The 501,791-nt window shown below is 48.1% G+C and overlaps 179 protein-coding genes and 3 non-coding genes across 182 annotated transcripts; 97 read left to right on the top strand and 85 right to left on the bottom strand.

The window, feature by feature from the left end:
• Positions 1–80: 80 nt before the first annotated feature.
• POJ06DRAFT_51923 (uncharacterized protein) lies at positions 81–2,299 on the top strand. Its single transcript, XM_056191157.1, has 3 exons — positions 81–252; positions 305–694; positions 756–2,299. Exons 1-3 carry the CDS (start codon positions 240–242, stop codon positions 1,934–1,936), a joined length of 1,584 nt encoding a protein of 527 aa, XP_056046026.1. The 5' UTR covers positions 81–239; the 3' UTR covers positions 1,937–2,299.
• A 1-nt stretch (position 2,300) lies between these two features.
• On the top strand, positions 2,301–4,413 carry POJ06DRAFT_51911 (ELMO/CED-12 family-domain-containing protein). Its single transcript, XM_056191156.1, has one exon. It carries the CDS (start codon positions 2,649–2,651, stop codon positions 4,218–4,220), a length of 1,572 nt encoding a protein of 523 aa, XP_056046025.1. The 5' UTR covers positions 2,301–2,648; the 3' UTR covers positions 4,221–4,413.
• On the bottom strand, positions 4,414–5,936 carry POJ06DRAFT_51910 (velvet factor-domain-containing protein). The gene is made up of 2 exons (XM_056191155.1): positions 5,420–5,936; positions 4,414–5,354 (listed from the first exon to the last, which is right to left on the bottom strand). Exons 1-2 carry the CDS (start codon positions 5,833–5,835, stop codon positions 4,607–4,609), a joined length of 1,164 nt encoding a protein of 387 aa, XP_056046024.1. The 5' UTR covers positions 5,836–5,936; the 3' UTR covers positions 4,414–4,606.
• A 2,415-nt stretch (positions 5,937–8,351) lies between these two features.
• On the top strand, positions 8,352–10,445 carry POJ06DRAFT_279965 (uncharacterized protein; the record flags this gene model as incomplete). The annotated part of the gene is made up of 2 exons (XM_056189853.1): positions 8,352–8,955; positions 9,013–10,445. 2 exons carry the CDS (start codon positions 8,352–8,354, stop codon positions 10,443–10,445), a joined length of 2,037 nt encoding a protein of 678 aa, XP_056046023.1.
• Positions 10,446–10,662: 217 nt separating this feature from the next.
• Positions 10,663–15,526, bottom strand: POJ06DRAFT_192087 (putative death-receptor fusion protein-domain-containing protein; the record flags this gene model as incomplete). Its single annotated transcript, XM_056184870.1, is given in 5 exon segments — positions 10,663–11,403; positions 11,456–12,213; positions 12,228–12,402; positions 12,461–15,305; positions 15,372–15,526. The coding sequence occupies 5 exon segments, from the start codon at positions 15,524–15,526 to the stop codon at positions 10,663–10,665; spliced, it is 4,674 nt and encodes a 1,557-aa protein (XP_056046022.1).
• Positions 15,527–19,745: 4,219 nt separating this feature from the next.
• POJ06DRAFT_265435 (uncharacterized protein) lies at positions 19,746–21,374 on the top strand (the record flags this gene model as incomplete). Its single annotated transcript, XM_056189076.1, has 3 exons — positions 19,746–20,153; positions 20,210–20,490; positions 20,555–21,374. 3 exons carry the CDS (start codon positions 19,746–19,748, stop codon positions 21,372–21,374), a joined length of 1,509 nt encoding a protein of 502 aa, XP_056046021.1.
• A 467-nt stretch (positions 21,375–21,841) lies between these two features.
• POJ06DRAFT_51860 (uncharacterized protein) lies at positions 21,842–22,978 on the bottom strand. Its single transcript, XM_056191154.1, has 2 exons — positions 22,349–22,978; positions 21,842–22,270 (listed from the first exon to the last, which is right to left on the bottom strand). Exons 1-2 carry the CDS (start codon positions 22,792–22,794, stop codon positions 21,910–21,912), a joined length of 807 nt encoding a protein of 268 aa, XP_056046020.1. The 5' UTR covers positions 22,795–22,978; the 3' UTR covers positions 21,842–21,909.
• On the bottom strand, positions 22,785–24,460 carry POJ06DRAFT_245040 (P-loop containing nucleoside triphosphate hydrolase protein). Its single transcript, XM_056186581.1, has 6 exons — positions 24,364–24,460; positions 24,228–24,297; positions 24,064–24,169; positions 23,872–23,990; positions 23,218–23,807; positions 22,785–23,161 (listed from the first exon to the last, which is right to left on the bottom strand). The coding sequence occupies exons 1-6, from the start codon at positions 24,372–24,374 to the stop codon at positions 22,954–22,956; spliced, it is 1,104 nt and encodes a 367-aa protein (XP_056046019.1). The 5' UTR covers positions 24,375–24,460; the 3' UTR covers positions 22,785–22,953.
• A 143-nt stretch (positions 24,461–24,603) lies between these two features.
• On the bottom strand, positions 24,604–26,407 carry POJ06DRAFT_245037 (uncharacterized protein). Its single transcript, XM_056186580.1, has 2 exons — positions 26,191–26,407; positions 24,604–26,138 (listed from the first exon to the last, which is right to left on the bottom strand). Exons 1-2 carry the CDS (start codon positions 26,270–26,272, stop codon positions 24,799–24,801), a joined length of 1,422 nt encoding a protein of 473 aa, XP_056046018.1. The 5' UTR covers positions 26,273–26,407; the 3' UTR covers positions 24,604–24,798.
• Positions 26,408–27,094: 687 nt separating this feature from the next.
• On the top strand, positions 27,095–32,400 carry POJ06DRAFT_51820 (kinase-like domain-containing protein). Its single transcript, XM_056191152.1, has 4 exons — positions 27,095–27,389; positions 27,454–30,707; positions 30,755–30,927; positions 30,990–32,400. The coding sequence occupies exons 1-4, from the start codon at positions 27,285–27,287 to the stop codon at positions 32,108–32,110; spliced, it is 4,653 nt and encodes a 1,550-aa protein (XP_056046017.1). The 5' UTR covers positions 27,095–27,284; the 3' UTR covers positions 32,111–32,400.
• On the bottom strand, positions 32,044–33,502 carry POJ06DRAFT_51823 (uncharacterized protein). The gene is made up of 2 exons (XM_056191153.1): positions 32,699–33,502; positions 32,044–32,644 (listed from the first exon to the last, which is right to left on the bottom strand). Exons 1-2 carry the CDS (start codon positions 33,432–33,434, stop codon positions 32,367–32,369), a joined length of 1,014 nt encoding a protein of 337 aa, XP_056046016.1. The 5' UTR covers positions 33,435–33,502; the 3' UTR covers positions 32,044–32,366.
• Positions 33,503–35,223: 1,721 nt separating this feature from the next.
• On the top strand, positions 35,224–36,858 carry POJ06DRAFT_193166 (uncharacterized protein; the record flags this gene model as incomplete). Its single annotated transcript, XM_056184901.1, has 2 exons — positions 35,224–35,899; positions 35,951–36,858. The coding sequence occupies 2 exons, from the start codon at positions 35,224–35,226 to the stop codon at positions 36,856–36,858; spliced, it is 1,584 nt and encodes a 527-aa protein (XP_056046015.1).
• Positions 36,859–37,331: 473 nt separating this feature from the next.
• On the top strand, positions 37,332–38,203 carry POJ06DRAFT_245032 (uncharacterized protein). Its single transcript, XM_056186579.1, has 3 exons — positions 37,332–37,487; positions 37,573–38,053; positions 38,110–38,203. Exons 1-2 carry the CDS (start codon positions 37,447–37,449, stop codon positions 37,715–37,717), a joined length of 186 nt encoding a protein of 61 aa, XP_056046014.1. The 5' UTR covers positions 37,332–37,446; the 3' UTR covers positions 37,718–38,053; positions 38,110–38,203.
• On the top strand, positions 37,890–39,121 carry POJ06DRAFT_265428 (succinyl-CoA synthetase-like protein; the record flags this gene model as incomplete). The annotated part of the gene is made up of 7 exons (XM_056189075.1): positions 37,890–37,959; positions 38,004–38,053; positions 38,110–38,203; positions 38,254–38,362; positions 38,415–38,495; positions 38,549–39,058; positions 39,115–39,121. The coding sequence occupies 7 exons, from the start codon at positions 37,890–37,892 to the stop codon at positions 39,119–39,121; spliced, it is 921 nt and encodes a 306-aa protein (XP_056046013.1).
• A 265-nt stretch (positions 39,122–39,386) lies between these two features.
• Positions 39,387–41,282, bottom strand: POJ06DRAFT_51764 (uncharacterized protein). The gene is made up of 2 exons (XM_056191151.1): positions 40,823–41,282; positions 39,387–40,763 (listed from the first exon to the last, which is right to left on the bottom strand). The coding sequence occupies exons 1-2, from the start codon at positions 41,155–41,157 to the stop codon at positions 39,653–39,655; spliced, it is 1,446 nt and encodes a 481-aa protein (XP_056046012.1). The 5' UTR covers positions 41,158–41,282; the 3' UTR covers positions 39,387–39,652.
• Positions 41,283–41,868: 586 nt separating this feature from the next.
• POJ06DRAFT_235527 (uncharacterized protein) lies at positions 41,869–43,033 on the bottom strand (the record flags this gene model as incomplete). Its single annotated transcript, XM_056185838.1, has 2 exons — positions 41,869–42,233; positions 42,286–43,033. 2 exons carry the CDS (start codon positions 43,031–43,033, stop codon positions 41,869–41,871), a joined length of 1,113 nt encoding a protein of 370 aa, XP_056046011.1.
• A 1,401-nt stretch (positions 43,034–44,434) lies between these two features.
• On the top strand, positions 44,435–49,482 carry POJ06DRAFT_192078 (P-loop containing nucleoside triphosphate hydrolase protein; the record flags this gene model as incomplete). The annotated part of the gene is made up of 6 exons (XM_056184869.1): positions 44,435–44,460; positions 44,599–44,707; positions 44,767–44,899; positions 44,954–45,143; positions 45,191–49,371; positions 49,421–49,482. The coding sequence occupies 6 exons, from the start codon at positions 44,435–44,437 to the stop codon at positions 49,480–49,482; spliced, it is 4,701 nt and encodes a 1,566-aa protein (XP_056046010.1).
• Positions 49,483–49,930: 448 nt separating this feature from the next.
• POJ06DRAFT_235525 (uncharacterized protein) lies at positions 49,931–51,326 on the bottom strand (the record flags this gene model as incomplete). Its single annotated transcript, XM_056185837.1, has 7 exons — positions 49,931–50,235; positions 50,291–50,511; positions 50,565–50,674; positions 50,729–50,875; positions 50,942–51,113; positions 51,181–51,238; positions 51,299–51,326. 7 exons carry the CDS (start codon positions 51,324–51,326, stop codon positions 49,931–49,933), a joined length of 1,041 nt encoding a protein of 346 aa, XP_056046009.1.
• A 192-nt stretch (positions 51,327–51,518) lies between these two features.
• On the top strand, positions 51,519–53,920 carry POJ06DRAFT_51581 (uncharacterized protein). Its single transcript, XM_056191150.1, has 4 exons — positions 51,519–51,772; positions 51,827–52,540; positions 52,594–53,538; positions 53,596–53,920. Exons 1-4 carry the CDS (start codon positions 51,603–51,605, stop codon positions 53,717–53,719), a joined length of 1,953 nt encoding a protein of 650 aa, XP_056046008.1. The 5' UTR covers positions 51,519–51,602; the 3' UTR covers positions 53,720–53,920.
• A 201-nt stretch (positions 53,921–54,121) lies between these two features.
• On the bottom strand, positions 54,122–57,375 carry POJ06DRAFT_235523 (uncharacterized protein; the record flags this gene model as incomplete). The annotated part of the gene is made up of 4 exons (XM_056185836.1): positions 54,122–55,646; positions 55,700–56,630; positions 56,860–57,052; positions 57,112–57,375. The coding sequence occupies 4 exons, from the start codon at positions 57,373–57,375 to the stop codon at positions 54,122–54,124; spliced, it is 2,913 nt and encodes a 970-aa protein (XP_056046007.1).
• A 1,402-nt stretch (positions 57,376–58,777) lies between these two features.
• On the top strand, positions 58,778–60,623 carry POJ06DRAFT_244994 (uncharacterized protein). The gene is made up of 2 exons (XM_056186578.1): positions 58,778–59,039; positions 59,101–60,623. The coding sequence occupies exons 1-2, from the start codon at positions 58,980–58,982 to the stop codon at positions 60,448–60,450; spliced, it is 1,410 nt and encodes a 469-aa protein (XP_056046006.1). The 5' UTR covers positions 58,778–58,979; the 3' UTR covers positions 60,451–60,623.
• On the bottom strand, positions 60,571–62,851 carry POJ06DRAFT_51473 (chaperonin Cpn60/TCP-1 family). Its single transcript, XM_056191149.1, has 6 exons — positions 62,577–62,851; positions 62,457–62,508; positions 61,819–62,391; positions 61,690–61,767; positions 61,542–61,630; positions 60,571–61,488 (listed from the first exon to the last, which is right to left on the bottom strand). Exons 1-6 carry the CDS (start codon positions 62,577–62,579, stop codon positions 60,691–60,693), a joined length of 1,593 nt encoding a protein of 530 aa, XP_056046005.1. The 5' UTR covers positions 62,580–62,851; the 3' UTR covers positions 60,571–60,690.
• POJ06DRAFT_51472 (ribosomal protein L39e) lies at positions 62,852–63,759 on the bottom strand. Its single transcript, XM_056191148.1, has 4 exons — positions 63,540–63,759; positions 63,287–63,387; positions 63,116–63,224; positions 62,852–63,060 (listed from the first exon to the last, which is right to left on the bottom strand). The coding sequence occupies exons 1-3, from the start codon at positions 63,543–63,545 to the stop codon at positions 63,176–63,178; spliced, it is 156 nt and encodes a 51-aa protein (XP_056046004.1). The 5' UTR covers positions 63,546–63,759; the 3' UTR covers positions 62,852–63,060; positions 63,116–63,175.
• Positions 63,760–64,187: 428 nt separating this feature from the next.
• On the bottom strand, positions 64,188–65,781 carry POJ06DRAFT_244987 (ribosomal protein S7 domain-containing protein). The gene has a single exon (XM_056186577.1). It carries the CDS (start codon positions 65,625–65,627, stop codon positions 64,254–64,256), a length of 1,374 nt encoding a protein of 457 aa, XP_056046003.1. The 5' UTR covers positions 65,628–65,781; the 3' UTR covers positions 64,188–64,253.
• A 117-nt stretch (positions 65,782–65,898) lies between these two features.
• POJ06DRAFT_244985 (uncharacterized protein) lies at positions 65,899–69,736 on the top strand. The gene is made up of 3 exons (XM_056186576.1): positions 65,899–66,038; positions 66,098–69,111; positions 69,166–69,736. The coding sequence occupies exons 2-3, from the start codon at positions 66,224–66,226 to the stop codon at positions 69,398–69,400; spliced, it is 3,123 nt and encodes a 1,040-aa protein (XP_056046002.1). The 5' UTR covers positions 65,899–66,038; positions 66,098–66,223; the 3' UTR covers positions 69,401–69,736.
• A 145-nt stretch (positions 69,737–69,881) lies between these two features.
• POJ06DRAFT_205786 (uncharacterized protein) lies at positions 69,882–74,409 on the bottom strand. Its single transcript, XM_056185366.1, has 4 exons — positions 73,492–74,409; positions 71,038–73,445; positions 70,711–70,984; positions 69,882–70,657 (listed from the first exon to the last, which is right to left on the bottom strand). Exons 1-4 carry the CDS (start codon positions 74,297–74,299, stop codon positions 70,095–70,097), a joined length of 4,053 nt encoding a protein of 1,350 aa, XP_056046001.1. The 5' UTR covers positions 74,300–74,409; the 3' UTR covers positions 69,882–70,094.
• Positions 74,410–75,410: 1,001 nt separating this feature from the next.
• POJ06DRAFT_244982 (uncharacterized protein) lies at positions 75,411–77,753 on the top strand. The gene is made up of 3 exons (XM_056186575.1): positions 75,411–75,862; positions 75,917–77,409; positions 77,465–77,753. Exons 1-3 carry the CDS (start codon positions 75,510–75,512, stop codon positions 77,647–77,649), a joined length of 2,031 nt encoding a protein of 676 aa, XP_056046000.1. The 5' UTR covers positions 75,411–75,509; the 3' UTR covers positions 77,650–77,753.
• A 1,080-nt stretch (positions 77,754–78,833) lies between these two features.
• Positions 78,834–81,056, bottom strand: POJ06DRAFT_235516 (uncharacterized protein; the record flags this gene model as incomplete). The annotated part of the gene is made up of 2 exons (XM_056185835.1): positions 78,834–80,641; positions 80,702–81,056. The coding sequence occupies 2 exons, from the start codon at positions 81,054–81,056 to the stop codon at positions 78,834–78,836; spliced, it is 2,163 nt and encodes a 720-aa protein (XP_056045999.1).
• Positions 81,057–81,617: 561 nt separating this feature from the next.
• Positions 81,618–84,301, bottom strand: POJ06DRAFT_244977 (uncharacterized protein). The gene is made up of 4 exons (XM_056186574.1): positions 83,985–84,301; positions 83,058–83,896; positions 82,896–83,008; positions 81,618–82,842 (listed from the first exon to the last, which is right to left on the bottom strand). The coding sequence occupies exons 1-4, from the start codon at positions 84,160–84,162 to the stop codon at positions 82,092–82,094; spliced, it is 1,881 nt and encodes a 626-aa protein (XP_056045998.1). The 5' UTR covers positions 84,163–84,301; the 3' UTR covers positions 81,618–82,091.
• On the top strand, positions 84,302–85,131 carry POJ06DRAFT_244975 (uncharacterized protein). The gene is made up of 2 exons (XM_056186573.1): positions 84,302–84,842; positions 84,904–85,131. Exons 1-2 carry the CDS (start codon positions 84,650–84,652, stop codon positions 84,972–84,974), a joined length of 264 nt encoding a protein of 87 aa, XP_056045997.1. The 5' UTR covers positions 84,302–84,649; the 3' UTR covers positions 84,975–85,131.
• On the bottom strand, positions 85,132–86,633 carry POJ06DRAFT_244971 (uncharacterized protein). The gene has a single exon (XM_056186572.1). The coding sequence runs from the start codon at positions 86,590–86,592 to the stop codon at positions 85,405–85,407; it is 1,188 nt and encodes a 395-aa protein (XP_056045996.1). The 5' UTR covers positions 86,593–86,633; the 3' UTR covers positions 85,132–85,404.
• Positions 86,634–86,887: 254 nt separating this feature from the next.
• Positions 86,888–88,094, top strand: POJ06DRAFT_51372 (uncharacterized protein). Its single transcript, XM_056191147.1, has one exon. It carries the CDS (start codon positions 86,965–86,967, stop codon positions 87,985–87,987), a length of 1,023 nt encoding a protein of 340 aa, XP_056045995.1. The 5' UTR covers positions 86,888–86,964; the 3' UTR covers positions 87,988–88,094.
• POJ06DRAFT_51371 (uncharacterized protein) lies at positions 88,095–90,143 on the bottom strand. The gene has a single exon (XM_056191146.1). The coding sequence runs from the start codon at positions 90,062–90,064 to the stop codon at positions 88,202–88,204; it is 1,863 nt and encodes a 620-aa protein (XP_056045994.1). The 5' UTR covers positions 90,065–90,143; the 3' UTR covers positions 88,095–88,201.
• Positions 90,144–90,707: 564 nt separating this feature from the next.
• Positions 90,708–90,791, bottom strand: POJ06DRAFT_t12. Its single transcript has one exon. It is a non-coding gene; the product is annotated as a tRNA-Lys (tRNA).
• A 1,003-nt stretch (positions 90,792–91,794) lies between these two features.
• Positions 91,795–95,783, top strand: POJ06DRAFT_51341 (uncharacterized protein). The gene is made up of 3 exons (XM_056191144.1): positions 91,795–92,280; positions 92,385–92,500; positions 92,550–95,783. Exons 1-3 carry the CDS (start codon positions 91,956–91,958, stop codon positions 95,622–95,624), a joined length of 3,516 nt encoding a protein of 1,171 aa, XP_056045993.1. The 5' UTR covers positions 91,795–91,955; the 3' UTR covers positions 95,625–95,783.
• A 668-nt stretch (positions 95,784–96,451) lies between these two features.
• POJ06DRAFT_51343 (uncharacterized protein) lies at positions 96,452–97,955 on the top strand. Its single transcript, XM_056191145.1, has one exon. It carries the CDS (start codon positions 96,688–96,690, stop codon positions 97,771–97,773), a length of 1,086 nt encoding a protein of 361 aa, XP_056045992.1. The 5' UTR covers positions 96,452–96,687; the 3' UTR covers positions 97,774–97,955.
• An 893-nt stretch (positions 97,956–98,848) lies between these two features.
• On the bottom strand, positions 98,849–100,928 carry POJ06DRAFT_287742 (major facilitator superfamily domain-containing protein). The gene has a single exon (XM_056190275.1). It carries the CDS (start codon positions 100,698–100,700, stop codon positions 99,237–99,239), a length of 1,464 nt encoding a protein of 487 aa, XP_056045991.1. The 5' UTR covers positions 100,701–100,928; the 3' UTR covers positions 98,849–99,236.
• A 684-nt stretch (positions 100,929–101,612) lies between these two features.
• Positions 101,613–103,622, bottom strand: POJ06DRAFT_51324 (uncharacterized protein). The gene is made up of 2 exons (XM_056191143.1): positions 103,491–103,622; positions 101,613–103,432 (listed from the first exon to the last, which is right to left on the bottom strand). The coding sequence occupies exons 1-2, from the start codon at positions 103,602–103,604 to the stop codon at positions 101,903–101,905; spliced, it is 1,644 nt and encodes a 547-aa protein (XP_056045990.1). The 5' UTR covers positions 103,605–103,622; the 3' UTR covers positions 101,613–101,902.
• Positions 103,623–103,793: 171 nt separating this feature from the next.
• Positions 103,794–105,402, top strand: POJ06DRAFT_205768 (uncharacterized protein). The gene is made up of 2 exons (XM_056185365.1): positions 103,794–104,339; positions 104,388–105,402. The coding sequence occupies exons 1-2, from the start codon at positions 103,870–103,872 to the stop codon at positions 104,926–104,928; spliced, it is 1,011 nt and encodes a 336-aa protein (XP_056045989.1). The 5' UTR covers positions 103,794–103,869; the 3' UTR covers positions 104,929–105,402.
• A 164-nt stretch (positions 105,403–105,566) lies between these two features.
• On the top strand, positions 105,567–107,507 carry POJ06DRAFT_205767 (uncharacterized protein). The gene is made up of 2 exons (XM_056185364.1): positions 105,567–105,828; positions 105,879–107,507. The coding sequence occupies exons 1-2, from the start codon at positions 105,697–105,699 to the stop codon at positions 107,406–107,408; spliced, it is 1,662 nt and encodes a 553-aa protein (XP_056045988.1). The 5' UTR covers positions 105,567–105,696; the 3' UTR covers positions 107,409–107,507.
• A 169-nt stretch (positions 107,508–107,676) lies between these two features.
• On the top strand, positions 107,677–109,609 carry POJ06DRAFT_244961 (transcriptional regulator of RNA polII, SAGA, subunit-domain-containing protein). The gene is made up of 4 exons (XM_056186571.1): positions 107,677–107,719; positions 107,774–108,486; positions 108,541–108,643; positions 108,692–109,609. The coding sequence occupies exons 2-4, from the start codon at positions 107,899–107,901 to the stop codon at positions 109,240–109,242; spliced, it is 1,242 nt and encodes a 413-aa protein (XP_056045987.1). The 5' UTR covers positions 107,677–107,719; positions 107,774–107,898; the 3' UTR covers positions 109,243–109,609.
• POJ06DRAFT_51208 (uncharacterized protein) lies at positions 109,530–111,221 on the top strand. Its single transcript, XM_056191140.1, has 2 exons — positions 109,530–110,428; positions 110,481–111,221. The coding sequence occupies exons 1-2, from the start codon at positions 109,692–109,694 to the stop codon at positions 111,121–111,123; spliced, it is 1,380 nt and encodes a 459-aa protein (XP_056045986.1). The 5' UTR covers positions 109,530–109,691; the 3' UTR covers positions 111,124–111,221.
• Positions 111,073–114,795, bottom strand: POJ06DRAFT_51215 (armadillo-type protein). Its single transcript, XM_056191141.1, has 2 exons — positions 112,037–114,795; positions 111,073–111,981 (listed from the first exon to the last, which is right to left on the bottom strand). Exons 1-2 carry the CDS (start codon positions 114,444–114,446, stop codon positions 111,320–111,322), a joined length of 3,072 nt encoding a protein of 1,023 aa, XP_056045985.1. The 5' UTR covers positions 114,447–114,795; the 3' UTR covers positions 111,073–111,319.
• Positions 114,796–114,910: 115 nt separating this feature from the next.
• On the top strand, positions 114,911–116,653 carry POJ06DRAFT_287738 (Ribophorin I; the record flags this gene model as incomplete). Its single annotated transcript, XM_056190274.1, has 5 exons — positions 114,911–115,242; positions 115,306–115,509; positions 115,553–115,807; positions 115,859–116,390; positions 116,440–116,653. The coding sequence occupies 5 exons, from the start codon at positions 114,911–114,913 to the stop codon at positions 116,560–116,562; spliced, it is 1,446 nt and encodes a 481-aa protein (XP_056045984.1). The 3' UTR covers positions 116,563–116,653.
• A 4,393-nt stretch (positions 116,654–121,046) lies between these two features.
• On the top strand, positions 121,047–121,850 carry POJ06DRAFT_244948 (uncharacterized protein; the record flags this gene model as incomplete). The annotated part of the gene is made up of 1 exon (XM_056186570.1): positions 121,047–121,850. A coding segment is annotated over exon 1 (619 nt), but the record flags the coding sequence as incomplete, so codon positions are not given.
• A 14-nt stretch (positions 121,851–121,864) lies between these two features.
• On the bottom strand, positions 121,865–122,616 carry POJ06DRAFT_298875 (uncharacterized protein). Its single transcript, XM_056190664.1, has one exon. It carries the CDS (start codon positions 122,482–122,484, stop codon positions 122,173–122,175), a length of 312 nt encoding a protein of 103 aa, XP_056045982.1. The 5' UTR covers positions 122,485–122,616; the 3' UTR covers positions 121,865–122,172.
• A 2,151-nt stretch (positions 122,617–124,767) lies between these two features.
• On the top strand, positions 124,768–126,670 carry POJ06DRAFT_51188 (cytochrome P450). The gene has a single exon (XM_056191139.1). It carries the CDS (start codon positions 124,933–124,935, stop codon positions 126,577–126,579), a length of 1,647 nt encoding a protein of 548 aa, XP_056045981.1. The 5' UTR covers positions 124,768–124,932; the 3' UTR covers positions 126,580–126,670.
• A 976-nt stretch (positions 126,671–127,646) lies between these two features.
• Positions 127,647–129,430, top strand: POJ06DRAFT_287732 (cytochrome P450). Its single transcript, XM_056190273.1, has 2 exons — positions 127,647–128,189; positions 128,246–129,430. Exons 1-2 carry the CDS (start codon positions 127,692–127,694, stop codon positions 129,377–129,379), a joined length of 1,632 nt encoding a protein of 543 aa, XP_056045980.1. The 5' UTR covers positions 127,647–127,691; the 3' UTR covers positions 129,380–129,430.
• A 51-nt stretch (positions 129,431–129,481) lies between these two features.
• POJ06DRAFT_265393 (uncharacterized protein) lies at positions 129,482–130,528 on the bottom strand (the record flags this gene model as incomplete). The annotated part of the gene is made up of 2 exons (XM_056189074.1): positions 129,482–130,217; positions 130,272–130,528. The coding sequence occupies 2 exons, from the start codon at positions 130,526–130,528 to the stop codon at positions 129,482–129,484; spliced, it is 993 nt and encodes a 330-aa protein (XP_056045979.1).
• Positions 130,529–130,749: 221 nt separating this feature from the next.
• Positions 130,750–133,956, top strand: POJ06DRAFT_244942 (Dynamin central region-domain-containing protein). The gene is made up of 4 exons (XM_056186569.1): positions 130,750–131,112; positions 131,301–131,647; positions 131,701–132,249; positions 132,300–133,956. The coding sequence occupies exons 1-4, from the start codon at positions 130,965–130,967 to the stop codon at positions 133,683–133,685; spliced, it is 2,430 nt and encodes an 809-aa protein (XP_056045978.1). The 5' UTR covers positions 130,750–130,964; the 3' UTR covers positions 133,686–133,956.
• Positions 133,957–135,332, bottom strand: POJ06DRAFT_244937 (phosphatidylethanolamine-binding protein). Its single transcript, XM_056186568.1, has 5 exons — positions 135,017–135,332; positions 134,914–134,971; positions 134,842–134,866; positions 134,254–134,762; positions 133,957–134,199 (listed from the first exon to the last, which is right to left on the bottom strand). The coding sequence occupies exons 1-5, from the start codon at positions 135,149–135,151 to the stop codon at positions 134,138–134,140; spliced, it is 789 nt and encodes a 262-aa protein (XP_056045977.1). The 5' UTR covers positions 135,152–135,332; the 3' UTR covers positions 133,957–134,137.
• A 443-nt stretch (positions 135,333–135,775) lies between these two features.
• POJ06DRAFT_51118 (uncharacterized protein) lies at positions 135,776–137,138 on the bottom strand. Its single transcript, XM_056191138.1, has 2 exons — positions 136,838–137,138; positions 135,776–136,755 (listed from the first exon to the last, which is right to left on the bottom strand). The coding sequence occupies exons 1-2, from the start codon at positions 136,887–136,889 to the stop codon at positions 135,800–135,802; spliced, it is 1,008 nt and encodes a 335-aa protein (XP_056045976.1). The 5' UTR covers positions 136,890–137,138; the 3' UTR covers positions 135,776–135,799.
• A 278-nt stretch (positions 137,139–137,416) lies between these two features.
• On the bottom strand, positions 137,417–140,676 carry POJ06DRAFT_293993 (mediator complex subunit MED14-domain-containing protein). Its single transcript, XM_056190453.1, has 4 exons — positions 140,064–140,676; positions 139,947–140,013; positions 139,540–139,885; positions 137,417–139,486 (listed from the first exon to the last, which is right to left on the bottom strand). The coding sequence occupies exons 1-4, from the start codon at positions 140,477–140,479 to the stop codon at positions 137,673–137,675; spliced, it is 2,643 nt and encodes an 880-aa protein (XP_056045975.1). The 5' UTR covers positions 140,480–140,676; the 3' UTR covers positions 137,417–137,672.
• A 225-nt stretch (positions 140,677–140,901) lies between these two features.
• Positions 140,902–143,403, top strand: POJ06DRAFT_279933 (uncharacterized protein; the record flags this gene model as incomplete). Its single annotated transcript, XM_056189852.1, has 6 exons — positions 140,902–141,224; positions 141,288–141,450; positions 141,502–141,632; positions 141,687–141,890; positions 141,938–143,257; positions 143,316–143,403. 6 exons carry the CDS (start codon positions 140,902–140,904, stop codon positions 143,401–143,403), a joined length of 2,229 nt encoding a protein of 742 aa, XP_056045974.1.
• A 2,092-nt stretch (positions 143,404–145,495) lies between these two features.
• POJ06DRAFT_265387 (uncharacterized protein) lies at positions 145,496–147,265 on the top strand (the record flags this gene model as incomplete). Its single annotated transcript, XM_056189073.1, has 3 exons — positions 145,496–146,181; positions 146,273–146,475; positions 146,679–147,265. 3 exons carry the CDS (start codon positions 145,496–145,498, stop codon positions 147,263–147,265), a joined length of 1,476 nt encoding a protein of 491 aa, XP_056045973.1.
• Positions 147,266–149,003: 1,738 nt separating this feature from the next.
• On the top strand, positions 149,004–150,292 carry POJ06DRAFT_298865 (uncharacterized protein). Its single transcript, XM_056190663.1, has one exon. It carries the CDS (start codon positions 149,115–149,117, stop codon positions 150,048–150,050), a length of 936 nt encoding a protein of 311 aa, XP_056045972.1. The 5' UTR covers positions 149,004–149,114; the 3' UTR covers positions 150,051–150,292.
• A 1,326-nt stretch (positions 150,293–151,618) lies between these two features.
• On the bottom strand, positions 151,619–153,217 carry POJ06DRAFT_193392 (WD40-repeat-containing domain protein; the record flags this gene model as incomplete). The annotated part of the gene is made up of 2 exons (XM_056184909.1): positions 151,619–151,692; positions 151,744–153,217. The coding sequence occupies 2 exons, from the start codon at positions 153,215–153,217 to the stop codon at positions 151,619–151,621; spliced, it is 1,548 nt and encodes a 515-aa protein (XP_056045971.1).
• A 714-nt stretch (positions 153,218–153,931) lies between these two features.
• Positions 153,932–156,683, top strand: POJ06DRAFT_205746 (Dolichyl-phosphate-mannose-protein mannosyltransferase-domain-containing protein; the record flags this gene model as incomplete). The annotated part of the gene is made up of 4 exons (XM_056185363.1): positions 153,932–154,212; positions 154,274–154,310; positions 154,363–154,902; positions 154,955–156,683. The coding sequence occupies 4 exons, from the start codon at positions 153,932–153,934 to the stop codon at positions 156,479–156,481; spliced, it is 2,385 nt and encodes a 794-aa protein (XP_056045970.1). The 3' UTR covers positions 156,482–156,683.
• Positions 156,684–156,713: 30 nt separating this feature from the next.
• POJ06DRAFT_51038 (kinase-like domain-containing protein) lies at positions 156,714–158,169 on the top strand. Its single transcript, XM_056191137.1, has 3 exons — positions 156,714–156,888; positions 156,952–157,110; positions 157,168–158,169. Exons 1-3 carry the CDS (start codon positions 156,766–156,768, stop codon positions 157,975–157,977), a joined length of 1,092 nt encoding a protein of 363 aa, XP_056045969.1. The 5' UTR covers positions 156,714–156,765; the 3' UTR covers positions 157,978–158,169.
• Positions 158,170–158,256: 87 nt separating this feature from the next.
• Positions 158,257–159,652, bottom strand: POJ06DRAFT_293990 (endoplasmic reticulum vesicle transporter-domain-containing protein; the record flags this gene model as incomplete). Its single annotated transcript, XM_056190452.1, has 3 exons — positions 159,351–159,652; positions 158,437–159,283; positions 158,257–158,386 (listed from the first exon to the last, which is right to left on the bottom strand). Exons 1-3 carry the CDS (start codon positions 159,541–159,543, stop codon positions 158,257–158,259), a joined length of 1,170 nt encoding a protein of 389 aa, XP_056045968.1. The 5' UTR covers positions 159,544–159,652.
• A 46-nt stretch (positions 159,653–159,698) lies between these two features.
• POJ06DRAFT_244910 (uncharacterized protein) lies at positions 159,699–160,699 on the top strand. Its single transcript, XM_056186566.1, has 3 exons — positions 159,699–159,861; positions 159,912–160,015; positions 160,085–160,699. Exons 1-3 carry the CDS (start codon positions 159,844–159,846, stop codon positions 160,326–160,328), a joined length of 366 nt encoding a protein of 121 aa, XP_056045967.1. The 5' UTR covers positions 159,699–159,843; the 3' UTR covers positions 160,329–160,699.
• Positions 160,679–160,785, bottom strand: POJ06DRAFT_t11. Its single transcript has one exon. It is a non-coding gene; the product is annotated as a tRNA-Leu (tRNA).
• A 1,271-nt stretch (positions 160,786–162,056) lies between these two features.
• POJ06DRAFT_244901 (uncharacterized protein) lies at positions 162,057–163,427 on the bottom strand (the record flags this gene model as incomplete). Its single annotated transcript, XM_056186565.1, has 4 exons — positions 162,977–163,427; positions 162,329–162,917; positions 162,155–162,268; positions 162,057–162,116 (listed from the first exon to the last, which is right to left on the bottom strand). Exons 1-4 carry the CDS (start codon positions 163,171–163,173, stop codon positions 162,057–162,059), a joined length of 960 nt encoding a protein of 319 aa, XP_056045966.1. The 5' UTR covers positions 163,174–163,427.
• A 5,070-nt stretch (positions 163,428–168,497) lies between these two features.
• Positions 168,498–171,413, bottom strand: POJ06DRAFT_218480 (Sodium/hydrogen exchanger family-domain-containing protein). Its single transcript, XM_056185574.1, has 8 exons — positions 171,187–171,413; positions 171,071–171,112; positions 170,851–171,003; positions 170,648–170,781; positions 170,316–170,599; positions 169,833–170,268; positions 169,012–169,779; positions 168,498–168,950 (listed from the first exon to the last, which is right to left on the bottom strand). The coding sequence occupies exons 1-8, from the start codon at positions 171,224–171,226 to the stop codon at positions 168,816–168,818; spliced, it is 1,992 nt and encodes a 663-aa protein (XP_056045965.1). The 5' UTR covers positions 171,227–171,413; the 3' UTR covers positions 168,498–168,815.
• Positions 171,414–171,596: 183 nt separating this feature from the next.
• Positions 171,597–172,704, top strand: POJ06DRAFT_287716 (tetrapyrrole biosynthesis, uroporphyrinogen III synthase; the record flags this gene model as incomplete). The annotated part of the gene is made up of 2 exons (XM_056190272.1): positions 171,597–171,866; positions 171,922–172,704. The coding sequence occupies 2 exons, from the start codon at positions 171,597–171,599 to the stop codon at positions 172,423–172,425; spliced, it is 774 nt and encodes a 257-aa protein (XP_056045964.1). The 3' UTR covers positions 172,426–172,704.
• On the bottom strand, positions 172,481–174,143 carry POJ06DRAFT_279926 (class I glutamine amidotransferase-like protein; the record flags this gene model as incomplete). Its single annotated transcript, XM_056189851.1, has 4 exons — positions 172,481–172,524; positions 172,861–173,814; positions 173,873–173,999; positions 174,051–174,143. The coding sequence occupies 4 exons, from the start codon at positions 174,141–174,143 to the stop codon at positions 172,481–172,483; spliced, it is 1,218 nt and encodes a 405-aa protein (XP_056045963.1).
• A 505-nt stretch (positions 174,144–174,648) lies between these two features.
• On the top strand, positions 174,649–175,658 carry POJ06DRAFT_244871 (uncharacterized protein). The gene is made up of 3 exons (XM_056186563.1): positions 174,649–175,002; positions 175,075–175,163; positions 175,217–175,658. The coding sequence occupies exons 1-3, from the start codon at positions 174,731–174,733 to the stop codon at positions 175,294–175,296; spliced, it is 441 nt and encodes a 146-aa protein (XP_056045962.1). The 5' UTR covers positions 174,649–174,730; the 3' UTR covers positions 175,297–175,658.
• POJ06DRAFT_205726 (pheromone A receptor-domain-containing protein) lies at positions 175,659–177,434 on the bottom strand. The gene is made up of 2 exons (XM_056185362.1): positions 176,584–177,434; positions 175,659–176,521 (listed from the first exon to the last, which is right to left on the bottom strand). Exons 1-2 carry the CDS (start codon positions 177,113–177,115, stop codon positions 175,833–175,835), a joined length of 1,221 nt encoding a protein of 406 aa, XP_056045961.1. The 5' UTR covers positions 177,116–177,434; the 3' UTR covers positions 175,659–175,832.
• Positions 177,435–179,987: 2,553 nt separating this feature from the next.
• Positions 179,988–181,026, top strand: POJ06DRAFT_235479 (uncharacterized protein; the record flags this gene model as incomplete). Its single annotated transcript, XM_056185834.1, has 5 exons — positions 179,988–180,005; positions 180,077–180,093; positions 180,128–180,274; positions 180,330–180,416; positions 180,483–181,026. 5 exons carry the CDS (start codon positions 179,988–179,990, stop codon positions 181,024–181,026), a joined length of 813 nt encoding a protein of 270 aa, XP_056045960.1.
• Positions 181,027–181,155: 129 nt separating this feature from the next.
• Positions 181,156–182,366, bottom strand: POJ06DRAFT_50784 (HAD-like domain-containing protein). The gene is made up of 4 exons (XM_056191135.1): positions 182,178–182,366; positions 182,074–182,114; positions 181,502–182,021; positions 181,156–181,452 (listed from the first exon to the last, which is right to left on the bottom strand). Exons 1-4 carry the CDS (start codon positions 182,209–182,211, stop codon positions 181,328–181,330), a joined length of 720 nt encoding a protein of 239 aa, XP_056045959.1. The 5' UTR covers positions 182,212–182,366; the 3' UTR covers positions 181,156–181,327.
• A 139-nt stretch (positions 182,367–182,505) lies between these two features.
• Positions 182,506–185,552, bottom strand: POJ06DRAFT_218460 (uncharacterized protein). Its single transcript, XM_056185573.1, has 4 exons — positions 184,879–185,552; positions 183,130–184,814; positions 182,995–183,075; positions 182,506–182,939 (listed from the first exon to the last, which is right to left on the bottom strand). Exons 1-4 carry the CDS (start codon positions 185,315–185,317, stop codon positions 182,748–182,750), a joined length of 2,397 nt encoding a protein of 798 aa, XP_056045958.1. The 5' UTR covers positions 185,318–185,552; the 3' UTR covers positions 182,506–182,747.
• Positions 185,553–186,272: 720 nt separating this feature from the next.
• Positions 186,273–188,448, top strand: POJ06DRAFT_244855 (XPC-binding domain-containing protein). The gene is made up of 8 exons (XM_056186562.1): positions 186,273–186,542; positions 186,741–186,813; positions 186,881–186,960; positions 187,022–187,238; positions 187,293–187,420; positions 187,483–187,803; positions 187,859–188,071; positions 188,127–188,448. The coding sequence occupies exons 1-8, from the start codon at positions 186,477–186,479 to the stop codon at positions 188,145–188,147; spliced, it is 1,119 nt and encodes a 372-aa protein (XP_056045957.1). The 5' UTR covers positions 186,273–186,476; the 3' UTR covers positions 188,148–188,448.
• Positions 188,449–189,740, bottom strand: POJ06DRAFT_244853 (uncharacterized protein). Its single transcript, XM_056186561.1, has 2 exons — positions 189,144–189,740; positions 188,449–189,085 (listed from the first exon to the last, which is right to left on the bottom strand). The coding sequence occupies exons 1-2, from the start codon at positions 189,663–189,665 to the stop codon at positions 188,498–188,500; spliced, it is 1,110 nt and encodes a 369-aa protein (XP_056045956.1). The 5' UTR covers positions 189,666–189,740; the 3' UTR covers positions 188,449–188,497.
• Positions 189,741–189,850: 110 nt separating this feature from the next.
• POJ06DRAFT_244850 (Cation/H+ exchanger) lies at positions 189,851–192,019 on the bottom strand. The gene is made up of 9 exons (XM_056186560.1): positions 191,831–192,019; positions 191,738–191,779; positions 191,517–191,672; positions 191,330–191,463; positions 191,198–191,274; positions 190,939–191,145; positions 190,650–190,882; positions 190,393–190,595; positions 189,851–190,335 (listed from the first exon to the last, which is right to left on the bottom strand). Exons 1-9 carry the CDS (start codon positions 191,868–191,870, stop codon positions 189,946–189,948), a joined length of 1,482 nt encoding a protein of 493 aa, XP_056045955.1. The 5' UTR covers positions 191,871–192,019; the 3' UTR covers positions 189,851–189,945.
• Positions 192,020–192,271: 252 nt separating this feature from the next.
• POJ06DRAFT_244843 (major facilitator superfamily domain-containing protein) lies at positions 192,272–194,937 on the top strand. The gene is made up of 7 exons (XM_056186559.1): positions 192,272–192,653; positions 192,712–193,018; positions 193,077–193,335; positions 193,384–193,511; positions 193,566–193,578; positions 193,626–194,148; positions 194,203–194,937. Exons 1-7 carry the CDS (start codon positions 192,363–192,365, stop codon positions 194,467–194,469), a joined length of 1,788 nt encoding a protein of 595 aa, XP_056045954.1. The 5' UTR covers positions 192,272–192,362; the 3' UTR covers positions 194,470–194,937.
• A 2,555-nt stretch (positions 194,938–197,492) lies between these two features.
• On the top strand, positions 197,493–199,047 carry POJ06DRAFT_50621 (uncharacterized protein). Its single transcript, XM_056191133.1, has 3 exons — positions 197,493–197,574; positions 197,629–198,499; positions 198,554–199,047. The coding sequence occupies exons 2-3, from the start codon at positions 197,681–197,683 to the stop codon at positions 198,695–198,697; spliced, it is 963 nt and encodes a 320-aa protein (XP_056045953.1). The 5' UTR covers positions 197,493–197,574; positions 197,629–197,680; the 3' UTR covers positions 198,698–199,047.
• A 1,191-nt stretch (positions 199,048–200,238) lies between these two features.
• On the top strand, positions 200,239–201,184 carry POJ06DRAFT_235471 (uncharacterized protein; the record flags this gene model as incomplete). Its single annotated transcript, XM_056185833.1, has 4 exons — positions 200,239–200,476; positions 200,545–200,615; positions 200,669–200,849; positions 200,901–201,184. 4 exons carry the CDS (start codon positions 200,239–200,241, stop codon positions 201,182–201,184), a joined length of 774 nt encoding a protein of 257 aa, XP_056045952.1.
• Positions 201,185–201,242: 58 nt separating this feature from the next.
• POJ06DRAFT_244834 (uncharacterized protein) lies at positions 201,243–202,196 on the bottom strand. Its single transcript, XM_056186558.1, has 2 exons — positions 201,445–202,196; positions 201,243–201,389 (listed from the first exon to the last, which is right to left on the bottom strand). The coding sequence occupies exons 1-2, from the start codon at positions 202,031–202,033 to the stop codon at positions 201,313–201,315; spliced, it is 666 nt and encodes a 221-aa protein (XP_056045951.1). The 5' UTR covers positions 202,034–202,196; the 3' UTR covers positions 201,243–201,312.
• On the top strand, positions 202,197–203,990 carry POJ06DRAFT_244829 (uncharacterized protein). Its single transcript, XM_056186557.1, has 3 exons — positions 202,197–203,277; positions 203,328–203,409; positions 203,466–203,990. The coding sequence occupies exons 1-3, from the start codon at positions 202,411–202,413 to the stop codon at positions 203,744–203,746; spliced, it is 1,230 nt and encodes a 409-aa protein (XP_056045950.1). The 5' UTR covers positions 202,197–202,410; the 3' UTR covers positions 203,747–203,990.
• Positions 203,991–204,002: 12 nt separating this feature from the next.
• Positions 204,003–205,538, top strand: POJ06DRAFT_244827 (domain found in IF2B/IF5-domain-containing protein). The gene is made up of 4 exons (XM_056186556.1): positions 204,003–204,278; positions 204,387–204,486; positions 204,566–205,210; positions 205,268–205,538. The coding sequence occupies exons 1-4, from the start codon at positions 204,234–204,236 to the stop codon at positions 205,432–205,434; spliced, it is 957 nt and encodes a 318-aa protein (XP_056045949.1). The 5' UTR covers positions 204,003–204,233; the 3' UTR covers positions 205,435–205,538.
• On the bottom strand, positions 205,539–207,157 carry POJ06DRAFT_244821 (uncharacterized protein). Its single transcript, XM_056186555.1, has 6 exons — positions 206,975–207,157; positions 206,309–206,819; positions 206,200–206,255; positions 206,041–206,148; positions 205,769–205,990; positions 205,539–205,721 (listed from the first exon to the last, which is right to left on the bottom strand). The coding sequence occupies exons 1-6, from the start codon at positions 207,017–207,019 to the stop codon at positions 205,623–205,625; spliced, it is 1,041 nt and encodes a 346-aa protein (XP_056045948.1). The 5' UTR covers positions 207,020–207,157; the 3' UTR covers positions 205,539–205,622.
• Positions 207,158–210,881, bottom strand: POJ06DRAFT_244816 (DDHD domain-containing protein). Its single transcript, XM_056186554.1, has 4 exons — positions 210,281–210,881; positions 209,012–210,224; positions 208,663–208,958; positions 207,158–208,613 (listed from the first exon to the last, which is right to left on the bottom strand). Exons 1-4 carry the CDS (start codon positions 210,454–210,456, stop codon positions 207,500–207,502), a joined length of 2,799 nt encoding a protein of 932 aa, XP_056045947.1. The 5' UTR covers positions 210,457–210,881; the 3' UTR covers positions 207,158–207,499.
• A 295-nt stretch (positions 210,882–211,176) lies between these two features.
• Positions 211,177–214,458, top strand: POJ06DRAFT_244804 (uncharacterized protein). Its single transcript, XM_056186553.1, has 8 exons — positions 211,177–211,481; positions 211,551–211,653; positions 211,707–211,820; positions 211,868–212,108; positions 212,165–212,361; positions 212,415–213,076; positions 213,132–213,797; positions 213,860–214,458. The coding sequence occupies exons 2-8, from the start codon at positions 211,587–211,589 to the stop codon at positions 214,418–214,420; spliced, it is 2,508 nt and encodes an 835-aa protein (XP_056045946.1). The 5' UTR covers positions 211,177–211,481; positions 211,551–211,586; the 3' UTR covers positions 214,421–214,458.
• Positions 214,459–215,464, bottom strand: POJ06DRAFT_244794 (uncharacterized protein). Its single transcript, XM_056186552.1, has 3 exons — positions 215,158–215,464; positions 214,993–215,079; positions 214,459–214,922 (listed from the first exon to the last, which is right to left on the bottom strand). The coding sequence occupies exons 1-3, from the start codon at positions 215,298–215,300 to the stop codon at positions 214,835–214,837; spliced, it is 318 nt and encodes a 105-aa protein (XP_056045945.1). The 5' UTR covers positions 215,301–215,464; the 3' UTR covers positions 214,459–214,834.
• A 783-nt stretch (positions 215,465–216,247) lies between these two features.
• POJ06DRAFT_244789 (major facilitator superfamily domain-containing protein) lies at positions 216,248–218,140 on the top strand (the record flags this gene model as incomplete). Its single annotated transcript, XM_056186551.1, has 2 exons — positions 216,248–216,772; positions 216,820–218,140. Coding segments are annotated over 2 exons (1,714 nt in total), but the record flags the coding sequence as incomplete, so codon positions are not given.
• A 1,233-nt stretch (positions 218,141–219,373) lies between these two features.
• On the bottom strand, positions 219,374–221,463 carry POJ06DRAFT_244786 (major facilitator superfamily domain-containing protein). The gene is made up of 2 exons (XM_056186550.1): positions 220,785–221,463; positions 219,374–220,729 (listed from the first exon to the last, which is right to left on the bottom strand). The coding sequence occupies exons 1-2, from the start codon at positions 221,306–221,308 to the stop codon at positions 219,556–219,558; spliced, it is 1,698 nt and encodes a 565-aa protein (XP_056045943.1). The 5' UTR covers positions 221,309–221,463; the 3' UTR covers positions 219,374–219,555.
• An 835-nt stretch (positions 221,464–222,298) lies between these two features.
• On the bottom strand, positions 222,299–225,281 carry POJ06DRAFT_244783 (kinase-like domain-containing protein). The gene is made up of 6 exons (XM_056186549.1): positions 225,122–225,281; positions 224,960–225,063; positions 224,768–224,894; positions 224,650–224,718; positions 223,866–224,598; positions 222,299–222,738 (listed from the first exon to the last, which is right to left on the bottom strand). Exons 2-6 carry the CDS (start codon positions 225,058–225,060, stop codon positions 222,707–222,709), a joined length of 1,062 nt encoding a protein of 353 aa, XP_056045942.1. The 5' UTR covers positions 225,061–225,063; positions 225,122–225,281; the 3' UTR covers positions 222,299–222,706.
• A 930-nt stretch (positions 225,282–226,211) lies between these two features.
• POJ06DRAFT_265354 (uncharacterized protein) lies at positions 226,212–227,711 on the bottom strand (the record flags this gene model as incomplete). The annotated part of the gene is made up of 7 exons (XM_056189072.1): positions 226,212–226,426; positions 226,490–226,607; positions 226,667–226,804; positions 226,857–226,887; positions 226,940–227,023; positions 227,076–227,303; positions 227,359–227,711. 7 exons carry the CDS (start codon positions 227,709–227,711, stop codon positions 226,212–226,214), a joined length of 1,167 nt encoding a protein of 388 aa, XP_056045941.1.
• Positions 227,712–229,379: 1,668 nt separating this feature from the next.
• Positions 229,380–230,940, top strand: POJ06DRAFT_244773 (uncharacterized protein). Its single transcript, XM_056186548.1, has one exon. It carries the CDS (start codon positions 229,638–229,640, stop codon positions 230,649–230,651), a length of 1,014 nt encoding a protein of 337 aa, XP_056045940.1. The 5' UTR covers positions 229,380–229,637; the 3' UTR covers positions 230,652–230,940.
• Positions 230,941–232,075: 1,135 nt separating this feature from the next.
• Positions 232,076–233,129, bottom strand: POJ06DRAFT_244771 (ERV/ALR sulfhydryl oxidase domain-containing protein). Its single transcript, XM_056186547.1, has 2 exons — positions 232,750–233,129; positions 232,076–232,690 (listed from the first exon to the last, which is right to left on the bottom strand). The coding sequence occupies exons 1-2, from the start codon at positions 232,881–232,883 to the stop codon at positions 232,261–232,263; spliced, it is 564 nt and encodes a 187-aa protein (XP_056045939.1). The 5' UTR covers positions 232,884–233,129; the 3' UTR covers positions 232,076–232,260.
• POJ06DRAFT_244769 (uncharacterized protein) lies at positions 233,127–236,779 on the top strand. The gene is made up of 4 exons (XM_056186546.1): positions 233,127–233,848; positions 233,972–234,076; positions 234,143–234,428; positions 234,476–236,779. Exons 1-4 carry the CDS (start codon positions 233,336–233,338, stop codon positions 236,401–236,403), a joined length of 2,832 nt encoding a protein of 943 aa, XP_056045938.1. The 5' UTR covers positions 233,127–233,335; the 3' UTR covers positions 236,404–236,779.
• Positions 236,641–241,183, bottom strand: POJ06DRAFT_50233 (P-loop containing nucleoside triphosphate hydrolase protein). The gene is made up of 3 exons (XM_056191130.1): positions 240,948–241,183; positions 238,671–240,890; positions 236,641–238,620 (listed from the first exon to the last, which is right to left on the bottom strand). Exons 2-3 carry the CDS (start codon positions 240,858–240,860, stop codon positions 236,878–236,880), a joined length of 3,933 nt encoding a protein of 1,310 aa, XP_056045937.1. The 5' UTR covers positions 240,861–240,890; positions 240,948–241,183; the 3' UTR covers positions 236,641–236,877.
• Positions 241,184–241,668: 485 nt separating this feature from the next.
• Positions 241,669–245,921, bottom strand: POJ06DRAFT_244764 (thiamine diphosphate-binding protein). Its single transcript, XM_056186545.1, has 3 exons — positions 245,624–245,921; positions 242,649–245,043; positions 241,669–242,589 (listed from the first exon to the last, which is right to left on the bottom strand). The coding sequence occupies exons 1-3, from the start codon at positions 245,816–245,818 to the stop codon at positions 242,087–242,089; spliced, it is 3,093 nt and encodes a 1,030-aa protein (XP_056045936.1). The 5' UTR covers positions 245,819–245,921; the 3' UTR covers positions 241,669–242,086.
• A 778-nt stretch (positions 245,922–246,699) lies between these two features.
• POJ06DRAFT_50214 (citrate synthase-like protein) lies at positions 246,700–248,464 on the bottom strand. Its single transcript, XM_056191129.1, has 3 exons — positions 248,309–248,464; positions 247,901–248,255; positions 246,700–247,846 (listed from the first exon to the last, which is right to left on the bottom strand). Exons 1-3 carry the CDS (start codon positions 248,348–248,350, stop codon positions 246,786–246,788), a joined length of 1,458 nt encoding a protein of 485 aa, XP_056045935.1. The 5' UTR covers positions 248,351–248,464; the 3' UTR covers positions 246,700–246,785.
• A 3,108-nt stretch (positions 248,465–251,572) lies between these two features.
• Positions 251,573–253,008, top strand: POJ06DRAFT_192293 (serine hydroxymethyltransferase; the record flags this gene model as incomplete). Its single annotated transcript, XM_056184878.1, has 2 exons — positions 251,573–251,623; positions 251,683–253,008. 2 exons carry the CDS (start codon positions 251,573–251,575, stop codon positions 253,006–253,008), a joined length of 1,377 nt encoding a protein of 458 aa, XP_056045934.1.
• A 1,924-nt stretch (positions 253,009–254,932) lies between these two features.
• POJ06DRAFT_244748 (BPG-independent) lies at positions 254,933–257,104 on the top strand. The gene is made up of 2 exons (XM_056186544.1): positions 254,933–255,209; positions 255,396–257,104. The coding sequence occupies exons 1-2, from the start codon at positions 255,173–255,175 to the stop codon at positions 256,898–256,900; spliced, it is 1,542 nt and encodes a 513-aa protein (XP_056045933.1). The 5' UTR covers positions 254,933–255,172; the 3' UTR covers positions 256,901–257,104.
• Positions 257,105–258,117: 1,013 nt separating this feature from the next.
• On the top strand, positions 258,118–260,679 carry POJ06DRAFT_193105 (XFP N-terminal domain-containing protein; the record flags this gene model as incomplete). Its single annotated transcript, XM_056184899.1, has 3 exons — positions 258,118–258,373; positions 258,429–258,816; positions 258,888–260,679. 3 exons carry the CDS (start codon positions 258,118–258,120, stop codon positions 260,677–260,679), a joined length of 2,436 nt encoding a protein of 811 aa, XP_056045932.1.
• Positions 260,680–261,063: 384 nt separating this feature from the next.
• Positions 261,064–263,034, top strand: POJ06DRAFT_244744 (major facilitator superfamily domain-containing protein). The gene is made up of 3 exons (XM_056186543.1): positions 261,064–261,759; positions 261,816–262,056; positions 262,111–263,034. Exons 1-3 carry the CDS (start codon positions 261,406–261,408, stop codon positions 262,884–262,886), a joined length of 1,371 nt encoding a protein of 456 aa, XP_056045931.1. The 5' UTR covers positions 261,064–261,405; the 3' UTR covers positions 262,887–263,034.
• Positions 263,035–263,136: 102 nt separating this feature from the next.
• Positions 263,137–267,272, top strand: POJ06DRAFT_244741 (uncharacterized protein; the record flags this gene model as incomplete). The annotated part of the gene is made up of 4 exons (XM_056186542.1): positions 263,137–263,308; positions 263,396–265,021; positions 265,075–265,236; positions 265,284–267,272. Coding segments are annotated over exons 2-4 (3,320 nt in total), but the record flags the coding sequence as incomplete, so codon positions are not given.
• A 283-nt stretch (positions 267,273–267,555) lies between these two features.
• Positions 267,556–270,783, bottom strand: POJ06DRAFT_244736 (uncharacterized protein). Its single transcript, XM_056186541.1, has 3 exons — positions 270,650–270,783; positions 269,448–270,578; positions 267,556–269,385 (listed from the first exon to the last, which is right to left on the bottom strand). The coding sequence occupies exons 2-3, from the start codon at positions 270,420–270,422 to the stop codon at positions 267,730–267,732; spliced, it is 2,631 nt and encodes an 876-aa protein (XP_056045929.1). The 5' UTR covers positions 270,423–270,578; positions 270,650–270,783; the 3' UTR covers positions 267,556–267,729.
• A 131-nt stretch (positions 270,784–270,914) lies between these two features.
• Positions 270,915–272,225, top strand: POJ06DRAFT_244735 (armadillo-type protein). Its single transcript, XM_056186540.1, has 2 exons — positions 270,915–271,098; positions 271,310–272,225. Exons 1-2 carry the CDS (start codon positions 270,926–270,928, stop codon positions 271,932–271,934), a joined length of 798 nt encoding a protein of 265 aa, XP_056045928.1. The 5' UTR covers positions 270,915–270,925; the 3' UTR covers positions 271,935–272,225.
• A 490-nt stretch (positions 272,226–272,715) lies between these two features.
• On the bottom strand, positions 272,716–274,248 carry POJ06DRAFT_192811 (major facilitator superfamily domain-containing protein; the record flags this gene model as incomplete). Its single annotated transcript, XM_056184888.1, has 2 exons — positions 272,716–273,911; positions 273,969–274,248. The coding sequence occupies 2 exons, from the start codon at positions 274,246–274,248 to the stop codon at positions 272,716–272,718; spliced, it is 1,476 nt and encodes a 491-aa protein (XP_056045927.1).
• A 1,258-nt stretch (positions 274,249–275,506) lies between these two features.
• On the bottom strand, positions 275,507–281,676 carry POJ06DRAFT_244731 (uncharacterized protein). Its single transcript, XM_056186539.1, has 4 exons — positions 279,399–281,676; positions 278,840–279,348; positions 276,242–278,780; positions 275,507–276,178 (listed from the first exon to the last, which is right to left on the bottom strand). Exons 1-4 carry the CDS (start codon positions 281,563–281,565, stop codon positions 275,850–275,852), a joined length of 5,544 nt encoding a protein of 1,847 aa, XP_056045926.1. The 5' UTR covers positions 281,566–281,676; the 3' UTR covers positions 275,507–275,849.
• A 314-nt stretch (positions 281,677–281,990) lies between these two features.
• Positions 281,991–283,576, top strand: POJ06DRAFT_244729 (uncharacterized protein). Its single transcript, XM_056186538.1, has one exon. It carries the CDS (start codon positions 282,151–282,153, stop codon positions 283,480–283,482), a length of 1,332 nt encoding a protein of 443 aa, XP_056045925.1. The 5' UTR covers positions 281,991–282,150; the 3' UTR covers positions 283,483–283,576.
• Positions 283,577–284,923, bottom strand: POJ06DRAFT_244727 (beta-lactamase-like protein). The gene is made up of 2 exons (XM_056186537.1): positions 283,908–284,923; positions 283,577–283,858 (listed from the first exon to the last, which is right to left on the bottom strand). The coding sequence occupies exons 1-2, from the start codon at positions 284,592–284,594 to the stop codon at positions 283,667–283,669; spliced, it is 879 nt and encodes a 292-aa protein (XP_056045924.1). The 5' UTR covers positions 284,595–284,923; the 3' UTR covers positions 283,577–283,666.
• On the bottom strand, positions 284,924–286,925 carry POJ06DRAFT_244726 (major facilitator superfamily domain-containing protein). Its single transcript, XM_056186536.1, has 2 exons — positions 286,512–286,925; positions 284,924–286,465 (listed from the first exon to the last, which is right to left on the bottom strand). The coding sequence occupies exons 1-2, from the start codon at positions 286,708–286,710 to the stop codon at positions 285,279–285,281; spliced, it is 1,386 nt and encodes a 461-aa protein (XP_056045923.1). The 5' UTR covers positions 286,711–286,925; the 3' UTR covers positions 284,924–285,278.
• A 744-nt stretch (positions 286,926–287,669) lies between these two features.
• Positions 287,670–289,168, bottom strand: POJ06DRAFT_265335 (major facilitator superfamily domain-containing protein; the record flags this gene model as incomplete). Its single annotated transcript, XM_056189071.1, has 2 exons — positions 287,670–288,853; positions 288,907–289,168. The coding sequence occupies 2 exons, from the start codon at positions 289,166–289,168 to the stop codon at positions 287,670–287,672; spliced, it is 1,446 nt and encodes a 481-aa protein (XP_056045922.1).
• A 3,759-nt stretch (positions 289,169–292,927) lies between these two features.
• Positions 292,928–294,674, top strand: POJ06DRAFT_244719 (major facilitator superfamily domain-containing protein). Its single transcript, XM_056186535.1, has 2 exons — positions 292,928–293,738; positions 293,788–294,674. The coding sequence occupies exons 1-2, from the start codon at positions 293,055–293,057 to the stop codon at positions 294,631–294,633; spliced, it is 1,530 nt and encodes a 509-aa protein (XP_056045921.1). The 5' UTR covers positions 292,928–293,054; the 3' UTR covers positions 294,634–294,674.
• A 388-nt stretch (positions 294,675–295,062) lies between these two features.
• POJ06DRAFT_218382 (uncharacterized protein) lies at positions 295,063–297,746 on the top strand. Its single transcript, XM_056185572.1, has 2 exons — positions 295,063–295,610; positions 295,665–297,746. The coding sequence occupies exons 1-2, from the start codon at positions 295,201–295,203 to the stop codon at positions 297,649–297,651; spliced, it is 2,397 nt and encodes a 798-aa protein (XP_056045920.1). The 5' UTR covers positions 295,063–295,200; the 3' UTR covers positions 297,652–297,746.
• A 167-nt stretch (positions 297,747–297,913) lies between these two features.
• POJ06DRAFT_298815 (uncharacterized protein) lies at positions 297,914–299,424 on the top strand. Its single transcript, XM_056190662.1, has 3 exons — positions 297,914–298,595; positions 298,646–298,733; positions 298,787–299,424. The coding sequence occupies exons 1-3, from the start codon at positions 298,144–298,146 to the stop codon at positions 299,339–299,341; spliced, it is 1,095 nt and encodes a 364-aa protein (XP_056045919.1). The 5' UTR covers positions 297,914–298,143; the 3' UTR covers positions 299,342–299,424.
• An 82-nt stretch (positions 299,425–299,506) lies between these two features.
• POJ06DRAFT_244713 (anaphase-promoting complex, subunit 10-domain-containing protein) lies at positions 299,507–300,876 on the top strand. Its single transcript, XM_056186534.1, has 3 exons — positions 299,507–300,162; positions 300,219–300,320; positions 300,376–300,876. The coding sequence occupies exons 1-3, from the start codon at positions 299,681–299,683 to the stop codon at positions 300,449–300,451; spliced, it is 660 nt and encodes a 219-aa protein (XP_056045918.1). The 5' UTR covers positions 299,507–299,680; the 3' UTR covers positions 300,452–300,876.
• Positions 300,877–302,008, top strand: POJ06DRAFT_244712 (uncharacterized protein). Its single transcript, XM_056186533.1, has 2 exons — positions 300,877–301,184; positions 301,246–302,008. The coding sequence occupies exons 1-2, from the start codon at positions 301,092–301,094 to the stop codon at positions 301,750–301,752; spliced, it is 600 nt and encodes a 199-aa protein (XP_056045917.1). The 5' UTR covers positions 300,877–301,091; the 3' UTR covers positions 301,753–302,008.
• POJ06DRAFT_244710 (casein kinase substrate phosphoprotein PP28-domain-containing protein) lies at positions 302,009–302,889 on the top strand. Its single transcript, XM_056186532.1, has 2 exons — positions 302,009–302,261; positions 302,322–302,889. Exons 1-2 carry the CDS (start codon positions 302,222–302,224, stop codon positions 302,789–302,791), a joined length of 510 nt encoding a protein of 169 aa, XP_056045916.1. The 5' UTR covers positions 302,009–302,221; the 3' UTR covers positions 302,792–302,889.
• POJ06DRAFT_244709 (uncharacterized protein) lies at positions 302,890–305,352 on the bottom strand. The gene has a single exon (XM_056186531.1). It carries the CDS (start codon positions 305,257–305,259, stop codon positions 302,992–302,994), a length of 2,268 nt encoding a protein of 755 aa, XP_056045915.1. The 5' UTR covers positions 305,260–305,352; the 3' UTR covers positions 302,890–302,991.
• A 70-nt stretch (positions 305,353–305,422) lies between these two features.
• On the top strand, positions 305,423–307,867 carry POJ06DRAFT_244708 (GatB/GatE catalytic domain-containing protein). Its single transcript, XM_056186530.1, has 7 exons — positions 305,423–305,659; positions 305,726–305,802; positions 305,850–305,991; positions 306,051–306,604; positions 306,671–306,864; positions 306,920–307,038; positions 307,090–307,867. Exons 1-7 carry the CDS (start codon positions 305,500–305,502, stop codon positions 307,410–307,412), a joined length of 1,569 nt encoding a protein of 522 aa, XP_056045914.1. The 5' UTR covers positions 305,423–305,499; the 3' UTR covers positions 307,413–307,867.
• Positions 307,868–308,782, top strand: POJ06DRAFT_205628 (ubiquitin-related domain-containing protein). The gene is made up of 4 exons (XM_056185361.1): positions 307,868–307,987; positions 308,088–308,113; positions 308,170–308,292; positions 308,369–308,782. Exons 1-4 carry the CDS (start codon positions 307,980–307,982, stop codon positions 308,596–308,598), a joined length of 387 nt encoding a protein of 128 aa, XP_056045913.1. The 5' UTR covers positions 307,868–307,979; the 3' UTR covers positions 308,599–308,782.
• Positions 308,783–309,129: 347 nt separating this feature from the next.
• On the top strand, positions 309,130–311,708 carry POJ06DRAFT_244700 (HEC/Ndc80p family-domain-containing protein). The gene is made up of 3 exons (XM_056186529.1): positions 309,130–310,121; positions 310,171–311,276; positions 311,327–311,708. The coding sequence occupies exons 1-3, from the start codon at positions 309,267–309,269 to the stop codon at positions 311,520–311,522; spliced, it is 2,157 nt and encodes a 718-aa protein (XP_056045912.1). The 5' UTR covers positions 309,130–309,266; the 3' UTR covers positions 311,523–311,708.
• Positions 311,709–311,914: 206 nt separating this feature from the next.
• On the top strand, positions 311,915–313,490 carry POJ06DRAFT_244697 (translation protein SH3-like domain-containing protein). Its single transcript, XM_056186528.1, has 6 exons — positions 311,915–312,044; positions 312,286–312,370; positions 312,515–312,537; positions 312,597–312,665; positions 312,723–312,809; positions 312,863–313,490. The coding sequence occupies exons 1-6, from the start codon at positions 312,030–312,032 to the stop codon at positions 313,055–313,057; spliced, it is 474 nt and encodes a 157-aa protein (XP_056045911.1). The 5' UTR covers positions 311,915–312,029; the 3' UTR covers positions 313,058–313,490.
• A 52-nt stretch (positions 313,491–313,542) lies between these two features.
• POJ06DRAFT_49814 (Sac2 family-domain-containing protein) lies at positions 313,543–316,068 on the top strand. Its single transcript, XM_056191128.1, has 3 exons — positions 313,543–313,976; positions 314,033–314,653; positions 314,701–316,068. The coding sequence occupies exons 1-3, from the start codon at positions 313,659–313,661 to the stop codon at positions 315,949–315,951; spliced, it is 2,190 nt and encodes a 729-aa protein (XP_056045910.1). The 5' UTR covers positions 313,543–313,658; the 3' UTR covers positions 315,952–316,068.
• Positions 316,069–316,185: 117 nt separating this feature from the next.
• POJ06DRAFT_193109 (mitochondrial carrier domain-containing protein) lies at positions 316,186–317,538 on the bottom strand (the record flags this gene model as incomplete). Its single annotated transcript, XM_056184900.1, has 5 exons — positions 316,186–316,649; positions 316,704–316,820; positions 316,875–316,971; positions 317,024–317,262; positions 317,343–317,538. The coding sequence occupies 5 exons, from the start codon at positions 317,536–317,538 to the stop codon at positions 316,186–316,188; spliced, it is 1,113 nt and encodes a 370-aa protein (XP_056045909.1).
• Positions 317,539–318,173: 635 nt separating this feature from the next.
• POJ06DRAFT_298804 (uncharacterized protein) lies at positions 318,174–319,620 on the top strand. Its single transcript, XM_056190661.1, has 3 exons — positions 318,174–318,302; positions 318,368–318,544; positions 318,597–319,620. The coding sequence occupies exons 1-3, from the start codon at positions 318,232–318,234 to the stop codon at positions 319,345–319,347; spliced, it is 999 nt and encodes a 332-aa protein (XP_056045908.1). The 5' UTR covers positions 318,174–318,231; the 3' UTR covers positions 319,348–319,620.
• POJ06DRAFT_244690 (uncharacterized protein) lies at positions 319,621–321,244 on the bottom strand. Its single transcript, XM_056186527.1, has one exon. It carries the CDS (start codon positions 320,756–320,758, stop codon positions 319,763–319,765), a length of 996 nt encoding a protein of 331 aa, XP_056045907.1. The 5' UTR covers positions 320,759–321,244; the 3' UTR covers positions 319,621–319,762.
• Positions 321,245–322,448: 1,204 nt separating this feature from the next.
• POJ06DRAFT_192207 (SMAD/FHA domain-containing protein) lies at positions 322,449–323,000 on the top strand (the record flags this gene model as incomplete). The annotated part of the gene is made up of 1 exon (XM_056184874.1): positions 322,449–323,000. The coding sequence occupies one exon, from the start codon at positions 322,449–322,451 to the stop codon at positions 322,998–323,000; it is 552 nt and encodes a 183-aa protein (XP_056045906.1).
• Positions 323,001–324,204: 1,204 nt separating this feature from the next.
• On the top strand, positions 324,205–325,154 carry POJ06DRAFT_235423 (uncharacterized protein; the record flags this gene model as incomplete). The annotated part of the gene is made up of 2 exons (XM_056185832.1): positions 324,205–324,675; positions 324,732–325,154. 2 exons carry the CDS (start codon positions 324,205–324,207, stop codon positions 325,152–325,154), a joined length of 894 nt encoding a protein of 297 aa, XP_056045905.1.
• A 67-nt stretch (positions 325,155–325,221) lies between these two features.
• On the bottom strand, positions 325,222–329,761 carry POJ06DRAFT_49682 (CPSF A subunit region-domain-containing protein). Its single transcript, XM_056191127.1, has 3 exons — positions 328,651–329,761; positions 327,190–328,601; positions 325,222–327,017 (listed from the first exon to the last, which is right to left on the bottom strand). The coding sequence occupies exons 1-3, from the start codon at positions 329,542–329,544 to the stop codon at positions 325,655–325,657; spliced, it is 3,669 nt and encodes a 1,222-aa protein (XP_056045904.1). The 5' UTR covers positions 329,545–329,761; the 3' UTR covers positions 325,222–325,654.
• A 12-nt stretch (positions 329,762–329,773) lies between these two features.
• Positions 329,774–332,641, bottom strand: POJ06DRAFT_244685 (tRNA synthetases class I, catalytic domain-containing protein). Its single transcript, XM_056186526.1, has 3 exons — positions 332,228–332,641; positions 332,105–332,176; positions 329,774–332,054 (listed from the first exon to the last, which is right to left on the bottom strand). The coding sequence occupies exons 1-3, from the start codon at positions 332,508–332,510 to the stop codon at positions 330,043–330,045; spliced, it is 2,367 nt and encodes a 788-aa protein (XP_056045903.1). The 5' UTR covers positions 332,511–332,641; the 3' UTR covers positions 329,774–330,042.
• POJ06DRAFT_244679 (histidine phosphatase superfamily) lies at positions 332,564–334,164 on the bottom strand. The gene is made up of 6 exons (XM_056186525.1): positions 333,869–334,164; positions 333,564–333,805; positions 333,457–333,494; positions 332,863–333,397; positions 332,690–332,783; positions 332,564–332,629 (listed from the first exon to the last, which is right to left on the bottom strand). The coding sequence occupies exons 1-4, from the start codon at positions 333,896–333,898 to the stop codon at positions 332,886–332,888; spliced, it is 822 nt and encodes a 273-aa protein (XP_056045902.1). The 5' UTR covers positions 333,899–334,164; the 3' UTR covers positions 332,564–332,629; positions 332,690–332,783; positions 332,863–332,885.
• A 4-nt stretch (positions 334,165–334,168) lies between these two features.
• Positions 334,169–334,941, top strand: POJ06DRAFT_244676 (uncharacterized protein; the record flags this gene model as incomplete). The annotated part of the gene is made up of 2 exons (XM_056186524.1): positions 334,169–334,373; positions 334,434–334,941. A coding segment is annotated over exon 2 (239 nt), but the record flags the coding sequence as incomplete, so codon positions are not given.
• A 54-nt stretch (positions 334,942–334,995) lies between these two features.
• Positions 334,996–336,069, bottom strand: POJ06DRAFT_265315 (uncharacterized protein; the record flags this gene model as incomplete). The annotated part of the gene is made up of 2 exons (XM_056189070.1): positions 334,996–335,991; positions 336,043–336,069. The coding sequence occupies 2 exons, from the start codon at positions 336,067–336,069 to the stop codon at positions 334,996–334,998; spliced, it is 1,023 nt and encodes a 340-aa protein (XP_056045900.1).
• A 578-nt stretch (positions 336,070–336,647) lies between these two features.
• Positions 336,648–339,420, bottom strand: POJ06DRAFT_244674 (small-subunit processome; the record flags this gene model as incomplete). The annotated part of the gene is made up of 2 exons (XM_056186523.1): positions 336,648–337,100; positions 337,150–339,420. 2 exons carry the CDS (start codon positions 339,415–339,417, stop codon positions 336,780–336,782), a joined length of 2,589 nt encoding a protein of 862 aa, XP_056045899.1. The 3' UTR covers positions 336,648–336,779.
• Positions 339,421–340,054: 634 nt separating this feature from the next.
• On the top strand, positions 340,055–341,562 carry POJ06DRAFT_244672 (Isopropylmalate dehydrogenase-like domain-containing protein). The gene is made up of 2 exons (XM_056186522.1): positions 340,055–341,119; positions 341,170–341,562. The coding sequence occupies exons 1-2, from the start codon at positions 340,217–340,219 to the stop codon at positions 341,380–341,382; spliced, it is 1,116 nt and encodes a 371-aa protein (XP_056045898.1). The 5' UTR covers positions 340,055–340,216; the 3' UTR covers positions 341,383–341,562.
• A 2-nt stretch (positions 341,563–341,564) lies between these two features.
• POJ06DRAFT_49652 (kinase-like domain-containing protein) lies at positions 341,565–344,561 on the top strand. The gene is made up of 2 exons (XM_056191126.1): positions 341,565–342,161; positions 342,220–344,561. The coding sequence occupies exons 1-2, from the start codon at positions 341,829–341,831 to the stop codon at positions 344,416–344,418; spliced, it is 2,532 nt and encodes an 843-aa protein (XP_056045897.1). The 5' UTR covers positions 341,565–341,828; the 3' UTR covers positions 344,419–344,561.
• Position 344,562: 1 nt separating this feature from the next.
• POJ06DRAFT_49648 (WLM domain-containing protein) lies at positions 344,563–346,056 on the bottom strand. Its single transcript, XM_056191125.1, has 2 exons — positions 345,738–346,056; positions 344,563–345,687 (listed from the first exon to the last, which is right to left on the bottom strand). Exons 1-2 carry the CDS (start codon positions 346,014–346,016, stop codon positions 344,761–344,763), a joined length of 1,206 nt encoding a protein of 401 aa, XP_056045896.1. The 5' UTR covers positions 346,017–346,056; the 3' UTR covers positions 344,563–344,760.
• Positions 346,057–346,368: 312 nt separating this feature from the next.
• Positions 346,369–348,670, top strand: POJ06DRAFT_192478 (RNA polymerase I-specific transcription initiation factor RRN3-domain-containing protein; the record flags this gene model as incomplete). The annotated part of the gene is made up of 2 exons (XM_056184881.1): positions 346,369–346,749; positions 346,811–348,670. 2 exons carry the CDS (start codon positions 346,369–346,371, stop codon positions 348,668–348,670), a joined length of 2,241 nt encoding a protein of 746 aa, XP_056045895.1.
• Positions 348,671–348,859: 189 nt separating this feature from the next.
• Positions 348,860–354,375, bottom strand: POJ06DRAFT_205589 (flavin-containing amine oxidoreductase-domain containing protein). The gene is made up of 3 exons (XM_056185360.1): positions 354,281–354,375; positions 350,232–354,199; positions 348,860–350,179 (listed from the first exon to the last, which is right to left on the bottom strand). Exons 2-3 carry the CDS (start codon positions 354,175–354,177, stop codon positions 348,975–348,977), a joined length of 5,151 nt encoding a protein of 1,716 aa, XP_056045894.1. The 5' UTR covers positions 354,178–354,199; positions 354,281–354,375; the 3' UTR covers positions 348,860–348,974.
• A 351-nt stretch (positions 354,376–354,726) lies between these two features.
• POJ06DRAFT_265308 (uncharacterized protein) lies at positions 354,727–355,474 on the top strand (the record flags this gene model as incomplete). The annotated part of the gene is made up of 2 exons (XM_056189069.1): positions 354,727–355,041; positions 355,100–355,474. The coding sequence occupies 2 exons, from the start codon at positions 354,727–354,729 to the stop codon at positions 355,472–355,474; spliced, it is 690 nt and encodes a 229-aa protein (XP_056045893.1).
• Positions 355,475–355,826: 352 nt separating this feature from the next.
• Positions 355,827–358,428, bottom strand: POJ06DRAFT_192458 (uncharacterized protein; the record flags this gene model as incomplete). The annotated part of the gene is made up of 2 exons (XM_056184880.1): positions 355,827–357,646; positions 357,696–358,428. The coding sequence occupies 2 exons, from the start codon at positions 358,426–358,428 to the stop codon at positions 355,827–355,829; spliced, it is 2,553 nt and encodes an 850-aa protein (XP_056045892.1).
• Positions 358,429–358,728: 300 nt separating this feature from the next.
• On the bottom strand, positions 358,729–359,724 carry POJ06DRAFT_244663 (uncharacterized protein). The gene is made up of 2 exons (XM_056186521.1): positions 358,890–359,724; positions 358,729–358,834 (listed from the first exon to the last, which is right to left on the bottom strand). Exon 1 carries the CDS (start codon positions 359,679–359,681, stop codon positions 358,998–359,000), a length of 684 nt encoding a protein of 227 aa, XP_056045891.1. The 5' UTR covers positions 359,682–359,724; the 3' UTR covers positions 358,729–358,834; positions 358,890–358,997.
• A 559-nt stretch (positions 359,725–360,283) lies between these two features.
• POJ06DRAFT_244657 (aldehyde dehydrogenase domain-containing protein) lies at positions 360,284–362,139 on the bottom strand. Its single transcript, XM_056186520.1, has 5 exons — positions 361,798–362,139; positions 361,694–361,753; positions 361,404–361,640; positions 360,567–361,343; positions 360,284–360,514 (listed from the first exon to the last, which is right to left on the bottom strand). The coding sequence occupies exons 1-5, from the start codon at positions 362,047–362,049 to the stop codon at positions 360,380–360,382; spliced, it is 1,461 nt and encodes a 486-aa protein (XP_056045890.1). The 5' UTR covers positions 362,050–362,139; the 3' UTR covers positions 360,284–360,379.
• Positions 362,140–362,788: 649 nt separating this feature from the next.
• On the bottom strand, positions 362,789–362,862 carry POJ06DRAFT_t10. The gene has a single exon. It is a non-coding gene; the product is annotated as a tRNA-Val (tRNA).
• Positions 362,863–363,032: 170 nt separating this feature from the next.
• On the bottom strand, positions 363,033–365,126 carry POJ06DRAFT_244654 (uncharacterized protein). The gene is made up of 3 exons (XM_056186519.1): positions 364,954–365,126; positions 364,318–364,903; positions 363,033–364,268 (listed from the first exon to the last, which is right to left on the bottom strand). Exons 1-3 carry the CDS (start codon positions 365,074–365,076, stop codon positions 363,439–363,441), a joined length of 1,539 nt encoding a protein of 512 aa, XP_056045889.1. The 5' UTR covers positions 365,077–365,126; the 3' UTR covers positions 363,033–363,438.
• A 1,144-nt stretch (positions 365,127–366,270) lies between these two features.
• POJ06DRAFT_265303 (uncharacterized protein) lies at positions 366,271–366,815 on the top strand (the record flags this gene model as incomplete). Its single annotated transcript, XM_056189068.1, has 2 exons — positions 366,271–366,282; positions 366,336–366,815. 2 exons carry the CDS (start codon positions 366,271–366,273, stop codon positions 366,813–366,815), a joined length of 492 nt encoding a protein of 163 aa, XP_056045888.1.
• A 7,732-nt stretch (positions 366,816–374,547) lies between these two features.
• POJ06DRAFT_265302 (uncharacterized protein) lies at positions 374,548–375,060 on the bottom strand (the record flags this gene model as incomplete). Its single annotated transcript, XM_056189067.1, has 1 exon — positions 374,548–375,060. One exon carries the CDS (start codon positions 375,058–375,060, stop codon positions 374,548–374,550), a length of 513 nt encoding a protein of 170 aa, XP_056045887.1.
• A 2,276-nt stretch (positions 375,061–377,336) lies between these two features.
• POJ06DRAFT_244642 (NMT1/THI5 like-domain-containing protein) lies at positions 377,337–379,271 on the top strand. The gene is made up of 7 exons (XM_056186518.1): positions 377,337–377,429; positions 377,708–377,771; positions 377,822–377,924; positions 377,982–378,198; positions 378,252–378,509; positions 378,569–378,783; positions 378,846–379,271. The coding sequence occupies exons 2-7, from the start codon at positions 377,737–377,739 to the stop codon at positions 379,041–379,043; spliced, it is 1,026 nt and encodes a 341-aa protein (XP_056045886.1). The 5' UTR covers positions 377,337–377,429; positions 377,708–377,736; the 3' UTR covers positions 379,044–379,271.
• Positions 379,272–379,418: 147 nt separating this feature from the next.
• POJ06DRAFT_273069 (uncharacterized protein) lies at positions 379,419–380,730 on the top strand. The gene is made up of 2 exons (XM_056189582.1): positions 379,419–380,035; positions 380,088–380,730. The coding sequence occupies exons 1-2, from the start codon at positions 379,689–379,691 to the stop codon at positions 380,377–380,379; spliced, it is 639 nt and encodes a 212-aa protein (XP_056045885.1). The 5' UTR covers positions 379,419–379,688; the 3' UTR covers positions 380,380–380,730.
• A 763-nt stretch (positions 380,731–381,493) lies between these two features.
• On the top strand, positions 381,494–383,355 carry POJ06DRAFT_235403 (HCO3 transporter family-domain-containing protein; the record flags this gene model as incomplete). The annotated part of the gene is made up of 4 exons (XM_056185831.1): positions 381,494–381,739; positions 381,780–381,908; positions 381,967–382,901; positions 382,962–383,355. 4 exons carry the CDS (start codon positions 381,494–381,496, stop codon positions 383,353–383,355), a joined length of 1,704 nt encoding a protein of 567 aa, XP_056045884.1.
• A 915-nt stretch (positions 383,356–384,270) lies between these two features.
• POJ06DRAFT_265298 (uncharacterized protein) lies at positions 384,271–385,008 on the top strand (the record flags this gene model as incomplete). The annotated part of the gene is made up of 1 exon (XM_056189066.1): positions 384,271–385,008. One exon carries the CDS (start codon positions 384,271–384,273, stop codon positions 385,006–385,008), a length of 738 nt encoding a protein of 245 aa, XP_056045883.1.
• A 167-nt stretch (positions 385,009–385,175) lies between these two features.
• Positions 385,176–388,143, bottom strand: POJ06DRAFT_49371 (OPT oligopeptide transporter protein-domain-containing protein). The gene is made up of 3 exons (XM_056191123.1): positions 388,051–388,143; positions 387,095–388,004; positions 385,176–387,036 (listed from the first exon to the last, which is right to left on the bottom strand). Exons 2-3 carry the CDS (start codon positions 388,002–388,004, stop codon positions 385,343–385,345), a joined length of 2,604 nt encoding a protein of 867 aa, XP_056045882.1. The 5' UTR covers positions 388,051–388,143; the 3' UTR covers positions 385,176–385,342.
• Positions 388,144–394,471: 6,328 nt separating this feature from the next.
• Positions 394,472–395,575, top strand: POJ06DRAFT_265296 (uncharacterized protein; the record flags this gene model as incomplete). Its single annotated transcript, XM_056189065.1, has 2 exons — positions 394,472–394,900; positions 394,958–395,575. The coding sequence occupies 2 exons, from the start codon at positions 394,472–394,474 to the stop codon at positions 395,573–395,575; spliced, it is 1,047 nt and encodes a 348-aa protein (XP_056045881.1).
• Positions 395,576–396,557: 982 nt separating this feature from the next.
• POJ06DRAFT_244616 (uncharacterized protein) lies at positions 396,558–398,016 on the top strand. Its single transcript, XM_056186517.1, has 2 exons — positions 396,558–397,197; positions 397,246–398,016. Exons 1-2 carry the CDS (start codon positions 396,662–396,664, stop codon positions 397,820–397,822), a joined length of 1,113 nt encoding a protein of 370 aa, XP_056045880.1. The 5' UTR covers positions 396,558–396,661; the 3' UTR covers positions 397,823–398,016.
• Positions 398,017–398,130: 114 nt separating this feature from the next.
• On the top strand, positions 398,131–399,915 carry POJ06DRAFT_244613 (putative erythromycin esterase). Its single transcript, XM_056186516.1, has 2 exons — positions 398,131–398,356; positions 398,434–399,915. The coding sequence occupies exons 1-2, from the start codon at positions 398,242–398,244 to the stop codon at positions 399,633–399,635; spliced, it is 1,317 nt and encodes a 438-aa protein (XP_056045879.1). The 5' UTR covers positions 398,131–398,241; the 3' UTR covers positions 399,636–399,915.
• Positions 399,916–400,987: 1,072 nt separating this feature from the next.
• POJ06DRAFT_298777 (OPT oligopeptide transporter protein-domain-containing protein) lies at positions 400,988–404,176 on the top strand. Its single transcript, XM_056190660.1, has 3 exons — positions 400,988–401,285; positions 401,338–402,233; positions 402,287–404,176. Exons 2-3 carry the CDS (start codon positions 401,339–401,341, stop codon positions 403,981–403,983), a joined length of 2,592 nt encoding a protein of 863 aa, XP_056045878.1. The 5' UTR covers positions 400,988–401,285; position 401,338; the 3' UTR covers positions 403,984–404,176.
• Positions 404,177–404,329: 153 nt separating this feature from the next.
• Positions 404,330–406,282, top strand: POJ06DRAFT_49283 (major facilitator superfamily domain-containing protein). Its single transcript, XM_056191121.1, has 4 exons — positions 404,330–404,723; positions 404,780–405,652; positions 405,721–405,814; positions 405,867–406,282. The coding sequence occupies exons 1-4, from the start codon at positions 404,553–404,555 to the stop codon at positions 406,019–406,021; spliced, it is 1,293 nt and encodes a 430-aa protein (XP_056045877.1). The 5' UTR covers positions 404,330–404,552; the 3' UTR covers positions 406,022–406,282.
• Positions 406,283–407,404, bottom strand: POJ06DRAFT_49284 (uncharacterized protein). The gene has a single exon (XM_056191122.1). The coding sequence runs from the start codon at positions 406,943–406,945 to the stop codon at positions 406,544–406,546; it is 402 nt and encodes a 133-aa protein (XP_056045876.1). The 5' UTR covers positions 406,946–407,404; the 3' UTR covers positions 406,283–406,543.
• A 1,770-nt stretch (positions 407,405–409,174) lies between these two features.
• POJ06DRAFT_265290 (NADP-dependent oxidoreductase domain-containing protein) lies at positions 409,175–409,495 on the bottom strand (the record flags this gene model as incomplete). Its single annotated transcript, XM_056189064.1, has 1 exon — positions 409,175–409,495. The coding sequence occupies one exon, from the start codon at positions 409,493–409,495 to the stop codon at positions 409,175–409,177; it is 321 nt and encodes a 106-aa protein (XP_056045875.1).
• Positions 409,496–410,264: 769 nt separating this feature from the next.
• On the bottom strand, positions 410,265–411,566 carry POJ06DRAFT_244601 (NADPH-dependent 1-acyldihydroxyacetone phosphate reductase). Its single transcript, XM_056186515.1, has one exon. It carries the CDS (start codon positions 411,331–411,333, stop codon positions 410,359–410,361), a length of 975 nt encoding a protein of 324 aa, XP_056045874.1. The 5' UTR covers positions 411,334–411,566; the 3' UTR covers positions 410,265–410,358.
• Positions 411,567–411,588: 22 nt separating this feature from the next.
• Positions 411,589–413,127, top strand: POJ06DRAFT_244600 (short-chain dehydrogenase). The gene is made up of 2 exons (XM_056186514.1): positions 411,589–411,911; positions 411,982–413,127. Exons 1-2 carry the CDS (start codon positions 411,872–411,874, stop codon positions 412,686–412,688), a joined length of 747 nt encoding a protein of 248 aa, XP_056045873.1. The 5' UTR covers positions 411,589–411,871; the 3' UTR covers positions 412,689–413,127.
• A 187-nt stretch (positions 413,128–413,314) lies between these two features.
• Positions 413,315–414,544, top strand: POJ06DRAFT_205558 (beta-lactamase-like protein). The gene is made up of 2 exons (XM_056185359.1): positions 413,315–413,850; positions 413,911–414,544. The coding sequence occupies exons 1-2, from the start codon at positions 413,797–413,799 to the stop codon at positions 414,481–414,483; spliced, it is 627 nt and encodes a 208-aa protein (XP_056045872.1). The 5' UTR covers positions 413,315–413,796; the 3' UTR covers positions 414,484–414,544.
• A 427-nt stretch (positions 414,545–414,971) lies between these two features.
• On the bottom strand, positions 414,972–418,280 carry POJ06DRAFT_49243 (armadillo-type protein). Its single transcript, XM_056191120.1, has 7 exons — positions 418,099–418,280; positions 417,975–418,033; positions 417,789–417,893; positions 417,657–417,734; positions 415,803–417,602; positions 415,511–415,748; positions 414,972–415,462 (listed from the first exon to the last, which is right to left on the bottom strand). The coding sequence occupies exons 1-7, from the start codon at positions 418,139–418,141 to the stop codon at positions 415,182–415,184; spliced, it is 2,604 nt and encodes an 867-aa protein (XP_056045871.1). The 5' UTR covers positions 418,142–418,280; the 3' UTR covers positions 414,972–415,181.
• Positions 418,281–418,478: 198 nt separating this feature from the next.
• On the top strand, positions 418,479–419,556 carry POJ06DRAFT_244593 (uncharacterized protein). Its single transcript, XM_056186513.1, has 3 exons — positions 418,479–418,861; positions 418,917–418,988; positions 419,043–419,556. Exons 1-3 carry the CDS (start codon positions 418,669–418,671, stop codon positions 419,186–419,188), a joined length of 411 nt encoding a protein of 136 aa, XP_056045870.1. The 5' UTR covers positions 418,479–418,668; the 3' UTR covers positions 419,189–419,556.
• POJ06DRAFT_244585 (uncharacterized protein) lies at positions 419,557–422,343 on the bottom strand. Its single transcript, XM_056186512.1, has 9 exons — positions 422,082–422,343; positions 421,883–421,998; positions 421,792–421,832; positions 421,607–421,731; positions 421,510–421,546; positions 421,343–421,457; positions 421,170–421,286; positions 420,970–421,114; positions 419,557–420,911 (listed from the first exon to the last, which is right to left on the bottom strand). Exons 1-9 carry the CDS (start codon positions 422,317–422,319, stop codon positions 419,662–419,664), a joined length of 2,184 nt encoding a protein of 727 aa, XP_056045869.1. The 5' UTR covers positions 422,320–422,343; the 3' UTR covers positions 419,557–419,661.
• Positions 422,344–422,476: 133 nt separating this feature from the next.
• Positions 422,477–425,344, top strand: POJ06DRAFT_49139 (anaphase-promoting complex, cyclosome, subunit 4-domain-containing protein). The gene is made up of 7 exons (XM_056191119.1): positions 422,477–422,809; positions 422,863–423,269; positions 423,325–423,604; positions 423,654–423,882; positions 423,937–424,408; positions 424,462–424,516; positions 424,564–425,344. Exons 1-7 carry the CDS (start codon positions 422,545–422,547, stop codon positions 425,040–425,042), a joined length of 2,187 nt encoding a protein of 728 aa, XP_056045868.1. The 5' UTR covers positions 422,477–422,544; the 3' UTR covers positions 425,043–425,344.
• A 55-nt stretch (positions 425,345–425,399) lies between these two features.
• POJ06DRAFT_244577 (uncharacterized protein) lies at positions 425,400–426,618 on the top strand. The gene is made up of 3 exons (XM_056186511.1): positions 425,400–425,738; positions 425,794–425,899; positions 425,963–426,618. Exons 1-3 carry the CDS (start codon positions 425,497–425,499, stop codon positions 426,392–426,394), a joined length of 780 nt encoding a protein of 259 aa, XP_056045867.1. The 5' UTR covers positions 425,400–425,496; the 3' UTR covers positions 426,395–426,618.
• POJ06DRAFT_293928 (permease for cytosine/purines, uracil, thiamine, allantoin-domain-containing protein) lies at positions 426,619–428,903 on the bottom strand. The gene is made up of 2 exons (XM_056190451.1): positions 428,370–428,903; positions 426,619–428,321 (listed from the first exon to the last, which is right to left on the bottom strand). Exons 1-2 carry the CDS (start codon positions 428,527–428,529, stop codon positions 426,844–426,846), a joined length of 1,638 nt encoding a protein of 545 aa, XP_056045866.1. The 5' UTR covers positions 428,530–428,903; the 3' UTR covers positions 426,619–426,843.
• A 173-nt stretch (positions 428,904–429,076) lies between these two features.
• POJ06DRAFT_218289 (permease for cytosine/purines, uracil, thiamine, allantoin-domain-containing protein) lies at positions 429,077–431,305 on the bottom strand. Its single transcript, XM_056185571.1, has 2 exons — positions 430,712–431,305; positions 429,077–430,660 (listed from the first exon to the last, which is right to left on the bottom strand). Exons 1-2 carry the CDS (start codon positions 430,875–430,877, stop codon positions 429,186–429,188), a joined length of 1,641 nt encoding a protein of 546 aa, XP_056045865.1. The 5' UTR covers positions 430,878–431,305; the 3' UTR covers positions 429,077–429,185.
• Positions 431,306–433,899: 2,594 nt separating this feature from the next.
• On the top strand, positions 433,900–434,847 carry POJ06DRAFT_279864 (uncharacterized protein; the record flags this gene model as incomplete). Its single annotated transcript, XM_056189850.1, has 4 exons — positions 433,900–433,920; positions 433,978–434,179; positions 434,205–434,603; positions 434,633–434,847. The coding sequence occupies 4 exons, from the start codon at positions 433,900–433,902 to the stop codon at positions 434,845–434,847; spliced, it is 837 nt and encodes a 278-aa protein (XP_056045864.1).
• Positions 434,848–436,061: 1,214 nt separating this feature from the next.
• POJ06DRAFT_49081 (uncharacterized protein) lies at positions 436,062–436,836 on the top strand. Its single transcript, XM_056191118.1, has one exon. The coding sequence runs from the start codon at positions 436,200–436,202 to the stop codon at positions 436,692–436,694; it is 495 nt and encodes a 164-aa protein (XP_056045863.1). The 5' UTR covers positions 436,062–436,199; the 3' UTR covers positions 436,695–436,836.
• Positions 436,837–439,023, bottom strand: POJ06DRAFT_49080 (Dak1 domain-containing protein). Its single transcript, XM_056191117.1, has 3 exons — positions 438,377–439,023; positions 437,933–438,328; positions 436,837–437,877 (listed from the first exon to the last, which is right to left on the bottom strand). Exons 1-3 carry the CDS (start codon positions 438,858–438,860, stop codon positions 436,979–436,981), a joined length of 1,779 nt encoding a protein of 592 aa, XP_056045862.1. The 5' UTR covers positions 438,861–439,023; the 3' UTR covers positions 436,837–436,978.
• Positions 439,024–440,372: 1,349 nt separating this feature from the next.
• Positions 440,373–441,938, bottom strand: POJ06DRAFT_193398 (major facilitator superfamily domain-containing protein; the record flags this gene model as incomplete). The annotated part of the gene is made up of 2 exons (XM_056184910.1): positions 440,373–441,663; positions 441,712–441,938. The coding sequence occupies 2 exons, from the start codon at positions 441,936–441,938 to the stop codon at positions 440,373–440,375; spliced, it is 1,518 nt and encodes a 505-aa protein (XP_056045861.1).
• Positions 441,939–449,499: 7,561 nt separating this feature from the next.
• POJ06DRAFT_218280 (major facilitator superfamily domain-containing protein) lies at positions 449,500–451,722 on the top strand. The gene is made up of 3 exons (XM_056185570.1): positions 449,500–449,996; positions 450,047–450,121; positions 450,172–451,722. The coding sequence occupies exons 1-3, from the start codon at positions 449,834–449,836 to the stop codon at positions 451,440–451,442; spliced, it is 1,509 nt and encodes a 502-aa protein (XP_056045860.1). The 5' UTR covers positions 449,500–449,833; the 3' UTR covers positions 451,443–451,722.
• A 160-nt stretch (positions 451,723–451,882) lies between these two features.
• Positions 451,883–454,003, top strand: POJ06DRAFT_298762 (major facilitator superfamily domain-containing protein). The gene is made up of 3 exons (XM_056190659.1): positions 451,883–452,412; positions 452,467–452,541; positions 452,594–454,003. The coding sequence occupies exons 1-3, from the start codon at positions 452,250–452,252 to the stop codon at positions 453,856–453,858; spliced, it is 1,503 nt and encodes a 500-aa protein (XP_056045859.1). The 5' UTR covers positions 451,883–452,249; the 3' UTR covers positions 453,859–454,003.
• Positions 454,004–454,631: 628 nt separating this feature from the next.
• Positions 454,632–455,082, top strand: POJ06DRAFT_244558 (uncharacterized protein). The gene has a single exon (XM_056186510.1). It carries the CDS (start codon positions 454,740–454,742, stop codon positions 455,013–455,015), a length of 276 nt encoding a protein of 91 aa, XP_056045858.1. The 5' UTR covers positions 454,632–454,739; the 3' UTR covers positions 455,016–455,082.
• Positions 455,083–455,300: 218 nt separating this feature from the next.
• On the top strand, positions 455,301–456,370 carry POJ06DRAFT_293922 (uncharacterized protein; the record flags this gene model as incomplete). Its single annotated transcript, XM_056190450.1, is given in 5 exon segments — positions 455,301–455,732; positions 455,785–455,831; positions 455,851–456,088; positions 456,110–456,213; positions 456,254–456,370. The coding sequence occupies 5 exon segments, from the start codon at positions 455,492–455,494 to the stop codon at positions 456,368–456,370; spliced, it is 747 nt and encodes a 248-aa protein (XP_056045857.1). The 5' UTR covers positions 455,301–455,491.
• Positions 456,371–457,438: 1,068 nt separating this feature from the next.
• On the top strand, positions 457,439–459,441 carry POJ06DRAFT_244548 (aquaporin-like protein). Its single transcript, XM_056186509.1, has 7 exons — positions 457,439–457,700; positions 457,758–458,112; positions 458,163–458,319; positions 458,373–458,526; positions 458,580–458,678; positions 458,730–458,926; positions 458,980–459,441. Exons 2-7 carry the CDS (start codon positions 457,840–457,842, stop codon positions 459,090–459,092), a joined length of 993 nt encoding a protein of 330 aa, XP_056045856.1. The 5' UTR covers positions 457,439–457,700; positions 457,758–457,839; the 3' UTR covers positions 459,093–459,441.
• A 710-nt stretch (positions 459,442–460,151) lies between these two features.
• Positions 460,152–461,223, bottom strand: POJ06DRAFT_244544 (superoxide dismutase). The gene is made up of 3 exons (XM_056186508.1): positions 461,096–461,223; positions 460,441–460,869; positions 460,152–460,379 (listed from the first exon to the last, which is right to left on the bottom strand). Exons 1-3 carry the CDS (start codon positions 461,190–461,192, stop codon positions 460,357–460,359), a joined length of 549 nt encoding a protein of 182 aa, XP_056045855.1. The 5' UTR covers positions 461,193–461,223; the 3' UTR covers positions 460,152–460,356.
• Positions 461,224–462,129: 906 nt separating this feature from the next.
• On the top strand, positions 462,130–462,492 carry POJ06DRAFT_279858 (uncharacterized protein; the record flags this gene model as incomplete). Its single annotated transcript, XM_056189849.1, has 1 exon — positions 462,130–462,492. One exon carries the CDS (start codon positions 462,130–462,132, stop codon positions 462,490–462,492), a length of 363 nt encoding a protein of 120 aa, XP_056045854.1.
• A 5,079-nt stretch (positions 462,493–467,571) lies between these two features.
• POJ06DRAFT_273040 (uncharacterized protein) lies at positions 467,572–468,527 on the top strand (the record flags this gene model as incomplete). Its single annotated transcript, XM_056189581.1, has 2 exons — positions 467,572–468,266; positions 468,315–468,527. The coding sequence occupies exons 1-2, from the start codon at positions 467,748–467,750 to the stop codon at positions 468,525–468,527; spliced, it is 732 nt and encodes a 243-aa protein (XP_056045853.1). The 5' UTR covers positions 467,572–467,747.
• Positions 468,528–470,308: 1,781 nt separating this feature from the next.
• On the bottom strand, positions 470,309–472,035 carry POJ06DRAFT_218277 (general substrate transporter; the record flags this gene model as incomplete). The annotated part of the gene is made up of 2 exons (XM_056185569.1): positions 470,309–471,466; positions 471,523–472,035. The coding sequence occupies 2 exons, from the start codon at positions 472,033–472,035 to the stop codon at positions 470,309–470,311; spliced, it is 1,671 nt and encodes a 556-aa protein (XP_056045852.1).
• Positions 472,036–476,839: 4,804 nt separating this feature from the next.
• On the top strand, positions 476,840–478,907 carry POJ06DRAFT_287623 (uncharacterized protein). Its single transcript, XM_056190271.1, has 3 exons — positions 476,840–477,637; positions 477,693–478,143; positions 478,204–478,907. Exons 1-3 carry the CDS (start codon positions 476,886–476,888, stop codon positions 478,588–478,590), a joined length of 1,590 nt encoding a protein of 529 aa, XP_056045851.1. The 5' UTR covers positions 476,840–476,885; the 3' UTR covers positions 478,591–478,907.
• Positions 478,908–479,459: 552 nt separating this feature from the next.
• POJ06DRAFT_287617 (teichoic acid biosynthesis protein C) lies at positions 479,460–480,632 on the bottom strand (the record flags this gene model as incomplete). The annotated part of the gene is made up of 1 exon (XM_056190270.1): positions 479,460–480,632. The coding sequence occupies one exon, from the start codon at positions 480,630–480,632 to the stop codon at positions 479,646–479,648; it is 987 nt and encodes a 328-aa protein (XP_056045850.1). The 3' UTR covers positions 479,460–479,645.
• A 1,671-nt stretch (positions 480,633–482,303) lies between these two features.
• POJ06DRAFT_298754 (Alpha/Beta hydrolase protein) lies at positions 482,304–482,702 on the bottom strand (the record flags this gene model as incomplete). The annotated part of the gene is made up of 1 exon (XM_056190658.1): positions 482,304–482,702. The coding sequence occupies one exon, from the start codon at positions 482,700–482,702 to the stop codon at positions 482,304–482,306; it is 399 nt and encodes a 132-aa protein (XP_056045849.1).
• A 1,190-nt stretch (positions 482,703–483,892) lies between these two features.
• POJ06DRAFT_235369 (uncharacterized protein) lies at positions 483,893–485,011 on the top strand (the record flags this gene model as incomplete). The annotated part of the gene is made up of 2 exons (XM_056185830.1): positions 483,893–484,247; positions 484,314–485,011. The coding sequence occupies 2 exons, from the start codon at positions 483,893–483,895 to the stop codon at positions 485,009–485,011; spliced, it is 1,053 nt and encodes a 350-aa protein (XP_056045848.1).
• Between the last annotated feature and the right edge of the window lie 16,780 nt (positions 485,012–501,791).

The raw sequence follows: 501,791 nt of genomic DNA, 5'->3' as shown, positions 1-501,791 counted from the left end.
ATCCGGCTCACGAACAGCCAGTCCAGCAGTCACGTGATGAGTCGCATTCACTTGACTACGTCATTCAATTAGTTGTCCCAATTCGAACATGCGAACTCCCAACGTCCCCGCTTAGACAGTCAAGACAGCTCACTGATCACACGCCCCGATTCGCAAATATCAGACCTGTCTACACCCTCACTTCACGTAATTATTACCAGGAATACCGACAAGTAGGTTGAATATACACTGACAGCTCAATGGACGCCCAAGGTATGATTATTGAATAGCTCGTCATCCGTCACGTATGTCTGACTCGACATAGAAGTCGAACTCACGCTGACACCACTGCCACCACCTTCCGACCTCGCTCTCGCCGTCAGCAAACACAGACTCCTCTCGCCGCTGCTGAAACGAACAATTACGCTTTCAACAAAGACGTCTGACTCATCCTACGTGATCCTAGGCAGATCTTCGCACAATGTGGCTAAGAAGCTAGTCCCCGCGGCTGAGAACGGGTACTTTGATTCTCCCAACATATCCCGCCAGCATGCGACAATATTCATCGACAACTCTCGCTATCGGGTCTTGAAGGTTCGTGACACTGGTTCACTACATGGAACCTATCTTTACGGTGAGCGGGTGCCGAAAGATGGCATCGTTCTGGTAAATCAAGACGTTATCAATCTAGGAACTAAAATAATCTATGAAGGCGGTATGTATATATTTCAAGAATACTCATTGGTATGGCGCAGGCAGATAGTAACAATATCAAGACGTCATTCCTCCGCAGCGTATTCTCGTCTCGTTCAAGTGGTTGCCGCTTTCCTCATCACTCAAAGCCGTCGCAGCGCCAGTAAGCGGCTTCGGCATTCAAGAGCTTAGTGACTCCGAGGCGGACATAACTGCAACCGATTTCTCTGTAGATGTTGGGTCCTCCGCTGCCGCATCTCCTGGTCCGTCATATCAGGCACCCATGCATTCGTCTGGCAAGGTCGACGACAAAGAAAATAGGCAACCCATCACATCTACAATTCAATGCGCCCTAACAAAACTAACTGAATTCGCGGACAAGTCTCTGCAGTTCAATAAGCCAGCCATAGACCTCCGCCAGTGGTGTGGGAGAACCGAAACAGTGGCCGATAAATCTAGTTCGAACCAGTTGGAGCATGACCCATCGGCCCCGGGACGGCATCCTGCGTCTGATTCGGAGGCTGGCGCTGGACGCGTGACTGAATGGATGAGACCTCTACTGATGGGATTTGCGGCTAGTCCGACGTTGAACGATTCTCCAAGTGAGAGTGAAAAGAGCGTGCAGATTGAAGCGGGGTCGCAGGATGAGTATGTCAACGATGTTCCACATGAAGTTGAAATTGAGCAACCAAAGGAAGATGCGGCGAATATTCAGGTGGAAGAACACAAAGAAACTTGTTCTGTGCTGGACATCGACTCGGCAGTGGAAGGAGAGTCCATCAAGATGGACAATGCGCCTGAAGCAGTCAAGTCCGACGATCCAAGTAGCTCAGTCGAGATTATCGAAGTTCTCAGCTCCACCCCAGCCGCATGCGAACCTGAGCAGCCCCAGTCTCCTGAGACTGCCAGCAGGCGGTCAATTGAACAAAATTCTGAGGACCAGTCGAACGATGCCATTGAACCCATTGCAAAGGAGCCAAAGGCATTGGAAGACGGCGAGCCAGTCGAGACAAAACGAAGGTTCTCGGACATTGAAGAGCTACCTGATGAAGAAGTCGACAATAGCCCACGGCAAGCGATATGCAGTAAACGCCGTCGGCTAGGGTCTTCGAGTACCTCCGACGCATTGACATCTTCGCCCGCTGCGCCGTCCTCCCCTTCCACGCCGGCGCTCATGGGCCGGTATGCAGCTGCTACAGCCGTAGGAGTCGTGATTGGCAGTGTCGGGACATTTGCGGCGTTGGTACTGAGTGAATTTGAGTAATGTGGTTTCTATTTTATATGTGAAGTGTCTATTAATGTGGTGTAATGGTGTTACGCGTGTTTTGTTGCGTCGTTATTGTAATAAGAATGTCCTTCGGAATTGAAGCGTCTCAAATTGCTTGCGATGCGTTAACTGCAAATTGCTCAATTGTTATGTCGTATTTTGATGCGCTTGCATGGACTTTGCTGAACAGTTTGCGTGTAGGGTACGAAATCCCGCATGCAACGCGTACACATAAAAACCTAACCATATCGCCTCGTCACTTTACCGGCCGTCTTAGTTTATCATAGATTGCATTAACGAGTGATCTCTTAACGGGGAGGAAATTGACGAATTCGGTACGGGCTGTAAAATGAAATCCAGGGGGGAACTAAGAAGTAAACCATAACCCTGCTAGATCCAACTTTGGGGGGGGCCCGAACAACTATCCGATCACATCCTTTTGCCGGGCATAATCGTACGCACGGCATCCCCCAGCATCCGACTAAATTGCTCTGTGCCTTATTATTTGTGCACGTTCTGTCGTCAACCTTTACTGGATTGGGATCTCGTCCGCGATTATTGAAATACCCCATATTTAAGGTCTTCGATTATTCGCACGATGCAGAAATTCATGTGACTACAGACAGTCCAGCCAGCGTCGATTTCATCGCAGCAGGCTCTGCATAGTCATTTGTTACCCGTACTTTGCTTGTGGAAAATTACCTATTGAATGGCTTACTATATCAGCGAATACGTGCCGTATTATCTACAACCCTACGCTTCGCGGGGCGTCAAGTTCTGCGTCCTCTTTGCCCAAGCGCTCGGGGATTCCATCACCACCTCTCTTCTCACCCGCAAGCGCGACCTCGAGGCAGACAAGATCCCGTCGCCAATATCGTCACCGGTCCAATTTCTTTCTCCGAGCACCAGCACCACCAATCTTCGTCTGCTGCATCAGCAGCATCAACAGCACCAGCAGCAAGACATGTCTCTGTGGTACCAGATCAAGCTCTTCTGGACGGTGATTTGGCTGTCGGGCTACAAGGCTGTCAAACTGCTCATACGCAAGTTACTGGGAACGTCGGCTCTATATCGAATCTGTCGACTCGGTCTTTCGGAGGACGCACGTGCTCGACAACCGGATGCCGCGCCCTATCATAGACTACTCTCACGGCGGGCGGTGTGGCTGCTGGATTCGGAGATGATATTGTCGGACCAACTGATTGACGAGAAGCGTGCGATTCAGCAGTACGCTGTGTCGCCGGCCATGATGGAGCTTGACGAAATGGCGAAAACGATAGCGGTATCGACGTGTCGCGTGAAAAACATGGACGTCGCAAAGCCGACGGCCGTGTACTTGGAGAAAGCGCTCGCCCAAGTTCTTCTCGTCGAGCGGTTCGTGGTAGACGTCGTCGATTTGTGCGGCGAGAAGGTCGAGTGGGATCGCTCAAGCACACAACTGATCGAGCTCTGGGCAGTGCTCCATTCGCACCGATACTGGCCCGAGTCGGCCAACTACGCCGCGGTCAGCCGGGAGTCGCGCGCTGGGAACAACTGGTGCACGATTGGGTTTCAAGGACTCGATCCGTGCACTGACTTTCGCGGGACGGGGAAGATGGGGCTGTTATTCTTTCACCAGATGTGCCTGCTTCATCCGGGCCGCACGGTCAGGATCATTCTCGAATCCAGATCTCCCGACATTCATCTTGACACCGCGCATACGCCATACTATCCAGCAGCCCTAGCATCAATCCACGTCTCACGGTTCATCTCTCGTCTCCTCTACGCCGGCGACCTCAGACTGTGGCTTCTGACATCCATGGACCCGAATTCGAAAATGCAAGACCTCTGGGACCTGCTCACTCACCTACACTGCTACATGTGGATCGAGTACCACAAGTTTTGGCGTCACCAAGTCCGCAAAGGTATTGTATCGACGGTCATGGATTTCGAGAAATGTTTTGAGCTGTTTAAACACAAGATGACCGGCGCCGTCAAGCGCCGTCCGTTGATGTGGACCTCGATATATCCCACGCTCGCGAACTTGCCGCAATATTACTACAGGTGGATGTTCCCGCAGGACTACTTTTTCGCTAACCTGCCGTATGGAAAGGCGGAGTTTGAGAAGTATTTCGACGCCGTCGAGGTCGAGGACGAACGGGTCGAGCTGGAGAAGGCGAGAGGGATGATGGCTAGATCGTGGGATGATGACGCGAGCGAGACGACTTTTGTTGACGAATATGAGTTGGATGACATGGGCGAGAAGAGGAGTTTGCGGATTAGAAAGGGCAAGTCTTACTAGGTAGGTAAATTATGCATGGGGTCCTGTGTATCATAAATGCTCTTTCTCTTGGAGTTTGTATTAAGGCGGTATATTTCTTGTGGGGGGTGGCATATTGTATTGTAGCATGAGCTGTACGATGAGGTGGCACAATGTCATCGGTGTATTGATGCACCTTTCGTTTTACTTGAACGCAGTTTGGTAGACCGTACGACAAGATCAAAGAGCCAAAACCACAAACCAATATACCGGTCGATGACGCCTCTACAATAAACAAAAGAGTTGAACTAGAAACAAAAATAACCAACAAATCACTATAAACATAAGCTACCGGACTATACCATACATTCCATCCAATCTCCCTGTTGTAAATTGAAACAAACGCACAGCATCGTTTAATCAAATATTCATCTCTCTGTCTTCCGTTTCGACCACGAACGAGCACTAGTTGTGTCGCCTGTCTGGGCCTCGCGCTTGACCGGCATTGACACTGAACTAGACGCGTCCGCGTCGTTGTGGTCGTCTAGTTCAGGGACTTCCTTGCTCGCGGGCACTTGCTGCGCGTGGTCCGGTCTTCTGGTCCGTTGAATGCCACCGCGGATCCACAAGCCATGCCGTTTCAGCGCCAGCGAGATAGGAGTCATGGGCAGCATGCTCGGGAAGTCTTTTGCCGAGTATACTCGAAACACGTCGCTGATCTGGAAACCCATCATGCCCATGGACCGCACCTGATGACTATGGAATTGATTGTTCTGGTCGATCCACGCCCACTGAAACTTTAGTCTATAATACCCGGCGGTCGAGAACGACAAATCTGGGAAACAGAAATAACAACTCTCGCCTCGGTGGCCGTCAACATCCAGGTCAGCGTACTGCGCATTGCCGACCATGTTTCCGCGTATCAACAGACGCCCGCCAGAATGTACTGGTAGCTGCTCGCCTTGGCCGTTACTCAGATCCGCGGAATACAGAAAACATTGCACGATCCACGAGTATCGCTTCATGTACGGAATATCGACCTCGCCTGAGGCGAGCGATCGCACCTCGAGTTTGAGAACAGGCGGAGGATCGAGGCAGCGCCGGTCGCGGTCGGCGTTTCCGCACGACCGAGCTCGGTCAGGCTGCTGGATGATTGAGAATTGCGCAGTGTAGGAACTACTTATGGGTCAGCCATCATAGCCCGCCGACAGATCTGACCCATGCCAATAACCGCGACATACGTGAAATTGGGCGGCCCATCCATATCTTGTGGACGGAGAGCCAGGGGCAACAGCGGCTCCTGCCGCGAGCTCGAAGCCACCGAAGATTGCCGACCGTCCTCCTTTCTCGAGCTTAATCGCGACGGTGTCTGCTTGTGCCGAGACTGGTTGGATGGACACTCTTCCACCGGCTGTGTTTGGGGCTCTTGATTAAGTCGTCTTTGCTGGTGGATGTGTGCGGTCGGTGAGATGCAGTGGTCTGGAGTGGGCATTGGGGACATCGATGGTCCAGGATTCTCGCGGGCGCCGCTGGCACTGGCAGCCGTGGTACCTGGAGTCTGTTCCGTAACGCTTGCCGACGCACCGGCATCGACAGACGGCGCGGACAAGCGCTGGAGAGCCAAGCGAGTGTGTGAATCCGCCGGACTTGCCGGCATAGAAGCAGCCGGAGGTTGCGATCCGAGACAACTGGCTCCACGAAGATGAAGAAGCGGCCGAGTACGTTACGAGTTGACACTCACCATAAGGCGGGCAGCAGCAGCAACAGCAGCAGCAGCAGCAGCTGCAACAAGAGTAATAAGCAGGCAATCAGTGGCCTGGCTGGCAGTGGCAGCGGCAGCGGCAGCCAGAGAGTCAGTAATCAGAAGCAGATCCCGAGCAGAATCGTAGTCACCGTGGACAGCAGAAGCGACACGACACATCCTCGACACGATACCTGCGACGCGCGACATGCGACACGATGGCGTGTTTTGGCGCATAACGGAGCCGTGTGCCACCGTCGTGGATTTATGACCGGGTACGGAATCTGGCATCCACCGACCCCGGCCATCCGACCACCGACCACCCATTCCTCCTGTCGCCAGCTGCGAGGCACATGGCCAAAACTCCTAGTGACAGTAGTCGGGACAGAAGTAGTCGGCACGGCTGATTCGCTTGCAGCTTCAACACGGGTAGGCTGCATATCAGCGGGCCTGTCGCCGCGAAACCTAGTAGGGCAAAGTTAACTAGCAGCAATATGGTGCAGTCCAACAGCTGCGGGGTCTATCTCGACAACCGGGCCGGCCCACACTAACAAGATGAGCCAGATCGCATACAAGATTTGCGAACAGACAAATTAGATAACCGACCGAACTGCCTGCTCCTCGCAGTCTATCGGTTGGTGGACTGAGCATTTCTGGCTGCCTTCCAGGGATCAATTAGACGTTGAAGGCTAGTCTCAGCGCACTGCATTGGCTATTTCAAGTCCGGCATATCGTGGAACGCCCAAAGATAAGACAGTCTCCAGTTTCCATACATAAGCACCAACATAGGCGATATTACTCGATTACTTCCTTCGCCCCAGCAGCAACGAGTATAAACAGTGTCAGGCATGCCAGCAAAGCGGTATCGCTCTTTGTTACAATTAGACCAAATAGATCTAGTGTCATTCCGGCGGCCACTCTGGACGGGTGACCAGATGTTATCCGTAATTCTTAAGCCATCTTGCCTTCCAGAAGACTTGCGGGGCTAGCCAGTCGTCGGTTGTCCTTACGCTCATCCAGTCCATGGAATTTGCCGCAGGCTAACTTACGGTCGCCCAATTTCGGTTTAATAGCGGAAAGTTTAACGGACAAGGTTGTTGGATGAGGGCAACTAGATTAATTGACTGCGACCGTTGCTAGTGCCAGTCGCGGGCCGAGGATGACATATTGGACTAGTCTGTCATTGAGCTCGGTTTCGGATCCGAAATATGCCTCTGTTTGGCATCTTACTGCCTACTGGTCTCTTGGCGCTCGGCCCTGACAACTGTCAGCCGATAACGATTGTAATCTATGCATGGAACGAATTATTGGGCAGTCCACGGATATGTCTGCGGGAGCAACGCAAACAAGTGCGCGTCCACTTCCTGCCGCAGATCCGGGAAGCGTCAACAGCCCGCTCGGGTCTCGCTTAGGGTCCTCTCCCTGTCTTTGTCTCGTGGAGACCCGTGTCGATATATGCTAATACAATCCAATACCCTGGTCGATGGTTCACGCTGGACGATTTGGCAGGTGATTGATGCGCGGATGATAGCCGTATGGCATTGTGTAATCAACACCATCGTGTACTGTAAACCAAACTTGCGGCACGAGATCGACACTCGCGGAAAGTGCACAAGTATGTATTACACATATACTGACGCGATTCGTAGTGCATTTTGATGACTGGGACAAGCCTCAGGACGACTATTTGCAAGGTTCTCAGGAGATGGCCTTCTTCAATCTGTACCCAGCATTAGCATCGTACAGTGGGCAATCAATGCGCGCGAGAGAAGCTTAGCGGAACTCGCATGCCCGTCACGTCACTGTTACAATTTGTCATTGTTCGGCTTCGGTCCGGCTAGTCGCGGCCCTGATTCTCCTAATTCTTCCTCATCGCTTTAATACAATATTTTGCTGGCCCCAGTTTTGCCCCCGGTCACTGCCGCGGTCAAGAAGGGAAAACTGCCCAGTTAAGCGATGGTAGGTTAGTAGCTGGGGACCATGTTCAACTGATCATCTCTATGTGTGCAGCAATTGAGTATTTTTTTTGGCTGAACCGTGTCTAAATCTGTAGATCTTAATATTACTTAGCGAAGAAGACCAAGGGGCCCCTGATGTTAAGCGCGAGATTGTCGATCGGAGAGGGCTGGCAAGCCTTAAACGGCGAAGTCTTAAACTTTATCCAGCTTCTGACTCATCCTTAGCTGGTCGCTTACATACGCGAACGAAATTCTAAATTTTTTCTGCTGTTTGACTCAATCAGGAAGACAAATAGAGCAATCGTCCGGATCAGATATTGATCTCTACAATTTATGCTTTTCGCCTCTCGCGCGCTCCGTACTATATTTTCTCGTTTTAATTCCCGAAACTCGTGTCTTTTGCTATCACCTTCATCTCGAGCCCCCCGCACCCCTACGTTCAATCACCGACTCTACATAGCAACACCGCCAATAATGTCTAGCCCGTCAGATATCGCGGCCGCGGTGTCCCGCCTTGAAAAACTCGGCATATCGTCGCCTGCCCTGTACGATACTCCTGCGCTCAACATCGCAGGCAACCCGTTTGACCTGTTTCGCGCCAACATCAGCAAAACTCTGTCCGAAATCTCCGGGGTCGAGCCCGACCTTATTGTGCCGGCGCTGGAATGGACAATGACCCCGGACAGAGGCGATCTCGTCATCGCGATTCCCCGCCTCCGAGTCAAAGGCAAAAAGCCAGACGAACTCGCGGCCGAATGGGCAGAGAAGTACCCTAGTACGCCGTTCCTGAGCAAAGTCGCCGCAAAGGGGCCGTTCATGCAATTCTTCTTCGACCCGCAACTTCTCTACAAGACCGTTATTCCTGAGATTTTAAAGCAGGACAGTAAATATGGAAATTCAAATGTTGGTGCTGGAAAGCGCGTAATAGTCGAGTTCAGCTCGCCTAATATCGCGAAGCCATTCCATGCTGGCCATCTTCGAAGCACAATTATTGGCGGTTTCTTGTCGTCATTGCATGAGCGTCTGGGTTATGAAGTTGTTAGAATAAATTATCTCGGTGACTGGGGAAAGCAGTTCGGTACGTACATTTTGTCGGTCGGACGATTTTGTTGAAGTGGAATACTAACGAGCTTAGGTCTGCTCGCGATTGGGTTCGCCAAGTTTGGGAACGAAGCTGAGCTAGAGCGTGATCCTATAAACCACCTCTTCAAGGTCTACGTTACTGTCAGCTCTGCTCAGGCTGCTGAGAAGGATGCTGGTGCTGCTGCAGAGACAGTTCTGGCACTCAAAGCCTCGCTCAAGAAGGAAGGTGCTTCCGACCAGGAAAAGGCTGACATTGAGAATAAGCTTGCGGAAGCTGAGATCAAGGCGAAGGAATTGGCCAAGGTTGCTCTTGATGCTGTTGTTGTTCTCGACAAGGACCACCCGCTCAAGGACGAGAAGGACATTGACCCAGCGTATTTCATTCCACGGCCAATCGATTCGGAAGCCAAAGCTTATTTCAAGCGTATGGAGGACGGGGACGAGGAGGCCCTATCTGTGTGGAAACGATTCCGTGAGCTCAGCATTACGAAGTACACGACGACATACGAGCGACTGAACATTCATTACACCGAATATTCTGGTGAATCTCAGGTCTCCGAGGCAAGCATGCAGGGTGTCATCGACCTCCTCGAGCAAAAAGGCGTTCTATACGAGGACCGAGGTGCAAAGCTTATCGACCTCGCCAAATACAACAAGAAGCTCGGAAAGGCGCTTATTCAAAAGTCTGATGGAACATCGCTCTATCTTACTAGAGATCTCGGTGCTGCTATCGAGCGATACGAGAAGTACAAGTTCGACAAGATGATATACGTCGTTGCCGCGCAGCAGGATCTTCACCTTGCACAACTTTTCAAGATGATGGATCTGTGTGGCTTTCCATGGGCCAAGGATATGGTCCACGTTAACTTTGGTATGGTCCAGGGCATGAGCACGCGTCGAGGAACGGTGGTGTTTTTAGACACCATCTTGGAGGAAACCAAGGATGCGATGCACGACGTTATGAAGAAGAATCAGGTCAAGTACGAGCAGGTCGAGAGCCCTGAGGAAGTTGCCGATCTTGTAGGGATTTCTGCTGTTATGATCCAGGATATGCAGTCCAAGCGGGTAAACAACTACAAATTCGACTGGAGCCGGATGCTGTCATTTGAAGGCGACACCGGTCCATACCTTCAATACGCGCATTCCCGACTCTGCTCCGTAGAACGGCGGGCCGAGATCTCGCACGAGCAGCTCATGGCGGCTGATTTCTCTCTCCTTACCGAGCCAATTGCCGAGGAGCTTATTCGAACACTTGCGCAGTACCCTGATGTTCTGATGAACGCCCACCGAAATCTCGAGCCGTCGACTGTCGTGTCGTATCTTTTCAAGCTGACACATATTGTCTCGAGCTGCTATAATATCCTATGGGTCGCAGGCCAAGAACCGGCTCTCGCGGCTGCCCGCATGGCGCTGTACTCTTCTGCGCGAGAGGTTCTCAATAGCGGTATGATCCTCTTGGGACTGACTCCGGTTGAGCGGATGTAAATGTTTACATCCGTTGTTGAACCTACATTTTATGGCTAGAATGGTTTGAATCCTACACTGTGTTGGTAGAATTGTTATTCAACTGTAGACTTATATGTACACATACACAATTGTACTTTCAAGCATTTGAACCGACCGTTAACTTAGCAGTGGTAACTTACATATGTACAAACACTTCCGAACAAATATCGTACCCAGAGTATCTATATTTACAGCTCTATATCTCAAAGTTCCATAGGCAATGCCATTCGTTATCTTTTGATCGACGTAGCTTGCTGAAGTCAGTCTCAATCTCAGTCGAAAGAGATTTGCATTGCTTGAGCACGCGATAGACCTCGATGATTCTCCGTCCAAATAAGAAGACTTCGCCGTTTGACGTCCATCCCAGTGCTCCGTCTTCACCACGCCGATCAATCTCTTTCAACAACAATCCTAGCGCCGACGCTTCCCACTCGGCTAGACACTTCAATGTTGTCTCTAACGTAGCATCGTCGGGTCGACTGGAGAACAGATGCATAAGCATGCCGGCCCATAACGCTGCTTCCTGCACATCATTTATATACAGATTCTGCTTTTCGACGACAAAGAGCGATAAATCAGTTTTAAAAGCATTCGCAATCTGCTGCGCGGGAGACAATGCTCCGGTCACCCTCCGACCGACATCAAAACCCAAGCCATCAGCAGTCTCTTTATTCTTGCCAGAATCGTCGACTAAAAACTTGGCAAACGACTTCTGGCAAAACACACTCGTCGTCACGTACTTGCTCTTGAGAATAAATGCACAAATAAAGTCCGTCGCAATCTCACGGAGTTCCTGATCGTCGTCGGAGAGGAAGTCCATTAACTTGGAGTAGGCCTCTCGTAAGAAATTTGTCTGCGAACTCTGCGGTTGCATTTCGGGCTGAATCCGTACAAAAGACATGATGGATGTCAATGCTGCCTTTCTGCTAGAATATGGCTGTATGACGTTAGAATAGATCCATTTCAGAGCACAAGCTTTTAAGACATACAGCATCATCGTCTCTGAACTTATCTAGAACGGCATTCCATCGCGAGTTGTAATCATTCCCACTGGTTTTGACAGACAAAGATGCCACTAGTGGTCCCAGTACCTCCAACGCGGCTTCAGACACCGTGTTCTCTTCCGTAATCTGTAGATCGATAGAGGCATACAGCTCGTCAAACATGGCTTCGACAGACTGTCCTTTCCACTGTCTCAGCTGACTCAATAACGCGCTGAAGACTCTGATAGTAGCCGATCGGACTTGGCTCCAATTGGCTCTACGCAGTGTCATCCAAACCGTCGTTGCCAGTCCCTCGCACACAGATATTGCAAACTCATCCACGTGGTCCGAGATAATCCGCAACGCGGCTATTGTGCCGCCAGAATTATCTTTCGTGATACAATCAGTGAGTATATTGAGATATTCATCATCCTTGGGGTTCACTAGTAGTCGTTGTACACAGTGATCCGAGAGATATTCAATAATTTGTTCCCGGAGGAGTCGATCTCCCACATCGTTCCCCATGGCATTGAAGTGACTCAGTACATAGTCATAAAACTTATGCTTCAAGAAGGACTTTTGTGTCTCAGCATGCACTCCAGCAACACGTGAAAAGTCGATAACGGATTTGCAGACACGAAGGAATGTGAGAACGTTCGGCGAACATCCGCATCTGACCATGTCTTCGAACTTATTCGACAGAGCGGTATAGAACTCAACCGGCATGTCTAAACAGGTTAGCTTAGGTCCTCCAGAAATACTTGCTAGTTGAAATCACCTGGGTCTGAGTTCCCCGACGCAAACGATTCTAATAACACCTGTAACGCCAATAGTCGCCCATGAGTACCATTTTGATTAGATTTCGAGAGACCACTAATGAGGTCCCGGTAAGTCTCCAGCCAGCTGTCTGTGCTGACAAGTGCCAGTAGCGAGCGTGCCGCAATTTCTCGAATCTATTACAATACGTCAGGAACGATTGTGTCTGAACTAAGTGGCTCAAAACTGTAGTACCTTCCAAATTCTGCTCGACAGGCACCTCATAATAAGCGGCCGAAACGCATTGAGCCCAGAATATCCATTTGTTCCCTCCAATCTGGAAAGAAGCGACAAAACCGGATACACTGTCTCTACGTGACTAGTTTCTAACGATCCCAACTGGTGCACATGCTCACTCAGATGATGAAGCAAGATGTCCTTGATATTCTTAAACCGACTGAAGAATAGTCTCGCAGACATCGTACCGACCGTGAGCCGCGAGTCCGTGAATTTGCGGCTTCCAAATAGCCGAGTCTGCAATGCCGCGAATAGCATCACACCGCAGTTCCGGATCGACCAGATTTCGCTGGCGAAGGCGTTGATTGCCATCGCGAGGGCTCTGTCGATAAAAAATGCTGAAGGGCCTGATAGACGAGTCTCAACGAAGATAGATTTTATGCAGTTTAATGCGTGGACTTGCGGTAGGTCCATTTTCTCGTCCGACACGTATACGGGCGTTTCTGCAATATCAGCAAGACGGTCGAATGTCTTTTGGAGAAGTGGTCTATCGAGATTGGTTTCCGCGGTCAAGACTCCGGCGACGAGAAAAGGTAGACCGCCCGACCGACGGGTAATGTACTGTGCCTTGCTTTGGATAAGCAGAATGTTCTCTTCCAGCCATTTTTCTGGTAGGCCGATTAGGTTCTCAGAAGGCGACGTGTTGCAGCGGGTGCAGCAAGCCACGAATGTCGGATAAACGGACGAAAAGGCGCCCCGGTGACGAATAGTGGCGAGTTCATTAAGTAGAAGATTGCCCAAGTCCATAACAACTGCATCGTCGAGCAGGTTGCTCTCATCGTCCGGAATTCTGGACAGCAAAACAGTCATAAGACCGCTGGATTCACCGATAGCTCGCCAGGCATAGCTGAGAACGAGTTGCGTAGCGGGCCCGTATTCCTCTTCTAAACTAGCTAGATATTGTTCTTCTAGCTCCTCTGGTAGATTTCCTTCGGGAGAATCATGGCAGAGAATCTTCTCAACAATGTCCCAAACAGAGTAAGAAAGTCGGACTAGTCGCTCATGTAGCTTGTTCCAATACATAGCCTTCCCCTTGGAGCACTCTGCATAGTAGTCGATCTGCTCAAATATAAACCTTAGACCGGTAAAGTAGCCGTGCAGAGGATAATCCTTGACCGCCGATGACAGATTAGATACGGCCTCTTGAATAGCTGATTCCAGTATTTCAATAAAAGTGTTCAGAAACTCAACGTCATATACTCCATTACCAAGTCTGCCGTACAAATAGTAACACAAATCCACGATCCGGGCGCCACCATCGCCTTCGCGGCCGCGCAAGCCTTTGATCATGCGGAGACCCTTCTCGACATACGAATTCACGACCAACTTCTTTTCCACACCGTCCTCAAACAATGCATCCACAGGAGCCATTTTCAACAAGTTTGTCGCTGTTTCTCTGACGTCTTCGTAATTATTCGTCAGGTTGTCCAACAGCACCCTAACCGTCTTCGTCGTAAAAATCGGGATGTCAAATGGAAAATCAATATGGTTTTTGTCATGCCATTTCGCGTCAACACGGCCATCTAATCCAGCACGAATCAACACCGTGAGTAACTTCAAACCCATATGAATCCGTTGATACGACGACCCCGGACGAAGAAGTTCTCGCAGATAATCAAGATAATCGTTCATGAAATTCGTGTTCGCGGCGATATTAGCATCTATGTCCTTGACGCGGGAAAGGTTGCCGGTCTTAATACATTTCTTTCGTTCGCGAGTGAGCGCGTAGCAAGAATCCCGGATGCGAATGGTCATTTGACGCATGAGCCCATACACTCTGTTGCGGAATTCTGGATCGGATTCGAGAATTAGGTCGTCAAAGGCTTCGGTGAGGATGTCGAGAATGCCAGGTGAGATGGGCTTTGCGGTCTGAGGAGATGAGACAGCGAGCGAGAGGCCGCCGATCCGGAGATCCTCTGAGGTATGGTGAAGGAGGCCACGCAGAAAATCTGGAGATAATGCTGCGGTGTTCGATTTCTCGTCGTCGAGTATGGCGAGGTCTTGTCCGACCTTCAAGCATCCTATCAAAACTGCAATGTCACCTTCAGTATACAAAGGCAGTTTCTGCAACTCCCCAGTAAACAGACGGTAACCGACGGCTGATACCCGGAAAATATTCGGTAACAAATAAATCTGGACATGTGATCGCAAATTATCATTTCGTAGAGCGTCAATGACATCTGAACTCCAGATTTTGAGCCACTTCATCTCAACAGCTTCGAGTGCATCAGAATCCGGTTTCTTGCCCAATGCTTCTACGTCAAACTTGCGAATCGTTACTAAAATCGCAGTAATCATCTTCGAGACAGGATTAGCGAGCGCATTGCTGTAGGCTAATTGTAGCGATTCGTGTATCAGGAATGGATCCTTGTCCAAAATTGCGCGGCCACCAAGTTGTCTGGCAAGAATCTCAATAGTGAAGTATACAACCCGCATAGATCGCGGATACTTCAAGATTCGGTCAACCCATTTTCCCAGCCTCCCTGCTCTTTCGTCAACTGTCCATATGCGTTCAATAAGCGAGATTGTTTTCATAAAAAGCTCACGCAAGGCGTTCCCTAGTGCTGCGCCTGAATCTGTCCAGTGTTCACATATAAAGTCGAAAGTAGCGTCTGCATCGGCCGCCGATCCCGCGGTCGTTTCTTGCTGAAGCCGAGTCGCGAAATCGGCAGAGTTTAAGCAGCATTGACTACTTCGCTGGATCCAAACTGAAAGCGTATCGCAGGAAATGGTCCTATATTCACCCAACCCGGGCGAACGCAGCAGTGAATTAAACAGGATCGGATACATTTGTGTCAACGATCTGGTCCATTGTCAATGATCCATACTGATTGTCAAAGTCAGTCAGAAAAGGGACAAAATTACTTACACCACCTCGACCCCCTCGGATAAAAAATCGCCAACCCTGTGAGCTACAATATACTTTCTGATCTGCCCAAGCTCATCTTCGGTTAACCGCTCCTTTGACTCACGAGACTGAGCTATTATAGAGCGGATCACACCGTGAGGGGGTGCGCCTGCCATCGAAGAGGCTGATGATGGTGTCTCCTTGCTCTTGCCGGTCATTGTGTTTCTTTTGCACTCGGTTTCGGTCCTGGGGATATTACCTACAAGGTCCGACTAGCGCATCCTCGCCACAAATTAAGGTATACATCCGTTGCTGCGTTGCTTCAGGGTAGAATTGGCAGATTGACACAAACAAATCGGAAAAATTCGAGCCCGAGACGAATATTAAAGTTTACATTATCAAAGGGAACCCTAATCCAACGACGCGAACGTCACGTGCCATGCTATGTGAGACAACCGCATACAGGGGTATTAAATTTAGTCAATCATCTTTTGGAAAGTTTAAGATCTGTAATATGCCAATATCGGTTGCATGCTACTATTGTTTAGTATTGGCTGAAGATGATCGTTTACTCTAAGCTTATCCCGCTACAAATAGCATTAGGGCTGTTGCGAATACGAATATCGGCGGTTTTTCCCAATATTCGTATTCGATATTCGACTCTTGAAAGGCATTCGAATAATATTCGATATTCGTATTCGACAAATAAGGTTTAGGTCGAATAATATCGGCTCGAATATTCGTATTCGATCGAATATCGGTCCAAATCACGTGATATTAATTAAATAAGTTAGAGCATTTCCTATTACAGGCTAGTTTAGGGTTAGGGTCAGGATTAGGGCTTCTCGAGCTTGAAATCCCACTGTATGGTGACTAACGGTTAGTCCCGACAATCAGGGTTAACCCGAATTTTTTCCTAACCCTGAAACCTTAAATTATTAGGTGTGGGAATGTTGTCATAAGTTATACAATTACATTAAATCTTGAATATAGAGCAGAGACAAACGAAGCGCAAACACGAAATCAATCAAAATATACTACATATCGGGCAGGCAATCCCAGACAGACGATACAGCCATCACTCAGGAGCCGTCGCTGCTTACGTCAAGTTCGAAGCTCTCTGGAAGTCTGCGATGAGACTTATATTTCTTAGCCATCAAGATCCTTTGTGTACGCATGGATGTAGGGCCATGCTAAACGAGCGAAGTGACGGGCGCGATTAACTGGGACCTCCGACAAAATACGGGGAACCCATTCTTTGCCTAAAACGGAAATACGCTTAGCCTAATTAGGAAAGTAGGGTAATTTGGTAATAAGGTAGGGTAAAATTTTGCGGCCATAAATTTCATTTTCCCATAGTTAAGGACCAATGTACCCTATTAGTTTGTTGAGGCACTACATTATCAAATTTCTAGTGAGGAACAAAAGAATGCCATGATCTGGACTAGTAAATGTAATTGACATTTTACTTTAAGGATGGTGATACTGTTACACGGTTGGCGAGGGCGGGTACGATTGTCGGGACTAACCTCTAGTCACCATATTCATTTCTCTACGGTTGATTATGTAATACTATGTCGAATATCGAATATCGGCACGATATGTCGAATATTCGATTCGATGGTCGAAGAATGCTTCGAATAATATTCGATATTCGTATTCGACGCCGGGGGATTGGCCGATATCGTATCCGACGCCGATAATCGGTCGAATAATATTCGTCTATTCGAATATCGTCAACAGCCCTAAATAGCATATAAAGTTCCAAAACACCATCTCTCTATCCTCCAACCGCGGTACGTACAATAATAGTTGGATATTGGCCAGAAAGACTCATATTGGCTGCCGTGCAAGCTACGCATCTACAGCCAGTCATTTATCTTGTGCAGCTTCCCAAGCTCAAAATAAAACCTTGCACCATCAATCCAACGTTCCCTTTTCCGTAGCAAGCTGAATGTTTGCCTGAAATCACGATGAAATCTGATATATATGGATATCTTGTCCAGTTATTATTCAAATTCATTCAGACTACAATATGTGCGTCGCATGCGAGAAGTTGCGGTTTAGGGCCCTACTCTAGGACTAACTCGTCATTGGCCCGGAAGCGAGGTTCTCTGGACTGATTGTTAACACACGTCGTGTAAGGAAAGGTGGGCGCTCTTGAAATAGACTATGACGTAATAGTAGAGGAAGCGGAGGCTCGATTCTGACATTTTGCAGCAGCAATCGATGATCATGCAGCGGACGATGAGAGAATATTTTCCGCACCGATCGAAACGCCAAAATTACAAGCGATTATTGTCACAGAATATTTGTAATTAGCACGTAATATTATCCGAATTGTTCCTCTCAAACAAGTATATCAATAGTACACTTTCGGAGAAAATCCTGCAGAAGATTGCCGCCAACTTATACTGTAACTCGCCGCCCGATGGCTATGTATATACAGCTCGCTTCAATGCGGCGCTTGTCGTAAAAATGTGCACCGCACTAGGGTGCCCCTGAACTTTGTTTGACAGGTAATTTAGCAGACAGCTCAATGCAAACGCGAGTGTGTTTATGCAAAAAATTTACCAGAATCATATGGCCGTCGAAGTACGGCTTTCGATAGTCGCGAACATAGCAGCATGGCACGATAGAGTGAAGGAATGGGTAGTTTTGTTGGGTATCGCGGAGGTATCCGTGGTTCGGCAGAAACGATCGGGAGTCCCGCACATGTTCAGCCAAGAATAATGGTAAGTTAAATGCTTATTTAACCAGCAGTGGCCCTGACAAGGACCAGGACTGAGAACTGAGATGGCACACGATATCGAACGCGCATTGTTTCAGCTCCCACGACGGGGACAATGGACGGGAGGGCGAAGTATTGGCGCCGTGGAGAAGGGCGGAGAATTTTTGACGAATGGCGTGGGTATGATAAACGACCAGACAAGCATGCGATAAGGTTGCGACTCGTGCCAGGTTATGATCCCTGACTGATGGAGATTATCCGGACATACGATCAACGTATGTTGTCACCCTTGCCCGCCCAAATGGTTGCGAGTGGTAGTTGGTTTATAACATTAGTTATTGTCAGTCTGGACAAACAGAGCACCGGAGAAACCGAAGCGATGGCAAGTTGGGTCCTAATCTGTCTGCAATAAAATACCATCGCCAAGCTGTCATCGAGTGGGACAGGTAGCGTTACTTGACCACCGGGCAATCCGCTGGAAACTGCAATCGATATATTTAGCACAGCGCATTGCAGGATAAAAGTGGTGGCCAAACGGACGATTATCCAGACCCTAAACCAGATGCTGACCGCGAGCCCTAGCCCAGAGACCCGTCGCGATAAGCGATGCAGCGGAATTAAGACTGACTTTTGGATGCATGAGCACTGGCCACGACGATTACTATTCCATGGCACTTGGTCGGACCGCATATCGTCAAATTTGATTCTGCGGTGCGATTGAGTCCACGTTACACTCGCAATTGAGTGCGGATATGCCAGAAACCAAAGGCTCAGTGCTTGAGGCAACGGGAGTGGGTCGAACTGACTGGACGGATGGTTGCTTGTCTGCATGTCGCTCGGTGGAGTCCTAGAGGCCGGACCCCAGGCAAGCGTCGAATTACAATGTGCTTCCAATTACGTGGTAGGCACTAAAGTAGTGACAGTTCGACAATATTAGAGGCGTGTGTCAGTCGCCGCTTAAGGCTGGCAATATGGTTACAGTAGTTTATTTTTGTGGCGACCAAGACGTCCTGCTCCAGCCTATTGCATTTATTATTATACTTAATATTTGCACTTAACTAAGGGTGTATAGTTAAGTGGAATTGATTCCAACTGATGTGAGATAGGAAGGCAGACCCGGAGCGTTGGATCCCAGACCCGGCGACGCTGACGGCCAGCTTCGGACGAACACGCCGCCCTGACCCTGACGACGGGTCGGGCATTCTCATATCAACCACAAATTCATCAAGCATATATCTTTGCTCTCTCATACCGTAAAATAATTGCATATATGGTTCTGTAGCCCGAATTTGAGCTAGGACGATGGCAAGAGTAGCAAAAATTGGCTGGCGCTGGGTATGTCATGAAAGCAATGATACAAGAACCTGAACCTGATGTAGGGCGGGACAGGCCCCTGCGTTCATCGTAACTTTAGTTCGCCCGCCTTAGAAGCTGCAGCTCCCGCTTCTGCCCGTTTGCCTTACCAGCCTCGCCGGTGTCGCCGCTCCGCTCTACTTTGCTCTACCCGCTACACCTCTCCACTACTCCCCCTCCTTCTCTATCCTCTTCGCGTCTGGTCCTTCTCGTCCACGTGTAGAGAGTCCCCCTTTTTCTCTGGCAGCAGCAATTGGCCTGCTAACGCAACTCCATCTCCGTCGCCGTCTTTCGAACTACCGGCCGCCAAGATGATGACAAAAAAGATTGACCGGCTTCGACAGTGGACATCCGAGAAGCTCGGCAATGAACAAAAGACCCAAGAGTCTGAGGAGTTCAGAGAGCTCGAGTACGAGATTAACATGCGCTACGAGGGCACGGAGCGCCTGCACCAGTCCATGTCTCTCTACGTTCGCAACCTCTCGAAGCGTCGTGAGCTCGACGAAATCGAGAAGGCGTCGCCTATCGACATTCTCGGCCAAGCTATGGCCATCTATGGCGATGAGTTTGTCGCCGACTCTACTTACGGCCAGGCTCTGTATAGACTCGGCGTTGCCAACCAAAAGATGGCCCGACACCAGGAAGCATTTGTTGAACGAATTAACAAGAACTTTCTCGAAGGCATTGAGAAGAGCATCGCTCAGTTCAAGGACTTTCAGGTGCGCATCTTCAATTTTAATTTCGTCACACTCTCTTATACGCCTGACTTCTATAGAACGCGCGTAAAAAACTCGAGTACCGACGACTTGCATATGACACCGCTCTTTCGAAAGTCCAAAAGACTAAACGAGAGGACGCCAGATTGGAAGAGGAGGTTCGTGCCCAGAGAATAAAGTACGAAGAGGCTGGCGAAGATGTCGTGCGCAAGATGAACTCCATCCGAGATGCTGAAAGTGACAACTTGGCCGACCTCGTCGACTTCTTTGAAGCCGAGTGCGAGTACTACGAGCGATGCAATGAGATAATTGTAAATCTCCGGAAGAACTGGGTGTCCGAGTATGTCTACGGCTTATGTTTATTATATATATCTCGAACCCAATATACTAATCTGCTCGTAAAGTGCCCCGAACAGCTCTCCGTCTACTCCGAAGGGTGCGCGTTCTCGCTCCACATCCATCAGGTCATTCGGCAACTCTCACGACGACGCTTCCCCTCCTCCTGGTTCTCGCCGCCCTAATTTCAAATCAGGAGCTTCGTCCTCGTCGTCAATTCACAGCGCCGCTTCCAACGGATTTGACTCAGCTCCCAAGTTCGGTGCCCTGCGCACGCAGTCAATTTCATCCGCCGATACCGGCTCGAGTCTCGATAATCTCCCAATATCTACCACCTCGTCCATTTCGTCCGGCAAGCTCTCTTCGTCTGCTAATATAGGTCCTCCTCGTCTGTCTCGCTCTATTACAGAGCCTCCGCCACTTCCGGGTCCTCGTCCAGCCCTCGGTGCTAAGAAGAAGCTCGTCAAGGCTAACTTCCGATACGAGGCGGAGGCTGAGGACGAGCTGTCCCTCGAGCCCGGCGACATTGTTATTGTGACAGAGGAGATCGATGCTGGCTGGTGGATCGGTGAACTGGCCGGCGGTGAAAGATCCGGACTTTTCCCAGTTCCCTATTGCACTGTTATCTCGGAGGGCAGTGGCAGCGCTAATGGCGGACCTGGTAGGCCTTCGAAACCTGCACCAGCCATGCGCAAGACATCGAACTTTAACGGCGATACTGAGAGAGATGAGGACGAGCGCGCCTCGGTGGCCGCGCCTGCGTTCCAGTCCAGCATGAAGAAACTAAATGGCGGTGTCGGGCGATTAGGTCCGGCAGTCAGTGCGAAGAAGCCGCCACCACCGCCCCCCAAGAGGAGTGGTGTCATTGGCGCGGTGGGTGCGCGGTGAAAGTGATTGGATGCTGTGGACGGGAAGTCATTGGTGTATCGAAAGTGTTGTTTGTTGCAAATATTAAAGAGATGGTTGGGGTAAAACTTGGTACATTATTTGTTCATGTGTTTTTGTTTCATTTTGTTTGATGCCTGTTTATGCGTAATTACGTTGCGAGGTTTTTGTATGTATCATGGTTCAGTTTTCGTGCTTTGATTTTCTCGATCATGCTCTATAGATCTTATGCGTATTTCTTTATTTGCACTCTTTCTGCTGTCTCTTTCAATGTCTTGATATTGTTACGATTGCTATTTTGTTTTCTACACAGACGTCGAGGAACGATTGTGACGTCGAGGAACGATTGGTAGGTGCTACACTAAATATTCCTATTCCTAATAACGAATGAACATGCGCGCAAAAATCGAATATCTATTATCTTATCAGCCTTTATAGCGTGGCAGAAATGTCCGTCACCTACCTATCATACAAATGCACCTTCAATACAAAGAATTCCCTATGTTACAATGAGACACACTGGCTGGCCCACCGTCGACTACTCCGTGGTTGGAGCAGTAGGTGGCACCCATTTCCTCGGCGGACCCGTAACTCCATTCAAAAACTTGCTAGTCTTAGCAATCGTGATCGCGACCTTGCTATACCCATCCACGATCTTGAACCCACTAGTAGCATTCGCGTCGACATAGAAACCGCTAATTGCGGCCCAGAATGGAGAAAAGTCTTTGCTCGGCACACGGAGGTACACGGTTAGATTACGGACATGAAGAATGTCGAAATGCAGCGATGAACCAATTATACCAAGATAGCGTTTTAGCGCCGATTGTAGAACAGTGTAAACTGTTATTAGATCTATTGAATCTGGCTGTGGGATGGCTGCTGACGAAGGGACCAGTGTTCTATGCGCAATGTTAGCTTCCTCCAGGGCTCTATGACTGCTACAATATTATCTCCGCGAATAGGTAGATCCTGCGTACATTTCGAGTTTCAAATAGCTCCACTCCGTAGCTTTTATCGTTAGTCGCGAATTCCGAGCTGCCTGCTCCTGCTTTTTGGCCAGTTGTTTTGCTCGTCGACGCTCGCGCTTCTCGTGCTTGTGGTACTTATTAGATGTCTGCCCTTCATTTTTATTGTCGCTACCAATCCTTGGCCGCTTCGTCCTCTTTGTCTCGCAGTGGATGTCGGTGGGGGATAGTGCTGAGGTGTTAGCTGCCTTCGGATCAGCAAGCTTTCTCTTCGATGAGGGCATGCTCGTATCGCCTGGTTCGACTATAAGTTGTTCCGGTGCCACTGACATTTGTTCTGGGGACGGTACTGAGTCTGCCATGGTCGAAATTGTCGACGGGTGGTGATTGTGGGCCACAGCAGGCTTGATCATCAACGCGCTACGTAAATTGTGCGTGAACAAAATCAGGGTTGACATCGCTCGTGACCATTATCTATTCTCGATCATATCTAGCAGCCCCCGCACAAATGGACACCAATTGCAAAAAGGCTTGCTCAATTACAATATAAATACAGATATGCAATAAAAGCTCTCTACACTTTGTACTCCAGCGTACCAAAATGACGCAAGGCACGCCTACTTCGTTACAATCGATACAACGTCCTCGTCAGCCACGGGATGCTGCAGCCCGCATTTCTGAGGACTGTATTTCACGCTCGCACCCCAGACGAGAGCATACCTAAACTGATCCTTAATTGACCTGTGGATGGAGTCACAGACGGATTCAACCGTTGAGTTGCTCCGGACGACGAGCGGTTCATCAAATTTGAGAGTCTGGCCTCGCCTGAAAAGGAAGATTAGCACCAGTGCGTCCTCGCACGACACAATGATCAACCTCACCGCTTGGTATAAATTCGTAGTAGGGATAGGTCACTCCATATTCGCTCCACCAAATCATCCAAACCTAGATCAAGCTCGCAGCTAATAACGACTGTGTGAGGCTGTTTGGCAAGTCTATCGACTTCCTCCAGCGACACAGCATCGATCTTGTTATATGCGTACAGGCACCTAACATATGATCTGTGACTAGCATTGATAACGTCAATGAAGTCCTCGACTGTCACATTCTCGTCTCGGACAAGAATCTCAGCATTGTGAATTTTATAATCTCGTAGTATACTCCCCACGATTTTCTCATCAAGATACTTCGGCGGCGACGTAGCATTGAATTTCAATCCACCCTGTTTCTTGACCTTGAAATAAATATTGGGCGGGTCTTTGTTTAATCTGATTCCCACGGACTCCAACTCCCGTTCTAAAATTGCCCGCTGGTCTCCAGCTTTGGTAGCGTCGAGAATCATAAGGATTAAATCTGAAGTCTTGGCCGTCGCGATGACTTGTCGGCCGCGGCCCTTACCTTCGCTCGCGCCTTGGATGATACCCGGCAGATCAAGGATTTGCAATTCGGCACCATTATATTCCAACACACCCTAGCAACGGTTAGCCGCTGTCGCTATCCTCAAAGAGCCAAATATAGTCTAAATGACAACGTACTGGCACGGAAGTAAGGGTAGTGAACGCGTAATTCGCTACTTCGGATTTCGTCTTTGTAATTTTAGATAGCAAACTAGACTTCCCGACCGACGGGAAACCAATCAGTGCTATACGCGCGTCTATTATGTACACCTCCGTCAGACCTGCGCCGGCTGCGAAAACAATCTACTCCAATATCAAAGAAAGACATACCACCACTTTTTTGCACTTCAAAACCTTGGCCGCCGCCAGCTGAGCTGCCTGGTGTCGGTTCTAAAAGTTGTGCCCTATATCTGGCCAGTTTGCCTTTAAGAAGACCCTACTCATAAATCAGCATCCCACATGAAATCATGAATAATACAAGTAAATCGACGTACAATATGATATTCTGTGGCCTTATTTTTCTGGGTGCGGTTCAGCTCCTCTTGAATCGCCTGAATCTTCTCGCTAAATAGAATCAAGAATTAGTACCTTCACAATAGTAAGTAGCCCGCCCAGAAGGCGCCAACATACAGAATACCCATTTTGCAAACTTTGCAAACTTTCGTGCGATGATTTCAGGATTTTGAGAACAAAAGAGTCCTAAGTCGGAGGTCGTTTGATAGATATGTAACTTCGCGAGTTTTACCATCAGACTGCGAGGTTAACAGCCGCAAAGCTAATCAGTACCCTAACCCATGCGGTTTTGATAGATGCCGCCTGACCCCTGAATTTCCCCAGATTGAATGCAACTACAATCGAGAACGCGACTTTGTCTAATGTCCGCTACTTCCCACTAGCATATCATTTAATCACTGTGCAAATGGCTTATATACAAGGCCTCACTAACCATCGAACAAAACGCCCACCAAGACAATCCCGTATCAAAACAAAACTATCATCCGCAGACATCACGAAAAATCCTACACAAACTTCGGTTCTAACTGTACAGCTCTTTTCTATTGTCACTTATCCCGAGAATTTAACTTTACGGTTCTCAGCCAGTTGTTTCAGCCGCATCCTATTGACTTCTGCCGATTTGTCCTTTAAGGATTTCATTTCCCTAGATAACGCCTGTACCATCAGCACGGTCTCTTTTCCTTTCCGCGACTCTTCATCCAACTGCCGCTGTAGATCTATAATCCGTCTGTCCTGCTCTTGGCCAAATTCGGTCAAGTACTCGGAATGCTTCTGAACTTCCTCTAGCATTGCCAAAAGCTGAAGACGTTCTTCCTCTGTCTCTTCGAATCTTCGTTTCCAGTATAGCGGATCTGCTGCGTCGGCTACAGTTGCAGATTGCGCGAATCGAGTTGATCGTCGACAGCTGTCATCTCCTGCCCTGATATAACTAAGCGTCTTTTGCGCCACTAATTTCTCTAGGTTCTGGTTGTTCTCTGAAACTTGATCGCACACGAATCTCAGTTTCTTAATGGCGGACTTTGAATGACGCCTCCTATCAGGCTTGTTGCTCTGGTTCTCGCTATCACCTTCGTCTTCACTCTTCCTACTAGAATTATTACTGAACTTGGACTGTTCAACAACTATTTCCTGCTTCGTATGGTCGTCAACCATCAGCTCTGATCTTCTCACTTCACTAGACAATCTACTTTTGGCAAGCTCTCGCCACCGAGCAGAACTAGTTGCTGGGGTCTCGGCTAAATCCAATCGATCAATGACGCTCGTTTTAGGTGTGAATGGACTCGGAAATTTTCCGGGAAAATTTGTTGGCAATCCTGATCGAATTCGTGCTGTGGGCTTGTAATTATCCCCATGGTCGTGATACGTGTTGGAAGACATATTCTGCGCAGAAGTAAACGATACAACTTTCTTTGCGCTAGCTGCTCCAGGCGTACGTAGTATGCTCACAGGTGGATCCTTCGCTGCTGGTCTGCGAGTTGGAGTGTCGATTGTGGGAATCTGTAGGTCTCGTGCTGCGGGCCCGCTCTGCTTGAAACTAGCTGGCTGCTGTATAAACGAAGCCGGATCCGCATTCTCCTTGCCAACTTTAGACAATGCTGCCGCAGATGCTTGTTTGCGAAGTAGTCTGGCTCGAAGAGAGTCAGCAGGACCACCTTTAGGCGGTTGTCGGATTAGTTGTTCTACAGTAGAAGCAGGTTCTGGCCGTATTGATTCTTGCGTAACGTCCCGCATTACAACATCATTGTCTAGGTCGTGCATTTGCTCGTCAAGCCTTTGTTGGTGTATGCTGCCTTCTATCGCTTTAAGAGACGGAAGAGGTGTTCCAGTAAATACCGTCGGTAGAGCTTTCAACGCCCATGCTGACACGGCAGGGCTCTCTGGGAGCAGATCTAAGAGCGTTATTATGAATGTGTCGTTCGTTCAATGCTAATAATATATTACCTATTGACAGGTCTATCCCCGCTTCCAACAGTGTCTGGTCAATTGTAGCCTCGTCGGCCTCAAATAACCAGTTTTTCGGCATACTTCGCGTTTCATATACTCCGAAAAAAAAACTCAGAATTACTGCAATTCAAAACGACTAAACGAAAATTTGTGCATGGCGGAGAGTAGGACGTGGATGGATCGATTGCCGCGATTACTAGTCTGGGCGTGTTTGTTGTTGGAGGATGGAACTAAGGTGCCAGCATTGCCCCGGGGCGTGTTGCCAGGGTAACCTCTCTCGAGCAAGGCTGTTTGTATATTAGCGCCGCACTTTCTGGGCAGCCACATGAGGACGCCACAGACGATCGTACCGTTACAAATACACTCTAAACGTCACACATACATTGCAGATAGGAATATAGATGCTCAAAGTGCGAACAGCAACAAAACTCCGCGGCGAGGAGAGATGAGGTACGATATTATGCACGCGCCACGAAGGCTGCATCTCATCCTTTTAGATGGAGGCGGAATGCCGTCGCATCCTGTGCTCTTTCTATTCTTTAATACTCAATCACTCCAATATTTTTATTCACATAACCACATTTCGATAGATCAGATCCTAGCCATGGCAGCTTAAGCAACTGGCTGTGCTAAGAGGGTATGTGGCATTTCCTTGATTTCACAACGGAGATCGAAATCACTCGTCTCGTGTGGAAACGTACGATCCGACTTGACTGACACATGCTCCACAGATAGCTCCTCCAGCTCTCTTACGCGCGCTGCCTGCACATTGCTTTGATCAGCCAAGTCAAGTTCAATCCTTGGCCGTTTGCAGTTTTCGCAGGTTTTCCTCCGCGATTCATCCGCTTACCTATGTGCTGTTGCTCCACTGGTTCCAATATATCAGTCATTTTGGGACATATTTGGTGGAGCCACGCGAAACGACACATTACTGACGCCACTGTGACATTGATGCGAAAGCGTGCCGACAAATATATTTGTGAATGGTCGTGAACCCACGATAAGTTCATTGATGGGGCACTGTCTGGATAATAAGTGAGCACTCTTATTTTCATTCAACCACACATCGCAACGAAACCGAAAACACAAATATGGCGAAGGATCATTACATAGAAACGCAAGCAAATGAAGTAGAGGCATTGAAAGCCATTTATATGGACGATTTCACCGAGAATGCGTCCAGCTCGGTGTGGAATGTGAGTCGGGTGACAGTACATACGTCTATTTGATTTTATCGATTTGCTGACGCGTCTGGTGCAGAAAGCTGCGAGTCCGTCGTTCAATATTAAACTCCAAGCACATCCGGACGCGGCGTCAAAGGCCGTGGTGTCGTTGGAATTGAAAGTCAAAATGACCGCAACGTATCCCAGATCAGTTCCCATTATCACAATTGAGAATCCGAAGAACATTCGGAATAGTCAATTGAAGGAGATCACAAGTTATGTCAGCACTCGTCCTAAGGAACTTGTGGGTGAGGAAATGATTTATGAAATTTCAACAACAGTACAGGAAATGCTCGAGGAGATTCAAGACAAGCTGAGATCACCCAAAGAGACATTGGAAGACGAGCGCGTGCGGCGAATGGAGGAGGAGAAAGTCAGGGCCAGAAAGGAAGCTGAGGCTCAGAAGAAGTTTATTGAACAGACCAACCAAGAGGAAGAGCGTGTCCTCGAGGAGATGATTAAAGAAGAGATGCGGCGTCGCAAGGACAAAGCGAAAGAACATCGAGACCGCACCAAATCAGCCAGCATCATTGAAGAAGAAGCCTCCGAGGATTCAGTGATGTTTGACAGAGTCATCAAAGCGAAGACATGGGACGGCAGCATTGTGAACTTTCGTCGCGTTGTTGGAAAGGTTCCGCTGATTTCCAATGGCTCACTTGGTCGACTCTACACTGTTAAACCTCTACCTACGGGTGACAGGGTCAATGTAGACGCAGTCTTCCTGCTTCATGAGTTAGAATTGACGGAAGTTTTTTGGAATACAGCTGACGGCAAGCGCCTACTCGAGTCGCTTGAGGAGGAGCTCAATTCATTGAAAATTCTTAAGCACGATAATGTCGCTATGCTTTATGACTTCAAAATTACCCGTCAGCAGTCCGCCTGGGTCATTGATATTTTAACTGAATATCCGGCTCTCGGCACTTTGGACGATCTTCTGTCGACGGTTGGTTCAGTTAGCATTAACGTCGCCCGGGATTGGACGATTCAGCTATTGGAAGGTCTGGAGGACTTGCATAAACGAGGCTTCTATCATAAAGGCATTGACTTGCGCTCAGTCGGCTTATTCCGCGACAACTCCTTCTCCAGCACGATTACTAAGATAACCAACGTCAGCTACGTTGCGAGACTTGAAGAAATGGACACCAATCATCCCTTTACAAACAGGCCCTCTAAGTCCTTAGTCGCTAGAAGATGGCCGCCTCCCGAATTCGCTGGTGAAAATAATTTGAAGCCTAGCAGAAAGTCAGATATTTGGGACTTTGGAATTGTGTTTCTGCAAATGATTTGCGGCAAATCTGTCACAAGAGAACATGAATCGCCTCAAGCTCTCATAGAGGCTAAAGAGTGGTCGGAGCCGTTGCATGATTTTCTCACACGCATATTCAGGGAGAATTCCAGGAAACGTCCGTCTGCATTTGAGCTTTTGCCATCACAGTTCTTGCGCAATGACGCTCCTGCTCAGATCCCCGTTACTGCATTGGCCTCCAGTCCTCAAGTCATATCGGCGACGACAATGAACCGTAGACCCAGCTCTTCAATTGATGGGCGGAGCTCCAGATTTGCGAAAGAGGACAACACTCTGACCGGCAGCCATTACCGATCAAGATACTTGCAAGACTTTGAGGAGGGTCAGTTGCTCGGTCGAGGGGCATATGGCGAGGTTGTAAGAGCGCGTAATCGGCTAGACGGACGCTTCTATGCGATTAAAAAAATCCACCACACCCAAAACAAGCTCACGAGTATTCTGAGTGAGGTGATGCTTTTGTCTCGCCTATCACATCAATACGTTGTTCGATATTTCGCTGCATGGCTCGAGGAGGATCATTTGTATCGGGAGGACGGTATCAGTGAATGCATTACGACAGATAGTGAAGAAGACGCTGTTGACGACGAAGTCGAGTTACAGATGCGTTCTCAAGAGTTGGACTCCATGAGCGGCTTGGATTTCATTTCGAATTCTTTGCAAGACCTTCATATTGAATTTGGCTATGACAGCGATGATTCTACTCCTAACGACACCCAGCATAACGGTGGAAGTACTGATAATGAGTCCGTCAAAGACACCGTCATGCGCCAGTCGAAGATCTTTGGCCAATCCATAAGAAGCACATTATTCATTCAAATGGAATATTGTGAGAAGCATACTCTGTATGATTTGATTAGAGATGGATTGCACCAGAATCCGGACGAGTACTGGCGATTGTTACGACAGATCTTGGAAGCGCTAAACCATATTCATAACCAAGGCATCATTCATCGGGATTTAAAGCCCACAAATATATTCATTGACCAGGCTCAGAACTGCAAAGTGGGAGACTTTGGTCTTGCGAAAAACGTGCACAGTGAAAAGGTTACTATGAGCAACGACACAGTTGCTGGAGATGACCTAACGACCGACGTTGGTACAACGTTTTATGTTGCCGTTGAAGCTATTGGGGATGGCAGTTACAACGAGAAAGTCGATATGTACTCGCTCGGAATTATATTCTTCGAGATGTGCTATCCTCTCAAGACTGGAATGGAGCGCGCTCAAGTTTTAAAGAATCTTCGCAAGCCATCAATTACGTTACCCCCCGATTTTCCTAGCGAGAAGACTCGTGAGTTGACGATCATCGAGCGTCTGTTAGATCACAGACCCGGTAATAGGCCCAGTGCTGGAGAGTTGCTTCATTCTAGCCAGTTACCAGTCCGCATTGAAGACGAAATGATTCAGCAGACTTTGCGTAGCCTTACCGATTCGGCATCTCCATGGTTATCACAGGTTCGCGACGCACTATTCTCAAAGTCTCACGATCTTGTAAAAGACATTCTCTATGACAAAACTCCAAATGCGATAAACGTCGATGATCTGGTATTGCGTGGCCAAGCCAAGGACAAGCTGACCATGATATTCCGACAACATGGAGCGGTGGAGGTCCCGATACATTCAGTCGTGTTTCCGAAGTCTACAGTATACAACGTGACGAATCGTTACCAGTTATTAGACGCTGCAGGTACTGTTCTGCAGCTCCCTTATGACCTGACTCTTCCATATGCGCGGATGCTCGCCAGAGTCACACCGGCTTATAAACGAAGCTTTACATTTGGCAATGTTTATAGATCTGAAGATCCCGGCGGTGGTGGTGAGCCTCGTGCGTATGGAGAAGTTGATTTTGATATTTTGTCAAGCGATTCATCAGGTTATGCGGTCGAGGAAGCTGAGGTTATGAAAGTCCTTGATCAGGTGGTGAATGAGTTTCTTGTGTCTGAGAAGTCGTCCGTGTGTTTCTGTTTGAATCATGCGGATATATTGTGAGTGCCTTGAATTTTCGTTCGAGCATGACTTTAATACAACTTAGGGAAATGATCATGGACGCATGTCGAATTAATCAGGCTCAAAGACCAGCAGTACTCATGCTTCTAAGCAAACTGAACCTGTCTCTGAGTATGAGAGATATCAAGAACGAGCTTAGAGCGAAATCTACGGTTTCATCAGCAGCTCTTGATGACCTTGATAAATTCGACTTCAGAGGTGAGTGCCTTTGTGTTGCAGTCACTACTAATTAATAGGTCGGCTAACAAGGCTGTAATTAGATGATCTCGAGAAGGGCTTGTCACGTCTTCAACGCTTGTTCCAGGCTTCGAACTACATTAACGATCACTTCAATTTTGTCGCGACTCATTTACGGAAGGTTAGTAGCTTCTTGAAACGATTTGGAGTGATGAAGAAAGTATACCTTGTCCCGTTGAGCAACTACAATGAGCGTTACTATCGGAGAGGTATTATGTTTCAAGTCGTCATCGACGAGAAGAAGCAACGTATTATCGCCGGGGGTGGTAGATACGATAGCTTGATTAAATACTATCACCATTCCATGTTTGTTGATAGGCCCGTGGGTGCGGTTGGGTTCAATCTTGCATGGGAGCATCTAGCCTCTTGTGCTGGGCGACAAGTAAGGGACGGCTCGCCATTGTGTGATGTTCTTGTTGTCGGCAGCTCTTCCGACGCGGCGACGTACGGTTTAGCAATTGAGACTGTACAAGAACTCTGGGCTAGCAGTATCAAGGCTGAGTTAGCTCCGATCGGATCGTCGCCCGATTCGTTGTTGTCGTATTCGAGAAGGTCGGGAGTGAATTGGGTTATCATAGTCAAATCGCTAATGAATAATGAATCTGCAACTTTCAAGTCAGTGAAGGTCAAGAATATGTCACGCCGAGATGACGTTGATATTGATCGATCCGAAGTGCTTCCGCATCTTTTACAGGAAATACAGGAACGGGATAAGACTGTGCTTAGTACCTCTCGCTCGTCAGTCTCCAAGATGAATGTCTCTCAAGATGTCACTATCATCCCAAATGAGGGGGACAAAAGCGAAAAGAGTGGCAAACAGAATAAAGGTGGAGCGCGGAAATTGAAGAGACGCGACGCAGATGAGAAGAAGGCGCACGAGTATGCCTCCAGCTGCATTAGTTCACTGACGGATGCGCCTATTTTTGCGGTCGACTTTAAGACGGAGTTCATGGCACTAATATCGACAATCCCGCTTGCACAGGACGGATGGCGGAAGATCATAAGCACGGCACCGTCGTCGCAGAGACAATATGTTAGTCGTCTGTTTGACGCCTTGCTTAAGGAGTCGGACAAGGGCACGAAGTGGGCGATTGTAGTCTCTTTTGCCGCGGAAAAAGTTGTGGTACTAGACATTCAGAAGTGAGAATCATAAGTATATTGTTGGAATTATGTTTTGTCAGGTTATGATTGCATATTGCGTTTTGTCCCCAGTTTCTTACTCAGTCATATCTCACCTCATTACCCCATATCTTGCTAAGTGTACATTGTATTTGTTACGGATGCGTTTGGCGTAATAATGTACGCATGGAATCGGCTACCTTGTGTACCGTGCATTTATCCTATGAAACCAACCATATACTTTTGACAATGCAGTATTATACATAATTTACATCACAAACCTACATTTTCCGCTTCTTGGCAGGTTGCAAAGCGCCCGCGCTCAACTGTTCCAAGAAATCCGGCGGCAGCATCCTTCTGACAGCTTCGGCAGCCTGCTCTTCGAGTTTCCGCTGTTCACGAGCCTTTGCCAGTGGATTCGGATCGACTGTCGCCCACCGAACGTTCAAAACCTCGTTGTGGTCTAGCGATTGATGTGCCATGGCTTCTTTTGCAAATTGAGCATTTGCTTCATTGACGTAAGTGACAAAACCAACACCTCGCGAATTTAGAACTCGGACTACCTGCAGTTAGTACCATATCTGATGCATAAAAAAAGGTTCGCGCTACATACTTCTTTCTATATCGCCCCACTCGGCGAAATGTCTGGCGACAACTTCTTCAATATCATCCGAAACGGAAATCCGCCCGACGTAGATTGTCCGGTTCTGCCGCATAAAACTGCCAACGCCACCCATATCATCTCTATAATCAGACCGCTTGTCTCGACCAAAGCAATCGACGTTAGGATTGAAAATGTCGGTAACGGTAGGCAGTCTGTGCAGGTAATTACAGTTCTTGCCGTTTGGACACAACCCGCGAGCGAAAAACAAGCAAAAGTACGAGCCAGGAATGTTATCGGCTTTAGTGTACCCAGAATCCTTTGCAATATTGCAGCGCCCTTCCGCTTTTGTTTGCGAAATATATTTATCCTCCCGATCACCGCCGCTCCATTTGTTATACCAGATGTTGAACACAGTGCCGGTTTGGGGTGGCGGGCGTTCAGGAACTTTTGACGGATCAACCTGCGGCCGCGCTGGCCGCGCCTTTTTTTTCTTTTTCCGATCTTTCTTGACTACCAAGTTCTCTGTATTCTCCTCTTCATTCCCGTCTTTCGTCTTGTTGTCAGGATCAGTGGCTCCAGTCTCTGTCGAGGTGGGATCAATCCCAAGTTCGAGAATATTCACAACTTCCTCGCCTTGTTCATCGTTGCCTGCTTTATTGCTGTCCTTTGCAGCAAGCTTCGAGACTACAGTCTCGTCCGGCGTCTCGTCTACCTGGAAGACTTGCTCGGGCTCCGGCGATGCCATTTGTCAGTTGCAATCGATGTTGTCCAGTGGGGAGCGACCGACCGCTAAGGATCTAGATTGCGATTGGGTTAGGGTATACCCAAGACGTCAATTGTTACCCTGATTGAATTTAATGCGGGTGGCGCATGAAAAAGTTCGGTTTGGTCTTGTGTCTGGATGTGATTCAGACATGTTAAAATATCTATGTCCCATCAATCGATGAGGAGACTGATGGGATAGTTATGCATTGAAAAGCATTATGCATGTAGAAATCCTCGCGAATAGGGTGCTCAATGGGCGGATTCCATTAGCTACGTAGGAATGCCCATTTTGGCGCAAATATATGCTGCAGCCAAGCGAGGGATGATTGCCATTTTGCAAGCGTGATATCGACAGCAGAAACAAGGAAAGTTTGACCGCGCTGAAGGTGACGAGGCTGCAAGCAACTGCGGTCGAAGCTGATTATCAGTGTCCAACTGCGGACGTTATAATACGTAGATATACAGGTCAGAATATACTGAGATAAAGGGTGGCTACATAAAAAGGATCTGCCGGAAACGCATTGCATAATAGTCAGTAGATGTATAGGTTGTCGCTGAAAGCTAGTCGTGCGGACGAAGTAGGCACATGATAGGCCGGGCAAATTAAATAAGGCCGAGAAATGCGAGGGAACCAATTACTAGCGTTGAGTCTCAAGTTGCAAATTGTGCGTGTGCCCAACAACGTGCCACAAATTTAAGCTAATCGCGCGAGCTCTGCGTCCCGTATTTCGTCTGCATATCTGCCTTGTACTATTTCTTTCTTTTCCGTTTTATGGCACCACGAGTCTTCGCGAATCGCCCATCCCAAAAGCATCACGCCGAGATATCCCGAGCAGCAGTATCATCAAAATAGTTCATTCAATATCTAATACCTACATTGCTCAGTATCTCTGGATAGCAACCGGCGAGATTCACAGCCAAAAGGGTGAGTGATACTGCTACTTCTACTGTCACATAAATTTAGTTGCCTGATCGATCGTGATCCGTCCTGCCGGACTAATCACCAAATGCTATTTGCAGCGATTCGTCGCTTTCCTCATTCTCATCAGTATCCCTGCTCATGAGTCTGCACCTGTTGCGGGTATCGTGACGATCAACAGCAACATCGTCTCTGATCGAGCGGTATGACGGCGCGATATCGACTTGAAGCTCGATGTTGCGGCGACGGAGACATTCAGTGTCAGCGGAGGGGCTTGTACCTACGCCACAGTGCTCCGGCGCCGCAAAGAACCCTTTATTGGCAGGTGGATCACGATCAAGACGCGCCTGCAAATTTTTGTTGACTGGCAGTTACTAGGGTTATCGGGAGTCGCCCAGATGGCCTGATTCAGTGTATGCCTGTTGATTAACGATTTTGACAGGTAATTGAGTGTTTTCGTTGACAGACGCGTGTGAGTCTTGATCAACGCCGGCCACCTGGTCTCACCATCCCGCTCAACTTCCGCGAGGACAAATACTCACTACACGGTGGCAATTTCGAATCGAAGGTTTATACAATGTCATCAATATCGTCCGGATTTGGCAGCGAGTCCTCCCTGTCGCCTCCGCCGGACGACCTCCAACTTGACGACGTACCCGCGCCCCCGGTGACCAAGAAGCAGAAGAAGCAATCGAGATTGAAAGTTACGAGGTCCGCGTCGGTGAATGGTAATGACAAGCGGCCACGTGATGAGGATGTGTTTGCTGCTGCTGTGGCCAAGTCGGCGTCGAATCAGCCGGCGAAGAAGCAGAAGCAGATGAAATTCAGTTCAGTCTTGGAGGACGAAATGATGTCGTCGGAGGGTGAAGATGAGGACTTAGACGATGAGGGAGACGACGATATCATCGTTGCTCCTGGAGAGACCGTCATGGACGAACCTGAAGAGGTGCCTGAGCCAGATCCAGCCTTTTCGAAGTTCAAAGCCGCCAAGCCGCCACGGAAGAAGTTCGTCGTCGAACCCCGGGCTGCGAATAACGTTCCCGAGATTTCGGTATTGGTCATGTTTCGAGTAAAATTTGCTGAGTTGTACAACGGCGTGTCGGATCTGGGACCGCAAGATTTTGAAGAAGGTATCGTCTCAGAAAAACCATCGCACGACGTTGACGCCTTCATGTGCAGGACTTTGAGTCTCGTGCTGAACCGAAAGAAGTATATCGAGCCAGGCCACTCCAGTCGCGCGATCGAAGAAGCTATATCTGGTCATGGTTCGGCGTATTGGGGACCGCACAACCATACCGGTCCGTTTGTCCGCGGCTACACATTTGTAAACTTGGACTGGGAAGGTCGGCTGGAGTTTCTACTTGCGTTGGTGCACTGGAGTTTGATTTCGTCCGAAGCAGTGAGAAAGTTATTATCTAAAGGGTATTCCGGAAACAGATTGGAGGATGATCGGAATTGCGACTTAGCTGTGCCACCGATCGGTATGGACAGTGAGCGGAGGCGATATTATCTCGTTGAAGGATTAAGTACGCATTTTCGCGCAGTTGCCAATGTCTGAGGGTGCTAATGCAATACAGATGACACTCGGTTCCGGTTATTTAGAGAGACTAATCCGCGGAAACGGTACGTAAACTGGACGCCAGTAGCCAGCACGCATGACGAACTACACGAATATATTGAAGATCTGAAAAGATCAGATACTTCCCGCCACGCCAAGGCTTTGATAGAAAATCTAAAGGCCCAGCTACCCCGACTCGAAGCGGGTGAACAAAAGAGGAAAAGACAGATTTATCGGATTCAACGAAAGCAAATACAGGACGAGACAACCGCAGTCGCAGCTGAATACGGAGGAATGTATCGAGGCCGCACCCGTGGTAAGCGAGTTAATTATAACGCAGCGGAGGGGGACCAAGAGCTGGATGAGTATCTTGAGGACGACGGACAGGGAAGGCGACAGGGACGAAGCTCGACGCGGCGGAGTAGTCCTGGCACGGATTCTTCTGCTGTGGTTTATACGACTGCGTCAGGACGGGCTAGTCGACGGCCCGTAATTGGTGCTTTCGATGGAGTGGATCCCGAAAAGTTAGACAAGTCTCTACTGAACGGCGCATACGAAAGCGGGAGCGATGAAGCTGAGCAGCCGAACAGTGGCACGCGGGACCAACGAAAGGCAGCCGCGAAGCCTCGGTACGCTGGCTATGAAAGTTACTTGGAAGAAGATGCAGACGACGAGGATGATGATATGGATTACAGTAACGATAAGCAAGATCAAAGGGACGATGAGCTATCTGATGAGAATTATGGCGACGATAGAAGGACCCCAGACTTGAAGACCAAGTCGCTGCCAGTAGTGTTGCGATATCGGGCGAGCGCTAACGAGTCGAGTCCGCCCATCAACGACGAGGTTCGACTAGATCAACCGAAGGCGGCGATGGCTGCATCGTCAGCCCTTCCTGTTGGCGAGAGCAATGGACAAGCACATTAGATGATTCAGATAATGTTATGAACTAGTAAATGTGGCCAAAGGGACGTTCGTCATTCTGCATGGCGGTTTCCGATAATTGTTAATGTGTTACAGATGATGATCCGGACATTGTACTATATGTATTCTCTACAATAGATGTTTGAGGCGATGATTTATATATTGTACGAACTACTTCTGTTGTGTTGCTCTTGCTCGAGGCGTCTCAAGGTGGATAGTAATTCTTGTCGGAAGTTGGTCGAGTAAGAGGCGTCGGAAGACTGTGCACTTGTGCCATCGGTTGGTCGATGCCGACATCAAGTCTCGAAAGGCACTCTAATAACAATATACTCATCTGACTCGGATAATCCGTCCGTAATTATAGTAATAATGTTACTGTTCCAGAAATGCGAAAAACTGTAGCTAATATTATATGGACGTTCGTCGGCTCGATGATTATGACGAGCGGCTGGTGTGGTGCGTGCCTGAGCCATGCACTCGCTCCCACGGTTCCGAAGCGGCTACTCCTCTTAACTGGCCGCTTCGCTCATCACCAACCACACTTCTCTGCACCCAGCTCACTCTCGCCTCCTCCATCTCCACGTCCAAACAATGATGTCTCTCAGAAACTCCCTTGCGAGACAAGGGTCCAAGTATGTGACGTTCTTTCTGCGTTTGCCATTTTTTTTTCGGACGCAATTGCTCCAACCGGCATTTTACTTACGAGACACGACTCAGGGCTCTTTCATATGCGCCGCGCAGAGCATTCAGCTTGACCTCGTCCCGACTCGACTATTCCGACACCATCAAGAACCTAAGGATCAACTCGGATACTAAAGTCCTCTTCCAAGATAAGTACTCCAATTTCGCCCGCTTTTGTTGACTTGACGGTGGGTTGGGCTGTGGTTGCGGAGACGAAACCGTACCGTCATGGGCTCGCGCATCTTCTGGAACCAATTAAAAGTGATAGCCCGCTCTAATCCCTAATCGCGCCACGAGCATCTCGCTACCTCGTGTATGATGACTGATGGAGTGTCCCGTTGTCGCGTTCACGTATGGGGCGGGCTCGCGATTTGTTGGTCCAAAAATTGCAGCGCGCTGATCCTACAATCAAGTCAGAAAAAAGTGATCGTGGACAAAGGATGCTGACAGTTTTCTACGATTCACAGGTAAACAAGGCACCTTCCATGCTACGCAGGCCATAGAATATGGGACAAAGGTGTGCTAGTTCATGTGATTGGAAAATCCAAACAATTTTCTAACCGTGATATTCAGGTCGTCGGCGGAACCAATCCGAAGAAGGCTGGTCAGACTCACTTGGGACTGCCCATTTTTGCCACTGTTGAGGAGGCCGTGAAAGAGACTGGTGGTATGTGTGACGATTTGTCCGCAGTTTTGAAAGGGAGCTCATGTAATTAGCGACTGCGTCGGCCATTTTCGTCCCCCCTCCCCTTGCGGCAGCCTCGATTGAGGAGGCTATCAAGGCTGAGCTTCCGCTGGTCGTTTGCATCACCGAGGGTATCCCACAGTACGTCCCAGAGTCCATTGCGGGGAGCTCGAACAGTTCTAATAGAAACTAGGCACGATATGGTCCGAGTTGTTGACATGCTGAAGACCCAGAGCAAGACTCGATTGGTGGGTCCTAACTGCCCTGGTATCATGTAATGTCCATCGGTTTTCTGTCTTCGTGTTGACAAGTAGCTGACGGATATAGTGCTCCCGAGCAGTGCAAGATAGGTATCATGCCGTCGCACATCCACAAGCGAGGCAGAATCGGCATCGTCTCTCGATCTGGTACGCTCACCTACGAGGCCGTCAACCAGACTACGAACGTCGGTCTCGGTCAGAGTCTCGTTATCGGCATTGGTGGTGATCCATTCAGCGGCACCAACTTCATTGACGCCTTGACCGTCTTTCTCGAGGATCCCGAGACCGACGGAATCATCATGATTGGTGAGATTGGTGGAACCGCCGAGGAGGACGCGGCCGAGTTCCTGAAGGAGTTCAACTTGACTCGTGCGCAGCCTAAGCCAGTGTGCTCATTCATTGCTGGTGTATCTGCGCCACCCGGCCGTCGCATGGGTCATGCTGGCGCCATTATCTCTGGAGGTAAAGGCGGTGCCAGTTCCAAGATTGCTTCTCTCACTGCTGCTGGCGTTGCGGTCGAGAAGTCGCCTGCTCGTCTAGGCAAGACCTTGTACGAGGAGTTTGTTAAATACGACCTGTAAGTTTCATATTCCAGGCATAACTAGACCGGGAGGGGGCTAACATTGGATACAGTTTGTAAATGATTATCACGACAGAGTCGGATTGCCATTATCGAGCCTTCCTTTTATTGTGTTGTATAAACTCGCGGCTGCAAAGATCTATGCTAAAAGTACACAGGTTGTATAATGTAGCCAGCGAATTCGTGAAAGTCTTAATGTTGCATGTTTTGATACTTTTATTTCTACATAGTTGTTTGATGATGATATAGACATTTTTGATATACTCAGTTCAGATATGTATTTTCTTGTGCGCTGGCGGCCGTAAAATTACAATAAAGAGAGAATGAGATATGAAATATATGCTGAATGAAGTATTGCCTTTCGATCGGTCGATTGCGAACGTTAATAGTATGGCAAACGGCCCCGCGGCTTGATAGCTTTGATGAAATCAATTTCAGCTGTAACCAGCCTGTGAAATATATATTACTATTAAAGACTGCTTATAAAAAACAGTCAAGATCAACAAAACTTTTGTCGGCCAAGCCTGACGTTACAAACGCTATATTATTGTATCATCAAATGGTTACCAAACCTCCAGTCAAATTTAGCGGTTAGTAGAGCAGCCTAGTCATGATCTTGAACGGCGTCCGCTCGAGCTTCTCGTACAAGTCACGAATATCCGCGGCGTCGACCTGAGAGATATCGGCCATAAGGTACGCAATGTCGCCTCTTGAGTCGGAATATTGCTTATCGATATTGTGATCAGCGAAGATCTCATTGACAGTTCGCAGGACACCGGGGACGTTGGAATGGACATATAGCACACGCACGTGGTTCTCTTCCTCGAGCGTGAGCGAGCGAAGCGAGACTTCTGGGAAGTTGACTGCGCCAATGGTCGCGCCCTCGTTGATGTATCTCACCAGGGCCTGGCCGACCTCAATACCGATTGCGCTCTGAGCTTCCTCGGTACTGCCGCCGATGTGTGGGGTCAAGATAATGTTCTTGAGCGAGCGGAGTTGCTCTGCCCATGTGTTGAGCGCTGTGTGGAATGTCGGACCGTTCTTCGCCGGCTCGTTCGGGTAAACGTCAAGTGCGGCGCCGGCGATCTTGCCCGTGTGCATGGCGTCGATAAGGGCAGGGATATCGACTACCGTGCCCCGGGATGCATTGATAAGGTAGCTTCCGTGCTTCATGGCCGCGAACTGTGGAGCGCCGATCAAGTTCTCGGTTTCGGGAAGAGCGGGGACGTGGAGGGTGACAAAATCGGCTTCGGTGAGCAGGTCGTCGAGGGTAGGGACTTGCTTGGCCATACCGAGCGACATGATCGGGATTACGTCGTAGTAGACAACGGACATGCCCATTGACTCTGCTAATACACTCAACTGCGCGCCAATATGTCCATATCCTACAATTCCAAGCGTCTTCCCTCTGATCTCCCAGCATCCAGCGGAGACCTTGTTCCATACGCCGTTGTGCATCTCATTCGAGCGGTCCGTGAACTGTCTCGCAAGCGCAATGATCTCGCCAATCACGAGCTCGGCAACGCTGCGCGAATTGGAGAACGGGGAGTTGAAAACAGCAATGCCGTGCTTGGCCGCGTATTCAGTGTCGACTTGGTTCACTCCGATGCAGAAACAGCCGACCACGACTAGATTCCGGGCTTCCGCTAGCACTTTCGACGTCAGCTTTGTCTTGGAACGGATGCCAATCGCGTGGACGTCACTGATGCCGTTAGCCTAGCGCCCTGTAAATTGAACACCAAATATTTGCAGGGTTTATACCGAATCTTCTCAATGAGCTCATCCTCGCTCAGGGACGTCTTGTGGAACTCAACCTGGTAACCCTGTTCCGTGAGGATTTTGACGGCGGTCTGGTTGACATTCTCCAACAGGAGGATCTTAATGTCTTCTGTCGCGAACGGTTTAAGGACTTTCGGCACCGGCAGCTTCATCGACGAGCGCCGACCCACGACTGGGAAGTAGGACTGGGGCGGCGAGCCGGAGAAGTGGGATGGCGACGCGGCTGGGAGGAACGAGTTCTGCGGAGATGCGCTCAGCTTGACTGAGTTCTGGAACGACTGCGAGAGTTCGCTGTTTATGATCCTCGGGGACGTCATTATCTGTTGTCGCGCACAAAAACGAGTGTTGTTGGACTGGTGCGCAATGAAAATGGGAATGTAAATTTGAGAATAACTCGTTCCTCAGCTTTCCGGGGAGTCGCGACGCTCGAGAGCGTTACAAAATTTCAAATATCAGTCATCTTCGATGAGCGGCCGCTGTGGCGCAGCATAACGCCATCGTGGCGGTGTAGCCCCGGAAAAATTCCACATCTTAAGTGACAAAATTAATATTAATCGTTCAAAGTTATCCCATAAATCGCTATTGGTTATAACAGAGCCATGAAATAAATACGACGAGCCGGCACGAAATCACGAAATTTTTCCGATGGTGAATTAAGTAACCGGCCAAATTTAAGGCAGAATGGTACCTCGCCGGCGACGAAGAGTCCGCCTCCAACGGAGTTCTCACAACCAACATTTTGACTGTATCAAATTAATAGGTTAAATATTTACCATTTTAGCCTCATTACACTATCACGATTCCATAACAATAATCCAGCATCGAAAGGCGGGCTTAGCAATGAGATTCGTCAAACCAGCACTATGACAATGAAACACGATACACAAAAATTTCGGCTTTAGACAAAAAATACATCATATTGACAAACAGCACATTCGCAAACAAAATACACGAACAGAACCGCACTTGTATATAGAGACTGTAAACGTCATACTGAACGAGAAAGTGATGGGTCAAAGTCTAACGATTTATGACTGCTTACACTCAGCAGCCTCCTGCTTTGGCTTCGCGTCGCCGTCGTCATCTTCCTCATCTTCGTCGTCATCTTCCTCATCATCGTCCTCCTCGTCTTCGTACTCCTCCAAGTCGTCAGGGTCTAACTGGTCAAGCTCGTCGTAGTCCAAAGCCTCCCCAGTGTACCAGTCGATCGCCCGAGGGATAAGCTTCTCCTTGACCTCCTCGCCGAGCTGGTAGTCGAGCTGTAATCTCTCCTCCAAGTCCTCCGGTATTTCGGCCTCGTCTTCATCGTCTTCAGGAGCAATGGGAGGGCTGAAGAAGTTGAAAAAGCTCTCGATCGGGATGAGCTTCTCGACAGTGCGAGTAGCCTTGGTGTCTTCTTTCAAGTCAGCATATATCTCTACTAATCTCCCACAACTATCACTTACGCTTATTTCGCTGCTTCTTCTTCTCGACTCGGACGGTTAAATTTTTGCCATCCTTCCACTCAATTTTGTCGCCGACTGCGTGATCATAGATATAATCGCCATCAAAGGTGGTCTCATCTTGATAGAAATAAGTCTTGGTGATAAGCGAGTTGCTGAAGAACTCATTCTCGGCAAACTCGAACACCAACTTGAAACCAGGCTGCTCAATAAACTCAACCTGAATGTCGGACAAGTACTTCAACGCCTCCTCGTCCTTGTCGGTGATGGTTTCGGCCAAAGCCGGCACGTTCTTCATAGCAGTCAACCAGAACTCGGGAATACCCTTAGCGTCCTTGGGGATTGGAGACTCCACTTCCTCCTCCTCCTCCTCCTCCTCCTCGGCGTCTGGCGCTTCTTCTTCCTTGACGTCCTCCTCGTCCGCATCCTCCTCCTTGCCAGCGGCAATCTCCTCTTCAGAAGGTTCAACTTCGCCAGTCACTATCTTCGCACGTCGCTCATACAACGGCTTATATTTCTCCGCGTACTTCTTCTCGAGCTCGAGAATCTCTTTGCGGAACTCGGATTCAAGAGCAGCGTGATCCTTCTGCAACCCCTTGAGGCCACTGATCCGGTCCTTGACTGGTCCCGGGAGAGACTCAATGTAGCCGGACGAGCGGCCAACAAGGGTGCCGAGCCTACCCTCGATCATCGAGATCAGGGTAGGATTGTTGACCAGTCCGGCGACAGCAGCCTTATCTGGAAGTAGCATTAGTACCTATTTAACAATCTCACAGAAACGCACAATCGAATTGATGGACTGGCAGGCAATTTATCTGAACCTGCGTCTGGTGCGCACGACGTTGTTGGTATCCCGTTGAGACCAAGGTTGTACCGCTCCCAACAAAGGGCTGAGGGAGGCGCACTCCAACAAATGATCATCCGACGGCGCGCCCGAACGTTTCCTAGCCTCCGGAAAATCCAAGACATTCTAAGAGTATATAGAAACGTTCGTTCACACCTGGGCGATTTGACTGATCACTACAACGGCTCCGAAGGACGCCGTGATCTGTCGCCAATCGATGCCATGGGAATGCCTGATCCTATCACCCGGTCCAAGGAACACTCAAATGACGACCATTGCCGGCGCCAGACGATTGCAGTCCAATTCAACGGCAGAATAGCACATTAAAATCAAAAAATACGAACCCTCTTCCTGGATGGTGGAGATACGGGGCTCTGTTGCATGTGAGGCGATGTAAGTATTTGACGCGGGGGTATTTTGCGGTGTCGGCGCCGCGTTGGCGAGATTATTGACGCGCTTGTTTCTGATCGGCTCAGCCATGGCTACTATATGGAGTCGAATCAGGAGCTGAAAGCACTTAAAGACCGAAGAAAATCAAATCCTGCGAAGCCGGGATCGGGGGGATGTATAGCAGTCGTAGAGAGAGGCGAGGCGATGGAGGCAAAAAAAGGACTGTTGTGAAGATTGTTGGGATTATCGTAGTTGTCTTGGGGAAGACGCCAAAGAGCGCCGCAGTAGAGACAAAGTGGTGCCGATCTGCACTAAGGGCACCAGAACAGCTGTCCCGACCTTGACCGGGTAACCCACGCGTTTGCAGTTCAGCTCCTGGCCGCGAACGCGCTCGTTGTGCCCCGCTTGCGCGACGTCTGTGGCACTTCCGGCGCGGCGCGCGCGTGTGTGGGGTTGCAACTGAGTACGCGTGCCCGCATAGTTCGTCGCCGCACGCGGTGGCGGCACACATGTCGCATCTAATGACGATTGAGCTTTATCCGTACCGACAACCGACACGGCATTCCAAATGGTGGTGCCAGAAGCACTCAAAGTAAGCTTGTAATATGCGGGTGGCTGCACTAAATAAGACCGCCCCTGGCCGTGCAAGGCTATCCAGAACAGTCCCGGAACCGCTGCGAGGCGTACCCCTTTTCAGGTGCACCTGCATATCCTCACCACCACAACGCGTCTCGCCTACTGCTGCAAGTTCTCGGTTTACCCCGTGTACTTCTCTTTTTGCTCCAGCTGACATTATTGTATTTGTTGTCGGTCTGTCTTTGCCCTTCCGCTTACCTATCTCCTCCATTTTCTTCTTCCGTTCTTGTTGCTAAATATATCTCCACCTTCATTCCGTGAGCGCGTCTGTTACTCCTAGCCATGGTGTCGCATTTCGCAGTCGGAACGTATGTACCATGCCATCCCTACTCGCGCTGATTCCTGTTACGGCCGGCGAATGGGATCTTCTTGCACCAAAGATCACCGACACTCGGCAATCTTCGCCGCTGTAATGGCAACGGAAGTTCGCTAACCGTGGTTGATAGGAAATGCTGGCAACCGGACGAACAGGAGGGCTGGGTCCAGGCTGAAGTCACTGCCAAAAACGTCGAAGGCGGCAAGGTCACGCTTGAGCTTACGCTCGAAAATGGAACGGTAAGTCGGGTTATGTGACAGTAGGTGGTAGCCCGATGGCTGATATCCGGTTGTTGAAGACCAATACTGTCACATGCTCCGAAAAGGATCTCGAAGATGAGAATTCCCCCAACTTACCTCCACTCTGCAATCCTCCAATTCTCGAGGCAAATGAGGATTTGACAAACTTATCATATCTAAACGAGCCTGCTGGTATGTTCTGTTATCGCTAATATCGGTGATCAGTCCTGACTCGGACAACTCTAGTCATGCACGCAATTCGCATGCGGTACCAGCAGCTCAGCATTTACACTTACAGTGGTATTGTTCTGATAGCAACAAATCCATTCCAACGAGTCGATAGCCTCTACTCGCCGGATATCATTCAGATGTACTCAGGAAAACGCAGAGGCGAGCTCGAACCACATTTGTTTGCCATTGCTGAAGATGCCTACAGGTACAATCACGCCTAGCATTGCCTTGCCTATGCTAATCGTTGCACAGATGCATGATTCGGGACAACAAGAATCAGACAATTGTCGTGTCCGGCGAGAGTGGTGCTGGTAAGACCGTCAGTGCCAAGTTCATCATGCGATATTTCGCGACAGTCGAGGATGTCGATAAGCCTCGCAAGCGAAGAGGCGGCAAGTCCGACAGCTTGAGTCAGACTGAGGAACAGATTCTGGCGACAAATCCAATTATGGAAGCGTTCGGCAACGCAAAGACCACTCGAAACGACAATTCCTCGCGATTCGGAAAGTATATCGAAATCATGTTTGATTCGATTCCCGATATAGTTGGTGCAAAAATTCGTACTTATCTTTTGGAAAGGTCGCGACTGGTGTTCCAGCCTCCGACCGAGCGAAATTATCATATATTTTATCAGCTGTGTGCTGGTGCAACTGATGAAGAGCGAGAAGCTCTAGGATTATTACCAGTCGAAGAGTTCCAGTACATGAACCAAGGCGGTGATCCGGTCATTGCTAACGTTGACGATGCTGAAGAGTTCCAGTTGACCCGGAGCGCGCTTGCCACAATTGGCGTCGACGCCAACACCCAGGCTAGTATTTTCCAGATATTGGCTGCATTGCTACATATCGGTAATATAAGTATAACGGCCGGGCGAAACGATTCCAATTTGTCATCCTCCGAACCGTCTCTCGTCAGGGTTTGCGACCTTCTAGGCATCGACCCGTTTACGTTTGCGAAGTGGATCACTAAGAAGCAGATCGTAACCCGGAGTGAAAAGATAGTCACAAATTTGAACTATAAGCAAGCAATCGTCGTCCGTGATTCAGTTTCGAAATTCATCTACTCGGCCCTGTTTGACTGGCTTGTTGCTATTATTAACCGAAGCTTAGCCTCGCCTGAGGTCGAACGGTCTGCCAAGTCATTTATCGGTGTTCTCGACATCTACGGTTTCGAGCACTTTCAGAAGAATTCTTTCGAGCAGTTCTGTATCAATTATGCCAACGAGAAATTGCAGCAGGAATTCAACCAGCACGTTTTCAAGCTGGAACAGGATGAATACGTGCGTGAAGAGATTGAGTGGACATTCATAGAGTTCTCCGATAATCAGCCATGTATTGATCTTATTGAGGCGCGTATCGGCATCTTGTCCCTCTTGGACGAAGAATCTCGGCTGCCTTCAGGCTCAGATGACTCGTGGATTCAGAAACTTTATACAAACTTCGATGTCGACAAGCACAAAACCTACTTCAAGAAACCTCGATTTGGCAAGACGGCATTTACTGTCCACCACTATGCTATGGACGTTACTTATGATTCCGAGGGTTTCATTGAGAAGAACAGAGACGCTGTTCCGGACGAACATATGGAAGTTCTCATGGCATCTAAGAACGAGTTTCTTACTGAAGTGTTAAAGACGTCCGTCGATGCAGCCAAGACAGAGAGTGCTCAACCGGCTGCAAAGCCAGCTCCAGGGAAGAGAGTTGGCGCAGCGACTAATCGGAAGCCGACTCTTGGTGGCATTTTCAAGAGCTCCCTTATCGAGCTTATGAACACGATTAACTCGACCAATGTCCACTATATCCGATGCATCAAGCCGAATGAGGCAAAAGAGGCATGGAAATTCGAGGGACCTATGGTATTGAACCAGTTGCGTGCATGCGGTGTTTTAGAGACCATCAGAATCAGCTGCGAAGGTTTTCCGACCCGGTGGACATTTGAGGAGTTTGTCAACCGATACTATATGCTCGTGCACTCTTCGTACTGGGAGAAATCGATTCAGGAAATGGCGGATGCGATATTGTCCAAGGCTATTACGCAGCCAAATCGATACCAGCTCGGAAAGACAAAGATATTTTTCCGCGCTGGCATGTTAGCATATCTTGAGAATCTGCGATCTCACCGTTTGAACGAGTGCGCGGTCTTGCTGCAAAAGAACCTCAAGAAGCTGTATTTCCGGAACAGATATCTCGAGATTAGGCGGTCAATCATCATTGCACAGGCATCGATCCGTGGGTATTTGGCACGGCAGAGAGTTGAAAAGATTCGACTTGATATGTCAGCGACAAAGGTTCAGACCGCATGGCGTGCATACTATGCGCGGAAGTCGTTTTTGGAGACGCGTCGGGCGACTGTCAAGACACAAGCTGCTTTGCGAGGATATCTCGTGCGCAAGAGCTTACTCAATAGTCGACAACAAAGTGCGGCGGTTAAGATCCAGAATACATACCGAGGATATGTTGTGCGCAGGTCATACAAGGACTACATTCGAAAGGTCGTAATCGTGCAGAGCTTGTATCGACGGCGGCAGGCTCGGAAAGAGCTGCTTGCACTCAAGACCGAGGCGAGGTCCATTAATCACTTCAAGGAGGTGTCCTACAGACTGGAAAACAAAGTCGTGGAGCTCACCCAGATGCTCTCGACGCGGACACAGGAGAACAAGAAGTTGCTGGTACAGATCGAACAGATGGAGCAGCAGTTGTCGTCGTGGCAACAGAAGCACAATGAACTCCAATTGTACACCCAGGAGCTTGAGACAGAGGCTGGAACAGTTAATGAACAGATGAAGCGCGCCCTGGAGCTCGAGACTAAACTGGAGGATATGAACGAGAAGTACAGTCGGGCGATTGCTAAATTCCAGACCCAAGAACTCGAGAGCGAGGAAATCCGAAAGTCGTTATCAGCTAAGACTATCGAGTTTGAGGAAGCATTGCAGGCGGCCAAGAAAGAGAAAGTGGATGCTGAGTTATCGCTGAACGAGGAAATTCAGAAACTAAGGGATGAAATTCAGCGTATGGCGTCACGTGGTCCAGCCAATGGTTACTTGAATGGTGATAGCCATATCAATGGCATGCCAAGCGGTACGATAGCACTTCAGGGGGGCAAGAGTGGCCGGCCACTTAAACGGCACAGCATCAACACACCTGTTAAGGATACTGAAATTGGCCTTCTGACTCCAAAGGATTTCAATCCACGTCCGGCATCCTTGGCGTCGGCACCAACCGCATCACCTGGATATTTCGCCGCCTTCGGCGACTCAGAGAAAGATGAGTTCTTCCAGTCTGCCAACATCGACAGTGAGATTGAGACCATCCTTGATAGGCTAGAAGACATCCAGCTTGAAGTGGTCAGGGGTCTCATTCAGACGCTTGTCATTCCCCACCCATCCGGGCAGAATCCTATGACCGCCAATGAGGTTCTCTTCCCTGCGCACATCATCAACCTTGTCACGTCTGAGATGTGGAGATTGGGCTTCGTCAAGGAATCTGAGCTCCTGCTTGCACTTGCCATGCAGACCATCCAGGAACAGGTGATGTCTTACGAAGGCGAGGAGATCATCATGCCCGGCACTTTCTGGCTCTCTAACGTTCACGAGATGTTATCATTTGTGTGCCTAGCTGAGTTGAACATTGTGGAGAATGAGCAGACGACTAGCATGGATCCAGTCGAATTCCAAGAGTACGAGCGACTGGTCGGAATGGTCAAGCACGATCTCGAGAACCTCGAGTTTAACATATACCACACTTGGATGAAGGAGCTGAAGAGGATTCTTTACAAGATGATTGTTCCCGCGGTAATTGAGTCACAGTCGCTTCCTGGATTCGTCACCAACGAGAGTAGTCGATTTTTGAGCAAGGTTTTGGGCACTTCCGGGCCAAGCTACAGCATGGATGATTTGCTGAACTTCCTGAACAGAATGCATAAGGCGATGAAAGTGTACTATTTAGAGGAGGAAGTCGTTCGACAGGTCGTCATGGAGCTCTTGAAGCTTGTCGGTGTCACAGCCTTTAACGACCTTCTGTCGCGCAGAAACTTCCTGTCGTGGAAGCGTGGTCTACAGATTAGCTATAACATCACGCGCATTGAGGAATGGTGCAAGAGCAACGACGTGCCGGAAGGCACTCTCAAGTTAGAGCACTTGATGCAGGCGACTAAGTTGTTGCAGCTCAAGAAATCAACGGTCAACGACATCGAGATTATCTACGACATTTGTTGGACCTTGACAGCTTCACAGATCCAGAAGCTTATTAGTCAGTACCAAGTTGCGGACTACGAGGCGCCCATTAGTTCGGAAATTCTCAAGGTGATTGCCAAAAAGGCGATTACTGCGGATCAGGATATACTCCTGCTCGAGCAAGTGCCGTTGGACGACAGCGGCCCATTTGAAATTGCTCTGCCCCGGCAGATGACTGTTTTAGAGACATACATGCCAGGATGTAAGTTGTTTCCATATTTTGAAAGGACGCGATACTGATATAATTGCAGGGTTACAAGTGCCAAATCTTCGACGACTTACCGAACTGACAGCCAATAATTCTAGAAATTAGATTATGCTAGAATCCAAATAGACACGGTTCGTTTGGTTCGGGGTTGGTGACTGTTATTTGCTAATTTCTCTACGAATCAAAATTGTTTGGGCGTTTATAAGTTTCATCTTGACGGATTATAATGTATGGTTTAAAGTTGTATAATTTTGCTATGTGACTCTTCTATATACATATACATTGTGTTTTGGTTGGTGTTCATTCCGTCTATCTGTTTACCGTAAACTTTTTGCCCGCCTATGTATATTTGTTGCCTGAATTTCTTCTGTGTGTACTACTATGGCAGATAGACGCGATTGATTTCATATTGTTGTATACGATTGATGATGATTATGATATATTAGTGCTCTTTCCGTTGTCAGTTTGGCTCATGATGATGTGTCCGTTCACATAACTTACAATTTAACAAAACACCACTCTAGTTATATACTTATATCCCACATCCGTCACTCTAGAGACTGTAAATCGGAGCTACAGAGCTATCCCCATCAAAGATGACAAAATTCTGAATCGGCTGCTCGCGCCGGCCGAGGTAATTTAACATATCCTGCGCCAACACTCCGCCCAAGATCGCAGCAATTGGGGATAATTCGGTACCGATGTTGCGTGCAAATGAAGTTGTAAATTCCGGTGATATAATACCCACAGGTAAGCTGAAATCGCGGCACGCGGCCAGAACAAGGTCGAGAAACGTCGCGAGCTCGGTGTCAGACGCTGGCTTCTGAGCTCCTGTATGTTTACGGAAATTCCACATTGCTAATGACTGTCAGCTTCACTACCGCATTCTAAGCCAAATTCAGACTGTACGGACCTTTAATGGCAGGCAGCACCGGAGAGATTTTCAGCAAGCTTCGTGGTCGTAATTTGCTTAGATTGTCGGACTGTATCGCTTCAGAAAGCGGTTTATAAGTCTCCTCCTTCGTGACAATTTCTTTAAGCTTGGGTCCTTCTTTCTTCACGACGACATCGATGATTGATCTGGTTGCTGATTCTGGACCGAGCTTCGTTGGTAGGTTTGATTTCTCGCGTTCACTATATAATTAGTTCGCGGGAGAGACCATGAGTTGATAGAAGTCGGGACATACATTGCGAACGTGTGCCTAATGAGATCGACAAAAATGTAGCCATATAGACCAATCGACGCGCCGGCGTAGAATGGCTTGGAATTCTGTCGACAAATTTCGTTGATAGATATCTACGTATCGTCCTGTTAGATAGCCAACACTAGCCAGTCCAGTGCTGAACATACCAGATCGTCAACATCCAGTTCAGTTGCTACAATAATGTCATATTTAGCATAGTATTCAGCTGTCTTATCTTTGAAATCAGAAGAATCAGCCGTGACAATAACTCGGGGATTCAGCCGCTGAATTCTCGGCAGTAACGCCTCGGCTTTCTACACGACGTCCGGGAATTAGCAGTCGGGTTCACTCTATAGTTGACACCACATTATGTACCTTACATTCGATCCGACATCTGATTCCTCGAGCAAAAATTGGCCGCCAAGATCCAAGTGCGTAACGGTTGCGTTGTCGAGCACTGTGAGGCGTCCTATGCCAGCCAGGACGATATTTTTCGCAATTTCATTTGCCAATGCGCCAGTATGGACAAGCAGAACGTTTGCATCTCGCATGCTAAATCACCGTCAATAGACAGTCATTTGGGAGTATCTGGCATCGGAACTAATACAAGTTAACTTACCGTGCCTGCGCCGCTATACCCCACAGTCGGATCTGTCGGTCGTATAAAGCGATCTCCTCTGTTGGGAATGAGCAAAGGACACCAAAATCAACAGATACCTTTTTGTGAGAATACTAACCAGCAGATATCTGCTTGTCATCCGTCATAATGCTGCCTGTCTGGAGAAAGAATACGCGCAAGTCGACGATTAAACGCGATTACGCCGGCGAGGGGAAACAGAGCGTAAATGCTGTCTCGAGACTGCGAACTTTGTGTCATAGCACGTGATGCGGTTGGATTAGGTTAAATGATTGGGATTTATGAGGGCCCGGAGAAGAAAGTGAAATCGTGGTCGTGATCAACCGAATTGCTGCCATTCTCATTACTCACAATTGCTGCCACTGCTAATAATATAGTGTACGCGGTTGAGGATACAATCACGTATGAGCGCAGAGCCGACGGCGCCGAACATGCTGGAGACGGTGACAGACGATGCCACCAGTCCAGATGCAGCGGCCGCTGGCAGTAGCACTCCGTCTTCGCTCCCCTCGCTAAATGCGTATTATTCTGCCTCTGCGTCGTCTGATATACCCGTCCAGACGTCTTCTGTCAGGTATGCTATATGCTTTGCTCGACCTACGTGTAACCAGTTCTGACTGCGGTGTAGAGACACATACTATCCAGGACGCCATTTGGTTTCCTTTGCTTCACCTCACACCGGGGATGGCTTCGGTGGTGGCAATGCGAGCACTAGCAGTGCAGACACCGGTACTGCTGGTGCGATCAACTCGCCTTTCAGGTCTTCTACGCCGGGACCGTCTTCCGATCTGCAAACGTCCACCCACCAAAGCTTAGAGCGGCTGAGGAGAATACTGCAGCACAACTCGTCTCTGCCGCAGATATTCTATCGTGAACAATATTCAGAATCAGGTGACGACTCTCGGCGATCGTCGTCTCGAAACCAGGCGCAATCTACGTCTTCGTACGGAAGGTGGCGCTCTAACGGAACCACGGCCAACATGAATCCAATGCTGCTAGAGAATAGGCTAGATGTCAACCCAGGCACGCGTCCTAATGATCTTTCATCAGCCGCTGGTTCTTCGAACCCCGAAACGAGACTGCTAATTCCACCACCTGCCATCTCACCATCATCATTACTTACGCTTGGTCAGGCTTCAACCACATATCCGTACACCAGAAGTCCGTTGCGAAGGTCGAACACAATTCGTAGAAGAGCCAACCCCTACCTTGAAAATGTGGCAAAGCGACAGCGGAAAGACGAGTCAATATGCCATTCAATGTCGGAAAAACCCATGCAGTTGGATTTGAAGATGGTGTATTGTGATGGCGGGTGGCATGGTGATGACTATCTGCCCGGGAAGTGAGTGGCTGTTTAATGCGACCTCATATCTGTCATTACTGACTTCAGGATAGTGTCCTGTCTCTTACGAACTCGGTGTATTGCACGCAGAAGGCAAAATGTAACATGATCCTACGCCATAAATCGGACAAACCGTTCACGTTGCATTCGATTACTATCAAGGCGCCGACGACCGGCTTTACTTGTCCTGTTCAACAGGGTTTGATTTTCGTGTCTATGAATAAAGATGATATGTTACCGCGGACAAAGTATCATGATCAACAAATCGACAACATGGCTCTGTCAATGCCTATCTCCATGACAGCGGAGTATTCGGCAATGCGGTTGCCGCAGTCAAGTCAGTTCGGAAGCACCCGATCTGGCAACCACCCGTCAACATCATTTGAGTCATTGCTAGAAGACTATTGGAATCACTCAAGTTTCATGGGTCCACCTCAGCCGGTGAATCTCACAGATGACGAAGAAGACTACGAGGTAGACCATTACGACGAAGATGAGGACCACGCAGTCGACTATGGCCCTACCTCGGATAATGCGTTAGATTCCTTCTTGGTAGGGGGTTCGCCGCCTCCAGGTCACTATTCACGTCCTAGATCGAGCCGGCTCTACAGAGGGCCTCTTGCAGAATTTAGGGCGCGTTCGAGATATAATTTCTTGGGAGCCAGGCCAATGCATGGTTTAGGATCTCGGTTCTTCAGAAGCCCGAATGGACAATCACGGGAGGTTAGGATTATTAACACGGATAATATTACGCCTCCCCTAGACCTAGCGTCGAACAATGTGGCTGGGAACTCTATGTCGGCGAACGGTTCGTCTTGGAGCGCACAGTCCATTGCAAATGCTCCCGCTTCGAGCGGTACCGTCACAGATGTGAAGGAAGGCGACGATAGAGCTACAACTTCACTTCCGCACACAGATTCGCTGATCTTAGAACCCGTGGCCAAGTTCAAAATTCCGGATAATCGATCAAAGTGCACCATCACCTTTGATTCTCCACTGTACGTGACGATTGGGTACAATGTTGGCTACAAATACTGATAATGTTCATATCTTAGATCTGCGAGATATGTATACATAAAGTTCTACAGTTCGGATCCGGCACGTAATATTGATATTCAAGGTGTCTATATTAACGGTTTCATTGGGCCTCGGTGTTTCCCCAAGGTATCGCTACGGTAAATTTTACTTCAATGCGCATATATGTCAAGGTGGGTGATGACTCATGTTTTTCTGGGATTAATTGCAAATTGGTTTTGGCGCGGAGTAACTTATGATTTATTTGTGTAATTTCTTGTGAGTGGGATGGGTTTCCGTACTGACTGGCATTTAACTTGTTAGTTGCTGCATATTCTGTTATCAAATTCAAAATTAGTGTAGACATCAATTGACAAATTTGTAAATAGTATAGCATCGATTTAGTATCTTATGGTGTTCACAAACACGGAAGTTGAAAGGATCAGGTCTCGTTCTAATTGATAACCATTATCGTTAACTTACTACATAACTTAGCTATTAATACATTATTAACACACGCCAGTTGCAACTACGTAATAAACGTGAATATATACAATTTTGCAGCTCTTATCTCCGCCTTTCATCCCGCTCCCTTCTGTCTCGTTCTCGATCTCTTTTATTCCTGCCACGACCATTAGCCTGTGATCCTTTGCCGTCGCGCTCGATTCGATCGTCTATGTCGCGTTTATCTCCACCGCGATCATCTCTATTGCGGTTCGGATCACGACCACGATCTGGTGACGGGCTGCGTACTTTCAATCTCCGACCGAAATCCTCGTGCCCTGCCCGAACTCTTCCAATACCAGACCTTGCGCGATCCCTTCCCGCATTCTCACGCTGCCGTTCTCGCTCAGCCCGCTCTCGAGCGCGCTCATTTTCGAGCTTGTGCTGCTCTCTCTTGCGTTCAAGTTCGCGTTCTTCCCCGCGCTCCCTTTCGCCCACTCGTTTCCTCTCGCGGATGTCTTTGTCGCGATCCTCTCTCATGCGGTTATCTCGGTCTCGGTCTCGATCTCGGTCTCGATCTCGGTCTCGGTCTCGGTCTCGGTCTCGGTCTCGGTCTCGGTCACGGTCACGGTCTCGGTCTCGTGCCCGGTCTCTTGCTCTTTCTCGATCTCTATCACGCTGATCACGTTCGCGTTCGCGTTCACGTTCACGATCGCGGTCTAGTCGTCGTGGCTCATCTCTCCGGCGCGTCTCGTCACGAGATAACCCACGAGGAGACTTCGGAGACGGCGGTCGGCGCCCACCATCGTCTCGTTGTCGCTTGTTGTCACCTCCATTTCGTCTCGCATAGTCACGTTCTCGCTCCCTCTCACGCATTCGCCTTTCCTCGTCTTCTCGACGCCGTTTGCGATTCGAAATCGAAGCTGCCGCAGTGTCCGGGCGAGAACGCGGCCCTGATGGGACTCTGGTGCTTGAAATCTCCTCGCTATAGGCCGCTGGAATCGTCTTGGGTTGCTCCTTCACAGGTTCTTGTGTCGGAACAGCCGACGATGCAGAAGCCTGGTCTGCGTAGCCTAGATATTCATCTTCGTCGATGTCGTCACCAATGTCGATACCAATGTCATTGTACTCGATCTTCTTAGATTCGGTTCCCTGTTCAGGCTTCTCAGACTCTCGTTCGCGCTCATATTTAGCTCCTTGAGAGACCAGGCTTTTGTCGGAGACGATCGAAGCAGACCGGGATCGAGACCGGGACCGAGAATAAACGGAACGTGAGCGCGATTTGGATCTCGCGCTGGTCGCGGAAGGAGATTTCGTTCGAGATCTGGAACGAAAGGGTGAGCCAGATCTTGATCGAGATCTGGATCTGGAATAAGAGCGACTGCGCGACGAGTACGAACGAGATCTGGATCGCGAAACAGACGCGGACCGCGAATGAGGTGATCTCGAGTAGGACCGCAGTCTAGATGGGGAACGTGATATGCTTCGAGACTGAGACTTCAGTCTGCCATTGTTGGGGTCAACCACGCCCTTGTGCTCGGGTTTCACGACGACAGAGGGCACCACGACGTCTGTTGAATCGTTCTGAGTGACACTTTCGCTCGCTTCGTCCTTGTATTCATCTCCAGTGGCAAGAATCTTCACTTCGCTGCATACCAGATTAGTGTCTACTAACGCAAGCTTCATCAATCCGTGAGATACCTAGATTGGTGTCGCCAAAATCTCCTAGCCTCCTCCGAATTGACATTGTCCCCAGATCCGCCGGAGGCACTGCCACGAATACTAAATGATCGAGGGTTGAAGTCGTTTCGGGCCGTCGAATCGTCGAACCTTTGATTTCGGTAGCCGGCTCGATCTCGGTAATCTCGAAACTGACCGAGGGCTGGATAACTTTCTCCTTGATTTCCAAACCGTTGTCGAGCTTGCCTCTCACGGAAGCTGCGAGGCGCCGTGGGAGCGTGGAGAAGTTCGACAGGAATATCAGCAACTTTAGAGGTTGGTGCACTAGTGTTGTCCAAAGTCTGTGCTGGCACCGAAGATCCTTCAGAGTATTCAGGGCGTTCGGAAGGTTTTACATCCCTAGCCGATTCACCAGCAATATCCGTTGCCGTCTCCGTTGACGATTCCAGGGGCTCTGCTTGAGTAAGTTCAATCACAGAAGTCGAATGCCCATATCGGCTATGCGGGATCCATTTCCTTTCTTCCCATCTTCTTTCTTCATATCGCTTCTCCTCGTCTCCTGCGGCTACTAGAACAGCGCTCGTTTCATAGTCATTGTACCGATTGCTGTATTGATGACGATTAGAATAAAACCTGTTGTATCCACCCCGTTCCCTGCCTCGATATCCGTAGCGATCTCGATTATTGTAAAATTGGTTCTGATAGTATCCGCCCTGCTGACCGCCCATTCCGAGATGTTCCATGTCGCCAATACTATTGTTATTCGCCGCGGCTGTCATTCCCATGCTCGGACTTTGAAGTTTGCCACGCTCCGGAGAAGCGGACCCCATAAGCTCACCTGAATTCGCGCCGTCGTTGTCAAACTGCTGCTGTTGAATATGTCGCGGGAAGGACTGTTGCTGATTCCAGTATCCGAAGTTACCGTTAGGATTCGTCGGTTGAATGTTGTAGCCTTTTACGAATAAAGAGTTATTAATTTGAACCAACCAAAAAAAAAGTCCACGATAAAGAGTGCGAAAAGCGAAGAACAGATTTGAAGATCGTCGCGGTTCTGTTAGATGATTGACAAACTATGAGGATGAATGGACGACGACAAACGCTACAAATATTTGTGTGACGTAAAGTAGAAAGGTAAAGCCTCCTCGCGATAAAAGAACAAAGCCAAATAATATGATTCATACCATTATTATTATTGCCACTTGTCATTGCGTTCATTCCCATGCCATCCCAACCTCCCTGCATTCCCATTCCCGTAAAGCCTCCGGCAAAGCCCGCCGGCGACATACCAGGCATCATTCCCATCGCTCCACCCATGAATCCACTAGTATCAGCTTCCTTGAATACGGCTGTAGCAGGCGTACCGTCAGACAAAAGCTATGGCTCTGATGTCAGCGCTGCTCTGTGAGATCCGACAATTGTGCACTTCGACATACCTGCGGAAACCCAGCGGGAACTGATAGTGAAGGAGCAGGCGAAGCATTTGATCCCAGACTCGGACCGACGGAAGGTGCTCTATCGTTATCATTACTAGCACTTTCAACGGCAATCTTGCCTGAACTGGCAGCTTCTTCTGGCTGTGACTGTGATGGCGCGTGCTGCGCGGCATCCTTCTGTTTCTTTTCATTTTTAGCAATCGCATCGCGAGCTCGCTTCTCTGCATGCTTTAAGAAAACGTTGATCGTCGTGCGCAAGGACATATTGTCCACACAATCTGATTCTGTTAACGGAGCATGCTCACATATCGGGCATGTTTCAGGAAGCGTTCTCCGGCCTTCAGTTCGTCATCAGCGGATTATTTCCCAGCACATCCAATCCATAGTAGCAGAACATACATGATCCACAAATATTAGACTCGCAGCATGTCAACTTCGCCGCATCCCGCGCTAGCTCCTTGCATATACAACATTTTAATCGTTCTGGAATCCTGCGATTTGCGTTAACGCATTCTTGCCCATGACCCGTCACGGCATCTTTTAGCATCACAAAGTAGTAAACACATACGTGAGCGACATGCCGCTAACGCTGGTGCCAGATGATATCGATTCAGCGCTAGCCATGCCATAAGCTGGATACCTAAGTGATCGGATGGCACGACAATGCTCTCGATGACACTAGATAAATAGGACGCGTTTGTTAGTTGATCAAACGCAAATCAGAGCGCTATTATTACAACGTTGAGAAAGGATGTCAGGTAGTAAAAAAGTTCATGAAATCCAGTGTCGATTGACTCATGAGATTAGCAGGCAAGTAACATTAACAAGTATGCTTTGATGCTTTGACGTCTACGGTTTCATTCGCATAGCTGTACGTGGTTTATGTGTCGCACTAAAACAAAATCCAGGCGTGTGCTCTTGCCTCCTGGGCATTGATCTATTCGTCGTGACAGTTTGTGGGCATTATTCAATTGCCGCAATTCAATATGTAAGAGAGGAATAATATATTGAACGCAGGGAGTCGTAGATATCATCGTAGCACTCCTTACACCGATTCAATTACTAGTCCACAGGAACTCTCTAAACGCTCCTCCCAAGGTTCCACCCCTCTGTGACATATATGGCTGTAGTTCGATTGATTAAACGAATTATCTGACGTTGCCTATGTAGCACAAGACCAGAAGTAGCACACTGCTAGAGACAAATGAAACAGATTTACAGAAGGCGGATCATAATGGGCAGTTTAATTATTCGCCGTTTGAATGAGTAGTTATACCAGAAAGTTATTACACCGTAAATGCTAGTATCGCCATAGTCGCACAGCATTTATATGAGCTTGTGGACCGAAGCTGTTACGGGTAGCAACTATATGACACACATACCACGCCACTTAGTCCCGTTCCTGCGACGCCTGTCTCAACAAGGTAAGGAGGTGCCAGTGGTCAGTGAGTTATCTATGCAATGACGCTAAGCAAAATCAGATTCTTAGTACTTCGTCTACTGCCACTAACCAAATCAAATTCGAGTTGCGGTAGACTGAGATCGTCTTTCTACACACGCTCCTCCCTTCGGGCGAGTAGAGTGGGTTGGGTCTTGTCTTTTGCCAGTTAAGTTAGCTGCCATCCAACCTGTCATCGGATCTCGCCGTTGTCAAAACGTTGAGTCTGGATAAGCACGCGACTCCATACGCCGCACCCCGACCGGCTCGCGTGCATCTGTACGTAAATAGGCGCGTGTCACTCAGCCCGGCCTCCAATACTCACAATGTCAGTCGCTAGCCACAAGCCTGCCTACGCGATGGTCTATTGCCCTGTCTGTTTTCAATATTAAGCGCATACAAAGACTCGGGTTCGCCGCTCACTGTAGCTATGGCGGCTGCCACGGTTGAGCCTCAGCCAATCAGATGCAGAAAGATCAGTCTCTGGAAGGTAATCTAGTTATCTTGTCCTGCTTTCGAGCCAATGTTAATTGTATTACTTATGTTTGCAGGACTATTCATTGTTTCATCTAAATTCAATCGATAGGTCTTCAAGCACCTCTGATCAATCCGGTCTACCGATCCCCACGTCAGCGTCCCACAGAACACCAGGGTATCAGGATCGATCGCTAAATCTTGACAGAGGTATCCGGACCAATCACGAGACGCTGAAAAATTCTGTGACGAATACTCCGGTCCTTGTGGACACAAGCAAGTCTGTCACGATAGTGGTTGATCCAATCTCCGTCAATCCTGCGATAAGCCAGTCATCCCAGCTCGCGAGTAGGGATCTTCCGGTGATTGACAGCCCCCCGTTTGCAGAATCGATTGCAATAGCGCGCCGAGAGTTCATCGACGCGAGTCGTGAAGCTGGCAAACGACAACGCAACGAACTGCAAAGCACTAATATTGCCAGTGACTCTCACGTCAATATCACCGACGTTTGCCTCGATGGATTCTCCGATGGATCGCAGACATACAGCGATGAGCTTAGAGGACTTCAGGCTGCGTATATCGAATATTGCAGCACATATTGTCGAAAGCCTGGACTGTTCGGCATTAAGCGATTTTTGAAGTCAATGCAGGGCATGGCGTATTATCCCATTTCAGAGTACGGTTCAAAAGCATTTGAATATGTGGGAATGCTTATTGGTGATGATTTAAATGAGGAAGAATACGCCAAGTTTGCCGACGATGAAACTCAGCTTGCTACCCACGCCGCCAGAGTGCTGCGACGTGCGATGAGCAGACCTCAGGACAACATTCCGAGGCAGTTTGTTGCTCCAACTGGAGTGTCAGCGAGAACTGGAAGGACTACGTCGGACGTGCCTAACACGAGTCAAAGTGTGCGGTCATGGGGAAGACAGCGCAGTGCAGACGCTGAGAGTTTGCACGCTAGTAATGAACCAAGCATGCAAGCCTCGACTATGACGCTGCCGATATCCAATCCTAGGCAGTCGTTTGGGAACGCCACATATCTTCGACGAAATATGCATCCTCGGACCGCGACTTGTTTATATTGCGAGAGGGAAGAATTTCCTGTTAGAAGAAAAGAAATCACTATCAAAATGCTTCTCGACAGAGTCGAAGACTCTCTTGCCAACAATGATACATATGCTCAACATCGACATTACAGCAGTCTTAAGCCATTCTGGTCATTAATGAGCGATAGGATTCTTTCAGAGATGGAAAAGCAGATAGGACATCTATATAGTGAAGGCTATACTTTGGCCGAAAGTATCGAGGATATTGACGATTGTTCCAAGGCACTGTATTGGGCGTACGAGAAGCGGCTAAAGGTGGAGCAGGCACTTGAAGGTGGCCATACTATTAAGGCGAGATTGTACCGATGGTTTCGTTAGATTGATGGAGAAGTAAAATTGTGGGTTTTTATTTGTCGATTTGGCCGGCTTTTTTGTTTCTTTAGCTCGGTGGACATTACATATAAGGCTGGATTTGCGCCAACGAATGAGGGATCGTATGGGGCTAATTTCTGTTCCTTCAACGCAATAAACGGTTCAAATTATTATAAATAATGCCATTGTTTCCTAGCCAGAGTGTGCACATGACACACGCACTAAATCATTAACTTGCTATACTTCTCAAAACGGCATCCCTCCCTGACCGCGATTAGCCGTCCGCGGTTTAGCTCTAATGATATTATCAACACGTAACAACAGCTCCGCTGCCTCTGCCGCACTCGACACCACCGCCTTCTTGAGCTTATAGCTCTCCACAACACCGGCTTCTCGCATGTCAATGATCCTGCCGTTGTCAAGGTCGAGGCCGGAGGTACTCATGCCGTTGTAGATCGCCGATCGCAGCTTGGCGATGAGTTCGCTAGAGTCCAAGCCAGCGTTATCTACCAAAATCGTGGGAAGTTGGCGTAACGCACGGGCAAAAGCCTCGATGGCAAGGGCACGCTTGCCATCCTCGTTCTGGGCAGCATTGTCAACAGCCTTCGACATGATCATCTCCGAGCAGCCGCCCCCGAGTACGGTTCGTGTCTCGACCACAGTCTGTGAGAGGACAGAAAGCGCATCGTGAAGAGATCGCTCAGCTTCATCGAGCAATTGCTCGGTCGCACCGCGGAGAACAATTGTGCACGCCTCACCTGCCGCCACACCAGAAAACTTCAATAGTGTATCCTCGCCGATGATAATCTCTTCGATGAGATCACAGTGACCAAGCTTAACCAACTCTGGATGATCAAATGTGGAAGCAATCTCTCCGCCAGTAACCAATGCTAGCCGTTCGATGCCATCAAAGTCAGCGTGTTCGATAGAGACGATGCCAGCGTCCGCAAAGAGCTGTTCCGGCCAGTTGTAAATGAGTTGACGGTTAACGAAACAATTGATTCCGTGCGCTTTGATCTTCTCAACCTTCGCCTTCATTTTGTCCTACCAAATATATTAGCATAACAATCCAATCCAGAAGAGCACCGACTCATTACTCTCTCTGCTCGCTCCAATTCGGCAAGCTTGCTTGTGGCATCGACCTTTACCCGAGCCCCAAAGATTTTGACTTTATCTGTGTCCATGGCTAATAAGATCCATTAGCAATGGTGTATAGCCAAACGATGACTAACACCGAGAACTTACGGGTATTGGCAATGAGAATTTTTGCATTTTCCAACCGCTTTGGCTGATTAACTCCAATTTTTTTGTCCAAAATAAACCCTGCCCTCTCAGTAAGCATCTCGCGTCACGAATAATATGCAATTGACTTACCCTCATCTAGGTACGAATCAACAAGTCGCCCACCGGCCTTTTTTATGATCTGAATATGATCTAAATTTGTACTTCCTTTCAACCGCAACACGGCGTCAACAGCTAATTCAGCGAAATGATCCTTATCCTGACTCAAAATCTTCGAACTCAAAGTTGTCCTTGCGATCGCAATCAAGTCCTTTCTAAACGCTGTTGCGTTCTTGCTGTTATCAACCGTGGAATTCTTCAGCGCAGTCAAAGCAGCGTTCGACGCGATCCGGTATCCTTCGATGATAGTCTGCGGATGAATTTTGCGGTCAACAAGCTTCTCGGCCTCACGCAGCAGCTCCGCAGCAAGCACCGTCACGGACGTAGTACCGTCTCCAACCTCATCATCCTGGACTTTTGATATATTAACGAGCACCTTTGCTGCCGCATTGTCCAACGCGATTGACTTGAGAATCGTGGCACCGTCGTTAGTGACTAGCACGTCGCCCGTGGACGCGGATTGCAAGAGCTTGTCCATGCCTTTAGGTCCGAGTGTGGTCTTGACTAAATCACCGACGGCAATAGCACCGACAAACGCGGATAGACCTGTAGCAGAAAAGTGCATTAGGTTGGTCTATAAGACGTAAATTGAACGCTAGAGGGGAACTTACGCGCATTTTCAGCTCGCTCCTCTGTGACTTGATCTCCGAAAATTTGGACTGACTGGTAAAGCAGACAAAGTTAGTCAACCTCTACTTATTGATCTAGGCTGATTGATTAATGTAGCATACCATCTTTATCTTTTGTGCAAGCTTTGCAACAGTTCCGTGATGTCAACAAAGCGCGTTCAGGACACGGAGAACCATTGGGAATATTTTGTGAGTTTCTACAGCGCCGTACAATTTGAGTTTTTCGCCCTCGCCCGAATTCGAGGTCGCGAACTAAGTAATTCAACCAAGGCGTATCCATAGCACACGAAAACTATATTTATTACATATTTTGAGGACTTGCATTTAGAAGGCAACTTCGATTAATATCGAGACAATGAATGTGCTTAAGAGTGGTTCACGCGATTGAGCACTGACTTCGCTGTATTTCTTAATTCAACGGTACAGTCCATATTCTGCAAAGGAGAAACTGTATCAATATTGGCCTTAGTAATTCCGCATCGTTGCCCAACTATATTGTGACTCTTTGGAAACCAATAGGAATTTACTACTTCCCATTTTTGTACGTCAAGAGATAGTCTGTGAATATTTACTATATATAACAAAACTGGTTGAGACGTCTCAGATATATGACCCATGACACACCATTTTGACTCGCGTACTTTACATTATCGAGCAAGCAAACAAACACCGGCCAAATTTTCTTCCTTCCACCCACACGTCTAGATGTTCAATTTCTTCCGGCGCCACTGTCGTCTCTTGGTGTTGTATCTGTGCGATTGTATTAGTTTCAAAGTGTCAATTATGTAGTTGAGTCATGATCTCCATCGTACCTGATAGTGTTACCGGTCTTAAGTCTGAACCACTGGGGAACACGACCGTCCTGGTTCTGCGCCTTGGCAAGCTTGACTTTTGTCCTGAAAGACTTGTGGCTCTATAGTAATTCCGCCGTCAGACTCTGTTGCAGTACCGAAAATCGACAATACAACAATATCATTCCAACAAAATAATCCATTACGCGATCACATCAATAGCGCCATAGATGGGCCAAACCTATATCAAGCATCACGGATGAAATAAACTTACCGGCATCTTTGTTGCGATCAACGTCGATGTATTGTGAATATTTAGTGTCGAGAAGGCTGTGCCAAATGTTAACCCGTCGAAACGAGGCGTGGAGTTCTCATGTCGCTGACACTGCTGCCTTGCTTGGTCCGTGACTGTGTTTTCACCCTAGTCGCGAAGCCCTACTGATAATCTGGCCAGCGGCACGTATAACTGAAATAACTTTCATCATTGGCCATCAGGTTAGGGTTCTAAGCAACTCTCCGCGTACGACCTTATCTGTACAAAAGATATTTAGAGACTGTTCACTAAGAGAGTCGCTTGTCCGAGATTTACATTATTGCAATCCACGAACGCAAGACATACACAGCACTGTTGAACCGATTGGAATGTTATGGGCCTACCGTTGCATCCAACAACTCAGTCATATGCATTCTGAACGTCTCCTCTGAAACTTAGGAGAGTATCCGAAATTGGCGGCACAATTTGGTTCGAAAAAGGAAGGCAAACAATAAGTGCAGGCCCGGGAAGTTTGGATCTAGCAATATTCCAACATCCTACGGCCTTGTTGTTCTACACCTTCTTGCTTTTGCACACATTGCTGTAGCTAGTCTTAATCATGTCGAGCGCGAAGGGGCAATAGACACAACCATATCGGATACAGCCTCAATTGGCATAATAAACACCCGACTCCATTCTATGTACATTTATATACCCCTACCTACGTTACATCACTCAAAACTTGGCATTGATATATGCTCTGTTCTCGATAGCAGTCTTGTGGATAACGTTCTTCTTCTCTAGGGCCGCTCCGGTATCAACGGCCTGTCTGACGGCGACAAGAGCATCACCCAGTCGCACACCAAAGGAAGGTGACGGCCGCTTCTCCGCCTCCTCAAGAATCCAATCCAGTGCTTTTCTGTGTCTCTGCCTAGCCGTCAAAGCCTTCGGAACCGAGAAACTCTTGGCTCCAGACTTGACCTTCTTAATCTTCACGAGAGGCATAGTTTGCTCGACGACGTACCGTAGAACCTTCACCGGATCGTCCTGCAGTCTCATGCGAATGATGACGAATGCCTCAGCAACCATTCTCTGGGCCCTCTGCTTTTTTCCGTCCCGCATAATAAGATTTACCAAATGTGAAACAATAGGATCTTCAGCTCCTGGTAAGACGAATTCTTTGGCTTTTCTAGCCTGCACCGCTTGCCAATGCGGATCATGGGGGTACGGCTCATTCGGGCTCTTCCTCTTAGCCGCTTCTGCTTCTGCCTCTGCAAGCGCCTGCTTCTTCATCAAAATATCATCGCGAATCAAATCAAGCTCCTTCGCGCCAGTTCGCTCGATGTATTCATCCAGCCCTAGACCAGACAGTCGAAGATTGATGAGATGACTTGCAAGGCCGGCCAGGACTGGGTGGGTGGTGGGTGATCCGGGATCTGATGATTTGGCGTTTTCCAGAGGATCGTTCCCGCTAGTGCCAACATTCGTTTCCGGGATGCTTAAGGGAGCTTCCGCCACAGTTTCATTGACTACTTCTTTCACGAACTCTGGCACCTTCCGCAGTGCGTCGCTATCTCGCTCCAAAATTTCCCCTACGGACGTACCTCGCTCTTTTGCCTCTTGTGTCGTCAATTCTTCGATCCGTTCAATTTCACCTTCCGCGTGCCCTTCATCAACCGGCATTTTGTTTGGTATCTCCTGTTCTTGCGCTACAGCATCATGCACTTGTGCGTCCGCTGCCTTCAACAGAGGTCCACTTTCCACGGTCTTTTTGTCGCGGGCGAGGATTTCTGCCACCGGAGTACCTTGCTCGACTTCTGACGACTCTCGCTCTACAGTTTGTGAAGTTCCTGGTGGTTCCTCTGGCGGTTCATTCTTTGACTCCGGATTCTGGACAGCACGCACAGATGTGAAAAATCTCACGGACTGAGCGGCTCGAAGATTGCGTAGTAGAGCTGTCCTCCGAATTGTACTTTTGACAAAGGCGACCGAGATCATGTTTGAAGCAATTGATGAACCCATTGTTGTAAAAGATAGACATTTTGTCGACACAGCGGTCCGCGTGAGCACCGTTATCCGTGCAACTACTATTCGTTGTGTTGAGGACATTTTTATGAATTCGCACTAGAAATTGACGACGTAGTATTGAGTGATCAGCTGGGATCAGCGACTGTTTCGTATACCGATGTCGCGGCGTCCCGGGACGGGCCTTGCAATTTATGTTGGTTGTCGAATTGTTTGACAAAAATATTCATGGCGGGCCATGCAAAGAGCATAGCCTTCGTCAGGGTATATTAATTGCCCTAACCCTACAGCAATACTGGAACTCCATGTGCCCTTATTTCAAAGTCATTCTTCTGGTGCGTTCGATACCGTGATAAGCAGTTTTACTTACAGTTTGCGGTCTAGCTTATTACCTCATGCCACATTGTCGATGCCATCAAGCATTATTGGATCGTCGTGGTTCAGACTATGCGTGTTCCATTATCTGCTTTATATTCTAGACTGTATTAAACGAAGGTGTGTATGTTGTCTACGCTTAACTAATTAAGTTTGTCGGGCTTTCTGACAAGTTCCAGAGTGTACTACCATACCGAGTCCGCCACCGATGCTCATTCATCTCATTGAACGCGCTACATCTACTGTTAGATAGAACCCGAATTTACGGCATTGCAATATTTATTTACATATAACTCTACTACATAATGGTGACACCAAATTTCACCGGAAACTACCGGCACGGGCGACAAGTCAATCTTGCGAGATCATCCGCCGCATCTCACCGCAGTTCGCAATCGATCCTGAAAGACGCGTCTGCGGCACGGGCACAGCGTGAACAAGCGCGGAAACGAGAGAGAGCAGCTATTGCTATTCAATCGTTTTATCGCGGAAGAAAGGACGTCGCGCAGGCCCGAGATCGTGTGCGAGAAGAGTTCGTTAAACTGGCGGGTCAAGACCACGTTGATCTGTGTCCAGGCGATATTGTGGGAATGTTTGTTTTCTTTTTTGGGAAAGGTGATTCGAGTGGAATCTATCGTGATGATAGTCTGGTTCCGGTGCTGGAGCGGATGCTTGGTAGCGACGAACGCGTCAATGAGATTGATCCCTTTCGAGCGCGGAAACTAGCACGGGTATTACTCGGATGTGTTAGAAACGCGGAGACAATTCAGGAGATCCGAAATTCGTGCCTACGGTTATTACGGATTGTCCAGACGGAGGTGCCGCTCGAGGACGTGATAGAATCGTATAGTTCTGTCATCTCAGGGCTTCGTGATGCCAGCGCTACTGCGAGAGTTGTCGAGAACGTGATTATTGCGGTTGAGTCGGCTCCGGATAAGCACAGCGCACTTCTGGACTATGTTAAATACTTCCTGTCGACACCACATTTGTTCGAAAATGTAGCGGATAGCGGTGTCCAGACTCGAGTCAAAGAACTGTTCAACTTTTCCGGTGATGTTATCCCTCTTATTGGCAGTCCTATTATTCAGTCGCCTGCGACTGCAACTGTTTATAAATCAAAATCTGAACAGGATACAAGGCTACAGTGGCTCCTGGCGAATATCCTCTATATCTGGCGTCACCAGCGGATCAGAATGCGTCCGATTCTGACGGTTCCCCTCATGCGGGCTCTTTCCAATATATTGCGGGGTTTGTCTGCTGGGGTGAGCAAGCGTCTTTCTAAAGCACTGTCCACCTCGTCAGGAGATATTGAACAGTTTGTGCTTGACAATCTTGAGGTGCTGAAAGAGCGTCATAACATTGAAATGGCAGTTTCGCCGGTTACAAGTATGCTATCCTCCAGTAGCACTGCAGCAAATTTGGACGATCTGCTTGCAATATGCTTATATTTTGTAAGCTTACTCAGGATATGGCCTTCAAAGAATAGCGAAATTCGCTATTTCCTATATCTCAGTCCTGAATACACTCTACCTCTTTTCTTCAAGACATTGAAATCCTCGCGTTTGTTTGACACCATCATGTTCAAGAGCTCTGGGCCCACTGTATCATCTAGTGCGGCAAGTCTTTGGGCCCCAGCCGCTGGTGATGAGTACCATGATATCGCCATTCAAGAATGGGAGATTCTGTCACTCTTCTTGGATATCTGTTGGCATTGGATGATAATGACGGATGACGACGAGTTCTTTGACGAAACGCAGTATGGATTGTCGTTATTCGATGTTCGTTATCTAGGTACATTTCTCAAGATTTTGGTTTTTTTAATCGTGTGTAATGAAGATACAACGGTCATAATCCACCGTGGCCGGCAAATTAAGATTGGAAGCGGAGGTGATAATAACGTCGCGTTATCTGAGAGTGGAGCGTTAACGCTAAACAACATCAAGGCAAAAGCAATTGGTGTCATGCGTCAGTTGTTCTATCGCGACTCTCGGCGGAGCTTCCTGGATAAGAAATATTGGTTACTGGAAGATAGTATTGACATTCCCGCTTTCACGACCCAAGCTGTTATTGACGAAGATAATATGGATCAATATTTTGAACAAAATATTTTGGATAACCATGATTCGTCGGAATCGGAACTCGAGGAGTCGGAAACTGGGGTCGGGTCATCTTCTGCACGTCGAGACCTACGTACAAGAATGATGGTCACGCCCAGGATAGAAATTCTGCAAAAGATCCCGTTTCTACTCCCCTTTGAAGCGAGAGTCGAAATATTTGAGCGCTCGCTGGACCATGACCGAGCTAAGAATGGATTGGATCGCGACTATGAACTACGATGGCGCAGGCATAAAGCTGAAATTCGACGAACTCATATGCTTGAAGATGCTTTCAATCAGCTCAATGGCCTTAGACGAGAGCTGAAGTCTCTTATTGGTATTACGTTTGTTAATGATTTCGGTGTCGAAGCTGGAATCGACGGTGGTGGTATCACCAAGGAGTTCCTGGTCGGCGTGTGCAAAGAGGGATTCGATCCAGCCACTGGGCTCTTCTTGGAGAATAGTCAGAATATGCTGTATCCCAATCCGGCAGCGACAAGCTCGGAGCAGTTGCAGTATTTCGAGTTTCTTGGACGTATTATTGGTAAAGCTCTTTATCAAGGCATTTTAGTTGAAGTGTCATTTGCCCAGTTTTTCCTCAGCAAGTGGCAAGTGCAAAACAATACAGTATTTGGCAACGGCTTCCGCAACACATTTGACGATTTGTGGAGTCTGGATCCCGATCTGTATCGTGGTCTGATCAAATTAAAGAAATACCAGGGGGACGTTGAAGCCGATTTCGGACTCAACTTCACGATCACGAATTCTCACAATCAAACAGTTGAACTTATTCGGGGCGGTGCTCTTGTCGCGGTGACTGCGGCGAATAGGCTGCAATATATCCATGAAGTTGCAAATTACAAGCTAAACAAGGAACTTTATCGGCAGACGCAAGCGTTTTTGTTTGGAATGAACGATTTGCTATCGCCAACGTGGCTGGTTATGTTTAGCCCAAATGAAATGCAGACATTAGTGGGCGGTGCGGCTCTACCGATTAATATTGAAGATTGGAAGAAGAATACAGTGTATGGCGGATTTTACGAGAAGGATCCCACTGTTACATATTTCTGGGAAGTTGTCGAGGAGCTAAATGATGAGTATGTGGTAACTGCTAATGTCAAGTTTTGGAAGGTGTCGTTGACTCTGTTTAGGGATGTGCGAAGCGTGCTCAAGTTTGTGACCTCTGTTTCCCGGGCACCTCTGCAAGGCTTCGCTTCACTTAAGCCATCATTTACGATCCGCGAATCCGGCCTCGCTCAGGATCGACTTCCGACCGCATCTACCTGTGTGAACATGTTGAAACTTCCGCGGTATGAAACGAAAGAGATCTTGAAGAGTAAGCTGTTGTTCGCGGTCACGGCTGGTGCCGGATTTGATTTGTCTTAGATATTGTCTTTTGACACAGCATAATGGCAATTTATTCATTGTCATCGGTATCAATTGGTAACATGGATTGAGTTGCATTTCAAAAAGGTGCTTGGTTATTATGATATGAACTACTTGTAAAATTTGCTCTGCTGATTGATAGCTACATAACGGTGTTGAAAGTTGGAATTTTGGTTGCATTTGCTGTTGGGGTATAATACTATTGTATATCGTCAGAGGAGTACATGTTTTGGAGTCGCATTGGACCGTATTGTCCCCTTGAATATATCTTAAATCTATTTGTTATGTAATGTGCTATTTCGTGATACCTTGATGAGTAGTGTATAGAAACGCCGACGGGAAGTTTTGTAATGACCTCAACCAAAAAGAGCCAATATCGTAACTGGTCATTCGCAACTTAAATTTTCACGTCGGAAATTGACACAAGGTCTTTTCCGGAAGCCATTGGTGACAAATATAGTCATGGACGACGACCTCATATCATGATAGCACGTGGTGATTTATTTACACGAAATACATCCTATAGTCAAAACTGAAATGCTAAGAACCACCCCACAACCATGACGCAGTAAGAAAACAAAAGTGCTCCGAGTCCGGCCAGCCCAATGACATAACCAACTTCTAATGACACAATAACATAACAGATTGTAGTATAGATACACTACACATGTACACTTCCCCAACAGCATGTTCTTCAATCATAACCCATTAGACATTCATGTCCAGAGACCTTATATTGTGGTTCCGTATCCGCTGTGTGTGTGCTTTCCGTCTCGTCAGAAGGTTGGGAAATCGTCTCTGCACTACTAGCTCGTCGCGAACCCTTCGTCACGACAAGGCGACTCTGTTCAGCAGTCGGCGTACTCTTCTTTCGTTCCATCATTTTATCCAAGTTCATATTCAAGAACTTGGACACTGCGATTATCTGCTGCGCGCGACGGACCGTACCAGTCAGTGATAAATCTGCCTGCTTATAAGTCTGCGTGTAGACATTCAACGCAGCCTTCTCTGGTCCTACACCCCCTCCTACCAACGACATCAAGGTCGGATTAGTCAGCGCAGTCGCCGGGGCAGGTTCGAGAATTTCGTGAATAGTTAGCTTGCGGAGGTCATGCTTGGGACACCAGATCATAGGAGTCATGACTCCTGTCTCCGACCCGAGCTTAACAATAGAGACACTATCTCGTCGAGTACTTTTCACCGGTTGGACGTCGAAGCCGAATTTATAGTGAGCTTTGAACGCACAACCAACGTGAACTGATCATTAATTAGTACATTCCTTGCACTTTCAAAGACGCTACAAGACTTACACGGAACATGGCAAACCGCACATGAAGTACAGGCTCCTTGCCGCAGATGACAGATTTCACAGACGTCGAGGAACTTAGTCTTCGGAATCAACCCAATGCCTTCGGCCGCGTTCATTGTGTACGAGTCTGTGAACTTGATTTCCGGTGTCCAAACAGCGCAAAGCACGTGCATCCAATTGTTTCCAGAAGTGAACTTGAGAGGGTCCCGAGGCGTCTTTTCTCCTTGGGGTATATCTTCATATAGTTGTACCGGACAAAGAGCACACTCGTAAGTCTATATGACCCGTTAGTAACACGTCCGAAACAAACTACTATTTGGTGACGTACCATTGAATGGCGAGGATTTCTATCATTTTGACAGGGCTCACACAGCCACTTCTTCTTTGCATCACGAACACCATAACAGGATCTATGCACACACATTTGGCAACTGTGGCATCGTAACAGCTTCTCCCGAGGTTCGGCACTACCACACACCCCACACTCCGACGGCAAGGTAGCCGAGCCTGGAGTAAGCGGTCCTTTCTTCTTGGATGCGCCATAGCCAGACATAGGGGTGCTTCCACTTGCAAAAGACGTAGAGCTGGCCGATCGTTTCAAGACACCCTTCTTATTCTCCTGCTGAACAAGCGCATCGGCCCTTCTGTCGTCCTCGACCTCGGATTCATAATCTTTGAGACCAAATGATTCAGAGTCGTACCTATTTCCTTCCTCCAACTCTCTCAGAACTTCCTCCTCGACCTTTCGTTTCTGGCCACCCGAGCCGCGCTGATTCGACTTCTTGAGTACCTCGATAGGATCCTCCCACACCACTGCGTATCGACGCCACAATTCGGCACAGCGAATACACAGTGCAACAGTAGCATTTGTCTTGGCCACAGGATATCCCGGTGCTCTGCGCCATGCACGCGATTTTGTGGTGTTGCAGAACTTGCACCGGAACGATTGATTCTGATTCCTGCACTTTTCCATGTCGTACGCCGAGTCGTCCTGCGAGTCTGCCACCAGATCGACAAGTGGCTGCGAATGAGAAGATGATGATACTGTAGGTTTCGCTGCGGATTCGTCTCCTTTCGGTTTTGTGACATCTTTCTTTCCTCTTCGCCCTTCAAAGTGATCCCATATTGCGTGACCGTTCGAAGTCTTCTTCCATAGGTAGTAAAACCGCACAATGTCTGCAGATGGGACTGTACCGACCGCTCTATATACCGGATGAAGTTCAGATCCGTATTTGCGCACGCCTTCTTCGAATCGCTTCACTTCAGCCTGCGTAAAGGTCGGCTCCTTGAGACTTTTGCGGGTAAATTTTGAAACCAGTTCAAGAGCTTTGTCCCGGTCGAAATCACAATCCATTAGTGCGCGAATGGAACTGTCAATAAAATTAGGAGATGCTGATGTCATGCCTATAGCATTGGCATATGGCTTAGTTCGTTCTAAAAAGTCGTCTATGCTGGACTCTGCAACATCTATAGGAGTCTTCCACAGTAAGGTCGCCGTGTCATCTCCACCACGCTCGATGTAACCAATCGGCTTCTCCTGTACCCATGGGCCGTCGGAGAGTGATGGTTGGCGAGCATATGGAGTGGTTGGCGTTGTACTATCAGAATCCGGTGCAGTTTCTTCCAAAGTGGCTGGAGTAACAGGAGTGGCGTTCTTCTTGGTGTATACCTTATGTGTCTTCTTCTTTTTTGCCTTTGCCGGATCTGGCTCAATAAACTGGACCGGGCGCTCACCCCATTCTGATACGACTGCCTGATGCTTGTTACCGATCCGCGACGCCGCGTGCGGATAGATCCTATCGTTGTTGTCGAGAACTTCTTCTAGCTTGCAATGAACTCCAAGATATCTATATGGCCATAAAGACAGCTCTTTCTTCTGCTCATTGGTGAGTTTGCTATCAGAAATCTTAAATTCTGGCGTTTGATGCGGCTTGAACTCCTCCTCGTCGTCTACAACAGCAGTGGCTGTTTGGGAATTGTATGAAGAGTCGCTAGATCCATTTTCGCCTTCGTGCTGTCCATTGTGGAAGTCATCAACCTCGTCGCCCGTTCCTGGAAGAAGTTTGCCCTTCCTTTCAGCCATCCTGCGTTCCTTATCACGGCTACAAATTGCACAAGCCCAAGCAAATCCACGAGTTGGCTTCTTTGTCAGCGGTGGCCGCACACAGCTCATATGATAGTCATTGCCACAAACTGCGCAGCAGACAGATTCGTCTGGGGGACACCACTGTCCACATCGTGTGCAGTTTCTTGCCGCGCTACTGAGACTCTTTCCACGTCCAATTTCTATAACCGCGTATTTGACTCTTTCACGCAGAACCTTGCCAAATTCCTCCGGAACGTTGAGGATTTTCTCAGTCGGAATCATCTCGTAGAATCGACAGATATACCGGTCGTACAATTTGTCAAACCAGAAATGATCCGGCACTTTCCTATATTCGACGAGATCTTTGATATGAGCACGGTGCGTCACGACACATTTTCCTCGCATGCTGAGCAGAGGGCAAATATCTGAATGCATGGTCGCGAAAAGTAGACGAGAGTCATTTGAGCGAGTGGGAATATCTTTCGGCCGGTAGAACCAGTTTACGCGTAGCTGATACACGTCGAGCACTGAACAGGAAAAGCCAGTGCGCGTGGCGGACTTTTGAGATAGTTCAGGCCGTTCGACGAATTCCATGATCCGGCCTATGTAGTATGGTTCGCTAGGTGGCTCTGACACTAAGTATATGTAATCTAATTTGGTTAGCACGAATCAAATCGTAAAAAAACAATACAATACCATTCGCCGCATATGTACTTCCATCAATGAGAGTAAGTACTCCATCACTTGACATTCGCGCGTCAGTGAAATCAAGTATGTTACTGACCACTTCAACCTTGACAGAGGACACCTTTCGCAGTAACGGAGGCTTCGTCAGGTTTCTGTCCGATTTCGCAGGAGGAGGACTCGCACTTTTACTCTTACTGGAGTTCCTGTTTTTACTTCGTGTGCCATTGGTAGCACCGGCCGTGGAGGAACCAGATCGTGAAACGACTCTCTTAATATTCTTAACGTTCGTCGTCCTTCCGATCACGCTGTTTCCATTATCAAGTGAACGTCTCTTAGCTGCCTGTGGAGTCTGGCTTTCGATTCTCTGTAGGACCGCGTGGGGTCTCTTGTGTGTTGATGCTGACATGCTGGGCGAAGCCGAGGGCAACTTCCGCTTCTTGGAAACTTTTTGGGTACGAGACTCCTTCGAGACCACGCCCTTCTGAAGCGACTGTTGGCCGTTCACTCGACGATCGGGATGAGGAAGACCTTCTTCATCGTCCGTATCCTCGTTGTAGTTCACACGCCTAGCACGGCCACGGTACCGCGTCCCGTAAGGTGACCCTTCACCCGGAGGCTGAACATCTTTACCACGGGCTGCTGTCGTCGAAATCGCGTTTCCGGACTGATTCCGCGCGACGCCGTTCAAGCTAAATTGGCTATGGGACGTTATTTCGCTTTCAGAGTCCGCGGAGACCGTCGAGGAGGAAGTTGTGTGGTGTTTCGGGGAACTGACCCCAATGCCGGGAGCAACGCCGACTGGCGGCGAAGACGACATCGCAGTGCTACTATAGGACGCGAATTGTCGTATCTTTGCGAAGTGCGGCAGAATGAGTTTAAGTAAGACGGGACATCGGCCAGAATCCACTGCGGTCGTGGAAAGTGACGGATATCGGGAGAGGTAGATGGGGTTTGGCGCGAAGGCGAGCGTGCTTCCGAGCTAGATCCGTAATTTTCTCAATTAACTCTAGAGGAAGCACCAGGTCAGAGCCATATCCAAAGGCTCAACTCACAAATTTACAATTCATTCGTGTGATTTTCGATTTCTTGCTCGGACAGCCACATCTTAACAAAGAATAAATGGCTATTATTCCGTCCATACGCATATACTTACCAAGAGTACTATACAATACAGTCGAAAGCGTCAGATGAACACATTCAAGTTACATCGGTCGATATGGGTTGGCATAATTGCATATTCTACGGATAATACAACCCATGATATGCATGGAGGAGAAACGGGCCTTGCCGCAATGCACTGCACAATCCTCACGGGATCCGCAGGAAGTCGAACCGCCGCTGACTATTACTTAAAGCTATCAACACAAATATCAGAAGAATCGCGCAAAAATATTCGGTAACGGCCAAGCACAAGATCTTGAGAGTCGAGACATACAGTCTGCTTGGACCAGGCCGAGAATATTGGTAGACCAAATGGCGAACGAGCACGAAGACAAAAACATTCAAGTCACAATGGCCTTGCTGTGACTGTAATAAACTCAACTTGTGCTTCTCCATACGTCATGTTGCGAGTGTATCTATAATTCGACTTCCCTGAAAAGCCTGGTCTCTAGATAAACCATCGTGGTGATTGAGCTTGCAATAGGTTTCTGGTGAAATGCTTAGCACTGGGTTGTATTGTGCATATCTCTCATTATTGTGCATCTTTATCATAGATTGCCAGTACACCAAAATCAGCTTATCACATATGCAAACTACCACTAAATATCGTCAGTAACGCTTCAGCGAGTAATTAGTTGCAAGGGGCAAGTCAGGAGAGTGAAGTTTGCGGCCCGAACTGAAGACCAGTCCGGGTAAGCCTAGAACAGGGTGATGTAAACACATCAATAGCATTCATATATCCGACTCCTACTTGAACCTTCTCGCACAGAGCGTCAGCAACACGCTCTCGCACAGTAGTTGTTATCAGCGGCCAGATATCTACCGAAGAATACTTGCGGTCTATAGTATAGCTTTATACTATTGTCATGGAGCGTCCTTCGAGCTCGGCTGCGCGCGTCGCTCGACGGCCGTCTATGCAACCTCCACCTGCTCCGTCGCCCTCGCCTTCGGTAGCTCGTTCACGGATGTCAAGATCTTCTTCTGTCTACGGCAGATCTCCTTCTGCTGCGAGCACGACGTCACCCAGACCGCCATCAGCTCGCGGATTTGTTGACGAGCCTGTCGAGTTCGGTGTCGGTGATCTCGTTTACGTGCCAGGTGGGTTGAGAGGGGTCGTTCTGTACATTGGACAAGTGGTCGGGAAGAACGGTGAATTCGCTGGCGTGGATCTTCTTGGCCCGGACGCAGATAAGGGAAAGAACAATGGGACAGTTAATGGGTATGTCAAATTAACTTGGTCCTTACGCTGTCTTGATCATAGCTAATGTTTAAGTGTTCGGTATTTCAATCCGTCACATCCAACATCAGGCATCTTTGTACCCCTCGCAAAGCTAAGTACGAACCCCACGAGCACGGCGACTCCGGTAGGCACTCCACGACCAAGCTCAGTCCTATCGCAGCGTGCACCATCACGAGGATCCATCCTGGCAGACCGTTCCAAATCTCCCATGCCCTCAGCATCTTCGACCTCAACAGGTGGAGTTCAGACTCCTGGTCGTCGTACATCACTAGCAAATATGGCTGGATCAGGTCGGACTTCCCGAACAAGCATGAACAGACCATCGCTTTTCTTCTCGCCGTCATCTACAGCACAATCCGCAAGCACCCCTACAGCCCCGCGAACATCCGCCCCTAATGCCGCGAAGCGGAAATCCACCATTGGAACAGCGCCAGTCACAGCATCTCGTTTGTCACGTACAAACATGTCGACTATGTTTACCGGTACCTCTGACGATGACGCTGAGTCGGACATTATCAACAAATCGTCCGCTCTGGATGACCAGCTTACTACACAAATGGCGGCTCTTCGCCTAGAATTGGAGCAGACGTCAGCAAAGTTAGAAGCTAAGGAGGCAGAGTTCACAAAGCAAAGTACGATCTTAATAGACATGGAGAACACGCTAGCCGAATTCCAAGCCCTCTCGGAAGCGCAACAGAATGGCGGGAGCGATGGCGAGGCGGACAGTCAGCCACCGACACGGCGGGAGCTCGATTTGCGGACATTGCTGCAAGATAAAGATGCGAAACTCGAGGCATTGCAGCTAGAGCTCGACAGCAAGAGAAAAGAGTTTCGCGACACGATGGAAGCTCTTGAACAAGCCAATCTCGCAAGCATGCATGTGTATGAAGCACAGCTAGACGAATTAAGAAGTCATGTGCAAGCAGCGAATGGCGTTGTCGGTGATATTCAGCCTTTGGAACGTATGATCACAGAACTAGAAACGGGTTTGGAAGATGCTCGCATTAACGAGAAAAGCATCCGTGGAGAACTAGAAGTTGCTAGATTGGCAATTACAGAAAAGCAAGAGGAAATTAAGAGGCTGAAGGAGCAGTTGAAAGTGGCAGCTATAGGCGGTAGCTCTGTCTCGAGCGTGTCGTTCGGAGACGAATCGCTTCACGAAGAACTTTCGGTCGAGAAGAAACAGAGAGAGAAGCTTGCGCAAGAAGTTGCTCACTTGGAACGCATAATTGAAAGCAAAGTCTTCCGTGAACAAGAACTTGAGAAAGAGTTGGTACAAGTTAGAGAGCAACTCTCAGCTGCCTTGGATTCTCTGCGAAACGAGAGGGCGCAGATTGAGGTCTTGCAACACCAATTGCAGAACTCACAGGACATGCGACTTTCAGCCCCTCAGAAGGCACCAGTAGTTCCAAAGACACCGCTAAAACCTACATCTAATGTTAGTTTGAACGGAAATACCAGATTTGGCAAATCAGAGAATAACCACACTCGTTCTGTTCTTTGGTGTGAGATATGTGAGGCTGAAGGTACGTAATTATGCTATGCTTACCAATTGAATTAGGTGTAAGCTGACCTATTAAGGACACGATATCATAGATTGCAAGGTTGGAGGTTATGGAAGCACTGTCAACGGAAAGTCTTCGCCAGGTATTGCTTCTGGCAGTAGACAGTCTCCAACGAAGACAGAATCAGGCAAGAAATTATGGTGCGCCTTGTGTGAACGTGATGGCCATGCTAGTATGGACTGCCCATATGACGGACTTTAGTAAGATGCGTATACACGCAAGCGTTGGCAAGCTTGTAATACGTACATCTTGTAGACTAAGTTGTAATATTAGCCTTAATTAATGTAGTGATTACATCTCGATTATCTGACGCGGTTACAACCATCGTAGAGATAGAGACACGAAGACAAATGTTCACAGTTTCTGGCGTTGATTTCTGGGACCCTCAGCCAAAACGATTCTCGTGCTAAGTCTCGCCAAAACATTTACCGTGCTAAGTCCGTGACAGACTAACGACACAAAGCAGCCTCTCTAACCCATTTTTTGTGGCGCCGACGACTTTCGAAATTAGTGACAGAGATTTTACTGAATATCGCGGTGGCCTGGTATAGAGCTATCCCCTGAGTGTCGCAAACTGGTGCATCTACAAGTAATGGGCTTTCAGTAAGCTGGGCGGCAGCGCAGTCGGAGACCTAACCCGCTGTTCCTGCCTGTGGCGATTCTTAGGCTTCCAAGACAGCATTCCGTTTTAAGCTGATACGACAAAAGAAACTCATATGTTTAGCTCAGTTATATTTATGAACTGAGTTTGGGTTCATATTCGATACATATTAGGGAGGTTTCGCAACCATTTTTACGCGAACCCAAAATTACACGAACTTTACGGCGTAAAAATGGTTGCGAAACCTCTCTATTAACCGCCGTTTACCGCGTCTCGTATGAGATCGGTCAGGTTCGATAAATTTAGAGTTTGCCTATGAGCCGCAATAGGAGCGGCACTAATTTGCTACGAACTTCGCATCCCTAGATCAGATGTTCGGGGAGTACGGCATGATACGTTCTCGATACAAGACGACAAATATTAGAGCTTAACTTTTACAAAGAACGTGATTGAACCAGCGGTATTAAAGAAGACGGTCTTCAGTCCCTTGCGTCGCCACAGCCGATCTAATGCCCGCAAGTCACCTCTAGTTGACCACCACCAGCCAAACAAGGAATAATCCTTTCGAAAAGTGACTTAGTTATTTCGATAATATATGTATTCCGCCACTACTAACACAAGGCAACAAGCAAAAGCCAACAAAGCGAAATGAACTCAAAAAATACAAACAACGAGAGGCTAAAATATACAACCATCCCTAACACACAAGAGTGACAAAGCGAACTTTTCAATCCACGCCATAACCATCATCTCCCGTCATGCCGTCATCACATCTGCATCACATTTATTCCGCATCCTTATTCTTTAAGTAATCATCGTACACGGCAACGGCCTCCTGGATCTTGCCTTTCAACGCGACGTCATCCTCCAATAAATTCAACAGCTCGGCGTTGTCCATCTCAAGCAACATACCGGTGATCTTACCAGCCAGTTGTGGTTGCTCAGCCTCGATCTTAGGGTAGAGAGCCTCGCCAAGAACCTGCTTCTGGACTTCGGGCGCAGCAGCGGCGAGAGACGCCGCAGTGATCTCAGATCCGGTCGGAGCGACTGCGGGAGCAGCCGGAGTAGTAGTAGCGGGAGCGGCCGCTGGAGCAGCGCCGTCCTCATCCCGACGGTGGGGCTGGTTGTGTTGTCGGTTTCCGCGGGGAACGTTCGAGCGTCCCTGCTGGCCCTGGAATTGGGGATAGTTGTTGCCTCGCTGGGGGCCTCGTCCGCCCTGCGCCTGTTGTGTAGGAATTTGCTGCTGCGGACCGCCCTGCTGCGGCATCTGCTGCGGTGGAACCTGACCAGGAATAGGTACAGGAGGCTGGCCAGGAATATAGCCATTATAGGCGATGGGAGGAATGCCGTACATAGGGATTGGCTGGCCATTAGGGCCAGAAATTCCTCCGCGCTGCCACTGTTGCTGCGGGGGTACACCCTGGCCGGGTCGAGGTGGCATGCCACCTTGTTGAAGAAGAATCTGCGGGTTGGCACCGGGAAATGGAACACCACGTCCGGCTGGGACGGGAGGAATGAATCCGCCGGGCTGCTGCCCGGCCGCAGGACCATAGAAGATGGGGTTAGGAAGGTACTGGCCAGGCATACCAGCGGCAGCGGCCTGTTGCTGCAGGCGGAGCTGATTGCGCGCCTGGATCTGCTGCTCAAGCTGAGACTTGCGAACATCCTTTCGCTGAGCAAGCGCAACGTACAGTGGTTTGCCATTGAGCATTCGCTGATTCATTTCGGTGACAGCCTTAGTGGCCTCGTCTGGCGAAGAGAAGCAGACAAAGCCGAAGCCCTTCGACTTGCCGTTCTCATCACGCATAATCTTAGCGGATGTAATGGTTCCATGCTCGGAGAACTCCTCGCGAAGCTTATCATCATCAACGTCATCGTCCAAGTTCTTAATATACAAATTAACTCCCTGGTACTTGGACATCTTCTCGATGCGAGCAGCTTCATACTGCTTACGCAGTTCCTCCTCACGCTCGTGCTTCTTTTGCGCACGTCCAACATACAACCTCTTACCATTCAATTCAGACTCGTTGAGTTCTTCAACAGCCTTAAACGCATCCTGATGCATGTCAAAGTTGACGAAGCCGAAACCGCGGGACTTGCCCTCATCATCTTTGGCCAAAGAGACCGAAGTGATGGACCCGTACTTCTCGAACAGGGCCGTGAACTGCTCATCGGTGACGTCGGCGTCGATATTCTTGACATAAACGTTGGTGAAGTTGGCCTTCATCTCATCGAACTTAGACTGACGGTCCTTCTTGGCGATGTGGTGACCCACGAAGACCTTTTTGTCGTTAAGAAGCATACCGTTGACGTGCTTGATGGCATTCTCAGCAGCCTCGGCGGTCTCATAGTGAACGAAACCATAGCCTCGAGACTGGCCGTATTCGTCAACAGCGACCTTGCAGGACAAGATATTGCCGAAAGCGGCAAACGTGTCGTGAAGAGCCTTGTTGTCGATGGCCATGTCAAGGTTCTTGATGAACACATTTCCTGCACCCGTCTTACGGAGAGACGGATCCCGTTGAGACCACATGATACGACAAGGACGGCCCTTGATAGAAGTGTAATTCAACTCCTCCAAAGCACGCTCACCTAATAATGTTAACACGGTCAAATTAAATTTTAACTACGCAAAAGGGGGTCGCAGCGTACCATCAGCAGCATTATGGAAGTTAACATAGGCATATCCAAGCGAACGCCTGGTGACCGCATCTCTGCAGACACGAATCGATGCAACAGATCCGACCTGATTGAAGAGCTCGAAGAGCATGGCCTCAGTGACCGTAGGCTCTAGCTCACCGACGTAGAGAGATGCAGAATGGGCAGGACCAGCAGCAGGAGTTGACGAGGGAGCCGCTTCGGCCTCGGTCTTAGTCTCCTCGGTGGATCCATTGCCATCGGCAACCTCAGCGGTAGAAACGTCGGCGGTCTGCTCTGGAGCAGGCTCAGTCTCAACGGAGAGACTCTTAAGGTCCTCGGTGGCAGAAGCGACGGCAGCGTCAGACATATTACTGAGAGCTTGTTGAACTTGGAATGAAATTTCGTGAGTAGGTTGAAACAATCTGCGAACTAGAGTAAGATCGAGTTCAATAGACTGCGAGCTGATCACGCTCCGCACTGATCGTTATACCTTATGCAGATGTCGAGTACAATCTGTAGAACCGAATAAAGATATATCACACGAAACGACAAATCTCTAACCGTTCACTATCACAGCCAGACTATAGATCTGACGAACTTATATTCCTAGCTTCTTGCTGACGCAAAAATTTTCCTATTCGTTTGCTAATTCCCAACAAGAAAAAATCACCACGCAAGTTAATAGCCGACGAATCAAAAGAGAATCAGACGGCTGGTAACGAGAAAACGATAAAAAAAGAACCTTTTTTTCTTCTTTTAAAATTTTTTTGAGGATTTTAGAGAAAATGAGTAAGAGAGTACAAAGGCGGATGGCGGAATGGACTGTAACAGTGCAGAGGAATCGGCGAGATCAAGATGAAAAAATTAACGGGAGGCAAATTTGTGTCGTGGGTACGCTGTGATGCACAAATTGTTGTGAGAATTACAGCTTGACATCAATGTTTACTTGCGCGTTTACAGCGGATATCTATCAGCGTTATCGGCCCGCCCATTACATATTATTGGAAGTTTGGTTGTAATGTCGTCATCCACCAGTCCTCGAACCATATGTATTCATCAAATGAGCACCTGAACCGAAGGAAATATAGCGGACTTAGACTATACCTGCTTGGATCACTACCACTATTTTTTCTATATAACAGAAACGAGTGCGCACGCCATGACGAATCTGGCACTTCCCTAACCTTACGATCTGTTGATGAGTCTGGGCGTATAAGCTTGTTACTTCGCACGTTTCATGCTGGCAATTTCTAAGTCCCTACTTCGGTCTGGGCAATATAATACCACCGAACTTCATGTTTTTCGTTGTAATGTCGGTTGTCAGTTACACACACAGAAAGCCTCCGACCTCTCAGTATTAGCCTTCTAAATCTATTTCCGAAATTGGATACAAAACAAAGCCCTATCGCGGTGTGCCTACTGGTGTGCCCTTCTCACTATGAGATGCAGTTAATGCTGCCTGCTGTTCCTCCACAAGATCGTGATACTTTTTCGCTGCAGATTTCAGCGCGTCAAGGGTATTGTGAACATATCCTTGTATCCGCCTCTTCTCCGTCTCCAACTTAACCAGGTCCGAAGCTGCAGTCGAGCTCACATGACGATCAACTACAGCTTCCAATCGCGTTTTACTCTTCTCAATAGACGTCGCAAGAAGTGGCAGAGCCGTCACAGCCCGTGATGGCTCGCCTGACAAGAGCGCGGCCCAGAAGTGGTGAAGGAATTCTATAGCCGTAGTATGAGACAGCTTCATATCTCGTATTGTCCCTGCATCGCCTGCTGGGGTATCCGAATCCCCACCGCTATGCTGATTCTGTTCAGTACGCCGTCGTGAATGAATAAGTTTGAACACTTGCGTCTGTGCATTACTTATTGCGGACGAAGTCGGAACCGCCGACGATAGCAGTTCATGAATAGGTCCAGACGAACTTGGAAGTGAGTCAATCATAGACTTTAAAACTTTCGACGCTCCTGAGTCATTTGCCTCGAACGCTACTGTGTCACGCTCCTTCTCCGAAATTGACGAGTACAGCGAATCGGAATTCCGATGTAAATGCAATTCAATATGAGAAACCGCTGTTTCAGGCTCCAGATCCTGTAGTGCCAATTCTTTCATTTTCAGCTGTTCTTGCTCTTCGAGTGGCTGTTGTGCTTCTCTATGCGCTTGTTAGCTCAAAGGGCCATGATTCGTAGAAACTGGCAGGCATACCCTTCTACACTCCCTACTATCTTTTGACTTAATTTGTTAATCGTTCTTATAATGGAAAGCGTATCCTTATGCGTCGTTTGCCTCATTGTTATATCAGGTCGATTTCCAGCTTTCTGCATGTCATAAGCATTGGTGGAATCAGAGTTCCGTGCATGAACTTACCTGACTGTCATCCATCTCATTTGCTTCGACGTCCACAAATCTCATCACCTTTGCATTTTCGTTCTCCAGTTCACGTTGCTCAGCCGTCATTCCATCTTCATCAAGTTCCAGATATTTGTCCATGACATTATCTGGCGCATCATTTAATCCGACTTTCTCGCCTCTTAGCTTCCGACATAACTTGGACAAGAAAAATCGCGACCAAAAGGCTGTCTCAGCCAACGGAGGAACATTCTCATCATATGCCCGTCGGACGACTGGGTACTGCTGGAATATATCTCTAATTTTGTCCGGAGACAACGAAACCTTCACTTGCGCTGTACCACCGCCTCCACCGGTAGCTTCCGACTGTGTCGTACTCACAGGCTTAACCGTGGCAAGAACATTATATGGTCCGCGGCGCTGTGCATGGACCAATGAATGCATTCGCAATAGCGGAATCCGGGTTCTCCAAAACTCGTCCGCCGGTAGTCCTTGCCCAACTACCGCGTCTAAGAACTGTTGCTGAAGATCGCCATTTGACTTCAGAAGATTCATTTGCAGTGCCTGACTTCCAAGTAAATCTGCATCGCTTAATCCTTTTGTCGGAAGTACTTGTGCTAGCTTCCGGGTCGGATCAGATTTGGAAGCAGCTCCGGGTGTGGCTGGGGCGGGCGTTACTGGAGTCGACGGCGACTGAGCAGCCGATGATGATGATGAAGCTGCATTTGCAGATGCCAGAACCGCTTTCAATGCCTCCAAGTTCGCTCGTGTTGGTAGCTCAAATGTAAACTGTGTGTGCGAGGTAGTTGTTATTCGTAATCGAGCTTTTGCATGCGTCGCCGGAGATGCTTGGAGGCCTGCAGAACTGGTTATCCTAAAGTCTCCCTCATTTACCAGATCGAGGTTCCCAAAAATATAAATACGACAAAATAAATGTACACGTACCGGCTATATCATCAAGTCTAATTACGACTGTACCATCTACTATCCCACCGCCATCGCCGCTGCCGATATCAATTGGTGCAACGGAAGGACTCCATTCGACAACGTTTCGCCCGGAGGACACATTGATCGCACCTTTCTTTCCAGAATACAAAGCCGGCACCGAAAACGGTGCCTGCATATCCGCTTTAGATCAGGCTAGTTTGCTGATGATTTAGAGTAAAGAGCTGCTATATTTGAGGGTCTAGATTTTTGCAGAGGATCTTGATGATCCTCACTTTAATGACTCTCGCTAAACTTTCTTTGGAACCTTGAACACAAACTGTGGAGAGCGAATCTTAGCACTCTACTGCGGTGTCTGTCGGGTGTCAACGTTGGTAATTTCTACCACAACCAGAAGAATGACTGATGACCACAGGTTAGTCCTCATCTCTGTAGTTATATTTCATTATGTACGATAATTTACCGACTTTGACGGGTTGAACGCAGTGTTGTGATCCAAGTCGTCTCACTTGACTTCAAAGTCTCAATCAACCCGTGCAATCTGACACACTCACAGAGCTTCCAATAACCAAACCTGGCGACGCCGGCCGTCGCAACCGCCCCAGCAGCAACAGTCACAGGGACCTAATCAACAGCGATCAGGCGAAAATCACGGATACGGACCTATGCAGCACGTTCCCGTTCGAGGCTTCAATAGCCGCGAGGTTGAGGACTATTTGAATAGAGGCTACGCAAGTGCGATGGAGCAGGCCAGAAATTCAGAAAAGGACGAGAATCCAAAGAATAAGGCTCTCATCTACCAGACGGATCAGAAAGGTTGGAGTACGTCCTCGAAGGGTACGGCGTGGGGACAGCGAGGTATGACTGTTGTAGTCTGTAATCTTGTCATTGTTCAAGTACTAAAGTGGTGACTAAATAGGTCATCTTACGGCTAAGGGAAGCACTGTGCTAAGTGAATTGCGTAGCGGTCTACAGAATTTGCAAGATTAGATCTATGCATTGGAGGTTTATCTTAACCTTTCGCGGTTGCGTGCACGCATGAAGCTTATGACCATACTAAAACCGAAAACACTCGCAAAAGTATCAGGTGTTTGGGCCCTTTAGGAGGATACCTTTTTTTCCTACGATAATGTTGTACTATAGCTAATTTCCGGATGTTTATATTTAATGCAATGTCATGCCAACTCCGCACCATTGGTTGCCAAAGAGCCAAACATACTACCCACAAGTGCACGCCTACAATCCTTCAACCGTTCGAACTTTGAAAACCAATTCCCCTGGTACCAAAAGCGACCAAAGCAAATCCACGTAACCAAACACTAATCACATACGCCAAGCAATCCGTAATCAATATAACATATAAACAACATATGATGACACTCAGTTAATGCAATATGCAAAGCCTGCCCCTTCAATTAAACTAGTTTCCATGGCGTTCGAGAATGAGCGCTCGCAGTCTGGATATGTGTTCCGATATGATCAAGATTGGATCAGGTTCAACGCTGTCACGCGGATTAACATCAAACACGGCTGGAACAAAGTCGTACGACAGATCATCTTGCATATCCAGACGGTCGTAGAACAGATGCTCATCGGCGATTTGCTCACCCTCATCACGATCGATTCGAGTATACTCCAGTAGGCGCAGCCGTCTGAAACGGCTCGCACATAGCTGAAGTTCTTGCGGAGTGAACACGTACTCACGATAAGGTCCAGTCGCTGCTTGCCGCCGCGGAGCTTCCGGGTAAGTACTAGATCGCCCACTAGCCGACATTCTCTTTGGCTTTTGCGCCGGCACACGGTGGGCATAGTGGCAGTCGTTGCCGAACTGGCATGAGCGAGTCGACGCGAAATATTTGCACGGTATATGCTTTAAAGTCGCCAAGTAGGTATCAACAATTTCCTGCTTCGTCAACTGCTTTGTCTGCTCGCCCGACTTCTGATCTCTTCTATCGAATGCTGTCGATTTTGCAGGCAATTGTGATGATGGGACAATAAAGTCTGATGGCGTGCGACAGAGCGGGCAACACTTGTTGAGTCGAACTTCAATTCGTCGGCGCTCTGCGCGCAAAGGTAGTGAGTCGGTCACGATGGCATCGCGATCCGGACGTCGAGTAACGGTCTCTGCCGTTTCGGTCTCCGAGCCTGACGCTGTCAACTCTCGCGTGGCCATGCCAGAGGTAACCCTCCATTCGCGCATACACGGCAAACAAAAAACATGATCGCAATTGAGAAGAAGGCCAAAGACTGTCGGTTCTTCAAGACAAATCGCGCATTTCTCAACTTCTTCCTCCTCCCTTGGTGAGCCCTTGTACGGCGACTCACTCACGACAGATGTGGTCAAAGTGTCGGCTTCTGAACTGCTTTCATCCCGAGTATTCACGTCACCACTTTCGGAAGACACAAGCCATTCATCTACTTCGGCCTGTTTCCTGACTGACGACATGACGGATGCCGATGCATCCCTTCGAGGATTCAACTGAGGACTCTTGCTGCTTTCGTGTTTGAACCAGCATGTGCTCCCGCGCCGACAAACGCCGGATCTAAAGAACTTGCACGGTACCTCGCTAGGAGGCAAATTGCCTCGTTTACTCAGTGACTGAGCCATTAAGGGGGACAGATTGCGAGACGTTGCTGACGCCGGTGGGGTTGCTTGTGTGGGATCACGTCGCGGTTCAAACCGTTCACAGGTTTGGCAGCCATCGAAATCCCCAAACCCTATTCACGGGTGTCTCCGTAATTATGGCGTGTTTGGGCGTGAATTCCACGTTTGTGCGTCTCTATTGGGAGTTCTGCAGCGGACGCGCCAAAGTAAGACAAGCCACCATAACTCCCAGCGTTAAAACCTTGATATCAGGGTGATTAGAGTTCTACGCTTGGCCTTAAAACTTTTACAAAACCAACCATCATCTCGCTGTTGCCAAAAGCGGTTTGATTGCTAAAATCCCATAAGGGCGTAGCAAGTGAAGACATTCTCAGAATGAACGGCTCGGCTACGGATCTAGAGAAGAGTCCCACGGAAGAGCTTGTCTCTAGTTTAAAGACCGTGATCTCATCAGTCGACGCAACCTCGAAAAGCATTGATACTCTTCTAAATTCAGGAGATCTTGCAAATCTCGGAAAAGGCTCTCCGGGAATATCCTTGCTTGGGCTTAAAGCAGATACTATCGCTAGCTATGTTCATAATCTTGGATTGAGGTTGCTGTTTGCGCTGGCGCAAGTCGCCGGCGACGAGGCTGCAAACGAACCGCACATGCAGGACGGAGAGGAGGACCGTATGGATTCGAAACAAATGGACACGGCTATCCGAAAGCTACTAGTCACCGACAGAGTTATCCTTGAACGAGGCGTACGACCGTTGGAAAGGAAGATAGAGTATCAGATTCAGAAGCTATTGCGGACTGCATCCGCCGCAAGTACAAAGCACAGCGATGCTAGTGTAAGGGAAAATTCCAGCGACGATGACGAGAGGTCGGGATCAGAAAGAGCGGCGAGTGCAGACGATGACGAGGAGGAAGACGATCTACCGCTCTCCTACAAGCCGCGACCAAGCCTATTGATAGCTAGCACCCCAACGGAGTCGTCCTCGAAGTCCAGTCTGTCAACGAAGAAATATGTGCCTCCGAAAATTAACCCCACCAAACTTACATCAACAAAGGGTAAAGCAGCAACAAAGCAAACTAAACGGATGCAAAGGAATCAAGCACTTGAGGAATATCTGGAAGAGACTACATCTACAGCACCAGAGGCTGCACCGTCTGTTGGTGCCAACGTTCTTGAACACGGTCGTGGTGGTACTCGAACGAAGCGGGCACAGGCGAACGAAGACAGGGTTCGTGGCTATGAAGAAGCGAATTTTCTGCGGTTACAAGATCAAGGAAAGAACAAGCGGAAGCAGAACCGACAAGATGAGTTCATGGGCGAAAACTGGAGTCTCGGTACCGGCGATATCTATGGTGCTGTCAAGAGGAAGAAAAGGAGTGTTTGGGATAGGAATAAGTAATCGGATGATTAAATGCTGGGTTGTTGGAGTCATGTATTACAGATCACAATTGAACCAAAAAGGCTAGAATGTACAATACATATGACTTAACAACGCAAAGTAGAAAAATAATTTACATGCGAAAAAGAGATCAAATTACTCCTGTACCATCCTACTATCCTGTCTACTACGCCGTTTCCAAGTTGTTTACATGCGGAAATATACAATGCAAATACTAATCGACTTTGGCCAAACTCAAACTCGTAACGCCTTCTCTCAGGTTATTGCTGAACTTCGGCATGGGACCGCGATGATGCTTCGACTTCTTGAGCTTTTTTCGTGCGACCATGACCGGAACACTGCTCTTTGTTACCAGGTAGTTCGAGAAACTACCGAGCAAAACACCCTTCAATGCTGACCGACCACGTGATCCAAGAATTACCATAGTTGGTGAGAGGTAATCGATCACATCGCAAAGAAGATGCTTTGGAGACTTGCAGTGCATGACCTCCACGACGCACTCTACCTGCAGCCGAGTCTTCTTGAGTAACTTTACAATCACCGACGTAATTTCCTTTGCCGCGGTGATTCTCTCCTGTTCCAACGCGGAGGCTGCAGCCGACTCATCAGGTGTTGGCGTTGATGGCGGCGATGGCATATCCTCAGGTTCTTCGATGGCATATACGGCATACATGAGATTCCCATCACGCAGAATTGTACCAATAGTCCACTCGAGGGCGTACATAGACTCGGGAGACGAATCGGTGGCAACAATATATGAACGCTTCTTCAGCAGTGGATTTTTGCTGATTGTCTCGTAATCTCCTCGCGTCACCGTCCGCAAAACTCGACCAGCCGCTGAATTGGCTTCAATGTCAGAAACCTTAAATGGTAAGTTGACGGCTTTCTTGATATCAATGGCCTCCTCAGTGTCTGATGTATATGGCGAATTGAATGAACTGGTAGCGTCTTCTACCAGGTCGAAGGCCGTCTTTGGGTGAATGAGATGCCGCTTGTAAGATGTCGCTCCATCAATATGTGAGGGTGGTGGCGGTGCAATCAGTGACTGGACACTATACTTCTTGGCAGCGGTGACTGCCTTCCGCTCTTCTTCCATAGCCGCCAACAAACTCTGTGGCTGTCTGGTGTTGCTTGTTTTCTCCAACTTTGACACCTGTTCCTCAATATCTGAGTCATCCGAGTTATCGTCATCTTCCTCTGAGGATGACGACGATTCAACGGCACCTTCATCTTCTTCGTCCATTTGCAGCCGAGTATCTGATGACGGTGACCGCTTCGACGCTAAAGCTGCAAGTTTACCGCCAGATTTTAGCAACGCAGCATCCGAAAGACGCCGGTACGCGTTAGAGAAGTCCTCCTCTGGTTGTTGCACATGCGACGGTCGCCGTGTAGAGGCGGGGGAGTGTGACCGACTGGAAGCTGACAGGGTTGGCGACATCGGCCCACCTCCGGAGATCTGGGGGGAAATTGTGGGGGAACCCGTCGCAGTAGATGATTGCGGCTGCGAATTGAATTGGGACATAAACACTCGACCGGCTGGTTCGTCATCCGCGGATTTGTACCTCCGCAGGGCTCCACCATCTGAATACGATCCAAATGACGATGCGCGGTGGTGCTGTGAGGCTGTGCTCGGCAGCAACATTGAGGAGGAACCACTTCCTAGCGTCGGATATGGTGCCAGTTCAGGACCAGCTGACGGTAGAAGCATTGATGATGAGCCCGGCATAGACCCTGCTGATGGCCTCCGTTGGCGGTCCGAGGACGATGGTGGCTGCGATCCAGTAATCAGCTCCGGTACAGCAGTCGTGGACAGTAGCAGCTCCTGAGCAGCAGGGGAGAGATTGTGAAAGTTTTTGACGAGCGACGACGGCGTAATCATTCCTCCAGTCAAAGGAATCCCTCCCACAGATCCTCCATGACTCTCCGAGCTCGACCTGGAAGTCTGGGACCGCATCGGCGATGCGGAACGCGAGGTTCTCGCGTGTACAGGTAGAGGCTCGGGGGCCTTCGGCTTCTTTGCCTCCAGCAGCTTTAGAATCTCCAAGCGCTCCTCTTCCAATGCTGATTCCAAGGACATGCTTGCTAATTGATGCTACGTTATGAGCCAATGTAGTGCGAACAGATTTGCGGAAGTGCTTGCCGGCGCTAGGTTCTCGCGTTTACACAGCCTATAGAGAGGCTGAAGAAATTACGAAGTTGTCGCTATGCTATGTCGGATCTTTCACATATAAGCCTCAAACGCAGAAGTCAAACAACAATCTGCACCATAAATCCAAAATTGCGCATTTTGTGGGCTAGGGATTGTCATTGCGGCTCGGTTGTGAGCGCGGGGGCGCCGCAGTCGTGCTCGATTGCTGCGCTGTGTTTTCAGGCTGTTGCTTGACTTGTTTGTTGCTCGCGCGATATTTCGACGTCAAGCAATTGCAAATTATTGAACAGGTTGATGTGTGAACGGTACAAGCGGATTCGTTGGAGTTGGACTCCTCACTCCCGCACCTTTAAGAAGTCAACGGAAACTGCAGATGTCAGGGCGATTTTTTTTTGCTGGGGCGACAACCATCATGAGCTTCAGTAATATCTTCAACTGTCAAAATTAATCAATTAACGCAAGGCCTTTGAAATGGCATGCCGGCGTTGTTTGAATTCTACCTGCACTGCGCATCGATATAATCGCTTTAACGAAGGCACGTAAGGTTATTGTTCTTGCTAATAAAAAAAAGCACCCCACGGGGGTCTCGAACCCCCAACCTTGAGATAAACCAATCGTTAAGAGTCTCACGCTCTGCCAATTGAGCTAGCAGGGTCGACTTGCGTCAGAGCTGGAAATTTTTGGTAGAGGTGCGTCCAGGGTTAGGTACTTTTCGCTGAATTTTATGCGCCATAATAAGAACCAGTAAGATTTCATAGCTGTATCATACATCGGGTAAGAGTTCAAAGTAGTAATTATACCAGAGAAAACAACAACTTTTTCAATCCCCAAGTACGTGTATTTTTCCGCCACGGCGCTGGAGACGATGCCCACAGATTCTAATTTCTATGAATATCCTCTATCTCTCATTGTGGTTGCCATCTACTGACAGTTAGCGACACTCTGTGTTTCGGTTGGCGGATGAGTGATGTCATCGGTTGCTTGAATCCTCGGTTTGGGACTTTGGTTCCTAGGGCGGGGGGTTTGCAGATTGTTACGTACTGTACTTTCGTTGTCACCTTTGGCGATGATGTTGTAGGATCTTCTGTCGTGGTTCTTCGTTTTTGATTCCTTTACATTTTACAGTTCTAACTCTTTATCAGAATCTCATCGTCGTGTTATATAGCAACTCTTGTTACATAGTTGCAGGTTTTATCATTTCTTTTAGCTCTGTAATAAATTCTTGTCCAGTCTACTTGACAATATAACCGTCTTACCGTCTATCTGTAAAACGGAGGCCATATCAAACTAGTTATGATTGTGGAGTACTAGTCAGTATATATCAAGACACGTCTCGATTGCTACTTGCTAGCTGTAGATGATTCAATAAAGACATTTCATTTCTTCCTTACATGATTCAGGACTTTCACGTGGTACTCCGAGCCTTAAAGGAACAATGGCATATAGAACCTTAAAGGGTGACTCACTTAGTCATCACACGCGTTAACTTTGTTGTCATTACTTGCGCATGTAATACTAATATACAATTATTAAGTAAATGAATTTTCTACTTTTCACTTAGTTCGATAGAAAATATATGAATTGTAGATACCATATAAGTGAGATGCTTATCCTTGGTAGCTCGTTAGCTGCCAAAGTTTAGTACAATCACAGGTGGAGAGTTTGGTGGAGGGGCAGAAAAAATTTTGGAGCACACGACATCATCAGAAGTTTCCGATCGCCCCAGCATTTCATTCCTCTACAAATATCGCCCAGTATTCAGCTCTTCTTGATCTCGAGACTCGTATCTCAACAAGTAGAGTTCTGAAGGAATACAGAAATGCCGAGGCTAATACTTCTTCGGACGCAGGCAACGACGGCATTGACCGGAACTGCACATCGTGCGGTCCGGCTGTCAAACGCGTCGTCGACATTTCCCGTCTCCCGGAAGCTTTCTGCTTTGAAATTGGCACGCAAGTTTTCTTCGGCAATATGCTGCAGAGATTCAGCACCTGCTTTGGAGATCACTGCCAAGAGAGTCCCATATCAGGGTGCTTCGACTATCATACCCGAATCAACTCCAAGTCTTGTTGAAGTGTCTAAGGTGTTGGTTGTTGGGTCCGGTGCCTTGAGTATCGGACAGGCTGGCGAGTTTGATTACTCCGGTAGGTGTTGCTTACATACTACGTACCACAAGAGACGCTACGGCGTGGATCGTCTCAAAGAAGTCAGATGTGGACAGGGACAACATACTAATGGCCTACTATAGGTTCGCAAGCCATCAAGGCTCTCCAGGAGGCGTCCAAGAAGTCGATTTTGATCAATCCAAATATTGCGACCAACCAGACTTCTCATGCTTTGGCTGATGAGATTTACTATCTCCCTGTACGTCATGTTAAGACAGCTGTGCCACACAAGACGCTAATATGTGCAGGTAACCCCTGAATATATTACCTACGTTATTGAGCGTGAGCGACCGGATGGCATTCTTTTGACCTTCGGGGGCCAGACCGGCTTGAATGTCGGTGTGCAGCTTGACAAGATGGGTGTTTTCGACAGATATGGAGTTAAAGTCCTTGGCACCCCAATTAAGACTCTGGAGACTTCGGAAGATCGTGATTTGTTCGCTAAGGCGCTGAAAGAGATCAACATACCTATTGCCGAGTCAATTGCTGTCTCTACGGTTGATGACGCCCTCGCCGCTGCTGAGAATGTTGGCTATCCAATTATTGTTCGATCCGCCTATGCCCTCGGAGGACTGGGTTCTGGGTTCGCTAACGACCCCACCGAACTGCGAAACCTGGCATCCCAGAGTTTGAGTCTCTCGCCGCAGATCTTGGTTGAGAAGTCACTCAAGGGATGGAAAGAGGTTGAGTATGAGGTCGTCAGAGACTCTGCTGGCAACTGTATCACCGTCTGCAATATGGAGAATTTCGATCCTCTTGGAATTCACACTGGCGACTCTATTGTTGTTGCGCCTTCTCAGACTCTATCCGACGAGGAGTACCATATGCTCCGAACAGCCGCTATTAAGATTATCCGTCATTTGGGTGTCGTCGGTGAATGCAACGTCCAGTATGCCCTTCAGCCGGATGGATTAGACTACCGCGTCATTGAGGTCAATGCTCGTCTCTCTCGATCTTCTGCTCTAGCCTCCAAGGCTACTGGCTACCCACTCGCTTACACTGCGGCCAAGATCGCTCTCGGTCACACGCTTCCCGATTTACCGAATCACGTTACCAAGACTACTTCTGCCAACTTCGAACCATCTCTAGATTATATCGTTACCAAGATTCCACGATGGGATCTTTCGAAGTTCCAACATGTCAGGCGCGATATTGGCTCGTCCATGAAGTCGGTTGGCGAGGTAATGGCTATAGGTCGTACTTTCGAAGAGTCTATCCAGAAGGCAATTCGTCAAGTTGATCCCTCATTCATCGGCTTCCAGGGTGCTCAATTCGAAGATCTCGACTCTGCTCTGGCGAACCCAAGCGACCGTCGATGGCTCGCGGTTGGCCAGGCTTTACTGCATGAGAACTACACCGTCGATCGAGTTCACGAGCTCACTAAGATTGATAAGTGGTTCTTGTACAAGCTGATGAATATTGTCAATATGCAAAAAGATCTTGAGAACATTGGTTCCCTTTTCGGTCTGACCAAGGATGTTCTCCTACAGGCCAAGAAGCTTGGATTCTCAGATAAGCAGATTGCGATCGCAGTCGGCTCCAGCGAGGAAGAGGTTCGTGCTCGCCGAAAGGGATATGATATCATGCCATTCGTCAAGAAAATTGATACTCTCGCGGCGGAGTTCCCTGCTGACACCAACTACCTGTACACGACTTATAATGCCACGCAGTCAGATATTACCTTCGATGAACATGGTACCATGGTCCTCGGCTCTGGCGTCTACCGTATTGGCTCCTCTGTCGAGTTCGATTGGTGCGCTGTCAGCACTGCTCGTGCTCTTCGAGAATCCGGCAAAAAGACCATTATGGTCAACTACAATCCCGAAACTGTCTCGACTGATTTCGACGAAGTCGACCGCTTGTACTTTGAGGAGCTATCATACGAGAGAGTCATGGATATTTACGAGCTTGAAAATGCCAAGGGTGTTGTGGTATCCGTCGGCGGCCAGCTTCCCCAGAACATTGCGCTCAAGCTTCAGAGTTCTGGCTGTAAGGTCCTCGGCACCGATCCCAAGGACATCGATAAGGCTGAAGACCGACACAAGTTTTCGTCTATTCTTGATTCGATTGGCGTTGACCAGCCTGCTTGGAAAGAACTTTCGTCTCTCCAGGCTGCCAAGGATTTCGCCGACACTGTCGGCTATCCTGTACTTGTTCGTCCATCGTATGTCCTTTCTGGTGCCGCGATGTCGGTTATCCGCGACGAGTCTGAGCTCACTGAGAAGTTGACACTCGCAACCGACGTTTCACCTGATCACCCGGTGGTTATCAGCAAGTTCATTGAAGGTGCGCAGGAAATTGATGTTGACGCTGTCGCGCACAATGGCCAAGTTCTCGTCCACGCCGTGTCCGAGCACGTCGAGAATGCCGGTATTCACTCTGGCGATGCTACTCTTGTTCTCCCTCCCGAGTCGCTTGACAATAGAACTCTTGCCCGTTTGAAGGAGATCTCAGACAAGGTAGCAAGCGCCTGGAAGATTTCAGGACCATTTAACATGCAGATCATCAAGGCTGAGAATCCAGCGAACCCCGACGAACCGCATCTGAAGGTCATCGAGTGCAACCTTCGTGCTTCTCGGTCATTCCCTTTTGTTTCGAAGGTTTTGGGCGTGAACTTCATTGATATTGCCGCCAAAGCTCTTCTCGGCAAGGACGTCCCCGAGCCTGTTGACTTGATGGCTGAAAAGCGAGGTTATGTTGCTATCAAGGTTCCCCAGTTCTCGTTCACTCGCTTGGCGGGCGCTGATCCCTTCCTTGGTGTCGAGATGGCGTCCACTGGTGAAGTTGCCTGCTTTGGCCACGACTTGCACGAGGCGTACTGGACAGCTATGCAGTCGACTATGAATTTCAAGCTTCCCGTTCCACCATCCGGTATCCTCTTCGGCGGTGACATCAAGGCCGAGCCGCTCGGCCAGGTCGCCAAGATTCTTGCGCCAATGGGCTACAAGGTTTATGTTGCCTCTAAGGCCGTCCGCAAGTACCTTGAAGCTGCACTCGCAGACGTCACGTTTGACGGCAAGCCGATTGAGATTACGTTGATCGAATTCCCAAAGACTGATAAGCGGAAGCTCCGCGAGGTATTCCAGAATTACGACATTCGAAGCGTGTTCAACCTCGCCAAGGCGCGGGCGGAAGATTTGTTGGACGAGGACTATATTATGAGGAGAAATGCCATCGACTTCGCTATCCCGTTGTTTAACGAGCCGCGTACGGCTGTGTTATTTGCGGAGTGCTTGAAGGAGAAACTGCCGACAAAAAGAGAGGGCGTTATTCCGGAAGAGGTGATGCGCTGGAGCGAATGGATAGGCGGTAAACCGGTTTAAACATATTGTGTAACGATATTCCCGCTTCTCTCCTGGGTTTCTTTCGATGATGGATTATATATCGTGTTTGTCGAATGCAAAAGTAAAATTGGGTAACTTATTCATGCTTTATCGCTGCAGTTGGTATTGTGATCTGAAATATCATGCGTTTCATTTTCATGATGTGTTAATATATAATAATTACATGTTGCAATCTCTATTGTTTATTGTAATATAATTCGTTTGCTCGCTTTTAAGTGTGGCGTACCGTGATTGATGTGTACGAACGCTCAATAAAGTTGTCGGACGTGGCTTTAGCAAGATTAGGGCAAGACGAGATGATCTCTAGAAGACAACTACCCCTAAATTCTGCGATTACCAATCCGCGACAACAGTTGGAAAGTCTTTTTCCATTCCGCAATCGAAAGCATGCCTGCACAGAATTGAGTAGTATTCTCGAAACTCGAATTATGTGTTCGACATATCGCACAGTAGTCAATTATCAGTATAGCATGAGCTTGTTATGTTTACTTATGTCAGGTCTATTGATTTTCAAATCGATCAATATCGCACGAGATAGCGAAGGCTATCTTTTTTATCGGACACTTTAGTCGTGAGTGAATTATTATTCGGTGACTCGTGCAAGCCTCGACTGCGCTATAGGGCTTTTCGAGCCGCAGCTCCCAGTAGTAACTTGCGCCGCATCATTCGACAAACCGAAGTGAACACTAAGGTGTTAAAGTTCCGAAAAAGTTCCGAATTACCTTGTACACGAAGTTCCTTACTTAACCCAGTAGTATTTAAGTGACATACCGCTTGTAAAGGAATTAATAATGAATTGATCGGTGATGAATTGGCAATGAACGTTTGCGCACAGTCGGCACGTTGGCCAAGGTCTGTTTGATGGCTGTTCCGGGTCTGTTCCGGGTCGGTCCGTGCGTTTTCTCGTCTCGGTGGGGACTGCCGAACACTGACAAATATTTTTTTGATGCCCGCCGGTCTGCCCGAGCTTCATAAGTAAAGCAATTCCTCCGCTTTGTGTTTCCGTTTGAGCCATTGCACGAAGAATATAACCCCGCGCACAATGTCCGACACAATCTTCAAGCCCCTCAAGCTCGGCCAACTCGAGCTCGGCCATCGAATTGCATTAGCTCCATGCACACGTTTCCGCAACGATGACGACGGCTCACCACTCGAAGACCTCATGCCCGCGCACTACGCGCAGCGCTGCCTCGTCCCTGGCACCTTCCTCATCGCCGAAGCGACTGACGCTCATTCGCTCGCCGGCGGATACAACAATGTTCCCGGTATCTACACCGACAAGCAGATTGCGGCCTGGAAAAAAGTCACCGACGCCGTGCACGAGAAGAAGGGGTTCATTTTCCTTCAGATTTGGGCTCTCGGCCGTGTCAACCCAGGCACGAAGCAGCCTGATGTTTTCAGTGCTAGCAGCATCGTTGAAGCAGGATATCCTTCCCCTCGCGAGCTTACAATCGAGGAAATCCACGCTCTTGAAGACGCGTTCGCCACCGCCGCCAAGAATGCCATCGCGGCGGGCTTTGACGGCGTAGAGATCCATGGCGCACACGGCTACCTCGTCGACCAATTCATTCAGGACTTGACCAACAAGCGTACCGATGAGTATGGTGGTTCCGTCGAGAATCGTGCCAAATTCCCGCTCGAGATCGTCGACAAGGTGGCCGCTGCCATCGGAGACGAGAAGGTCGGCATCAGACTCTCTCCATTTTCGCAGTTCCAGTCTATGGGTATGGCGGACCCTTATCCTCAGTTCTCGTACATCGTGTCAAAGTTGCAGGAGAACCATCCAAAGCTCGCGTACATCCACATGGTCGAGCCTCGGGCTTCAGGCAACATGGACCGTGAGGCTAAGGAGAACGAGAGCACAGATCCGTATCACAAGTTGTGGGAAGGCACCTGGATCGCGGCTGGTGGATTCACTCCTGAGACCGCGAAAGCGTACGCTGAAGCGCATACGGATTCGTTGGTCGCGTTCGGTCGGTATTTCATTGCCAACCCAGACTTGGTAGCTAAAGTCAAGGAGGGCATTCCGCTGACGAAGTATAACCGTGACACGTTCTATCTTCCAAAGTCGAGACTGGGTTATGCCGATTATGAGTACGCCCCCGAGTTGCAGGGAAAGTATTATTAAATGGAGACATATTATGCCATAGAGCTCAGTAAGGAGGTCGGTGCCCCCAGTGGGTGTGCTATTAAATTTAGACGAAAATTATCAGCTTCTTACCTCTTGCTATATGCCTTGTTTGGTGACGAGTCAGGCTCGTGAACACCCAAACATGCTTGGGTTTGGCCATTCTATTTAAGACAGCACCTCTATTTGAAATTTTTTGATCACCCAACTAGTCGGCACAGGCTACAAAAAGTCGTAAATTACATCTGTACCAACCACCAAAGAAACCAACAATATGGGAAATAGCAGCAAACCAGCCGGCTGTCAGAGACAGCTACGAATCGTAGAAATCTTTGTTAAATTGTTCTCGAGGGGTAGGGTATCTTACTGATAGAGTACAATTAAAAGTTTTGGTCGAAAGCCCCTACTGTGGAAAGGACTGAAAGGATGTTGCGTCCTTATACTGGCACGCGACGATATATAATTGGATGTTGCCTTGTCGGCACCAGCGGAAATCGACCCAAGCTGGGTGGGTCGCGAAGCTGTCAACCAAGATTGTCGGTAACATATAGTAACCGTCCGACTCCATTGACGTTCGACAACTTGTAAGATACCAGGCAACCGGCTAGGCCCGCCAAGCTGTGCGTCTGTCTGGCAACCAACCGCGATGTTTTGCTGGTCGACTTCCTCACCGTCCACCTTCCACATCTTTCGCAATCGTGCTCTTGGGCGCGCACTTTTCCTTGAGGTTAGTCTTGGAATTTGGAAACTATACTTGTACGTGCTCGACAGGGTGGACTTGGAGCTAAGTTGCGCAGCATTTCATCCGCAGACGGATGGACCAACCAAGCGGGTGCAGAAGCAAACATTGGAGCAGTGTTGAACACAGAAGAATTCAAATTTATGTAGAGTGAATATTAGACGTATAATTTTAACAATCATTAATTTGGTACAGTATGTTATAGCTACGTAAAAAGTCTGTTGCTACTCTCCGTAACCACAGGCGCGTTGTCGAGGGGTACATTAGCGATTGCATGCGATAGTGTGTGCGTCTCGCCATCGCCTTGCGAACAACATTCCAGACAACATCCGGATATCAATGTACAAGGTTTGTCCCGGTATAAGCGAGCCGGATGACTTGGAAGTTTGGGTGCCAACCATCCATGGAAGATAAGAGCGAATAGTTAGTGTTAATTGAGAAAATCTACAGCCGCGGTGTTAGACAAATAACGGCCACGGCGGGAAGGATGCGAGGGGCTAGTCATATTATTTGCGTATCCAGCTAACCAATGTACTACATATTCAACAAAGATCAGCTTAGTCCACAGATAAGGACAGATAATGGATTATCCGACGCACGAATAGATTGCAGATGTTAATTAACCACCTTAAATGATTTGATATCATACTCTGACTTGCAAAGCCGAACTCTTGTTTTCCCAACCAGTCAAAGCCATTCGACATAAAGTACCGAAAGAACCTAACTACACAAGACGGGTCTCTTGATGCTGTGCCAGGGCATTTTTCTCGACATCAGCATCCTCTTCGTCCGCTTGTTTCTTCGCAACAGATAAGTCCGCGGACCGATTCTCCGGGCCAAAGAGCGTGACGACAAGCACGAATCCGAACACGCAGCCCATGAAAATAGCCATGACTTTGGCATAATCATATCGTTGGACGCTCGCACCTGCTTGAGTCTCGAGGGGGAAGCGCGTGCCGATTGTGGCTTCGATCGTGGAAGAGGCCGATGACGCGAGATTGCCGAGTTGGTATGCGAGGCCGACGATAAACGTGCGGAGGGCAGGAGGGGAAAGCTCTGTGAGGTAGATAGGGATGACACCCCATGCGCCTTGAACCATAAACTGCAGGAAGAAGACCGCAGCCATGATGCCGTCGTTACGGACAAATGCCCATGGGTAGATCAGCGCACCACCGAGAATGCATGCAATGATGATGGCGAGACGACGGCCGATATGGTCGGATAGGTGTCCGAACACAATGCCGCCAGCGATTGCACCCAGGTTCGCAACACACATTGTCACGGTCGTCCTGTTCGCATTAAACTCCAGTTGGACTTCCAGCATGGTCGGGTACAAGTCCTGGGAGCCATGAGACATGAAGTTGAAGCCGGCCATGATGACCACGAGGTAGATCATGTAGTGCCAGTAGTTCCTGAAGCTTTCCTTTGCCATCTGCATGAATTCAGCCTTGTGAGACTGGCGCTCCAGGTGCTTTTGGGCCATGTACGCATCAGTCTCGCCCAAGCACATGCGGAATAGAATTATTAGAGCTGGAGGACCAGCGCCGAACCAAAACAGTGAGCGCCAACCCTGCGGTGTCGTGGTTGTCAACGCGCGATTGAAGACGACGGCAAGGAGGTAGCCTAACGCATATCCCTCCTGAAGCATGCCCGAGATGATCCCACGGGCCTCGACAGGACAGTCCTCGAGGGCTGTGGCAGCACAGTTACCATAGATACCGCCCATAGCAATACCAAACAGAGCACGTACGCCGAGGAACTGCTCGTAGGTCTGAACAAAACCAGTACCCAATTCAAGCACGATGAAGAGTACGCAGTTCCAGATGAATGGCCACTTGCGGCCATACTTGTCGGAGAGAAGACCGAATATAATTGCACCCACGGAACGCAACATTAGGACCAGTGTGATGCCCCAGGTGATGTCAGTCACGGTTCTGTTTAGCGACTCTGCGATGGCAGATGCCGTGAGCGAGACGGTAAAAAAGTCGAAAGCATCCCACGTCCAGCCAGCAAGCGCGACGAGGAAGAAGAGCCACTGCTTCTTGTTGAGCAGACGAAGGACGTGGAACGGATTTTCGAACGGGATATTGGACGGGGGTTTAAGGGACGAGAATCTGGTCGCCAGGTGATGTCGAAGGCGGACGTCCCATGTAGGCTTCGTCTGCGAGGAGGCGACCGAGGAGGACATTGTTGTCGGATATGTGGGACACAGAAATCAGAGACCGAGACAGAGAGAACAAGGAACAGTGATCGAACAGGAGGAAGATGGAGAAAAACAGCGTACAGATTTCATATGATAGGGGACACAGTTCAGAGCGAACAAGTTGTGTGATGCCACATTCGCATCCGAACAACTCGTGGTAGTGTATCGCAGATCGCAAGCGTGGAGTGCGGATTATCAACCCTCACGCTGAGCGTGTCATATATCGCTGAAGTTGCTAACGAGCGGCGCATTATTGGAAGTTACTATCTTTGAGGGGTTGCCGGTGGGGCGGGGTTCGCAGCGGGCCATTCAGATGGCCCCGGGACAAGCGATGCGACGGGGAATCCTGCCCAGATTTGCAAATATCGCAAGGATTGGCAAGACATACCGCCCAGTCAGAGTCGCGTCGTAGTGTACCCTTTGTCGCCAAAAAACGAATCTCATTCGCCTAAATAAACGCTCCTCCTACCCAGATCCGGTTCGAGTATCGCTGCCTGGTCAGGCGTCCCGTGTGACGAACGTGACAGATCCGGGCTGATAAAACACAGACGGGCTAGAATTATGGCCACACACGCGAGTGCGATATCGGGCCACAAAGTGCGGCGCATGCGGTGATATTCTACATATGGCAACTTCTAACTAGAGCAACGATAACTTTTGGCATTCGGCAGGATCGACATTCAGGCGCAGCAACTACCGAATAAGCATATCACGCGGCTGACCACTCCAAGGTCGTATGGCATCATCTTTCATTTTATACATTCGATGTCCATCTAGTAGTCATAGCCCGTAAAGAATGGGTTCTTCCCAGTCGAGGGCCAGTAAAGGAGACCAAATCCAGAGCGCATACACGAGCTTGGCGCTCAGGACTTGGCGGCGAAATTATGAACGCCGAGGCGCCGGGTCCCTTTCTCCGCTTTTAGCCGAGAGACAATGACGTCATCTTCGGTACAACCCTTGTCCTCCACTTGACTCCCAGCTGCGAGTACGAAGTTACCGCTCTCTGGCATCTAAGCGACGATAAATAATAGATAAGCCCACACAAGTGCCGGCAATCAGCTATTTTCGTTTCTACTACCACTTATTTAGACAACAGCGACAATGGCAAGTTTATCCCGATTATCGAAAATGCAGTCAACGCCAACGGAACTAGAACCTAAATATACTGTACACCAAACGCGTCACAATCACGACAATTTAAACATGTCTCGCAACTTTTCATTTCGCTTTTTCAACGGACTAATCGTCTTTGTCCCCAAGAAGGCCCTCTGCGCAACCGGCACAGCCATTTTCGTGCCTCCTGCTACGTCCAACCTTCCTTTCTTGGGCTCAGTCTCCGGCCTGCCCTCCACTTCGTCAAACAGTGTCGGTCCGCGCGATACTCCGAGTCTCCGTTTCTTCTTTTTTGGCTGAACTGCCAACGTCGAGTGTCCTAACTCCTCAGAAACAAGTGCGGCTAGCGAAGCTGCCGTTGATGTGGATCGTCGAGACTGGTCTGGCTTCGACACTCCGGCTTTAGACGAATGCTGTTTCTTTGCAGGCTCAGCGTAATCTGAATCCCTCCTTGACGTAGTTTCCGTGGACTCATCAGTCGCGGACTCGACCAACCATTCAGTCGACTTCTCATCCTGTCGGTTCGTATCCACAGGACTCAACGGCATCACGCTCGCCTGCCGATTCAAAAAAGGTGTCATTGAAAAGGTCGACTTTTCCAACAGCTTCTCTGGAGCTGCGTTCGCCCTCGAGCGAGCGTTCTGCGGTTGCCTCCGGTCACGTTCAGGTGTGAACAGCAGCGGTGGCGGTGCCTCGATCGTAGCTGATTTTCCGCGGTTTCCAGTCGTATTTTTGAGCTTTGACTGTACCGCTTGTAATTTTTTCTCCAACACGGCCAGTTTTGTCTGGGACTGCTCCTTAACTTTAGCTAGTTCTTTCTCGGCCTTTTCCGTTAGCGCAGTCTGCCTGGTCAGCTGCGTCCTTAGTTCCGTTATCTCGTCCCCGTGCTGCTTCTCAAGGTCCCTCAATTCTTTCTTCTCGGCCCTACTAGCAGCGTTTCGTTCCCGCAGTGACTCTGTCTCTGTCTCCAACACCTTCCTTTCGAGCTCCTTGCATCTACCCTCAAGCTCCTTGTTGCGCTTCTTCAATACTGCATTCTCTTTCTCGATCTTATTTGTACTATCTTCCGCCGCATTTAACTGTTTCTCCAAATCACTGGATTTCCTCTCTGCCAGACTGGCTCGTTCGATTATTGCTTTATCCCGCGCATTCACACCTTCAGTCAGTCCCTTTATCTGATCGTTCAACGTCTGGATTTCATTTATCAACTTAAGCTTCTCGTGCGTAACCTCATTCGCCTTCTTCTGACTCTCAACCACAGCTACGTTGGCCTTCACACTCTCTTCTCTCGCCTCCGCTACGTTCTTCTCGACAGCTTCCTTCGTTTGTTCGAGAGCGGTATACCGTTTCTCACTAAGTGTCAAATCACTTTGTAGTTTCGCATTTTCTTTCGTACTATCCTTGAGGGCGTCTTCAAGCCGTTTAACATTGAGGTGTAACCTCGCCGCTTCACTTTCCTGCTCCATAAGTCGCAGGTCAAGCTCAGATTTCTGCTGTTCGAGTTTCACAGCCAGAATTTTTGATAACCTATCGTGCTCGTACAGTCCGTGTAATTGCGTTGCGTGGATCGAATCCTGGTAGTGCATGTGCAGCAGTCTTATAGTCTAGGGCTTCGTTTAGTTGTCTATCAACTCGAATCTAGACTGAGCTGAGATAACTTACTTCGTTCAAGTCGGCTATGTCCTGCTTTATTATGGCAGCCATTACTGTATTTATCGCAGCGCCGTCAATAAAGCCCGGAATAATAGTTAGGACCGTTGGGATCCGAGGTTCCATGAATGTAATGAATTAGAGATGAAATTGTTTGTTTGCATTTGGAGCAGGGTAACCGCCACTGGTTACCATGCCAACTCAACCTTAATGCAATAAGCGACGAGTGATAAACAAGGCCGGGTAACAAATACCCTAACCCGTTGCATAAGCGTATAATGTTCATCGCACACAAGAATGCGCCAACGTGTTCATCCTCGCGACCCGAGGACATCAGGCGCGACCAGGCTCAAAACCTCAGCACTCAATTGATCGGCTGATAGTCTCAACCATGCGGTCAACATTGCGTGTTTTCTTTTTCGCGTTACTGACTACGATTGTCGGGGTTGCTGCGGCGGCGAAGAACGAGGAGGTATACGATGCGCAATACATGCACAAACTCCTCAAGGGCTCGAGTCTGCGACCAGGCGTGATCCGACTGACCGACCAGAATTTCGACACCGTCATTTCTGCGCCGCGAGACTACGGTCTCGTCGTACTGTTGACCGCCGAGGCGCCGCAAATGGGATGCCATCTCTGCAGGGAATTTGCACCGGACTATAACTTAGTCGCTCATTCATGGCATTATGAGCATCCCAAGGGTGGTGACGGCTTGTACTTTGGTGTGCTGGACTTCAAGGATGGGCAGAAGACATTTCAGAAGCTGCAGTTGAAAACGGCGCCGAATTTGTGGGTTTATGCGCCGACTGTTGGTGAGAATGCGGGTCCAGTGCAGCCATTTAATTACGAGATTGTCGGAGTGTACGTATAGGTACTGATTTGCAGCCGACTTGGTGCTAATGGCAATAGCCCCGATGTTGCCGGGTCCGTCATCAGGTTTATCGAATCGCACGTCCCAGGCGTGCATATCACAATTCACCGACAGCGCGATTACAGCAAACTCGCCGTGCCAGTCCTCCTCGCCCTCGCCGGCCTCGGGAGCATCAAATATATTTACCCTTTCATCCGCCCCGTCATCGAGTCCCGCGCGATCTGGGCCGGCCTCTCGCTCGTACTGATCCTCATGTTTACTTCCGGCCACATGTTCAACAACATCCGCCACACACCTTATGTCGCCGGCAATAGAAACGGCGGCGTGCAGTACATAGCACCCGGGTTTTCTAGCCAGTATGGGTTTGAAACGCAGGCAATCGCCGTGCTGTACGCGTTCCTTGCCTTCGGCGCGATTTCTCTTGCCACAAAAACACCACGGATTTCCAACCGGACAAAGCAGACCATGGCGATTGGGACCTGGTGTACAATGATGTTGTGCCTTTTCAGTTTGCTGCTGTTCATATTTAGATTGAAAAATCGGGGTTATCCATTTTCACTGCCGCCTATGTCGAAGTAGCGATTTGGAAAGCTAAGGGATACTGCTGTGCGACATCTGAAGTATAGTACATAGACGGAGATTTTCTTATTGTGAATTGTGATCAGAAATGTCCCTGTTTGATAATTCCTGTACAAATTGAAGCGGTCGCAAGTAGCTATCCACTGACCGACTAAGCGGCGCCATCTGCCTCTCCTGCACTTGTACATATTGTGATACGTCAGGACTTAGTCTCTTGCTCGCGATCTACACTCTCGCTGGTCTGGTTTGGACCGAGACTTTAACTGAATGATTTTGAGACGGTCAGTTGTTATTGACATCGTGGCCCTCGATTCGGTCAACGTGCGACATAAATGGCCCTAACCCGCAGTCCGAGGATTGAATAGCCTTGACAATAAACAATGGCCCGTGTTACGTGCAAAGTACAAGACGATGGAGTTATGAACGGTTATGTACCGTAGCTACTGCTTGTTTTAGATTGGAATTAAATTGACGCAGAATTGGGATGTTAATTGGTGTGCTCTAATCCGGACGGCTAAATGCAATTTTATGACACACATGAGTGCGTTAAATGGCCATCACCCTTCGGCAAAGCCCTACCGAGAACATGAGTTCAACTGCGGGCTTTTCGTTAAACATGGACGCCAAACAGTGCATGACTCAGAAGGAATAAATTACCCATCCAAAATTCGATGAAAGCCAACCTGACCGCTGACCATACCACGCACTTCACTTCCTCGTATCCAGATTGGACACTTGATTATTTAGATATAGAGATAAAAAGGAAAGATGGGTATCGGTACTGTGCACGTTTTAGATCTAGAGAGCGGGAATTTGCGATCTTTGTCGAATGCTCTCACAAAGCTAGACTATGAAGTAAAATGGATCAAGAAGCCAAGCGACGGCCTTGATGAAGCAGAAGTACGCAGGTTCTTTCATACTCATGAAAGCAATCGTTGACAATTGTACAGATCTTATTGTTTCCCGGGGTCGGCAACTTCGGTCACTTTGTGAGCGAACTCTGGAGCCGTGGGTTCGTCGAACCATTGCGCGCATACATCGCCTCCGGAAGGCGAATAATGGGTATCTGTGTCGGTCTGCAAGCGTTATTCGCCGGCTCGACTGAGTCGCCCGGCGTGAAAGGTATCGGTATCATTCCGACTGAACTCCAGAAGTTCGACGATTCGACTAAGTCGGTGCCGCACATCGGGTGGAATAGCGCATCGCTCACTAACACCGAGGACGAAGGATTGTATAGCTTATGTGCTGAGAGCAAGTATTACTATGTGCATTCGTACCGCGCGGACATCGAGGTGCCTGTACGTGAGGGTTGGACTGTCGCGGTCGGGACCTACAATGGTGAGGAATTCGTCGGGGCCATGTGCAAGGACAACGTTTTCGCCACGCAATTTCATCCCGAAAAAAGCGGCGTCGCGGGTTTACGCGTGCTTCGGGCATTTCTGCAGGGAAACCGGATATCGAATGCTCAGCCGTTACAGACGGAGATTGTGAAGAGGAATTTGGGCCTCACGAAACGTCTGATTGCGTGCTTGGATGTGCGGACGAATGATGATGGGGATCTGGTTGTTACGAAGGGAGATCAGTATGACGTTCGTGAGAAAAGCGCGACGGCGAGCTCTGGGGGGAAGGTTCGCAATTTGGGAAAGCCTATTGAAGTAGCGGAGCGATATTATCTCCAAGGCGCTGACGAGGTGACATTTCTCAACATTACGTCGTTTAGAAATTGTCCGCTTGTGGACACGCCCATGCTTGAGGTTTTAAGGAAAACCAGCGAAACCGTATTCGTACCATTGACAATCGGTGGTGGCATTAGGGACTTAATAGATCCTGATGGCACAAAAATTAGTGCGTTAGACGTGGCATCGGTGTATTTCAGATCAGGAGCTGATAAGGTCTCTATTGGCAGCGACGCGGTCATCGCAGCCGAGCAATTTTACGAAAGAGGGCAGGTCTTGTCGGGCGAGACGGCAATGGAGATGATTTCAAGGTCATATGGCGCACAAGCCGTCGTCGTTTCGGTTGATCCGAAGCGAGTATATGTTTCCTCCCCTGAAGCCACGAAACACCACGTTATCCGGACTTCGTACACGGGACCCAACGGCGAGGAGTACGCGTGGTATCAGTGCACAATTAAAGGCGGTCGCGAACTTCGAGACCTCGACGTGCGGCAGCTAGTAACGGCAGTCGAGAAGATGGGAGCCGGTGAGATTCTACTCAATTGCATTGATAAGGACGGCACAAACTCAGGTTTCGATCTAGAGTTGATCAATGACGTCAAGGACGCCGTCAAGATCCCAGTGATCGCATCGTCTGGCGCTGGAAAGCCCGAACACTTCCTTGAAGTTTTCGAAAAGACGAATACAGATGCAGCTCTTGGTGCAGGTATGTTCCACAGGAACGAGTATAAAGTAGCAGATGTCAAGAATTATCTTAGCGAGCATGGGTTGTTAGTGCGAAATGAGCCGGAGTTGGCGCTGTAGGTGACAATGTACGTTTTGCATTTGACTGTTTGCCCGTAAGGATTTGTTTGGGTCCTTGGTTTGCTTGTTAACAAAATACATTTAATTGATACTCATGTCCTTTCATATCAAAACTATGATCTCTATTACGTGGGCAGAAACAAGGCGGAAACTACACATTCTTATTTGGATATAAGGTGTATTCGTGAATATTTTATTGCACTTGTACTATAAGTAGGTATGAGTTTTGGCGCTTGCAAGAACGTGACACTCAACTCAACATCTCCAACACGCTCGAGGTCCATCGCCATCGACAAGAGCCATCTCTTCAAGTAGATTACATAGTTGGAATATATCGTGATTTAAGCTGAATGAGTCGACTCTAGACAGTCTCCCCGCATTTGGACACCCCATACTTCCGACGCAATATCCCCCGCATTTGATCACTCCCCCAATTCAGACAGTCCCTCTATCGACAATCTCCTCGACACTCTAGTATTGATTGTCACTGATGCTAGCGCAGGCTGCATCGCGGACATCGACACCGTCCGCAGCAAGTCACGCCGTGAATGGATCCGCGGTCTCTCGCGCGTCGCCCCATCCTCCCAAGAAAACAACAGCAAGCACGACCAATATGTCAGGAATGCAAAGCACACCGTCTGGCGGCGCGGCCGCTCCAAGTACTACCACGGCGACTAGCACGCCGTCAAAGCCGCAGCGACCGGCACGAAGAATTGAGATCGAGCCGCTGATGAACGACTTTCGACGGACGCTGGGCACCCACTGGGATCAGTACCGGGAAATCATCACGAGTTTCCTAACGGGCCATCTCACACGAATTGAACTCGAGCGCGAGCTATCAGTGATTTTGGATAAGAGTATGGTGAGAATGCATAATCAATTTTTGCTCGCGAGTTTGGCGAATGCGTTGAGAGATCCGCCGCCCTCGTCGAATGGGCTGCCGGCGTGGAGTATGCGGTCGAGAGACGCGCCATTCCGGGTATCGAAGAAGTCGGGAGATTCTGTGGTTGCCAGATTAAAATCTGAAATTATGGGATTTACGCCAAGGGAGCGAAGGAGAATCAAAGCGATAACCAGTGTGTGTAGCGGTTTGCTATATTTTACCTTCGTTGCCGTACTGACCATTGCGCAGGACGCAGGGAAGAAGGGGCCCATACCATCGACAGTCGTTCTCACGAAACAAGCCAGATCTGTCAGGTTCCCAAGTGTCAAGGAGAAGGAGAAGTCGAAAACTAGTATTTTACCCATCCCATTATCCTGTGTATGTTACTGACATATAGTAGACATTACACAAGAGATCACACAGAGTTATCAGGCTCCACTTGCGACCGAATCATTTGAACTCCCAGATACAGATAGTTTGCGAACGCGAATTCTGGGAATAGCGTATGAGCATGGACTATTAGATGGTATCGCGAATGACGTTCCAGATATTATATTGGCCGGTCTAGAGTATCATTTAAGAGACTTCTTGCAGCAATTGCTCGATCGCGTGCGCCCAAAAAAGCACAAAATATTGTCTGACACGCACTTTGTCTCGTTAGCAAATGCATCAACCCAGCTTATCGCTCATGCAAGCACTAAAGAGGGCGTGAATGGCACTGGGGAGACTGGAATCAAGCCAAGTCCGGATTTCGCAAAAGGTGGTAAAGCCAAATCACAACGGACACAGCAATATGAAGATGACAATATCATTACCGCTGAGGATATGGCGCTGGCACTAGAACTCGCACCGCACAGTATAGTTGAGCCCAGCGGGCCATTGTATAGATTATGGGATGTGATGTTGCGTGACGAAATTGACGATCTTCCTGTGTCCACTGGTCAGCAGTGAACCTGCTGTTGTCCATCGGACTTGAAAGATTGAGGAGCTGTACATAGTTAACTTGTTACGATAGCGTCTAGAATATCTTGTAGGTTTTGTACTTTACGATTTGTTTGGTCGGGTCGGGGTCGTCCCGTAGTTGTACTATACAGTTTGTTTTGCTAGGACTTGTGTAATTTGTTATTCATTGTCAGTTATGGGCTTTAGTTCATGGGGTATACTTTTAGAATTGGATTGGCATTCGATATATTAGAACGCATTTTACAATGTATGTATTTTGACTCTCTCCATGCGAGCTTGCGGCTGATCATATCTGGTCTGCACGTGCCAATTCTCGGCATGTTTGATTTTCCCCGGGAAGTTTGTTCCCAACTTCCAGCCAAAGGCAACACAGCTAATGCAATTATATATTCTCAGAAACCATAGAAGTGGTTACATTTTTATGAATTTGCCGGAAGATGTCTGGACTATCCAGTTTGAGTTGCCTTTCTCGACAATTAGCATTGTATCGTCCTGGATCCTGGTCGGCCTATAGCGTGATATTCAAGCAGCTCAAAGGCTTACGCCGCTGCTCAACTATTCCAGTTGCCCAAAATTTACAAGAAACCGTAAATGCTCAAATATCCGGCAATGAATATGAAATATCGTTCAAAGAGGCTACTTTTGATAATGCGTTTCTTCGCGACGTGTGCTCCTGCCGTAAATGCGTGGACACATCGACGCAGCAGAAACGTTTCTCAACTGGTGAGATTCCGCTGGATGTCCACCCGAAGTCCGCAGTGCAAGCGAACGAGAACAAAGAATATGAAATAACGTGGACTGCCCAAGGGTCGGAGGATCATGTGAGCGTGTATTCCCAAGAACGAATAGAGCAGCTCGCGTCGCCTTTGTGGCGGTATAATAATAGATGGCGATTTACACGCGATACAATGTTGTGGGACGCGAAGACGCTAAAGGAGAATTTGGTGTCAAGATCATACAATGACTATATGAAAGAAGACGAGGCTTTTAAAGATGTAGTTCTCGGACTGTACAGTACGGGATTGGCATTTATAACAGGTGCTCCTACGACTGAGTGTACCAGTGATTTGGAAATTGTGGTTGAGAACATCGCGAGGAAGATAGGATATATTAAGGAGACATTCTACGGTACGTCGTGGGATGTCATTACGCTGCCCGACGCGAAGAATATTGCGTGAGAGTTGCCTGATTGATGTCATTCTCAGTCGCAGACTAATGCTCCGTAGATATACGTCGGAGAATCTCCCCCTCCATATGGATCTCCTCTACTACGAGTCTCCACCCGGAGTACAACTTCTTCACTGCATAGCCAACAGCGCCGAAGGCGGAGAATCCGTCTACGCTGACTCATTCCATGTAGCGTATAAGCTTCTCGAAGTCGACCCAATCTCTTTCTACACTCTCACGACGTTCCCAATAACTTTTCACTATCGCAACGACGGCTATCATTACGTCTGTACGCGGCCACTGATCGAGCTCGATAATTTCTACACGAATCCTACACCAGAGCATGTCCCAGTCCGGATAAAGTGTGTGAACTACTCGCCGCCGTTCCAAGCGCCGTTCGAGCATTTCGTCACAAAGTCTGAGACAGCTGAAGATCACGTGGAATTCCGAACGTTTATAAGAGCGTTTAAAGCGTTTGAGAGTATTCTATATAATACGTCAGAGCTGTTTGAAACTAGATTTAAACCAGGGGATGTTGCATTGTTTATGAATAGAAGGGTACTCCACAGTCGCCGTGAGTTTAGATTGCCGCCAGCAACTGACCGGGACAACAATGATGGCAACTTCGGACGGTGGTTGAAAGGAACGTACTTGGATATCGATAGTTTCTATTCTAAATTGCGACAGCTATCAGGACTGTGAAGCCGAGTAGGTGATGGTCGGCAGTGCGCATATTATTCCATGCTATGATAGTACCTGCAAGAGATTTAGACTAAGTTCAGGATCTAACGAATGAATACAATGTTGGCAACTAAAGACTTCCATTTGCTATCCATCAAACACGATGGTCATATACATGATTATCACAGGCACGGCACCATCTAAAACACAAGTTGCACTAAATCCAGACGTCCAGTTCATTTCGCCTATACTCATCCTCCTCCATCTGCGGAAAATATGGCACCATTGCATCTGCACTCTGCACATATGCAGAATCGTACAATCGCCAATACGGTTGTCGTACCTTTCTCGCTGAATGAAATAAACCAGCCCACGTGTAGTTCATAACGATACCGACACCAACGCAATTCCTGATAGCCTCGATACCATCAATGATGCGGTCAATAACGTGAGGCGAAGTCTCGAAAATGTTTGGCATAAGGAGGTTCAGCATATGCACCATGGTATCCTCACATCCAAGACCGATACATCCGAGGGCAATATGCTTGACCACTGTAGCGGCTGTTTGCCGGTGAACTTGGTCACGATCAATTAGCGCATCTTCAAGCAGTGGTGCCACAGCATAAACATAGTCCTTGGCCATTTCACCGATATATTCAAAGAGAAAACTCAACGACTTGAGAACACCATTCTGGACATTCAATTCTGGAACGCGATATTCATTCATCAAAGCTGGCAGGACTGTGAACGGTGCACAGGTCTCTGCAACTATTCCGATGGCAACAGCCGTGCACACACGCGACTGACGTTCTTGAACACGTAGATTGTTCAGAAGAGTGACGAGCACGTCTTGGGGACCGATCGCCTTCGCAATGTAACCTTATTCTAGCATTAGCATATCACTATACAACCATCCTTAAGGACGACTACATACCGAATGTATTATTAGCAGCTCGTCGGATTCCCTTCTTGTGAGCTTTCAACATATCCAATAATTCAAAGCAGATACGCATCCATTCCCTGGCACTGACATACTCTGCGCCACGATCTGCAATTCGACCAACAAGATCAATCGTGTTCTCCTGAACTTTTTCGTGTCGATTTCGCAGAATAGGAGTGAGTCGTGGAAGAAGATCGCGAATGGGAGGCTGCATCTCAGAAATACCAACCACGGTGACAATACTTCGAAGAGCACCCAGAATAGATCCTAAGACTTCTGGATACTCTTCACCAAGATATTCGTATAACACAACTCCAAGTTTGCCCAGAAGAACATCCTCACCGCAATTATTCATAACAACTGCAATCCGAGTAATGAGATCCGCAGACTGCTGCCGCACCGTGGCCGACTTGTTGTTTAATCGCCAGAGAATTGTTGATACAATTTGGGACAGGTACGGTTTAGTTCGTAGACCAAGCGCATTGACAACAGTGCCAAATCCGTTAAGGAGAATATTGTCTTCGATAGTCTGCTCCTGGAACGCAAACAATATACCATCGATCAGTCGTTCTTCCAATCGTTCGGAAATATCTGTTGCACCTAATGCAGCAACAACTTTCTCAATAGTCTCGACGCCCATCTTTCTGTACGCCTCAGATTCGTCCTTTAATACATCGACTATCCGCTCGACGATTTCGGCAACCCCAACTTTCTGTGCTAGCTCGACCGTAGTGTCAACAACCTGCCTATAATTCCGACGATCCAGAGCCATACGACGGACCCAGAAGCTCTTAAAGAATGATGGCAAGAGTTCATCCCGGAGATACTGCGCCGTTACACCTTCTGTCGACGCACACTGCTGGACCACCCGAAGTACGATCTTCTTCATCTCCTCATCCGGCGAGTTGAACTCTCGTATGAGAATAACCATGACCTCCTTCGTGTAGTAGTTGGCATACTCTGGATCCATAAGCGGAATTATGAATCCAATACATTTCAGGAATGCCGCGAGACCTTTTCCACGGTGCCTGCGAATCCCGAGCCAAAGAGGTTCAAGCACGGAGTCAAATGATTCGATGCCATATGGAGCCGCTGCTTCAGCGAGAGCGCCGAGGGCCAAGGAAGTGACAGTTCTCACTTTGGCTTGCTCATCAGTCAAGCAAGGCGCGATGCAATCAACCAAACCTTTAAGATGAGGGAGAACGGCACATCCCATAAGGACGGCGACCTGCTGAATAATTTTGACCCCAGTATGACGTGCCTGCCAGGACTTCTTCGATGAGCACACTGCCTTCAAAAATGGTAGCAACGCAGGAACTCCAAGAGCTGATGCGACGACTGCAAAGGCTCTCGATGTAGTGTTCCGAACGTATTCGTCGACATGATCAATATCGGGTCTCATGGTTGCAATCATATGAGCAAGACCAGCCGCTTTGGCAAGATTGGCAATGATTTCTCGACCTTCGACTCGTGCGTAGTAATCTTCGTCAATCAACATTGGCTCAACAACGACCAAAATCTTATGCGTGAACGGTCGAACCATATCATCAAGCTTGTAGAGAATTCGGTCAATGACCTTCACAAGTAAATGGCGCTCCTGATCCTCGAGTGTGCGTTCCATCAATAGCGGGAGAATCAGGTCGAATAATGCGGGTGCTCCAAACTGCCGCGCGTTGTCTGTAAGCTGCCGTAAAGCCGTTTTTCTCATCGGAGGCGTACCGTTCTTTACCTTGAGCAATAGCCTGAGAATTTTGCGTTGCTTGAGCTCATCGATACTCAGCTCCGACTCACGGCTGCCGTCGGCCAACTTTCCAAAGTACTTCATATCCTCCTGTTTGAAATACTGCAACTCACCAACACCTGGAATATTCGTAGGAATTTGCTTCGCCATACCTGCGCTCACAGCAGTATTTTCGTCAAACATCATGAAGCCACTACCGCTACCAGTCTGCGCCGGAGTCTGCATCAACTTTCTCGCTGGGGTGACGATGGGCACATATCCGGCCGGTGGTTCCAGAATAATATACCCCTCGGATGGCAATAATCGATCCAACTCTTCATCCGGCAGAAGCCCACTTCCAGTTGCCATAGGTATTCCACCCGCACTCACAGACGGGTGCAAGGGCGTCTGCATTCCCATTGCTGCAGCCCCAGTCGGTGTAGCCTCCAATGACGGTGCCTGATCCCAGCGCGACTTCCGTGGTGTTGCTTCGACCTCGTCCCATCGTGACCTCTTCTTTGGAACAGCTTCTACTGATTCTAGTTTCGCTTCCAGCTTCGATTCGAGATCTTCCTCGGACTTGACTGGAATAGTGTCCGGCGCCACTACATCCCACCTGCGCTTGCGTGCACGAGGCTTTAAATCAAGCTCCGGAGATTCTTCCTTTACCCTTGACGGTGCCATCGTCGCACTTTTGGTCACTCCGTAATAACTAAACTTCAGATATTCGGTTGATTTAGTTACCACTCACAAGATCGAATATTGGCGAGTGAATGTTGAGGATTGAAAGTCGAAGGTATTGGGAAAAAGAATTGGGAGCGCAACTCGCGGTTTGGAAGGCGCCATATACGAGTCGAACATGTGCTGTTACGGCTGCAACGGTCGCGGCGCGTTCAACTTATGTACTTGATATAGTATTCTGGTGATAAACGTACAGGCACGTGCTCCATTTGCGTTAGTTATTAGCGTTCGTTTTGCTCCATGATACACTCAACTGCTATTGTTGGTAAGACCCTTATGGTTTGACATGTTAACTCGTAAACGTGTCCCTAGTTGAATCGGATCCTCAACGGAACCATTTCATATATAGTCGCCGAACAATCACAACGTCTCGTCCGGGCTGCTTCAATTCGCGAGGTCAACACACGATGGCGTCTATGATCTACAGGACACTGCAGCTCTACTTGCTATTGTTGCTTGTGGCTCGTTTAGCAGTAGCATCATTTGTCCCCTCTCCTGCCTTTCAGATTCAGAACTTGTTGCGGACTGTCGATCTGACAAAGTCTTATTTGCGCGAGTCCGCGTCGTTCATAATTGAAAATATTTCTGAAGAGTCACAGGATGAGTATTACCTTGCCCTGCCGTTCGATATTGTGGGAAATTCGACGGACAAGCATTTAGTGATCATGGATGTGAAGGAGAAGAGAGTTGATCCGGTTGTCAACTTGGTGGTCGAGGCTGGACCTGCTAATGAGGATCTGTAAGTCGGACTTGGTATATGTTTCTTAGCATGCAATGGATCAGAGCTAATTGGTGGTTCCAGGGGTATACAGTTCTACAAGTTGCAGCTCAGCAAGCCACTAGCACCAGGCGAGGTTTCTACGATCCAGATCGCTACCGCATCAATTGGTGCGCTGGAACCTCAGCCGAAGTTGATTAAGCAGCCCGAGGCCCAAAACTTGCTGTGGACTGGATCGAAGCAGGCGTTAATTCCTTACAAGGTTGCCCGACAAAGAACTAAAATCAAGTGTGCACCCTAATGGTCTTGGTTGATGAACTCGGGCTAACAGGACCCCTAGACTTCCTGATCGTGGAGCTAATGCGTACTCAAAAGCAAAGGATGATCCCCAAGTTGACGGTACCACATTGACTTATGGCCCGTACTTCGATGCCGAAGCATTTGCCGCGGAGGCGATTCAGGTTCGATACGAGTATCACTTCCCAATCGTTGAGGTTACTAAGCTTGAGCGTGAATTGTGGGTGTCGCACTATGGTGGGAACCTTGCGACCGAAGAGCGCTACTGGATTACGAATTCTGCTGCTAAGTATGTCCCTTTTAGGAAAATTACACCGAGACGTCCGTACTAACTGTACAGGCTCTCGGAGACATTCTCGCGGTTACGATGGCAAGCTTCCGGTATGGCTGGTGAGCGATCTACAGCAATTAAAGGTTTTTCGCTGCACCTTCGCCCCGGAGCACGTGATGTGTACTTCACAGACGAAATCGGTAATGTTTCTACCAGCAATTTCCGCGCAGATATCAGGGATCCCGTTCTGGACTTCCGACCGCGATTCCCTATCTTTGGTGGCTGGAATTATTCATTTACTCTGGGCTGGAACCATGACCTTGGACGCAGCTTGAAGGTTGTCTCAACGGAAGAGTCAGGGAGCAATACCTATATACTTCGAGTCCCATTTCTGGAGGGACCGGAAAACACGGTGTACGACGTGGCAGAAGTCTCGATCATCTTGCCTGAAGGTGCGAACGTTGTGGACGTGTTCTCTACCTATAAAGATTACTCCAAAGAGGAGTTGCTGCTCAAATCTCACCTGGACACCGTTGGACGGACCGTCATTAAGCTAACTGCCGAGAACGTCGTTGATGAGCATCGGCGGAACGACCTCTATGTAAGTATTGGCGCATCAGCTTAAATATACTGCTGACAAACTACGGTAGATCACATACACGTATTCATCCGCGTCAAGTCTGCATAAGCCAATTATCGTTTCAGCTGCTATTGCGGCAGTATTCTTTGCATGGATTATTCTCGGACGAATCGACGTGAGCATAGCAAAGTAGAGAGAAGTAGAGAGTGATTATGAAGGACAAAATTTACGGGTTCTGTTTATTCGTTGTAAAATATTCTGTGGATCTAGATTCAAACTATGTTTGTGTATGCTTTGGGATAAAAGTTATTTGCAGACAGCACTGGTTAAAGCTATGCACGTGCGAATGATAAGCTATGCCACCTCAATATTGTCTAGTCCTTCTTCTCGCTCTCATCCCTGATCTTCCTAGTCATGGCCAACGACTTGCATGCGTCCTCGTACGATGTCAAGATCTCGGTCAAGTGCAGGCTCGCCGAGCTTGACTTCAGCGTTGACGGCGTACTTACAGGCACGCTTTGCAGCGACGTTAATAAACGTCCCCATTTCGTTGAAGAATGGGTTATCACCGGGATAAGTGTAGACCCTTTCCTCAGTGTCCCTTTCGGCACTGCGAACATATAGCGTAGGTGCGGAATTGTTCGATGCTGCACAAGTCGACGGGACTCATTCGAAGTGTAGATTCAGTAGCAGCACAACTCCGGATAGTATATGCGGCAATGGAGGACTGCTAGCATCCTAGTGAATCAAAGTAGCAAATTTGTGCTAAAGGTTATGGCTGAGAGTAGCGTTCGGGAAATATATTAGTATAATACAGCGGTAGCCGCTGGACAGATTCTCATGTCACTTATGATAAGATTTCGCGATGAAGTCGGTTTAGGGTTATTTATTTTGACTCTAGATAACAATTTCCATTCTGTCTGAAAGTAGCAGGATTCAGGAACGGGACAGCTGCACATGGACTGCCTAATGACAGTGCAAACAATCGGTAGACAAAACAACCAGCAGCCAGTATTCCAACGCGGCGATAAAGCCGATTACACGATGGTGTTCCCTCTCCGCTTTTCCCCCGCTACACCTCGCATCTTCTATATCAGAACCGCATCTACACACATTCGCAAACTGCTCTCTGGCTCCAATGAAGTTCTCAGTTCTTATTGGAGCACTTCTTGCTCCCCTTGCTTTTTCGGTATGATATAACTGGCTACGGTGACATGTTGATACTGACTTGGCCCAGAGCAAACTTGCCGACCCAGTCGCGCTCAACAAATCGTACAATCCACCCCTTGTCGTTCCTTCTCCTGTCGTCGATTTCGTATGACTTATATTTTCTGTTTTGTTTTAGTTGAGTGAGAATATAATCTGATGGGGTGCATTAGATCGTAGACAGCACAACACCTTCTCAACCACATCGATCCAAGCGCAGACGCGCACTTTCGCGCTTCTTGGAATCCCACAAGGTAAAAATATCTCGTCCAAATTAATGTCTGGAATATGTGCTGATTTTTGCAGACATCGAAGTTGCGGACTAAGTCTGCTGAAGAGACTATGCAATCTGTCAAAATCACTGGGAAGGTGAGTATCTATCCTGGTAGTGATATACACGAGCGGCAAGCTAATCACTATGTTCCATTTCTTCAGCGTTTTGGCATGAAAGTACGTGAATCTGGTACATTTTTTGACCTAGATTTAGATTGTGACTAACACCGCATAGTTCATGATCGGTCGGAGAAGCAAGCCTGCGACATCCACCACAACCACCATTGCACCTACCACACAGACCTCATGCAGTCCCAATTCGGGAAAGCTATCGAATGCCAAAAATTGGCGCATCTGGAAGCCAGTTATTCCGAAACCACTGTGTTCTAAGACCGGTACTGGCGCCTCCAGGCGCGGCCGCGCAATCAAATTGGAGGAGATTGAACTTGCCATGGCCCCATGCCCTGTCTTGGATGATACAACCAATAGACGACGAAGTCCTACTCGCTTTTTAAGCATCAAGAAGAAGAAAGAGAGGGCCCCTGTTGACCCGATTCCAGTTGTTGCTGTTGCTGCCGACGCCAGTTCAATCTTGGATTTCGATACTGAATCCGATAATGGAACAGGATTCTCCCCAATCGCGACTACAGTCGTCACAGTACCGGACGAAATTGAGTATGCCGATAAAGATTCGGGATGTTTCAACGGACAGTCCTTTCTTCATAATGTTGCCATGCCATCAGCCTGTCAACTGCCTGAACTCTCATTTACAACTATCAACTGGGGAATACTTGAGTCCAATTCTGATTTTGATATTTCTGTCATCCAGATTGGCGCGTATGTAGAAGTTAAAGTCGATGCCGCCAAATTGGTAGACATGGAGTCTACTTCGGAAACCGCTTGCGGTCTCGCTACAATTCATAAAAGCTTTGCCTCCGAGAATGGAGACGCGGCAGGAATTATGCAGCAGCCAATCACGAAGTCCAAGGAGAAGTTCGTCGCGACTGACAATTCTTCCAAATTGGTAGCAATGGACTCTAAAACCGCGTCTACTTTGTCGACACCTTGCGTTCTCGCTATCGAGAATAGTACAGCTGAGCATAACTTTGTCGCTGATAACGGACTCACGTCGGGAATTAAGGAGCCCCCAATCAGGGAGTCTAACGAATACTTCGTCGCAATAGACGATACCGCCAAATTGGTAGCCATGGACTTTCACTCCGAGAACGAAGTAATTTCTGCTATTATGGAGCCAATTACGGAGTCCATTGGAAACTTCGTGGCTAATGACGATGCTGCCAAATTGGTAGCCTTGGCGCATACAAATGAGTCTCCTTTGGAGATAGACTCCATCGAGGCTAGCATAGCTAAAGATAGCTTTGACTCTGAGAACACAGACGTTTCTGCTATTATGGCGCCCTTCACGGAGTCCATTGGAAACTTCGTCGCTAATGACGATGCTGCCACTCCTTTAGAGATAGACTCTATGGAGACTAGCATAGTTAAGGATAGACTTGACTTCGAGAACGCAGACGTTTCTGCTATTATGGACCAACTCTTGGAGGCTAGTGGAAACGTCGTCGCTAAGGTCGATGCTGCCAAATTCGTAGCATTAGACCATACATCTGAGTTTCCTCTGGAGATAGACTCTATCGAGACTAGCATAGCTAAAGACAGCTATGACTCTGAGGACACAGACGTTTCTGCTATTATGGAGCCAATCATGGAGTCCATAGGAATCTTCGTGGCTAAGGACGATGCTGCCAAATTGGTAGCCTTGGCGCATACAAATGAGTCTCCTTTGGAGATAGACTCCATCGAGGCTAGCATAGCTAAAGATAGCTTTGACTCTGAGAACACAGACGTTTCTGCTATTATGGCGCCCTTCACGGAGTCCATTGGAAACTTCGTCGCTAATGACGATGCTGCCACTCCTTTAGAGATAGACTCTATGGAGACTAGCATAGTTAAGGATAGACTTGACTTCGAGAACGCAGACGTTTCTGCTACTATGGTCCAACTCTTGGAGTCTATTGGAAACGTCGTCGCTAAGGTCGATGCTGCCAAATTCGTAGCATTCGACCATACGACTGAGTTTCCTGAGTTTCCTCTGGAGATAGATTCTATCGAGACTATCATAGCTAAAGACAGCTATGACTCTGAGAACAGCGACATTTCTGCTATTATGGAGCCAGTCACGGAGTCCAGTGGAAACTTCGTGGCTAAGGACGATGCTGCCAAATTGGGAGCCTTGGACAATACAAATGACTCCCCGTTGGAGATAGACTCCATCGAGGCTAGCATAGCTAAAGATAGCTTTGACTCTGAGAACGCTTACGTTTCTGCTGTTATGGGGCCAATGACGGAGTCGATTGGAAACTTCGTCGGTATGGACGATACTGCCAAATTGGTAACCTTAAACCATACAGATGAGTCTTTTTTGGAGATCTGTGCCGCTGTAAGCGATGATGCCCAATTGGACTCCAAAATTGAGTCTAATTTGGAGACCGCTTGCGTTCACGCTAGCATGGCTAAGGACAGCTTTGCATCGGAAAACGGAGACGCATCAGGATTTATGGAGCCAATCATGCAGTCTAACAAACAATTTGTCGCTATTGGCGATGCTTCCAAATTGGTAACCGTGGACTCTACAAATGAGTCTACGTCGGAGACCGCTTGCGGTCTCGCTGTCGAGAATGGCAGAGTTAATGATAGCTTTGCGTCCGGGAATGAAGGCGCGTCGGAAACCATGAAGCCAATTACGGAGTCCAACGTTGTCGCCATAAACACAAGTGGCATGATTGCGGACGAAGATTCGGCGAAACGTGTTGTGACTACGGTCATCCAGGATCGCCAAACAACCTTCGCAGATCCTACTTTCGATGTTTCGAATAAGGATGTGACTGAAATTCCACCGGCACTATTAACAGATGACCCGTCTACGACACATGAGTCTTCCAACTTGTCGGAACCACGCAGAGAGACCATAACCTCTCCGCCCAATTGTACATCGTCCTCGTCATCCTCAGTAAGAACGAATTCATTGACGCACCTCGAGAACGTGATGGATGATTGCTTAGCTAATCAAAATTATTTTCCATCCATAACTGTGAATGCTGCACACTCTGAAACTGAAACTGTGCTTGAATCTGATGCTGCGGGGGAAACTGCCGAGGAGACTGAGGATGACAGTATCTCCTTGAGTCGATTTGACCTTATTGATGATTGGATACGGGAGCGGGATACGAATATTCTCCTTTCTGTTCCTGTATCTGCTGATGAGGAGGTTGACGTCAATGGAATTGTTGCTACCACTGATGGTGTTGAAGACGACATCCCTGCAAAAGCAATCGAGCAAGCGAAGGAAGCCGTCGGTGCGCCAGAAGTACGCAAGCCGGAGAAACATATTACTCGCACTCGTCTTCCGCCTCGAGTGGCAACCGCACGCCATCCCAAGTTGTCAAGCGACAACAGCACGTGTCGTGTATCGACCAGAATCTTTCACGGTTCTCTTAAGGACTTCACGGTGTCATCGACGACACCGCCATACTACTATCCGTCGCCGTACCCGTCGCCCACGGTATTCGTGTGGCCGGAAATGCGACACGCTATTGAATTCGGCCCCTGGCCGCACTTCAGGGTGTCAACTGCCCGAGTTGTTTATATGCTTAATATGTTCTCTCCACCAGTCCGACGAGATCTTGTCATGGACTTGGAGCCTGACTCTTATTTGTTTACAATCGATCACGACCACGAGTCGGAACATGGCTGTAAGTTATGTGTCGAACATCATGACTACGTGCGCCACGTTAGTTGTAATTATGAAGCTATGCTACATGATATGAAGTCGGAGATGTTTAGAGGCGGCCAGTTTGGCAACCACAAATGGGTTTACGATTTTACCGGACAAATGGCAAGGACTGAGGCGCAGATTTGGATGAGATACCCTGGTGGCCAATATTACGCTTTTTGAATTTTTTTGCTGTAGCATTTTTTGGGCGCTTCGTTTGGAAAATGTTCTGAAACAATATTGTATTTTGCTGGTTCAGCATCTTGTTATACCTTGGATTACTGCCTGTGACTCTATAGCTGCCCTAATATATTACAATTATTACACATCCCAACATTAACTTTCGTAGCCCAACTATACATTCAATTAATTCGCATTGCATGCCAAGTAACATTTTATGCACAGTCGTACGGACCTCCGCGCCCCTGCTGCACATGCATGGTGTTATCCATCTCAACAAACATTCCATTTGTTTCCCCACAGTTCGGCTCTGCCGGCGTGTTTAGACCACTCATATTTAGGCTGCGCATGAAGTCATCCACTTCTGCATCGTTGGGGAGCATAGCCAGCTGTTATGATTCCTTTCGGATTGAGAGTGAAGTCGCAGTCGTATTCGTCGTTGACTGCCACGCTGCGCGATGTTGAACTACTGCTCGCGCCAGTGCTCAATTCAAGTTTCTGCCGCAGACTTTCACTGAGAGCGAGAATCCAATCGGCATGGTCGTTAGTGATCTTGAGCCCGATACACGCCATCGCGCATATCTTGAGTCGGGACTGTAAGAGCATTATTGCGTCCGGTTGTCCTGCGCAATTACTCATCTGCGTGAGCAGCATGACGACTGCCATGACGAAGCTTGCATACGCCGGGAGATATGCAATCTTGGACTTCGTGACGAGCGTGCTGCCTATATCGGTAGCATGGTCAATAAAAGCAATTTAGTCGCCATTGGCAGAAATCGTGCTCATATTGGATGTGGCGAGGCAAATAGTACGGCGGTGCTTATCGCCTTTCGATTTTTTTGGTGTGTTCTTGGGTAGCGCAGGTCTTACTGTGGGCGGCGGCATAATATCAGACATCTTCAGTCGAGAAAAAGTTGGCGGTACGTTAAGCAGGCCTAATTTACGCGCTAAATAATCCAGGTTAACGAGATTGGCTGCTTCGAGAGTGTTTACACTCGGACCGCTGCTCGGGCCTATATCTTGTCCCAAAGGTCAACTAAGTTGCTGTTTGTTTGAGAATATTATCAGAAGAGCAGAGGAGCTAGAACGGCCTGTATTGATATCCGTCTCTTCCAGGTCTTGCCATCGTGCCTATGTACAACAGAAATACCAATCTCCCGACTCAAACACAAGAAGACCACAAACAAGTTGCTATTAAAAACGGAGGACGGAGCGGAGCTGTTACGAGGACTTGACTAAGATATGAGTCACAAAACAAAGATCCGATTAACTAGAGAACAGTATTTACAGCCAGAGAAGCATGGGATCTTTTATAGAAACCCGTACTCTACATGAGAGCCACACAAGAAAGGAACGCGGAAAAGAACGGAGAAGAACGCGAAGAGGAACACGGAAAGGAACGGAGAAGAACGCGAAGAGGAACACGGAAAGGAACCGAGCACGGAGAGCCCACAGAAAGAAATGGAGCTCGAAAAGAACAGGAACACGAAAAGAAAGTGTCCTGAAGCCAGGAAGCCGAAACAAAACAAGAAGAAACAAAAGATCCCGAAGAAGTGACAACACATCAGAATCTGTGCCCTAACCCGCTGTCCCTGGTGCGGCTTCTGACAGGAGCGAAGAATCGGTGACCGGGGCTTCTTGCCGTGCGGCTCAAGCCGCTTACGTCATAGGAAGGGAGGTGCGCTTAAGTCCCCGCCGAGTCCTCATAGTTAATATTCTAAAATAATTGTTACAAGCCATCCAGCTAGCGTAACAGACCCAGTTCATTCACAATGGAGATATCAAGAATGATATTTGGCTGACCACCGTAGACAGCTGGGAGTCGGACTTTTGCAAAGATCTGGTGAAGGATTAGACACTTAGACGTAGGTTAAAGTTGTACCTCGTGCATATTCCATACACCCTGCAGCCAGTAGGATGCTGACTGTTTCATTTGAATATATGAATTGTGACAGTCAGACAGCCGGTCCTCACAGTAACTATGGCTAGTATGAGATACTACCTGCGCGGTGTGAGTTGTCTGCATAAGCTGAAGATCAATCGCTAAACGTCAAGTAAGTAAAGTAATCTTTAACAACATAAAACAGAGATAAGACGAACCTCAGTCCAAACAACAAGGGTCGCGTTCATGGTGTGGTATGTCCGAGATTGTTGGCTGGCGATGGACGTTCCATATTATGCTTGTTTTTGGGTGCGTTATGGCAGTACTTCTGTTAGTTCGGCCCAGGAACGCATCCGGGCCAGTTGCTCGTCCAGAAAACTAGACGACTACGGAAGGAGCTAAAGCGTCCCGAGCTGGCCTCAGCCATGGACGTAAACCAAAGCCGGACGCCTGAGAGGTCTTTTGGTTTCGTATTTCGCGGCCGCTCGAGCTTCTCACAACCGTGCCGACTGTTACTTTTTCTCTCACTGTATCTGACCATTACGTTCTCGTTATGGTACATATTCATGACCGCAGCTCCCAGGGTTGGCTTTGGGACAAATCTACCACTTTAGCTCCGGAATTATTGGCTCATGCTATCTCGGCATGGGCTGCTGCCAGCTCACTCGCATTCTGCGATTGGCTCAACAAACGACAAATTAGTGGACTACCTGACCAAAAAGAACAACGGCTTCCGCGAACCCGACTACCCGAGTTCCGTCTCCGGCCACTATTTCGGGCTGCTCGATGCTTTGATTCCTTGCGTTCGCCATGTGTGGGTCGATGTCTGTCGGATTGGTTTGTTCTGGGAAGCCGTTGAGAGAGCGGTTTGGATCGTCGCAGACGTCGTCGTAAACTTCAAATCGTCCTTAGTCACTACTCTTTCGCATTGACCATAACTAATAGTTACTATGATATGCGATCACAATTAATTGCCCGTCGAGTACTAGACCCTTATGGTCACAATCTGTTGGCTGATCCTCCTGCACAATGATCGAATTCATCGACTTGGCGTCATATGCGCACGCATGACTGCTGCTACGCCAAAAACCGCATCACCGTGCTTCTGCGGGGAACCCTGGCCGAGGTCCGTCGGTCGGGGAGTTATTTGATGCTGGGCTGTCCTACTCTGACTGTAACCATCGACTAACTGCTCTGCTGGAAGCTCGATACAGACATTGACAGAATCGACCATGGCGGTCCAAGTCCAAGGCCAGCACATCGTCGCTCTCACGGCCGTCGGCTCCTTCAAACACGCCCTCATCGGGCTGTCGGTAGTCTTAATTTACCTTCTCGTCAAGCGCATAAACAGCATTATTGTCGAGCGGCAGTTCGCTAGAAAATGCGGTGCGGTGCGGTTACCCAATCGCAGCGAGGATCCCCTCGGCATACGTTTATTCTGGAAGCTCTACCGTGCTCTCAAAGCCCACAAAGTCCTCGAGCAGGCAAGGGATTACCATAACGAGTTTGGAACTACGTTTGCCACGAAAATCCTCGGCGCGATGCATACGAATACAATTGATCCTGAGAATATTAAGGCGGTCCTGGCCACGCAATTCAACGATTTTGATCTAGGCAGATACGAGGCTTTTTATCCGCTTCTCGGCGACGGCATTTTCACGCTTGACCATCAGGCATGGTCGCGTTCGCGGGCCCTGCTCAGACCCCAGTTCAGCCGCCAGCAGGTGTCCGACGTCTCCAAGCTCGAACCGCACGTACAGAATCTGATCGCGTGTATGCCCTGCACGTCGACGGAGTCGTGCGACATCCAGCAGCTGTTTTACAGAATGACGATGGACTCTGCGACCGAATTCCTCTTTGGCGAGTCGGTGTACTCGCTCAAGCTGGCCGATGAAAACATTGCAAATCTCCAGCGCAAGTCCAAGCAAGAGATCGCAGCTGTCGCGTCCAGTGCTGGCAAGCAGGGCTTCGCGTACGCGTTCAATTATTCTCAAGAAATCGTCTCGTTTCGTGTTCTGCTGCAGTCCTTTTACTGGTTAATGAATACGAAGAAATTCCGGGACAGCAACGCGATCGTGCACAGGTTTGTGGACTACTATGTCGGCAAGGCGCTCGACCACTATCGCGAATCAGTCGAACAGAAGAAGCAGGGTGAAGTCGTCCTGTCTGAGCGATACGTGTTTCTGGACGCCTTGGTTGAGGAAACGCATAATCCTAAGATCTTGCGAGACCAATTGCTGAACATTTTGCTTGCCGGACGGGATACCACTGCTGGTCTTTTAAGCTGGGTTTTCTACCTCCTCGCGCGGCATCCGCGTGTGTTTGAAAAGCTGCGGACAGAAATCATTGACAATTTTGGTGACAGACCGAGTGCGCCGGGAAAGAAGCCGATCAACTTTGAAACTCTGAAAAACGTGACGTATCTTAGACACGTATTAAACGAGGTCCTCAGACTGTATCCTTCGGTTCCACAGAACTTCCGGGTCGCGAATAAAGACACGACGTTACCACGCGGCGGAGGAGCAGATGGCCAGACGCCGGTACTGGTGCGCAAGGGCGAGAAAGTGTTTTATAGCGTCTGGGTGATGCATCGTCGCAAAGACTTGTTCGACGACGACGCAGACGACTTCCGACCCGAGCGGTGGGCCGAGGGCAGAGTGTGGATGTGGGAATACCTGCCGTTCAACGGGGGGCCGAGGATCTGCCTGGGACAGCAGTATGCGTTGACCGAGGCTGGCTACGCGGTCGTCAGGTTGCTGCAGGAGTTTGATACGCTTGAGAGTACAGATTTGCCGGAGGAAAATGGCGTGCCGTCGAAGCGGTCGTTGTTGACAATGTCGAACGCAAACGGCGTACATGTTCGGCTGTATAAAAAATAGGGATTTGCTGGGTATTGGCGTATTGAATTATGAGTTCAACAGGATGGAGGATTGAATACAGAACATTGCTGAGTTATTTATGTCTGGAGTGCCACACGAAAGTAGGAATAACTAATAATAGTGTCATATATTCAGCTGCAGTCTTTGCTTGCTAATTACATGAGTAGAGCCAAGTAACCTGATTAGTCAGATGACAGAGTAGAATGCCATTGCGAAATGGATTGATCGTTCTTGACTTGTATATATACAGGTTGTAACTTTTTTGTGTACGAGTTGCTGAGAACTGTGCAAACACAGACGTTGACGTCAACTGGCTGTGATGTCAACTTCCTCCGGTCGCATTTTCCGGCGCGGGCAACATTCCTGCATTGACATACAGTTGGCCGTCGGCAACCTCTGAAATGACATTGCGCATTCATAATGACGCAGGCATGAAAGCAAAGCATTGCGATTTGGCACGATTTAATCGTGGAGATTATTGTCACCACTTTTAAGCGAACCTTACTAAATCGACAATTGCTAGTCGACGAGCATATTCTCTATCTCGGGGTTTTCGCGTAGAGTCAGTCTTCGGCCGGCTCGTTGCCAACATCCTGCTTGCTCGAATGTCATAATTATTACTCGTCACAAATCTTAACAGTTTGTATGCAGGGCGTCGGCAGAAATGTCAAGCGGAGTTGAGGGACTATTAAGCCTAATAATTAAAAAGTGGCTAACGGAATTGAGTTGGTTGATCTCAAGAGGCTTGGCCAGGCCCAACAATTGATAAACTCAGATGCAGATTCGGCCAAGATATGACACGCGAAATTATGCTCTTCAGGATGTTTAGGCAGGCGCAGCCGTGGTCGATCTGGGACCGATAGGGAAAGCGAGCAATTAGACTCCAGGTTGAGACGCGTGATGCGGAATTGAACTGTGTTTACTGAGCCGCGTGTCGTCGTCCTATCCGAAGGTGCCTGTCACACCCATTCGCCCTGTGATCTTGCTAGCAAGTACCGGCCAGTCTCGTGCGTGTTTAATGTCTGTCTGTCTGTCTGTCTGCTCCCTGTCTGTCTCTTCTTGATTCCTCTTCCTGTTCGAAGTCGCTGTCAAATGGTCCTGTGTTTGCAATAATGTCTGTTCTTGTCCTGCCGCCAGCGAATTCTCTCGCCGCCGCCGCTACGTCCCCAAAAAACGTCCTCGTCCTAGTCGTCTTCGCGCTGCTGTCCTATGCCGTCGTCCAGAAGCTCAACAGCAAAAGGGTCGAGCGCCACTTCGCCGAAAAGCACGGCGCTGTGCGTCTTGAGAGTGTGAACACTGAATTGTTCGGCTTGGGGAGGTTTCTCGGTTTATCGCGTGCTCTACGAGCGCACAAGCTTATGGAGTACATGGTCGATGAATATACAAAACACGGAAATACCTTCGGCACCACGGCGCTCGGAAAACACAATCCCTGGACCGTGGAGCCAGAGAATATCAAAGCAATGCTCGCAACAAAGTTCAACGACTTCGGGCTCGGAACTAGATACGACGCGTTTCTGCCGTTACTGGGTCAAGGTATCTTCACGTTGGACAATGAGGGATGGGCGCATTCGCGTGCCATGCTGAGACCGCAGTTTAGTCGACAGCAGGTGCGCCACATCAGGACCTGGTTTCTGATCTTAGATGAAGACTGACATTCGCGTAGGTGTCTGATGTGGCCAAATTGGAACCACATGTCCACAATCTCATGTCCCGCCTCCCGCGCAGCCACACAGAATCGTGCGACATCCAGGAACTGTTCTTCCGCATGACGCTCGACTCTGCGACAGAGTTCCTGTTTGGAGAATCCGTCGAGTCCCTCCGTCTGACTCCCGAATCCGGCGACCTAAAAACCACTGCTGCCTTTGTCGTCGGGTCCGACACCGGCAAACAAGGCTTCACGTACGCATTCAACTACTCCCAGGAAGTTACTGCGTTCCGGGCACAGATGCAGTCATATTGCTGGCTGCTGAATCCCAAAGACTTTCGCGAGGCCACCGCGATCGTGCACAAGTTTGTAGACTACTACGTCAGCAAGGCGCTCGATGCTTACCGCGACGGGGCCGCAAAGATCGAAGAAATGACAGCCGGTCGGTATGTCTTCTTGTATGCGCTCGTCGAGGTAACCCAGGATCCGAAGACGCTGCGCGACCAGTTGCTTAACATCTTGCTTGCTGGACGGGATACGACCGCCGGACTGCTGGGCTGGACTTTCTATTTGCTTGCTCGCTATCCACGTGTATTTCAGAAATTGCGAGCCGAGATTATTGAAACATTTGGCGACAAACCGAATTCGCCAGGTAAACAGGAGATCAACTTTGTGAGTTTGAAAAGTACGGCTTATTTGCGATACGTATTGAACGAGGTTCTTCGCCTGTATCCGTCAGTCCCGCTGAATAATAGATACGCGGTCAGGGACACCGTCTTGCCAATCGGCGGGGGGCCCGACCGCAAATGTCCGATTTTGATCCGCAAGGGCGAGAAAGTCACATACAGCGTCTACGTTATGCACCGTCGGAAAGATTTCTTTGGCGACGATGCGGACGAGTTTAGACCCGAGCGATGGGCAGAGGGCAAATCCTGGACTTGGGAGTACCTGCCTTTTAACGGCGGTCCCAGAATATGCCTGGGGCAGCAGTATGCGCTCACGGAGGCTGGGTATACGATTGTGCGACTATTGCAGGAGTTTGATACATTAGAGAGTTCGGAGGCGGCGGAGCCGGACGGAAATCCGTTAAAGAGAACCATGTTGACGATGTCAAAGGCAACTGGAGTTCATGTAAGGTTGTACAAGAAGTAACGAGATATCACGATCAACGTAAAATAACTTACAATTATATTTACATTCGTTTGGTTAATGAATTGAAATATTACATTCCGCGACAATATTGTATAGTCTCGATCAACTAAGATCCATCGGCATAAACTGCGCCATGACGTCTACATCGTCCTCCGCCATCGCCTTGGCCAGTTCATCAATCTGCACCTCCTGCTCTGGACCTCCCATATTCTCCTCTCGTGGATTCTGCCGCGTCGTGTCTGCGTCACTAGCAGGCATTTCACTCATCATCATGAACATCACGTCACTGTCCTGTTCATCACCACCGCCATCACCCTGATTTTCGACAAACTCGCCGCCTTGACCTTCCATTGCGCCCTCTTGCATCATCTGCATAAATTCCTGCATGTCGCTGTCCTCTCCAACGTCGCCGGTCTCTTCACCGAAAACCTGCTCATCAGGAAGACTTTCAATCGTCTTCTGCAAGTCTTCGCCAGTCATGTCAAAATCTTCGCCCCAGTTGGGCATCTCGTCATTATCCATTCCGTTATTATTGAGTATATCTTCAGAAGGCTGCTCGCCTTGTTGGTCCTGTGGTGGCAACAATTGTTCTGTAACCTCTTGAATCCCCTCTTGTTCATTTGTAGGCTTGACCTGCTGCTTTTGTTCGGCAGGTGATTGTACAGGCTGAGGTATTAACTTGACTTCCGGAATCTCAATCTTCGGCGGCTGCTCCTCTATCTCTTCTTTCACTGGCTGTTCCTGCGGCTGCTCCTCCAAGGCAAGTTCATTTTCTTCGAGCCCGCCTTCACGCTCCAGCACAGCTTTTCCGAGTTCGGCGACTTTGGATAGCAAATACCTAGCGCAGTCAGCATTTACAGTAAAATATGCATTGGAAATGCAGAATAATTACCGTTTCTTGGCTATCTTGTCCTTGAGTTCCTCGATAGTTGCTCTCTGCTCGTTCACGCCAACGTGGTCGTCGCCAGCGACAACTTGCCCAAGTAAGCTTCTTGCGCGACTGATCCGTATCCGCAGGCGACCGGCTTCGTTATGAAGGTCTTTAGGCTGCAGCGATCCATCGCACACGCGCTCAAAAAGGTCGAGCAGATCGGGCAGGAAGTCAAAGTCCGAGTGTCGCAGGATCGGGGTCGACCCTTGCGCTGCCATATCGACGTATCACGAAACCAAAGCGTTTGTCAGTCTCAGGCGTGCCATGTTATGCTCATATCAGCACTATCAATATGCTATCCAACAAAGGCCGTAGATATATATGTCTTGGTGACGAGGTGCTGCAGGTGCGCGTGGTGCCCTAGTGGACCATGCTTATGCTCCGCGAACATCATGGTCGGTACGTAGGGCATACAAATTAACTTGCCAAGTTTTGTACGGCCTCGGTTTAGAATTTCCTTCGGAATATAACCGGGATCGCGACACAACAGGTTTTAGAGAATTTCTAAATATACGTATTGGAAACTAGAATTCGTGGACTTCGGGTTACTGGATCTCGGATCTTTGGCACTCTGTTGGGTCGGCTGTCGATTGGTTTGCACATCTACTAACGCGCGATCGGGACTTGTCGACTCAAGTGCGCTCTACCACCACCATGTCGTCACTCGAGGATTTGATTCCGGTGGTCAACAAGTTGCAGGACTTGGTGTTCAACACAATTGGCACGGATACTATTGACCTTCCCCAGGTGGTCGTTGTGGGCAGTCAGTCGTGCGGCAAGAGTTCCGTGCTGGAGAATATTGGTATGTTGAGCTTCCCCCACCTCACCTGTAAGCACGATATACCGCGTGAATGGATGTACCGAGCCGTGTGTTCCGGGATAGAAGTGGTATCATAAGGCACTCACGCGACTGGTGTTGTTATTGATTATATTGGCATTGCGGCATCCCGGTTTATGCCTGACATCGACCGGAGCTAACATCAGTAATAGTCGGCAAAGACTTTCTCCCCCGTGGAACAGGAATCGTAACTCGTCGGCCACTAGTTCTGCAACTCATCAACCTACCCTTAGACGCCGCCAATGCGTCGTTCGACGACGCCAGTTCGGACTCGATTTCGTCGGTCCAGACAAGCAGGCGCGCCGAGGAATGGGCCGAGTTCCTGCATGTTCCTGGCCGCAAGTTTTACGATTTTGCGGAAGTCCGCCGTGAAATTGAGAACGACACTGTCCGCATTGCAGGAAATAATAAGGGGATTAATAAGCAGCCTATTAACTTGAAGATATTCTCGCCGCATGTGCTGAATTTGACGCTGGTCGATTTGCCTGGCTTGACAAAGGTATAGCGGCGTATAAATTTCCCGTCTGATACCGCAGCCGCTGATGTTGACAGATTCCTATCGGTGACCAACCTACGGATATCGAAAGACAGACCCGTAGTCTCATTTTGGAGTATATCAACAAGCCGAACAGTATCATCCTCGCCGTCTCGCCTGCTAACGTGGACCTCGTTAATTCCGAGTCACTGAAGCTCGCGCGCCAGGTCGATCCGCAGGGGCGGCGAACAATCGGTGTGTTGACTAAGCTTGATCTGATGGACCATGGCACAAATGCGATTGATATACTGTCTGGCCGGGTATATCCTCTCAAACTTGGATTTATTGGCGTCGTGAACCGGTCTCAGCAGGACATCCAAATTAACAAAAGCCTATCTGATGCACTCAAGGCTGAGCAGGAATTCTTCAGGACGCATCCAGCGTATAGAAATATATCCTACAGATGCGGCACTCAGTACTTGGCAAAGAGTCTGAATAACACGTTGATGGCACATATTCGGGAAAAGCTGCCCGATATTAAGGCCAGGCTGAACACTCTTATGGGACAGACACAGCAGGAGCTTGCATCTTACGGCGAACCTCAGTTTAGTGGTTCAGAGAATAGAGTACGACTTTCGGTTATGTATAAGGCATTGTCGGTGACTGACGACAGTAGGGCATTCTCATTCTTCAGCTGATGACTCGCTTCGCAACTAACTTCATTGCGTCCATCGACGGTACCTCTTCCGATATTTCACTCAAAGAACTGTGCGGCGGTGCTAGAATTTACTACATCTACAACGACGTGTTCGGTACTTCGTTGCACGCAATCGAGCCGACATCCAACCTCTCAGTCCTCGACATCCGCACAGCCATCCGCAACTCAACTGGCCCGCGCCCATCGCTCTTCGTTCCTGAATTGGCGTTTGACCTACTGGTGAAGCCACAGATCCGATTATTGGACCCGCCTAGTCAACGCTGTGTCGAGCTCGTCTACGAGGAGCTTATGAAGATCTGCCATACGTGCGGTGGGCCAGAACTATCGAGGTATCCAAAGCTGCAGTCGAAGATTATCGAGGTCGTGTCAGATTTGCTGCGAGAGCGGCTAGGGCCGACGTCAAAATACGTCGAGAGTTTGATCGCGATTCAGCGCGCATACATCAATACCAAGCACCCGAATTTTTTGGGCGCTGCGGCGGCCATGTCCAGTATCCTCTCTTCCCGTCAAGAGAAAGAGAAGAAAGCTCGAGAAGCACAGCGCAAGATCGAGCGAATGGAAGTCAAAAGGGCCGTTTTTGGCGCAAACGGCGTGTCCGATTCTGTCCTCGAATCCGACGGCAAGCCGAGCCAAGCGCTGTCATCGTCGGTTCCCGGTGAAGGTGAGTCGAGACATCATCACCAGCATCATCACCATACTCGATCTGGGTCGATGTCTATGGGCGGGTCGCTCACAGAGGCATCGACCAACGCTGCTGCTGGGCCGGCCTCTTCGGCCTCGAAAGATTCGTTCTTGAATTATTTCTTCTCGAAGGACCAGCAAGCGCAACAGTCGGCTATGTCGTCTGTGGTTAACGGAATAAAAAACAACTCTAATACTTCCGACAATCTAGGTACTTCCAACGCGGTTTCTTCTTCTGGTGCTGTTACGCCTTCAGACCTACATCGGTCGTCGCATCATGGTCGACAGTCGGACCCGTCCGACGACGCATCGTATCTGTCTAAAGAATTCCAACAACTAGGCATGCCGTCTTCCCAGCACGAGGAAGCCACCCTGTCGGAGCGAGAACAGCTTGAGACGGAACTAATCCGGCGCTTAATCTCTTCGTACTTTGGCATTGTCCGCGAGACCATCCAAGACCAGGTTCCAAAGGCCGTGATGCACTTGCTCGTCAACTTCTGCAAGGATACAATCCAGAATAGACTAGTCTCGGAGCTTTACAAGGAGAATCTTTTCGACGAGTTGCTAAAAGAAGACGCGGGTCTCGCGCAAGAACGTATCAAGTGCGAAAAAATGCTCCGGACATACACCGAAGCGGCGCGAATCATCAACGAGGTCGTATAAATCGAGCTAGACTTACCAAGGTTTAATCCTTTCGGTCATCTTTATACAGAGATCGTTAGACTTTGGACGCGGCATAACGGGAAATGATAGTGTTTTAAAGGTCATATAACGTCCAGCGTTTGTTTGCTCCCTTTTTTTACGCGCTCTACTCTTAATTTATCGGTGCCTACGGATGAGAGAATTTGTTAGGCTTTTATGTATATCTATTTGTAAATACCTTTTTTCTTCGAAATTTTGCCTGTATACAGTTGTCAAGTGGTGTGATAAATATAACGTCTTTTCATATGAAATTATATGTAGTATACATATTACTTGGAGGCAGAGAAGAGTGGAACTATGTACAACCATAAGCCATGCCATTGAAAAAGACAATACCGATTGAAGCCCTGGTTAATGCTGAAAGTCATATAAATATGGAGGTTTAAACAATCAAAGATGAAATTTTCCGGACGTTAATTATTTCGCGTTCCGGGGACATCCGGCGGTTCATTGTGAATGTAAAAGAAATTTGCTCCTGTTGATATTAGCACCTCGCGGGACATAGTCTGGCTAAATTAGAGGGACATACCGAGAAGTGTGAGGCCATACCGGCTGGCCCACTCTCGCGCACCTGCCGGCGTGCTTCCGAATCCCCAATTTTGCCGTTCCTGCGGCGTTTTCGGCGAAGTCCGTCCATCCTCGCGGTAGAGCAGGAACACGTACCGATGCCGTCGTGTCGGCCCGTTTTGAATAGGGGGCTGATAATCGAGAAGAACTTGTCCATTAGCGGGCGCGACCGCCTCGAGACTATTGGAGTTGCCGATCTCGAAGTCTGTTGCGTCGGCGGCCGGCATGCGGAGGCCAGACATGACGAAATGTGCGTAGTGTGATGAAGCATGTACATCTGACGTCGGAGGCGCGTCGGGGTCGGTCATGACAATCGTGTAGCGTAATGAAGGCGGCGAAAGGAGGTGGGCTGGTGCTCCGTGCTCGTTGATGCGGGTTACAGAGAATCTCGGGAGGTCGCGTGCCTCGGAATACTGTAGTGTGTTGCCAAGTGCTGCGTGGTGACCATCAGCATAGTCGACTGAAAGGAGTCTAGGATTGTTAATATATCTAGATAGTGCATAAACCGGCCAGTAGACTGGCGTCTGGATGGCTGTAAGGAAATACTCACGAAGTTGGTTCAAAATCGTCCACCACTACCACCATTAGTACTAGATCATTGTCAGATAAAGGATTCACTCACCATCTGGAATTATCTTGTGACTTTTCATAGCTTCTATTATAGAGTGGCTGATCGTGGCCTGCAAATTGTCAGAACGTCCTCTGCCGAGCTCAAAAGAACCTACCAGTCTCATTCGGTGAACAAGCGGATTATGAGCGACGGCATAGGAATATCCAGCAATAGACGCATACGGACGCCATCTGGCGAAATTATTGGAAGCGGCCACAAACCGCGAACCAGCGATCACTCTAGTAGACATCTTGTTCGTTGCACTCTGCCCCGACGTTTCGGATGACGTAGAAAGCTAAATCTCAGCTTAATTCCTTCTCTGATACATGGCCCAACTCATAAATTGTAAAGTCATCCTCATTTCGCCTTAGTGAGGCGTAACTCGGTAATTTAACCCGATTTCAGCCGTCAGCGATATATTTCCTGTCTGGTTCTGATTAAAATCAGAGGTTACTAAAAGTCAGCAGCGCATTGATAAGGCACGGAAATTCATTATTCAACACCTAACCCTATGCTCGCTTCGACTTGTAACGGGTTCATTATTAATTAGGGCTCGAAAAAGTTTAACTAATAACCGAATCAATTAACATCAGGGGACAAATTTCTGTCTTCCCACAAGGGCAATAGAGACTTAAAGATAATAATTGTACTAGAGAAATTGTCGGGTCCAGTACAAGACTTTCTGGAAAATGGTAGAAACAAGGAAAAATGGTCAGGATTATCCAACCTACCAGGTGCTAGCTCTAATGACGGAACTATGCCTGCGTTAAGCATTTCTATTTGGCCGTCTATACAGCGAATTAAACTGTTACAAATTCATAGAAAGAACCTCCCAAACCATCAATATTAAAATCTATAATACAATGCAGCACGTTCCATATTCCTTCTAACGAGACTGCTATATGCTCTCTTCGGACGAATTCCGGCTAATCCATCGTATCCGTTCTAATTCTTCCTTGACCTGTCTGAGCAACTCGTCGTCACCGACTTCATACTTCCCCACTCTCTTCTGAAGCTCTTTTAATGCTGCCTTCACATCTTCAATCTGTTCGTTGCGCACTGCTGTTGCTGATTGTTGAATCTTAATTACGTTATCCTTCTCTGCAGACATAGACACAAGTTTGGCTTCTAATAATTGCAACTGCTGTAAATCTTCTTTCCGACTATTACTTATTCGTTCCATTTCGCTTTTAAGTAATCTAACTTCATCCCGAAATCGAACGGCCGATTGCCGATTACTTGCGACCAATGCGTCATAACTAGAGTGAGCATGCCATTTCGCCTCTCTTTCTCGCGCATTCTCGACTTCTAATTCACGAATGCGCTCCTTTATCGTCTTCATTTCACTATCCGAAGCTTTCCGCAAGTCAATTTCAGTTGCAAGTCGTTTCTCCAATTCGTCCAACTTCCGATCCTTGCGATTTAATATCGAATTAAACATATCATTCTGATGCCGAATGCGATCAAACTGCTCGTTTTGCGACTCAAGCTTACGTTGCACAGTCTCCCGATTCCGCCGCTCCTCCCTCGCACGCTCAGTTTGTACGTTCAGGTCCCGCTTCAAAGCATCAATCGTGACTTGCAAAGTCTCGATAACCCGAGAGGATGTGGACGTACCGTTCATTACCGGGTAGTTATAATAATATCTGTCGTCCGAAGCTACGAATCCTAACGAGGGAGATTTCGCGTCGATGTCAGGCGAGTATGTCAGGTCAGGAGAGCCGGAGGCGGACGATGGGCCGCTCGACGACCAAGATGCCGACTCGGGAGAAATACAACGGACGGCAGACAAGCCTGTTTTCGGAAGCTCTTTGGCGATAGACTCTAGACTGTGTATTTCTAGATTCCGTTGCGCTATCGGTGATCGTCAGTACCTACGCGCCGTACCCACAATAGACAATTCTCGAAATATTTCAAACAAGTAAGAATAATTTACCTATTTCGTTTCTAAGGATTTCAATCCTTACTTTCTCAACATCATTTTTCATGACGAATGATATGCGTGTCGCAATCGCCTTTTACGGCGGTAAATTGTCTGTGGTTAAGAGAGCTGACAGTGATATCGATTGCCCTAACTGCGGCTCGATCACGGAGTTGTTGGGCAATTCGCTGACACCCGTAATATTCTTGGAAAGAAGGAAGGCTCAGCAGGCTAGGTAGGTCATTCAACTTGAGAAAGCACTTGAGTGATAAACGAGCAGGCCGTGCGAGCCAGATTAACTGTTGTCTAGGCTTGTACGTATTGAGTAGTTTGTTTACCAGTTGTGACCGATACATGACAGTCAGGCATAGAGTTCGGACCTTGAAGTTTAAGTATCTGTGACGCTAACGTTACCTTTAGAGCGATAAACAACAAAGCATCGCGCATTTAACATCGCAAACGCGAGAGCTCGTATCGGTTATGGTCTGCTACCAATTGAGTTATCGCACGTTGGCTACAGGGGTCGATGGTTTACTCGGAATGGCACCGAACTGGCTGACGTTGCACTTCTTCCACCTGCTACCCAACAATTTTGTGCAATAAATAATATAATACATAATAAATACAATTCTCTCTCGAATCTTCGTAAGCCTACACTCACACTTATAACCATTATAACCAATAATCGGTCAAAACTACTAGTGTACAATTAATCGTTTTCATCCAAACCAAAATCAACACATGACGCAATATAAACAAAATGACGAAGTATTGCAATGCCGCAACTAATAGAACATTACCCTCCTGTAGTTATCAACCCATGAGTGAAACATCTTTATCTTCTTCAGTCTCAAGACGAAATCGCACTGTGGACCCGCGAGAGAAGCTCCTCCACTACTTCAATCTCACAGGCGATTCCGGCCTGTAAGCCCACCATTCCCGAGCTGTTAGACGTCCATATACTACTACACACATCCGCCTGCTTGAATCCTGGGATGTCGCCACTTGAGTCTGTGACGTACACCATCGGACGGCCGTCTTTGTATTTAAGTTCAATATCAATCGCATGTTTCTGAGCGTAGTAAATAATCCGGTAACTTTTTGTGCTGTGCGTGATAAAGTAGGCATCGCTCGAATCAATGTAACCCGCAAATCGTAGTAATGGAAGTGTCGCTGGTAAGATTGCAAGCAATGGTCTCAAGCCCTCGTTATCAAGAACATCCTGGAGGAAGAATTGTATCCGTCGATGCGGGTTCGGGTCAGACAATTCCAACGTCATCTTTCGGTCAACAGATATCGTGATAGCCATCCGCAAGTCCGGAGCATACTCAAAGCTTATCCGGTTTAATGAGATTTCATCTAGTTTAATATTAAACGTTTGCAATGTCTCGATGAAGCTCACGGAGCGTTCAATCTGACCCAGCCGCTCCAGGATCTGTTGCAAGATCTGACTGTTTGGAGGAACGTAAAATTTCAAAGTGAAGTGCCCATTTTGGCCATCCAGCATAACATCTGACGAATTGGCCGAAACCGAACTCACCGCAGCCGATTGCTCAATGCTTCCGGTCACAATGACCGCATTGCGTTCTTCCTCACTCTCTGACGGAACAAATTCCAGCTTGAACGCTGATTTAGCCCAAGTTGACTTAGTGACAGCTGACGAGGCAAACTGCAATGACGGCAGCTCTAGCGTTGATCCATGGATGTCTGTCGGGGGTGGTATAAGCTCGTACGGTATGTTCCTCTCCTGCAGACCGTTCGCAATAATATGAAATGTTATCCGTCCCGACGTCACAGCTGCCAGCCGGTTCAGCTTCTCTGGTGAGTATAAAGTGTCTAACGCATCTAATGCCAGTGCTTCATTCCATGCTATTGACCAACCTCCTTCAGCTGACTTAAATTCACTGAACCACAGACTGATAGTGCTGTCTGAAATCGTCACAACAATAAACCAACCACGAATCCAGTGCCGTTGGCGGATTGTAGTCGTCTGTCGGACTCCAACTCCGTACTTTTGACGTATATCGTCCGCCCGTATATTTGTGAGCTTGATAACGTCCCATCCAGCACTCTTGACAAGGTCTTCAATTTCTCGTTGAATGGAAAGATGCCGAAGGGTGGTTAATATCTGCGTCGAAGATTGAATGTCTGTTTGCGCATTTAATGCCTGTTCTGCTGATGCTATGAGATCCGTTGTTCCCTCAAGAACCATACGGCCCGTCAAATGTTCGACCGTGAGGTAAGTCGTCAGGCTGGGCGTCAACTTAATCTTGAGCTTCGTATCCGACACGGGCGTGATTAAGTCCGAGAGTGATTTATATATGGGTGAGGATAAAAATGCTGTCAGAATGGCAGCCAATAATTGTTGAATGTGATATATTATGACCTGTGAAAGTACTGTCTGGGCCGATATTTCGCTCTGGTCGATTGTGAATGTTTCTGCCGAAAAATCTCGTGGTATCCACTGCACTCCAAGGACTTTGGATTGCAGCACGCCGACCTCTGCCACTGCTTTCCGGCCTGGCTGTTCGGCCCAATATTGTATCGCTATAGTCTGTCGCTCGGCAAAGTAGCTGATGTTTAGAGTACCGGTCCATATGCCATTTGCTAGTCGCACTAATTGTTGTTGTAGAATGAGCAACTTATATGAAAGAGTAAAATTGTCTAAGGACATTAGCTTCATAATTATAGACTCGTCTGATACAAAGTTGACGTACGCAAATACTCATATAAACCGTCCAAGCCCTTCGTAATCAGGATTTCATTTCCTATTCGCTCCAGGGACGCGCGAATTGCCGGAGTGACAGTCGAAATCGGTTTGAAGATATATCTGAAGTCGATCAAGAAAAATCGTGAGTTCTTATTATCATCCGCAATCCCCAGATCAACCTCGAAGTCGCCCTCAACGCAAAACGTAACTCGCCCATTTGCGATTTTGTAATTCTGGAATGGTACTGGGATATTGTCGCTGAGGGCCAGTCGTAGCGAGAGAAGAACATTCAAGTCATGAAGTGTATCAAGAATGGTTTGCGGAGAAAGCGGCTTTGGTGGAACGTAATTAAACTATAATAGTTATTAGATATGATAAGCTTATCGCGTAGTATAGACCAGATCATATCATTACCGATGACAGTCGAGGTTTTCCTAACACAAAAACTTCGAGCGCTGTCGCAATATCTGGATTCCGCAACCTTGACCGTGTTAGCAATTGATCTGCACAGTCGATAGGTCTGGTAACTACCTAGCGCTTCCTAGATCATGCTTCACCGCTTGCAAAGACCAAACGACGTTCGAAAAGCAATTCTTCTGTCCACTGAGCCATGAGACCACATCGATAACCTTCGAGATATCCCTCGCGTTACGTGACCATTGGGTCAACACTAGTAATTTAATATACTGCTGTCGCGTATGTATCAAAAAGTTGAGGAATTTCCGCTTCTTTGTTGTATCATTCGCGGCCGGGAGCGTTTCGAGAATGTTGACAAGTTCGGAGTATGTGTTTTCGACAAGTCGCGAGGCCACGACCGACAACGGAATGAAATTCTCCGAGATGTGCGGTATCGACGGATAGACCTCATCGGCAACATTCAGCTGGCCTTTGACGACAACTTGGGCGCCCGGCGGGGGAGGATGGTCGTGATCATCCACGCTCATCATAGCCTGTCCGAGGCGCCGTAATCCTATTCGCTTTCAGTAATGAGTACGCGACAGGTCTGAGCGAGGGAATAGAAATTGTCGAGTCTGAGGTCAAACGACAAGCATGGGGACCCGACGATTGGCCATATGCCAGCGGTCGTAAAGGGTGTGGGTAATACTATCCTTGTGTCCTTGCTGGTGCTAGTATTCAGCAGTTCGTGATTTTCCCACAACACCAAGAAAACTTTGAGGTTAGGGCTTTTCGATTCCCTCCGATTTTGAATCTTTGGAAACCGCTGTTTGTCACTGGCATCTGTACAGCGGAGTCGATCTTGTCGACGGCAGTTCTTACGTTTTCCCGACGCGTTTTATTTGAAGATACCCGGAAGACGTACTTGTGAACTGCATTTGGATTTAACAACTATTGAATTTGCAAGTTTGCGATGACCGATCTTACCGTAGAGCAGCAAATCGACCAGCTCAACCAGGCGAAACAACTCGTGCTCCAGGATGCGTCGATTTATCCACAAATTATTCGGGGCATCCTACCCATAGCACAAAAACCAGAGCCAAGGCTGCGGTCGTGGTGTGCCGCATTTTTGGCGGATGGGTTTGCTTCGGCGGAGGTGAATGCTGGCGAGAGGCAGGTGTTGGCAGTCGCATGTTTGCATACCATTGAGATTCTTTTTGAAGAGACAGATTTTCATGTGCTGAAGAATTTGATCCAGTGTTCGGCGTCGATATATCCGCTGATATTTAAGCATATGTATGTGTCTATGATGCTATAACTTGATGACCTTAAGTCCAGGTATCGTCTAACGTGGGATAGATGCGCCAACAAAAGTGACAAGGAGACTCTTCACAGGATAACTGCAATCAAGAGTAGGATATTGGGACTATGGGATAGTGGTAGCGAAGGGATTAAGCTATGTTGTATCAAGTTTGTACAGCGGGTAATTGCTGTTCAGACACCTGGAACAAAGGACCCTCGGGTACGTAAATATGGTATGCTGATCTTGTAGGAGATACTGACTCGACTGCAGCTGGCCGATTCATCGGATGTTTCTCTTACCCAGGTTCCTTTAGATCATCCATTGATCCCACACCCTGTCCTTGAGGCAGAAGCCCAAGGTCTTTTGGACAGGTTACTAAGCGTATTCTACGAGCCAAACATGTGAGACCCTGGTTTCTGATGCACACCCTTGCAAAACGTTAACATGATGGTTAGAATTGAATCCAGCATAAGCGCCACATTATACGCTACTGGCATTTTAATTAAAACGAGATCTACGATCGCGAACAAAATTCTTACCCGTATCCTTGCATTTGATCCGCTGACAGCTCAGTTTGCGACAAGCGATCCCATGCGATTGAAACTAGAACTCCGCTTCATTGAAAAAAATTTGCGTATATTATTAGGAAACGTTTTGAAGTATGTCACTCTACGATTGGATTGAATATGCTGTTGACTATCAATAGGACCTCGAGCATTGCCAGCCAATATGGCACAAGGATTCAGCAATATTTGGCGCAACTCCTTCAAGCGAAGAATCTTTCCGTTGAGGATCTCGTTAGGAAGCGTGCAGGGGAGCCAATTGGTGCAGCAAACATTAAGCGGCAGCGGACGGATTCGCCGGCTGTGTTGACGCCGCCATCGCGCGATGTCCAATTATCATATGCACAATTGTACACGCTCATTGACCCGTCTCTACCGCTCACACGTTTTGATGTCAAGACCCTGCCTCATGAAGTTGCTACAGAAGTTGTGATTGCTGGATTGATTGCTTTGAACCGGCAGGCGCTCGATAACGCTATCATGGCTGTACGTAGGCGATATAACGAACTCTATCCACCGCCTGCTGTCATCAGAATCGAGGAGTCGTCTGCAAATGGTCAAACCGTGCCGGCGACTACGTATGTTGACGATGACGATGATGATTATGAGCCTGACTACGAGCCTGACTACGAGCCGCCAGATGTTATTGTTGCGTCGCCGGCGGCTCCACTTGCTCGGCAAGTGCTCGTGGATCAAACACAGCCCGTGATCATGGACCAGAAAGCGGTAGCAAATAAGCTACTTGCGGTCGATGAATTGAGTTACAGCGATGCGGATAGTGAGGATGACCGATACCGAGAGATGTCGGCCGATGCTGACACGTTCGTGCTGCCACCACCGAAACCACTCGACCAGTCCGAACGGCTTGAGCTTTTTCAGCAAATAATCGAGAGGATATTTGCTAGCGGGAGCCAGTTTGAAAATACTTTATTTGCTGATTCAACCAAGAAGACTGGCAAGGATATCAAGGACTTGACCAACGTGGCACTTGGTGGTGATATTTGGATCGTCTTGCTTAGTCGGCTCGGCACTCGCGGACTTTCAGCGCATATCGAAACTAAAGCCGAGACTGAGCTGAGGCAGGTCAGCTCGGTTATGGCAAGCTTTATTCGGGAAAAGCTATTTGCGCATGTGATGGCGGACTTCCGGACACGAGTCGACGTCGCCATAACGTGGTTGAACGAGGAGTGGTACAACGACAAGATGAAGCTTCGCCAAAAAACGACCTCGACTAGTAACGGCAACGGAGATGTGACAGATGACACGCTTAGTATCGAGGATTCACCATACGTTCAATGGGCATCTAAGATATTGGACAGTGTTATTCCTTTTCTAGACGCCAAAGACCGCGTGTTTTTGAGGTTTTTGTCAGACTTACCGGAGCTTACGCCAGGCATGATTTCTAAACTGCGACCATTGTGTCGCGATCCTGATCGGTCAAAGCTGGGGTATTTGGCATTGCAGTATGTTCAATAGTTTTTAGACAAACAACTAATGGAAGTATGGCTAACAGTTTCTTAGGTACTTAGTTAAACTGCGTCCGCCGGTAAGGCAATATTGTCTGGAGCTGATGGAATCGCTAAAGCAGGAAAGCAGCACGCAGACATAGCACAAAACAGGCTTTGGCAGTTGCACAGAGTATGGCATTTGGCAACATGTGGGATTTATCTGTATTATTAGATGGGTAGGCTGAGCCTTGTATTCGGATCATCTGTATATAAGCCCGCGTGTATTATAGTTAGACTCGTATAGGATTGACCACACGTAGTTTGTTGTGCAGTGCGTGCCACGGAAAAATAGTAAGTAACAATTAGAATACGCGGGCGGCAATAGCGTTGCGATGCGGACCGTAGATGACGCGAACCTGCGAAAAGCCGCGTGAAGTAACAAAACGCCCCTAACCCGACGCGTTCTCGTGGTTTTTGCACTGCCACAGCGATGGGCATCGAGGATTAGAGTTTCGTGCCTCAGTGTGACCCTAACCTGGTAAAATAAGGTTTCAACTCCGGCGATGAGGTCCGGGAAAAGAGGAAGTTCCACTTTCCAGGGGCATCCCTCAGACAAATCATCATACGCGCTCTCTGCACTAGTGCTGATATTATTGGTTGCTGTTGCAGTCAGCCAATCCCTGCGGCTGTGAGGACGACCTTGAACTGGAAATGGTGCTGTACGAATTAGTTAGGCAAAAGATGCCGGATGTTTCCTACCGCGAGTTGAGCGAGGAGAGGGTAAGGTGAGCCGCAGGGCCAGACGGCACATGATTGGCCGCGCGAGATGTGGCCGGGTATCGAACGACCACCTGCCCGGAGAGTTAATTATATATAACCAAAGCCAGGTATTGAGATCACGATTTATTTCGTCGCAGGTGGCTACATTCAGCCGTCTCAAGCCATGTAATGCTCCTATATGATATCTACGAGTTCCGGAGGCACTTGCCAGTTCGAAAACCATCGCGTAGCAGCAAGAAAATCGAGGCGATTGCGACCGGATATGCGCAGCTTTCTTAGACGGCAATTTTTCAGGGATTATGGCTCACACGCAACGAGACATGCGATTGGCTGACACAGAGTTGACGCGCCCTTGGTGGCCGTCAGAAACTTCGCATGACTGGCTCCAAAAACTTACAAATTTTTATTGGGATGGTGCTGACTGCGGGTAGAGGTCAGCAATATTACTTTCTCGCGTGGAATTGGATTACCTTGCCATGCCTTGGAACCATCGACATGATAACTAGCAGATTACGTTCCTACACTTTTTAAAGCGGGCGGCAACTATAGGCTTACCGGCATCAGCGGCATGACCAGGCGGGTCACAAATTCGATCCCGATGCGGGTAACATCAAGTTTGACTTGTTCGATAGTGTTCCTCCACTTCCAAGACCTACAATCCCAGACGCCGGTCACGTAGATCAATTGCTGCTGACACGTAACAAATTCCCCCTTCTAGCGAATTCCTATATCATACATGCTAAGTAGCGGGGAATGTAAATGGTGAGATTGCGGTTGTGTTGATCGATTGCCAAACAGGGTAACAAGGTTGCGAGACGATGAGATGATGATCGACTCTGATGGGGTGGCGACAAACGACGATGAGATCACTTAGACACGTTGTCCGCGAGCAGCCACCCTCTGTTTGGCTGCAAAACCCGGCGACACTGTCGCCCACAAACGGCGACTATTGTTCGGTTTCCAGTACGTGATAATCCTCACGCGGGTCTGCAACTGCGGGAGAAAACAGGGGTATCGTATCGGGCAAGGGTTTTGCTTTCACCGCCACGGTGCGTGCGGCGGCACGTGGCGGTGCAGAAAACGCAATTAGCGTCGATTCGACTGCTAGCCTCAGCAGCACTCGCGGACTATTCGTAGACACAAACTTGAAAGTTGGGGGCAATTTGACGAAATGGTTCCTTACCCTGTGATTGCCAAGTGCGAGAGCGATGGCCTTAGTGCACCTTGTATCGCCACTCGGCTCAGGTCCGCACGGCCCCAAAATACGGATCACATCCAGACGCCAGCTGCCAAACCACCAACGCTGCGTGTTCACACTCATCGCCGCTCAGCTTTAGTGCAACTACTCATGTCCTCCTCCTTCTCCATCCATCACCTTCTTCTCATCGTTTGTTTGTTCGCACCTTCATCGTTCGCTCGTGTACTTTAGTGGTTATATCTGCGTTTGTGTGCTTCTATTGTTTTTTTCCTATTATGCCTGAAGCTGCCGGCGCCGCTCTCTCCCTGTCGTTTGCGCTTGCTCGACCGTCATCTGGAACCTCCGGCTCTTCAGTCACTAGCCCTTCCATCCAGGACCATCAAGCGATTCCGTCTATCCTTCACAAGGGAAACATGTCTGAGCCCACTCCTACGTCTGGCAATGCGCCATCGAACGGAACGCTTCGTCTTCCGCCTCCTCATCGGCTTCTCTCTGACCCCCAATTTCATCAGCCTGGGTTCTCTTCCCACCACTCGGCCGTGCCGCCGATGGGGATGCAATCCCAGCCAAACCAGATAAATCGTCAGCTTCCGCCTCTGCATTCGCTCTACCCGCCGCCAGGACCAAACGCAGGCTTTCATGGACATCATCCGGCGCCGTCTCATGACCTTCTCCCTCCGGCGTCAATGATCGCGCCATCTGGCCAGTCTCCTCATCCTGGTCAACAGGTCTCATCATTGACGTGCCCTACATCGAACCCTCAGAACATGGATGGCACATCGTCTCACCATGCTCGATCAAATTCGGTCGTATCTGGGCTGTCCGTGTCGACCTCGCCAGCGTCGTCGACCGTGTCGTCCGCGGACTCCGTCCTCCCATTGAGCATAGTGTCGTCCACCAGCTCCGTGACTTCTAATGCCAGTGGAACGTCCTCGACGTCTAAAAGACGACCAACAAGAACGTGAGTGCAAGCACATTCGCATGCTCTGTCCCTGCTGGGGCCGCCTGTGGTTATGATATTAAATGCTTATCTAATCTCTTTCATTATATAGCCGCACCGCGTCAACCGGCTCTACAGGCTCAGTTGCATCTATTGCCTCACTATCATCATCCTCCGCGACGGATCTCGACGCCTTGGGTCGGAAGAAACCAAAAATCCCTCGCAATCCGACATCTTGGGACCCACATGACGATTTGTTGCTGCGACACCTCAAAGAGCAACAAAAGCTCGGCTGGAAAGATATTGCTAGTCATTGTGAGTCGCTATGCGCATTTTTTGTTATCTTGTACTTTGTGCCTTGCAAGCAGATAGCCCCCTATAAGCACGTTAATGTTGACGGGTCGTGGTCACGGAGCATCTTGAAAACCTCTAATCCCTAACCCTGACTTGCTGATTCGCTGGCTATAAGGCGTACACTCTTCGAGGCGGGACAGTATTCGTTGCTAATGCCTGAATAGTTGCTGGTCGGACGCCAAACGCTTGCCAGTTTAGATGGCGGCGGCTCATGTCCGGATCTTTGCGCGGTGGTCCTGCAACTCCTTCCGGCGAAAACAACAGCACCAGCAGCAACAATAACAACAGCAACTGGAATGAGGATGGTAACTGGGAGCGGTCTACTCAGTCTCCGCCATCACCTCCCATGATTCCGGCGACTACTACTCGGCCTCTAGTGGCTCCATCGGATTATGAGATTGAGCAAGAACATGTGACGCGGGAAAAGACGCAGCGCTCGGCCTCTCGAACTCTTCCTCAGCCGAATGCGCCTCAACAAAATGCTGGACAGGTGGCCAATCAATCGTCGGCTCCGGACCCTCCAAAGGACGAGTCGGACGAGGTCCTACCATCGTTACTGACGCAGTCGCGGCGGTCAGGTCAGAGCAAATCCGGCAGTGGCAAAGCTTGGTCGCAGGAGGAAGACGATCTGGTCATTAGAAACGATCTTCGGTTTGAAGAGTTGTCAGTCTTGCTACCAAGCCGAACCGAGAACGAAATCTGGGATCGCATCAAAAATCTCGCTAGCAGCAGCTCCGAGTCGCGCTCATAGCACTAACTAGATACGCAGCTGGGTTGCGCAGATGGATAGAGGTGACGTCATAGATTATACATACATATATTTTTCTTGTTCTCCAATTCACGTGCTTTTTACCATAGGCTTGGTGTGAATTACTCTTCTAAAAAGTCTTGCAAAAATTCAATATGTTTGGGATGGCGCGGTATTTTCATTCATGTATGGTATGCGTTTGTATGGGCAATACGAATGGCTCTGTCGTTACTTCGTTTCATGTTTTCCAAAAAGCAAGCGCGATGGATATCATATTGTCTTTTTTTCGATGGCAAACTGTGTTACGAGGCTTTGAAAATGTGACCTTTTTTTTGTCATTTTTGATCTGTATTTTTATGTGTCCAATTGTGTTTTTGATTTGCTTTCGTTAGTACATGTGTATATCGTTTTGCTTCGAGGAATTTTCTCGTTCTTATATATGTTTATGAATGAATGTCTTTGATGTCGAAGACGGCGGTTCGTATGTTGTTTTTGTTAAGTCTTTGTATTTGAGTTTGCCGATTAAGTGGGTCTATGTCGCTCATCGCCATATGGGCGAATGAGCACTCTACGCAGCTCTTTTTGTAGGTAGTTAGCTGTTTGATGTCAATATGAGTCTATTACTATTATCTAGATGTTGGGCGTAACCCGAAGCGCACATATTTAGCGACACAGGATAGAGCTCGCTGAGGATGTACTCGATTGCTTGTAAAAAAGAAAGCCTACTAACTGCCGCTGTCACTCGATACTTGCTGTAACCGTTCAGCCACCGGTGACAGGATACCGAGAGGCCCGTCACCTGGCTTCGGGTTAGGGTCTACTCTGGAAATTTTGTCCTGCTCATCTCATCGCTCCGCCCAAATGTTCAGTGGGTTAGGGCTTAATTCCTTGGAGGAGCAAACGACTACCCCGAACCCTATTTTTGCTGCGCCCAGTCCACGAGTAACCCACGTTACTTGCGGGTTAGGGTAGTCATGAATGTGGCTCAGGCCTGAGTCGGTGGGTTTGGGTTATTGTGCATTGTGGCTGGGTTTCGATTTACCCTGATGGCGCGCGCAAGAGCAAAATCGCATGACAATAATGTCGCCACGTCTTTCGTTGGTAATTGGCGCCACCCAAAAGCCAGCATTTTTGAGGCTGGAGTTTAGTTCGCATTTCGCAAAACGAGTAGCTGGGGACTTGAGATGGTTTGATCGGTGGCATGCCGAGTGCGTGGCTTAGGGGCGACGAGCTTTGCCGGGTTCACAAGGTAGCTAAAGGGTATTATTTCAGTCGAATTGTACGGCAATTAGGAAAGCCCTACAAGCGACAATGAATTTCATTGTTTGAGTTTGATTTTGTGGACTTTTGATGCAATAGTGCAGGCTTAATACATGAACGTGTCTCAAGTTGTAGGCTCGAATAACCCTTTGTGATAAAACACACCAAGCGCCAGGACGGCCAAACTCGCTCTGTTAGTTGATCGACCTGTCCCCTGAAGTCGCGTGAGCAACGTGTCCGAGAACTCGTCAGTAACGGAAGCATATAATGGTGACTTGCACTAACTTGTTACATACAAGGCCTGTTAGTCGTCCGCCCGTTACCTTTATGCCCCAGAATCTTGACTTCAAAATATCATACGCCGGCCAATCGAGGAGGGCGCATACTGATTGGCCGGAACTTCAGTTAAGCGCCGCACGTAATCACCCCGTTGGATGCGGCTGTTTGACCACGCATTAATTCCTACAATGATCGTAGGGGGCTGTACTAACTGATCCTACAACTCCTTTTGGTCCAACTGACGACCACACTCTGCAGGCCTAGATTTTAGGAGTATCTTGGCCACGGAGGATATACGTACATACAGGCCGCCATGTCATCTTTACCAGAACCGCAACGTCCTCCGTCACGGCGCACAACTCCGCGGTCCCATCAGCGTCCGCCTCGTCTGGAGGCTCTAAACCTGCCTCCTGTGGCAGACCTCACTGTTCTTACGCCAAGTCCGATCGATGAATCAGATCTTCTTCTGCCCGAACCAACACCAAACAAGCCCTCGCATTCACTATCAGAAAAGAAAATCTCAGATGAAGATGATAAGCAAGAAGAAGAAGAGTATGATGCCCCGAATCCGGCCACGGTAGCGCTTTGGCGGCACTATCTGTTCAAGGTACACAAGTACTCGTCGTACTCGTTCACAGCGTTTTTGTCCCTGCATCTTGTCACTGCGAATGCAATGCCGGCCCTAGTAGGGATCGATGCTGCCGACAATGCTGTTGTGCTCGCTCGAGTGCTCTACCAGATGCCGGTTGTTGAGGAAACGCTTGTTTTTGGCTCTTTGGCCGCCCATCTAATATCCGGAGCGGTCTTGCGACTTCACAAAATTAGACGCGATAAGCGGTGGTACTCCCGTCGCTTGAAAATGTCACGCATATCGTTCACAGGATATCTCCTTGCGCCGCTGGTCACCGCGCATGTCGTTGTCGCGCGCGTGATCCCGCTGATAAAGGAAGGCGACAGCTCGATGATCTCGCTTCGGTATATATCCCGAGGATTCGTGCGATCGCGGTTGGTTAGCTGGTCGGTTTATACCGCTATGCTCGGGTTGACGGTTTATCATGTCGGATATGGGTGGTCGCGCTGGTTGCGGATACGCAAATATACGCGGGTGCGAATCGCTGGTGTTACAGTTTTTGCGCTCGGTATTTGGGGATTGATAGTGGTTAGTAAGGCAAATATTGCCGGGTGGTTGGGTAAGAAGTATGATGCGATGTACGAAATGGCAGAGGGCATGGTTGGTCTCGGTAATTAATGCAAAGAAATGTTGCCGTCATGTCGGGCACATTTAGTTTGCATGGGACATTTTGCATGGTTGTACGGTTTGGAGTATTAATGATGTATATACGGCTTGACATTACTTCCAATAGTTAATGAATAATTATTAGAGTCGACGGACATAGATGCTGTACACCCTGCAGGAGCTCGCACTCGGGCGTCGGCATAATAGTGCAAACAATGTTCTGTTTGGAGCCTGAATCGCTGCGCCGCGTGTTGGGCGCATTTTCGTGGGTTACCCAGTCGTTTGCATTTTCTTCCTTTCCGGCAACCGCACACCATTCGACCGAAACCGACCGGCTACAGCAGTTACCTCAATTGCATAAATAATGTCGACACTTAACGTACGTATCGCTTTATTTTAGCGCTGCCGTTTCGGATATTGTTGTTCAAGTCTGGATATTGGCGAATTACGTTTGTTACGCTGCAACCCAGACTAAGTTGCACTCTGCACGCCCTGGATCCAGATCGGAAACTCGCGAGGAGGGCTCTACGTGATGAACCATGCGTCAATTGAATTCACTGTACTTGCCACTACAGGCTCTGAATGATGGTCATTATTGACCGGGGGTAACCAAGATTGCAGTTAGATGGGCATCATTTTCCGATACTTGCGGCGGCACAATCGTTACCTGTTATCTCGAACATCAGGTCTAACTAGATTTGACAGGTTTTCCGCTGGACTGCTCTCGGTGCCGGTGTTGTGTACGGACTGGTCCACAGCTACAGTCTCTCGGTCGCGTCTGAGAAGAAGGCCGCTGCCGCCGAATGGACCCACAAGGAAGCTTTAATTGCCAAGGCAAAGGCCGAGTACGCGAAGCTGCATCCTAAGCCTGCTGCTGCTGCCACTACTACCGGTATGATGCTGATTCCGTGTCTCGGTTGCGGGTTTGAACGAATACTAATAGTTCTGGTACAGCTACTCTTGACTTATCCGATCCTAACTTCGATTTCGCGTAAGTTTGGCCCGAGAACCTAGGCCGCATTCAAGGTCAATGTTCTAACGGTGACTATAGCAAATACCTGGAAACTGCTCTGAAGGAGTAGAAAAGTCCTCAATCTGCCACAGATACGAACTCCCTATAAATTAGAACTCCCCCCGGCTATTGTTTTTGTGTTTTGTTATTATAAAATCGGCATTCAGTGGAATTTCTTTTGTCTTGTGTATTTTATCGACGGAAATTGAATAGTATTACTATGATAGTAATGTTGCATGCGGTAGAATCTGGGTTTTTGTGTTAGATATTACGTGCAATGCTGTGGTTTTTGTGAACAAAAAGTTGCCTCTGAAGGGTCGGGAAGTAGTAGCATGCACATTACGATAGTTACAATCAAAACCATTAAAAAATTGTCATTGCCTGAGTGAGATTACCGTTCTGAGTTCGAACAAGTTACTGTGTGGACTTACATGACGTGGTCGTGGCTATGGTGGCGGCTGGCTAAGATAACCCAAATAAAAAGGAAAGACACGATAGATGTTCAAGGCATGACTTGGCAGTCAAAAGTATTATACATGTGGATGTCATGATATAGTGTGCGCCTGCATTATAATCCCATTGTCTCGGATGCCCACAACTTCACTGAACGGTCCCAGCCGCTGCTCGCTATAAATCTCCAATCTTTATTCACGTTAGATATGCGCGACACAAGGGGCCCAGTGGACTGCTTACCATTCGATATGTCCACGCTCATAGCCTTCTCTGAGTGGCCCTTCAGTGACTTTATTAGAGTCCAGGAGTCCGACTTCCAGATATTAACACATCCGTCGTATGAACTCGAAGCCAGGTACGATCCTCTTAGAGGAGGCGCTCCGTCTTCCTGCGTTACGCCAGGGATTTCGCCATCGCCATTAAAGAATCGAACATCGGACACCAAGCTCTTATGTGCTGGAATCGTGGCGGCAACTCTAACTTTCCGAACGTCCCATATTTTAACGCTCGAGTCTCCGGATCCCGTAGCTATGTGATACCCATTCGGCGAGAAATCAACCCCATATATTTCCCGGCTATGTCCGTCGAGCACCATGATTGTTCGTCCGGTCCGGAGATCCCAGACTCGCCCTACACCGTCCAGGCCGGCTGAGACGACGAGCGCGCCGTCTTGTTGAATCGCAACACAGTAGACTTCCTTTGAATGACCTTCCTGGATAAGCAGCTCTTGCTGTGTCTCTAGATCCCATAGTCGCCATGTGTAGTCGAACGATGCAGATGCTAGTAGACTCCCAGAAGGATGAAACGCCACGCGGCAGACGCGACCCTCATGCCCTTGTAATGTTGCGAGAGGTGCATCCTGTGATAGTGACCATAGCTTGATCGTACAGTCGCCACCTCCAGACGCGAGATTTACAGCGCCAGCCGGCTGGGTCAGCGTCGCCTGTGGATGCCATGCAAGCCCGCCAATCCGGTCTGTATGTCCTCGTAATATTGAAATGTCATCATCTTCCAGAGAAGGTACTTGGATCAACCGAATAGATCCAGTCCATGATCCTGCAGCTATTAATTCAGAGTTTGGCGAGAATCGAACGATAGATACTGCTCGGTCCGCAACAAATTGAGTGCCCATTAATGCATATGTCTTAAGATAATCTGACAATCCACGTGCTTGTTTAACTAATTTCGTAAGTGGAAAAGCGGCGTCCTTTATTTGCTGCAGACGTCGTTGGCGGGCCGCCGCGAGCGAGTATCGAGCGACCTGTTTCCGAACCTCGAGAAGATCCTCATCACCAGGCGTATAAAACTCCTCATCCTCTTCCTCTCCTTCTTCAGCCGTGACGCTTCGCACACTACCTGTCACACTCCGCATTTCGACATCCTCGTCGGCAGTTTCTTGTCGCTCAAGCAAAACTCTCCGCAATCGCTCTCGCCGATCGGCCTTATCTTCACCAAACAATGTTATAGGTTCACCTAGCTCACGCAGCTTTGCTCGCACTTTCAAGTCATCCGTGGGTACGGCGATTTGCTTTGCCCGTTGCCGACGTGATAGCTCCTCGAGATACGTTTGCGCTTTCATGTTGGTGCCATACATTGCATAGTCATTATCCACAGCAATATCCGCGAGATCCAGGCCGCCTCCCTGTGGAGACGGCGGATCAACGGACATTCTGTCGTCCGCCAGCCGTGCTTGTCGCGATGGATGAACCGACATCGTGAGCGTTGACATCCGTTGATTTAATCTTGATGTGTTAAATACCGTGACTCCAGCGCCGGCGTGAATTGACCCGCCGTAGATAAGCCTATCCTATACTGTCAGTAAAACCGATCAAGCTCCTAAGCCGCGATATGTGCTTTCTAACGCGGTTGCTGTGAAAAGTTGATAGCAAGTTTCGTGAACTAACTACATGAATTCGGGGTTACTGGTCTTGTCATGGTACCTGATGAGCGGCCATTTGAGAGAGTCAGCTACCATTGAACTAAAACTAAACCACAGTGGCTCGTACCGCGCCTCGTGCTCTTTACGCCTCGAGAATTATTTTGGTTCTATTTTGAGCTCAGTGGAACCACTGCTACTGACAACTAAAGGCCAAGGAGGATTGCTCGGCCACTGCATCTACTCGGAGAAGAAAACACTGCCGCAAGCTTGACAAATATATACGACGTTTACTTTTACTGTGCCAAATTGGACCTTATAAGTATCGAGATCCAAAGGCTGCGATGGTAGGGTTAGGGTGTAAATGACGTACGGATGGGCCCCGTGGAATTTGTGCTCCGTCGTTGCTTGTATTCAGCTACGTTACTAACACGATAACTTGTTCTGCCTCGCTGATCTGCCCCGACAGAACAAGTGTCCGTTAAATAGATTTCCCAGTATAGCGGGCCAGTTAGTCAATTTCCTATTTATACGTCACCAGCACGATTGATTATGGCACCAAAGGCCCCGACGCCCGAGAAGGGCGGGAAGAAAACTAAGCAGCAATCCAGCGCGTCTGCCGGGCCGGTTTCATCTGCCCCTGCGCCTGATACTTCGACAGTGAAGGCTGAGGAGGTAGACGATTCCAGTGGTCCTATCTATCTCGTTGCGAAGCCATTGACACCTGCCGAGGCCAGGAGAGAAGAGATCTACTACAACGTCGCGCTCTTCGTAATCACCATCCTCAGTTTCTTCACTCGATTTTACATGCTGTTTCACCCAGATCAAGTAGTGTATGTATTTGCTACTATTTCGACTTTTTCTGGACGACCCAGCGCTAATTGCATGTGGCAGGTTTGATGAGGTTCACTTCGGCAAGTTCGCTAGCTACGTAGGTGTCTGCGTGCATATTTCTATTATTGATCTGGCTAATGTGACATTAGTATCTACAAGGAACCTACTTTTTCGACGTTCATCCACCATTTGGAAAGCTATTGTTTGCACTTGTCGGTTGGCTAGTAGGCTACGATGGCGCTTTCCTCTTCGATAATATCGGCGACGGATACACTCACAACAAGGTGCCATACCTGGCGTACCGAGCTTTACCAGCGCTTCTCGGATCATTGACTGTGCCGGTTGTGTTCCTCACTATGAAGCATAGTGGCTACAGTCTGGCGGCATGTCTGGTTTCTGCAGCTTTGGTATTATTTGACAATGGTCATATCACGCAGACGCGCTTAATCCTACTTGACGCGACTCTCATATTCTCCATGAGCTGCGCACTGTATAGCTATGTCAAGTTCATGCGATACCGAAACTCTCCGTTCAGCCAAAAGTGGTGGCAATGGCTCCTTCTGACCGGACTGGCTCTGGCTTGTACTATCAGTACTAAGTACGTGGGTGCCTTCACCTTCTTCACGATTGGGCTTGCAGTTATAATCGACCTCTGGAATTTACTCGACATCGACAACGGCCTTTCTTTGGTGGGTACAAGTATGTGCTACCATGTCCATACCTCTCATCTAACGAGGATAGAAACAATTTGCCCAACATTTCTTTGCAAGGGCGTTCGCTCTCATTGCCATGCCATTCATGATTTACCTTTTCTTCTTCCAGGTTCATTTCTGGGTGCTCAACAAATCTGGCCCTGGTGATGACTTTATGTCTCCTGAGTTCCAGGAAACGTTGGGTGACAATGAGTTGGCACTTCTTGCCAAGCCCATCAACTACTACGATACTATTGCAATCAAACACAAAGACACCGGAGCGTACTTGCACTCACATTCAGACCGGTATCCGCTGCGTTACGACGACGGACGTATTTCGTCTCAGGGCCAGCAGGTTACTGGCTACCCGCACAAGGACGCGAACAACAACTGGGTAATTCTTCCTGCTGCTGGATTTCCTGAGAATGACAGGCTAGGTCACCCTGTCAACGGTGGCGATATCGTACAGTTGTACCATGTTGTCACAGGAACTTATCTCCTCACTCATGACGTTGCTTCGCCTTACTATCCCACTAATCAGGAGTTCACGACTGTCAGTCCCGAGGATGCTGCTGGTCCCCGTCACAATGACACACTATTTGAAATTCGTCTCAGTAACGGTAAAAAGGAGCAGTTCCGTACGAAAGGAGGTCTTTTCAAGCTTATTCATTTTCCAACAAAGGTTGCGATGTGGACACACACGAAACCGCTTCCTGACTGGGCCTACAGGCAACAGGAAGTCAATGGTAACAAGAACGCCCAGCAGTTATCCAACACGTGGCTGGTGGACGAAATCGTCGATCTCAAAGATGATCGAATGAAGGTTGAGAAGAAGAAAGTCAAACAACTTCCCTTCATGAAGAAATGGCTTGAGCTTCAGATTGCCATGTTCAGACATAACAACGCGTTGACGTCATCCCATCCATATGCGTCACTCCCTCCAGAATGGCCGTTTATGCTACGCGGGGTCTCCTTCTGGACACAGAATGACACTAGATCGCAAATATATCTTGTCGGTAATCCCCTTGGTTGGTGGTTCGCAACCAGCTGTCTCGCAGTTTTGTCAGGCGTGTTTGTCGCAGACCAGCTCACCCGTCGTCGGCGCTATTATGTTCTCGCCGAGAACGTCCGGACAAGACTGTACAACTCTGCGGGTTTTTTCCTTTTAGCGTGGGCCGCGCACTATTTCCCCTTCTATATTATGGGCCGTCAACTTTTCTTGCATCATTATCTTCCGGCTCACCTAACGTCCGCATTGGTAGCGGGCGCTCTCCTGGACTTCTTCTACGGCAACCCTGGCGTCTTCCCGGTCGCATACCAAGCCGCTGCCGCGGCATCAACAAAGGCAGCGGCAAAGAAAGGTCAAGTAGTGGAGTCAGTCGTGCACCGCCTCCAGCCACCGACAATGTACCCGCCTTCGTCCCTAATCAGCTACGCCGTATCGGGAGTTATCATAGGCCTAATTTTTGGGGTTTATTGGTTCTTCAAGCCATTTACGTATGGTGATCCAGGGTTGTCAGTGCCGGAGGTATTGATGCGGAAATGGATGAACTTTGACTTGCACTTTGCAAAATAAGATTTCTACAGGACGGCGGTGTGGGACCGATCCAGGAAGTCGTGATGAGGTTGAGGGGATAATACGATTAGAACAGAGAAGCAAGAATTTGTACTTATTTATCCTTGTAGTATATTATTTACCAACAAAGCTTATGAGAAATTTGGAGAGTGTGTCTAGACTAATTAAGCGGCGAGTAAGCCGAGCCCGAGCCGCACGCGCGTTAAAAGCCCATCATTGCCGTCAATCACAACGATTTCATTCCGATTTTTGATAAGTCAGCATTGCATACATATTGCTCACTGATGTCGTTAACACATTATTTCCTCGACTTCGCGTACACATTCACTAATTGCATCAACTGTTTTCCTACACCGTCGCTACATATAAACAATCGCAGTTACAAGATTCAACGGTTGCTAGGCGAGGTAAAGATCACATACTCGGGAAAGATTTACATCCGATATGGATTGACTAATGCCTATTAACAGGGTGGGTTCTCATACGTCTATCTCGTCCAGGCATCGAATGGCGAGTACTTTGCGCTGAAAAAGATTCGGTGCCCGTTCGGCGCCGAAAGCCTCCAGCACGCCATGAAGGAGATTGACAGTTACAAAATATTCAACGACGAGCATATAATTAACATTATTGTGCGTATTTGCTTCTTACAGATGGCGGATCGCGGGATGCTGACGTCGCGCCGTTAGGATTCGAACGTCGTTCAGGAACGCGACGGATCAAAGACGGTGTACATCCTTCTTCCCTATTTCCGGAGAGGGAATTTGCAGGACACCATTAATGCAAATTTAATAAACCATTCTCGCTATGACGAACGTGAGGCATTGCAGTTGTTTCTTGAGATTGCGCGTGGAGTGAGAGTGATGCACAAACATCGCGTAGGTCCGGGCTCCGGCCTGAATACGAGGCATGCCGGAAATAGCACGCTTGATTTTGAGAGAGAATCGCAGCCATTGATGGACGATGAAGGGGTCACACCGGCGACTAGCATGTCGAATTTATCGCCGTCCGAGGCTGCGATTCTGCCATATGCGCACAGGGATATTAAGCCGGGGAATATCATGCTCTCGCAGACGGGCGTGCCGGTGCTGATGGATCTGGGCAGTTGTACCCAAGCTAGGATAGATGTTACGTCGCGACAGCAGGCAGTGGAGTTACAGGACTATGCGGCCGAGTACTGCACGATCTCGTACCGAGCACCAGAATTGTTCGATGTCAAAACAAATTCTGTTCTCGACGAAGGCGTCGACATTTGGAGTCTTGGATGTACGTACTTTGCGCTACTATATTGCTCGTCGCCATTTGAGCTGCAGTCATCAGAATCAGGTGCTAGTCTTAGTCTCGCAATCATAAACGGACAATACCGATTCCCAGATGCCAAGTACTCCGAGCGGACCAAAGATGTTATTCGCGCGTGTCTTACGGTTGAACCAGCAAACCGGCCGGATATAGATAAAGTCATTGCGATGATTCAGGGTGCTCTGCAGCAGTTTTCATAGATTTCTTGTTGTTGACAGTGCACTTTGGGCATGTCATAGATCATGTGAGCTGACTGTGAACGAGTCGAGTCGCTATTCTCTATTCTATTGCCCATTGCAATTACTGTTAGATTTAAATATTCTATCCCGAAAACTGTTCCCATCCATCGTTTGGTAGCAAAGCGGCAATATGGGACCGGTAAAACAGGATTTTCTCGAGATGTATTTGTACAGCCGCCATGCATATCTTTTACGGAGTTCCTTCAAAAAATATATTGTCACTCAAACAATCAAGTACTTTTAAACTGCCTTCTTTTTACTCAACGCCTTGTCGGCCTCCCAGACACCTCTATCAATGACCGCCGCAACGGCCAACACGCCTCCGACAACCGCACAAACACCAATCAAGAACGACCCAAAGGATTTTGATCTGTCAGGAGATTAGCGGAGTAAGAAACCGACGTCGATTCACAAATATACCTTTCTTCTCTGTTAATCACCTTCATTGGCGAGATATCGTATGAAAAGAAAACGCCAGGAATACCTCCGCGAGCATGCATTGTGTTCGGATGGTCTTCATCTCTGCCTCCTTGAATGGCACGCTCGTGTGACGTGACAGAGTACTGATTCGTCTCGAGCGCCGATTCGCCTATCCGTTCAAATCGGGTCGAGACAACCTTGATGAAATACATGTAATTGAAGTTGCGTTCGGTTGTTTTCTTAACGGTGTCGTCCAGAGGATTATGGACTGTGTGGTGATGTGGCCCGAAAGATAGGTGGTGGATGTGGTGAGTGAAAGTATGCAGCACTTCGGAATTTTCAAAAATATTGAGGTCATGAAGATGCATATTCGGCGTGGAGTATGATTTTCCCGGCGCAAAGTGGAAATTTCCCACAACTTTGTTTACCGAAAGAATCCCTGCAACATTGCACCCTTCATGTGCCATTTCCTTTAGCTTCTCAGGGTATTTTTCTCGTTCGCATTGCTCGACGCCATGGCCATCGCCAAACGCCCAGCCAACCTCTTGGTAAGCGTTTCGGACATCATCGCAAGTATTACAACACCGCTTGCCTTCCTCGTCTTTTGGAATCGCACCATAGCAAGGGCCGCAGTAACTTGCGTCGAGGTGGTGAGCGTTGTCGCCCGAGGGATGCAGGTCAAGCGATTCCGTAGAGATGACACTGCCATCCTGGCTGAGTCTGGTCTTGGCTATTCCATGGGTGATTTCCGTCTGCTGTTCGCCCGACACGTCCATTACATCGAGCGTCAGTATCTCACACGGAACCGTCGGGAAAGTAATGTTGAGGTTAATATTCATTCGCTCTCCTGTATGCACATCAGCACCCCTGAATATCCCAGATGCATGAATGGACATTGCCGATTGTACACTCACCTCTGGTCTTGTCGACTATCAGCTCTGGACGGTTGACGATCCGTCTATAGTCGGACCATTCTGAAATAATCAGCAGCACTATAACAACAGCAGCGACAATGGTGACGACACCGCCAGACGTAGTGCGCACCCGCGCATCCTCGACAGTCTTGGTGAATGCATCGAACGTGGTCAACCGCCGTCGAGGTGGCATACTTGAAATCTTCGGGTGCGTGCAATTGCCGTACCTGACTGCTAGCTGCCGTAGTTTCTGTGGTGGATCGTGTGCGGAGAATGGTAGATCCAAGTTGATGCAACCTGTTCTACCAATTCTGCCAGAATTCAAAGTCGACACGTGCACCATGCGTGGCAGAATGAGCTAAGCAGGGTTAAGGGTTCATCATTTTGGCAATCGCAATCCACATTCAACTTGCTTCAAACTACCATTGCTTTGAGTTGAAGTTTATCTGGCATCTAATTACACTTCTTACAAATCGGACCGTATATTTTTACCATGAGCACTAGTAGTAGAGTAAGTACCAGTACAATCTGCGTATTCATAATCTCCTGACGTTGTGCCAGAAACTTCAATCAGAGATCAACAGGATTCTCTTTGTCAAGAATCTCTCATACAATGTCACCTCAGAAGAACTATACGACCTCTTTGGCAAATTTGGGTCAATCAGGTATAACTGCGTCTTTTAGTTCTAAAATCCTGCCACCACCGAATCTGATAGACGCTAACTAAGAAAAAGGCAAATCCGCCTCGGCAATGCGCAGAACACACGGGGAACGGCATTCGTTGTCTACGACGACATTCAGGACGCCAAAATGGCATGTGATAAACTGTCTGGGTTTAATTTTCAAAATAGATATTTAGTCGTCTTGTACCATCAGCCCGACAAGGTGGCCCAGACAACCTCGCAGGGTCAGGGTGCGACGAATACGGAGCACAAGTCAATGGCGGATATCGCGTCTACCCCAAGACGACAAATATAATTCTACTGTGGGAACTATTGGAATGCAAGGCTCGAAAATGTACATTATTGGGTGTCTTTTCTATTACAATGCTGGAGTTTGGATTTAGGTACTCATAACGATTCATACTGTCATTTCAAAATCATAAACAGTCACAAAAAGTGGGTCAACTTCGAGGATTCTTGTCTTGATTGACTGCCTGAAGGCTAGACGGTATTTGATCAAGTGTCTCCTCGAATGTCATATGCCCTTGTTTGGTGTCGTCCTTCATTCTATCGCATCCAATAGCTTCATCAGATGTTAAACAGATGTCCCATTCTATGCAAAGGGATTGCACACCCGAGAAATCGCTCGGGTGCAAAAAAAAAAATTGACGGGTGCGAGGTTCGAACTCGCGCGAACTTACGTTCAGCAGATTTCATCAGATTCACACCCGATCACTTAAGTCTGCCGCCTTAGACCACTCGGCCAACCCGCCCATTATACTGATAGAATTTTCGCAAGTGTCCACACTTAAAGCTAAATAGCTCCCCGCCTTGGTGTCCATATATATATTTATCCGCTTCGTTTTACGTTCGCTCCTTTGTTTTTCGCCAGAACTTGCGTGTAAATAGCTTGTATAATACACCGGCTTTTCAAACAAAAAAAAGTACCCTAACCCTTTATGGGTGAGCTTGCGGACATGTCGCACTCGACCATCCTGGATTTCAGGGGCAAAAGTTGTTAGTGCTCAGACATACCGTGCAGTCTCTGAATTACACAAGACCGGATCCTGGATCCCAAACTTGTGTTCTGCGATTATTTTCTGATCGGCCCCATTCGCCGCGGAGAAAATTACGTTCACACTAATTCGAAAACGGCTCCACAAGGCAAGGCTGGGTCGCAACATCTGCGCATTTTAGACCGATTCCAGTACAACATATTCATCCGTGTTCGGTACGTCAGCGTTACAAGCCAAAGCGCGAACTGATTATGTGAATTTTGTATTCGGAAGACGGTAAATTGGTCATTTCGGCTCCCGGACCAGCCATGCGACTAAGCAATGACGTGCGACTCCGTGCGAATGAGAAGGTCTTTCAAGCATTTAATATGACTCGAGTTGGTGGTGGTCGGAGCGTCAATATCATAATCGAACGCTACCCACAACTGATGCAAGAAAAATCACAAACTAAAAATGGGTAACAATCTGAAATTCAAGGGGCTTAACTATGGGGCAGCACTTGGCAGGGTAAAGCAGGGTAAGGCGGCGCTGTAATAGGTATAGGGCAAGCCTTACTCTTTATCTCTGTGAGTGCGGCTCATTTCTATTGGAATTCGTGCATTCGCGCATGGTTCAGCCCCCTTAACGCCATCTTATCTCTATAGGTCCGGAACCGTCTTGCTACAAGTAGAACAATCTTGACCTTTGGAAGAGTTGACCAGAATTTCCAATTGAACAGCCCCCAACCGTGGCGCGCTTTGAAGCTAGGGGCCCAATAACATGTATGCAATATTTACTAAGCGATCCTCATACCTATGCGGTCCTCCAGAATTAGGGCCCTTGCTGTGTTCACGCTATCAAGCTCAAACGTGATATCATGCGGTAGAGTTGTCCATAGCCAGGAATATTATCATATATATATATATATAGCCAGGAGGAACAGAGTAACAAAGCAACAAGGAGAACAGAGAAACAAAGCAAGGATAAAGAAGCAAGAAGCCCGTGTGTCTGCGACACATGAGTCATCCAAGACTACGTTACAGAATTATTCACCATGGCCTTGTAATGAAATCGGCAAACCTCTCTTCTGCCATCGCAACCATTCCCGTCTTAAGCCGCCTCAAGAAGCGACGACCATTAAATGAACGATGAAATCCTCGATTCCCAGGGCTTGCCACGCATCGTCCTCAAAAAATTCACTGACATGAAGGCCAACTGTTGTCGTAAGATTGTGATGGGGCCTCCTCTCTTCAATCAGCGGCTAAATTACACTGTGAGCATGTCTAGCCTCCACAACATGACCCATGATGCCATTACTCACGAATTTCTCATGGCCATTGGCTCGCCAGACTTCAATAAATGCTTCTGTCACGCCTCCGGCCCAAACGTGATCGCGGTAACTAATCGGTGGGAAGTATGAGCCGTTCAAGGGTACAGTTGCATTGGCATGCCGATTCATAGCTTGCTTTTCTGCTTCAACGTCTCCGATATCCTCAAAGGGGTCGGTAGGATTTCGAAATCGTGGAGACTCATTAAGGCATATCAATACACAGGCTTTAGCGTGACAGCCTTGGATCCACATGTCTTTGTTACCGAGAAGGGAATCATAGTTCTGACTGAACCCGACCTCAAATGCGACCGTCACACGGCCGGCACCACCACTTATATATTTGAATAGTCCGTCTGCCTGTTTCACGCTATGCTCATAGCCGCCACCTGATCCCCGTACATCGCTAGATCCAGCATCCACAATTCTGTCTATGCTTTCGGGGCTGTGATGAGAGAGATACTCCTCAATACTGTTCATGATTTGACGCCTAAGCTCAGAAGCCGCAACTTCATGCAGGTCTTTTGGTACAGTCACCACGGTCACGGTCTCAGTGACACTGTTGTATGACAAGCGTGGGTAGCTACAATATCGAACTCATGAGCTAATATCTGGAAACAAACGCATCTCGTAGGCTAATACCTCTTGTCGTCTAGAAAGAGCTCAGACTTTATCTTAGACCAGCTTTCGTCTAATTCCAAAAACTGGGAATACGGCATCTGAATATCTAGTCTCTGCTCTGGTGGATTGCTCTTCAAAAGGTCGAGTGCCTTGTCAAATTTCGAAAGCGATTCCTCGTCTGGGACTGGAGACTTTTCCGTTGACAGTGTAACTGACATCGCGCTCGATATATCCGTTTTCGATGCTGTGGATTCCGGCGAACGCGCAAGCTTAAAATACTTACTCGAGTGTTCATCTGATAGATCACTCGACGGCGAAGGACTTTTGTTCACGGGCGTCGATCTGGGGTATCGCTGTTGCAGGCGGTTGTCGATCTTGCACGCGACGTATAACCGTAGGGGATCGATGACGTCCCGGAAAAAACTGCGTCCATTTTTCCGAAGCAGTTAACAATGTGAGAGCGAGATGTACACACTTAGGTAATGGAGAAATATCAAGTTGTCACGTTGCTGAGCGGACTGCTATCTGTTTATGCTAGCGCGTTCTATGGTGCTAAGCCGAGCTCTGCCAGCGTTTAGGTTTGGATCAGCTATTATTATTCCTTGTCGTCTTTTTTTTCGTGACTATTTACTTTTTTTTTTGTGCCTTTTTGTCCCTTTTTCTTCGCACAGTACATGCCAGTAAATAGCTTGTAAAATACACTGGCTTACAGAGAAAGAAAAAGGTAAATCCGGCTAATATGGCTTGCGGATTGTACGTAGGGTATGGGACTTTGGGCCGTAGAGGCTTTGGCCGGCTACCACCAGACCTCCAACTTCTATCGAAGAACCAAAAAAGCCATGGATCGTGAAGAACAGATACAAATGGCTCTATTAACCCTGCAAAATAATGAGTGTAGCAGTGTTAACGCTGCTGCTGCTCAATTTCATGTTAGTCGTTCTACCCTTCAACGACGCGTCTCTGGAGGCAAATCACAGTCTCAAGCTGCTGCAACTAGACAGAGTCTCACAAACGCGGAGGAGAAGACTCTTGAGCGCTGGATCTCTCGATTGCTATTACAGCACACCCGGTAACTCATGCATTGGTTGTGGAGATGGCTAAGAATTTCGTGTTCGACGCGTCCGACACGCGTCAGCCCGACTTATATATACAAACCAATAGGCCACGAATGGATCTATCGCCACTTGAATCGGTTCCCACATTTAAAGACGGTCACTACGCGTCAATTGGATTCGGCAAGGCATCGAGAGGCTACGCGTGAGAGGGTTGACCAGTGGTTTGGTGCAATTGAAGTGCAGTTTTCAGAAAAGAACTATGAATCCGTAACGTATTCAATATGGGTGAAACAGGTTACGGCATCGGAACAAGTCGATCAAACAAGGTGATACTTTCCAAAAAAGCCAGTCAAAAGTTATTCCAGGCCGTCAGGAATGGATGACAGCCATTGAATGCTTTTCCGCAGATGACAAAGCTCTACCACCTTTGATCATCTTCAAGGGTTCACACACGAATACCAACGGGGTAGTACCTGATATTCCGCCAAACTGGAGATTCCCTACCAGCAAAGTGGTTCGACATCTGATAGCCATGGAATGGCCTGGTTGACCCAGATTTTTGAGCCAGGAACTCGTGAACAGTCTGGATCTAACCCCCGTCTCCTGATTGCAGATGGCCGTATCAGCCATATTACTGCCCCGTTCATCGCCTACTGCATGGAAAACAATATCGACCTTATGATCATTCCACCTCACTGCTCACATGTGCTGGAACCACTGGATATCTCAGTGTTTGGTCCATTGAAGACAGCTCTTGGCAGGGAGACCGATGACATTACCAGGGTAGGTATTGGCCGGATTAAGCACTATGAGTGGGTCCAGATGTACAAGAGGGGAAGGGATAAGGCAATTACGGAGCGTAATACCCAGAGTTTGGAGAGGTGCTGGTCTGTTTCCATATAACCCTCAAAAGCTGGTGCGCCATATTCCTGAACCTCCTTCAGCCATACAACAAGTCCTACGAACGCCTGTGAATCAAGGGGATCTCGATTGTTTCTTGCTGAAGAGCTCTCTCCCAGACGACACTGAGTTCCGAGAATCAATTGCAATCTTGCAATCGGTCTTGAACAACCAGGAACAATTTACGTCACCAGTCAAGCGATATATCAATCGCCTGACCGACGTTTACGAAATGCAAAAACGGAACTATCGATTATGCACAAGCAAATGGAAGATGCGGCAGAGGCTCTTCAGTCCCGGAAGGTTCGTAAGAGGGGTAAACGAGTGCAACTAGAAGGGAAATTCTTGTTTAGTACTGAGGAGTTTTCAAAAATTGCCGTGGATGCTACGAAGGAGGCCACAAAACGGCCTCGTGGATGCCCGCGCAAGCGCAAAATTGAAGAAACTAACGAACCAGTTGTGAGGGAAGAAGGTGAGGAATTATCTGGATCTAGTAACTCTTCTTTAGAGGATTAGTTTTTAGTATAATGTGTTGAAGTTTGGAAGAGTGGTGGTAGACGGCGTAAGCCCCATACCGCCCTGTTTTGCTTCTTATTGTTCAAATTTGTATTATCGCATGCACGTCTCATATATATAATATCAATTTATATTACGGATCAAAAAAATAAACGAAAAAGGGATATTCAGAAATGAACGATCCTTTCGGCCCGCATTCACCTTCGATGGTTGGTGGCCACCCAACACCAAGACGCCAAATGTTTCTAAATCACTGGTGCCCTGTAAGGTGTCAAGGCGTTCGGGCGTAACGATATGATATATGTTACGAATAGCTGCGAAGCTAGTAACGAGATATTTTAGAATTTTTTTTCAATGCAAGACTCGGCAGGACTTACTACATTCTTATATGGGTGCTTTCCTTCGGTCATACCCGAGCCTGCGAATGTACAAAACTCAAATCAAAATCAAAATTTACAACGAACCAAGTCCACTATCGAATTCCTGAGCTTCCAGAAACATGTCTCCCTATTCCGAGCATCCAGGCCAATTGTCCGAGGATTTTCCGGGAAGACAGTTATTTACTTAAAGTGAGAGAGTCGTATTAACGAAAACAGGTGAAATTTTGATTTCCAAATAACGTTTGGCGCTAAATTATCAAAGGAAATCTGCTAACCTAATTAGGCTAGTGTAATCATTTTAGATTTATCCGATCAAGGCGGATAGGAAGGCGGATACATTCGACAAAACGGCGGATGAGGATCCGACAAACTCCTAATGGCGGATGGCGGATGGCGGATACGGTCAAATTAGGCGGATATCCGCATCCGACAAAGCCCTATACGGCTACTAGCAAATCGGCAGCCAATGAAAAGCTAAAGCAGCTATCATATCATCATAAATTTTGTATAAGTTATATGATAACGTACATGTATAACGAGCGGCGCATTTTCCCGGGGGGCGTCGCTCCCTCCATACTTGACAGTTTTCCCTCCACATCAAAGCATGGAATCTTCTTCTAATGAAAGCAAGATCATTCTTGCCATCGAAGCACTCCAAAGGACTAAAAAACTAAGCGTTAGGGCTGCAGCAAAGATATATGGCATTAGTGAAACGACACTACGTCACCGACCTGCCGGCCGACAACCACGACGCGATGTTCCAGCCAATTTGCGGAAATTGACCGACCTAGAAGAATCAGTCCTTGTTCAATACATCCTCGACTTAGCTGCCAAAAGATTTACTCCTCGGCTGTCTATTGTCGGAGATATAGCAAATCGAATTCTCGCGACACGCGACGCGCCAAGCGTCGGGACGCGTTGGGCTTCGAACTTCGTCAAGCGCCGCGCAGAGCTCCGGACGCGTTTCCAGCGGAAGTACGACTACCAGAGGGCCAAAATGCGAAGATCCAGTAATTATTTGTAGCTGGTTTGAGCTTGTACGCAATATAATCGCGAAGTATGGCATCCAGGATACGGATATCTATAACTTCGACGAGACTGGGTTTATGATGAGCGTTATCTCAACCGCAACGGTTGTGACAAGCTCAGACGGGCGTACAAAGGCAAAAAAGGTACAGCCTGGAGCTCGGGAATGGGTTGCGGTAATTCAGGGCGTCAATTCCCAGGGCTGGACGGTGCCGCCGTTCGTCATTGTTGCAGGGAAAACCCACCTCGCGTCTTGGTATCGAAACAGCGGATTTCCACCCGACTGGGTAATCGCTGTTACTGAGAACGGTTGGACGACGAATGAGAAAGGCATGGATTGGATTCGGCATTTTGAGAAGCATACCAAATCCCGAACTGTGGGTGGTTATCGTCTTCTGTTAGATCCTCGACGGCCACGAGAGCCACCACTCTGATGAGTTCGAGGAATACCGCAAGGAAAACAACATCATCACCCTCTGTATGCCTCCTCATTCCTCTCACATGCTCCAGCCACTCGATGTTGGGTGTTTTAGCCCGCTAAAGAAGGAATATGGTCGGCAAATTGAGGATATGATGACATCACCTACATTACCAAGGACGACTTCTTTCCTGCCTTCCGCGTTGCGTTTTTCGCTGCAATGACGGAAAAAATCATCCAAGGAGGTTTCCGAGGTGCTGGACTTCTTCCATTCGACCCCGAGAGTGTGATTTCTATGCTCGATCTCAAGTTAAAGACGCCAACGCCTCCAAACTCCCGCCCTGGTAACCCCCTCCCTTGGGTTTCCCAGACACCTAACAACCCAACCGAAGCCTCATCATAGACTACTTTCATCAAGAATCGAATTGCCCGTCATCAAAATAGCTCCCCAACCTCAATCTACGAAGCTGTTGACCAGTTTGCCAAGGGTACGTCGAAAATGATGCACCAGTTGGCATTGTTGAAGGCGGAGAACCAGATCCTTCGGCAAGGAATGGAGGAGCTTAGCAAACGCCGGAGGGCTAAAAAAACATGTTTACGGCAAGGAGGATCACTTGGTCAACAGGAAGCACAAGATTTGCAAGACGAAAGGGACATTGCGCAACAGTAAAGCAGGAAACACAGGCAAGTAGTGGTCGGAAGCCAAGGGAAGAGAGCGCGCGGCGCTGTGGCAACTGCGGCGAGACCGGACACAACGCGCGCACCTGTCAGATTGTAATACAGACGTCTGAGGAAGAGGATTCTGAGTAGTTTCAATTGATTTTAGGCGTTTTGGTGGAATTGTCGCGATGTTTTATAACGTGGGTGTGGGTAAGTGCGCCGCTCGTTTGGATGCGCCGCTCGTTATACATGGTTATCAATGTACGATTTAAGCTATAAAGAGGTGGTGGTCCGGGTAAGTTGGGCCCCCCCTGTGTGTACATTGTGTGATACTACGATTCAGTTGTTTCTTTGATCTTTTGTTAGGTTTGTTCCGAGCGTGTTGTAGAATAAATAGAAGTTGATCGCGGGTACTATTTCCGAGCATTTTGTGCTGGAGTATCTCAGCAAATTAGATAATAGCAATAATTAGTAACGAATAACTGAATTTGTGGGTAAGTGGGCTGACAGCAAATCAATAGACACCGAATTCATTTCTGGAGTCCAGACATCTCCAGGTCCGGTGTTATTGCTATTCAGCTGATGAAGCCTGCCCATGCACGAAAGTTCCAACAATCTTACCACTAGAGTTAACGCATGTAATACTGACGCTGAATCACTGAGGTCCGAACGATACATGAATAATTCAATTAATAAATATAGTCGACAACAAATCCAGCACCCAAACGACGGGACAACAAGATATCTAACGATTCCCCACCCCCCAGATAATTGCAGATTAAATACATGCGACCAAGTACTGTGGATCCACCTTAGGTTTATTCACTAGAATACTTGCCGATCCAAAAACAAATGCTTCTACATAACCTATAGGATGCAAAAAACTACTTACAGATTTAAGGCTACTATATTGTCCCCGAGACGTCTGGTCTTGACGAGCTTGCTGGGGCTTGGGGCGACGGTGCCTTTTGAGACGTTGATAAAGACAAATCGCTGGATGAATTACGAGAGGATGTGTCCAGTAAAACTGGTTTGAGGACCTATAATCAAAAACGGTTAACATGTGGATTATTCAAACCAAGCTCACCGGTGACAACTTACGTGCTCATCAAACTCTTGGAACCACCGAGCATGATCTTCTGCAGTCCGCGCCAATAGACCAGGAAGTCCACCAATAGGGGTATTCGCATTCGAACTAGAACTCGACGTAGACGCAGTATTACTTCCGGTTGCAGAAGGATTCATCGACGTCGTTCGCGAAATCGGTGGTGTCAGTTGTGTCTTGCTTCCACTTTCTGAAGCAGCACGGTCACTTGACTCCGACACTGATCCGCGCGAATGCGTGTGTGGTTCTTGCAGAGAGAACGTCCCCTGGGCAACTTCTGGCGACCGCCTACTCTTTTGCAACGGCAGATCACTCCCATTTTGTGATATTGAGCTAGCCCTCCGCTGATTATGATTATTCTCTGCGTATGGAGAATATAGCACGTGACTCTGTCCCTTGTTAGCACTATTGCCCGACTCCATGTCGAGTTCGATATCGCTATCGTTATCATCTGTCTCAACTCCGGTTTGGATCCCAAGGATCTCAAGCATACGAGCCGTTGTGCCTCCAAACACAATAACTGTTAACACAACAACCACTAAAATCGTAGCACGAAGAGCGTTCGCGTTTTCGTCTTCCAAGCCGGCCGCAAGAGCAACGCCGACGGCCCCTCGAAGACCGGCCCAGAATAGCATCATCTGATACTGCTCAGGAAGTTCTGCTGGAACTGCTCGTCCATATGCCCTGGCTCGGGTGACATGTACGAAGTTGATAAGCCGTGATAAGGGGAATACTGCTGCCCATCTTGACACGCAAATTGCAAACTACACCATTAGGTCAAAGACCGCAACGCATATAATACTTGACGGCAACTTACAGCTGTGACAACAATTAACAGTGGCTTGTACACCAGTTCGACCTCAGTGAAAAGCGATAGCCCCAAATAAATGAAAATGAAATTCTCAGATAACTGAGCCAGCGTTTGGAACATGAACTTCGTCGCGATCTGGGTCCTCCTCGACATATTGTAGTACGCATAGTGCTTCAAAGTGATGCCGCAGAACAACAGTGATACGATACCGGACATGTGACATCCATTAGAGAAGAAATATGCCGCGTAGGCAAAGAGCAGGATAAGACAGGTCTCTATGGACGGAAAGAGGCGGATACGTGAGTGCTTCAGAATGAGTGCTGTCATGACACCGACAATAGAGCCTATCAAGAGCGAAATCGTGAACGTCATCAAGAAAATGCCGATACCCTTGAAGACGCCACTGACACCGGCCGATTCGCCATGAAGTTTTTGCGTCGTCCTACACTGTTAGACGGAAACTTTCATGTTAGTACAACATTAACTTACTCAAACATAACGATAGAAACAGCGTCATTGAGAATACTTTCGCCGAAAATAATCGTGTATAATTTGGGATCGACTTTGTATGTATTGAAAATGGACAGAATCGTGACCGGATCGGTCGCAGATAACGTGGCACCGAACCCAAGAGCCGTAACAAACGGAATATTCAGGCCCTCAAGGCCAAGGAATGCCCAGATATAAATAATAACCCCAACTACGACTGCAGATATGAACGTTCCAGCGAATGCGAACGTAAGGATCGTGCCGATATTCCGGAAAAAGTTCGCCTGTAGTCTATTAGCACACGATTAAAGCGGCTACATGGCAGACCGTACCTGGTGCAGTTCATAGCCACAGTTGAGAATGATAGGTGGGAGGAGCATATTGAAGAAGTATGAATACTTGAATGAGACGGTATCTTGAATATAATGGCCAGGTAATATTCGGATTACTAAGCCAACAAGCATGCCTATAGGCTGTTAAAATCCTCCACTCGTCTTTCAATATCGTCATATTGCAGGCTTGCAATAGTACTCACCAGCAAAGATCGAAACGACAGTTTCATGTACCGCCTGGATTTTCCGGAGTTGCAGGTAATAACTAGTCCATAGCGAGCCAATGAGAAGGACAATTAGAATAAACAGCGCCCATGACGAGTACAATTCTTGTTGACTAGGATTATTTAACTCGTCTATGTCGCAAATATGTTAGCGCCGGTTATTAAGATCAACAAATGCTTCCTATGGTTAGGATCATACCATCCGGCGTGCCTTCGAAATCAGCGTCGCTGTCTCTTCGGACTAAAATATTGATTAGCACTCATGTCCCCAACAAGGTCTAATACATAGACCTGATCCAACGATGCTTGACCTACATAGCAGACTTGCCGCCGTCGACAGTGTGGAACTCAGCATAATGAGCGGCGACCGTCAACACACAAGGAAAGATCTCATTTGCACCGGCTCTACCGGTACTCGAATAAATATCCAAATGTCCCAAAGCCCAAGACTGCGTGATATTCGAGTCTATTAATTCTGTCCACTTCTGCCTAGGATAGTTGTTGAGTCTCGCGTGGATTTCGACAGAGGCGACAAGGTCGCATGCGGCGTTCGGCTTTCGATGGAGGCAGCGCTGCGGCCACCTGAGCCAGTACGCAGCCAATCTACCCGGCCCTATGGTTGTGGGCAAGGGTCTGCCACGCGCGGCTCGTGGCTCGAGGGCCTCTAACTGAACAAACGCTGTAGTCCGGTCAAGTTCGACACAATCCACACTATAAATGCGTCCATGCCGAAAATAATATTTCTGAAAAATCCAAATCCAGATGCGTCTAGCGATACATACGCGCTATCGGCAAAATCGAGTTGCTACGACTCGTGTTTCTTGCCGATACTGTCGCATGGGTTTGTCGACCAGTCGGGACTGCGAGCGTACATTGCCGATCTGGCAGCCGTAGCCGACCAGACACCAATAGATGCGCTAATTATAACGTCGCAACGAGCGGTTGAGGCTGTTGCTTCTGCACTCCTCGAGTCGTCAGGTTCGTGGTCGCCCAGAGTGTTCCCTCGCTTCGCTGTTTAATTAATGGCAGTGAATAGACTCGACTGCAGAGTATATACTCTCACTGCCGCTGTACACTGTCGGTCCTGCAACGGCAGCATTAGTCCAATCACATGGGTTCAGCAAAATATATGGTGGTGCAGAGGCAGGTAATGGCAGCGTCCTCGCGTCTCAAATCGTCAGCGCGCAACCTCGACGGTGTGTGTTCTTCACAGGAGAAACTAGACGGGATGTTATTCCTGTAACGCTGTGCGAGAATGGAATTGAATGTATAGAACGCGTGGTGTATGCTTCCACAAGCATCGAGGGTGTTGAGGATCAATTTATGAATGTATTGAGCAGTACAGAGGACGCTGTTTGGACCGTGTTTTTCTCGCCTGCTGGGGCAGAAAGCATTGCTCGATATATAGCGAGAAATCGAAGGACTACAAAAGTTGCCGCAATAGGTCCTACAACTGAAGGATTCCTGCTGCAAAATGGCGTTACCCCTGATGCAGTCTCCCGAAAGCCGGATCCACAGAGTTTATTGCAGGGAATTCTTGAAGCGTCCAGATGAGCGACGACACCTCGTTGGAATTGTGGCATACTAACTTCATCATACCAACGTGCGCTCACCGCCCATTGTGAAATAATAACGTGTGTTGCAATTTATTATCTTTCATATACAGGAATGGTTTGGAAAAAGAGTGGCAATGAAACAAGTTTCAAAACAGGACCTAGGAATACATAATAAGAATAACCGTTACCCAAAAAAAAATAAAGCACAAACACAAAGTTGAACAATAACTTTTGCTGACTCGCGCATGTTTGTTAACTAGCTGATGTAAAGTAGTGGACTGGACTTATTCCCAAAAAACCGGATAGCAGGTTGACCAAGAAAACTTTGCAAAACTGAAATATTCGACTGGCACACCGCTTTACAAGCTGCCAGTCGCGATACCAGTCGCGCGCTCGTCGGCGGTGGCCGCAACAGCAGCAGCGGCGGACACACTGACTAGATCCTTCTCAGCCTTGTACTGCTTGATGTTCTCCAAGAACTTGTCAAAGAGGAAGGCAGAGTCCAAAGGACCACCCTTAGCTTCAGGATGAAACTGGGTGCTGAAGATAGGTCTGGAGGCGTGGTACATGCCTTCGTTCGATCGGTCGTTCAAGTTAATGAAGTATTCCTTGAAGTCACCAGGCAACGTCTTGGCATCTACTGCATATCCGTGGTTCTGGGAGGTGATGTGGCAATTGCCAGTTGTGACATCGAGAGTAGGAATGTTGTGCGCACGGTTACCGTACTTCAGCTTAACAGTCCTGGCACCGACAGCCAACGCAAGGAGCTGATGGCCCAAACAAATGCCAAAGATTGGCAGAGTGTGAGCTTTCATGGTCTGCTGCAAGTTGTAGATAGTCTCCGCGCAGTGGGTTGGGTCACCGGGACCATTGGAAATGAAAATTCCATCAAACTGGCTGGCGACATCTTGGACAGGGAAGTCATGGGGCAAAACAGTAACCGACGCACCACGGCTGACGAGGCATCTCAAGATATTCTCCTTGACACCACAGTCGAGAACGGCAATCTTGATATCCTGACCGGGGTTGACTTCGTAGACCTGCTTAGTCGAGACCTTCGCAACCAGATGCATTGCACCAGGATCCTGGAAGCCGCTAATGTTCTCCTGGTCGCCGACGGTAATCTGAGCCAAGCTGGAACCCTGTTCTCGGAGATATGTCACGATGGCCCGAGTATCGACACCAGTCACAGCTGCAACACCCTCGCGCTTGCACCAGTCTCCCAGAGACTCAACAGCAGTCCAGTGAGAATACTTCTCAGCGAAGTCGGCGACAACTATTCCTGAGCACTGAATCTTGGATGACTCAAAGTAGCGAAGAAGACTGTACTCGTCTCGGCCCAGGCCTGGAACGCCGTAGTTTCCAATTAGAGGCTGAGTGAATACCACTGAATACTCGTTAGCCAAAGTGTGCCGCGAAAGAGTTCGACAATTTCGGTGACGTACAGATCTGTCCGGTGTAGGATGGGTCCGTCATGGACTCCGGATACCCGACGAGCGAAGTCGTGAACACGGCCTCGCCCGAAGTGCTATTTTCGGCACCGAATGAATGTCCGGTATAAACGGGACCATCCTTAATAGCAAGTGTTGCTTTCTCGAGAGCAGGAGTACTAAGATATCGGACCCAGATGGGAGAACTCGCGAGCCGCGAGGCCAACGTGGGCTTCTGCTTGAGCAGCGAACCAAACGAAACTGGACGATAGAATCGTGGCAGCATAATTTATAGATGCGAATTCTTCCAAATGTGGTCTATTGTCGTTGTCAGTATCGAAAGGCTGGAACCCCCCCACTACAAGGAGCGGCAAGAGGTATTCGGAAGGTTTCTCGTACCTGATAAGTAGTCCTGTTAATGAAAAAGTTAGCGGCTGTGGATCCAAAGTTCGGTAAGCTCGGGCCACGCGAGTGACCGTCCGCAAGAGACCTCTACTAACCTGGCAAGTGAACAACGAAAACAATCTCATATACGCAGACGTGTACGACGAATGTCGCAAAGAATTGAGTCTTCGGGAAAGAGATATCAGGAGAGAGGGGGTGTGAAATAGCGACGGTGGGATCAGGCGAAGATCTTTTTCAAAAAAAAAAAACCCAGGAAAAAAGTCAAACGATTTAAGTTCGGCCGAGCATTGAGTAATTCGGGGTGGGCGATTGCCGGGTAATTGACGAAGACGCTCGTGACTGCAGGAGTGACGTGCATTGTCCCATTACTACTCTCTTACGACGCGCTACCAATAATAAGTCGGAAGATTTTCGTTCATCAAATTGGCCAACAGGCATTATAGATAAGTTATATCAGTATCGCTCGCAATGATCTGGTCATTATTCTCTCGTTCTGCTCTCCGTAGCACTGCTACATCTGCGCGATCGTTCTCGTCTACCAGCGCGGCTAAGGATCTCGCTCGCGTCACGCTCATTGGTAGACTCGGTGCCAATCCTGAGAAGGCGACCTCGGCCAACGGCCGTGATTATGCCCGATATTCAGTAGCAGTCAGACAGGGCCGGGATACTGAGCCGTCGTGGTACCATGTTGTTAGCTTTGATCAGCACCTGGACTATTTGTTGAACAACTTTGCTAAGGGGTACGTTCAAGTCGCGTGTCGAAAAGAACGACTGCTGCAGCGCATTGCGATCCTAACATTTTGTAAATTTAGAAACTTGGTCTACGTCGAAGCGTCCGCTAGTTTGCAGCCTTTTGAGACGGCCGACGGTCGAAGAGTTGGTTCGCTTCAGTTGGTTCAGCGTATGTTTTCCTCGATTTCCAGGTTCTGTCGCTAACATGATTTCTCGCTATAGGATCAATTCAGAGACTGTCCGCTCCTCGAAAAGAAGAGCAGGCAGAAAGTGCTCAGACCGAGGCAGAGGTCGAGAACTAAGTTAGGTCGGTCGTTGACGGCACTGTATTTTAGTTTGTATATTGATTGGAGGTATCCGAAATGTTCCATATAGCCGGACATAATTATGCTCCACCACGGTTTTCATTGAATATAAAAATGGTCAATCTCTACTTGTAAAACGCGATTGGGCACAAGCTGTGTCATATCGCGTCCGCTGGAAGGTCGGTCGAAAGGTGGTGATGGTTTGATCCACAGAAGTCTATGATAAAATGGTTAGTGCCGTGTGTTGCTCTGGGCGTGGATTAGAGACCTCTTGTTAGATGGCAACGCACTTCCACACCAAATGAATCATTTATGCGGTATTTAATATTATTCTGTAAAGCTATCGTGTATTATACACAACATCGCCATAACCTGAACCCATCGAACTAGACCGAATTCGACGGATTTGCAAAATACAAAACAAGCCATGTTAGGCCCAAAACACCGCTCCCTACTCAACTGTCCAAAGTAGAGTACAAGACGCTAAGCCGTCACGCTTGCAGAAACCACTCGCGGCAGCATATTTTCTCCGTTTACTTCTCAATGCGAACTTCATACTTGACTTTAACAGCCTTCTCGAGGAATTGCGGGTCGCTCCCATCGGTGAGCGTGCTATTCTCGCTCCGAGCGTCAGTATTCTGGACACCGCCGATTACAAAAGCCGAGTTAGAATTAACGTTGCCAAACTTCTCACCAAGCTCCAGATCGTGAATTGTTTCCCACGTGTCGAATCTGGTAGGTCGGGACCCGCCGGTTCCGCACGATACGGTTGAGTGCATAGAATGGATGTAGTTGCTGCTTCCGGTCGTGTCGGAATAAGCGTCGTGTTTGGCCAGCCATTTGCTGTTGGGGAACAGTTTTCGGAAGCCAAGAGCGACGAGCCAGTCGCGGTACATATTGCGGGCGTCGACACCGAATCCAAAGTAGACAAACAAAAGCACAGACACAATGGTAAAATAATAAAAATCCTTGCGTGTGCCTGACGCCACGACCCTAGGGATTGTATTCCAGTTGGCGTGAGTTTTGCTAAAGTTGAAAGCATGGATTCCAGGCTTCACGTTGGTGACAAGTGTCACGATTGCGAGAGGTAGCTCTACGAACATCACCGTGATGCAGAAGAACAGCAAGCGGGCGAATCGTGCAACAGTCAATCCTGACTGGCTCGATCGCAGGACCTCTCGGAACTGACGCCGGCGTTGGAAGTATCTGTAAATTGTAATAGCTAAATATTGCTCATATTAACACAAACCTTCACACTATCGTTAGAGACAAAGAATAGCCTACCGGAATAAATGGCCGACACGATTGGGAAGAAAGGCTGCCAAAATGTGTTAAGCCAGAACGATGCCCATGAATCGTCAAAGATGATGATGCAACCAGAATGCTGGAGAAGAATGTATCGAAACGGCTGGTAAACGTAAAACGTTGCAAGATTCCAGAGAGGGAATCCAACGCAAAGCAAAAGTTCCACGATCAGTTCCCGTCGCCTTTGAGCGACACTGACCGACAGTGTGACTTTCTTGGACAATATTCTTGCCAATGTCCGAGCCATGGATGCCAACGAGCAGATGATGCCGGTTCCACAAACATAGGGCAGTCGGCCAATGATGTCGCATAGTACCTTTCCTTCCCAGTATTCATACACGTCAGGACCTCCATACAGCGATGCTTGGATAATGATCGTTATATTGGCGATGATGACATATATGACGAAGATCGTGGCCGACAAGTTGCGCTGCCGAAAGTTCCAAAAGAAAGGGCTGGCCGAGAGTATGAGTGACAGTACGCCGCAGACAAACAGCGGGACATTAATCATGGCGCTGGAGAGGATGTGGATGCTCGATCCAGAACCAAAATACTTCTAGAGAATTACCGACAAGATGCCAGGGGAGTATCGCCAGATTACAGTATTACCAACGAACGTGCGGTTAAGGACAGAACAGGAAGATGGAAGAGCAGGCAAGCTATATCTACGACTGATGCAGCAGATGGCACACAAGGGACCTGCAAGACTGACTAGCGATGGTCACAGCGTACCCCCTTTTCGCATAGCAGAAGTTGGTCGCACATAGTAGACGGCAGAGACACGACTCAGCGATACGCGATATTGTGGCCCACGACGAAGTAGCAGGTCTTGCTCCATGCTGGCAACGTTGCGTCCGGAGACACTCGCACCTGATGTCTTTGTGGGCCCAGCTGTCACAACCTGAGACAGTTCGGAGCGTGCCGAGGTCGCCATACACAATGCCAGAGCCAGGACAAGGGACACACACGCGAGCTGCCTAGACCCGGACAACTTCCTTAGCGTCGGCCAGGATCTCGCGATGTCCCCCAGAATGACCCACAATCCGCGATGCGGTCTCAGTCAATGAGAAGTAGGCGATGACCATCGTCCGCGTGGCCAAAATATCGCCGCTTTAGGCGAGGCATTGCCGCCCCGATTAGGCAAGTCGCATGATGGGTGCGGCGCGCGGCGCATGCGAAGTGAACCCCTCTGCACCCAAACTTGTCGCGAAGTGCGACTAATACGACGATCCTATAACAAAGGACACTTGACGCCTATTTGCAAATTGTGCAGATAATCATTGCGCTTTGACGATTTGAACACGTAACGCAGACTGGTTGCTGGTTGCTGGTTGCTCAGTCCTTGTGATTGATGGCGCCTGAATGCAACCCTAGGTTACCCATATACATTGGCCCGTGACGTCATAATGAGAATACTTCCAGCGATTTTTGCTAGACTTTTTGCGAATGTCTTCGGATCGCGCGGGGTGCGGGCTACTAGTTGCGGAAAACCTTCGCGTGTCCAGCCTGCGCACGTTAACGTTGCAGAAAACTATCACACCTTCACCGATCCATATATGAACACACTTGACGGCCGGCTGAGACAATAATCGTCGCGTGGAGCTAGCGTTGTGTGCATCTATGATCTAATTCTGCAAATTAAGGAGGCGGCCATTAGCCGGTTTGTGAATTCCCGCGCTTCTGGTTCTGGCGCTATACCCTAGTTGACCGGTTCTAAATTAGCCATAACTATCGACCACTGTCTCTCGGTAGCAGTTTAAACAGCCTCAGCAATAGTCATCCACGCTTGGTTGTATACTGACGGCGGTTAATCGCAAGGATGTCTGCAGAAGGGGGAGTTTCGCACGGACTCCTCAAGATGAAATGATTGATGTACGTCCGTCGCGTAATCTAGGCAAGGATACAAAGCACATTCTCCATATAGTTGCTTACTGCATTGAACACGCAATGGTGAGTGTTGCTAGAGTTTTGTTGATCCAGAAGTACAGTTGTAGAAGCGGACTCAATATGCCTTGCTATATCGGCGAGCAGCGGAAAAAGTCGGACAAGTTGATGTCTCATGCAGTTATTAGTCGGGTACGAAGAGCAAGACCATATTCAAAACCTATCTGCCTAGTCGTCGGAATACTTAACTAAAGTCCAGATATTACTAGCCTTATGGCAAATAGTAGCGCGTAAGACGTGCATAGGACATTTAGTAAAGTATTTACGCTGAGGAATTCCGTTGGATGTTATATATTAGTGGGCGCTGCTCGCCTGATGAGGAGGTGGCCGAATACGATTGTTCTCGTCCTTAGTATTGTTCCATAACACCGCAATTTTCAGCCGCATCGCGTGAGGCAATTATCTACAATTTCAAGGGATCTGTACTACTTGAACTAAGTGAACAGTAGGTTGTTATATTCGGATTCACTAGGCCTGACGGCACCAATGAGTATGTGCATGGTACTGACCAATCTGCTTTGAGTAACCTGAAGCTCGGCCACATCTTTTAATTGTATTTTGCTTGTACAGCACTATACGCGGCTGTCAGAACTCACTGGCAGAGGGGCAGGAGGTTGACGGCTATTGGTCTGTCTGCCACATCTTGTAATTCATTCATGCGTCCATTTCTTCCAGTCACATTGAGCGTCAGTTTTAGTCTGAAATAAGCTGCAAGCCACAGTCAACGGGCTGGTGTGAGTAACACTTTTTGTGGCGTTAAAAGCACTGTTACTGTCCACAGGCATCGTCCACGGCAAAATTGCTCACCACCAACTTATTACTAAATCGTACCAGTCTGACAAACCGCTCATTGAGAGCTTGACGTACAATGCTTCACGACGATTATTGGACGGTCCATCCTCGTTATCCTGAAGCGAGTGCAGCTCTGGACGAGAGTCAAGACCCCGCGTGGACCCTCTGTGGCAGAATACAGCATCGACCCAGTCAATGTCGCCAAATTGTTCTTAGGATAGTCAAATTGGAATAAGCGAATAATACCACAGATACACTACTGACAAATGTCGCCAGATCCTACGAATCAAGAGAGATGTTGCATAGAAAATCCAGTGATCGTGGCTTAATACCTCGACGACGGATGATGTCACTGCAAAACTCTAAAACTCCACTGTATTCGTAAAATATGGGTCACGTATACGCCACAAATGCCGGAGCGATTATATACCTCTCGCAGCTATCGCGAAAAATTTCGGTTTGATGTAATAATACTTACCTAACTCGGGCTTTGTCATAAATAACTATCTCGATCAACCTAGCATTACACCTATTCTCGCAGATATATAACGACAGGGGTTTGGGTCCTAGTTATAGAATCTGTACCTTTTCCCGTTTCAAAGCTTACATCTCGTTTTCAGTCTTGCCTCATTTATCCACTGATTAGAATGGCTGTTCGTGCGCAGGTGTGTGATGTTGCCGCATAATCTCGACTCTTGATTGTTGCGGTCAACGTGCTAACTCATGTTATTTTTAGTTCGAGAATTCGAATGAGTAAGTCTCGTGTTGTGCATGTCGTAAATATCAGACGTCAGCTGCACGCGCACTCGCAGTTCACTAGGAGGTATTGCAATGGCGAATCTAATATAGATTTCACTTCTAGGATTGGTGTGTTTGCCACCTTGACGAATTCTTATTCACTAGTTTCTGTTGGGGCTTCGGAAAACTTTTACAGGTAATGTTCTTCAAGCGAACGTCCGTACCGTTTGGTTAACGTAAAATTAATACAGTGTTTTGGAAGCTGAGCTGGGTGATGTTATCCCTATCTGCCATACTACTATCGGCGGTACCAGAATCATTGGGCGATTGACTGCAGGGTATGTTGAGAGCCGACTATCATCGAGTGCCGCAGGGTGGGCCATGATTTAACGTGCTTGGTTCAGAAATCGACGAGGGCTACTCGTCCCGGCCACCACTACAGATCAAGAATTACAGCACCTCCGAAATTCACTACCCGATAGTGTACGTATCCAACGAGTAGAAGAACGGTTATCTGCACTTGGCAACGTTATTTGCTGCAATGATTACGTCGCACTGGTGCACCCCGATATTGAGCGAGAAACTGAAGAACTAATTTCCGATGTCCTGGGAGTAGAAGTCTTCAGGCAAACCATTGCAGACAACGTACTTGTTGGTTCATATTGTGCGCTAAGCAATCAGGGAGGACTCGTCCATCCAAAAACTTCGATACAAGATCAGGATGAGTTGTCGTCGCTGCTGCAGGTCCCATTAGTGGCCGGCAGTATTAACCGCGGTTCACCTGTTGTCGGTGCGGGCATGATTGTTAATGACTGGCTCGCGGTCACTGGGCTGGACACAACTGCGCCCGAGCTCAGTGTCGTGGAGAGTATTTTCAAGCTCCAGGATGCACAGCAGGGCGCCATTGTTGGATCTATGCGTGATACATTAATCGAAACTTACACATAGCGCATTGGCGTGTTACGATATATGCGGAAGAGTAAATATTATCAAAGTCTTGTTATATAAACGGTTTCGGATTACATCATGTGTATTAGCAAGCACAGTTTGGGTGTCTGGGTAGAGAGGTCTTTTGTACCGGTTCTGTGTAAGTTATCATGAATGTCCAGCATTTTCCGCAACACTTGTCCATTCACTTGCAAAAGAAGGAGGCATAGAACGAAAAATTTCTTGACGCCTTGATGATAGGTATAAATACTCTTGAGCTCAGTAGCTATGTACAGCTTGAAGCACAATGTCTTCGAGCGGATTATATCAATGACTCGAAGTTCTGAATGACTTCATGCGCCGTCCTATCTTCCTCTGAAAGCGGGGCGTTGCCAGGTCTCTCAACGATGTAAGCTTCCCATCCTGCCTCTTTGGCCGCAGTAATTTCTGTCTAAATTAGAATCCGCGCACAAGAATTTTGCCGGCATATACGCACCTTTCACGTTATCACTCAAGAATAAAATTTCACTAGGATCCACGTCATTGCCAATTTGCTCCGCGATCTTTATATATGACGCGGCATCTGTCTTCAAGCCCGCACTGACAGTATCAAAGTAACCCTGAATACCTCCGGTAAGGTCGCCCTGTTCTGTATGGGCAAACAACAGGATCTGCGCATCAACAGAACCCGAGGAATAAATATACACATTCCGTTTGCCTTCCTCGAAACTGCTTGCGCCGGTCCATACGTCAAACGCTTTGTATACGTCCGGAAATAAAGGTGCCTGAAGTTCACCGGTTTCGTACCCCTTGCGCCAGACGTAGCCTTGTAAAGCTTTTAGCTCCGAGACTTTTTTGTCTGCGATCGTAAGGTCACGGATGTATGCGTATAGGCAATCATAGCTTGTGCGAACCGTTGGAGGAAAGGCGTCGATGTATGGCTGCAAATCTGGTGGCGGGCATGATGAAAAGTGATGATTCAGCTTGCTCGGTAGCGCTTCAAGAAAATAAGGGAACTAATAAAACACATTATTATAGGATCAGGAAAGAGTAAAATGTCTTTTTTACCAAAATATCTTTGACGAATGATATCGCACACACGGTGCCCTCTGTGGTTAATAGTCAGTTAATTCACTAACTAGTGATTCTTCAACGTCTGAGATCTTCCGCACCGATATCAAGCACTACATATTTCTGCGAAATCATTATAAGTATTTAAATGCCGATTGCAATTGAATGTCAGTGGAGACTTGAAGCCCAGCCGAAGCCCAGCCGTATGTTGAATCGAGACCGTTGGCGACTTTGTCCAAACTTCGCAGAGACAAAATAGTCGTGTTGACGTGATCAGCGCGTCACGGCTGGGCACGCGACATCATTCCCCCATTTCTAATACCGGTTCCATAGCCTGACAGTCGGCATCAGAGTTTTATGCTGTGTCCTGTTGAGGTTAGTAGAAGAAGCGGATTCATCTACATAGATATACAATCTATGTACTGTGCAAATTTACGTGCGCTAAATTCCAATCCGCAGATAGATATACTTGCAGTATTTATAAATTAATAGCGTATATTACAGATCCGGAACATGCGCACCATGCTCTCCATGCCTAAATACATCATACATACTTTTATACACTCCAAAAAATGCGAATGGGATTATTTACCGTGTCCACATATGTCAGTCTATTCTCGTACGTCGTCATAGTCACTGTTCACGAATCTAGCTCGTTCCTTCCAGACCAACTATGACTGATTTGACAGCTTACTTACTTCGGATTTCTTCGCCTCCGTCTTCTGTTTCCGCTTCGCAATTAATTTATCCATATAGGTTGTAATGAATGATTTAATTTTCTTCTTTTTATCGTCGCTCAGCTCCGACGCGTTCTTGACAACATGACCTGGACGCAGTTCTTTTTCAACAAGAATTTTTGTGATCTGCAATAGAGATAGTTAATAATTGCGGGTCAGCAGCATACAAGAGCCCACTTACCTCCTTGGAATACTTCTTGACATCATCATGACTAACTTCTTTCTCGTACCGAGCCACGACATTAGGAACATACTTAGCAAACTAAATACCAGTTAGGACCTGCGTCACAGCTACTCTTCATAACTCCCGACGTACCGTCTTCGTAAGCTTCATTTCCAAAGTTACTTCACCATTACTCTGCTTGTTCTCGTCTTTGTTCTTCTCATCTTTCGACTTGTGCTTTCGAGGACCACCGTTCGAACTCTCCTTCTTGACTTCTGTTTGTTCAGACTTCGACTCATCTTCTTTGGCACGCTCGGCGAGTTTCTTGTTGGCTTCGTCAATAATCTTCTGTAAGTCCAGCTTCTCTGGGGCTGGTGTACTAGCAACAGGTGGCGGGGGAGGAGGCGGCGGTGGGGGAAGGAAGTCTCCTTCTGGAAACTCCCATTGTGTCCGATTCTCTGCTCTGTTGTAGTAGTACGTCCGACCATTCGAGTCCTCTGCACTAGACCATCCCCACGGCAATGGTTTTGAAGCATTCCCAGTCGAATTACTGCGCTCAACAGGACGATAGAAGCTCCCTCGTTGTGGTGGTCGAAAAGGAGCTTTACTGGGTTGACGAGGACCTGTGGGTGGACCCATCGGTAATGGCGAATCTGTCTTTGAACTCTTTGCGTCTGGCTCGGGCGAATTAGTGACAGAATCATCCTTTTTATCTTTGTCCTTTTCGCTTTTTATCGGTCGTTCTCGGCGAGGTATTCTATACGCCATCTCGAGACTTTGCCATTCAGACTCCAATCCTTTTGCCAGCTCTGTTATCCGCTCACTTTCGCTCTCATTTGCAAATGTAGAGACGGTGACTTCAATTTTGGAACTCGATATCTTATTACGAGTCATTCTTGGCCATTTTGATAGAATCTCCAAAACCAAGATGACGATGTCGTCCTCGGCTTTCCATTCTCGCAAAAGAGACCCAAGAATCTGGTAGCCGTGCATCCGCATAACACGTCGCTGCACACCCTGGTCGTCGCTCGTGTGAATCCGCTTGAGTAATTTGCTCGCCAGCCATTTCTCCTTGCACTGTAGTAATCCACTCATAATCTTGGAAACGCTTGCTTCTGAAACGGGGCGCGTTGGCAACGTTGAGACATATTCCTCGTCGTCGGTCGGTTTGACCTTGCGCTTTCGTTTTGAAGTAGCTGTAGCCCAGTCTTCATCGTCACTAATACCAAGAGCGTCAACAAACACCTGAGATAACTTTGCCGCTGCTTCTGTTTGCGTCTTGCCACCAATAAATCCAATACAGTTCGGTTCCCCACAGTAGCAAGGTTGAGCCTGGGCACCGTATCTGTCGACGTTGTAATCGAATGTGATTTCTTCCCCGGCGAGAATATCTCGTTTCGCAAAGATGCCCATTCGGAGCTTGTCCTTAACAGCCCACTTATCGACGTAGCAGTTCGGATTACAAGAGTGATTGCAAAACCGAGCCAGGCAGCCCTTTTGCGTTGCATCGACAAATTCTCCCTTCTGCAACATCATGAAATAGAAATGCTTGATGCCATCTTCATCATATTGCTGCATACGTCTTCGAAAACGCAGCTCGTCGATAACCTCGCCGATATATTCGTATATGAATGTGCCTTGTGGGATGTTTGCTACTGCTCGAATGCCGTACCCTTTCATGTCGGTCTGAATCACATCTACCAGCGCATACTCTTGTCGCTGAAACCGCTGATTCCGACAGCCGTCGCCGCAATTGCATTCGCCATCTACACATTCCATGGACGTCATTCGATTAATGCAGTCCGATAATTCGTCGCACGCCAAGTTCTTTTCGCCGTCTGCAGATTGTCACAACGAGTTAGCTCTTGCACACCGAATCTATCACCGAAATGCGTTACGCACCCCAATTTTCCTTGCAGTCACAGGTCATAACTTCATCCTGTCCGGAATCGCCAAGACCCTTGTTGCTGTACGTGCACTCGCTCAATTCCTCGAACGCCTTTCTCGCCTCGTCTGTCCTGGAAGGCAACTCAAGGAAGAGCTTCGGCGTATAACCACCATCAGGTCTTTTCATCCGCGTAGTCTTCTGCACGGTAGTCGTCGTAGTCGTAACCGTAGTTGTCGTAATTGTGTGCTGTTTCTCTACATCAGACTCCGTCGCTCGATTGTCGACAAATGTAAGTAATCCGCCGTTCGCGGTCTCAGAACGAGAGTCCGTGCTGGGCGACGATATAGAACCTGTAGTTCCGCTTACAGACGTGTACTCATCTTCGACAAGCTCCTCCTTCTCTTTTTTCACGAGTGGTTTTCCTTCGCTGCTGCTGGTGTCGTCGTATGTCATGGTTGCAGAAGCAGATATTGATGGAGATGAGACACGACCAACGCTCCGGAAAAATCTATTTCCCGGACTATTTATTGGCTCTATTGCCGAATATGTATAAATACTATATGCTAATATAAATCGGTCAATATTGGTTACGCCTAGTAGATCAGACGGTCTAATATTCTGTGCCGCTGTGAAGAAATGAAATTGTGAGTGGAACTGCGGCTTGCAATTTCCAGCGTATGAAACGGCGTAGCAGCACTGCGTTAGATGGTATTTGTGGACCAATGCAATGTCTATTCAGCCTACGATATCATGTATAACATGTAAGGACACTAAATCCGATTTAAAAATAGAGAATATGTGGTGCATTTAAAATTCATTACAGCAGACACCACCGTGTGAGATCTGCTCTACTGAACTTCGGCGCAATGTGACTGACTCCTATTTATTCCGAAAATGCTCATCATAGATTATTATTCCTCAATCGGTAGACACATGACGGCGAGACTTCTATACCGCAGAAGATACTGTATCTGATAGTTCTGCATGCATTAATACTGGTCTGGTCCAGTAGCTGTCCAGTAGAATTGTATCAACCGCTTGCAACTTGCCTCTTTATAGCGCGCGGCACCCGCAATCCATCATCAATGCTAATATAATCATCACGGAAAGCAGCGTCCAACTAGTCTACCATTCCTGTGCATTGCCGCTCCTTGTATAAAACGTACTCAGACCCATATGACAAAACGGACAGAGGACACTCCAGTAATCAATATTCGTCGGTACGTTTAATTCCCGGGCAATATAATGCAGTATGGTCTCTGAATACACATATACAACACAATTGAGCACACTGTTTCGTGAGCTTGCTGGACATAGACATACCTGCGAGGACAATTTGCACCTTAGCAGTTGATCATAAATATTGGCATAACTGCACAAACAGTACGCATTTCAGGTGGAACCGAAGAGAAAAAATGCGGGGAGCAATTGAGAGCCAACCGTCATAGTGAACCAGGGACCACTTCTCAGCGACTCATACAGACTATCAACGTCACCTACAATCTAGTTTGAGTTTTAGCTCAGCACTCCAGAGATTATAAGTAAAGGCTTATCGAGATTTCCTACCTACAATATAACTTGGAATATCATCCTACGAGGGATATAAGTAAAGATGCAGTTAACACTTAGAGATATAAAGCGACAGAAATGGACCGTCGAGGTCGATCCTTCCGACACGGTAAGTTTATCTATTTCTTATTGCATGCCTGTCTGGGTGAGGTCAGTGAATGTCTACAAACTGCTTGATCATGTAGATCATGATTCGAAGAGGCAGATATATGAATCCGCTTAATACTATACGGATGACAATATCGAGCATTCCCTGCCACACTGTGTCTGATTCGGCTTATAGCATGCTAACGTGTGTGACTATTAGATCTCGAAGGTCAAGGAACTTATTCAGGCTGACAAGGGTTGGGATTCTACTCAACAGATGTTGATCTATTCTGGTCGGTAACGAGATTTGGACCTGCTATCTCTTCTTGCGTTAATATATCGAGTCTAACGGCGTGGTAGGCAAAACTCTGGTAGATGACAGGACAGTCGAGTCGTACAATATCAAGGAGACTGATTTTATTGTCTGCATGGTTTCAAAGGTACGAGATTATTGGAAAGCTACAGGAGTTCTTCGTGTATATTTACAATCATCTTCTTTAGAAGAAGTCAGCTACTGCTGCGCCAGCTGCTGAGGGATCTACGTCTGCAGTACCTGCCACACCTGTGCCGGCTCCCGTCTCAACTCCTGCTGCACCTGTGCCATCGACCCCAGCTCCTCCTGCGACTGCCGTACCATCTGAGACGCCTGTGGTTCCGACACCTACCCCAGCGTCCTCCGCTCCGGGCTCATCTGGTTTCAATGATCCGTCAGCATTCTGTAAGTATCAGTTTTCACTGCCCGCGTACGACGATGTAGCTGACATGTCTTTAGCAACTGGTTCTGCTCGTCAAGCTGCTATTGATAATATGATTGAGATGGGCTACGAACGGGAAGAAGTCGAGAAGGCGATGCGTGCCGCGTTCAACAATCCAGATCGTGCAGTTGAATACCTATTGACAGTATGTACTTTTGTGACAATAAATCTTAATTTGTAAGTACGGCTAATTAACGTATCTGCAAGGGTATTCCAGAGCACTTGGTGCCAGAAGTTCCTCAGTCTGCTCCGCAGCCTGCCGCTACATCCCCTCCTCCAGCTGCTGCTCCAGATGCGGTTCCTGCTTCTGCCGGTGCGCCTGTCGCTCCCGCCAATTTGTTTGAGGCTGCTGCTCAAGCCACCCAGCAGCGACCATCTCCCACTGAGCAGGCTGCACCAAGTGCCAACTTGGACTTCTTACGGAATAGCGCTCAATTCCAGCAATTACGGGATCTGATTCGTCAGCAACCTCAGTTCCTCGAACCAATTCTTCAGCAAGTTGCTCAGTCTAACCCCCAGCTCGCTGCTGTAAGTTTCCGTGTCTACAATGTCATTGGATCGCCAATATGCTGATATCTGGAAGCTCATACAATCAAACCCCGAAGAGTTCGTTCGACTATTGACCGAGGGGGCCGAAGATGAACCTGGCCGAGGTTATCAGATTGAGGTTACGCCGGAAGAATCTGCTGCAATTGACCGACTCTGCAGTTTGGGATTCCACAGGCAGGTTGTTATACAAGCTTATTTTGCTTGCGACAAGAACGAAGAGATCGCTGCTAACTATCTGTTTGAACACGTAAGACCACCATGGGTTCATCGCTGCTGTCATGAAGTCTAATAAATATGTCTAGGGTCACGAAGACGACGAGTAATCCAGTGTCGTAAATCTGTATAGGGTCACTAAGGCGACGACTAGTTGATAACGAAGAAGTACTTAATCGGTTCTGTTTTGTTTCATTATTCAATGGTATTTCTGAGTGACTCATGTTTATACGTCTTTGAATTGGAACGCGTCAACGGATCTGACGGCTTCTTGAGCATCGTTGGTGAGCATTTATGAATCTTTATGCAAAGGACGGTATTGTTGCTTTTATCTAGTGTCGTTCAGTGCTTGATTTATGTCCTTCAATAGTGCCCGAAAATTTAATAGTAATATAAATTTATGAATTATCTACTACAGTCTATAATACAGTTGTCTGACATAAATCACACCTCGAAGCTACTAATGCCTGCCTTGTCGTGCAATCTCGCTCTTACTCAGTTTTAATCCAGACGGGGTGAATCTGCCTACACTTTGGATCTTCAGTCCTCTATCGCGCATATCCTTAGATTTCTTCTGTCTCCTTGGGGCTTTTGGCAGAACGATACCAGCCTCCCTAGCATTTTTCTCGTATTTCTCTTTGCGTTCGATCTTTTTCTGCAGCATCCCCTTTCTCATTCGCATTGGCATTTTCTCCTTGTTGAATTTCTCTCTTTGAGATCCTAACAATGTCTGGGGATCTATAGAATAATAATCCTTCTTGGATGATTTCACCTTACCGCCACTTCGCAACGCTAAACTGTCTATTCGAGCCTCCATTGTTTTTATCCGCGCCTTACCGATGGGATCGAACGACACGTCTGACAACGATATCGCGCCGCCTTTCCGTGACGCTTCTGACAGGATATGCGATTCCGTGATTAACCGCTGCAGCTCAACGTCATGTTTCAGATTCATCCGTTCATCGTCAACTTCTTCTGGTTTTTGCTTGGATTTATATTTGGCGGCTTGCTTCTCGAGGACGGTTTCCGGTCTTGGAGCCGACTGAGACTGAAGCACGCAATTAGCACGGAAACGTAGAATCGAGAACATACAAATCTATAGCTACCATAAAATTTCGACGATCTCTTGGAGTAGGAGCTTTAATCATTCTCTCTGTCTTTGATCCATCAAATCGAATGACAACTGGACCGTCGTCATCGTAATCCCGTGCGGGCTTTTTTTCTTCCGCTTTTGCAAGGTCGTCATCAAAGCCAGTAAACTCATCCTCCTCGCCCTCATCTTGATCTTCATAACCTGGGTCATCCCCTCTATCCCAGTCGTCGTCATCATCAAGCTGCTCCTCCGCATCATCATCATCGTCATCGTCAGCGTCATCGTCATAGTAATCGCCATCGTCATCGTCCTCCTCAGGATCAACAATCCTAAACCCATCCTCATCTTTCTTGACACTAACAGCAGCCTTACCATTCTTCAATTCCTTCATTCTGCGTAACTTCTCCATAACTTCATTCGCAGACTCGCTTGCCTTCCGCTTTACGCCGTTGACAGATTTTGAACTCGCCGACGCTGCAGCTTTCTTTTCCTTTAACAAGCGCAGCCGGTTCATTACATCCGCTGCTGATTCCATTTTTCTGTCCTCAATCTCGTCGTGATTTTACCTAATGGAAGTCCTTATTTGTCTTAAGTGATCCATGAAGACGCTCACTGAAGCTGTCCAAAAAGTTGGAAAGTAATTTTGCTACATTATTTTCAGGGGTCATCCAAGTCACGTGCCGCGAAATCTTATTTTTGAGATGTGTCACAGCCAGTACCTTGCCTTCCGTCAAATATTGATTTTATTAACTAACCAAATACATAACCCAAACCAATTAATGAACTGTACCTTCCACCCGATCTAAATAATAACATCACGATTGTCCGGTCTGTGATCCTTGCCCTTGTTCTACCGGCATTCCCCAAAACTCCACTTCATCGTCGTCCTCATCAGTAGCGACACCCATCGCGATGCCGAGGATCTCCAACATACGAGAAGTTGTACCTCCAAACACAATAACTGTCAGCACGACCACAACGAGAATAGTGGCGCGTAGAGCGTTTGCGTTGTCTCCTTCGAGACCGGCTGCTAGTGCTACGCCGACTGCGCCGCGGAGACCTGCCCAGAAGAGCATGATTTGATATTGCTGAGGGAGCTCGTCTGGATAGGGGTTACCTAATGCGCGAGCACGGGCGCGGTGGACGAAGTTGATGATTCGGGACAGGGGGAAGACCGCTGCCCAGCGAGACACGCAAATTCCGAACTACTTGCCGCGTTAGGATTCTCAATAAAAGAATAATAGAAACAGTGTTGCACGAACCATTGTGACAACAATCAGAACTGGTTTGTATACCAGTTCAACCTCTGTAAAAAGTGACAATCCGAGGTATATGAAAATAAAATTTTCCGATAGTTGGGCAAGTGTCTGGAAAATATATTTGACAGATACCTGTGTCTGCTTCGACATACTAAAAAACGCGTAATGTTTTAACGTTACACCGCAAAACAGGAGCGAGACGATGCCTGAAAACCGTACAATTAGTTGTTAGCATTTCTACCGCACGAACTGATTCATACCAGACATATGGCATCCATTTGAAAAAAAATATGACGCATAAGCAAAGAGCATGATAAGGCAAGTTTCTATTGACGGGAAATCCCTGATTTGGGAATGCCGTAATATAATGGCCGTCATGACGCCGACGATAGCACCAATGAGAAGAGAGATTGTGAAAGTCATGATGAAAATTCCGACGCCCTTGAATAAACTGCTGAATCCAACTGGTTCGCCATGAAATTTCTGTGTAGTTCTATCGTTGATTATGAGCGACCACATTGACATTCTGACTTTAATAGAAGTACGTACTCGAACATGACGATAGAGACAGCGTCATTAAGTATGCTTTCACCGAAGATAATTGTGTAAAGCTTGGGGTCGACTTTGTAGGTATTAAAAATTGACAGAATTGTCACTGGATCTGTGGCCGACAGTGTCGCGCCCACGCCGAGTGCCATGACAAATGGAACCTTGAGACCTTCTAGACCCAAATATGCCCATACATAGAGTATACACCTATTCGATTTTGTGAGCGAGGTATCATGAGGCTATGCGATCTTGAACGAACCCTAACACGACCGATGAAACAAATGTTCCACCGAAGGCAAATGTCAATATAGTGCCAATATTCCTCGAGAAATTTGCCTATTCAATATTAGATACAATAAAACTGCGAAAATGCTAAATTGGAATACCGTACGAGATGTAACTCATACCCGCAATTCAAGATAATTGGCGGGAGTAGCATATTGAAGAAATACGACGACTTGAACGATACCGCATCCTGGATATAATTCCCCGGGGATATCCGAATAATTAAGCCCACAATCATTCCTATATACCGTGAATACACCCTCACACGCGAACATAACGGGCTGCGCGCTTACCGGCAAAGATTGACACTACTGTCTCATGAACTGCCTGAATCTTGCGCACTTGCAGATAGTAACTTGTCCATAACGATCCAACTAGCAATACAATCAATATGAAGAGTGCCCATGAGGAGTACAATTCCTCTTGAGTTGGATCATTCAATTCGTCGTCTATCGATCATGTATTAGTTCGATTCCGTTTATGGTCAAGACCTGATCAAACGAAGGCTCAATACCTTCAGGACTACCCGAGAAGTCCGCGTCGTTGTCTCTCTTACCTACATATAACAATTAGGGTTCCTCTTTCTCATCAAGATCTCGAAGCGTACTAAAGAAGCTTAGCAGCGTCGGCGCTATTGAGGATAACATATTGACCGTCGCGAGCCGAGGAAGTTAATTGGGATCGGCTAACTGTAGCAAACTGGCACGTAGTGTCAATACTGCTATATGGGCTCCTGCCTGCGTGCGGTCGACGCGGTGTCAATGGGTACTAGTTGTAATACGAAACATAGTACGGTTGGACTAGTTTATTAGCGACAGATCGAACGAATTGGTTCGCCTATCTATCGTGGCATGATTACCCTCACTTGCTGACTCCTATCAAAGGGTATCGTGGAAATATAAGCGTCAATTGCAGTGAACTTTTCGATGGTGTTACCCGGCAGTTGACGAAGCTTATGACGTCTGCGATGAGAAAATGGCGAAACTCAATTTTCTGTGGGGTCATCAGTCGCGTACGCCATGTGACGATCGTCCATATTAGCGGTAAACTTGGGATCAATCAATACGATCGTAACACAATTATCAGTTTTGGTTAAAGTAGTTTTCAGTTACACACATACATATTGCTAGACATAGAAAATGGCACGCGAAGAACTTGAACGGGAGGCATTGGTCCACGAGATGAAAGGCGAAGAGAACAGGAGCTGGCACCCGACGCCTGCCAATCAGTCGCTTGTCGGGTCTGGCACATCGTCTCCGGTACCAGAAGATCCCATTGAAGATGAGATATTAGCGTCACGGACAGAGGGGGAAACGTATCTTGATGAGAATTTTGGCAATCCGACAAGGTCGAGTGCATATATCTTCTTGCTCACGTTAGCGATCGGAGGGTTGCAGATATCGTGGTCTACTGAGTTCTCTAATGGCACTGTACGTTTATTCCCAATCATCCAGTGTGCTATGAATGCAGACGCTGATATTGTCTTAGCCGTTTTTGCTTTCGCTTGGGATGTCAAAGACCCTTATGAGTCTAGTTTGGATTGCGGGACCGCTGTCGGGGGTACTTGTTCAACCAGTGGTCGGCATGCTCAGTGACTCCTCCATGTCGCCATTTGGCAGACGAAGACCGTTCATGGTCGGTGGTGCGGCATTCACTACGTTGAGCTTGTTCATGCTGAGCTGGTCAAAAGATATCGTGGCTGGATTACTCGCCAGCTTCACCAGCGTTATTATGGGCGCGACCCAGCTGTTGGCCATTATTATGGTCTACGTTCTCGACTTTTCTGTAGGAACGGGTGAGTCTGGGCGTTTTATTTATTGTATTTGTTCACCGAAGTTGACTAGGATCGACAGTGCAAGCGAGTGCCCGAGCCTTTATAGTCGACAATGTTCCGATCCACCAACAACAAGTAGCGAATGCATGGGCAGCAGTTTTGACAGGTGTTGGAAATATCATTGGGTTTATTCTCGGGACAATGAACTTGCCCAAGATATTTCCGTTTCTTGGAGACACACAGTTCAAATGTCTTGCCGTGTTTGCGTCGTTGGCCTTGCTCATCTCAGTCGGTTTCGCATGCAAGTACATCAAAGAAAAGGATCCGCGGTTTGACGTGTAAGGATTTGTGCGATTTTTGATGATTAATTACTAATTGGCACGAAGCCATCTTAGAGAACAACGGGTCAAACGGCGGTCGATTCCGGATTTCTTCAGACATACAGTACGTGGAATCTCACGACTTAGTCCACAGGTGCGATTGATCTGTAATACCGAGTTCTTTGCTTGGACAGGTATGACTTTTTATTATCGTATTTGCTGAGATCCTTATGCTAACTTGCTCACAGGATACTTTCCAATGTAAGCTGCACTGTGTGTCGTCAAGTTTGTGTCTCATAAATCCGCAGGCTCTTTTACACGACGACTTATGTCGGCGAGATGTATTATCAAGAAGTTATCCACGCGCGCGAGTCCTCATCCCCACAACTCACGAGCGACGAGATTGACAAACTGTGGGAAGAAGCAACCCGGTATGCGAGCTGGTCACTTCTGTTCTACTCTCTTACATCTCTGGTCGCAAACTTAATACTGCCATTCGTAATTGCTCCTGCCTACTCCGACCCAGATCTCACGAAGCCATCACCTTTCCGGATCAAATGGCTGACCTTACCTCGTTCATGGATGCTCTCGCACATCGTCTTCGCATTGGCGATGTTATCCACGTTCTTCATTCACACGGGCAGGCAAGCGACGGTCATGATTGCTGTGCTCGGTATCCCTTGGGCTCACGCTCTGTGGGCACCGTTCGCGTTAATCGCAGAGGACATTGCGCGGATAAAAACGAACGCGCGACATCCGAACTTTGAGCGGTTCGAACACGAAGCCGGCATCATCATGGGCGTTCACAACGTTTTTGTGTCATTACCGCAGGTACGTATCGTACACCTTCCTGTACATCGTACTCTATACTGACGGTACCAAAAGGTGTTTAGTTCCCTGGCTAGTAGCGTAATTTTCAAATTTCTCGCGAAACCGCGTGGCGAGGAAGATGATAATAGCATAGTTTGGATCTTCAGGCTATCTGGACTCGGCGCCATCGTGGCGGCATATTTAAGCACGAAGATAAAAACACCGGATCAGTTGAGTGAGGAGGATATGATGTTTGATGGATTATCGTCGGACGCAGGGTCGGTTAATAATGAGGAGGCAGGTCCTGCCGATGGGCAAGTGAGGATGTCGCGGGAAGTGTAAATGCAGTTAGGGACGGCGTTGGGATTTGTATTGAATTATTTTTGGACCTTTTTGGATGTTTAATGGGGTCAGATCGGCTTAACGACATTAACGAATAACGATGTCCTATACTTAACATCACTCACTGCGATCGTCGGACGATAACTGATCGGGCTTTGTCAAGCGGTTGCTCAGTGATCATGGTTGGCGGTGATGGTTATTACAAGGGTTTAGTACTAATGCCCACGACGAAACCATATCAGCGTATATACCAAGAATTATTCAACCGTAAATGATCAGCTGCGCGATATGTTAGTGTACGCAAAGTAAACTTATACTGCCAAACCATTCGAGACGCGTACTTTGCCATGAGTGAATGGGTGTCAGAATTTTCGTGTGCACACATCTCTCATCTACTGAGCAATTGGCATGCCATCGTACGTTCAAAGTTCTCAACTACTTACCTGAGCATTTTATATAGAGTTGGCGGAATGTCATGTTTTATTAGTTAATATTATTTTGCAATACTTAATATGTCGAACTTCTATCAAAAAGCAAGTTGCAAAAAGCAAGTTGGCGCGAAGATAAGCAAAACTATCGATCAAGCCTTGTGGATTCGAGCTCCTCATTCAACGTGGCTTATCTTGAGAACCATTACATGATATCGCCCCGAGAATGTTCACCTCACGTCTTTGTAATGGGTCGTTTCTCTGGTGGACCTGCTATTACAAACTTTTCGCGTCGTGAGCGGCGGCGGCGGACGTAGTCTGATGACGACGTGTCTTTGCCTGAGCGTATCGCGCACGTGGAACAATGTTAACGCGAACATCCAGTATTTCTCCCTCTCTAGATTGCATTACGCCAGTAAATGTCCAGACATGGCTAGAGAGTGTGGTGCAGATAGGACGAATTCAAAAGCAACGGGAACGGTTTAAGGCGCCAAGCAGCGCTAGCTATTTGGTGCACCTGAAACGGCAAAGCTCGTGCTTTCCGGAGTCAAGTCTGGATTTTTTGCGGCACCTCGATGAAACTTTCGGTCCCTTTTCATTGTCAATTTTTCATGTCATGTAGCCATATTATATGTACCGGACTGCTCCGATGAACTGAATATGGGCCCCAATCGTACGTTAACAATCATGTGGAGCGTGGCAGTCACACCATCAGCACGCGAAGCGCTAGATAATGATCTCCGACGGCAGGCCATAAATTAAAGCGAATTCTTTCACTATAGGCCAGTATTATCTAACGCGAAGCGCGGTTCAGTGGTCTGGATCTCTTGTCGCATTCGATAGCCACCTGGCCCTATTTCTATTTGGGCTTTCGACACAAGCTCGCTGTCAGTATTGTACTAGATGGGATGTGTGTGTCATTCTGAGTTAAGTGATAATCAATGATGAATGCTACAGGACGTGTAGACGATTGCGTACAAGTGAACGCCGACCGCCGTCTGAGTCTAAGTCATATGGGACTAGCACGGTCATGACGGGGAGTCCTTGAGTTCGTGGTAGAACTCTAACGGGACCACTTGGAAAAATACCAATAGAATGCATCAAGCATGCTGGGCATGCGGTCTGGCGCAAGCTATGGCCACGTAATTCAAAATGCAGAAATTACGGCAAAGAAAAAGGTAGATAGACTTACCCTTGCGAACCTAGTAGCGAGTTATAGACGTCATGTCAAGAGTCTGCCACTCTCGGTCTCTCATCACCGGAGTTCGAACGCTAGCAGGCGAGCGCAATCGGGGAGGCGTTTCAGGACGGCGGAGTTAGAAGTAGCTAATGAAATCTCCGATAACATATTCGCCAGGGCGTCGTGATCGAGATTTATAATGTGGTCGTTCGACATGTCAAGCTGGCAACACGATAGATACTACGGAGCTCTGCTGTGCCTGTGGCGGCCATGGTCGCTAATTTCTAGCTGCCTGTAGGTTGGTGCCAGTTGCAAGTTTAACTCGACGAGTTGCCTATGTTGCAAAGGAAGTCGATTTTAAATGAGTGCTGGGTAGACTGCTGTAGCAGCGAGCAAATCCAAACGACAATCATCCGCGTATCCACAATGGCTTCGCATTCGCACGATAGCATGGCATAGATATTCACTAGAATGTAGAAGGTAGACTATCTATACGGCTATCGAGTGGAGGGGAAACTGTGCCAGTTGATAGGACAACGGGATGACGTCACTGGCTTGCGCACAGATGATATGCTTTTCCGGCGGTATTCAATCTTAGCCTGTCCTGGTTACCGCGTATACATCTGGAATTGTACTGTAACGAACAGCGCAAGCCGTAAGCTGTAAGCAACGGCAGAAGAACTGACGAAGCTGGCAGATAACCTGCGCTACTCTGGGATATTTATTCTGAATGTGAAATTGTTAACGATACTTATGTGGTTACCGCTAACTGTGATTGTTGAAATGTGGTAGCCGAGCATTACCTGTATTCTCAGAGTACTTCAGTGGTGAGTACCCCTGCCCACGAAATTTTCAAAAGCCCGGCAGTTCCCCAGGCTGTCCAAGCCAGTGGAATACAATGGTATTCGTACCTGTTGTTACTTCACTTACTGTCTGTCGCTGTCGCTACTGCTAACTTCTGCCGCTCTTTCCTTTCTTCCTTTCTTCCTCTCTGCGTCTGTTGTCCCTGGCTGGTTGATCCTGACCTCCCCAACCCGCCATCTCTCGCCGACTTTGAAGAGCTTACACACACACTCGTTCCTGTGCTCTACAGTAGTCCCGATATCGAAGCGAATTGACTGACTTCATCGCCGCTGATTCGTCTGCATCGACCAAATTCCCGCCGTTTGTCCCTCCATTTCCTGCCAAACTAACACATTGCGATCCACTCTGCAGCTCTCCATCACAATCCCTATCTACATACGCTGCGTACGTGAGACAATATAGCCTCCTGACTTCCATCGTCGCGTAAGCCGTGCTTGCAATTACTTATCGGCTCGACCAGTCCAATCCCAAAGACCCATTTCTGACTCTGCCCGTCACTGTTTCCTGTCCATGACGACCATTCATATCTAGAATTCTTCATTATCTTCTTCTTATTCACGTCTGAATGGGTGATTGCAGCTACGCAAACTCCCCGTGTACTCCTCCGTGATCGTCTGATTTTTGTTTCCACCAGTACGTGCTCTTTTACTTTCTAGCTACTTTGAATTATCGACTGACATTGGGTAGAACACACGACGGCGCTTTCCGACTTCGAGTTTGCCGCGAGTTATCGAGGCTGATGAATATTGATCAGATTCTGAATTCGTCAACTTTGTCCGCTCAATCCGAAGGCAACGACTCCGGCCAGACTTTCGCGCCTGCGCCAGACAATGCATCGTCTGCGTCCGTGACGAAATCGTCGCCAGCAACCTCACCGCGGTCGATATCACAGCGGGCCGCCCCACAGAAGGAGTCGTCACCTATTTCGCAGCCGAGGTATGTAAACTCGGAGTCACAGGAAGAATCAGGATTGGGACCTCTGAACCTTCCCCCATCGCAGCCGCCCCAGACACCTGGTGGACTTCCATTGCAGCCGCTTCCTCCTCCTCAACACCATCCTCCCCCTGGACTTCCCACCGCACAGCAAACATACGCGTACCAGCAACAGTATCAACAGCCTCCATTTCAGCAGTATTCTCCACAATCATATTACCAGCCGCAGCGGACTGGATATCAGGCATCGACTGCGCATCATGTCCAGCCATTTCAACATCATTCGCAGCACCCTGCCTACGCCGTGCCGCAGCAAGGATATTCATTTGCTCTGCCCCAAGGGTATGACCGGAATTATGGTGAGTTCTCGTCGTCTATGCGGTCTTGGACTCCGCCGAGACAGGAGAGATCGTCACAAAGCATCCAGCATTCTGTGTCACAAGAAAATCTCGGGCCGCCGCTTGACCCTGGCGACGGTCATTCTGCATACGCATATGAGGGCACTGGATTGCGCAGGGTCGCGTCAGATGGTGATCCTCAGGAAGAATCGAGCACGCTCGCGGTCAGACCCAAGCGGCGAAAAGCGCCAAACTCGACATGGACTCTCGAGGAAGATCGCAAATTGGTGTGTCTATCTACGCAAGATTAATACTGAAAACATCACTAACACGGAATTAAGGTCGACATGGTCCTGCGGACTCTCCCACGGCAAGACTTCAGTGACTACGCGCAGATTCTGAATAAACGCGACGGTCAAACGGTCAGGTACAGATGGAAAGTACTGGTCCGGCGAGCCAAAGGTGAGAACGAAGACGGCGGGTGAACCAAATTGGCCATGTAGTATAACTGTCGATGCGTTTGGAAAGCCAGTCGTTTACATATGGCGGAAGATAATTTTCGTTTATGTTATTCTACGGGATATAAGTTCCTGGATGTACTATTACGCATTGTTTGACTATACTGATGCGCATTTTTCCGCTATACTTTTACGTCATTAGTGAGTGTAAGATTTACAGGATAGGAGGATCGATCAGCTCGGAGGGCAGTTGTCGGCGATTGAAAAGTGGTTATTAGCTTGTTTTGCTCAGTTCGTCTCGCCTTTTGTATTGTACTTGTATGAATAGATTTATGTATGCATTGCTAAGGATACTTTTGGTTCTGGTACTGGATCCATGTGACCGCCGGGTAGCTAACAGCAAGCGAGGATGGCATCCAGGATTGGCAGTGGAGAGGCAGCTTATGTCTCTCGCAACAATCGGACTGTCCAATACAAGTAGCAAAGATTAGTCTGCACACCAACTATTTAAATCTCGCGTAATTCGACCTGTGACATATTCCAACATGTGTCTCGTGAGTAATCCGAAGTCTCCCCGCGAATAGTTTCGATTTCGCGTGGACTATCCATTGCCCAGGTAGCGCCGCTGATGTATCAGCTGCGTAGTTGAATTCGCTAACCACGCCAGAACCATCGGATTTATTGTGACTGCTCCGAGCAGGGGAACGGAATATATCTCTTGCCAAAGTACAAATATCAGTAGATCAGATCAATTGTGTCTTGTAGTGTCCTCCCACTAAGCCTCCACTCGGTTCTATTACGTGCCACATTCAGAAATGTCGAGCGCGGGGCCATCTGGCTAATTAAGGGACATTAATTACACGCACTAGTACGTGGGGGGCCGCGTACGTTGCCGGATACGCTATCTTGTTGCCCTAAATATTCGTTGCGCCGCGTCATTCGCCACACGAGAGTAGACTGTGCGTTGCTAGACGGGACGAGCAATCTGTGTGGTGATTTTGTAGATAACTAGTAGATGATTCGGAGATAAATTTAGCGATGCCAAGCCTTGGAGAAAGAGCAGATATCTAGCGTCGTGCATATCGGTTACGAAATGGTCGATTCATCGTGCGACCCCAGGAGCGGCGAATCTCATGTATTGCGTTTGTATTTGCGTTATATTTTATAGGAACATAGAGGTAAGAGGCATTTAATCATAAAATGCTCAAGTAGTTAACTCATCAATATCCGTGACCCATTTAATTGGTTGCAGGATTCGAAGGGAACATAGGCTCCAGTCTGCTCCGTAGCCATTATACAAAGTAGACCCCGTGTTAGTTTTAACTGCACATCCATCTCCAACTCGCCGCGGGCTCGTACAGAATACCAGATCGCGGAATAGATTCCAGTCAATAGAATACAGCCAGATATGGCTGTTACTGTCATATAATTACTATTAGGTAATATTTATATGCCCATCCCTTCCACCAACATACGATGTCAGTACGAAACCCTTACTAACTTGTGGGAACTTCGATCTTCTTCATCTTCTTATTGCATACCGGTCTAGAACTGGGCTGTGCAGCAAAATGACACGATTCCGAGGTTGCATTGACATTCACGCCGGTCAAGTCAAGCAAATCGTCGGTGGAACCCTCTCCACGGACACGGACACGGACACGGGACTGAAAACCAACTTCGTCGCGTCAAAGCCTTCGTCGCATTTCGCGGAATTGTACAAAGAGAATGGGATTACTGGGGCGCATGTCATTAAGCTCGGACCAGGATGTGACGACGCTGCTATTGAGGCACTGGATGCTTGGAAGGGTGAGTTTAGCTGGTGGTAGCGAGAGGGAGAACTAGAGAGCGAGAGCGCGTAACTTAGCGACGTTTAGGGGGATTGCAGGTTGGTGGGGGGATTACCTCGGACAACGCACTATTTTGGCTAGATAAAGGTGCTGAGAAGGTATGTAATAGTATTTTTATCCACTCTGCTGCTTCTCTATGCTAACGTGCTAGGTTATTGTCACGTCATATCTCTTCCCGAACGCTAGGCTGGATGTGACCCGACTACAAGAATTGCTGGACAAAGTCGGCAAAGAGAGGGTAGTGATCGACTTGAGTTGTCGCAGGCGAGGAGACGAGTGGATTGTTGCGATGAATAAATGGCAGACTTTGACCGACACCAAGATCAATAAGGGTGAGCCTAATGTTGTGTGCTAAGAGTAAGACGGAGACTAATTCGGTATAGACACGCTGAAATTTTTGGCTGGATATTGTTCGGAGTTCTTGGTCCACGCTGCAGATGTCGAGGGTCTTTGCAGAGGAATTGACGAAGATTTAGTTGTCGCGCTGGCTGACTGGTCGCCAATCCCTGTCACGTACGCCGGAGGCGCGAAGGGTATAAGCGATCTTGCGCTCGTCAGTAGGCTGAGTGGGGGAAACGTGGATCTGACTTATGGCAGCGCGTTGGATATATATGGGGGCACGTTGGTCAAGTTTGAGGACTGCGTTGCGTGGAATAGCTCGCATTAATGATATTGACGGAAGTGTACGATATCGATGGGTGTTAAAAATTAGAGAAAAGTAATTATATTCGGACCTGAAAAACGCCAGATATCTACATTACATATATACAAAACATATCTCGGGATTCTATGCACCTATCTCGGCTTGGGAATAAGGGATAGTCGTTTTCCAAGATAATTGGCAAAGCCCAGCACCTTTGTTCTGAATGTGCCTATATCTATGTTAGCGTATAGCGTATTTATGGCGAATAGAGTAGAAGAACCTACTTCCTGTGCTCTCTCCGCTTCTCATCGTGCCTCTGAACCATGGCACAAGAAGTATCTTCAACAGCTTGAGTCCTAAGCCCTGCGCAAATTGCACCAGCACCTGATCTTTAAATGTAATCCACGCAATCCCAAGCGCGGACCCCTCGGCCTTTGCAATCGACCGCATGTACGTCTGTTCAGCGCGCAAATCTACCATAACAGCAATCATATACAGGGCATGTATATTCTTCCGCAGGTTGTAGAAAGGATCAATTTCGTCTTCGTCATCATCAGAATCGACGATACTAGTGGAGTATCCACTGCGCCCACTTTCACTTGCAGCATCACCTTCTACAACAGCATCACCACCAGAAGCCGAATTCCGGAACACGTCGAGAACTAATCGAGATGCGTCGCGCTCGTCGTCGGCCTCGTTAGCTGCACTACTCTCACTCGCGCTATCGTTCTCCGGCTCGGTCGAGGGCTGCATGAAAGAGATAAGCTGTGCTAGCTCGGTGTCGGTGAGATGATCTTCGAGCGCACGCCGGCCACCTGCTATCGGAACGTCTGCAGATGCGAACTCAGATATTGGAAACTGCGATGGCTCCATATGATGTAATAACCTTTGAGGAATAGAATAGATAGTAGTTTCGGGGTCCTGGGCGGTGTCGAGTCGTTTGTCGAACTCGACTCAAGCCGGGTAACTACTAAACCTAGATTCGCTTTGTATACATCGCTTGGTCATCCCCTCGCGTTGCTGGCAACTGTGGTTCACAGCAGATACTAAAATTTCGATCCTGAAATATACGCAGCAAGTTTGTGCCAGTCATAGTTTAGGGGTAATGGCCTAATGGGCTAGTCTAAGTCATCGCTTCAGTTTTGGCCTCTGTTGCCAAATTTGACGGCTGAGCCGCACCAAGTCTATGAAGCTCAGCTTGCGTCATTGCGTGCGCATCTCTTCACAGTTCAAAGCACACACGACCAGCCATGCCGTCGCCGGAATTCATAACGCAACCACCAGACGGATTCTCCATCCTCTCAATTGTGCGCGGCTTCCAATTGACTCTCCTGGGTGCCTATCGTGCGCTACAGAATCCGGACTTGCTGAGGGGCAAGTACTATAAACAGGCTGCGTATGCGATCGCGATTTCACTGATCATTCAGTTTATAATAACGATACCGCTCTGGATCGTCAAGATCGTGATAAGTATTTTTGTGTGGGTTTTTTCAAGTAGCGGTGACAGTGAATGGGGCGAGCGTGCGACGAGGGTGGCTAACAGGATCGACTTCATTGAGAGCTATGTTATCAACCTGAGCGGACTGTTGATCGGTCTAATGCGGTACTTGCGGCCCGAAATGGACGAGATGTTTATGGAATCTTTGAGGTTTATAGATCAGGTTTACTTTAGGATGCATCCCATGCAAGCTGTTCTGCCCGAAACGACGCCCACAGAGGCGGCTAAAGAAGTCAACGTTAATACAGTACCGTCCTCGAGATATTACGCACCATTATCACTCTACTCGACGTCTTCAGCGCGAATGTTGTCGGCGGCGAGAGCACCTTCTACCGGTGCTGCAGGAGATAGGGAATATGTTCCGATGCAGAACAATGCTGCGAAGTTTGTGTCGCGGTATTTTAGACGATCGATCCTGTCGGTCGCGATTTACTTCCTCTCATTGATCCCATACCTCGGCAAGATTGTTCTTCAGGTAATTTCGTTTTACAGCTTTAGAAAGACTGTCGGAGTGGTCCCTGCAGTTGTGGTATTCGGCACCGCAACGTTGGTGCCCAAGAAATGGCTTACGATTTTTCTGGCGGCGTACTGGGGCAGCAGGAGTCTGACGAGAGAGCTGGTACGTTCAATTGTGATCATATAAAGGAGATGCATTACTCAGTGGCATAGTTAATTCCGTACTTTGCGCGGATCCCATTTACGCCAAAACAGCGAGACGCGTGGTACCATGCACGAGAAGGCGTTCTGTTCGGTACGCCGAAATGGCGGTACTAAACAAAGGTCACTGCTCTACTAACACGTCGCTAGGCTTTGGCTTTGGCTTCTACTTCATTCTCAAAATCCCATTCGTCGGGGTCCTTCTGTATGGAATTGCAGAAGCGTCGACGGCGTACTTAGTCACAAAGATATCTGACCCTCCGCCACCCCCTACAAAGGTCCTCGATTGGACGGAAACCCAGACGGAATGGAGTAGGCGGAAACGGATGATTGATGGTGAGATCTTACAGAGCGAGGGGTTTGCACCTATTATTGGTGAGGCAGCATCTTTGCCAGGCGGGTTTACCAAGGAGGAGAAGAAGGCAAAATAATTCCTGAAGTTATGCTGATTTATTCCTCTATGGAATTCCTTTAGTGTATTTTTAGTCTATGCATTGTAGCTATGTTAAGAGAAGGCTGGTTCGTCGTCATCCAAATTTCATATTGTCAGATTGGCTGTATTGTCAAATTATTGTGGTCAATTGGGCAGACGTTCACGACTCCAACCGTTTTCTATCTGTACAAAATCAAACTGTTTCTGCAATAATCGATAGCGATTGAAAATGACACACTCTTCCAGCAATTTGGATTAACTTAAGCCCAGACAGTACAGCTAAAAATATTGACAGCATATGTCAGGGTACGGGTTTAGTTTAGGAATAGGGCAGTGCCTGTCAATGACTCCTTACGCGGGAAAAATTCGCCGGTGTAGAACGATTATTACTCAAAGACCAGATTCGGCCCAGAGAGCGCTCACCTATCCAGATCCGATCATAAAATTCAGAGCTGTAATTTTCACGCGAATCAGGGATACACGACATGGCTTCTGTTGACGAGAATTTGACGCCGACTGCAGAGGAGCAGGTATGTGATGGACTAGCACTGTTTGCCATTTGCAGATCTCGTGAGGTTGAATGTGAAGTGGAAATGGACTGCGATGGGCCAGAAGAATAGTGCTAATGAGGCGTATAGTTGGATTTTGATCCTACGATGAAGAAGAAAAAGAAGAAATCCAAGGCTGTTTCGTTTACCCCAGATGAGTTGGACGATGCCGTGCCTCATGAGGAAACTCGTACGTTTTTTCATTGCTCATGCTAAATTAGGCGCGATGTGTTTGTTGTTTCGTCGAGTCGTAACTAATCCTGGTATAGCTGATCCAGAGGTTGACGAATTGACGGATATGTTTGCCGGATTAAAGAAGAAAAAGAAGAAATCGACGTCGTCTGCGCCACTCGAGCCGGCCGACGACGAGCCGGCGGCGGACGCCGGTGCTGAGGATAATATTGAGGACTTTGACTTTGGCAGTCAAAAGAAGAAGAAAAAGAAGAAAGTGGCTGATGTGAGCGCGTTTGAGCAGCAGCTGGAAGAAGCTGGTGTAAATGAGGAGGAAGAAGTCGGCGAAGACGACGAAACGTTTGAGAAGCCTGAGGCTGAGGAAGAGGGTGAAGGCGAGGAAGAGGAGGCTGGTTGGCTTAATAGTGACCGAGAGTATACATACGAGGAGTTGCTTCACCGGTTCTTTAAAATCCTGCGCACCAACAATCCAGAGCTTGCGGGCGAGAGGGGACAGCGGTATAAGATTCCACCTCCAAGCGTAATGCGTGAAGGTAATAAGAAGACAATCTTTGCGAACCTGAAGGATATTTCAGATCGGATGCACCGACCTTACGAGCACGTTATGCAGTTCTTGTTCGCGGAGTTGGGTACGTCGGGTTCAGTTGATGGTAACTCGCGATTGGTTATCAAGGGTCGTTTCCAGCAGAAGCAGCTGGAGAACGTTTTGCGGCGATATATCAGTACGTATTTTTTGATGTGGAGTATTTTTTGATGTGGTTTGCTAATGAGTTCATTAGTGGAATATGTCACTTGCAAGACCTGTAAGTCAATCAGCACCCACTTGGCTAAAGAGAACCGATTGTACTTCTTGGTGTGCGAGAGTTGCGGCAGTCGGCGGTCGGTCAGCGGAATCAAAACAGGTTTCCAGGCTCATATCGGCAAGAGAAAAAAAATGGTCGGTTAAGTTAGGGATGAATATTACTTGTCATTTCGGATTTGTCAACTTTGTTTTGTCGGCCGTGCAACGTTATCACATTATTGGGAGGTTGAAACACATTATATACGATATACTGTGTAATACCTATTATAAAATTCTATTGAATATCCAAGGCTATCCAAATTTTTGTACATCCTTCCTTCTAACTACCTTCCTCATGGCTCGGCAACTTTGACACTCGTTCCTCCATTCTTTGAACTCTCCACCGAAGCGACAATGACTGCAAAATGGTGGAATGCTTTCTCAGGCGGAATCTGTAATGTCGTTAGCGACAGCCCATGGACTCTAAAAAATAACGAACCTTCAATAATGATTTGTCATTCTTCTGGACAGCTTCCGCGAAATTCTCAAACTCCTTGGGAACGCCCTCCTGGACATTGTCCGGAACAGGAATAACTTTGCCAGTCTTGTCGGCATCGGTGTAAAGCATTAGCGTCGCGGATGCTTTGTCAGAAAAATCATAGATGACGGTGCCTTTTGTACCGTTAATAGAGAGCTTGTTGATGCGAGGGTTTGACACGGCCTGGGCTATTAGACTTTCGGTGATCACGGTAGTTACAGGAGAGTACGCACAGAGGTGTAGGTGAAGCTTCCCAGGACGCCGGACTTCATCTTTAGAGTCGCGGTGAGAGTGTCGACGTCGCCGGATTGCTCGCGAACCTGAGTGGTCAACGCTGAGAGCTGTCGCTAGTCAGAATCCAGTAAAAATCACAGCAATAGAGTCTTATTTACCGTGTCAACTTGTCCCAAAATTTCAGTGAACAAGGCAACCTGGTGAACCCCCCCATCTGTTTGTCGTCAGCATTCCTTCATATGTCGAACACCTTTGACAAGCACTAACCTGACAAAAATCCACCAACATGCTCCGGCTTCTGTCGCCACCAAGTTTCCAAATATTGGTTGTTAAAGTTAAACGGCGAAGTGCAATAATGCGAGAAATAAACCACGTCGCCAATCTGCTCAATAAGCGACTTAATCTCGGGAATCACATTCCAAAAAATGAAATTCTCGAGTACTGCAACAGGCAGCTCCGTCGATCTCGCAATCGCGACAATTTCCTTGGCCTGCGCGAGGTTAGCCGCGATTGGTTTCTCGATGGCTATGGGTTTGCCGGCGCTGATAGCGTCTTTAACGGCCTGGAGGCTGAATTGCGACGGCAACAGCGCGTCGATCACGTCGACATTCGGGTCCGACAGCAGCGATGCCAGGGAGTCGTATACATGCGATTCCGGGATTCCGGTTTCTGAGGCGAATTTCTTCGCTTTGTCAATGCTGCGGTTTGCGCAGGCGGCAAGCTGGACAGTGGACGGGATCGACGCGATGGCGGGGAAATGACGTTGCGAGGCAAAAATCTGCATACTGACATTAGCATAACCAATTCCAGTCACTATGTATACACTACCACGCGGTACGTTGCATTCGACAAGTTTATGGTCAATTGTGTCAAACTACTGAAGATCATAACGTAGGATCATCTTGAGCGTGGAGCAGAAGGGAAATGCATTACCCCGGTGCCTATCAACCCGACTCTGAGTGGTGTTTCGGAAGGCATATCGACAGATTTAAATGGGAGAACTAGAACGAAGAATGAGACTGGTTGATTTTTGTGAAAAGATCCTAGTGGTCTAGTAGTCAAACTTGGATCGAACGGGACTCCGGGCCGGGGCGCGAACGATCTCCAAATATGGAGACTAAGTTTCGGTGTTGCGCCATTATAGTTTTTCCGTCCCTGCAGCCACACATGCTGCAATCCTCGCTGCGGACGAGTGTCATCCATCACCCACCACTTTCGGATACGAATCATGGTACCATTTGTCTGTCATGCGACAAATGAGTATTGTCAGTTTACCACTGTTGTCTGTATAACAGTCGAAGAAGAGTCACTCAATTAAAACCAGCCTGTAACAATTAAAAGAGCGCCGACCACTAAACAATTTGCAATATAGAACAACTGTGTCAAATAATCCTACAATACAGCAATGTATCCAAATAACTAAAAATACAAATATACAATCGACAATAGGAGCATGAATCAAGTTAGTGACTGATACTTCTGTTTCTTCAACTTAACACTCTTGAGCCGTTTAGGAAACGGTCGAGCCAGTAATTGTCCAATAACGAAATTCGCGACATCTGGATCTCTGAAGTAGCCCAGATGAGACCCCATGGATGCTAGCAATGTGATATCCATGTATCCTTCCGGCAATGAGAAGTCCAGACGCCCAGTATAGTTCAATCCGCGGATGAGCTCCTCATCGCGCTGCAATTTAGCCTGTTCTTCAGCAACCTTGGTCAGCTTCCCGCTCTCTTTTTGGAACTTCGAGTACAATGTCTCAACACCCGACTCAGGTGGATTGTGAATCGTTATAGCCAGATCTTGCCGGAATGTTGATGACGTCTCCGACGAGGATGCCCCGCTATTCGCAACATCTCCTGTCCCACTCAAGTTTGCCGAAGTGTCCCCCTCGTAACCCAGCGACTTGTTCAGTATCGTACTCGCTAGCCCAGACGCCATGCTACTCCACATATTCGACGCACTCTGGGCAACTCTCTGCGTTAATTCCGCGAGATTCGCAATTTGAGTGTTGATGCCCTTGCGAGTAGATGGAATCGCTTGTGGCTTTAGCTCGGCCATGCGCTTAACAATTAGCGGCTCCAATCTATAACTGATAGGATCAGCTGGGTGAAAGACATTGTAGATATCCTCAACTTTCGGTGTCGAAACTGTACCCGTTGGTTTCTTATTGTCTTCGAACGGGTTATCCAGATCAAAGTCTAGAGGTGAAAGAGGCTGATCTTCTATTGACTTCACGGTCCTGGGAGCAATCGTCTTGCCTTTTAGCATCTGGAACAACCCCACCGGACTGCCTAATCCGAAAAACGAGTCGACATCGAAATCCAATGTCAATTTCGGCGATTTCGACTTTGACGGTTGCGGATCATCTGGCTGGCGACAGAGAATATCAAACGCTATCGCTGCTCCGAGCGAATGCCCCGCGATACTAATCCGTCCTTTGAAACCAGGATTCCACTTTCTAAAGAGATGGTATATGTGGTTGCATTCGTTGGATACGTTGTTCATGATTCGCTCCCGATAATTTGGCTGGTAGTATAACAGAATGTCAAGAAGAACTTCCGATATTATACTGCTAATGTTAGAAATACTTAATGTTGGAAGGAGAGTGAATTACTTACCCCCTCAGCGCCGGGACTCCATCGACGGTAATATCCTGCAGAGTAGCTGTCTCGGGATCTTCTTTACCGTTCTCTTCTTCCAGATCTCCAATATCCTGCTCCTTCCTGGATTTTGCTGGATCATCGTCGCGCTCCTGCTGGAGACCGAACTGGATGCTGTGTCGCCAACAAACAGGCAGCACTTGAATTCGTGAATTGAGCTTTTTAACATCATTCCCGGTTTCTCCGTTCAATGCCTGCAAGTCAGGTGATGTCGAGTACACGGATTTCATCGTTTTTCTGAAGGTATTCACATCCTATAAATGGTCAGCAACACGCACGGGAGGTATGCATGAGTGATAATACTTACTCCAACAAAGTTTACAGACTCGAGTCGCTGTCCAAGTTTTTGACCAATTCCATGAATGCACAGTACCAAATGTTCGATCTCCCGGTTTTGATCCTCATCCTCATTAGGATTGTAATCTTTCTCCATTTGCTGTTCCAGTAAAGCATTGTCCTGCGCTTCTTGACTTTCGTTCGTCTCCTTCTGCATACTGGCCATTGACGAAGTGTGAATTGCCTCAACTAATTCAGCTGTCGGATCACTCGGCGAAGTCGACTCCGAAGCATTCTTCCCCCCCTCTTCGTTATCAGAGGCAGAATTAGCCGCTGCCGTGGCCGACAATGGTTTCGATGCGGGTTTCGCGTTGACGTCAGACCACCCTCTCACGAGCTTGACCCCTCCCATATTCGCACCAGCCGTCAAGCGCTGATAAATAGTCGACGCGAACTTCCCGTAGAAATCATCGGAGATGATCCATGCAGACGTCGCATCATTAGAATACACGACGTACTTCCCAATATGGGGTCCATAGAGTGGCCAGGTTTCTGTCTGTTGTGCGATTGTCGATGGCGGGGCTGGAGGCGGTGCTGGCTTATCAGTTTCCTGAGCCCTTCGGTCCGATGAGGGTGATTGTGACCGCGGCGGATGGTTCGATACCGGTGGTGACCGAGATCGGAATGTGAACGCGCTGGTAATTGATTCAGTGAACGAAGACGCCCGTTTGTGCGACACCACCTCAGTCTCGATTGCGAAATTTTCAGTCTGCGATGTGCCCTGCGGTTGTGAATTGTGCGACCTTGGAGGAGGAGCCGCCATTGGCGAAGGCTGTGAAGCTGTTGTCGAAGAATCAGATGCGACAGGCGGAGGAGGAACGTGCGCTGGTTTCCGGAACGGTTGGTTTTTCAAATACCCCTCCTCAATTTGATTTGCCAAATTCTCGTCACACGGCTTCAACGAACTGCTGTCCGCATAAAACCAGGTTCCGCGACGTACATCATAAGTAGGTCCATTCCAGTAAATAGGTGACAACTCCCGTTTGCGAATGTCAACCTGAAACAACCTGTCTTCATTCACAGCGACAGTTTCGAGCTTGGAATCATCCTTTTGCTGATACGCCGCTTCGATATTCCGTGAGTCAGTAACTGAGAACGGCACGAATTTCGATGGCGGTTTAGGTGGTTTCCAGTCCTTGTCGACGAAAGGTTTCCTTTTCGGAACGTCCGTCGCAAAATACCATCTGTCAATGTGTCAGTACCCGCGAGTTCGAGGCGATCCGAGGATGAACTAACGTACCTGATGACCAGTGGTGGCGTATCAGGCGGTAAATCACGATGCGACATGCGATGCCTGTACGGCACTGTGTGATCCACCGAACCATGTAAGCCCGAGGATGTCGATAGGGACCCACTTGTGGCCGCTGCCGACGCTGCGCCAGCAGTGACCTTGATCGGTGCAACTGGAGTGGTCATGCAAGTTGCGATTAACCGTGCTCCGGATTTCCTGCTACCAGGAAAGACTGGTTGGTTGTCCGCACGACTGGCGATCAGTACCGAGGATTCTCCCACAAGCAGTAGCCAAACGCGCCTACGAATGGCGTATTTCGCGACTGGGAGAAGGACCGCTCGATCTGTGAATATGGTGAAGTTTGCTTATAAAGACTGGGCAAACGGTAATTGCTCTTACTGTATGTGGCAAACCGAACCCAACTATCCAATTTGTATAGAGACGTCGAGATGGTGGATGATAGCCTCAGCGGATTGCAATCGATGATGTTCGTGGATCTGCAGGATAGACATCATTCAAGACTGACCAGCGAAGCAGACTGACGTACTCCCAACCGCCAGTCATGAACCGGTTGGATAATATTTCAGGGGGTGAACCGAAGCAATTTCAGTCTATTAGGGTTCATGCGACGACTAGTCAGATCTGAACCGATGATACAAAATGAAAAATGTTTGAACTGAGTTAACAAATCAAAGAAAAATATGTGAAGTAATAATAGTAACTTTCCCGACGTTTAGCGTAAATAACAATTATTGCGGATAGTCATTATTTATGTAGGAATGAATGTTGGGGAGTTGCAGTGCCTGGTTCAAAATAGGCCCGGACAGAACTGTGCATGTTCTCCTCAGTCACTCGCATTAAACGTCATCGACTTCGATTATGGTACGGGTCTGCAGCCCTGAACACGACCAATTGCCTCATCACGACACAGATACATTTTTGAGAAGCACTGTTACCGGGCACGCCAGCAACGAATATCCAAGCGGCACCGTACCAGGTCAAAATATACTAAACAATCATGGACAGTGCAGTCAAACAGATCGTGGACATGGGCTTCAGTCATTCCGACGCCGCGTTCGCTCTGCAGGTACATATGCCAACCACAAACGTTGGCACGAATTCATCATAGAACTCATTGTGCATTATTTAGGCATCAAATAATGACGTTGGGAGAGCAATTGATTATATATTCTCGGGCCAACTCGAGGAGGTGAGCCAGAATGATTTCAGTTGGACTTATATGCTTTCATCCCAATGGGCGATACTAAGGCTGATTCAGGACCGTCGGAAAAATCAATGGAACGAATCCGAGTTTATGCAGGCGAACTGGGAACCGGCTGACAATAATTCCAAACCCACTGTGTTCAACGAGAACGAAATTCGTAAGTACTCACGTCTGAGGTATTCTTGCTCGCAACAATTCACACCCATAAAGAGGCATTCGCTCCAGAAACTTTTTACGGAGACGATGACAGGCCCAAGGATACTTACACAGACCGACCGGCGCCTGGGAACATTGTCGAATTAGGTGGCGCAGATGACGAGCAGAGTAAGCGTTTACTCTACTGAAACTTTGCGGAATCTGATCGATTACAGTGGACGACGATATAGCGACGGCAATGCGCATGTCCCTTCAGGATCTTTCTGCTTCGGACGCGGGTATGGGACAGCATACCCAACAGGTCAGTCGTGAAGGTCAAGAGTCAGGTGTTGTGTTTGGTCCCGCCACGCAGGATTCATACAATGAGGATCAGTGGGGCATGATGACCTTATCTGGAGACCAAAGCGCTGCTCAGAACTCCTTCGAATTGGAAAGCAGTCAGAGAGGACCAGGAGAGTGCGTTTCGCCATGATTTGATTAACTATTGCTCGAAGCGTGCTAACGATCTAAAGGCAACCTATTCTGCGGCCGTGCGAGCGTGCGAAAAATCTAGCTCCATTACTAATGATTTTGCATTCAATTCCAAGATCTCGCGCCGCGCTTTTATTATTTGGCAAGCAGCTGGCGAAGGACTATGGAATTGCATCGACATGGTGGGATAAAGAACTCATTTTCGTCCCAGAGTTTGCAGAATCTTCGCAGAAGCAAGGTCTGTGTCCTGTCGCTCCTAGTCTGCAAACTAATACTGACGAGATGTTGCAGAGGACCTCCAGCGGTTACTGCTTTTGTTGGAATGTCAACGCATAATGGCGTTTCTCCACATCGCGTCGCCGTCAGGACGCGCCTACGCCAGCATTGAAAATCTGGTGCACGCACTCTCTGCGTGCCAAGAGACCTACATGGATCTCGCGCACTCCGATTTCATAACAGATTCCGAGCCGATCGCGAATTTCTCAAAAGTATGGTCGTTAGTCGCGGGCCAGTACGCTGACTCATTGGCGGTACCGTCGTTGAAATCCATGAGCGATAAGTTATTCAACAGCTGGGTATCGCTCGATCGTCCCGCGGCGGCCGAAGCTGACTCGTCGGCGATGCCAATGGAGCAGAAGTTTGTGAACCTTGAGCTGGTCATCACAGAGGATGTGCGCACCATGTACGGCTCGCTTGTGGGTGCTCTAGACAGCCTTCTGTGGTCAGAGGAGCCCGACGCGTACTTGAAGTCCGTGGCGGACATATTCGTGATCTCGATTAAACGGGAGAACTGGCTGACTGGTGCTGGAGTGGATTTGCCGCTGGAGTGGTACCCGGATAGGTACACGATGCCGTTTATGAAGGTTATGAGGCCGTGTAACAAGCGACGGGCCGAGATCCTGGACGAAATTCAAAACTTGCGGAAACGGAGGTTTCAAATTGCCGAATACACGGCATGCCATTTTCTTGTGACAAAGAGTGTTCAGTCGAGTGCTAACTAAATCGTAGGGATACAACACAAAGTCACTGCTGGACTCCACGATTGCGTACTTCACAGCCGCGACCGCGGCAGAGACCGACACCACGCCCCCGATCCTCACCAAACTGCAACAGCTCACTGCAAATCTCGATCAGTACATTGCTCGGCTTGACAAGAAAATCGGGTTTCTCGAGCAAGAAATTCGGAGTTTGACCGAGTTCTTGAGCGAGCCTCCAGCCGCCGACGATATCGGCGCTCGCAACGCGCTGGCCAGCGCGTTTGGCGACCGCCAGGTGCCGGACTTCCATCGGTATACGCTTGCTGGCGTCATCGTCAGCGACAGCATTGCTTATTTCAAGCGCAAGGTTGAGCCCCTGGATGGCGATGGTGACGAAAGTAATATCCTGGAGAAACAAGAGGGCGCAGGCGGCGTTGCCGCAACGCGGGTCATAGACAGCGACACGGATACCGGCGGCCTGCCTGCACTAGACGAGCAATACGAGTGGTTGCGATACACGTTTGCGTATTATTCTGGCAACATGTCAGACTCGTTCGAAGTCCGACCGGTCAATCCCGAGCAAGTGATCGACGTTGCGCGCTCGACTGGACCAGACGGTGTTGTAGCCGTGTATGCGAGCGACGACGCATACCGAGATTCGGCGCAATTTGACGGACTCGTGAATGCCGGGTTGAAGGTAAGTCCGAGGGGGGGGTAAAATTGCGTAGTTGTGGGAAAGGCTCATTGGATTTTTTGCAGGAATTCCTGGCTCGAGACCACGAGCTGCTGCGCCGCGAACTGTCGCGGACAGAGCAACCGATAGATCTCATCAATCTCGAGCCGGCCACGAACGAAAGGGAATTAATATCGACACCGACGACAGCGACGTCGTCCTCGTTCGAAGTTGACTCGGACCGAGACGAGGCCCGGAACGACAAATCTGTGATCTCGGAATTCATCCAGCAACACATTGACAAGCGACGAGCGGCTGCAGCCGACCGTGGTGGCCAAGCAGACGAAGAGTGGCCGGAGGAGCCGGACCGGGACCCGGCGACTGTTGACGACGACGCGGAGTTGATGCCGGCTAGTTTTCCGGCGAGCCCTGAACTCGCGCGCAGGATAAGCATATCCGGCGCGCCGACTTCGGACCCTGCCGCGCAGAGTCCTACTTCGTCAGGTGCAACGGTCATGCGCGGGAGAGGGTCGATTGTGCATAGCGGCCGGTCAGGCAAGGGTCGAGTGGAGCATGCAGAGCATGCCGACGACCGTGACATGGCAGATAGTGATGAGGAAATGCTTGATCGCATGCGAAGACGCTAGCGTGGCGATTAGTTTTGGCCAATAGAGGGACTGCATAGATATTTTAGAGCGATTTTAGTCGCCCGTTCAATTGTATTCGAACTTCATAAACACACAAACCCATACACAACTTCCACTTCTTTCGGCCAATTGCTATTGATATACGAATGCCCGTAACACATAAAAGTATCCAGATAAGTCCCATGATATTGATAATAAACAAACAACAAAAAAACAACCGCACCCGTGCATTTCCGTTTCTCCCATCCCTTGTGTACTACATCTCTGTGTCTAGCTTCGGCCCTCTCAGTAATGTTCTGTCATAGATGCTGATAGCATAACTGATTCGGTGCGATTTCCGACGCGGCAATATTAAAGTCATCGGCGAACCAATAGTTGTCCAAACTGCATGCATGGGTTTAGCTCGTCGATGATTCACAGACCAAGACCACTGGATTCGGAAGCGTTCTCCTTATTCGCGGCCGCGGTTAAGTTGCCAAACCTGAGGAGTTGTGGCTTGCTCCTGTCGTACAACGGTCAGCTTAGTTGGACCACGAAACCGTAATCCAGTCGAATCACTACAAAATACATACTTGACATAATGTCTCTTCTTGTGCGCTTGCAATTTGGCCGTGCAAGGTGACAATAAGTTATCAGTGGGCGAAGCAAAGCTCGTTCGTCTGTAATTGCCGGTCAGTCCAAAGTTTACTCTGCTCATTTCCGCCGGCCAGGGCAAGCAAATAATTAAATGAACGTACGCTTCAAAGACCTTCTGGTGCAGCAGGTGCCGCTGGAGATTATGGCTGTTAGAAGCGTGCAGCGGCTGCACGTCGACTCGCTGCTGCTGCTGCTGCTGTTGCTGTAAAGCAGAGGCAAGATCAGACGGGTGCTGTGATGACATAGTTGTTCCGTGGGCAGGACAGTCAGTGATTTTGGAATAGAAGTAAACGAGAGAAGAATCGATCAAATAAGCCAAAGAATCACTTGTCACCGTCACGGATGAACAGAGAGATAGCAAAGACTGCAGCAAGGTGATTCACCGGAATGAGGTCTTTAATAGCGTAGATTCGCGGTGCGGCTGCTGTTTACAAAGTGCCTCCGTTGGGCATTTACATCTGGCCAGATACGGTTAGCATTGAATTAATCGTTGCCACGGTAACGAAAGGGTATCGTGACGTCAGCGGTCCAAGCCAGTGACATGCCGATTTAGGGTTTTCCAGATGAGACATGGTGCGGCTTGCGGGGGGAGAAGACATGAGCCGCACGGGGGATGAGATTGACCAACGAAATGGCCGATCCGCTGCATGTGGTCCGGGGAAGAAGGAAATCCACTAAACTAAAGCTAAAGGTCAGACAATGGCCGATCATCCGACCGAACCCAGTTGATCGCGACGGCCTGCTTGAGTAAATCTGGTTGTGAAAATTTTTTCACGATCGCCAGGGTCCTGACGTCTAATCCTATTCTCACTCTGGTGACCAGTCATCGCGCACTGATCGTGTATCGGACAACGGCCAGTCTAGCCGATCGTCGTATCTATTACGCATGAAGATGGGTTGGCAAGAGACTGGCGCCAACGTGGTATGAGAGACAGCCAAGCACGTTGTCACAGTTCTCCGCACTCGAGTTGTCAGGTCGCGGCTGGACAAGCCTGTGGTCAAGAAATCCACAAGCGCTGGACTTTCTTGTCTTCCTGCAACTCGACTCGCCCTGGCACATGCTCGGGCCAAAGCCGCACGCGAGCTTCAGCTTTCGCTCCTCCGGCCAGAAATAAGTATCCCGTCATCCCACATGCTCCGCTTTGACGTCTCTCCACGTAGCTGCTGCAAGTTGTCGCTCGAGGCTCTACAAATGTCTGCTGTCAAGACTTCCGGCGGCAATGCCGCGTTCCACAACTTTGTCAATGACTTTGCCCACATCGCTGACCCCAACGAGCGCAGGCGACTTGCGCTCGAGAAGATCGACAACGCGCCGTTTGGTTGGTACCATGTTCGCGCTATCGTAGTCGCCGGCATTGGCTTCTTCACTGATGCCTACGACATCTTCTCCATCAACATCGCCGTCACCATGTTGGGTTACGTCTACTTCCACGACAGAGGCTCCAAACTCCCCACGAACTCTGACACCGCCGTCAAAGTCGCAACCTCAGGCGGCACTGTCGTCGGCCAGCTGTTCTTTGGCTGGATTGCCGATGTCGTTGGCCGCAAGCGCATCTACGGTATCGAGCTCATAATCATTATCGTTGGCACTCTTGGCCAGTCACTCTCTGGTCCGTCCCAGGCGATTGATATCATCGGCGTCCTCTGTTTCTGGCGTGTTATCATGGGCATCGGTATCGGTGGTGACTACCCTCTTTCCTCGATTATTACCTCTGAGTATGTTGTTCTGTTTCCCCAGTATTCCCTTGGCTTACACCGGACAGGTTCTCTACCACCAAGTGGCGCGGCGCCATCATGGGTGCCGTCTTCGCTAACCAAGGTTGGGGTCAACTCGGTGCGGCCATTGTCGCTCTCTGTGCCACGGCAGGATTCAAGGGCACGCTTCAGACTGCCAGCACTGCGGCCATGTGCGGTGCCGACTGTCAGACCGCCGTCGACAAGATGTGGCGTATCACAATCGGCATGGGCGCGGTCCCTGCCTGCATCGCGCTCTACTACCGTCTCACCATCCCCGAGACTCCTCGCTACACGTTTGATGTTGCTCGTGAGCTCGAGAAGGGTGCTGCCGATATCCAGAAGTACATCTCTGGTGCCTATGGTAATGCCAGGGAAGATGAGATCAAGGCTCTCCGAGAGGCTGAGATTAACCCGATCGAGCTCGACGTCCCCAAGGCTTCGTGGAAAGATTTCTGGCATCACTTTTTGCAGTGGAAGCATGGAAGGATCCTCATCGGCACTGCTGGTTCGTGGCTCTTGCTCGACATTGCCTTCTACGGCTTGGGTTTGAACAACTCCACCATCTTGGCTGCCATTGGCTACGCCGGTCAGCCCGACGTATACACGAACATCTACAACACCTGCGTCGGCAACTTGATTCTCATCTGCGCCGGTGGCATTCCCGGATACTGGTTCGCGGTTGCTACTCTGGACATTGTCGGCCGCCGCACACTCCAGATCGGTGGTTTCCTGATCCTGACTATCCTGTTCTCTATCATCGGGTTCGCGTACCACAAGATCTCTGGCCACGGTCTCCTTGGTCTCTATGTCCTCTGCCAGCTTTTCATGAACTGGGGTCCCAACACTACGACTTTCATTGTACCGGGTGAATGCTACCCGACCCGATACCGCTCGACTGCCCACGGCATCTCTGCCGCGTCCGGCAAGATCGGTGCCATCATTGCCCAGACCGCCATCGCCCCTCTCCGAACGAGAGGCTGCCCTGGCGGCTCGTGCTGGCTCAACCATGTCATGGAGATCTTTGCCCTCTTTATGTTATTGGGCTTCTTTATCTCGTTCTTGGTTCCTGAGACCAAGCGGGAGACTCTCGAGGACATTTGCGAGCGGTTGCACGGCGAGACCAACCACCGCAAAAATAGCCACGGCGCCGACAGCTCGGTCGAGGGCGAGAGCAGCGGCGAGAGCAGCGGCGAGAAGAAGGTGGCAGAGGTGTAAATGCGACGAATTTTGCTTTAAATTTTTTTTTTGGATTTTTTTTTTGGATAACTGTAAAGTTGAAACGTGACGACGACCACATGTAATGACGATTTTTTATCAATGACTGCAATATAACATGTATAATTTCCTCATAAAACTTTGTTTGACTTCACTTTGCGCCCTGGCCCTCACATTCCAACACACACACTTATCAGCCGGCGACCATCGTGATGAACAATAAAGAACTATGTCAAGTTATTCGGCCGTAAATTCACACCAAGTAGTTAACCAAAACCGACCAAAGATTAGTTCTGCATGTCGTGGCGCTCACCCCGACGAACATGTGGGCGGGCTCGTTGGCGCGCAACGATAATTTTTACCCCGAACTGGTCCGCCAGTTTCGCCCAAAGTCGCCCGAAACCGACGAAATAAAAAACCGAATACCCACCGACACCGACAATCAGCCTGACGACCCTAATCCCGCACCTGTCTCGAATTAGTTACCCAGCCAAAGCGTCCGATGATGCGGCGATATTGGCGCGGGCCGGCAATTCTTGCACCAAGATTTTTCGGCCGATATTATCGGCGAATCGGCACGATTACCCAAATTTAGGAATAGGTTTAAGTTGCGGAAGTAGCGAATAGGTTTACGCTGCGGGAAAGAACTAATAATACCCTCGTTCTGGCCGCCAGTAGTTTAAACCTCATAAACCAGGGCTATCGACAAAGTCATCAAAAAAGACCGCGCCGTCAGTGACGATTCTATCCGATCTTTCGGGTGAAGCCTTCCTTCGTCATTTAAGGACCGGGGTAGGTCGAGCCGGGTTCTGGCGGGCTAGTAAAATTCGCTCGTTGGCCGGCCCATTACTACAGTCTAGCTGTGTTGAGAGAATGAACAAGTTACGGCAGAACCCCGAGTTTGATGTAATGATTACCTCGTGTCGGCTTAGCGGGCACTCAACTTGTTTAGGAACGCAATCGTTGTTATAACAAATTGATTTTTTACAATTTTCGGCGCCGGATTTTATCACTGTATCGGGGAGCGATCGAGTATCGTTAGAGCGAGGTTTGACTGTGGTAAGAAAGTAAAGTTAGAACAAGAACAGGACGACGAGCGTTCACGTGATTTGCCTAACGGCGCCGATTTCGCCGAAATTATCGGCTGGCAGCAAGTCTTGCCGTTAAAACAGCTGATAAAATCGATTATATAGCTTCGCCGATGCCGATTCCTGCCGTTATCGAGTCGGCAACGGCCCTAGTTAACAAATCCAGCCCAGTCGCTGCACGAGTTGTATTGACCGCACGATCGATTCGCATCTGCCACCTCACATTACAAGATTCGACGGACATGTATGATTTAAACCACGCAAGATTAAGCAAAGAATTAACTTGTATCATTATATTAGAGAGTTAATTATAAACCCGGCGGTTCTTCAAATCCAAATACCCAATAAAACCAAAGCACGACCAGCAAAATTTTAATTAGTTCGCCAACATGAGAATATTACATAACATCTAAATGCCCGACAAACGTCAAGAACACAACGTCATTGCGAAAAAGCGACTTAAACTTCGACCGCCTTCTTCTCGCCAGTGCTGTCACCCTCGATCGAGCTGTCGGCAGCCGGGTTTCGAGTGTAGTTGGTCTCGCCGTGCAGCCGCTCGCAAATGTCCTCGAGCGTCTCCCGCTTGGTCTCGGGAATCAAGAACGAGATAAAGAAGCCCAATAACATAAAGAGGGCAAAGATCTCCATGACATGGTTGAGCCAGCACGAGCCGCCAGGGCAGCCTCTCGTTCGCAGAGGGGCGATTGCGGTCTGGGCAATGATGGCACCGATCTTGCCGGACGCGGCAGAGATGCCGTGGGCAGTCGAGCGGTACCGGGTCGGGTAGCATTCACCCGGTACAATGAAAGTCGTAGTGTTGGGACCCCAGTTCATGAAAAGCTGGCAGAGGACATAGAGACCAAGGAGACCGTGGCCAGAGATCTTGTGGTACGCGAATCCGATGATACAGAAGAGGATAGTCAGGATCAGGAAACCACCGATCTGGAGCGTGCGGCGGCCGACAATGTCCAGAGTAGCAACCGCGAACCAGTATCCGGGAATGCCACCGGCACAGATGAGAATCAAATTGCCGACGCACACGTTGTAAAGATTGGTGTATACGTTGGGCTGACCGGCGTAGCCAATGGCAGCCAAGATGGTGGAGTTGTTCAAACCCAAACCGTAGAAGGCAATGTCGAGCAAGAGCCACGAACCAGCAGTGCCGATGAGGATGCTGCCATGCTTCCACTGCAAAAAGTGACGCCAGAAGTCGTTCCAAGAAGCCTTGGGGACTTCGAGCTGGGTCGGGTTCGCCTCAGCCTCTTGGAGAGCCTTGATCTCATCTTCCTTGGCATTACCATAGGCACCAGAGATGTACTTCTGGATATCGGCAGCACCCTTCTCGAGCTCACGAGCGACATCGAACGTGTAGCGAGGAGTCTCGGGGATGGTGAGACGGTAGTAGAGCGCGATGCAGGCAGGGACCGCGCCCATGCCGATTGTGATACGCCACATCTTGTCGACGGCGGTCTGACAGTCGGTACCGCACATGGCCGCGGTGTTGGCAGCCTTAAGCGTGTCCTTGAATCCTGCCGTGCAGCAGAGCGCGACAATGGCCGCAGCGAGTTGACCCCAACCTTGGTTGGCGAAGACGGCACCCATGATGGCGCCGCGCCACTTGGTGGTCGCGAACCTGATCGAATGTGAGTCCAATGAAGACATAGGAGCAAACCAACCAAACAACATACTCAGAGGTGATAATCGAGGAAAGAGGGTAGTCACCGCCGATACCGATGCCCATGATTACACGCCAGAAACAGAGGACGCCGATGATATCAATCGCCTGGGAAGGACCAGAGAGCGCCTGGCCGAGAGTGCCGATAAGAATGATCATGAGCTCGATACCGTAGATGCGCTTGCGGCCAACGACATCAGCAATCCAGCCGAAGAACAGCTGGCCGACGACAGTGCCGCCTGAGGTTGCGACTTTGACGGCGGTGTCAGAGTTCGTGGGGAGTTTGGAGCCTCTGTCGTGGAAGTAGACGTAACCCAACATGGTGACGGCGATGTTGATGGAGAAGATGTCGTAGGCATCAGTGAAGAAGCCAATGCCGGCGACTACGATAGCGCGAACATGGTACCAACCAAACGGCGCGTTGTCGATCTTCTCGAGCGCAAGTCGCCTGCGCTCGTTGGGGTCAGCGATGTGGGCAAAGTCATTGACAAAGTTGTGGAACGCGGCATTGCCGCCGGAAGTCTTGACAGCAGACATTGTAGAGTCTTTTGACAGGACGATGGTTTAACTGGCTGAGCAAAGAAAGGGCAGACAGGAACAAGATGCGGACCCAGGCAGTACTTATTTTCCAGCCTGGGACGTGATCGGTCGGTGTTCGCAGTTCCTGGCCCTGGTCCTGGTCGCCGCGTCCGTGATCCGTCTTGGACTGGGTCCGCGGCGCCAAGAGCCTAGCCTAATTTACGTTTTGCTTAGCCCACAGCCGGCGAGCCAATCAACACGTCATATCCAGACCACGTTTCTTCCCTGAGCCGCACACGTGCAAGCCCGACTGTCAGTCGTTTGTTTGCCTGTTCAGCCTATCGGACATTCTTGCTGAAATGCGCGGATGATCGTGTCATGTGGTTGCGAAACCAAACACACAGACACGATCTATCGTGATAATAATGATAATGATAATAATAATAAGAGTAATGGCCAAGTAGTAGTCAGCCAAGGTTAATTCAAACACTAAGCAAAGGCCCAGAAAACTAATCAGCCCTGCCCAGAATACCAGAGAATTCCTTCCACTCTGATCCCTGTCCAAGAAACGGGCAAACCTGCTTCTAGAGCCTTGTCAAATTAAACCCGGCGAGTCGTCGACGTGCGGCTCGCTGGCGTGTCTTTTCGCGGGGAGAGAGAGAGAGGGGGGAGGTCCAGCCCATTTTTACAAACCTACGGACCCGTACGGCAGTCCATCGGGCTCATATTCAGTAACCGACGAAGCACTAATTTGATTTCTCCCAGTATATGCGACACATGCGCACATGCAAAGACGCAGTCAAGGGTGTTGCTGCTCCCATCTGCCACTGCGCCACGTTGGGCTCGTGTTCGTTAACATGTTGATACGCGCTATCAATGCCCGCCTAGCGTAGAACGTTTAAACATTTGATAGATGCCCCACCCAACCCTATTTTTATAAATTTTTTATATTTTTTGCGAGATCTCCTTATACATGCCAGCCGCCGGACCGGTGCGTAGATGGCGCATGAAGTTGGCCATGTGCATGACCTGGCAACGGCTGCTTGTGGCTTCCCGCGACAGAAATACGAGACAGCTAACGTGTCGCTTAGTCCCGCCGTGGTTTAGGGTTTTGCCAATCACACCCGGGGCGCCTGCGGGATCGGTTGCGCCACCGGCAACTTTAGTTTTTCTGACACTCCGCCATTTATTGTACATAGTAATTCCTTACTGACGAGAAACAATTTTTCAGCCGTCGGGTGATGTCTGCGACGGCGCTAGCAGTTCTGTTCTTGGCAAGGAGTTGGCCCGCCGGAATCGACTCTGGCCCTCCGTCCAACTACTATCATACGCTGATGCAGTGTGTCCACGGCTATGGCCGGTCGTATATTAATGCTATTGCGGACTATTAAACTCGCCTATCGAGGCGTGCTCGGCCTATGCGCGCGTGATCTCATCGTGGATGAGCCCTGTATAAGAAAAAACACCGTTAGCAATCTGCTTCACTGCCAGCTAAAGTGTCGCCAAGGCCTAGTCGTCTGTTCGCTGTGTGCTAGACAACCTAGTTTCTGGTATTGGCACAATTTTGGTAAATCAGCAGCACAGCACAGAACAGCACAGTCTACGCATCACAAGCAATCGCCGAGCAAAACAAGCATCGCAAAAACCCACCGCCTTGAATGCCACCGGCAGGCTGGCGTCGGTCCGGTCGTGGCAGTCTGGCAACGCAACACCCCTGTGCTGTTACCCTGTCATTCCGGTACCTCCGCCCAAGGGTCTTCTCAGTTCTGCATAGAGTAGGCATCGCGTCAAAGTCAAGGGCCAATCCAACGCCAGCTCTGCTGTCACGCCCGTGTGGGCCTCTCGTGTAGGTCCACACTCAATCGCGCTTATGCTAACCCATTGTCAGTGGTCAACAATAACCACCCGGCCTATCGTAAGATCCGACGAGCCAGCAAACTCAGTCACAGAAGCATCGCCCATGTGTCGCCCCTGCCATCGTCTTGCTTGACCGCGTCATTGCTCCTTCCAACTTTGTGTTTCGAGCCCCGCTGGTGGGACCACAGTCATCTCCGCATCTACAGACACCCTCCCATCGGCAATTTTTAGACTTTTTGTCTAGCTCGCCCCACCGTCGCCGCCCAGCGACCAATACCTTCCGAACAGCCAATGAAACCACCATCAGTCCAGGTTCCAGATGCGAAACACGAGCATTTAGGTCGGCCACGTGCAAATGTACCTCGGGACCCTCAGCTTGGAACTCTCGCCTGTCCCCCCTGCTCGTAGAGCCATTATTGCTCCATTGACAGTTTCATAATCCACGCACATATCGCGTCCAAATTAAACCATCCGGTTCATCTGTGACTCCAACGGAATGTCAGCCCAGCCGTACGCCACGTGTAGTCGGATCAAACCGTCCGAAACGAGTCGCTCATCCGGCATGGCGCGCGGAAGGCATGCCCTTTTGAGATATGCACCTCACGTCAGAATACAAACGGCGTCCACACGCGGAACACAGGAGACAGATATTGGGTATCATCTTGGACGACCACACGACGGGCTCAAGCCTTGAAATAAAATAGCAAAAGTTACTTACTTTTCAGCTGCTCCTTCGACAGCTCGTCCTTCCGTCTATCAAAATCAAAAAATCCCTCCGGAATCGGCGGTGCCGTCGGCTCGTCCTCCGGATCATGGTACGGCTCCAAGTACGGGTGTTTCAGTGCGTCCTCGACCGTGATCCGTTTCGACGGATTGAACGTCAGCATTTTCTCCAACAAGTCGATCGCAAGCGGATTTGTGTCAGGCCCGAACATGGACGCGAACGACACCCGTTTCTTGAACGGGAGCGACCGGATGTATTCCCGCGCGCGAGCCGACTTAACTGCGTAGTAGTCCTCCATCGTTGGCGTGCCAAGAACGTCGAGTATGAGAGTCAGCTGGTGGTGGTAGTCTTTGCCGGGGAATAACGGCTTGCCGCTGAGCATTTCGGCAAGGATGCACCCGACGCTCCACATGTCGATCGCTTTCGTGTACTCCTTAAATGTGAGCATGATCTCCGGCGCGCGGTACCATCGCGTCGCAACGTATTCAGTCATGAAACCCTGGTTGTCGTCCGTCGATGCCGCCGATCGCGCGAGGCCAAAGTCGCAAACTTTGAGATCGCAGTTCGCGTTGAGGAGCAGATTGGATGGCTTGAGATCTCGGTGAAGAACATTCGCGCTGTGCATCGCCTTCAGTGCGCGTAGGGTCTGGTAAATGAAGTACTGACAGTGGTCATCTGACAGTGTCTGCGTGCGAATTACTCGATGCATGTCTGTCTCCATGAGTTCCTAGATTCACGCTTTAGATATCGTCCACCGCAGCCACGTCGCCAGACTGACCTGAATCAGGTAAACGTCCGTAAAGGTCTCAAAGCTGCTCGGTCGTTGAACGTCCAAGATCGATATTATCTACGCCGATTAATAACGGTGCCCAATCTCAAGCTCAGGCAATACGCACATTCTCATGGTTGAAATACTTCAAAAGCTTCATCTCACGTAAAGTCCGCAGACAAAACATTGAATGGTCAAACGGAGTAATCTTCTTTATTGCGACTTTCTGCCCAGACGGCTTATGTATAGCGGAGCTGCGCGGCAACCGTTAATGCACATTCGTCCTGGCACGGCTTGGTGCCAATAATCACAAACCTACCAAACAACACCATACGCCCCCTCTCCAACAACATCGACGATTTCGTATTGATCGGAAACGTTGAATGCAAACTTTCGCGGCAGGGGCTGTCGGGTAGCCATGATCTGACAACGTCATCAGCGCTAGAACGTCGCCGGGCTCTTACAGTATTCCTGCACTTACGATCGTCGATTCCTTCTATGTATGCAAATGCTGTAAACTTTGTCGCCTTAATGCTCAGTTAAATATGCGATGCGAATATCCAAAAATGCCTGCTCAGGAGTCAATCGATGCCCATCGCTGCCGCAACAACCATCCGCACCTTTCACAAGCCAACTCCGCCAAAATGATCCCAAAGCAATCTCTAGCTCTCGCTCTTATACTTCAAAACTGTCCCGGACTACCAGGAGGCAGTAACAAATCGACCTAGGGTGCGCAAAATATTCACAATTGTGAATCAAGTGTGGGGAATGCTGCATGCATTTTTACGTTTCGAAAGTTGCCAGGGAGATTTGAACGGGTCCCGAGGGTGGAGCCCAGGGGGATGTGGCTGTTGCGTCAAAGTGAGGCGGTGTCGTCTCCTCACAAATATATATACGCGCTGCTCTGCTTAGTAGTTCGATATAACAAAAATCGATGTCTGGAAACTACGCAAATTATTCTATGACTGGCAATTGCTTATGAAAATTTGATCTTTGGACCAGGATTATAGACAGGTGGTCAACAATTCTCGAGCGCGGTCCATCACTACCTCTAATGCAGGGGCTCGTCACTCCGCTTTTGATTCCGCCCCGTAATCCTCACAAGCTACCGTGGATTTGTCTATAGTCAATTTGCTCCCTGCATTCTTATCGAATAATTAACAGCCGCATGCATTTTTTTGACTATCGTTTCTTCACCGACTTCCAGTCGCGTGGCTTAGCTCAGGAACAAAACGAGCATTATAAATATTTGACCCGACGTGGCTGCAAACCAAACATTTTTAACCTGACCCTGGCTTAAGTGCGTATACTTTTTCGCATTAGCAAAGTTCGCGAAGATCTGCCACTCCAAGACGTACGGTTATCGCTGCGTTTATGGTTTAAATGCAACTTACACCCGCGGCTATCCTTCGCGGGTCCAACTCATAGGCAAAGAACAAGGTGAACAGATCGCACAATATCATAGTTATGTACATTTTAGACGCGCCTCGTCGCAATCTTACATAGCATTTCGCGCCAATTCATTATCCCAACATTATTCGCTGATTTGGCATCCTGCCTTACAACAGGGACTACGCCCAAGTTCCCTTCAAGTCCTTATCGACAAACGTCGACTTCTTCAAATGAAGATCGTTAAATACTGCTTTTGCAGCATCGCCGTGGAACGCTTTCTGGATCCTCTCTTCATTCTCTCTCTCCAATGTCATGAGCTCGTCAGCATTCTCTTCTTGCAATTCTTCCGGACCGTGGCGCGTGGCGATGAAGAGGATTTCGCAGTTTTGAAAATCTAACCTCCAAATTAGTCTCAATTGCAATGCAATAACTACTGCGCAAAAGTATGGGGACATACTCATATGCTTTGGTTCGAGTGGTACCCAGCGATAGTCTTGGAAATCTTCCATGATATCCTCACTGTATTTTGGTCCCTCGGGAACCCTGATTGGGCCGCTGGGAGGATATTTAGGATTCTACTCGTGTCACCGACATGAGTTTTCATATTTTATAGTAGATTGGATGCAGTACTTACTCGTGCGCTGACAATGTACCGCCCGTCCTGGGATAGCCCGAACTCTTCCTGAACTTCGGTTTCCTCCTGTGGCACAGTGAGGATGTACGACAAATAGTGCAATTTATCCTCCTGGGTTAAGACGTATACTCCTTCGGCCTGTTCCAGGTTAGCTGCATTCTGATGTGACGCCAAGTGCGCTCTCTCTTACTATTGGTCTCGCGGATGACAATGTTCGCTCTCTGCTCACATTCAAATCAGTTTGTACTGTATATATCGTCTCGGCAAGCTTACCCCCGTGTCTTTGTTTCATATGTCTCCGTGTCCAACTGATTTGTTATATCGTCAACACTGGCGTGTACCTTCGTCACCAATCCTCTTTAACTCGTCATTAGCAGCGATACAATCGGCAGAAATAAATCTTGCTCACATTAAACGTCCGCCTCCGCCGGTGGGAAGCGTTTTCTTGGGAATAATTAACATTCTGCAGTCGTCCCTTCCTGTCTTCTTAACGCTGTCCTTCATATCACTTGCCGTGAACGGCAGTGGGCGCAGGACGATGTACGTCCGCTGCACATCTTCCATGGACGAAGCTTCCTCGATTCCGACTTTAGGACGGAAGAAGAAATAAACGAGTCCTTCTTCAAGAACAGTCTTCCTGTCGAAATTGTGAGTTTAGAGCTGTTTTATCTATTTAGCAGAAGAGGGCATACGGCGGTTCTCCGGTACCAGCTTGACCCTCCGTTGTTGAAGTTGCCGTCTCGCTCTTGCCTTCGGTCTCAGTCTTCATTTTTTTCTCTTCTGGTTGCTCCTCGTCGTTCTCGTCCTGTTCCACGTTTTCCTTATTGTCTTCTTTCAAGTGACGCATGTACTCCTCTGCTTGATCGACTGGTACGCGGCGCCGCTTCGATCCGATTTTCGATTTGCTGCCTTTCGCGCTGGCCGGCAACATTACGTACTTTTTCTTGGTCGACGGCGGCGGAGTAGGTGAGTTCCTCTTCGCATCGGACTGTGGACGGAGACGGCCGTGACGGTGGTGAGTGTGAGATCTTGTTTCTGGAGCCATGGTTCTGGTTTAGCAAGTTCGTTTGTAGCTCAATCGTATTCAGTGCTGCTTAGGCAAAAAGGGGGTTAGGCCGTGGCCGCCCATCCGCCTTTTATAATTTTCTGCATTTTAATGCACACTATTGTACGATGTTCTTTGGGTTCTTGGACGGGTCGTTGGGCGGGAGTAGATCGGCCGGGAAAGACGTCACTTTCACGGACCCAAGCGCCATTTGCTCCAGCATACCGCCTTCAGTTTCCCCGGCGGGGCTGCTGCCCTTCTTCTATTTAATTTTACAATTATTATTTACCATTATACATTATTTATTTATTTTCTCCTGAGTGGTCTTTCCTTTTCATTTTCGTGCCTGGCTTTTTTATTATTATTGTGTTTATGTCTAGCCGTCGTGGGGACCAGAGGGTCGGTGATACCCTTGCCCTTCCCCAGTCGGACTGACTGACTGAGCCAAAAAGAGAGAGGCGGATTGATGTACAGGGTAGACACCCTAACCCCAGTAGGTTGGTCGTGGTCGTGTGTTGGTGACGCTGGTGCTGAAGTTGAGCAGCCTCGACATGCCAATCCAGAGGTATGTGTTTGGCTCCAGGGCAGCCGCCACCACGTGTATGATTGTCGATTGCCAGTACCGGTTTTGTCTCGCTCGTAGGCGTTCAATCGCCTGGCCGTTTTCGTGTTCGGCCAGAAAGCACGCCGAGGGGATGTGGTTGTCGAGCTTGCAGTAGATGAAATGGGCCGAGGAAAAGAAAGATACTACACACAGTTCGCTGCCTGGCTTCTCCTAATGAAGATGATCGCAGCGTAAGAGGAGACGACTCGTATCTGCCACGGCTACAGGAGGTCGGAATTAATGTTCCCCAAGCCGTGGGAGAGCGAGGCAACGAAGTGACCACTCCATTGGTGCTGTATTACGCCGCAACTTGGACAAGCTGTTCAGCACGCCGGTACCACTGACTGGTAATGACGCTGAGCAGCGGCAGGCAGCGGCCCCAAATTATCCGAGGAAGAAGCGTGCTGCCATCATGGCCTGGAGTTGCGGCCGGCCGCCAGTGTGGTCTGCACGATACCGCATCCGAGACAGAGGGCTGGGATCAGTGTTCGATGGGGCACCTTGACAACCAGAATGCAGGAAAATGGCTGCCAGGCCAGCTGCGCGACAGGTGCAATGGAACCTACGAGGAAGTATTCATTCTCGTGTCGGTCTGGGAAGCTATTTGTAGCACCGTACCCCAGAACCGACTTGTCGAGAACCTGGAGAAAGTAAGCCCAGAACAGGATGGCCGCTACGAATGTAATTTGAACATATCATATCTGAGAATTTATAAAAATATTATTAGAGTATTTTACAGATGTGACGCAGTTTGAACAAAAGAAGGGGTTGTAGGAGCTCCGTGTGTCTCTTCTTGAGTAAAGACTTAAACACGTTTCCGAGAGGATTACATAGTCTTTTTATACAAGTAGAAGAACAGTACCAAACACCTTCTCGGCACAATATCTGTCCGTGATCCGATCTATCCGAACACCCGGTTACACGGTCGTTCTGTAGAGACCGTGAACATGACTCTTCTTGAGTCAATCGTGTCATAAGGGTTAGGACAAAATCTGCACATTTGGGAAAAAATAGCTAGCGGCCGCTAGCGCCATCGGTTAATAATAAATAAGCATATTTTTAGCCGATCACTCTCTGCGCGTGTCGAAATTTCTCTGACGCGTCCAGGTGATCACGTTTTAGGTAGACAATGTGAACTGCTGGTTTGTTACATTTTCATGCGTGACGAGTCTATGACATGTTTTCTGCGTGTGTATAAAGGGCTGAAATGTCCTCGAGACTGGTGATTTGATTTGAGACCAGACTCTCAGCCCTCATCCTTGCATCCAGCCCATTTTCATCTCTCATACTCAACATCATCATCATCGTCATCATCCACCACCATGTCCCTCCCGAGAACCATGCGCGCCGTGCTCCAACCCAGCGCATCCTCAACAGACCTCACACTCACTACCGCCCCCCTCCCAACCCCGGAACGAAACTCAACCGAACACCTAATCCGCGTCCACGCCTGCGCCCTCTGCGCCGGCGAACTCCTCTGGCCTAAAAACTTCCCTCCCGCCAAGCCGCGCGAGTTGATTCCCTGCCCGGATATCGCCGGCACCATCGTGTCTGCTCCGGAGGGTTCGCCGTTTCGTGTGGGCGACGAAGTCTACGCTCGCACCAACTACATTCGACCTGGAAACGCGCGCGACTACACGATCGGCGTCACCGACGAGCTCGCTCTGCGGCCGAAGGGCTTGAGTTGGGCCGAGAGCGCGGCGATACCGGTCTCAGCAGAGACGGCATGGCAGATTCTCTTCATCCATGCCGGCATCGTGGTTGACGGGGACACGGATATTGCTGCTGCGCGAGAAGCATGGAAGGGTAAACGGGTGCTTGTCACCGCTGCTTCCGGTGGAGTGGGGATGTGGGTTACGCAGCTGTTGGCAAAGCTACTCGGTGCGACGGTGATCGGGACGTGTGGTCCCGATAATGTCTCTCTAGTACAGTCGCTTGGGGCCGGCGAGGTACTGAACTACCGAGAAACAAATCTGCTGGAGTGGGGGGCGAGGCCCGGGAACAAGGTGGATGTCGTGATTGATTGTATTGGCAGGAAGTCCCTTGAGGATGCGTGGTGGACGGTCCGGGATGGAGGAGTGGTCCTCAGCATTTTCCAGCCGCCGACGCAGGTCCGTCCGGAGGATTATAGGGGAGAGGGTGTGAGAGATGTTTTCTTTGTGATGGAGCCCAACAGAAAGCATCTGGAGGAGATTACAAAGTTGGTGGAGCAGGGGAAGTGTCGGCCCATGGTGGATAGCGTATGGCCATTGGAGCAGTTTCACGAGGCGTTCAAACGGTTGGATGGTGGTCATGCGAGGGGGAAGATTGTTTTGGACTTGTCATTGAATCAGTAGTTTTTGTTTTTTCTTGATGGTGTGCAGAAATTTGTATTGCTCTTGAAAAGTTATGTATCTCAATGATACTTTGGTTATCACACTTTTCCAAGATGTGTATGGCAACCAGTGGACCGAAGTGTGACATAACCCTAGCTTGATTACAACTGAAAAGGGAAAGCATGTCTATTTCCAAAGGACTTTGATATCAAAGTCTCCACTACAATTTGTTTTTAGCTTCACGGTGCACTGCCAATATCTACGGGTGTAAAGAGTACAACCCCACTTAACTTACGGGGAGGACTTCTTCCATAGCAATTACCATTTGTGCAGTACTTGTTCAGAGACTTTCCGGGCATGCGTTGTTCTTCGACAGTTACCTGCTGTCGGCTTGAGTCCGCGTATTACAAGACATTAGGAGACGCTAGTCGACTACAGGGCAGTCAAGTGAGACTCCAACAGTGACAATTATGTGGACTACCGACCCTTTGACCTCCGTCCAACATTGGAAGTCGCGGGCCTATCCACTCAACAGCCGGTTCATATGGAAGCTCTGATATCACTTGTCGCCTCAAACTTGTGTTGAGATAATTTCTCTACTCGCTGGTGCGCGAAAATAAGAATTCGAAAACTTTTAAAACGTTCAGTTCCATCAGGGGACCGTTACTCAATCGCCTCAAAGCAGTGCTCGATGCCATCAACGTGAAAGCGCATCATGAACACCACCACTAACGTAGCGTTGAAGCTAGAGTTATAACCATTTTAGATCATTTCCGAAGGATGCAATAGTAACTATGGGCCGTATTTTACATAAGTCAGTACCGACTTTGTCATATGCTTTAGAAGGATTCACTCGCGAAGTTGGTTCCCTAGAAGAACTGGAATAACAAATCACAAAACAGACAAGGAGAAATGACGTCATAGATATCGCCTCAGCTAACTTTGGGCTTGCGGGTAAGGGCTACATCTCCAAAACCTCAAGTCTCATAATTTCCAGATTTTCCCAAAATTACTCTGCGCAACCAAACTAATCGCTCCTTGCTGGTGCAGCACATTTGAAAAACGCGGGGAGTAGGTTGGGTTGACGATAGCTCATATATAAAATACTAATATGCTTGCCGTTATAAAAGTGAAAAGCATAGTTTTTGTTGTTAACGCCATAGCAGTCCGGGCCGGCTTATATCTGCCTCTTCGTGCTAATCATATATTAGCAACCATAACTATTAATCAGAAAGATTAGCAGCAACTGCCTGATACTGATATGGACTAGTCACTAGTGTAGAAAGCGAGATCTTCATTTTGCAGCGGTTGTAGTTACCCCGGCCAAACGTTATAAACCGAGCTACATCCCAGAAGACGAATAATATAGGACGACAAATGACGGTATGGCGTGATGTGAATAGAAGTCGTTGCGCAAAGCTAGGTATATTTTAGTTCTTGGAGGTGTACACTAAGTTTACCTGTTTTGTAGTGCCGAGTTCTGGATTGAGTGATTGAAGGTAGCATACCATGACTCTGGATTTATGTAGACTTATTATGTACAATTCTAGGAGATTGTCTATGCAAGCTATTCACAAAAAAAACCAGTACTGGACTCAGCGGCCCAGTAGAGTTTCTATAGGACGAACGTTTAATCGCACCGGCCGTCGTTCCATCCGTCTCTCCACCGCTCCTTCCATAAATTGCAATCAAACTCTGGCTTCCCTAGTTTCCTATTTACCTCATTGTGTGCATCGCAGAGCCATCTACCAAAATCCTCCTGTCCTGCGACCTTCGGCGTATTCTCCGGCTTTGCGGACCACTCCTGGAAATCCGCAGCGCAGTACCAGCAGGGGTATAGCTTGCCGAAAATACGCATGAAGGACTTCATGTCATCCTGCTGCGCCGGCGTCGCTTGTTCTGGATACTGCGCTGCAACTGAATGTAGGAACGTCCACGTCGACCGGCCGAGTTCGTTGACATCAGGTGGACAATCCCTGGCTACAGGCTTTGCGGCTGCCGCTGCTGCACTCATGCCCTTCGCCTTGCGGAAATCTAGTAGGGAATTACACGTTCGGCATCTATATTACATGAATGAGACTAGTTCTCAAGCAGAAATGTTGGCAGCGGCAGTACTCACGGTTTGCCATCTTTGTCGAGGACGTAGCCCTTGGGGAGCTGTTTCGAATCCGTAGGCTTCTTCGGCGGGTGCACAGTCCCGGAGCCGACCTGCGGTGGCTGACTTTCGACACGATCTTCGATGGCGTCCGTCATGCTAAATTACTAGATGTATAGTGTAGAAGAAATACAGATACCAGATCACGGTGCTCCGGTGGCTAGCGCATGATTTTATCGACGGAGTATCTAGGACACTACTGATTTATAATTACGCTACCTAACCTCGGTGTTCGCGCTGACACATCCCCGTGACTTGGCCTACGCGGAATCAGGCACCCTGAAAGCACCAGACGAGACAAACTGCTCAACCTGCCAGCTCCTGATGTGGACTTTGAGTGCATTTAACGAAGTCTAGCCAAAAAGATTATATTCCATACAGCCCGTGGGGCAGTGGCCAACTGTTCTCTGGGGTTAGGGCATACTCGAGTCGGGCAGCGATACAAAACACTTCGTCGAGCGTCGCATACCCAATTCTCACGAGCCCCCAATCCTGCCATCGATTGCGCCAAAGCAGAGGCACTTCTACGCTGCTCGATTCTCCTCCAGCAATGTCTGTGCCCCCGACATCCGACTACTTCCAGCAGAACAATGGCTACCCGCCGCAACCCGGCGCGCCTCAGTACGGAATCCCGTCCCAGGCTCCGCCGCCGCCTACGGGCCAGGGCTATCCAATCCAATCACCAGATAGTCCCGTCCCTGCTGCTGACACCGAGCCTATCACCAACCCGCCAGTTGTGACCGTTCCAGGCGCGGGACACAAGTCACGGCGGCAGTATGCTGCCGAGCAGTATACGTTTGGAACTGTGCCGGCGGCGGTCGATCAAATGCAGGCTCAACCCGCACCGGCGGCGTATGGACAGCCGGCCTATCCTGGAGCCAACACGATGTACACGCCGGCCGGCGCTCCCGCGGTTTCGCCTGTTGCTCCGGGTATGCAACCACAGTACGGCGGATTCCAACCGATCGGCGCCCAGGCTGATGCGGGGTTGTCACAACAATTCTCGCAGATGAGTATGGGTGGTGTTACTGCGCCGGCCCAGAATTTGAAGGCTCCTCCGCAGGTTAGTTGGTTTTTAGGATTGCGGTAGTTTTAGTGTAGGGGAGTGAATCAAAGTGATGAATTAGTCATGGATTGATAATTGTGCCAGTTGATGGTATTGATTAAATACTGACACGGGAAACAGATTGGTCCGCTAAATCAATTGTACAATATCGATTTACTACAGCAATTGCCTCCGCCAATTTCAGATCTTAATCTTCCTCCGCCTCCAATTGTGTTGCCGTCGAATGTGAGTTGTGATTTATTGGATTGAGTGGTTGATGGAAGTTTTGTTGCTAAAATCGTGGATCACTAGGCCTCGGTCACCAACTCCCCGACAGCCAACTGCCCACTTCCATACGTGCGATCAACGCTCAACGCCATACCTACGACCAGCTCGTTACTGAAGAAGAGTAAACTTCCGTTTGCATTGGTAATTCAGCCGTACACTAGCCTGCGAGACGAAGAGGCTCCAGTGCCAGTTGTGTCGGACTCAATAATCTCGCGCTGCCGACGATGCAGAAGTTACATCAATCCATTCATTACGTTTATTGATCAGGGCCACAGATGGCGATGCAATATGTGCAACCTCACTAATGACGGTGCGTCAAGCGTTTGTTTACCGATGAATTACGGCTGACCCAGTTAGTTCCCACCGCTTTTGACTGGGATTCTCACAATCAGAAACAAGTTGACCGATGGAGCCGGGTCGAACTTAACAACGCCGTCGTTGAATTTGTTGCTCCACCAGAGTACATGGTTCGACCTCCTCAACCTCTTGTCTACGTTTTCCTCATCGACGTCAGCGCCAATGCTGTAGCCAGCGGGCTCGTTGCTACCACCGCCCGAACAATTCTCGAGTCGCTTGACCGTATCCCCGACAGGGACAAACGAACAAGACTTGCATTTATCTGTGTCAACTCTTCACTGCACTACTTCGCCATTGCGCCGGCACCGGCGGGGTCCGAACCGACCATGCTCGTTGTATCTGATCTCGATGAGCCGTTCTTGCCTGTTCCGCACAACCTGCTTGTTCCACTTGCTGAATGCCGATCCGGAATTGAGTCGTTGCTGAATAAGCTGAACGATATGTTTGCCAACTCGACCAGTACCACGAACGCCATGGGCCCAGCACTGAAGGCCGCGCACAAGTTGATTGGCAATGTTGGCGGCAAGATCATTTGCTTGATGGCGAGTCTGCCAAATGTTGGCCCCGGAAAGCTCGAGCCTAGAGAAGACAAGAAGACGCTCAGTGCCGGTGCCGAGAAATCACTACTGCAGACTCAGAATTCGTTTTACAAGAGTTTTGCTGTAGAGTGCAGCAAGAGTCAGGTTTCGATTGATATGTTTTTGTTCTCATCGCAATATCAGGACGTTGCATCGCTCAGTAACCTACCACGGTATACGTCTGGTCAGACGTACTTCTACCCGGGTTGGAATGCGGGCCGATCAGAAGACGCGATCAAGTTCGCGCATGAGTTTAGTGAACATTTGTCGATGGAGATTGCGCTGGAAGCTGTTTTGCGTGTTCGCGCTACGAACGGAATCCGGATGAATACGTTCTACGGCAACTTCTTCACCCGGTCGTCCGACCTGTGCGCGTTCCCGAGCTTCCCGCGAGACCAAAGTTATTGCGTTGAGGTGGCGATCGACGAGACGATTTCGAAGCCGTTCGTGTCCATGCAGGCGGCGGTGCTGCACACGACTTCCAACGGCGAGCGGAGAATCCGGGTCATGACGCTCGCAATACCGACTACGTCGAACTTGTCAGATGTGTACGCATCCGCGGACCAGATCGCGCTAACGTCATTCTACGCCCAGCGGGCAGCTGAGAAAGCGCTTTCGTCCGGTCTGCAAGAAGCGCGGGATCTCGTCGGTGGCAAGCTGGCCGAGATGTTGCAAACCTACCGGAAGGAGTTGATGACCTCCAACGTCGGCGCGTCGGCGCCTTTGCAATTCTGCGCTAACTTGCGGCTGTTGCCATTGCTCTTCCTGGCCCTGATCAAGCACGTCGGCCTCCGAAAATCAGCCCAGATCCCGTCGGATTTGCGATCGGCCGCGCTCGACATGCTCGGAACTTTGCCTGCCAAGTACCTGATCCAGTACATTCACGCGGACTTCTACTGCCTGCACGACATGCCCGAGACGGCGGGCCGGCCGGACAAGGAATCCGGCGAGATCGGGCTGCCGCCGAAGGTGAACCTCAGCGCGGAGCGGCTCGAGCGCCACGGCCTGTACCTGATCGACGACGGCCAGACGCAGTTCCTGTGGGTCGGCCGTGACGCCGTGCCGCAGCTCATCCTCGACGTGTGGGGCCTGCCCGCGCTCGAGCATGTCAAGACCGGCAAGACGACGCTGCCGGTGCTCGAGACCGAGTTCTCGCAGCGCGTGAACGCGATCATCGCCAAGCTGCGGGAAAAGAAAGGGTCAATCATCTGGCCGAACCTGTACGTCGTGCGCGAGGACGGCGACCCGGCGCTCAGGCTGTGGGCATCGACATTCTTGATCGAGGACCGGGCCGACCAGGGCCAGAGTTACATGGAGTTCCTGACGAACTTGCGCGAGCGCATCAGTTAGGACGGGGCGTAGGACGGGGCGCGCGCGCAGGAATAACAATGATTAATATGTAAGATGCAAGTATTAAAAATACGTGACCGATTACCTTTTCTTGTTCTTTTTTGTTTGTTTGACGCTGTAATGACAAATGCTCCGTTTAACTTTCACATATAGTATTTAGTTTACGCCTTTTTTTTAATGTTAGAACTTGTATATCATGAACCCGTTTCGTATGATAGATAACGTATTTTGCAAAAATGTACATCTAAGAAGACCCAAAAAAACAACACAACCTTGACTATAATACAATTCTGACTCGTGTATAAAATATTAAAAAACCTCGCTGCGATCCGACTCAAACAAAAAAAGTAAAACTGTATATATACCATTCCATGCGAGAGAGAGAGAGAGAGAGAGAGAGAGAGAGAGAAGGGAGAGAAAAAAAAAACCGGATTATATGAACAGCAAAAATGAACGCGCGCATGCCGCGGTGTCCTATGTGCGTTCCAGGGCCTGGAGCTGGACGAGTTCGTAGTACTTTGCTCTGTTTGCGAGCAGTTCCTGGTGGGTGCCAGACTCGAGCACTTTGCCGTCTTCGAAAACGTAGATGATGTCGGCGTTTTGGATCGTGCTCAGCCGGTGGGCGACCGCGATCGTGGTGCGGCCCTTGGCGGCCATGTCGAGCGCCTCCTGGACGACTTTTTCCGACTCGGAGTCGAGCGCCGACGTGGCCTCGTCGAGGAGCAAAATTTTTGGTCCGCGAATCAACGCCCGCGCGATCGCGATGCGCTGTTTCTGGCCGCCGCTGAGCAGCGTGCCCTTTGTCCCACACAAGGTGTCGTACCCGTCGGGCAGGGACATGATGAAATCGTGGATGTTTGCCTGTTTGCTGGCCGCGTAGATGTCCTCGTCCGTAACGTCTTTGGGGGTGCCGAGCGCGATGTTGTGCCGGATCGAACCGGCGTATAGAACCGGCTCCTGCTGCACGAGCGCAATGTGACTTCTGTATGCGTTCACGTTGAGCGACGTTATGTCCTGGCCGTCAAGAAGGATCTTGCCACCCAGGGGAAGATAAAACGATTCAATCAGACCGATCGTCGTGCTCTTGCCGCAACCAGACGAGCCGACGAGCGCAACGTACTGGCCCTTGTGGATGGTCAAGTTCAGTCCTCGGAGAACAGGCACTTCGGGACGGGTGGGATACCGGAAGTGCACGTCCTGGAACTCGATGTTACCGTCGACGTCCTGCGGCACGATACCCTCCTCGCTCCAGCTGTCGATCTGTGGGATCGAGTGGAAGAGTGTCTGGATGTTTTCGGCCGCCTGCTTGGCTTTACCCATATCGGGGGCGAACGAGAACACGGTACCGGCGGACTGGGATCCAAACACGATCGAGATGAAGCAGATGAAGAACTGGGTCGTGCCGTACGTGCCGTCTTTGAGCAGACCCGACCCGTACCAGAACCCAAGACCCATGATGAAGAACGAGAGACCCTGGGAGAGGCCGTAGAGGAACGCCGACCGCACGGTCGAGGCTCGGCTCTTGGTAATCTGGTTCTCGATCTCGGTCTTGTACTTTGAACAAACGTCTTCTTCGCGGGTTAACGACGCGACCGTGCGAATAGACGACGTGGCCTCGCACGCGAACGAAGCCGACTTGTCGTACGCGGCTTTTGCGCGCTCCTGGAACCGCTGGAGCATCCAGAATCGCAAGAACCCACAAAAGACGAGGATCGGCATGCAGGCAAAACACACGAGCGCCAGCTTCCACGCCACAGCGATCGACAGGATCGTGCCGGCCACAATAGTGATCAACGAGTTCAGGATCTGGCCGAGGGTCGCGCCGCTGAGGCCTTCGACAGCCTGGGCGTCCTTTGAAAGGGTGCTGGTCAAGGATCCGGTCGTGTTCTCTTCCCGGTCAAAGAACGCGATATCCTGGCGCAGCATCTGACGGAAGCTCTCGAATCTGATTCGACGCACGAGTTTTTGCCCGACATATGACAGCAAGCCGACTGTTCCCAGGAACGCAACACCTTGGACAAAGGCAAGCATGAAGAACAGGCCGGAATAGAGGTTGACCGTGCTGCGCATCTGAGAGTAATGCTCAGGAGTGACCTGGAAGGCCTCTACACATTTGGCGAAAAACACAGACTGGACCGGATAGCCAAGACCGTTGATTGTTGCGCAAAAGATGCCACCCAGCATCAACGGTAGTTCGGGTTTGTTCATCTTGAAGAGCTGCTGGCGTTAGCAACCATTGCTGACCACCCAAGGAGTAAGTCACTGACCATAACAATCGATTTCCTGACACCGTACTTCTTCTTCTGCAGCACGGGCCGGTTGGCGACCGCAACACTGGAAATGGACTGCTTCGTTCGGGTACGGGTCATGTCGAGAATGTTGGTGTCTTCTTGGTACTCGAGCTGCTTCTCCTCGATAACGTACTGGGTCTCGACCGAGTCGTCTTCATGCTCAGGCTTCTTAAGCTTTTCAATCTTCTGTGCCTCGACAAGATCGTAATACATGCCCCGCTTGTCGAGGAGGTCGTTATGAGTGCCTTGCTCGACAATTTGGCCCTTGGACATGACAACAATCAAGTCCGCGTCCCTGATGGTCGACAGTCGGTGGGCGATGACGATTGTCGTGCGCGACTTTGCCGCCTTGTCCAACGCGTCCTGCACGATGCCTTCGCTCTTGGTATCTAATGCCGACGTGGCCTCGTCAAGAAGAAGCACCTTGGGATTGCTGACAATAGCACGGGCAATAGCGATCCGCTGCTTTTGGCCGCCGGACATCAAGAACCCGCGCTCGCCGACGTTCGTGTCGAGGCCCTCGGGCAGAGTTTGAATGAACGACCACGCGTTGGCCTGCTCGCATGCGTCGACGACCATCTTGCGTTTGTCGTCCTCCAGCGCAAACTCGTACTTGGTTCCAATCAAGCCGTGGGCGACATTCTCGTACACGGAGCAGCCAAAAAGCGTAGGCTCCTGTGACACGAGCGAAATATGCTGACGCAGCCATTTCGTGTTCAGTTTCGTGATGTCATGTCCGTCTAGTGTTATGGTACCCGAAATCGGCTGGTAGAATCGCTCGACGAGACCGACGATGGTACTCTTGCCCGAACCAGAAGCGCCGACCAGCGCGACCGTGTTGCCGGCAGGGATCTTGAGATTCATGTTCTCGAGCACGGTGACGTCGGGCCGGGACGGGTAGATGAACTTGATGTCGTTGAGCTCGATGTCTCCATTGAAGGACTCGAGAATTTCGCCTTGGTCGGAAGTCGCGTCGATGACGGACTGGCGGTCGATAGTGGCAAAGATCTTGGCCGCGGCCGAGGTTCCGTCCGTGACGCTGCGCACGTTAGGGCCAATCTGGCCGAGCGAGAACGCACCGATGAGCATAGACAGTAAAACCGAAATAATAGAACCGACGTCGATGGTTCCGCTGGCGACGAACCGCGAGCCCTGCCAGAAGGCAAGCGCGTAGTTGCAGTAGATGTAGAACCAGAGCGAGCCGAGCATGAGAGCAAGGACGGCGCCGCCGAGGAAAGCCCACTTTTCAGTAATACGCAGATACTTGTCGTACTCGTCGGCGAGGCGCTGCTGGACACCGAACGCCTGGACGTTGCGGACGCTGGAAAACACTTCTTCGGCCAGCGTGCCCCCGACAGAGTAGCCATCGAGCGATTTCAGGGAGGCCTTGATCATGAAGGTCGACAAGAAGCCCATTGTCAGCACGATGGCGACGACGACAGATATCAAGATGAGAGTGAGTTTCCAGGACTTGATAAAGCCGATGATAAAGGCGGAGATAAATGTCGCCAGGCCGGTGAGAATAACGCCGACCTTCTCGGACATGCCCTCCTGGACCCGATTGGTGTCGGCAGTAATGCGGGACGTGATCTCGCCGGAACCAAGCTTGTCGAAGTAACCGATGTTTTGTCTGAGGGTGGCGGCGAGATATTGCTCTCTGATTCGGGCCGACAGCACCTCGCCGCGGTCGATATGAATAAACGTCTCGACAAACGTGAACACGATCTCGCCGATTCCTAGGTATACAAAGTACAGAGAGAACTTGTTGATCTCGCTCTGGAAGTGCTCAGGCGAGCCGCCGTAGGCAAAGAAGTCGACAAACGTCTGGGACAGCTGGCCAAAGACAATGGTCATGAGCGGCAGCAGGGCGCCGGCCGCGATACTGCAGAAGTAGCCGACGACAAGAACCGCCAGATCGAACGCAGTCGCGTATCGGTAGAGCTTGAAGAACGAGACCTTGGCTGGCGTGACCAGGACCTGGGCGCGGAGGATTTCTGCCTCCTCGGGCGGAAGATGGGCGAACTCGTCCTCGTTCGAGTCTTTGCTGACAGGAACAACAGCCTCGGTCTTTTCGTTTGCGGTTGGGTCTTCTGAGCTGACGGGAAGTGACGACTGCCTGCTGACGTCAGAAGACGCCAACCTGGGGTCTTCTTTGGACAGTGTCATTGTTGTGGACGATGATGATGTTATTTGCGCCTGAGGATGATGTGCGAATTAGCTAGAGCAACGGTCCGGGCAGAAGGGATTGCGTACCTGTATATATAGATATATATAAATATATATGGGCTAGGAGACATCAATTGATGTAGACGGACAAGAGGGGCGAATTGGCCGGGTTTATCTAAAGATGCTGCGAGCTCAGTCAGTCGCGTCGGATGCAGGTTGGACCCGAAAAGACGCACAAAGCCCTGGCAGTTTGGCGCGCACTCGTATCTTGTGCGACAGCGCCTGCACAGGACGATATGAATTAAACTTTGTTGCTCCTCGGGTTATATACCGAAAACAGCAACTGACAGGTAATGTCAAGGGTCTTGTACCTGTGGAACGCGCGGACAGTCTGCGCAAAATGAGTCGCAGGACTTGGCTGAGTAGTGAATAACCGACTAATAATTGAGATGTTTGCTTGGCTGTCAGCAACCAGTAAGCAAAACCGCGCTGGCCAAGATGCGAATCGACAAAGAAACAGTGTGTCACATTGTCTGACCGAATGTCACGTCTGTGGATCGCCGTTCGTTCGGATCCGGAACCCGGCAGATTCCGTTCCAGTGATTGGTGTTAGTAAGCAACCCTAAGGAAGCTGACAAGTCAGCCCCAATCCCGAATACGAACTATTGCACTAAGCCTAAGCGCTATGCCCGCTATGCCGTGGCCAGACTAGCGCCATGCGCCCCGTTGCGTCGGGTGCCCCATTGTTCCTGTCTTATATTACTGTACTTGCGAAGGCCGCAGTTCGTCTAGGTTTCGGCATGTAATTCCCGTCGGGCTAGATTATATCTATAAATAATACGGACATTCATGGGGCAACGACCAACCATAAACGCTCCTATTTCATATGCTCGTGGCGCAAAATAATTAATACTGTATATCTAATCTGCCAGGCGTCACCGGGCGGAACCTCGAGTGACTCATCCAACTGAGTACTCTGCCTATAGTCAAATAATATCAGTTTGTATTATTACTTCATCCCTACACCTTCTGATACCAAAAAAAAAAACCACAAAAAAACCCAATCTATAAGCTTTTGTTTGATCTCAGCCCCTACAGCATAAACAAACAATCTGTCAATAAAACTTGATTACAATGCCTTCAAATCCCGTTTCATTATCGTAAACAAACCGTTGCAAAAAACCAGAGTCCCACCGCCATGCTTCGCCCGCCGTCTCAAATGGGTCCTACAAGTTGAACGCGGTCTTGCAGAACGCTTCTTCCTCGTTGTGGTGCACGACCTTGTTGCCGGCCGCAACACTTGCGCTCGGCTCCCGACCGGCATAACGCACGTCAAAGTCCTTGTAGTTCTTGGTCTCCTTCAGCAGCGTCTGGATGCGTGGGAATACATATGTCCATGCGCCAGCATTCAAGTGCTCCTCCTGGGCCCACACGATGTCCTCCAGCGCCGGATACTCGTCGAGCGCGTCCCGGAGCTGGGCCCATGGGAACGGGTGCAGCTGCTCGATCTTGATGATCGACGTGTCCTCGATCTTGTTGGCCTCCCTCGTCTTGTGCAGCGTCACGTAAACCTGGCCCGAGCACAGGATCACTCGCTTGGTCTCGGACTTGGGAACGACCGACTGGTCCTCAATAATCCACTGGAAGTGCGAGTCGCCAGTGAAGTCCGACAGCTGCGACCGCGCAAGTGGGTGTCGGAGAAGTGATTTCGAGAATAGGAGAATCAATGCTATACATACAGCGCGTTAGCCTTAAACACAATCACCGACGAGAAAAAAAACCACCTACGCTTTCTGAACTGACGGTGGATCTGCCGTCGGAGAAGATGGAACAAGTTAGCAGGTGTCGTAGGATATGCAACCTGCATGTTGCAGTCCTGGTGCTGTCGGTTCAGCTTATCCTCGCTCGGGAAGAATCGCGGATCCTCGGTGCAAAGCTGCAGGTATCGCTCGAGACGGGCTGACGAGTGCTCCGGGCCCTGACCGTCGAAACCGTGTGGAAGCGACAGAACAATGCCTGACCTCTGCGCCCACTTGGCCTCGCCGGATGCAATGAACTGGTCAACAATGACCTGGGCCGTGTTGGCAAAGTCGCCGAACTGGGCCTCCCACATAACCAGCGCATCGGGAGACGTCAGCGAGTATCCGTATTCGTAGCCCATAACACCGTACTCAGACAGCGACGAGTTCGAAATCACAAATGCAGCCTGGTCCTCAGAAACGTGCTGAAGAGGCGTGTAGATAGCCTCAGACTCCTGGTCATGCAGGACAGCGTGGCGCTGAGAGAAGGTACCGCGCTCAACGTCCTGGCCCGAAACACGGACGTGGTAGCCTTCCGACACGAGAGATCCGAAAGCAAGAGCCTCGCCGGTAGACCAATCGATGCCCTCACCTTCATCAACAGTCTTCTTTCGGCTGTTCAGGATACGCTTCAAGTTGCGGTGAACAGTGAAGCCCTCAGGAGGGGACGAGATCACATTGCCGATGTGCTTGGCAAGAGACTCGTCAACCGCCGTCGGCAAATGTGGAAGAATTTCGGTCGCCAACTCTTTCGGCGTCTTGAACCCGTCCCAGGCCGACGCAAGCCATTCACGAGTAGACGGAGTATACTCCTTGGCCTTCGCGAACGAGTCCTCTAGTAGACCCCAGACCCATTTCTTGTGCTCGTCAATGTCCTCCTTGGAGAATGTCTTCTCTTCCATCAACTGTGCCGTGTACTTGTCAAGAACAGGCTTCTGCTGAGCAATCTTCTTGTACATGAGCGGCTGAGTGAACGAAGGCTGATCGGTTTCGTTGTGGCCATGACGACGGTAGCACACAATGTCAATGATGACGTCTTTCTTGAACGTCTGGCGCCAGTCAGCCGCAAGCTGGCAGATGAATGTCACGGCCTCGACATCGTCACCGTTGACGTGGAAGATAGGCGCGTCGATGGCCTTGGCCAAATCCGACGGATACATGGTCGACCGGGCGAATCGGGGGTCCGTTGTGAAGCCAATCTGGTTGTTGACAATGATGTGGATGGTGCCGCCGGTCGAGAAGGCAGGCAGACTGTGAAGACCAATAGTCTCGTAAACGACACCCTGAGCGGCAAAGGCAGCATCACCGTGAAGCAAGACACCCATTGCCGTGTTGTAGCTGCCTTCATCCTTGTTGAAGTGCTGGATGGCACGGGTCTTGCCGAGAACGACAGGATCCTCCGCCTCGAGATGAGACGGGTTGGCGACGAGCGACAAGTTGACGCGCTTGCCTGAAGGCGTAGGCCGCTGGTAGTTCATGCCAAGATGGTACTTGACGTCACCAGAGCCCTCGTCATCGGCGTTGTCGGTCCCAGAGAACTCGGAAAAGATAGACTCGTTTGGTTTCCGGACGACGTTGGAAAGCATGTTGAGCCGACCACGATGAGGCATACCGATGACAATGTCAGTCACACCTCCGTCAACGGACTTGTCGATTAAGGCCTTCATTCCTGGGATCAAGGTCTCACCACCCTCGAGACCAAATCGCTTGTCGTTAGGGTACTTCGTGGCGAGGAAGGACTCGAAGCTCGAGGACCAAATAATTCTGTCGAGAATCCTGCGCTTCTCATCTACAGAGTACTTGTAGGGAGTAGGGATCTCGATGCGCTGGCGGATCCAGTCGCACTCTCCACGGTCCGGAATGTGGATGTATTCCACGCCATATGAGCTACAATAAGTATTCTCGCATGCGTCGATAATTTCTCGCAAAGTCATCTTAGTTCTTCCACTACTCGCGAACCAGGGCAGAATGCCGGGACCGAGACTGTACTCGGTGTCGAGATCCTTCTCGGTAAACTTATAGTACTCGAGGGTCAACTCCTTCGGGACTTGATCCTGGCGGATGCCGAGGGGATCGAGATTGGCCTTGAGGTGACCGCGAACCTGATAGGCTCGAACGAGAAGCTGAATCTTCAAGTGGTTGATGACATCGGTGTTGCCTGCCAAACCAGCGCCGGGAACGACATACGGAACACCGGTCGTGGGAGCGGGAACAATATTAGGAGGAGGAATGAATGCCTGAGAAGGCTGAACGCCGCCGGACTCCATGTTGCGGAAGTAGACCTGCCACGAGATGTGGACGCTAGACGGATCCCGCTTCCATGCGTCGTACATCTCATCGACGTAGTTGGCCGAGTTGCCGTCCAAGAATGCATCATTGGAATCCTGGTTTTGCAATTAGCAGCTGATTCAGAACCAAATGAACAGGATCCAGCGTGTGCAGATAACATTTGCATTGTAAATCCTCCACAGCGTAGTTCGCGTATCCTGTACGTCGTTCTATGCAGGGACCGGCTGTTGACGTTGTTAGCTGCGGCGCCGCGCCAATGACCGAAAAAAACGACCTGGTATCCACCATTCCGCCGAAGTTTAGTTGTTGCCACATTTCCCACCACCAGCAATTGAATCAATAACTTGTCACAATAGCCATGTCTACCACAGCGATCGTAATAGCACCGAGATTGGCGACGATTAAAATATTGTGTTGTTCCACCGATACTGGCCAATCATGGCACCGCAAAAAACACTTCCTCCGTAGCGTCACAATTTACAAGCAGCCACGGCTGCCGTCTTCACAGAGAGCTGAAATAACCGTTTATAACACGCCTAATCCCATTGGAAGGACTGAACTCCGCGGATCCGCCGGATTCCCAAACAAAACCCGGCCACAATCTCTCTGCGGTTTCGACAATTCCACAACTGTAACGAGCAACTGCACACGCTGACAAACAAATAAACTACATACCACACCAACAGGCTGAGTTTCGACCGCAGTGGCGAGCAGTCTCGTCATGACCGGGTACTTTGAAGAAGTCTGCTTTCTGAGCCCAGCAACACATGACGAGCTGGAGCCGAGCGCAGACGCAGCTCTGCCGGCCGCAGACAACTGCGCAGACGCGCAGAGCCGCGACGACAGCTTTGGAATAGAACGTAATAACATTGTCGCGAGAAGACCCGGGGAAATGCGTAACAGAACAACCGGACTGGACTATGTGGAAGATAGGCGGCTGAAGTGCTTTTATTCTGTTCTCATTCGCCAGGCGGGCGCCCACCGCGCTTACCCGGCCGCCGGCTGCCGGACTCGCCGTGGGTTCCCCGGGGTTTCTCACGTAAGGTTATGGTGAGTGCTGACATAAACTGCGTGGCGCTAGACCCCGATGAGGTTAAGCGCCACCAGGGTCCGAGCAGAGTGATTGGTTGGTCGGAAGCATGTTTCCGACAGTGGCGCCTTGCCGACGATCAGCTTTAATTCCTCAGCCGGCTCAGCCGGCTGAGTGTCACGTGCCACATGACGTGTAATCCAGATCATTAGACGTATTTTCAACATTTTTTCAAACCATTTTGAACATTTGAGAATTGGTTTGAATTGAGCATTTGGCGACAGTGTGTCGGCTAGTCGACCATTTGGGGGTGCTGAAACACCAGTGCGGCCTGCAGTAATACGGATGGATCGCGTGACGACGCAAGAATACGGCATCGCGCAGTGTACCGCAAATCACATCAATATCCAACCACAAACAAGCAACATTAGCAATACAAGAGCCATTAATTGTTTGCGATATTGTTTAGTATCGTGCATTCTACTGAGCAGTATCGCGCATTCTACTAAGCAAGCTCGTTCGGTTCGCTCGAGTCCGGACGAAAGTGCGGGGAAGTGTTCTCGAGCTGCGCCGCACTCGACCACTCGTGATGATCTCGATCCTACACTGTCGATGACATCACCGCCGCTGCAGGAGAGGCTTGCAGGAAGAATACTCGTGGTATTTAATGGCAATGGCGACGTGCGCTAGGTCGAACCTGGCTGGAATGTGGTATGTGAGTCTGGACAAAATAACATGCGGCTACAAATTACTCTATAAATAAAACTGCAACAGAGATAGATCCCGTCGTTCGGCATTCTAACCAGCTTACTGTCCATCCTGACAACTCGCAATCACTGACTGCAAACACATACTCCTCGGTCGCTCAATTGGCAGTCCCAATGCGCGATCCCAAATCAACTGCGCCAGGGGCCCAATACTACGCGACACGCCGAATGCAACCGTGTAAAACATCGTCTGCGTGAGTCCAAAATGGTGCATCAACACGCCCGACGCTGCGTCCACGTTCGGGAACGGACAACTAGTTTTTCCGTGCGCGGTCAGGACCCGCGGCGCAATTTCAGACGTCTCCAGTACGAGCCTGAAGACGGGATCGTGTTGAGAGATGGCGGGGCGACCGCGAGCGTACGTCATGAGTGCTTCGAACCTTGGGTCGGGTTTGCGGAGTGCCGCATGCCCATAGCCGGGGATCACCCGGCCGGATTTTATGGTATCCCACAGGAACGCCTCGATATGCTGTGGACTATAGTCGGATGGAATGGCATCTTTCATCGAGAGGATGAAACGTAAGACTTCTTGCGCTGCGAGACCGTGCAATGGACCGGCAAGACCTTGAAGACCGGCAGAGTATGATAGATAGGGATCCGAGAGTGCAGAGCCCACAAGATGAGTTGCATGTGCTGATACATTTCCCCCTTCGTGATCGGCGTGAAGTGCGAGGTATAGTCGTAGGAAATCGACAAAGTCCGGATCAGTCGAGACTCTTAGCAAATTCGAAAAGTTCAGAGCCCAGTCTGCATTCCGCGAAATATATCCAGGAACTGGACCGCCTCCTCTGTACACATTTTGATAAATTTTCGCGGCTATGGCCGGAAGCTTTGCCATCAGATTAATCGCGTCATCAAATGTAGGCTCCCAGTAGTCTTCCTTTGAAAGTCCCTGTTGGTACCGATATGCAAATTCAGAATCGTGGTTGAGCGCCGCAACACCAATCGAAATCTGCGTCATGGGATGCATTGTTGGTGGGAGACAGTCAAGAAGCGTGGAAACGTACTCCGGCAGTGTTCCCTTGTCGGCCAGCTCAACTGAGAATGCTCGAATCTCGTTCGTCGTAGGAACTTTACCACTCAGCAGAAACCAAAACATTGCTAGCAAAACATTAGCATAAATTATGCCTTTATACAAGAAAACAGGAAATTCACCCTCAGGTAGCATTTCGCCACCCTCGTCTGCCTTCGGAAGTAGAGCCTGACACTCCACAATTGTCTTCCCATGGAATCGAATCCCGGTAATCGGGTCCACCTGTGAGCCGTCCCACAGCATGCTCTTCAGACCGCGCATGCCGCCGAGCAAGCTGTTCACAGTAATTTCGCCAATACGCTTGTCGCCATACTCCTTCTTCAGCCTCCGCAGCAAATTTCTTTTCTCCGGGATTACTTCTCGCAGGACTCGCTTAAGTTCGGTTGAAGAGTGCCGGACAGACGTGCGGCTCGCGTGGCGCAGCAGCGGGGAAGGCGGTGCGGCGGTGGCTATGCCGGGCCCGGCGCGGACCAGCGGCTGCGCAGATGTGTTAGCATACAGTGTATAGAACTGATGACTTGAGCACGTACGAATAATGATCCGTAGAGGCCAGACCGGCAAACAGGGAACATGATGGCAAAGGGAGGGAGCGAGAAAGAAGCTCTGTTAACGGGCCAAAGTAGATGAGTTCGCGAGTATGCGGAATCCGGGGATGGTCGAACCGTTATATAGGCGCGCGTGATTATTCAAGGCGCGATCAGCCCCATCTGCTTGCACGTGCCAAACTGGGGTTGAGATGGCAATTATGGATCGATTTCAGAAATACGCTCAACAAGCGGAATGGAATGTGTATGCAAATAATCAATGTACACTACGGTAACAGTAGTGTGAATATCTTTTGCCTGGTGGGCCTGATGGGAATTCCACTTGTGTCCGACGGCAGTGACCAGATTCGCACCACATCTCCCGATCATGGTACGTGAATAGCCGAAACGTTCTTATACAAATCACGACTAATCTACAGATGCCCAACATATACAACTGCGTCAAGATAGAAGACCATTCAATAATCGAATGAGAGTTACCTTGAACATGCATTTCTGTTCGCTCCCAACTGTTCAGTTCCCAACTGCACACATGCCAGCACGAACTTTTACTACTTAATCGTACTTTTGCAGGTGTCGGGTTAGTCCTTGTGAGCCTTAGGAGGCCTGCTCTTCTCCACAATATCCAATTGATGAATGGAATGTCCTTAGAAGTCATGCGAGAGTGGCATTTCTGGCTGCCCTCATCCTCGAACAGAAGACTCAGCGGGAATCCGATATCGAACGGCGCATCACTCTCAATCTCGCTAAGTGATTCTGACGTGCGGCCATCTAGCACTTCGTCTTCTTGTCGCATTTTCCCACGAAGCTAGTCCAGGAATGACCGAAGTAATGGCACACAGACATAGTGATACTTGGGGGCCTGCGGAAAGAGCAAGGATTCGGTGATAGCCAAGCAGACTGTTGGGGTTCGGACACGGGCTAAGGGCCATTCGGACAGAGGAATTCAAGATCTATTTAAAATATTCAGCACCTCGAAGTATGAAAATAGATCTTCGCTGCAAAATAGACAAGTAATGAGAGTTGTCCGAATAGGCGTGGCGCTTCCCATTATGATCGCTAATAGTTGTTAGCGTCCAGCCGTCGTCTTCAATAATTCCTGCCAAAGGAGGTGCGGACTTAACCAATCTTGTGCTGAAAAGCGTTATTTTCTGTGTAAATTAAAGAGGGAGCAAACAAAGGTGGCTAGCCTGGACGCAGATTCTGAATATTCAAGTTCTCCGAAGTCTCCGATACGAGGTCTGCGAATCAGCCATTCTGCAACCAATTTGGGCTCTTTCTCCCTAGGTTCCGTATTGAACATGTTCACAAAGACTTGACGCGCATTTTATTTTAATTACAATCTCGGACCATTTTCTTCCAGTCACTATGCCGTTGCTAGCAGCGTGGACAGTATTAGGCCATCTTGGTTCTCTGCCAACTTAGTTTCAATTCCTAATAGACCTCCGATCCTGTTGGTGAAAGTTGGTATTATTAATAGCATGATCAGAGTAAGCGAATTAAAAATACATCGTCACAACTTTATTGACTGAGTTCTTCAGGAACCAAGAAAAGGAACACTTTTAAGCCTGGAAAAATATGTTAAACTCTCCGCACGCCGATGCGTGATTCGGAGATGAACCACGCCTGAAATACCTGACTAGTGTAGTAACACTAGAAGGAGGACTACTATGGGGAAATTAGTCAATTTGGAAGCGACTTTCATTACAATTTAAAGTTGCTGAACCCAATTGCGAAATCCCTCGATGGGTTTAGTAGCTTATTCCAACATATCACAGACGGCCCTCCCTGACTAAAATCCTAACCCCTACGACGTTCTTTGGTCATGCAACTTGACATTTTATTTAGTTAGCACTTGTAACCAAGCAACCCGTGAACAATGTATCATAAACAGCGCGGCAGCGTCCTCACAGGGTACGACTCGTATGAAGCCGGCAGCAAAGGCAGAGTGAACTTATTATTGGCAGTAGTCGACCCGCGCGTAGTCGCAACCCCTGGCTTTCCTAGCCCTGCCACAGCCTATTCCGCGACTCACAAATACAGCTCGTACAACAGCAATATTATCATAAGATCGCAATATCGATCACGAGTTCAGGAGAGATGAAGTAACCCTTAATTTATACCCTGCGATGGCGACAGTAAAACCTTCGAATCGGGCTCTATGCGCTCCGCCAACCTGTCGCCACGACCATGGCGCACGCACTACTCGCAATTTAATATTCAATGAATTATTGCCTCGAGATAGGTGCAGTGCTTCCATGAGATCGGCTGATGCTGCATCTGTATTCAAATCTATAGTGAAGAGCTCCTTCGGCGACGAAATATCTGAATCACTCGTCGACTTGTAAAATGATATCAGTGTTAACAGACCAAAATCGAGACTCTTCGTCGTCTCTGACACGCCGTCTCTGACACGCCGTCTCTGACACGCCGTCTCTGCCTTGGCGGCGTCGTCGTCTAGACTGGGGAGCTAGCGTCAATGTCGGCGATGTGAGGATGGTGGGTGAGCTTGATGGGACAGCAGCAACGAATTTCGAGCAGTCAAACGACGTGTGTCGTTAGGAGGAGAGGACGAGATAGTGCGACTACTGCCGGTGTTGTTCTACAGCAATAATTGGTTGACCAGTCTTGCTGTAATAGTTAATTCGTAGAGATGACGTGTCGCAACTAACTGCGAGATCTCGAGGGCCTAGGATACAGTATACAAATAAAGCTGCGGCAGCCTGCTCAGTCGGCACTATACGGCGTAAGTGACATTTTGTGGCGCGTCTGTGCACTAAGTTGCTGTTGGGTTAGGGCATTTCCATTAGTCACAACTTTGGTAGTGCTGGGGGTGCGGTCACCTGTTGGACCGACACACACGGCAGCGCTGCGCACATCTTGACAACTCAGATCATTCTTAATGTTGTCTTCCTCAATTCGCTCCAGAATTCCTCTGGTCCAGGTACGTCTAATTTGCTATCTGTGCTTTGGCCTGGCATGGCCATGATTCTACGTGAAATCCTGGTGACGTCACGTGTAGAGTTGGTCCCACCTCGCGAGATTTTTCTAAGATATTTTTTCTTGCTCCAAGACTCGACTCACACCGTCCCGACAGAAATTTCCCGTAATTCGCCAATATTCCACTTCATCTCCCAGGTTATTCAGATACTCCGTAATGTCGTCCTACGCTCTACCTGAAAGCCACAAGGCTGTATGTGATATATTGGTGAGATCAACAGCTAAACAATTGCTAATTGTTGTGCGTAGATGCTACAAGGCTCGCTCAGGGCCACCGATCCTGAGGTCCAGACTATTATGGTAATATCCATATATATGTTTGAATAGTCGGCGACTCATCGTTGCTAACGCAGCTTTAGGATGCCGAGATCAAGCGTCAGCGCGAGTCCATTGTGTTGATTGCGTCCGAGAACTTCACGTCCCGTGCTGTCTTTGATGCTCTCGGCTCTCCCATGTCGAACAAGTACTCTGAGGGCTATCCCGGTGCGCGATATTACGGTGGTAACCAGTACATTGACCAGATCGAGCTTCTGTGTCAGCAACGTGCCCTCGATGCATTCCACGTAGACAAGGAGAAGTGGGGTGTCAATGTCCAGACGTTGTCAGGCTCCCCCGCTAACCTTCAGGTCTACCAGGCCCTAATCAAACCCCATGAGCGTATCATGGGTCTTGATCTTCCTCACGGCGGCCACTTGTCGCACGGTTACCAGACTGACTCTAAGAAGATCTCTGCTGTGTCGACCTACTTCGAGACCATGCCGTACCGCGTAGATTTGGAAACCGGTATCATCGACTACGAAATGCTCGAGAAGACCGCCGTTCTCTTCCGACCCAAGATCATCGTTGCGGGTACCTCCGCATACTGCCGCTTGATTGACTACAAGCGCTTCCGTGAAATTGCCGATCTCGTCGGTGCCTATCTTGTCGTCGACATGGCTCACATTTCTGGTCTCATTGCTGCCGAGGTCATCCCATCTCCATTCGAGTACGCCGACGTCGTGACCACCACCACTCACAAGTCTCTCCGTGGTCCTCGCGGTGCCATGATCTTCTTCCGCCGCGGTGTCCGCTCCGTGAACGCCAAGACCGGCAAGGAGACCCTCTACGATCTCGAGAACCCGATAAACTTCTCAGTCTTCCCCGGCCACCAAGGTGGTCCACACAACCACACCATCACCGCGCTTGCTGCCGCTCTCAAACAGGCCCAGTCCCCTGAGTTCAAGCTCTACCAGGCACAGGTTCTCAAGAATGCCAAGGTCCTCGAGAACGAGTTCAAGGCTAAGGGTTACACACTTGTCTCTGGTGGTACAGACTCACACATGGTCCTTGTCAACCTCCGCCCGAAGGGTGTCGACGGCGCCCGTGTCGAGGCCGTCTGCGAGAACATGAACATCGCGCTCAACAAGAACTCGATTCCAGGCGATAAGTCCGCGCTTGTTCCCGGCGGTGTCCGAATTGGCGCTCCTGCCATGACCACCCGTGGTCTCGGCGAGGACGACTTCAAGAAGATCGTCGAGTACATTGACCGGGCTGTCCAGATTGCTGTCGCGACTCAGGCGTCATTGCCGAAGGATGCCAACAAGCTCAAGGACTTTAAGGACAAGATAGTCGCCGGCTCCGAAGAGTTGAGTAAGCTTAAGGAGGAGGTCGCCGCTTGGGCTGTCCAGTTCCCTCTCCCTGTTTAGCCGACGAATAGTAAAGTAAACATAACAGGAGTAAATTGACTTATTTGGTTTCGTTTTTGATAAACGACAGTGCCGACATGGATGGGATTGATAATTCGGAAACTTTGGCGACCTAGTTACCTAAAAGTTTTTTGTGTGTTCTATAATTCTTCATAATTGTATAAGTAACAGTTCATTAGCTATGAATGAACACTTGTGGGTCATTGTAAAGGAGGGAATGGACATCGGGACCGGCACTCGACCTGATAGCCTCGATTCAGCAAAATCTATGCTCCTATGGTCGAACGAGGATAGGCAAATATTGCCTGAACACACAGCTTGATTACTACTACTTGACTAGAGCTAGACAGTCAGGGTGAGGTCTGCTTGTGCGACGACTAGGACTCCTGGACTTGGAAGATCTAAGTCCGTTTTATCATTCCCTTCATCGATAGCCAACCTCAGGTCTGTCTCTGAAGATGTGTTGCCTCACTCTATAACAGTAATCACCATCCACATTCACTCCGTTAAACTTTTCTTCAATATAATATGTATCGTTAGCGCTACCTTACAGTCCAGTCGAACACGGCCAATGTTCAAGGGACAACTCGACGCTGGGCCTTTCGCAAAGGACGGCGTCATCTGTGCAAAGCATTGACAGATACGAAGATAGTATCAGAGCCTAATGCTTCAGGCGTTCAATAAATGCGTGGTTCGACCTCCATACTAGAAGCTCATCACAAGAGCTGGTCCCCTGCTGAATGCTGGCTGTAGTATCTTTACACACAATTACGTAGTGAGTATTTAGAGATAGCTTTATTATTGACCATAACCATGGCTTGTCACCAGCAAGTAGCAAGCAGCATTGTCGACAACAGGATGCACAACGACTCCTATAGCCGTGGATCTATTCTCGGCGAACGTTAACTAATTGCCGCATAAATAAATATACCTCCGGCACTGGAAAGCGGAGCTGCTGGCTGATCCACGCTGTAGTGCAAGGCGTAGACGACAGTCTCGTTTTTGTTTTGGATGACCAGTGATGGGCTTTGCCGGTACGATGTGACTGTTGATCTGAGACCAAGATTGTTTGGGAGTGAGATATCTGCTGCGAATCTAGCCTGTTAATTATTGCCACGGAAACTCCGATTTGACAATACAACTGTCAACTGAACGCTGGCATTATGTTTGTGTATGTAAAATACATGCAATAAAATTCTAGACCACGAATGTCGGATCAAATTAAACGGCCCTCGAGAATTCGTAGGGCATTTTCTGGACAATCATGATGCTCACGCCCCAATGAGTTCAACTATCGCATGCTCCGGATGTTCACTACTTCGTATCTCTTAAAGCAGAGTCCAACAATTGGTCAAGATAACACGTCCTGAACTCGTGACGCTCTAACTCAAGCATCCAGTATCGGGCTCAAGGTACCAGGTACGCGCCGCACGAGTTAAACCTAACCCGCTGGGGGATCTTGTATAAGCCGAAGCGATCGATATCACTGAACTACCGGAGCTCAACTCGCTGAATCGGCCCCTAGAGAATTGGTCCAATGATTACTGAGGTGAGGTCCGTTTGCAATCGGCCAAGTAGGCTGGACGTTGCGATGGCGCTCGTGCCAGCGCACGTTCAGAAAATGACAGCTGAATTTTATATCCAGTATAAGTACAAATTTAACCCAAGATCGGGCTGGAGACTCGATTTCAAACATGCTGGATTTCAAGCTCGGCTTGCTACTCCCAAGCCCTATTCGATAGCACATCGGTGGGAAAATAACTGGCCAACGAGTTAATTCTTTCGCCAATGTCTCGTAAATACTCTCTCCAACAGATACCTAATAATTTACCTTTAAAGAATTCTCCTCGGCTCCTCTGTCGCCTCCAGACGCTTCATCCGCCCACGACTCACGAGTCAATCGTTTATTTGGATGTAAATAACCCCCCGCTTTGTATTAGACGGTACCAGACCCAAGTTGTTGAACATTCAAACCGCCGAGATCGGATGCCACGTTGGTTGCCAGCATTTGAAACCCCTAACCCGCCCCAAGACGCGGAAACGTGGTGCGAGCCAGTCAACAAAGCCGCGGCTGCACAATTTTCTTTTCGAAAGATTTCCGCAATAAACTGTTTGTCACATATTTGACCGGAGTACGGTTTCGCTCGACAATTGGGAATACAGGATGACTGTTGCGCATAAAGCTTGCCTTATTGTTATCGGTATGTGAATTAAAGCTGTTCTCGCTGAGAAATTGTGTGGTTAGAGGCGAGTAGTTTTGAGAGCCAAGTTGATGGGGATACATGCTTGCGTCTGAGCTCATTGAGCTTGCAATGGCCGCTTGCATTGCTCCATTTGTGATTGACACTGAATGATACGAATGTGTTGGCCGATGCTAACGGATGAAGACGGCTGGGGCATTGCTCCCGAGAAAGGTACGCCCGGCAACGCGATTGAGAACGCGGATACCCCAACCATGGACGCGTTCACGAAGATCCCCGGCTACACCACTCTCGAGGCTTCCTCGACCTTTGTCGGTCTTCCTGAAGGTTTGATGGGTAACTCCGAGGTTGGTCATCTCAACATTGGCGCTGGTCGCGTAGTCTGGCAGGACGTCGTTCGGATCGACATGACCATGAAGAACCGCGAATTCGGCAAGACCAAGAACATCGTGAACGCAATGAACACAGCCAAGAAAAATGGCGGTCGTCTGCACCTTTTGGGACTGTTGAGTGATGGTGGTGTGCATTCGCACCAGAACCACTTGTTTGAGTTGCTCGCGACTGCGAAGGACTTTGGTGTCGAGGAAGTGTTCGTGCATGCGTTTGGCGACGGCAGAGATACTGACCCCAAGTCGTTGGCTGGATACTTGAAGACACTCCTCGGCAAATTTGAGGAGATTGGTATTGGCAAGCTTGCGACCGTCGTCGGACGTTATTATGCGATGGACCGAGACAAGAGATGGGAACGTGTCGAGACCGCAATCAAGGGCTTAATCGACGTCTCTGGTGGCGAGACTGCTGAGCAAGCTGACATTGTATCCAAGATCGAGTCGCGATACGCGGATGGAGAGACCGATGAGTTCATGCGACCGATCATTGTTAATGGCGCGGACGCGCGGGTCAAGGAGAACGATACCCTGTTCTTCTTCAACTATCGTTCCGACCGAGTGCGTGAAATCACCCAACTCTTGGGCGTCGATTCTTCGTCAATTGACACAGAGATCCCAAAGAACTTGCACATCACCACTATGACTCAGTACAAGGCTGACTATCCGTTCCCGGTTGCGTTCCCGCCCCAGCGTATGGATGACGTCCTCGCTGAGTGGCTGGGCAAGAAGGAAATCCCTCAAGTGCATATCGCTGAAACTGAGAAGTACGCCCACGTTACTTTCTTCTTCAACGGTGGTGTCGAGAAGCAGTACCACCTCGAGCAGCGCGACCTTGTCCAATCGCCGAAGGTCGCGACGTACGATCTCGACCCGAAGATGTCCCAGCACGAGGTCGCTACGCAGGTGGCCAAACGCATCGCCGAGCACGAGTTCCCACTTGTCATGTGCAACCTCGCCGCCCCAGATATGGTTGGCCACACTGGCAAGTACGAGCCTGCTGTCCAAGCTGTCACGCACTGCGATCTCGCAATCAAGACAATGTACGAAGCCTGTGTCCGGGAGAACTACATCCTTTTCGTCACCGCCGACCACGGCAACGCCGAGGAGATGGTGACTCCGGAGGGCAAGCCGAAGACCTCGCACACGACTAACAAAGTTCCGTTCGTCATGGCCAACGCTCCTAAGGAGTGGTCTCTCGACGATAACGGCGTCCTCGGCGACGTTGCCCCTACCATTCTCGATGCCTTTGGTGTCGAGAAGCCAGAGCATATGACTGGCCGAAGCTTGTTGAAGAGGAACTAGGAGTTGCTCCCAACTGTAGATTTTGTTTTAGGTGACGGTGCTAAAGGTTGACGTCTCTGTTGTAGAGGGACCGGGAACATGCAGGCTGGCTACTGCGTGGCGGCACCCACTTTATGATTTTTGTCTGTGTTTTAGGCGGATAGATGTTAGAGTTATAATGCTAGACATACATATTATATTGAGTATAATGTAAGAGATTATTAGACTAGTATGACATATTGTCCAGAACGACTTCGGCGGGCATAGAGGCGCGGGTTAGCCTTGACGTACAGTACGACAAGCCACGACAAGGAAAAGTCATGTTTGGTTTGCCTGACCACTCGTAGACTCCACGTCCTATATTCGACTTCATAGTTTAATAATTACGAAGTGCGATTGCGAATTTGCGTGTATTGGTAAGATATAAAGCAGTATTTTGCTTCCAAGAATCTCTATTTCTTAACGTAGATCGTGCCAATTGTCGCCCGTCGACGCGTTAATAAAGACTTCCTTATCAGCGGCAAATTTGCATTCGCACTTTATCTGCGCAGATCAATTGAACCTGTTCCATGAAGGACTGGCGTGCTGTTTATACTTCCATGGCAAAATGCACACGTTATATAGTATTATGGCGAGCCAGGCGCCGCCAGTCTCGGAAAATCGGTGCCTGTGACGCCGATCAGCGAAAGGGGTACATGAGATTAGGCAGTTGCGCCTGATAGAAACTGACAATGTCAATGACGGAAATTCAAGGTCCCGGGACCCGACTGTACAGATATAAACTCATTCTGTAGCTGATAAAAGTTAGTTACTAAGGCAGGAAAAGCGTGATAACGCGCGTGGTAGGTAGGGTTTGCGGTTCCTATACGATAGATACTGTGGACAGATGCTATCATACCATGGCGAAAGCGTGGGCAAATCGTTCCCGCTTGCAGCGTGATCTCAGAACTCACAATGACTTACTACCTTTATTTGCTGTGGGTGAACCCGGGCAGGTTAGGTACAATGGGCATCAGTGGGAGTTGTGACATCATCGCGGTGTAGGCCCTCGATCCTTGCTCGGTATGGACGTCGCGAATCGCATGGCAATCACGATCACTTCGCCTATCCTCAATTCAGCATACTATATGAGATCCTATCATTGACCGCCATGGTTGCTTCTTCTCTCTTTGCCTCATCCTTTTGCTACAACAATTATTATCCAATCCACCCAACTCCCCCAATTGCACCCACGCGAGATGTCCAAGGTCGCAGCGGTACTGCGTCTCAATGAGATTGCGAACCCCCCTCCCGATCCTTCCTTGCTTCCTGACTTCGTGCGGGATATCGGTGTCACGATCAACTACAAGGATTATCTCCCGGCCGATGAGCGTTCCGCCCTGGTCAAGTTCCAAGAACTGGCTAACTACGTTGCTTCGGCCATGATCTTTCTGAAATCCGATGCAATTCTCGAGCGTGAATTAACTCAGGATGACATCAAGTTTCGTCTGCTCGGTAAGTTAATCGCCGCTGGTCCATTCGCATCTCCTGATTGCTAACTATGTGCCAGGTCACTTTGGTACCTGTCCCGGCCTCACTCTCGTCTACGCGCACTGCAATCGACTGATCGTAAAGAATGATCTCGATATGATCTATGTTGTCGGTCCCGGCCACGGCGCTCCTGCCATTCTTGCCGATCTCTGGATCGAAGACTCGCTAGATGCTTTTCTTCCTGACTATCCCCGCAACAAGAAGGGTCTTAAGAAGCTTATCCGAAGCTTCTCCTGGCCCGGCGGCTTCCCGTCCCATGTCAACGCTGAGGTTCCCGGCTCGATTCACGAAGGTGGTGAGCTCGGTTACTCGCTCGCCGTTGCGTATGGCGCCGTTATGGACAAACCTGATCTGATTGCCACCTGCGTCGTTGGTGATGGTGAGTCCGAGTCTGGACCACTTGCTGCGTAAGTTTCTGCATTGATCTTCTGCACTGGTTCCGACCCCCCCCCCCTTCCAAAAGCTAACTAATCTTCAGCGCTTGGAACTCGCATAAGTACATTGATCCCGCCGAGTCAGGAGCTGTCATTCCTATTCTACATGCCAATGGGTTTAAGATCTCCGAGCGTACGATTCCTGGTACAAATGACGACAAGGAGCTCATTGCTCTTTACTCCGGATACGGCTATCAAGTCCGAATCGTTGAAGATCTCAAAAACTTGAACGACGATCTCGCCGCGTCCATGGACTGGGCTCTCGCCGAAATTAAGAAGATCCAGAGTGCCGCTCGATCTGGCAAGCCAATTATCAAACCAAGATGGCCCATGATTGTTCTCCGAACACCAAAGGGTTTCTCTGGTCCAAAGTTCCTCAACGGCGAGCCCATCGAAGGCTCCTTCCATTCGCACCAGGTTCCTCTTCCCGACGCCAAGACCAACGCTACACAGTTCAAGCTCTTGAAGGAATGGTTGGGATCGTATGGTGTTGACAAGCTGCTCACTCCCGAAGGCGCGCCTATCCCTGAAATCCTAAGTTTAGTCCCCAAGGAACGCACGAAGCGTATGGGCCAGGTTAAGGAGACTTTCAACGGCTACGAGCCAATTGTTGTACCTGACTGGAAACCAATTGCTAAGGAGAGCAGATCGCAGTACTCTGCCATGAAAGCCGTTGGTGAATTCCTCGACGATGTTCTGGTAAAGAATCCTAAGAGCGTCCGTATCTTCTCGCCCGATGAGCTGGTTTCCAATAAGCTTGACGCCGTCTTCAATCACACCACCCGTGACTTCCAATGGGATCCTGACACCCGTGCCAAAGGTGGTCGAGTGACCGAGATATTGTCGGAACACTGTTGCCAGGGATGGATGCAGGGATATACTTTGACAGGTCGGGTTGGCGTCTTCCCGTCCTACGAGTCCTTTTTGGGTATCATTGCTACAATGATGGTTCAATATGCCAAGTTCATGAAGATGGCCATGGAGACCAAGTGGCGTCGCGATATTGGCTCGCTCAACTACATCGAGACCTCAACCTGGACTCGTCAGGAGCACAACGGTTTCTCGCATCAGAACCCAGCGTTTATTGGTACCGTCATCAAGATCAAGTCCGAGGTTGCGAGAATCTACCTTCCTCCGGATGCGAACTGTTTTCTCGCCACTGTCGCGCACTGTTTGAGAAGTAAGAACTATATCAACTTGATGGTCGGCTCAAAGGCGCCTACGCCAGTCTACTTAAGCGCGGAAGAGGCCGAGGCTCACTGCGTTGCTGGTGCTTCGGTCTGGAAGTTCGCCTCCACCGACGATGGATTAGATCCCGATGTTGTCCTCGTTGGCATCGGTGTAGAAGTCACGTTTGAGGTTATTGCCGCTGCGTCATTGTTGAAGAAGAAGGTCCCTAATCTCCGTATCCGTGTCGTGAATGTTAGCGACCTCATGATCCTCCAGCCTGATGGAGTTCATCCTCACTCCTTGTCCGACGAAGGATTCGCCTCACTCTTCACCGAAGACCAGCCGGTCCATTTCAATTACCATGGTTACCCAACAGAGCTCAAGGGTCTTTTGTTCGGTCGTCCCAATCTGGAGAGAGTTACAATCGCTGGATACGACGAGGAAGGTACGACAACTACCCCGCTGTCGATGATGGTTCTCAACAGGACCGACCGATGGTCCGTTGCTGTGCACGCCATACAGGGCGCTGCTAGATGCAACCCTTTGGTCCAGGTTCAAAGCCATTTACTCATCTCTGAGTTTGAGCATGCGAGACACAAACACCAGGTCTACGTGGTTGAACACGGAAGGGACCCTGATGGACTGTTTGACACACCTTCATTTTAGGTGATTTCGGTTATTTTGAAGTTTTTAATGTATAAGGCTAGATTGTATCGAACGACACATGGGCTTTTGTTCCTTTTGAAGGTATCAATAAATGAGTTCTATGGTGATCAATGCGCTAAAAATTAGATTGCCAAAATATTAATAGCTACCAAAGATTCTTGTGGCATCCGTCCGTCCAATAAATCTTAATTAGGAAGAGTTCCTGAATTCGTGCACGCAATTGCGACAGATAAATGATCGGCAAACAAGAAACAAAGTACGCTAGCAAACCGTGGTCCCGTGTTTTTTATCTGATCTGATTCCTCGTGCGGCGTCAGCCCTGAGTGTGCGGCTGCAGAGACTCGAATGGCCGTAAATCCGGGCGCGAGAACAGTACGCCCGGTCAAGACTATACCCCATGTCCGGCGGCATAAGTCTTCGGTCCGACTCATGCCCAGACATAATACCAACTGGCCGGAGATTTACTGGATAGCTGCAATCTCCGGCAGTATATTGACATGCCCGGTCGCAGTAGTCCATTTTGGTCTTGATCGGGCCACTTCGACCGAAGACCTGGATGGACCTTTGAGACGGCATGGACTGCTCTGTTTGCATTCACAACCCATGCATAAATAAGCGTTTGCCTACTTTATTCAATTATTCTGGTTCTGAAGCTCTCTTGTTCTGTAACCCGACTAGTTGATATTGAGAACCGTGGCACCACTATATTGCAAGTATATTGTCGATATGGCCGAGACTGAAGCAACCAAGAGCGAACAAATTATCCCCCGATCAGGCACTCCTTCACCGGTCAACATTGTCGGTGCACCATTCGATGTCGAGAAACACCCCACAGAGAAGCCTGCGCCACCACCCGAGCCAGCCCATCACGCCCATCCCCATCACTTCCCAGAAGGAGGACTGAAGGCATGGTTGACGGTTCTCGGCGGTTTCTTCTCCATGTTCTGCTCGTTTGGGTGGGCAAATGCGATCGGTGTGTTCCAGGATTACTATGAGACTCATCAGTTGAAGCATCTGTCGTCATCCGCTATCGGATGGATCTCATCACTACAGCTATTCTTTATGTTTGGTTGTGGCATTGTATGCGAGCCGCAAATTGGACAACTTTTTGCATGCCAAGGTTAACTGGGATGTAGTTCGTTGGCCGTTTGTTCGATGCTATTGGACCGCGATATCTTCTCATCACCGGCACCGTGCTTGAAGTCCTCGGACTCATGATGACGTCTATTTGCACGAAATATGGCGAGTTTCTAGTATGCCAAGGGATTATTGCGCCCATCGGTGCCGCGTTTATATTTTACACCGGCATAGCTGCTGTACCTACACATTTTCACAAGAAACGAGGCGTCGCTATGGGCATCTCGTCTAGTGGCTCAAGTAAGTGCTTCTTACGAACTCTGTGGTAGATAATATACTAATAACAGAGGGTAGGTCTCGGCGGAACGCTGTTCCCGATTATGGTCAAGAAACTGTCGCAAAGGGTTTCATATGGCTGGACCATGCGATCTTGCGCGTTTCTAATTCTTGGCCTCCTTATAGTAGCGAATCTGACCATCACGTCCAACGCTGAGCACAAGGGATTGCAGAAAATTCACCCGCGTGACATCACGAAGCATTTTAGGGAGATTCATTATGTCCTCCTGGTTGTCAGCTTTCTGCTCACATTTTGGGGACTATTCATTCCCTTCGATTACCTGACAACTACTGCTCGGCATTATAATATCAGTGACGACATGGCGACTTATCTTGTTTCTATCCTAAACGCCGCAAGTGTCATTTCGCGCATCGTGACTGGACATATTGCCGACCATGCCGGCCGGTTTAACGTCAACTCCATTGGCATCTTGACAGCTGGAATTCTCACGCTCGCGCTGTGGATTCCATCGACAGGATTAGCACCATTTATCGTGTACGCCATCATTTACGGTTTTGCGTCGGGGACCTTCATATCCCTCGGTCCAGCATGCTGTGCACAGATTTCGCAGGTCAGCGATATCGGCACGCGTGTTGGCGCTTTATTCGCGGTCGGCAGTTTTGCAGCATTGACAGGCATTCCAATTGCTGGTGCCATAATAGGTGACGGTTCGGACCAGGCCCGTTGGCGGAGCATGATGGCGTTTGCTGGATCGCTGATCTTACTGGGAGGCGCGCTGCATTGGTGGGGTCGGGTGTTGAAGGTTGGATGGTCACTTCGAAAGGTCTTCTAATGTTCGAGAAGGAAGAGGTATGGCTAAATGGGCGGCCAATTCAAAGTTTTCTATTGTAGATATTTAAGAGCATCAGGGCATTATGAGGTTAGTTTGAAATTGGAAGATTAGCGAACTCCTTAATATAAAATGCAACCGAATCTGGTACCGATTGGGCAACAGCCATTAAGTGTTTTGTACGATCATGTGATTAGCGCCACGAATTGCGGCGACACCCGGGTAAACAAAACAATGAATGCTTCAGGGTCGACAGCAAGACGGTCTCGAATTGCGCGCAATCATATTACGGGCGGCTATACCCACTTCCTTCTTCTATCATCCTGGCACTTACAGATCAGCCGATCTATTATTCGTAGGCAATGACAACAGTGACTATTCTGGTCGTCCAATGCGGAGCCACTGATTAGCAGATCACCCATTAGGTTAGTGGAATGCTGTAATAGTCGAAGTTCAACACGCGACAATCATCTCATCTTTCGCGGCCACTCTAACGGATCGGTCGTTTACAGAACCCTTGATCGCAGTCCTTCATACAGACCATGGAAGGCGCCTTAGCGCGCCGCCATTCTCCGCCGTCGTGGCTGGAATCGTCTACTAGTCGTGGTGCTGACGACTCGTTGGTTCCTGCGCCGCCGTACTCGCCTCCGAATGATCAACAGCAGGCGGGGACTGCGTCGGGAAATGGCCTGACGTTGTCGCGAAAACCGGACGTTATGTCGCCGATCAGCGTTGACAGTGTGTACGATGTCGCTGAGAGCTTTGGGGGGGTTAGTATTCGGAGTGCAGAACGCTGGTCGCCAACTGAGCGTCTTCCGAAGGTACAGAGTCAGCTTGATCAGTATGGAGCACCCAATCTAGAGGAATACTCTGAGTCCGGAAATGCTCCAGCGTATGAGGAGGACCTGCAAGTTCCCGTTAGTGAAAGTGATCAGGAATACCGGCATGTACTGTCCAAAGACCAGTATCATCGAGAACGTGAGTCAGAAGTCAGCACTACTCATGTGCACAGCAGTATATCTGTTTCAATGTCCGAAAACAGTATATCACTGCCGTCGGTCGAGCCGTCGTTTGCGGGTTCTCTCGTACCACAGTCTCCATCTCCTTCGCCTACTCTTGTCCGTCCAACTTCACAAGCTGCTGAAGCCGACCAATTCCTCTCATCACCACCACTTTCCCCGTCACCGTCACCGCCTTTGCCTGACACGCAGGACCTGGAATTAGAAACAACGAGTGGCCAGAGCGGTGCGGACGATGAATTACAGGACGTCACTGAAGAGGACGACGAGGATGGGTTTGATGCATCTCCATTGCTAAAAAAATCAGCTGCGCAACAGCAACCTTTGGCACCGGGCGACCAAACGCCACGGTCTTCCACATCTACATCCACAACTCGTCGCGCTCAACCGTTCCTGTCTCGTGTTCCCGATCCCTCAGAGACGGCAATCGCCTCGCGTGTGAAAAGTATTACAGTCTCCGAGTCAGCTGTTAAGGATTTCGCTTGGCGGCATTCTCACAGATCTCGACGATCGGCGACAGGAACGACTACGACAAGTTCTACGACACAGAATACCTACACAACGGCGGCGTCGACATCTAGCCTTGTGCCGCCTCCTACGGCATCGAAGCCGACTGCGCCGAATACTGTGGCAAGTAAATTGACGTTGAAGGAGCAGTCCGCGTTAATTGATAAACTTCAAAAGGATAATTGGGGTTACCAGCTGAAAATTTACATTCTACAGGAGGAACTGGATAAAAGATCGGAAGACAGTGTCAGGGATTTGCGGAATGAAAATATTGAGTTTAAGAGTATTAATGTGGGTTTGAACATTGAAATCAAAAAACTGAATCGCAAAATCGTTGACCTGGAGTCTCGGTTACGTAATGCTGAGACCGAGCGTGCCGCCGAGCAAGAGGTGGACGAAAGAGTGGCTGAGGTCGAGGCGGAAAATCGAGAAGAGATCGAGGCTTTACGAGCTGAGCTGGAGAATTATATGAGTCTAGTCGAAGACATGAAAGCTGAGTTGGAAGCTACGCGGGAAACAGTGCACGAAATGCGGGAAAAGGAAGTCCAGTACAAGGTCGAGCTACAGCAGTGGCAACGCAATCACAATGACGAGATTTTTGAGGAAGAAATTGTAAGATTTATTGAATTTATCATGATTATGTGCTATACTGATATATTGAAAAGGCGACGCTGAAACAGTTCCTGGAAAAGGAGCAGCTGGCTAAAGATAGTGCTCAAAAGGAGGTCATTGATTTGCGAACGGAGCTGTTAAAAGTTCGACGAAGTGCGTCTACTCTAGGCGGAAGTGAGCGTGAAACAACTTCGGAACTGAACAAATTACGTCAGGTACGTATTAAGGCTGAACACGAAGAGTATAACCGCTAATATTATAGGAAAATCGTGATCTCCGACGCGAACTGGGTACTCGGGCCACAATAGTTGACGCCAGTAATCTTGAAAAAGATAGGCTTTATCACGAGCTTGAAGACCTTAAACGGTCATTGAGATCGTCGTCGTCGGCTATGTCGTCTCGCCGGTCGTTCGCAGCCGAGACAGAGGACTACGAAGCTGTCATATCCGAGCTCCGTGACAAGGTTTCCGAAGTGAAGTTTATTGCCCGAGAGCGGAAAGTGCAGGTCGATATTCTCAACAAGGAGAATGCTGATCTGCAGGATGTGATTGAGAATTTCCAGAGCACGGTACAGGCACTCAACGATGACAAGGGGTCATTGCAAGCCGACGTTGCACAGCTCTTGAAAGAAGCTGCAGCTCGCGAGGAAGAAATTTTGACATGGCAGGAAGACTATGAGGTTTTGAGTACTGAAGCCGACGCTGAATTGACCCGGGTATTAGACTTGGGTAAAGCTAAAGACGCTGAGTTTACAAAGTTGCGTGCTGAGATCGATTCGTTCACACGGCTAATCACAGCTTTTGAACGCGAGTCAGAAGGCCTAAAGAATGAGGTCATGGAGTACCGGGATAAGATTGCTGAGTATGAACAGGCTACTGAACAGTTGCGGGCTCAGCTTAATGAGACGAAGACTGACATGGAGAGTCAACTTCGCGCTTCTCAGGATGAAACCGCACGCGAACGGGAGCGGTGCAGTGACTTGCGAAGGCGAGCGCACCAAGTGGAGGCTGCCAGTCGCGACCTACGAAAACAGATTCAAGAATTACAAGATGATAACGCTCGCGAACGAGAACGGTATAGTGAGCTTCGTCGACGAGCGCAGGAGTACGAGGTTACATCGAGCGACTTACGAAAACAGCTTCAGGAAGCCAGAGCGGCGGTCGCGTCGCGACAACAAATCGATATGCGAATTCAAGAATATGAAAAGGCCATGGTTGATCAGGAAGAACAGCTTGAAAATTTACAGCGCGAGAATGCAGCAAGAGCAGATGCTCGTGCCGAATGGACTCAAAGGGCAGCGGAATATGATGCCAAAATTGCTGCGCTGGAAAAGAAATTATCTGATGCGCAGGATCGGAATAATGTGCTGCAACAACTGGCCAATGGCACCGTCAACAGCAAGAATTCTCATTTGCAAGGGGGCACGCTTTCTAGCAAAGGTTCCCTTAATGGTGCCATTGAACATATGCTGGGATCATCTACAGGATCAATTTCGGCGTCAGCATCTGCCGATAAATGGATGATTCGACTGCAAGAACTGGAACAACGCCTCAAGGCCGAAAGAGAAGCGAGAATACGTGATCGCGATGGGGCGCGGCAGAGGTTAGATGAAGCCCTGCGCGAAAGCGATGAGCTGAAGGCTGCGTTATCGAAAGCTCAGTCACGGACTACAGGAACGTTTGGAACTCTAGGTCCTCTATCGGGAGCATTTGTGCGGTCATTAGCGCCGCCGCCGGGCAATCAGGGCCAGGCAGTTGGTGGGAGTATGAGACGCCCAGCAAAGCTAAATGATGCAGATGACGTGGACGATGATGTAGATAGTAATTAGATTGAGCACTGGAATCAAGTATATTGGGTTTAGGTGATATTATCGGTCGGATGATTGTTCGTCTTTTCATGCATTTTTAGTTGTCGGTTCGTATTTGTAAGTGATTGTTCATCAGCTTCATAATCATGCAATACTTGTATCTGTATTAGAAGGATAAATATATTGTATAACTTATGTCTATCAACCACACAATTATACTCATCACATGAAAGTATGTCCAGCAAATATGTTACCGCACAATCAAGTCAGACGATAGTCAGAAGGCACGGTATGAGGTAACAATTTGCTTCGAAATTCGACAAAATGAATTAATCTTCTACCCGTTCTTTTCCCCTCCGTTCGCTTATACAAAAAAATACTTTGAAACGACGCAGTGAATAGAAGGGACGTTTTATGTGTCATTGAAAAAAAAAAAAAAAAAAAAGAAAGAGACAAAGGTCAAAGCACCGCTATTTGACTGCTGCATGAAGCCCTAACCCTTTAAGGGATTGTACAGTTCGAGAATTGAGCGGTCGATATGAATTGAACTATTCTCATAAAAATGTCGGCCATTCTCATAAATATATCGTATTCTTGGCATTAGTGGCTAAAGCAGCGGAGATAAAATGCAGGCGTTCCAGTATGACCGTCACCAACAAGTAGACACGGGAGAGAAAGCATGGTCTTACCCTAGCGACCGGCCACTGATATTATCGTCTTATCCGTGGTGTGAAATGAGCGGGTGAACTGTATTTATAATACAATATAGGAATTATATTACATGATTTCTTACTACCAATATCCAATAAATACGACTATCGGCGTCCCAGAATCGTCCCATCCAAAAGTTTACGGTTTCCACAAACATATCCTACAACATAATACATTTTTCTCTCATCCATCAGCCAGGCTTAAATCTGGAGAGATTCGCGTTGGGTGGAGGCACGGCTGGAATGCGCGTATGATCAATAAGATTGACCAGTGCATCCGGATCAAACAAAACAGCCTTGTAAGTCGATGCGGGCGGAAGTAAGCTCAAGAGTCTCATAACCCCGTCTGGAAGAGTATTAGTGTTGCCAATGAATGGGTCCCGCTGCTGTGCATTAGAACTTGTTCCTCGCGGTTCTGGCTTCTCCTTCTCTTTCTTTCGAATTCGCTTGCGTGACTCGCCCGTCGCTTCCGTTCTAGCGCGCTTCTGAGCACGCTTCGATTTGACAGTACTCTTTGTCGGCTCCGGAGCCATCACTGGCACTGCCGTAACAATATCTTCTTCAAAGTTGTCCTCAGCAATTAAGGAGGCGCTAGAAATGCCCTGCTCTTCCTTTAGGATGTCCTTGTAAACCAGTGGTCCTACCTCTCGTTCACCAATGACACTATGCTCTCCCAAGGTATAACGACCAGCAAATCGCGCAATAGGTTTTGCATCCGGATAGAGCTCGCACATCCGACTCTCAAGCCTAGCAACTGCAGACAGTTCGCTACCATAAGCCGCTTCATATGCGTAAAATTTGTGAAACAGGGGCCGAGCATCCTTGGCAGATAGCTTCGAAGCCGTACGTTCAAAAAGTGCGCGTGCATTCGTGTCATCATTGGTCATAATAAGGAAGTCGAGGTATTGTTCGACGAACGCAACAGTGTCCACAAACCTTCGTAACCCAATCTCGAAAATTTTGCTGGCGATTTCGGGGCCCTTGTTATGATGGTATTCCATGAGCGCAGATGCAACGAAAATATGATGTGTAGAATATGGAAGTTTTCTAGCTTCACTAAACACTTGACGAGCAGCTTTGAGGCCCTCCATTCTCTTCATGGCACGCATATACATTGTATTGCATAAAGTAAGATCCTTCGATAGCTCGGCAAGTCGCTCTTGGCCCTTCTCCTCCACTCTCTTTATCTTAAGCTCAAGTCCGTGATCTCTCTTATTATCTAGGACTTGTTCTTCGTCATCATCATCCTTGGGCTTGCCGTCTGTTGTGGAGTATATGCTTTTTGTTTCTTCACGGCTTTGTAGTGCATTCTTCTTTTCCTCACAAATTTCCTCTGCCATCTTAATCTCTTTAATGATGCTGGCAGCAAGGCTCTGGTAGGTCTTCTTGGCATCCTCGCGCTTTTTCGTGAGCTCGTAGACTTCTGCTAGTCTGAAATGTAGCAAACTGCTTCCCGGATTCGCAGCCGCACCATCGCGTAAAAAGGAGAGCTGGAGATCGGGCATATCTACCGATGCACAATATTCTGAGGCATCAAACCAGATTTGCGGGTAAAAACGAAGAGGCTGTAACGCCTGTCGATAGGCATACAGTACCCGCTCGATTAACTGTTCTTTTCCGCCCGGCACTCCCCCTTTCCCATCTTCGGACGTGAAACCCAGCGGATCAGTTAGTTCCCACGAAATCCATCTATTCCATAGAGCAAGTTGTCCCAGTTCGGACTCTCGCCATCGCGGCCTGACTGGAATTAAATCACGATCAAGGGTGCTTGAAGTCTGTTGCAGTTCCTTCAGACATGATCTGGCTGTCATATAAGCAGGCGCTCTATCAGCTAAAAATTTGCGAGCCTTAAGGGCGTGCAGTTAGCTTGAGTCATTATCATCCGCCTAGATATATAAAATTGACATACCGTAGTCTTGTTTAGAGAGTTTTCGAACAAATTATAATCTTGCCATAGGTTCTCCAGATTCTCCACTGGAATGCATACGACTCTCTGGAACACTTTCCTAAGCAAGTCCATTTTCTGTTGCGTCTCCCAAGTCGACTGACCATCTGGACTGCTTTTGATAAAGTCAATGTAGTCTTTCCATACTTTCCCAGAACGAACGTCAATTCCGACTTTACTGGCCACTACCTCGAATGCTTGTATGATCGCCCGGCGCGCCGTCTCGCCATCAGTAATTACATTATTTCGCCTCCGAACGTAGGTAAGATAATGTTCCCAGATCAATAAACTTGTGACGGCTTCAACTGCTCGACGATAAACTTCTTCCGCCTTCGTGAATTCCCCAGCGCTTTGTTCCATGTCCGCATATGCAATCCACTGCGAAGCGACCGTTGGATACAATTTCAGTGATCTTTCGTAACCATCACGAGCAGAGTCAATTTTTCCGCGCTTGACGTACTCCGCAATTAAATCATTATACAATGTCAGAGGCGCATGTATACCGTCGTGAGCAATTCTGTCTTCGAGATGTCCAATAGTATCCTTCGGAAGACGTTTTCGACGTGGGGCAGCAACTGGCACGGGCTCAAGGTCTTCCACGGAAGGGGTAGATGCGGTGCTTGTGGTCGACGCCGTCTCGTCCTCAGACGATGATTCCTCGTCATCTTCCTCTGGAGGCTCTGGTTCTGGTTCTGGCATGCTATCACTTGTATGCGCTGCTTCTTCTGGAACTGGTGGTAGGAGTTTATCTATCAGATCCATTGTTATTGTTACGCCATTCGATTCGGCCTCTGGAACAGGTGAAGGTACATATTCGTCACCAGCTTCCGGAGGAGTTGCGTCTTCCTCATTATCATCAACCGGAGAGATATATCCTGGAAGTCCCGTGTCGTCATCGCTTGGAACAGGTTCAGCATATGACAAAGCACCATCCGTCATACTGGATGGCGTGTATAAAAGTAGGCAAAAACTTTGACTTCGCCAACGCACCGATCTCCGTCCTTTTGGACGCTGTAGCAAACGATCGTATATAAGATGCGATTATAATTCAATAGCAAATTATAAAGTACAATGAATAGCGTATGGGTATAGAAACTGAAATGAGAGTAATCAGTTAACGATCCGACTAGGAGTTACGCGTCCAAAATGTATTCGATATTACTAACCTCGGTTCGGTTTATAAATCTTGGAAGGAATTCATAAATATAATACAAACAATACTTTAGTCCCAATATCTCAACCGCCAAGACCAAATTGCTGATTCTGATACTCAATGCCGAGTATACCGCTGCTCGGGTTCGTGTTTTGCAGGATCGTTGTCGAGCGAGTGTCCCGTTGTTAGAGGCCACCAAAGCCTGACCCTAACCCAGATATCGCTGGACGAGGTCAAAAAATTTCTGTTGGCTGTTTGATCGTCAGAATCAACCTATACCTATCACAAAATGCCATCGTCATCAGCACTAACACCATCATCCCGGTCAGCGGAAATTGAGGAAATTCTCACTACCCTCTCGCGATACAATCCGGAGACTACCACTGTTCTACAAGAGTACGTCGCGACACAATGCGCAACTGGACATTATGATCTCATGGCAAACTTGGCTCTGCTAAAATTGTAAGTTATAATTGTCTTGGCTCAATTACTGGGGATGCAAATGGAAACCCATGGCTCGTATGATGAGAAGAAACGAATTATATTAGCATGTATTAGTGTAGACGGGATACCGTCGATGGCAGCGTTATTAGCTCTACCTGATTCGAGCTCTTTCCTTCCTAAAGCGATCAGCAATTAATCTTTGATCCGATCTCTAACTAGTCGTATGTAGATACCAGTTCAATCCAGAGCTCATGAGAGATGAGACGGTACTTAATATACTTGCCAAGTCGCTGACTGTATTCCCCCAGCCTGACTTCGCACTTGCCCTCCACCTCCTTCCTCCATCTCTTCTACACCAATACAACACAGCCTCAGCGCCAAACAGCACAGTTCCAGTGCCACCAGCAGCCGATACTGACGATCAGCTGACGAATTCGGTCCATCGATTGACGTATCTCAACACGCTTCTTGAACTTGAGGCGTTTCCATCGTTCTGGCGAATCCTTTCCTCGGACGTCGACGAAGAGTACGCTGACCTCGTTGCTGATGTCGCCGGGTTCGAAGATGCAATCCGGAAAGGTATAACGGAAGGCATTATGCTTAGTATGCGAAAATTTAAAATTGAGACTGCTCAGAGTTGGTGGAACTTCAGTAATGTGGAGACAGTGGAGCAGTGGGTCGAGAAGGAGATGCCTGGATGGATAATCGATGGGGATTGTATTGCTCGGAAAGATGAGGGTGATGCTACCGCTGCTGCGACGAATCCCACGCAGCCGGCACCTGGAAAGATCAAGTTCGAGCAGTTCTCACGTGTTATTAGACGCGTGTACGAAAATGAGTTATTGCATCATTAGGGCAAGTTTAGAAATTGACTTTGTTTATTGTGTTTTGTGTCGTTATTAATGGGATTGTGCCTTGTATATTTGGTTTCTTGTAAGTACTTTCATGTCTGGATTAGGTTACTGTATCAGTAGAATACACGTGTTGGACATTGTCGGCGACTCGCTTCTTGCTTGATACATCTTTCCCAGGCCGTCTTTTTATCGCAGTTCCTATGTCGAGACGCTCAAAAACACACTCAGGTTACTTTGAACGGTTCGTTTGTAGTAATAACAACAAGTCACTCATTTCAGTCTTTACTGTAAAGAGCTCATTAAGTAGGCTATTTTATTGATAGAGTATCCACAATTCTCTGACTTCCACATCACAACTTTTAAAAATTTCATATCCATGTCTGCGAGCACTGATGTATAGAATAACATTTAAACAGCGATCGACGACTTATACATCAAACGTCCATGCAAAATCACTCAAGAACTGAAGTTACTATGAGACAACAAGCTTTATGCCGGCCCAGATTCCCTGCCGCCCAATAAATCGAAACCCATAACCAACTCCTATGCAATAAGTTACATAAGTATATCATAATAATGCAGTGCTATTACATGAATAAATTCCCGCAATCGATTGCAAAACAAAATACGAATTCAATTTCCAAAGAGGCCATTGGCTACCAAAAGTCAGAATCACCAACGTTGGAGCCCGGACGCACATCCGCGGTCAAGTCAGATCCGACGGGCCACACCAATCGATCAAGAGCAACCCTGGCATTACAAAGTGATAATTGGACTTCGTTCACTCTCGAGCGAGAAGCTTTCCGCCTGTTGCCTTACCCTTTGCAATGACAGCAATCACTGAACCAGCCATCATGGCAACACCAGCGTAGATCTGCATGCCGTTATAGTTCCCAACAGGATCCTCCTCGCCGCCAACAATAGCGCCGGCAATTGGCAACGATGCTAGGGCGCCGAAGGCAATAGCAGCGCTGACGGCCCCAACCCTTGTTCCGATCTCCCTGACTGGGGAAATATGGGCAATGAGGGCTGGGTACATTGCCAAAACACCACCAGACGCGAAACCGTAAGCAGCAGCGACGACGATGATACCGACCTCGGTTGTGGACAAGTACCAGAATGGAAAAGCGACAATACCCGACATGAAGCAAACCAAAATGTAGATATTAAAATTTCCAGCTTTGTCCGACAGCATTCCGGAGAACAATCGACCCGCGAGTGAACCAGCATTCAAGTAGGCTATGAGGTGGAATGCGGATGCTAGCGAGAGGCCATTCGCAAGAGCATGAGACGCGACAAACGCGAAAGGGACGAAGAGTCCGAGATACACAATGGTGAGCGAGAGAGTAACAAGCGCGAACACTGGGTCAAAATAAGGGCGAAGGTAAAAGTGAACAAACCGGTACGGCTGACGACCACTAGGAGCAAGGCGGGACGTAGTGACAATGACGGCGGTGAAGGAAAATATGAAAAGAAGTATCGCAACACAATAAACGGCCATGCCAAACGAAGCGCGAGACGAGACGGCATCAAACAAAAAGGGCAGAGTAATACCACCAAAAGACGCGCCGGAAGCAGCCACTCCAAACGCAAGTCCCCGCCGCTTTGAGAACCAACCAGTGATTGCTGAAGTGGTGGCATAGAAAAGAGCAGACGCGCCAATGGCCGAGCAAACACCTTGGGCAAGCACAAATTGATAATATTCGGTGCAGAGTGCGGTCATGCAGACGCCGAGTGTAAGTAGTAAGCATCCAGGAACGGTCAGCCATCTCGGTCCATACATATCGCAAATTCGTCCACAGAACAATCCACCGAATGCAAGAATGAAAGTCTGAATTGAGCCGATCCATGAAATAGTTGAAGGAGACAGATCAACGAGCTGGTGAGTCTCGTAATAAGTTTGGAACAGTCCGATCACGTTCATGTATCCAAAAGAGCAGAACTGAGCACAGAAACCACCCAGAGCGGCGAGCCACGCTGCAAGACGTTAGTTGCATTATATCACTGATAAACGAGAAGTCAATAATTACATACGTCGCAGGCCGACATCGGGAAGATAGGCGTCCTCGTCAATGTGCTCGAAGAAGAACGAATTAAGGGTGTTGTATGTCGCCGCACTGGCAGCTGATCGGAACCGAGTGAGGTCGTTGAAGCCCCGTCTGAGTTTGGAGTCGTAGTAGCCGTCAGCTGTGGTTTGTGCTCGGACAATTGGGACCGTGCCGTCGTCGTCCTCGTCAATGGCACCGGTAGGAGAAAGGAGAGGTGCCGTTATCGACGACAACGAGTGCCGGCGGTTAAAACTGGGAATTTTCATACCGTCGGACGGGGAGATGCTGTAGTAGTTGGTTGCCATTGTGGATGGCTGGCGTCTTGAATAGTAACGAATGTAGGGGAAGAGACTGCACGACCGACCGACGCAGGGCTGACGATGTCTGTTGACAGATTGACAAATTCAGGGCGACGAGGGACGGGACTTTTGTATCACACGTCGAAAGCAGGCTATCAGTCATGGTCCAGCAGAGATCGGGTATCGATAAGCATGGGGTCGAAGTGCGATGACGACGGCTTGTGTGGTAGCGAGCGGGCGACTGCGACGGAAGCCCCGGACCATGTTAGCCACTGGACGCATTCCACCGACCTCGCACACAAATCAGTACTCCCAAGATTCGCCATCAGCAATTGTAGAACGACAGTCGCACATTCGTTGTCGTCATTAATGATCACTAAACCAGACAAGCTCACATCTTGTTCCAAGGTTGTCTCCGAGCTCCTTATCGGCATACATAATCTTCAGTCGCTCTCTGCCAGGTCAGAACGCAGATCACAGATACAATCAACGCCGGCCGTCTGCGTCATCCAGATCAAACCAATACCAAAAAAAAAAGTCAACAACAAGCAGGCTGGGGAACCTTGATGCGTTTGTTGATGGTTTCGTGTTGGACCTATCGTCGAGCCGCACGAACGCAGTCAGCCGAGGCTTCGGACTTGCCCGACCGACAGATGTAAGCGCTCAACTCATTAGAATGGCGGCAAGAAATTCGACAAAAATCTACGATAGATCAACGACATGAAAAATTTTGGAAATTGTATAAGATGCCACAGATTGCAACATATTTGGTGTTAGGTCAAAGAACTTGCAGGTTGTTGATAGCATAGCATACTGGAGTTGTGGGGAAACGATGAAAATATACCCAATTCTATGTGCCCAGATGGAATAGGAGAGACTTTAACTATCAAAGTCGACAGCATTGCTTGCCATCTTGCCGTTGGAGATGGGTGTAAAGCGAGGACATTGCGTCGGCAAGCCCAACCGATGAGTTTAAACCATCCTATGCAAATGATCTGCGCTGGTGCCGTCAACCGAAGGCCAATTACGAGCTTTATACCATAAAGAATCTGCATGTCATAACCATGCTGGATTAAGTAAGCTAGTATAACGTTGTGTTGGCTGATTCGAGAAAATGTCGTGGAGTTGCAACGAACCGCGCCCAACCCAGTGAGTGGCAGGCTTTGTTGGTCAAACATAAATGATCGAATTCACATCTCTTTTTCTCCCACTGCACTGCAACAGTCTGAACGAATATCAGACTGCTATCGCCAGCTCATACACAAGTTTCGACTGTCAATCTGTACTGAGATTAGAGGAATTATTGATTTGGGCATAGCTGGTGTCCATCTTGGCAAACATCGTACACTTGTCATCAATATTCATTATTGCAAGAAAAATGAGACGTATCTAATAATACACATAGCAAATCTGAATATAGGTACATGACCAGCATATGCTTTCGTTGGATGATCCAGACAATATGCACAGCCGCTCAACTGCAGGGCAAGGGCCCATATACAAGCCCGCCGTCTACTAACTACACAACCGGCATATGCAAACTTGGCCACGGCCAGACCTGACTCTATTTACAGGATATCCACCATATCAAAGTTCTGGTTTGATCCACGCGAATAATGCTCGGCAACAGCCTGGTGCATTCTCCAGACGCCGACTTTGAGCCTCTCCACTGTTTCAAGAGGCATGAATACCAGTGGCTTGCCGTCCTGACTCAAGTCAGGACTTGCAAGCGACGTCGTAATCGACGCTGAGTCACCAGCGGCCCACTGTGGGAATCCGTGAATCGCAACTCTAACGTTCCACAGATCATCTGTGCCTCCCGGGTTCTCTATAAACCTTGCTAATGTACTGGTGATATCCGCACTCGTCGATTGAATCTGTGGGCGTCGGGCGTACACTACAAATTTGTTAATGACGGATTTCAATTGTGAACGGGTACTGATAACACGCAAAAGCTTACTATCGGCTGGGACAACCAAGGCTTTCTCAGCTCTGTCCATCTCATGCAACAATGGGGCATCCAACAACTTCTGGACTGACGGCGATACTGACGTCACAGAGACTGAATTACCGCCCTCCGCATATAGCTTCTCCCTTTCCTCGCTAGCATTTCCAGGTGGTCCAAGACCGCGTAACAGTCCTCCGAACGGAACTGAACCATCAGAACTCCGGCGTTGATACCCACCCCGCCGATCTTCAGTGTACACAGTTAATGTCTCGCGAAGTGCGCGTGCATGCGCTTCATTATTTTGCAAGTCTAGCACCACGGGCCAGTGATCTGCAGACGATGTCTTTAGCCATACAAGAGTCGACAAAGGAGGTAACAAGCATGGAGCAGTAAGCGCCTTGGTCATGACCGTCGACTCATCCACTTTATAGCCGATCGTGACAGGCATCATGACCGGCCGCATGGTCTCAATATCGCGAACAACCACACACCGATTTTGACATGCCAGAGTCCAGAAATGCCGGAAAGCTTGTAGATGGACTTGATTGTCGAGCACGTCGTTAGGAAACTGTGGATACAACGCAATCACAAGACCAGCTACCGCCAAGAGACTTGGATCTTGAAAACGTTCTTGCATATTTTGCGCAGTGGGTGATGGCTTATCCTCGCCAACGGCAGTTACTGTCATTGGCGATGAAGTGTCTAAACTATATTCGCCACCTCCCACAAACAGTATACCAAGAGCGAGATGAGTAGCGAGATGGCTTCCATATGGGACAGTAGGCTCGATCGTACCGTGCAGCCGCCGTAACCTTCTGAGCACGTCAAGGTCGCCCGTTCCGGCCATAACTACTGCACAAGAAAGGGCCAAAACATTCTGACACGTTCTAGCAGTAGATTTAGTCATAAGTTGGTCATGCGTACTAGCCGGAAGAGAACACAGTCGTATGAACTGATCGAGGTAATATAATAAGGTCACCTTCGCTTCAGAATCAGCTCTTCCTGCGTACCGGATGCCCATCGCAAAACACAACCCACAGACAATATTCAGCAGAGGCAGATCATCGCTGTCAAGACTGATCACGTCTCTCAAATCCGCTCTCGGTCTTAAAGACCCCCGGATTGTTGACGAAATCCAGTCACGAGTTTTGCCGATGGTGGACCACATGATGAGCCTGCTTGCAAGAGTTCGGAGTAGTAATAGGTCCGGACGGACGTACTCAAATAGCATCGCTGTTTCGGGAACGTCAATCTTCTCGGCAACGCCAACATCCTCTGTCTTCAGATAAATCAATAGCAACGCTATTATGCATCCGGCAGCACTCTTGTCGAGAAGGTGATGCTTTTGGGCAGAAGCTCCTCCAGCGACCCCACCTCCTGCAGCAGCGCCAATCCCCATAACGCCGTTATTACCAGTATTACCCGTACTAATTGCTAGCAGTCGTTCCATGAGATGTAAGTCACCAAGACTTGCTACATCAGATCCGCAGCCAATGTTGATCAAACCAAGAGCAAAACCAGCTGCAAGGAGATATCCCTCATCCCGAAGCAGTTCAGCCCCTTCAGATACAGATCCGGACCCAGTAGCACCATCCGCTCCACCGGATGCATTGCTATTTAAATCGCGTCCCGTCAGTTTTCTTCCACCAGACCCAATTCCAGATGCATTGAACTGATCGATCTCAGCTATTAGGATTTCACTCATACGACGATGGTGAGAGCCATAGTACAGTAGTCCGACCCCCATTATACCGGCAGTCTGCATTGGTCCAGAAATGTTGAGATCTGCTGATCCTGCTGGTAGCAACGCAACAACGTGCACAGAGAGCACTTTTGTCATCTTGGGATTCAATGTGCCAAGATATGAAGTTGACATTCCCAGTAGCAGAGCGATCGAGGTTAGCGTATGCTTAGGACGGAGGTAATTGTAAATATGCCATTCCGCGAGGTTTTTTAAGTGACCGTTCAAACCAAGACCAAGTAAAAATCCGGCGTGTTGGGATGAAAGCTCTTGTGGCTTATTAAAAACGATCCAGGATCCGGTAATTTCCTTCGCATCCTTGGAAACACTCAACCCACTAGCAACACCATTGTGAAAAAGTCCCCAAGAAATATTAGCCTCGCTCATTAAGTGCTTGTCAACTGTTATAGTAGCCATACTAGGTTTCATCACGATATTGAAGTTCATTTTCGGGATTGGAAACTTTTCGGTCAACAATGGAATCCGTGCAGAATACAAAAATGCACCCCGCCCGACAGGAACTGCAAGTGTTCGCGTACCAATCATTCTAGCCAGTTCCTGCTGAGCTGTATGCATATCTGCCTCATTGAATGATGACGAGAGCTGGCTGTATTCAAATTTGCCCGATTGCATTCGAGTCGCCTGTAGCAGCTTCTGGACTTCCTGCATCCGTCGATCCTCTCGAAAAATTAATTTGGAAACGTTGGCTCGGTCAACCTCGGAAACACCATCCCAGGGCCCTAGGCTATCTGCTTCCGTAAGAACTGACTGCACGATTTGTGATATTTCTCTAGGCTTGTCCCTCGAATGCTACGAAATGGGTCAGCACATACTATTGCCCTAACCCAACGCGTCAAATTTATCCTTACCACCTGCCGACTGATTTCAAGATCAGAGCCATGAATTCCCAGTTCCACTAGCTTTTTCAAATCCCGCCTTCCGATTAGCTCCAATGCGTCCACACCCCATTCAGTAGGTGTATGTTCTTGACACCAGATAATAGCCTCTTTGAAAACGACCACAATACATTCTGGAAATCGCTCAATCTCGTTCATCAGTGCACGTCCCTTACTTTGTGGAGGACTTATCGCTGCAGTTGAAAATGATTGCAGTAAATGGTCAATAATGTTACGGTATACCGTTGACTTTGGGTACGTAACAAGGATTGTGAATATTTCGATCACAAATTTAGACTTCGGGAGAAGGGCGACAAGATGCTTCTTCGATACTGTGGTCTGCGTTGCCCGGTGCGCGGCAATGTCAAATAATGTAGGCATTTCTGGCTTTATTACTTCAAGTGGCGATACTAAAGCGTCGTAGAGTATGGCAAAAATATTCGGTGGACTCGCTAGTATCTCTGGTGCCGCAAACCTGGGAACTGGAAAAAATGTTAACTGAGGCAAAATGACGACATCACACTAATAATACCCTCGTCATATAGCATATTCCACGACGTGTATGCTTCTTTCCACTGATCACCCCATCCAAGCCATCTTATCAGCTGTCCCAACAGCATATCTACTTTTCCCTTTGCCTCAGTAGCTGCGACGTCAAGCTTTAGCTCTTCAGCCAACAAATGTAATGCACAAACAATGACCCCTTGATTTCGAACCCAATTGCTATTCCCGTACGCTGACGCAACATCATTGGCTAACGCTATAGCTAGCTCCGCATGATATGCAAATGGCCATTTTCGATGTCTTCCGCGCTCAGAAGCCAACAATCCAAACCAGGCTTCTGATTCTGCGAGATATCTCCTACTCTGGTCCTCGATAGTATCTTCCGCGAGAAATTTCGCGTATACAGTAGAATTCGATTCCTCAAGTTGATCGGACGCGCTGAGACCAGGCCCGATCCAGGCAGCCAGCAATGCGACGGCGAACACGTCCCACTCGTTAAATGACAGACGCGAGGATAGCGATGTACTTTGTCGCAATAAAGCAGCGGAATATTTGAAACCGAGCAATACCTGGTGGATAGGGTCCAGCATTGAGTTGACAATTTGAAATGCTTGCCTTATGGACGTCGTCCGAGGCGACAGCACAACTTCAATCCGCGTGAGCGAACCGTCAGCTAGGCGTAAAGATACTTGATCCGCCATGGCGTGGACCAGTTCTGTGACAACTTCAGCAGTGTGCAATTGAGGGGAGTACATTCGTAGAAATGGATCATAGAGTCGCAGTGTCCCATCTGGCAGTAATAGTAGTACAAAACGGTGTCGCAGACCATCGCTCTCATCACCAGACATGTTGACCGCATCCCTGGCCGGGATCTTAGTGGAGTCCTCAAACCTAAGCTGCTTGCCCTCCAAGCTAAATAAAAGCAGCATGACATAACCTTCATCTCTATTAACAAATCCGAGTGCCTGGCATTTCCTTTCGGAGTCGACGAGATTGAAACATTTCAAATCACTTCTTGTTGCACTGAAAGCAAAAGACTCGATATGAGAGAATTCTATCTCCTTCTTTAGACTCTCGAGGTCATACCACCATGACAAAAATGGCATGGGCCCTGTTCCGGAAACGCCGGACATGCCCATAATCTCGGACGCGTCAACGCCCGCACCTCCCATTCGGTCAATTGTAAGGGATATGTCTGTTCGAGATGTTGACGTACGCCGGTTGTCCATTGGTGACATGTCAGGCGCAATAGACGTGTCCTCTGTCATAGATTGTAGCATAGACGATCGACGACGAGACATGGTGCGACGGCGTGTGATGACGTTTCCGTCTGTGCTCAAGTAGCGGAAGTGATAAACACTGACCATCTTGGTTGAATAATCGTACGTTGCGGCCAATAGCGCTTGCTCTGCGCCTTTAGGTGTGCGTTCCGACATAAAGACGAGCTCCTCCTGTTGTGAAAGCGTTGATCCAGCGGCGGAAATCGAATCTACCGTCGAACTTTTGGTAGACAGTTTTGTGACCAATCCCAAATCTGCCATGGGGTCCATCAGTGAGAAAAAACGTGGTAGCGGAGGCAAGCTACGCGCACTGAGATCCGATGGATCCAGAAGCTGTGGCATTGACGTGTCTGATCCACTACTAGAATCTCTCTCAAGTACTAAGCCTCTATCTGTGGCAAAGACTCGCTTCACTGCAAAGGGAATGTTAACAACATACCGCGCGCCGCTGAGAAAGAAAATATGGGCAAATTCTGTCAGGACAATCACGATTGCTCGTTTTCTGTCGGCCCGTGATTTCTTGCTCGATGATCCACCATCTTTCAATGAGCCATACAACTTCCCTGACTTCCTTCTAGCGCCATCAGTTGCTGTAGATGCTGCAAATTCGTCCAGCGATGCCGGCGCCGGGTCCTCGAAATGCGTAAACAACGCGTGCGTGACTGTGTCGCTGGGGAAGCCGAATTTCCTACGCAACTCACCGCTTTCATACCACATCACAACATGATCAGTGACCACTAGCTCCTCACCTGGCGATGTGGTATGCCATTTGCAAGTTTTCTCTGTGACTTCGGGATCATTTGTGATTGTCGCCGGGACCGGCACGTTGTGTTTGCCGAGATTGACTGCTGAAAGGTAGATTCCCGAGGTTGGGGCCGATGCAGCGTTCAACGGAAGAGTCGAGGCTGTCGACATACCAAGCAAAGTTATCAATGGTAGCAACTATCCTATGCGTCGCATTGCCGTGGTGTTGCTGTTTTCTACTTTGGACATCGGGCGTGGTAGATCTAGAGCTTCAGCTTGCGGCTTGTGTCGAAGTCATTTCTGTGCAGTGTGTGGGCATTTGTGGGTATTGTCAACGTGCTTGCAACCTCTTAACCATACAATTCGTTGCTAAAGCATACAAACGTGATATAGGTTCAAGATTCATTAAACCAGTTACTATTCTTCAGTATTTATTAATATTAGGCTACGGTTGAAACACAGCGTGACAGACGGCAAATTTTAAATTTGGAGAGTAAAGCGCTATTCCTTAAATGGATATCGACTAACTACATATGGAACTTGCAAACCATATAGGGCAGCAGTCAACCCCTTTTCGCCTCGCCCAAGACTCGACTCGCGGATCTACAGCGACCTACAAAGGCAGATCCACAACACTATTCAGATGTCCTCGCGATAGATGCGGTTATCCGAAAGTGTACTTTGGTATTGTTGACAAACATCCCTGTTGTACAGCCTCGTCTAAATTGTCAACGGTCTTTATGCTGCCAGTTGACAATGGCAACAGCACTGGTACGAATCGTGCCAAACAGGGCTAAGCCTGCATCATACAGCAACTGGATATCCTCCGATTTCCACTTTCTTATAACAGCGGTCTCGCAATCACGAGAGAACCACCAACCAGGTGAATCCAGCTTCGATTTTTGGAACCGAGTTGCGACAATGTTCGCGAGGCTTGGAAGCGCCCATGGCAGACCGCAGGAAATCGTCAACATAGATACAACTGAGTTAAGGCGGATCTTTTATGATTGCATGAGGTCTGCACGACAAGTGAGTGATTATGAAGTGTGGAGAGCTAGCGTTGGTGGCTCTGTTAAACAGTGGTGGGAGCTGGATATTAGCCAGCGACAAAAGTTCCTGAGTGGCGGGCCCATACTGAATGAACACCTTGTTGTCAGGCTATTGGATTACTTTCAGAAATATTCACGATCCCCTATGGCGAAATACAGAGATAAAGACGTTCAGGACGGTAGCTCCTCAGTTGACCCCAGAGCTCTGCAGCTACAGCAGCATACATCCGTTTCGATGATAAATCCCACGCCAGTCTCGTCTAACGCTGAGTCACCGGCAAATAGGCCAAAGGACATTGTACAGCCTGTATTAGTGGGTTCCAATCAGTCAACAGGGGAGATTGCGACCACCGACTATATATCGGAGGATTCGGCCCAGGGCCCTACTCCCCCACCGGACGTTGATGAACAACAAATGGCTAAACGCCGTCGGCTAGACACGACGAGTAAGGACACGCCGATCTCGCGAGTATCCAACTTGCAATCGCCAACAATTACTGCATTGCCTCTAGAGCCAGGTAGCGAGGTTGCTCAGGTCGGCGCGGGGCCATCAACAGTACAGCCTACGTCGGCTGCGTCTGTCACTGCTGCTCAGCAGGAGGTTACTGTGCCGGACTTAGTTTCTGGCAGCCACGGAGTGACCACCACACGAGATCCTCTCTCGGCTAGTCAATCGCTGCCAGTCGAGATGATCCGAACGTCATCGGGGCAGTCGGCCAAATGCGCAACGCCGACCCTTGGATCCATGGCGTTGAAGCAAACAGGTCTACCACCTGGTGGGCTGAAAGAGGCGTACCTTGACATCCGACGCAAAGATTTTGCCTTGCGACATGGCCGGCAGGATAGGTTGCTGAATAGATTGCAAAATATCATAAAAGAAAATGAAATTGATCCTGATACTCTCGGATTGAGCTTAGAGGCATGGATGGCTTACGCAAGGGCAGTTTGGGCCTCGGCAGAGGAGCATGAGATTCACGCCGAGGAGGAATTTGTCAACAGGCTACAAATAGAGGATGAAGAAAGCAGGAAGAAGACGTAATCGCTTTTACCTCTGGTTGCATCGGTATTTTGTACACTAGTTAGCATGTATTATTACGGGTTCTGGATAGGCAATATGGTGTTGCGTTTGGCATATTCATTTAGTACTATACTCTCATTGCACTTTTTGCTATTTACAGTGTCATGCGCAGCCAACCTAATTCCGTCGACGTTAGATGCTGGACTCACAGAGCTTCATCAAGCATGGCATGTTGTGTATAACCCATGGCGCGCACAATGATCTTTGCACTGTCTAATACCTTCTTCTTAGCCTGAGGCATGACGACAAGACCCCACCAGCCTGAATGTACCCTATCGAAATTGAAGTCTTTGACGGCATTCCATATACCAAGAATCGAATCGGGATCTAGAGGAATCTGGGTGACATTAGCAATTCATGTTACATAACACTTTAAATATTTTTACCATATTCGGATAACTCCACATGAACGTGAAGCTCGTGGCCCCCGGTCGTCGTTCACGCTGGCCGAGACCACTGGCAACCACATAAATCGAGTCCGCGACGAGTAAATGCGTGTCCTTCCACGCAAGAACAAGAGACCCTGGGAAGTGTCCACCAACTTTCACAACCTCTACATCCTCAGCAAGCTTCATCCTCTGGTTATCGAAGAAATGCTGGACACTAGGTTCCAATCGCATGACCCACACCTTGTCCGGTGCTGCAAGATATACGGGGCAATTAAATGCTCGTGCCCAATCGCAATGACTTGAGTAGAAGTGGGGATGTGAGATAACAATCGCGTCAATACCACCCAAAGCCTTGACACGATCTATGGTATCGTCGTCGATAAAAGTAATGCAGTCCCATAGCACGTTTTTGCCGTTCTTGGTCTTCATCAGCATCGCACGCTGGCCTATAGCAATCCGAGGAACCGTGAAGATGCTGTACAAGTCGGGGTCTTCCGGGTCCTGCTTGATTTCATTCTTATAATGCTTGTCGGATTCGCGAAGTCGGCGCAGCGTTGTCCATGACTGCCCCGATGCGGGTACGTATTGCCGCGGATCGTCACAGATAGGACAAGTCGTTGGTGGAGTGAGAGTGCCAAATTGTACACCACACGTTACGCAGACTGGAAGATCAAGTGACGACATATTTCTGGTGAGAACTGAGCTTCTTGATACCGGCGAAGTGGATTGAATCTTGTACCCCGACTTCGCGAGCCAGAGATTTATGCCGAGTTGATTCGTAGGAGCCGCAGGAAACACTAGATAGGCTTAGCTTCGCCAGTTTTTAGTGCTCTCTATTGCGTCATACGTAGTCTGCCACGCCGTCCTACTTGCGATGCCCATGGTCATAATTGTAATCTACAATATGTCACCTCCACTGGTCAGGAGGGCCGAGCTAGCCAGTCAACACCAGCACTCTAAACTTTTGCTTGACTTCATAATTGCAATTAAGCCATTGGCGACTAGCGAAAGAGAGCCTGAATTCAAAGTTCCTGGTTAATTTCTTATTCTCTAACTGCTGACTTTAAAACTCCATTCTCGTACACGTCGATCTAACAAATCTAAAGCAATGAGATAAACCAACTATCATTAGCAGACCGCATTGCCCCATAGATAACGTGAAAAAGAAACACACCAAATCATTGGTTCAACAACTCTGACGAATCCGTAAACCGGACTTTTACCCAATACGACGCATGCGGGCAATCACCATCAGCGTAGTTAACAAATAGCGGATTATCTTAACCGAACTGGGACTCTCCAGCATTTCATTATCTCTGAGAACGCCAAAGATGGCGTAAGTAAGAGATGCTAACCGCTTAACTAATTTTAGCCACCATCCGAATCATGCTCTTCCTTGGCGATTCTAAAACTAAGACCGGCTGCGATCATGGCACCCGCGATCAAGACGACTGCCCCGTAAATCTTCAAACCATTGTAGTTGCTATCTGTTCCAACAATAGCGCCAGCAATAGGCAACGATGCCAGAGCCGCAAACGCAATGACACCACTAAAAGCGCCGATGCGTGTCCCAACCTCTTCAGTTGGAGAAATCTGAGCAACCAATGCCGTGAACATAGCCAAGATACCGCCAGTGAAAAATCCATTAGCAACGGCGACGATAATAATCATTATTTCGGAGTGCGAAAAGTACCAGAATGGAGCCGACACGAGGCCCGCAATTAGAGTGATGATCGAAAACAAGGCGAACTTGTTGACCTTGTCCGAAATTAAGCCTAGTAACACCCGCCTAAAGAATGACCCGACATTGAAATAGGTGATGATTTGCAGAGCGTGCGCAGTCGGAACACCTTCAGCAATGGCGGAGGTCGGTAAGTAGGCCATCGGAACATACAGTCCGAGATAGATTAAGAACATTGAGGCTGTGTAGAGGGAGAAAACTGGATCCAAGAATGGATGAAAATATAGCTTGGCCCACTGCGAGGGCTGGGGGTCGGTGGGCGGAAGACGAGAAAAGGTTGCGACAGTAGCGGTGAGCGAGAACGCGAAAAGAACAGCCGCCATCGCACCTACCGCTGCTTGGAACGACATGCGGGTCGAAAGATTTTCAAATATCGAAGACAATACGATACCCCCAATTGAGGCACCAGATGCAGCAACACCAAAAGCTAGGCCTCGGCGAGCGTAGAACCAGCCCGAAAGCGCCGCCGTGGGACCGTAAAAGAGCCCCGCAGCACCAAGCGAGGCACAGATACCCTGAGCGAGCAAGAACTGATAGTATTCCTTGCAGAAAGCAGTCGCGAGCATACCAACTGTAATAAGGACCCCACCGCAGGCGGTAACCCATCTTGGGCCATACATATCAGAGAGGCGGCAGAAGAGAAGACCAGAAAACGAAAAGATGAATGACTGGATTGACCCGATCCACGAGATGGTCGATGGGGATAGGCCAGCGAGCTGGTTGTGCTGATAATACGCAATGAAGATTCCAATCACATTTATCATTCCAATCGAGCAAAACTGACCACAAAAGCCGCCGAGGGCAACGAGCCACGCTTAGACAATATTAGTTAGATAACAAAGAGTTGAATTGGCACGTACGTCGGAATCCGACATCTGGAGGGTAGTCATTGTTTGAACGGTTGATCTGAAATGTACTATATGTCGTGTGACCACAATCCACGTCTCCGTTGATGCAAGACTTCTCGTCGTAACAGCGCTCGTACGTATCCGTTCGGGTGAATGCTGGCTCGTTGCGTAGCGACCTGGTGGACGCCAAAGACGTGCGGCGGTTAGACATTAGCCGAGGGTAATAATATTGTATCCTAAAAGCGTGATGCAGTTGGCGGACATGACGTATTGGAAGTCGATTATTGTGCGCAGGAGCCAGCAAAGCAGCGGACAGAGAGCTTTCCTATTTCCGAGTTCACAAGTACAAATGACAGCAGAATGACAGTCAGAATCAGATCGATCAGAAATAATCAGGAGCAGAGTGATTTACTGGTTTTATCAATAAATTTTTCTTGAAGGGGGCACGCAAGAGAAGGCTGCTCACTGCTCCGCGCGACGGCTTCGTCCGGCGGGCGTCGGCACCTGGTCCGTGGGCGTTACAATCGCGAAGGTCGCCTCGTTTCAGCAAGCCTCAAGTAACCGCAAATTTCGGGCGGGGAGTATTTTCTAGTCATACATGCAGGCTCATTATTTGTAGGACCATTGTTCGAATTCACAGTTGGATATTCTGCTTAATCCAACTTCTGTAGCGCACTAGCGACGAGAAGCCAATCCAAATAACGTTTACGGGGCGAAGTTAAAACTTCAACATCGAAGTCCGGAAGGAAATTTTGTTTATTTTTTTATGAACGATTGAACAGAAATGAAAACAAATAACACAACAAAGAATCAAGCAAATGCACATATATGTGTACGGTATCATCCAGTCCACAAGACTGAAAAACGAAATAGGAATATGGCGAGTCCCAACGCATTGCAAAACTGCGATACATCACAAATTCACCTTTCTTATCTGTGAATGAAGTATACACCATCCGCAACTAACAAGGCCTAGCGTTAGCTATCAACGTGATACCAAATGGCAGCAATCTCGGAGCGATGTAGCCACAAACCACGGACAAGCTCTTAACAACATGGGTAGGCAGCTTGTCGTGAACGTCAGTTGCCACAATGTTGCAAACGCATGAGTCTTAAGTATATGCGAATATACCAATAGGTGTAGTAATTTCTATACTTCGTTTCCATCAATCAGCCGCTCTCCGCCCGTCGCTGATCCTTGGCGACCTTGAAACTTACGCCAGCAGCAACAATCGCACCGGCAATCAAGACTACGCCGGCATAAATCTTCATGCCATCGTAGTTTGCGTCAGCACCGACAATAGCACCAGCAATTGGCAGCGACACTAGAGACGCAAATGCAATGGTGCCATTAACTGTGCCAATGCGCGTGCCTATCTCTTGAACAGGAGAGAGCTGAGCGACCAAATTGGAGAACATGGCTAAGATACCGCCCGTGAGGAAGCCGTAGGCGACAGCAACAACAATGATTGTGACTTCAGAGTGGGAGAAGTACCAAAATGGAGCGGACACGAGACCCGACAAAAAAGTGATAATCGAAAACAAGGTGAACTTGTTCATTTTGTCTGAGAGAAGTCCGAGCAAGACACGACCGAAGAATGACCCTACATTAAAGTACGCGGTGATCTGGAAAGAGTGTGCGACGGAAACGCCTTCAGCAATGGCCGACAATGAGAAATAAGCCATCGGCACAAAAATTCCGAGGAAAATCAGAAACATTGACGCCGTGTAGAGAGAGAACACTGGTTCCAAGAACGGTCTCAGGTAGAACTTAACAAACTTATAGGGCTGGGTGCCAGCTGGCTGAAGTCTAGATGATGTAGTGAGAGCAGCGACGAGAGAGAACGCAAATAGAACGGCCGCCATTGCGCACACCGCAGCCTGGAAAGATTTGCGCGAAAGGAACTCAAAGATCAAAGACAAGCAGACACCGCCAATAGATGCCCCGGACGCGGCAACACCATAGGCGAGACCTCGACGAGTGGAGAACCAGCCAGAAATGGCAGCTGTGGTGCCGTAGAACAGGCCCGCAGCACCAAGCGAGGCACATATACTCTGAGCAAGTACGAACTGATAATATTCCTTGCAGAAAGCAGTCGCGATCATACCGGCTGTAATAAAAATACAGCCTCCAGCTGTGACCCATCTTGGGCCATACATATCAGAGAGGCGTCCGCAGAAAAAACCAGAGAAGGAGAACATAAAGGATTGGATTGATCCGATCCATGAGATAGTCGAAGGGGAGAGGCCAGCGAGCTGGTTGTGCTGATAATAGGCAATGAAGACACCAATAACATTCAAGAATCCGAACGAACAAAACTGACCACAAAAGCCGCCGACAACAGCCAGCCAGGCTGGAGGAGTATTAGAGAAGACATCTACTAGACAACACCAGTGTGGCACATACGCCTGAGACCGACTTCGGGCTGGGGGTCCTTGTTTGAACGGTCAATGTGAAAGGTGTCATATGTCGTGTGATAACATTCCAGCTCCTCAGATTTGTCCTCGCAGTCGTCCTCGTACGTGGCCGGTCGGGCAAGGTCAGGACAGATATCGAGCGATTTCGAGGACGCCCGCGAGAGGGGAAAATTGGCCATGGAGGCGCTGCGGGTAGACATTGGACGAGTAGTAGCGTTCTTTGGAAATGCAGTAAGATTGTTGTCGGACATAGCGTCTTCCAGACGATGTTGGGTATACAGAATGGAACAGCAGGACTGACACAGCATATATATTGAACAGAGGTGATAGCTCAGGATGTGTATCAAAATCTTTATACGCCTCAGGAGCGGAGGGATCATCGATAAGCGCTTTGATGTTCTGCCGATTGCTTTCTGCTTGCAAAGAGCATGCGATGACGCTGTAGTGATGGCTCGGCACTGCTGCACGAAGGATTGCACCGGCTGCAGTCCTGCATGCCGACTGCGATAACGGGGCTGCGGGACGCGTCAGTCGTGCCTCCCACATTGTCCTAGCATACTATTCATTAAGCGAGAATTCAAACAGTCGGCTTCGAAATTGGTCAGCCATGGAAACTGGAGCTTTGGTGGAGGAGTGCTTGCGACTGCATAAGTACTGAGGATGCATTACGTCAATTGATGCCACACTAAGTCGTTCCTGCGGCCAAACTCAATCCGGGCCACCGGCGGGCAAAGTTTGGTTTAGCTCCACACATTAACTGTAAGTTTGTGCGATACTCCAGCCTTTAAGCTGCTTGAGCCGCAGTGTTAACTGGATACGGCTAAGTGCTTGATATCAAATAAGAATGCCGACGGCCCCGCCAGCAGCAAACTGGCCTTCGCTTCCCCGACGCTGCGGACATCAGCCATCATCCCTACGAGAACGCTACTGCAAGCACTTACGTCATCGCTTTATCGGACCAGGGATGTCTTGAAAGTCCTGATATGATTTCGCTATACCATGACCATCTCTGAAGTCGAATAATCGTTTGTCGACATGTCACTGCTGGCTCGGCGTTGGCGCACAAATCTTTGATGAACACTCATCACCTGAGATCAAAGATCGTACACCAACACTTCGAGTGCAACCCGTGAGCCACATTCCCCAGTATTATGGAAAGAACTTCATTGTGGGGGAAGCGCGGCTAAAGGCGCATCTGCGGGCCCCTAGATCGAACATGCTAAAAATTTATGATGGTGTACACGCTTAAGGGGTTCCCAGACGGCGTACATGTTCAATTCCTCACAAACGTCCCCTGGAAACGATAAGAGGCCGGAGAGCAAGTGTACTGTGCATAACAAGAGCTGTATATATCAAGGGTACACAATCCCACTTTTCATCATAGATCAAAACATATTGATAAGATTTATATTTCTCTAGGGAGAGTAGCTCTGCTGATTTGGCTTGTGAAAGCTGATTTTCCGCTGTCAATAATATGCCTGGATTGGACGCGCGGCTTGAAACGTCTGCGTCCCATCATGAAACTCTACGATGACAATGGATCCGCGCATCCACCCATCGAGAGGTTAATAATCTACAAGACTTCGGCACGTTCCCAAGTGCCGTCAAGCGCGCGGCGGATACGTCACTAGAACGCTACGAATTCTTCATTAGTATGAACGGAAATATCTGTGCCGGGCCAGCTAAAGTCCGTCTTAATTTCGTCCACTGATAAGGCGAAGTCGCTTTACTGGCATTTCTGAGATAGATGCCGTGGCGATAACATATTTGCTCTGTTGATTTAGAGAGGCTGGCGCGCTGATGTGCAGTCAATGTGAGTTTGGCTGTTGCAATGCCGCCTAGCTGTTTATTAGAGTGTCTTTAATCGTTTTGACCTCGAGGACTCTTCGCGGATCGGCCACCGAAATACGGCAGTACAAAACCCGCACCCGCCCCGGTCAATTGCCGCCAGTAGACAAGACAGACTCATGACAATGCAGATATCGATAGATGCTGCCAATGCAGTTCCTCGATTCCAACTCTTGCGGAGGCGTTGCAGAGTACCTCTACTACCGTTGTGCGATCGATTGAGGGGACAGGAGAATACGGAGACTAACAGTCTCCGAGTATTAGATCAATTAGATCAATCTGAGAGGCATCTCGAGCTAAGAAGTTCATCAACGAATAAATTCAATTGCGGTCCTGTCATTGGTTACAATCAAACCACTGGCAAATAACACGATATACAAGCGGTACTTCGCATAAGCAAAAGAGTTCTGGCTGTCGAAAATACGGAATCATGGTCGAATTTCGGTTGTGGATGATATTCCTAATTTTCTCTGCTGTCGACAGGGAAGGGGTTTAATATCAAATATTGATTTGCCTCAAAAGCAGAGCAATCGAAAGAATAGATACTCGCCGCCATTTGTGTTGTGTCGTTGTATTGTAATCACAGCTTTAATTTTGCCAGTGATACGAAATTAACTGAAGCAAGTCAGCTTCGAATTTAGTTGACGTTGCACAACTTGTAAAGTATTCAACCCTTGGATCTTATCGGTAAGTCAACTGGTGGCCTGATGCATGATGTTAGAAGGCAGGATGGACATAAATGGACAAAGGTTGGGACTGGAAGCTTCACATGAAACTACGCTCCTCTCTACTCTTGATCTCACGTTGAACTGGCGACAGCCGCCAAATATATTAATCCCAAAGAAGCTACTGTACCCAAGTCTAAGCCACCAGGAGGTTGCACTCACTTCATGTACATCATCTAGCATGTCACTCAGGATGTCAGTATGGCTCAGACCATACCGCACTGTGAACAAGCAGACTAGCGATCAACATCCCATGCGAATGCATCCGTGTGGTCGAACCTTAATCAGAGCAGGACAGGGGAAAGCTATAACGCAACTCGTAAAGAATTTGCAGCTGGCTTTCAGCTCGGTTCACTCCTGTCCTAAAATATACACACCAAGCCTGACGGCAGAACCAATCATGGGACAAGGACAACATTCGCAATTAACCCGGATTAGGTGGCTACAATACTACGGCCGCCTTGGCGCCACGATGACTTGGCTGTACAGCATCCTTTGGATTAAGGTGTGGCGCTAAGATTGCTTTGCCGCTCCACTGGAAACGAATTCCTTTCTTCCTTGCAGTACAGTATGGACAAGATGAGTTACAGCGTGTCTGGCTCCGAGCGATGTGTCTGCGCCCAGAAAAAGTGGGACCCGTAATCACGCGTAATCAGGTACAGTGGACTTGAGTAAACTCTGATAACGCGAACTGAGTCATGCGATAGGCTGCGCCGTTCGTGTCTTGCTTAGCCGTGCTGATAACGCCGCATGCGCCAATAAGAAAACCTAAGCTTTATACCTGCATATCTTACTGCGCGTGTTTGTCCATTGATATTGGCTCCACCGGCATAGTTAGGTCGCCGAGATTCTGAGTACACTTGGAGCCTTTATATCAATCTTGCTCGCTAATTTCGTTACAATGCGTAAAGAATTGGAATAATAAGCTGTTTTGGTGGCGCCGTGGCGTCTGCCTGCTGATGTAATGGCTTAACTTACGTCGTAGTCAGGGTCGGTGCGGGAAATTAGCTTGCACGCAAAACTTCAGGCATAGTCCGCGGACTGGCTTATTACTCGTCTATTATTGGGCGATATGAGTTTCCCATGAGGAAAAGTGAACGCCATTTGCTAGTTGTGGCGGACAAACACCGGAGTCAAAGGACGCCACCGTCAACAGGAAATTCTAAGTTCTGAATTTGTCAGGTATCATACAATGAATTGACTCAAGCCAGCTGGCAAGTAGTGCCACAAAACATACTACAGTCAAATTACATTTGCTGAACGACCGGAGTTGCGTTGTTAATAACCTGACCTTTCCAATTAAGTTTCGCTGACGACGTCCCATAATCTGTTAGTTCAGGTACACACGAGCAGCGTTTTAAGTCCGATAGAGAATGTCACTTCACGCTAACGGCTATCGCTGTACTAGGTACGCGACTCACGTCAATGATAAGCCGACCCAGACACCAGGTACCAGAATGGAACATTATAAGAACAACGTCGCCCCGTAAGTTTCCTCTCTGTCCTCAGCGGTAGCACCAACAGCAGTTCTCACACAGTCGCCCTTCGAGCTTACACTGCAAATATGTCATCTATCGACGAGAAGAAGTCCACTGAGGCTTCTGGCTCTACCTCCGACCCTGCCCCGGTCGATACTGGCAGTGTTGTTACCCTCAAGCCTGATATGGCGCTGCAGTTCTTGACTGCCGCCAAGAACGACAATGTTGATGTCTCAACTATTGATGAACGCAGCCTACGATGGAAAATTGATCTCCGACTGATGCCTATTCTCTGCACCATCTACTTCCTTCAGTACCTCGACAAAACCCTGCTCAACTATGCCGCCGTTATGGGTATCCGAGCCAATCTGACGAGCAGCGAGTATTCAAACTTGGGAACGATTTTCTATGTCGGCTACATTGTGTCTGAACCTATCACGTCATACCTGATGCAACGATTTCCTCTAGGAAAGTACCTGGGCATCAACGTTACTTTGTGGGGAATAGTTGTATGCTGCCACGCTGCTTGCCGCACATACGCGCCATTGATGGTTATTCGTGTTCTGCTCGGTGTATTCGAGGCTTGCGTTGCTCCTGCTTTGGTCCTGATCACTGGCATGTGGTGGACTAAACCTGAGCAGTCTCGGCGTACGGGTCTGTGGTACATGCAGATTGGAGTTGCCCAGATTGTGGGTGCTGCAATTTCTTACGGATTTCAGCATGTGAATTCGACTAAGATCGCTAACTGGCAAATCCTCTTCTTATTCATGGCAAGTACCGCATTGCTCCTTATACCGCATAGATTGCTAATTAGAGCAGGGCTGTCTTACTATTCTCGTTGGTCTCGCCACAATCTTCTTGCTCCCCGACAACCCAATGTCCGCTAGATTTCTTTCGCGTGGTGAGAAAGTTCTTGCTATCGAGCATGTCCGCAAGAACCAAACTGGTGTTGAGAACAAGGACTTCAAGTGGGCACATGTTCGCGAGCTTTTGTTCAAGGATGTCCAAACCTGGCCTTTGTTCTTCATCACTGTCCTTGCGATGATTGATAACGGTGCAGTTTCCAACTTCTCGTCCATTATCATTTCGACTTTTGGCTACTCAAACCAGCGAACGACAATTATTCAAATGCCTTCCGGCGCGGTGTCTATCATTGCGACCGTCTTTGCAACTTACCTTGTCGCCGCGGTTGGCGAACGTGCGCTTTTCGTTGCCATTATCACTGTCCCATCCGTCCTTGGAGCTGGTCTTTTATTGGGTCTCCCGGCTCACCTCAAAGTCGGCAAGCTTTTTGGAGTGTACCTCCTCAACTTTTGCCCGGCAATGTTACCTATCATTTATTCATGGGGTGCCGCCAACACCGCTGGCTATACCAAGCGTGCCATGCGTAACGCTCTCACACTCGTGGCGTTTTGTATCGGTAACATCATTGGTCCTCAAATGTTCAAATCCAAAGATGCACCAAACTACAACCCCGCGAAGATCGCGCTGATCGTGACCATGTCTCTTGTCATTGTCTTCGCCGTCGCCCTGAGACACTTGGTGCTGTGGCAGAATAAGAAGCGCGACCAGGAGATTGCGGAAATTGGATTTAACAAGGCTGAGAATTTCGAGTTCTTGGATATGACTGATATTGAGAACAGAGAGTTCAGATATTCGCACTAGTGGGTCTTCGTATCTTTTTTTTTGTATAATAGTGTGCGGGTAATAAGATAGTTCTATTTACTATATACAACGCTTAGACGTTATGTAACTTGCAAATGAAGCAGTCACTTACAATTCTACTATTGCCATTCTTCCGACAGATTGATGGTTCCGGCTCCAAAGCTCGAATTGAAGTTCTCTTGCGCAAGGACAATTTGTACCAAAGAGGAAACGACAAGATACACAGTACAGGCTCCAAGGTTCTGAGGACTCTCGATACTCTCCTCAGCGTTGTAATTATGCGTGACGTTGGCCTATCCTGTCGAATTTTGTATATGAACTTCCTATCAGCTTCTCCGATCACACCAGCAACTGCCCACTTCCCTTGACGGCCCGCACTCCGTCAATAGTGCAGGGCAAAACACTGCTTGTTGCAACCAAGCACAAATTCAGCCACTGTGATCAGCTAGCAAATGTTACCCTAACCCTCTCTATGCCTGCAAAACAACGCGTCCGCGCGTGAGTTATTATTGTTTGCAGTATCAATCGCGTTCAGTCACGATCCGTGGGAGTCAATGTTTGACGGCAATGTCGATAGCAGTGCTACCGCCGTCGACAGTACGGACGTTGGTATCAGCTCAGGTCCTCCTGACACCGGAATCAATCATCAAAGAGCTCGTCGACAACGCGTTGGACGCGGGGGCAACCTCTATCTTCGTGGAAATCGATGACACGACGGTCAGTTATCTATGTGTCCGTGATAACGGATCTGGCGTTCCACATGGGGAAGATAGGGAATTAATGTGTTTGCGGCACGCAACCTCCAAGATTGAGAGCTTTGATGACCTGCAGACGAGAAAGGTCGAGACGTTGGGATTTCGGGGCGAGGCGCTGGCGAGCTTGGCGGAGATTTCCGGGAAACTCGAGGTTACTACTCGTACGAAGGGCGATATCGTAGCCGAGAGGTGGAATGTGAGCAAGAACGGTGCCAGATTTGAGTATGTCCATTTGCAGTATTATTTGCGTACGACATCGTTAATGATGGAGAACAGTACTAGACATGCCTCGCAGACGCAGGGAACAACAATAACCGCGCATGCTCTTTTCCAGTCGATTCCAGTCAGGAAACAGACGTATATCAAGGACTCAAAGAAGGCGCTGGTTTCAATTAGTAAGCTTCTCCGGGCAATCGCAATGTTGAGAAGAGGACTTCGCATTACCTTCAAAGTTCGTCGGCCAATAAGTGTACCATCTGTATTTACTGGAGAAAAAACCCTGGAGCAGGGTATTCGAGCATGCTTAGGAAAGGCTGCAGTTTCCCAATCAGTGTTTATTCGAGAAGCGTTTGATGACGGGTGGGTTATTGAGGCAGTACTGCCCAAGTGCGACAACACGACACAAACCTTACCCATGAGTTCGAAGAAAGATTTCAAGCAAGTGCTATACGCGGTTGATGGACGGCCATTGAATATATCGCTTCCTACTGCCAAAAAGATATCTAAGCTTACGAAGAAATATCTGCGGTCGACTTGGCGTGAACTGGTTCTCTGCAATATTACTACTCCTGAAGGCAGAACAAGTTATGATGTCAACGTGGAACCGGGAAAAGACGACATTCTTTTTTATGACGAGAATAGTTTGCTCGCAAAATGGACTCAGATATTGGAGACAACTTATCCCGAAGAATTACGGGAGTCACGCGGGGACGATTGCGCTGTGGCAGATACACTTGCAGAGCAAGAAATGGACGGAGCTGCAGGCAATTTTGAGTTATATATGCGACGGAACGGGCCCCAGGAGTGCGTACACCCGGATGTTCGGAATGATGGTGTCGTAGACAGTCAAAATGTGGATGGAGATGCCGAAATCGAACATGTGCCAAATGAAGATCCAATAGTGGAAAGTTCTATTGGCAATGGCATAAATGTCACTTGGATGTCGTCAGCAATGCACGACGACACGTCCATCATTCGCGAACTTGTGGACGAGGACATCGAACAAGAGGACGAACAACAGGGTGCCGCGGCGGAGGAGAACACGGACGATGAGGAAGAAGACTATCGTCAAGATATCAATCTTCACAATCCGTGGGTTATTGCCAAAATGAACCGAATTCAGAAGCCTACCGCGGATTGCGGACGCGGAGAAGTCCGCTCGCGACACAGTCCGCGGAATTCAACGTCAATCTCTCTTGAAATTTCTCCACCACAAAATGAAATCTCCCAGTCTCGTGCGACATCAGGAAATCCTGATAAGACAGCAACGCCTCAGGAGTGTGGTGGGCTAGTATATATGACTCCTATGACAGGTGATCACACTCGAAATGTCTCCTCAGACACTATCACAACTTCGCCTATCAAGAGGACCTTGTTTTCTACAGTGCTTTCGCCGTCGAATACTTCAGTGACTCAGCCGTCGTCGCCAATTGAAACCAGTCCTCCTCGGAAGGTTCAAGCGCTTACCAATCAGCCAACGTCTCAGCCAAATTGCCGACTGGCCGCAGTTCCGAAAAAGCGATCTTTCTTCCAAATGACGAACTTGGACCAGTTCATGGGCCGTGGTAATAATGGCGATTTGAATGACGATGCGGAAGAGGAACAATCGGATGACGGTGGTCGGCGGCGGAGTGTGCCCAGCCTCCGGCCTTCCAGCAGATCTGCCGACCAGTCTTTCCAGGTGAGCAAGAAGAAGAATCAGTCAGTGCAATTATCTACTGTGCCGCTTGAGTTTATTCCTCCAGGGGAAGAGACGTATCCTTACTTGATCCGGCTTGGCTATAATGGGGCCACAGATATGACCGATATACTTGACTCAGATGCAAGTTTGGTTATGCTGGCGAACACACAGGAACAACTACGGGGGTCAATGGATCCATATTGGTTACGCGAGGCAGAAAACTTGATTCGATGTTGGGACGACGCGAGTTTGAAGCGGCTAGTGCTATCAATAGCTGAGAAGTGTGATGATAAAGAACTGAAACACCTGATCATTAGGATGGATTTGTTTAGAGGGGATGACGAGTGGATGGTGTTTGCTTAGACGCACCGGTCACATCAGGCAGGAGTTAATATGTACCATAATTCTATATGGATGGAATGAATCTATTGGCATGATATATCATTACGTAAGATGGCTAATAATTTGCGTGTTGAATATGGGCTATATCGTCTGTTTCCGCGATGCTACGCTAGATCTGGGGACACAAGCAACCTTCGAGCAAAGTTCATCCCTTGTATGAGGGCTCGGCTGCAACAGCCCGAGTGCTGCCGAAGCGAATAACACTAGAAGCGTGCGGCTCGACACGAAATATATCGAAATGGGGCAGTAACTATTACAGTTGACTGGTCGCATTCGGCGCCTGAAATAACTATTGTCTGTAGAGGACAATATTTGGCCCAGTTGGTATCCATCAGTTTGTATTCGCGATCTGGTCTTGTCGTCCATGCTTGTGGCTGATATGTCGCTGATCCTGCTGATCTGTTGCTTTCTCCAGTCCAGTTTGAATATCCAATACAGCCATGAAAGATTGAAATGACTGATAATCTTGATCAGCCGAATGCTTGTGTCGTTTCTCCATCGATATCCCCGGGGTCTAATGGTAGCCGAAAGGAGTCAACATCTAGTCCATGTCCAGAGCTCCCAGCGCCACCACAATCGATATACACTGACAGACTGGCGATGTTCACGGTGAGAGTTAACCCTCTTGTCGTCCTGTCGTATGGCACAAATACAATGATCTACCGTGATCCGCAAACGAATCTTGGAGAGCCTGGAGAAAAGTGGCATGATCTGGAGTTGATGGCACTGATTCTCGCCTACGAAGTTGCCGTAAATGCGCTTCGAAATGGTTCCTCTCTGGGTTTTTTTGCCATCGTTGAAGATGTCTGGCGGAAGATCATGGTGCGTCTCGAATTACCTGTTAAACCATCCATAGGGCCGATGTATCTGGAGCATGTCTGGATGAACATCATAGCATCGTTTAGGTACGGGTGGCGGTATAGTGTATATACTTCCAAGACTAATGACGGTATAGGACAATAACATATCATATGAGCAAGACCGGTAGTCCCTCTTGGTATGATTATTCTAACGGTTATCATGCGCGAATTCTACATGGCTTGGTAATATCCAATTGGTGGCGGTTATTCGTTTCCTCTGCTAACGCCTGTCGTAGCCGTCAATAACTCCTCAGATTTACTACGAGCTGGAGAGTCGATTCTCTGGTTCCTTCACGCAGTTCCTGCACTCGCTGAATGATAGTCCTCCGCCGGTATTGCCATTGGTTTTAGGGGGCAGATATATTACCCGCTCGGGATGCCGGTCTCATGCTACGCAAATTTCAGAGCCAAATCAGCCCACGGGGCCGTCGTCCTCAGGTAAGACGAAACGATCACCCAGCTCCGTCAATTCGAGTCGCGCACAATCGACATCTGATCCATCTCGAGCAATACAACCAATCAATTCACCGGCAGACTCTCTTCGTTCGTGCTTTCGCACTTCATTCACCAGGATCGTAGCACGTCGTATGGAAGACATGAACTGCATCGATCAGGCCCTGGCCATGAGCTTGTTAACCGAGGGCGCTCAATCGAAGATGGGAAGTGAAATCGCGAGTGTTCTAGAGGAGTATATGGAATTTGAGGAAATGAACATGTGTCGGCGTCAGGTGGCCTGTGAGGAACTGCTATTGTGTGGGCACAGCGTGGACAGTGTCGCGTCAAATAAATGATTAGCAGATTTGTACTGAATAAAGCATTAACGGACGCAGCAGACTCTTTGGTGTAGCAACAATGGCGAAGACAGTTACCTATCGTACGGCATGCACGCGTCGCGTTGTAAACAAAGAAACCCTAGGCCATCGTCGATTCGAGCGCGGTGTTCCCAAGCCTGGCTCGTCACGCAATCATAAACATTCTAACTTTCGCCTACTTGTCAATCGATAGAAATCTTTTTCATTCATTTATTGATTTCGAAATCGCTCGTAGCTGCCATCCAGATTGAGGCGCGGTCGGTCGATCATCTTTTCCGCTCGAGTCAGTTGTTAGACTGCAGGGACGCGAAGGGAATCATGGATTCTGAGATGCTTACCTCGTCTGAAGCAGAAGACCAGACCCCAAGCGACGCTGTTGTCGAGGACGGACACGAAGATGACGAAGTCGAGTCTTCAGGGGGCGAACACACAGAGGGCACGACTGCACATGCCGCCGAACCACTGCCCTTTCCTCTTCGCGATATTGGCAACCAAGCAACATGGAAACTGTCGACCTGGAAACCTGGATTTGGAGTTCACGCGCTGCTGTCGGAATCTACGGACATGTACTGGCAGTCCGACGCGCCGCAACCGCATCATATCGACATTCATTTCGCCAAGAGGGTCGAGATCGCGAAGATTATGTTGTACTTGGACTACCGCAGGGATGAATCGTATACGCCTTCAAAGATCGCGGTGTTTGCCGGCTCTGGATATCATGATTTGCATGAGGTGTTGTCGCTTGGGTTGGAAGAGCCGGTAGGATGGATCGATATCTCGCTTGCGCATGCAGGAAAGGAGTGAGTAGAAGCTTAGCAAGTAGTTATTGGATTTCATAGTAATTCGGGCGTAACAGTGGGTTTCTAAAGGCATTTCTTGTCCGCCTAAGTGTACTGCAGAATCATCAGACGGGAAAAGATACGCATATCCGGGGTATAAGGATTCTATCGCCAGATAGGTGCGTTTCACGTGTCAAGCATTTCAGGCGGACGAACTGACATATCACGTCTTAGGCAAGCAGACGACATCGACGACGATGGGCTCCCTTTCAATAGTGTTGCATTTTTGGCGCACAGTACGATTCGATGAGTTCATTAGGCGGGCCGTGCAGGAGACCGTAATGTCGAAACAGAGAGTTTCTTAACTGCCGGCCATTGTGCCTGGCTGTAGCATTGCCAGGTTGGGTTTCAAACGTATTATTTATTGTATGTACATGGAGTTATATTGGATATCTGGATGGGTTTATCGAAGAATATATATATACAACTTAGTCAACTGTTATATATATTTAAAACAACTAACTATTGTTTCTTGCTATCATTAGCCCTGATGTGCTCACGGTATATCGTGACTCGATATTGTTCACAGAGACATTAATAATAACAATAATAATAATAATAACTAAATCTTGCGGACGAGATATTAGCAGCAAATGGCGGGGAGATCACATGCGCGGCATTATCGGCGTACGACTAGCTGGCAAGGCTGGATTGCGCTGGCGGGCAGGCTGGCACGGGCACTGGCACGGGCACGCGAACCCCGGGCGACTCGGTGCGGCGAAGATCACCAACGACCCCGTCCCCGCATCGTCGCAGGCACTCTGAGAGATTTTCAGCCGTGCCGATGGCCAAGTCGTAAGATATATTAGACCATTCAGCTGCGCCTTGTCATTCCAGTCTCGCCGTCTCGTCCGTCCTTGTTAGGTCGTCCCAGTTTCGCCCTTTCAACCATGTCCGCTACCGAAGTGCCCCTCACCATCACGACCAAGAATGTAACGGCAACGTTCAAGCAAAATAAGGAATTGTCGTCAACCGTTGACGAGGTTTGTGACCATCTTTGCAGTTAGTGAGACGACACAAGGCTAACGTGCCTGACTGGCCCAGGTCCTCAAGGCTCAGGGCATCTCATGGACCGTCCGCACTGCACTCAAATACACCCCAATGAGTTTGAAAGTCCAATTGTACACGGACGACAACGGCGTCGAGCATCTCGACATAGACCAGCTCCTGCCCGCTGGCATCAAGTCCGACGAGCCGCGCACGTTTGATTTCCAGTTCCGCGAGAAGCTGTCCGTAGTGTTTGGTCCCGTGATCGCGAGATCCAAGCGCGTCACGATCGACGAGGCCACTCAGATTAATGGTTTTCTGGGCCAGGGATGGGACGAGGGCTGTGTCAAGAATGGCCTGTTCTATGCGTATGCCAGAGGCGACCCTTCAAAGCCCAACGGCCTCGAGTGGGAGTCGCATCAGACGTTTGGATTCGCTGACGTGCAGATTGATGAGAAGCAGACCGAGCGAAAGTATGTCGTTCGCCTTTACTTTACGGCTCCTGGCTTGGAAGAGGGCGTGGAGAAGAGACTTGTGTATGACTTTGTGCAGGAGGGTATCTAAACTATTATCTGTGGTAACGACCATGATAAGTTATGAATTTTATTTCGGGTTTGAATTTGTAAAATAGCTCTATTTCGTGCTTGTCTGGTTAGCCGGTAGTTAGGAATCTACTGCACATCTAGGAATCTGCTGTTCTTTCATGTCAAAGTCAGTGACGAAGCGTGCCAATAGACATGAAGTAGTCTTAGCGTGAGGCTCGAGGCTTGACACTAGGGTTCGAAATAAAAAGTTCCTGCTAAATTTGATGTTAGTTACTTGGAATTTTGTCTCACAGTGTACGATAAACGCGCCGCATTTGTAGTTAAGTTTTCAGTGACTAATAGTCAATTAACAAGGCAGTGTGAGAGAATTAGGCGCACACTAGAGCTGGGCGTTTATACACCATCACGGTCTCCTAACGACGGCCACAATTGAGAGGCATACGAAAGCGCAAATAGAGGCCCGGGTTTCATAGAGCCGTTCACAAATCATGGCACCAAGAGGAAAATCAAGGAAACCGTCACGCGGTGGTATGGCTCAAATCAATGATCGCAAAAATACTGAGCAAACTCGCTAACCAAATGTTACAGGTGGCAAGCACTTTTCCCGAGGACTACGACCACTAGATGACGCAGACGGCTTTGACGGAACAGTTGTTCCAGAAGGCGAAGGAGATGCGGCAACGTCCTGGCGAGAGCGGCGGAAGTCCATCTCTTCTGCGTCAGACGACAGCGACAACGAGAGCGTCCACTCAAATCGGGCAGAGTCTCCCCCTCCCCCGCCACCTGTCGCTGTTGGAAATCCGAATAGAAATCCTACTGAGTCATCAACCACTCAGTTGTCGCGGAGGGAGCGGGAGGCAATTCAGGCCGCTGCAGCGAAAGAGCGGTATTGGAAGCTGCATGCTGAGGGAAAGACTGACCAAGCAAAAGCGGACCTTGCGCGATTGGCAATTATCAGAAAGGAGCGTGAGGAGAAGGCTCGTCAACGAAAGACAGAACTGGAGGCCAAGGCAGCGGAACAAGCAGCGAGAGCAGAAGCGCAGGGCCGACGAAAGTAGACTTCGTATGTGTGCGGATTCGTATTTACATTTCACTTCACATATGTACAATAACGTTCTTAATTGCTATCTTACATAAACTCCAATCAGACTTGGGACTGCTATGATACGTACTATACATAAAACTCGTATGCAAGATAAACTTTTCCATCTGCCTATCTCCGGTTTTTGATAAGATTTGTTTTCCATGGAATCGAGTCTTACTCAGGATGCTCGTACGAAGACCGGGTGGGCCTGCGTACCGGTTCGTATTCCTCTTTCAAAGAGCTTTCGGAATCCGCCCTGTCCGACTGAAGTATCGTATCTACCATCATCTGCGATTGCCATTTCTTTATATTCACGGTCGCTGACCTGGCCGCTGCCACTTCTTTCATCCCTTCTCTGACAGCCTTAGCTCTCTTGAGCTCAATATGGCGAATCAAGCTGCGAAGCTTCAGATCCCGCGGTCGTAACCGCCGAACAAACAGTCTGGCAATATTCATCGCTGCCACATTCGTCACATCTCGATTACAGCACCGAACAAACTCCAGCATTATCGAGCTCGCGAAACGCATCCCGAGCTTATTAATATCCTTCAGGACTTTAACTCCATTGTCGACCCTGGTCATGGACCGCATGATAATATGAACTATAAAATAGTTCATTTCGACTCCGGATTTGAGCATTTCATCCCATATTGCTAGCGCCTGGTCATCACTGAACCTATTGATAGCACTAACCTTGGCTAATAGAGCGCTCCAAGCCAGTGTATCTTTATCGGCGACACTATCGAACGCGACGCTCGCATCATAGATGGTTTCCGCTAGGTAAACTTTCAAGACATCTTCGGTATTCGTTCGACGCGGTAGATATGGAATCAACTGTCTGTCGGACTGTTTCATACCAAGCATGGTCTTGATAGTCATGCCCAAGCGACGCAGCTGATACCCTTTGGAAGTCATGACGTCTAGCACTCTTGCTGCCATTGTTGGTGACTCAGCCTGGACGATATTCGCCAATGACAAGTAGCCCATTCTCGACAGGCCGATATTCCACTTTGCCATATCAGCGAGTATGACCTTCTGTGCGGCGATGATGCTTGTTGCCCGTGAGGGTAAATACGCTTTCTTTGGAAATGACATGACGGCAAGTATTTTGTTGTAGATGAACGTAGTCCGTAATACAGGATTCGCTTCCCTCACGAATATGTCACACAGCCGCGGCAGTAGGCCGGGATTCTTTCTCGCAAGATGGCGCGACATTCTGATAAAAACAATCATCTGCGATCGTTTGTCAGTGTTGCCAAAATGTTTGGCGATTACACGCATCATCTTGATCGTGCCGTTTCTGGTAAGCTTTCGATTAAGTGTAAAGTTGATCAGGAACGTGGGCCAGACTTCCGCATCTTCCATGACCTTGAATGCTTCGTGCGCTGTTGGAGCCGAAACACATCTAATCCAACGGTCAAGATCGTCAACTGTGTACCCTTTCTGAGACAGACGGTAATGGACTTCGTGTGTTACCATCCGTCCTGACTTCTTGCCTCTGAATGGACTGAAAATATCCATATGATCATGCTCCCGAATCGGGATACACATGGTCGAGATTGTCATCCACTCTAACGTGTACGCTGGATTTTGTCTATTACCTGCCCATGTGCTGTATGCCGGAAGACTGACAAGGTCCGTGTGGGGCCCAGTTGGAGGAGTCAGGTCAGCCACCTTGCCAGCCAAGACGTCAATCAGGCGCAATTTCCCTTGAGAGTTGTAAGGTGACACTGGCAATGATGGAGGCTTTGGGTTCGCAAATATTCTCACGAGCTCGTCCACATATGCAGCCCTCATAAGTTTGTACCTGCTCGGCTGATGTGGTGATTGATGCTGCGTCGGTAAGACCAGTCTCTCCCGCTGAATGAATCCAGCCATATCAAGATTTCCCGGCACAAATTCCTCTGATGTTATGCTCGGTTGCTTATTCTCGGATTGCATGTTGTCGATACTTCCGTCACTCGAGATAGAGGGTGGAATGCGCCATGTCGATGTGAATACCCGGCCATACTGGTCGAGCGGTTGGCCCGCGTCAAGACGCCGTTGAAATGCCAAATGTATCTTCCGCCGTATACTTCGAACCAACCACGGATATGCTTTCCACTCGACATTCTGTCCAGGTACAATAAACTTCCGATACGGCCGCTTCCATCGTGGCTGTCTTGCAATCTCACGCGCTGCGTTGTCTTGCACTCCGTCGAGAAATGTGACATACTCCTTCACCTTCTCGTTGACTTCGTCCGGATACGGCGCCGCCCTTATCCGACTCAACACATCTGCATTTTTATAGTCGTCGACATTCGCCCAGAATCCCTCTGGTTGTCGCCATCTCGGCGGCGACATCCCATCGCGCACTGAAAGTTCTCTCCATGGCCGCTTGCGAGAAGCGTAGTCGATACGACTGGATGAGTGACGCGAATTCCACCAGATTCGTTGACGCATTGCCGTCCGTCTTGTTTAATGCCTTGTAATTAATCTCATCTGAGCGCCAGAGCCTTCATTGCTGAATTGTGCGAGCAGGATATATTTACCACTCCGGCAGTGAGGTTCAAATGCATCTCACGGATCTAAAATTGTAGAACTCCCAACGAATATTCGGCACCGGCTAGAACTCTTCTCCACAACTTCATTGCGCGCAATTACATTCAGCTAGGCGCTCCCTCGGCATTAATATTTGTCTGAATGCGAATCTACATACGGCCACATGTGCTCCGGTCCAGGAGTTTTGTTGCTTTCAAAGGCGGAAAACGGTGGACGTCTACGGTAACTAATGCCTACGACGGCTTGAAATGCGGAGTGGAAATACATCTGCAATTGGATACGAAAACCAAGCTATTCTCAAGTCAGTCTTGACCGGATTTGCGAACCTGTGTAAGGAAAGGAGAATTGCTAACTTACGATCGGGTAGATTCAAAAACCAGCTTCCAAGCTACCCCGAATGATCATGTCTCATATTTTGATCTCGCCGTACCTGGATCACAGCCTGTACGTTCTAATACGAATACAACGACGCAATTAGTCTAACAACCTAGATATTAAACAAACACGCAGTGCTCCTGGCACTGAAGGCTGCGACAGCTCTCAACTGCAAGATCCATCGCCGGTCAATGTTTGATCGGAAACATTACTTCTATGCGGATCAGCCAGCTGGATATCAAATAACACAATACTACCGTATGTAGCGAATTCTTCAATGCGACTGTTGTCTAGAGCATGACTGCTAACCGGCATAGATGCCATTGCAACTGATGGCGTGTTGTGGCTCCAGCCTCGCGACGGCATTTCACTCGGCGACAATCTCGGAGTCCGAATAAGTCAACTTCAGATAGAACAAGACACAGGAAAGACGGTGCACGAAATAGACTCGGACAAAACATACATCGATTTTAATAGGACCAATCACCCCCTAATAGAAATCGTCTCTGCTCCGGATATGAAGACACCGCAAGAGGCGGCCGCTTTCGTCCATAAATTACAAACATTAATGAAGCATCTCGGCGTATCGACTTGTGAGTTTCAGTCCGGCGCTATTAGGGTGGATGTGAATGTTTCTACGAACGGTGGTAAGAGGTGTGAGATAAAGAACTTGGCCAGCATAAATGATATTGTCCACGCTATTCGTGCTGAATACGTAAGACAATTGAATGAGGTTAGTGAAGGTAGGGCAATCGAGTCGGTAACACTAGGATGGGACGGCCACAATATTTCTGTTCAAAGAGAAAAGGAAGGTTCATTGGAATATCGATATATCCCTGATCCAGAATTGCCTTCGCTGTTACTCTCTGAGGTAAATATATGCCAGTGTCATTGCTGATGCGGTATTGATCTAATGTGGCTAATGTGGACATATTAGGATTTAATTAGGAAGACACTAGAAAACCAGCCTAAACTTCCTGACGAACTGATGGACGAGCTAACAACTGCACCACATGGTCTGAATCTAGCCAATGCCCAAACAATTCTGAGCTACGGCTTGGTAGATTATTATTTTGCAAGCTACAAGATCCTTGAGAACGTTGGCATCAGTGGGAGGTTGGCCGCGAATTGGTATGGTGCTAGATGATTAGTTGATCGCATACTTCTCGACTGATGTACAAGTTAGGATTGTTAATGACATACTGGGAATCTTGCCAGCTGGCGGCGAGCAGCTACTACCATCCGTCGTAACTCCATCGCGGCTAACCGAGCTCATTATTTCACAGAAGCAAGGGAAGATAACTAGTAAGTGCTATGTTGTTCAATATGATATATAGATAATGCTAATAATGTCAGAAATGATTGCGATGAATGTCATTAAGTTCTTCATTGAAAATCAGGCAGACCTTCGGCCAGCATCAGAAGTGATCGAGCACTACCAGTTATCCGCCGTGGAGGACGACAATATCCTGGAGGACATATGCTCAGATATATTAGAGGAGCATAGCGATCTTGTTGAGCAGGTAGTGTCAGGCAAGAAGCCATCTGTTATCAAGTTTTTCGTTGGTATGGTTATGAAGAATGGCAAGGGTAGATTCAACCCGCAGGACTCCGAAGCAATCATAAGGAGGATCTTGGTCGCACGGCATCCGGAATATGCAAATAATCCGAAATGTTAGGGCTATATTAGATTTGTATCTAACATCCGATATATTAGAGATTCCGTACGCTCCATCTCCTTGTGTCTAATATTATTATTATTGTTAATCGCCCGGAAGTGATTGGTCATGCATGTCAATGCATTCATTACATTAGTCTGCGAGTCCGCAATTATAATTGAGATTCAGTATGTATACTGGTATGCATATGATTGCAGTCCGTCATCATCTAATCGTTGATGAGCCCTCCCAAAGTCAAATTTCATTTCTCTTCGGGCTAGGGTAACTGGGTGCACCTGAAATTTGACTGATAAACCTTAAACGTATATTGCAATTATCTGGCCTTGTAGCTGCAAACTTTGTGTGTTGTGGGCAAGCGCTTAGGGTTTTGGTCGATGTAGGGCTTCAGTGGTGGGACGGGACTGCGATTGAGTTCGGATTTGGCTGCCTCCTCTCTTTTCTACACTTCCTTTCTATTGAGAGATCATTTACCGACTACAGGCATATATTTCTTGGTACGTATATTTATTGATGATCATTTCTCTCTGAGAGGGAACTGGAGACTAACTTTATACTACAGTCGTAACGATGCAGATGTCAGTGCATTTTTTGGGTAACATGGCACATGTTCAACTGAAATGAGCCTGTTGTGTATTTTTGCGTGGAGCAGTTAAACTGACATTAGATTTTGTATAGTTTCGTTAAGACCCTGACAGGAAAGAGTGAGTGATTCTGAATTGAGAGCAGGATTGAATAGAATTCTAATGGAATATTGCAGCTATAACCCTTGAGGTTGAGTCTTCCGACACGATCGACAATGTTAAGTCCAAAATCCAGGACAAGGAGGGTATCCCCCCGGACCAGCAGCGATTGATCTTTGCTGGCAAACAGCTCGAGGATGGTTAGTGTGACCGGCTTATATTTGTTGCCAAAGGATGGAGGTAATCGGAGCAATAATGGGCTAACGTGATCGTCAGGCCGCACCCTCTCAGACTACAATATCCAGAAGGAGTCTACTCTCCACCTGGTCCTCCGTCTCCGTGGTGGTATCATCGAGCCGTCTTTGAAGGCTCTCGCTTCAAAGTACAACTGCGAGAAGTCGATTTGCCGTGTCTGTTACGCTCGTCTGCCCCCGCGTGCCACCAACTGCAGAAAGAGAAAGTGCGGGCACTCTAACCAGCTCCGACCCAAGAAGAAGTTGAAGTAAATGTATCATCGACAACCCTTTGGTTACTTGGAAGGAATGGCTGTGGGGATGTATTCATGGTCGATTTGTTCTTTGTATAATTATTGGACAGTTTATTGTTTCATATCGAAGATGGAAAATGTAGTTGTACCTATCGTTGTTACTAGAGCAGAATAATATAGGCCAAGTTGCATCATTTTAGACGGTTTATCAATCGGAGACAGTCGAATACTCCCAATACTCCCAGATTTAGTAAGGTCGAAATATACGCTCGCTTTTCCTGACGAGTAGACTGAGAGAGGTTAAATAGGCATTTGATGTGACTGATAGTGGCCGACAATCTGCATAATGCCAGCAGTAGTGATCGAGCTTATTTTTTTCTTGATACTAGCATTGCTTAATGGTAGCGTGAATACTTGCTTTGGCGTGATGGAGCATCACTAGAATAAAGCTAGACTGCGTTTAAGACGGGTTTGGTACCGTTTAGAGTTTTGGCGTTGCTAAGGCAGCCCTTTGGTAAACAAACAACGAGCCTCCTCCACCACACGCCTACGCGTTTTAGAATTTTGCATATACGCAACCAAGCCATATTCTTTGACCGATACTTTGCGTCATAAGATTTTGGACTAATATTGTTGATTATATTCAGACTTGCAATTTTTAATTGCTATAAGTAACTGCTCGTGAGGATGTCCCAGGACACACACTTGTTCTCTGCGTTTAAACTGTCGGCTCGGGAAAATAATGCAGCATACTTAGAAAATACCACAGGTATCCCGGCAATATCTGGATCAGTGCTATTTAATCGAGCATCTCTACCTCATCAATCGAGCAGTATGCGACATTCGATGGCGGGAGGCGGACCGCGTCAGTCGATGGTCCCACGAAGTTCGTTTCACCGCCAAAGCATAGCAGCATCAAGTCATTTAGCGGAAGGAATGGCCGCACTAACGATTACCAATCAGAATACTTTGAACGCTGCGCCTGGGTCTGTAAGAGCTACTACAGCTCGAAAAGCTATCGCGCATGGTCAGCAGAATGCACCGCCGACAATGAACTATGGCGTTGGTGGGGGCCTTTCATCGTCACAAACGGGCTCACGAAAAAGTAGTACGCTTGGGCTTAAGTCTGGAAGTATGACAAGTGTTGGACGAGGCGGTGGATTTGTGGCGTCGAGTACGGCTGTGATGATGAAAGATACTCGACCGATAAGGGATAGAGCGTACCAGAATATGATTGCAAATTCCGTTTACGAATATCTGATTAACAATAACTTCGAGCTGGATATGAAGCACTCGATCACGCCAAAATCACTAAAATCTCCGACTCAAAAGGATTTTGTTATGATGTTCCAGTGGCTTTTCCGGCGGTTGGATCCAGGATACAAGTTCACAAAGAGCATAGAAAACGAGGTAATCCCGTTGATGAAGATCGCGGGATATCCCTACCTTGACACTCTTAGTAAGAGTCAGTTAGTTGCCGTGGGTGGACAGAACTGGGGTGCTTATCTTGCAATGTTATATTGGCTTGTAGAAATTGCGGAGGTATGTTGATCGCCTTTTCGTGTGACAAGTGACCAATACCATACGTTAGACTTTCGATGCATTCGACAACAAGGACTACGACATCGACGAACCAGAAGATACAGGACTCAATCAGATAGTGATTAACTACATCACTAAGTCGTATTCTGCATTTCTACAGAATGAAGACGACTACTCAGAGTATGAGGCCGAAATGCGAGAATCGTTCGAGGAACGAATAGCCGCTATAAAGACCACGACAGACGAATATGCTAAACAGAAGCAGAAATTCGAGCAAGAATTACAGGACATGGAGCAGTCGTTGCCTTCATTGGCTGCACTTCAAAATAAAGGCGAAGCCCTTGAGAGCGACCTGGCGAAGTTTCAAGAGTATATTGAGAACATGGAAAAACGCAAGACTAAATGGAGCACGATGCTGGAGAATATTAACGAAGAGCTTACTACTATGGAACAAGAATTCACTACGCTAGAGAAAGAAAAGGCAACACTGGAAGAAAAGATTGCCGGTCAGGGCTTAGCCCCTGCAGATATTGATAATATAATTGGACAGAGAGAACAGTTGTCCAAGGCGATTCAAGGCAATGACGCGAAATCTAGTGAGATTACTAGAAAGCTTCAAGAGAAGGAACAACTGGCCCGGCAAGCGTTCGATTCACTTGATACTGCGGTCCAGAGGTACACTAGTTTGGGATACAGAATAGGAATTTTACCGGCCGGGGCACCAAATTGTCCCGAATCAAGGAACTTTGAGATTTCGCTCTCATCGCCCTTGGCAGAGGAGAACCTTGGCGCAAGACCAAACGCTATCCTCAACGGTCTGGACCTGCGACACGAAGTCCGACCAGCACTGCAGAAGTTTAGAATGGAAGTCGCCGCCAAAGTTCATAAAGCACAGGACGAGTCGATTCGCTTACAATCGCTGCTCGACAGAGTTGCAGAAGTGCTTGCTGATAAACGAGATCAACTAGATACCCTAGAGGCACAGATCTCAGCGGCAAAAATAACTTACGATGAAGCGTTTGAGACTATGACTTCGGACGCTAGCTCATCACATGCCGAGATAGAGAAATTAGAGAGAAAGATTCAAGCGATGCGTATTGGAGTGCAGGACGGCAGGCTGCAGCTTGAACAGAGAGCTGAGCGGGTAGTGATAGAGTAAGTACAAGTTTGGTACTGCGGCAGAATATCACAGTAACAGATTACAGGTACGACCATATGCAGCATGCAGCAGAACTTATTCGAGAGCAGATGCAGCGGAAGATTAGCGATTACATAGAGAAGATCGTTGGATTTAAACTGCACGTGCAGGCGGAATTGGAAGAGCACGAGAATTTTGTAGTGGATGAATTGGAACGGCAAAGCAAGAGATCGACTGGCCACGATAATGAGGAGCCGTCGTAGACAACTAACTTCCGGTCCTGGGACCACGAATTTTGATTTCATGGGTGGTATGCGTATATGTACTGTATTTCTATTTGACCTAGCTTGAAATTGTAGGAGCTATCTGTGTAATTGTCATTAAGTATTCCTATGTTTCATTAGAATTGATCTATTGTACGTTATTATTTATGCGCCGAGCATGCTGACCTTTGTGAAATCCAGTAATGACCAACTCTTGCTTACTGGATCCTGAGCCCCAGGAAAAGATCCCAAAGTCACCATTGCCCCAGGATTTTGAATTGGGTTTGTGAATCGAACATAGTGAGGCAGACAAGTTCGAGCAATGCCCTAACCCAGCTAGTCATTAGCAAATACAAACTCACAAGTCACGTTTTTTGGCCGCAATGCATACACGTCCACAAAATTATTTTTCATTTTTCCCTCTCCGCCTGCTCTTCACCCCCCATCGTCACGCTTTGCCTGTTTGTTCCACTTCCTCCAGTCCTTTTCTGTAAATCATCTATCATCATGTCTGACGACGCTGTAAGTATCACTCTGAATTCTGGCTTGGTCTTTCGCGGACTCGATGTGTATTGATGCGGAGGTCGTTGTTAATTAGCAAATTTTGCTTGGATTTGTTGTGAGTCCACTCATATCGAGATTATCAACACTTCATTCCTGTTCTGAATGTCAAAACAAAGATAAGGGGGCACTCGGCAGCGTTCGCGAAAGATCGAGGTAGTTATCAACTGTGTGGACCTGGTAGACTGACAGGTGTGAATAGCATCAAACTTTCGAGTCGGTCTCTGCCGGAGCCTCGCTCACTTACCCCATGCAGTGCTCTGCGCTCCGCAAGAACGGCCACGTCGGTATGTGAAAGATTGGTTTACGAGCAAGTGGCTGGCGGGTTACAGCATTCGAAGATGCGACCTATCTCAGTCGCGCTTAGTCGGCGAAATGTGGTATCGTATTCTTGAAGAACAGATGGCTAATTAACTGGTCTTACTGTGTAGTCATCAAGGGTCGTCCCTGCAAGGTAAGCAGTGATTTGACAGCCCGTTGTGGGACTAAATTTACACTAACTTGGCCCTTTAGATCGTTGAGATGTCTACCTCTAAGACTGGCAAGCACGGTCACGCCAAGGTCCACTTGGTTGCAATCGACGTATGTGGACATCTGTTCTCTGACGGCCAGCAGTAAATTTTCTAATTAGAGCGATAGATCTTCACCCAGAAAAAGCTCGAGGATCTCTCTCCCTCTACTCACAACATGGAGGTTCCCAATGTCACCCGTACTGAGTTTCAGCTTGTGGGTATTTTCTTGGTTTTAACGCGTTCAAGCGATGGACTAATGGCGTCTAGATCGATATCGATGATGGTTTCCTTTCTCTCATGACCTCCGACGGTGCCACCAAGGACGATGTCAAGGTTCCCGATGGTGATATCGGCGCTAAAATCGAGTCTGAGTTTGAGGAGGGCAAGGATTTGATCGTCACCATTGTTTCCGCTATGGGTGAGGAGGCATGCATTAGTTACAAAGAGGCTCCCAAGTCCTAAATGTTTAATATGTAATCTCCCATTTGTGTGTCCATTAATATTTGTTTACTCGTTGTACTGTGTGCCCCTCGAGTCTTTTACTTACGTTGGTCGGCATAAGGGAGTTGTCCCCAAGCTCTATTTGTCGTTAAAGCTTGTATGTGTCTTCTCTTTTGTGCCATGCCTGGAATAAAATTGAATGTTTTAGAAAGCAATTTTTCATCGATTGTGAATGCCATTATTGACTTGTACGATTTATCATGTCTTGTATGTAAAATTGAGGTTTCCTTGTTGTATTGATGGTTTCAAGTGCTTTGCGTTCATCGTTTCGTATGAGGATGTCGCTCAAGAAGTAAGACTTCCGGTTGAGACGTAGTCAATTTTGTTTTCGTTCTCAATAGGTTCGTTCTCAATTACCAGATTGACGGTTCCAAATATCAATGGCCATGACCTCCAAGGCATTTACTAAGGGCACGGTGCCGCATAACTTCAAGCCGCACCGGTCGGCGAAGCTAATCGATGCGATATATCAGTGGAGATTCCACCGCCTGATCAGCAAAGAAACATAACTTCGATCCGAAATCTACTTTCGAGGACCCACTGCTGTGGCTATTACAAAGTCATGCAGATTTGGAACCAGGCGCGTAGAAATCATCGCGTTCCTCCTCATGACCAGAACCATCTCCATCAATCCCCTACTCCTCCTCTGCCACCGACATCAAGTACACAGTCATTAAGGGCACCTTCAACTAACTCGACGTCATCGCCACCGCCTCCTCAGCCTCCTAGACCTACAGAAAATGTGCGACGGAGAGCCGGCGATCGACGGTCGACCGATACTGGACAGAATGACACTAAAACTGCTGAAGGCAGCTCTACCCAGTCACTGAATGTGTTGAAGAGACTGTTAGACAGTGAGAGCTCTTATATTAACGTGAGGGTGAGCTGGCTATTATATAGCTTGTGCGGACTGTGCGAGAGACTAACAGGCTGTAGGAATTCGAATCCAGGACACCTAAGTCGACAGTTTCGCCGCCTTCCGAATTGGATTTGAAGAGTCCAACGAGCCTCGTCGATGGCCACGAGCTTGCAGAGCATATTATAACATCCGCAATTGGAGAAGGTGCCGATGTCTTCGGATATCTCGCATCTCTAGAAAGGCAAGCAGACGAAGAAGGAGGGAAAGATCAGAAGGTAGGGGTTGAATATAAAGAGGAGATTGAGAGGTTTAAGGATCTGCACGCGTCAATTCAAAGATGTGATTCAGTGTTAGCATCAGTGGAGGATTATTTGTCTCATTTTCAGAACGATTTGGGCCTACTATCATCTGAAATTGAGACTTTGCAGAATCGGTCTATCTTCTTGAACCGACGCTTAGAGAATCGGAGGGAGCTAGAGTCACGGCTATCAGGACTCATAGAGGATTTATTCATTCCGCCGTCTGTTATTCAAAATGTCATCGAGGGTGAGATCAACAGTCAATGGATTACTACTATTGAGATTCTGTCGACTCGACTAAAGAGGATGGAGCTTTTCAAGGCCGAGGCACATAGTATAAGCACATCCGTCGCATTGATAGAAGAAATTGAGCCGGTTCTACGGATGCTCGCTGATAAGGTAGGATTTTGTGATCCTAGCTGTAGGAATTCAACTAATAGCGACAGGCTGTTGAACGAATACGTGATTTCTTTGTACAGAAGATCAAGACCTTGAGGGTCGCAAACGTTAACGCCCAAGTGATACTTTATAGCGTGTTATTGAAATTCCGGCAGCTATATTCGTTCTTAGCATACGTGAATCGACAGCTTGCGGACGACATTGCTCAAGGCTATGTCAATACCATGAGATGGTACTACTCTAGCAATTTTTCTCGATATCTCAAGGCTCTGGAGAAGCTCAAGGTCCAGTCGGTCGATCGCTCAGCGCTTTTAGGACAGACGGAGTCCAGTCGCATGCTACCGTCTTCGCGGACACCTTACGCGAGCGCTACTCGTGATCCACTGATTCTAGGTAGGCGGATCAATATTGTTTTCTCTACCGACAGTTCGGTAATGATGGAAAGCACCGCGGAACAGAACAGTGATGTTCACTGGATGGAAATTGGCTTTCGGAGTTTCAACTTGGCACTCATGGACAATATTTGCGCGGAATACCTTTTCATAGTGGACTTTTTCACATTCAAATCTGCAGACCAGCAGTCGCAGCTCTTCCAAGAAATATTCCAACCTACATTCCAGCTCGGCGAACAGTACTGTCAGAAGTTACTTGAAATGACGTTGTACGATGCATTTGGCATTTTGTTATGCATAAGAATTACGCAGTTGCTCACATTCGAATTGCAGCGGCGGAAGGTGCCGGTCATGGAGTCGTATTGCAATCGATTGAATATGACACTCTGGCCTCGATTCCAGCAGATCATGGACGCACACTCGGATAATTTACGCAGACTATCCGGCAGACCTCCACCTCCTGGGGATGAGTCTAAAGGACTCGCTGGAGCAGCCAGCGTTACGTCAAGCGCCATCAGCGGGCTCTCGTCCATACTGTCGACCTCACACATCTCCTCCGTGTTGCCGCACCCTGTTACTCAAAAATTCGCAAACTTCTTGAACGGTATATTGGAACTCAGTCCAGAGGACCTGGAGTGGGAGCCGGTGTCTATCTCCGTCGTGCGACTGCGGAACGAGTTCGAGGCTTTTTTGACAAAGATAAGTAATAAGATGTCGGCTGGCAATGTCGGTACGCCGCATCAGCAACGCCAACACAACGCAACTTTGCGGGAGAGGTTTTTGTATAATAATTATATGTTAGTGTATACTATTATTTCGGACGCAGAGGGTAAGCTGGCCGATCAAGAGCGTACCCATTTTAAGAATTTGACGGATGCATATGCTGGCGCGGGTACGTTGAAATAGTGTATAGCATAATTTTGAAGGTTACGACTGTCAGCTAGATTCATATTGTTCATACAAATTACAAACATGACGTATGTGAGTGCGAGCATCGGTTACTGGTGTGATGTATGTACTGTCATATTCATTGCATAAGAGTAGGACTAGATAAGAATGCAAAACGGAACGTAGTTGCCGTCTTTCTAAGCTATATCTACACAAAATTAAGCAAAATAACAATGCCGTCTAAAAATGTTTCTAAAACGCAACGGTAGACTCCGCCGATCCATCGAGGAATTTCAAAATGCTCTGATACGCGAAAAGCATAATACTGCTCTGAACACTAGTCCAAACGAATCTCGGGCCGACTCCCGCAAGTAAGCCATTCATGCCCTCGGTTTTATAAATAGTGCTTAGAGCTTGTAGCATACTGTCGGATTTTATCCTAGCGATTTCCTTTGCTGTCGTCGGAAGGGGTTTTGTCGGCGCCAGACGCGAATATGAGGGCGCAGGCATGAGCGTGGATGCTGAGGTATGTATGTTTTGCTTTCGGGCGACGGATAACCTGACGATGGGGCCGTCTGTGAATGACGGCGGCACTGGACTCGGTTTCGTACCACGGTTAGATAAGGGTGGGATATTGTCAGTCGCAGAGACTGCAGCAACCGCGGCTGCTGCTGCTTCATTATCCAGTTGTGTCTGTATTCGAGTCTTGATGACGTCTGCACTCTTGTCAGCATTATAAACTGTCGGTTGCCTGCAATGTAGAAGTATACCCATTGGAGTTGTAATAACACCTGCAAGACCACCCGCAGCGGCACCAGTCAGTAGCTCGCCTGTATTCCCTATGTCACGTGAACCGATGACTATTTGCGTTGTACTCCTAAATTTCTCTGCCAATCACCTTTAGAATGTCGTAATAACCAATACGGACGAAGACTACCTACCGTAGAAAGCTAGTTGTAATGCGGAAAATGGTAGGTCGCGAAGTAATGTTGCTTTATATCCGAAGAACAGTGCCGACCAACCTTCAACCCGAATAATCTGCCCATGTCAGCAATTCGCCCGCACGCATCTAACACAATTGGTAACGCACAGTCCTGACAGCATCCCAAGTACCTTTATAATTATACCCACTATGAAAATTTTCGTTGTTATACCGGCCTTGGAGTTGTAGCCTGGTCTTGAGAACCTCGCTTGGGACGTAGATGCAAGACGCCGCCAGATCACCGAGGAAACCGGCGGTAAGATGCGTGAGTGTGTCCGGTACTCCATAGGCGATCATATTCCGTTTCGTAAACTCATAAGTTCCAAAGAAAATTGTTGTTCCGGGTACTACCACGACAGCAAAATTAACCCGAGACCATTAAGCGAATGCGACCGTATAATACGACTGAGAAGAGATGAATACGTACAGCTTCCCCACATAGCCGGAACAAATCCACTGTATAGGCCCTTCTGGAACCCTTCCTCTCTAAATATACTCGCGTAAGCGCGCAGCATACTCTTGTACTTGGGGACATTCGGAGCGCCTTGCTGCCGGGTCTTTACTGTATCGAGGGAATGCATGAACGAATCGCCCATTCCGCCTCCAAGACCACCCGCAATCATGTTCTGTTCGTCCAATTAGTTCATATCATATGCTTCTGGCGATGTAACGCACATGTATCAATGGCGGGTCGTTTGTGGTTTGCTGCTCAGTATTAGGCGGAGCCAGCATGGTGCTCGCGACTGTGGCGCTGTGGTCCGCACAGGCCGAAGCCGACGCAGGAATCATGATCGTTGCCGTCTGAATTGCGTATTTCCTGCGTATATCGGTAGCTGAACACAATGAAATGGTACTTGTCGATATGAGTTGTCATCAAAGCGCTCACGACGGCGAAATACTCTTGAGTCGATGTTACGACTGCTGGGGCATGTCGACCAAATATTAAGCTGCACAAAAATTATTATTCCAAGCTAACCAATATCCGCGCTGAGCTAGCGGAGTGCCGTTAAGTCGCCTGTTCGGATACTCCTATACGGCGATAACTTCTAAAGTAGTTTCCAGCCTCGGACAGCAAAATGGTTAGGGTTATGTCGCAAATGTAGGGGCAAGAGAAAATTCCCTGCTGAGGTTAGGGCTTGAGCTTTTGCGGTTAGGGCTGTTGCTTGGAGCAGCTAGCGGTAGGGTTTGGTTTGTTTACCAACGTTATTTGTTTGTTATTGATGGCCCCCCCCCCGGGCTTCTGTCGCGCCCCTCCGTCCCCTTCCCCCCAAATCATCTTCGCCCCATCCCCAGTACTATCAACAACTGCAGGAACAATGGCTGATCGTCGCTTGAGCAGCCTCAGAAAGAAAGACCTCGTCGATCTTGCGACAGATCTCGGTGTCGAGTACGTGACATTTGCTTACTTAGATTATGTTACGTCAACGAATGATGCTAACACACTACTTTCAGCACAGATGGATTCAAGAGTGACATCGAAGCACGTATCAGCCAGCATCTGGCCGAAAACCAGACCACGCTCATCACTAACCCGCGATTCTCGCCGTTCTACAGCACCGTGATTGCGAGCCCGGGACCAGCTGGCAGTGTTGGCTACAACCGCCGCCGTAGTATGCAGAAGACACCAAAGTATGTTCTGAGTGTCAGAAACTGAATCATTTCTCGTCTAATTATTCTACAGGACTGATGTGAAGCGCACCATAAAATTATCACCACCAGCATCGTCGCCGATCGTACAAGAGTTGGCTTCAGAAATCACAGGAGAGCCAGTCTCAGCGATAGAAGCCGGATCGTCGTTTGTTTCTACACAGCTCGCCCGTGTATCGAGCGCATTGTCCAACACTAAGGAGATTGCCGCCGATCAATTGCAAATGTCTGCCTCAGGCGTCGTGAAGATAGCACACCGCACTCGCTCTAAGCTTTCCACGGTGTCATCGGTTATCGAGCTCGAGGCACTGTATGAGCTGTTCCTTCTTCTCAAACACACACTGCCACCAACGGTCAGTATCACCTCGGTCACAATTCCTTATGGGCCGACGATCGCGATTAAGACTGTACACCTCCCGGACTTCCATGTTTTGGCCAACTATGGAGCGTTTTGGCAGCCCCTTTTCTTTTGGGCAACATATCTTGTCGTTGCACCGCTCGTGGCCTCATATTTGATTAATTTCACTGTGATCAAAGCTTCCACCGCACGAGCGCGTCAGAGTTTCGATCCTGTCACGTACAACGTCGTGAAGCTTCTGACTGCATATATACTGTTCGTCAAAGTCGCAGTGACAACAGAGGCCGTCGTTGACAGCAAGATTGGTGGGCCATTCTTGCCGTTTGCGAAAGGCGAGCCTGTTGTGAAGACCGTTTTGGACAACGCCCCCTTCATTGGTAGTGCTATTGGCACGCTGGTGTCGTTGTATGTGGCTATTCTTTTGTGATAACTTAGGTTTTATTCTTGAGGTGTACGATACGTGAGTTCCGTATATTTGATATCTATTCATGTTTTTGTGATGTTTTATTATATGAATATTGTTGGTATTCTGGTGGTCTGTAAAATTACGCGAGGAATGGTATGTATTGTTTTGGACGGGGCAGGTATGTATATTACAGACATGAGAGAGCCTAACGCGGTATGGGAATTAGAAGGACTTGTATTTTATGTCGTCTTGAGTGCGCGTGACGGAAACCGTGTATCTTAGTAGTGATAATAATGTACATTAGTTTGATTGTGTTATCGATACACTGGGTGAGCACAAAGTCTATTATAAACGAATACGATACAAAACCGGACAAATATATCAGCGCTGTGCAATCCACTGATGGCGTTGCATATAAATTACACGACTTGGACGACTACCTACGCCGCCGACTGCCACTACCCTGCGGGACAGGTGCCTGCACCATTTGTGTATCCGAATTATCGGGCGGCAAGCTCCCCACTGTATTCTTCGCGAGCGTGGGAATCCAGCCCGACGGGAGATCATTGATCAAATATGGTGGTACCTGAGAGACAACTTCCGCGAGCGCAGCCTGCACTTTTCTGACTAAATCTCGTTCTTCATCCGACACGGGCGGACCTTCGATGAAGTACTGCTGCTGCTGGGCTTGTTGGAGTTGCATTTGCATCAACTGTTGCGGGTTCTGGTATACATGAGGCGGAATGACAAGCGGCGCAGATGGGGGAGGCGTGCGGAACCGGGTGTGTTGGAGTTCTTGTAATCGTGCAAGCCAAGTGGTAATGTTTGTCAGTGTGGCCTCATCAAATGCTTTTGCAGCGTCGGAAGTCAGCCATTCGTGGATCAGCGCAGGATCGATCTCCACACTGTCTCCCAGTGGCGGTTCTGATTCTGGTGCCGTTGATGCGGCGGGAGCGGGTGTGGTCGAGCGTGCGTCGGATGGGGTCTCACCAGCCGGTGTGGCCTGCGCTGACTCGTCCTCGTCTTCGTCTGAGGAGCGTTCTTGTTGTACTGCGCGGCGGCGGAGATACCGATCGTACCATACCGCTGCAGCCGTGCTCCCGCTAACAATAACATGGGCTTCGTCTCTCGCCGGCGCGAAACTTGAGTACGTGCCATACCGCAGCCACTTTGCTGTCGGCAACGGCTCGTTTACGGGGTGCACGAAATCTGCCAACAGCGGTCGCAACTTCGCCGTCACGGCCGGTGCGCTGCCGACGACCGCGTAATACGGTGACGGCGAAAGCACACCCAGTTTACGTGCTGTCAGTGTCGAGGGTCGCATTGGTACGATCTTGGTCGTGTTGAAGAACGACGGTACCTGGAATTCGCGAGGGTCGATTCTTGATTTTTTGGACAAGGATGAGAAGAGCGGGCCGTGTTGACTGACCATGTACAGCACCTCTTTGTCGTCGCCGCGAATTGTGATCTCGTAAGGATCGGCGGATTCGTCGGATTCATTGGCGTTTTCTGGATGCCGGGTTGCGACTTGTTTAGCAAACAGTGATTCCGCGTAGAAATAGAATTTGTCGACGAGGGCGTAGAGAGTATTTGTAGGCGACAGTTTCGAGATTACCGACTCCGTAGCTGCTTTAAGATCCGTCTGGAGTTCTTGGAGGAGCGAAGTGTCGTCGGGTCCTCTATATCCGCCTAATCTCAGCTTTTCCAAGATCGAGACTAGATCGGCGTCTGTTTGCGCATGTGGTTCTGTTCTTGTGCGCTTTGGAGACCGAGTGACATGGGGTGGCGGCCTGTGCAGAACTTTGGCGGTCAACACCGCATGAGCTGGATCTTCCCTATGAATTGTTAGATCGTTCCGTGCTGATTTACAAGAGCATGTGTGAGAACGGCGCGTACTGTTCAAGGACAGTGATGAATTTGTGGACCACGCTTTCGCTTTTCAGCGACCCATCACTATGAGAATCCCTTCGTTTCCGTTTACCTAGATTATTCATGTATCAGCCTCAGATTCAATTGGTGGTGCCAAAAAAATGCAAGTCCTGTCGTATCATTTTCGATTTGTTATCCCAACGACCTAAGCATCGCCCCGGCGATGACCTAGCCGCAGAACGAAAAACGATCCCGACCACCGTCGACACAAGCAGGTGTGGATACGCAAAGCAAGGACAATTAGCAGAAAACGCATACCAGAATGATCCGCAGCCATATTTCCGGCTTCAAGCGCTTTGCAGAGTTGTCAAATAACCTGTCGGTATTTAATGACTTTCTTCTCGTCACAAACCGTCCAGATTGACGGACATAAATTTATGGTGGAATCGTCTGAGATAAATAGTGATTAATCGCGAATGCCCGTTTGTTTGACCTAAAAGTACAGATATCGGGACTGGGACTGCTGTGAAATTTCGTAGCACACGGTGAACGAACAAAGCCGGGGGAATTCAGTTTTGTGGCGTTGGACGAGTCGCGACGGAGCTCTCCCTGCAATCTGACCCTTGCCCTATAATTGAGATTGAACCAAACGACGACAGGATCCAGCCGTTTATGCATCCGCACAAAGGATGAGTCGCAATTTAGGGCTAGATAGACGAGAATCGATTTCTCAGAGGGAAGACGATGGGCGAAACCGTGGGCTAGATTACGAGACGCATCGGAGTAGTTCGAGCAGATATCAGTCAGACCGACGCGACGACAGGGACAGGGAATTTCGACACCAATCTCACCGGTCACATCGTCACCATTCGCGTCGATCAGAGAGGAGTTACAGGGATCGAGAGACAGAGGAGGAATATCGACGCCCGCCAGCCTCGCGTCATGAAGAACGCCGAGAGACAAGGCTGGAGAAAGAGGACGAGTTTGTTCATCCGTCTCGAAGAGGGTTTGTTGAACAAAGTCGCGAGGATAGACCTGCGAGGATACAGGATTCTGATAGAAATGGAGACGGACGTTACCGTGAAAGAGATAGGCGAAGAAATGCAGATCTAGACGTGTACGAACGAACCGGAAACAACGAAGAGCCACGTCGGCATCGTTCTCGTGGCAATATCGATACACGGTCTCGCCGTCGATCTGCTTCTCCAGATGGGAACTTGCCTTCAATGCGCTACGAGCAAATTAACGAGGACATGAAGGGTACCTACGGCAGCGGTTGGGGTCGTAGTTCACGGTCGCCATCTGGGGCGGGGTCGCCAACTCCAGAAAAGGAAATGCCGAATTATGAGCAGTCTGGTGCGCTAATGGGCGACAAGCTATATAAGGGTGTGTCGCTACAGTATGTTGAACCTCCGGAATCCAGAAAACCAGACAAGAGCTATCGATTCTACGTGTTCAAGGATGGGGACATTTCGGATACCCTTACGCTTGATCAACAGCCTACATATCTTTTTGGCCGTGACAGGACAGTAGCGGATGTGCCGCTGGATCATCCAAGCTGCTCGAAACAGCACGCGGTGTTGCAGTACAGACTGGTTGTGGAGGAGAGTAGCCTGTTGGAAGAACCTGAGGATAGAATAGCACCGTTCATCTACGACCTAGGATCAGCGAATGGAACGCATTTGAATGGAAAGAAAGTGCCTGCCAGAGAGTATGTCGAGCTGAAGGAAAAGGATATGGTTACGTTCGGATTATCATCGCGGGAGTATCTGCTTCTGACAGATGAGGCGTCGCAGAATCTATGAAGGATATTCCTCTGCGTATGAAGATCCAATTGACACATAATTCACGTGATGCTGCGACGAACAATGGATTAACTTGTATAATACTTTCTATTTTGGGAGCGAGGTTGAGGACGTAAAATTCCTACTTTGCCATTACACACATACGCGGGAAGGAGCTTGAAAACTCCGCGCCAACCACCCTCAGATTTCAACGTCGAGTTATTGCAAAATACGGAGAATAGGTTCCTCAAGCCATTGACGGATTCCCTCTGTTGATCTCCGTCATGACGGCGAACCATACGACAGGTGCATTAGTACAAAACTTCAAGCAACTTGGTCGCTAACTTGAGATAGCCCTGACATGCAAACAATGACTGAATTGCCATTCATTGGTAGCTGATTATTCATGAGGTGCAAGCAAGCATGAACTTGGGCTCCGTACGTGAAATGCGTAGACTGGCGGGCCGAGATATAGAGTGCACATTTTACTATCTCGATAGTGAATCGTCAGCAGCGTCCGACGTCCAAGTTTCTAAATTCGAGTTTATAGAAATTTTCGGAGATCACAGTTATTGATCAATTGCGTAGTATAGAGATTAGAGTTTGAATTGCCGTTAAAATTTATAGATGGGAGTAGATAATGAATTTACTAAATGCTGGCCGATGATTCTGCTAAAGTCCACTGAACCAAGAGGAAAAGTTGCATTGTAAATGACGTCGTTTGGCTCGTGCAAACAGACGCGAGAGGTCACAGGTTTGCGCGCTAGTCCAGATGGAGCCTAGTCATGTTCGTCTTTCTCAGCCAAAGTCCAACTAGCGCTCTTCGGCACTAACCGAAACCGGTTTAGGGCTGCACCGCATCGTGCCTGGCATAGCCTGTCCATATGCGCTAGCCAATATATGGTTAGTCTTGTTATGGCGCTAATCCCAATTCGGCTAGTGCAGTTTAGTTTAGCCAGATGGGGTTTGCGGGCATCGCGTGAATTGCTCCACCTAAATATTTGACCGACTGCTTCGTTTTTTTGCCTGATTTTGATCCAATCTGCTCGCACTCGCAGACACTCGATCCTCAGCTGGATCCCAACCAATCACACGAATATCCGAGTCGCACATCGGACGTCGGCAACTCATCATCGTTGGACTCGCCTGCACGTGCAGACTGTGGTGCTTGAGAACGCGACAACCCGACTACGCTCGTCCTCCTCCTCATAGTCATCATCCGCAAATGTATTCACTCAAGCAGCCACGACCTGCGCCAGCTTCGATCTCGTACGATGCGGGTCGACCGAACGCAGCTACGCCTGCAGCGCGATTTCCGCTGCACGTATGGGGCCAACAGGCGGTCAACGCGTTCGAACGCGTCCTGGGCCCATCCAACAACATGGCCACATGGACCCATCTCCCCCCACCCGCAGAACTCGAAGCTGCGCTCGATGAGATTCGCGATGTCGAGCCGCTAAATTTGGTGCTAGAGCTATATGAAAGACAAGTCGCTCGCACCGCGATTCTCATGTCGCTCAACGCTCAGCTCGAGCACGAAGTTGCCGAGCTCCAGCAGCAGCTCCATCGCCAGGCAGTGTTCCTCCAGTCCCCGCCTCAAGCTGCGCACTTCCAGCTCTACCCACACCAACCAGACTTCATCGACCCGCAGCTAGGAACTCCGCCAGAACGGCCGCGATACAACGCCCGCAAGAATGTAAGGCTTCTCCTCAATTGTACTGCTGCTGGTCCGACCAATGCTAACAAAATCAGGGCGTCATTGTGGGCGTCGCGCCGCCGTATAATGGATACCCGGCCAAAGTCCCGCTGACGGCGTACCAGAATGGATACGCAGCGTATTACTCCCAATTCCGCGCCCAACAGTATGCCCCGTACAACGGTCCGCCGCCGGACACTGGCGACGGACGTCCTGAAGCGACGCCGAGTCATCCGAGCCAGTCACCGACACAGAGGCGAGCAGATGGCTCCGAACGGACAGAGTCCGAGCCGTCTGCCGCCGACGACGACAAGATACTACATGCCAGCGCGGGAGATGAGGAGTCCCGAGGTGAAAAGAGAACGCTCGATCAGACCGAGTCCGGCCCGAATGGTGCCACAGAGAGTGATATAATAATAGAAGAACCTGCCCAGCAAGATCACCCAAAGAAACGCGGCCGTCCGCGAAAGAGACTGTGACCACCTTCAACATAACCATCAAGGGCAGTATATACGATTAGGTGCACGTAGAGCGTAATGACTACGATAATGGTGTTGTTTGTGTAATAATGGGTCTGCTTTTATGGAAACGGCGCGGTCTTATCAAGGGTTTGATTTATTGGTTGTTTACTATCGTTAATCGTCTGTAATAATACTTACCTTATGCAATATGTATCAATATTACGGGATATTTAACGACTTATGATTCTTGTTGTACTTAAATGTATGGTTCTACCGTCAGTTATTTATTACACCGTCATTAGTAATATGCCAGCTTTTCATTTCGGTTGTGGAGAAAGTATATTTTGGTGCAGCAGCGATCGCGGGTTATCAGGACTTCCGTCGGCAAATTACACAAATCAGTGCATAGTCTAATCACCAACTGTCTAGCGGTCTGACTGTCATCTAGACATTAACTAAAATACAGAATTTATACCACTATCATACATATCATGTAACTCCATTTGAACCGGCGCGGCTCAGAACGCATACCGCGTCCGCATTCCCGCAACCTTTCTCTCAACCTCCCTCACCGTCCGCTCCAACTCTGCGGCAATACTCCGCTTCTTATCAACCGGCAGCATTGCATACATCTCGCACAAATCCCCGTCAATAACTGATTTCACTGGCACATATGAACCGCGATAAATCAAGTGGTCACGACCAGCCAACGGCCGTGCCTCGTTTCGCAATATTGTTTCCAGTTGCTGGAAAAAATCCACGTCTTCGTGGGATACGAACGGCGCCAATACCCCGATAGTGCCTTGTAGACCCGTATACAATATGACTTCTCGACCGCCTGGCACTAACTGTGTCTTCTGGATCGACGTGGGAATGTCTTGTACGTAGAAATGTGCTAGCATATCGAGTCGACTCGGTGCACCATCGAGATATGTCCTCGCGTTCAGCAGCTGCGCGCCGTTATCCTCATCTGCATCCCGTGAGACTTGTTCCTTACACCGCAGCACCCACAAATTGCCAAACTTGTCACCGCCGGTAACCGTCTCGTAGTCAAGCATCGTAACACACGTTGTATGTCGAGCAACCACGTCGTCCGTCAACGGCAGGAGCTTGTTATCCGCATGTCGATACACCAGATACGTCACACTCTGTTGAATATCTCCAATAATGACCCTATTGTGTGCCACATTAATAGTCACTATGTTGTTCAGATTCCTTGACTTATACTCGCACTTGCGCAGCAACCGCTTCATGCCCAAGTCGTATATCCTCAAACACCGCCCCACACCCACCAGCAAGCGGCCCTGAAACTCTGTCATCGCAACAGGCGGATCGTCAACCTCCGTCTTGTGCACAAACTCCAATCCGCGTCCCTCGTCAACAATCTTGTACACGTGTAGGAACCCCCCTCCGCAACGGCGAGGAACCAGAGTCAAATCCTTAGCAGTGCCAACCACCAAGTACGCACTCTCTTCCCCGTCACCACTGGCCTTCCTATCCTCCTCTTCTTCCTCTTCCTCCCTGCGTCGTGGAGACGCCGCAAAGGAGCACACTGTAACACTAAAAGCGGCCTCGTTATCAACCAAATCAATTCTCGCAGGCTTCTCCTGACTCAAAGGATCCACAATCTCAATACACGACGCCCACTTTTCCGTAAACTTGGGATTCCCAAACTCTTCAGCCGGTAAATCTTCGTAATCAGACTGTTTCCGCGACGTTGACAACAACTCTTGCCGCGCATCGGGAGCCAGTGTGTTATTGTCTGACTCAATCACATAAAACAGCGCACGATTAGGATGACGGATCATTCTACGCGGGGTGTATGCAAGCGGCAGCGCGTCGCTCTTCGTATTCTCGCTAAGATCGTTGATCATAAAAATCCTACATCGTTAGCCCAAATTCAACAAACGTTAGCAGATCTTTGGCGTCGTCGCACGAATCGGCCAGTCAGTAGGAACAATTGGTTATGAATTACTTTTTTCCTCACAGAAGTAGGTAACCTTGTCTTCATCATTCGGCCGTCCATGTAGACACGCAAAGAATAAAAACATACCGTAAGTTGCTTCCTTCGATTCCGACGATACCCACCTCGCATTGCTCACTGCTAAAACCATCGCCAAATTCCAGACTCTCGTACACCAATGGCGTGACCATGAAATTCACGTCCTTCGTGTATGCCAGCCATGATCGACTGGACAATGCTAGAATGGCAGGCTGGTCCTGCGCCATGACTTTGAATAACTTAACCGGCCGTGCGCCCAAGAACTGTGTCTGCGTATCCGACAATTGACCAGTGATAGTGTCGAGGACAGATCGCAGATACACTCCGTTGTAAAGTCCAATATGAAGGTACAGTGTCGAACTGACATCGAGCAGCTGGCTATTGTCAACAAACGTCGAGTCCGGCATACTCAGAATTCGAAGAGTCGACGGTGATGCTGTCAGTGCCTGCACACTAAGTGACTCAAACGTATTCTCAGGATCAAGGGAGACGATGTGAACAGTGCGGTCATCACATCCAACTGCCAAAAACGAATTTCTCACTTTGCCTTCAGGGACATCACCAACGGACATCGACGTTACCGACGCACCCATCTCCTTTCTGTCTTGGTACTCATTAAGTTGTCCGTCATCGTCCAGTTCAAAATACACGATCTCGCTCGTCGAGAGCGCCACAGCCACCTGCTTGGAATTTGTTGTGGCGGCAACGACCATAGTATGCAGGGGTGCTTCCCATTCATTGACTTCCTTGTTGGCTGAAATGTGACGAATTCCCTTGGGATACACTTGTACTAGAGAATCGTCTCCGACCTGCTGTACGGCAAGGGTTGGCGTAGAAGACAGAAACCCGGAATCCGTAACTTCCTCCACAGTTTCGCCAATTGACAAGACCAATGTCCCATTCGTGAATGACAACACGATATATGCATCAAACGTATCCTCAGCGGCCAACTTCGTCGTCCAAACAGCCGTCGGCTCGCCAGGCAGCTCACTCGCAACAACCTCTGTAACATCCAACCCATTGCGCATAGTCCGGAACGACGATCGCGGCCCTTGACCGGAGAGCGCATATATTTGAGGCGCATCTTCACCAGTCAGGTTGTCAACCTTCGCATCAATTAGCGGGTTCATGGTATCCATTGTATGCACCAAACTCAGATTTTCAAGTTGACGAGGATAGAAGTAGGCTGCGGGATAATCAGACATATCCCCTTTGACATATTCCGTGCTAACAAATTCTTTTTCGCCAGATTCCTCACCGAGCTGTACGAACTGGTAAAAGTTGTGCGAGCCACCTTCAGCAGCAGCGAAAAGAAATCCAGATTTCAGGATGTTGAGACTTATTGCGACCGGTACTGTATCGAAGTACTGGATTTTGAGAGCCTCCACTCCGCGCACATTATAGTCAATTGTCACTTTAAAAAGGTCGCCTTCATCGGACTGTAACAGGAAAAAGAAGTCCCTCTGTCTCCATTAGTAGCGTTCGACAGTATACATTGAAATCTGAACCCACCTTCATCTTGTGCATGACACCGCACACTATTATCGGTTTTCTCGATGGATCATCGTACGGAGTGCGCCGCCGAGGAATGGGCACTCTATGTACTGCCTTATTCATATGCCTATACACGATGTATCCTTCTGTGCAGACAAGAACTCCAGATGGGCCATCCGCCCCACCCGGAACTTCCATCAATAAGTTTGATTGGCGATCCACAATATCGGACCACATCCTCACAACATGATTAAGTCCTAAGTCCAACTGATAGTATGTAAGGGTCTTTTGTACTTCACGATACGCCTGGCCGGACGGATCAAGATCAGCCTCGGAATAGTCAACCTCGAGTGCAGCGAAAATAGGATTATCATACCCAACATCCAATCCCGTGACAGCATAGAGTAATGATCGAGGCTTATGTGCTTCTAACGGTGACGAGATTGTGATATTAGCATTCGTGTCGCGATTCAGAATATAGACGAGCTTGTTCTTCTCAACCGACGCGATCATGGTTGCTCGACCCTTTGGATCTACAGCGAGATACTGGCCAGGTACAACGCGTCTCACGCCAGTCTTCCCAAACGTCTCGAGATGGACATGTACAAATCGCGTCTGCTCGGTCTTATATTCCAAAATAGCAATGCGTCCTGAATCCGACCCGACAATCACACAATCTTTTGAACTCCCTGCCACGCGGAAGGGTTTGATGGTACGAATAATTCCAAACGCTTCTGTCGATGTGATCAGGACCAATCTTCCGGCCGATGGATCGAATCTATATAATTGTATCCGTGATCCTGAAGCCGTGATGACCTCCTGCTGTCGTCTGCCAGAGAATTGTCCAACAACAGACGACGTGACTGCTGACGGAGGCACAAGTGTGAGCGAATAGAGAGATATCGATGTCATCTTGATCCAAAATCGTCGCGAGCAAGATGCTAATCTAAATCAGCCAGATAAAAATCAGGCCCCCTAGGACACTGGAATTCTATGCGAATGAATTGAACCCAGGATGGCTGTGATTCGAAGATAGTAGGTTTGCTGCCAAATAGTCTCCTGTTACGAGAATATTTTCCAGGGTTCAGTGCCTGATCACATATTTTGTGACTGAGGCTAGGTAGGAACAACCTTACGCCAATTTAAGGAAAATGAACCTAATGCATGTATTGTATTATGCGACATATAACAATAATACCGGTTAATGGCGATAAATGTCCTTCAGTGAGAAGCTGTTATGCGTGCAGTATTACTGCGCGGAAGTGCAAGTTAATTATGACAATCGTTGCGTTACATGCAAAACAAAGTTACAAACATGTATACACCGATAAAAACAAAACACCCTTCTCTATAGTATATCATGTCCGATCTACGTGTAACCTCAATGCAATGGGACAGCTTATGGAGTACTTAAGCACCACTCTTGCCAGCGTCTTCTTTCAACGTAACAATCCTGTTCAAAATGACGCTCTCTTCCATGGTCTCCCGATCAATGCAGAAATATCCAACACGCAGGGCCTGGAACCTCATACTCTCAGGTCCGCTACCTTCCTTGACATTCTTCCTCCGGAAATCATCGAAACCAACCTCAATAAGCGCATCCTTAAATAGATCCAAGGAATTTGGATTGATATCCGCCAAGAACCCATCAGGATTGCTCTCCGGATTCTCGGACAAGAATAACCTATTAAACATACGAACTTCGCTAACCTTAACAGGTGAATTGTGGACTGGCGAGTCAGCCACCCACTGGATGTATGTCTTTGGTTTGATCTTCTTGTCGTTCTCATAAACTGCGCGAATTTCAGTCACCTTACCGGACTCGTCCTTGGTGAATGTGGTGACACGAACAGTGTACGGGACCTTCAATAAGCCGACAGACTTGCCTGGTGCTAGTCGGAAGTAATCTGCCGAGTCTTCTTCTCTGAAGTCGGACCGATCGATGTAAACTCGCTTCGTGAACGGAACGTTGTGTTCACCAAGCTCAGGAGAACCAGGCTTGTAGGGTAAAGCGATCTCCTCGACGAAGTCATCGGCGAGGTTTTCCAGAATGACGAGAACGGGGTCTGGGATCAGCATAAGACGTGGAGTATGGTCCTCAAGATATCGACGGATCGAGGCCTCAAATCTGGCGACCTGAATATTGGCGTTGGAGGTAGTGACACCAAGCTCGTTCACGAATGACAGGATTGCTTCTGGAGGCACTCCTCGTCGGCGAATGGCGACAAGAGTGAAAAGGCGTGGATCATCCCAGTCGCTGACATATCCTTCCTTCACAAGTCTAGCAATCTTGCGTTTCGACATGATCGTACCGGTGATATTCAGACGGCCATACTCACGCTGAGCTGGCTTGTAAATCTCCAGTGCGTCGCACAGCCATTCGTAGGACTGACGCGAGAGATAGAATTCAGTAGTACAGAGAGAGTGTGAGATATTCTCGAATGAATCGCACAAACAATGAGTGAAGTCATATGTAGGGTAGATCTTCCATATGTCACCTGTTCGATGGTGAGGCGCGTTTAACACCCGGTAGGCTACAAGATCCCACATCTGAGGGTTGGGATCCTCAAGATCCATCTTCATCCGCATGGTGGCCTCGCCTGGGTTGTATTTGCCATCCCTCATAGCTCTGAACTCCTCCAATGACTGCTGAGTTGGTTTACTGCGATGCTTACATGGTATCCGAGTACCCCCGTTATCACCACCACGATTCGCATGTACTTCTTCCGGTGTGCAGAAGCACACATATCCCTTATCCCTGCGGATCAATTCCTCTCCGAGGTCGTATAGCCGCTGGAAATGGTCTGACGAGTAAGTGATCTTGTACGGCTGGAACCCGAGCCATTTGATAATCTCGAGAATCGCAGTGAAATACCGTTCCTCTTCGGCTTCCGGGTTTGTGTCGTCGTATCGTAGATAGCAGATGCCGTTGTGGTACTTAGCATAACCAAAATTGACCGCAATCGCTTTGCTATGGCCAATGTGGAGATAACCGTTAGGTTCAGGCGGGAATCGAGTAACAACGATGCCGCCAGTGGCCTTTAAGTGCTCTTCCATTAACTCTGTCTTGATCTGGGCATTTCCGCCTGGCTTATGCAGGTCTCCCAAAAATCCTTCCGTGAACATATTTCTAACATTCTTCGACTCCTCATCTGCAGCAGTTGTTGCAGGAGCTGTCTTTTCTTTCTTCGCCTTCTTCTGCGGCGCATCGCGTTCGTCTTTCGGTCCTAAAACTTCAAGCAGCTTTGCATCTATTGCTTTCTTAACCTCTGCCGGAGGTGCCCACTTCAAGCCTGGCAACTTCTTGATCCCTGCCATCAGACTAGGAACTGATTTGTATCTGTTGGCAGCAATCGACTCCATGTTGTCGGCAAAATACGTCGCAACCTCCTTGTTTATCTGATCAGGTGTAACTTCCATGCCTTCAACAAAATCAGCACTGACTCGCATCAAGAATAGACGACGTACTCACCAACACCAGCCGCAAATTCTAAACCTGCACTGTTTGCTTTCTCTCCCGCTGACTTTATGTACGCGACAGCAGCTGCGAGAAGTTAGCTGTCTCGTGACTCACATTCATACCACGCGTACTCACCTTCCAACTGAATGTTGCTCTTGATCTTCTTCGCAATTATTGCGTCAGTCACTAGCGACCGCGCTGCTAGAACTGACGAATCTGCAATATCTTTGGTCGCGGTCCCGAGCGACTGAAGGAGAGATGCCGAGGTCTTATCCTCGATTGGCGTCTCTATCCCGGATTCTTGGACAATAGATGAAAGGGTAAACGCAAACTTTTTGTTCTTCAGAACGTCGTTCAATTTCTGGTCAATAAGACCTAAAATTGCGAGCTTTGCAGCTATGTTGTATTCGTCTGACATCACTAAAATCCCCTTAATTTGGTTTGGAGTTCTGAATCGAGAGGAATCTGTGATAGCGTTCGTAAGATCAGGAGTAATTGATAATAAACTCACACGCGATGGCAAAACTACACCGAACCCTAGCCCCAGTGTGGTGAGTAATTGTCCCAGCTGGCAAGGTTGACTCTGACAACACGTACCTGTATTATCAAGCCTCTAGGAACAGGCTATTATACTTACTTGGCTCTGATAGTATGATTAACAGGGAATTTTTAAAAGTTTTGGCCTAAGAAGGTAACAACATGACATCAGTCTGCTACGCTAAGTACTAAGTATAAGTTCCAAGCTGGGTCTAATTAAGCAAGCACTACAGTCCCGTCTTTCCATAGATTACTGCTATATCTTCCCGTCTACCACAGTGTCCGACACACTTACAGAATTAATATCCGACACCCTTGCATGATTGGCTCTCACATCCTGAGAATCAGTGTGATAGGCCTGTACATCGAGGAAGTCGTATTCACCGGTCTCGAAGCTCCAATGCCTCTCCTCGCCACTTACTAAATGACTTGCAGATCCATTTATCAAGCACGTCCACTTGCCAATACTATTGTCCGAGGGATCTGCATCGTAGACGCTAATGCTGCACGTACCAGTTCGTACGTCATATGACATGTCGCCTACTAAAGCGCGTCCAAGAGCAATAATTGTGGCAGCATGAGCACAAATAACGACTGTTTTGACCTCTGGATGGTTTTCATTGCAGTCCTTAATCATGGCAGCAAGTACAGCCTCGGCTCGGTCGTGCAATTCTTGGATTGTTTCGCCCTCGGTTGATGGTACTGCGATTGGCTCGTAATCGAGCGAAACTCTTGTGAAGTATGACTTTAACGTCTCCTGGGATGCAGCTGTTTGATAAATTAGCGACTGGTTTCCTCCTGGAGACAGTCTCTACTTATGGGCATACCTCTAGGATGCGTTTTTCGGGTCCGGCCGTACCATTCACTAATTAGAATAGCTTGATTAGCCGTTGACATTCCTCAGCCCTGAATCATGTCATTGATTTTGCCCTACCCAAATCCGTACTCAGGGAGAATATCAACCTTTAGCAAATCAGCTAATTCACATATGGTCTGCAAGCAGCGGTAAAATGGTGATGTATAGATGCGCACGACGCTTGGCAGAATAGTAGATAGATAAATGCATAGTTCATGTGCCTGCTCTTCTCCATGCGCAGACAACGGTGGGTCACCGTCGATACCCGTTGGTGCAGGCTTTGGCGGCACTGTGGTGTCCCAGTTTGATCGAAATCCGTGCTATAAATTGTCAGTAAAAATCATGCATCCGTATTTGCAGGAGAATTGCGGTGGAAAGCGTACCCGAGTGACGTATATCCGTTCCACAGGCATTGCTGTGACGACCGTGAGGATTATTTGATGGTACCTATTACGTCCAGCGCAATAGGCTCTAAACCCAGGTATTATGTACTGATCTCCTAAATAACCGACCAATTGAGGATCTTTTATTTCAGTCCTAGTAACATGCAGCAGAAATTAGGATTCTGGGAATATGGCTTGCCCGTCCTGGCTTTCGTCGCGAAAGCTGGCTCGGCTGCCCTCGGCACTGTGACCGAGAATTTAAGATTTGTGATTTGTGGTGATCTTATAGTTTGGACACGATGAAGTTTGACATATTTTACTGTCGCTTGTAACTCTGAATACGAGCACAATTGATAGATTATTATATGTCGATCTAGCGACAGACAGTCTACTAGTGTTCAAGATTCGTTTGTGTGAAATAATTAAAGCTGGCGCATCTCGGTACCTGTCAGATCTGTCGTTCGGCAAAGGCACAATACAAATGTCCCAAGTGTCTTCTGAAATAGTACGTCTTGTCTTGTGAATTAACCAAATGAATGAACGTGTGCTAATTGTTTTACCGCAGTTGCTCACTGAAATGCTATAAGGATGAGCGCCATACGCATGAAGAGTCGGAGGCAAGCTCGAGCGCAGACGTAGCTACGAATGGCACTATATCTCACACCTCTCCAGCAAAAATAGCAGAGATTTCAACAAATCAGTCGGATTCTGCCGTCGGGGTCGCGAATGCGGATTTGTTACCTGATTATCCCCGAGCACAGCAATACGCCAGTCTCATGAACGACCAAGTAATAAAAGACATGCTACGGTCTCCGACGCTTCAACATCACTTGGTATCTGTTCATGAGATACTGAGCTACCCAGCAGTATCGGGAGAAACTACTATTGAAGGACGGCATGACGTTGCACTGAAAAAGTTTAGAGAACTGAGAGCTGGTGGCACTGAAGACAATATTGAAGTAGAAGAATTTGTTGGTCGTGTCCTTGATATACTAGAAGGACGCGCAGCACATGATTGACCTCTATGTAGTAACTTGCATGAGTTAATGAATAACCAATTTATTATCCGACAGATGCTCTATGTTTGTTTCCCATAGTATGTTCCAATGTCTCATAGCGATCTTCCTCTACACTGTCAACCCCCTGTATATGCCTCTGGGTAATCCTGAATGGCCCGGGACCTTGAACCTGAAGATCTCGCCACCCTGGTCTTTCTTCGCATCTTCCTCGCTCCAGACATAATCCAGGCTCTCATTCTGAGATGCGGTGGTCACAAACAATTCATCCAAATTCTTCCCCCCGAACGTAGGACAAGTGATTTTTCTAGCCGGAAATTTATATATAGCTTTGAGCTCGCCGGTCTCGGAATCGTGCTGAACAATTCTGCTGCCGCCCCAGACCGCGATGAACAGGTCCCCTTGAGCAGAAATTGTCATTCCATCAGGAACCATATCTGGCTGCTCGATCTTAACTATCGGACGCTTATTCGAAGCAGCGCCCGTTGTAATATCGTAATCATACCTCCAGACCGTCTTTGTTGGCGAGTCAGCGTGGAACATAGCCTTTCCATCAGCCGACCAGCACAAGCCGTTCGGAATCATACAGCCGTCGTAAACTGTCGTCACACTTCCGTCGGAGTCCAGTCTGAAAAGCGTACCAATCGCAGCTGGATCACCCTCCCACTCTTGCATCATCGTCCCGGCCAAAAATCGCCCTTGGCAGTCAACGTTGCCGTCATTGAAACGCATGATCGAATGCTTGTCTGCATCGGCTGTGTAAACATCGGCTATGTACTTGAGCTCTGGATCGCCAAAATTTGCGACTGCGAATCCATGCTTCGCGCCAACTACAAACGTCGTTGGAGATTCTGGAGTGAGGGCAAGAACACTAATTGGCTCGGCATACTTCGTTGTGCGGACTTTGGAGGCACCTTCCCAGGTGTCGAAGACCTCGATCGACGGAGCAGAGTCATCATTGGTCGCACGGTAGGACTTAGTAGATATAGATTCCGGAAGGGCAACACCGTGAATAGTCTGTCTGTGGATATCGACAAAGTAGAGCTCGTCGGAGGAGGGGACATAGGTCGGACCCTCACCTAGTAAAGTGTGCGGAGTTATGAAAGCCTGCCTCCGCCGTTAGCGAAATAATGGACGGATCAGTACAATTAAGCGTACATTAGGAACAAAGTATTCAGCAACCATGCCGACATCGAGATTGGCAGATATAGCCAATTAATGCAAAATTAGTCGAGACTGGTGATTGGGGAGATAGACTCTTGGGTGAATTGCAGCTAAGGCACTATCTAGTGCTCTCAGAAATCAGACTCGAAGCTCTGCCCAAGTGACGGCGAAAACTAGGGCTGCTATCATCAATTACTGTTAAGAGTGCCGCGGGATACACGCATTCTGATTCTGCATTTGCGTCTAATTTTTCGATGGTTCTGTATCGACTCGTCCGTCACAGCCTGGTCCTCGACGATATATCCGCGACCTCACCAAATGCGAATTCGTTACTACATATATATATATATATATAGGTCGCGCACGATCTGGGTATTCCCGCCGTGCATTTCTTGTGGGCTACCAAACAGCTGAGGTGCCGTTGCTGCATATGCTGCTCTTTCGAGACTGTGGGCCGCCACACTTTTGTAAAGGAACATGATACTTGGGTTTTTGAACTGTGTCTTCTGCCAAACCGGAAGGGCTCGTGGACTATGACTGTGCCCCGCCCTGTTCTACACGTCTGATAAAAAGCCGACTAGTACTGCAAACCAGTATCCATAACTGCGCCACCAATCTTGGCCAACAATGCGAGGACGAACTTTTATTACCACCCATTCAAACAAAATGTACAAACAAATTACATGAAACTCCAATCTTGGCCTAATGGATAAAAGCTAGTCTATATCAAATTATGTCGCAAACGGGGCGCTCAATGGCTCTATCACAACGCCAGGTTTCACCATAACCTTCGGCTTTGTGAGTCTCTGAACGGTCGTCTGCGTAGCCCATTGCCTTCCTATCGGCATTCTCAGGGACCGCTCGTACTGCTCGCGAGTCTCGTATGGAAAAGGAACAGTACCGGCAGTGTACTTGGCACTCCTTTTCGCAGCCTTTTCGTTGATGATCACGTTCTTGAGCTTAGAGTCCTTGCGGTTTTTGGGACTGATACCTTCAATTTTCTGGACAAACTTCTTTTGAGGCTTTCGAACTCCCTTGCCTGTCCAAGAACCCTACGTATGGTTAGAACAGAGGAAGGCTACATCACTGTAGTAAACGCACCCATCCGGGAAGAGTAACATCGATCTCCTTGTCACCTTCATCTTCAATGGTCCTCTTCTTTTCCGCTTCAAACTCCCGTACAACGTCATCACCAGCAAAGGCTCGCTTGACAAGTTCACGTTGCTGGAATTCGGCTGGTTTAGCACGTCGCCCTCCTTTGTAGACCATCGTGACCTGTGAATCGGCGAAACCATCAGCTCCTGCATCTCCGTCGTCATGCACATCTCGGACTTGCAGAATCTGATTAACATTAATCTTGACGTCAGCATCGCCATTTGCCACTGCATTCGCAGCCTTTTCAGCGTTTTTTCGTGCTCTCTTTAACCTTGCCTCCGTCTTAGCATCACGTGTGCTGTCTTTGGAAAGTGAAAGTACCGACTGAACTTTAGCGACGGATCCGGGCTCGACATCTTGTATCCATGGATTAGATGCTTCCGCTGATTTGTGCTCAACCTTCTTGGACTCCGTCCTGTTCAATTTCTGTCTACTGGATGTAACAGACGAAATACCGCCGTCCTTAACCACAATCGTGGCCATCTTCCGTTCTAGAGGTCCAGGGGCATAATCTGCTGCATTAGATTCCTCGACAGCATCCTCTGCGAGCCCCTTAGCCTCCTGACCACCTGGAGCATACTGACGTCGACCTTCATTAATGATCTTGATAGCCGAATCGGTAACTTGCTCCTCAATCTCGTCGTCACCGCCTTCCATACGACGAAGGTCTTCAAAAACTTCTCTTGTTTGCTTACGGAGACGTTCCTCTGCTTCTTTCATGAACTTCATGGTCATAATACCCTTAGCATTCTCGGCCTCCTCTTCCATATCAGGAATACTTGGGAGCTCATCATCATCATCATCATCGGTGATCTCGTCGTCGTCTCCTTCGATCTTTCGAGTGAGATCCTCTCCCCGTCGAAGCATTTCTTCAAGTTCTTCTCTTGTACCTTTGTCCTTGTGTAGGTTCATACGTTTCACATCACGTGCCCATTTGCTAGTATTCTTATGCCGAAGTTCCATGCGCTCGCGAGCACGTTTGACCAGTCTGTCATAATCTTCCTCGTCTTCTCCTTCTGGTTCACCCTCAAGCTGAGCAGCGATTTCCTGTGCGCGTTCTTTTTCACGTTTGTGGATTTTGCGATACGTTTTGCTCTTGATCTTCTTCACCCGCTTGGCCCTCATTTCCTCTCTGAACATCAACTCTCGCATCCGCCGGAGTTCGTTTCGACGGGTTACAACTTCATCAAGGCTGAATTCCCGGTCCTCCAGTCCATAAACTAGTTTTTCACCATAGACTTCGGCATCCGCATCTACAGAATTCGTGATATCGGCCGTCGCAACTCCGCCGCTCTGCTGTAAAGGAAATTCCAAATGCTCGGCCTCCCGATTTCTCTTGACTGTATCCTCCCACTTTCCAACCTCGGCTTTGGCAATCTCGTAAGCGGCAGCTCGATCAACTCGAGCTTCAAGTCGCCGACCCAACCGACTCTTGACAACTTCAGATTTTCCTTTTGATCGTTTCTCAAGTTCATCGAGACGCGCAAGCGATCGAGTACCAAAGGACGACGACGTATGAGCACGTATATCATCCAACGTGACCTTTTTCTTCGCTGGAACGAAAGTCCCATCATCTTCATCTACAGTGGGTGTAAAGTGAGTCGGAAGACCTAGCTTCTTCCGCTTCTTGATCTTGAAGGTCTCTTCTTCCGATTTTCGCGAAGCATTGTCAATAGCTTTCTGGAGTGATCTGATGGCGTTGTCGTCGTCCTCCTCCAATGATGGAGAATCTGATTCGATATCGGAGAGCCGGGTCGTTATGCTTTGGGCAGACCCATCGATGTCTGATGTGCCAGAGGATGACGGCGTCTCGTCTTCGGCAGATTCGGAGTCATGATATGCACTACCACCGTCATCTTCTGTGCCAGCAGGAGAATTTCCAGCAGCCTTCAATATGCCAAATTTATCAACATCATCTAATGCAATGCTACCCTCGCCATCAGATTCATCGCCGCCATCCTTGTCGTGGTCGTCAGCCAGGAAGCTATCATCCGAATCACTGTTGATGATTTCGTCATCCTCAACCTGCCGCAGTGCTTCCTCTAACTTCTTCTTCGCAGCTATATCAGGCTGCTTTGCCTTTGATTTGTCCAACTTCGCCATTTGGCTTTCTGTAGCGTCTGCTAGGAGTTGAGGGATCTCGTGATAACACGGTCGGGTTCCCTGTGCTCGTGTTAATCCCAAAGAGCCAGCCGAAAAATTTGTTGTGGTCATGATGGTGAGAATATTACAGCATATAGCTGTACGCTGCGAGGGATGAATGCCTTAAATGAGACGTGGATAGGCTATGACAATTGCGGGTTAGGGTAAAACACAGCGGATGCTTGTGCTCCACGTGGGAGGAGACAAATTAGTTTGCACACGCTTCAAATATGGCCAAATCAAGAAAACGTGATAACATATGAAACATGAATCTAAGTATAAGCATATTGGAGATAAGATACGAAGCGGCACGCCGTGGAGTCCCATCAAGCAATCATGCCATGCATATCATTGGGGAACCATTATATAAATGAGATGACGGTAGCTAAAAAGTGCGCTTTCCTTGGACTTATCATATACTGAAACGTAAATTCTCCCGCTGCGATAGCTGAAGTCTTGATTTAGCCATATATAATTACTGCTATAGGCGGTACTATCGTTGCAGTTTGCTTGGATGCAGAAGCACTCCGATTACCTATCGGAGCGCTTTCCAAATATATGCAATTACTTTGCTGCTTTGGCGCATGAATACTCTGTTAATTAAGGTCATGTGAATGCGGGCCGGGGCTTGGATCGAATTTTGCTAACAAGCTAATAATTATTTAGTTTTTGGGGGCTGACAAAATATTGAACTGTTCGTGCGGCGGGTTGGCCGATCTCGGACAATTTTCCTAGGTTAGGGCTACCTTTGGCCGCTGTCGGCGAAATAGCAAACCTTCTGCACTTGAATGAAGTTGGTTGCAAAAAAGGTTGGTCTGCTTTCTTCCATTTGTCAAGATCCAATATCAACTATTCTCCGATACCATTCACAATGTCGACCAAGAAAATTGTTCTCCTACCAGGTGATCATGTCGGTAAGGAAGTTGTTGCTGAGGCCAAGAAAGTATTGACGGCCATCTGCGAGCTACGTCCGCAGCACAAGATTGAGTTCGAAGAGCATCTTATTGGTGGTTCAGCTATTGATGCCACTGGCGTTCCTCTTCCCGACGAGACTCTGGAGGCTGCAAAGAAGGCCAACGCTATCTTGCTGGGAGCTGTCGGAGGACCAAAATGGGGTGCTGGAGCGCCGGTGCGACCGGAGCAGGGTCTGCTCAAGATTCGAAAGGAGCTCAATCTCTATGCCAATCTGCGGCCGTGCAACTTTGCTTCCGAGTCGCTTGTTAAGTACAGTCCTCTCAAAGAAGATATTGTTAAGGGAACGGACTTTACTGTCGTGCGCGAGTTGGTTGGTGGTATTTACTTTGGTGACCGCAAGGAGGATACAGGTGATGGTGTTGCGTCCGATATTGAGATCTACTCTGTCCCTGAGGTTGAGCGAATCACCAGAATGGCTGCTTATCTTGCTCTTCAGTATGATCCTCCTGCTCCAATTTGGAGTTTGGATAAGGCTAATGTTCTTGCATCCTCGCGTCTCTGGCGTAGGACGACTGAGCGAGTCATCAAGAGCGAGTTCCCTCAGCTCACTCTCCAACACCAGCTCATTGACTCTGCTGCTATGATCCTGGTCAAGTCCCCTCGTCAGCTCAATGGTATTATTCTCACCTCAAATATGTTCGGCGATATCATTTCGGATGAAGCCTCGGTTATTCCTGGATCCCTCGGTCTCCCACCATCCGCCTCTCTTGCCTCTCTCCCTGACGGAAACGAGGCCCTTGGTCTTTACGAGCCCTGCCACGGTTCGGCTCCTGATCTCCCGCCAAACCGCGTAAACCCGGTATGCTCAATAATTGTGTGCTTTCTTTGATGGGTATACTGACTTAGCAGATTGCTACCATTCTGTCCGTTGCGATGATGCTTCGTCTTTCGTTGAACATGAGGTCGGAGGCCGACGCTGTTGAGAAAGCAGTCCGCAAAGTTCTTGATGCTAAGGAGATCGGCGGATACGATGTTCGGACTGGCGATCTCGGCGGTACCGCTACTACTTCAGAGGTTGGCGACGCGGTGGTCGAGGTTCTCAAGAGTCTTTTATCAGCTTAATACTACATGGAGTGTACGTCTGGCATTATAGTAATTATGAGTTCAAAAAGTTTGTCTCGGCAGGGGTAAAGATTTTGTATCGAGTATATGCGGAGGAGTCTATTCTATGTTTGACATTCATTCGTCAAAATTGACAGAAAGTTGAGCTTATCACTTGGCGGAAACATCATTTCCAAATTAGAACCTCGTGTGCTAACAGGCATTCTTGCGGCTCTGTAACAGTCCAGCGAACTACAAGAATGGTCCTGTATTTCGTTATAGTGCGACGCTGCGTTTTAAACTTCACGGCTCCCACACAATAGACCCACATTCAGTAATCGCGTAACCAGACGGTAACAACAATCCAACTCACATTTTAAGTCAACGTTGCATACTCAGCCCAGCAGTATTTTATTGATAACGATCTATACAGTAGATTCTCCTCCGTTCCGCTTGACATTGTCAGCATGCCGCTGCCCGACGGCCACCACCCTGACGCATCAGCTGCCCCTTTATCCGCAGCAAAGATTTACCGTCGGGGCGAGATCATTGGCCGGGGCAACTTTGGCGTCGTTTATAAAGGATATAATACTGCCGAGAAGAAGGTCGTGGCAATTAAAGTCCTGAACTTAGACACTGCGGAGGACGAGGTTAAAGATGTTCGCCACGAGATCGCACTGTTATCAGAGCTGAAGCAGGGGGATGCGCAAAACATTGTGCGGTATCACGGGTCACATTTGGTCGGATCGCGGTTATGGATTATTATGGATTACTGTGCTGGTGGCAGTGTGAGAACTTTGGTAAGTACTGCAAAGAATAAGCATCTGGTTGACGCAGGAATCTAATTGAACCTCGAAGCAACTGGCAATGGGCAAGATCGAGGAGCGATTTACACAGGTCATTGTTCGAGAATCACTGATCGCTCTATCCTACATTCACAAGGCCGGGATTATCCACCGTGATATTAAAGCTGCGAATATTCTCATCAAAAACGATGGCGGCGTGCAACTCTGCGACTTCGGTGTAGCGGCCCAAATATCCGCCAACCATCCAAAGCGGAGTACGATTGTCGGCACCCCATACTGGATGGCTCCCGAAGTCATCACAGAAGGTGCAACGTATAATTACAAGGCTGACATTTGGTCGCTTGGAATTACAATTTATGAAATGGCGACTGGGCAGCCACCGTACGCGGACCAGGATGGTCTGAGGGTTATGTTTTTGATCCCCAGATCGAAGCCACCGCGACTGGAGGGTGCGCAATATACGCAGAGTTTAAAGGAATTCTTGTCGCTGTGTCTCAACGAGCGACCCGAGGAGCGACCAAACGCAGACGAATTACTTCGGACACGCTTGATTCGAGTGAGCAAAAACGTTCCCACATCGTCATTGCGCGAACTGATTGCACGGTATCGGACTTGGAGAGATCAAGGCAACGTCAGGCAAAGTATTGCACTGGCGAATAATAATAAGAATGGTGGCGCACAAATTCCCGGGGCGCAGGTCGGCAGCGATGGCGAGGACGGATCGATGGCGGACGAAGAGGAGAACGACAAGGAGAGCGTTGGATGGGACTTCGATATTGAGAGTGACAGTACTACTGATACTTTTACGGCGGCAGAGCCTTCGGACCACAGAAGACTGTCGGATGCATCTACGACTTCGTCCGGCAGTTATTGTGAAACCGACGGTGCGAAAGGGTCAATCGACAGTACGCGGACACTGGAATACTTGGCCGATCGTCAGATAGATTCCGACTTGAATGCCGAGACTCTACGGCTGGCAACCCAATTCCCCGCGACGAACCCATCCACTCTCGCTGCCAGGAATTTTGCCAGCCTTGAATCTCGGACCGCTACGCAGGCGCCACACCCTTTGCTTCAGCTGTTTACGAATAGCGACACGCCACCGTTATCTCAAACAGCGTCGACGCCGTCTTCCGCACCAGATATGCCTTCACCATCTTTCTCTGGTGCTACAACGACTAGTTCGTCTCCAGTTGAGATCGAAATTCCGACATTCGAGGCGATGAAGAATCTCGCCTCCGCGGCTGCGACGGCTGCCGTTAGTGGATCGAGCACAACGGACGCCGCTCAACCTCAACCGCCCCCAAAGTTTAACACACGACTATTTCGTTCAAATTCCAATGCGCTACTTCAGAATCCTCATGGTCATCCTTCGCATGGACACCCACCACTGCCCTCGCATTCTTTATCTCCTGCACCCGTATTATCGCCGCCAACACCACAGACATCGCCAGCAATTGCAAGGGCAGCAAGCCCGAGAATATCACCTACATCTGCCGTATCATCTCTCCCACCACAGTTACCGCAAATTCCGCAACTTCCTCCTCTGACGGCATTGCCTCCATTGAGTCAGGCGGCATCTCAACCGCCGCATACGCCGTATACCCCACAGACGCCATCATTTCAGACGCCATCATTTCCTACCATTCACACTACACCGCAGTCGCCGCTTCCTATGCCTGCGTCAACACTGCCAGGTACGCCCGCCCCGGTTGCTCCTGCGCCGCAGCCAACGATTCCAACTAGCACGCCTTCTCGGGCTGCGTCACCAAAGCGCGTTGTACATCCTCCACCTCCAACCGCTTCGTCCCAGCCGGCCCCGCCTTCACCATCTAAATCAGAAGTACTCCGCCAACCTAATCTGCAGATTCCTATTCCACCGCCACCATCGACCTTGTATTGGAGCCAAGCCCAAGCACAATTGCAGACGCAGATGCAGATGCCATTATCCACGCCAAGCTCCGCAGATAGCTCGAATGCGTCGTTTTTTGGTAAAGGTCCTGCTGCTTCTCTCGCCTCCAGTGGTCCGTACTCTTCGTCTCCCACCATGCCGATGAACTCTCCTAACTCGGAACTATTTCCATCTATGCCGGATGTGGATGTGCTTAACATTATGACGGAAACTCAGCTGTCATCACGGGATAAAGTTGTTGACGAGTTGAGTAAGTTGTTTGGATGCTTGGAGATGGGCCTGGAGGTGTTAGAGTGTGGGTTTAAGGTATTGAAGGACGAGAAGGCTGAATGGCGGTGAATGGCATCGACGAATACATTCTCCGGATTGGAAATTTTGGCTTCGATTGTTTGAAGATAAAAGTTTCTGGTTATGGCGTTGGATGAACTCAAAGGTTTTGTTAATATTGGTGTTATGTGGGACTAGATTTGAAATAGATTACAAAATATGGAATCCTACCGGTGCATAGTTGGTATGGTCAAGCATTCGCAAACGAGAATTCGGATAATGTCTCATGAGAATTGGTGATTAAAACGTCCAGTTTACGATGAGGCGTGTTGTTCTCCATTATTGGCTATCATGATCTCAAAGATTCAAGAAAACCTTCTGACTCTCGCCAAATGCAATTCTTTCTATAAAATTTTATGCGGGTTGCATAGTTCCACAACAAGAACATATGACATATGTCTTTGGATTCCAAAACGATCCTGAGCAGTTATCGGACCTGCATCGCCAATGTAAATCCGGGTCTGGCCGCAGCACATTGTTACAAACAGTGCAAATATCTGCATTCGCATCATTTGTCGCCGTACACTGACCACAAGCCAATGGGTGTGTCTTGGAGTCTTGCTTCTCAAATCTTGGCTTGGATAGATTACCCCTCCGGATCGTTGACGGCTGCAGATTGCTGCTCGCATGGTATTCCATATCAGACTCACTATCCTCCAAGTCGACTACTGCTCCGACATCAACTGTAACAATACTCTCCTCCTTTGTCTCGTCGTACATTCCAATCATCTCATCCTTTAGCCACTTCTTTTCGTCGTTGGTTAAATCTTGATTATCCAACCGCCTGTCGTCAAAGTATTCTTCGTTAACTTCTTCGTCTTCATATTCGTCTTCTTCCTTGGCTACTTGTTTGTCGAATCTTTTCTGCGCTGCGTTCATTCGCAGTTCGCGGCCCCTTTCGCTATTTGCAACGCGAGGGACCCCATTGTTTACCTTGCCGCCTTCAAGCTCCTTCCTCTTGCGTAGATCCCCGCCAGCTTTCACTCCGTTGCCTTCAAATTTCCGTTTCCGTTTTCGTCGGTGCACCACTCGCGTCCTCCGCGTCCTCGAATATGATCCACCACATAGCTCCTTCGGCATATCCTGTTCGGACAATGGGATCGAATCAACAATAGCAGATGTGCCGAGCTGATATCCTCGCGAATATAGACCTTCGCCGGTGTAGCCTTTCGCTTGGAGTGCATGCAGTTCGCTCATAAATTGATTCCGCACTGCCCAAAAAGTCTTCGAGTGATTCATCTGCTTATTATGTGCCAGTTCGTGGATCATGACGCTGAGAACCTACGCGGTATGAGCACCCTTCCCTTCCTGACATCGCACACGCAACATACCTGTCTAAATCCTAAGTATCGACCGTCAGGACCGCGCAGAACTAATCTGATATTCTCTCCAGCATTATAATTGATTCCCCAAAACTCTCTATTGTGCTCGTTCTCGTCGAGACTTGTGATACTTAGCGAGTGGCTCTTCATTATCGGAAAAACAATGGCCGCGACGCGGTTCAGAATGTTCAAGCTATGTGGTGGCGACCCCGGCAAAGGGGTAATAAATGTGATTCTAGGATTCGGCTGCTCATTTTTTGCATTAAATCGCGTTATCGACAGCGGCATTGCGAACTGCGAGAAATTTAGAACGTATCTGATATTTACGAATATCCTAGCCTGAGCCGCCCAGGAAAGCATGTGACGACTAGACGTTAAAGAAAGTCACGTGTGGGCGTAGGTGACAACAGATATCGAGCGCTTAATGCGAGGGTTTTTTCCTTGGGGGGCACATGCCAAACGAGTGAGCTCTCCCAATTCGCAATTTTTCATGTCCAGGTTGACCAAGGCCTTCCAAGCGATCTTCAACTAAAGTCATAAGCAAATGGTGTCGATCTCTCGTGATTCGCCATCGCTGACCAAGAAGCTTGAACTGCCGCCACATTTCCCATCAATGCCGTCTTCGGAGCCCTCGGCGGTGATGATCTTGTCGCCGACGAACTCGAAGGCTCCATTCACATCATCAGCGATACAACAATCAAAACTAAAGCGCAAGCGACCGGAATATGATCCAATTACGCCATCTTCAACGTCTGCTTCGGATTCAGGAGATGATAGCGGTATCCGACGGGCATTGTCGCATCAACGGTCTGGTCAGCGGCAAAGAAAGAAGCGCGTGACTGTGTCCGCACCCGCAGACCTACAGCGAAACGCTGTTGCTTTTGGAAACAGCGACCAAAGCAGTGTGGATGAAACAACCGTAGTAGAGAATGACCTCGCTGCAACATCAGCGAAGGGTCACGGCCTGGCTGGACGTATTCACCGTGGCTTTGTTCAAAACGCATTGTCGGAGATGGATAGGGTACGTTCTGTTTATAGTATACTTGTGGTTAATTGCTGGATCTAAGACGACTATATTTCAGGGAAATATCGCTCCATTGCTTGATCTCACCAGTCAACTCTCTGTTCCGCTATTTAGCCCAGAAGGATTATCTGCAGGACAAGTCTACTATACTTTGTCTGCGCTATTATCACACGTTGACCGCCTCAGTGCGACGACCTGCGTTTCGCTTATCAGAGCCATTATAAACCTTCCAGGGATCGAGACAGATCCTGCAAGTCTTTCGGGCACTCAGAGAAAGGAATTCTCGACGCTAGTCCAACTCCACGGCAAATTTCTAGGAGTTCTAGTCTCCAGTATACCGAGGTGGTACGCTGAAGTAGCTTCCCGTATTGTTAGCGAGTTTACGATGGCTAGTGGTTGGTCTGCTGAGAGGTGGCATGCGCTGTTGAGGTACTTAGTCACACTTGTGCCAACATCTGCTTCCGTTCTTCAAAGTGCCATTATTAGGTTGTTTCCATACAAGTACGAGGATTTAGGAATTATTGCACGATATGTGGCGAACATATTGCGTGTCCTGGACTACGTACCTGAACTGCAGCGTGCTGTTTGGGGTGTTATCGTGGAGCGGACTGTGGAGCTAGATGTTGACATCGAAAGCAAGCTTGACCAGCTGGATGACGAAGATGAAGACAATGGGGAAGATGATGGCGAAGCCGAATGGAATACTCTGGCTTCACTGAGCAGGGATGACAACTTACAATTGGAGAACAAATTTCAAGAGGATGAAGTGATATTTTCCACTCAGCTAGCTGCCGAAGCTCGAGATCTCACCAATGTTAAGATCATGTCGATTAAGTTGGACTCCCTGGTTTCCTTCCTTCTCGGCAAACTCAGGCCGTCTTTTAATTCTTCAGGAGTCCCTTCGAAAGAGTCTCTGTCTCTTTACTCTACTCTTCTCTCTCTTTTCACAACATATCTCCTTCCGACACATAGAACACACGCGATCCAGTACTTATTCTTTTCAGTTTCCCAGTCAGTTCCCGAATTCACGGACGCTTTTCTAGCGCTTCTTTTGGAAACAGCATTGGCACCAACCGAGGCGATTCCGCGACGGCAAATGGCAATGCAGTATCTGGCGTCTTACGTCGCTCGAGCTCGCGCAGTTAGTCGATCTCAACTTCACTCTGTTATTTCCATCCTCAGTAAATGGATATCAAGATATCTTGACGAACGAGAAGTTGAGGTGCAGTCGGCTGACTCTACACCTTTGTCAAACAGCCCTCGCGGCAACATCGACATGGCTCGTTTCACAATGTTTTACGCGGTCGTGCAAGGATATTTCTATATCTTCTGCTTTAGGCACGCCGCGCTTCGTAACGATGAGGACGAATCTGGCCAATCCGGCGAATGGGTTTGCAACATTTCACAGCTTCTGCAACGCGTTGTCAACTCTCGCTTCAATCCACTTAAGTGGTGTAACGCCGATGTTGTCTCCATGTTTTCCAAAGTAGCTCAGCGTGAAGGAGCTGCGTATTGTTTCTCGATTATTCAGAAGAACAAAAGAGGCACGTCTGTGTTGTCAGATGTATCGACACCTATAGAGGGATCGACGACGATTCACGAGATAAAAGCCAGTTCATTAGCTGTCGCAGATTTCGATGGTGTATTCGCGAAGACGGGAATGAAGCCGCTAGAGGGATACTTTCCCTTCGATCCGCTGGTGTTGAAGAAAACTAGACGTCTGGTCAAGGAGATGTATGTTACCTGGGCAGAAGTTGCTGCTGAGGAGGATTTCTCGTCGGACGAGGAGGACGAAGACAACAAAGACAACAAAGACGACAGCGAGTGTGAAGGAGAAGACGAAGAAGACGAAGACGACGACGGAGAAGATGATGAATATGATGACGAGGACGAAGATCAGACGGTTAATTGTGCGTAGTGTATCAGATGGCCGGTGTAGGTTATGGATTTAGCTTGTAGCGCATAAGGTTGTGGTGCATCTGGAGTTCTTTTTCTTTTTTGAATATTTCCTACTCATATATGGTGTTATGTGCTTAACACTCGGGCTCAAAAGCATTGGATGATGAAAAACTGTGTTAGTATGCTTGGATTATGCAATCGAGTTTAGATAAAATGTCTGACAATGATGAGGTTTATACATGATACATACAATAGAGTACACTCTAATAACCCATAACTTATCGTATAATCAAATTACGCGTTTCCCAAAAATTATCTAAAACTTATGCTACCGTACTTGCCAATTCAAGTTCACTCGTCTCCTCTTTTGTCGGAGCACTTTCATGCTCCTTAAACCAGTTCTCGCGATATAGCTTCACCTTCTCCTCATATTCTACCAATCGCAGCTTGTATTCGGCGAACCGGCGCTCGTTTTCTACCCGATTACGATTGGTTTCTTCAATAACGGGCTTTTTCTCTTCGTCACTCGAATTCCTCCACTTCTGACTAAGAATCGCACGAATGTCAGCTACCGTTGGCTTTGCGTTTGCGTCACCCGTAGCTAGGCGTCGCTGTTGTTCGGCCATTACACGGCACTGTTCCCAATTTACCTTCTGAAAGAGGATGAATGGATTCAGATGGGCTTTCTCTGGCTTTGGGGGAACGGCAGATCCGAGTGCTTTCGAGATCGCCGCTTCACACTCACGCGCATGAGCCGCGAGACGCTGATCACGAAGTTGCTGAGCACGCAGCAGATGCAAATGAGGATCGATGGCTCCGGCCGTGCTGTTCTTCGTCGGGAAATACCCATTTGGCGAAATAATATTAAACGAAAATGGTTGTACTTGCGACTGTGAAGTAGTCGTTGACGCCACCGCTAATGGAACAGGTGTAGATGATTTGGCCTTCGGCTTCGGACCGGGCTTGGCACGTCTCTTAATCGGCACAATGCCTTCATCCACAGGCATCATTTCGAATTCCCCTAATGGAATGTGGGGCAGCCTGACAGGCTGCGGAACAGGGGGAACTTCACCAACATAAGCGCTCTTAGGCGGAGGAGGAAACGTAACTGTCTCTGTTTGCAGCGGGACGTTTGGTCGCAGACGTGGTTTGACCAATGGACTGGCAAGGGTAATATTCCCAACCACTGTTCGAAATACTTCCTCGGCGGCACGAAGACCAGACAAATATGCACCATGAACTGTTGCCGGGTGCGTACGGGAAGTTGCTTCGCCAGCAAAGAATAGATTATCATCGCAAGTTGGAGCCGCCAGGGTATCGTAGTCTTCTCCAGTCGCATTTGGACCCACAAAGGAGTACGAGCCTCGACTGAATGGATCTTGATGCCACCGCGTAATAATCGTCTCGGTCGGGTGAGGAATAGCGACAGAGGGGTACATTCGTGACAACACATAAGTGGCGTCCCGAATCAATACTTCGTCTGGATGCCTTGACGTATCAACAGCAGCCTGTCCGGCCATTAACGCAACTAATCCTGTTAATTTGGCAACTCTTAAGGACAACGTCGCAACAAGACTTACCCAAACAATGCTTCCCAACAACTTTGGTACAATTCCAAAACATATAAAACCTTCCCCTTACATCCCTATAACTCTCTTGGTTCATGCGATCAGCAGACCCATTATTGTCACGGGCGACTCCAACGATATCCTTATCCGGATCCCAAAAACACATATCGTACACAAGAACAACTTTATTGAGAACACCAAATCCCAAATTCTGGATACTCTCCTTTTTTTTCTCTGGCAGTTCCGGCTGGAAACTAATAGTGTCGGCTTTCAAAACTCCTAGAGGGACTGTACAAATGACGCGATCCGCTGAAATGCTCTCACCGGAATGCATTGTGACTGTAAACTTCTTGCGACCTGCCTCCTTGGACGCCTCGTATGCGACAATTTTGACTGAACTTTTGAAGCGTACGTCGAGACGAGTTGGAAACAAGTACAGAGCACGAGGAACCAGCATGTACCCACCGTTTTCCAACATCGCATGCTTACCAGAGAATTCATTGCCGTCGTCTTGGTCCCACGATCCTAAACTAAGATTGTGCACTGAGGTCGCATTAGCATATTCCAGATTGGCATAATGCCAGTTGATTAACCGAAGATCTTGAACTGTCAAATCGGCAAGTTGTCTCACGATACCTAGTTGTCTGTCTAGCGTCGCACCAAGCGTCGGGGCTTGAGGGGGAACAGGCGTGGTCGTAAAAGGTGGAAGATCGTGTTCATTCCGATTCTTTGACACGACAAATCCCAGATCTTCCAATTTAAGATCAAGAGATGTCTTGGTTGTCTTTGCAGTGTATGGTCGACCGACGGTCTTCAGAGGATAGGATCCGACCTCAACTGTAGGTTCCAAAGGCGGCAGGTCGACAGCATTGGCCTCCATCCGTGCGATTGTTCGGCCGCCATCACCCGTTGGATCCTTTCCACTTGTAACTAGAGAGACGTCACCTTCAACAGTATGTGGCGGTACGACGGGCGCCCGATATGCGGCGACACGATCTAGCATATCATTGAACAGTCCTTCCGCACGACGATCCAATGATGCTGAAACGGCTCCACCAACCACTTCGTCATACAATGCGCCAGCATCTTGCAACTCGTGGCACGGCAGTCCGAGCTGTTTCCGAACGATTACTGCCAACGGATTGCCGTTACCAAATCCCGTGATAATCTGCCCGCCCAGATCTACCTTTTGCGATCCAGAATTCTGATCTCCGTCATTGCGCAAAGGCGCGCTATACACACGACCACCAATTCGTTGACGACCTTCAAGAATGACAATTTCTGGAGGAGTTTCATAGCCAGACAAGAAATCATCATACTGCTTGAACAGCCCATCTAACTGCCTTGCGCAGCCCAATCCTGCCATCCCGGCCCCGATCACCACAATTCGTAACCTAGGTCTGCGTACTGAGGGGATGGGGAGCATGTAAGGAAAGTTATTCCGGCATCGAGGAATATCCACAACTCCAAAATTGATATATCCATGACGTACAAGCAGTTCGAATGCCGCCTCTGCTAGACCAAAAAATCGAGGATCACGCGAGCACCCGGCAGCCTCGGCACGAGTGACACTAACATGATGATTCATCCTCCATAGACGGAGAATACCATTCCGAATATTCAGATATGTCGTCACATGTAAATGGTTAATATCGTTCTTCAACAATGCGTACTCGAGGGGGTGCAATGCAAATGGAGGTAAGCGCGATGCAAAGGCAGCCTCAATCCCTTCTCGCGCATAGACCTCCGAGGATATATCCGACGGGATTGACGATTTCGCGAAATACTCCAATCGATTATAGGGAACGGTTGTCACAAGTTCTGGTATTACGCCCAGCGAGGCGATGTATTCGCTACGTGTCATTGGTGGATCAACATATTCGCTTTCAGCCAGCATGGTAGCTAACAGCTCATCTCGATCAAGATCTGAGAGCTTCGGCAGCCTTGGGGCTTCATCGTTCCTTTCCACTTTGAGAATCGGAGTCGATGCTACTGGTTTCATGGTGCCAATTCCAGAATCTGGCAGGTTTGGGGGTTGAAGAAATTGCTGTGAGTTAGGTAGACCAGGTGTTGCATTGATGTGATTTCGCACAACTTGCGAGGAGTCGTCTGGCCGCACAATAGATGGAGCGGAAGTTATCTGGTTCGCACCAGACCCATGGCCAGGCACCGGATTATTGACCGCTGGTTGCGATGTTATTTGGGAACTCAGTATTGATTCGTGAACTGTTCCGAGAGGCGACTTTGACGGAGCCCCAGCAATTTGCGAATTGATAGGAGACAGAAATCCAGTTTGCGTTGATAGTCGTGTGGACTCTGGAACAATCGAAATTACCGGACTGGCCTTCCATTTCCCCTTAGTGCTCGTCACGTCTTTATCCTCGCGCCGTTGTACCTTTAAAGCCGACAAAGTGGGCGAAGCCGCATTTGATGCACTGTTGATCCCTTGCGTACTAAGCATTGAAGTGGCAGCTGCTGTCGATATGTTCAAATCTGGAGCCACAGCATTTGTCACAGTCGTTGATGAATTCCTGGCGCGCTTTCGAGAAGGCTCGAAAGCCAGTGACGAAGACGGATTTGTGGCCGGAACGACGAATTTGTTTTGCAACACAGGTGTTAATTGTTGTGAAGGCTGCCGCTTCGCTTTTGCCTGAGATTTCGGCTGGGATAGCGGTACTGCATTCGGCGGAGTCTGCTGTAGCTGCTGTTGTTCCTTCTGTTGTGGCTGAAGATGCGGAGGTAGCGGAGGCTTAACGTATTCTTGATGTTGAAACGGGACTGAAGCCTGCGAATGCGGATGTACAGGCTGCTGCAATTGCTTTTGCGTAGGTGTAGTCTGTGGTGGTAAAAATGAAGGAGAAACGGTAGGCGTACGCTGCAGGTTATGCATCAGCGTGATATGCGGTTGCTGCTCCATAGCCTCTTGTTTCAGGGACGGCTGCTGCGCCTGACTGTCATAAAAACCGCCACTCCCATTCGCATTAGCGGTCGATATGACTGGAGTGGACGGTATCGACTGCTGCTCTGGCTCTTCAATTCTAGAGTGCATCGACTGCTGAATTGGTGACTGCATTTGCGAAGCCATAGAACTCTGCATCTGTGGTTGTCGTGGCGGCGGTTGCTGCTGGGCAGTGTGTTGGCGTGGTGGCATCGGCGAATATGGTTGATCCAAAGTTGAGTGATGCGGTGGATGATGTCCATACATCGCGTGGGACCGGGGACGCTGCTGGGAAACGAATTGGTATTGTTGGGGCTGTGAAGACTGCTGCACTTGTTGCTGCTGCTGTAAATGAGGTGGCGGCGGAATAGGTGTCTGTTGATATGGCAAGGCAGTATGAGGGTGCCCGTACGGTTCCCCATATATGCCGTACTGGTTATTCATCTGCGAATACCCGGCTATGGACGAGCTATTGTCTCCGTTGGAATATTGGTATTGACCATGACCACCGTTCGACTGTCGCGCAGTGGAAGCAGGCTGCTGTACTTCAGATGTCGGTTGTAAATGCTGGTCTTGGTCCCACGCAAGAATAGAATCCTGCTGCGACTCTAAGAATTGGGCCCATATATTATGACCATTCTCCTGGCTATTCTCCAACGAGACTTGTCGGTTCGGTGATCCGGAGTCCGACGTGTCGATTCCCAGAGCAGCACCAAGATCCTGCTCGAATGTAGTCTGGTCCTGTTGATGCGACTGCTCGTGGCCTTGTCGGACCAGTTGGCTCATATCCCCCGAGAGCCCTTGATCAGAGTAAGCACTAGATTGATAATACGCGTCATAGTTCGTGTATTGCTCCGGCTGCTGGCGTTGTGGGTGGTTTTGCTGCTGTTGAGGAGCCGTTTGTTGAGACGCATTCAGAATGTCCATGCCCATGTTGGCAGCAAATGCCGGTAGGTAATAGCCGCCAGGCGCGGAAGCAGTAGCTTGACCGCCTCCCCCCGCGGGATTACTTTGCGCCATATTATTACGGCTGGTGTGGTCTCTAATCGACGACTCGTTGTTAGCAGGATCAGACACGAGCATGGGCCTTATCTTGTCACCCAGCTAACCAGAAAGCACTTACCAGTACATCATGGGTTTAAGTCATAAATATACACATCTCGCCGTCCAATTGCTACCAATTTCCGCTACTGCTACCGGCCGTCGCAGTTGTTCCGGTTCCTGCTGTCTGATATGCTCTAAGGTGTCTATTCTCGAGCGGAGATGTTGTTGAGGAAGGGTTAGGGTCTCTTGTGCCACACTCAGTGTGGATTAGGGTTATATTTTTCGATTGAAAATGCCCTAACCCCAAATTTGCCATCTTGGCGTGACAATGAAGTCAACATTCGATGTTCGGTCATTCTATTATTGTGCACGTAATTCCTAACCCCCATGACTGCTCCGGGTGACGCACTACTTCTTCCTATCCTTGAGAATCATTTCGTTGTCTGTATAATATTGACGTCAGTACACGAACATCACAGCTCTACTGCGGTTTGCATTCTCGCAGAGTTTTCAGTCTACACAGTAATGCGTTTTCTCAAGGTCGTTTCTGTTGTCGCTACATTTGCTGCAGCATCGGCATCCGCGCAGTTACTTGCAGCTAACCTCCGTAATGATTACTATTTGCCAAATCCGTCGTCTCCGCAAGCCGTGAAGCCGTTTATGATGGACGACAAGGACATGCAATTCGCAGCTAAGGGCGGGCAAAAGGTGCTTTACGGCGAGGTTGACAACGATGTTGCCTCGAAGGGCAACGGCGTTCAGTTGTTGATGACGGATGCGTTGGGCATTGATCGAGAGATTAGCATTTTTGCCGGCTTGGTTAGACAAGTTGAAGGATTGGTATATTCAGGCTTTTGTTAAGCTTCTGAATTAGGGCACAATTGCTAACTTTTAATAGATGTGGAGACTTCAAGATCGTTCCAAAGATACACTTGTTCTGGCGCCCACCAATGTGGTGATGCAGTCATTGAAACGGAAGCCATGGGAGGACGAGGAGACTACAGAGCGCGGTGACGCCAGGGAAGAGGAGCGCCGTGCTATGGAAAATATTGAGCGATTTGTTCTGAGTCACGTTGTGAACGACTACGGTTTTGATGGCCCAGGGGAGAGGAAGAAATGTGGTGCTGGGATTAGCGATTTGTGGTATGAGAGTGCCGGTGACCACAAGGTTGTTCACGCACAGAAGGCAAGTGGTGGCGTCAAGGCTGACGTTGTAAAGACAGAGGGCACTGGAAACGGTCAGGTTTGGACAATCAACAATGTGTTGACTTAAATATTGCTAGAAACAGGTTGAGTTCGGGCAGTTAACATTTGTGGTCGTTACTGACGGTTCTGGGGCATTTGGGATATCGGTTAAAGGAGCGGTGTTGGGGCAGGATTAGATATATATAATCGGAACTTTGTTGGATGTATATGTTACTAGGCGATTGGATTTAGGTGATTTGATTTGTGTACTTTGTCGCATCGTCCATGTAACAAGAGTGAGTCGAATGCAAGCTCAAACCCGTAACCTATTAGTCTACCGAGACTCGACGCTAACATGATCTTTGGAGTGATATCCGAAACGACACACTACATCAGCAAAAAAACCATGAAACCAATATTTACCAGTGCCAAATAACAATCTACACATTGATATGCTCATTACTCCGTGACGGTAATTCTACTTCCTCGGCATCCTCATCTACATCGCCGAAGTCTTCTATATTAACTCGACTTCCCAACCGTCCGCTCGCTGCCCTGCGTAGGAACGGCGTATCCTCGCCCATGACATCGTCATCGTCATCGTCTTCTTCATCACTTCCGTTGGCGTTAATGATTATGCTCCTTCCCGACCCAGAGAATGACCGCCTGAACCTGACAAAGCTTTTATCGCTGCCATTCGACGATTGACGATGTCTCGACTTTCTCCCACCTCTGTAAATTATCATAAACCAGAACAGCCCAATAAGAACCATGGTAAGAATTCCTCCAGAGGCACCAAGACCCACGAGAACACCATGAGCTTGCCACCAAGCGGGACTCTCATCTGGAGTTATCGCCGAAATTGGAAAAACACGATCGATGATATAGATTTCTGATCCAGATGTCGTCACCCCACCTGACAGGACTCGAACTGGCTGGATGCTCGCGACAGAAGGGTGATTTACAATGCGCAGCTCGTACATATCATCAGACAGGTTCGATATCACTGTCATGCACACACCGCTAACCAATGTATCGTAGACAGAGCGACCAGAAAGGAATGAGCTGCCCTGTGTTGATCGTCGGCGTAAGATATGAAGACCCATCTGGGTGGTAAGGTCAACTGTTGCCGTTGTGATGTTGGCAACTGCCAAAACTGAGTCCACTGGTGCCAGGATAACGTACTGCGCCTCGTCTGCAATCACATCTTTGGCTAACGATGCCGTCTCTAGCAACTCAACAAAGGTCGTAATATGTTCAGCCTCTAACAACTGCCGAGGAGTAATCTTGACGGTCTCTGGGATGGGAATCGATGAAATTGTATGAATGACACCACCGTCAAAGAGTACGTCTACTGATTTTAATGGAACCACAGACTCAGAAGTGCCCATTCTAAATGAAATCGATGCCTTGCTATCATCCGTCTTGATGGACACCCTGGTACCGGCAGCAGTTTCATAGTCCACAGCATTCGCGCTAGTGAAATCATACGAATAAATCGGTTTCGTAAACATCAAGCTGCAAACTACTTCTTTCGCTGCTTCAGGCGAACTCTGTATAAACTTCGCCACGCTTCCTAAGTTCTCCCAAGCCGCGTCCTCAGGAACAAAAACCGTCCATCCTTTCACAGCTTCGCCATCTAGCAAACCCAGAGACTCAAACATTAGCAAACTAGTGCGCGCCTCTAAAATTGAGCCCACTGCAAAGACTAAGGGAGGTGGAAGATCTAGTGCACGATCAATAGGAATGATTGCTGTTTTACCTATCCGTAAAGGTGCGCGGAGAACCTTTGCTTTGCCGTTAACCAAAATGTCTCCGAACTTGTCAACCGTTACTTGAATATGCTGGTGGCGCCCGCTAAGAGATTGCAATGATAACCGACTAGGCAGAACTATAGACTCATCAAGGCTATCAATCAAGCTGTCCGTGAAATGATACTCGAGTGAGTTGGCCGACACAGGGGTGTCTGCCCCTACAATGTCCACTGGCGCGAATATAGTCTGCACTCGGTGAGTGTCATCAAGCACTGATGCATATTTGTGGAATAGTAGCTCATCAGCAAATTGAGTCGCATTCAAGCCGTACAGATATTTGCGAGCAGTGAACTCGAAAAATGACCATGGCGTAAGGAGCGATGGCAGAGTGTGAATGGCACCGTTCTGAAGCACAATGTCACTCTCGATCGCCTCCACATTTCCATTAAATATGATACCGCGCTTTGACTTCCTTATATTTACCATAGCACCTGACATCGATGGGACTAGAATTACGTCAACATGATGATTTAGGAATCGACAAACAATACCAACCATTAGTTCCTAGTCCCAGCGTGTCATTCTGTCGGTATACGGACGAATATAAAAAGTGATTGCCAATGAATCGCAGACGATCATCATGCCCCGCGTTGAGCATCAAATATGAGAGTTCCACGTCGGTCAGGACGTCGAACGCCGAGTCAACGGGCACCAGCAATGTCGCCGTGTCCTGTGCATGTTGAAGAAGAAAACAGATCATAGGATGCTTGATGAATAGCTGAGAGAATAGTTGCCTATCCCCTGTATAAGCTGATCTGGCAATAGTATCACATAATGTATCCGGTAGCGGTACGAGCGCATCAACGACCTGAATAACTCCATTGTCCGCGACCCAATCATGCTTGACAACTTTGGCCGCGCCTGACCCGATAACGAGTTGCATTCCTGCCTCATCTGTTCTACTTGGACGTGAAGGAGGAAGATGCTGAACCCTCAGAGGCAAAGGAACATCCGGGGCTGCTGGTGCGCGTAGGTACGAGAAATACACTGCCTCCTCCTCTGTCAAGTTAGCCGCAACAACTGGATCGGTGATGATCAGGTACTGAAGCAAAATCGGGATATCGACATCAGTAGGAAGTTTCTTGAGGACCTCGTCAGACGGTGCAAAGAAGGTGACATTGCGGGCCATATTAAGCACTGGAATCAATCCGGTGCGCTGTAACACGCGAACGAGCAGCGTGAAATCCGGGGAAGATGACAGTAAATCAACGATTGTGACTGAGGCCATTGTCGGTGCTGGTGAGGCCAATAACAAGGTCCAAATGCCCATGATGAAGGCGACCGGCAACCTCATCTCGCCCCAGATAATCACCCGTCTGATATTGCGGAAGAAGAGTGCAGTGGGGATTAAGTGTAGTGAATTATCAGATGCTTAACGGCTCATCTAAACTATCTGGCGGCTGAGTGGCGCGGTCGGTCCAGACCTAATGCCGGAGATGCCGAATTAGGGGGGTAGGTAGCCCGATGCGGAAACTCCCAATTGGACGCCACTTCAGTTGCCATTACTACTATTAACGCAAAATACAACCTTAGACATGGCCTGCGGAACGATTTACCTCCTACTCTGCATTCCGGTAAGAAAGTAGATCTATAAGCCCACACTGTAAATTTCTAAAAGTTGACTATATTATTCAGTAGGTCTACACAGAATCTAGCAATATTTAAGATGTCTCTAACAGTATGCTTAAGAATATAAGAAAATTCCAGCCCAGACCGTGTCCCACAAAAAATGCACAAAATTATCCTCAATCAGAACAGGCGATATTCTCTACAGTCGTCAGGTTCGTAGTAGCCGGCTCACGGGTACACAAGCGCAATCCGACACTCCGCCCTCGCCATTTGAGCAGCAAGCTCTCTATCATCTGTTGCATAAGAAATTTGGTGACCCCAACTCTTAGTCTGCCATGAGTCCGCTCCATCAGTAAATAAAGCTATGTACTTATCATATGTTGTCATCAAGTATTCGACTGACTGCTGGCATCTCTCACATGGCACCTGCTTGCCTAATAGCAATGACAAGTGCATATGTGGTAATGGAAAGAGAAAATTAGAAGCCAAATCGTCCTCGAGATCACCTCGCGTCAGCTTTGGAAACATGTTGAGTAGTTCTTCAATCGAAGGTTGCCACGAATGAGCTGGTGTCCGTGGATCGCTGCTGCCATAATCGTAAATGAACAAAGGTTTACAGGCAAATTCACCTAGATCATCTTCCACTTCCTGAAGCTTATAATTGGTTAAGTCAACCATTGGTCGCCCTCCAGTCTGTTTTTGATCTGAAAGACTGCGATCTGAATTAGTAATATTGGATAATGCTGGTTCCCTAACACTCCCCTGATGCATCCAGCTACTGTTCGACGTTTGCAACTTGTCAGTTTTACTATCATTGCCATTGTGAATATACTCAGCAGATAGTATAAAATTGAACTTGTTCAAATCTGTTTGTGTAGTCTGCGACCCAGCGTCCATTGTCGAAACGTCCATTTCACGCAATACCCGGTTTTGCCCCTCCGTAAACGTCGCTGGCTTTGTATCCTCACTCGATCCACCTGCAGCGTCCACTGTCCCAGCAGTCCCATTGAAGCTTATATCCAGAGTAGATTTCGGGCTTGTTGATCCCTCGGCGTGAATGGATGAATCATCGCACTCCATTACTTCTCTGACTGCAGCCCCTTTCTCAAATCTGCTGAAGTCCGCGTCTGGAGTGAATAGCTTCTTATGCCATATGGAGGATTTCCAAGATGAAGTGGACGATGCCACTGATGTTACTTCGTTATCACTGAAATTGCGATTAATGCGTGATCCTTGTAAATGCGAAAGACGCCGTAACAGGTCGCCCTTGTACTGTCGCCAAATATCCATTTGAATTAACAATGCCTGACTCTCTGCAATACTGTTGGGTGGTGGGATTGTCAGGAGGCGTGTCTCCTACAGCGCGCAATGTTGACAAATTCTATCGCAAGTTGTGCGACGCACGCCGAACTTGCTAGCGGCGGTCGCGCAAAACATGCCTGCTTGTCTGAGCTGGGCACTACGATAATAATCGGTAAACTTTTACAGGCACCGCCCTCCCTATGATTGATTCCTGCCAATCGTTTGAGGACATTTGGACGTGTGTAATAAAGGTGATCTCTATAATCACATTCTAAGTTCTAAGTGAAGTGTTCTAGTCTGCACATATTTCAAGGTTCAGCGAAACCCGAAACTGTGACTGTCTTCGTGATAGTAAACTCGTTCAGGCCCCATTCAGCTCCGAATCTGCCATTTCCGCTGTCTTTCACACCGCCGTGTGGTAACGTTGATTGATCATGCACAGTCTCAGAGAAGTCAGCATTAATTGTAGGGTAGTAAGTACAGTTAGCAACTCACCATTCCATTGATATGCACAGCACCACTTTCAATGTCCCGAGCGAGACGAATACCCTTGACAAAGTTTTTAGTCCATATACTGGCTGAAAGTCCATAATTGCTCTCGTTCACAATATTGATTGCCTCGGCATCGGATTCGATTGGAATCACAATGATTGTCGGACCAAACGTTTCGTCAGCGTAGATCTTGGACTGTCGGCTGACATCTGCAAGAATTGTAGGCGATAGCTGGGCATCATTCGGTCGCTCATGCGATCCATAAACTAGACGTGCTCCGTGCTCTAACGCTTCGGATATCATTTCATGAATCTTGTCAGCATAATCAGGTGTAACCTGAGGAAACTGCCCAAAATGAGGATGCAACTGCATCGCGGCATATTTTAACTGCTCCAGAAATTTGCTGAATATGCTTTTACTAACTAGCACACGTTCGGTACTCATGCAGATCTGCCCTTGATTAAGCCACGCGCCAACAATAGTATGCTTCGCAGCATTTTCTAGATCGGCGTCCTCAAGAACGATAGAGGCAGATTTACCGCCCAATTCTAATAGGACAGGTTTTAAATTTTCCGCAGCGGTGATCGCTATTTCGCGACCTGTCTGCGTAGACCCGGTGAAGTTGACTTTCCGAATTTCCGGCCTTTCAATGAGCGCTCGGACGATCTTTGGTGCGTCCTGGGGACGAACGTGAAGCACATTCAGTACGCCGTCTGGAAGTCCTGCGTCCACAAATGCCTGCACAATTGAGAAATGCGAAGCCGGCGATAACTCTGAAGTCTACTCAATAATTAGAAGAAATCTCCTGGCTTCCAATAAGCTTGGAATGATAGGATTTACCTTAAATACGCTGGTGCACCCTGCAGCAATTGGCATGCCTAAGCTTCTCATGGACAATATCGGCGCGGCATTCCACGGAGCAATTCCAAGGACCGGACCGATAGGCTCTCTGAATACTATCGGAAGGACATCATTCGTCTCGGACACCGGAATTGTTCCTCGAATTGACGTGACTAGGCCGGCCCATTCGGTAACATGTAAGATAGCATCATCATACATTTTCGCAGCAAAACTGCGCTGCAGTTGCTTTGATTAATGCAATTCCTGTAATTCCACATAACAAGACTCACATCCGGAGCGCATTCTAGCATCTGGATTTCAATGCCATCTTCCCGTCGTTTTCGCAGTATCTATTGATATCAGATCTGACTTGACTATTGGCCTCGTCACTTACATTAGCAGTCTCCAGCAGAAGTTCTCTTCTCTGAAGAGGAGAAACCCGCCTCCACTTACTAAATGCCACCGCAGAAGTGACTGCAGCTTCAACTGCCTGCTCAACAGTGGCTCCTTGGGCGAAATGAACGGCCTCTCGTTCCGATCTGGTCGGATGCCTGGCTGTCGAATAGACCGGAATATGCAAGCTATCATTCGAAACTATCTTCTTCCCATTGATCAGCAGAGGAATTATTCGTTTCGACGAAGACATTGTCTTAGTCGACTGCGTACTATGCAATGAATGGGATGTTTATTTTATCTACTTAGCGATTGAAGGGTAGGCCAGAGAAACGGCGGTGAGATTATCCGCAGCTAGTCGCCGTCGTTTCAGCGGCTAAACTTTATCTAGCGATCCTTAAACTCTGTACTTTTGACTACTTAACCAATAGACAGCAACCTCGCAAGCATTTTAAATCATCTTAAAATCAGCATCTCTGAGAGTGCAATGCCTGCTAAAATGTAGTAAAGCTGCTGATGTATAAAAATTATCCATTTTGATCATTTGGATGTTAAGGATTGGATCTACCGCCTAACATGTGAGATTGACCGAACGAATACAATCTTTAACAGGCGCCCACAAGCAAAGGGACATTACGTGACAAGTAGAAGGTGGTTGAGTCTAACAAATTCAAAAAATGCCTCTCAGAACATCCAGCCATGCCCATCCATTGTACCCCAGCGGGCATAAGGCGACATCCACAACCGCGCTGCATAGTATGGCCAACGTGGCCCTCGTCTTGCAAGGTAGTAAGTAGCATGACACGTCGCTGTCCAACCGCTAAACCTAATCTTACAAACTGGTTACCTGGGTAGGGGTAATCTCGCATAATGTAAAAATGGTTGCGAGACCACTTTAATCGGTAGAAAAACCGCCGCGATCCTCTAGGCAGTGAATAAAATATTGCAAATTTACGAGTCCAAAACTCCCTGGAACAAAAACAAATAACGCCTGATTCGACCCAGGATCGAACTGGGGACGTTCTGCGTGTTAAGCAGATGCCATGACCAACTAGACCATCGAACCATTATATTCAAACAAGGATGATTTGGGACAGCGGTACCCAATTCGTTTAAACCCTAACCTTGTAACTTACAAATTATACCAGACTTAACTCAACTTGTTAAGGCATAACTATGTTGCAGTGAACATTTTTAAGTTATATAATATCAATTGATGATAATGATCAAAAAATGGTATTATAAATATTTTATTTCATTATTTTGCATATAACTTACAATAATATAAATTCAGATCCAAAAAAATGCACACAGTATATGGAATTGTGATTTCAGAGAAAAACCAAGCATGTTACGTTCTATTTTCTGAGACTGTCCTTGCAGTTACACATAGCCTCGATTTTCTCTCGATAATAGTCGTAAAGAATACGAATAGATGGCTATGCACGAAATGGGAAAGTTTCCTACGCTTGGAGGTGGCCAATATCGCGCAAGATGATAAGGAATGCTTGATCGAGCCACAGAACCTGTCCATGTTATCGTGACACACGACCGTCTATTTCCGCGCAGCCAGATAAGACCTGACAAAAGTAGTCTAGCTAAATTTTCAGTAAGGCCCTAATATAAATGCCCTATCACAAGATCATGAATCAATCTCCTCATCCTCATCATATTCCTCGATTTCCTCAACAATCAAGTTGCCATTTGGCCACAATGTATTCTCATCGCGTATTAATTTTTCGGTGTCAACTGGTAAGACGAAGCGTGGCATTGGGGACACTAGCTTAAATTTGTAGGTGTGTGCATAATTAACTGGTTTCTCAGTAACGGCTCCCTCGGTCGGTGATGCTGATGTAGTTGACTGTTCAAATAATTGTGGTGTACTCGGGTCGGCTGATGGATGCAGTAAGTCATAGCACTCTACGAACGCATAGACATCCTCAACGGACTGCATATCTGCCAGAAAGCGAGTAACGATTCTGTCCCCTGACGTCAGTCGGATGCTGATTCGCGCGATCTTAACGCCGGCAGGTGGTGAACCAGCAAACTGCACCATCTGGGATTTTATCTGTCCAGCCCGCCATTTCTTATATGCTTCTTTTCGCTCCTCTAAATCTCGTTTTTCCTGTTCGATGCGCTCTTGTTCCGCAACGCGTTCTCGCTCGATTCGTGCCTGTTCTTCACGCAGTCGCTCGCGCTCACGGTCAGCTGCCAATGACGCCTCATACGCCGAGTCCTGCGCTGCCCTTAGCTCACGCGCCGCCTCCTGTTCAGATCGCTCTGCACGGATACGGGCAAGTGTCGGCTCGTGTCGGGATATAGCTGTATTCAAGTTTGCAAGCAAAGATGACGAGGACATGAAACCCTGCAACCGCGCGTGAATCGACATCGCCGACGGATGACTTGTCGACGCAGGTGTGTGCGCGATTACTCCTAGGAAAGGATACAATGTGCATGACAGCGCGTTTGCAACTAAACCTATTAACAGATAACACAGCAAAGTCAAAAGACAAAAACCAACCTTGATATGCCTCTGACTCTCGTACGTTGCCACCCCATAAAATAATGTCATGCTCTTTTAAAAACTTCGCAACATCTGGATTTGCTAATACCTCCTTATTGAACTTTGCGGTGTCATCATGCTCATCACTTTGCAGCAACACAATCAAAAACCGGAGTTCCCGCTTCGCCTGATCAAGCGCCTGCGTATATCCGCCTTCAAAAAAAGGCAACACGTCGCTCTGGCCGACCTCTTCTTCGAAATCCCGGATAAATCTCGCCGCCGTGTCACGAGGATTAATCGACCGTCGTTCTGATCTCGCTGCACCGAGATTAGCGGGGTATAGCCCGGTGAGTCGAGGTAGGAACGGGAATAGCATCGCGAATATGTGGTATGCGCTGTGTGCCAGTTTCGAGGCGACAGAAAGTGGGAACAAGATTATTGCAGTGATTGCACTTGTCAGGAACGACGGCCGGGGCGCGATGGTACGCGGGGTTGGCGTCGGTAGTCGGGGTGCTATTATCGGCGGAGGAGTTGGTGGTCGTGGAGGCGGACCATTGGGATTCGGCCGTAATGGGCCCTCGTCAAAATATCGTGTTAATGCCAGCTATTTCTTATTAGCTTCATGCCGTGGATGATGAGGAGGGACGACGTTACCTCCACATTCCATTGACACACCGTCAACATTTGAATCGCGCCCTCGATATCATTTTCGGGCCAACTTGTAATTAGGATAAATTGCTGTAAGGACTCGATTTGCAGCGGATCAAGATATTCCATTGTCTGTATGGTTTGTGGTAAACGGAATAAGTGGATGTAGTGATCTCGTGTCTTGCTTAGATTAACGTCATGATTAGGAGCGAGTGCGTAGCGTCACTCTAGTACTCACGTGAATTACACAAGACCCATGACGGCAAAGATTCAGAGTGCCTTTTGAGCTAGTCCATTAGGTGAAAACCTTATTAACTTTACTTTTACCTTAGGAGACAAGAACAGAACGCATCTGACACGATCCTAGGCTAAATTCCTCCGGTGAATGGGTCGCCTTTCAACAACCGTCTGTACGTACTTACGCCTATAATCCAATTTCCGCATGAAATGTCTGATCACTGATTGTGGCCAACAGCCAGATCTCTCAATTTTCACAAAGACATCGGATAGGTGACATTAGAGCCGGCTTCAAGGACTTTTGCACATTAAAGCAAAAGAACATAGTCGACAGAATATCTTACTAAGGCTAGAATTCGTTTAACGGATTCAGACTATTCCTGAAACTCTAAGTCCAAATGCACGACCCGGAGTAGCAAATTCCGGCTCCCCATACGAAACTTCATTCTTCGGTCTACCTTCAAAGCAGCAACAGTGCTCTCGGTGATCGTCGCCCTCCGGGAAGAGGAAGTCACAAAAGAACGCCAAAATATGGGCTGCATATCCAAGAATGTAAACGATGAGGTAGTATGCTTCGTGCAGAATGCTGTTCTTTTGAAACGCTTCAATCAGCCCAACTGCCTGCATGGCTGCTCGCACGCAAGCTGAGCTATATTCATAACCACAGATGCTAAATTTCGGGTCTTGTACATCTCGGGCGAGGTGATGCAACAAAGGGCGATACAGTATGATTTGCGCCATCGCGTGCCACAGTCGCAATATAAGCTGTGACTGTAATGCGACAATGTCGAGTGTATCCTCTGGGATGGCTGGCAGGTCCTTGTGCCATTCACGCAATTCGGCTTCACATACCGTCACGAAATGCGATGGCTCTTGATATGTACGTTGTGTGTCAGGATTTTCGTGGTCGCGGATCTGGCTTCGCTTATTTTTTCCAGAATGTTATTTCTCACTGGACCGTGTTTAAGATGACTGTCAGGGACTGGAGAGTCTGGGCGCAATGCCTGCTTTTTGTACTGGTTACCGGAGCCCAGACGATGCAGTACTTTATCCCGACTCTCGTAAAGAGCTTTGGCTGGAAAGGACATGAGGGCCAATGTAAGTCCCTTCGACTCAATCCGTGAGAATGGTAGTCGCTTAACACTCGTTAGATCACACAATTCCGGCCTACATACATGGCCGCTCTTGTCTACGTTGTCCTGAGCTGCTGGCACGCAGACAAGTACAAGACCAAGTGGCCGTTCATCTGTGCCCTGTCCGCAATTGGCACCATTCTGTTCATTGCGGTCACAACAACGGGAGACAGGATAGCACAATACGTCCTCACCATCTTCGCATTCGGCACGATCTACGGCTGTTCACCGCTGGTGAAAACCTGGATTTCCGATGTCATCCCTCAACCAGCATCTAAGAGGGCGGTCGCCATTGCGCTGATTAACTCGATCGGCAATGCCTCGTCTATCTACTCGTCCTGGCTATGGCCTGATAAGGATGCCCCCCGTTACATCCCAGGTTTTGCAACCACCACTACTTGGCTGGGTGTTCTCTGCGTATTGAGTGCCGTGTTTGCATACGGGTTCATATGTATGGATCGCCGGATCGATTTTAACGATTATACGACGGTCTTATAGACTCATAAGCTCAAGAAGGCATTTCTAGTCCAGCTGAACGGTACATTTCATATTAGTGATGGTTGTAATATCTTCTATCTCGAGCTCTGTATGAAGTCTAATTTACTTGGGGCTGCAGGCGACGTGCCTTATCGGATACGGACTGGCGGGCTGGCTCCGTTGTGACGGCTGACTAGTGATCTACTTATTGAACCGCCGGTGCTGGTGAAAATGCTCGGTCACTGCTTCTTTCCGTATGTCCGTTCTTCCGTCTTGGCTCTGTTGTTGTCCAGGCTTGAACAAGCATTGAGACAAATTGTCTGGCCATGTCTACCCGGCCCGTGGTACGAGCTGGTCTGCTTGTTGCGTTAAAGTTCGTCTAAAAGTGAGTCCATCGATGTTGTCAGCATCCGTCAGTCGAACCACGGTCCACGGATTCGGCGTTCTACATGATACAACACTGTATACGAATTATGATCTTCAAAAGGTAATAAGTTAACCAAAAGATTGCATCATTCGTCGTCGGTCGTCGGTAGCTATCTGTCGACATGTCTGAGCCGGCATTGCGCCAGGTGCTAGTCCATTTCGGGAATGTTTCTGAGAATATACTTCATCAGGCTTAACCCGCGTGATTTCTAACATGAGGCCCTTGGACGCCGCGGTACCCCTTTTCCTCCAAAACAGGCTCCTATCTATTTCACCTGCACAGTCTCGACCAACTTTACTCGTATTCTGTGCCGAGCAATGTTGTCGATGTCTACTCTGTAATTCTCCATGGCGGTGCAGTACTGTCCGTCTCCAGTACTGTGTCTTTCTGTTGTGTGAAGTAGCGTCAAGTTTCAACATTATTCTACAAGTTGATTGCGAGGTAGGTGACAGAGTTTACACCACACGTGTACAAGCGGGGGGTAGCACACACGATCAGTTTATCGTAGCAACGTCTGGGATTCTGGATGGGAATGAGGCTCCGGATATTGCGGTTCACATGTTTAGGGTTCCATTTTCGGGTAGTTACTATCTTATTGGTCTCGACTCAATCTCTCTCTACGTTTTCACCAGTAAAGTTGGATATCTGGGAATTGGCGTGGAACTTGGGCGCCGGGTATTGCGGTGCATTTGTTTATCTCGGTTAGCGTCTTCCATTTCCGGCCTGGAGACTGTCTTAGAGGCCGAGACTCGGTCTTAAGCAAGAGTAAATGTGTAATGAGGATATATTCCGAGAGTGAGACACCCTAGGATATTGCGGGACACGACGGTCGTAAATACCGCACCTGGGTTTGCTGATTATGCTAACTCGATCGCGTGATCACCTTCTATGATATCGGTACAGACACATGCCAGTTTCTTCTTAGGTATATAAGTAATTAACTAGTCAAGTGTTTAGCAAGCCCTTCTTGGTACCTTCTCAGTTCCGCTTTCTTAAGTTCATCATATTTCAACGACCGCAAGGCGTTAATATTATATGCCCTATCCTGTTTTCTTAGGTCATCTGTCCAAGGGAAGAACGATAGGAGTGGCATCGAAGGAGGAAGTATATGTCCCAGACATCATCTATACGTTCGAGTTCGAAGGCATAGTGTATCAGTTAACTGTTGATCAGAGAATTGCCAGTGACTATATCAGACGTTTCCTCAATAATCAGTTTACACATGAAAGCTCTAAACCTTCAGACCTGGGCGATTATGGTCATTCTATTCACCTAAGCCGTTTCAGCGGCGGGTGTGTTACCGGACATAACTAAGGACGGAAAGCTTCGGCTCAAATTTCACCGGAACATTCCTAATAATGAGACTCTGGCGAAGCGTGCAGTATCGATTGATTATAGGCTCGACTTCTGCAAAACAGACAGTCAGTGCAACGGCGACTATGACCATTACATCAGCGGCGACTACGATATTTGTCTCGGGTGGCCTTCTGGGTATAATTACTTTAAGATAACGTACGTGCGAACAGCGGGACAGTATATGGAAATATATTCAGCCGGAGGCTGTAACAAGTTTTGGATAGAGACAGAAGTTATAGGTGATCAAATATATAAGTGTTTGGGGAGTTCAGATTTATATGAGAGCTTTGAATGGTTCGAATGATTGCGTGTGGACTGTGGACTGCCGCAAACTGCGGACGAACGATTGAAATATATTCCCTATGTGGCCGTAATGATTTTTGGCGAAGTTGTATGTGATTTGTTTGTGTGGTTCCGATTTATATGAGCGCTTTGAATGTTGGGAATGGTCTAATACAAGTCAAGGACCAAGTCAGTTGGTAATAATATTGATAAACTCAAATGGATTTAAGCTTTTTATTCGCTCCCAACAGTTCAGTTTCCTATCTGTCAAGCTAAGCTGAACTGCCCATTGGCCCTTAACGTTTAAAATTTCCCCTTTGCTCGATTTTGTCCGCAACCGCGACGCATTCTCGTAAACCACGTTAAAGCTCAGCTTTTATTTTAGGTTGAGAATATGGATTCAGAAGTTTTGCTCGAAATATGGCCATGCAGCTTTTGAGAGAAAGGCTAAGTTGACCAAATATATTTCTAGTAGGCACAGGGAAACGTCGACCTTCGACTTTAAGGGAGTTGCGTATTCTTTGATCAGTGGGCAAGAGTAATGGTTTTGTCTGCTCAAAATGTGACAATGAGTTTTCTACGGTTAGCGGGTTAAAGCGTCACATCCAAGCGGGCTTGTAAAGGAATCGAATCAGCGGAGTTGCATCCGGCAGGTGACCCAGAAGTCAGACAGACCGTTACTGGGTTGACAACTACCGAAACGGATACAGCAGGTCCGATCTTGCGACATACTCTTTGTTGTAAACCTAAGTGCGTGCACTAACAGGGCCAGACTGCACGTCACTCGACGGAATGGGTACGAGTTTTGATCCTGCGTGGAATGTTATCATCTGCAAGCGGCAATCATATTGTGGATCAGTCTATGATGACCACCATCTCACAAAAGTCCACAAGCTTAGTATTCAAGACAGAAAGACATTGCGGGCCACCATGCAGTCATATAAGCTCAGGTCACATCCGTATTTATCTAGGATGAGCTGACTGAACAAGCGATGGATGACTCTGACGACGAATACGCGCAGCAATCGAAAGACTACCCGGTGGACGCATTTAGACTACGGTCGACTGCTATCAATGGAATTCCTGTTAAAGATGGGTTTAAGTGTCTAATATGCGAAAGAGCGCTCACGCACAGATGCGTGCAATCCAAGGAGGCTCTGCGAACTCATTACAAGAGGAATCATGCAAACAGTGTCAGGATCCTACGATAAGGAAAATTGCGGATCGACAGCTAGAACTACCTTTATTATATGTAGTATCGACAAAGAAGAAAGAGAAGAGGAAAGAGACAAAGCAACACCATTAAACAAACTATGCTCCCTACTGGGTCCGGGTAACATCGGCAGGACTAAGATAAATACAGCTAGAGAACAAATCGGAAATAGGCCGCGTATTATGCTGTCAATCTGTGCCTGCGGCAACCGCAATCTGTAAACATAATCACCCCTACAGAGCTGTCGTGTACATCGAAAGTTGATATGGTCGACATGATATCCTGCTGGATCAAATGCCTCTTGTCCTCGGATCGGACGTTGCTGGTGAGGTCGTCAATGTTGGCAAGGGCATCACACGTTTTAAGGTCGGCGAGTGTGCTTGATAATTCCTTCGGCATGGATCAACATCTCGGCCATGGGTGCGTATCAAACCTATACGGTCCTCCTCGCCCACATGGCATCTCATCTTGTCCTATGTGCTTAGGGTTCAGGGTTTATGCTGACTCTGTAATACCCCTCGACGCCCACCGGCAAGACACTGCTGGTATAGGGAGGCTCGACCAGAGTCGGAAGTTGTGCGATTCAGTATCGTCGAGAGAGACCAGGTGTCAGGAATCCTTCCTGAGTGTCTGGTACTTCGAAGGGTGACGTCATGAGCCGCAGACGGCGTCTGACGTCACAACCGCAAAATCTTTGCTCCGTGATCTTTCCGAGGACACGGCAGGATTTCGGCGTTCTTTTGTTTCTTCTTGCAGGATGATGTAAGTGTACATATGAGTTAGTTGTTCGTTAGTTTTCGTGCGCCCGGCTTAGTCCGCGGCTAAAAGTTTTTGCTGTAAATTTAGATGCCGAGAAGTGTATATAAGGAAGGGTTTATACCCACTTCCCGGCATAGTTGATATCCTAAAATATATTGTTGCAAGCCATCCTGCTAGCGTAACGTATAGTACGAACACACCTTGATCCTCACACCAGGGTGCCGCTGACAAAACTATATCCGACTGTGTTCGCGCATACCCAGCGGGGCAGTTCGATTTGCGGAAAACAGGCGACCTCGCTTGTTGAAAGGTGTTGATCGCGTCTGTATATAGATCATATGGGCTCAGGAAGGAGAGAATGCAAATGCTGGAACTCCGAGACTGGATATTCTAGTCATGAGTCATGGATATCTATCGATTATATGATTTATATCATTTCCCGTTGTCCCATCATACTTTCATCTCCACGCGCAATCAATACATTCTCATATGAACTTGATTGTTAACAACAGTGAGCAGAACAAAAGATGGCCATGACACACTTTTGTCGCTCCAGTACATACTCTGGGAACAGAACCTGGCTGAAAATTTCAGGGATCACACAATGGAAGCTTTTGAGGAGACTGAGGCTGGGAATGTCTTTACTGGGTGATTGTTTCTTTTTATACGTAAATTGTTGCTACTCTTGCCCAACTCTGGGAAGGAAGCAAATAACGTGGAAGGAAATAAATCAAAGGACTTAGAACGCAGAAGCGGCTTCTGTCTTTAGTTTTCTTGTTTCTGAGTTCTTTTCTTTGATTCTTTTTTTAATTTTGTACTTACTGTTTCTGTAAGTACAATAGTGTCAAGTCCGACTCCAGCTTTAATTCTCGACCACATTTGTTCTTCTCAAAATTTCACATTTAATACTCTCTTATCCAGCGATCTCAAATTCGCTTTCAGATCCAATGGGTAATCACTCATTGTTAGATATTGCTTGATAGAGCAGATTTCGTCAAATTTCATAGGTGTTATGAGATACGGTACCAATGTTGCAGCGAATGCAGTTCCAAGGACATTAACAATATCTATATATAAATTAGAAGGTGCCTACTCATCAACACATCGTGTCTCTGCTACTTTATCTAATGAGAAAAGCTCTTCATGTATACTTAATAGATCCACAGTTAATTCATAGTTGGTGTTATCATAGCGATATAATGATGTTTGCATTTTAGACATTTGTAGCATATGTCAACACAATTTTGCCTGTGGATAAATGCCGGGAACAGTCGATCCTGACGTGCGGCTTGAGTAGGGCGACCTTATTTCCGCCATACCCTGGCCAGGTGACAAGTAGCAAGTAACAGCGACACTAGGCTACATTTGGCAAAACGTCGTTTGCCATAGTAGATTTGTTAGAGTCTGTAACAGCAGCGTTTCCCATAGTAAGTTTACTAGCATTTTCTCGACAGAAAACAAAAATCCTCTGCAGCCCCATTGTGCTAGGCTACCAGAATAAGCCCGCAGCGCGCAGGCGATTATTTGAAGGAGAACAATCATTTTATTACTCCCCATACAGGCACTTGAAGAGTGAGCACTATTTATAACCCAGCTGTGAGTTAAAGAAAAATATGCCTGATTTTTTAGGACTTTTAATACGCGCGAATATATTTTGTTAACCAGACTGTGGGTCGGGTACGACGGTTTCCCACACAATATTGTCGTACCTCCCAAGTAACAGATCACGCAGCGGCCAGAGTCTGGACGAAATAAGGTCGCCGTGCTTGAGTACCCCTGAGCTGCACAAATGTTTTTCAGAGTTGACTTGACCCATCCGCCGCTACATGATTATTGCTATCGTGTTCCTTGTTTTTCTTTTGCTTTTGCCTTTCCGCTACGTTCGAGCCTCGGCAGCCTTGTCGCCGTATGTTGTCTTGTGGCGTCGGGCTCGTCCGAATCGAGGAATTCGTTAAGGTTTCCGTTTTGGTCTGGGTTGTCTCCGGAAATCTGTTGTTAGCGCAGCTTAAAGTTTAGACTTTGCCGGCTCGAGTGACGACTGCGAAGTGCAGCAGTCCCGATATTCTTGTCAGGCGTGCGACTAGTAATGCCTTTCAGTGTAGGTCCTGCTTCTACCCCACATACCCCTTCCAGACCGGCATCAGGAAAATATAGGAAATTGGGCGGTTTAATTGTTCCGCTTATTGTTCCCTTTCTGGACAGCTTCTTATCTAATTTACTTCGTTTTAAGTTCTTGCATTAATTACAATCATGACTTAACGTACATCTATTACCTAGACAATTATACTACATATCCTCTAATAAAAAGCAAATAAAATTCTCCAAAAAAAGTAATAGTTAATAAATTGAAATGAATTAAAAAATATACTAAAAATTATAAAAAGCAAAAGGATCGAAAGGGAAGAAATGACCAGACGCTTAATAGAGCCAGGTTCGCAAGCCGGCCACACTTAGACCCGTTGAACTTTATACTTCTCCTTGACATGCACCATGGCAGTTTCCATCATGGCAGAACAAACACTGTCTTAGAACCAGTCCTGACGGAGGGAATGAACGGGAGTGGAGCTACTATGTTAATTGCCGCTTTAAATATGCGGGGAGATGCAATCTCCAGGTGTGATTTCCGCCAGATTTGTCGGAACTTCCCCGCCAACAAAATCTCCCATTGAAAATGGTCTATAAGACAGTACATTAGCTGAAAGTTTTGCATAAATTGCTTGGGAGGAACTTACAAAAGGGTTGAGGTGAGTATCTTGCGCGTGGTCCTATTTTGCAGGCGGTTAGTCACCAGACCTACAGTCGCGACTTTGCCAAAGCAGGTGTCATTGTCTACTTTAAGCGGTCCAAATGGATTGCTGCTGAAGACTCCGATCTGGCTTAACGTCATGGTGCCTAATTAGTGGCGCAGAGAGATAGCCGACGTGAAAGTGCGAGCTGAGTTATTCTGATGACGAGGCAACATAGGTGCTCCTGGCGATTATGGCCTCGGAACGCGACGGAGGAGTAACATGACGGACTTACCCTTGTCGTTACTAGGCACTGGCTGGTCCGAGGTCGGACACGGCAAAGGGCAAATTGCGTAGTCTTAGCACCGTTTGCCACCGGTGGCCTCTAGATATCACCGGCTACCGGTCAAGAGTCGCCAGTCAGGGGAGGTACATGGCAATCCTACCGGCTTGTCACGGCGTGACTCTGAAAATTCATTCACAGAGAGAACGATCCGCCCAGCTAATGGAAGAGATATGGAGTAGGTTACAGCTATCAAAGCCATTATGTGAAGCATGGAACTGCGACGTTTGAGACTGAACCAGGTTCGGTGAAGGAAATGACTCAATGCTGGAAAGCTCAACGTCAGAAAGGATATCATTCGTGGCACGGTGACATGAAGTTTATGGGAAACCATGAACACGCATTGTTCCATAGAGTGGTCACCCAATTAGGCAGATACGTTCAAACTACCTGAAGTTTTTGCTTATCGTTGACTCTTATCACGACTCTCTCAACAAGGATCAATATTCTAGATCGAATCTACATATAAACTGGAACACACTTCCAAGTATCAATATTCTAGATCGAATCTACAATAAACTGGAACACATTTCCACACGTCAAACCTGCGTAATATTTTCTTGCCTGAGACATAATCCTGCCAAAAACAATGGCCATGAACTGGACAATCGTGGGAATCAAAGCTGGAAATGGCCGTCGTTATCATGCTATTCTTTCTCGTTGGATTGCAATTGCAGACGGCGTTCGAAGACAGGCTTTGGATCCAGATAAGATCTGAGTTCAACGGCCACGAATTTGCCATGATCTGATGCGGTCGGCTCCACCTCGATGATGTTGAACTCCGGTACTTCGACCGGCAGTTGTTCGGGATCGTCTTTGAATACGGTGACACTCACCGATTCGAAAAACACTGTACGTCTGCCACCGCTTCTCCCCTCAATTGCCGCCGCCGGCACTTCCAGATCCCAAGCACGCTTTACTTTGTGGTAAAAGGAGCTCAACTTGCTGCTACGAACACGAACCATTGTCGTAAAGGAGTCAACGCTGGTGACGTTGTCGTTAATGATGAGGCGGGTTTCTGGCAAAACAAACGGCGCAATTGAGGCATTCTCGTCCAGACTGTCCAGGACCGGTATAAATTCCTTCAAGAACACAAGACCAGGGCTAGCATCGTCCGGAATGGAGTCGTATCCTCCCACGTGCACAGATTTCTGGCTCATCGTCCGGTGGCATGAACTGGTTGACGGAGGTAGCATTGTTCGGGGTCATATCAGCCGCAGCAGGGAACCATTTCCTCTTGTGTTAGACGGCACCAGACCCAACGTTTTGACACCCTCGAGATCTGATTTGGATGGCAGCATAACTGGCAAGGAGACAAGACTCAGTCAGCGCACGCTACTCGGCGATAGGGTAAAGTAAACTCGCAAGAAGGGAGTAGCGTGCACGGGTGTAGAAGACGACCTTAGTCCGTCACAACTCGAATCTGATTTGGTTAGTGGCAGTAGACGAAAGGTTCGTGGGTACAGTAATTATCCTCGTAGAAGGATACGACTCACGTGACCTTGAAGGGGCTTTTGCTCAGTCGTTTTTGGTTTGGAGCCCAGGACTCGATATGATATCGGCAAAATCTCTACGTGTCCACCAAGTTGGCGCTTTTATCAGCACATTGAAGCTGAGTGAATTTATTTATTGTGAATCTTGTAGTTATGAATTAATGTGCTTGTTGAAATCGTACACTATCCTCATGTTTGTGCACTCGGCAATCAGGGAGGTACCAGATCTACACCACGCAGTCGTCAGCCATCGCGCTCCAATATATGTCCAGCGAGCGGCGGGAACTCGCCTTGCTTACTAATTGCGCATCACGCCGAACTCATACAGACCTTTGCAGACTGTTAGCTCACAAATACGACAATCGAAAGCTGAGCGGTTCAAGACTACAATGCTAATTTTGGAAGACAACGGTATCTTGGAAGCCATAAAAACTGACGGAACGAGATCGCGAATCGCGGTTCGCGTGCGTGTGTAACAATGAATAATGGCGCATGAAGCGGTATACCGTACAAGGTGACTGGCACGCATTACCTTTCCGAGTCCGCAGACGGGAACTAGACGTCCTCATGTCACACGCTGTATCTCTCTCGCCTTCATCAGCATGTGCTTTGTATTGTTACCCCTATTCTTCCTCTGACAGTTCGAAACCAAAGACCAGCCTCGTTTCTATGCCGGCTGTATCTGGCCTGTCACAATCTAGGTTGTTAAACCCCTCATGATCCCAATTACGATGTACCTCGAACGTAGAGACACACCTGTGGGTCTTGATCAAGCCGAAGCAGACGTGATCATCACCTCAGCTACTGGTCTTGACGAGATTTCGAAGGAAGTTGGCGACGTGTCAATGTCCAGTCGGGAGAAGAAAGGAGGTCGACGTCAGGATTACTACACTTGTATAGTCTCTCCCAATGCACGGTACTTGTTTTTGGTAGACCGATATAAACTTAATAGGTGTTGGTAACCGAAAACTATTATATTGAGTTCTTTGTGGTTGTTGGTTCGTTGTTTGTCTTCTTAGTGGTGCGTAACTTCGCTCTGAAACGCTGAAGTCAGCTATTCCCAGTCAAATGGACGTGCAAATATACGTCCAGTTTCTTTCTCGAAATGGTTGCGAGCGGATGCGATTTGTATTAAGTGGCTCAAACATGACAGAGATTAGACAATCCAGCGCATTATTTCCTGTAATTCTCGTGTATCACCGAGCCAAGTGTTCACGTGAGACAAACTGTTGAAATATCACATCCGTCAGAACATTTCGGCCCACTGATCCATCCCTCCAACCATATTAGTACCGTCACTGATGTCCATTTCGAAACGGGGTTCTCGCAATCCTCTCATGCCGACCAAACTGTTTGACGCAATGCCATCGCAGGACAATTTAGATAGCAGTCAATCCCAGAGCGAGAGAAACGATCGCCTACTAGTAAAGAGACAGTGTGAGTGAAGAGCTCTCCATCACGTTTGCTCGGAGTCGCTGAAGATTCTAAGCATTGAACAGCGACGACAGCCTATCGGAAGATTGCAGTTATAGAAAGTGATCAGACATCCGATGGACTAATAGGAGAGACTAGTAACCGATTGACAGTTCAATTCTTGCTGGGTGGATATCCGACCATGAGAGTTGTTGTCAGCTTTCGCACCGGACCACAGGTAACCGATAAACTCAAAATGCTCAATCGTGTTGGCGGTATTGTCATTAATGCCGCAGCCGATCATGACATATAAGAGCCATGCACTAAATGTTCGTTATGCATTATTATTTGGTCTTAATTTCAAAATAATAATAAAAGATGATTAGATGAAGAAACTCAGGGATGATTGTTATAGGGTGGAAGGCGTTTGAGAGGGCAAGCTCCAGCCAATAAGAATAAAAGTAATGTCATTATTAGAGTTCAATGAGAGCGTGTGCCGCCGATCCCCGGCAGGTACCATACAAATATGCGCCCATTCCCCCCTTGACTCCAAATTTACTTCTTCACTGGAAAAGTATTCGTTCGACAGACTTCAGACGTCCTACGAGTAATAACGCAATTAGGTACATCTTGGAACAATTATTGAGACGGAAGCATCGCAGCCTCTCGCAATGGAGCTATCACAGAGATCAAGGTAACTTACTTCGAGCATGATGGGTGCTTTATCAGTTGTTCTACCCGGAGACTCTCCTGCATTAGATGTGGAGGGTCTACGAGTAGCTGCGACTGATAATGCTGAGATTATACCATTACGAACTTGATCTGGATAATGCCAGCGAAAGGACATGCTTGCCCCCCTTTTTGTGTTTTGACGAGTTCTAAAACCACTAACCCCCTACAGCTTCGTTCCTCTAAGTTATCGTGATCGAGATGTCTACTGATAAGATTACATTCCTGACCAATTGGTAGAATTGTCGGTCGTTACTGGTCTCCGTTAGTACTGACTCTGTTGCAGGCACGCAACCCCTTACCATGCTCCCCTGTACTTAGCTCAGGCCAAGGGATACTTCGCAGAAGAGGGTATCAAAGTTGCTCTTCTTGAGCCAAATGACCCTAGCGTATGTTCTTGTCTCCGAACCAATCTTCAATATCCTGGTTGCTGACCCTGGCTGTAGGATGTCACCGAAATCATTGGAAGCGGGAAGGTGGACCTCGGCTTCAAAGCCATGATCCACACTCTTGCGGCCAAAGCCCGTAACTTCCCCATTCAATCCATCGGATCCCTTCTCGACGAACCCTTCACCGGCGTTGTATACCTCAAGGACAGCGGGATCACGACAGACTTTCGTTCTTTGAAGGGGAAGAAGATCGGCTATGTGGGTGAATTCGGGAGTAAGCAAAACTTTGGCATTCTTGTCACATATCTCCATGCTGATAAGTTGCAGAGATTCAAATCGACGAGCTCACTTCCCACTACGGCATGACGCCAGACGAGTACACGGCCGTCCGCTGCGGAATGAACGTCTCCAAAGCCATCATCAAGGGCGAGATTGACGCCGGCATTGGCTTGGAGAACGTCCAAATGGTTGAGCTTGAGGAGTGGCTTACCAGCCAGGGCCGTCCGAAGACCGATGTTCAGATGCTCAGGATTGATGAGCTGGCCGAGTTGGGGTGCTGCTGCTTCTGCAGTATCTTATACATCGGTATGTCGACCGTCAAGTCTCTGTCTCCAGATCACTGTCGCTGATAAATTCTTTTTAAGGTAATGAGAAGTTCCTTGCCGAAAACCCAGAGAAAGTCACGAAGTTCCTCCGCGCTTGCAAGAAAGCGACTGACTATGTGTTGGCCAATCCGACCCAAGCGTGGGCCGACTATGTGGACTTTAAGCCTGTCATGGGTACTCCCCTCAACCTCAAGATCTTTGAGCGTTCCTTCGCGTACTTCTCCAAGGATATGAAGAACGTCAAAAGAGACTGGGTAAGCACATTAATCATTGGCTTGATTGTGGATTCTCTCTAACATTGAACTGTGTCATATAGACTAAGGTGACCAACTATGGCAAGCGTCTGGGTGTCCTCGACGCAGGGTTTCAGCCCAACTACACCAATTCTTTCCTCACCTGGCCGCTTGAGGGTGATTCTGCGGATCCCACCGGCGACCAGAAGAAAATGGTGCAACTTCAAAAGGACGTTGCTGCTAAAGGCGGTTTCCAACGGCTTGTTACAGCGACGGTGTGAAATGCACGGTGTCGGACGCAACGTATATGCTGTTTAGGATTGGTTTGGTGAGCTGCACCAGTATGTGCTAAATTGGCCAGTATACGACGGCTATTGTTGCTAGTACTATGATGTGATGTGGGAAGGGCATAGGCTTCCTATCCGTCGTTCCAATTACTTTCTTTTTCTTCATCAGATAATAATTTCGGAAATATAAGTTTGTTGTTTGCACTCGCCTACTGTTCAACGTATTGAATAATGTAACTCCGTAAATTTTTAGATTTGTCTTTGCAATGCCACCTACTCAGCGCACGCAAGTCGCAATAGGAAAGTTGGATGAGGTCACTCTATTTTTTGAAGATAGGTGCGATACGCCGACGCTGAACGACTGGAGCATACTTAGCGGACCGACTGATTCGGTATTGGACCGCTGTTCGACAATATTGTCGTATTCGTTGGACTCTATTGGACCATCGTATTTGCATTTCTTCGTCGACAAGCACTTGAGCCACGAGAAGAGCAGAGCAGCCGCTTCTACTTGCCGGCATTATTGGTCACAGAACGAATTGGTTACCCTGGTTTAGCAGGCCCCCCCACCGGAGAACTCCATTGACATTCATTCAGATCCTCCTTATCGCTATCCATATCACATAGAATTACACTACCATGAAATTCGCCCAGGGTCTCGAAGGAACCAATGGATATGCAGAATGGTTAGGTAATCGGAAACCTGCTTACTCCGGCGAAGAGGATGATGACAGCCTGTGCTTGACTTCACAGCCGGACACTGACTGGTGGAGATTCCCGGGGCACAATGCCACCAATGGCCCAGCTTATGTGACGACAGTGTCGGACTCTTATATCCATCACGATTTCCAGGCATCAGTCCTAATTTCGGGGAAGTGGATTCAGCAGTATGACCAAGGAACGCTCTTTCTTTACTTCACCACACCTGACGGCGACAAATGGATCAAAGCAGGTGTAGAGCGGGAAAATGAATGCAATTATGTTAGGTAGGTGGCTACGAACAGCTGATATATTTGTGTTAGCTAATAATCCAATCAGCGTAGTAGCGACTCAGAAGTACTCAGATTGGTCTATCTTGGCCCCTCCTGCCTCCCTCGAACTGTCCAGCCAACCAGTCAGGATATATGCGCAGAGAAAGAAAGATGACCTTGTATTTTCTTTTGGCGGCAAGGACTCCACAGCCACGATGATGCGAGAGATTAAGGGCTTTTTCCATGATTTGGAAATTCAGAACTTTCAGATTGGAGTCATGGCTTGTTCCCCAAGCAAGGTGGATGGCGTGTCTGTTTTCTTTGAAGATTTCCGGTTGGAATGGATTAAGGAATTCTAAACGATTACTGCATTTTGGAACCTGCAAGTTAGGGTCGCCTCCAAGGAGAGCCGGTCGCAAAGAGTAAAGCTATAGAAAACGTATTATGAGAGGGGCTGAAGAATCGAGATCATTGATAGGTTTATAGCTGTCTCCTGCAATTCTTGTTACCGTTTGTGAAGGATTGACGTGGGGGATAAGATTTCACAAATGCGAGGCCCCTCAACGAAAGCTTGATACGAGCGTTGCACATGGTCTGAACCGAAGTTCAACCGTGGGCGATGCACAATTATGTCATATGGACGATAAGTAACAAAATAGTAAAGATCGCCCACCAACCAGAAGACAAAACGAAGTAGCAGATAGTAGAGTTTAGCATAGGGCTGTTGACGATATTCGAATAGACGAATATTATTCGACCGATTATCGGCGTCGGATACGATATCGGCCAATCCCCCGGCGTCGAATACGAATATCGAATATTATTCGAAGCATTCTTCGACCATCGAATCGAATATCGATATTCGATATTCGACATAGTATTACATAATCAACCGTAGAGAAATGAATACAGTGGGATTTCAAGCTGCGAGAAGCCCTAATCCTGACCCTAACCCTAAACTAGCCTGTAATAGGAAATGATCTAACTTATTTAATTAATATCACGTGATTTGGACCGATATTCGATCGAATACGAATATTCGAGCCGATATTATTCGACCTAAACCTTATTTGTCGAATACGAATATCGAATATTATTCGAATGCCTTTCAAGAGTCGAATATCGAATACGAATATTGGGAAAAACCGCCGATATTCGTATTCGCAACAGCCCTAGTTTAGCATCCAGTATCCCGTCTAATTGTTGTACGAACGATAGTACTTAGAACATTTAGCAATGTGGTCGTGGAAGTCTCGAGGCCGATGATGAGTTAAAACTCGAAACTTTAAGTGCTCGTGGGGTCCATTCTACTCGTCTTTGGGACTAATAGAACTATCACGGAACGCGGACGCGCAGTCTCCCATCTAGCTAGTGACGGATCTGATATGCGTTGTCTAGGAGAGAGCGAGTGAATGCACTTTATATACGATTGCTTTCAACTTTCGGGACAAGCCGCGCAGATATGAGTCGAAAATGAGTGAGATGCAGCCAGAGGACAAACCTCTTCGACCGTTCCGTCTCCTACGGCAAGATTTTCGTCATTTGAGTCAACGATACGTTTCAGATTGGACAACCTTCAACCAGTTGATTGTTGCAAGTGCAGTGTTTGTATTCTTCTCAAACTTATTGCCAGGACTTACGTTCGCGAACGATCTTTATGTTTTGACAGATCGTACTTGGGGGACAATCGAGGTCATATTTAGCACGGGCCTCTGCGGGGTAATATTTTCATTGTATGACATGTTGAAAAAAATCGCAGTATCAAATTGCAGCTAATAGAGGACTGTCTGATAGAGCGTCCGCCCAACCTCTTACTATCCTTGGCGTTACCGGTCCTTTTTGTATATTGGCGGAAAACTTGTATTCACTATGCGAATCGTCATTCGGGGTATGATTTCCTATAGCTATCCAGTTCTTGGTCATGGTCGCTAAATCATGTTGAATAGATCCCCTTTCTGCCCTTCATGGCATGGTCGCTGATTCACGCTGCGTGGATGCACTATCTACTAGCAATATTTAACGCCCATAATTGGACAATGCGCTACGTCACGACTTTCACCACGGAAATATTCTCATTGCTGAACAGCGTGATTTACTTCCACAAAGCAATCCAGGAATTGCAACGCGTTCACAGTCAAGCTTCTTTTGCATCCTTTCTCTACGCGATAATTGGCACTGTTGGAACACTTCTGGTTGCCATTTTCCTTTCGACAGCAGAAAGGTGGAAACCCCTCTTTCATCGATACATCCGTATGGGACTTTCTGAATATGCCGCCGCTATCAGCATTATCATATTTATAGGGCTGCCCCACGCAGGTGAACTTGCGACGTTAGATAGAGACACACTATACATAAGCTCGTCATTTCGCCCAACGAATCCGGAAAGAACAATCTTTTTCGTTCAGTTCTGGCACCTTCCGGTGAGCTGGGCTTTCGCAGCAATCATACCAGGTTGTATTATCACTATCCTATTCTTTTTTGATCACGAGATCAGCAGTGTCATATGCACCGAGAAACGTTTCGGAACTCGGAAGCCAGGCGGCCCTGCTTGGGATATTTTTCTGCTGGGAACTACTATCGCGATGTGCGGTATCTTAGGGATCCCACCTGCGAATGGTCTGCTTCCACAAGCGCCGTTACATTCGCAAAGTCTCCTGCACCGTGAGATTAAAAAAACACCAAGTCATGCTGTCAGTGAAGAAGAAAAGTCTGAGCCCGATGAATATGACACTGTTTACGAGCAGCGTTGGAGTCACTTTCTGCATGCAGGCGGCATAATGTGCTTCGTTAGCCCTCCCTTGATGCACGTGCTAGGACTGACACCAACTAGCGTACTGGCTGGACTGTTTTTATTCATGGGGGAGCAGAGCCTTTCTCTGAAGTTAGTTGCCATTTTTTTCTGTGGTGATTTGTCTTAGCCCGTAACTAACTGTTGAAATAGTCCTATTCTCTTTAGAGTCTTTTATCTCCTCACCCCTTCGTCTGAACTTCCGGGGCTTCCGGAAGGTATTACAGGCTATTGGCCTATCCATCTTTATACTATTTTCCAAGTCTTGATCACCGCAGGCATCTTTGTTGTCACACTCACAAAAGCTGGACCCGCATTCCCCGTGCTAATCATTGCATTAATCCCTCTGCGGTTGACAATAATGAGACGGGTCTGGAGGAAAGAGATATTGCGGTACGTCGATCAGTGGGCAAGTCGCGATGGGACTCCAGAGGACATGGTCGACGAGGAAAGAGTGACTCAATTGCAAAATGGGGATATCGACCAAGATATCGAAGGAGTCGGAATTGTACAGACGTCGAGCAAGTGCGTGTCAAAGGAAGTATAGGATTTTCATGTAACCCTGCAGACCCATACTACTATTATACATATATCTTGATACAGAGTTTCAGATCTGTCAATCGTGTCGCTCAAGTTTTGTCCGTTTTCCGATCATTCCTCTATCCTTAGCTGCATGGCAGATAAAGAAATTTATTAAACTGCCGACGGAAACTCTAGGTGAGCAAATATTATCAGATTCCTTCTGCACATCAATACGTGGCGTAATCGAGACTGCGCAAATCAACACGTGGCCCAATCGAGACTTCGCAAATCAGTCGACTAATGTCCCAAATATACTCTAATAATCACTAGGTCGCCTGGTCGGTGCCAACTGCTGGTTCGGTGCCGGGTCCACCAAAAGAAGATTATTCCTGCTGTCATTGCGGCAGTATGTCTGGTACGCGGACTAAACAGCACAAAGGGATATTATTGATTCCTGTGTGTACCATGGTCATTGCATGCACCATTATCCAAACATTATGCTGGCTCTATAGCAGCCTTGTGCGGTTGGGCGGGCAGGACATGGTATTAACATATTAGGTCCGAGAACAGGCTTGGCCACAGAGTTCCAAGCAATAACCTTAAATTGACGTTTCTTGGGAGTAAGAAGTCAGGGAGCGCCGCTCGGAAACAACAAGCCGCACAATTCAGCCGCGGTTGCAGTTACAGCAACTAACTCTCCAAGCACGGGTCTCTGCGTCTCGTCACCAGAGTTCTACTGCAGGTGTCTTGACCTATTTCGGCTGTCATGGCAATGCTTCTCCGTAACCCCGGGCGGCTGAAAATCCCCGGATACACGCTTTTGGGAAGTGTTACCTACCCGGTTTCGTGGCGCACAGCCGTCATATAAAGCAAGGCCGCATCGAGGCCGTCAGTGTTCTCCATAGCTTCTAGTTGTTACACCAGAGGATTATTGCTGACTATGGCAAATCCTCGTCGTCGTTACACTATATTTCAAATCCCCAAGTCATCACCTGACCTACCTGCACTGGCCCAAAAATACAAAGCTGTTCGCCTATCTGCCCTGAACCAGACACCGGAGGTGTACTTTTCTAGCTTCAACATCGAATCGCTCTTTTCAGACTTCAACTGGATGGAGCGTTTAACAGAACCAAACGTCGAGATCTTTATATGTCTTGCACCGAACACCACTGCCGACGACCGGGTTGTGCAGCCGCTAGATGCCGAATGGGTTGGTGCCTTGACATTGAAGGGCCCAATATCTCGGGAGGATTTCGAGGTCCTGTTCAGGGGTCCAGAAATTACAACTGTCCACGAAACACGGTGGCAGCTGTACAACTTGTACACTGCTCCTGATCATCGAGGGTTGGGCATCGCCGCTGTGCTTTTCAGAGCCGCTATGGAGCGGGTATACTCCTACACGGAAACAATGTTCCCAGTCGAGGTTTCGGAGAAACCCCGAAGCGTAAGAGTGCGGGGAATGGTCAGGGAGAATCAGACAGGTTTACTGGAGACATATCAAAGATACGGATTCGTGGAGGTGGCCAAATGTTCCCGGGCCGAGGTGCTCAGTACTATCGGTGATGCTACATTGGTTCCAGTGGAAGAGGTCCAAAAATGGCATCACAAGTGCAATGCGGTCATAGAGTTAGTAGCGGAACTGCCACAAGGGCAGTTAAGTGAGTCTCAGAATTATTGACCGGACTGTTGAGCAGTTCACGAAGGAACGAGGTGATCGTCCTTTTTTTGTTCTGAATCACAGGGTGCATTGAATGAGGTTTTAGCACGTCTTATACATTGTGTCTATTTACCTATCCGTAGAACGGGAGTTAGCTGGTCCGCTATTCGTAAGCAGCGTACACTATGCACCACGCATTCCAATGAACACTACCAACTGCTATCGCTTTTATGGAGAGAAATCGGTGCGGTTGCAGTTAATATGAAAATTCGGAGACGGAATTCACAATCTTACAAAGGAAATCATCTTGTCTACATGCTTAACAACAAAATACTATACGTCAACTCCAGCCAGATTAGGACCAGGTACCCGAGGGAACACCAAAGTATCCAAGATCTGCCGGAATAACCTTCAGAGTAGCAACGCCCTTTCCATCAACTCCAGCGTTCTGCACCGTAGTTCCCCACCATTTCAACGACTTTGGCTTGTACTGCAACGCCAAGAAGATGAGAATACCCGAGAACGCGGTGCCAGCCGTAAAACCACTAGTGATGATATAGTTATACTTGGACCACCAACCAAGATAGCGTCGGCGAACGTAGTACATCATGATAACTGAAAGATAGAGGCCGGGCGTGTAATAAGACAAGTTGTAAGTCGAGCCGAACAGCGTGAAGCCACCAAGGAATAGGACGGGATGGAACGATCGAAGATACTTCGGATACCGCTCCCTCGCAAAGTACAAAGGAATCGCCATGAGCGCACCAATCAAGAAACACCACTTGATCATGGGATAAAGAGTGTCCAGAGTCCGGTCGGGACCAATAACGCCAAAAAGAAGACTGCCGGAATAGATACTGTGTGACCATGCGCAAGTAAATTTGGCTCCTTGGTTCCAGCTGCAGAAGTTCTCAACTGTATGAGCAAGCTCCATCGCGCCCGCAGTGACAAAAACCTGCACAACCGTCCCAATGAACTGCCCACGGAAGACAGCACGAGGCGGCAGTTTCGCGTAATGAGCTAACTTCTGGTCTCCCACGTAAGTCTCCGCTTGGTCTTCAACACAAAATCCCAACGCACGAGTGAATACACATGCAACGCCGTTCCCTGGAATCATGTAGCCTCCAATAATAGTTCCCAACATATTTGTGCTCATGAAGAAACCGGTGTAGGAGTACAAGAGCATGACGGGAATTGTAATGACAATAGCGACGATAATAATGACAACAGTCGCCCAGACTGGCATCGTTGTGGGGTAGCACTTCATCACAACACAAGCAACAACAAATGAGACTGCCAGGATAATAAGAAACCACCAATCCGGAACCTCCTGGTATTCTCTCATCATGACCGACAATGAATCCTTGTACTGGGCATAAGTCGACACCTTGCGATTCCTCAAGCCATTGTATAGGCCAACAATTGCGTCTCTAAAAGTGCGCCACTCGTTGAGAAGAATATAAACGAACGCCAGCGTGTATATGGCAAAGGAAGCGCACAAGTACATGTAGTAGCCGGCTGTAACGTAAGGAGGAGAGTACTCCTTGTACTGTTCCAGATCGAAGAGACCATTGCTAAGGACACGCGTGAGGTTGTAATCCTCTCCATAGCGATCAAAGATATCACTGGTGTTTGGCGGCATGTAGGCAGTGTACTGGAAATTGGTGTAGTACAGAATTAGCAACACAATTGCCGCCACGACCATACCAGCATACCGATTCGCGTAGGTAAAGAATGGAACGACCATAGGGGAAGCATAGTTGAGAACCGACCAATCAAAACTAGCAATGGGATTGAATCCGGCGCCAATTTTGGAGCCAGTAACGAAGGCGAGGTTCTTATTGTTAGGCGCGATCCATGTCATCCAGTTGAAAGTACTGAGAGCGGTGAAAAGAAAATCCGGAATAAAGAAGTAGACAAACGAGAAAGCGAGGAGGATGTTAAAGAGACGATACTTGCTAATCTTCCATCCATTGATCGTCCTCTTCGTCTCGGGGGTAAGCAGCGTGCGATTGAGCTGAAGAGTCGGCAGCATTGTGGGCCAGACGGCTTTGAAAACGTCATCAGTCAAATACAAGAGTAAACGTAATCGAATTCTCCTACTAACCTTTGCTTGGATACACACACCATCGTCGTAGGACGCCAGCCATACCAAAGCCAAAGAATTGGCAGATGATATTAATGAGAATGCTGAAGTCATATGTGGCCCACGTCTGGTTGTAGAAAATCTTCTCTCGGATGACTGGAGCATACTGACCCCATACGGAGTTCTGGGCACCGACATTGGTGATAATCGTAGCAAACATCTGCTCCTTGAATGTCCACGGTCCAGGATTCAGATCGATGCTCCACTTCCATATCCGAATCTTACGGTGAGGCACAACCTTGGCAAGAAATTGACCACATGGAAGAAGTAGCAACTGGATAACTTGGGACGTGAGGGTGAAATGGGGCTGTCGGAAATAAATAAGCTGGTTGATGAAGCCGCCGACAGCAACCCAGAAGATGCCAATTACGTACGCACGAAAGGTCTCGACTGGAATGGTAGGATCATCTGTGGGAGAGCACACGGACCGAACTTCGGGGTAAGGTGAATGATACTTCATCAGTGCGGCCTCAAGGCGTAGGTCAAGGTCGTAAAAAACTGGTCCTTTTCCATACACTTCTTCGCCCTTCAGCAACTGCTTTATTCTGGAGAGCGTACCGGCGGGAAAGTTTATATCGGTAACATGGTATTCGTAGGAATATTGAAGGATCTCAATTGCCTCTTTCTGGCTTATACTCTGCACTTTGTCCGCAAAGAAATCGGCGCCGCCCTCAGCCAAGATATCGTCCATATCACCGGCCTCGCGCATTCGATCAATAATGACCTCGACATCGTGCATGTGCTGTGCGACGACGTCAACAACATTTTTCTTCTCGTCCAAACTGTTGTCGTAGGAACTTGTCTCAACTTCTTCATTCGACGTGGCAGTAACGGGAGCCTTGAGCTCGTAGTTCTCGTCATATTCCGACATCTGCAAATGATTAGAATATGTCAGGTATACAGAACAGCGGACATACCTTGAAAATGGCGGAGCAGGTGCCAAATATTGCACGATGGCGCAACTACAGAGACGGGAGCTGTCAAAATCGACAGATCGAGCAGGGACATATATATAAGGGGTTGCTGATATCTGATAGCGAGAGCCACTAGCTCGTACGCAGCTCTGGTAGCGGCCGGCAATTGGGTCAGGTCAATTGTCGTGCTTCAAAATTCCGGAGTGCCGGCAAGAGAGTTAACGTGCAACAAGCGGTTGATCCAGCTGCCAAGAGTCCCAATTGTAAGAAACCTACGAGCTAGCTGACCTATTTTCGAATAGATACAAAAAGTTAGTGAAAGAACGTGATAGGCAAGCATTCGCCACAATACGAGATTTGCAAGCTTACCAACTGCCTCGCCAAGTGAACCGACCCATATCGCCATTCTGACCGAACTCGAGCTCCAGGTTCAGCTTGTCTCAGGTAGTCGAGTTCGAGCTCGTGCTAGATCCGCCTGAGCTCGTGCTATTTCCTTGTCGAGCTACCAACCGTAGAAAGTTACAAAATATTTCGGGCCTATCGCCTCATATCTTGAGTGTGCGATAGGCCAAGTTAAGTTTCAGACGGGCGGCGCGCTTGCATAAGTCCTGCCCGGTCCATGACGCCACGCTCGAGCTGGCAGCAATCGTCCGTTGGTTCGGCCGTAATGTTTTTTTTGCATCTGTATCCCTTGGAAACCAGCAGAGTACCACTGTCATCGTTTAACTCTTCTATTAGCAGGTTCTTGCAACTTAAACATGGAAACTACCAGAATTCAGTGATCCCGGTTATGTTATCGTGGACAGTGAGCGAAACCAATCGATCTCCTTCGGAGTACTGCTGCTTGGCAACGTGAACCTTGCCAGTATCTCGAGCAGTCGCGGATGATTGCATATCCACGACGCCAGCCACTCAAGTATAATTGAATGCTTGTCGTTACAAATCCGGCGGTCCCTGCCCGCCACCGGTACCTGCCGTTACTACGCGCAGAGAGGATAGTGTGCACATCACGGGACTGAGGCCCTGTTAATAACGTCTAACGAACTATGGAGTTTGAGTACTCACGACTGGCTTGTCCTGGGTTGAGACGTTCGATCTTATCTGGCAAGGGAAACCCTATATGAAAACACAAGTTCGGCATTTAGCGATAACGAACTCAATTTACAAGGGCAGGAATTAAATTGCTCTACTTCAGATCAAGACCAGGTTTATTTGCGTAATAGCCGTTAAACTGTCGAAATCCTGCAAGGATATTGCGCATGGTTCTCTTCGGGCATGCATTGAATGAAACCGATTGCAATCATGGCCCTGGTGAACCGATTGACGATCCACATGCCACTAAGCTCGTCAGCGTTAGAACATTCGCAATCGGACCGACCTATTTGCCCAGCGCAACAAAGTATAAATTGGTCCACGTTTGGCTAGCGCAATCGGCCTATTATACGATATGCCGATAAGCGGCTTCGTGCGGTGGTTCGCCGAAGTTTGGCTTACAGTTCTTGTGCCTGAAGTTAATTGGTCGTCCGGGCCAAGTGCGTTATCAAGGGGTTAATTGCGGCATCAGCCTAACCTACCGATTGGCCGTCCAAGAGTCCAAGGCCCAGCTGCGGCTTCCCTTGTTGCGTGCTTACGGCAAGTATTAACAATAATACTTCTTGGACTACAGCTGAGCACGCACAGTCCTGCGAGAACGTTTTTCGTGGCGCCGATGGCTTTTCCATATTCCAAGTTGGGTGGTGGGGACACAGCGCAAATGGATTAGGGTTCGTTGAGATTGTGCTTTTGCGATAGCTTTCCCAGCTGACCGTACCGTGTCGTTATCACCAACGGGCATGGATCGTTCAAACCATATCTACGTTGTAAGCTGAAGGAAGCACTTGTCTACGATAGTTTCCAAGGCTATGGAAGATTTCATATGGCCAGATATACCGCCTCCGTAGTGCCACCCTTCGATAACAACTCAAGGAGGCGCTTATACATTACTCACTATAGTCCTCTAAATCCCGTTGCACAGTCCCACGGTCTAGCTCGTCTCGCGCTCCGGCGTTGGATCTCGGCGATTTCTAGGACGTTATATGCGACCCTCCTATCGTTCCATCTTGCAAGGTCCGGTTTGCGCCCTGTTATAGTCCGGGACGAACACTCGTCCAGGAATCCGCTTGGAATTTCTGGGTTCTTTGTTGGCTTAATCTCATGAATGACGTAAGCATGGGAAGGTTTGCTGCGGCTTATTGTCACGTGAAGAATCGAATACCGTGGTAGGGGCTGTTCCGAATACGAACATTCGCAGTAATCGACTATATTCGTATTCGTTATTCCCAAATGCCGAGTATTACGAATAATATTCGATGATTTTATTGCGAATAATATTAGTTATTCGGCGAATATTATAATAATCACGTGTGCCGCTTTCTAACCTGAATAGGCTAGTTTGCCGCCATTTTAGATGTAGTACTCGACTGCCACTTGCCTGTGTAGGACAGCAGTTGACTTAAGATGCCACAAAAAGAATATTCTTATACTGTATATCGGCAGGACACGAACGGCCCAAGTCTCGGGATCCCATCCGCTGTAGCAGCAGCAGAAGCTTGTTATATTCTCGTGGTTGGTTTATGTATTGATAGATTATGGCTCAGGATCATAACTTATAAGCCCCTTCTTAGTATCTTGTTGCTTTGTAAATGAACTAATTTCATCAGTTTTGAATAACTATGGTGAATTACCAATTGGGTTGTGAACCAATGTGCTGCATCGGCTGGGACCTAACCTGATGTGGGGAGCTAACCATTGGCAATAAATCGGCACGACTACAAGGGATAAATCCTTTTGCGTCTACAATTTCACCTGCTGATTCATCAGTCAAACCAACACAATTAATTCGGTGGTCCCCAGAACATTCGATATTGTTCCCATTTGTGCATTGAACACCACAGCCACAGCCACATCTTCAATGCCTTGGTTGACACCACCATTTGCTCCCCAATAGAATTGACATATGTGTACTGGTGATCAAAATGAACAACGTAATCTCTGCAAGACCGGTGCGGTTGGCCATCGTTAAGATTATCCGCTGTTAACCCAAGTGACGAAGGTTCAACCCGACTCGGAAGACGAAGGTGTCATATCGATGCAAGATTCCACTAGCTGTGTTACACAATAATAGCCCACATATGCAACTCGGGGTTTCCACACAAACGCCTTTAACGCAGTCCCACCATAACCTCGTTGGCGCTAATCAGTTGCCCTCTAAAATTAATTTGAAACGGAAAACTAAATCATGACATAGCTTTCCGACGGGTTGCATGATTCATGCCCCGTAGCTAGCTATTAATAAATAAACCGATATGAAGTGACTGTAAACATTACCTCGGCTTTACGGCGTTCTATGGCGGTCTCGCAGCTGCGGCAACCTCTGAAACCCTAATCTTATGATCCCGCCTGTCAATCTGTCACGATTCAATTACGCACAATCATTCCTGTCCAGTAGCCCTCACGCCTCGAAGTACCTGACGACCGAGAAACAAATGACCCTAACAAAACAACAATATAACGCGAGAGGAACGCGGCATCCCGTCACGCAAACGATCCAAGGGTGCCGGCACCAGCAACGACAATTAATTAAGATAGAGTGCAATCAATGAATTGGACCGTGTGCTGGCTTGCCGCCGCGCCACCTCATTAAAGTTAAACTTATTGCTGACATACAGACGGTTGGCGCCGGATTAACCTTAAATCATCCCAGCCGGGCCGAGACTCGACGGCAGCTGTCTACTCTCTAGTCAATCCGGAGTCTTCCCAGTGATGAAAATTGTCATATTTCAGTAGGGGCACTAACGGCGCACTCTGAGTTGGTGGAGGAGCATTGGAGACCCGACAGAGAGACCCGGCGCCACTAATTGCCTGAGGAATGGCAATGGTACAGTCGGAACAGCAGGCATGTGGCGCGGGAGCAGGACGGTGCTTGAGTTTTCTGAGCTCTACAAATCTATATCTTTCTTCGATCCGTCATTTCTAGTCTTCAACTTCGCTTGGTTACTTTGAAATCTGCGCCAACCATGGTCGCCACGAAAATAATGATACAGTTCATTACTATAATGACTATGATGACTACTGCAAGTTTTTCACTTGTAGAGAGCCTCGACAGTGGATATCAATGTTCGAGGAGACACAAGGCTAATGCCAATGACTGCTTCAAAGCCGCAAACCTCATGATTGGTAGCGACACAGTCAACCTACGAAGCGCTGCCTGGACGGTCGACAATTGCGCAATCGTAATTAGCAGGGTGTATTCAGAGCAAACGACGAATTTGACGGAAATATCGGCTATCGTCACCGAACTTCAGTCTAAATGCTTTGGAGTCAACGCCTTGGAGAGGAGCGGCGTGTTTCAAGGGAATAAGACGCATCCGAAAGTATGTCTCTGCGGCAGAGGCAATGTAGCATCTTGCTACTAAAAGAAATACGTGTGTCTTAAGAGAACGAATGTGTTTGCATGGTAAGACCAGGAGAGCATGGGGTATCAGCGCTTATGCTATACTGATAAACTCTCCGGGGTTTGCTAAGGCTTAGTTATACCACGAGATTGCAGACAAGACTGCTAGTCTCCTCAATGCGACGTCAGAAATTTCTAATTAATACGTATGTTGCATTCGCATATGATCAAACTTCAGTGGGATGAAGGGATAATGAGTTATGTGATAGCTGTAGGATGTAGGACCAGCTTAACGACCTCACTGCGTCGTACGATTGTTGAATCGTTGGAATTCGGGTTGATTGGGGACAGATTATTTTGTCGTTGTGATTATCAATTTCTGGGTTTCTAGACGCTTCTTGGATTCTAAAGTAAATACTTATACTTCTTCTTTACCAGCTTCGTCTTATTAGATTCATTAATCCGATGCAAAACTCGGGCGCTTAAGACATTGCGATACTTGGTGTCAACCTCAGGAATCCACAAAAACGACATTGCGATACTTGGTGTCAACTTTAGGAATCCACAAATGCAGTGACTAAGGAGAAGACGATCAGCGCTAACAATGGGTATTTGAGTGTCACCATCATGCGAGTCTTGCAGAAGCATACAGGACAACCCAATCGCGTGAAGTGTTGGGGGTCGGGCTCAGGGCTAAACCAAATTGCGAGATTCAGACCATACTCAATGAAGCTTAGGTGAAATAAGAATGTAATTAATTTTAATCTCGAGCGATTGTGCTTGAGCGGAGCTGCAAGCGGTGCACTTATATCACCAATGTCATCGTCATTGTGAGGATGCGGATATCCGCCAAATTTTCCCATATCCGCATCCGCCATCCGCCTGTAAAAATCTGCAAAATTCATTAATAGTTATTATATATCTAATTTCTTCAAAAATTTCGCAAAGATCAGTAACATGATATTTAAATTTTCTAAATGGACTCGCTGTAGCGGACGCAACTTATTTGGTCGGTGATCCCGGCTACATGTGAGAGTGTACGACAGTGCTAGCATAATGCAAGGTAAGGGTTAGGGCTAACCATGACCCTAACCCTGTTCGATTTGACCTTTTTTTCAATTTAATTAAGAATTTTCGGATTATCCGCCATATCCGCCATCTGTATCCGCCAATCGAAAGTATGGCGGATATCCTATCCGCCAAATCCGCCTATCCGCCTATCCGCCTACAGCCCTGCTTCACATTGCAGTGCGATAATGCTTGCGTTTCGCTTTTGTCAATTCCTGAAATTTGGTTCCAATAGCTTGTGGAATGCGTCAGTACGGTTTTCGCAATGTATTACCTGAGTCAGTGGCTCAATCCACTCAATTATTAGCCTGGTCCACTGATTGATCTATTAATTTGATTCAATTTGATTCAAATACTACTACGGAATTAAAGTAGTCATTGGATTTGTGAAGGAATATATGTTGAGTTCTTTGCTGCAATCAACCTAGCCCTCCACATCACTTGAACTCTTTTAATAACTTCAAAACCCTCGCCGGAGGTCTGTATTGCTTCGGCACGGTGGCGAGGTCGGTCCTTATCGCTCTATATATGGCTGTGGGTGATTTCTGGCTATACAGCGGCTTGGCCAACCGTTATTTGGACTTATCTGGGGTAATCTGAGGAAGAAAGCTGAGAATTGTTGATTATGAATATTGATTTACTGCTTGTATGTATCATTCAGTCGACTCGTGACTACAGCACTCGCACAGCATTTCCTCCTCGGGAGTTTCAACCAGTCCCAGTAACCGCGTGGCATGTGATACTTTCGCTTCTCCTAACCGGCAGTCACCCCCAATCATGCTTTCAACTAACAGAGGTAAGACAATATATAAATAATGGCACCGGAGTGTATCCTGTCCGTAGCGTTGCTTCTGTCGTCCTTGCGAGAGCTATGAGACTGTCATGGATCACAGAACTTTACTGGATGCTCTGAGGACGATTTGCATGTCATTGCCGGATGATGCTCGCTTTCAGATTCAAGTCGCTCGTCAACACTATGATGCTCGACTCCTGACCTGCGCACTTTTGAGTGAATGTTACTGCCCCAGTTCAATAGCAGACAATTTGTGGCACGATATTGTCTTCCTTCGCAAAAGAGTTAACATACTGTCGACGGTCTTACTTGTCAACGGTGTCTCGTCGCTTCTTGATGTCACGAGCTCGTCGGGTAGACTTTCTCCAGTACCGGGTCTCACATGGCAAAGCGCAGCCCTGCGATTCTCTGAATCGGATGAGCTGACAAAGATAATCTTGGATTGGGCGCTCAAGATGTTTGAGGATTTGTTGCTTCCCATAAGAGGCTATGTGGGACGAGTTTGGACAGCTTTCGACTTCCAGTTGTATTCAGCCCCTTACTTATTCGGCAAGCAACGGGTTAGTTTGGTACTTATTTCCAACGAGGAGGCTTCAGCTGACAGTCGGCATGTCTAGATTCTCGATAGGGATGGTGTAGTATCTTCGATTGGCGTGGCAATTGATTCATCAGCAGCGGAGGAAGATTTAGAGAACGCTGGACCGACCAGAATTCGAAGCCTTGAAGTGACCAATATCATGCCGCACGTGGTCTCCAATCATTCGACGGTGCAAATGCTTTTTTCTGTGTTTGCTGGTACCAATGTGGAGTCTAAGCTCGACGCCCAGCACATAAAAAGCCTTGCTAACTTGTTCTGCACCGATCAGTTCAGCAGCGCAATGTTTAAGAAGTTTTTCATAGGGGTTGAATGCTTGGGCGAGAGATACCGACTGCGTTATTCGTCCTCAAAGCCATATGGCGGCAGCACGAGGACCCTTCATCCAGATGGTGAAGAGGTTACCTTCGGTGCGGGCCCTCGGGGTCATGCAATCGAGTTTCCGGATAGAGAGCTATGCAATATTCATTTAGCGATTGGCAGAGTTCTTCACGCAAGCGGGGTAGGCGAGGTCATCGACAATTTATTGGCAGACGAAGCTGGACTTCTGGGTAACGACGCCGGGATCTCTGCCTTTTCTGATAAAATAACATTGAAAAGAGCGCGAGATTGTTTGTCTCGAGTCATACCCAAACGTTAACACCGCATTTGGGCTTAGTGTACGCAACAGAAGTTGCCGCGTTGCCTTTTAAGTGAAATTGGCTAAATCTCTGGTAATATTACGATTTCGTGCGGGAATGGCTAGTTGTCCACAGCGCATCTGGAACCGGCGGAAGGACTCGAGACGTACCGGTCATCGTGTTGCGGGTTTCCTTTTGATTGCCCTCTGGACGACTCTTGTTCTGGTCGACTTATGTAATCGTGTAAACGTAAAGAACGATTGCGGGGACCAACTTCGCTAGTAGTGCTGGATTTTCGGGTATTTCACACGAAGTTCCAAACCGATTGTAGATTATAGCAATATTGCTTCATGTCAAACAGCGAAGCGTATATCTAAGAGGGGGACTAAGATACAGCGAGCGTATTGTCGTTCCTGCAAAGCTCTCGTTCTGAGAACTATATATTTCACAAGATGACTGTCTAAAGTTTCCATACATGCGGGTTCACTATATAGCAGCTTTGCGTCTTTGCGTCGTGTCCGGTACCTCAGATTCGTGTGTGCCTAGGATAGTGGCTATTGCGCAGGATCACTATCCAATTAAATAATCGTCCCAAAAAGCTAGCTAGCCAAGTCGTTGTTTTTGAAGGTATCTTTGACAAAAGAGCAAAAACCTTCCGTTGCTTCTGAAAGTACACCATGCAGAGATCGCTTTGTGTTCGAACAATAGCTGTTCAAAACGCCATCATTAAGCCAAGGGACCAATAGACAAATGCCCAAATAATTGAGACAGACCCTTGAACCACTCCAAAAAGACAACTAGCAGTTCGGATCGCAACATAAACAGGACTATGATTCCAGCTTTTCAGTGTAAAGCATGCAAACCTTTGAATACGCGACATATTGAATGTGACCGAGCAGCTGTTCCCGCGCACCGCCTCACCGAGGGCTGTGCTGCGCACGGCCGCTGTGGCCCGTGACCTCGTGCCAACCGAATCTGACTGGCTCGGCTTGCGTCATCAGTCATTCCGCAGTACTAAGCGTCTGATGGGCTGGTGCTCTACTCCTTCGTCCACCTGTCTCTATCCATATCAAATTCTCTTTCCTTTCGCTTAAACAAGTCAAACGATGCTCTCGGCTACATTCCGCGAGATGGTAGTGCTGGACGGTGATGACCAGAACGTTTCCATCCCGAAGGGTCCTGCGACCGTATTGGTTATTACGGTGATTCTGTTTACAGTCACAGCCTTACTGCTGCAACATGTCGCCACTGTCATTACAACTCTTGCCGCGGTCGAAGATCCCTACGAAGGTTATCGTCCTTTAAGTAACGAATCGAGCGAACATCTAGTATTGGAGGATGACGACGTTGATGCTCACCCTCAGCTTGAGGCCGATGGCAATGGAAGAAATCGGGTGTACGGCGGAAAGAATGTCTTCGTGACATCCAGCATTAGACGAACACTGGCATATCTTCGACAGGAGGCTGGTCCATGGGCACCTTTCCGTGGAATGTCCGCGAATATAGTTCAGGCGGTCGCCAGCATCCTCGTCAGGCTCATCTTGGGAGGCTTGTTGTGGCCATTAACGCCACGTATCTTTGAACCGCTTCTCGGCCCCCTCGTTTGTCTCTGTCTCGCGCCATTTTCCCTAATCTTGACACAGTAAGTCACGCAAACTTATCAGTCGTGAGCCGTAACTAACTTGACTAGCATCATCATCACTGTTCCATCGCAGCGGACCTGGTTCACGCTCATTAGGACTACTCCTCTTCGTCTGAGCATGCTTTCTCTGCCTGCTGTCGCGGTTGAGTTTATTGCGAATCAAGTGGCGGTTATTCCCTCTACTTTGGTCTGCAATTGGTTTCTTATGCGTAGCATGACAAGCATCGGCTCGATATTTTTCAATATTTTTGTGATTCTGTTCGCTATTGCGCTCTATGTCGTGCTTTTCTTATTTGTCACTTTGCCGGCTACTGTTGTTCGCCGTCGCGTCCAAGCGTCCCTCCTTCCCGAGGGCGAGGAGCCAATTATTCCTTTTGACAGCAAGACATTGGGAACAATCGTGACTATGCGAGATGCAATGTACAGTGTGACAAGCACCTGGAAGTCGTTTAATTCGTCTGATAGACTGAGATTGTTTAAGATGTACGTGAAGTTCATGGTGATCTATTTTGCGCTCTTGGTGGTGTTTTGGGTTCTAATTTTCGGAGAGACGTTCTGGATGGTGAAGGAGAATCCTGAGATTGGACGTCGTCTGAAAGATGCATTCAGTAATGGGCAATCTTAAAACTATGTCCCTATTGGATATGTCTTGAGAGTGGAATAGTCTTGGTCATAGTCGTTATAGTGGACGAGTCTATATTTGTTGATTGCGCCCCTGGACAGCACATTTATCAGTGCGAAATGATGTATCTACGTAGCATATTAAATAACAATTTTTATTTGCTGTTTGGTTATCTTATCCGCTTGATCTGAGATGTCGTGATTTGCTTGGCTATGACTCTGTGGAAGTGACGGCGCGCTGCCCACATGACGTAACGCGTTGACATCACGCTTTTCAACGCGGGTGGACTATGCCGCATGACCATAGCGATGAGAAGTTCCATCTCAGAGCCAATTCTCGCCGTACAAGCGTTCTCTCGTAGAAAACGCACACAATCACTCTTACACTCTGCTATATCTTCTAATCGTCTACTATTCCGCAGAATGACTGGCGTTCGCTCGCTTATCCAATCGGCTGCCGAAGAATTGCCTGACATTGACAACAGTTCGTTCGGCGCTAAATTCGACCGCTTTGGCAGTTGCAGAATAGTTCTTATAGGTGAGCAACAAAGCATCGAGTTCTCATCCTATGTCTGGATAAAGGCTAATGTGCTCATCACTTTGCACCCGGTATAGGTGACGCGAGCCACGGCACTTCTGAGTTCTACCGGGCACGGGCAGCCATCACCAAGCGACTGATTGAAAAGCACGGCTTCACCATCGTCGCAGTCGAGGCGGACTGGCCGGACGCTCGGGCAGTCGACAGATATGTCCGGCTGGGCAATGTTTCAAGCAAAGATGTCGATCCACTTGCGGCGTTCAAACGCTTCCCGACATGGATGTGGAGGAATCAAGAGGTGAAAGAATTTATCCAGTGGCTGAAGCAGTATAACCAGCATCGTCCGACTGCTGAGCGGGCTGGGTTCTATGGGCTCGATCTGTACAGTCTCAAGACGTCCATTCGCGCTGTTCTGGATTATCTCGATAAGACTGACCCTGATGCAGCTAAAGCGGCGCGGCAACGCTACAGTTGCTTAGCGCCGTGGCTGGATGATCCAGCGAAGTACGGTTTAGCAGCACTGAGGCGTGGTCAGGCGCCATGTGAGGAGGCCGTCGTGCGAATTCTGGTAGACCTGCTCTCCAAGCGACTGGAGTATGCTCGACAAGACCTTGAGGGTTTCTTTGATGCGGAGATGAATGCACGGCTTGTCAAGGACGCAGAGGAGTACTATCGGGCTATGTACCTCGGCTCTGACTTGTCGTGGAATCTGCGAGACGCCCACATGTTCGATACACTTGACAGGTTGCTCAAACAGACGGGTGGCTCAAAGGCGGTAGTGTGGGCCCACAACAGTCATGTTGGTGACGCACAGTACACCGGCATGGGCATGCATCGCAACGAAATCAACATTGGACAAATGTGCCGGGAACAATATGCCAGTGACGTGGCCATAATTGGATGTCTAACACACGGCGGTACTGTTGCCGCGGCCCATGAATGGGATGGGCCGATGGAAATGATGAAGATTCAGGCGTCCTTGCCTGAAAGCTATGAGCACATTTTTTACAAGTCCCAGCTGTCTACCTTTCTCCTCGACTTGCGAGAGGGCCAGCATGAAGAACTGCGTGAAGCCCTCATGGAAGCAAGGATTGAGCGCTTCATTGGCGTGATTTATAGGCCACTAACGGAGCGATGGAGTCATTACTCCGAAGCGGTGCTACCGAAACAGATGGATGCTTTAATGTGGTTTCGTGAGACCAATCCTGTGACCGCCTTTGAGACCGACCAGCCACAGTATCCAGCGTCAGTTGACGAAACTTATCCATTTGGACTTTAACCAGGGTTACTCTTACAGTACTAACTGTGACTTCGCAGCAGATATAACAGTTTTAGGACGTGAACGGTGCTTTCTGGCTGTAAGGTGAGTTCGGGGAAAACGCGCTCGTTTTGTTGTTGCGCTCGTTTTAGCCGTTTATCTAAGTATATATGTTGTTCGTCTACGTCAATTGAACCACTGGCGTTTGTGCCTCTGAAAGACAGATAACGCATGAGCTCATTGATAAGCCTCTTTCCAGTAACTTGCATGACCATTTATGTGTGCCAATTTTAGATTTGCGTACCTGGAAGTTACTCAAGCTCACACTCAAACATTCCCCTTAACCTCAACCCCGCGGGCGATACATCGCATGTCAATGCATCATCATTGCGACTTGCAATCCTACTCGGCACGTTTCACGGTACGAGTCGCACCTCGCCATGATTCACATCGACGAATTAAAGCACTATGAGAGAACGAGTACTTCTCGCCATCGACTAGTCAGGATGTAGCTTATCGTGCAAATGAACTTGCCGCCACCATGCCCGATTTTGTGGGTCGCGCGTAAGCAGCATTGTCGTGCGGCTGTGGCGCCTGTACGTCTTTCTCTGCTTGCCGCGGAGTGCCAATGACGCCACATGCCTACGGCCAATCTCTGCATTCGCTTTTCAAGGAGCATGTATGAACTCGACGTGTACGTTGTATCTTATCTAGTGCACGGAAACCTCGAGACCTGCCTAACTAAATGACCTTATACCCGGGTTGGTCCGTGTGAGAGCAGACGTCTCGGTACTGTGTATATGGACGGTTTGTGCTTGAGCGCACGCACGGTTCAGCAGCTTGATAATCTATCTGGACGTCAGCGTCAGCGCGTACGTTGCAACGATATCGTGGAAGCTAAGGGGAAGATAACGTGCTCTTCAATTACCACCTCTGGCCAGTAGTGAGCGCGACGCTTATCATCTTCTAGCTTTTCTTGACTACGTCGCTACTTTAAGCGCGCATTGAACAAAAAGCTTGATAGCCAAGACAAGGCTGTGTCCTCACATGCCTGCGCCACTTGTACTTCTTAGCGATATGGGTCCAGGCTTAGCTAGATCAGTGGCTACCCATATTCGCGCTTGACATTCCGCCATTTCTCACTGCCAAGTGATTCGTGTTGCTCGCCAGTCTTGTGCCGTACTTGGCTTGTCGGCTTGGCTGGCAAATGTCAAAACGCAAGATCGGATTAGGGCGAGGGGGGGGGGCCGGACAATGTGTTCCCTATGTATTTTCGTGGACATCTACTGAGTTGCGCAAGGCTGACACTAAGCTCTGGCCATATGTTAATTTCAATCTACCTGGCGCACGTCGGGACTGTGCTCGACAGAAACAAACTTGCATGCATCCGGAGCGAGCAGTCCGCCCAGCGACGGATACCTGCTAACACTGTTCTCGAAACCTGGATACTCTGCAACCTAATCGGGTCTTATCTCTGCCACACTTTTGCATACCCCCACATGACTCTTATCTCAGATGGCTGGAGCTCCTATATTTTGCTGGATACGACTGCTGGAGCTCCGATAATAAGTATCAGACGAGAACCCTCAGCTATTAGAGCGCAATCAGGATTTTGTGCAGTCATTCCCCACTCGGTCTGCGTTACCGTCGATTGAAAGACTGAGACTTTAGGTGGCTACCAATTATTTAAGACTTCTACATAAGATGCTAACGGCTATAGTAGGATGGCCGAATTCAATGAAAAAGTTTCGGGCGTGGTAGTACGCAGTAATGAGGCAGATTCCGGCTCCGACGATTTTGAGAAGAAGACGTTTGATGTGCGCGTGACGGCCATTGCAGACGAAGACAAGAATCGCATAGCCGAACGCCTCGCCACGGCTGGAAGAGACGTAGACGATGTGATCCACGGTCCAGCGGCCGAGTTTATTCTTGAGAAACTACAGTCGATGACGGTTGAAGAGTCACTTGGGATCCTACGCGAGGCGGCGGAATATCACGAGGACGACTTCAACTTTCCGTCAGACACTCTCGCGAAGATAAAGCTCCTGTTACAAGGCCAAGAGTCATCGAACTTAGATGTGGAGACCTATGAGCTGGAACTGAAGCTTGAGGCAACGCTAATGAAGTATCATTCTCCGTATCCCGAAGTTCGCGCTGTCTGTGACCCAATGGACGACCCTAGTATGCCGGTGGAGACCATCAGAGCCTACTTTCTGGGGATGATATGGGTTGCAATTGGCGGATTTATCAACGAGTTCTTCTCTCTTCGTCAACCGACATTATCACTTCAGTCGGCTGTTCTTCAAATCTTGCTTTATCCTTGCGGGAAATTCCTGCAATATACGCTTCCAGACTGGGGCTTTACTTTCCGGGGCACACGACACTCACTCAATCCGGGACCGTGGTCATACAAGGAGCAGATGTTCTCCACTATCATGGTCAATGTCGGCTCTGGAGGGTCTAACTTCATGGGCTATGTCGTGACTTTGAAACTCGATATGTTCTTCGGGCAGACGTGGGTTAATTTCGGCTTCATGTTTCTCATGAACTTTTCGACGCAATTCTTCGGCTTCGGACTGGCTGGTATACTGCGCAGGTGGTGCATTTATCCAACAAAAGGTAAAATTCCATTAAATCGAATTAAACCTATTAAATCTAATATTTTACAAAAGCCGTCTGGCCTACCATTCTTCCAACGCTGGCGCTCAACCGTGCGCTCCTGATGCGAGAAGATTCGCGACCGGTCCACGGGTGGACGATCACAAAGTACAAGTTTTTTTTCATCGTGTTCGCGGCATCGTTTCTGTACTTCTTTGTTCCGTCATTCTTGTTCACGGCACTTAGTGTCTTTAATTGGATAACGTGGATTGCACCTAAGAACACAGTCCTCGCAATTGTGACTGGATCTTACCTAGGCCTTGGATTCAACCCGCTGACTACTTTCGATTGGGCAGTCGCAAATTATTCTACACCATTAGTGGCGCCATTTTTTTCGACAGTAAATCGATATACCGGCACTCTTATCGGTGGATTAATGGTTCTGGGAATGTACTGGCAAAATTACAAATGGACTGGATATTTTCCTATCAACACTAACAGCGTCTATGACAATACAGCAAAGGTATACAACCTTACGAAAGTCGTAAAGCCGGACTCAACACTTGATGAAGACAAATATAAGCTCTATTCACCACCTTATATCTCCATGGGCAATCTTATGACGACTGGAGCTGGATTCGCGCTATACACATTCGCCTTTGCACAGATGCTTTTGGGAGATTGGAAAATGCTCGTAGAAGCATTCCGCGGTTTCTGGAAAGGAATCCGAGACAGAAAGTCGTCTAACTATGAGATGTACAAGGATCCAATGTCCCGAATGATGTCTGTATACCCTGAGGTCCCGGACTGGTGGTTTGTCATAGTCTTTGTGGTTTCTATCGCATTTGGCATAGTTGCCTTTACAGTGTATCCCACCAACGCGCCAGTATGGGGTATGATTGTTATCTTACTTGTCAGTACGGTGATTATGGTCCCATCAGCGTTGATCTATTCTGTTACTGGGTACCAGTTGATGACGAGTAATCTGGCCACCCTCCTTGCCGGGTACATGATTCCGAATAATGGCATTGCGAACATGATGTGCCGTGTCTATGGTTATAATACAGACGAACAGGCAGAGGGTTTTATATCAGACCAGAAAATGGCACATTATGCGAAATTGCCACCCCGAGCTGTTTTCCGCGGTCAGATGATTGCGACCCTGATTCAGACATTTGTTACTGTCGGTGCGATTCAGTTCCTGATTAATTCGGTTTCCGATTTGTGCTCGCCGACGCAAGCCAGTCATTTTGTCTGCACATTCCCGCATTCATTGTACTCTGCGAGTCTGCTGTTCGGCGTTGTTGGTCCCACGCGAACTTTCAATCAGCTCTACCCAGTTCTGAAATATTCTTTCCTTATTGGCGCAGTCGCTGCTGTTCCATGCTACATTCTCCGCCGACTTTTCCCTCGCCAGTTGAAAAATGTCCATCCGGTTCTCGTGCTCGCTGGCGTATCGCGCTGGGGTTCGACTTATAACCTGTCCTATTACACTCCTGGAATGTATTTGTCGTTCATATTTATGTTCTTTATCCGCAGACGGTATCTCTCTTGGTGGACGAAGTACAATTATATTCTGACATCGGCATTATCAGCTGGTGTAGCATTTTGTGGGATTCTGATATTCGTGTCATTGACACTTCCCAAAGCGCACCTGCCATGGTGGGGAAATACGGTCTCCACAGCAGGTGTTGACGGTGCCAGGAAGGCGGCGCTATATCAGCTGCCACCGGGTACGACCTTTGGGCTGCCGGTAGGTTCGTTTGAGTGAGCATCGGGAATGGCCGTTGTTGGCGACGGTAAAAAGTTTCTATACTGGTTAAGACAGGGAATATCGCTAATTATAGTTGATGGTCGATATTTAAATAGGAAATAATACATGTATAAATGGATGGAGAGAAACCATATCATCCAAGAGTAGAGAATCTGAAAAGCGCTGTCTCCAGGATTCCATATCAGCTAGGCCACTGTGGACGTTTAGTGTAGCTCTGGATAATTTATTGGACGCGATTCGCTTCTGCCCCTGAGGCACAAGAATCAAGGGTATTGTACCAACTTTGCATGCCCGTTTCGTCAAAATCCGGCCAAGTGCCGCTGTCCGCCATTCGCCGCGGAGAATGGGTAATCCCCACTAGTTAGTCGTCTGCACGGTACAAGAACGTTACCCGGTTAGACGATAGCTATCGGTCACCGATAGTTTTGGCCCATCTTTAAAGTCTAATCTTACCGCTATTGGAGTGCCAGCAAAAAATGCTTACATTTTGCTCACACATTTCCGAGACATTGACAAGGACCTAGCAAAAGAGGATAGATATTTTGTTCCGGCTTCATGCACGAGGCATGGAGGAATGCGATGATAAATCCACGGCCATCGCCACAATCGCCGACATCGACCTTCCAAGGGGACGCCAGGACGACGAAATAGTGACTCCACCGCCTGATGGTGGATACGGCTGGGTATGTGTAGCCGCCTGTTTTGCGGTAAATTGTTTTTCCTGGGGCATAGTGGCGGTAAGTGTTCGCTTCAACAGCGTCTGACAGTGACTGCTGCTGATCAACCTGAATAGTCGTACGGAGTCTACCTGTCCCACTACTTGAATAGCGGCATTTACCCCGAGGCATCTTCCATCGATTTCGCACTCATTGGGGGCTTTAACTTTTCCATGGCAATGTTGGCGGCACCGCTAGTTACGTTTCTGACGCGTAAATTCGGCATAAGGTTCACAATGACCATTGGAGTTATTTTGCTGTCCGGGGGATTTATTGCAGCGTCGTTCGCAAATCGTGTCTGGCACTTATACCTTACTCAAGGCCTGCTTGTTGGTCTTGGTGTCGGATTTAATTACATACCAAGCATGGCTGTCCTCTCCCAGTGGTTTGAAAAAAAACGCAGTCTTGCCAATGGCATTAGTTCTGGTGGGTCGGGAATCGGGGGCGCCGTATTTTCCTGGGCAACGCAGGCTATGATTGATCGCCTTGGGCTGGCGTGGGCTCTTCGGGTTACTGGAATTATCACATTCGTCGGCAACATGACCGCCGCAATTCTAATGCGCGATCGAAATCACCACATTAGACCCACCCAGTTCGCTTTCGACACAAGGCTCCTCCGTCGGTACGACGTACTACTTTTGTTGTCCTGGGCCATCATCAGCATGCTTGGCTATATTACAATCCTCTTTTCACTGCCGGATTTTGCCATGTCCATTGGCCTGTCCCGAGCTCAGGCGACTGATATTGTCGGTTTTCTGAATATTGGCACCGCAGTTGGCAGGCCCATCATTGGAATTTGGAGTGATCGCTACAGCAGGATTGATGTTGCCGGATTGCTCACGTTATTATGCGGTCTTTGCTGCTTCGCATTTTGGCTTCCAGCTACGTCGTACGGGCTAACTGTTTTCTTTGCGCTTATAATCGGAGGAATCGTCGGCGTCTTTTGGATGGTCAGTGACTCCAATCAGGTTGACTTCGTTAAGGTTAAGAGCAATGTGCTAATAATTTTGCTGCATAGACCATCGGTCCGTTGTGCGTAGAAGTCGCGGGTCTTAAAGAGCTTCAGTCGCTCCTCTCTCTTGCGTGGACGTCCATTATATTGCCGACAACATGTACGTAATTATCTTTCCCATGCTTGTGAATTTTCTATAACTCTACGAATAGTCTCAGAAGTCATTGCTCTGAAGCTGCGACGTCCTGGTTCATCCAGGGAATATTTGTATCCCCAAATTTTTGCTGGACTATCGTATATTGTCGCAAGCCTTTTTGTGCTTGAGTTGAGAAGGGTGAAGCGTCGAGACCGTCAGAAGTGTGGATGATGACATCTGCATCAAAAACGGCAGGATTGGGGTATCTCTTGCGTTCTGAATCATTGTCAGTTCAAGCACTCATACTTCTGACTTTTTTGCTACTCGTTTCCTACGTTGGCTCGACGTGGCCCCTGGATGCTTGCAGTATTGTTGGCATCTGCAAGATCGGTTCAGAAGTTGTCTCCGCCCCAGCCGATCTCTCGGGTAGTTCCACGGGAAAACTCCGGCTACTACAGTTGACCATATTGTCAGTGTTATAGAGATATTGTGGTTGTGTAGAGAATAGAGATTTACATTATCTGGACTTTGAGGATCATGGGTTCGAGGAGAGGACGTATGTGACGCATAGTTCCGTCGCTTTTAGGACAGTTTCTAACCGCCACACTCTACCTTTGTTGCATTCCAGGTCGTGAGACTGTTGCCAAATATTACATAGTCGCAAGCTAGCGAAATTGGACCAAAGTCGACAAAACATCAACTGAACTAACAATCGTTCTGCTTATATCCAAACTGACATTTGTTGCGCTGCTATTAATCGATCTTCTCAACTACACAGGCTGTACCATACGCGCATACTTCTGCAAACCTGCCTTCGATTTCTCCGCCCTCAAATCTCATCGCGATAATCGCGTTCCCTCCTTTTGCCAAACACTCGCCAATCATCTTGTCGGCGGCTGAATTCCGGCTGTCGTACAACATTTTCGTCAAGATGCCCAACTCACCGCCAATCAGCGACTTGAAGCCGGCGCCAATATCAGCGATAATATTCCGGGAACGGACGGTGAGTCCATAGACCGTTGTGAGAACACGAACAACGCGATAGCCCGGGATATCATTCATTGATGTGACAAGAACTCCGCGGGTATCTCCGAATGAGTGAAGGTCGAGCGCGGCCACAACATCTTCCGCGTTTTTGGCCGAAGTCCGGGGCATGGTTAACAGTACAATCGCTTGTGAAGACGGTGTTGAAGATGGCGTATGAAATGTAGATAGGCCCAAATATAAATGGAAGATATCAGACCGAGTTGCTGACTGACTTGTCCCTGGCGACGGCCATACGTCTGTCGATCTTTCGTACGTGCTCGCTCATGGCCTAATGTCAAGGTAGCCTTCATTCAGCCGCAACGCTACCTTTGGCAATTTAATAGCAGCTTGGACCATAAACATGTGCAACCAAACATCAGAAAATGGCACAGCCCCATAGAGGAAAACTAGAATTTGTCCTGACTCTTTATGATTAGTTTAGATGACATATACGGAGAATATACACCACTCTTGCTGGTCAAATTATGTTGAAAAGACAACTGTACCCTCATAGTAAGATAGTAAATGTGTACGCTCTCTGGTTTGCACAAGGCAAACGGTAGTCACTCATGGTGTTCTCTACGTCATGATACTTGACACTACTGACGGTGAGCCGACGGGCTGGATCTCACTTATTATTAGTGAGTGCGGGTTCACGTGATCAAGGAGTGATTAGAGCCACATCGACTATCCTTTATTAGAGTTTAGTGTACCCCTGACTCAGGTACACATTTACCGCACCGTCGTTCCTCAGGCGACGGCCTGTACACGATGATCAAGAGATTTGATAGCAGAGTCGTACGATCGTAGATCCTTACTCTAGAGAGTATAGTAGAATGATTATATTTTCACACGCACTTCTATGTTCAGCAGTTCATGCAAAACTTTACTTCTTAAAGATTAGCTACAAAGAAAATACAGTCATTCACTAGAGAGGGGTATCGGGTCTTTTAGGCATCGAACATGTACATTAATAGTCCCTGTTAATACCTCTTGGAACGCAACAAGGTCTAAAAGACTATCTTGCGAGTTCCAACAACCCATCTTCTTGTCCACCTAGCTTCATATTTTCTCAAAATTATGCTTTCACGCCTGAAATGGAACTTAAGCGACGCAGGGACGGCAAGCAACGCCATTGTTGCCAGTTGTTGGCTCTTGGCGGACAATCCTTCCCGGGTGGCTCAGTTCAGCCTGGTGCGTCGGCTGACTGAGCAGGTAGTTCCACTAGAACGCGAATGGAAAGCACGCTGTCTGTGGCGCCGGCCAATTCCGAAGTCGAAGATTGTGTAGAATCAGCGTGTTTGCCAATTTTGCTTCTGACTGGCGCAATAGAATGAGCGGGTTGAAAAAGTGATGACGCGCCAGGGAGATACCATTCCGGCTGAAAATGACTACAATTCAGTAGATGAGTATGCCCTCTGTTGACTAGGATCATTTTTATTTTATCTTTTATGCCCAGGGTTTTGGTCTCGGAGTTTAGATGATTACATTGGACTGCAGCCGGCTCCGGTCATGACATTCTTCAAAGACAATCTGTATATTACTCCTGTTAAAAATGGCAAGTAGCACTATCGTAGCGAAGGGCATTCAGACGTGGGTTAAGCGTATATACTTCAAGATTGCCGCAGAGATCGCAAGAACAAGCAAAGACAAAGTTCAACAAGAACAAGTTGTTAATGTACAACGGCCACCTGAGCATATCCTTGATACATAACAAAATCCTCTTGCCCGAGCACGACTAATACATAGTTTGATTTCTTGGTTTGGAGTATGAACGGTATCACAGCGATTCCTGCAGCAACAAGACCGACAACAAAGAACATGACCCACACATGTGTCACTCCTTTCTTCGCCGTGTCTTGATCTTTTGGAGACTCGATTGGGGTTGCAGCCTCCAAGGTCGGAGTTGGATGAGCACCTAGCCCATCGAAATTAAGGTTGCAGGGTCAGGGGCGCAGGTGGATGAGACCCAAGTCCTTCGAGTGGGCGCAGGTTCTGAAGCGGCACATTGTCTGTATAAGTAGATCGGTCACGAGACGGCTCATACGGTGGAGGCGAATTGGTCCAGATCATGCTGTATATTCGTGCGAAGAAAATATGCTGGTGGCGGGCTGGCTATATTTCTTTCAAAAGGTGTATCTGAACGTGCATAAAGTCTCAATATTGATTTGCTGTTCAGGACCAGTTGCTGCCGTCTCTTCAGACTGTTCCTGTGCTATGTACCTGGCAAAAGGATTATTGCTCGAGAAAGTATTCGTTGTCATTTAAATGCCGGCTTAGCAGGAACAGTGAGCGACTGACAGTGTCAAGCTCGAAGACGATTATTTGCACCGCGGATAGTGCAGCAGTATTTGAAACTCAAGGACGAGAACTTACGATATCGATGTAATCTGTCTTCAAGGCCTTAAGACTGGCCTCAATGGAAATGTGCATAGTCTTGCTACCAGTACCACCGTAGTTACTCTGGTTCACGGGCTTTCCAGCCATGGGAGTCATGGTGTACTTGGTTGCAATAACCATCTCATTTCGACGACCACGGTCCTGCATCCAGTCACCAATCCACTCCTCGCTCTGACCACCTTGGTAGGCGTTGGCGGTGTCGACAGAATTTCCGCCGAGGTCGTAGAAAGTGTCGAGCAAGTCGTAGGTCATTTCCTCGGTACATTCACCAAGACCCATTGCCCAGTTTGTGCCGAAGCCTGCCAACAGATTATTAGATTTTGGAGGATGGGAGTTTAAAGATTGAGATGAATTGTTTGATTGTTTAAAGAAGAGAAGAGAAATCCTGGAGAAGAAGGACTTTATTGCCCAGGTAGGTAGCAGATAGCTCTACTAAGAAATATGTATTATTTTATTTATGCACAAGCTACCTCCCCTCCAAAGCTCCACGCTCCAAGCTTAATTGAGTTCCTACCCCTCCCTCATCGAGGCATCACCGATAACACTGAAGCTCCAGGTAATTAGTGTATCTGCGATAATCCCACCTTGTCCATACCGCAGTCCTGAGTGGTCGACCCTGGGCAGTGTAGTGAGTGTACATTGGTAGTCTCGGATTTAGGTCGCAGTTAGGGCTTGAGCACTCACGCCCCCTGCGACAAAGGATCCACTCTCACAGCTCTGGCCATAGACAAGCTCCCGAGGCATGACCGATGCACGGAGTCCGATTCCTCTGTCACTACTACGAACTATTTTAGCTAATTTGAATAGAGACTTGGCTTGGATATTTTGTAAGCAGGATGATGTTTGATGTAGATGTCGGTCAACTTGGCGGTCTGTTTTTTTTTTTTTTTTTTTTCTTGGGAAAAAAAAGTTTTAGCCTGGTGCTCAAGCTACGCTGTTGACTACCGAGATGCAAGGTGACTACGTGACATTCAAGTCGCAAAAATTGCATTGGGTTCTATATTTCTGTATGTTAACTCACAATGTTCAACTTGAAATGTTGCGGTATATATTCAATGTAAAATAATTGCTCATTAAGTGGTATCAAAGTAAAGACCTAAACCCAACTACTGGACAAAAGCATCACATACTCAATATCCCCCCTATATCTTCACCTTCTGCTCAACAACATCCAATCCAGTCAACTTTTTGAGTGTGGAGTCCATCATTCCGTGAGGGAAAATCATTCCAAGACGACCCGCCTTGGCGTTATAACCGCGCCAGATCATGGCAGGAATCTTCTTTTTAGTCAAGTCGCCGACAACCTCAGCGGCCCAGCGGTCAGGAGGGGTACCCAAGTCACCCATCTTGTCATTGCGCATGGCGCTCTCAACAGCGTCCTTGGCAGGAGCGTAAATGGAGTCGGCGGGCAGGGAGATAGGGGTGTTCTCTTTCTGGTTCTTGATCATGTTGGTCTTGACGGCACCGGTCTTGAGCTCAACAACGGTAACACCGAAGGGCTCGAGCTCGAGACGTAGGGAGTCCGAGAAGATAGCCATGGCGGCCTTGGAGGCATTGTAGGCAGATTGGAAGGGAACGGCCATAGTAGAAACGACGGAGGTCTGGTTGACGATGATTCCCTTGGATTCAAGGAGAAGAGGCAAGAATGCCTTGGTGACGTTGAGCTGAGCCCAGACGTTGATCTCGAAGGCTTTCTTGCCCTCGTCCAAGGACATGTCGGTGATGGGCATGCTGTATGATGTACCGGCGTTGTTAACGAGAATGTCCAAACTGGAGATCTTGGAAACTGCCTCAGCAATGGAAGTATCAGACAAGACATCGAGGGCCATGGTCTCGACACCAGCAGCTTTCAATTTGGCCATCTTGTCGGGGTTACGGGCAGTGGCGATGACGTTGAAGCCGGCCTTGTGGAAGGCAACAGCCAGGGCAGCACCCATGCCGCCATCAGAGCAGCCGGTGATGAGAACAGTGCGCTTGCGAGAAGGCATGTTGGCGGTGGAGTCAGAAGAAGACATGCGAGATTTGAGAAAGTAGAGAGCAATGCAGGCAGAAAGTAGAGATCCTAGCAGAGGAAGTTGAGAAGTGTCGAATTTTAAAAGAGCTTCCTGTGAGGCCATGGCTCAGTCACGTCGGCTATTGGTCGAGATCGACAGCGCTAAAGGGTGCTTCGGATTTCTAAGCAAGCGTCGGGGGAATAGCTGTCCGATTTCTCTAGTGGTACAGAGGGAAAGGTGCAATGCAACCTCCTTATACAAATATTGTCGGCAATGATTTGTGGAGTCCAACTTGGGTCGTGGTCTTCTGCCGCCGCAAACGTTAAATCCTCAAAAAGCTTGTTGCTGATTAACATGATGGGCACTATCTAAGTATCCCCTGAATGAGCCCTTACGGCTTTACCTTAAACTGCGTCCTTAATGCCGCCAGTCGCCAAACCCTATCGCAGCGCATTTGACGTCTCAAACTATCAGCCGCAGCTGTAACTTTTGCCGCGGTCGTCGGAATTATCAGACAGAAAGAGTCAACTAGAATTCTTTTGTTTCTCTGTCGACCCCTCCATTAGTTTCCAAGATACGGCATATCTTTCACTCGTTGCTCAAAGAACAAAATCCATCTACGTTCAAGTAAATCTCCGATTCTATTGACTGCATATGCAAAATGGCTGCGGCAGCAAAGAAGCTTGTTTTGATTACCGGTGGTGAGTTTGTTTATATATTTAGCGGTCCACTTTAGATCCTTGACTAATGATTCACGAAAAAAAAAAAAAGCCAGCGGTGGTATTGGCTTTGAACTCACTGCTCAGCTCCTGGCAAAAGGCACATACCACGTCTTCTTAGGAGCTCGATCGGCCGAAAAGGGAAATGCTGCGCTGCAGCAGTTGCGAGAACGCAACTTGCCTGACAGTGTAGAGATGTTCTTACTTGATGTCACCAAAGACGATACTATTGAGGAGGCTGCTGCCAGGGTTCGCAAGGAATTTGGAAAATTGGACATCCTCGTCAACAACGCAGCTGTGGCGCCGATGGAGGGTGGAACATTGCGTGAATACATGAGTGCCGCGTTTGACACCAATGCTACTGGACCTCTCATTGTCGCTAATGCTTTTGCGCCTCTCTTGAAGGAGTCAAAAGACTCGCCGAGGATTGTCAACATTACCAGTGGCGCAGGCTCCATCACTTCTCGTCTCAACAAAAATTCGCCTACCTATCGACTCCAGGGTCATCAATACCGAGCCAGCAAATCTGCTCTCAACATGATTACTGCCTGTCAATATGTGGAGTACGAGCCTGATGGAATCACGGTCTTGCTTTACGACCCCGGTCATACAGTCTCAAACCTAGGCCCTTACAACAAGGCTGAGTTTGGTGCCAGAGCGCCGGCCGATTCTGTGATGCCTTTGATCGATGTCATAGAGGGAAAACGTGATGATGAAGCCCCCAAGTTATTGCACAACACCGGCATGTACGACTGGTAGATTGGCCATTTGTTTCGTGAATTCGCACTTTTCTATCAATGCTTACACCAATACATGGCATATAAAGAAAGAACTGTCTATTGGAAACTGTACATTTTCCTCCCACTGCTCGAGAATGCAACATACTTTCAATCATTTCCTCATATCAATCTTCCGGTACCTTATTCAACCAATAGAAGCTTTCTCCAGATAATTTGTTTCTAAATACATGTATAGCTATGGATCATACAACTACGTTTGCCTAGTGCCATAACAATGGGGTAAATATAGAACACTCTAAGGCCAATCACAATGGTTTATTCTAGGACTTGTTCTGTGAAGAAACGACTTCACGAGACGGATGCGTGGTGAAGGCTGTACGGCCCGCAAATTTTAGGATATTACAAAAGCCTTGACTGGCATTGTAACGTTCTTCCAGTTTGAAGGCCACTCACCTCCGATACAGTAGGTCGCTGTAACACAGCCCTAACTTGAAAAGACAAGGGGTATCTTTTGTCCAAGGTTTGGGTTATTTATCTGCAATTAAGCCTACCAATTAAGGTTTAAATGCGGCATGTTGCGTGCACACGTTTGCCGATGGCTAGATGCTACGAGCCCCTGTGGCAATATCTACCAATGACCGTGGAATCTGGTGATGCAACAGATATGTCATATACGGGCTCTAATCGATGCATTAGAGCAAAAAAAAATAAGACTAGGCTTTCAATTACGAGTTAATTACTGGATGTGATGGCCGGTTCTTTCAGCTGATCTGTAACAGGTAGGTATCGTCCGGACTAAACTATATAACGCTTTCGAGAACGATAATCGGTCCGAACCTTGAGGAAACCCAGCCTATAAGATAACGTCTCGTAAGTAGATAAGCCTTGGGCAGTAGAGTCCTCGGGACTTGAAGATAGGTCTTTTCAAGGCTCAACTTTTCTTCTGTAATGCTTGAACAGAGATCAACTCTCTGTTCCTTCCAATCAGTTACAGAAGATGGAGGTAGAATCACAACCAGAGAAGAAGCAACACAAGGGCGGTTACCGCCAGATCAACAAGGCCCTCAATATATGCGCCTTTGAGGATTATCTTGAGGCACAACTCTCGACTCTGCCAGAGATTGCTGATGTCGCAAATTAGCCCTCGAGTGCTACGAGTTTTAGGTCAAAACGCTGGAAAGGTAAACTATCTCATACTAATGATACTACGATTAAAAAGATGTTCTAATTTATATTTTCAGTTTACCCTACAAGGCACAAATACATACATTGTCGGGACCGGCTCCCACAGGCTCATCATTGACACGGGTCAGGGTATCCCAGAATGGGCCAATTTGATCTCATCAGTTCTCGCTGAGCAAAATATTACCCTTTCTCATGTTCTTCTTACACACTGGCATGGTGACCACGCTGGCGGCGTGCCTGATCTTCTCCGCCTCTACCCTCACCTCAACGACTCCATCTATAAACACTCTCCCAGCAAAACACAACAACCCATCATGGATGGACAAGTCTTCAATGTCGAAGGTGCTACTGTCAGGGCTCTTCACTCCCCGGGTCACTCGCACGATCACATGTGCTTCGTCATCGAGGAAGACAATGCCATTTGTCCAAGGGCATTCGTTCATCTGCAATACGCCAGCCGAGACGCGGCTGCGTGCGGCGTGCGGAAGTTAGGTTGTGGCCTGCACGCTTCCGTCAAACACAAACCTTGCGATAAGACCAAGTACGCCAGGGTAACCCTGATGTCGTGGCCGACTGTATGCTATGATGTCATAAAATGTAGGTTAGAATGGCATGCGACGACATTCTGATGGCATCGATGACGCTAGTGAATATCCTGTCTCAGAGCACTGGGATGATCGCGGAAAGTCTTGACACGACAGTCGGCAGTTCTGTTACCGGAAAGGGAAACATTTGGTTTAAAGTACAATTTGGCTGTCGTGATCTTGTGCCTGTTTATATTATATCTGATCCTCACAGGATTGGCCGCACCAGGCGACAGGGCTAAATAACTCACATAATCTGGCAATTTTTGCGTCCTCCCTGACGGGCTTCCATGGTCTTCAATTCCCTCTTCTTGGATGTGCATACATCGGACTGTTAGAGTCTTGTAGTCACAAAATTGTCAACCCCTTCTGTGCCTAGGGCCTGACGTTTCAGCTAAGTTAATTGATGGACTGAGGGCTACAAAGCCATCGTCGGCTAACATCTAATACCGTACAGCCCCGCCATTTCTTTAACCACATATATACGGCTCTTCTCAAATAACAACTATCAACTGGGTACATGGGACTATAAACAAGGAGATAGATAGCTGGCTGATTGCTATGAAAGCCAATGTATCAGCAAGTGGAGACACGTACATGACCGAGGCACAGTAATCATCAATACATCATTCAAACATTCGTCGTTACAACTTAAGTGTCTCAACATATGTAATTACTCATGGGAATATAAAACATTAAACAGCACATGGTAGGCTAACTGTAATTGAACTGTATGCATCCGTCTATAATGCAAGCTGCATCTTCTGCTGTTCCCGCGCCCACTTTGCAGTTTCTTTTAGACTTGCTGAAAATGACCTATCAGCACGCGCCTTTCGAATAAGATCGGTAAGCCATTCGTCTCGGTAGAAATTTTTAACTTCTCCTTGCTTGTAAATATCGGCAATGTCACCTATCAGGCCGACAATTGACCTCACTACCGACTCGGACCGGATCATGCTTTGATTCGTGTGAACGACGGACAAGAATCCGAAAATTGATTGAATATACGGGAGTAGTACGTCCGCTAGGCTACATCAGAACACTCTGACAAAAACTACTTATCTCAACTTACGTTTTTCTCGCATTCCTTGAACAATTCCTGCATACGCGTCTAAAATTGCTTCTCGAAGTTGATGTATGTAGTCGACGATATCGTACGGAGAATCGGCCTCCTTTCGAAGACTTGAAGCCTGAACTAAGACCTGCATAACAATCGCCAAGTACTTTTCAAAATTTGGTCCAATTGCTGCGGCAATATCTCCGAAGCAAGACAAGATGCTCACTTTAACATCACGACGGACTGACGCGTTCTAAAGATTCTCAGCAATGCCAGACATGAAAGGCAGATGGCTCTTTCAACTTACCTGTAAGTTGGACAGGAAAATGTTCATAAACATATCGCAATATGGCTCGATCTGTGCACCAAGAGCAACAGCTAGATCAGCAACCAAGCCGACAGCGGTGTTACATGTCGGCGAATCTGGATCTTCGAGAGCCTTCATGAGATAAGGAATGAACGCTTCCAGATAAACATTGAAATTTTCTTGCACGGCCCCAGCAACTGAACCAATGGCAATAAAAATATCCTCCTCAATCAAAGAGTTTGGAAGCTTTTGCTGCAGCAAGCTGAGAAGGAGAGTCATTAATCTGTCTGATGTATTTCGATCATTTGGCGAGACACGACGAATAATATTGGTTAGGACGCTTAGCAAACTAATCTGAAGCTCTTCAAGGTTGGACCGATCGTCCATTCCTACTAGCTGCGCCTGCATTGTAAGGGTGGACTCTAACCGCTGGACAATAACAGCGGAAACGTTGGTGATTAGAGGGAGAGTATCAGCGGCGCTGCATGACGCCAATACACCGAGAGCTTCGTATGTAGAAGTCCGTGACGAGTTCTCATTATCTGTACGAGTGCTAGCCTGTATTAGCCCTTGTAGCAGAGCGTCATAGTACGGCGATACAGGCGTAGTCTGGGAATATGGTCCTTCCTGTCCAAGCTGCTCTGTAAGATTAATGAGAGTCCAACAACAGTTAGTTAATACTTTAGGATGATCCTGAAAGCCAATTATAAGAGCTTTCATAATCTCAGGCAGATGAGTCTCAGTATTAATCCCTTCAATGACCAGATCAGCAATTCGTCCTAGACACCAGGCAACGGTATCTTTGACCTGCAAGACTGGGTCATTCATCAAACTCAGCATCGGGGGCAAAGCTTGTCCTATCACATGAGCCAATGTCCCATGATCCGGACCATCAAGAATAGAGCCGAATGCCATGACAGCAGCTTCCCGTCTCCGCCAATCCGCCTGCTGTATATTAACTTCAACAAACTGGAGAGTCAAATTGACAACTGCTGATCCAGTATTCTCAGCAAAAAGTTGCAGGCAAGCAGCAGCAGCCATCGAAACGTTCCATTCATCGTCGTCGGAATCTTCCTCCTGACGCGTTAACAAGTCTAGTAGCGTAGGAAGGACCTCGTTGATGGCAAATTTGGCAAACTCGAAATTTTCTCGATCCACAACTTCCTCTTCATCGTAGACATCGGATTGCTGCAAGGTAATCTCGATCTCTTCCTCAGAAACCGTACTCCAAAACTCCACAGCCATACAAGAGACATCGTTACTTGGGTTCTTCATGCCCTCCACCGTTAACCCATACAGCGCTTTTTCCATATACAATCGCATATATGAGTAGTACATGCTCATTATCCGAGCCAACGCTCCAAACGCGGATGCTTGTAACTTCTCATCTGGAGCCTGGGTAGCCTCGCACACCACCTGCATGATGTAATTCCGCTCCCCCTCTCGCTCGAAATTATCTCGAATAAACTCCAAAGAGTTGACAAGGGCGTTGATAGCGGTTTGTCGCACAACAATAGACGGTTCAGCTGAACGGGCACCCTGAACAATAGCAGTGAGGATGCCGTTAGCCTGAGCAACAACACCGGAGTTCGTAGGGTCAGCAGTCTCGCAGATATAGCCGATTGCCAGTAATGAGGAACGCTTCACATTGATAGGTTGATTCTCTTTCGTGTTGTCAACCAGTACTACCATCAGATCGGGCCACTGATTTCGAGGTAGCTCAATATCCGCAATGGCGGCCACTAATTGCGCTGCCGCGTTCGCCACTCGATCATCCGGTGACAGAAGTGTTTGCAGAGCCTGCGAACATAAGACGTTAGATGCATACGACGACAAGTTTTGAAAATAATATACCGTTTGCTTAATCTGAGCCTTACTAGGACTCTCAATCGCTTCCCACCTCTCTGTTTGTGCTAGCTTCGTTTTTACATCCTATTCTTGGAATTAGAATTGATCTCTATGCACCATCAAGGATGAGATGGGTACCTTAGAAACGAGCTGGTTTTTGATAGCAATACCAGCAAGAATTCGAACTTCGGTTTTCACGCTCTCATTTCCCAGGACGGTCGTGAGCATACCCAAATATGGAACCTATTGCCATTGTTAGTTTTGACCATGCAACACGGTACACTTGATCCAACCACAGTATAATCAAGCGGGACAATGACATACAAAATGCTCCTTAGCCGCTAGCTCAAGCTGAGCCTCGGCATTCTGACGAGTCTTTGGGTCTGCATATGATGTCAGTCGGCTAATAGAAGAATGTCGGGTGCTTGTCACGAGAGTCGCGACGTACCAGGGCTTAACAGAGCCGACTCCAGGACAGCAGCAATATCCATCACGAGAAGGTGACTATAGAATTAAGTGCGTGCAAGTATAGTGTTCCAAGACAACCAACGAGAATATATATAAATTAGAGGTTGGTATGGTGTCTAATCGCTGTTGGTAGTCTGGAAAGTAAGCTCGGATCTGGATGGGCGAGCGCAGAAAAAAGACGAACGGTAGTATTCATTTACAGACACTTACTACTGTAAACAAAGCAATCGTTCTCGCGCGTGTTTCGGCGAAAATGCGATAGTGTAGCAAAGTTTATGGTCTTAACTCTATGGCGGTTAGGCCCTCGTTGTGGAGCGCCTTTCCGCGCGCCTCTAATTAACCCTACAATTGTGTTCTGCCGTCCTGACAACTTGTATCTATATTACAAAATCTATCATTATAGCTTACTACGAAGTGTGGTAAGAGATTTCATTTATTGTTGGTAAGCTTGATAAAAATGGAAGTGCCAGTCAGTAAGTAATGTGTACAGTAGAATTTTTTCCCAACATACTGTGTTACATCTAGCGATTGAATTCAAAATAATTGTACCATGAGCTCCGGCAGTTTTCAGCATCAAGATAGACCTGGTCGAGGAGGATATCGAGGTGGACATAGACAGCAACATCACGGCAGCCATGGTAGCCAGCAATCCCCTCACGATCGGCCAAAGAAGGAAGCTATCCTGGATCTTGCTAAATATCAGGATCGAGAAATAAGGGTGAAATTTGCTGGTGGGAGGGAAGGTGACTGGACATATATTTGCCGGTAGGGACGAGTATTGTCTGACAGTTTGTCTAGTTACTGGTATATTGAAGGGCTACGATCAGTTGATGAACTTGGTGCTTGATGACGTAGTCGAGCATCTTCGAGGTACCAATCTATTCTTACACGCTGACTTCAAATTGGTCTAATGCGATTATATAGGCGAAGTTGAGGAAGATGGACAGCCACCGGAAGATCAGACACGTCCACTGGGATTGGTGGTCGTGAGAGGTCCGTTATTACTCCTAATCTCACCCACCGACGGTAGCGAAGAGATTGCAAACCCGTTTGTACAGCACGAAGAATGATCGGTGTATATTACAAAAGAAACAGTGTATATTAGATGTCAAATTTTCATGCAAAAGATGAACTTTGGGACGCCTGCCCAGTATCAGCTTCTCTGCGCCTGCGGAAGGATTCTGTTACGACGAATTACGGGGACTACGCCTGCTGGCCAACGAAGGAATGGCTGAGGTCCACGAGCTTATCTCGACAATTGCGAGTATTTCAGAAATGTTCTTCATTGTACCTCCATAATAAGAAGATATAAACTTCTACTACGTATGCCGGCCGGCCTTGTTAGTGATAAATGGATTCGAAGCAAGACATTTACTGACGGAGGTGTAAATAACTGCTCAAAGGCTTACAATCTATGATCTGGTTTACAAACCCAATATATTACTGTTGTACAATTGCGTTATTATACACGTATTCGGCATTCTTACTGCTCACCGACAAGTCGAGCAGTATAACCAACTAGCAAAAATGTGTATTATTTGCATTAGCCATTAGAACGACTTAAATCTCTAAACACTGCATCCACACAATTCTTTAATTCCTTGTACGACACTATCAGACAACTCTGTTCATCTCTAGAAACCAGCATGACCTTCTCATCCACGGCGGCATCAAGCTTGTTCAAACACCTCAGAACGTGACCGAGATCAGTGACCGGATGGCCGTTCTCGTCGTTCTGATGGAAAACATAATCTCGGAAAAGCTTGAGGAGATATCGGTCTCCTGTCTCCGACCATGCACTATCATGATCGTATTCCGGCCGTTCATTAATGAAGTTGAACTTACACAGCAATCGCACAAGCCTTCCATTCTCGAGCTCCTTGCATAATTCCGACTCCAAGACGTCCTGATAATGTAAGGAGCTGTTAAAACTTTGCTGCAAATGAGGGGCGATTATTCGAAGGAATTCGTCTATGTTCTTGACAGGCTCCTTTAATCCATCCTTTCCAACTGATCCGGCGGAAACGACATTATTACCAAGTAGGTAGGCCAATGCGGTTTTCAGGCCAACCGAATATGATCGTCCCGCGTATTCTAAGCTTTTGGCGATAACCTGTTGTGGAACATTCGCGTTGGCACTTATAGCATGGTTGTTGCACACGATGCTTAAGATAAGTCGGCCCAGATTGTAGAGGTCGTCTTGATGAAGTGCTTGAATCGATTCCGCCCCTCCGCTGTAATCATTACCACTAATTACATCCATTATACCAACAGCGCTGAGTCTAACTCTCATCTTGGAAGTCAATATCACTTTAGACGCATCCAAAACTCGAGCTGCCAAATTTGCCGAGTGGATACTTTTCAATGCCGACGAGAGTTGCACTATATAGCTCCATACAACTTGTTCTGGTACCACTGGAGAGCTGCCATTCCGCGACATGGGATATCTTGCGTCTGGACCAAAATGGGTATCAAACAACGTACTAGAAAGAGGATGGTAGTCGTAAACAAAGATAATAGAGTTGTCCCCAAAGGCTCTGGTAGTAAACGCCTCAAACAAGGTGACAATGCCGGCATTTGATAATCTTCGCCACTGCTGAACGGTAGCGATTGCCTTTTCATCTGTAAGCTTAAAGCCCTCTAAACGCCGGAGAGCGTACGTATTGCCATCACTCTTTGAAAATGCCTTGTAAATCCAAGAAGCGTATCCAAAAACTCGAGAGCTCTTCTCGGTATTCGTATCGAGTGGTACTAAGGAGTAATATACGTCCAAGGAATCCGGTAACCCGGAAGCTATTATTATACCGTTAGCAATCCACGAAACGGGCCCGGAATCTGCGACTAGACATACTTGGAAGGACTTGTAGGGAAGCTTCGGTCTTTCGCTGCAGTTCTTCCCGTAAATTGTCAGACAGAAAAAATCCTTGCACTGTTCTCTGATAGGGCAATAGATTGACCTTATACGGGGGTAGCGGCGCATATAGATGGTAGTTTAGCTATGTATATGTGATATTAGAGGTTGACCAAGCTGCCAGGCTTACGGACACTCACAGGCTGATAATGTGCAGGTTGAGCCTGTTGATAGTAAATGTCCTGACTGGGTTGAGCATATGGTCCCATAGAACCATATTCATACGTTGGCGTCTGTATAGGCTGCTGTACGGGAGACTGATCGATGATGTCAACCACAAACATCACCGCAGCAGATATGGCTAACCACTTACCGGATCAACTCCCACGTGAGGCGCCATCTGAGCCATTGGACTATACCCATGGACAAACTGACTATTTATGATAGGTTTTTGGCCATATGCATCCACCGCAGTAGGGCTAGTGTAACTGCACTAGTTAGTGCATCGTCATGTATTGCAAAACCAATGCTTCTGAGTACCTTTTCGACTGATTGGGATCCGAAACGGGTGTGGACACTAGAGACAAGTTTGTAAAGTTCATCGTCAACAACTTGCAATAATAACGTCATGACTTACTTCTCGGCACAAATATGGCAGAATCTGCCGACGGAACCGAAAGGGTCGACTTCGTCGCAGCACTTCCCGGCGCGATTGATCCAGGCATGAATGATGGAGAATCCACGTTTAGCCGCTTCCTAGAACTATTCCCGACTCAGTACAGGTGTGCTATATCTATGATATCCGCACAACAAGATACTCACGATTCTGATTTTGCTGTTGACTGCTGTTGTTGAACCGGCGTCTCCTCAATGTTAGCTCAACAAAACTGACAGTATTGAACGGGAAATATACCGTATCATGCCGGAAAATGCAGCCTGAGTTTTCATATTTGCAATATCCATGAATAAGAATATTCCTGCATAATGTCTGCGATTGTTTTCCAGCGTTGATGGACGGCTGTCGCACTTCTAGGAATATCTGTGAGCGGTCCTGCCCGACAGCTGACGGTGACAGGAGAGCAAAAAGGTAGCATATGTAGAGATACACGTACCAGTGCTTGCCGGTTTTACAGGAGACTGAGATGTTGATTTGTCACCGGTATTTGGAGCGGACGCCGAACCAGGCGCAACTGCACTGGCCGGTTGCTTCAACATTTGTGACTTCTCGGTAGGCTCGTAGAACACGAGCCGCTGAAAAACAGCTTTCTGAAATCCTTTCCTGACTTGAAGCAACGATAAGAGGTGATCTGTAACTGCCGTAAACAAACGAGAGTCCTCGTGATATGGCATCTCCGGCCGTCAGAAAGAAAGACCTAACCCTATCTGTCATTGAATTTGATGGGAGAGATAATCCTTAGGCGCAACGCATGCATGAAGGATATCCCCTTTTCATCAAAACTTAATACCGTGTTAACGCGACGCGAATATAGACCATGTAAATAAAGATCCCATTTCAACTACGAGTCGGCTAAGTTTCTTACTTTTACGATATAGGCTTTGGCGGCAGAATTGATAATGTCCAGTAATGAGGATGGCGGCAAGTCACTGTCTTCGTTCAGAATACTATCTGAGAAGACGCTGCAAGGACCTGCTCAAGTTGATCTATTCAGCTGGTGTCCAAGGATGGATCTATTGACTTTTTCACCTGATCCGGCATCAATATGGCTGTACCGAATGAGTGGACAGTTGGTGTGGAAAATGACATTGAAAGATTCAAAGACAGCTATCTCGGCACTGGCAAAGACGGCTATTATCTCGGCACTGGCATGGAGGCCTGACGGTAAGATATCGAGTAGGAAGGTGTCTTGGAACTGCAGCTAAGGCATCCTATAGGGAAAATGCTGGCACTAGGTTGCTCGGATGGCATGATACGCGTGTGTGACGTAAATAACGGCAGAATAGTGCATCAGATCGCAACTCGCTCTTCGATATCCTGCTTGAATTGGGTAGCTGAGGACCACTCATCGATTCAGTCTCGCAACTCAGCCCCATTTGACAATATCTTGAATATCGACATTACTGCTAACCTACCGAAATTGAGTCCTTTACCAACTGCTTTTGCTCCGGATAGCATATTTACTTCTAAAGGGGTCCTTGATAGTATGATAAATAGCAGCTTCATGTCAGAAGAGTCGTCGATGATTGATATCCTGGTCAACGGAGAGCGGGACAATAGAATATTTTTCAATATATTTGGACACTTTTCAATTGCAAATATTTCTTTTCCTTCGCCTCTGGAAGTATGGGTGACTTTTGCGGTTCTGTGTTATATAAGTACTCGTCTAATAATTACAGAAATTAACGCCACTATGTCATGCCTCGTCCCCGGACTTGTCATTCCATGCCTTCATAGTCGAAAGCCAGGACCATGCTCTTTTTATGCTTCCGTTGCGAGTTCACTTTATACGACGTTTCGGCAATGATTTGGCGCACATCTCGTCAACCTCAACGAAGGTTCAGGCTCTATTGATATATATTTCGGATGGAATGGGGGCAGTAGCAGCTGAGTGGAAGAACATGGAGAGCTCCCTGGTTAGACCTATGAAGAGCCTTGAGGACATCTTAGTTGCCGAGAGTGAGTGAATATCATATACAGACTGAGTTTCGATCTGACAGGCATCTAGAGGACTCAGACGTTGTATTGAGCTTGCTAGAGACCCTGATCTTGGGTTTTCCAAGCGATGCAATAAAATCATGGATTACGAATCATTTATCAGATAGAGCCGTCCGATCATGGAGGAAAGCTTCGTCAAGTGGGTATGAAAATATCCGGAAATTACTTCTTGAGAACCTTATACCGGCTTGTGAGAGGATGGTGGTGCTTATTACCAGAGTGCGCGGACTAGCAAGATGGTAATTGATGACTGTTGACACCCTCTTTCTGGTCAGGAGTGCTAATCTGTGTAGGCGCGAGCGTGGAGTTCATTTAGGATTAAACCCGGATTCTTATACACATATTGTTGATGCTCTGACCCTTATTATGGGCAAGGCACATCGATTGATTTGGGACTTAAACAAAGAATATGATCATTTTAAACCATTCATTCAGTGGATCAAGTTCATTCTAGATGATGTCACCAATCATGATTCTACCGCCGAAGACCCTGATAGTCCTATTGAGACAGCAAAAGTAGCGACGTACATCACTGACTATCTCAACAATTCAACGATGGCAAATTACTTTTCGGGTGACGGATGTGCCCCGAGGAATGGCACAGACTTGAATGATTTAGTGGTGAATCTTAAGAAGTTATGTGAAAATGCATTTAGGGAGTCATCGGAATCTATGAAGAATCATGTAGTTTTCGGAAGTCCACTAAGACTTGCGGATAACGTTGCAAGCAAGGAATTGTGCATGAGTAGTCGAGTGATTCAACGGGTTAGTTAAGTATGTATGATTAGGTTCTAGTTGATACTAAACTCAGCGTTTAGGGCAGCGAATCGTTCATGTATACTGCTGTTTCATTAACATCAAATGCCGACTGTGGTATGTTGCGCAGAATTGTAGCCACAAAATATTGCTGACGGTTCTAGTTTTTCTCATATGCCTAGACTTATCTGGAAATTATGCTGAACTTACCTCGTGCATGGTACGATCTGCTAGTTTTGCCATTTGTAACATGGCGATAAAAGCGCTGGAATTTGTCGATGACGAGAAGTTGATGCTACTCGTTCACCCAATTGATCCCGCGAGTTCCAAAACTAAAGCACGAATAGTTTCACTAGAGTTTGAAAGGTTGCTCGCTGAAAGTGCTGTCGTCATTGACGCACGAGAGTTTAATGGGGCGATTTGCTCGGTCCTGTATTCGACTGATTTGTCGGAGCCAGAATGGTCCCAATGCCGTGAATTCACGGATGACTTCCTGCCTATAGCGTTGGCGGTTAATGGACGCAAAGGACGACGGGTAGGATCTGTAATTGCAGACGATAGGCATCGGTTCCTTGTTTTCGATCTCGATGACGACGAGGCCGGGGATGAAGAAGAGTCGAACGATGATACTATGATTGAATAGTGTACATTAGTTGCTGAAATTTGTAGGTGTTTATATGTGCATTGGTATTATAGAATTTAGGCGTTGTGGGCGGCGTTCTTGCATATTTCTACTTTCTAGATCAGATTTCATAACTATCCATAATCTCTTGGAGTTGTCTGCTTTCAATAAGTACCGCCTTGTCGCACGGGTGAAGCACAGCTCGTCCAGCCGGAACGTATAAGACCCGTTTGTCGAATCCTTACCAAATTGGTTGGCATCTTGTACGTTGAACCCAAGATAGGTCAGACTGCATGCTCGAAGCTCGTAAAAGATTAACTTTGATTGCTGTGATTGGCAAACAACGGCAATCCCTTGTTGCCTTTGTCCTGAATATCCGCCACATTGTGTGCCCTTACCCGAAGCAGTTGGGAGGTGGGCTGAATTTGAACTCTCACCTGATGTTGGCAGAACCTCATTTACTCCATACGTCACAATGCCACGGAGAAATGACAAGAGTAATCATTGGACTCCATATGATGAAATACAACTTCTCAAAGCGTACGACTACGTTGTATCGAACAATGGAGGCAGTAAAGGCGCACGGAAGATGCGAACGTCCACGGATGGCGAAGTGATGTGGGACATCATTGAGCGATTGCATCTCGAATGGACACATACGGGGAAAAGTAAATACGCACTTCGCCAAAAGATTAGCAATTCTCGACGGACGTACAAGTATGTATTTTAGGCGTACTTTGATGACGATGGCGATTCTTAACAGTTCCTAAAGGTGGATCAAGGAATACAACGAGCAGCATCCAAATATGGATTTTTTCGAGATGTCACGCAAAGCACGGCGCAAGTGGCTCAAAGATAAGGTTGGTGTCAATTACGATGTAAGTATATATAAGTAACTAGATTGTGTGGCGCCTTATACATGTGCTAACTGGCTGTTGCAGAGCATTCAGTGGATTCATAAGGAGACATACGACTACATGAAGAGGACAGAAGAAGGGAATCCGGTGGACATGTATGATACACCAAGTCAAGAGATGCTCTCAATTTTGGCTGAGCGCAAGCGAGCCCGGAAACATAGGGTAGACCTTGTTGCACAACAAAGTGCGCGGTCCGGCAGCGAGATTGATACAAGTCAAGACACCCTTGAAAAAGCACTTGCAATATATCAGAAAAAGCAAGAAAAACTCTCGGAAACTAATATTCAGTTGCTGCGCGCATTTATGGTTGCCGTTTTGAATGAAGATGTAACCCCAGCTGTGGGTGGCCTGTTGGCAAATTGGATTCGCGATTTTAAAGCGTCGATGGCCATGGAGACTGTGGCATTGCGATCGCACGGGCAGACATTTGCAGCCAAATACAGAGAGCAATTATGACGGTGTGGCTCAAGGAAAGTGCTTAACAACTACAGTTGTAGGAGCAGTAACGCGCACTGTTAATGTACTCTATATCCTAGGTAATAGTGTGTGTGTTCTGGGATCGTTGCTAAGGCAGAATTAAGTTGTGTTCGTTCTTCAGTCTAGTCCACGAATGTATTCTTTGCGCATATTGTAGCTTTTCGATGATTTAGACGGTTCCCTCATAATGAATAGATTGCATCTCAATAACATCGAATAGCGCTAGACAGTGGCTCCGTTATAGAATTTTTCCATGACAGAAGTGCCGGGGCCCCTCCATGGTTCGGATTTAAAGGTGATCGGTATAACGTCACTCTACGCCGATCGTGGTCACAAACTTGCACATAGTTTCAAAAAGGTCTACATTAGCCAACATAATACAACGATCAAAGCTCCTTGTCACCGGCCCTATCAGAAATCCACAAAATTCAAGCTGACTTTTTCTCACTGCTGTCACCCAGTGAGCCGCCTTCTTCCTCGATGTCGCGTGCAACAAGTAGCTCGTCGTCAGGATACACTCCTCGCTCCAACATTGTCTCCTTTGCAGGCCAGAAGTAGCACAGAACCCAGTACGACAAGGCAGCTGCACCAAAACCATAAAAGTATCCAAGATAGTACAAATTCCTCCAACCTACTGGCAAGGAGACAGACTTGTTGACGGTAGGAAGGAAACCGGGGAAGAGAGGAACCCAACCAAGGAAAAACGCGACAAAGGAACGCCAGTTGGTGCCCCATTTGTTATATCTATAAATACCGTTCTTGTTGTAAAGTTCCCAGACGTCGTATTTCTGGCCATGCACGAAGAAGAAGTCACTGACCATGATCCCACAAATGGGAGAAAGCCAGACGGAGTAGCCGGACATGAAAGACAAGAACGCTGACGCGGATGTAAGAATATTCCATGGCGTAAGAGCCCAAGCGCCAACAAAGGCAATGATGAACTGACCACGACGAATGTTGACGAAGCGAGGGAACATGGCATTCAAATCGTTAGCAGCTGAAATAGAGTTGGCTGAAATGTTCGCGCAAGCCTGCGCGAGGTAGAAACCGAGCGCACAGAAAAAAGCAGCAGCGCGACCTCCGGGCGAAGTCCAATTGTCGATGAACAACAATGGATCCCACAAGATCTTTCCGAACAAGACCTTTGAACCCGCAGCGCCGACGACACCAAAGAACGTAATCAGTGTCGCGGTAAGTGGAAGCGCGATGGCCATAGTGTAAGTGTGCCTCGGACTGATGGCGTATCGAGTGAAATCAGGGGCGTTAACAGCGAGTGTTGCCCAACCGCCCATGTTGGCGTAAACACCGTTCATGAACACCCACCCGAGCTCAGAACCATGAACCGTGTTGCCTTGACTCCAGAGGGACTGCTCACCAACGGATGCGTTTGCGATCGTCCATCCCATAATTCCAAAGCCGATAATGGGCGTCACAATGGCCTTAAGCGTAAACAGGAAGCGAATACGATGAATGGGAACGTAATGGAGAGGCAAGATGGAAACAAAGTAGACGAAGTATGAGATCATGAACTGTGTATCGATATTTGCAGATTTGGGAAGTGCATTCGGGACGTTGCGGAACGATGGCGACATCGCATAAATCATCGATCGAATACATTCAGCGCCGGTGTAAGTTGAGATACCGTACCAGAAAGTGCCGACAATCATACGCATTGAAATCATGAGGATGGAGAAATAGTATCCAAAGGAGGCACGTGATTGGATAGTGAAGGAAATATGGTATTTTGCACCCACATATCCGTTGATTGTGATGACTGCCGCGATGAGGACTTCGGAGATGGCGACGTTGACCAGCGCCACTTTCCAGGACATGCCAATCGCCATCAGCGAGGCAGCCTTACGCCATCCGGACGGTGTGAAGTTATCCGAAATCCAATAAGAAATGTCTTTCTCTGTCAGATACCTAACAAAAAGAAAACTCGCAATCAACTTACAATTCCACCAATTCCAGACTCGCTGCTCTGGGGGTACGGGATCCAGATCTCTGTTACTATTACCGGTGTTTCCCTCGACTTCTAACTTCTTCACGATACGGGACCAAAGCCCCGAAGGCACAGCTCCATACTCAGCGACCACTGCTTCGTCTTTGGCCATGTTGAGTTGACGATGGTGATTCTACTTGAACGGACGGAAGAGACAAGCTGCAGAGCAACTCACCAGCAAACGGACACATGGGCGAGCTTTATACGCTTAGCAGAACGCCGTGGACCTCCTTGACTCACCGTTCTTAGAGCACGTCTCAAGAAGCAACAAATGAAACGCCAAAGAAGCCATATCATCACCGCACCGGCTTCCTGTGAGAGAGATAAGGCCAGGTCGCACACGACCGTTGCCCAGCTATCAGTGGGGGCAATACTCGACCCGCCGAGAATCTTTGCAGACGAAACATGTGGTAATGAGCGCGAAAGAGGTCAGTAGGAGAAGTGCCGATGTCTCGAAGACTCTCGTGATTTCTTGGGAAACACTTGGCGAGTAAGTTGTCCCGCAACTCAGTCAAATTTGGCCGGGCCATTAACGCTATTATGCCCTAACCCTGAGATGTGGTACGGCAAGACTGTTTCGTATGGGTCTGATTAAGGCCTTAAGGGTGGTGGTAGCTGTACCATCGCAGCTCCATGTTTTGACACTCTGACTTACTGATCTCGATACCAATTATTGTCCTGCATTAACACCGTTCAATAGGAACCGTCTGCTTACAACCGAGCTCAATTATTCTACAACAACTAGTAATACTATAGACTATTAACAAATTAATCTGATTTCTTCTCAAGGCTATCGCTCTCGCCATACGAATTCTCCTCGATCTCCCGAGCATTCAGAACGTCGTCGCAGTACACAGGCACGTCCAGCATGGTCTCACGCGCTGGCCAGAAATAACAGATGACGTAGTACGACAGTGCCGCGGCACCGAATCCGTAAAAGTACCCGAGGTAGTATAGGTGAACCATACCCCGGGGCACGAAAATGCTCTTGTTGACGTTGGGAAGGAAACCAGGGAAGAGCGGAACCCAGCCAACGAAGAAGGCAATGAAGGCGCGCCAGTTGATACCCCATTTGTTATATCTGTAGATGCCGTTTTTGTTGTAAAGTTCCCAAACATTGTATTTCCTCTTGTGGACCAAATAGAAGTCTGCGACCATGATCCCACAAATGGGCGCCAGCCAGACAGTGTAGCCTGACATGAAGGCAAGGAAAGATGAAGCAGAGGTAAGGATGTTCCACGGGGTTAGCGCCCATGCACCGACAAATGCAATGATGAATTGACCACGACGGATATTGATGTAGCGAGGGAACATGCAGTTCAAGTCATTAGCGGCAGATATGGAGTTGGCGGAAATGTTGGCACAAGCCTGAGCAAGATAGAAACCAAGTGCGCAGAAAAATGCAGCAGCACGTCCCCCAGGAGAAGTCCAGTTGTCGATGAACAACAATGGATCCCACAGGATCTGACCAAACAAGACTTTTGAACCGGCAGCACCGACAACGCCAAAGAATGTTATCAGTGTCGCGGTGAAAGGAAGCGCGATGGCCATGGTGTAGGTGTGCTTCGGGCTGATGGCGTATCGAGTGAAATCGGGGGCATTGACTGCAAGGGTTGCCCAGCCGCCCATGTTGGCGTAGACTCCGTTCATGAACACCCAACCAAGAGCAGACCCGTGCACGGTGTTGCCTTGGCTCCACAGAGACTGTTCACCAACCGAGGCATTGGCAATTGTCCAGCCCATGATGCCGAAACCAATGATTGGAGTGACAATGGCTTTGATGGTGAAGAGGAACCGGATGCGGTGGATAGGAACATAGTGAAGCGGCATAATGGATACAAAGTAGACAAAATACGAGATCATAAACTGGGTATTAATGTGGGCAGACGCGGGAAGGTGGTTCTCGAGATTTCGGAACCTCGGCGACATCGCATAAATCATCGATCGAACACATTCAGCGCCGGTGTAGGTGGAAATACCGTACCAGAAGGTGCCGACGATCATACGCATGCAGATCATGAGAATGGAGAAATAGTAACCAAAGGACGCACGTGATTGGATAGTGAAAGACACATGGTACTTCGCGCCGATATACCCGTTGATGGTGATGACAGCGGCAATGAGAATCTCCGAGACAGCGACGTTGAGGAGAGCAATACGCCACGACATACCGATCTGCATAAGCGAAGCAGCTTTTCGCCAACCAGAAGGCGTGAAATTGTCTGAAATCCAGTACGAGATATCTGCATTACTTAGGCCAAGGTTTCGGAAGTGAAGAGACAGGGTCTACTTACAGTGCCACCAGTTCCATGTTCGCAATTCAGGAGGGACAGGGTCCAAGTCTTTGTTGCTGTCGCCAGAGTGTCCCTCAACCTCGAGGCGCTTGGATATTCGCCGCCAAAAGCTAGGAGAGTTGCCATACTCATCGGCGCCAGTGATAATTTGCTCGTCCTGTCCCATGGTACTGGAAGTGTGTCGATGCAACGAAGGTTATGAAAGCTGGCCTGTACAGTATCGTGTACCAAAAGGACGAGAATATCCAAGACAAACGGGGCGTGGCAGCTTATATTCTGAAAGGCGATTTGACTGGGACTGCGTATGGGCGCCAAGTGACAGGCCCGATAAGGCATGGTAAGGCGTCGGGTAAGACTGACTCACTGTCAGTGTCCAATACCCAGTGACTGTGGCAGGCTTCCAGTGGGCAAAATTAATGGGAGAGCAGATAAAGCCAGCCAGATGCATACTGCGATTTGCTCTTGGCGATGCGACGTGCGTGGGTCAGGTCATCCCAGAAACACGTTCCTAGCCAGGGCTGTTGGACCCAACTCATACTTTCTCCAACTCATCCCTGATCAAATTCGTTCCTCGCCAATATAGATCACGTCTGGTAGTTGTTAATGACAGATTTCTCGACTCTTTGCCTCCAGAATCGGCGCTGTTGTTCTAGAAGAGGTATACTTGGTGATATGGGCTAGGGTTAAATAACGCCAAGTACGTTGGTGCGGCTCGGCGCCACGGCGCCCTTATCTGCGAACTTTGTGGTTAGGCGATAATCATGTTCGGGTTTCTAAGAAGCAGCAGCCACGGATCAAACATCAGCCCACAACCACGGAGGCAGCTCGCTGCTCTTCCGAACAATGGCACTCGATTACCATATGCTCTATCTTTGGCCCGAACTATCCGTAATAGCGCGTATAGTTGGTTTTACAAATGTTGACCTTCTGTGCTATCATGTGCAGCATTCTTCATTGTTCAATGGATAGTGTCCATCAGCATTTGTCATGGCGTTTCCCTGTGGGGGTATCGGGATGCTAGACGCCTGGCTTCGGGCTCCTGCGAAGACAACCATGGAGGCGTCGCAGTCGGCTGCGAGCCCGCAATTATCCATGGCCACGCCTGTCAGCGGCGTTTAATGACAGCTACAGGACACGTTGTGGCGCTTGCGATGTTTGTGATGACCGCAACTGCGACAACTTAAAGTGTATCTGGCGACAGTCGGCCTGCAGGTGGAGGTTGAATGAGACGTGACAGCGGTCAAAAGTTGTAAATTAGCCTAATTTCACGCAGCCATTTGGAGGTTACTGTCTGTCACTAACGTACTCTCGTTCCACATAGCATCCGCTTGGCCTGTTGGCCATGAGCGAAATATAGCTAGACAATATCATCTTCATTTGAATTCCCACACTTGCGCGGCCAGTTATCTGGGTCTTGGTCTGACCCGGTGATCATCAACTTTCGGGTAAGGGCCCCACTGGCAAGGCGCCAAGTACCGCCAAGGAGAGATAGCCAGCTCGAGATTTCTCACAACGCCTGCGCTACCTCACTGACTAGCGGTCTTGAAAATAGAGTGAATTTGTAGTGCGATAACAGGCTGCTGTTTGGTGCTCAGTTTCATCTCCCCGATTCGTAATGATATGGCAGACTCAGAGAACGCCACTGCGAACGTCATTTCCTCAAACTCTATTAACGAGAGCTTAGGTGACTTCAAATCCCGAATTCCATGTCAGCAACACTACCAAGTCTACGACCATGAGTCCATGACAAACCACGGGCTAATGCTTACGCTCAGATGCCGCGACAAAAGTTGGTCTGTCCAGCTTTAATCGGCCCGTTATCTCGTTGTCGTGTTTGTCACGCTCTATCTGACGCACAGATCATCACGCTGCGGACCGAGTCCGCCCCGGGCACGACTGTCATTTCTTCCCGCGGCCAGTTTGTGCCGTAGTGCCCGCGCGGCCCGTATGTCCTCGGAGGCCGGTCTTGTGTGTTCTTGGACGTGCTGAAACGTCCGATAACGTATCATAGCCTCTGTAAGATCTCTATTGCTGTTCGCCAGACCACGAGGATCTTTACCTGGAATAGGACTCAACCTATCCGCTACTGACAGATAGGGCAAGATGCTCCCCGGTCCCCGCATGCACGTGTAATTACCGAAAAAGCCGCCATCATGGCTGATGACTCTTAGTCACGTTGGCGCACGGCATGCTAACGCCACCGGATTGGAACCAATATTTCCCTCTGCGACAATTTCGAAGCTGATAAGGTGCTGCTCGGAGAGTCCAGAACGCATGCCAGGTTGGGCAGCGAGTCTTTTGCCGCACGAGTAAAGTATCCGTGGGCTGTGGACTATCTGAGGTTATCTAAATCGAGAATTCTATAACTACAGGATTGATAGTCATATACTAAGGGATTCAGTAACCGAATCCGCGCCTAATGGGGTTCCGTTCTACAGCTTGTTAAGGCACATCCTAGTCGACCAGCTATAATCTATAAATTTCATCGTTGATTTGTGTCTGTTGCCAATAGGCTCAGAAAGTCAGCATCAGAGTTCTAGAAAATATCCCAAACCGCCCCCACATTTATCAGCTGAATATAAGCTCCTTAATTCGATTCCTCGCGGCTCCCAGAGCAAATCCAGTTGTTGTCCACTGCTGTCCAGTGCGGAGTCGGCCATCAAAGTATTGGTTATGTTTAGTACAGCTTTCGGGAATCAGTAGATGAGCTATGTGACTTAAGCGGGCGCTGATGGAATCGTCGCACCAGATCCGGTTCTCTATTAGCTGCCAACCTGAAAACTTCTAAGATGCAGCACAAGACTAGATCCATTAATCTTTGTCAGCCAATGGGACGATCGACCGGAGACTTAACCATGGTCGCGGGCGACAGGTCCGCAAGCTCAGCCGAAATCGGAACGATCTCTTCCCTAAACCTAAAGTCCCAACGACATTACTTTTTAGTAATTCGAAATTTGCACAACTAGTGCCAAAGCTGAAACCGCACACAATATATTGCGCCTCTACAAACAGAATAGCAGAAAGGCGCCTTTACGGTTGAGTGTTTTCATCTCTTCATCACTGAATAATAGCAGTTAAATCGTCCTAATGGTGACACTGAAAAATTTGACTGCTATAAATTCTCCTCAACTAATTTGTCTAGTCTAACATTTCACTGCTTATATTGAATATTTTTGTGTAATGTAACGATGAACGCAGCTAAAATTTCTGTCAATTTCATCTTCTCTTCAGCGCAGGCTGAAATATAGACGTCGCGGCATCCGCAGCTCCAACTATTGACTCCGTCCTTTACAGAAAGAACTTTTTTATTCGCACTTGGGATTCTTGTCATTTCGGCCTCCCCATATGATGTATATTTGCGAGGTAGAGATGTACCCCTGAGAACGACTGACGAGCCTCTCCAACCAGGCAAGTATGATATAAAGCCAACTTCTCCCATGGTAATAGATATGTATATGTTTGAGCATGGTATGACAACTGAAATTGAAAATAGGCAGAATATTAATCACAAATGAATGGTGCATTACGCGAGTACTTTCACACACTGTCTCTGGTAGAGATGAAATGTTTCGACAGCGCGTTCGTGAGAGAGACGGGAAGTGCGTGATATCTGGCGTTGTAAACCACACAAGGCTCGTTGATCAGGGTGATTGGTCAAGCTACCATGCCGCCCACATCTTCCCACTGTCCGGCGAAGAATGGTTCATAGCGAATGGGTTTTCTCGGTGGATTACAAACAGGGCCGGAGAGGATGACACAGGGATCAACTCATGTCAAAACGGATTGCTCATGCTATCCACTCTTCATGAGAAGTCTGATAACGTCAGTTTTTCGATCAATCCAGATGATAGTTACAGGATAGTTACTTTCACTGATGATATTTTCAACGTTGGTGGCGACGACTTGACCCTGTTTGTCGAGATCGGAATGGTGAGCGAAGTGTAAGAGATGAGCTCCTACGCTGGCACTTTCGTCAAGCAGTGTTGGCAAATATGAGAGGACTAGGGGAACCGATTTTTGAGACAGATTTTCCTTCTGGAAGTGATATGGTGGGCGAAATCCTCAGCGGCCCGGAAGCTGTAAAGAGGATGGAGGCAGAGCTATTTTCGAGATTGAATGGGTTGTCGCTCGCCTAGGCACAGTGGTCTCAGTTCCACTTGAATGTAGAGTTCAGCTAAAGTGTCAGGTGAGAAAGATGAAGACAGCTGATATCATATCAATGGGTAGGAATTAAAGTCAGCATGGAAGAGGTACATATAATGATGAACGGATAATAAGTCATATTTAGTATTTTAAGCTTTTCCCCGTTGCTCTGGTCGTTGCCTGCACAAAGTATGTTGACAAGTTTGTCAAGTTATAACCGAAAGGTTAGGGACTACCTGCGACCACCTCACGCTGGGCTCTTCCCGCGCGGGTGCCGGTAATTACAGCTGGCGACAAGTGCGGGATTAAAGTGGGGTACGCCAACGACCGGCTGACTTCCCAAAAAGATTACAACAAATTTATAAAGGGCACTAATGCGCCAAGATAGAACAATCAACAATTTTCTCAACCAGGCATTGGCTCCATACCTGCGAGCATCGTATCTCAGGAAATTGCCCATATTTTATTCGAGGTCAACCCTCGACTTGAGCCTGCCCTCACTCTCATTCGATCTGCCAATGGCAAACCCTGAACCTTCAGGCGTGCGCTTCGTGCCTGCGTTCGCAATTGTTTTAGGGAGACCTCCCAAAGTTCGATCGTTTCAACTCTGAAGTCCTCGTTGACGAGGCACTCAAATCAAAACCGGCTCCGGATCTAAATTGCAGAGACCGAAGATGATTAAAAAGGTTTCGAAGTCATCTGCTCCCTCTTCTTAAATAGTGAAAGCCAACGGAGCAATAGCCAAAGCTCTTAACTTACTAAGACTGCACAGAGAATGGCCAAACCAACGGGCACGTTCTTCAGCCACAAGAATTTCTCCTGTTGTGTCGAGATCTATTCGCAGAGCAGATTCTAGCACGTTGCTCTAATGTATTTGTTCCTTAAAATGTAAACAGAATACCAAACCCATGGCGGATTTTATAACACCAGCATTTCACAAATTGATGTGATTAAAGAGAAGTAACACTACAAAACTCGGACCTCTGTCGAAAGTGTGCGTCTTGCCGCTCTCGCTCAGATCTCGGCGGGCGGCCTAACTAGTTGCATTGCCTAAAGAATATAGATTATCAATGTCAATATAAATTGAATCGAAACACTTCTGAATTGGATGCAGCAGCCGTCCCCCACGGCCATGGGTTAGGGCATTCTGCCGGATTTTCCTTGATAGGGCCATCCGGGCCCCGCCTCGGAACTCGCACAGGGAAGCCGCGTTTGTAGGTTCGGGCCGTCTCCGTTCTGATCATCGGATTTCTCGCCGGGGGTTTTCCGCTGCTATACTTATTATTCATTCAATCCCGCTGTTTTCTGCTCTGTGTTCTTTCCTGATTTGATACGCTCGTTCAAAATGGCTCCTCCTGCAACTGAGAGTAGAAGCTCGCCTTGTTACCGGATCGTCATTGGCTCCGACGACGCCGGCGATAGTTACCGCGAGGCACTCAAGGCCGACTTACTCAAAAGCCCACTCGTTTCTGATATCATCGAGGTCTCTAACACCAACAAGTCCTACGGCTCCGTCGCTATTGAGGCCGCAGAGCTCATCACACATGGCCACGCCGACCGTGGCATTCTCATCTGCGGGACCGGTCTCGGCGTCGCCATCTCTGCTAACAAGGTTCCCGGCATCCGTGCCGTCACTGCGCATGACAGCTTTTCGGTCGAGCGAAGTATTTTGAGCAATGACTGCCAGGTTCTCTGTATGGGACAAAGAGTCATCGGTCTCGAGCTCATGAGGCGGCTGGCGAAGGAGTGGTTGACATACAAATTCGACACCACCAGCGCCAGTGCTGCAAAGGTGAAGGTCATTGAGGACTACGAGAAAAGCCATGCTATATCTGTTTAAGAAGTTGGAGTTGTTGTATGTCATTTTGAATATGGATTTTGTTGGTTGTGCCAGTGCAAAGAACTTAATATCATAATTTCATGATGATATCATTCTATGACTAGTTCCTGTTCACATCCGTATGACGTCTAATCAGCTTCATTAGGATTATTTTCCATCGTTCAGACCGCTTATTGAAAGGTACCGTGACAAGTTTGTCAAATACAAGCGCAAATACAAGCGCAAGTTATACTAAACGCAGACTATTTATTATGCCCGTAAACAATGCAACGACATCTTCTCAATTATGCCATTCCCTCCAGTAATCCCTTGACCATCTCAAACACAGCCCAAGCGCCAGGATCAGGCGGAATGCCATCCGATTGATCACCAGCAACAGTAACATATGTAGCACGACCAAACCGTGGGATCATGCCCCATGTGCTATGGGCGCCATTTTGCGCCGCCTCAACCGCCCTCTCCAAACTCTTCTCGCTGTACAAGGTCTCGCAAAATGGGATCAGTACATCCATAACCGTGCGATCACCGATTCGAGCACCGCTGTGAAACTTTAGACAGTCAAGAGCCTCCTTGGCGCAATCTCCCCATACAGATTCGGTTAATTTGTCGCCGCTATTAATGCGCCTGACTACAGCTGTCTCGAGAGCGGCAATCAGAATACCAAAGATCGCACCGAGAGTACCACCCATATCATCAACCGACTTGCTCACAACATCTAACGCTTTCAAGACCGATCCCGATCCCTTCAAATCATTGTCCAAGCCCTTGATGATATTCAGCGAGACACTCCTTACGCCGTCCCCGCAGTCACCGTCGCCCATCAGCATATCCCACTTAGTAAGATTCGGCTCAGAAGCAATCGCACGTTCGCAGCCAGTCCGAATCATCCTATCAAGCTTGGCAGGGTCGATTATGAAATCACGCTCACAAACATCATTCGTCTTGGGAAGGCCATTGGCTTGAGTTTTCCTAGGCGTGACCTTCACACCGGTGCCGTACGGGCGTGGCCAGTGCGGGGCGGTAGTGGGAGCGTCGAGATAATCCATGACGCTCGTAATATCGACAGAAAGATCGGACGCAACTTTAGTCATATTGCAAAGAGTGACGGAGAACCCCGGTGCGTTCAGCGATGATTCGAATATTCCCGAGAACACTCGAGAAGGTGTGATATTCCATTCTTTTTCTGTGGTTTAGTTAGCAAAATGCGGCATAAATACTATGACAACTAGATTCCTCACCAAGTGCCACCATTGTCTGATACGTAATCGCACTCGTTTCCAGCGTAGACAACCCACCAAAATTGTTGATCAACAATACAACTTCGTCGCCTTCGTCGAATTTAACATAAGCACGTTCTTCATCCGTCGGATCGACCAGGTACTTGAGCATCTCGGTGAGTAAATCTTGTATGCTTGGGATAGGAGACAGCTTTCGGAGACCGGGCTCGTTGTGAATGCCCATACCGAGAACGCAAACGTCGTCCGGTAGCGTCTCGTGATTCTGACGACCGGGGACATGACAATGATCGAGTGAGGTGCCGACAGTGACCATGTTCGCATTAACTGCCGAGCCGATCGCGACACATTGATCAAACGAAGCCCCAGACCCTGCGGCAGTTCCAAGTACTTTGAGGACTATTAACGGTTAGCTCAATGAAACATATGTCGTAGGAACCAAATTACCAATAACATTCCCCGCAAGACCTCTTCTGCCGACCATTCCGGTCCTCTTCCGACCCAACGCAACATCGTCCGTCGCTGCTAAAACTGCAAACGGGACGTTCTTCGAAGCAAATTTCGCATTTGCTTTCGCACAGGCAAGGCCAAAGTGCAGCTTGTCACCAGTATAATTCGTGATGACGAGGATCACGCCTTTGTCGGACGGTACAGAGTCGATACCAGCCAAGACCTGCTTCGCGCTCGGAGATCCAAAAATCGGGCCATTCACTGCCGCCGCGAGAAGATTGTCGCCGACTAGACCAGACCAAGCGGGCTCGTGGCCGCTGCCCCCGCCGGAGATGATGGACACATTCGTCGGCTTGTGAGACGAATTATACACAACTCCATCGTCCTCGATGAGGCCGAGCGAGGGGTTCGCGGCAACGAGCGCCTTGAGATGTTGTGCGACTAGACTGGGAGCGTCTGCGAAGAAATGCTTTGTCGACATGGGGATGTAAACAATCGACCAATAATAGCCTGATAGAGTAGCATTGAAGGATTAAATGCCGCGGCAGTAGCGGATATATGAAGCATCATTGCGGTTGCGAGACTCGAATGCTGTCGCATGGCAGGCGTAGAGAACGAACAAGTGTGATATGCAGTGGGTTGGTACAAATTGTTGCGGACTTGCTTGATGTGGAGAGCCCGACCACGGAATGACGTATTGCGTGGGGTAATGTATCGGACGCTTTCCGCCCCGGTCGGCATCAGCTCCGCACTACCCCTCGTGGAAGTCCTCCAGCCGAGAGTCGTAATTTATACCGCCAGCTAGAGTTTCTATTTCTAAATGCAGATAGCGGAGCGTCCCTGCGCATTTTATAGTGGTCCAACCTGCAAATAGAAGGCATCCGTTTACTAAACGTCAAGTGCTTGGACTCCATGCTATTAACAGCACCGCTTTAACGTTAGTTGTTTAGTGTTCGTGTTCATCAGCTTTGAGTCTGAATCCTTTTTTGATGACCCGGGAGACGTGATTCGACAGATGGTAGAAACTCTAGGCAAACTCCCATAAGTAGTGGTGGAGTTCCTTGACTTCATGATTACGTCGATGGTGATGGGAAGGGAAGCCCAAAAAATATTGGCCGAACGATATTCCATTGTCTAAAGAATATCCGCTAATTCAACATATCAGGGACATAAGAGCAGGAGAGAAGGATATTACAGGAGAGGTTTCATTTGAGACAGAGAACTTGAAGGACAATGGTCCTGCTGAGCCTAGGACGGAGTTGATCTTCGAGCTCTCGGGACAAGACTCAGAGGGCAGAAGCCGAATGTTTTGAGGATTTCCTGCAGAACGCGATAAGGTGTAACTTGCAGGCGACGGGATAAAGAAGTCAGTCAGCGTTTTCTCCCTCAAAGCATCCAGGATATCTCCACGCGATACCGAGGAATATGGATTCCAAGCACGATTACTAATTCATTTTGAGAGGAAGGATGACCATATCGAACGGTTGAAGTTATCGCTGGCTTCGTGCATTCTCGGGTCAAAATTTTGGCATCGAATTCAATCAAAAATATCATCTACCTTTATAACAGGGTCCGTGGTAAGTCAGCGCCGGAAGAGGGCGACCATGTCTTGGATGTTATAGTTCCGTCCTCAATTTCCCTCGGCACCGGATTCGCCATTCTAAAGCAGATTCCGGAGGTCTCGATTCCAGGGTTATTCTGTCGATAATTAAGGCATTTGCTATCCTCGCCTTGAAGGCATACATCGCCACGGTCGGGATACACGGCGTGAATGGGATATCTTATTCAACAATTGTGTTCGCATCTGAACATAATAGCCTGCAGATCTAAGCGCTGATTGATCAAGGGGGGAGACAAATTGCGTTCTAGGACCGAGAGATTTGTGAGACCGGTGTCGGTCGAATTGTCGTCGATGCACTATGTGTGCAAACGGAATATCAATTGAAGTTCGTTGAATGACTGTCGGCAACATAAATTTTAATCTTAAGATACACTAGACAGCTTTCTCCTTGGTCGGCTCATCCAGCGCCTCAACAGACTCCCTTTCGAGAACCAGGGCTCTAAAGTCGGTGACCTTCTTGAAGCGCTTTCCAGATCGCAAATCCCGCCTCTCCAAGAAGAATATCAAGATGACAAGCAAAACATGCAAAACTGAAGTAATAAGCGAAAACGTGAAGCCTCTCATAAATCGAGGCGCGTGTGGAACTGGAAATGTAAAGATTGGAACCCACGCTAAGAAAACTTGTCCGATACAGTTCATCGAGGCAGTGATTAGTGAGCGTGCCTCAGGATCTTCCTTGACAACGTCAGATGCCCAAGACATCTGAAAAGGGTTCATCGAACTCGCTATGCCCGCTACGAAAAAAGCAAATAACCTGCCACCCTCGGAAACATTCCATCCCAGCAATATGCCAGCGGCAACTGTGGTCAGGACAGTTGCAACCAAACATGGCGTGAATCTGTCGCCAGTTTTGTCAGCGTAGTAACATCCGAGTACGGTCGTGACAATAGTAACCGCCTTGCTGACCGTCGGATAGTTGTTAATCTGAGGAATTGTGTATTTGACCGAATCCGTGTTCTTTAGATATAGCGAGAACGGAGTGCTAGAGAAATATTGATTCTGATCAAACAAGCACCATGCAAAAACAAAACAATACCACGGCCAGTCTTTGAGCACGCGAAGAAGCTCCTTCCATTTAATCTTCTTTTCAATCTTTCGGATGCCTTCCTCTTGCAATCGCTTGTTGGCAAGGTCGATTTCCGCTTGAGAGAGCCACCACGTCGGCTTCGTATTGTTCGGCGAGTTCGGGAAGAACACGTACCCAATGAGCGCACATGGCAGGGTAATGCAGAAGCACACTATAAAAAGCCACCTCCATCCTGCCATTCCATGATGGCCCTCAAGACGTGTATATGTCGCCGTCTGGAGGTACCCTGAAATCATACTTCCAAGCGGAGAAGAGATGTTGAACAATGCAACGCGAACACCCATTTCTTCACGTAGATACCACGAGCCAATCACGTAGATCAATCCGGTAAATGCAACCGTCTCACACGCACCAAGAAAGAACCGACAGACGTACAAATCACGAAGACTATGTGCCCATGCGCATCCGAATGTGCATACACCCCAGAGGATTTCCATTGTCGGTAGCACGCGTTGGATCGGCAGCCGTGTCAGGAGGAAACTACCGGGAATCATAAACGTCAAGTACGACGAGTAGTATACAGCCGTAAGGTAATTCAAGTCATTTCCGCCAAGGTTGAGATCTTCTTTCATGCCCCTACACTCATTAGCTTTCCTTAGCACTAGGACATGATGCCATACATACGAGACATAAGCGTTGGTCAAGGAACTATTATCAAGAGTCTTGCTGAATGAAGATAAACAGCCAAATACCAAGATGGCACAATCAAGCTTGAACAGCAATTTTTTCTCCTGCGCCGTCGTACCAGGTCGGTACCATTCCACGCCTTCCTTCAGTTTCTGCCATTTTGTTTTGGCCTGGCCATCGAAGGAAGCCGTTGTGGTCTCTCGCACGAAACTATCCGTTCCCATGATGCAACTACTCTATATATTTTTATTTGTGGATCGGGCATATAATGAGCAACAGAAATCAGTAAGTGCTGCTGTCAGGTAATATATCACATTCACAGAGTCAGATTTGTGCGGTACAATCACTTATCTAAGTCATTCCTCTCCTGATAGGCACCAACGTTCGGGATTTAGGGATCGCGTAGCAGGGCTGCAAGAATTGCTTGGGCGATAAGAAACTGCCGAGCGCCAAGCAATACTCCAATGGGGGCGGCCCTGAGTGGAACGACAAGGCACCGTAAAACTGCATCTTCACAAACTATATGTCGTGATTTGCTTAGAACCCCTGAGGATCGTGCGTATCAGGTAATAATAATCGAATTCTTCCCTCGGCCCAACAAGAAGGACGTCCGTATGCGAAACTAGCGTTGTTGCTGCCTCAGCGGCACGGCCGAACCTAAGGTTAAAGTGACGCTTGGCGAGCTTTTTCAAACCCAAATCCCCGAGTTTGGTCCTCGCGCCAACCCCTCCCCATTGTTAAATGCCACATTGGCGAAGGCTGATCTACCGGTAATTCCCTTTATTAGGTATTACAAGTCGTCCAGGCTTCAAATGAACTGGACTTGCCAACATCTGTTTCACTGGCATTGGATATTTGGATTACGGTGCGATTCGCACTGAAGTGTTATCTGCCTCAAGTTGTTAGCGAGGTAGATACACTGCTCAACACGACCAATGCACGTCATTGCAATTTGATTTGGCGGTTTCGCTATCTGTCATAGTGGAGTGCTGATATGGAGGGCTCGACTCTGCACAAAATCTGATTGCAAGTTTGACACTACCGGATTAAGGCTCTAGGCTCTGAACCGGACCGGTTGATATTCACAATATTCAAAAAGTATAGTAAAAGAAAATAAAGGAAACATTAAAGTACACATTTTGTAGTCACAAGACGATATTTCAGACTCGTACGAATAGAAAGAACGGTGGATGTCATGATCGAAAGGTTAGGGTTAAGACAAGGGGCTAACCCTATCCCACATAATGTCGAGTCAAGCTAACAACAGGTGGAGAACAGGTGGAGAAGCTGGCCGCAGTGCCGTGCTCGACAGAAGCATAGTTGGAGTAGACCAGGAAAGAGTTTGCATTCGGAGCCATATCAGAGATGCTTTTCCACTTTTCGGGGGGTTAGTACCTCAGTAACCGGTCCAACCGGTCCTCCGCGATTCCAAACCGGACCGATCTTTTGCGCTCTGGCCGACCGGCCGAGTCGTCCAGTCCCGTCAAGACCCGGGCCCGGTTAAAACCGGTTCCTATCCCGATTGTCGCAAAAGGTCTCCTGTCGCTAGCCGTATCCTTACGATGAAGCCACCAATCCCTTACACTAAAAGTCTCCTCCAAAATGACACCTCGCACTGAGCTTGGTGAAACTAGTCTATTCTCATCGCCGCAATGTTCTCCGAGCAACTTGGAATAGTTACTGTACATATTACTTAGTAAATATATCTTCTTTAACTTACATATCAAGAGAGTAAATTTTTGTACCGATGCTAATCGCTTCACTATGATATCCACTAAATTTTCATTTTGGTACTCTCGCAATGAAGGCAAAGAGGGCCTATTGTGCAGTACGCCATTCTATTCTAGCTAGTAAACGCGACTTACTGTAAACTGCAACAGGGAAGTTCGTTTTGTGTCATTACTCGTCGGCGCTGGTGTTCGTAACTCAACTTTTAAAAAGGATATTCATTGGAGGATAAACTAAGCTGTCCCGTAGACATTGAGGGTCTAAAGCTCACATAATATTTTCAATGCTAAAATATCAAGATTAAGTCCGGTTTAAAGGGTTAGGGTAAGAGATGTAATTCGTGGCTTGGATCTCATGGACGCACATACGGTAACGCTATCAAATGGTGCATACGTGTTTAGAAGGCTAGAAGACAAATATTGGGATTAGCGGGTAGAAAACTTCCTTCCTGTCTACCCTTTTTAACCGGAAACTGGCGAACAGCGCCCAAAGATATCAAATCCCAAGAACTAACTGCCAAGTGAATCCAAGTCTAAGTCACCGTGAGGTTGCAGTCATCTCAGGCAGATCATCTATCATTTCACTATGTATCAGATCCTACTCCAATGTGAACAAGACGTCCCAACGATCTCTTCCAGCTTCGAAGTGAAACCCAACTCGAAAGCATCCGTGGATATCTCTAATCAGAACTGGACGCATGGAGGCAGTGACAATATGCAAAAGGTGTCAGATCCTTCACTTTACTAAACTGCTAAAATTGGGTGTAAGCACTGAATATCAGGACAAACCGTAAGTGCATAGGATTCAGCACGAGTTGCCGACCTAGCAATGCAAAGGAAGGCGCTCCTCTGAGCTGAAGTACATATCCCATCGAAAGTCTCCTGAGTCACCAAATTTGGAGTAAACACATTCACGTCCAGCTGTGATTGCTGGACCACGGCTTACGGCTAACTCTTGGTAAGTGTCAGCGAGAATAAGTCCTTTAGCTGGTGATGAGTTCCTGTACAGCAGCAAGGGGAACTAGTTCACGGGATTCACATAGGCTAGTCACTCATATTTAACAGTGTCCAAGCTGATTGGCAGAGCATACCAAGACCCTTATCCTACGCATTAGAGCTCGGAACATACTCCGACTCTTATCTATCGATCGGAATCTTTGGATTTGCGTCAGTGCGTGGATGCAAAAGGCGATAAGCATCATCCCCGGTCTGGTGTTGTGATGTGGTAATTGATGAGTCGACAGGCGCGACGTCGCGCCGACAGTGACGTGGACGCGCAAGCGCAGATAAGCTCATGCATGAACCTTCTCGATTAGTCCTGGATTATCTACACTAGTTTTGATGTCTGGCAATCGCATTATGTCTTGAACCTAACTGCGAGCACGAGATGTCAGAGGAATTTTAGGGTGTGGAAATAGGGCGATTCTGTATCATTCTGAAACCGATATTTTATTATCCGATGCATTGTATCGCGTTAAGATTGCGAATACAGTAACTATCGGATAGATTTGGCTGCTAACAGCGCGGGGGCTTGTCACTGTGGCTTGGATGCACTGTTCAAGCTCACGTGCAATGCGTGAATCAAATCAGGCAGCGGGGCAAAAGTATACACTCCGGTGCGATAAGGGCAGGGGTAAGGGATTATCAGAAACGTAGTAGTCACAGTTTATACTCTCCGCTATCTAGTGGATCATACCGCAGACTTGGTATGACTCTCTCGCCCCGCTAGGTCCGATCCGATTTGACAGCCAATATCAATTGACTCGCAGCAGAGAAGTCAGATGATGATTAGTCTGACTCTGTGGCTGACTCTGGCCTTTTTTAGCCACAGAATATTTTGACGATTGCAGGAAGAACACCTCGGGTTAAGCCACAGACAATGGGTCCTGTCTAATTCACCATTTTGTCTTCAGCGAGTTGCACATGCCATGGGGAATGTCGGCGGTGCCAGGACGACTGCATCATCGGATCGTTCTCGGGGCCAATGAAGGGAATATTCTGGTGGCTGAAACACGAGTCCGCCGATTCCGCTCCGTGCGAGCCTCGGAACAGTGGTGCCGGTGACACGAGTACAATGTTGGTTTTGAAGGGCTTGCGAGTAATCCTCATGGCGTACATTTAAATAACCCTTGTTCTTTGGAGGTATATGTATATCGAAAATATTCGGCAAGATGGAGATGCCAAGAAGAGAGTCGTATCATGTCATGGCATTGATGATTCACTGATTCAATGCCCACCTCCCGAAAGCATGGCCTGATTAAACAGAGCTACGACACAGCGTGACGCCTGCATGTGTCAGGTACAAGTTAGATAAGCCCATCCCTGGTGATACTCTGACAATTACGTACATCGCGTTGGGCGACTGAAGCGGTGAAAGTTTTACTCATCAAAAGAAAGATATGCCCTAGCAGATATTCACAGAATATAATTTACGGGTTTAAATCCCATGCTTGAAGCTACGTTAGGCATCTGTCGATAGCGGGATGTGTCGGATAATTGCCCGAGCGCACCGCAAACTCTAAACATGCGCCTAATTTGATTTGATGGCCGCGACAATGAGTCCCGCTAGTCGAGCAATTGAAGATGATTATGAATCATTCTGCCTGCCTAATATGACATATGTTATTGGCTAGCCAGTGTATGCATTGTCGTACAATGCCTAGTTTGATAAGGAAGATAAGGCCGCGGGCAGATATGCGCGGTTTTCAAATATGCCTCACACTCTGAAAATTGTGATCGAGGATAAGTGACAGATGCACCGTGCTGATCGGCAAGTGCACACGCCTGTAGCCGAAAGTCCGAATCGCCGCCAATGCGGTTCTTCGATACCTTGAGTCAGTGGCCTAGAGCTAAGGTATATGTGAAGCTTATGACTGTTCCTTAACTAGCAACTATCGGCTATCATGTCGAATGTCATGCGCATAAATTAGCTTCAACGCTGAGACGCGAAGTGCATGTGCGATAGGACTTTCTAAACTGGGCTGGCGTTAGTGGGATTGGCGACGGTGGCCGACGCCGGACTGAACCTTACTGACGGCGATAGCCAGTCACGATAACGCATTAGCGCAGCATTGACCCGGGTCCGACCACGAAGCACAGTCAATCATCCGTTTGGGAGGCACAAATTTGTGAACTCAGTACAGCACCGCAAACGCTATCGTGGAACCAGCAGTTAATATAGCGATAGACAGTCAAGTACTACCAAATTAAGGCAAAATGTGCGGCCTGCTAGGTACGTTATAGAGACGCAACTAACTTGCATAGTTTCCTAACAGCCAATACATAACGCCGTCCACTTTTCTACGGGTACTTTGTAGACGACGACGGCGATTGAACCGACAGGCAATCCGTGCGCGATGATTTCGATGGCGATTAACTGGTCCTTGCGCTTTCTAGCTGGCGCTATCACCAGCGTCAATGTTATCTCATTGGATCTTGCTGACCACCGGACCTACGCCAGTATCTAGCGACCGCAATAACCGGCCGACTCATGCAGTCTGGGTCGCACTAAGAAGCTTCGTTCCCCGTGCACCGACATATAGCCAAGAGCCGGTCATTTCCATTACCCTCTCCACTATAGCCGGCTGCTGTCATTCAACAAGCATCGATGAGTCCGAGCTAGGAATTTGCGTCGCCGATTGCCTCCAGGTATTGAGCAACTAGACTCGGGGCTTCTGCGAAGAAATACCCCGTCGACGTGGGGAGTTGAACAGCTGTCTACCAAGCGCGGATAGGGCAGCTTCGAGCCAAGTTGCGGGCAGTAGTTCATATATGACAACATTGCTGTTGCTAGACTATCTTGCTGTCCGTGGCAGGCACGGAGAGCGAACAGGTGTGAACGGCCGGGGAGCCACAGCATGTCGTGGAAGCATGACTGAACGAGAGAAGGGAGTGTTGTACTGATTCTGGTTGATTACGAGTCTCAACGAATTAACTATGCAAATATTGGGAGGATTATTCTCACATGTGATTTTTTAGCGAGAGAGTAATCCTACATCCGACGAGCGTATTTGTCACTCAAGTACGCCGTCAGCATCCTTGCCAGAATATTCGTAATTTGGATTTAAAATGACTAGATTTGCGGTCCTGTGGCCTATCTATCGGGGCAATTATTGTTATTTATATATGCAATACATTACGGTCTACTTTGACAGCAAAACGGCTGGTCCCGCCAGATATGCAGAATCTCATCCGCTCTCTTGCCCTTGCAACCCAGTGCAAACACCGTCTCCGAGCTCTCCAATTGCTGGGCGCCGGTAGGACTGAGACTTCATGCATCTCCAGTGGTTTAGCGCACCTGCCAAAATAGAACTTCGATGTCTGTTTGGAGTTCAATCTATTGGGCACGTACATAGCTAAGTCGATTCCAGTTGCGGATAGGAATGGTCGGCATGCAGAAGCCCGCAAAACTCCTTCAATTTGTATGATTTTTTTTATTTTGGTAGAATGGACGTTTGTACATACGATCGGAAGTCGCTCAGTGAGCGGTCGTAAGGAGACTGTCGCCGTATTTCAACAGCTCCACCATCAATGGCTAGCCTGTACACAAAGTGTAAATATGTGATTTTTATTCGACCGCGTAGATCAAGGAAGCAACATATGAGTGCTGAATAGAAGAGGTTTGATACTACAGTAAAAGGCTGCGTACGAAGCTCAACCTAGTCCTGGTAGAAGAATATATTTTAAGGCATGTGTGCCATTGGCCGTTGCGCAGATTAAGTTGTGAACTGGGCTCGCCGTACCTAGTGTCCATGCACTTCGCCCCACACTGCTACACAAAGCATATAAATATGTGCATATGCCGAGCATTCTCTCACTACTCATGCTCCACTTAAATAGTTGCTAGGTAGGGAGTTGCGATGAGGTGCGATGAGCCTATCCAATGCGTCCTTTCATCTTACTAGCTTGAGACGAAACATGTATTATCCGCGCAGCACAGCTGTCTGCTTCACGACAGTCCACAACCCATATATTTAAAAAGTGAAAAGATGTGGACAAGGTTGAATATCCCAGGTGCATCTTTCGGAGTATTGAGTCGATAATGTACCAAGGCGAACAGATCGAGGTCCCCACTCGCGTAACTTCTTCCCACCTCAATCCTGGCACAGTACGTTACACTACGGTACTCTTTGCGACGGCCTTACACCTTAGCCAGTGACAAGCTGATTGGCGATAATTAAATCTTATACTACTTACAGCCCAGTGAGATCGATCTGTATCATACTAGACTTGAACACATAAAAGTATATATATGGGATAGACTGCCATTTAATGTACTATCAGTCTTATATGCTTGCTAGCTTGCTAGCCTGATGGTGACGATGCTGGTGTACGAGTGAGATATGCAATGCTATGGGATTGTCGGACAACTAGCCCTTTCTGACAGGTGCACCGCGCGGATGGCCGCTATCATACGAACTCACGCAGGAGCCAGTCTGAAACAAACCGCGGAAGTAAAATTGAGACTTGAAGCGTTATCAGTCTTTCCTCAGCCACTGATTCCATCTTTGTGGCGGTGAAGCATCAAGATACCTTATTTGACGCCCTTGGATACGCAAGAGTATCTTAGCATGGCTGTTTGAACCACGACCAACCGACAGTATCGAGATTGTAGGTACCATCGTGGCATGCGAGGATTCCCCAGTTGGCTCTTGCTGATGGCACACTGCATTGCTTGGCTCATGATGGCCATTAGGCAACGGAAAACATCACCCTAAAAGTCGAATTTGCTTTTGCGAACTCTAAATTCGGGACTTTCGGAGAATCATTGGGCCTCCAGCAATCATTCGCCTTTTCGACTGCGAATTCTGGTCTTGCACAAGGATTAACGAATTTTTCTAAACTACAGTAACTAATTCGCCCTTGAGGTGGCAGTGCCAGTTGTAGATTAGTGTCGGCGGTGCGGCTCCTGGCAAGCGCATCAAATTCCCGCGTCCGTCTTATCGACTGAACCGGTGTAATGCGAGTGTGCTAACCTGAGCTACTGCAACCCCAGGGTGGCCCGGCTCCAACAAGCTTCTTGCTCAGTGCACCATCCGACCCGTGTCAGGTCCGGTACCATTCACAATCGGTGGCCAATGACCTCCACGATAAGAGCTTTGCGCTTTCGCCGAGCGAGGTACTCGGCTAGACTCAAGTCTAGTCCCTGCCAGTACCACTTATTTTGCTCGTCGAGTTTGGCTGTGCAGTTAGTTGGCGCCGGCCCTTGATCCGGCTATCGGAATACTTTCGTTTCGTAGTCGCTCCAAGTTGCAGTTGACTGACTGAGTCTGCATATAAGCCTGCCAACCCCCTACTGCATTTGCCAAGCGCTTTCGCTTTCGATAGTATTACGCCCCGGCTTGTCGTTGTTGCATTCAACCCGATTCACAGTCAATACTGCTGCTGCCAAGATGGGTTTCGATTACTTCATGAATCCATTTGCTGAATGGATCGGCTGGTTTCCCAAACACTATTCACGCGAGGAGCGTGTGCTTGTCCACAAGTTGGACTTTCTTATCCTGGTCTTTGCTTGTCTGTCCACCTGGGCCTGCAACTTGGACGTCAATGCTATCTGTATGATTTTGTCACTCGAATATCAAAAATCAAAGATTTAACATCAATAGACAATGCATACGAGTCTGGTATGCAGGACGACCTTAATCTCTACGGTAATCGACTGAGCTACCTCAATGCCGTCTGTACGTATATTTCTGATTGCTAATATGTATCACAACTGACATTGGTAAAGATTGGGCCGCTACCATTGTGTTCCAGGTTCCTTCCAACGCCCTACTTACCGTACTTCCCGCTGAGTATTTTATTCCAGCTTGCGAGCTTATGTGGGGCATGTTCACCCTTGGCACCGCGTTCGTTAAAAACTACGAACAGCTCGTTGTCATGCGCTTCTTCGTCGGTGTCACCTCAACCCCCTGCTGGATTGGAAACGTTCATATTATCAACAGTTGGTACCGCAAACAGGAGCTCGGCAAACGCAACGCCATTTTCTACAACACCTACCCGCTTGGCGCTATGTTCACAGGCTACCTCCAGAACGCGTGTCTTACTCTCGACGGTGTTGGTGGTCTTCAGGGTTGGCGCTGGTTGTTCATCATTTGCACAATCATCACACTCCCTATTTCATTTATTGGCATGATGTTTTTTCCTAACGTTCCCGACAACTGCAAATCTCGGTGGCTTACTCCTGCTGAGAAGGAGCTAGCTCAGAAGCGTCTCATTGACGAGGGGTTCGCTCCTTCGCAGGGTTTGAATTGGAATATCTTGAAGCGCGTTTTAAAGGCATGGCCTACTTGGGTTTTCTTCATCTTAGCCAACCTCTACTGGCAGACTCCTTATCCTTCTACGACTCCTTATCTCTTGTGGCTTGGTGACAAGTACCCCAACCCCGACCAGTACAGCATAATTAACAACTTGTCCACTATCTCTTATGCCATCTCAATTGTCTCAGCTATGTTCTTCGCTTTCTACTCTGACTGGCGTGGTAATCGCTGGGATTCTCTCGTTATGGCCGGTGTCGTCGTATTGGTGTGTAACTCAATGCTTCTCGCTTGGAATATCCCAGACGGTGCAAAGTTCTTCGCCTTTATTGCCCTCGGCTTCTGCAACGGACCTATTAACCTTGTCATTGCTTGGATTGCGGAGAGTCTTGCATACGATCTCGAAGTTCGTTCGATCTCTCTTGCGTTCGTCAACATGGGCTACTGTCTTTTTGCTCTTGCTATTCCACTCACCGCCTTCCAGACCGTAAATCAGCCTCGTTTCAAAGGCGGCTACATTTGGTCGGTTGCAATCTCCGTCGTCGAACTCCTCATGATTCCAGTCCCGTTATATCTTGAGCGCAGAGACAGGCGTCTTGGCATTCACCAGGCCGAAACCGATTTAGTCATCGCCTCAGCCGTCGGTTTGGATGAGGTCTCGCAGGAGGTTGCCGGTGGTGATGAGTCATTCTCCAGTCATGAGAAGAAGATGGACAGCGATGTCAAGATTAGTGATTTGTCATGATTTCTTTCCTGTTGTCCAAATAGTTTGTTTAGAAAGCGAATGTAATTTCATGATGGGTGTTTATATATGAAATGATCCCGGTTTTAAGTCTTTGCCTACATGTTCAAAATAAATAAATGCATTGCTGTGATCTCTTCTTTGCACTTGTTGGTCTATAGTAAGTAACCAATTAATTTGTTGAAGTGTGTTGGTTTTTTGCAGTATTATGTTTGGGTTTGTTGGTGTTTCAGCTGGTTGGATTGTACAGTAACTACAGAATATAGTTAGTTAAGTTAACTTACGTGATTTATTCGAATAAAATATCGATTATTTACTTGCCCAGGGGCCCGCTGAACACCATCACGTGATCGAAAACATTTGCTTTGTTGTTGCAGTTAGAGTTTGTGAATAAGCTGTCGCGTGTAACTGCGGCAGCGAACGGAAAGTCACATCTTCGTCAATGCCAAGTCAGTGCTATAGCACTGCCCAGACACCGCCAAGTGTTGCCTTACTCATGTATACTATTGTCGCTTAGTGGTCCTCGAAGATAGCGCAGGTTCGGTTCTGTGTGGTTCGGTACATGGTGAAGTTGCATGCTGCTGTTGGGTCCGGCGGCTTGTTTGGTCCTTCGACTCGCGCTGGCCGGGCTTGATAGTCGGCTATCGGAGTTGCGTTTTTCTCGATGGACAGTCAGTCGCCGTTTGACCCACTCAGTCCAACGATATAAGATGGCTAGACATCTCCTGAGTGCAATTCACTACTGCTACTCCGGTTCCTGTCATCGTTGCATTCAAGCCGACTCACAGTCAATATACTGCTGCTGCCAAAATGGGTTTCGATTACTTCATGAATCCGTTTGCCGAGTGGATTGGCTGGTTTCCCAAACACTATTCGCGCGAGGAGCGTGTTCTCGTCCACAAGCTTGATTTTCTTATCCTGGTCTTCGCCTGTCTGTCTACGTGGGCCAACAACCTGGATGTCTACGCAATCTGTATGATTTTGTCACTCGAACTCAGAAATTAAAAATTAGATCTAACATCAATAGACAATGCATACGAGTCTGGTATGAAGGACGACCTTAATCTCTACGGTAACCGGCTGAGTTACCTCAATGCCGTCTGTACGTATATATTTCTGATTGCTAATATGAATCGCCGCTGACATGGTTCAAGATTGGGCCGCTACTATTGTGTTTCAGATTCCTTCCAACGCCCTACTTACAGTAGTTCCCGCTGAGTATTTTATTCCAGCTTGCGAGCTTATGTGGGGCATGTTCACCCTTGGCACCGCGTTCGTTAAAAACTACGAACAGCTCCTTGTCATGCGCTTCTTCGTCGGTGTCACCTCCACCCCCTGCTGGATTGGAAACGCGCATATTATCAATACCTGGTACCGCCGGCAAGAGCTCGGCAAGCGCAACGCCATCTACTACAACACCTATCCGCTTGGCTCTATGTTCACGGGCTACCTTCAAAATGCGTGTCTTACTCTCGACGGTATCGGCGGTCTTCAAGGCTGGCGTTGGCTGTTCATCATTTGTACAATCATCACTGTCCCCATCTCATTCGTCGGCATGGTGTTCTATCCCAATGTTCCCGACAAGTGCAAGTCTCGCTGGCTCACTCCGGCAGAAAAGGAGCTCGCCAAGAAGCGTCTGCTCGACGAGGGCTTCGCTCCTTCCCGGGGTATCGACAGGAGTATCTTGAAGCGCGTTTTAAAGGCATGGCCAACCTGGGTTTTCTTCATCTTGGCCAATTCGTTCTGGCAAACTCCCTACCCGTCTACGACTCCCTATCTCTTGTGGCTTGGTGACAGGTACCCCGGCAACTACAGTCTGATTAACAACTTGTCCACTATCTCTTATGCCATCTCCATCGTCTCAGCCATGTTCTTCGCTTTCTACTCTGACTGGCGTGGAAATCGGTGGGATTCGCTCCTCATGGCTGGCGTGGTCGTCTTGGTGTGCAACTCCATGCTGATGGCTTGGAATATTCCAACCGGAGCCAAGTTCTTCGCCTTCATAGCCCTCGGTTTCTGCAACGGTCCCATTAATCTTATTATTGCCTGGTTTGCAGAGACCCTATCATACGATCTCGAAGTCCGTGCCATCTCTCTGGCGGTTATCAACATGGGCTACTGTATTTGTGCCTTAGTGGTCCCTTTGACTGCTTTTCAGACCATCGACGCGCCACGTTTCTACGCCGGTTTCATATGGTCAGTGTGCCTCTCCGTCGTCCAGCTCCTCATGATCCCACTCCCGATCTACCTCGAGCGCAGAGACAAACGTCTTGGCATTCACCAAGCCGAAACTGACGTGATCGTCGCCTCCGCCGCCGGTTTGGACGAGGTCTCGAAGGAGGTTGCCGGTGGTGATGAGTCATTCTCCAGTCGTGAGAAGAAGATGGATAGCGATGTCAAGATTAGTGCTTTGTCATGATTTTTTCTGTTGTCCAAATAGTTTGTTTAGAAAGCGAATGTAATTTCATGATGCGTGTTCGTATATGAATTTATAACGGGTTTTGTCGGTTTATGTAGAAGTACAGGTTATGTCTATTATGATATACGTTACAGGAAAAAATTGCTCGCTCTGACAATCTACTGACAGCAAGACACTTGCTGTGAGTAAATCTGGCAACTTGTCAGAGACACTTGCACTTTGACTCAACCCTGGACTTGCTCTGTCACTGCAAGCCTTGCGTGGTGGTCTCTATTATGATATATTAACTCTCATACGATGCCTCCCAAGGTGAGAGAGTCACGTGAGCACAGTCGCTCCTACATTCTTGATTATTTCCGCTCCTACAATATCACGCCGCCAATCTTTGCAATATGCATCCCTGTGCTGCAGACCACAAATAATTAGATGACTATGTGGCATTGTGTCATGCACAAAACCATGCATTACTACCTAAGACTTGCAATGAACTACTGCACCCGTCAGCGACCTATCAGATGAGTGGACGCCGCTTTAGTCTTTAGGCCAAAAACTCCTAAATCAGAGGCAAACATTCTAGAGGATCAGAAGTATTAGTTGTCTAGATGCATTGAACTTCGATCCATCTAATGGCTAACGATCGGAGACTGCAGATATCCGCGCTTCTCATACAAGGGTTAGGGTCTAGTGGAGATAGCGACCGTGGTGACTATCCAAGGAGATCTCCATGCAGATGCGGCGGCTGAGCTCAGACATGAGATCATATCCTCCGTCCGGGAATATCTCCTCTCGATCCACAAGCCTGACGAAACACCCCGAATTGTCGAAACGGGTCCATGCCAGACCTACTAAGTGCGGAGCAGTCTTCAAAGACGTGGTAAACCATGGACGTTTTAGGATATCTTTGGTTTGTAGGCGCTGCTCTGGGTTGTACCTTATTGCTTATCACTCTTTGCAAGAGATCTCCGAAATCTTTCACTTCTGTCTCCGGTCTCATCCCCATCGGCTCTAAGATAAACTCCGTCTCAGGCTCGGCCGGGGAACATTGTTCGTCAAGATGTTCGTCTCAACTGCAACTTCATCAGCGACAGCCTCATTGTCTGCTGCGCCTATATGGACATCGTGAAGCCTACTTCATTAAGTGGTGGCGGTGTCTGTAGCATTAAAGATTGGCCAAAATCGACCACCAAAGACTTTTCCGTAATCCAATTATATTCAACATTTGAGAGATTTGTAGGCCCAACCAGATATTCGGGTGCAGATACCCTGTCGTTGAGCTCTGCTGACCAAAGTAGAACTTGTCTGTGATTGGGAAGCCGAGTTGTTCGTAAACTCTATCCGACCACGAGTCGACCTGCGCAGGTTACATCAAGATATTGGAGATATTACAGTATTAAGATCTAAAACTCGATAAGACCAGCCAAACTAACCCTATCCCTGACCACGTTTACGGCTGCACCGGCGCCGCCTTCATATACGATCTCAATAATGTAGCTGTTGATTAGTTGATGAATTCCAACTTCAGGTTTGCGCTGTCGCTGACCAGCTCGGTTTAGTTACACAATTATTAGTCACATTACAGATCAATTTCGATTTGAACTTTTTTGTATTTGATTGATGTGCTTCATAAATATCAATGGGCAGGGATGTCATTCGAAATGTTCACTTTTACGAAGCTTCGCGACCAACTGAGCCCCCTGGCGGATTATATTTAAATCCGTCTGTGACCAGAAGAAAATTCCTTCGTATGCTAGAATTAATTTTCCATGTGAACGGTCCATACAGTGTGTGGTTTCGAGGAGCTGACAATCCGCTCGCGCCTACTGACGACCCACTTGAACCGGGGCATTATTATATCGTGTGCAACATTCCAGGAGGTAAGTTCAACCTGTTTACTAGAATATAATTAGTCGACTAACGCAGTGTTAGGTATGATATGGGTGATTGACGAGCGATGCATTGCAAGATCGTTTCACGTACTGTTAAGTAAACGAGATGGCGCGTTTTCGGGAGCAAGTACGAAGTAGGGATGGAAAATGTGTGATAACAGGTGTTATCAATCCTGTTGCCGACAGAAATGACTGGAAAAGCTTCGAAGCTGCACATATTTTTCCACTCTCACACGAGGAACTCTCCGTATGGCTGAATTACTCTCAGTATGTTACACATTGGTCGGAAGGAACTGATGCGGTAATAAGCTCTTGTCAGAATGGCCTTCTTATGCGGGACGATAGTTAAACATGTTTCAGTGAAGACATGGATGGGATTGATGGGAGGTTCCTTGATCCTGTTTGCAGGCACCCAGGGGACGAGAGAAGAGTTATTGATGAGTTTTTGCGTTGGCACTTCCGTCAGACTGTCCTGGCCGATATGAAGGGGATTGCGAGCCAATTTTGAGTCTGATTTTCCTGATGGATCCGACATGGTTAGTGAGATAATTAATGGGCCACGGGCAGCTGACAGAATGGAGGCTGAATTGTTTTCAAGACTGAATAGATTACCGCCCGTACCATAATAATTTTTGTAATGGTGCTTACTTTGCAAATATTTCCTATTACGTTCAATTTTTGTGGACGAAAGATAACAGCGCCGCTTGAGAAATAGTAACAGTAGCTTGAATTATCGACTATTTATTCTTGCCAAGGCATTGATTTAATTTGCAGTCCCATTTAACTGTGCACAGGGCTTCCACGTCAAGCCTAGACTTCATGATGATTTCGTGAGCCCTATCGTCGGCGATTAGCGCCAACGCACATTTTCGTAAATGTTCTAATATTTAATTGTTTGCTGCGTTATATATGAAAAGAAGGACAAGCGAAAATTGACACACAGAAGAAAACATCAAGCCACGTCTAACCGGGCTTTCGACTACAAGGCTGACACTGGTGACTGTTTTCAGACTTCTAGTTACGTTTTCTATACATTTTGCGGCATCGCCATATGTTCAATTGGCCAAGAGGCACCAAGAATGCTGGAATCTGTGGCCAGAGCTACTTGTATGGGTCTTAACCCACCACACTCGCTGAGACAATGCCGCCGATCGTCCCCTTTAACGTACTCGATCAGGACCTACACAGTCGTGTCAATCTCAACATTTGGATCGACCCGAGCAGGCTCGAAGATATCGATGAAAAGATTGCCATCGAGGACATGTAGAATTATCCAGGCTTAGAAATTCCTTCGGGACTGTCATCATGACCGAGAGGATGAAGAGAGAATGCACCTTTCATGCTAAGGACGACTTCATTTCCCATCCTCAGAGTTGACAGAAATTTCTCAACCATCAAGCCAAAAGATATCGGTTCAATCTTTTGCCGGCAACTGTATAAGGCATGTCAACAGTCAGTTGTAGAAGATGAAGAAGATCTGATATCGGGCCCTAGCTCAAGTGATACTTTTGAAATGATTCATCACCTACTCGTCAAGTCAGAATGTCACAATGCGGTTGAACTTGCTCGCCGCCGCCGCAAAGGGTGGACAATGGAGTGCCTTAAAAAAAGTTAAGCGCGTTGAGGGTGTCGCACGAGGCAAAGCTCGGTGGTTGGAAGCTATGCCCAATTTACCTAGCCTCTCATTTAATTGTCAAATTAGTCTCTCTAATCGTGCAGACTATTACCCTAAACCTGGTTATCCCGCAGGGCTATCACACACGGAACTTTTCGGCTATGCATGCTATATGATTCAGGATTCGAAACTACGGAACCGAACAGGAACGCTTCCCGCGGCCATTGGTGAAATTTCCGCTCAGAAGTTATGTTTCTGCTAGGCTTATAAAAGGCATCGCATAGATCGTTGTTCCTCGTCATTAGGCTGTGCGCACACCTTCGCCCAATTCGTAAAAACCAGTAAGAAGAGCTGTTTGCTTATTACTCTGACTTACCTTCTAACATAGAACGCTATAGTATCTTCACTTTGCCGCGTACCTTAGGAATTAACGATCGAACAAGGGAGCGAAGTAGGGAGCCGTGAGACTGGTTAAACGTGATGTCATCCCCAGAGAAACCCCCAAACTTCGATAGAGAAAACATGATGTCACAATCAGACAAACGCGCAAACCCGGATAGAGAATTAAGACAACGCCGAATTCCATTTAGAACGACTAGGCAGAATGAATCTGGCGGCGCCCAATTCCAGGGATCCTTCGCAGCTGGAACTCGACAGGATCAATGGACCGTTGAAAAGGAGCCAGGAACATGGAATGCTATTTATGACTATGTGACTTATGGTTGGAACAAGAAGACTATTTGGAAATCAGCCGTTTGTCCCCTTTTTCTGGATGTGAGTGCAGTAGCTAAATGCTTTAGAAGTTCATTGAATTCATCGGAACAGCGTTTCAAGTCTACATCATGGCCATGATGAGCATAACTGTCGTCAACTTCCAATCGCCATATCTTCCCGCCTACGCAGGAGTCGTCGGTGCCATTTATATCAGCCTCTTTATATACGGGACCGCTGCAGCATCTGGCAAGTATTCATGAGAATACAACATTAGAAGCTCTGACCTAACAACTGTAAAGGCGGCCATCTCAACCCCATGATAACATTCTCGACACTATTGGCTGGTTTAACAGAGTTCCCCAGAGCGGTGTTATACATACTGGCGCAGACAGCCGGCGCTGTTCTTGCGGGCGGTATGATTAGAGGGTGTCTGGGCAAGGCTACAACAGAAAAGTACGAACACTCGCGCGGTTAAAATCTTGTTCTAAATTGACAAGTAGTTGAAGATACCAAGGGGGTGGCTGCTTCCTCAATAACAGCACGACCGATTCGTTTTCGATTGGGCAAGCATTCCTACTGGAAACCATCTTCTCGCTTATTTGCATGTAAGAAGCATGACGTCACAATTAGTATACCTACTGACCTGAACCTCATAGTTTCCTCGCATTCGGCATCGGTCTCGACCCTCGCCAAGCACAGCTGTTCGGACCGAGTATTGGACCAGCGATGGTAGGCGTCACTGTCGGAGTACTGATTTTCGCTTCTGCCGGCCTAGGGTTCCCCGGCTATTCGGGCCCATCATTTAATCCGGGCAGGTGTCTTGCTTATTCCGTAGCAAGGCATGACTTTGAAAGTGTGTTTATACTATAGAAGGATTTGCTTAAGTCTATACTGACGTGTACGCAGACCAGTGGATCTTCTGGATTGGACCTATGGCTGCGGCATTTGTACACGGTGCAATATATCACACGGTTCCGCCCTTTACGCTCGTTCGAATCTGCGACGTCGGAGTGGAATAAATTTGCGTCTCAACTGTCAGGCTCGCGACCTTGGCGTCCACTCCTCGGCGGCTATCGACCGTCTGGGTGGACCCGATTCGTCGCTTCGATTGTTTGTTCCTTGTATTTTTGATTGGTTGTTGTAGATTTCCTCGGGTCCTTTCACCGAAGGACACCCTGTATATAGGCTATATATAGCCATGCTTTTGTCGTTTGTTTGTCTTTGAAAATATATTCTGCTCCCTAGTGGGGACACAATGACTTTTCTCGCAATCACGCTGGCTGGCGCCGCTGTCGCTTCGTCTGGACTGTGTGCAGGACACGCAAAGATGAAGGAGTGTATAAGGAATAAAGAACAGTAACTATGATGATTTAGAATCTTTATTTCTGTCGAGCAGAGGGGATGGAATGGCCCGTTTTTATCCCTACGTCCGTCTCCTCCATCCCATGCTTGATGTAACGAGGCGGGGCGGAGATCAGGCAGGACAAAAAAGGCACCTTAAACAATATATTTATTATATCAGGAACCCAAGACTTCGTGCTTACGCTATTGGAGCCTCAAATTTAAGTTCAGCAGTGGATCAGTGATTTTTCACTTCTATCCTTGACTCTCTTAACGCAACTTCAATTTCTCGACGAGGAATAGCTGATTGGAGATCGTACCCTCCGTAACGGCGTCCATGACACAGTTATGTTAATAGGGAAATCTGTGATGATTGAGGACCGAAAATACATCACGGCGAGGTATAAAGTGCGAGAATATTTGGGACGCGACTAGCTCTGTTTATCTGTAGGATGACATTTGGATTTTGACCCACCCACGTCAGCGTCTCATGTAACGATTTCGAAGAACAACAATTGTTCCAAGCATGATATATGTGCCGCCATTGTCACTGAAACTTCTACTCGAACTTGTGTGTATTGTTTGCTTGATTTTCCAACTATTGTTTCTGACGCCCCTTTATAGAGGGTTAACTTAGGCAGGGCTGTACACGATATCCATAATTATCTGCGGCAATACGATAAGTTGCTCCCCTAACCCGCAGCGGTCTGGAGTGGTGGCAGCAAACAGCAGAAAGTGTTCTCATAATATTTATTACTTACGACCAACGAATAAGTTATCCAGAGCAATTGCATTTCGTAGCCCACTTCGCACCCTCATCATGTTTTCAAGAGATCAAATCCCGCGCAAACAGTCACGTTCGCATTCCCAAATTCGTTTCAACTTCTCACGACACTAGAGGAGGGACATACAACAGCTAGATATTGAAGCAACGAAATCTCCTTAGGTGGAAATACCAATGACCCCTATATTGCATTAGTTGACTGTTTGATCCCCGGAAACAAATAGAAGCATTGAACGACGTACCGCAAGCAGGTCGGGCACCAGCATGGCCAGTCGTGAGTGAATCAGGTTGTCCGCCCCTGCCGAGATCGTCAGTGCCAGCGTGGATGACGATAGTTCGGCCAAGCACGCTCTGGGGTCCGATCAAAGTGATCAGGTTGTCAGTAGTCGAGCTTCTGGCATTGCCCTCAGCATCGGTAGCGACATTGCCGAGATCACCGACGTGACGGACCTCGTCGGTCGGAGCACCGTGGTTCTTGACGAACGGGTTGAAGTGGCCGCCCGCAGAAGTGCAGCCGTTGGTTTTGTCGCCGAATTCGTGGACGTGGAAACCACGGAGGGCGTTAGGGTCGTTTCCCACTATATCCCAGGTGATAGTGGTGGGGTCGCCCTCGGCGGTCTGCTCGAAGGTAACAGTGCCGGAGACGGTGGAGTTTCCTTGGAGAACAGCGACTGAGATTCGAGTTAGTTTCATTGTTTTTGGAGCTCCGATACATCAATCTTTTTTCCCAGTCCTTCTGAAGTGAGGATAAGAGCCAGCGGATGGTGGCTCGATATGAAGACATGATCCCCTGCATCATGTCATCCTATCCAAGGTGACGGTTTCGGCACTCGTTCATTCCCATCGCTACCGACAAACAGAACCAATCTTCGCAACCAAGTCATAAAATACACCTACCGGCCTTAACGAGTGTGACGACAGATTGTGACGCAACAAATGCGATAGGGTGAAAGATCGGTGTGAATAAGAAGATTGCCAGGAGGGCGAGAGCCATAATGATTAGTACTGTCTCAAAAAAAGCAAGCAATAGGGATTCGTTAGCGGGTACCTGCGCATTGGCCCGTGCTGACTTCCATTTTCCGATACAATCGCCGATCCGGCTGAGGGTGATATTCTGACCGCGGGACAATTACGGCACATCTCCCACACACACCGCAGTTAAAGCCAACATTGGGTTAGGGCTATCGGCACCAAGGAGGACCCCACCGCGTGAGAATCTAATGTAACCAAAGATCCCCCCAGTCACTGATTCAATTGCCGGCTATCCATTTAATTATGGGAACTTACTTGCTGGAGCCAGGGCGGTGGTGGATGCGGATATCCGCCAAATTTTCCCATATCCGCATCCGCCATCCACCTTTTTGCAGTGTATCCGCCTTTGTATTTGCCTTTAAAAATTGGCAAAATTCAACATGATACATTTAATTTCTTTAAAAATTTCGCAAAATCTATTAACATGATATTTGAATTCCTAATTGGACTCCCAATTAGCAAACTACTTCGTCGGTCATCCCCGCGACATGTGAGCATTTACGCAAGTGCCAGAATAACTTATTGTCGGTCGACGTTGAACAGATTGTTCGATACTGTGCGAGCTCTTGCATTCATGACTACCATCCTTAAAATTACGTTCGGCGTTCGGCTATAGACGCGGTCATGTCGGTATAGTCCGAATCGCTTGAGAGGACGAGGGAGTCGGTCTCGTGCGACACCTTGGGTGCTCGGCTTTTGCGTCGTTTGTAATCAGTATGTTTAATTGACTTTTTGTCCTTGATTAAACCTTTTTAGTTGGCATGGTAGGTTGTGGAAAGGAAGTTGGAAAATATAAGAATCCTTGAAGAATTCCTTCATGCGTCGTAATATTCCATAGTTTACAAGCTGTCCAAAGATCGTATTCTAATTTAACGACCTCCAAATCAACAAATAAACAAATGGATCGCATGAACACTCGTCGAAACAGGCCTAATTACTTCTTGCTCAATGATGGACTTGATGAAGAGGTATCGCCAGAAGAGCGACTCGACAGTTACGAAAATGTTACTACTCTGGAGAACGATATCCTTCCGTCGGAATCAGCATCACAAATCCAGCAGCCTCTTTTTGAGTCGTTGGAAGAGACGCAGATAGAGGAGTACTCGACCGTTCAAACGGAATCCTCGACCAGTCTGGCTCCATTACAGGAACCTCCCCGGAATGCCGGAATTTCGGAACCTAAATCCACTAAATGGCCATGGACGTACTTTGAAATATCGAATTCGAAAATCCTTGGATCGTTAAGAAAAGCAACAAAATGAAGTTGATAGAGAGATTCGATGCGCGGTCTTGGACAATGAAACAGGAGAAAATGCGATTGGAAGATACGGATTCAAAGCGACAAGCCTCTACTAGCAATATGATTGATCATCTCCGCAAGCAGCATTCTATAGATTCTCCTGACAAACTGGAAGAACCAAAAAGAGTAGAATATAGTATATTATCTTTTATAAAGGGGAAGGAGAGACTTACACATCAACAACTTCTAGAGAAGAATATTCTGCGCTAGCTAGTCGCTGAAAAGCAACCTTTTACAACCTTGGAGTCACCAGCGTTTCAACAAATCTTTCATGATATTCCGGAAATTAGGCTCCCTTTTACCAACCGTCAGGTTGTCAGACAACGGCTATGTAATGAAATGAATGACTCCTTTTCCGGGAATCCGGAAATTGGTTAGTCCGTGCGTGGGTTGGGTTCTTGTTGTCTGTGCGTTGCTTGTGATGAGTTCGGGAATTCCCCGCTCATTCACATTGTGATGTAAAATTAATGATTGTTATATGTCTTTGTTTGTTTGTTTGTTTGTTTGTTTTGTCTTGGTTGTGCTTGACCCCAGTATACGAAGGGGAGGGGCCTGGCAGAGAATAAAAGGAGGGGTTTTGTCCTCGCTGCCAGGCAAGGAAATAGGATCTTGCCTTCATGTGTATTATTTTAATACAATCTTGTTGCCTTGCCTTGTCCTTGCTTGCATTGTGACAGGTTAGCCGATCAGTTCGCAGCCCAGCGCGTACAATTGAACGAGGAGCTGTCCGAACGCTGGAAGAATTCATCTTGACTCCAAATTAATTGCGATTACTGGAGACAATGCTAGAAATAACGAAAAGATGATTTCTGTCAGGGCTGTAGGCGGATAGGCCGATTTGGCGGATCGGATATCTGCCGCGGATACGTATCCGCCATGCTTTCGATTGGCGGATACAAATGGCGGATACAAATCCGCCAACCCTCAGAGAGGCGGATATCCGTGGCAAATATGGCGGATAATTGGTATATTCTCTAATTAAATTTCAAAAACCTAACATCCTCCGCAAACAATCGCGTATACAAAGAAGCCCAACATCAGAATAAATCAAATTATTACAATATTTTTTCCGTGCTATCCAGCAACATTAACATTCTCATAGTTTCGCCCTTCATCGCAAATCGACGTACCCCTAGAATGTCTCTACCAGTATTGAACATCCTCTCAACAGAGACTTCAGAGGCGGGAATGGCTAAGTAGTCTCTCGCCGCCATAGCCATCTGCGGATATGTCATCTTTGTGCTTCCGCCACCAGCCGCACAGCCAATTTGGGTTCTTGGAGTCCGTCACAACTGCCCTCGGGGTCTCGAAGTACCTATCTATGTCGGACACAAAAGATTGGCTTTGAGGCTGGAGTTTTTGCAGCATCAGAAGCTCCGGGTCGCTATATTCCAGCTTATCTGCTGGAAATTGCTCTGTTTGAGGGGAATCCACATCAGTAATATTGTACTCCGATGGAGTTCCAGTTGTATTGCCTCTAGAATTAGGCGACCAGCATCACCATCCTCTCTCAACTCCTGTCGAATGAGGTCGCCTTTGACACGCGGGTCCAAAATAAGAGCCGTATATTAGGTATCGATCTCGTCCATGAACGAGTAATACTTCTTATACTTCTTCATGCCGTTTTTCACTGCCAGTGCGATGTCCATGTCAATTTTTGAAAAGCTTCCGCGTCGCTCCGCGGCATCATGGAGTAGATCATGGAGTTCATAGTAAATCGGAACCGTGAGACTAATCTGCGGCTTCTTTTTAGAAACAAACAGAGTTAGCTCATTGAACTTCGAAAGAATGCTGTGTGATCTGCCTCAGTCGTTCCCAATCATTGTCAGTAAATGACGGCAAAGGAAGCTCTACTTGATGCTCCAAGTATTTGTTAATTTGGACTTTGGCCTGTAGGCTGTCGGTAAGCATGCGGTACGTTGAATTCCATCTCGTATCATTGTCATATTCGATGAATTTATCAGGAAGATCAAGGAAGTGGCAAACTTCTTTCCACTTTTGTCTTCTCTGAGGGCTGCGATCAATCCAGACGGCGAGAATGCGAAGTTTCGCCAGGACTCCCTGACTCTCCAGGTACCGGGGATCTTGACCGCTCAACATGTCACACGCAGAAAAAGCTTCAGCTGCAGTCCCGGATTTCAAAGCGGATAGGATGTCTTTGACGATCAGATTCAGGATATGTGCCAGACAACGGACATAGCTCTCCAACCCCCGAAATCTGAGAAAAGAACCGAATTTCTTCTGGAGATTTTCATACAGGACAGAAATCATCTTTTCGATATTACTAGCATTATCTCCAGTAATCGCGATTAATTTGCACTCAAGATGAAGTTCTTCCAGCGTTGCCGCAACTGCTGCCACCAAATTTTCGCCACTGTGCGATCCATAGAGTTCCTTGAAGTCCAATGGTCTCCCTTGATATTGGAACTCTGGAGTAAGCCAATGGCCAATCATGCCAAGAATTGGCAGGCTATTTTTGCTCGTCCAGACGTCCAGAGAGATAGCAATTGTCGTGCATGTTTCGGGTAGTTCCTCTTTCAATTGTGTACGCTGGGCTGCGAACTGATCGGCTAACCGTTGTCTGACAACCTGACGGCTGGTAAAAGGGAGCCTAATTCCCGGAATATCATGAAAGATTTGTTCCAAGACCGCGCATCGAATCTCTCTATCCATCAACTTCCTTTTGTTGCTTTTCTTAACGATCCAAGGATTTTCGAATTCGGATATTTCAAAGCAAGTACATGGCTATTTAGTGGATTTAGGTTCCGAAATTCCGGCATTCCGGGGAGGTTCCTGTAATGGAGCCAGACTGGTCGAGGATTCCGTTTGACGGTCGAGTCTGACCCTGACCCGCATCCGCCACAGCCCTGATTTCTGTCCTGTATGAAATCTCCAGATTCTTGGGAGAGCTATGTCAGTTGTCTGGCACATATCCTTAATCTGATCGTCAAAAGATATGGAAGGCGAAAAAACGTTTATTTCTTAGACAATATACAAAAGAACTAGTTAAAAACAGAAAAAGGAAGAAAGAGAAAAAGGAGAAACGAAAGAAGATAAACAAAACTAACGGCCAGTGGCCCGAACGACTGTAGTCCGCGAAGGCGCAGCCGAGTGTAACAAGACGAGACTGGGACTGGACTGGACTAGAATATTACACAATATAGTCTGAGAATACAAGACTTCTTGACTGATCTGGCAGGGAGGACAAACCCCTCCTTTTATAACTACCAGATCGTGTTATATGTATAATACGTGCGCTAAGGCACGGCAAAGGCAAAACAAACGTACGAATCATAGTCACGCGTATTCCGCATGCTGACACTGATCCTGACAAGGGACCACTCATCCGCTGCGCTGTTCACGCATCCGCGGTACACATAATAGAATATCTCATCAATCCAATGTTCTTCCTCACTACAAATTGGTAATTTTGAAATTGTTATAATATATTACGCAAAAATGATTTTTTCCAAATTTTTGTAGTGCTAAATTGGACGGTCCCCTAAGTTAGCCGGCTGACCTTGCAGTATGGGTTATGGATGCGGCGCATTAACTAGCGTTGCCCCAGGTCTGCCGGCGGCATTCGTATGACAGTTAAGGTCGGTCGGACAGCCGTCAACGGTACGCTACCCTTACGGCTACGCTCATGAACTTTAGCCTTCGCCTCACCAAGGGTCAGGGTCACCGTTTGCACTACTATTGAACAAATACGCACCTTTTATTTGGTCCCACGAGATGGCAGAAGCCTTTGAAGCCTTCTAAGGAAGCATTCATATCGGCGCCCATGCTTCGACACTTTGATCCGACGAGAGAGACAATTATAGAAGCCGAAGCGTCAGGAACAGCAATGCAATCCTGAGTCAACGCGAGAATGAAAAGCAATGCTGGCGATCGTCGAAGTTTCCAATTATCTCGATGGCTACAGTACTGAGGGTGATATGGGCTAGGGTTAAAAGGTCTGCACAGGATATAGTCCATACTGATACTTGGCGATTCACCCAGCAAGAATCAAATGTTGCTGTTCTATGGAACCAAATCAACTAATGAGACTGCTCTTGAGCTAGGACCCGAGGATTCTATTAGCCCAATCACCTTTCGACCATTGTCGGGATCTCGATTGAGGAAGCTCAGGATCACAAGTACCGCCAGTGCAACGGCACAAACAGTACATTTATGCATTGTTACTAGTGTGATACCACGAAAAAGAAGCCATTCAGGCGGCATTTCTGCCAAAAAAGCTCTAATTGAACAAGTCAATTCAGTGAATAATTGCAGCGAATAACGAATATTCGGCGAAAATTCGCTCCCTGGATGACCAGCGAATAATATTCGTTATTCGTTATTCGCCAACAAAAATGGCGAGAATAATTACTCGCCGATCGCGAAAAAAGAGTATTCGGAACAGCCTTATTAACGAGACACAGGTTAAATTTTAGGCGCCAATTTGTTCGAAAATGATTAACTCCCAGCTGTCTTAGCGAGTTCCAACATCACAGCGACATACCGTTTTAACAATTTTTTCGACACAAACCCTTGCCTTGCTGAAGTAGCTGAAGCGAGCTGTGCAAGATGCAGCCCCTTTGTCAGTTACGCTCAAACCACACCGAAAATTCACCTAACCCTTGCCAACTCAGCCTATTTGGATCTACTGTGCTGCTCATATGATGATTTGATGCTGTCCTGCTCTGGCCCTGCGCTCGATTTCTTACCACAGAGACTGCTCGCTATCTATAATGAGTATTTATCACAGTGAACGCGCCCTGTACGACGCGTTTGCGACGTTCTGTTACGGCAGCGATCACCATGACACATGGCAATGAACGGCAGGCGACGTCAGTTCATGCTCAGGAAATTTCAGCTTATCAACACTCAAGACAACAGACAAGAATGCAGCCGTCAACTGCACTTCCATCTCATGACCTGATACAGTCCGCGTCAAACATGGATCTGAGCTTCGTCGAGAGCAAGGCTTATCAGAATGCTTTCGATTTCTGATCGAGAATGAACCGGAGCAAAGACTTGATGTGCGTCTTCCTTTTAAATGCTTTCGAGCGTTGGAAGATGCGGCGCATAAGCGCTATGGTGAAGAAGCAGGGTACAGACTGCTAAGTACAGTGGTTGAAGGCATTACTAACTGCCACCAGTTATCCCTTTGTCGGGTACTCCTCCAAAGGCTCAACTGTAACGATAATCACCGCACAATCGGGGTTGCATCAAATGGCAGCAGTGGCCCTCCAAGGATGGATTGAGGGCGGGATGCGAACAGAACTCAGAAACCGTGGCATGGGCGACCTCAGCGCCCGTTTTAGTGCAGTTTATGACCTGCGTCTGAATGCGCTTGATGATCAATTATGGCTGTCGGTTAAAAAGACTGATGGGGCTCTCATATACGTAAAAGATGGGTTCGAAACGGTTATTGCTGTAATCGAGATTGGTGTGTCAGAATCATACCGGCGATTGACGGCTGACCTTGAACTCTGGATGCAGGTCTTCCAGTGCCACACTGGCCTACTGTTTTCGCTTAGCGAGAAGCCAAAGTTCCGCTATCCAACCGGGGCGGTTTCTGCAAACGACGTTGTTCCATTCGGTAATGCGATGGCAGCGGTGAATCTTAATCAACCGTTTGGACCGTATCACTACAATGGGCACGACTGGTTTGGAAAACTAGGTGCGGCATTTATGGAGCTATATAGGCGCGATCCGCTTACTGGAACTGTCCTGCCGCCCACAAGATTTGTAAGTGAAATATTGGTGCTTTGCTTGGGGGCGCTAATCAGCCCATAGAATGTGGTTGAGGATGGGCAAATGCTGTTGCAAGGTGCCAACGCTAATCTGGGCCTCACAATTGCAGATCTGTTTCCTGCTGGTGAGCAGGATATTCACGGTATCGAAGCGGCACTTATACACTTAGATGCCGACCGTGTGAGGGAGTTGCTGGGACGCGGAGCGCTTATAACAGCGAAATCGAGATTCACTGACGCAGTAGGACACAGATAGAGTGCAATAAGGAATGGACTGACATCAACTGGCTGTGGTAATAAATAGCCACGAGATTTATGACTGCGATCTTGCATGTTGTTCTTAGGGGCGCAATGGTTACATCTTTACGGGTTGCTATTTCTGACATTAAAATGAGGATTTTCAAAGACTGATATCGAGATTGAGACTATTGCAGACGAGAAACAGATGATGGAGGAGGCATAAACGTATAGTATTGTACAATATAGTACAACCGGCAAATATTATATCTAATTGCTAACTGTCTTGATAATAATGTCTATGGCGACGAAATCTAGGATCGAGTCACGAAAAAAGTCACGATGAGCTTCTGCTTATGCAAGCTGCCGGGCTCTCTCTGCTCGCGTCTTGTCAGGTAGAGGTTGCAGCTTGTCAGGCTCAATTCAATGTTAGCTATCCATTCATGCTCCATATCGAAAGTATCAAGGCCATCATCTTGTTCATGAATTAAGACGCGGAATTGATTACAATACATGCCCTTAATGCGGCGAACTTTAGTTTTTTCTCGCTGTCGACCAGGGTCAGGGTTAGGGTCATGACCCTAAGGAACGTAGGCGGCCTTTCAAGTATCCGTTGCAGTGTTCGGACCTAACAAGAATAAAAGCCAGAGTGCAGATTTAAATCCCATTTTCTCTGGTCCCCTTTTCTGGATGCCGATATCGAATCAGGGCGACATCGCCATATCGTATCTGCGGCGATACAATATTGCCAAAGGAAAATTCCTGGCGATAATGTCGCCTAAATTTCAAATTAGTCGATACGATATACGATATTGACGTTGAATATCGTATCGTATCGCCGAGATTCCACGTGATCCTCATTCCGGTAAATAAAGGGCCATAAGATAGAAAGACTAACTAATTAGTCAATTAAGTGCACGCCAGTCCCCACAGAGATATTTGTGTGTTACAGATTTTATTCTCCTTAACTCTCCTTGTCAAATCTTAAACCCTAATTTTTGCAAATTAATATTCTTGCGCATTACCGCCCAGTTCCCCTGAGATCAACTGGGGCAAGTATATCATCAGCGCACCAACAGCTTTCGTGTGGAGTGCGGAAACGCTCAGTTTCCTCGATGAAAATGCACCAGTTGCGTTGAAGATGCTTTGGAAGTATAAGCAGACAGAATGGATGGAAGTCCTCCCAAGGCTTGTTCGAGCTTATGACTTTACAAAAGCCATGCTGAGCTCGGATGACAGCCTGTCTACACTTTGAGAGGGCAGTGGAGTCTATTGGGCAGGGAAAGGAATGGAGTAGCGAACTTTGGATTAAGTTGGGAGGAAGAGGTACCACAAGGAGCCGACGTGAAGTGTATACTATAAAATAGCGCCTAGAAGAGTTCAGGCCCGGCAAGCTGTGATGAATCCTCGCAGAAATGAGCCGCGCTACAAGTGGCGAGTCGTGGGGCTGTTTCAGTGATGGTATGATAGGAGTGTTGTGATGTATGGGCGACGGCGGAAGGTGGGGTCCGAGTCAAGCCTGGTCATGTCCATTAGACGTCTTTTATCTTTTTGCCTTCGTTGAGGTTGCTTTTGCTTCCTCTGTGTTCCTTCTTAGCGTCCTCGTTGGGGATCTTCCTGTTTGCAACATTGTACGTTGTCCCTTTTGTTAGGGTGAAAAGGCCAGTGCAAAAGCCACCGGGTCTCCACGACGAAGTCTTGTATTCTTGAATATTTTGAGATACAAATCCCCCCTCCAATCCAGTCCAGTTCCGTTACGTTACAATAACAAAATGTAAATTGAATAGTAATTCAATGACGTCAATTGGCCTTAGCAGTCGTCTCGAGCATCTCCACAGTCGCCTTATCCTCGTCATAAACATCAATTTGACCTTCAAATAGATTAGTCTTCGTCTCCTTGAACTTTCGGGCGGGTATGCGTCGCTCAAAGAGGTCGTCGATTTCTCCGTAAGTGCGGCCCTTGGGCTCAGGTAAACGGAAGTATGCCCACACGAGACACAGGGAGCAAGACCCCGCCCAGAAAAAGCCAGTCTTGGCCCTCCAGTTCCAGGCCGTGGGGTTGAGCATGTAAGGCGTTATGACACCATTGATGATGGAGCAGAAGATGTATAAGTTCCGGGCACACACAATGGCTTTCGAACGCAGTCGCGTAGACGGGATCTCCGACACAAGCGAATATGTAACAGGACCAATTGTGGTATCGTACACAAAAATGAACACCAGCAATAGCGACCCGATTGCCCAGCTGGCGCGCGGGTTGGAAGCGGGCGCGATAGATATGAATCCAATGGCCAGAAGCAAGATATCCAGGATGACCAATCCACCAAGATACATTGTGCGGCGACCAAACCGTGTCAACAAAAACCAAGAGCCCAAGGTGCCAATGATGCCGAGACCATACTGCGCGAGGGTCATGTTGAATGATTGCGTGGTTGGCAGGCCGGCTTGTTTGTAGAAATATGTCGAGTAGGTCATGAGTCCGGTTCCACAGAGAACTTGAATACCCCAGACTAAGCACGATATCTCGGTGCGACGTAGGTTGGTTCCCCGAAAGCAATCCAAGTAGCTTGTGCCTTGCGACACATTCTTTTCGATCTCGTTAGTGTGAATCATCATAGCAACGGTGCGCTCCACATTGAAGTTGGGATCATTCTTTCGTGTCAAGCGACGTAGCGACTTGCCCGCTTCCTCATTGCGACCTTTCCGAACGAGCCACCATGGCGACTCAGGCGCCAAGAAGACTCCGACGGCAATAGGAACGGGCCAAATCCACTGTAATGCGAATGGTATGCGATAGGACCATTCGTCAGAGCGACTTAGCATCCCTCGCAGAATGCCCGATGCAATAAACTGACCGATGACCCAGCAAAGATTGACGTAGGTGGTGAGGTAAGCACGGAGGGCCACAGGGCAGACTTCGGCAGCGTACGTGGTGGTCAAAGTCTGGAACACCCCCCACTCCTGGAGTCAGTGTCTGATTCATTAAACTGAACGACAGAAAAGTCAATATATACCGGTATGCCACACAGGACCTCGCCGACCTGTAACATGACTACATCCTTCGCGAAGAAGAGGATAAACACAAAGCCAGTGAGGGCAAATAGTGCTCCAAGCATTGTCTTCCGATATCCAAATCGCTCGGATATTATACCCGTAGCGAAGAGGCCGAGAATCTCCCCAGCTCGGGCGCCATTGCCGAGGCCAGCTTGCCATGCAGCACTAATCTGATAACTTCCGTCCGGCCGCAGCTCACCATACTTCTGCACAAAGGTAGGGAAGGCGTAAAAGGAACCCAGCAAAATCAAATCGTAACCTTCCATGATGATGGCGAGGGAAAGCACAAGGGACCAGCCCACGGCCTTCGGATACAGCTTGATGGCCTGTATGATGGACATCTGATGCTCTTGGTCAGTGGCATCCTTGGCTTCCGCGAGCAAGCCACAATCAAGATCGTGGTTGACCTGTGCCGTGCCGGCTCCTACGTCAAATGTGTCGGTGACCTTCTCTGTATCGACAGCTGCGGCCATGCTGCTGATTCTGTTGTACTGTGGTTATTCGCTAAAGACTGACAGCCCGAAGAGAAGTGAGTCTGCTGCAGAACATGCGGCAAAAAGTGAAGGACATAAAACCATGGTCCTCCGATATTTATAATTGCGATTGTGGTTTAGGCAGCTTGACTTGACGTATGCTTGCGTACTTAGGATATGTTTACGTTCACGCGGTGCCTTGGCATGTGTCGACCTAACCCCGCGGGGAGCATGGAACCTTAATCACGAAAGACTCGTCTAATCATCTTTAGCAGTGGTGCGTGTCCAAGTTTCTCCGAAAATAACGCCGGAAGGCGACCCCCGCATCTCTTCCCCACTTTTTGGTTCTTGGCTCAACGTCAATTTAGTAATTTCGATGTTCGTGCGCGGGGTAGCAGACGATAGAATTTCACGATTATCACGATGCCAACAACTCTTTCATCGGCATCACGGTGGAATCCAATGCTGTAGGAGGAATGTAGTCTATCTTGGCGGTAGGACTTGCCCTCTTGCTCATTTATTTACAGTTTCGCTACATCCGGGTACCTGATAGGGCTCAGAGATGGTTTGGACCTGGTTCGGAACGCCTACACTTGCCAAAACCACAGACGGTATCAGGCGGCAAGATTCTGGCGCGAGAGTAGATCTTCGACTGGCGGGGGGGGTGCAAATCTGGGGACTGACCCCGCAGCTCGCCATACGAGACTGACCGGAGTGAATGCCATCGGCTCAGTGACCACTGGCAACGTCACGGAGGCGGGCAGGACACGAAGGCTGACACTAGCAGACCTGAATTTGGGGCCCTTTCAAGCATAAAATTCCACGACTTAAAGGCACAGATCAATCCGAAGGCATCAACGACTTTGAGGTTCCAATTGTCGCGTGTTGCTTCGGTTTAGGGCTCAACATCATCGACAAAGAACCCTAACGAGGACCATCCGCAAGGTGCTTCGTGTTCATGTTGAGAACGATGGAATTTCCAATGCGATGATGAAGAAGTAAGGTTCACTAAAGTCACCCATGAACTATCAGATCCTAGAGAAGCATAATCAGGCTAGCCGCACGATGAGCAACGGCAAACCGACCGCGACCGGGCGAAGATAAGATACAACGAGCAATCGATAAAATTTAAGATGACGACAGAAGGCACAGGATTCTGTAACATAAAGTAGAACAAGGGATACCCGCCTTCGGCATGGGTGGTTGGGTAGTGTAATGGATAACTACCTCGAACATCAATAGTTCTCTCTAGCTTAATATCATGAACTCCGCAAAAGTCTTTCCTGATGACATCAACACCTTTCTGTGGAGCAACTTAACAGTTCCGACCACTTCACTATTCCATTAACCGTTCGTTACTTAATTTGGGAACATCGGTAATAATTGTCAAAAAACTCTGAAGATAGACATTACTACGAACTCCCATTTTACTACTCTGTTGTCAAGTTGTGCCTTTCTCCTGGGGCATTGGAGCCGGAGAATCTCCATTCGGCAAATCTCACCGCTGCGTTTGGGAATATTTCAGAGTCCACTACTCAACCCACCCCTTCGCTAATCAGCACTACGTCATCCAACGCTAGATTCCACCCAAATATTTTCTTGTTGATGCTAAGATTTGATGTTGTACGTCCCAGAATCAATATAATCTTTGTTTATCCACATATTTAGTAACATTGGTGTCAGATGCGCATTGTGCTCCCTAGTTTTATGGCCTGTTGCTGTTGAATTAAAGAAAAGGTGTGGAAGGAAGCAGTGGAGATGTGGCAGTATGAGAGGTAGCGAGTTAAGCCTGCCTATTCCGCAATGGGGAAATTTGTTCGGGAATTTGCGCTACCCATTGAATCCAGGCCGCTCGGTAGCCGTCATTCGATGAACAGAGCAAATGGTAATTCGGTAGCGAAATAGCAAAAGGTTTGCGGGCGTGGCGTTGTCTTCCCATCGCTCGGAAGTATTTTTGGAGAAATAAAGAGATGTAGAGTTAAGTGGATCCGTGACACATCTGATGGAACTTAGGGTTAACTTTTTTTGGGATATGTTTTCGGTCATTTTCTCGGAGAAACCAGCCATTCCGACTCTTCTCCGCTCGCACTTGCTTACTATGTATGACGACCTACTTCCGAATCATTTGTTCTGGCACCGTAGTGCGGGGTAGAGGTGGATACGAGTACTTTACTTTACCGGCAACTTCTAAGATTATCGTAAAGTTAGACTCTGGGTGGATTGGCCTAACGATCGATCCTCGCTGCCGAAGTAGTTCCGCGACTCCTCACCGACGGAGTCGACAACTCGCATCGCTTGGCATTACAAAATAGGGCGATAAAATGAAAAGTGTGTGCCCGTTGAACTTCTCTTTGTCGCTTAACTCAGAAAGTCGACTGACAATCCGTCATCGTCAATTATCGATGTTCCTTGGGCTCCACCATGATATCTCGACCTCTCCAAACTACGGCGATTTGCAAACCCCTCAGCTGTTGTTGGTGGCACCGGCAATCTCCGATACTGCTTCACCGTCCTCGCTTCTGGGTTGCTACGCTTTGTGCGCTCGCTGAACTCGATCTTCGAAGATCGAGTGCCAACTTTGGCGATTAATCGAAATAATTACCGACAGGTTCAATTGCGGTACGACTATTAACTATTCAGTGCTAATGGACTCTGCGCTCCAGTGAAAGAGAATGTCGCCAACTATTACAGTCAGTGGCGGTATGGTGAGCCGAGTCAGCCTTTCACTTCCCCAGAGGAAGCAAGCGTCCTATGACATTCTGTCCGTTATCGGTCCTGGAAGTTATCCCATCTGCTTTTCCGATACGTTAGTGATATCTTGGAGTCCTTAGATTTTGAAATTGAATTTACGGCTACTAGTTCGAATGTGGGATATGGATGGTGGAGTTATGATAGTGCATACGCATGGGTATCATGGTGACGAGCTTGCTACTGGATGGGTCCAACTTAGGAGTGTTCTCTTCGACTTCGAGGCTCCACTCGAGCAATCATCTGTTCAATGCAAAGGAGTCCTAGCGTTTCACTATCGAGACGTATAAATTTATGGCCGACGCTCTATTCCGGCACTGTCTCATACCATAGATGCATTCTCTGTTAGATCAGCCAGCCTATAGTACAGCCTCTGCATTGGGAATATGCGGAGCATGAAGAAGCATATCGAAACAGGATACTTGTTTCCTCTGGGTCGAGCCTGATTGTTGCACCCTTGATTTCACCCTTGATTGAACCACGGGACGCTGTGGCACCACGAGCTCGGATGCGCGCTTGGCTTCCACCAGGAAAGCATGTCAATCTTTTTCGGGTATTGTCTACACAGTCGCGAAATCTAGATACGTCGAATGCTGGAGAAATATGCTGTGTTTGCTCAAGAGGGGTCTATCATTCCACTCGATCGGCAAAGATGCCTGCTTAACGGTGCAAAACCTGATAGTCTGGAAGTGACGGTGGTCGTTGGGAGAGATGGTTCGTTTGACCTTTGTGATGACGATGGAAATGAATGTGTTATAGAGGATGTCGACTTTCGTATTGACACCAATTACGTATTATCAGTATCGATTGGATCGGTAGCCGCAAAAGCCAAGTCAGCAGTGGAAAAGAGGAACTGGACATTCTCATTTTTGATACTCGATAGCGTCAAGAGTATTCGAGCTTTGGTCGACAATTTCGATTGCGAGCGTAATGCTTCTTGCCGATTCACGATACAGTTTTTAGCGCAGAAACATTTGCATATTTGCTTCATTTTCATGCTACAATTTTGCATTTCTACTTAGATCATAACTGAATACTGGAACAATTAAAGCAGCCACCATATTAACATCGTTGCAATACGTGAAGTGTTAGTATAGTTGTCTCAGATAGGCAGGCTCCGGGTCATGCCAAGAGCCGTTCCATCACCATAGACAGCAATTACGTCATCTGCAGAGAACCTTGGGCGACTCAATTGCTAGTGAAAATGTTTCAGAACCATATTCAAACAAATTCATAAGGAGCAATCGATGAATAGCGGGGAGGGGAGCGTGACGATTACGTAGAGGAGAGAAGCGATATTCAGATGAAGCATCTAAAATAACAACTTTATTCTCATCATTTAGATAGTAAATAGTGGTTGTTATACGTGCTCTATAGATCGTAACGCGGCAACGGTAGCGATAGTAGAGACGATCTGTCTATGTCATAATGCTCGATGCTCACGAAGCTAGGAGCCGTGCGGGGTAAATCAAGCGCGTGATTAGAATCATGCTGGCTTAGAGTTTGATGGACCCTGGCTCGGGTACCTAAGAACGTCGCCATCGTTATCACAAGCGACGGCCAGGACATCATGATCGAGATGACTTTTAACACCATGAAGTCAGTACATAAGCCGTGGGGGTCCTTAGTGGAACACATCCTCACCCTGCGACATTAGACGCTAGCGTTATCCTTTTACAGACGTACAAACTAGCAGAGGGAATGCGTTCAATCGCATTGTTCCTGGCCTCCACTCGGCGTTACTCCGCTCGTGCTGTTTTGCCCCCATCCACGGTGTCAGAGTGTGTGGAATTATGTCATATGTCAAAAGACTGAAGGAAAAAATTGGTTTGTACCCCATTCCTAAAATTATGTTATGAGATGTTGGCATATATCACTTATCACTTATCCCTCATTGCACTTACAACTCGCATTGTTTTGGGGATAATGGCATCCCAGAGAAGCATCGACCTTGGTAATCATTTTATGGCGCATTTATGCCATATATGCGCTCTCAACTTGTATCCCCACGTTACTCTCCTCCGCGCCGCCAAATAGCCAAACCCCACATGAATAATGCTCCCGTTTCTTACTCTTCGCAACACAAGGTGGTCCTTTTCAATATGCCGCCGAAGCGTGCGTGTGACTGCTGCATCGTGAGAAAAATCAGGTGCGACGGCCACCAGCCGTGCGAGCCGTGCAATAGGGGAGATATGACTTGCACCTTTCTAACCCCGCGTCTGAAACGAGGACCTCGGCGGCTGCGATCGCGAACGATGGCCAATATAGGGAGAAGACAGGGGATAGCAGATAACGAGAAGTCGCCATCTGTCTCTAATCGCACTCTCAATGTAACTCAAGCGCGTTACATCCACCCGCGCATCCAGCTCGCCAGGCTGCAACCCGTCGTGGAAGCCTACCGCCGGAAGTTATATCCGATATGGCCTGTCGTTGAGATTGATGAGCTCAACAATGTACTGGAAGACGCAAAAGATAAGCAGAATCCTGCATTGTATGGGCTGGTGTTGTCGCTGTGTGCCGCGACCATGGCTCGGTTGAAGCTCGCGCCTTGCGACGCTGAAGGTTCAGACGGTGGCATTTCCGGTGACGTACTTGCCAACGAAGCCATTCGTGCGCGCATGGAGTACAATTACATTGAGGACGTGGATGAGTACAGTGTGCTGACATCATTTTTCCTGCACTGCTATTTCTGCAATTTGCCGGATCGGCAGAGGACTTCACTTGTTTATATCCGCGAGGCAGTCACGTTCGCACAATTGCTACGACTGCATGAAGAGGACACCTACATAAAGTATACCGCAAAACTGGCTCAGAGGATTCGCACGCTTTATTTTTTGGTGCTTGTAACGGAGAGGTAGTTTGACAACACTATCTTTGACAGTTCGCGAACGCTAATATTTTATCTTAAGAGGACACTGCATTCCGCGGGAGCTACCAATTGTCCTGGATAGCACTATATCGTTACCCTTATTGAAGCCCGACGACAGTGACTTCTTCTTGCTGGCAGGTTTCCTCAACTTGGTCCAAATCTTCATTGGGCCAGAGAAGACTTTTTTCGACACTTGGAAGGACCATCGCAATTCACCATACTCACACAACGTCCTTGTACGCTTGCAGGGCTTGCTCGGTTCAATGGACACAACCTTCACGCCGGTGCACGAGAGCCAGAAAGTCGATGTCATTGTCACGCACTGCTGGATGCAAGTACTACTTTGGCAAGCCTTAATTGTACAAGCGTCGTTCAACCGGGTCCAAGATGCTAACACCCCGCTCGCGATTCCGGCGAATGTTGCTCAGACATTGCTTACTACGTTACCTCAAGTATCTAGAGATTCCTTGGAGATCCATGGGCCAGGAATGGTCTGTTCATATACTCTGATTTTGTTCGATCTGCGATCGTTTGATGCTAATACTCTCTAGACAAACAAGCTGTTGGAAATCTCCAACGCGCTTGCTGATGTGGTCATTTGTATGAATAGTTCAACGCACCTGACGCACTGGCAATACCTTCTGCACGACTTGTCCGACCTCATCCTCTCACTTCCGTGTGGCGATAGTAAAGCCCGTGAAACAGTGATGCTGAAGCTCGGGACAGCACTGCGAGTAAATAAGTGGGATATTCCACGGCCTATCCGTAGTTTAGCCGACGATCCCTCTGTAAATGATGTAAGCGATCAGCTGGTTGTCGAGCAGCATAATGGTGAACTAGATGACGGAGATTGCTGTGGGATTCGGCCCTTGTACATGGAACTCACCTCTGGTGTCTTCGATAGCGTTTCGACACCATGGGAAGATATAATAATGTAATGATCTTGCCTTATTGTCCGGCATTGCTGATGACTGCGATGACTTATTGGCAGTTTGTTGAGGGTTCTGCCCTGACTTCCGCCATCGCGATCAAGATCAACTTGAAATCGAAGCCTATGGATGAGATTGAAATCGACTCCAAATCGTCGATCGGCTCCGGATTGGTAATCTCGCGCCGTCTATAGGAGTAACTACTGCATCAGCACGTCCCCCTGATTCTTCAATTATCTTACACGTTCCCCGTTTATTCTTTCTTTTCTGTCGTTGCTTCGTTTCTTCTGTGTCTTGTTTCTTCCTATATATAATGCATAAGGTATGGTCGTTTTCACCTATCACATTCCAGGTTTTCCAAGTGGATCAGCTCTCATCGGCTTTCAATTCTCCTTGCCGAGTGGTTACGTTTATCTAGTAACCCTGTATTTTCGAATGCTGAAGCTAGTTGAGAGCCCTTGTGAGGAATGGCAAGTTCTTTTAAAATCTCTACACGTTATGAAAGCTTGAAAGCTTATAACGGTATATCTTAGAATACTACTTTCCTATAAGGACTCTGCGGCAACACACCGCGCTTTTATCCCTCTTCTTGTGGCTCGTCCAAGAGCCTCTACAAAGAGCCTCTACGAACCAATACAAACAGGTAACTTATTAAGCATCCAATAAAAACTTTTACATTCGAAATCAGCAAGAACACAAGAACACCATGAGTACCCGAAACAAAATAGACCAAGCCACCTGACCGAGACGGAGGGCCCGGACGGTGGTGCGAAACACTTAGCAGGGAACTCCTGACACCTTTCGTTGACGGGCATCGCGTTTACGGGCTCTATATAGCCATGCTTTTTGTCTTCTGTTTATTTACTTCGAAATATATTCCCAACAATCAGCTACTTGATTCTCTGGTCCTCTCGCGCCGTCTCGACGATCTTCCACGAACTCCTGCAATTGACACCCTTTTCGATACAAAAACGCGAATAAATGTGCAAATAATTTGAGAAATCTGGACAGAGTTGCAAAGAAACAGTTGTCCGCGATGCTGCGAGCCCAGCCGTGTCTTGAGCTCAGACTAGCACATTCTTGTAGAACAGATTTGATCGACGGTCGCCCACCTCGCCTGAAGCGAAGCCCAGGAAGAGACGCACCTCCCCGGCGCCGGTCTGGTAGATGGCCATGCCCTCCGGCTCGCGGTATGTGAGCGTGGAGCCTGCTCGGGTGAGGACGGGGCCTTGCGCGATGGCGCCCGTATTCATGTTGATGCTGGTGACCTGCGAGTTGACTTCGCCACCGGTGAGGTCGTACGAGTTACCGGTCAGGACATACAGATACTGACCGTATGCCGCGTAGCCCTGGAACGTTGGCGACAGACTGCCAAGCGAAGGCTGCTTGAAGTCGGCCAATGGGCTAGAGAAATCCCCGTTGGCGGCATCTGCTAAGCCATACACAGCTATGTGCTTGCCGTCGCTGAGGCTATAGCGGACGACCAGATTGTTGTTGACCGGATCGATAGAGCAAGTGTGTTCCGTCGCCTCAGAGACAGGTGTAAACTTAGTCAGGGCCGACGACGTGCTCGAGAGCGTGCTCCCGCTGGTAAACTTGAAACGGGCGAGCTTCTTGCCGTACCCGCTGGAGCTCGCCTCGACCTCGGTCCACAGGTACGTCGACGATCCCACGCCCTGCGCGCCGAAGGCGACACCGTGCCCGAAGTCCGTCAGGTACATGTAACCCACGTAGTTACCATCGAAGTCGAGCTGTGTTATGCACAGGTCGCCAGCTGTGTCGGACGAGCCATCGCGTCGCTGGGCGACGAAGAGGCGCCGATTGACATTGTCAAAGGCGAAGCTCTGCTGAACCTTCACGTCGTGAAGCGACTTGCTCCGGAACAGGTCGTGTGACGGTTCGGTCAGGTCGAAGCGGGGTGGTGGCGGCGGTGGGCTTAATGCTGTCTGCACTGAGACACCGAGCCCAAGTAGAGCGATAATGAGTTCAAGCACAAAGATACCGAGGCCCCCAGCGTTGAACAGACCTCGCCGGGTGATTGGGCACAGCATTATGAGGAGATCCTCCTGATGCAGGGAAGCGGCCACTGGGGTCAGCTGAATGATCGGAGATTAGTTGAACTTTTTGATCTGACCTCTGGGTTGGGATTGTATGGTCAGCCCGATCCAAAAAGACTGGATTAGTCTGATAGGCACGATTTAATTTTAAACTATTATCTCAAGGGATTTTATAGTTGAAGCCAGTCGGTTGTTGGTTATGGATCTGAGTGCAGTGCGGCTGACAGTGCTGATGCGGTACAGCGTACACTGCATATGCAAGATACGCTATATGCTATGCATAATGAGGAGCAGTTCAGGGGGGTTGCCTAGTAATGAGCCGCACTTCATGAGCGCCACGATCTTTGCAGCGTCTCTGCCGATCGCACAGCTGCTTCAACAGGTGGGACTTCAACACCTGCGGCGCCGATTGTGCAGCCACCGCAGAGGCAGCCGCTAGGCAATCCTGGGAAGCGTTATTCCAATTATTGCCATCCTGCTAAATAAATTGACATAATTTCGATCTCAGCGCAAGTGGTGTTTAGGTTTCGCCTTGCATTTTTCAGGCCTCACAAGCCGGACGCGTGGGAACAACGTGGGGACAACATCGGCTCGTCTCCTACAACAGAATAGCAACGTCCACCGATACCGCTGGCAACACTTCTGCCAATAACAGGGAATGAGGAGCTAACTGAGTATGACCGCGTCTTATGAGAGGTTCATAACGTCTCGCACCTCGTACCTCGTGATACCTCGCCTAGCACCGCTTTGGTGCTTTGGGTCTACATCTTCTGGTAGACTGGCTAACATTTCGAGGCAGGAAACGTGCAGTTCGACCAAACCCTGACCCTAACACGGTGGAGACTTACCAATGGGTTACGACACAGGAGCTACCTATCGGTTCCGAGGAATAGAAATGTACAGAAGGACACATCAATATACTGACACCAGATATGTCTCTCATTCCGTCCGGGAATGTTCGAGACAAGACGTCAATCAATCAAATTTGAGTGGCACAAGTCGCTTGCATCCACGACCGGAGATTTTTCCGATTTCGGGTTCGTCGACACCACCTCCTTCGTCATCGCAGGCTTGTCAGGTATCGCCTTCGCCATGCGAGAATAGTCATATTCTCGATGTTGCTCTTCAAAGCCAAGGCATCTCGTCTGACCCCTCGGAATCGGTCCAGACAAGCCTTGACATTTTGAACATCACTGATGGTCCGCGGAGGCAGTATTTGTAATGGATGGCCGGTAAGGGCACGCAAGGTTGGGCCCAGTCCGAGTTAAGCCTGGTCGTGTCCCATTGCTGGAGCTCTGGGTCTTTCTGGCTGTTCTTTTGGTTTCATTTGCGTTCCTTCTTGGGGCCCTCGTTGGGGATCTTCTTGTTCGTCGTAACTATATAGACAAAAATCCAGTACGAAACGGGGTACCGCTTCATGGGCGAACGGAGAAGAATGCCATCAAAGAGGACGCCGTCTCTTCCGGACACTCTTCTGGGAAGAAGTGGCCTCCTTCTACTGAGTGGCCCTCAATCCTGTCTGCCCAACATTGCCAAAGAGCTAACGGGCCCCCTCTTGAGAATACCAACGCTCCAGTCGGCCTTGCCCACTCCAGAGTACAAGTAAAGGGCATTGAATGCGTCTACTCAAAGCAATGTCTTGAGCGTCATGCTCGAAATCAATACTTAGCCGCTGCGTACTCTTCGCATATCGAATGGATACGCGCAGGATCCTAAAGTTACCAATGTAGCTGAGACGCACATCTTGCGGAACGACAATTGGTTTGGCGCCCAGTTATTCAATGCATCATCAACGATTATAATGGGATCAGCTGACAATAGACGTTCCGGTAGCGGCTCTGGTTGAGCAAGGAGAGACCACGGCCAAAAAGCGAGGGTAAATCGAGAGTCTGCCCTGTCCCACATCGTCTTGGTCGGCAGAATGTCCAGGACAGCCAACTTTTCGACAATCACTGGATGGTCCAGTGCCATGCGATAGGCTACGCGACCACCCCGATCATGTCCTGCCAGAGCGAAACGATCGAATACAAGAAGTCGCATGACCTTGACCATATCCAGCGCCATTACGCGCTTAGAGTTGTTCATGGCCCGATGATGACTGCGGACATCCACTGCTCCCGTAACCCCTGAGATCTGCACAAACGACAGTTAAACGCTCCATAAGATCCGGTGCTACTTCACGCCACATGAGATGCGTTTGCGGGAAACCGTGAAGTAATAGAAGGGGAGGTCCAGCGCCACCTACACGCACGAAGATCGTCGTGTCACTCGTGTCGATAACCTCGGAGTTGAAGCCCTTAAACATATTGCTATATATGGCAATTATGCAAAAAATAAGGAGTGTGCCACTGAAAATAAACTGCGACCGAAACTGTGTCTTGTGCCCGTACTCAGCCCAAGGTCGTAGAGTCGGGGAGAGAGGACCAAAGAGCCTATAGATTTAAGCCTGAAGCCTGAACATATCAGGGTGGCTGGCCAATTCAACGCAGCAGGGCCATTGAGGGCGAACCGGGTAACTGGTCAGGAACGTATTAGGGTTAGGGTAACCCTTGATTAATTAAAATATCTTGAAATTTGCAGGTTAGGGTTTTTGTACGGAGATTAAGGATTGGTCGCAGTGTGGCGCTAAACCTAAAGTGGTTAGCCACCCCCCTGAACCTTGACACGCGTGGCCTATGCCTGTATGATACGATACTACTTACCGTCCGTGAGGACCTAGCACGAGAAGGTTAGGGTTATGCAGCGTAACAAGCCACAAAAGTTCCGTGGACATGTAGGACGTCGTCCCCAAACTCTGGGGGCGAATGGCGGATTTTGACGAAACGGGCATGCAAAAGTGGTACAACACCCTTGATTCTTGTGCCTCAGGGGCAGAAGCGAATCGCGTCCAATTAAATTATCCAGAGCTACACTAAACGTCCACAGTGGCCCAGCTGATATGGAATCCTGGAGACAGCGCTTTTTCAGATTCTCTAGAGTGATTTGCCAATAATGAGTGGTTGTTCACGTCATTGCGGATGAGGAATCCGACACTGCTGGTCTAACTTGCATACACTGCGAGTTGGCTTTCCGAGACTGATGCACGAGCAGCAATTGCCAAGGCTGTACACAAACCGGCTTAAATGTTCGTCCGTCTGATCTACGGCGAACCTTAAACCGGCCCTTGTATTCCTCCGTCCTGTATGAAGAGTTACATATATTTCTCTCTTGATCTCCGTCCTTCTCGCACTCTGTCTTCTCGACGTCCAGCTCAAATGGTCAACATAAAAAATGTCAGGATTTCCAATTCCAACCTCAAGACGAAAACACCAGGAATGGTAGCTCTCTTTGTCGGTGGTACAAGTGGAATCGGCAAAGGAACCCTCAGACAATTGGCCAAATGCGCAAACGCTCCCAAAGTTTACATTGTCGGTCGGTCCATGACTTCCGCCGCCCTTCTTCTTAGCGAGCTGGAAAGCCTGAATCCCTTGGGGACCTTCATTTTCATCGAAACCGAAATCTCCTTGATCAAGAATGTGGACACCGTTTGCGCAGAAATAAAAGGAAAAGAACAAAAGCTGGACCTTGTGTTCCTCTCTGCCGGCTATTTGTCCGTGGCAGGACGACAAGGTAAATCTGAAAATCCTATGCCACAGCCTCTCAGAGTGAGATTGGAGATTTGATTAACACTGTCAGAAACCTCCGAAGGAGTCGACACTTTCTGCTCCCTCGCCTACTACGGTCGGCTGCGCATAATCGACAACCTTCTCCCCCTCCTATGCGCGTCACTCAATCCCCGCGTCATCTCCATTTTCAATGCGGGCAAAGAGCTTGCCGTTGACCTTGACGACCTCGAACTGCGCAACCGCTACTCTTTCACAAACGCAGTTAACTCGGCCACAACCCAAACGACTCTCGCGTTCGAAGAACTTGCGAAGGTTTATCCCATGGTCAGTTTCTGCCATGTTCATCCAGGATTTGTTACTACGGGCATACTTGCTAGGTTAACGGGGACTGCTACGGGTATTTGGAGGTTGCCGGCGATTCTGGCAAGATGGACTCTGGTTCCTGTACTACATCTTTTTGGGAGGTCGATTGAGGAAGCTGGGGAATGGGGAGTTTTTGTTGCAACGAGTGCAAAGTATCCACCGGCGGAGCCGAAAGACCCGCATGAAGTTGGTGTTGCATTGCCAGACGGGGTCGATGTTGCGAAGAGCTCTGTTGTGACAGATGGGAAAGGCAACGGTGTGTACAGGATAGATAACTATGGTGAGAGCGTGGAGAATGAGTGCGACAAAATATTGGCGGATTACAGGGCCGATCAGGTGGAGAAGAAGGTTTGGGAGGGGACTAAATCGGTGTGGGTTAGGGCGCTAAAATGCGGAGAGTCTTGAATCGCGCTAAGAAGCGCACCTCAATTTTCGACGTCTGTTAATATGCCTAGCGATCAGTCGCGCAAAATTAGCAGCCCTCGCGTCCAGTAGTTCAAATTTATTAATATAGCTTTTAATTAATAGCTCTGAACAAACTCTCACTAAATATTTATACGACTTTGCGTTGGCCGATGTCACAAGTTATGGTTGTGGTGTATTTAGGGCTTTCATTTCGATCTGAATAGTCAAACAGTATCTATACATATAACCTGCAGTTCAGGGGCCTACACATATAACCTTTGCTATACATACAGTAAACCGTCATTATAGCGAACCTTGCTATAACGAATTCCTCGATATAACGAAACTCACGGTTGTCTGAATTAAAATCTCACACAAGTTTCGTTAATTCGCGATACAGCGACATTCGTTAATTGCCCATATCAGTGCCATACAAAACCTGTTATATCAAGGGTGTGGAGTCTGCAATGCCCGGCTGGAAAGCTATCCCAAACAGCCACAAGGCTGGTTTACGCGCTCAATGTAACCACGATCTCCAACAATGGTTCAAGGATACCTATAATCAAAATATCTCATCTGCGTCAGCGTCCGAAATCCTTCCTGCTCGGGATAGTCACATTGACCAGTCATCAAGTGATCGCGCACCTGCACCTAATGCTAAACGTTTTCGACGTGAACATTGGCCCTAGCTAGAAGCTGCCCTATATGAACGGATACAGCTAGCGGAATGCCACATAATAATAACTGGAGAACACTCGCATTTGGTTAGATCGCTTCGTAATAAGCTTCAGGGCTGTGGCGGATGCGGATATCCGCCAAATTTTCCCATATCCGCATCCGCCATCTGCATTTTTGAAATTGGCGTATATGTATCCGCCTTTTTATCCGCCTTTCAACAGCATGGCGGATAAGGATCCGCCAAATCCGCCATCCGCCTTTAAAAATTTGCAAAATTCATTAATAGTTATTATATAAGTTATCTAATTTCTTCAAAAATTTCGCAAAGTTCACTAACATGATATTTGAATTTTCTAAATGGGCTCGCTGCAGCGGACGCAACTTATTTGGTCGGTGATCCCGGCTACATGTGAGCGTGTACGAGTGTGCTAGCATAACCTCTTGTCGAACTTTGCAAGTTAAGGGTTAGGGCTAGCCCTGACCCTAACCCTGTTTGCTTCAGGGTTAGGGTAGGATGGCTTAGAAGCGGCACTGCGAATGCTGGACGACATTACCACCGTTCCTCGCAAAGCTACTGCGTAAACCTGGTTGTTCCTTATGACTATCTATTCCCGACACAGCCGAAAATTTCAATAGGGATCGGCACGGATACACGGATAACGGATATATCCGTGGATATCCGTCGCGGATACGGATACGGATACGGATACGGATACGCATAAAGTAATATTGATTAGTCATATCCGTGGATATATCCACGGATAAAGGTTAACAAATAATGCGCAAACTAATAAAATTGGGAGAGTTTAACTGAGTTGCGAAATATTCAGCTGATAGGGAGTGGTTCGGTGCACCGGGTCAGGGTCGCAGGGAAGTTGGACTGAACATGAATTTGACTAATAGCAACTGCAATGTACTGTCTGTTGCATTTCTACTATCTTAACTCCTATCCATAATTTTTCTGTAACACTTTCCATGTTTTAACTCCTATCGTTTGCCGTCGCTTGTTCCGTTGTTGAGCTGCTCTGCTTTCGCCTATCTCTTGTTGGGCTTGTGATCCTGCGGCTTCAGGGGGATAGTGTCATGTCAGGGGGGAATTTATGCTTTAGCGCATTGGAACTTCACTTCCAACACTCAGGCGCATTCGTATTCAGTGAGGTGAGGCGGAAGTGATAGAAGTCTAGACGGTACTGTCCCTCCTTATTTGAGGTGTTTTCATATGTATATATAGACCTACGATGTCCTTTAATTTCGACTAGAATCTTAGACCGAAGTTCAGTCCATAGTACTATTTTCTCTATATCCACAACCCACACAGTAGTAACTTCTCCACAAACAGGACGTCGATCTCCTCTCGGGCCATTATCGACCTTATACATCAGTCTGTCCGTCCTTTTTTGAAATCTAGTATTGGGTGATCGGGGGTGTTGAGCGACCAGCAACAATGGCCAGTACCCACCAGCATGATCTCGTTCCTCCTGCTGCGCCTGCTCCGAGTGGCGGTGAGAGGCAACATCCAAAGAATACTCGCGCTTGCCTAGCTTGTCGCCAGATGAAGGCGATACCTTGACCAACCGTTGGTCCCCGAACTCCTGGAAGTAGTGCGTAGCTAACGTTATCATGAGATGAGATGTGAGGGTACTGCAAACCCCCCTTGCGTGAGATGCCGTAAGGCGGGAAGACGCTGTATTTATTCATTCTCGCATCAGGGGCCATATCACGATGTTGGGCCTCTCTACAGCCTATGGCACCCACAACAATCTCACCCCGCCGGCACTGAATTGTCAATTGCAAGGTCGGCATCCATCAATCGCTTCGTATTGACGCTGGCGAGCCCGCAACAAACAACAGCACAGGCAACCGTCCAACCACGTACTGGGCCGGTGGCTGCGGACCAGGGGATAAATGTGTCACACTTGACAGCTGATCGCAGGATGCCATTTAGGGCTGTGACGGATGGGCGGATATGGCGGATTCTATCTAGGTCTGTTGACGATATTCGAATAGACGAATATTATTCGACCGATTATCGGCGTAGGATACGATATCGGGCAATCCGCCCGCGTCGAATACGAATAGCGAATATTATTCGAAGCACTTTTTGAACGTCGAATCGAATATTCGAGATATCGTGCCGATATTCGATATTCGACATAGCATTACATAATCAGCCATAGAGAAGTGAATCAATTTTCAAGCTACCAGGAAGTGCTAAGCCCTCGTATGCGGGCTTTTGCCAGTTGTAGCAGTAGTTGTCCAACCTTCTCCGGCGTTATCAATATCAGTTTCAAGTCAGGCTGAGATTAGCGCTGCACGATTTGACACAGTAGAAGTGACTCCAGCTGTAGGCGCCTTACCTCTTGTATAATTTACACAACTTAGCGGCGCAAGCTGTCACATGCCCTATGCCTACTTCTATAAAACTCGCAAGGTTTTCCTCTATATTTTCTAAATTCGAATTATTCCAAAGCGCTACTAGATTTTTTCGCCACTCATCTCAAAAAAATTAACTGTACTTGTCATCCATCAACATCAGCATCCTCATGGTCTCAGCCTTCATTGAATGCCTCCGCACCGCCAATATATCTCTTCCTGCATTAAACATTCTTTCGACTGATACCTCTGAGGCCGGGACTGCTAAATAACCCCGTGCAGCGGCTGCCATCCGCGGAAACTCATCTTTATGAGCCCGCCACCAATTGCATAACCAGTTCGGATCCTTAGTGTCATTCACGCCGATCGGGGGCTATCAAAATAATGGTCAATATCAGAGGGTAGAGGTTGATTCAGAGGCTGTAGCCTGTGCAACATCCGGGATTCCATATCTCTAAACTCGGTCCTGCAGTCTGGAGGTCGCATTGTCGGTAGTAGACTAGGTTCTATTGCGCCAACTGGGTAATCACGATGAATATTGTCACGAAGGGCTTCAAGGATCTCTTGTCCAGCGGCTTCATCTTCCAATTCGGCTAAAAGCAAATCACCTTTGACCCGAGGATCTAAAATGAGGGCCGTGTAATAGGTGTCCGAATAGTCCATAAAAGTATAATATTTCTGAAACTTCTTCATACCCTCCTTGACGGCCAATACGAGATTCTCATCCAAACTTCGAAAACTTTCTTTACGTTCAGAAACGTCCTTGAGCATATCATGCAGTTCATAATAGATTGGGACGGTTAGACTAATCTGCGGTCTCTTTTCCGATACAAATAGGGTGAATTCGTTGAATTTGGAAAGGATTGTGTGAATCTGAGCAAGTCGCACCCAGTCTCTTGTCGTAAAGGGAAGGAAATCCTTCTGGAGTTCAAGAAATTTATTGACCTGTTCTCTGGCTTGCAAAGCATCATCTAGCATCCGGTAAGTTGAATTCCACCGAGTTTCAACGTCGTACTCGATGAATTTGTCCGCGAGGTTGTTGATCTTACAGACATCGTTCCATTTTTGTTTCCTTTGAGGGCTGCGATGTATCCACAAAGCTAGGATACGAAGCTTAGCCAGCGGCTCTTGTGTTACAACAGCCCATGGCTCTCCGTCCTTAAAACTGTCGCATACATTATTGGCGTCCTCCACAGTGCCGGACCTCAACGCGCGAAGGATATCCTTGACAATGAGATTGAGAATATGAGCGAGGCAACGGATATAGCTATCTGGGCAACGGATATAGCTATCTGGGCCACGGAAGAGAGGTTCATCGTTGAGATTTTGTTGTAAGTCATGATATAGGTGCAACGCCATGCGTTCGTTGTTACTGGCGTTGTCACCCGTAATTGTAAGTAGCTTACGCTCTAGATCCAGCTCTCTAAGCATATTTTTAACTGCCGCCGCTAAGTTCTCGCCGCTATGAGGACCATGCAGCTCGGTGAACTCCAACGGCCTTTCTAGCTGCAGCAGACTATTTTTGGCAGCGAGTATGCCAAGACGCACACTGTGAGGAATTGGCAGTCGGTCAACCCTGAAAGACTATATAGACTGAGAAAGCTTGTGGCTTATGTCGATATATTTTAGAATCTTAACTATGCCGGAGAACGGGTTTAAACCCTGTCTTTTATACAGTTCTCCGGCGGACAACTCGCTTCCGCAATTACAAATTGATACTTACAAATCAACCAAGAAACCAAGCGCAATGACAAATCAATATTATAAATCACAAAAGAACCGACGGCAAAACTATTCCTCCGCCGATACCCGTGGCCGGGAGGACGCGGCTTATCAAGCGCGCGTCTCCTCGGTGGTGAGCTGACGTCACCACACTCAGTGCGGCTCGCCACGAGACCCTCAGGAGGGGACTCCTGACATTACCCCCCCGTCAAGGACTCGTCTGACAAGATAGAGTCCAAATTGTTGGGCCGGGGTTTCCGGGGAAACCGTGTGTGGAATTCTCGCAATCGATCAGTGCAGTGTGTAAGGTGCTCAAGGGGCTCCCACCCTTGTTCATTCCATCCCAACCAAACGACCAGATATTCAATGTTGCCATCGCGGGTGCGTCGGCTGTTGAGGATCTCGTCCACTTCGTATTCCAATTCGTCATCAATCTCAAGAGGTGACGGAGGGGGCTCGGCCGTGCGTGGAAGGTCGGATGCGACATATTCCTTGAGAAGCGAGACATGAAACACCTTATGGATGCGCATTTTTCGAGGTAAGTCCAATCTGTAGGCAGTCTTCCCTATGCGTTCGAGAACGGTAAACGGTCCCAAGTATCGATCGTCGAGTTTCGCTGAGGGGCGTTTCGTCTTGATGTTGCGTCTGGATAGGAGTACCTGATCGCCCACTTCAAACTTGTGTTCCTTGTGATGCTGATCGTAATACCGAGCATGATCCTTCTGGGCCAATGCCATGCTGGCGTGGATCTCTTTGTGGAGGGTTTCCAAATTTTGTAAACGATCGTGACTAGCCGTCATGGTAGCAGCACCGGCGGGAACATCAAAATGATAGGTCGGGTTATATCCGTAATTCGCAAAGAAGGGAGTCTGCTTCGTGGAAGCGTTCAGTGTGTTGTTGTAGGTGAATTGAGCAAACGGTAGCAGGTCCGCCCAGTCGTCTTGTCTGTTGAGAATCAACCTTCCAGCTACAGTAGACAGCTCGAAGAGTCACACGTCTACAGCTGACAAATCCTGACAGATACTGACAATGATTTGTCAGAAGCATCTACGATAGAATATACTATAGGTGCATAGTGCACACTAGAATATTCCAGATGCGGGGGTTGAGATGACGTGTTCAATCACGCCATCCTGATTACGTAATATGATTCTACAGTATTCTACTGTTCATGCCTTAGTAATCAGGCACAGTCTCAACTATATAAGTAGATAGTCAATCCCTTGAGACTGGACATAGATTGTACATTTTCAATCATCCAGAGACTCACCAACCCCTTCTCTAGTTCACACTTCCACTTGCGCATACACATTTGCAACAGGTTATGAGCCCTGTCAGCACAATGAATTCAACCAAGTCATCATCCTCCATCTTGACCTCGATCTTTAGCTCGGGTGTTTCGATCCCGATCTATAACAACAAGAACTTCATTATCTGGGAGTCTCGAATCAAGGCTTACCTTCGCGCGGTCAAGGCAATCAAGGCGATCGAGGAAGATGTTCCCATCGATGAAATGACATCTGAAGATATCGAGGCCGATGATATCGCCAAGGGCGTCATTATTGAACATGTCAACGATCTCTTAATGCTCACGTTGAACTCTTACGCACGAGCGTACGACATGTTTGACTCTATTCGTCAACGCCACCGCGCCTCGGCTAAGCAACGCGAAGCTTATCTGGTTGACGAACTTTATTCGAAGAAAATGAGTGATGACGACTCACTTACCAGTCACCTGGAAACTTTGATGTTGCTGCGGCACCAGCTCCAGCTAACCGAAACTGTCATCACGGATGAAATGTTTCTGCAAGCCTTATACAAATCGCTTGCACCGAAGTTTCTAGAACACAAGACAAGTCTCAAAAACCGTCAGCTGCCGCTCAACGAGGCTATCTCCGCGTTAATTCTCTACGATGAGGAATCAGCAAAGGAAAGATCTATTACCCCTGCGGCATATGTCACCGAGAACTTTGCCCGTAGGGTAGGTCCTCGCAGGGAGAATTTCCGCCGTCGGTCCTCTAGAGGGTCACAGTATACCGGAAACTATCGTCCTCGCAGAATGCTAAGATGCACAAACTGCGGTGGAAGATTTCATACGAAAGAAACCTGCCGCAAACTATTGGTTTGCGAGGCTTGTGGTCAGAAGGGGCACGATGCGCCTACCTGCACAGCTCACAAGCGACGTCGTGATCAGAGTGTGAACATGGTGACCACGGATACCATTAGTCACAGCTATGATTCCCACCAGAAGTTGGATGCGACGAGAAATAAGGAGGATATGCTGAATCTTCAAATCGATACGGACATTGATGAAAAAGTGTACCATTTAGACAGTCAATATGAATCTGAACTTGACTGGTACTTGGATTCGGGAGCTACGTCCCACATTTGCAATAATCGCAAACTGTTCTCCTCCTACACTGTTGAAAAAGCAACTATAACTTCAGAATAAGCTAAGTAAAATGTGTAAGCTATAAAGTTCATGCTAAGGTATATGGAGTAATACTAAAAGGAGGAGGACACGTCATGAGAGTTGATAGTAAGAGTGCGAAGTGCGGAAGTGGTCTTATGAGCTCAGCCACCAAAGCTAAATATTGCTTATGCACACGTCACTCAGGTACGATCAAAGGTATTATCGTTACTAAGGATAATAGCCCGTACCCAACGAGAAACTTGACGTTATAGTCCTGCTCGCGTTACTTCATCAAGGGTTGTCGTATGACACATGAGCAATTTTCTTATGAGATTGTCTCACAATTACGTATGACATATGAGCTGATCCTCCTAAAAGAAGAATAGTCTGAGGGATTTTACCTAAGTTGAGTAGACTATCTTCACATGAGAAATTTAGAGTAACCTCATGTGAAGAATCACTTCTTGTTGAGGATTAGACACAAATCATACGTTTACACAGTATATATATAGATCATAATTACCTTGGATACGATAGTTAGTTGATCAAGCAATCATAACTACGGATATCCAACAACCCCTTTCAAATAAGTTCTAGTCGAACTTACCTTTCACTGTGCCTTACACTATCGCGCCAATTATTTTTTTCAGGTTATGAGCCCTGGCGATATGGCAACAACAAATCAAGTTCTCTTCTCTAAGTCTGGCTATTACGGAGATTTTCCCAAGCTGAAGGGAGAGGACAATTACCTCTCCTGGAAGCAAAGCGTGCTCCTCCATCTTCGTGCTTTCCAACTAGCTGAAGCTCTGGAATATACGGAGACAGTTGCTAATCTCTCTGAAGAAAAGCTGAAGAAGAACAACAATGCACTCTCATGCTTGTTAATCAACATGGAGAGTGCATACCAGAAGATCCATCTCACAGCGACTAAGGCTAGTGATGTTTGGCGAGCGCTAGAGGACCAGTTTGCCATGATCTGGGCGGCATCAAAGCCTAGATTAATGTGCAAGCTATACTCGACCAAGATGGGAATGGACATGACCCTCGAAGCACATTTTCAACAACTGTCTCACATCAGAGATCAGTTGAATGTGGCCGGACAAACTGTCGACGAGCCCATGTTTGTCGAGGTCTTTCTCCGCTCACTGACCTCCTTCTACAGTGATGCACTTCCTTCCCTTCTCTCCAATCCGAATATGCCGGTGGGTGACGTCTTTAAGGCTCTTACCCATTTCCGACTTCAGCGCGAGGCCTTGACGGAAGGTTCAACTGATGCAGCCTACAATGTGTCAGTTAGCCAGGAGTCACACAATCATCAAAAATCTTCTTCAAACAAATGGAAGAAATTCCAGGGACGAAAGAACCAGAGGTTGGCTAAGAAAGGTCTTCAGTGTACGCACTGCGGCCAGAGATACCATGAAGCAAAAGACTGTCGCATCAAGAAGTACCAGCTTCGGCAGGTACAAGGTATGCAACAGAAAGCCAACGTTGCTACTATCAAGAACAACTCCGAGAAAAACCAGAAGGTCACGGCCTTCTCGTGTGAATTGGATCCTGAGTTTGTTGCTGCTGTGTGTGGGTTGTCAAACCCCACCAAAATGGCCGATAAGCCCACTTCGAAAGTTGTTGGGACTTCTGCGTCAGCCACCAAGCAGTCAGTAACATTGGGGACTGATACTCCCGCACAAACCAGGCTCTCCAACGTCAATGAATATGACGACGAACAATTACTCTGGAGTGATGAAGAACCTGATGATGTAACTAGTGCTTATAGTAATGGAATGTCGTTTAATGCTTACTCTTCTGTTTCTACGTCTCGTCAAAGACACCTTTGGCTCCTGGACACTGGTGCGACTCACCACATGTGCAATGATATTACGTCTTTTCGCACATTCAAAAAGTGGTCTGCACAAGTTGATTTTGGTGGTGAAGACACCGATGGAAAAGTCATTGGATCTGGCGATGTTCTTCTCCGTCTCCACCCCTCAAATAATGGCGTGCCAAATCATCTTATGTTACAGAATGTTCTGTATATTCCGACATTGAGAAAAAACCTTCTGAGCAGTTATTCACTGGGTGAAAAAGGGATTGACGTTGGTATTCGAGAAAATCGTTTTCGTCTTCTTAAAGACGGCAAATGCATCGGAACCTGTTTCGTTCAGGATAGACTGATGTACCTTCATTGTGCAGCGTCTCGTTCTGCCAAATCCATTAAAGCTACGTATGCCAGTACAAATGCCACCACAGATATTAATCTTTGGCATGCACGTCTCGGCCACCTTGGCGAACAGAACCTAAACAAGATGCGACGTCAACAAATGGCAACAGGACTAAATTTTAGTGACACACCACTACACTTCTGCGACGCTTGTCAACACGGGAAGGCACATGCTCAACCTTTTCTTTCTCGCACAAGTCGCTGCGAACACCCTCTTGATCGGGTTCATTCTGATGTTTGCGTTCTTCCTGTTGAATCTATTGACGGCTTTAAGTACTTTGTTACTTTTATCGATGATGCAACGTCAATCTGCTTTGTTTACTTGCTCCGTCGCAAAGCAGAAGTCCTTGCCAAATTTCGCATATTTCTTGCCGCTGCTGAACGGCATACTGGGCGGAAACTCCGTGAACTTCAAAGTGACAACGGTGGTGAATACGGTGGTATATATGAGTCCAGTGAATTTGTGACATTTTGTCGGGAGCATGGCATCAAGTTACGTCGTACCCTGCGGGATACTTCGTCGCAAAACGGTGTTGCTGAACGCATGAATCGCACGTTACTTGACAAAGAACGAAGCATGCGTGCTCAGGCTGGTATGCCGTCAAAGTTCTGGAGTTTATCTGTCCTTTTGGCGACACATCTCCGCAACATCAGTCCAAGCACTACCACTGGAAGTCGCAGTCCCTATGAGCGTTGGTTTAACCGCAAACCCAGCGTTTCAAAGCTTCGAATATTTGGCTGTCTTGCTCATTATCTAGTCACTGACCGACACAAGCTTGACAATAAGACAAAAGTTGCTGTCTTTGTCGGCTATCCAAATGAGCAGTCGGCTTATCGATTGTATGATCCAGAGACACGAAAATTATTAGTATCGCGAAATGCTACGTTTGATGAGACTCGATTATATAAGGATCTCATTAGGCTTCCTGCCGACGCCTCTACCGGCTTGGGGCATCCTGCTGATGACTATCCAACCACTGAGACTTCTACAATTCAGAGTATCCAAGAAGCTCGAGCCAATAGTCCAGTGCACGATGTCTCTGATAACTCTGATGTACTGCGGTATGAGAATCACCCTTGTCCGTCACACCTTCAGTCCAACTTTCGCATTGTCATACCAATCTTTAAGCAAGCCGACCGTGTTCTTGAAAAAGCAAATGCTGTTGATCTTGTGATGTCCGATCCTCAAACGATTCATGACGCGCGTTCTCGTCCTGATGCTGACAAATGGATGGAAGCCTGCCGTGACGAGTTAGCGTCACTACATCAACACAGCACCTGGAGTTTGGTCCCTGCGTCCGATCTACCCCCCGGCGCAACACCAATTGGCTCACGTTGGGTGTTTCGTGTGAAAAAGCGTTCGGACGGTACCATTGCTCGATATAAAGCCCGTTTAGTGGCGCAAGGCTTTGCTCAAAGACCCGGGTATGACTATAACGAAACGTTTGCACCCGTGGCACGAGCTAGCTCCATTCGACTGGTATTAAATATAGCCGTCCAGCGCAGAATGTTCATTCATCAAATGGATGTTAAAACTGCCTTCCTGAATGGTGAATTATCTGAAACTATTTACATGAAGCAACCACCTGGTTTTGAAGAACAGGAGGGATGCGTTTGTCTTCTTCGTCGAAGTCTCTATGGTCTAAAGCAAGCTCCTCGCTGCTGGAACGACAAACTAACCAGTGCTCTATCAGATGAAGGGTTTACCCGTTTGAACTCTGATTGGTGCGTCTACAAAAACGAGTCGTCTTCCGATGGCTTAGTTATCCTGGTAGTTTATGTTGATGATTTCATCATCATGGCAGACAGAGCGCATAGACTGGAACAAGTTAAATCAAAACTTCGCAGAAGATTTGAAATGACTGATATGGGTCAATTAACCTATTATTTAGGAATCGAAGTTACTTATGATAGATCAGCTGGTACACTAATTCTTTCTCAGCGAAAATACATTGAAGATATGCTGCATCGATATGGAATGGCAAATTCGTCACCAGTTAGCACTCCTCTAGATCCAAAAATCAAGCTTAGCCTGGATCAGTGTCCCACACAAGAGAGTGAGATTGAGTTAATGAAGAAGATTCCGTATGGTAATGCCGTTGGCAGCCTTAATTATGCATCCACTCATACACGACCGGATATTTCAACGGCAGTTGGCATTGTTAGCCGCTATAGCCACAATCCTGGTTGGGTGCATTGGGTTGCAGTAAAGCGGATCTTTCGATATTTACGATATACTCCAAATCACGGTTTACTCTATTGCCGTGTTTCCACTCTTCAACTATACCAGCTTCCTTTGTTTGGTTATAGTGACTCTGATTGGGCTGGCTGTTTGGACACAAAGCGTTCGACGCTTGGCTACGCATTCCTATTACCGACTGGACTTGTTAGCTGGAAGTCCACTAGACAAAAATCTGTTGCTCGTTCTACGGCAGAAGCAGAATATGTGGCTCTCAGCAACGCAGCTCAGGAGGGAATATATCTGCGCAAGTTTCTGAGGGAGCTGCATTACTTACAAACGGAGCCAACCGAAATTTTCGAAGATAACCAAAGCTGCATAGCGATGGTTAACAATCCGGTTCATCATGAACGGGCAAAACATATCGATATTGCATATCACTTCACTCGCGAGCTTGTCTCAAATAACGAGTTGAAGATTGTATATTGTCCGACGAAAGAAATGGCAGCAGATTTGTTAACAAAGCCTCTGCCTCGACCAGCGTTCGAATATCTCAGAAAAGTACTTCGAATGGGCACTAAGCCTGAAGAAATTGACCGTATCAGAAGCCTTGCATAAGAAACACATTTATGACTAGCAGTATATAGTTGTGGGGGAGTGTTGAAAAAGCAACTATAACTTCAGAATAAGCTAAGTAAAATGTGTAAGCTATAAAGTTCATGCTAAGGTATATGGAGTAATACTAAAAGGAGGAGGACACGTCATGAGAGTTGATAGTAAGAGTGCGAAGTGCGGAAGTGGTCTTATGAGCTCAGCCACCAAAGCTAAATATTGCTTATGCACACGTCACTCAGGTACGATCAAAGGTATTATCGTTACTAAGGATAATAGCCCGTACCCAACGAGAAACTTGACGTTATAGTCCTGCTCGCGTTACTTCATCAAGGGTTGTCGTATGACACATGAGCAATTTTCTTATGAGATTGTCTCACAATTACGTATGACATATGAGCTGATCCTCCTAAAAGAAGAATAGTCTGAGGGATTTTACCTAAGTTGAGTAGACTATCTTCACATGAGAAATTTAGAGTAACCTCATGTGAAGAATCACTTCTTGTTGAGGATTAGACACAAATCATACGTTTACACAGTATATATATAGATCATAATTACCTTGGATACGATAGTTAGTTGATCAAGCAATCATAACTACGGATATCCAACAACCCCTTTCAAATAAGTTCTAGTCGAACTTACCTTTCACTGTGCCTTACACTATCGCGCCAATTATTTTTTTCACTACACTCCCTTCTTTCATCCTGAACCGATTGCCTTCGCAGGACAAAGCTCTGGCCAGTCCCTTGGATCTGGCACAGTATTACTCAAGCTTATACGACCGAACGGCTCGCGAACCAATCTTCTCTTACATAACGTCCTTCACGTGCCAGAAGTACGGAAGAATTTACTATCCACTTACGATCTTACGAAAAATTGCATCAAAATAATAATCACCGACAATGGCTTTCTCTTGACTCGCAATCATATCGTCATCGGAACTGGAAGATTATGGCATCGACTGCTGAGGGTTAACACATCTCACGACAAATCGCTTTGCCGGGTGCAGAGACATCAAGCGTTCATGTCACAGACCCAGGCTAAGGATATTACACTATGGCACCAGCGACTAGGTCATCTTGGGATGCAGAATATCAGACTCATGAAGTCTAAGGACATGGCAAACAACTTTATATATAAAGATACAGAAGCCGATCGAGTGTGCGAAGCATGCGTAAAAGGCAAAGCACATGCAGCACCGTTTAAGAAACGTTCTGAAAGGACCGAGCAGCTACTCGAACTAGTTCATTCGGATGTGTGCGGACCGCTCGATACACAATCATATCAAGGCTATCGTTATTTCGTGACGTTTATTGATGACTATTCGGCCATGGCGTTTGTCTACCTATTAAAACGCAAATCAGAAGTATTCGGCTGCTTTCAAGAATTCCTCAGCATGGTCGAAAGGCACACTGGCAATAAGTTGAAAATCCTGCGAACCGATAATGGGGGCGAATACATCTCAGGAGCATTTATCGATTTCTGCAAAGGACAGGGAATAATTCATCAATTCACGTTGCCAGGTACCCCCCAGCAAAATGGAGTTGCCGAACGACTGAACAGGACATTATTAGAAAAGGTGAGATGTATGTTAGGACACGCAGGACTACCAAAGACTTTTTGGGGTGAGGCACTCCTCACTGCAGCTTATCTTCGCAATCGCAGTCCTGTGAAGATGTTAGTCACACATACTCCATATGAGTTATGGCACCATCAGAAGCCAAACCTCGGCCATTTGAAAGTGTTCGGGTGCATAGCTTACTATTTTGTCACTGATGACAAAAGAAAAAAGTTGGATGCAAAGGCTAAGATTGCCATTTTCCTTGGTTATGCAGAACGGAACAAGGCTTATCGCCTATATGATCTTAAAAAGAAGGCCATCCTGCTGTCACGAAGTGTTATCTTTGACGAATCACAATTGTACAGTGATCGAACCCAAGTTAGTGACGACGGCTACTCACTGCAGTCTTTATTGGAAGAAAGAGCCAACGACGAATGGGCATATGATGAGTTTACCGCAATAAGCACCCTGCCAGAAAGTGAAAGATCCGTGCGTGTAGGCACCATGAGACATGAAGGCACCACGATACACGACGACATCACCCGGCATGAAGGCACTATCCCGCGCAGACGCACCCATCGTGTAGGACGCACTGCTGAGAGCATAGGCGTCATCCCCACTGAAGGCACCGCTGGAAGAAGCGAAGGCACCCGTGATAGTGAAGGCGTCATGCAGCACGAAGGCACCGCTGAAGTCGAAGGCACCGTACATGGCGAAGGACTCATAGACGATTCCGCGATAGGTGAACACACTCGCGAAGGCCCTGCAAATTCTAATTCATCTAGTGGCGAAAGCAGTTCAAATAATTTTAGAATTGTCGTACCGATTAAGAGAGTGCCGAGAGGTGCACGGATTATTACTTTTCCTGAATCAGCTCAAATCGCAGAAGTCGAACTAACAAATGAACCACGCACGATTAAAGAAGCATTCTCAAGACCTGATCGACGAAATTGGAAAGAGGCTTGTGATGCTGAATATGCATCACTGATGAAGCACAATACCTGGTCGCTAGTGTCGTTGCCAGCCGGCAAAATACCGATAGATTGTCGATGGGTGTTCAAACGAAAATTCAAAGCAGATGGGACACTCGATCGCTACAAGGCACGACTCGTGGCTAAGGGCTTCACTCAGCGTTTTGGCGTCGACTACGACGAAACTTTCTCACCAGTCGCGCGCGCAGAGTCTATCCGAACCTTAATTGCGATTGCAGCACAGCGTACCATGCATTTACATCAAATGGACGTGAAGACAGCTTTTCTAAACGGCAAACTTGATGAAGAAATATATATGAATCAGCCACTAGGGATCGGCACGGATACACGGATAACGGATATATCCGTGGATATCCGTCGCGGATACGGATACGGATAGAGAATACGCGGATACGGATACGGATACGGATAAAGTAATATTGATTAGTCATATCCGTGGATATATCCACGGATATCCGCGGATATCCGCGGATAAAGGTTAACAAATAATGCGCAAACTAATAAAATTGGGAGAGTTTAACTGAGATGCGAAATATTCAGCTGATAGCGAGTGGTTCGGTGCACCGGGTCAGGGTCGCAGGGAAGTTGGACTGAACATGATTTGACTAGTAGCAACTGCAATGTACTGTCTGTTGCATTTCTACTATCTTAACTCCTATCCATAATTTTTCTGTAACACTTTCCATATCTTAACTCCTATCGTTTCCCGTCGCTTGTTCCGTTGTTGAGCTGCTCTGCTTTCGCCTATCCCTTGTTGGGCTTGTGATCCTGCGGCTCCAGGGGGATAGTGTCATGTCAGGGGGGAATTTATGCTTTAGCGCATTGGAACTTCACTTCCAACACTCAGGCACATTCGTATTCAGTGAGGAGAGGCGGAAGTGATAGAAGTCTAGACGGTACTGTCCCTCCTTATTTGAGGTGTTTTCATATGTATATATAGACCTACGATGTCCTTTAATTTCGACTAGAATCTTAGACCGAAGTTCAGTCCATAGTACTATTTTCTCTATATCCTACTCTCGTACCTAGGTTTGAATACGATGGATTCCAACTCTGATTTGCAAAATACTCAAGGGCGCCCTTCTAGAACGAAGCGTCCTGATTATTATGCCATGAATTTGGGTACTGATAGTGAAGGCGACTCTGACGAAGGTTTGCGTTCCCATTCTCGTCGTCGCCTTGAGGTGAGCCAGTCGAGTACAGTTTCAGATGATATCGTATCTCCTGATGAATCTGCATCGCAAGTTCTTGCAGTCGATGCGGAGAGCAATCTCTCTCTCTCTCCAATCATTCGAAGTCGGCCCATGCCGCCAAAGTCGTGGGTATGGGAACATTTCCAAACAACAGAGCTCGAAACGACATATATCCACAAGTCGAGTAAAAAGAGCCGTCCAGATAGGCTGATTGTGTGTACTCGCTGTTCCTGGACTACAACAGAGGCAGTCCTTCAAGGGTCCTCAGGAAATTTGAATGTACATCTCTCATCGCAGCACAAGATACTCAAGCCTGGTACTTCAATGCCATTGTCTACTCCTAGAGCTTCAAGCGACATCACATCGTTTCTGAGCAAACCTGTTCGCTCAGTTGAAGAGCGACTAGAAGAGAATATCTTGCGTTGGATTGTCCAGGAATCGGAACCATTTATGGCAATTGAGTCTCAATCATTTCAACGAATATTTAGAGATCTACCCGGTATTGCACTGCCTTTCAATTCCGCAAGCACGGTTAAGCGCCGCCTCGTTTCAAAATTTAAAGAGAGCCGGGAGAATCTCAAGCAGGAACTTGATACAACCTGTGCGACAATAGGCTTATCGCTTGATGTATGGACCAGCAAGAATCATCTCTCCATCCTTGGTATCGTGGGCCATTGGCTGACCCTGAATTTGTGTATAAGGAACGTGTTCTCGAATTCAAAGAGCTCGAAGGTACTCACAGTGGAGAGAACAGGGTTAGGGTCAGGGTCAGGGTCAGGGTTAGGGTTAGGGTCAGGGTCAGGGTTAGGGTCAGGGTTAGGGTTAGGGGTCAGGGT

Source organism: Lipomyces tetrasporus (genome assembly GCF_029532465.1).
Source record: "Lipomyces tetrasporus strain NRRL Y-64009 chromosome Unknown POJ06scaffold_2, whole genome shotgun sequence".
Lineage (NCBI taxonomy): Eukaryota > Fungi > Ascomycota > Lipomycetes > Lipomycetales > Lipomycetaceae > Lipomyces > Lipomyces tetrasporus.
Note: the sequence above shows the minus strand (reverse complement) of the source record. Positions and strands in the feature narration are given on the sequence as shown.

Coding starts and splice junctions, on each gene's coding strand:
- POJ06DRAFT_244834 (XM_056186558.1), bottom strand. CDS start 202,033: ATGGAGCCATCGCAGTTTCCAATATCTGAGTTCGCATCTGCAGACGTT. Junction 201,390..201,444: donor AAGCGGAGAGAGCACAGGAA/GTAGGTTCTTCT, acceptor ACATAGATATAG/GCACATTCAGAACAAAGGTG.
- POJ06DRAFT_218480 (XM_056185574.1), bottom strand. CDS start 171,226: ATGCTGAGTTCCACACTGTCGACGGCGGCAAGTCTGCTAT. Junction 170,782..170,850: donor TGTCGTTTCGATCTTTGCTG/GTGAGTACTATT, acceptor AACAGCCTATAG/GCATGCTTGTTGGCTTAGTA. Junction 169,780..169,832: donor TGTTAATTGTTGTCACAGCT/GTAAGTTGCCGT, acceptor CTAATGGTGTAG/TTTGCAATTTGCGTGTCAAG.
- POJ06DRAFT_244744 (XM_056186543.1), top strand. CDS start 261,406: ATGGCCGAGACTGAAGCAACCAAGAGCGAACAAATTATCCCCCGATCA. Junction 261,760..261,815: donor TTATGTTTGGTTGTGGCATT/GTATGCGAGCCG, acceptor ACTGGGATGTAG/TTCGTTGGCCGTTTGTTCGA. Junction 262,057..262,110: donor CATCTCGTCTAGTGGCTCAA/GTAAGTGCTTCT, acceptor AACAGAGGGTAG/GTCTCGGCGGAACGCTGTTC.
- POJ06DRAFT_51473 (XM_056191149.1), bottom strand. Junction 61,768..61,818: donor TGATTCGTACCTAGATGAGG/GTAAGTCAATTG, acceptor CTGAGAGGGCAG/GGTTTATTTTGGACAAAAAA. Junction 61,489..61,541: donor AATTGGAGCGAGCAGAGAGA/GTAATGAGTCGG, acceptor TATATTTGGTAG/GACAAAATGAAGGCGAAGGT.
- POJ06DRAFT_244794 (XM_056186552.1), bottom strand. CDS start 215,300: ATGTCATCACAGCACCCGTCTGATCTTGCCTCTGCTTTACAGCAACAG. Junction 215,080..215,157: donor CACCAGAAGGTCTTTGAAGC/GTACGTTCATTT, acceptor CGGCAATTACAG/ACGAACGAGCTTTGCTTCGC. Junction 214,923..214,992: donor AAGAAGAGACATTATGTCAA/GTATGTATTTTG, acceptor GTTGTACGACAG/GAGCAAGCCACAACTCCTCA.
- POJ06DRAFT_49080 (XM_056191117.1), bottom strand. CDS start 438,860: ATGTCGACAAAGCATTTCTTCGCAGACGCTCCCAGTCTAGTCGCACAA. Junction 438,329..438,376: donor TCTTGCGGGGAATGTTATTG/GTAATTTGGTTC, acceptor AACCGTTAATAG/TCCTCAAAGTACTTGGAACT. Junction 437,878..437,932: donor TCAGACAATGGTGGCACTTG/GTGAGGAATCTA, acceptor ACTAAACCACAG/AAAAAGAATGGAATATCACA.
- POJ06DRAFT_244773 (XM_056186548.1), top strand. CDS start 229,638: ATGTCCCTCCCGAGAACCATGCGCGCCGTGCTCCAACCCAGCGCATCC.
- POJ06DRAFT_244700 (XM_056186529.1), top strand. CDS start 309,267: ATGTCCCAGGACACACACTTGTTCTCTGCGTTTAAACTGTCGGCTCGG. Junction 310,122..310,170: donor GGCTTGTAGAAATTGCGGAG/GTATGTTGATCG, acceptor ACCATACGTTAG/ACTTTCGATGCATTCGACAA. Junction 311,277..311,326: donor GCTGAGCGGGTAGTGATAGA/GTAAGTACAAGT, acceptor AACAGATTACAG/GTACGACCATATGCAGCATG.
- POJ06DRAFT_244713 (XM_056186534.1), top strand. CDS start 299,681: ATGGATTCTGAGATGCTTACCTCGTCTGAAGCAGAAGACCAGACCCCA. Junction 300,163..300,218: donor CTTGCGCATGCAGGAAAGGA/GTGAGTAGAAGC, acceptor CGGGCGTAACAG/TGGGTTTCTAAAGGCATTTC. Junction 300,321..300,375: donor AGGATTCTATCGCCAGATAG/GTGCGTTTCACG, acceptor ATCACGTCTTAG/GCAAGCAGACGACATCGACG.
- POJ06DRAFT_287623 (XM_056190271.1), top strand. CDS start 476,886: ATGCCGCCGAAGCGTGCGTGTGACTGCTGCATCGTGAGAAAAATCAGG. Junction 477,638..477,692: donor TTGGTGCTTGTAACGGAGAG/GTAGTTTGACAA, acceptor TTTTATCTTAAG/AGGACACTGCATTCCGCGGG. Junction 478,144..478,203: donor AGATCCATGGGCCAGGAATG/GTCTGTTCATAT, acceptor AATACTCTCTAG/ACAAACAAGCTGTTGGAAAT.
- POJ06DRAFT_244642 (XM_056186518.1), top strand. CDS start 377,737: ATGTCTACTGATAAGATTACATTCCTGACCAATTG. Junction 377,925..377,981: donor TTGAGCCAAATGACCCTAGC/GTATGTTCTTGT, acceptor CCCTGGCTGTAG/GATGTCACCGAAATCATTGG. Junction 378,199..378,251: donor CTATGTGGGTGAATTCGGGA/GTAAGCAAAACT, acceptor GATAAGTTGCAG/AGATTCAAATCGACGAGCTC.
- POJ06DRAFT_244850 (XM_056186560.1), bottom strand. CDS start 191,870: ATGTTATCCTCAATAGCGCCGACGCTGCTAAGCTTCTTTA. Junction 190,883..190,938: donor GTCTCTATCGTCATGTTCGA/GTACGTACTTCT, acceptor AATCAACGATAG/AACTACACAGAAATTTCATG. Junction 190,596..190,649: donor AAATGGATGCCATATGTCTG/GTATGAATCAGT, acceptor TACGGTTTTCAG/GCATCGTCTCGCTCCTGTTT.
- POJ06DRAFT_51188 (XM_056191139.1), top strand. CDS start 124,933: ATGGCGGTCCAAGTCCAAGGCCAGCACATCGTCGCTCTCACGGCCGTC.
- POJ06DRAFT_244601 (XM_056186515.1), bottom strand. CDS start 411,333: ATGGCCTCACAGGAAGCTCTTTTAAAATTCGACACTTCTCAACTTCCT.
- POJ06DRAFT_218289 (XM_056185571.1), bottom strand. CDS start 430,877: ATGGGACAGGACGAGCAAATTATCACTGGCGCCGATGAGTATGGCAAC. Junction 430,661..430,711: donor AACATGGAACTGGTGGCACT/GTAAGTAGACCC, acceptor TAAGTAATGCAG/ATATCTCGTACTGGATTTCA.
- POJ06DRAFT_244613 (XM_056186516.1), top strand. CDS start 398,242: ATGACTGGCGTTCGCTCGCTTATCCAATCGGCTGCCGAAGAATTGCCT. Junction 398,357..398,433: donor TTGCAGAATAGTTCTTATAG/GTGAGCAACAAA, acceptor CACCCGGTATAG/GTGACGCGAGCCACGGCACT.
- POJ06DRAFT_51764 (XM_056191151.1), bottom strand. CDS start 41,157: ATGACGTCCCCGAGGATCATAAACAGCGAACTCTCGCAGTCGTTCCAG. Junction 40,764..40,822: donor GAGCTCATTGAGAAGATTCG/GTATAAACCCTG, acceptor TAACGGCATCAG/TGACGTCCACGCGATTGGCA.
- POJ06DRAFT_244663 (XM_056186521.1), bottom strand. CDS start 359,681: ATGGACGTTTCGACAATGGACGCTGGGTCGCAGACTACACAAACAGAT.
- POJ06DRAFT_244961 (XM_056186571.1), top strand. CDS start 107,899: ATGCTAGCGCAGGCTGCATCGCGGACATCGACACCGTCCGCAGCAAGT. Junction 108,487..108,540: donor GAATCAAAGCGATAACCAGT/GTGTGTAGCGGT, acceptor ACCATTGCGCAG/GACGCAGGGAAGAAGGGGCC. Junction 108,644..108,691: donor GAAGGAGAAGTCGAAAACTA/GTATTTTACCCA, acceptor GACATATAGTAG/ACATTACACAAGAGATCACA.
- POJ06DRAFT_244679 (XM_056186525.1), bottom strand. CDS start 333,898: ATGCCTGTGGAACGGATATACGTCACTCGG. Junction 333,806..333,868: donor AACGGATATACGTCACTCGG/GTACGCTTTCCA, acceptor GACAATTTATAG/CACGGATTTCGATCAAACTG. Junction 333,495..333,563: donor CTCCCTGAGTACGGATTTGG/GTAGGGCAAAAT, acceptor TATTCTAATTAG/TGAATGGTACGGCCGGACCC.
- POJ06DRAFT_244577 (XM_056186511.1), top strand. CDS start 425,497: ATGCCACGGAGAAATGACAAGAGTAATCATTGGACTCCATATGATGAA. Junction 425,739..425,793: donor AATTCTCGACGGACGTACAA/GTATGTATTTTA, acceptor CAGTTCCTAAAG/GTGGATCAAGGAATACAACG. Junction 425,900..425,962: donor AGGTTGGTGTCAATTACGAT/GTAAGTATATAT, acceptor TGGCTGTTGCAG/AGCATTCAGTGGATTCATAA.
- POJ06DRAFT_287742 (XM_056190275.1), bottom strand. CDS start 100,700: ATGTCCTCCTCGGTCGCCTCCTCGCAGACGAAGCCTACATGGGACGTC.
- POJ06DRAFT_244657 (XM_056186520.1), bottom strand. CDS start 362,049: ATGTCTTCGTCGAAACGAATAATTCCTCTGCTGATCAATGGGAAGAAG. Junction 361,641..361,693: donor TGCTAGAATGCGCTCCGGAT/GTGAGTCTTGTT, acceptor AAGCAACTGCAG/CGCAGTTTTGCTGCGAAAAT. Junction 360,515..360,566: donor CTGTGCATATCAATGGAATG/GTGAGTTGCTAA, acceptor GACTTCTCTGAG/ACTGTGCATGATCAATCAAC.
- POJ06DRAFT_205589 (XM_056185360.1), bottom strand. CDS start 354,177: ATGGCGCAAAGTAATCCCGCGGGGGGAGGCGGTCAAGCTACTGCTTCC. Junction 350,180..350,231: donor TGTTGGGAAGCATTGTTTGG/GTAAGTCTTGTT, acceptor TAACAGGATTAG/TTGCGTTAATGGCCGGACAG.
- POJ06DRAFT_50233 (XM_056191130.1), bottom strand. CDS start 240,860: ATGACACTGTCCAAAGAAGACCCCAGGTTGGCGTCTTCTGACGTCAGC. Junction 238,621..238,670: donor TCAGGAAATCGATTGTTATG/GTCAGTGACTTA, acceptor TAACGCCAGCAG/CTCTTCAAGATGAACAAACC.
- POJ06DRAFT_244736 (XM_056186541.1), bottom strand. CDS start 270,422: ATGACGGATGGTGCTTTGTCATATGCTGAACCTGTTCCAAGCGATGAC. Junction 269,386..269,447: donor ACTCTCTAAACAAGACTACG/GTATGTCAATTT, acceptor CACGCCCTTAAG/GCTCGCAAATTTTTAGCTGA.
- POJ06DRAFT_293928 (XM_056190451.1), bottom strand. CDS start 428,529: ATGGCCAAAGACGAAGCAGTGGTCGCTGAGTATGGAGCTGTGCCTTCG. Junction 428,322..428,369: donor AGTCTGGAATTGGTGGAATT/GTAAGTTGATTG, acceptor TGACAGAGAAAG/ACATTTCTTATTGGATTTCG.
- POJ06DRAFT_245032 (XM_056186579.1), top strand. CDS start 37,447: ATGATGTCTCTCAGAAACTCCCTTGCGAGACAAGGGTCCAA. Junction 37,488..37,572: donor CTTGCGAGACAAGGGTCCAA/GTATGTGACGTT, acceptor GACACGACTCAG/GGCTCTTTCATATGCGCCGC.
- POJ06DRAFT_244731 (XM_056186539.1), bottom strand. CDS start 281,565: ATGTCGACAGCCTCGACTCTTCCGTTGAACGCTGCATCGGCCCCAACC. Junction 279,349..279,398: donor GAATATGCTATATGACGAGG/GTATTATTAGTG, acceptor CATTTTTTCCAG/TTCCCAGGTTTGCGGCACCA. Junction 276,179..276,241: donor CTTGGTTGTCCCAGCCGATA/GTAAGCTTTTGC, acceptor ACAAATTTGTAG/TGTACGCCCGACGCCCACAG.
- POJ06DRAFT_49814 (XM_056191128.1), top strand. CDS start 313,659: ATGCAGATTTGGAACCAGGCGCGTAGAAATCATCGCGTTCCTCCTCAT. Junction 313,977..314,032: donor GCTCTTATATTAACGTGAGG/GTGAGCTGGCTA, acceptor AACAGGCTGTAG/GAATTCGAATCCAGGACACC. Junction 314,654..314,700: donor TACGGATGCTCGCTGATAAG/GTAGGATTTTGT, acceptor TAATAGCGACAG/GCTGTTGAACGAATACGTGA.
- POJ06DRAFT_244735 (XM_056186540.1), top strand. CDS start 270,926: ATGCCATCGTCATCAGCACTAACACCATCATCCCGGTCAGCGGAAATT. Junction 271,099..271,309: donor AACTTGGCTCTGCTAAAATT/GTAAGTTATAAT, acceptor AGTCGTATGTAG/ATACCAGTTCAATCCAGAGC.
- POJ06DRAFT_49652 (XM_056191126.1), top strand. CDS start 341,829: ATGCCGCTGCCCGACGGCCACCACCCTGACGCATCAGCTGCCCCTTTA. Junction 342,162..342,219: donor GTGGCAGTGTGAGAACTTTG/GTAAGTACTGCA, acceptor TGAACCTCGAAG/CAACTGGCAATGGGCAAGAT.
- POJ06DRAFT_49283 (XM_056191121.1), top strand. CDS start 404,553: ATGGAGGAATGCGATGATAAATCCACGGCCATCGCCACAATCGCCGAC. Junction 405,653..405,720: donor TCGTCGGCGTCTTTTGGATG/GTCAGTGACTCC, acceptor TTTGCTGCATAG/ACCATCGGTCCGTTGTGCGT. Junction 405,815..405,866: donor CATTATATTGCCGACAACAT/GTACGTAATTAT, acceptor CTCTACGAATAG/TCTCAGAAGTCATTGCTCTG.
- POJ06DRAFT_51823 (XM_056191153.1), bottom strand. CDS start 33,434: ATGGCATCGCCGGAGCCCGAGCAAGTCTTCCAGGTAGACGAGACGCCG. Junction 32,645..32,698: donor GTGGGGCGATATAGAAAGAA/GTATGTAGCGCG, acceptor AACTGCAGGTAG/TCCGAGTTCTAAATTCGCGA.
- POJ06DRAFT_244600 (XM_056186514.1), top strand. CDS start 411,872: ATGGCTGCGGCAGCAAAGAAGCTTGTTTTGATTACCGGTG. Junction 411,912..411,981: donor GCTTGTTTTGATTACCGGTG/GTGAGTTTGTTT, acceptor AAAAAAAAAAAG/CCAGCGGTGGTATTGGCTTT.
- POJ06DRAFT_49139 (XM_056191119.1), top strand. CDS start 422,545: ATGTCCAGTAATGAGGATGGCGGCAAGTCACTGTCTTCGTTCAGAATA. Junction 422,810..422,862: donor ACTGGCATGGAGGCCTGACG/GTAAGATATCGA, acceptor GGCATCCTATAG/GGAAAATGCTGGCACTAGGT. Junction 423,270..423,324: donor CTTTTCCTTCGCCTCTGGAA/GTATGGGTGACT, acceptor TAATAATTACAG/AAATTAACGCCACTATGTCA.
- POJ06DRAFT_244994 (XM_056186578.1), top strand. CDS start 58,980: ATGGCGGCTGCCACGGTTGAGCCTCAGCCAATCAGATGCAGAAAGATC. Junction 59,040..59,100: donor GAAAGATCAGTCTCTGGAAG/GTAATCTAGTTA, acceptor TTATGTTTGCAG/GACTATTCATTGTTTCATCT.
- POJ06DRAFT_218460 (XM_056185573.1), bottom strand. CDS start 185,317: ATGACATACGACGACACCAGCAGCAGCGAAGGAAAACCACTCGTGAAA. Junction 183,076..183,129: donor AAATGAAGCTTACGAAGACG/GTACGTCGGGAG, acceptor ACTGGTATTTAG/TTTGCTAAGTATGTTCCTAA. Junction 182,940..182,994: donor TCAAGAAGTATTCCAAGGAG/GTAAGTGGGCTC, acceptor TCTCTATTGCAG/ATCACAAAAATTCTTGTTGA.
- POJ06DRAFT_51372 (XM_056191147.1), top strand. CDS start 86,965: ATGAACGGCTCGGCTACGGATCTAGAGAAGAGTCCCACGGAAGAGCTT.
- POJ06DRAFT_293993 (XM_056190453.1), bottom strand. CDS start 140,479: ATGATGAGCGTGGATGATCACGACCATCCTCCCCCGCCGGGCGCCCAA. Junction 139,886..139,946: donor GAAAACCTCGACTGTCATCG/GTAATGATATGA, acceptor TAACTATTATAG/TTTAATTACGTTCCACCAAA. Junction 139,487..139,539: donor CGGTTTATATGAGTATTTGC/GTACGTCAACTT, acceptor TAATGTCCTTAG/ACAATTTTACTCTTTCATAT.
- POJ06DRAFT_244937 (XM_056186568.1), bottom strand. CDS start 135,151: ATGTCTACTAGAGTGATCGCTGGTTCGCGGTTTGTGGCCGCTTCCAAT. Junction 134,867..134,913: donor TCACAAGATAATTCCAGATG/GTGAGTGAATCC, acceptor TAATGGTGGTAG/TGGTGGACGATTTTGAACCA. Junction 134,763..134,841: donor GACGATTTTGAACCAACTTC/GTGAGTATTTCC, acceptor TAACAATCCTAG/ACTCCTTTCAGTCGACTATG.
- POJ06DRAFT_50784 (XM_056191135.1), bottom strand. CDS start 182,211: ATGATTTCGCAGAAATATGTAGTGCTTGATATCG. Junction 182,115..182,177: donor ATATGTAGTGCTTGATATCG/GTGCGGAAGATC, acceptor TATTAACCACAG/AGGGCACCGTGTGTGCGATA. Junction 181,453..181,501: donor CTTGAGTGATAACGTGAAAG/GTGCGTATATGC, acceptor TAATTTAGACAG/AAATTACTGCGGCCAAAGAG.
- POJ06DRAFT_49682 (XM_056191127.1), bottom strand. CDS start 329,544: ATGACATCGATATCTCTCTATTCGCTCACACTTGTGCCTCCGTCAGCA. Junction 328,602..328,650: donor GTGTCATGCACAAGATGAAG/GTGGGTTCAGAT, acceptor TAATGGAGACAG/AGGGACTTCTTTTTCCTGTT. Junction 327,018..327,189: donor ATCGAAGGAAGCAACTTACG/GTATGTTTTTAT, acceptor CTAACGATGTAG/GATTTTTATGATCAACGATC.
- POJ06DRAFT_51208 (XM_056191140.1), top strand. CDS start 109,692: ATGTCTGGACTATCCAGTTTGAGTTGCCTTTCTCGACAATTAGCATTG. Junction 110,429..110,480: donor CCCGACGCGAAGAATATTGC/GTGAGAGTTGCC, acceptor AATGCTCCGTAG/ATATACGTCGGAGAATCTCC.
- POJ06DRAFT_244829 (XM_056186557.1), top strand. CDS start 202,411: ATGCCGTCGCCGGAATTCATAACGCAACCACCAGACGGATTCTCCATC. Junction 203,278..203,327: donor GGAGTCTGACGAGAGAGCTG/GTACGTTCAATT, acceptor TCAGTGGCATAG/TTAATTCCGTACTTTGCGCG. Junction 203,410..203,465: donor ACGAGAAGGCGTTCTGTTCG/GTACGCCGAAAT, acceptor ACACGTCGCTAG/GCTTTGGCTTTGGCTTCTAC.
- POJ06DRAFT_298804 (XM_056190661.1), top strand. CDS start 318,232: ATGGCTGATCGTCGCTTGAGCAGCCTCAGAAAGAAAGACCTCGTCGAT. Junction 318,303..318,367: donor GCGACAGATCTCGGTGTCGA/GTACGTGACATT, acceptor CACTACTTTCAG/CACAGATGGATTCAAGAGTG. Junction 318,545..318,596: donor AGTATGCAGAAGACACCAAA/GTATGTTCTGAG, acceptor ATTATTCTACAG/GACTGATGTGAAGCGCACCA.
- POJ06DRAFT_51215 (XM_056191141.1), bottom strand. CDS start 114,446: ATGGCACCGTCAAGGGTAAAGGAAGAATCTCCGGAGCTTGATTTAAAG. Junction 111,982..112,036: donor AGCTGCTAATAATACATTCG/GTATGTAGTCGT, acceptor TGCTAGAATAAG/GTTACATTGCGAAGGCGATC.
- POJ06DRAFT_50214 (XM_056191129.1), bottom strand. CDS start 248,350: ATGTTCCCTGTTTGCCGGTCTGGCCTCTACGGATCATTATTC. Junction 248,256..248,308: donor GCCTCTACGGATCATTATTC/GTACGTGCTCAA, acceptor ACATCTGCGCAG/CCGCTGGTCCGCGCCGGGCC. Junction 247,847..247,900: donor TGGCGAAATGCTACCTGAGG/GTGAATTTCCTG, acceptor ATGTTTTGCTAG/CAATGTTTTGGTTTCTGCTG.
- POJ06DRAFT_205628 (XM_056185361.1), top strand. Junction 308,114..308,169: donor TAAGACCCTGACAGGAAAGA/GTGAGTGATTCT, acceptor GGAATATTGCAG/CTATAACCCTTGAGGTTGAG. Junction 308,293..308,368: donor TGGCAAACAGCTCGAGGATG/GTTAGTGTGACC, acceptor CGTGATCGTCAG/GCCGCACCCTCTCAGACTAC.
- POJ06DRAFT_244821 (XM_056186555.1), bottom strand. CDS start 207,019: ATGCCTTCCGAAACACCACTCAGAGTCGGGTTGATAGGCACCGGG. Junction 206,256..206,308: donor TGTTGGTGGATTTTTGTCAG/GTTAGTGCTTGT, acceptor GACGACAAACAG/ATGGGGGGGTTCACCAGGTT. Junction 205,991..206,040: donor GAAGCTTCACCTACACCTCT/GTGCGTACTCTC, acceptor CTAATAGCCCAG/GCCGTGTCAAACCCTCGCAT.
- POJ06DRAFT_244942 (XM_056186569.1), top strand. CDS start 130,965: ATGTCGTCACTCGAGGATTTGATTCCGGTGGTCAACAAGTTGCAGGAC. Junction 131,113..131,300: donor TTCCGTGCTGGAGAATATTG/GTATGTTGAGCT, acceptor CATCAGTAATAG/TCGGCAAAGACTTTCTCCCC. Junction 132,250..132,299: donor TTAGTGGTTCAGAGAATAGA/GTACGACTTTCG, acceptor TGACGACAGTAG/GGCATTCTCATTCTTCAGCT.
- POJ06DRAFT_244804 (XM_056186553.1), top strand. CDS start 211,587: ATGCAGGCGAACTGGGAACCGGCTGACAATAATTCCAAACCCACTGTG. Junction 212,362..212,414: donor AGAATCTTCGCAGAAGCAAG/GTCTGTGTCCTG, acceptor GAGATGTTGCAG/AGGACCTCCAGCGGTTACTG. Junction 213,798..213,859: donor TCGTGAATGCCGGGTTGAAG/GTAAGTCCGAGG, acceptor GATTTTTTGCAG/GAATTCCTGGCTCGAGACCA.
- POJ06DRAFT_49371 (XM_056191123.1), bottom strand. CDS start 388,004: ATGTCGGAATATGACGAGAACTACGAGCTCAAGGCTCCCGTTACTGCC. Junction 387,037..387,094: donor GTGTGTGTATCCAAGCAAAG/GTTAGTAGGAGA, acceptor ACGTTTTCAAAG/CCGTCTGGCCCACAATGCTG.
- POJ06DRAFT_244769 (XM_056186546.1), top strand. CDS start 233,336: ATGTCTGTGCCCCCGACATCCGACTACTTCCAGCAGAACAATGGCTAC. Junction 234,077..234,142: donor CAATTGTGTTGCCGTCGAAT/GTGAGTTGTGAT, acceptor GTGGATCACTAG/GCCTCGGTCACCAACTCCCC. Junction 234,429..234,475: donor GTGCAACCTCACTAATGACG/GTGCGTCAAGCG, acceptor TGACCCAGTTAG/TTCCCACCGCTTTTGACTGG.
- POJ06DRAFT_244585 (XM_056186512.1), bottom strand. CDS start 422,319: ATGCCATATCACGAGGACTCTCGTTTGTTTACGGCAGTTACAGATCAC. Junction 421,547..421,606: donor TGCCATATTTGTGCCGAGAA/GTAAGTCATGAC, acceptor ACTTGTCTCTAG/TGTCCACACCCGTTTCGGAT. Junction 421,115..421,169: donor AACCTGCACATTATCAGCCT/GTGAGTGTCCGT, acceptor ACATATACATAG/CTAAACTACCATCTATATGC.
- POJ06DRAFT_287732 (XM_056190273.1), top strand. CDS start 127,692: ATGTCTGTTCTTGTCCTGCCGCCAGCGAATTCTCTCGCCGCCGCCGCT. Junction 128,190..128,245: donor CGCAGTTTAGTCGACAGCAG/GTGCGCCACATC, acceptor ACATTCGCGTAG/GTGTCTGATGTGGCCAAATT.
- POJ06DRAFT_244786 (XM_056186550.1), bottom strand. CDS start 221,308: ATGTCTGCTGTCAAGACTTCCGGCGGCAATGCCGCGTTCCACAACTTT. Junction 220,730..220,784: donor TCCTCGATTATCACCTCTGA/GTATGTTGTTTG, acceptor ACATTCGATCAG/GTTCGCGACCACCAAGTGGC.
- POJ06DRAFT_244771 (XM_056186547.1), bottom strand. CDS start 232,883: ATGACGGACGCCATCGAAGATCGTGTCGAAAGTCAGCCACCGCAGGTC. Junction 232,691..232,749: donor CTCGACAAAGATGGCAAACC/GTGAGTACTGCC, acceptor CATGTAATATAG/ATGCCGAACGTGTAATTCCC.
- POJ06DRAFT_244764 (XM_056186545.1), bottom strand. CDS start 245,818: ATGTTATTACGTTCTATTCCAAAGCTGTCGTCGCGGCTCTGCGCGTCT. Junction 245,044..245,623: donor AAACTCAGCCTGTTGGTGTG/GTATGTAGTTTA, acceptor TTGCAAAACCAG/GATTCCAATGATGCATTCTT. Junction 242,590..242,648: donor CCACCGTCAGTTCAGAAAGC/GTAGGTGGTTTT, acceptor CTGTATGTATAG/CATTGATTCTCCTATTCTCG.
- POJ06DRAFT_51324 (XM_056191143.1), bottom strand. CDS start 103,604: ATGGAACCTCGGATCCCAACGGTCCTAACTATTATTCCGGGCTTTATT. Junction 103,433..103,490: donor ACATAGCCGACTTGAACGAA/GTAAGTTATCTC, acceptor ACGAAGCCCTAG/ACTATAAGACTGCTGCACAT.
- POJ06DRAFT_244783 (XM_056186549.1), bottom strand. CDS start 225,060: ATGGCTACCCGACAGCCCCTGCCGCGAAAGTTTGCATTCAACGTTTCC. Junction 224,719..224,767: donor AGTATTTCAACCATGAGAAT/GTGCGTATTGCC, acceptor TAATCGGCGTAG/ATAATATCGATCTTGGACGT. Junction 224,599..224,649: donor CGGACGTTTACCTGATTCAG/GTCAGTCTGGCG, acceptor GCGTGAATCTAG/GAACTCATGGAGACAGACAT.
- POJ06DRAFT_244985 (XM_056186576.1), top strand. CDS start 66,224: ATGGTGACACCAAATTTCACCGGAAACTACCGGCACGGGCGACAAGTC. Junction 69,112..69,165: donor GTCGAGGAGCTAAATGATGA/GTATGTGGTAAC, acceptor GACTCTGTTTAG/GGATGTGCGAAGCGTGCTCA.
- POJ06DRAFT_205726 (XM_056185362.1), bottom strand. CDS start 177,115: ATGATTAATGTCCCGCTGTTTGTCTGCGGCGTACTGTCACTCATACTC. Junction 176,522..176,583: donor CGTGTCGGCCATTTATTCCG/GTAGGCTATTCT, acceptor AGCAATATTTAG/CTATTACAATTTACAGATAC.
- POJ06DRAFT_244871 (XM_056186563.1), top strand. CDS start 174,731: ATGATCTGGTCATTATTCTCTCGTTCTGCTCTCCGTAGCACTGCTACA. Junction 175,003..175,074: donor TTGAACAACTTTGCTAAGGG/GTACGTTCAAGT, acceptor TTGTAAATTTAG/AAACTTGGTCTACGTCGAAG. Junction 175,164..175,216: donor TTCGCTTCAGTTGGTTCAGC/GTATGTTTTCCT, acceptor TTCTCGCTATAG/GATCAATTCAGAGACTGTCC.
- POJ06DRAFT_51911 (XM_056191156.1), top strand. CDS start 2,649: ATGGCTTACTATATCAGCGAATACGTGCCGTATTATCTACAACCCTAC.
- POJ06DRAFT_244690 (XM_056186527.1), bottom strand. CDS start 320,758: ATGGTCAGTCAACACGGCCCGCTCTTCTCATCCTTGTCCAAAAAATCA.
- POJ06DRAFT_205768 (XM_056185365.1), top strand. CDS start 103,870: ATGCGGTCAACATTGCGTGTTTTCTTTTTCGCGTTACTGACTACGATT. Junction 104,340..104,387: donor AATTACGAGATTGTCGGAGT/GTACGTATAGGT, acceptor TAATGGCAATAG/CCCCGATGTTGCCGGGTCCG.
- POJ06DRAFT_51581 (XM_056191150.1), top strand. CDS start 51,603: ATGAGCGCAGAGCCGACGGCGCCGAACATGCTGGAGACGGTGACAGAC. Junction 51,773..51,826: donor GTCCAGACGTCTTCTGTCAG/GTATGCTATATG, acceptor ACTGCGGTGTAG/AGACACATACTATCCAGGAC. Junction 53,539..53,595: donor ATCACCTTTGATTCTCCACT/GTACGTGACGAT, acceptor TTCATATCTTAG/ATCTGCGAGATATGTATACA.
- POJ06DRAFT_49243 (XM_056191120.1), bottom strand. CDS start 418,141: ATGGATATTGCTGCTGTCCTGGAGTCGGCTCTGTTAAGCCCTG. Junction 417,603..417,656: donor AGGCTCAGATTAAGCAAACG/GTATATTATTTT, acceptor TTATGTTCGCAG/GCTCTGCAAACACTTCTGTC. Junction 415,749..415,802: donor TTTTCCTGTCCAACTTACAG/GTAAGTTGAAAG, acceptor GAGAATCTTTAG/AACGCGTCAGTCCGTCGTGA.
- POJ06DRAFT_244719 (XM_056186535.1), top strand. CDS start 293,055: ATGTCATCTATCGACGAGAAGAAGTCCACTGAGGCTTCTGGCTCTACC. Junction 293,739..293,787: donor AAATCCTCTTCTTATTCATG/GCAAGTACCGCA, acceptor TAATTAGAGCAG/GGCTGTCTTACTATTCTCGT.
- POJ06DRAFT_244708 (XM_056186530.1), top strand. CDS start 305,500: ATGCGAATCTACATACGGCCACATGTGCTCCGGTCCAGGAGTTTTGTT. Junction 305,660..305,725: donor GAAAACCAAGCTATTCTCAA/GTCAGTCTTGAC, acceptor ACGATCGGGTAG/ATTCAAAAACCAGCTTCCAA. Junction 305,992..306,050: donor TCAAATAACACAATACTACC/GTATGTAGCGAA, acceptor TAACCGGCATAG/ATGCCATTGCAACTGATGGC.
- POJ06DRAFT_298777 (XM_056190660.1), top strand. CDS start 401,339: ATGGCCGAATTCAATGAAAAAGTTTCGGGCGTGGTAGTACGCAGTAAT. Junction 402,234..402,286: donor GTGCATTTATCCAACAAAAG/GTAAAATTCCAT, acceptor ATTTTACAAAAG/CCGTCTGGCCTACCATTCTT.
- POJ06DRAFT_51820 (XM_056191152.1), top strand. CDS start 27,285: ATGGCGAAGGATCATTACATAGAAACGCAAGCAAATGAAGTAGAGGCA. Junction 27,390..27,453: donor CGTCCAGCTCGGTGTGGAAT/GTGAGTCGGGTG, acceptor CGTCTGGTGCAG/AAAGCTGCGAGTCCGTCGTT. Junction 30,708..30,754: donor TTGAATCATGCGGATATATT/GTGAGTGCCTTG, acceptor AATACAACTTAG/GGAAATGATCATGGACGCAT.
- POJ06DRAFT_244748 (XM_056186544.1), top strand. CDS start 255,173: ATGACTGTTGCGCATAAAGCTTGCCTTATTGTTATCG. Junction 255,210..255,395: donor AGCTTGCCTTATTGTTATCG/GTATGTGAATTA, acceptor TAACGGATGAAG/ACGGCTGGGGCATTGCTCCC.
- POJ06DRAFT_244654 (XM_056186519.1), bottom strand. CDS start 365,076: ATGGAATATCTTGATCCGCTGCAAATCGAGTCCTTACAGCAATTTATC. Junction 364,904..364,953: donor TGTGTCAATGGAATGTGGAG/GTAACGTCGTCC, acceptor AATAAGAAATAG/CTGGCATTAACACGATATTT. Junction 364,269..364,317: donor AGAGTCAGAGGCATATCAAG/GTTGGTTTTTGT, acceptor TAATAGGTTTAG/TTGCAAACGCGCTGTCATGC.
- POJ06DRAFT_244977 (XM_056186574.1), bottom strand. CDS start 84,162: ATGCAGGCACCGTTTTCGGTGCCGGCTTTGTATTCTGGAAAGAAAGGT. Junction 83,897..83,984: donor TAGACTTGATGATATAGCCG/GTACGTGTACAT, acceptor CCAGTTCTGCAG/GCCTCCAAGCATCTCCGGCG. Junction 83,009..83,057: donor ATGAGATGGATGACAGTCAG/GTAAGTTCATGC, acceptor TATGACATGCAG/AAAGCTGGAAATCGACCTGA.
- POJ06DRAFT_51118 (XM_056191138.1), bottom strand. CDS start 136,889: ATGAAAAATGATGTTGAGAAAGTAAGGATTGAAATCCTTAGAAACGAA. Junction 136,756..136,837: donor AATCCTTAGAAACGAAATAG/GTAAATTATTCT, acceptor GATCACCGATAG/CGCAACGGAATCTAGAAATA.
- POJ06DRAFT_244710 (XM_056186532.1), top strand. CDS start 302,222: ATGGCACCAAGAGGAAAATCAAGGAAACCGTCACGCGGTG. Junction 302,262..302,321: donor AAGGAAACCGTCACGCGGTG/GTATGGCTCAAA, acceptor CAAATGTTACAG/GTGGCAAGCACTTTTCCCGA.
- POJ06DRAFT_244685 (XM_056186526.1), bottom strand. CDS start 332,510: ATGTCAGACGAATACAACATAGCTGCAAAGCTCGCAATTTTAGGTCTT. Junction 332,177..332,227: donor GAGCAACATTCAGTTGGAAG/GTGAGTACGCGT, acceptor AACTTCTCGCAG/CTGCTGTCGCGTACATAAAG. Junction 332,055..332,104: donor AGAATTTGCGGCTGGTGTTG/GTGAGTACGTCG, acceptor ATTTTGTTGAAG/GCATGGAAGTTACACCTGAT.
- POJ06DRAFT_51343 (XM_056191145.1), top strand. CDS start 96,688: ATGTCCGACACAATCTTCAAGCCCCTCAAGCTCGGCCAACTCGAGCTC.
- POJ06DRAFT_244697 (XM_056186528.1), top strand. Junction 312,666..312,722: donor TCCACTTGGTTGCAATCGAC/GTATGTGGACAT, acceptor TTAGAGCGATAG/ATCTTCACCCAGAAAAAGCT. Junction 312,810..312,862: donor CCCGTACTGAGTTTCAGCTT/GTGGGTATTTTC, acceptor AATGGCGTCTAG/ATCGATATCGATGATGGTTT.
- POJ06DRAFT_244729 (XM_056186538.1), top strand. CDS start 282,151: ATGGCAACAGCACTGGTACGAATCGTGCCAAACAGGGCTAAGCCTGCA.
- POJ06DRAFT_49081 (XM_056191118.1), top strand. CDS start 436,200: ATGGCTCCTCCTGCAACTGAGAGTAGAAGCTCGCCTTGTTACCGGATC.
- POJ06DRAFT_51341 (XM_056191144.1), top strand. CDS start 91,956: ATGCCGAGGCTAATACTTCTTCGGACGCAGGCAACGACGGCATTGACC. Junction 92,281..92,384: donor TGGCGAGTTTGATTACTCCG/GTAGGTGTTGCT, acceptor GGCCTACTATAG/GTTCGCAAGCCATCAAGGCT. Junction 92,501..92,549: donor ATGAGATTTACTATCTCCCT/GTACGTCATGTT, acceptor TAATATGTGCAG/GTAACCCCTGAATATATTAC.
- POJ06DRAFT_50621 (XM_056191133.1), top strand. CDS start 197,681: ATGAATATTGATCAGATTCTGAATTCGTCAACTTTGTCCGCTCAATCC. Junction 198,500..198,553: donor TCGAGGAAGATCGCAAATTG/GTGTGTCTATCT, acceptor CACGGAATTAAG/GTCGACATGGTCCTGCGGAC.
- POJ06DRAFT_244971 (XM_056186572.1), bottom strand. CDS start 86,592: ATGGCTCAGTCACTGAGTAAACGAGGCAATTTGCCTCCTAGCGAGGTA.
- POJ06DRAFT_205767 (XM_056185364.1), top strand. CDS start 105,697: ATGGGTATCGGTACTGTGCACGTTTTAGATCTAGAGAGCGGGAATTTG. Junction 105,829..105,878: donor ACGGCCTTGATGAAGCAGAA/GTACGCAGGTTC, acceptor ACAATTGTACAG/ATCTTATTGTTTCCCGGGGT.
- POJ06DRAFT_244672 (XM_056186522.1), top strand. CDS start 340,217: ATGTCGACCAAGAAAATTGTTCTCCTACCAGGTGATCATGTCGGTAAG. Junction 341,120..341,169: donor CGCCAAACCGCGTAAACCCG/GTATGCTCAATA, acceptor CTGACTTAGCAG/ATTGCTACCATTCTGTCCGT.
- POJ06DRAFT_218280 (XM_056185570.1), top strand. CDS start 449,834: ATGGGTTTCGATTACTTCATGAATCCATTTGCTGAATGGATCGGCTGG. Junction 449,997..450,046: donor CTTGGACGTCAATGCTATCT/GTATGATTTTGT, acceptor TAACATCAATAG/ACAATGCATACGAGTCTGGT. Junction 450,122..450,171: donor GAGCTACCTCAATGCCGTCT/GTACGTATATTT, acceptor ACATTGGTAAAG/ATTGGGCCGCTACCATTGTG.
- POJ06DRAFT_244709 (XM_056186531.1), bottom strand. CDS start 305,259: ATGCGTCAACGAATCTGGTGGAATTCGCGTCACTCATCCAGTCGTATC.
- POJ06DRAFT_245037 (XM_056186580.1), bottom strand. CDS start 26,272: ATGCCGAAAAACTGGTTATTTGAGGCCGACGAGGCTACAATTGACCAG. Junction 26,139..26,190: donor GGGGATAGACCTGTCAATAG/GTAATATATTAT, acceptor TAACGCTCTTAG/ATCTGCTCCCAGAGAGCCCT.
- POJ06DRAFT_218382 (XM_056185572.1), top strand. CDS start 295,201: ATGTCGATAGCAGTGCTACCGCCGTCGACAGTACGGACGTTGGTATCA. Junction 295,611..295,664: donor AAGAACGGTGCCAGATTTGA/GTATGTCCATTT, acceptor GATGGAGAACAG/TACTAGACATGCCTCGCAGA.
- POJ06DRAFT_51038 (XM_056191137.1), top strand. CDS start 156,766: ATGTCGTTAACACATTATTTCCTCGACTTCGCGTACACATTCACTAAT. Junction 156,889..156,951: donor TTCAACGGTTGCTAGGCGAG/GTAAAGATCACA, acceptor GCCTATTAACAG/GGTGGGTTCTCATACGTCTA. Junction 157,111..157,167: donor AGCATATAATTAACATTATT/GTGCGTATTTGC, acceptor TCGCGCCGTTAG/GATTCGAACGTCGTTCAGGA.
- POJ06DRAFT_51923 (XM_056191157.1), top strand. Junction 695..755: donor TAAAATAATCTATGAAGGCG/GTATGTATATAT, acceptor AACAATATCAAG/ACGTCATTCCTCCGCAGCGT.
- POJ06DRAFT_51472 (XM_056191148.1), bottom strand. Junction 63,225..63,286: donor AAGACCGGTAACACTATCAG/GTACGATGGAGA, acceptor ACAATCGCACAG/ATACAACACCAAGAGACGAC.
- POJ06DRAFT_244558 (XM_056186510.1), top strand. CDS start 454,740: ATGGACGTTTTAGGATATCTTTGGTTTGTAGGCGCTGCTCTGGGTTGT.
- POJ06DRAFT_244712 (XM_056186533.1), top strand. CDS start 301,092: ATGTCCGCTACCGAAGTGCCCCTCACCATCACGACCAAGAATGTAACG. Junction 301,185..301,245: donor TGTCGTCAACCGTTGACGAG/GTTTGTGACCAT, acceptor TGACTGGCCCAG/GTCCTCAAGGCTCAGGGCAT.
- POJ06DRAFT_49648 (XM_056191125.1), bottom strand. CDS start 346,016: ATGCCGCTGTCGATAACGCGATTTAATGCAAAAAATGAGCAGCCGAAT. Junction 345,688..345,737: donor GATACTTAGGATTTAGACAG/GTATGTTGCGTG, acceptor CATACCGCGTAG/GTTCTCAGCGTCATGATCCA.
- POJ06DRAFT_273069 (XM_056189582.1), top strand. CDS start 379,689: ATGAAATTCGCCCAGGGTCTCGAAGGAACCAATGGATATGCAGAATGG. Junction 380,036..380,087: donor AATGAATGCAATTATGTTAG/GTAGGTGGCTAC, acceptor TAATCCAATCAG/CGTAGTAGCGACTCAGAAGT.
- POJ06DRAFT_49284 (XM_056191122.1), bottom strand. CDS start 406,945: ATGCCCCGGACTTCGGCCAAAAACGCGGAAGATGTTGTGGCCGCGCTC.
- POJ06DRAFT_244544 (XM_056186508.1), bottom strand. CDS start 461,192: ATGGCTCTCGCCCTCCTGGCAATCTTCTTATTCACACCGATCTTTCAC. Junction 460,870..461,095: donor CGTCACACTCGTTAAGGCCG/GTAGGTGTATTT, acceptor CTCGAATCTCAG/TCGCTGTTCTCCAAGGAAAC. Junction 460,380..460,440: donor TGGTGCCCGACCTGCTTGCG/GTACGTCGTTCA, acceptor AATGCAATATAG/GGGTCATTGGTATTTCCACC.
- POJ06DRAFT_51860 (XM_056191154.1), bottom strand. CDS start 22,794: ATGTCAACCCTGATTTTGTTCACGCACAATTTACGTAGCGCGTTGATG. Junction 22,271..22,348: donor AGCTATTTGAAACTCGAAAT/GTACGCAGGATC, acceptor CATTGCGCATAG/AACACTGGTCCCTTCGTCAG.
- POJ06DRAFT_244843 (XM_056186559.1), top strand. CDS start 192,363: ATGGCACGCGAAGAACTTGAACGGGAGGCATTGGTCCACGAGATGAAA. Junction 193,019..193,076: donor CGACTTTTCTGTAGGAACGG/GTGAGTCTGGGC, acceptor TAGGATCGACAG/TGCAAGCGAGTGCCCGAGCC. Junction 193,336..193,383: donor AAGGATCCGCGGTTTGACGT/GTAAGGATTTGT, acceptor ATTGGCACGAAG/CCATCTTAGAGAACAACGGG.
- POJ06DRAFT_245040 (XM_056186581.1), bottom strand. Junction 23,808..23,871: donor CTACCCTTACTTCCGTGCCA/GTACGTTGTCAT, acceptor AACCGTTGCTAG/GGTGTGTTGGAATATAATGG. Junction 23,162..23,217: donor CTACGAATTTATACCAAGCG/GTGAGGTTGATC, acceptor CTTCCTTTTCAG/GCGAGGCCAGACTCTCAAAT.
- POJ06DRAFT_244855 (XM_056186562.1), top strand. CDS start 186,477: ATGCAGTTAACACTTAGAGATATAAAGCGACAGAAATGGACCGTCGAG. Junction 187,239..187,292: donor CAATGATCCGTCAGCATTCT/GTAAGTATCAGT, acceptor ACATGTCTTTAG/CAACTGGTTCTGCTCGTCAA. Junction 188,072..188,126: donor CTAACTATCTGTTTGAACAC/GTAAGACCACCA, acceptor AAATATGTCTAG/GGTCACGAAGACGACGAGTA.
- POJ06DRAFT_51371 (XM_056191146.1), bottom strand. CDS start 90,064: ATGTCCTTGGAATCAGCATTGGAAGAGGAGCGCTTGGAGATTCTAAAG.
- POJ06DRAFT_244727 (XM_056186537.1), bottom strand. CDS start 284,594: ATGTCGTCACTTGATCTTCCAGTCTGCGTAACGTGTGGTGTACAATTT. Junction 283,859..283,907: donor TGTGGAGTTATCCGAATATG/GTAAAAATATTT, acceptor AATGTCACCCAG/ATTCCTCTAGATCCCGATTC.
- POJ06DRAFT_244548 (XM_056186509.1), top strand. CDS start 457,840: ATGTCATCCCCAGAGAAACCCCCAAACTTCGATAGAGAAAACATGATG. Junction 458,320..458,372: donor CGGGACCGCTGCAGCATCTG/GCAAGTATTCAT, acceptor ACAACTGTAAAG/GCGGCCATCTCAACCCCATG. Junction 458,927..458,979: donor AGCAAGGCATGACTTTGAAA/GTGTGTTTATAC, acceptor ACGTGTACGCAG/ACCAGTGGATCTTCTGGATT.
- POJ06DRAFT_244853 (XM_056186561.1), bottom strand. CDS start 189,665: ATGGAATCAGCAGCGGATGTAATGAACCGGCTGCGCTTGTTAAAGGAA. Junction 189,086..189,143: donor GAGATCGTCGAAATTTTATG/GTAGCTATAGAT, acceptor TGCGTGCTTCAG/TCTCAGTCGGCTCCAAGACC.
- POJ06DRAFT_244910 (XM_056186566.1), top strand. Junction 160,016..160,084: donor GGCAAATTTGGGTCAATCAG/GTATAACTGCGT, acceptor ACTAAGAAAAAG/GCAAATCCGCCTCGGCAATG.
- POJ06DRAFT_244616 (XM_056186517.1), top strand. CDS start 396,662: ATGCTCTCGGCTACATTCCGCGAGATGGTAGTGCTGGACGGTGATGAC. Junction 397,198..397,245: donor TTTTCCCTAATCTTGACACA/GTAAGTCACGCA, acceptor TAACTTGACTAG/CATCATCATCACTGTTCCAT.
- POJ06DRAFT_298875 (XM_056190664.1), bottom strand. CDS start 122,484: ATGGCAGTCGTCATGCTGCTCACGCAGATGAGTAATTGCGCAGGACAA.
- POJ06DRAFT_244982 (XM_056186575.1), top strand. CDS start 75,510: ATGGAGCGTCCTTCGAGCTCGGCTGCGCGCGTCGCTCGACGGCCGTCT. Junction 75,863..75,916: donor AACAATGGGACAGTTAATGG/GTATGTCAAATT, acceptor CTAATGTTTAAG/TGTTCGGTATTTCAATCCGT. Junction 77,410..77,464: donor TGAGATATGTGAGGCTGAAG/GTACGTAATTAT, acceptor TGACCTATTAAG/GACACGATATCATAGATTGC.
- POJ06DRAFT_244593 (XM_056186513.1), top strand. CDS start 418,669: ATGAGCTCCGGCAGTTTTCAGCATCAAGATAGACCTGGTCGAGGAGGA. Junction 418,862..418,916: donor ATTTGCTGGTGGGAGGGAAG/GTGACTGGACAT, acceptor CAGTTTGTCTAG/TTACTGGTATATTGAAGGGC. Junction 418,989..419,042: donor CGTAGTCGAGCATCTTCGAG/GTACCAATCTAT, acceptor GCGATTATATAG/GCGAAGTTGAGGAAGATGGA.
- POJ06DRAFT_244827 (XM_056186556.1), top strand. CDS start 204,234: ATGGCTTCTGTTGACGAGAATTTGACGCCGACTGCAGAGGAGCAG. Junction 204,487..204,565: donor CGTGCCTCATGAGGAAACTC/GTACGTTTTTTC, acceptor ATCCTGGTATAG/CTGATCCAGAGGTTGACGAA. Junction 205,211..205,267: donor CGTTTTGCGGCGATATATCA/GTACGTATTTTT, acceptor TGAGTTCATTAG/TGGAATATGTCACTTGCAAG.
- POJ06DRAFT_244816 (XM_056186554.1), bottom strand. CDS start 210,456: ATGACCACTCCAGTTGCACCGATCAAGGTCACTGCTGGCGCAGCGTCG. Junction 208,959..209,011: donor AGTCTGTAAACTTTGTTGGA/GTAAGTATTATC, acceptor GACCATTTATAG/GATGTGAATACCTTCAGAAA. Junction 208,614..208,662: donor GGAGTCCCGGCGCTGAGGGG/GTAAGTAATTCA, acceptor TAACATTAGCAG/TATAATATCGGAAGTTCTTC.
- POJ06DRAFT_51910 (XM_056191155.1), bottom strand. CDS start 5,835: ATGCCGGCAAGTCCGGCGGATTCACACACTCGCTTGGCTCTCCAGCGC. Junction 5,355..5,419: donor GATGGGCCGCCCAATTTCAC/GTATGTCGCGGT, acceptor ACCCATAAGTAG/TTCCTACACTGCGCAATTCT.
- POJ06DRAFT_205558 (XM_056185359.1), top strand. CDS start 413,797: ATGTCGCAAATTAGCCCTCGAGTGCTACGAGTTTTAGGTCAAAACGCT. Junction 413,851..413,910: donor TAGGTCAAAACGCTGGAAAG/GTAAACTATCTC, acceptor TTATATTTTCAG/TTTACCCTACAAGGCACAAA.
- POJ06DRAFT_244987 (XM_056186577.1), bottom strand. CDS start 65,627: ATGTCCTCAACACAACGAATAGTAGTTGCACGGATAACGGTGCTCACG.
- POJ06DRAFT_244975 (XM_056186573.1), top strand. CDS start 84,650: ATGCAGCACGTTCCCGTTCGAGGCTTCAATAGCCGCGAGGTTGAGGAC. Junction 84,843..84,903: donor TACGGCGTGGGGACAGCGAG/GTATGACTGTTG, acceptor GTGACTAAATAG/GTCATCTTACGGCTAAGGGA.
- POJ06DRAFT_205786 (XM_056185366.1), bottom strand. CDS start 74,299: ATGTCGTCTTCGCCGCCAGTCGGCGTTGCTCCCGGCATTGGGGTCAGT. Junction 73,446..73,491: donor AAGTACATATGCGGCGAATG/GTATTGTATTGT, acceptor TAACCAAATTAG/ATTACATATACTTAGTGTCA. Junction 70,658..70,710: donor TGCGGTTTGCCATGTTCCGT/GTAAGTCTTGTA, acceptor ATTAATGATCAG/TTCACGTTGGTTGTGCGTTC.
- POJ06DRAFT_298815 (XM_056190662.1), top strand. CDS start 298,144: ATGACTGATAATCTTGATCAGCCGAATGCTTGTGTCGTTTCTCCATCG. Junction 298,596..298,645: donor AACATCATAGCATCGTTTAG/GTACGGGTGGCG, acceptor ATGACGGTATAG/GACAATAACATATCATATGA. Junction 298,734..298,786: donor CGCGAATTCTACATGGCTTG/GTAATATCCAAT, acceptor CGCCTGTCGTAG/CCGTCAATAACTCCTCAGAT.
- POJ06DRAFT_298865 (XM_056190663.1), top strand. CDS start 149,115: ATGTCATCTTTACCAGAACCGCAACGTCCTCCGTCACGGCGCACAACT.
- POJ06DRAFT_298762 (XM_056190659.1), top strand. CDS start 452,250: ATGGGTTTCGATTACTTCATGAATCCGTTTGCCGAGTGGATTGGCTGG. Junction 452,413..452,466: donor CCTGGATGTCTACGCAATCT/GTATGATTTTGT, acceptor TAACATCAATAG/ACAATGCATACGAGTCTGGT. Junction 452,542..452,593: donor GAGTTACCTCAATGCCGTCT/GTACGTATATAT, acceptor ACATGGTTCAAG/ATTGGGCCGCTACTATTGTG.
- POJ06DRAFT_244726 (XM_056186536.1), bottom strand. CDS start 286,710: ATGTCTAACCGCCGCACGTCTTTGGCGTCCACCAGGTCGCTACGCAAC. Junction 286,466..286,511: donor TCCAGATGTCGGATTCCGAC/GTACGTGCCAAT, acceptor ATATTGTCTAAG/CGTGGCTCGTTGCCCTCGGC.